This window comes from Sarcophilus harrisii, chromosome 4 (assembly GCF_902635505.1).
Source record: "Sarcophilus harrisii chromosome 4, mSarHar1.11, whole genome shotgun sequence".
NCBI classification, from domain to species: domain Eukaryota; kingdom Metazoa; phylum Chordata; class Mammalia; order Dasyuromorphia; family Dasyuridae; genus Sarcophilus; species Sarcophilus harrisii.
The window spans coordinates 150,236,541-150,731,803 of record NC_045429.1 but is presented as its reverse complement, the minus strand read 5'-3'; the positions used below and the strand labels follow the sequence as shown (position 1 = coordinate 150,731,803).

The 495,263-nt window shown below is 34.8% G+C and overlaps 1 protein-coding gene across 5 annotated transcripts; it reads left to right on the top strand.

Annotated features, from left to right (window-relative positions):
• Positions 1 to 39,583: 39,583 nt before the first annotated feature.
• AIG1 (androgen induced 1) lies at positions 39,584 to 368,551 on the top strand. Of its 5 annotated transcripts, XM_031964185.1 has the most exons (7): positions 39,825 to 39,941; positions 40,231 to 40,350; positions 123,101 to 123,256; positions 169,710 to 169,811; positions 325,480 to 325,595; positions 362,140 to 362,303; positions 367,867 to 368,551. In XM_031964185.1, exons 1-7 carry the CDS (start codon positions 39,840 to 39,842, stop codon positions 367,902 to 367,904), a joined length of 798 nt encoding a protein of 265 aa, XP_031820045.1. In that variant the 5' UTR covers positions 39,825 to 39,839; the 3' UTR covers positions 367,905 to 368,551. The 5 variants fall into 5 exon arrangements, 3 of the variants coding, with proteins under 3 accessions (XP_031820045.1, XP_031820044.1, XP_031820043.1); XM_031964184.1 differs by lacking the exon at positions 367,867 to 368,551 and adding an exon at positions 363,010 to 364,068 and having other exon boundaries at positions 39,875 to 40,350; XM_031964183.1 differs by having other exon boundaries at positions 39,888 to 40,350.
• Positions 368,552 to 495,263: the final 126,712 nt, after the last annotated feature.

The following is a 495,263-nucleotide window of genomic DNA, read 5'->3' as shown; positions in this document are numbered from 1 at the left end:
AGATATTAAACAATATGTAAAAATAAGCTTTAAATGGATTTATTACTTACTGATAAAAGGTCACATAATAAGCAGTTAGGTATGGGAAAGAGTAGTTGACCAAACAAGAAATAAAGAGAATCACAGAAAATATAATGAAAAGTTTTCATTACAGAAAATTAAGAAATTCTACAAAATTAGCAGATATCCTTTGATAGTTATTACTAGGTATTTACCCCAAAGAAATTTTTTACAAAAGAGGGCATACCATGTTTGCAAAAGTACTTATAACAGCATTTTTTTGTAGCAATAAACAGGAAAATAAGAGAATGTTCATTAACTGAGTAATGGTAGAACAAATTATAATATATAAGCAAAATTAAGTGGTGTTGTGATAAATGAAGCATTCTGAGATAGTGAAAATTTATATGAAATAATATGGAGTGAAATATGGAGCAGAAAAAATAATTTTGACATTAAAAGATTATAAGTAAAAGTGATTTTGAAATATTTGAGAATTTTGACCAATGCAATGACCAGCCAAGATTCTAGGGCAACAGGTGATGGATTTAGGGCATAGAATGAGATATATTTTCAGAGAGCCAATGTTTTCAGAATTTTTTTCTTCTTTTTCCCCCTTCCTTGCTATATACCCCTCCAGTTTTTTTTTCAAATTGGAAAGGAAAAAATTGGAGGAAAGACAAACAATAGAGTTGACCAAAAAAAATTTTTTTTTAAAAATCCAAGAGGGTTATTGAAACATTTAAGAAAGTAAGGTGCAGAAGAGAACTGAAGAATAATAAGGAAATAGACTAGTAGGACTGCTTTGAAAGACTATGCAATATATATATATATATATATATATATATATATATATTTTAAATAAAGATATATGTAATAGAGATTTGTAGTTTCAAGTGTAGTTCTCTTTTTTATACTTGTACAGAAATGTTTGTTTGTGCAGTGTTCGTTAATTCAGGACTAGATAAATACATAATTTTTAAAAAAGATAGAGATGTCCAGGAGAGTGGTGGTCATAAGAAACCAATTGCATTTTTCAAAAAAGGGTTGGACAATAATGAAATCATCACTCCATTCACAAACTGGAGGTCTTGTCTCTAAAATGAGTGATTGTTGAAAAATTCTATGTGTATAAAACAGTTCCAAATGTGCACTGATAATAATGCACTGAAACTTTCTGCTCAGTGCCAAGTAAGGTGTTGTGTGCCAGAGAAGGTGGCAGGACTAGCCAACTATGAATTCAGCATACATTATCAGCCTCACATGGACATAAAGCCCTTGCCTAGAAGGTCCCATGACATCAAAACTGTGATAATACATAAAGAAGTGACAGCTTTATAGAACACTCAAGAAAACAGATAAGAAATTAATGACTGTACAGGTGAAAGTTTCGGACATTCACCAGACAAAATGCCAACAGCATATGGAAACCTTGCTTCACTGAATTAACCTTCGTGCCTCAGTTATCTGTCAATGACTGGTGAAGAGAGCAGATGGTCAATAAAGGACTGAATGGAATAAAAGCCAAGAAAGCAAGGTGGTGATGTCAAAGGAATAAAGTGCCAACCCCTTGAAGGTACTTTATTGTCAAACTCATGGCAGAAGTTGGAGTCATGCAAAAGAGTTCTACCGGACTGTCACTGATTTCACACATTGCACCAAGAAAGAGTTGGCACTACACAAGGCATATTGCTCTATGAGAGCACTGCATGTTCAATTTATACATATGGGTGAAAACTAACCCAGAGCTAGTTAAGAAACAGACTTTACAAGCCCATGAAGACTACAAATATCAAGAAGTGTAAGACTTTTGCTTAGCATTTTTGCAGTATATAACTGACAGAAAACTTTTAGAACTTGTCTTCTTTCTCTTTTATTTCTGGAAGGACATAGTAATCAGATTGGTGTCATGACCACTTCATAGGGTTTAAAAGGCATACCTAACCAGCAATTAGAAAGCTTCCATGACTGCTAAAAAGAGATAATAATTTCTCAGCATATAAATGCTTTCTTTTTTAAATTTGAATTTGAGTCTACCTATTTTACTCTGTAAGTGCATCAGCCATTCATGAGCCCAATCCCGATGATGATGAGCATGAAAATTTTTACCTATTCCATTTTTGTATATAATCCTTCTTATCACTTGTTTAGTCACACACACTTCACTTATCTATATATCTGAAAAAATAATTTCTTCCTTGTTTCTGTAATTAATTTATGATATCTCTTGTATATTCAGACCATGAGTCTTTTTAAAGTTTATCTTGTTGTATATTGTGAAGTGATAGTCTTTTCCTCTGTGATCTTTGGGTTTTTCAAACACTATGATATTTTATTTTCTTTTGTATGTTGTGTAGCTAACTTGTTGCACTAATTAAGCTTTTTTTTTAAACCCATTAACAAATTATTTTAATGATTCCTGCTTTGAAGTTTCTGATCTATTTCTTTTTTTTTTAATAGCCTTTTATTTACAGGTTATATGTATGGGTAACTTTACAGCATTAACAATTGCCAAACCTCTTGTTCCAATTTTTCATCTCTTACCCCCCACCTCCTCCCCCAGATGGCAGGATGACCAGTAGATGTTAAATATATTAAAATATAAATTAGATACACAATAAGTATACATGACCAAACCATTATTTTGCTGTACAAAAAGAATCAGACTCTGAAATATTGTACAATTAGCTTGTGAAGGAAATCAAAAATGCAGGTGGGCATAAATATAGGGATTGGAAATTCAATGTAATGGTTTTTAGTCATCTCCCAGAGTTCTTTTTCTGGGCATAGCTGGTTCAGTTCATTACTGCTCTATTGGAAATGATTTGGTTGATCTCATTGCTGAGGATGGCCAGGTCCATCAGAACTGGTCATCATATAGTATTGTTGTTGAAGTATATAATGATCTCCTGGTCCTGCTCATTTCACTCAGCATCAGTTCGTGTAAGTCTCTCCAGGCCTTTCTGAAATCATCCTGTTGGTCATTTCTTACAGAACAATAATATTCCATAATACTCATATACCACAATTTATTCAGCCATTCTCCAACTGATGGACATCCATTCAGTTTCCAGTTTCTAGCCACTACAAAGAGGGCTGCCACAAACATTCGTGCACATACAGGTCCCTTTCCCTTCTTTATGATCTCTTTGGGATATAAGCCCAGTAGTAACACTGTTGGATCAAAGAGTATGCACAGTTTGATAACTTTTTGAGCATAGTTCCAAACTACTCTCCAGAATGGTTGGATTTGTTCATAACTCCACCAACAATGCATTTTGATCTATTTCTATTAGACTTCCTACCTTCCTATTTTTTCATTATTACCCATGAGACTCTTGCTCTTTTGTTCCTCTATGTGAATGCTATAATTCTTTTGTTTTGAGCTTCTTAAAATATAATTTCAAGAGTTTGATTCAAATATCACTGAAGAAGTAAATTAATTTAGATATTAATGTCATTTTTGTTACTTTGGCTTGGCATACTAATGAGCAATGAATATTTCTCCAATTACTTATGTATATCTTTATTTCTGCAAAGTGTTTTCTAATTGAAGTCTATTATATAGTCTCAGTGTTGGTTTTAGTAGATACACTTGCAAGTATTATATAATTTCTGTAGTTATTTTGAATAGAATTTCTCTTTCTACTGGGTTTTATTGGTTATATATAGGCTGATGATTTATGTGGATTCATTTTATATTCTGCAACTTTGCTGAAGTAATTATTTCAATTAATTTTCAGTTATCTCTAAGTATAGCATCATATCATCTGCAAAGAAAAGTGATATTCTTGTCTTCTCTTTGTCTATGCTTATTTTCTTAATTTCTCTTTTAACAAATCTATTGCTGTAGTTAGCATTTCTGGTACAGTGTTAAATAGTAGGTGATAATGGACAACCTTATTTTACTCCAATCTTATTGAAAAAGCCTCAAAGTTTTATCTATTATATATTTGTTCTTGGACTTACAAAAATACTTCCTATATTAAGAAAAGTTTATTTCTATTATTTCTAGAGTTTTTAATAGAAATGGGTGTTGGATTTGGTCAAAAGCCCTTTCAGCATCTATTTATAACTACATATGGTTTTTGTTATTTTATTAATATTGTTTATTATATTTAAGGTCTTCTTCATGGTCAACTAACCCTATACTCTTGGAATATGCCCAATCTGGCCCTATCTATACTTTTTAATATATTGTAGCCTACTGATTACAGTCATTTTTAACTTAATTTTTTAATTTAAATTTGTTCATGACCTTATTTATTAGGGATAGTATTTTTAGATCTGTATTTTTCTTTCTTTTTTGTCTTTCCATATTTGTATTGCAGAAAGAGATAGGAAGGGTTCCTTCTTTTCTTCTTATTAAAATAGTTTATATAGTATGAAAAACAATTGTTCTTTGAACTTTTGATAAAATACATTTGTAGATCCATTTTTTTTCATGACATTTTCTTTTTCTTTGGAAGTTCCTTTATAATTTGTTCTATTTCTTTTTCTGATAATGGGTTATACAGTCTTTTTCTTTTTTTGTTAATCTATTTTATAGTTTTGTAAATATTATTTTGCTTTCTCTAAATTATCAGTTTTGTTAGCATATAATTGATATCCAGTTCTTAAATGGATATACACAGCTATAAAATGCACACTTAGAAGAAGGAAAAAAAAAAACTGCAAAAGTTGAGTTAGCAGCAGTGAGTAATGATTTCTAAGCCTATCTAAAATTTGTGACTTATCTAGTGAACAGAAACTGGAAAGAAAAAAAGAAAATAATAAGGAAACATGAAAAAGGTTAAGCTACAGAAGTTTGCTTGTGGAAGTAGGCTTGTCTTACATTTTTCTGTGTTTTCTACTTTTTTTCTTGCTGATAAAATCATGTATAAACAAATATAAAATCCTTATTATCCTCAAATCTTTCCAAATATATCAAGTGCTTTTTCAAAACAAGTATTATAGCAGAATTGGCTAATTCCTGTCAGCTAGGTAGCACAGTGGATAGAATATCGGATAAGTTAGGAGGACTCATCTTTCTGAATTCAAATCTGGTCTTAGACACTGACTAGCTATATGACTCCTGGCAAGTTATTTAACACTATTTATCTAAGATTCTTCATTTATAAAATAGGGACATATTGGAGAAGGAAATGACAAACTGCTCCAGTATCTTTGCCAAGAAATTCAAATGGTTCATAAAGAGTCAGACATGATTAAAAGGATTGAACCACATTCTCAAGCAACTTATATACTAGTGGGGCAATTCCCACATGGGAAGTTATAATCAAGGAAGGGCACCTTGATCAAGAAAGTTGTAGGACCATTGGAGAATAGATTATTATCCAATCCAGGAACAATGGCAAAGTTTATTTGATCATGATTTATGAATGTGACTATATAGAACTGAAGAAGGAGTGAGGGAAGACAGAGGAAAAGGGAATGCATGTTGTGGGGGTTTTCTGGAGGCAGCCTTAGTCTCAGTTGAAATAAATAATTACTCCAAAATCGCAGCCAGCTGGTAAAAATGCAAACGTTTATTTCTCCTTCCAAATTAGCCTGGTTAGTTGAGGCCTATCTCTCTGCCTGGCTCCCAGAGATCTTGCAGCTTTGTCCTTGGCTTCTGTCTCTGCTTTCTTCAGCCTCCAGTCAGCACCAAGTTGGAAGATGCAATGGATCTCTCTTGCCTCAAAGATAGGGCTTGTAGGGTTTCTTCCAGAGTCTCTCTCTCCTAAGTCCCCCCAGAAGAACTAAGCCCAAGCTTCAAAAGCTCCCTATATATGTGATCTCCCAAAGGTTAACTCCACCTTCTGGAGGGAGAGGGATTCTGGGTTATCTCCCAGAGTGCTCTCTGGCCATAAGGGAGGTGTGAAATGGGACTAAGCCCTACTCGTGTGAACTCCATTGAGTACTTAGACACTTATGAGCTCTCTAAAGGTGTGAACACAAGCATTGTTCAATCAGTTCCACTTAGTACCTTGTTTCAAGTTCTGGCCCAAAATAACTCTTTCTAAGATTAAATTAACTCCAATGGCTTAACAGTTTGTAAAAGATTCCAACACATATGATAGAAAAGTTGTTGGAGAAGAAGCTACAGAAGTGTTTGGAGTGATGAGAAGAGTAGTGTTCTTTGTGTAGCAGTTCCTAGCCTAGATAATTGAGCACCAGTGTAGAAGTTCCTTTAATGCATAGTATGAGCAATGAGATAATTGGTGAGGAAATTATGCCTAAAAATGAGAGAATGCATATTCAATTCTGTTTTTTTTTTTTCTGTTCTTCACATGTGGACATGTTCATATTAATTGGTATTAGTCAATTTTAGAAAAATATAAAATATTTTTAAGGCAATATTTTCTGGGTTTCTTCTGGCAGTTTAATTGATGTGACTACCTGAATAACCTGAAACAGTTAGTGAATATTATCCATCTATGTTCTGCTTGATTCCAGAGAAAGATATATGAATGGAAGTGATACAGAGGTAGAATATAAGGAAAAAATTTTAAATGACTAGATCTATCTAAAAATAAAAAGGGTTGCTTTGGAAAGTAGTGAGCTTTCTGTCACTGGAAGTCTTCAAACGGTGTTACAGACTAAATAGTACTCAAGTATACATTGAGATGAGACAGAAATATAGTTTAAAAAGTCTCCCAGATCTGGTTTCTCAAATCCTTGGTTCAATTCTAGAAAGCACTTTGAAATTATACAAAGAAAATAACTTTTCCCAAGTGGTATGTTCCTTGTCATGAGGCTGTCATGTCCTTAGGTCTAATCAAGCATATCCTGGTGATATTGTGACCTCCTCAGGGGAATCCAGAAGTTTAGCAAGGAGATGGAAAGTTGTAGGCCTGAATTGCTAGCCACAAGCAGGACCTCTTTGCTAACTTCTCAGGGCATCCAAAACTCTGATGAGGATATAAAAGACAGGATGTTACAGGTCCCCTTGAACCAATTATGATAATAATGTTTCTGTCTATGCCTCTAGCTGATCTTTATTTAAACACTCTCCTCTATGCTTCCTTGCTCTGGTTTCTGTATGTAGCCTACAAATATATATGTTTTTAAAATGCAATTTTATCCCTACTTTGCCAGCCTTTTATCTGTTCTCTTTGTTTTGAATAAGGTATACCCTTCCAGAGTCAATTTATTGAAACTCTTCTTTCCATTTTTTAAAAGGAATTCTTCATTTTCTTTGATATCCTTGAAAGTGGAGAAGCATTCTTCAACCCTTTTACCTTCTTTTCTAGAAGGGAGACCAGCTTGAATTTTGAGCAGAAATCACTCAGGAATGGTGGAAATACAAAAATTGCACCCAGTATGTAGTAAGCACTTAATAAATGCTTTATATATATTTTATGCAAGTTAATTAAGATTTCCCTTTCCATACTTTCTGAATTAACCATCTTAGTCTTTATTATTCTTGTTAGTAGCTCCCATAGAGAAATGCTGTATGTGGTAAATTCTTGATCATTCTTCAGCTATTCAATGACATGAAATTCTCATTACATAAATTTTATTTTTTTACCATGTTGATAGCTACAGCCAGCCAGCTTCCTTTCCTTTTTTTTTTATTATTTTTTTTTTTATTAACTTTTTACTTGGTCTTGCCAACTTGTCTTCCTAATTACCATATCTTTTTCCTTGGGTCCTTCTCTTTTTTTTTATTCAAGTTCTTCAAAATTTCTCTTCTTTAAAACTCAACTTTTAACCTTTTTTTTAAACTTCAAAGTCCTCCAAATCACATTGTCTTTCTTCCACAGAAACCACTCACAAAATCCAAGATGTAATTTCTTTTAACTTTGAGATTTTGTGGGATTTATTCAGTGTCATTTATTTAGGTAGCCTCAGTGATTCCTACTAATGTTCACCATTGGTTCCCCCCACCCCATTCAAAGTGAGATACAAGGGTGAATAGAGTATGAGTTGCTTGAGGGCAGGAAATATCTTTAGCCTTTCTTCACATCTCCAAGCCTTAGCACAATACTAGGCACTTAGAAAGGGAAAAGAATAATCATTTCTATAATGCCCATTATATGGTAGGCACTGTGCTAAACCCTTGATAAATATTATCTCAATTGATCCTCATAACAACCCTGAGGTAGGAGCTTTTTATTCCATTTTACAGTTGGGGAAACTGAGATAAATATAGATTAGGATGATTTGCCTAGGATCATACAGCTAGCATCTGGGCTTGGATTAATGTCTGGAGTTGGATTTTAATTCAGACCTGAACACTGTATCACCTAGAAGCCTACTTGGTACTTAATAAATTCTTATTGACTGACTAATGTATCCCATCCAAAAAGGAAAGTAACATCATCAAAGTTTCCTGGTTACTCAATTTCTATTGTCTTTCTTCCATACAAGACAATAATTTCTAAGATATTTCATCATCTTCTGAAAAAAAAAAGTGTTTGCAGGGTATGGAGGTGTCACAGCTGCTACTGACTTCTGAGTTGTGTCAGTACATCATGATGAACATAAACAACTGCTTCTAAACATTGACATTTCACCTTACAGTATGGGCAAAGTGCCAGGTGGCCAAAAGGCAACAATTGCTATACTACTCAAGAGCAATGTCATCTATGCAATGAAGCTTTAGACAAATTAACAACAAATCCTTAGCTGTTATTACATGAGTCAAGATATTCTATAAGTTCTTTTCATTAAAATGTACCACTCACAAGCCTCTTATGGGACACTTTCCTAAGTACAAGCTTACAACACCCTTAATGATGTCACTACATATGCAACACTGTAATCTTTTTGTCCAGTGCTTATTACTTGCTGTGTGGTTTCTACAGGCCTGAAAGAGCTTGTCAAATGCTGATGCCCTAAACTTTTTGCCACTATAAATCCCAGATGACACTGTGTCATCTCCATTGAAATTTTTAATATTTGAGGGCATGCCTGACTTGGTTTTTCAGACTTCAATTTGCACAATTAATTGAATGGGATTCTTGATTGGTATGTGTCCTGAATGTGTGTTGAGGAAGTACCCAGCAGATAATCTGCCCTCCATATTATTCAAAAGCCAATGATATGAATTATAACAACAACAACTACAAAAAAAGTTCATTTTGTGGGAAAAATACATCATTCCAGGAGGCAGCTCTCATGTAATCTTAGCCATAACATATATAGCATATCCAATAAATGTTTTAATTAAAGCAATGGTCAGAAACTATTGATTTGAGGAAAATAATTCATAAAATCACTCATTCTATTCTTCTGTAATAGGTAAATCACCTAGTTTGAAGTCAGAAAGACCGAAATTTAAATCTGTCTTTAGGCACTTAAGATCTGTGTGATCCTGGACAAGTCATTTAACCTATTTGCCTCAATTCCATCCTCTGTAAAATGGGGATAATAATAACACAAATCTCCCAGGATTATTGCAATAATAATCATAATATTATTGTGATACATGAAATAGATAATTGTAAAATGCTTAGCATAGTATCTGGAACATAGTAAGCCCTATATAGTGTTTTTGTTTTCTTTTCAGTCATTTTTCAGTTGTATCCAACTCTTTGTGATCTCATTTTCTTAACAAAGACAATGGAGTGATTCATTTCCTTCTCTAGCTCTTTTGATAGACAAGAAAACTGAGGCAAACAAGTGCTTAAGTGATTTTCCCAGGAGGGAAATTTTCCCAGGAGGCTGAATTTGAACTCAGTTCTTCCTGACTGTAGGCCCAGTGCTCTATCCACTGTACCATCTAGTTGTCCATATAAATGCTATTATTATTATTGTTGTGAAGAATATAGGATGATATCAAATAGACAATAGTGGTGGGTGAAGGATTAAATACAAAGAATAGTGCCAACTTGGAACAAAATTTTTAGCAGAGAAACTTAGAGACCCATTTTTGGTTCTGTACTATTTAACATGTTTATTAATGACTTGGATAAAGACATGGATGGCATGATTAATAAATTTTCAGATGACATTAACATAACATTAACGTAACATAACATAAGACATTGCATGACTGAAAAAGGATCTAAAAAGTTCCTGATAGTCTAGAACACTGGGCCATAAAACATATGATATTATAGATATAAATGTAAACTCTTACACTTCATGTCCAAAATTCGGCACAAGGACAAAATAAGGAAAGACTGGAAAGAGAGTAGTTCCATCTTAAAAATATTTATAAATTTTAGTCATTACAAGATTGATTTGAATCAACAGTGTGATATGGCAAGCAAAACTATTTTCAGTTTCCATGGGAAAAGGTTATGAGAGAAGGATTAGAAGAGACAAAGACTTAAGTTAAAAAGTAAAAAGAAATTATGATGGGTATAGAATTGAGAAAAGGACCAGAAATTGTGTTTGAGAATTGTTGAGGGAAATTTGAAGACAAACAATCTGCAGGTTCATATTCTACTTCCAACTTCTATGAGAGAAGATTGAAAGAGAAGGAGCAAGATCAACGATGATCAAGGGAAAGTAAGAAGAAACAAGCATAAATTCAAGGAGAAAGTCATTGGCAAGGCAAGGCAAATAAGAAAAGCCAAATTAAACTGGTAAAGTAGCTTGCTAAACAAAATAAATTGGTCAAACAAATAAGAAGTCAATCTATTAAGCAAGTGTAGTCACATGAAGAAATATGGGAATTAGTATGAAGAAACATGGCTGAGAGCATTTAGATAAAGATCATTTGAGGTATGAAGAGAAGTGATTTTATTATCTGTTGACAGAAGAAATAGAGGAGTAGTTTGTTAAATAAATTATAAGCCCAAAAGCATGATAAAGTAATGATAGAATGCTCACTTATCCAGATATCTGCTGAAGCTGGAACCCTATAAAAGCCAAATGGGGTCTTACTAATTGGAAGAGGCTAAATGATGATTTCTTGAGTATATTCCAGTGAGGACTTCTTTTTGAGTATAGATTAAACTTGGTGGCCACTGAGGTTGCTTCCTATTCTAAAATTCTATGAAGTTTTGAATAAAAATAATATGTTCTGAGGTTGCAGTAAGAGAAAGGCTTAGTGTCTAGAATGAGAAATGACAGTCTAATAATATGGAAAAAGCTGGAAGAAACTCCAGAAACTATCAGAGCTTGAATGAAGAATATCTACTCTTCTAGGAATTTTTAGTCAAAGATCAGGATGAAATAGGTCAATTTTTTAAGTCTTTGGGCTAAGGAGAAAATTTTATCTTGTTGGTGATGTCCTCAGCATAGATTCCAGACATTATGACCTTTGGATAGATATTTTGCCACAGTATAAACCTGCTACCCTTCTCTCCCCACATCCTCTTTCTCCTGCCATTATGTGTGAAATCTAGTTTGTTGTTTGCAATTTATGGTGAACACCCTATGAATTACATGGATATTTCAGAGAAAGGTATGAGGAAAATATTGTTTCCTTTAATGGGAGTCTGTTACTGGCCCAGCTATATGCTTAGACAGGCTTGGATTTGGATGTACCATTTAATGTACCCCAAAATAGTATCTGCTGGCTTGATTCAGGATAGCACACCTCAGACTGGATCTGTGACACTAATAATACAATAATACAACAATAACCTGTTAATGTGGTAACTGTTGTCACTGGAAGTTCTAGGCCAGGGATTCTTTTTTTTTTTTTTTTTTTTTTTTAATAGCCTTTTATTTACAGGATAAATGCATGGGTAACTTTACAGCATTAACAATTGCCAAACCTCTTGTTCCAATTTTTCACCTCTTACCCCCCCCACACCCTCCCCTAGATGGCAGGATGACCAGTAGATGTTAAATATATTAAAATATAAATTAGATACACAATAAGTATACATGACCAAAACGTTATTTTGCTGTACAAAAAGAATCAGACTCTGAAATATTGTACAATTAGCTTGTGAAGGAAATCAAAAATGCAGGTGTGCATAAATATAGGGATTGGGAATTCAATGTAATGGTTTTTAGTCATCTCCCAGAGTTCTTTTTCTGGGCATAGCTGGTTCAGTTCATTACTGCTCCATTGGAAATGATTTGGTTGATCTCGTTGCTGAGGATGGCCAGGTCCATCAGAACTGGTCATCATATAGTATTGTTGTTGAAGTATATAATGATCTCCTGGTCCTGCTCATTTCACTCAGCATCAGTTCGTGTAAGTCTCTCCAGGCCTTTCTGAAATCATCCTGTTGGTCATTTCTTACAGAACAGTAATATTCCATAATATTCATATACCATAATTTATTCAGCCATTCTCCAACTGATGGACATCCATTCAGTTTCCAGTTTTTAGCCACTACAAAAAGGGCTGCCACAAACATTCGTGCACATACAGGTCCCTTTCCCTTCTTTATAATCTCTTTGGGATATAAGCCCAGTAGTAACACTGCTGGATCAAAGGGTATGCACAGTTTGATAACTTTTTGAGCATAGTTCCAAACTACTCTCCAAAATGGTTGGATTCGTTCACAACTCCACCAACAATGCATCAATGTCCCAGTTTTCCCACATCCCCTCCAACAATCATCATGATTTTTTCCTGTCATCTTAGCCAATCTGACAGGTGTGTAGTGGTATCTTAGAGTTGTCTTAATTTGCATTTCTCTGATTAATAATGACTTGGAGCATCTTTTCATATGACTAGAAATAGTTTCAATTTCTTCATCTGAGAATTGTCTGTTCATATCCTTTGACCATTTTTCAATTGGAGAATGGCTTGATTTTTTATAAATTAGAGTTAATTCTCTATATATTTTGGAAATGAAGGCCAGGGATTCTTAACCCTTTCTGTATCATGGACTTCCATGAAACTCTTCTCAAAATGTTTTTAAATGCATGAAATAAAATAAATGCCATTATAAAAAAAACAATTATCCTGAAATACAATTATCAAAAATTTTTTTAATTTTAAATTTTATTTATTTATTTGCTGAGGCAATTGGGGTTAAGTGACTTTCTCAGGGTTACACAGCTAAGAAGCGTTAAGTGTCTGAGGCCAGATTTAAACTCAGGTCCTCCTGACTTCAGGGCTGGTGCTCTATTCACTGCACTACCTACCTGCCCCTCAAATTTTTTCTTTAAAAAGACCAATTTCATGGATATTAGGTGAAGAATACCTGTTCTATGCCAGTACTCAGATTTTATCTGAATACCCTTCAGAGTGGAGTTGTTCCATACATCTAAAATCATTGGATAAGCTGTCTGGCAGTCTTAGGAAAGAAAAAATGTGAAGAAAAGCCTCCAATAACTTTTATAGCTTCTCCTCAAAAGTTGTTAGCACAGGGCAGTCACCAATCAGGGAGACACTAGTCAATAAGTGGCCTGACTTAAAGGTAAGATATCAAAAAGGTTATTCAAGCACATTAAGAATGGAATTCCCAAGGCTAGAGGTGATAGAATAGTTTTACTAGGGCAACAGAACTAATATCTATGACCAATCTAATCATCTGGAGAGTTTTTACTGGGATGTTTGCTCCCCCTGCAGCAATATCTTGCTAAGTTCCATTTTCTTTGTACAGCCCCAAAGCATATTAGTATTCTCAGTTGTATTATGATTTAACTCCTGCTTCAGATTCATATACTGTCCCTATAGTACTAACAACTGCTTCTAGAGAGCATTCACCAGGGGGATTAGTTTCTCTTTAAAAGGCATGGGAGATTTGCTGGAAATATTACAAAATTGACCTTATAAAGCCAGGATCCTGAGTGGGACATGTGGGTCAGGATAGAGAGAAGACCATGGCTAAGCATATATGTGGCAATTTTTTCCTTCAGTGACAGGGAGGGAAGGGGGAAACGAAAGTTCTAGTAAAGATATTTGGGTACCCAGAGCACTCTCCAGATACCAGGACCCAGACATACCATTCAAGCGATTGTAAAGGGACAAAGGCAGCAAGTAATTCTAGAGATAGTAGCAGAGCCAAAACTGAGGTCTCACAAGATTCAGGAATGGGGATGACAAAAAGCAAGATCTAAATTACAGAATATAAGAGTCAGGTGCTGGGAGAGAAAATTTAAACTATATGAGATAAAAATGCAATCTATTATACTCAAATGCTACACAGATCCATGGACTTCATCCTGGAAAGCAACCTTGTGGAGTAGAAGCCTAGTTACTAAGGTAGAGATAATAAAGACTTAGAGAAGAAAGTTCTTGCCACCAAAGTTCACATCAAAAACTGTTGTGAAGGGAGTACCCCAGAGTAAGGGAAGGTAGGTGGTACAGTAGACAAGAGTGCTGGGCCTGGAGTCAGGAAGACTTATCTTCATGAGTTCAAATCTGGCTTCTGATTCTTATTATGTGCAAGTCACTTATCCCTGCCTGACTCCTCTATAAAATGAACTGAAGAAGGAAATGGTAAAGCACTTTAATATGGAGTTAGTGAGAGTTGGACACAGCTGAAAACAACAATCACATGGGGGAATCAGAGTTTTTTGAAAGGTATCTTAAAGGCCATGGAGTCCAACTGACTTATTTTAGAAATTAAGAAATTGAGTCCCTGAAAAATTCTGTGATTTGCTCAAGGCCACATAGGTAGTGAGTTTCCAAGCAGAGACTCAAACTCAGGTCTTCTGACTTTTCCAGTACCCTTTCCATGAAACCATGCTGACTCTAAAGTAGGTAGAAAGACTAAGGACTCAGTCTTCAACAACTATAACACATATATCACAGCAAAGTCACTTTGGTGTTTTATGTGCCTAAGATCTCCAGCTATTTAGCAATACAAGATTGCCAGGATGACCCTCACACTTTAAAGGAAACACCACCTTCAAAAACCCAGATATCTGATCTATGAACCTATGCTACACTGCGTCTACAAAATTCTACAAAGGTTACATTTTAAGCTAAATCTTAGAAATAGAAACAATAATCCTTCTTTCTCCTCCTAGGTCAGCATGGACAAATCTGATGCACTCTTCAGAGATCATGACTATGGATGTTGCATTACTATCCTCACAACTCAGAAACACTCCCTTCCTTTCTGTACTAACAAGGTACATCCCCTAACATAGGTTAATAGACTTTTTTGTTCACAAATTAAGTCACTTTTGATTTTGGTGAGTGTGAATCAGTGCAGCATGACCTAATCAAATCTAAATGAGCTGACAATCAAGCTCTTGAGGCAAAAAGAAAAATGTGCCCAAGATTCCAGATGAATTAAAAGTAACAAACCTTGTGACCCTATAATTGTAAACATCAATCTCACTTTTTAAAAGATCAATGAATCCTTTCATGATAATGAAGTTAAATAACGAACATGCTGCTTCATTTACATCCTTAATCATTATATGTAGCTAATTATGAAACCATAACATTTTTTGTTCTTCATGGGGAGCAGTATGGTATTATAATGAATAAAGTGCTGAACTTGGAATTAGCCAGACTTTGGTTCAAACTGCACCTTTTTCAATACCTAATGTGTGACTTAGCTTCTCACAGCCTCAATTTCCTCATCTGTAAGGTGGGGATAATAATATCTATAAAGAATATCTTTCAAGTTTGTTGAGAGACAACAAAAAGATGAGGCATATAAAATATGTTGCAAACTTTAATGCATTGTACAAATGTCAAGTATTAAGATATCTTGGGGCAGTTAAGTGGCACAGGGGATAGAGTACTAGACCTGAAGTTAGGAATACTTCTCTCCTTGAGTTCAAATCTAGCCTCAGACACTAACTAGTTGTGTCATCCTGGGCAAATCAGTTAATCATGTTTGCCTCAGTTTCCTAATCTGTACAATGAGCTGGAGAAGGAAATAGTAAACCACTTCAGTATCTTTTTCAAGAATACTCTGAATGGGATTAGAAAGAGTAACACAGACCTAAAAAATGACAGAACAACAAAAATTAAAACATATTAGATGAAGTTTTTTTTTAGTTGAGATGTTAACTATAAGGTTCACCTCTCTCTCATTGGATGAGAGTTAGTGTGTTCTAAAGCACTGAGTCAGTCTAGAATTTTGTACTATTGTTCTATGCCAGAATCTGCTTATGTACATGCTAATTATTCATTTTCAAATGTCTTTAAGTAGATATGCTTTAATCCCATAATAATTTCCCTGCTTGAATTCATGCACAAATGATATGTATTTTATTCAATCAGTATTAAGAAAAGGAATCAATAAAGTCTTTGCTATGTGCTAGATACTGTGATAGGTGTTAGTAATACAAATACAAGTATAGGTCATAACTAAGCACTAGAAGATACAATAACAGTGCTTTAGGTTAAAAAGGGGGGGGGCGCTTTGTTCCAATGATTTTGACCCTCATACACCATGATTCCAAGGTCCTACACCATCCTAATTGCCCTCATCTAGATATTTTCTAGTTTATTAGTTACTCCTAAGAAAGAATGCCAGAATAGAAAACAATTCTTTAAATGTAATGTGATAAAGGGAGAGTTGCCTCCTTATTCTTGAATGCTATGTCTCTTTTAATAAACTCTAATCGGTTGCTTTTAATTGATAACTACTGACTCATTCTGGGCTTATAGTAACCTAAAACTTCCAGGTCTTTGTAGGATGAACAGTTATGTAGTCATGCATCCCTCTTATTATATTTATAAAATTGATGCTTTTAACTCAAGGGTGAGACTTTAGATTTATTCCCATTCATTCTAGTTTTATTAGATTCAGCCCAATGTTCTAACTTGACAGATTCTGCCCATTATACAACTGATGCCATCAATTTCTAGTTTTTTTGCCACCACAAAAAATATGTACTGAAATTTTGTACATTTGAATCCCTTTTCTCTTTCTTTGAATTCTTTGGGTATAACTGGACTAAAGGATATGCACAGTTAAGCAATTTGTGTTTTGGGGGGTGAGACAATTGAAGTTATAATAGCTAGTAAAATTTACCAAATCTTTGTGAATAGTTTTAAGTTTATTTCTAGAAAGGGTGAACAAATTCATAACTCAATCAATAGTGCATTACTATACTTATTTTCCCATGGCATCTCCACTACTTGTCACTTTCTTTTCTTTTCTTTTTTTTAACTCTGTCATTCTGATGGATGTGAGATAAAAATGGGATTGTTTTAATTTGCATTTTTCTAATTAATAATGATCTGAAACATATTTTCATATAATTATTTATATCTTGTATTTCTTCATCTAAAATTATTCCTATTGTTTGACAATTTGTTGACTACGGGGCAAAGATAGATTACTATAAGAAATTAAGTACACAACATACAGAAGCAAATTGACATAGTAGCCTATTGTTTTATTAACCTATTATGATCTAAGACAATGTTTAATATTACTTTTTTCAGCATTTGTTTCTGAGCTTTCCCTCACCTCCCAATCAACGGGCAATTTTTGTTGAGATTCCATGCACAGCAGAGAATTATGTATATTCTATTCTCTTTCCATTCAATTGACTTCAAAGTTGTATCATATCTAAACTTTCTAGAATTTTATTCAGGTCTTTTTAACTTCTTTCTTATTTTTAGATTTATCTAGGTCTGAAATGAGGTCCTCCACTATTATAGTTTTATTGTTTATTTCTCCCCATTACACACACACACACACACACACACACACATGAATGTAGATGTTATGTCACTTAGTGGACATACATTTAGTGCTGATATTAGTTGACTGCACATTTTAAGTCTGTTTTGGCTGCTATTTTCTCTGAGGTGACTGTTACCATTACCTTTTTAATTTTAGCTGAAGCATAACAGACTTTGCTCTGGCATGTTATTTTAATTCTGTGTGAGTCTATGTTTTAACTGTGTTTCTTTTAAACAACATATTGTTAAATTTTACTTTTTAAGTCATTTTTCTGTTCTCTTGTATCATGGGTTATAATCATTAATCATAGTTATAATTGCTACTCAAAAAATAACTATGTTCCCATATTATTGTTTTTCTTATTCAGTCATTTCAGTTGCATCTGACTCTTTCTGACCCCATTTGGGGTTTCGTTGGCAAAAATACTGAAGTGGTTTGCTATTTTCTTTTCCAGCTCATTTCAACAGATGAGGTAACTGAGGCAAACAAGATTAAGTTACTTGTCTAGGATAACATATCTAGTAAGTATCGGAGACCTGATTTGAATTTGGGGAAATGAGTCTTTCCAGCTTCAAACCTGGCATTCTATGTTCTATGCCATTTAGCTGCCCTCTGCCCTATGTATATACATATGTGTATTTGTGTGCGCACACATATACACATATATGTGCATATATGTATATGCATATATTTTATATTATATAGAGATGTATATAATTTTTGTAAAAGTCAAAAAAGATTTGAGAAAATCCTAAATAAGGCTATTTATTTGGGAATAAGTAGATTTCTTACCAATACATCACATCTTTGGCATTTCCCAACCATCTCAAAGATATAGAGAATATAAGATCCCATTGCTCTTATTGATAGGTTATGAAAAAGCACTTGTTTTGGTAAAATAAAATACAGTCTTTTAATTTTGGAGCCAAAGAGTCCCTTATCTATCTATATATATCTATATATAAGATTTCATAGAATATTTATTAACAAAAATAACTTGTTCATTAACATAACAAACATCCAATAAAATATGAAACAGCAAAGGTATTTCCCATTCTAATGGAGATCTAGTCCGTGATTAGTTCAGGATAAAGAGGGATTCCTAATGGATGGTAAAGTCCTCCATATACTTTTGACCTTGTGCTAATATCAAGGCCAAGATTATTACAGGTCCTACTCAAAAACATATGTAATCCCTGAAAGAAGTATAGATTATCTAACTGCATAAATTAACACGCAGATAAAGAATGTCTATTGCTTAGATATCAAAATGCATTGGATAAACACTCCAAAGAGCTTATCCAACAATATTTCTATCTTGGACACAAAGTACAGATGGAAAATGAGTTGGGTTCAGACTGGAACTGGCTGAATTGAAGAGAAAGGCTGAATTGCTTTTGGGAAACAGTAAAGCTCTTTTACTCACCCCAAGCTCCCCATAAAAATAAAGGCCTATATTGTTCCACACTAATATGTTATTGGTATTGCTATGGGATAGCAAGACATGGAACGTTACTGTCTCCAAAGATCTAAAGATGAGTTATCACATACAAGGCAATTGAGAGGTGCATGGAAAATGTGAGCAAGCAGCAACATACAGCCTATGAGAAATGCTGGAGAACAGAAGGAAAAGATATCAAAGAAGTATTTGGTAGAAAGAGAAAAGAGCCTGGTCATGGTCCTGTAACAAGAGTAAAATTCTTCATTAGTTCCCTTGCTTTGCTATGAACTTTATCCAAGTCAAACTGGATAAAAATCACAAATAGTTTAGTTACAATTTTCATTGTTTTAGGGAACTCCCAGATCAGTGAACTCTCAAATCTATTTGATATTTAAGATTATTGCAATCTATTATCAACTACTATGTGTGTATCTTTTTTTCTTTTGGGTAACAACATTTTAATTATTTAGCTATTGTCTTCTTTCAGAATTTGTAGTTATATAACATCACTAGAACAACACTAGTGATTTTAAGAAATGGAATTTTGTAACAGGGAAAAGCTTGTGGTCAATGAAAACGCTGTGTTATTTTTGAATTATAACAGAGCCCATTCTTTCCTCCTATTTAAATCAGGGCCCAGTTCTTTGTTTGTCTACAAGTGTTGTCATGTGAAATATAAATAGCAGATCCGTCATGTGAAATATAAGTAGCAGATCCCAACTCGATGACCAAAATATCAAAATACTACTAAAGGAACTAAATCATATAAAGACTGACATTTTCCCATGCAACTAGTAGGTGTCTATGGCCTAATTTAAACAACTCAAGTCTTTCTGACTCAAGGTACAGGGTCCTATCTATTAGGCTAACTAACTGCACATAAGAATCTTTATCTTTGATTTCTATATCTCTGACATAGGACTATGTCAGAGCAGCTGGGAGGTACAGTGGATAGTACAGTTGGCCTAGAGTTCAGATATGGCTTTAGATACTTATTGGCTTCATGATCCTGGGCAAGTCATTTAACCTTGTTTGCCTTGGTTTTCTTATCTGTGGGGTGAGCTGGAAAGGGAGATGGCAAACTACTCTAGTATCTTTGTCAAGAAAAGCTTGGCTGGGGTCAGGAAACTGAGCAAAACAAAACAAAACATATAGGATTAACACAGTATTTTGGCTCATCATATCTGATTAATAAAATTTTGCTGCATTAATGAATGAAAAAGAAGGTTTTTTTTTCAGCAAATGACATTATAAGACATATGAATTGCAGTTAAATGGAAAGAGCTCAAAAATTCTCCATGGAGAATCAAATAAAGAAACTGGTGGAATTACACAGACAGCAAGAAACATCATTTAGTAGGATACTTGGTCATCTCAAAATAATAGTGCTTTTGATATGAATAAGGAAAAAGACCACCATGAAAATAGATAAAGTTTAAACTACCAGCATCTGTAGCAGAGGATAAGGTATTGGTAATACCTTTGAAATTAAATCAATGTGTATTTTAATACTTGGGGAGGGAGGGAGAAACAGACATGAGGAATGATGTTATTCTAAATTAGAGTTTAGGATCAAGAAAAAAAGAGATCAAAGATTTGTAGATTACACAGGAATCTCAAACCTATATATCATGAATTATTTCTTCAAGAAGAAAATTAAAAAACACTGGACATGGAAAGCACTAAGAAAAAAAAGTTTACAAAATGATGTGGATTATATCTTAACCCTATCTGTACCTCAGACAAAGGGCAAGGGGAAAACATAAGCCTGGTCAGGGAAGATCGAATTCAAACCATATATAAGCTCTACCCTGGACAATCACTTGATCCAGATTAACAAAAGTTTGCTAATTGGAAAATAGATTTAATTAATAGCACCAATTCCCAAATTTTTGTGCGTTGAGATAATAAAGCAATAGCACAGCGTCCAGTACATGATTGAGTACAATATGTTAGCTGTGGTGTTCTCTTCTTTAAAATATAATGGTTCTCTCTGGGAGGTTTTTGGGAAGGTTTCTGGAGGGCCTTAGTTTCAGCTAAAAGTACACCCCTCAAATGCAGTCAAAGAAAAATGCAAATGTTTATTTTCCTTCCTTGGGCCTGGGGAGTTTCTTGAGGCCTCAGCCTTTGGTTCTTGGGAGTTCTCCCTAATTTTTGTCTGAGTTTTTTCTTCTTCCAAGTCTCCAGCCAGCACCAAGGTGTTGGAATGAATCACTTCACCCTCTGAGGTGGGTTTGTGGGTTCCCCAGAGGCTCCTCTCCGATCTTGGCAATGTTCCAAACAACTTGAAAGCTCTAAGAGTTTTATATATGATCTCCCCAAAGGTTGACCCTCCTTTGAGGGAGGGATTTAGGGAGGGGAATTCCCAAAGGTCAAAGTTAACTTTGTGAATCTCCCATACTTTGAACTAATATATTAAAACATTAGCAAGCTAGAGGATTTTAAGTACCTCTAAATTAGCACTTTGAAAGGATTCAACAGTTAGCAATTATTATTATCAGTCATCCAAAAAACAAAAACAAAACTTAGTCCTCTTCTTGAATTTTTTTTTTTTAAATTATAGCTTTTATTTACAAGTTATATGTGGGTAATTTTATAATGACAATTCCAAACCTTTTGTTCCAATTTTTCCCTCCTTCCCCCCCTCCCTAGATGGAGGTTGAAAACATTTAAATGTTAAAGCATAAATTAAATAAATTTATAAGTATACATGTCCTAAAGTTATTTTGCTGTACAAAAAGAATTGGACTTTGAAATAGTGTACTATTACCCATGAAAGAAAAAAAATGATGACTAGAGGGATTAATTTTTGAATAGTTCTTATCCCCGAGTTCTTTCTGGGAGTAGTTGGTTAGTTCATTCGCCTTACTGGAACTGATTTGGTTATATTAGTTGAAGGGGTCTATCCCGGAACTGATCATCATATAGTATTGTTGTTGAAGTATAAATGATCTCCTGGTCCCATATTTTCTTTGCATTGGTTCTGAAATCTCTCCAGGCCTTTCTGAAATCATGCCTGGTCATTTCATAGAACAAAACAATAATATTCCATAAATCATATACCCAATTTATTCAGCCACTCTTAATTGATGGGCATCCACCAGTTTCCAGTTTCTGGCCACTCAAAAGGGCTGCCCAATTGTCCACATACAGTCCTTCCCTTCTTTAAGATTTCTTTTGGATATAAGCCCAGTAGTAGCACTGCAGGATCAAAGGTATGCAAGTTTGATAACTTTTGGTATAATTCCAAATTGTCTGAATTACAGTTCCACCAACAATGTATTTATTAGTGTCCCTGTTTTCCCACATCCCCTCCAACATTCTGCATTATCTTTCCCTGTCATTCTAGCCAATCTGACAGCCTATTTCTATTAGGGGTATCACTATCTTGCACATTTCCTTGGTTCACAACCTTTGTATCATTCTTAACTTCTCCCTTTCATAGTAATCCAATATATACAATCAGCTGTCAAATCTACTACAATATTTCTAATATTCTCCCTTTCTCTCCATTTGTACTACTAAATGGGTGTGGTCCTTTGATAAAAAGCTCCTGGCTACTACCCGGTTGGGGGAAAAGTGAGGGGAGGTGACCCTTGCCGCCCTCCCTCCTTAAATAAATTCATTAGGCATGGCATCACCTCTCTGACATCATGGTCCTGAATGAAGGATAAACAATTTTTACCAAGCTACTTCAGACTCTCATCACTTCTTATTCAAACTATTGCAACAGTCCTGTCTTAAGGGTTTCCAACTTCTCTCTCATGCATAGCTGACAAAATGATCTTTCCAAAGTGTCTCCTCTGTCTTTTAATATCCCTTTATTTCTTCAAAAATCTCCTAAAGTCACTTTCTCCATGAAGTCATTGCTGATCTTCCAGTTCTAATGACTTCACTCACTCACACCTCAATTTATTATATATTTATTTATTTATTCACAGAATATAAACTCCTTGAAAGCAGATATTGTTTCACTTTTGTAATGTTCTCTTTTCTAAATTATAATTGTTCTCTGGGCTTTTTTAAATTTGAGGAGCCTTCTTTCAATTTATAATAATCCCTTAAAGCATCAACTGTTAAAGTCCATTTTGATTCCGAAGATGGCGGAAGGAGGACAAGTGTGTCCCTTTTTCCTCAAGTCCATCTCAACAAGCCCTTGAATTAATGCCTGATGAAAAAAAACCCCCAGTTCCAAGAGAAGACATCCTTGGAGCCAGAAAGCTGTTTTGCCCGGGACAGTTTTAGATCAGGCTGGGAGGCGAAAGGCAAAGGGAGCCGGCAGGGCCCCAACCCGAGCAGACCGAGGGGGTGGGGTGATCCAGCCGCTCTGGGGGAGAGCTTCATCAGGATTGGAACTTTGCCTGGCAGCAAGTCAGTACCCACAGAGAAGCTAAAAACACCGGGGTAAAATTAACCAAACAGTGGGTTCCTGAACCGCCACCCCTCCCCCAGCATCTCAGCCGCTTTGAGTCTCAGAGAACACAGTCCTGCTAGTGCCTCGCCTGCCCCGCAGCGAGAAAGTTGCCCACCCAGCCTCCCGGATTCCATTTGTGCTTTTTTTTCCTTTTTTTTTCTAGTTTGTCTCTGATTTTCTTGACAAAATGAGAAAAAGTTAAAAGAACTTTAACGTTGACAGCTTTTATACAGAGAACAGACTCAAACCCTGAGGGAGACTAAAACAGATTATCTTCAGGAATCCCCAAGAAGGAGATATTTTCCTCAGCACAGATGAATCTATAGAAGAAATTAAAAAGGTTCTCCAAGAAAGCTAGAAAAAATTGGGAAAAGGAGAGGGAGGCGGAAGAGAGTTGAGAAGTCATCCACCACTTAAAGACAGAATGGATAAAGAAAAAAATTTTAAAAAATAGGATTTGGAACTGGAAACGAAAATAGCTCCAAAAAGAATAAATGGGAAATGGAAAACTTCCAAGAACAAATTGGACAATTGAAAAGATATAAAAAAGTGAGGGAAAAACCACTGAAAATAAGAATAGAACAAATGGAATTGAATGACCGAGGGAAAGAAAAGAACAAACCAAAAAAACCAAACAATGGAGAAAAATGGAAATACCTTCTGGGAAAAAAAGACCCTGGAAAACAGGTCTGGGAAGACAATCTGAGAACTTGACTAAAAATCGAGAAAAAAAGAGCCCGACACTATTTTCCCAGGAAATTATCAAAGAGAACTGCCCAAAGTCATAGAAACAGAGGGAAAATAGACATTGAAAGCCACTTCACCCATGAAAGGGGATCCTAAAATCAAAACACCAAGAAATAAGGGCCAAATGCCAGAACCCCAAACAAAGGAAAAACCAAGGGCTGAAAAAACCCAATTCAAAATGAGGAGCCACAATAAATCACCCAAGATCTAGAGCATCCACATTAAAAGATCAAAGGGCCGGAATATGATATTCCAAAAGGCTAAAACTTGATGCAACCAAAATAACTTAAGGCCAGAATAGCATCTTTTTCCAGGGGAAGAAGATGGTCCAAAAAAAAGGAATTTCACCTATTTTGGTGGAAAAAAGAACTTAACAAAAGTTTGACTGCAAATATAGAACCAAGAAAAAACCTAAAAAGGTAAAAAGAAATCTTGGGAACTATATTTATGCTGTAAAGATGTATAAAAAAAATTTACCTTTTGTTCTAGAAACAATGGAAAGGACATTGTATCATTAAAAGGGTAAAGTTTACTATATCTCACAAAGAGGCAAAGAAACCCATTATATTGAGAAAAGAATGGAGGGGGTGAAATATGGGTATTTTACTGCCATAAAATTGACTTTAGAGAAAAATTTCAATTAATATGGTGAAACTTCCATCCATTGAAAAGGAAGGGGAAAAGGAAAAGGGAAGGAATAAGAAGGAAGGGAAACAGAAACTGAGAGGGGAAAGGAGTAAGATAGGGGAGGAACTCTAAATGGGGAAGAGGGATATAAAAAGGGAGGGCTGTGAGAAGGGGTGCCCCATTTAAACTGGGAAGGGGGTAAGGGGAAAAGGGAGAAAAGCATAAATAGGGGAACAAGATGGAAAATTCAGAATTGGTCATTTTTAACCATAAATGTGAACAGGGTAAACTCCCCATAAAGAGGAAGCTGTAAGACGTGTTTTGAAATCCACCAGACAGGAATTCGGTTAGGGGAAAATGCCCTTTTTCTCAGTGAAGAAGGTCGGGAGGTGGAAGAGAATCGGCGAAGCAATGTTCACTGAGTCAAAAGCAGCCCGACCAGCAGCCACAACCAGAGCTCCAGTCCGAACCCAGCCCAATCTCCCCAGCTTCTTTCCTGTCTCTCTCTCCCTCCACCCACCAAAATCGTCATTTCATACAACACATCAGGACTTGGGAGGGGAGGGAATTCTTTATCCAATCATGTATATTAAAGAGTAAGCCCAATTACTATCTAGCCCTGTACTTGGGACCCAGCATCGCTCAAACCTCAGCCCATAATTTCCTCTTTTTTTTTTAGAACACGGTATGCCATCCCCACCCCAGGGAGGTCAGAGCCCCAAGGGAGGGATCCCCTCCCAACTCTCGAAAAGGCGGTGAAAGCACTAAAAGGAGATGATCACGCCCACCTGACATCTAAGGAAGGAATGGCACCAAAAAATGGGGTTTAAGGGGTTTCCCTTAAGGTCTTTTATGCAAAACCCATGGGCATGGGAGGAACAACACAAGCAATAACCAGAGGCTTTGGGGATGAAACCCCCCCAGTCAGTCGGCTCAGTGGTGTAACAAACAAATTTACCGCAAGTAGCAGAATAGCAACAATATAAATCAACATGGTGTTGGAAAAGATCCCGAAGTCCTAGAAGGTGGGGATGAAACAACAGTCACAATACACCTTCTTCAAACAGCCAAGAATAGTCCAAAACCAATCTATTGTCCATTGTTTCATGTCAGGAATCCAAGTCCCCCTGAGTTTTTGAAGTCCTGAAAAAGTCTTTTTTGTTAGGGAATCCAATGATTCCAGAATTTTAAGTGTTGAAAGTCTTATCATTTCTCAGAAATCCAATGATTCCTGGAGTTTTTGTCCTATGTCTCAGAGTCCAAACCTGAGGGTTTTCAAGTCCCATGGCTCAGAGAATCCAATGATTTAGGGTTTTAAGTCCAACAATCTTTGATGTCCATGAGCAAACGCCTAACCCATGCTCTTTCAATGGTGAGCACAATCAGCAACAGACCACCCGAATTTCTTGGGTCTTCTCCTTTGTTTAAAGGTTTTTGCCCTCTGATGGACAAGGCGAATATGGCCGTTGGCACCCATCTGATTCCCTTTCCCACCTGTGAATCAAGCAAACCCTCTCCCCAAAGCAGTTAGCCTATTGGTCCTTTCCATTCACCCTTTCTGGGTTCTCCACATCACCTGGTGATTACTAAAGATAGTGGAGCTTTCCGATTGGACCTGACCTTCCGGTGGGTTATAAAACCTGTCAGGGGCCAGTGCATCTTTGTCAAAAATCAAGAAGTTAATAGTATAAAGAGCTAGATTTAGAAGTTCTCAGGTTACCTGTGGCCCTTTTTGTTTTGGAGATTCTTAATATTCTGTTTTCCTCTCCCTTTCCGTCCTTGAGGATTAAAAAGGTATGCCCGTGGTTGTAAATCTATACTGTACAAAAGTGTGCAAAAAGTTTCAAGTATAAGCAGGACCATTGTCTGTTTTATTGCTTTGGCACACCCAAATGGCAAATGCTTGTATGAAATTCAGGACCATTGTCTCTTTGCTGTGGTATTCAAAAAGGAATCCTGAAAAGGGTCTACCACAACATGGATGAAAGACAGACGACCAAAAAGATTTATAATGGGTCATCCATTTGCGATTTCTTGGGTTCAAAAATTTTCCTGGGAGGGGGCTGGAAAGGCAAGATACAGGCTTTTACTATGCTCCTACTTCTCTTTTGTTTCCAAAGAAACGAAATTAGAGCCTGATTATTTGGGGGAATTCTGACTTTAAAAAGTTTGGCCAACAAATTAATATCTCCTTTGGATAAATTGGGTTAAGATAGAAATGGACATTATTTGCTTACTGGAGTTTTCTACTTCTCTTAAGTTTTAAAGACTGAAATTAAAGGGCCAAAATTTTTTTGGGTTGTGGAATTTTGTCCCCCTTGAAAGGCCTAGAATTTTTTAGTTCCTGGAATTTTAAAGCTAGAAATATGGGAAATTATTTGGAGGGATGAAAAATTTGCCCTCTTTTGGGAATGGTCCAACACAAAATTATTTTGGTGTAAATTTTGGTTAAAGGTTAAAATTTTTTTCAAGGTCCCTTTCCAAATTAAATTTGTTATCTTTTGGGCCCTTAAAATTTGGGCCTTTAATAAAATTTCCCACTTAAAGCCTTAAAATTAATTTGTTTTGGTTGGTGCGAGGTTTTCCCAATAATTAGCTGTTCCTTTAATAAAAAGACGCTGGGTGGGTGGCTTTGTTTGTTGGCAAAACCCTTTATAATTTCTCCAAAGGAGTTGGGGGCCTCTTTTAAAACCCAAACCCAATTTTGGGATTTAACCAATTTTAAAACTTCCCTTTCAAACCTCTGAACCTTTTTGTAAGCCGGGGGTAATTTAAAAGATGTTCCCCTTAAAATGTTATAACAGTTGAATTGATAGGTAGTCAAACCTAACACTGGTCGATCCATTGGATATCTCCTATCAATTTCGAAAATCATTCAATGTGTTTAGCTTTTCTGTTTTAAGGAGATTTTTTGAACTTAAGCATTTAGGGTATCTTCAATCCTAAAATTAAAAGGGATGTCTTTTGAATTTTTTCTGGTGCTATGTATAATTTTAATTCCTTATGTTTCTATGGTCTTTTGTAGACATGCTCTAACATTTGTTCCTCAGGTGCACATCCCAAATGTCATCCATGTAATTAATAGATAACTTTTGGGAATCTTCTGAGCAAGAGCACAATAACATTTGAACATAGTAGGGCTTTTTTCATTCCTGTGGCAAAATGTCCATTCATATCTTTTATAAGGCCAGCTAAGTTAACGCTGGGCACTGAAAAGGCAAATCTTTCTTCCTCCTTTATCCAGGGATAGAATAGAAAAATCCTTAATATCTATGACCCAAAGAGGCCATTCTTACAACTGAGTAGGATAAGTCCAGGCAAGAGTTCCAAGTTTCCATCTGTTCTTACTTTTCTTAAATGTTATCATCCCCATTTTCCAGATTTCTTTTCACAACAAACACTGGGAATTCCAAAGGACTTAAGAAGGTTTAATGTCCTTGGTCCTTGTTCCTTTACTATATCTAATAAGGCCTAATTTTATCTTAATGGGCCCGTTTCATCCACTGGGTATCATTTTCCATTGGATAGGAACAGGTGAAAGGTTGGAGGCCTTCAACAGCAGCCCTGCTTAAAAACCAAAGTACCATTTTTAACCCAATTGTTAAACGCTTTCCCCACAGATTGATGGGGATTTTTTCAACTATAAAAGGGTAAAAACTCCTGTTTTGCCTTCAAAAGTCCATTTCCATAGGGGGCCTAACTTCAGCGTATTGATCCTCCTAACCAGAATGTAGGTGTCTGCTTTTAATTTTTCCAGGATGGGCCAGCTGGCACTTAATGACGTCGATCTGCCCAGTGTTCCTAACCTTCCAATGGAAGGCCATTTATATAGATTTGAGCATAGGTCGGTCAGTTGTTACAGTGCTGTCCAGTAAATTGGGATTTTGGATCTGGAATCAGAATCTGGGTGACTATCACCAGGTGCTTATTAGGATTCTTATGGGTAAACCTGATCTTTTTTCTCCTGGGTGATAAGTCCACATTGTCTGCCTGTTTGGTGACGGGATATTTCTACAATTCCCAGTTTCCCACATCAGATGTGGATGGACATGTTTTGTAATTTTCAGGAGGTAAAATGGTCAATCTAGTTCCTGGAGGGGGATCCATGGGGCTGGAGAGGAACAGGTTTCACCTCTCCGGGGTATCTCGTTGTCTCAGCTGCATACAACTCTTTTCCTAATTGTAACCTTTCTTTTCCATCAGGTTGCTTCCTCTGATTGGTTATTGGGGTATTAGCCGCAGGCCTCTGGGTGCACCACTGCCATTGCCCCAAGTGTTTTTGCCTGGGGCCCTGGGGGGCCCTCATCCGTTTCCCCTGAACCTTGTTACATTCTGAGGCCCAAGGAAGCCTGTTGCATTTTGGACATGGGATACTGGGTCTTGTTCTCCCACCCTGTTTTCTTTCCCTGCCTCTATAAACATTGAGCTTTCAATGCCCTATTTACCACACTGAAAGCTTGGGTTTCTCTAGAAGTCCCTTGCTGGAAGGGACCGTCTACCCTGTTGGGATCTTGGGGTCTGCATCATAGTCTTATAAAAGGATTTGTGCCCACTGTACAGCTTATGAACCCTCAAAGGAATCCTTACATCCTAGAATAACTTTCCCCCTCATTGATTTTCCAAAGGTTGCCTTTTAAAACATCTGTTGGATTTTCCCCATTAGTTCTTGTGATAGCAGTCTGCAAAGTCCCAAAAGTCAGCAAAGGGCCATTGGTTGGCAATTTTTTGAAGGCCTCACCTTTATCATTTTTTTTGAATCAATCCCTTTGATAGATTAGGGCAATTTGCTCATTGCTACTGAATAATTAACCTGTGCTTGCGTCGCATATGGACCATACCTTGTAGTGTGGGTAGGGTGATCAGATGAACAATTTTGACTATTTTGTTGGGCCATCCCAAGGCTCACTATATTCAAAAGCCATGTAATTTTGTCCAGGTTCTAGGCAACCCCAAAATTTAGTCATCAGAGTCAAGACTTCAAAAAATTTGTAAAATCTTAACATAAGCTGATGTGCCCATAATTAGTGCAGGCCTTTTTAAGATCTTTAATGATTTTACTTTAAAAGGACTTTATTTTCTTTGTTGATGAGGATTAGATGGGAAATTACAGGAAACATAAGGGTTGAAGCTCGGATGTCCACCCCCTTTGGTTTCATTAAGCCCTCTTAACCCCAAGTTGGTTACTCCCCCACTCCTCCTCCCTATCCCAGAGGGTGGGGGGGAGGAGGTCAATCCTTGCTCCTGGGGTGGGACTAAGCTGCCTCCCAGGGAAAGGTCACCACCCCTTGCTCATTGTCCCATGCCCTGGGGGATAGGTCATTAATTTTTTGTCTTCCTCCTTAATTATGGCAATTTGGAGGAGGAGGGAAGGACCAAGGGTTTTTTTTTCTTCAGGGATTTTAGTCTAATGAAATACATTGTATAAATAAAATGCCCCATGGAAATTGAATGAGGACCATATTTCTGAAATTATGGACATCCCTTTTCCAAACGGGACCAGTTATCTCAGAGATCTGCTCCTCTAGATCCAAGGGGAGATGAGTTTAATATACCCACAAATCTCCATCGTTCCCAAGTTATAAAACCCATGTTTTTTGCAATATGCTTCATAGCACCACCTTGGGGGGTTGAAGGGATGGAATCTTTACTCTTTGTCCCATTTTAAAAAAAAAAAAAAGATTACTGGTTTAGTTTTTTTAAGAAAATAAGTTCCTTATTTGTCATTAACAATTCACCCAAGTTCCTGGTCACGGAAACTTCTTCAGTCCTTGGTTCCCACCTTGGGAAATTGAAGATCGTGTATTTTAAGATCAACCAGACAGGGAATTCAGTTAAAAACGCGTCTTTATTTCAGGAAGAAGGATTGGAGGTGGAAGAGAATCAGGTTTAAATGTGTACTGAGTCAAGCAGCCACCAGCAGCCACACAACCAGCACCCGAGTCTCAACCCAGCCCAATCTCCCCACTTCTCTTCCTGTCTCTCTCTCTCCTCCACCCAAAAATCGTCATTTTATCAAACATCAGGACTTGAAGAAAGTGGGAGGGCCTTCTTTATCCAATCATGTATATTAATGGATGCCCAATTACTATCTAGCCTCATGTACCTGGGACCTCAGTGCATCAGCTCAAACCTCAGCCCATTACAGGAAGTGGTTAGCAGAATGGATTAAAAGCAAAAATCCTACAATATGTTGCTTACAGGAAACATACCTGAAGCAGGGAGATACATGCAGAATAAAGGTAAAAGGATGGAGCAAAATCTACTATGCTTCAGGTGAAGTCAAAAAGGGTAGCATTGATCTCAGATCAAGAAAAAAAAATTGATCAATTAAAAGAGATAAGGAAGGGTATATTTTAAAGGGTACAAAATAATGAAAATATCAATATTAAAAATATATGCCCAAGGGTATAGCATCTAAATTTTAAAGAAAATTGAGAGCTGCAAAAGAAACAGATAAAACTATAAAGTGGGAGATTCAACCCGATTTCAGAATTAGATAAATCAAATCACAAAATAAATAAGAAAGAAGTCAAAGAAAATAAAGAAAATATCTCTCAGACATGTGGAAGAGGAAGAAATTTGTGACTAAAGACGAACTAGAGACCATTATTGATCACAAAATAGAAAATTTTGATTACATCAAATTAAAAAGTTTGTACAAACAAAACTAATGTAAAAAGATTAGAAGGAAGCAACAAACTGGGAAAACTCTTCACAGTTAAAGGTTCTGATAAAGGCCTATTTAAAATAAAGAGATGCTCTAATTTATAAAACCAAGTTCTCCAAATTTGATAAATTCAAAGGAGAAAATTTTCAGATGATGAAATTAAAATCATTACCACTCATATGAAAGATTCCAAATCTTATTAATCAAAAATGCAAAAAGACAATCTGAGATACCCACACACCCTGTCAGATTGGCTAAGATGACAGGAAAAATAATGATGGTTGGAGGGGATGGGAAAACTGGGAAATTTTGAACATTGTTGGTGGAGCTGTGAAAATCCAACCATTCTGAAAAATATGGAATTATCCCAAAAAAGTTATCAAACTGTGATACCCCATTGACCCAAGTGTTTCTATGGCTTTTACCCCAAGGAGATATAAAAAGGAAAAAGAGACCGAGTTAAAATGTTTTGGACCCTTTTGTAGTGGTAGAAGCTGGAAATAGTGCCTGCCATCAATTGAGAATGGTTGGGAAATTTGGTATATGAATGTTATGGAATATTATTGTTCTGTAAGAAATGACCAGAAGATGTGGAAAGTTGGAAGAATTACATGAACTGACAAAAAAAAGCAGAACCGAGATCATTATATGCCCCAACGATACTGTATGAAGATGTAATTTGATGGGGTTTTTGAAAAGACCTAATTCAGTTTCAATTGATCAATGATGGAAAAAGTTAACCCAAAGGAAAAAAAAAAAACACTAAATGAAATGTAAACTGTTTGCATTTTTTGTTTTTCTTCCCGGTTTTCTACCTTCTAATCCAATTTCCCAACAAGAGAACATGTTTGGATCTGAACATACTTGTATCTAGGATATACTAGGACATATTCAAATATAGGACTGCTTGCCATCTAGGGAGGGTGAGGGTGGAGGGAAAAAAGGAACAGAAGTGAGGCAAGGGATAATGTTGTAAAAAAAAAAAATTACCCAGGCATGGATTCTGTCAATAAAAAGTTACTATAAAAAAAAATAAATAAAGTCCAGAGCCTTTATTTTCTCTTTCCTTCACTTGGAGCTCAGCTAGCTTTCTAGAGGCCTTCCGGATCTTGGTTTCAGTGTTCTCCACAGGACAGCCTGCCACCACTTCTCTGTCTTCTTTTGCTCTGCCCAACTGAATCCTGGCTTCTCAATCTCCCAGAGTGCTTCCAGTGGGCTTGTCCTTTTATATGCTCTTTTAGAGGTGTGAACTCAAAGATTGACTCCTCCTCTGAGAGTGGGATTGTGGGCTTCTGATTTGTGAATCTCCTGGACTCCTCTCTGACTTGTGAATCTTGTAGAACTCCAACGAGTACTAAATACATTAGTGAGCTAGAGAACTGTTAAGTGCCATGCTAAATTAGATAAGTGATTTAGTACCTTGTAAGAATTCTAACACACTTTTGTCTCAGGACTTACATAAAAGAGTGATCTTATTTGAATGTATGGGCAACCCTCTCTTCACTAGTGTAGATCTAAGATGCTAGTGTATTGTATTAGAATCATCTCAAGTTGATTGTTAAATTTTTTTCATTAAAAATGTGAGCATTTGCACTACAGAAATGTTTAAATTTTAGAAATCAAGCTTGTTTTGTTGATTGACAGAAAGTCTTACTAAAGCAGATTAAGCTTTAAAATATCTTGTGCATACATTTTTGGGTTGTTAAACAATTACCAGAACATGACTAAGTTATCCATTCGTTTTTATGCTTTTTGATTGTTCTTGTGTCTTTCCATAGGTATTATGAACCAGAATTTGAAACAAGGTGTTTTTTTTTTTTTTAATTTAATTTTATTTATTTATTTATTTAATAGCCTTTTATTTATAGGATATATACATGGGTAACTTTACAGCATTAACAATTGCCAAACCTCTTGTTCCAATTTTTCACCTCTTACCCCCCCCACCCCCTCCCCTAGATGGCAGTATGACCAGTAGATGAAACAAGGTGTTGACTCACTGGAATTGATAGAAATAATGCTTAAGTTAACACCTTTGAGAGTTCACACGTTTGGGAGATTTCAGGGTTCAGTATGAGCTATCCAAATTCACAGCTCCCATAATCCCACTCTCAGAGGAGGAGTCACACCTCTAAAAGAGCATAAAAACAGCTGAGCTCAGTCAGGAGAGTTTAGTTGAAAAGATGGAGAGGGGAGCGTCAGTTGGAGATTGAGAAGCCACAAGTCGGAATTGAGCTAGAAGCAGAAGCTGAAAGAGCTAAAAGACAAGCTGCAAGAGCTCTTGGAACCAAGGAGTGAGATAGGTCTCTAAGAAAACTAATCGGGCTATATTGAACGAGACAATAAAAGATTTGAACTTTTAACATCTGGCTGCATTTGGAGTGATTATTTCTCTGAATCGAAACTAAGGCTGCCTCCAGAAAACCTCCCCAAGAAACCTGCCCACAGAGAACCATCATATATTTTAGAAAAGAAGAACTCCACACATAGGTTTTCTATCTAATGTGTTGAAGGTCTTTCTTTAAGTCTTTTAACATTTTAATAGTGAGTGCACTTTTAGTAGTAGCAGTAATAACAGGATCTTGTGATTTAGACCTGGAAAAGACATTCTAGCAAGTGAGACCCTGTTCATTCATCTGTAAAATGAGAAATCTGTATATATTATTCCCTGTTTCATAGAATTGTGACAAGACCACTTTGTAAGCTGTGAAAGCCCTCTACAATGAATACTATTATTATTGTCAATCAAAAGTAATATAGCATGATGAATATAAGTTCAGATGCAAGAATTGGAAAGGAAAGTCTGGTAATATAGCCATGGGATAAATCGTATAACCTCTCAAAGTTTGGTGGAGCCCTCTCAGATTACAGGTCCCAAATCTGTGTTGATTGAGGGAGTTTCTATATCAGAAGCTTCCCATACTGATAGATGCACAGGTTCAGATGACGTTATTATATTTACTTTCCAATCAAGTTCTGAATATCAAAACTATTTTTTGAAAAAGCACATTTCTGTAACATTGAAGGAAGTTTTCCCTACCCAAACCTTTCAATGCAATACACAAAATCTAAAAGAGAATGTTTTGTGATCCCTCAATTAAAAGTGTAATGGAGTCCAAACAAATGACCAAGGAATCCAAGGAAAGGATTTATTCCACTGCTCCACTGATCTACCAATCTGAAAAAATATCTGGGAATTGTTGTACCTGCAATGCACAATGATAGAGTATTCCATCTTATTAAAATTTAAAAATTATTATTCAAAATTTTTAAAAATAAATGTGTAAAAGAAATTTAAATAATTACACTTTGAAATGGTGCTTTTCTTATTGTAGTACTTCTGCTTCTGAAGTTAATAAAGCTTTAAAATGCACTAAGGCTTTTGGGACACCTTAAATATCATATACTTATGTATGTCTATATACATATGTGTATATAGTGTGTATATGTATATATATATGATACCAAACACTGATATATTATTAACTTTATATATATCTGTGTGTGTGTGTGTGTGTATACAAGATACAAGACATTGAGGTTCTTTCTCAAACTAAACTACCAAGCATTCAAATTATATCGCAGAGAGCACAACTGTGTTAGTCTGGTCACCACAGGGCAAACACTCACGTGGTGGTCAGAAAAAGCAATACAAGGATACTTGTAGGTCTCTCTTAATGTTACAATTGATTGCATGACATGGGAGGCACTGACAGGACCACCCAGCATGGCTGTAGTTACCAGAGAAGGTACTGTGCTCTACTGAACAAAGTAGAATTGAAGTAGCTCAAAAAAAAAAAAAAAAAAAAAAAAAAGTGGGAGTGACAAAGTTAGAGAATCCGTCCCAAATGTTCTTAGGGACATTTGTGCCCAACCTGTGGCAGAGCATTCTGAGTTCATATTGGTCTGATCAGTTACAGCCAGACACATTGTAACTTGAATCTAACAAAGTGATGTCATTTTGGTTCTCTTCGAGAAGAAAGGACATCAATCAACCAGTATAGTTTTAAGGAATAACTGGTTTAATTATGAGTTTATTATTCAGTCTCTAGGTACTTAAAATTCTTCCATCAAATATGAGGATATTGTTTTAAGATGTGAACTTGATAAAACAACTCCCTTTTGTTTACAGATTACTAAATAGACTCCATGTTAATGGTACTAAATTTATTCCATGGAGAGAGGGGCCATTGTATAAATAAGAAATAGTGATCAAGTAAGAAGGTTGGCTCAGTTCCAATTAGAAAAGGCTGCAGGGACAGATTTTTAAATGGACCAGTAAATTAAATTCTGAATTTGTAATGTAGTGATAGTGTGGGAAAGACAGGAGAAAAAAGCAAAACATGATTCCTGAGGTGGAGTAACACTAGGGAAAAAAATCTCATGATTGAAATTCCAGATCCAGTTTTTAGAAATAATAGCCAAAGTCATATTGACTAATCCGTAAAGGATAACTAGTTAGTAAGATTTAGCGTACTAAAACTGGGGAAAGTTCCTTATATTCTTGAAGGACTTATAGATTATTTTTTTTTCCTCATGTGTATAACCATTACAAACCTTAGATGAATTTCAGGGTATGTAGTAGGAGAATAGGTAAGGCAGGCAGATGCTAGAATCAGGGTCTCTGGAAATAGCTGTGGTTTCAAAGCATCTTGGAATCAGCATATGAGGCAGAACTGTTAGCTTAAGCCATCTAGATTTTAAGTTATTATTGTGTCAGTAAAATATTTTTGGGAGAAATTCATAGGGAATCTACACTTTTTGACAGTTCCTAGGACTCATGTCCTAACACTGGAAAATGTTTGCTTAATTTAGATATGACAGAAGTGATATGTGTGTTAACAATGAGTACTGGAAAGATGAAGGACTGAATCTTATCTATACTTTCTATCTTCTCCAATACCTAGAACAAGGAATAAGAGCTTAATAAATATTACTAATAATATAACGATGATGGTGATATACAAAACAAGCCCAAATAATTTTCCCTGAAATTACATGGGCATGGATGGTAAAGAATGCCTCTTTTAAGAGAATATACATAGTACTGTTTTTCTGATTCTTGAAACCTCCAAAGAACTCCCCTCTGGGAAATAACTTGAAAGAATTTTAACAGTTTAGGAGCTAAGGCTGTATTCATTTATAACAAAGTCAGTGTAATAAGAAAGAAGGTTTCATCAGGCAAAACTGAATCTAAAGACATCTTAGGGTCTCAGTAGAAACCCAGTGAATACTTCAGGGAAATTCTAAGGGTCTGTCTGGCTTGTAGGATAGATCTAATTCTATAAAACTCAAGGGACAATGAGATAATCAGGAGCTACTGGGAGGGTCTCTATTTGTCCAGCTGTTCCAAACTGAAATGGATTTGTGTTTTCATTAATTGGGGATTAAGTTTTCTCCAACGAAACAGGTAACAACCCATCTATGATTGCCTAGGTTGTTCAACTCTTATCTATGTTATTCCAAAAATTCATCATAGGGGATCAGTATAACATGGTATAGGCTTTTCTCTTTTTTCCTGCTATCCCTACAGCAAGTGGTAAACTTAAGTTATCTTGTCATCTCTTGTCCTTGCCAAATGACCAGCCATTTGTTTCAGTAATGAAGCTTCAATAATGAAACAAAACTATTTCATCTATCTATCTATCTATCTATACATACACACACACACACACACACAATTTTACCTCTCAAGTTAGATTGGGTAGGTGCTTCTTTTTCACCAATTATGCAATAGAAGTGGAATTGACATATGCTTTTTTTCATAAGGGCATTATTTTCCTCTTATAAAATAAAAGCAAAAAATTAATGGAAAATATTGACCATCTAATTCAATGTGAACTATGATTGAATACAGTATCACTGTTGCTCTAAGGATGTCAGAGAAAAGAGGAAGATGTTTGTTGGATTGATCCCTTCTAGTGAATTTTTGGGAGGATGTGTATAAGAGATGAACAGCACAGACAGATATGGATGATTATCTGTATCATTGGAATTAATGAAATCACAGATCCATTTGAGTTTGAAACAGCTAAAAACTAAAGCTCTCCCTGTAGCTCCTAATTACTTCACTGTCCCCTAAATTTTGTAGAATTAGCTCTAATTGAGCAAAATAATTAAAAAAAAATTACAAACATATAATGATGTTTTAAGATTAACATTTGATAACCATTTTCTGGCTTAAAAAAAATTATAGCACTTGAGTCATTACAAGAATGTAAATACTAAATGTGGAGCCTACATTAAAAAAAAAATACTAATTCTATTTGCAAAGGTCTATTGTCCTTTTCCTAGCAAGATTCCTCTGTAATACCTGAACAAAAATATTAGCTAAGTATTGAAAATCAGAACAATCAACTGCCATATATATATAGACTATTACTTATATGTTGTCAAATTATGAAACTTTCTATTCTAAAATTATCATTAGTCACCTTTTTATACAAATGCTTAAATTTACAATTTGAAGTGTTCCATTCAACTAGTTGTCAATTTAAATGCTAGTAAACAAAACGAAAAACAGGTACCTAATAAAACCATTCACAAAATATGAAAATGATTATTTTGTCTAAAAGAAATTGACTACTGGGGGGAAAATCTCCTTGATTTTATTTAACTATAATTATATTTCATTGTGGGAGTCCACAATGAGGATTTATAAATTCAGGAAACAGAAGTTATTTATGAGATTTGAACACTGCCATACTAGTCTTCTGGGTGACTTAAAGAAGAAACAAAGGTCAGAAGGGAAGCCATAAAAGAGATAGATACAAGAAAGTTTGGTGTTTGTGTACGGGTAGAGTCTCCTTAGCAATATTGAGAATTCAAAATGTGGATGATATATAGATGCTTCATTTTAAAAACAAGCTCCAGATTCTATCAAGGAATAGGGCTGGATCATTCTAACCGATATTTCTCCTTCATTAGCAGTCATTTCTGGATATCTGAAATCAACCTCTGTTAATATAATTATAAAACTATTCAGTGTGATCTTTTTCCTAGTTTATTTCCTTATATCTAGTTGAGTGGGGAAAACCTTCATCATATGTTACTTCCTCTACCTCTCCTTTCCCTCTAAGATCCAAACCCTCTGACTCAGAGACTATTTGGAGAAGACACCTGTTTTAAATGGATCTACAGGAAATATCTATGTTGCTTTTTCATGATCTGACCCTGCATCTGGTTGGCTGAAATATGATCCCATGATTAAAAAAAAAAAAAAAGACACCAAAAAATCCACTGCTGCCCATAGACTGATGCAATTCCAGTCTGACAGCATTTACTACAGTATCAAGTACTGCTTTACTTTCATGAAGTACTAGGATTTTAGCAAAATAGTACTATCTCAAAACTGTCCCTATATTTTATTCAGCTTGGTGCTTAGGTTTTACATTTAAACCTTAAACTTAGAATCATTCCTCTTTTGAAGTAAATAAAATGCAGTTTTAAGTATCCTTGATTCTCTATTCCTACGGTAAGGTAGTTTATTTCTACAAAAATCAAGTCTGAAAGTGCCAAGAATAGGCTTTTTCAATGAGCTATCAGAAGTCAGCACTTAATAAGTGCCTAAGTTTTGTCAATGACCACAACCATGCCAAAAACCCTATAATCTGCCATTAGTTCCTTTTCCCCCTAAAAACCACACTGGTTTAGTGAATAGTGAACTGTGTCTTAACTTCCACATCCTGCACTTTCACCCTTCAGCAACTACTCTTATGTGGTTCTCGGCCCCCTCCCCTCTCATATTATTGGAACAACGAGAATTCCAGGGTTAACCAGAGTTATTCATCTTTTTGGTGCCGCTGACCCCTTTGGCAGTATGGTGAAGCCTAAGGACTCTTTGTTAGATCGATAGAGAGATAGGGGAGACGACAGATAAGATGAAATCGACAGAACCTTATATTATAGATATATATAGTTAATTATTTATATAATTATAGATACAGATAGCTAATACAATGGACAAATGACTTATGGATAGGGCAGATAAATGATAGACGGCTAGATTCTATTTCTATTATATATATATATATAATAAATCTATTATTAAATATATAAAAATATATAATAATAATAAAATAATAAACAATAAATATAAAAATAAATAATAAATAAATAAATATAATAATAATCTGTATCTATAATATAAATGACAAATGGTATGTATGGATGATAGGACAGATTATAGAGGGATAGGATATTTAGATAGATAGACGATATAGATAAGATTAGAGACACTAGACAATATGTACTGCATTTATATTAGAAGAAACTCAATCCTCTCCAGGAGACGAAAGCCTGCTTCCTCCTCCCCTCCCACTTCCCCGGGGCACTGACGGCCACACAGGGCAGCTCTCGGGGGTGCGTCCGCCCGCTCGCAGGCGGGCTCCTTCCCACGCTGGGCGGCCAGGCGGCGTTTTCCCACGCTCGGCACACGTGACCGCTACCCCCTTCCCCAAACGCCTAGGCCAGACCCAGAGACCCGAGAAAATGATAATGATCGCGATGACGAAGGAGATGACGCCGACGCCTCCCGGGCTCGCTCAGGCCCCACGCGGGGCGTGTGAGGCATTTGCACACGCGCACAAATCCGTATACAGACACACGCGCGCGCGACACTGTCCCTCCTGGTGGGGCGCGCGGAACGCCCCCACCCTCTGGCCCCTCGCGCGCATCCGCGAGCGCACCCGCCACAGCAGCTCCCGCAGCCCCGGCCGCCCTTCCCCCTCACCTACCTGCGCCCCTTCCCCCCAGGCCAGGCACCTCCCCGACCGGGCACCCCAGCAACGCCCTCCCCCCTCCGTCCCTTTCTCCTAGGGCGGCGTGCAGAGGTCGCGGCGGAGCCCAGGACCGTGCGAACATGGCGCTTATCCCCTGCCAGGTGCTGCGAGTGGCCATCCTGCTGTCCTACTGCTCCATCCTGTGCAACTACAAAGCCATTGAGATGCCCGCGCACAAGACCTACGGAGGCAGCTGGAAGTTCCTGACGTTCATAGACTTGGTAAGGCCTCCCGCCCCTGTGTGTGTGTGTGTGTGTGTGTGTGGGCGCGTGATCCCCTCCAGCACACCTCTCCCAACCCAGACTTTCTCAGCTGCCATTAACATCTCCGACCTTCCTTCCACCACCTGGTGGGGGAAGTAGAGGGGGAGGGATCTTGGGAGGGGGAGACGCAGCTCTCGGATCCTTAGAGGCGGAGCGGCAGGTTTTCCTTCCCCCTTTTTTATATTCTCCTCCCCTCCCCTCCCTTCCTTTCTCTTCCATTTGAACTGCTGGAGGCTTTCATGACCTTGACTGTGAAATTGGCTTTCTGCTCTGTCTGACCCCACCGCCCCCTAATTGATCTCGAGGGGACCAACTGAGCAATATTGTGACTCATGTGATCCTCACTTTCTCCAGAATAGGAGAATCAGCACGAAGGGAGAGCAGAAAACACAGTGAAATACCTTTTCCCCTCTTCCATCCCCCATCTCAGAGTTTTTAAACTTTTGAAGAGAGACTTTTAAAAAGATTCCTTCCAAGTACTTTAACTCCATATCTTGGATACTTTTACCATCCTGTAGGTTGGAGCAAATTATGTGTATGTAGTAATCTACAAAGAGCTGGATACTTTTACCGTCCTGTAGGTTGGAGCAAATTATGTGTATGTAGTAATCTACAAAGAGCTGGATACTTTTGCCGTCCTATAGGTTGGAGCAGATTATGTGTATGTAGTAATCTACAAAGAGCTGGATACTTTTGCCGTCCTATAGGTTGGAGCAAATTATGTGTATGTAGTAATCTACAAAGAGCTGGATACTTTTGCCGTCCTATAGGTTGGAGCAAATTATGTGTATGTAGTAATCTACAAAGAGCTGGATACTTTTGCCGTCCTATAGGGTTGGAGCAAATTATGTGTATGTAGTAATCTACAAAAAACTGAGTACCTATTTGTCTGGAACATTTTTACTGTCCTTTAAATTGGATCAAATTCTCTTTTTGTAATGGTCTACAGAAAGCTGTCTCCTTTTTTTGGTAGTATCTATTGTAGTCTGGACACTTTCTCGCTATCCTGTTAAGTTGTAGTAAATTATGTATATGTAATAGTCTACAAAAAAGCTGAGTGTCCTCTTTTATAATACCTACTGAAGTCTGGTCCATTCACTCAGAACTGACTTATCTTAAGCAGTTGGGAGCCCCAAGGAAAGTGGGCCTACATGTGTCAGAAAACTAACCCACCTCTCATTGAAGAAACTTCCGGGTGAAAAGTGAAGTGTGTAAATTTGGTTATAAAGTGTTCCTTCTCTGTATATGATTTTTTTTCCTTCTAATTTGAGTATGTATCTGTGTATTTATAAAGCATAATCCAAAAAGCCCAACCCAAATCATAACTTCTCTGTGTTCAAATGAGAAAATGAATGAAAAATTGAAAAAAAGAAATGAAAATTTTCAAGGTCATGAAAAAGTTGGCCACCTAGAGAAGGTTTTGCCTCTAAGCTACCGTGAGGACTTTGTACTCTTTTGAAAATGTAAGTGATATAATATGTAGTTAGTAATCAAAATAAACAAAATTTTTACTTCAGTTCTTAAGCAGATTTGTGGATCCTTTTTGTCTTTAATAATATTGCTTTATTGTTACACTTTTTGGGAAGGTTTTATACGTAAGGTACTTTCCAATCCCTAGAAGATCTCAAAGCTTCCTGTTCACTACATTGCATTGTGTCATTATTGAATGGAAAGCATATTGAGCTATAGCTACTAAAGAAAACTGGGAGAATCCATCCAAACTATACAGACCTCATTTGCTTTGGATTCCTAGTATTAAATTAGGTTGGAACTTGATTGAACATAAGGCATAAATTATTGTGTAACAAAAGTCACTTAATCTACTTCCATCTTTGGAGTGGTTGGGTTGGGAGATCTTTGAGTTCTCTTTCAGCAATAAGATTCTGGCATGGATCTAGTAGTAGGGAATAGAGAAAGGAAAAGAATAAGAAGAAAGACCCAGGACAGAGTTGGGATTGGAATTCAGCACTAGTTAGGAAAAATTCTTAGACTTCTTGGAGCTTTTCATTTAAAATAAGAAAATTTGGATTTGAATTCTCTCTTTGATTTACTATTTGGACAAGTCACTTAATCTCTTCTGGCTTAAATTTCTTCATTTGTAGAATGAACAGATGGTATTCTATAAGTGTGTGTAGCTACTTTCTTTTAATAACACCTACCCTTCCTCCTTTAGTTTTCCTTCTTAACACATTGTTAGAAAAAGTTTTCTCTGCAGATGTAGGCACTATGTACTTGTTCTTTTGTACTTTTGAGAAAATGAAAAGAGTTTAGGACATTATTCAAACATTGCAGTTTTCTGCTATTAAAACTTAGAAAATATAAAGAAGAAAAGGACAAAGAAAGTACTGTAGCTTTGGTGATCTTTCTGTGGTATGATAACCCCATGATTCCTTGAGGATGCTATATTATACTTTTTACTGTATTGCACCAGATGCATTGAATTGAATAGTTAATACTTTCTAGTTGACATAAAGCTATCTAACTGGTGCTTTGTTATTTAGAAAATACTTTCCAGAACAATCTGATTGTCATGGCTTTTGTGCCCATTTACAGATGAAAAAATGAGGTTTGAGAGGTTTAGTGACTGTCAGTAATCACAGGGTTTTTAAATGACATTCCAACTCAGATCAGATAGAATATGATATGGATTTAGTACTTTAAAAATACAAAAAGATGGGAGCAGCTAGTTGATGCAGTTGATAGAACACCAGCCCTGAAGTCAGGAGGACCTAGGTTCAGACATTTTATACTTTCTAGCTGTGTGACCCTGGACAAGTCACTTAACCCCAATTGCCTCAGCAAAAATCAATCAATCAATCAATTTTAAAAAGACAACTAATCTCATTTCTATAGTGGTTTAAGATTTCCAAAATACTTATAATGACCCTTTGAGGCAGAGTAAGTATTATTACCCCCATTTTACAGGTGAGAATACATACCATGGAGATTAAGTAATTTATCCAAGATTATATAGTAAGTGGCAGAGGCTGGGTTTGGAGCTAATAAGTCTTTTGGTTTCAGGTTCAATGCTGCCTCTCAAGAATGATAGAATTGTTCAATCATTTTCAGTTTTGTCCAACTCTTTATGACCCCATTTTGGGTTTTGTTACCAAATATACTATAATGATTTGCCATTTCTTTTTCCAGCTTATATGACAGATGAGGAAACTGAGTCCAAAAAGTGGTTAAGTGACTTAATGAGGGTTGTTGTTGAAGGTCAGATTTGAGCTCACAAAGACAAGTCTTCCTGACGCCAGGTCCAGAATGATAGATAATAATTATATATCCTGCAATATTGGCTATATGGCATAATCATTTTATTGCTCTTTTTATATTTACAGTATGCTATCAAGTCATGTTGATATGAAGCTATTCATTTTTTCCCCTCATTTCAGGTGTGTGTCCTGAGGGCAGTTTTCCTTATGTATACATATCTTTTGTTTTTGTTATAGGGATAATCTTGAACTAGAATTGATTTGAGAAGGTTCCTCTGAAACTCTTTAAAAAAAATACATATGTAAAAATTATTTTTTCTTAATATATTCCATATTTTCAAGAGGAAAAGTAGATCTTTTCAGCTCAAAAACTTGACTGTATGACTCTGGGCAAATTACCTAACCCTGTTTGCCTCAAGTTTCTTCATCTGTAAAATAAGCTGGAGAAGGAAATGACAAGCCATTCTAGTATCTTTGTCAAGAAAACCCAAATGGGGTAACAAAACAACTGAATAGCAACAAATCAGTTTACAGAAAATTGAATTAGTTGTCTTAAGATAAATGTGTTCACTAGGTTATTTGATTTTAGATATTTTTACTGTATTCAGATCTCCTAACTTTCTAGAGTTAGAGCTGATAGTCAAAAATTGAAGATTGTTGGTGGAGGTAATCTTATTCAGTTAATTTCCTCAAGAGTTTTCTTTTTTAGCAGTGAAATGCAGTGAATAGCAGAATTGTGCAGGTACTTCAGGATAAAGTTCCTAATAATTGTAGAAAGTGGTATACAAAAGCCTTTCACCTTGGAAAGTTGTATTTGTATCCCATTGTTTGGGATTTTTTTTCACCATTTTACCCATTTTACACCAGTGAAATAAATTCACTTTTTTCTGTTCTTCTTAGAGTCTAAGATGGAGTCCCTGGGTGACTTTTAGCTGTTACCAAATCACAATTTCTTGTTTATTTGTTTTTCTTTCCCAGCTAATTCCAGAAAGTATCCCCTAAAGAATTGTTGAGAAATGTAACACTGGGCATCAGATATGTGAACATTGAAGTACATTGGGAAACTGAGAAGGATTGGTCAGACAAGTAGGAAGAGAACCAAGTCATGACAGGAAAACTCAAAAGTTTATGTAGGAGAAGAGAATAGTCATCAGCATCAGCTGTACAGCACATAAGCCAATGTGGATAAGCACTGAGGAAAGACCTTCAAATTTGGCAATAAAGAGATCATTGGTAACTGGAGAGAGTGTTGTTTCAGTTGAATTATGAGGTTAGACAGCCAGTTTGAAAGGGACTGAGTAATGAATGGTAGTTTGGTGAAAGTGGAGGCAGTGAATTGTAGATGGCTTTTTCTAGGTGTTTAGTTGTTAAAGGGAAATATTTTGGGTCTATTGAAAGGTTTATTGAAAGTGTTTTGTTTTGTTTTTCCTTAAAGAATGGAGAAAGTTGGACATATTTGTAGGAAGAAGAGAAGGACCTGGCAGATAGGGGAAAGTGGAATCTTTGCTCCAGAAGCAGAGGATTGAGGATACAGCCTGCTGAGGGAAGATGGGACAGGTTAGAATTAAAGGTACATGTAGAGATGGAAAGCGCCGCTCCCTTCCCCCCCCCCCCCCCAATAATCTGTACATTTTATCAGAGTAAAATAAAAACTAAGAAATAGATTTTGAAAAAATTTTTTGTGACCTTTTCCAAGTCTAAAAGCTCAGTCAGTATTGGATTTAGAATAGAACACCTGGATTCAAATCCTAACTGCAACTTGTTAAAAGTGTTACCTTTAGTAAGACATTTCAGTTTTCTCTGGACTCTAAGTTCTTCAAGTCTAAAATTGAGTGGCTGCAAATCCTGAAAATGGAGTCTTTGTTAAAAGAAACATATATTATAGGACAGACAAATGTGGGAATATGTTTAGCTTAATCATTCATATTTGTTATAAAGGTTTTTTCTCCCTTTCTCTCTCTTCTCCCCTCAACCTTATCTCCACTCCGTCCCCCTTCAGTGTAGGATGGAATTGGGAGGGAGAGTGAGGTTGGGATGGTAATTTTTGGGGAAAAAAAAGTCATTGCCCAAGGATTAAAAATAATACCTGCAAAATAGAATAGAATAGGAGCAGCACAGCTTTGAAAGTTACATGTTATATTTATTATGTGTTAAAATAAACAGCAAACTGTATCATATAATAAAGATTTGCAGTTTTACCTACAGTCTTCATTTTCTGTTCTACTTTATAAATGGAAATGCTCATTTTATTTTTTGTGAAGTCCAGGATAAAATAAATAAATAAATAAGAAGATTGAACTAACTGATCCTGAAGATGTCTTTTAGCATTATCTTATATGTATAATACTGTGGGGAATATCAAATGCATTCCTCTTTGACCAGGAGCAGCTGAGTAAAGTTGAATTTACATTATTTTCTATTCTTTCAGTACTAAAAGGGTAATAAAACCATAGCCAGATCATATAATAATAGTGTGGAAAAAGTGAAGTTACATTCAAATTACTTTAGTGACCTGAAAAATCAATCTTTAGAATGTTTCTTTGGCTTTTGAACCATCCCCAGGGTGCCATGTTTTTCCATTTATAATGACAAATATTCCTAAGAAGTAGAATAAAATGCTAAATTTTACATTTGGTTTTTGTTCTTACCATGTAGTAAAATATATCTTAGGTAAGAGTTTATGGCTTGATTTAACATATGTTATAAAACTTCCCAAAGTGAATTTCATTATTCCATTATATAGATGCAGTCATGTTTTCCCTAACAAAACAATAATGTAGTATGTAAAAGAAAAACCATTTAAACAAAAGCTCCCTGGATTAAATTTGGTTCACTTTTGTAAGTGGAATAATCAGAAACAATGGAAGCCTGATGCTGAGTAAAAGGATGTTAATTGATCGGCAGTCTCAAATTAATGCATAGAAAGGAGGAATACATCAACTGTTTTGCAAAATTCATCTTCTTTAGGAGTGTTATTTATGCATCTTCATTAAAACAGGTTCCTTGATATTGAAGAGTTGAGAAAAGAGTTGCTGATTCCCTTTTCTGTTTGCAAATCTTACTGGAATTACAGAGCATCTTTTGGTCATTGGCTGAGGTTTCTTTTTTTTTTTTTTTAAATTTTCCCTTCATTATGTAGGATTTAGGAAAATTGGTTGGTACATTGTAAGGTTTTCATTTGTTTTCCTATAGTCATCTGAAATGTCTTGTTACTCCTAGAAACTGGAACTGGGAAAGCCAGCATAATGATATGATTTTCCATATTGAATTAGATGTTCCTGTAACTAAGGCCTACTTTGAAAAAATCCCCCAGTCTGGTAATCCAGGATAGCATGGAATTCTTCTGAAACATAAGGCTAAATGGCTGTAGGGCTTCTTTGTTCCTTAGAGTAGTATTCTTTTTAAAATGAATAGAATGTTTGGCTCTGAAGTCAGGAGGATCTGAATTCAAATCCATCCTTAGCCAATGCTAGCTGTATGACCCTGGGCAATATACTTAATCCCACTGTCTCAAAAAAAAAAATTGAAGATTTTGATGAGGTTTAGAGTGGTCTAGATTCCTGGTGTAGTGGCTATTAGAGAGTTATTAAGAATCCCCATTAAATTGGCCACAGGTTCTAGGAGTGAAATAATTCACTCATTCCTGAATATTAGTTGCAAAATGAAAGTTTATTGTTAGATAGAAATCAGTTTAACCAGAGACTGACTTCTATAATGGCAGATCTGTGGAAAATAAAGTTTTGCACTGAGAATGCAGTTCTCAGTGGACAGAAAGTCCTGGCAGCTGAGTAAGCTACCGAAGTCCATCTGTAAAGACTTTAGTTGATGGAAGCTCATTATATTGGGTATCTTAGGAGGGGCTGGGAAGCCTGACCAGATCAGAACCAGTGGGGGCTGGGCAGCCCGAGTAAGTCAGAATGGGGCCTGGGACAAGCCTGGATCTCCTATTGGAATTCAAAGGGATGCTTTTGACCAGGCTTTGTAATTGAATGTCTGGTATCCTGAAAAGACAACTTGTCTGGGGAGGATATGCCTCAGCCTGGAGGGGCTGGGAATCTGAAAGGAATCACAGATCAATAGGAAATACAGTTTCTTAAAGGGATCACAACCTGCTTCAATTTGACTTAAGGCTCAACTTGCATGGCATGGAACAAGATGAAGAGATGGGACTCTTGACAGACTTCTAAAATTACATCATATTTGGATTCAGCTTAGAAGATGCTTGAAATTTACTAGGTGCTCAGAAACAGTGAATATTTTAAATTTGTTTTGGGCTGCTTTCATTGATGTGCATTTAATGTTATCCACACGAGAGGAGTTGTTGTAAAAATAACAGTGTAAATTCAAGTACTCTGGAAGTATCTTAATCTCTATCCTTCTGCTTTGTAACTGACCTTTATCTATGTATGCATTCATTTCAAGTTTAAAGTACCTCCTCTTTTTGAAATTCTACCTTATAAAATCCAGTAGGGTTACTCAGTTGTTCACATTTGCTGAGGAGGAAACGGCTGTTTCCACTTGCCCAGTTTCTTAAGGTTTATTTTGAGTAGAATAGCTCCCATATATTCAGGGCTTTCTTTGTAATTTCCTTCTTTCTCCATAAGAAATTGTATCTGTTTTGGTGATGTGTTGGTCTTCCAGATAGATAATGTGAATTACTTCTGTTTAAATTTAGAAGAATTATTTGACTATATTAAAGGTTTGAAAATTTATCAATTCATCCTAATAAATCCATGGTAGTAATTTTATACTTCAGATATTCTCCCCCTTAGAAAATGCAAGTAGGATTCCATTTTAATGAATACTATGATAATGTCTAATTTGATAAAGTAGTGCTCTTCCCTATGGTCTAATAAATTGTCTTTGCTAATTATGGTCAGCTGATATGGATTCAGTGAATTCTGTTGAATGAAGAAAATACTGAGTAAAATTTTTGAAATTTTTGACTTATCATTCTGTTTGGTAAAGTTCTTCTTTTGATAATACATTTATTTATGTACACTCCCTGTATTGGAGAATCTGTATTCAATATTCTTAATAAAATTTCTCACATTTTCCAAAATAATATATTGGTGATTTTTTGGAGTTTATACTTAGTGTTCACAGTAATCTATTTATGGGCTGATGGGAGATATGATTGGATTCTATTAGCTTTATGTAGAGACTAATCTTGAGGTAATGTTGATCGAAGATAAAACTATTTTTGTTCATATCACAGAACAACGTGAAGTGTTTTGCAGGTATTTTAGAAAGCCTACTAGTTGGGGAGATTACAGATTTCCCTATGAAGTAAAACTGCTGTGGTCAAAATAAATTTTAAAACAGGTAAGTATTCATCAATATAGACAGGTATTATATTCTATATATTGTAGTCTTTTTGATTTTGAAACCAATATTCAAATCATTACACTCCACAACTTCTCCTATATGTGATGTTTCCCAAAGTACTACTATCCAACCTCTCTCCTTTTTTTATCCATTCTATTTTTGGGGGAAGGAAGGACAAATGTGTTTCAGAGATATCAACCTGAATTTCATCTCACCAAGTCTGTTAATTGTTAAATGTTCAACGTTAATTTGTCTAGAGGTCTGTAATGGATTTACCTCAGGTATAGATGTTGACGCTTTGCTGTTGAATCATTTCATCTGTGACTTGGACAAAGGCACAGGTAGCATTTTTGTCTAATTTGCAACACCACCAGAAATTTGGGGGAGAGAAAATAATGCAGATAATGCAAGTAAACTAATCAGAATCCAAAAAGATCTTAGCAAGCTAAAGCATTGATATGAATCTTAGTAAGATTCAGGAGAAAATGTAATAAAAGTTCTTAAAACTTGGCTACAAAAAAATCAACCCTGTAAGTACAAAATGAGGGAAGGAATGCTTAGATATCAGTTTAACTGAAAAAGATTCAGTGGTTTTATTGGAGTGCAAGTTCAGTATGTCAGCAGTCTTGTCTGAAAAAGCTAATGTGACCTTGGACTGCATTAAGAGAGGTATAGTGGTAGCTCCATTGTACTCTGCTTTGTCAGAGCTCATCAGCGGTACTGTGTCCAGTTTGGAGCATTACAATTTAAGAAAAAAAGAGTACAGGTTTGATTAAAAGAGTTCGGTATGTTTAGCCTGAAGAAGAGAGAAGACTGATGAAGAGTCATAATTATCTTTAAATATTTGAAGGGCTGTTATAGGGAGGAAGGATTAGACTAATTTTATATGGTCACAGAGGATGAAACCAGTAGCAATGTGAATAAATTTCAAAGAGACAAATTTAGATTTCAGGAAAAAACTTCCTAATAATTAGAACTGTCCAAAAATGGGAATGGCTACCTTAGAAAGTGGTGGGGGAGCAAAGGCTAGAGGACTACTTGAGTATGTTATATTAGGGATTCATTTTATGGATAGGCTGAACATAATCATTGAAGTCTCTTTTAGCTCCAAAATTCTGTGATTTTGTTGTGCCACAGTTTGCCTCAGTTTCTCCAGCATTACAATTTGTGTTACACATACACACACACAGAGCACACACACACTATATTTCAGGTCAAGTTCTAATAGAGCTTTAAATAGTAGTGACATGCCAATGTGGATTTAATGAATTCTGTTGAATGAAAACCTCAGAAAACAATAGTTGAGAGATAGATTTATGTAAGTAGATAGAAACATCAGAAAGTTATCAATACAACAGTTTGAGAAAATAGCACATTTTGTTAAATATATCATATTTAGTCAAGTTATAATAAAAAGGACATTGTTTTAAAGACTGAAAAGCAGCCTTCCCTAATCTGATCCTGGTTTTAGGTCATAGATAATATGGTATAGTAGAAGCAGTAGTGGAGTCAGAGAATCTAAGTTCAAATTCTGCCTGTGATTGTGATGCTTGCTGCTTGAAGGAATGCGATGGGGTTTCTTCCATCTCTATATCTGTGAGCCTAGCAACTTTTCTTTCATGTAAATAAATGTAAATATAATATAAATTATAATATAAAATAACATACAATCACAATTTGTCCTTTCTATAAATTAACTTATAAGAGTTCAAGATACATCCAGAATTTCATAAAGAAATTAGGTAGAATTATAGAATATAGAGTGGATGAGGGTATGGTTTACAGAATCACAGATTTTAAGTGGGAGGGACTGTAGGGGCAATCTCTTCCAACCTTCTTATTGTAGAGAAAGTTAACTAGGGAGGAGGGGGAAGTTAACTAGATGGATTAAGTAATTTACCTAATTGTTATATGGTGGTTATATGGTGGTAAACAACTTCAAGACCTGATTTTAGGGCTGAGGAAATAGATTCTCATCTCAAAATAAACAAAATCTCTTGAAAAAATTTTTATGGGGACATGTTTTCTCATAGCAATCCTATGAGTTAAAAACTACCTGAACTTTACAATTAGAAAATAGACATATCTGGTAGAAAGGTTAAATGATTTGCTGAAGGTTACATAACAAAAGAGCTGAACATGAATAAGTAAAACTTTACTCTTCAGTGGGAACATCTGTTTGAATTAGTGATTCCTTTTTTTCTTTGGCAACTTTCATGTTTTTAGAACCAATGTTCCCCGTCAAATGTTGCCTAGCAGAGAACTTTATTTAATAATAGAGTAGTTATTTTCACTTAATTTACCAAAACAGTAGATTTATGGAAGCTTGTCTTTTCCTTACATTGCATTTTTGTCAGCTATAAACATTTGTCTATTTAGTGCCTTGTTTCATGACTTGTTTCTGGTATTTACTTGCTTATCAAGTAAATGTAAACATTTCATCATAAATATTGCAAAAAAAAGTTCTCAAAATCAGAAAATATTAATTATGTGTTATAGTCAGGCAAATCTATTTAGGATCAAAAGTAGATACTTGTTTGAAAGTTGCCTGTATCAACCATCCTTATACCTGTTTCCCTATTTATTTTTTACTGTAAGTCAAAAAATGAAATAAATTTCTATCAATTACTGATTACACTATAAACTTTAGTTGTTACACAATACAATTGGAATTCCCTCTGTAGATTTAAAAAGAAAGAAAATGTTATTTTACAAGGGAAATGTCAGTTGGTAGTCTTTCTCTGTGTCAAAAATGATGATGCTATTTTAATAGCATTTAATAGAATTGGATTCTGTCAATTGGGGGTCAAGAATATTTATTTCCAATATTGTCTTAAAAGATTCTCATGTCTTTTCTTCTTACATCTTTCCTTCCATTATCTCTTAATTAGAATTGTCAAATAAAATTTGAGTTCAAATAGAGTTCCTGATATGCAGAGACAAAATTTTCAGGAAATAAGTCTACTTTTTTGAGTAGAGATAGTTACAAAATGTGTTCCTAATTTCCCTCTCACCTGAGGAAGGAGAAGAACAGCAAGAGTACAAAAAATAACTTATTTGTGTACTTCATAATATTAATTTAACCATATATAATTTGAAATTATTCAAAAATTTTGTTTTACAGTTTGTTTTTAGCTTTGTTTTTAGCAGTTGTTTGTTAGATCTAGAGTACATTTGATTGCACTGCCCAGCTCGTCATTTTTCTGCCTTTGGGAAATGTGTCAAATTCCATGGAAGTGAGAGCATTAGGACTGCCTCTTTTTTTTTGAATACAAAACCTTTTCCTCATGGGCTTTATCTTTTTATGCCCTTTTCCTTTTCTCCCCTAATCTTTATCCTCAACTTTAGATCTTTTGGTATCGAACACCATTTCTCGGTCAAGTCCTCACATGCCCTCAATAAAACCTTCCAACTCTTTCCCTTTTGTCAGGCCAGCTGCCAAATACCAGTTTGATATTTCACCAGGACATTGTATCTCACAAAGAGACTGTTTGTGGTCTTTCCATATTAGGACACTTGGAGGAAGTGAAAAAGAAAGATTGTAGAATAACTCTGTCTACCTGGGAAAAGGAGTTTTCAGATGTACCCTAAAAAGGTGAATGTGCATTGGGGTGGAGTACCTGAAGAACTGAAAGATCACCATGATGCATTGTTGATATTGTTGATCACATACATGTTAGTCATGCAATAAGCCATAGTAAGGATAAGTGTTATTAACATAGCTTTTGTCCAAAACTTGGACTCATCTTTCCCCTAAACTTTTTACCTCATTACTTCCCTCAATGACTACCTCATTACCATTGAAGATACTATCATCCTTCCAGCCGACCAAGCTCCATTTTAAGTGTCATCTTCTATTCCTCACTTTCTCTCATTTCCAACTCCTTTTATCCAGTTATTTGTCAAGTCTTATTGATTCTACCTTTGTAATATTCCTTATTTATTCCTTTTTCTCTGCTGATGCTGCTGCCACCCTTATCACTTCATACTTGAACAGTTGCTAGAGCCTGGTTGGTTTCCTTGCCTTGAGTCTCTCTTCAACCTAACCCAGCTGTTGATTGATCTTAAAGCATGGATCTGAATCCCTCATATTCATTCAGTTAACTAAACTGTCTTCTCTATTTCCTCTAGAATCTCTTGCTTTTTAAACCACTTTCTAACCTGATCCCTCCCTACATTTCCAATATTTTTATATCTCATTCCCTTGAATGTATTTGATCCAGTGGCATTGTTCTTACTATTCCTTGCATAAAACATTCGATCCCTGGACTGTGCATTTTAGTGACTGCTCTTCCCTCCCCCCCCCCCCGCCCCCAATCCTAGATATAGAAACCTCTACCTCCTAGCCTTCTTTGCTTTCTGCAAGTCTCAGCTGAATCCCTACATTTTGCAAGAAGCCTTTCTTTATCCTCTCTAATCTTTGTGTCTTTCCAATGCTGATTATCTACATTTTAGCCTGTATATAATTTCTGTGTGTTTAGTTTTTACATGTTGTCTCCCCATTAGATTTTTGAGCTCTTTAAGAGAAGATACTGCATTTTGCTTTTGTTTTGTTTTGTTTTTGCCATAGTAGACACTTACTAAATGTGTGTTTGCCTAACCATATCATTTTCCTAATTTACCCATCTAGTAAACTAGCAAAAAGGTTTAAAAAAATGAGGTTAATATAAGATAGGGCTATAGGCAAGATCTAAATGTATCCCATTCTTCTGATGTGAGATTTCTTTCGAAAAAAATAACATCCTATATAATCTGCATCCTTATGCAAGCTGTATTTTTGAGGAAAATGCAACTCATGTATTCAGACAAATGCAGTATCTTTCAGGGAAACTGGAGGGTTCAGAGAAATTAATTTGTTATTATTTTAGAGCTTGAGGGAAACATCTAGTCCATACACCTCCAGTGAGGAAACTCAGACCTAGTGATCAGCCCACAGTTAATAAATAACAACATTTAGATTTTCATCTCTTTAGATTTCACAGTCAGTCTTCTTTCCACTATACTTGCTACCCTAAAAGTAGATCAGGATTAAGAATTTAGAAATACAAATGTCTAAAGGACCTAGATGTTTCTAAAATATATAAAAGAATCCACCATATGAGTGCTAGATGTGATTGTTTGCCCTAATGAGAAATGCCTTTGTGCTAGAGTTGCTGGAGAACCAAAGGAATTAAGGGAGTTCTTTTTAAAGACCAAGAGATCTGTAGCTTGGGGCCAAAGGGGAGATTTCTCACCTATCCAGATATAAAACTCTCTGGAAGTAAATTCTAGGAAGAATTGAGAACCTCACCAGATCTGGAAGTGGTGTTAATCCAAATTTACTGTGGACTAAAAATTTTAATGTTCCAGCCTGAATGGTGTTGAGGTTAGAGAAAGGAGAGAGGGGCAAACTTTCCAGTACACTGTGCCAGTGAAGCCAGTCTGGCTAGACATTAAAAGTTAAAATCAGAAATATGCATTATGTAAACTTAATCATTTCTTGGTTGGTGTGTTTTGTTTTGTTTGTTTCCTTTTAGTTTCCTAGTAAAAGTTCTATTTGAAAATTTTCAACCTTTTCTAGCATGAAAAGGAAAAACAAAAACATTCTTTCATGTATCAGTCAGGGGCTATGGTCCTGTAACCCTGCTCTGAATAACCAGTGGATCTATTGTACTCTAGTGCTTAGGTGTAACTGTGGAAGAGAAAAAAAGCCAAATCCATGTCCCTGGGAGAGCTGATGGAGCCAACTGTGAGTTTAGAATGAGAAGTTGGAGGATTGTAGAATATTAGAGCCAAAAGAATGTTTAGAGTTTATCTAGTCCAATCCGTGTATTTTATATATGTGAATACATATAGGGACTTACCTAAGGCTCTGTGTAGTCCAAATAAGAGAATGACACTAGAATTCATGTCTTTTGTTTCCTAAATCCAGTGTTCCTAGTTTTGCTGATTTCTATCTCTGTGACCATGCCAAAGTTACTTAAATTATCTGGTCCTGAATTTCCTCATCTGTAAATGTGTAAATATAGGTGGCTAAGTGGGTAGAATGCCAGGCTGGGAGTCAGAAAGACCCATTTTTGCAAGTTCAAATTGAGTTGCAGATACTTACTAGCTGTGTTACTTTGGACAACTAACTTAATTCTTCCTTGTTTTCCTTCTCTACAAAATGAGCTGGAGAAGGAAATGGCGGACCACTAAATGACATATAAGATCCCTTTCAGATCTAGACTTGTGATATAGTGTTTAAACCATGTTCTTAGAGAACAGGTTTTTTTTTTTAAACTGGTAATGGAAAGATTATAGATTAATACACAATAAATTTTATAGAAAGCAGACAGGAAAGGTAATCAAAACAGAAAGAAAGCCAAAGGTTGTTTGGTGGTTTTTTGTTTGTTTATTTTATTTCTTTTCATTCTTTCTTACTTGCTTTATTTTCTCAAGTCAATGAGGTGGTACAATGAGGAGAATTCTGTGCCTTGAAGCAGAAAGATGAGTTCAAATGCAGCTTCAGACTTCTATGTGCCAGGCATTTTGCTAGCTTGTGATCTGTTTGTTGCTGGGCAAGTCATTTAATCTCTCTCTGCCTCAGTTCCCTTAACTGAAAATGTGGATAATAATAACACTTATTCCCAGTGTTGTTGTGATTATCATAGTTATAAAGTGCTTAGCACAGTGCTTGATACATAGTGGTGTTTAATAAATTCTTGATTCCTTTTTTTTTTTTCCCAATGTGGAGAGTGGTCAGGAAAAGTAAGAGGGAAAATAAGTGGATTTCTATTGGTTGGAAAAAATTGATTTAAATTTTTTAAAAAAGAAGACTAAACTAAAAAAAAATAATGAAAATAACATGAATAAGCTAAGTATCAAAGATCCATGAGAATAGAATAGAATAATATAATCAGGACTATGAGCAACCTGAGATCTAGTTCAACACTTTCATTGTATAGATGGGGAAAGTGCTGTACAAAAAAGGTAGAATAACTTGCTCAAGGTGAGCTATAAGATGAGTTAATGGCAGAGAACTCTTAGGTTTAAGCAGAAGATTCCCAAAGAGAAAATAAAGATTGAAAGAGAATTGTGTGGTTCAAGCTAAATTACTTATGACCTTTTATGTTTAAATTTCCTTCTTCCAATATCATTGTTTGTACTGCATGCAATTCATGCTACCAAGTAGACCCTTCATAGTGGCAAATTTGTATAAAAAGCATCTTGGCTTTTACTTTTAGAAAAAACTCTGTATAGTTCATAAAATATGGCTGTTTGCTTTGGTTTAGGTTTAAAGATAGTTGGGGGGGAGTGTTTCCATTTAAATGTAGTACTCATTTTATTGTTTTCTCTCAATGTGATATGTATAAGATAAGTGGCATCTGGTCACAACTTTAATTTGTGACACAACAGAAATCATCTTAGAAATGGACAGAAGTTAAGATTAAAATATAATTAGTTATAGAAGACAGATGCAGATCTTAGCAGTTAATGTTAGATCTTAATGTTGCAGTATGTCTTAATCACCTTTAGTACTAAAGACAAAACTCACAGGTCTCTCTTGGTGTCAGAAGTTATTCATGGAGAAAGAGTAAACAATTTGGTAATATTTGAATTGTATATGAAATTTTTAGTTAATTATTAGTTCATTCTTTTCTTTAAAAATTTATTTTTAAGGACATTTTTGTTTCTATATCATTTGTTTGTTTTGAGAAATTAGCTTTTTCCTAGGACACGAGATTTAATCTCTGCTCAGTTACTACCTTGCTGTGTGATATAATGTAAGACACTTTATCTCAGATTTTACATCTGAAAAATAGAAGGATCAATTAAGCAGTCTCTTAAGATCTTTCCCAACTCTCACAGACTTTGAATCTGTAATTATAATTGTGTAATAGGAGTATTGGTTTTATATTCCCAAGGTCTAGATTTGAGTCCCTGCTTCAACACTTGTTAACCATTAGGATCCTGGACACAGAGTCTATTCATATCTCAACCTACAGATCAGAAACCTTAAGTTTAATATTCTCATCTGTAAAATGAGGGTTTTAGTTGTGATACTTTCCTATTTCATAGGGCCATTTGTGAGTATCAAGTGAAATAATGTATTCATAATGCTTTGCAAACTTTAAAGTTTTAGATAAAGTCAGATATTACTGGGTATATTTCCCAGGAAAATGAGGGTATGGGGCTAAATAGAACAGTGTCTCTAAAAATCCTCTCTCATTTTAAAATCCAGTGGTTCTATGACTTAATGGAGATTGACCTTAGGGATAGTAGAGTGTGAGTAGAAAGCATATTTTGGAACGTGGGATACTTTCCTGGAAGGAAGAAGGAAGGTAGAGATTTCAAGGAGATAGGGTGGAGGGAGAATGAAGAGTTAGATGGTAGTGAACAAAATTCTTGAGTATTGAGAAGATTGAAATTCAGATATTTTAGAAAATATTATAAAGAGGATTTAGGGGTTCAGTCTTTATCCTGATCCTGTGAGTTCAGAAGGAAAAAAAAAAGATTATGGCCAGAATTTTTTGAGTAGGAGAATATCACATATGGGATTTACTAAATTCATTTTAACATCCAGAATACTTAATATTAAAACATTCCATTTAAAATAGTCCCTATTGGTATCATGTTGTTGTTTTTTAAATTGCATGCATGCATTTGCAAAATGGAAGTAAATATGTTTGGAAGTAATTTTTAAAGAGAAAATAAGGACATGATCTTCAAAAGTGCCAGTTCAGTCCATTTCTCACATAGTAATACCCTCTTTGAAAAATATAGGGGACTGATAATTGACCTAACTTGATTCATGGAGTTAATTTGAAATTGTATGTAGTAGTAGATGAAATATTTAGTAGTTATTTGTGTTTTCTTAGAAATTAAAACTTTTTGTTAAAGTGTACTTGACCATAACATACTTATTATGGAGTGCAGTGCTATATATTTGTATGTATCACTTTAAGGCTTATCAAGCATTTTCCTCACAACAAACTTTCTTTACAGATGAGGAAAGAGAGATTCAGAAAAATTATTTAACTTAACTGGAGTCATAATATTATAGATTTAGAGCTAGAATCTCTTATGTCACTAGTTTTCTTCTCTCTGTCATAAAAAATTACCTTGTGTATATTCATTTTGTATTTATGTATATGTTGTCTCCCCAATAAAATATTGAGGTCAGACTGCTTCATTTACATGTCTTATCACCAGCACATAGCCTAGTACCTGATACATAGGCACCTGCTAAATGCACATAATTGATCCATGGAAAAGACCCTAACGGTTGTCTAGTCCAATTTCTTCTTATAAATGAACTATGTATGGTCTAGTGAAGATAGATGTTGCAGAGTGAAGATTTGGATCCATATCTTTTGACCCCCAAACCAACTCACACAGCTAGTAAGTCTTAACACATGTATTTGAATCTACATCTAAATTCAAATGTAGTTTTCATACTGCTATACCTCAACACCTCTCTAATATTCAAGAAAAGCAATCTTCAATAAATTTTTATTAAACTCCTATCACATGCCATGCACTTTGCTAAAATCTGGAAATACAAAAGGAGCCAAAAAATAGGTCTGCTGTCAAGGAACTTAGTTAAATGGGGGAGATACTATGCAAACAAATATATGCAAAGCAGTCTATATAAAGTATAAAAAGGAAATAATTAAGAAAGGGAGAGCACTGGAATTAAGAGGAGTTAGGGGAGGTTTCCTGGGATTTTAGATGGGTCTTAAAATAATTCTGAGAAGTCAGTATTTGGAGTAGAGGAAGAAGATTATTCTAAGCCAAAACTAACTCTTAAACTATGGTTTGTGACCTCATGTGGAGTCATATAACTGTGAGGGTTGCAAAATTATGATTTATTATCATAATATCATATAAATATGATAAATAATCACCAATAAATGTTTTATTTATATGCCTATGCACCCAGGATTGTGTAAAAATTTCTTGAGCAAAAAGGGATTATGAGTGGAAAAAGTTTAGAGAATCCTATTCTAGGTTGGGGGATGGGCAGCAGCTATAGAAAAAAAAGCCTGAAGCCAAGAGATTAAGTGTTTTGTTTATAGAATAGACAGGTCAGTGATACTGGATTAAAAAAGTATGTTTTGGAAAGTAAGGTATAAAAACACTAGGAGGAGACTAGTTATAGTTATAACTATATAGGTTATATAGGTTATAAAGGACTTTGAATGCCAAAATAGGCATTTTTGTATGTGATCCCAGATAATTGGGAGCCACTGGAGTTCATTGAATAGAAAGGTGACATCGTAAGACTTTTGATTTAGAAACTTTAGTGACTGATTGGTGTGGGGAGAGATTTGAGTCAAGCACACCCACCAGCAGGTATGGCAGTAATCCAGGCCTAAGGTGATGAGGACCTGTACTAGAGTGGTGGCCTTATCAGAGGAGAAAAATATTCCTTCAGAAGTGATTACTAAAATATGTATGATCATGCTTGGCACTTGAAGGCAGCGCCTAAAACAATTGTGTGTTTTTGATGACACATAAAAATATATTCCTCCAGTTAGCTATTGGCAGGTAAGATATTTGGGCATATCTCATCTGTAATGTGAGATTAAAAGTTGAATTTTTCAAATGAGTCTCAATTGTCATTCATCATACTAATACTTGCTACTAAGAAAATGTAGACTACAAATAATATGACATTTAAGTGTAACTAGTTTAAATACACTTTCAATTGAGAAATACCATGGTGGTGGTGATGGTGTATTACATGCACATTATATATAACTAAGCTTACTGCTATAAGAAATGGAATTGCTCATTTTGGGGGGTTTGTTGCTTATTTTAGGTTATTAAATTACTATTATAATAACACAGACAGGTGTAATTTACTCAATATGGAAACAATATTTTTTTTCTTTTTCCTGGTGGATCAGTCTCCCTCTGCTCTTTTTTGCTTTAAATTCCAAAAGAATTTATTTCTCTGGGAAAGAAAATGAATATATGCTCTATGCTGAGGTAGACTTCTGACTGCCCTTTCTTTACAATTTTTCTTCATTTCTTCATTTTTCTACAACAAGCCACAGCACAATTTAGATCAACTAGAGCTTTGCTGTGAAATGAATTGCCTTGAGAGGTAGTAAGTTCCCCTTCTTTAGAGGTATTCAAGTGAAGGCTAGATGACTTTGAAAGCTTTACTGTAGTGGAAATTCATTGAAATAGATGGCCTCTGTGGTCCCTACCAACTCTTAAATTTCTATGATTGTTTAAGAAAAAACCCTATACATCAAGAGTTAAATTAGTGTGCTAGAGTAAGAAGTTAAGGAGATGAGAGGTTGAAGTATTTGGGGAGGGAGATATGTGGAGAAGAAGATAGAGGGAGGGAGAAAGAAAAGGAGGGAGGAGAGAGAGAAAACCAGGAGGAGGAAGGTAGGAAAGAAAGGTAAAGGAAGCCAAGGAGGGTGAAACAAGATGGATGGAGGGAGATAGAAATATAAAGAGGAAAGAAAGGAAGAAAGAGAATTGACATTTGTGAATGTAAAAAAAAAAAATATGAATCATTGCATACTTAGAAGTGAAATGGCATAGGGAGAAATTTACAGAATAGATAGATAGGGGCTAAAGGCCCCTCCACTTTAGGGAGTGTGGCAGAAGTTGTGTGTATTTATCTGAAAACTAAAGCTGGTCTCAAGATGGGGCTCCTGGGTGAACTCAGGCAGCTTCAGACTGAGTTGAATCTGCTGTCAGTCAGTGGACTATAAGACCTCAAAGAAAATGAAGACATTTAGAAGTTTTAAAAAATCTTTACATACTTATTTTCTTAGGACCGTATTAGCTGGATCAATTTTCTCAAATTGGTTTTAAATGATAAAAGTGTAGATTTTACAGAGACAAAGCAATATGGAAAATTATCTCAAAAAAATGTGTCCACAAGTCTGTCTTTGAGTTGGCAATGTAAATGAAATAGATAATTTAAATTTTAAAAAATCAGTATTACTGAATTATCAACTGAATTTGTTTGTGAAAATAATAAAAACTTTGAGTAGATTGTTTTCTGCCATGAGGATTTGGTAGACATTTGATGTGAGTCTAGGATAATTAAATAGCCATCGTGGACATTTGAAACCACAGTTTGCCACAATTTTATGGTCTTTTAGCTCTTAAAGGAGATGAAAAATTTGTGTGAATCAGAAGGAAGTGGAGGTCAGTTGCTGATGCTGCTAAGTGATTACTGTTATAGGACCAAGAGAAAAGAGATGACTGGAATTGAGGGGGGAGGTTGACAGATTTAAAGGACCACTAGGAGAACATTTGTTGAATAATTGTACTTAATGGAAATATTGACACTGGTGATGCTGATGCTGATTTCCAAACTTATTATTTGTTATGGTCAAACAGATGTTCAGGCTGAAAGAAGGATTAAGCTATTAAATAAGGCTGTTCTTAAGAATATCAGAGGAGATTTTTTTTTTTCAGCAGAATTTGCTAGATATCCTATCATTCCAATATCATTCCATATTTGATGTCAATCCTATTACTAATTTGTGACATCTCGAGACTTGTTTAATATATCTCTCTTCAAACTTAGAAGATAAGATTATAGTAAAGGTTTTTGACCCTTGGTTAACTCATTTACAAAATTTTTATATTCATCCTTATAATATTTACCTTGAAGTATTATTTTAATAATGTTCTCTTTTTTGGGGGGGTGGGGTGTGAGGCAATTGGGATTAAATGACTTGCCCAGGGTCACGCAGTTAGTAAGTAATAAGTGTCTGGGGTTGTATTTGAACTAAGGTCCTCCAGACCAGTGCACTGTGTATTGCACCATCTAGCTGCCCTGAATAATGTAACAAAGTAATTTGTCTTAGGATGTGCTTGCACTCTCTCTCTCTCTCTTTCTTTCTCTCGCTCTCTCTCTCGCTCTCTCTCTCTCTCTCCCTCTGTTTCTCTCGCTCTTGCGCTCGCTCTCTCTCTCTCTCTCTCTCTCTCTCTCTCTCTCTTTCTCTCTCTCTTTCTGTGTGTGTGTGTGTGTGTATCCACAAGAGGAGTTATCCCCATGGTGACCATTGTTCCAGAATCTTGACTTATCTTCCTCTGTCACTACAGTCTTGCTGGGTTTTTGACGCTATGGAATCCCAACTGCCTTTTCACCAGACCCCAGTGTATATATATGAGGGATAATCCATCCTCAACTTGGGGCTTCTAAGGTTTGGATTTTCCTACCATCTGCCCTCTACTTCCATTCTGGATTTCTTGCTGCTAGCCTCATTGATCACATATCCTTTCTTCTCTTAAAATCTTCTTCTTTTAATGCCTCATGTTGTAGTAATTACCACACTATATTAGAGAAAGACATCTCAGTATTCATCTAGTGTAACCTATATCTGAATGAGAATCACCAGCCCCACAAATAATCCTTTAATCCTTGATTGAAGACCTGCAGTAAAGGAGAATCACATTAGTCAGTCAGGAAGCAAACATTTATTATGTGTCTACTATGTGCCAGGCACCATGCTGAGCACTGGGAATGCAAAGAAAGGTATAAGACAACCCTTGGTATCAAGAAGATCAGTCTTCTTGGGGAGACATTGTATAAACAACTCTATACATACAAGTGAAGATAAATTTGAGATAATCAACAGGACTACAGTTCATTTTCCTTTTGTATTGGTTTTTTTTTTTTTGGGGGGGGGTGTGGGTGGGAGACTTTTTCTACCAGCCTCAAACCTATCTCTATTTCTTTCCTTCCATTGTACCCATTTCTGACCTCCTGGGTCACAATAAAACAATTCTTCTCCATCTTCCTCATGATAGCTATTATCATCTTAATCTTATTAGCTACTGGGGTATACCTACTCTAAAGCCTGTATATATAAAATAAGGAGACATGGGAAAGAGCAAAAAAGCAATGGATGGGAGTCAGAGGACTTAAGTCATAGTTTAGCTCAGCCATTTAGTACCTCTATTATTTGGGGGGCAAGTTATCTCGTCGACTACCCAACTCCTTACCTTAAGATAAAATATTCCTCATGATGGCTCTGGTTGAAAGGAAAGTGCTCAAAAAACCTTAGGAATTATACAAATGAGAGTTGTTATATATTGATCAAGCATTGAGGGTCAGAAAAGCATCAGATGCATTGTGAGCAATGAATAGGTATGTTCTCCAAAAAGGCATAAGGCACAAGGGAACCATTAGAGCTTCATCCTTCACCTGCTGTCATATAGAAGCCTAGTAGTTAGGAGAGAGATTTCTTTTTAAAACTAGAGAGGAAGTGTCTTTGCGTACTTGAGTAGGAGGTGTATTTTATTGGCTAGAGGTAAGTGAGGTGCAGTATGTTGTGTCCAGATGGAAGCTTTGGAATATGCTTAAAAGTAGCAGATGTGTGTGGGCAGGAAAACTTCAAGTGTGTTGAAGAGGAGGCTTATTTACTGTCTTTGTTAACCAGGGGTTGAATGGAGACACTAATATGTGTATTTTATATACCTGAAGTACATTCAGTCATTGTAAGACAACTGTTCTAGACAAATATTCTAAACCGGACTTAAACTATCAAGTAAGACTTGTTCTTCTCTCCCCCACTTTACTAGCTGTGTGACCCTGGGTATGTTACCTAACCCTGTTTTCTTTAGTTTCCTCATCTGTAAAATGAACTAGGGAAGAAAATGGCAAGCAACTACAGAATTTTTGCCAAGATAACCTCAAAAGGGGTCATAAAAAGTCAGACACTACCACAACTAACAAATAACAAACATGTATAAGATACTGTGTTAAATATTGGGGAAATAAAGACAAAAATGAAACAATTCTTTTTCTCAAAGAGCTAAATTGACACAAATTATCTCATTTGTTCTTTGCAACAATCCTTTGTGGTAGACAGAATTGGTTTTATCATACTTAGCTATAGAGGAGGGAATAATCAGCTCATAGTTAATTTGTCTGAGCTCATGTATCTAGTTATGGAAAAAGCAAACCTGTATCTAAGGCCTTTTTACTCCTTTTGTTTTGATTATGTCACAAAAGACAAGTAATTTAACTCTTTAACATATCTATTCAAAATATTCTGTAGTCCCTGTTAAATATTATATTATGCTAAATATATTATTTATATATTATATCTTCAGTAAGCTAGTATGTAAAGTGATGGAAAGGAACACTATTGAAAACTCATGTAGCAAGAGTACCTGGATATCATTTCAAATAAGCTTCATCCAAATAAGAGATGACTAAAATATCCTTCAAATATACTGAATGTTAAAGTAGCATGAATGAAAAGTCTGCCGATAATTTCTATACCTTTTGGAAGTTTAATTAAAGCAACTTTTGATTAAATGTTGCAAAAAGAGAAAAATATATGGTGCTTAATTGAGCTAAACTAGTTTTTATGGAAAAATACCCATGGCAAGATTTTCAGTAAATAAGAAAAATTTTATTAATTTCAAGGTTGAAATTTAAATATTGTATATAAAATAAGGAAACCACAAATATAAAATATTTAGATCTTGTGATTAGTAACATAACTGCCATTTTCTCCATTAGAAAAGGTCTCAAAACCTTATCATTTTAATAAAATAAGTTTTATTGATGTTTTATTTTATTTCATTTGTTGATCATTTTGGATTACTGAACTCTCTGGATGTAACATTGGCTGCCATCAAGTCCCAAGTGTTTTTTAAAAAGCCTGGGGCCCTGGAGCCAAGCTCTGTTTCCCATTTCCTTGAGTCAATCTACATTCTGATGCCCAATGGAAGCCCTTATTACATTTTGAACATGGGGTTTTGGGTCTTGTTCTCCCACCCTGTTTCTTTACTTTATCTTTTTGCCAACATTGAGCTTTCATATGCCCTGCTTTACCATATTGAAAGCATTGATGAGTCTCTTTAGAAGTCCCTTGCCAAAAGAGACCCCGTCTTCCCATGTTCTGATCTTGAAAAGACTACATCATATTCTGGGCATAAAAGGTATTTGTGCCCACTGTGGCATAGCGTCTTATGATCTCTAAAGGAGTATCCTTTTTTAGTCCTATTATAACTCTTTTACAAACCTCATTAGCATTTTCTTTAGCAATTTGATTTACCTTAACTTTTGTTGCCTCATTTTCATCAATGGTTAATATGACAGCTGTCTGCAGGTGTCCCACGAAATCAGCAAAGGGTTCATTGGACCTTGCACTATTTTTGTGAAGACTTCCCCTCTATCTTGTCTTCCTGGTAGGGTGCCCCATGCTTTGATAGCAGAAGAAGCAATTTGCTCATATGCTGTCAAAGAATAATTAATCTGTGTTAAAGTATCTGCCTAAGGACCTACACCTGCTAGTTGGTCAAAGGTGACTGGTATATTAACTTCAGTTTGCCTATTTCATTGGGCTTGTATTCTACAGAGTTCGCTATATTCAGAAAGCCACAAGAAGTTTTGTCCAGATTCAGAACATGTTTTTGCTCTAGATCTCCAGTCTTTAGGTGTTAAAATTTCAAAAGCCAAATTCTCTAACAGCATTTTACATAAGAAGATGTAGACCCATAAAGAGTGCAAGCCTTTTTCAGATCTTTGATAGTTTCCAAATTAAAAGGAGTGTATCTTTTCCTGACTTGAACTGAAGAGTCAAGCTCTTCAATCACAGGGTATACTTTATTCCCAAATCAGATGTATCCTGTCCCTCCTCCTTTGCTTTAACTAGTGCCTCCTACATTAGGGATATAATGGGTGGATAAGATTGCTACATGGGCAGTGCTGATGGTGTCACTGCCCTTCCCACTCCTTCTCTCTCCCATAAAGGCGGAGTTGAGGGAGGAGGGTCAGGATATGGGGAATATCCTAAGGGTGCATGCTTCAGTTTAGGAGGAAGTGAAACCCAGCTGTGAAGGTGAAAGGCACCATATTCCTTAGGCTTATCAGCTGGGTACCTGAGGTACTTAACTTGGCCATTCCTTTCAGCTGTGTTGTCAGTACCATCCCTCTCAGGCTTTTTCTCCTCACACTTCCTTGCCTGGACATTCACATTAAAATCTTTCCTTGTTTTAAAACTTGTGGAATTTATTAAAACCAATTTTACTCCATTGTATTCAATTAGTGGTTCTCCCACTAACTTCCACATCTCTGACTCCAAACTCTCCTTCTTACAAAGCCACAGAGGCTGAGACCATCTGAGAACTCAGTGATCTGCTTCTGAGTTACTAACAAACCTTGCTTTTCTATTAGCTAACTAAGCCTGCTTCTTACTTCCCTTAGTAGGGTGCCTCATTTTGGTAGAAAAATGAAAGTGACTAAACTAGCCCTTACTAATTCTTCCTGCTTGCCTATTTCTATACTTACCCTTCTGGGTCATGGGGACTTCTTCACCGAACTCAGCCGATCACATCAGTCAAGCTGACTTGTATAGGACCTCACCTAGAGCCCCATACTTGGGCAACAAATGTTGCGTCCTGCTTTCTAGAGCCCCCAAGCTGGGATGACAAAACATACCCACACTTGGGCAACAAATGTTGTGTCCTGCTTTCTAGAGCCCCCACACTGGGGTGATTAAAATATATCTTCCTAGTGGAGAAGTGATGAGGCAGGACTCTGAAGGATGGGGGACAAATGGAGTCTGTTTATTTCAAGGACTTTCCCCTTTATGTAATGTAATAAAAACAACACTGAGCACATGGGACCACATAAACAACTTGCTATTGTATGTAGTTTGCCACCTGGTATCTATCACTCTTCTACCTGCTATCACTCTGCTTCAATTACAACACAGGTTATCACTGCCCCCTGACTTCTCAGGAAGGCCGAGAGCCCTTAGAGGATACGGGAAACTGAACCAGACATTGTTAGCAGGTTCCCTCTGGGCTAAAGGGTTTATACCTTACCCAGAGTTTCCCTACTGACTGTGACCCTCTGCAGGTATCCACTATGTTTACAATTCTTTGCTATCACAAGAAGTGCTAATATAAATGTTTTGATGTGTATGACTTCTTTGTGGGTATTAATGGAGTTTTTGGTTCAAAGGATGTGGGTATTTTAGTCACTTTATTTGCATAATTCCAAATTTTTCCCATCATGTTTGTACCATTTCATAGCTTCACCAACAATGCATTAGTGCCTATCATTCCACAATTGCAATTGCCATTTAAAAATTTTTTTCCAGTTTACAGGATATGAGGTAAAACCTCAAGGTTGTTTTGATTTGCATTTTTCTTATTAATTATTTGGAGCGTTCTTTCATGTGGCTGTAAATACTTTGGATTTCTTCTTTTAGAAATTGTGTATATCCTTTGACCATTTCTCTTTTGAGGTATCCATGTATTCTATAGTCATATTCTATATACATCTATCAGTAGAATACAAAAGATAAAATGCGTATCTCTCATTACATAAAACTAAAAATACTATTGTACAGACAAAAGTGATTCACCTAGGTTAAGAAGGGGAAGTAGTCAAAATGGGGAACAAGTCTTTGCATCAAATATCTCTCATATTGGTATCCACAGTATATGTCTATACATAATAATATACATATATATGTACATATCAGTTCATGTACCATCACCATTTCTCTACTGAGAGTCTAATACCACTGAGAGTTAATGTATTATTTTATCAAGTTTTATACAGTAGTTCATTGATCATTTGATTGATAGAGGATTAAAAGTATAAATTATCTTCAGTAATATTGTTATTGTTGGGGAAATTAGGTGGTGCAATGGATAGAGCACCAACCCTGAACCCAGGAGGACCTGAGTTCAAATCTGGCCTCAGACACTTAACACTTCCTAGCTGTGTGATCCCAGGCAAGTCACTTAATCCCATTTGCCTCAGGAAAAAAAATTGTCATTGTTATTATATTGACACAGCTGAGGCATGAACTTATTTTGTTTGTTTTTGTTTTCAAGGAGTACTTTGTAATTGACTCTTTTTGTCTTTTGTATGTTTTCATTGATTAATTCTCAGATCTTTATGTATTTTGTAAGGATTTAGACTGGTATTTCCATTTCTGTTATTGCATCTTGAGTTTTTGAAAATTATTATATAGAAATGCTATTGATTTTTGAGGATTTATTTTGTAGCTTGCAACTTAATTCAATTTGTTTATTATTTTAATCAGTATATTTGCTGATTTCCCTGATTTTCTAAGTATATCACCATATCATTATCAAACAAGGATAGTTTCATCTACTCTTCCTTTTTTGCCTTTTATTATGCCTTTTATTTCTTTCTCTTGTCCTTTTGCTGTATTCCAAACAATAGTTGGGAGACTTAGCATCCTTGTTGCACTCTTACATTTATTGAAAAAGATTCTAGTGTATTTCCACTGTATAGAATTCTTGCTTTTAATTTTTTAATAATTGCTTTTTATGCTTTTTAAAAAATGTTCCTTCATGCCTGCATTTCTTATTGTCTTTTTCTTTATCAGTTAAGATTTTTATATGGTTTCAGATATTTTGCCCCAACAGACTTTTGAGTAACGGGAAGTTGTCCCTATTAGAAACTGGGCTCTTACCTTCAAGTTTAATGGATTGTGTCTGTATGTCATAATTTGGACAATAAATATGCTTGAGTAGTTAGTTAGGCTAAACTCTTTATGTGACAATAGATCTCTTCTAGGAAGTTTTGCAATATTTCAGGAATTGATATCTGTAAAATAGCATAAACAAACAGAAACATCTGGAGGATCTCACCATCCATTGGGAATATCTTTTCAACTTGGAGTAGATGGTAGTGGTGGGCTTTTGGATGAGCACTACTCTCCCTATTTTATAACTTGCCTGGTGTTTATAATCAGAGTTGTTGATTAGCATTTTCTCTGATTTTATCTCTTTCAAGCAATATTGAATAAATTTGGAATGTGGATGGGAGACACCGTTGGAAGAGAGCCTTTATTTATTTATTTATTTTATAAAATCAAATGCTTTTTATAGTCAACCATCAAGTACAGTGGAATCTTGTATTCCTTACATCTTTTAGGCAATTGTGTTAAAGTAAAAATATTGTCTGCTGGGGAATTTGGCTTGCTAAGTCCTTAGCAAGGATTTCAAAGCATATATTCTCAAAAAATTTTATAATGATGAGATAATAAGTAGGTCTTGACTTTAATAATTTGACCTTGTCTTTAGTAGTTCACTTTCCGTAACTAAGGTTCACATATCTTTTTTAATCCTGGTTGTCCCTGTTCTTTTTTGTGCAGTTGTTTTTGTCAGGGAACCATTGTTAGGTGTCTCTATGCAAATCGAACATCCTGTTCTAATTTTCTTCATTTTATAACTTTGAATTTTGATATATACTCTATAATTATCTTGAAGTACTAAAAACCATCCAAAGGGTAAATGACTTTTTATTTTAACCTTTTAAACATCATTATAGTACTTGTCAAATAATACATCTTAACAAATCAGATTTGATTAAAGTAACTGGTATAATTCGTGGTAACTGTCATCACAATTCAACAATTTTAAGTGTTTTTAATATTTATGCTTCATACTCTCAAATAACATTTGAGTATCTCACTCTATGAAGGATCCTGCAATTGTTTCACATCCTTTGTAGCCATAGAAATTTAGCAAAAAATTATTAATGCACAACTCATAGAGTCTTTGATTTTCTTAATCAATGGGAAAATAAGGGGTCACATTCTTCTTGCTATCAGACTCTCTGCAGAAGGACATCAGGAGCCCACAGATGTTATAGTATGCCTCAAGTTGACAATAATGAAATACAAACCAAATTTGATTTTTCCAGAGTAATAAATGTGCAGTATTTAATAGTATATCACATGAATTTCTTTCAGCAAAAATAAATATAAGTACTGTTAAAACTTTTTTTTTATAAAAGTTTAAATTCAGGGTTAGGTTTATATTATTTATATATTATATTATTACTGATTAAATTACTGTATTTATTTTAAATTATTTTTCATCTTATGTTGTAGATATTTTACTACTGAAATCTGAAAGGGAGAAAGTGTTTGTTCTACTTCCTGGCAAGGACAAGAAGTTCCTTTCAGAAATAGACCATGACAATTAGTAGAATTAATCAGAATTTCAGCAATTTTTTTTTTCACTGAGGCAATTGGAGTTAAGTGGCTTGCCCAGGGTCACACAGCCAGGAAGTGTTAAATATCTGAGGTCAGATTTGAACTCAGGTCCAAAATGCAAAAATCTGTCCCTACTTTCAAGAAGCTAACAGTCTAATGAGAGTGACAACATGCAAATAATTATATCTAAACAGGAGGGGTGTGTGTGTGTGTGTGTGTGTGTGTGTGTGTGTGTGTGTGTTTGTGTAAATTTTTGGAAATAATCAGCAATGTATAGGCACTAGCATTGAGGGGGATCAGGAAAAGCTTCTAATACAGGTGATAATTTAGCTGAGAAATGATTGAATAATAGGGCTGATATGGTTAAACCTGTGCTTTTGGAAGATCAGTTTGACTGCTGAATAGAGGATGGACTGGAGTGGGGAAAGATGAGACAAGGAGACCAACATGAAGGCAGTCTGATTTTTATCTTCTCTAAAGATGACTAGAATTGTTCTTAGCTATGATTTTTTTCTGTCCTACCATTTGTTAATGTTGTCACTGAAACAGATATTCCATACAGCTGTACAAATCACAGACTATCTACTCTTTATCATCTTGTTTAATGTTTTTCCATGGGCTTCTATAAATTCTCTGTGGAGTATATTGCTCATAGCTTGAAGTCATCTTCAAATTCTTTTAATATTCTATGGATACCAGTGGGAAAATCTTGAGAAAAGACCCAGTTAAAGCTGATCATCCCGAAATCATCTAAGGATGAAATTGGAAGGAGAGCAAACAAACGAATAAAAGCAGTAGATCTAATTTCTGTAACAGTTTTCTTCATTAATGAATTTGAACTGTTAGCATTATAGTGCATGATATGCTATTTGTGAATTAGAAATAGCATGAAAATCCTGAAAAGAAAGCTAAGGGGCTTTTCTTTCATTTGGAAGTTGTGGCTTTGAAAGAGAAAGGACAGTAATATGAAGAATGAATAGGTGGCTCAGTGGAATCATTAAAAGTCTCATGTAAAAGTGCTTTTGAAAATGAATTTTATGTAAATCTCAAAACATAATATGTAGAGGATGCTATCAAAATTTATGTAGCATTTCATTTTGAAAAGATTTTTAGTATTGGGGACTTTCTAGAAACTAGACTTTTTAGGATCTAGTATATCTGTTCATTTGGGTTTGATTTAATATTTACATATATATACATACATGAATGGACGCATATTATATATATGTACATACACATAAGAAAAAGAGAGAAAGAAATGTCTTTTTTTTTTTTTTTTTTTTTTTTTTTTTTTTTTTTTTTTTTTTTTTTAGCATTTCTGTATCAATACAACTATAGTCATTGAATTGGTACCATAACCCCAAACCATTTTTTTTATTGCTATATTTATGGCTGACAATGTACATAATAACTGAGAATTTCTTGAAAATAGGCTTAGAGTTAGAAGACCAGAGTTTGAATTTCACTTTTGATATTTAACTATGTGACCTTTGCCAAATCACTTTAAATCTAAACTTTAGGTGCCTCATATCTGACAAGTGTGTGACAACTAATAATAGGACTAGGTTAGTGAGAGGTCATAAGGAATAGATTACTGAACCTGGAGAAAGGAAGATGAGTTCAAATCCAGTTTCAGATTCTTCCTAACTGTGAGACCTTAGGCAAATCACTTTACCCATTTGCCTTAATTTCTTCAACTATTAAATGGGGATAATAATAGCATCAACCTCCTAGTGTTATGAGGATCAAATAAAGATATTTGTAAGGTGCTTAGCCCAGTGCCAAGCACATAGAAAGCATTATATAAATGTTGCTTTTATTATTATTCATTACCATTTTTATTTTTATTAAGTAAGGATAATACTCATGCTATTTATCTCATGGGGTTGTTGTGAGAAGAGTGGTTTTTAAAAAAAATAATTATAATTTTTTATTGACGGAACCTATGCCAGGGTAATTTTTTACAACATTATCCCTTGCACTCACTTCTGTTCCGACTTTTCCCCTCCCTCCCTCTACCCCCTCCCTCAGATGGCAAGCAGTCTTATACATGTTAAATAGGTCACAGTATATCCTAGATACAATATGTGTGTGCAGAACTGAACAGTTCTCTTATTGCACAGGAAGAATTGAATTCAGAAGGTAAAAGTAACCGGGGAAGAAAAACAGAAATGCAAACAGTTTACATTCATTTCCCAGTGTTCTTTCTTTGGGTGTAGCTACTTCTGTCCATCATTGATCAATTGAAACTGAGTTAGATCTTCTCTTTGTCAAGGAAATTCACTTCCATCAGAATACATCCTCACATAGTATCGTTGTTGAAGTATATCACTCAGCATCAGTTCATGTAAGTCCCTCCAAACCTCTCTGTATTCATCCTGCTGGTCATTTCTTACAGAACAATAATATTCCATAACATTCATATACCACAATTCACCCAACCATTCTTCAATTTGATGGGCATTCATTCATTTTTCCAGTTTCTAGCCACTACAAACAGGGCTGCCGCAAACATTTTGGCACATGTGGGTCCCCTTCCCTTCTTTAGTATCTCTTTGGGGTATAAGCCTAGTAGTAGTGCTGCTGGATCAAAGGGTATGCACAGTTTGGTAACTTTTTGGGCATAATTCCAGATTGCTCTCCAGAATGGCTGGATTCATTCACAACTCCACCAACAATTCATCAGTGTCCCAGTTTTCCCCCCATCCCCTCCAACATTCATCATTATTTTTTCCTGTCATCTTAGCCAATTTGATAGGTGTGTAGTGGTATCTCAGAGTTGTCTTAATTTGCATTTCTCTGATCAATAATGATTTGGAACACTTTCATATGAGTGGTAATAGTTTTAATTTCATCATCTGAAAATTGTCTGTTCATACCCTTTGACCATTTATCAATTGGAGAATGGCTTGATTTCTTATAAATTAGAGTCAATTCTCTATATATTTTGGAAATGAGGCCTTTATCAGAACCTTTAACTGTGAAGATGTTTTTCCCAGTTTGTTGCTTCCCTTCTAATCTTGTTTGCATTAGTTTTGTTTGTACAAAATCTTTTTAATTTGATGTAATCAAAATTTTCTATTTTGTGCTCAATAATGGTCTCTAGTTCATCTTTGGTCACAAATTTTTTCCTCCTCCATAAGTCTGAGAGATAAACTATCCTATGTTCCTTTAGTTTATTTATAATCTCATTCTTTATGCCTAAATCATGGACACATTTTGATCTTATCTTGGTATATTAAGTGTGTGTCCATGCCTAATTTCTGCCATACTAATTTCCAGTTATCCCAGCAGTTTTTGTCAGATAATGAATTCTTATCCCAAAAGTTAGGCTCTTTGGGTTTGTCAAACACTATATTGTTATAGTTGACTATTTTCTCTTGTGAACCTAACCTATTCCACTGATCAACTAATCTATTTCTTAGCCAATACCAAATGGTTTTGGTGACTGATGCTTTATAATATAGTTTTAGATCAGGTACAGCTAGGCCACCTTCATTTGATTTTTTTTTCATTAATTTCCTTGAGATTCTCGATCTTTTGTTTTTCCATATGAATTTTGTTGTTATTTTTTCTAGATCATTAAAATATTTTTTTGGAAGTCTGATTGGTATAGCACTAAATAAATAGATTAGTTTAGGGAGTATGGTCATCTTTATTATATTTGCTTGGCCTATCCAAGAGCACTTAATATTTTTCCAATTATTTAAATCTGACTTTTTTTGTGTGGAAAGTTTTTTGTAATGTTGCTCATATAATTCCTGACTTTCCTTTGGTAGATAGATTCCCAAATATTTTATGTTGTCGATAGTTATTTTGAATGGAATTTCTCTTTGTATCTCTTGCTGTTGGATTTTGTTGGTGATGTATAAAAATGCTGAGGATTTATGGGGATTTATTTTGTATCCTGCAACTTTGCTAAAGTTATAAATTATTTCTAATAGTTTTTTAGTAGAATCTCGGGGGGGGGGGGGAAGAGTGATTTTTAAGCCTAAATGCATGATATAATAATTCACTGCTAATACTTTGAGAAAGTCTTTTATTTCAGTGTATTGGGTATTTTGTCTACCAATACAGATAGCTACCTTTGAAAAGAAACAACGCATTTCCATATTAGTCATGTTGTGAAAGAAAAATCAGAATAAAAGGGGAAAAAGTCATGAGAAAGAAATAGCAAACAAAAAAAAATGGTGAAAATAGTATGCTTTTATAAGCATTCAGTAGCCATAGTTTTCCCTCTGTATGGAATTGACATTTTCCATCCCAAGTCTAATGGAATTGTCTCATATCACTGTATTGCTGAAAAGAAAGAAATCTGTCATAGTTGATTAAGAGACAATTTTGTTTTTTTTGTGTAAAATGTCCTCCTGGTTCTGCTCACTTCACTCAACATCCGTTCGTGTACATCTTTCCAGGCTTTTCTGAAATCAGCTTGCTCATCATTTCTTATAGAACAATAATATTCCAGTTTTTGTATGTGCCATAACATATTCAACTCGTTACCAAGGGATAGGCATCCACTCATTTTCCACTTCTTTGCCCCCACAAAAAGAGCTGCTACAGACGTTTTTGCAATGTGATTTTATGATTTCTTTGGAATATAGACCCAACAGTACTGCTGGATCAAAGGGTTTTATAGTCCTTTGGGCATAGTTATAAATTGCTCTTCAGGGATCAGTTCACAAGTTCATCAACAATGCATTAGAGTCCCAGTTTTCCCATATTGCCTTCAGCACTTATCTTTTCCTGGTAATTCAAAGTTGTTTTAATTTGCATTTCTCTAATCAGTAGTTATTTAGAGCATTTTTTTTCACATGACTATAAATGTCTTTAATTTCTTAATTTGAAAATTGTTAATATCCTTTGACCATTTCAGATAACCATCTCCTACTCATCACAACCTGATTTAGTAGACAGTCTTTGTAAACAGTGGTGCCCCTCCATCTTTCCATTCATTGCCTGTTGACCAACACTTTGTGATGAGAAACTCCGAAAAACATAGATGAGTTTTTATTTTTATTTTTTTTATTTAAAGCTTTTTATTTTCAAAACATATGCACGGATAATTTTTCAACATTGATGCTTTCATAGTCTTGTGTTTTAGATTTTCCCCTCCTTTCCCTTCCCTCCTCCCCTAGAAGGCAAGCAATACAATATGTTATACATGTTAAATTCAATATGTGTAAACATATTTATACAATTTTATTGCTGCACAAGAAAAATAAGATCAAAAAGGAAAATAAATGAATAAGGAAACAAAATGCAAGTGAACAACAACAAAAAGTGAGAATGTTATGTTGTGATCATCATTCAGTTCCCACAGTCCTTTCTCTGGGTGTAGATGACTCTCTTTATCACAAGATCATTGGAACTGGTATCAATCATCTAATTTTGGAAAGAATTCATCAGAACTGATTGTCATATAATATTGATGTTCCCTTGTACAATGATCTCCTGGTGCTACTCTTTTCACTTAGCATCAGTTCATGTAAGTCTCTCCAGTCTTCTCTAAAATCATCTTCCTGGTTATTTCTTATAGAACAATAATATTCCATAACAGTCATATGCCATAACTTATTTAGCCATTTCCCAAGTGATGGATATCCACTCACTTTCCAATTTCTTGCCACTGCAAAGAGGGCTGTCACAAACATTTTTGCACATGTGGGTCTGTTTCCTTCCTTTTAGATCGCTTTGGGATATAAGCCCAGTAGAAATACTGCTGGATCAAAGGCTATGCAAAGTTTGGTAATTTTTTGAGCATAGGTCCAAACTGCTCTCCAGAATGGTTGGATCTGTTCACAGTTCCACCAACAATGTATCAGTGTTCCAGTTTTCCTACATCCCCTCCAACATTCGTCATCTTTTCCTCTCATCTTAGCCAATCTGATAGGTGTGTAGTACTTAGATCTATTTTTTAGATAAAAGACATTTAACCCTTCAAAGTTCCCACACAGGAAAGTTACTTGTTTATTTTTTTAGCTTAATAGACAGTCATATATAGATTTGAGACTCTGGAGTTATTGCCACAAAGGCTTTTGAATAGGAAGATAATATTAACTAATTGAAAATAATCCTTTCCAAGTTTTTGGCATAAATCAAGGGGATTAAACCCATAGCCTCAGACATTTCTCTGGGGTGGTGGGATGGGGTTGGGAGTGATAAGTAGGAAAAAAAAGGCAAATCTGTTTCTCTCACAGCATGAAATGCTGTCTGGAAGAGAATATATTCAGATATACTTATGGTTTAAGATGGAGGAGCATTCAGAACACTGGTACTGGAATTTTGGCATTTTCAATTTAAAATATCCATTTATAATATACATATTTCCAAACAAATCAGAAACATTGACACGTCTTCCCTTGGGATTACAGATTTTAAGGCATAAAAAATTTAAAACCATGTTATATCTTGAAAAGTATGCTGGCATTTTGAGAGATAGTAGTAGGTGCAGTTGTACTATAACCAACAGCTCTTTATTCTGGCCCCTTGTAAACTCCTGGTAACAAACTCCCATCTAAATGTGCCCAGAAAATGAAATGTGTTCTAATATCTGTGGATGGACACTTTGGAGGGAAATTATTCCGAACCATTAGTTTTATCAAGTACTTTACAAGCTCAAAAATACTTGAGAGGGCTTTCCAAAAGAGCTGGGTACTGTGGAACAATTAACTATGAAGGCAAAATGAACATCTTATTACATGCTTTCAACAGTTTATAAGCATCTTTGATCTTATTTTCTTTCCTGAAAGGTTATTACTACCATCCCACCCCCACCCCCATCAATTCTTTTATCTAGCTAATTGGATAATTTCAAGTAATTCTAAAATATCTAAATAACACCTATCACTTAGCTGGATACACTGGTACATTTATTTAGCAAAAGAGAACATATTACTTGTCCATGAAAAGGCCAAGTTGTTTTAAATATTAACCTTTGTGCATACTTAGGATCCATTTAGAATTATTTGATGTCAAAGGTGATGTATATAATCTTGGCACCCAAGTTTTGTGAGCTGAAGTATAAATGAATTGCTATGTGGTATGATTTAAGATGACCAATTTGTTAAGGGTAATTAATATAATAAATCTCACTAACAGTCTAATGATCATGACCAATGCTTCTTGTGATAAAGGTAAAGTAACACAGTTATGTTATGATCATTTTTCTCTGTAATTAGCTAAACCAAACTAATACTCAGCTGCATTCTAGCCAATAGACTTTTGGAAAGGAGTTATAGAATAGATATACAGAAGTGACCTTAAAGATCATACTATCCAACTCCCTCATTTTTTTGAAGCCTTACAAATTTAAGTGACTTGGTAGGTGGGATTAGAATTCAAATCTCTTTTGAGTCAATGTCTGTTGACAATGTTTGACATTGTTCAGAGTATTCTAGCCTAGTAGTCCCCTACTCTCTGATGAGAGAAGAGAGGAATGGTCATTTTTTTTTGTTGTTGTTCTCTGTAATTCTTACATCCAAGACTCTTTCCACTCTAGTTTGCTATCTCTCCATATAAATAATAAATTAATGTCTTGGGTATTTTAAGGCAGTGATGCACACACTTAATTTTTCAGTGATAGACTGTGTTTAGATTTTCATTTGCATACCATGTGTACCATCTTAACATAGTGGATAGAATACAAACTTGGAGTCGAGAAGGCTTGAGTCCTAATCATGCCCTAAAGATTTAGTATTAGTGATTCTGGAGATGTCATTTAGATTTTCCAAGTCTCAGTTTCCTGTTCTGCAGAGTGAAGCTAATCTGGGCACTTATTTTACAGAGTTGTGGTGATCAAATGGAAGTGTGGTTAAAGTAGTTTACATATTAGCTATAAATACAATCTATTGTTATTATTATTCTTTCTTTTGAATATCACTAATCTTTTTTTTCCTGGTCCATATGTAAAATGATTATCAGATAAGTTATTTGAGTTCTCCAAAATTTATTGGCATGCACAGACCTTGTATGTATCCATGCATATATGTATATGTATGTATGTACCCATGATCTAAGTCAGACAGTTTTTCACTACTTTGTTTTCTTTATTGGCATTTCTGTTTCCTCAGATAGCACTTTGGAAAATGCATTATTGGAATACAAATGTACTTCAGCGTACAGATGTACAGTATTAGTTTTGCACTTTTACTTATGGGGGAAAAAAAGTTTGTTTAGGAGGGAGGTTGATCATGTAGCCAAGAGGATGGAATAACTGAATAATGGTGAATGCTTTCCATTGCTCTTCATGAAATATCAAGAACTCTCAAAGAAGTGCTTTAAGCACAACCCCTATAGGGGATGTAGTTGAGGAAGGAAGACATGCAGGAGAGTCACAGTTTCAGAAATATAAAGAAAACTGGAATCAGTGTTTAAAATGACCTTTTTATTTAACTAATTTATTTATTTAACTAATATTAACAACAGTCCAATAGGTAAAATAACACAATATATTGTGGAAGTCATTTAGTCTAACTCCTTCATTTTACTGATGAAGAAAGGGAAGTCAAGTGATTTTCCTGTGGTCATATAGGTAATAACAATAGCTCATATTTATATAGTGTTTACTATGTGACTGGCATTGTGCTAAGTACTTTAAAATATCCTTTTTTTTTTTTTTTTTTTTTTTTTTTTTTTTTTAATGGCCTTTAATTTACAGGATATATACATGGGTAACTTTACAGCATTAACAATTGCCAAACCTCTTGTTCCAATTTTTCACCTCTTACCCCCCCACCCCCTCCCCTAGATGGCAGGATGACCAGTAGATGTTAAATATATTAAAATATAAATTAGATACACAATAAGTATACATGACCAAAACGTTATTTTGCTGTACAAAAAGAATCAGACTCTGAAATATTGTACAATTAGCTTGTGAAGGAAATCAAAAATGCAGGTGTGCATAAATATAGGGATTGGGAATTCAATGTAATGGTTTTTAGTCATCTCCCAGAGTTCTTTTTCTGGGCATAGCTAGTTCAGTTCATTACTGCTCCATTAGAAATGATTTGGTTGATCTCGTTGCTGAGGATGGCCTGGTCCATCAGAACTGGTCATCATATAGTATTGTTGTTGAAGTATATAATGATCTCCTGGTCCTGCTCATTTCACTCAGCATCAGTTCGTGTAAGTCTCTCCAGGCCTTTCTGAAATCATCCTGTTGGTCATTTCTTACAGAACAGTAATATTCCATAATATTCATATACCACAATTTATTCAGCCATTCTCCAACTGATGGACATCCATTCAGTTTCCAGTTTCTAGCCACTACAAAAAGGGCTGCCACAAACATTCGTGCACATACAGGTCCCTTTCCCTTCTTTATAATCTCTTTGGGATATAATCCCAGTAGTAACACTGCTGGATCAAAGGGTATGCACAGTTTGATAACTTTTTGAGCATAGTTCCAAACTACTCTCCAAAATGGTTGGATTCGTTCACAACTCCACCAACAATGAATCAATGTCCCAGTTTTCCCACATCCCCTCCAACAATCATCATTATTTTTTCCTGTCATCTTAGCCAATCTGACAGGTGTGTAGTGGTATCTTAGAGTTGTCTTAATTTGCATTTCTCTGATTAATAATGACTTGGAGCATCTTTTCATATGACTAGAAATAGTTTCAATTTCTTCATCTGAGAATTGTCTGTTCATATCCTTTGACCATTTTTCAATTGGAGAATGGCTTGATTTTTTATAAATTAGAGTTAATTCTCTATATATTTTGGAAATGAGGCCTTTATCAGAACCTTTGACTGTAAAAATATTTTCCCAGTTTATTGCTTCCCTTCTAATCTTGTCTGCATTAGTTTTGTTTGTACAAAAACTTTTCAGTTTGGTATAATCGAAATTTTCTATTTTGTGATCAGTAATGATCTCTAGTTCTGCTTTGGTCATAAAGACCTTCCCCTTCCACAGGTCTGAGAGGTAAACTATCCTATGTTCCTCTAATTTATTAATAATTTCATTCTTTATGCCTAGGTCATGAACCCATTTTGACCTTATCTTGGTGTACGGCGTTAAGTATGGATCAATGCCTAGTTTCTGCCATATTAGTTTCCAATTTTCCCAGCAATTTTTATCAAACAGTAAGTTCTTATCCCAAAAGCTGGGATCTTTGGGTTTGTCAAAGACTAGGTTGCTATATTTGTTGACTGTTTTATCCCTTGAACCTAATCTATTCCACTGATCAACTAATCTATTCCTTAGCCAATACCAAATAGTTTTGGTAACTGCTGCTCTATAATATAATTTTAGATCTGGTACAGCTAAGCCACCATCATTTGATTTTTTTTTCATTAATTCCCTTGAAATTCTTGACCTTTTGTTTTTCCATATGAACTTTGTTGTTATTTTTTCTAGGTCATTAAAATAGTTTTTTGGGAGTCTGATTGGTATAGCGCTAAATAAATAGATTAGTTTAGGTAATATTGTCATCTTTATTATATTTGCTCGCCCTATCCAAGAGCATTTAATATTTTTCCAATTGGTTAGATCAGACTTAATTTGTGTGAAAAGTGGTCTGTAATTTTGCTCATAAAGTTTCTGATTTTCCCTTGGCAGATAGATTCCTAAATATTTTATATTATCAGTAGTTACTTTAAATGGAATTTCTCTTTGTAACTCTGACTGTTGGATTTTGTTAGTGATATATAAGAATGCTGATGACTTATGTGGGTTTATTTTATAACCAGCAACTTTGCTAAAGTTGTGGATTATTTCTAATAACTTTTTAGCAGAATCTCTGGGGTTCTCTAAGTATACCATCATGTCATCGGCAAAGAGTGATAATTTGGCTTCCTCATTGCCTATTCTTATTCCTTTAATCTCTTTCTCAGCTCTTATTGCTATAGCTAGCGTTTCTAATACAATATTAAATAGTAACGGTGATAGTGGGCAACCTTGTTTCACTCCAGATCTTATTGGGAATGGTTGCAGTTTGTCTCCATTACATATGATGCTTACTGATGGTTTTAAATAGATGCTGCTGATTATTTTAAGGAAAAGTCCATTTATTCCTATACTCTCAAGTGTTTTTAATAGGAATGGATGTTGGATTTTATCAAATGCTTTTTCTGCATCTATTGAGATGATCATATGGTTTTTGTTAATTTGGTTATTAACATGGCCAATTATATTGATAGTTTTCCTAATATTGAACCAGCCCTGCATTCCTGGTATAAATCCTACTTGATCATAGTGTATTATCTTGGAGATGATTTTCTGTAGTCTTTTTGCTAATATCTTATTTAAGATTTTAGCATCAATATTCATTAGGGAGATTGGTCTATAATTTTCTTTCTCTGTTTTCAGCCTACCTGGTTTAGGTATCAGTACCATGTCTGTGTCATAGAAGGAATTTGGTAGGACTCCTTCATTCCCTATTTTATCAAATAATTTATATAGCATTGGGGCCAATTGTTCTTTAAATGTTTGGTAAAATTCACATGTAAATCCATCTGGTCCTGGGGATTTTTTCTTAGGGAGTTGTTTAATTGCCTGTTCTATTTCTTTTTCTGAAATGGGACTATTCAAGCAATTTACTTCCTCCTCTGTTAGTCTGGGAAGTCTATATTTTTGGAGGTAGTCATCCATTTCACTTAGGTTATCAAATTTATTGGCATAAAGTTGAGCAAAATAACTCCTTATTATTTCTCTAATTTCCTCTTCATTGGTGGAAAGTTCTCCCTTTTCATTTTTAAGACTACTAATTTCATTTTCCTCCCTCCTTTTTCTAATCAGATTTACCAAAGGCTTATCTATTTTATTGGCTTTTTCATAGAACCAACTCTTAGTTTTATTAATTAGTTCAATAGTTTTTTTACTTTCAATATTTTTAATTTCTCCTTTTAATTTTAGAATTTCCAATTTAGTATTTGATTGGGGGTTTTTAATTTGGTCTTTTTTTAGTTTTTTTAGTTGCAAGCCCAATTCATTAATCTTTTCTTTCTCTGTTTTATTCAAGTAAGCCTCTAAGGATATAAAATTCCCTCTTATTACCGCTTTGGCTGCATCCCACAAATTTTGGTATGATGTCTCATCATTGTCATTATCTTGAGTGAAATTATTAATTGTATCTATAATTTGCTGCTTCACCCAATCATTCTTTAAGATGAGATTGTTTAGTTTCCAATTACTTTTTGGTCTATTTCCCCCTAACTTTTTGTTGAATGTAGTTTTTATTGCATCATGATCTGAAAAGAAAGCATTTACTATTTCTGCTTTCTTGCATTTAATTTTGAGGTCTTTATGTCCTAATATATGGTCAATTTTTGAATAGGTTCCATGAACTGCTGAGAAGAAAGTATATTCCCTTCTATCTCCATTCAATTTTCTCCAAAGATCCAACATACCTAATTTTTCTAATATTCTATTTACTTCTTTAATTTCTTTCTTATTTGTTTTGTGGTTTGATTTGTCTAATTCTGAGAGTGCAAGGTTGAGATCTCCTACTATTACAGTTTTGTTGTCTATTTCTTCTTGCAACTCTCTTAACTTCTCCTTTAGGAAGTTGAGTGCCATACCACTTGGTGCATATATGTTTAATATTGATATTGCTTCGTTGTTTATGCTACCCTTTAGCAGGATGTAGTTTCCTTCCTTATCTCTTTTAATTAGATCAATTTTTACTTTTGCTTGATCTGAGATAAGGATGGCTACCCCTGCTTTTTTGACTTCACCTGAAGCATAATAGATTTTGCTCCAGCCTTTTACCTTTACTCTATATGTATCCCCCTGCTTTAAATGTGTTTCTTGTAAACAACATATTGTAGGGTTCTGACTTTTGATCCAGTCTGCTATCTGCCTCCTCTTTATGGGGGAGTTCATCCCATTCACATTTACGGTTAGAATTACTAAATCTGTATTTCCTGCCATCCTAATAACCCCAGATTGTGCTTTACTTATTCTTGCCTCCCCAACCCTCTTTCCCCTTTTAAACTTATGTACCCCTCTTGTATCACGATACTTATCCTCTTTATAATCCCTCCCTCCCCCTTTGATTCTTTCCCCTTCCTTCCCTTATTATCTCTTTTCTTTTCCCTTTTCCTCTCCCCGTTTTTAATGAGGCGAGGGAATTTTCTCTAAAACAAATGTCAATTATTTTTCTTTGAGCCAACTCTGATGAGAGTAAGATTCACAATGTTCCTCCCCCTCTCTAAATTCCCTCAGATATGATAAGTTTCCTTAGCCTCTTTGTGGGATGTGGTTTCCCTCTTTTTATCCCTCCTTCCCACCTTATTCTGCCATCATCCCTTTTCCATATCTACTTCCCTTTTTTATGTTATATCAGTACAATCAAATTATACATGTATTCTTTTTGTATATCCACAACAGAAATACAATTCTCAAGAGTTATTTTTACCTTTTCTGCATCTCTTGAGTTCTATTCTTGGAGATCAAATTTTTGTTTAGTTCTGGTTTTCTTCAGAAACAAATGGAATTCATTTGTTTCATTAAATGTCCATCTTCTTCCCTGGAAGAAAATGCTCAGCTTAGCTGGTAGTTTATTCTTGGCTGCATCTCAAGTTCTTGTGCCTTTGAATATCATATTCCAGGCCCTTCTTTCCTTTAATGTAGGGCAGCCAGATCTTGGGTGATCCTTATTGTGGCACCTCGGTATTTAAATGGTTTTTTGGCTGCTTGTAAAATTTTTTCCCTTAATCTTATAGTTCTGAAATTTTGCCACAATATTCCTTGGGGTTTTATTTTTAGGGTTTCTTTCAGAAGGTGTTCGATGAATTCTTTCAATGCCTATTTTACCTTCTGATTCTATTCATCTGGGCAGTTCTCTTTGATGATTTCTTGTAAAATAGTATCTAGGCTCTTTTTTCATCATAGTTTTCAGATAGTCCAATAATCCTCAGATTATCTCTCCTAGATCTATTTTCCAAGTCTTCGTTTTGCAAGTAGATAATTCGTGGTTTTTTCAGTTTGTCATTTTTGTTTTTGCTTGACTGATTCTTGCTGTCTCAATGAATCATTAGTTTCAATTTGTTCAGTTCTAATTTTTAAAAATTATTTTCTTCAATAGCTTTTTTACTTCTTTCTGTATATGTCAATTGAGTTTTTGAATGTATTGTTTTGGTCTGTGGAATTTTTTCCATTTCACTAATTTTTTTTTAGTGAATTATTTTCTTTTCAATTCACAGATCCTACTTTCTTCGTGTTCTTTGTCTTTTCCAATTCATGGATCCTACTTTCTTGTGAGTTCTTTGTCTTTTCCAAATCACAAATCCTACTTTGTAGTGAATTCTTTATTTTTTCCAATTCGTATTTCAGGAAGTTGTTGCTCTCTTGTAAGGCTTCTCTTTCCTTTCCCCATTTATCTTCTAACTCTCTTTTGAGACTTTTAATGGTCTCTTCTATGAGAGCATTATGTAAAGGAGGACAGTCTGATGCATTTTTGCTGTTTGAGGTCTCTTCAGGTTTGCTGACCTGCTCTTTTTCTGCATAGAAGCTGTCGATTGTTCTTTTCATCTTTTTATTCATGTTTTAAAGCCTTTAGGGTAGGTCTCCTAGGCAAGGGGGTTACCAGCTTCCTCTGCAGAATAGGTAGAGATGTAAACCGATTTCCGGCTCCGAGGTATGGGAGTGCTCTGTGTGAGAGTTTTCCCTTCCCCCAACAGGAGGTGGATTCAGCACTGGCCGAGCTATCAAACTGCTTAGTAGGGCTGAGTGGATTATCGATTGCCCTCGGCTAGAGACTAAGTGGTGAAAGTGTCACCGCCCAGGCCGGAGCCTCTTGTGGGACTGTGAGTATTAGCAGCTGAGCGCAGACCGCAGAACGCAGACAGCCACAAACTCTGCCCAGCGTCTCTGCCTGATGCAAATCGGCCCTGGAAAAAAAAGCTCTATGGCCCCAAGCCGAGCTCCCCCCTGCGCAGATTGGAGGCTAACCCGGGCTGGGTCCTCCTGCCGTGCAGGATCACAACTGCCCCAAGGAAAAGCCCCTTACTGCGGGTTGGGGCTGCGCGCTTGTGCTGAGATCTGTGCCTTCACCCTCGGTTTGAGACTCTCCTGGGAACCTAATTTCTCTCCCAGTCTGCGCCGATCTCCCCCCTGGCCCCGGAACCAACCTTTTTTGGCGAGACTGCAGATTTTTTTCGGCCGGTGAGTTGTTCTACTTCTTATCTTTACGAATTGTAGCAGTCAAGACTATTTTTGAGGCTTGATATATTATTGATAAAGAGGGTAAGAGAAGAGCTTAGAAAGACGCGTGTGTCTTCTCCGCCATCTTGGCTCCGCCCGCACTTTAAAATATCCTGTTTAAACTTTACAACAACCAGGAAGAAGGGGTTTGGTGCTGGTATTTTTGCCATTTTACAGATCAGGAAACTGAGGCAAACATGTTAAATGACTGAGCCAGGTTCATATAGCTAGAAAATATCTGAGGCTGAATTTGAACTCGTCTTCCTGATTCTAAGCCCAGTACCCTATCCATTGCGTCATCTAACTCTTCCTTGTAGTAGACATCAAAGGTGGGATTTGAACTCTGATTGTTCCACTTTAGAGAGAAGGTGTGGATGGATTGTGAGATGCTCTATTGGGTGAAATATTAGTGTTGATGAATTCATAGATATATCAAAGCAAGCCATATGAGCACCTTAGAGAAGATATTAAAGTAATCTTCTAGAAACAACCCAATATATTTCTTATTAGCTTAGAAGGAGTTTCATGGTTTTCAACCTGTCAAGTGATAGAAACATTCTCTTTTTAGAAAATAAAACATAAAATAGGAACTTAAAGCTTCCAAAGGTCAAAAGGACTTTGGAGTAATAACTTCTATCCTATGGACTGAGGACCTTTAAGGATCCTTGGAATTATTGCATTTGATTAGCAAATGTACTTGCCAAGAATGATTCTCACCCAACATATACTAATAGGCTGATTGACATTCATGGCATGTTTTGTTGTTAAAATCTTATTCAAAAAGATTATGAACTTTTTCCTTGCCTTGAAGACCAATCTAGTCCAACCCCTTTCCTTTATATATGTGGAATTTGAGATCACAGAGGTAAAAATGATTTGCTCAAAGTCATACATAGTAATTAGCAGAGCCAGGATTTAAATTCAGGTCCTTTGATGCCATATGCAGCACTTTATCCATCCTTGTGCCACATTGCAGTTACATGATCATTATATTAAAGTGTTTCCAATACAGTAGCCTTGAGTTTTTCACCACTCTAATCCAGGATCAAATTGAAAATCCTCAATTTGGCTTACAAACCTTGCCTCTTCTTAACTTCTAGGCTTTCTACATCATGACAGCTTATACTTGGTCATCCAGAAACACTGTCCTCTTTTCCCTTCCGTAAGAATGCTGCTCTATCTCCTTCATTTTTTAAAATAATAGTTTTTTATTTAAAAAAGAAAATATGCAAAAATAGTTTTCCACATTCATCCTTGTAAAACTTTGTTTCCAAATTTCCTCCCCTTTCCCTAGACAGCAAGCAATCTAATGCAGGTTAAACGTGCAATTCTTCTAAATATATTTCCACATTTATCATGTTGCACAAGAATAATCAGATCAAAAAGGGAAAAAATAATGAGAAGAAAAAAAACAAGCAAGCAAACAACAACAGCATCAAAAAAGGTGAAAATATTATGTTGTAATCCACAGTCGTCATCTCTATTTTTACTGACTATTCCTTATTCCTGAAACTTTCTCTCTTCTCGTCTCTACCTGGGACTTCCCTGGCTTCTTTTAAGTCTGATTTAAACACATTTTCTTCAAGATAACCTTTCTTGAACCCCCTTTATAATCTTTTCTTCTGCTGATTATCTACAATTGTGGGTATGTTTGTATGTTTGTGTATATGTGTGTATAAAAGGTGGCTATCTGTATTTTCTCCCTCCTTCTTTCCTTTTTTCTTTTTTTCCTTTCTTTCTCCCTCTCTTGTCCTTCCTTTTTCTTTCTGTCTAATTTCTTTCTTTTCCATCTCTACCTTTCTTTCTTAAGATTTAGCATATTGGGCTCATATTTTGTAAAACCTTCTCGATGGCCAGTTTTTTTTTTTTTTTTTTTTTGGTGAGAAAATATCTTGTTAGTTTTATCTTTTATAAAACAATTCAAATGGTTATTTTCTCCATTACTTTCTTAAAAAAATCTGGATTATAGCTTTAAATAAGTAAATGGAGCTATTTCAGTCATGTCCAACTCTTCATGAGGTTTTCTTGGCAAATATGCTGAAGTGGTTTGCCATTTCCTTTTTTAGTTCATTTTATAGATGAGGAAACTAAGGAAAACAGGTTTAATTAAGTAACTTGGTTGGTGTCACAGAGCTAGATATATGTCTGGGACCACATTTGAACTCAGGTCTTCCTGATTCTAGGCCTGGTTCTCTGTCCATTTTATTTAATTTCCTAATTTCCTGAGGCTTGATTATTGCACTTAATTGCTCCTTGGGAACTGTTTCTGGATGAATGCTGATTTTAGAAGAAAATGTGTATCTTTTTGTGAAGATCTGGCAGGACTTCTAAGAAACTTTTGATTTGACTTTTTTTCTCCCATTCACAGCAAAAGATGAGACAAGCTCAATTCCTCTATGTTGCATGCTTATCTGAACTTTTGGCCTTTTTTTCCATTATACAACCATGGCTGTTCTTTTGATTGACATTTAAGTTCACCTTTTGTATTCAGAAGAATAGACTGAGATAAGATCCAAAGGTGATGCATTGCATTCATGTAACAGAAAAGAAAATTGTTTTTGTTTTTTTCTTCCAAATCACTACAAATCAGGATTTAATAAACATCCATTTGGCATTTGCTCAGCTCCTTATTTGGTGAATTTCATTATGTGATAAAATGATGTTCTAAGCTATATGGCAGAGAGAGACATGATCCTTTCTTTTTTCTTTTTTACATTAACCCTTTAAAAAAATAATTAATTTAAACCTTGCATACAAAATAAAACATGAAAAAAATTGCTATGTGCATAGCAGAACATAAGAGAGGATTAAAAGCAGTAAATTTACGTTTTAAGAAAGCTTCTATAATAAGTACTACACATTGTGTTCAGAGATGTCCATCTTTGCTTTCTTAGAGGGTTTTTTTTTCTGCTCGGCACTTTTTATTTTATTTTTCCCCACTATTCTTCCTCTCAACAGAATGATACAATTAAGTGCAGATATATTATATATCTGTATATATTTTATGTGTGTGTGTGTGCATGTTTATGTGTGTGTATATATGAGCATAGATATCTATAATCATATATATATATATGTAACTCATTTGTATTTTCATGAGCTTTTTTTAAACTTAGTTTTTAAGATAATAGGATTAGTGCAGGAAGGAAGCAGGTTGATTTTCCCTAATCTATTGGTCACTCCTTTTTTGTTTGTTGATTCTCTTCTGTACCAATTTTTTTAAATTGGTAGTTCCCCCTGTAAATGGTAGGTTTCCCTGTCATCAGCACCAGAGGATTAATCCCCCTCTCATTCAACTAACCTGCAAAGAAGTCTTCAACTTGGATGGAGGGGACCATAACCATGGTGGCAGAGAAAAGAATGCGTGGTAATCAAGTCACCCTTGAATGGTTTTCATAATCTAGACAGTTTTATTACACATGGAAAAGTACAATATGTTTTTTTGTCCCACCTCCAGGTCTCAGCGTAACTATAAAGAAATATAATAAATTATAAAGAAAATTAACAGCCTAGAATTTATGCATCCAGATGAGTTTTCCCCTTCAAAATAGTCACCTGAGTAAGTTCTGCATTTATCCTAGTAATACTAGTATTACTTAAAATGTTTGTTTCCAGAGCCTGGGACACAATTATTTTCTTATCCTCAATAATGACAAGTCTTTATCTGTTAGCAATGGATGAATCAAAATCATTCAGAGTCAGATGTTATGAATAATGTGGGTAATCTAGATGGACAGTATATTTTTGGCTAAAACTAATGGCATATATTTTAAATAATGACACTGTTCTATGAATGAATTAAGATGAAAAAAAAAACCTACTGTACAAAGTACTGAGGTAAGAAATAGAAAAGGAAAGAACTTCCGCTCCCTTCTTTCAAGCAAATCATCTTCCTTTTTAAAAATTTAATTTTTTAAAACAATTACAAATGACCATTTTTTCTTCTTCCTACCTCCTCAACTTTAAAAGACAAGGAAAAACAAAATCTTTCTAACAAACGTGGGTAATCAAGCAAAACAAATTTCTATACTATCTGTGTCCAAAAATATGTATCTCATTCTGTAGCTTGAGTCCATAATGGAGGGTGGATAGCATGTTTCATCATGGTAGAATCATTAATCATCTGGTGATGAAGTAGATTGAGTGTTGGGCTTGGAATTTGGAATACCTGAGTTCACATCCTACTTCAAATATTCCCTAGCTGTATGACCCTGGGCAAGTCCTATAACTTATCTCAGCCTCAGTTTCCTCATCTGTATAATGGGGATAATTTTACCTGCCTGACAGAGGTGTTTGGCAAACTTTAAATTACTCTATAAAGGCTAGTTATGATCATGATCATCATCATCATAGTTGGTGATTGTGCTGATCAGAATTCCTTAGTCATTCATTTTGTCTTTATGATATTGTTATTGTATAAATTGTTCTTCTGATTCTGCTTAGATCATTCTGCATAAGTTTATACAAGCCTTTCCACATTTCTCTGAAACTGTCCCTTTTGTCACTTTTCACAGCATATTACCTTCATATGAGACTTAGTAGTAGAATAACTGAATAGGCAAAAATATGTAAAGTTTAGCAGCTTTGGGGGGGGGGGCATAGAATTAATTTGCTTTCAAAATGGCCCCATTAACCAACAATCTCTTTTGTTTCCAGTAGCCCCTCAACACTTGTAATTTTCTTTTTTAAGTTTTCCTCAAGAAGAAAAGACTGAAAGGAAGGAAAGAAAAAAGGGAGGGAAGGAAGGAAGAAGAGATGGAAGGAAGAAAGAAAAAGAAAGCAGGGAGGGAAGGAAGGAAGAAAAAAGAAAGAAAAAGAAGAGAGCAAGTAAGGGAGGAAGGAAAAAAAAGGTGGGCAGAAAGAAAGAAAAAGAGAGAAAGAGAGGTAGCAAGGCATAAAAGGCCACCTCAGAGTTAAGACGACAGGGGCTATTGCATTTTAGCATTGTGATTCTGGATAAGTTATTTAACACTCAATCCTGGGCAGCTTTCTAAAATTCTATTTTAGATTACTTGGTAGAAGGCACCCAAAAAGGAAGGGGTAGAATAAAAAAAATCAAATGTAGATTCTCTGATTCCAAGTCCAGATTTCCCACCTAGTAAGGTTAAATTTTACTTAAAGATTTTTCCACCTTTGGTATATTTAGGTTTCTCACCAGCATACATTTTCCAGTATTCTTATAAGGATTAGGCTCAGTGCTTTGCTACATGCATAGTGTCTCTCTCTAGAGTGAGTTGTCTGATGTGATGATGGTAGTTAAGCATTCTACATAAATTGTCTCATGTGAACTCCATAACAATCCAGTAAGGGAGGAACTCGGGGAATTATTATCCTCATTTTATGATGAAGATGGTGAGGTATTTGAAGTTTTGAGAGTTAGTGTTTAAAGCTGGAGGTATCTTAAGAATATTTAGTCCATACTCACCTTTAAACAGGTGATGCCACAGGGACCCTGACTGTTTGAGTCAATTGACCATGGCTATATCCAGTGAATGTGTGATAGAGCTAGGACTGGAACTTAGGTGCTGTTACGAATCCAGTGCCCCATTGGCTACTTCACTCTCTTTTACTAATTAACAAGGCATACCCTCCCTCACCCAAACGGCATCATTTATTCACTTTTTATCCAGCCTTTAAAAATCAACACAGATGCCAAGTCCTCCACGAAGCTTCCTCTTAACCTTCATTGCATTTTGTACCTTTTACTTCACTTTAGCATTTATCCCTTGTATTAAAATAATTTATGTATGTGCACCTGTTGTTTCCTCTGGCAGAAGGGAAACTGTAAAGAGAGCAGTACCATTCCTAACACTGAAGTTTGAGCCAAGTTGGGGTTTAATAAATACATGTAAAATAAATAAATTAAAAGAATATATTTTAAAAAGTTTTCTTCAAGCTTATTGGGCAGCTAGGTGGCGCAGTGGATAGAGCACCGGCCCTGAAGTTAGGAGGACCTGAATTCAAATATGACCTCAGTTACTTAACCAAGTATCTTGGATAGCAAGCTTTTTATCCACTTTGCCATGGGAAGGATGTGAGGATCTTGGAGTTGTTTTAATTTGCATTTAGTACTTCTTAATGATTTGGAAAAAATATTTTAAAAAATTTATTGGAAGCCTAGATTTCCTCCTTTAAAAATTGTCTGTTTATAAAAGAGCTCACATTCTAATAGAGAGAACATGCATAAGAGGCTGCAAGTCAGATAGAAAGACCCCGTGGTATTTAATTTATAACAGCAAAACAGATGGTAATGCATCTTTTAAAATGTCATTTCCATTGATAAAAACCTATCTATTTCTGATTTTGAACCATTTAACTATGCCAAGAACCTTCATATCAGGAATTTTCTTTTCCAGTTCTTCAATGCCTGTATTGATTTCCCCAATGGTTGCTATCTATATAAAGGCTGTTTGCAAAATTGTTTGGCTTGGTTGGGAAGGTGGGCAAGTGGACTGTTATTTTCCTTGTAATTCCAAAGGAATTCCAAAAGAAGAATTCTAGAAATATTTTTTAGTAATGGGGATATTCTGAAGGTAATAATGGGGGAAAATATCCATTTGGATCTTAAAATTCTGATATGTTCTAATCTTATTACTTTACAGCTATACTCCTTCCACCCTAAAATCTACAATTATAATGATAACAAAACTCTCAAAGCTCATGCCTGATGTGTTCACAATTACAGCTCAAGATTTGAATTATAATTTTACTCAAGCTATTAAATCATTGTGCTTATTTGCAGACCCAGCTTGGACTAGCTTCTAAAATCTCTGTTACTATAAATGGCATGGTTGCCTTGTAGACTAAAGATGAGCTGTTTCAGACCTAGGAGTGTTATTGTACTGAGTTATAAGGGGCTTGTTAACTCTTATGGGCCTCCCAGAAAGAAAATAGCTTTGTCTACTGCTGGCTCAGTATCCTAAAGGTTAAAAGTGAGGCTAGGGAAAAGTGAATCATTGGGAAGGAATAATGGAATGAGGTAAGTGGAGTGGAGAAAACTCACTAGATAAAGAAAGTGATGAAAATAGGACTGGGAAGAAAGGACAGCAATTACAAATGTTGATAGGACAGAATGACAGGAAGAGGTAGAAACTGAAGGCCTGACATGAACAGAAGGAAACAAGTAACATGAGATTTGAAAGGTTAGTGGAAGGAAGTTATTATAGGAAGAGGTACAAGGACTAAATTTTTACTTTATTAGATGTATTGATATCATTTCTTTTTATGTCATCTTCATTTCAAAATATATCTTTCCTATTATATGCATGTAGCCATCCCTTTTAACTACAAATAAAAGAAAAAAAAGTAGTCTGTGGAATTATTTCATCAAACAAACAAGAATATGTCTTGTTCAGTAATCTTTGAAAAGAAGGAGGGGAAGAGGAACACATTTTGTGATTTCTTCAGAGACAGGATTTGATCATTATAATTACACATCATTGAGGGATTTTGTTTTTTATAATCTTTTCATTTAGCTTGTAGTATCCCTATATATGATTTTCCTGGTTCTGCTTACTTGGTTTTGTAATATTCTGTATAAGTCTTCCTGTTTTTCTGCATTTTTCATATTCATAATTTCTTATGGCTCAAAAAGGTTCATTTATAGTCATATGCCAGAATTTTTTTTCTATTACCCATTATTTTTCTATTATTGTTTTCTTGTTCTTCCAAATTACAAAGAAAGCTGCTAAAAAAAAGTTTTGGTATAAATGAAACTTCTTGTGGCATGTGCCACACAATGAGATTTCCCAGTAAAAGAGCTTAGACAATTTAGTCACTTTGATACAATTACAAATTTCTTTCCATGAGAGTTAGATAAATCCATCTCTCTAGTAGCAGTGTATAACTGTTTCTGTCTTTCTGAAGCCCCTTCAATATAGACTCTTATTTTTTTTATCATCTTTTAGGCTTCTTCTTCCTTACTTAATACCCAGTAGATGTGTGCGCCCATGTAGGACAAACTTTGCAACACATTTGTTTTAGCTCTGATAAATTTCATTTATTGTCAAGAAATTCTTTAATGCTACTAAGCTCAATAGGTTCACCTGCAGAATAAAATCATTTCCTTTGCCTTCCTTCATTTAACTTTTCATTTGCTTTGTTAGCTGTTCTACATAATAATGCTGACAACTCATAATTAGTATAGTTGTGTATAGTATATTACAGTTTACGAGAACTTTTCCTCATATTCCTTGTAAGAGGCATATTCTCTCTCTTTCTTATGATTAGTATCACCTCCATTTTACAGATTAGAAAACATAGACATAGAGTAAAAGTGGTTTGTCCTGATCATAACTAGGACCTGGACCTAATTTTCCTGACTCTTAATCTACTATTTTTCTCCTAAATTCCATATAGGAGGTCTGTACTCCATATAATAACTTATATATCAGTGGGATAACTTCAGGTTGATGGTCCTCTCCTATAATTAGAGCTGTCGGTATGTGTCCGGAAGGCCATACAACATTAACAGTAGCAGCACAAATAATTTGATGGTATTCATGACACTAGTTCAGTATTCAGCTAAGCAGCCCAGTGAAAACATGAATTCAAATACTGCCTTAGATACTTAGCTGTGTAACCTTAGGCAAACCATTTTTTTTTCTGTAAAAGGAGCGTTTTTGAACCTGATGGCTTATATATTAATAGTTAGTATACTTTAAAAGTTCCCATTTAAGCCTTCTCTGATTAAATAAGCCAGTATTTTTAGCTTTTGATATTAATTTGGGCATATAAACAATCTAAACATATTATGGAAACATTCATATTATAAAAAGAAGCAAAAGGATACTTTTGACCAAGCAGGGAGATAAGGAATTGAAAGTGCTCTGAAGAGAAGAGATGAAAGAATAGTTATTACTATGAAGGAACCGCTAAGAAAATAAACCACAAATTTATAAAAAATACATGGTGAATATAATGTTAGAATTGGAGCCAGGAAGACGTATGTTCAAATCCTGTCTTTCACACTTTGTATGTGACCCTAAGGACTTTTTTCAACTCATGATTTTATATTCTGACATTACCATGATCAGAACCTTGACATCATCTGTTAAAATAAGTGGGCTTGGGCTTGATAGCCTAGAAGATTCCTTTTAGCTTTAAATCCATATTTTTTAGGATCCCATTAATTGATCCCCTTAATTGATAATATACTACAGCCTTCTTATAGCTATCATGACTCTTTCAGTTGCCTTTTTGGTGGCCTACAAATTTGATTCTTACAAAATCATAGTGTTCCATGATTTATACCCATATGTTTTCTGGAAAAATAATGCTATTAAAGAAGTAGAGTTTTGTAACATTAAACACTTTGAAATAATTGACATTAATGCACAATTTCCTAAATTTGATCTATTTCCTCTTTGTGAACTCTGGGCTATCACTTTGTCCTGTGGTGGTACCTTTCCAAAAACATGTGCATAACATACAAATCTGTTTATGTAACTAGTAGACAGTATGCATTTTTCAGAAGCAGCTGGTACTGCTGTACAGTGTTGGGCTTACAGGAAGCCTGTAAGTTCAAATGCAGCCTCCGACATTTACTAATTATGTAACCCTGAGCAAGTTACATAACCTCTGTTCACCTTGGTTTCCTCATCAATAAAATGGGAATGTCACTAGCATCTGCTTCACTAGGGTTGTTGTTAATATCAAATAAGGTACTATTTTAAAAAAGCACTTAACACAGTGCCTGGCACATATATAAATGATTATTCCCTACCTCAATCCATGTTGGATTTCAGATCTAGATGGTCAAACCAATCTCTTTCAAATTATTGTAGATTTCATTGATAGAATTTCATAATAATTTTTTGATTTAGTTCAGTTTTTGCAATGTTATTTGTGAAAAGAGTAGTTGGGAGAGGTGGTGCCAAAATAGCAGGATAGCAAGAAGTATAATGAATTCCCCCAAAGATTCTCTAAACAGACTTAGAAGATGTTCCAGACCAAGTCATGATTTGGGAAATCCAAGATAAAAGCCTCAGTAAGTTATTTTTCCAGCCCAGATTTGCATAGGGAATCAGATGAAACATCTTTGTAAAGAGAATACCTGAATTTATCCAGGTTGCAGGAATACGTGTTAATTGGTAGCTTTCTTTCTCACTATCCAATTACTTATCAAGATCTGGGACAGACAGGAGAAGGAACATGCACTTAGAGGTGTTGTTCCAGAATGAGTGATAGTCCTGAGTCTTCGCTAATCAGTTGTTGTGAGACTCTGTCCCCAGGAAGAGTGTGGGAACTTGGTTACAGCTTCTAGTCCCAGTCTGAAGTTAGTAGCACAATAATCAGGGTAGTAATTCCGGAATGAGAGTTTGCAGTTCTGTTATTCTTAAAAATTAGAATTTCCCAACTGGATAATTGTGACCGAGTTCAGCAGCACTCTTACGTTACTCAGACTGAAATGTAGATCAGGAACTTGCAAAGACCAGAGCAAGAAGGCAAAAATCAGACTTTGCCCTAGATCACACCATTTTGGGAGCAATGAAAGCTCCTTTACAGGAGCTTTAGCCTGAACTGAAGACTTTCCTGAGATCCTGAAATAACACAATCCTCAGTATCCTTAGAAAGCAACACTAGGACCAGCCCAGACATCCCAGAAATACAGAGCCTATCTCTAACATAAAGTCTAACCTTAGGAAGTAGGTTGGAAAAATGAGTAAACAAATAAGCAAGAAAGAATCTTACCATAAAAACCTATTATGGTTATAGAAGACTTAAGACATAAACCTAAAAAAAAAAAAAAAAAAATTGATTCCCAAACATCCACAAGTAAAGCCTCAAATAGAAACTTAATAAAAATTTTTCTTAAACTAGCAACCAAAAAAAAAAAAAAAGGGAGAGAGAGAACCTAGACATCATATTTCAAGAAACCATAAAGAAAACTGCCTAGAACTCTTAGAACTAAAGAGCAAAATAAAAATACAAAGTCTACTGGTCACCTCTTAAAAGAAAACTGCCAGAAGAAAACTCCCAGAAACATCGAAGCTAAAATCGATTAAGTTTTTAGGTTAAAGGAAAAATACTTCCAGCAGTCAGAAGTACTAAGTAGCCACAGTTAGGATCTCACAATATTTAATAATCACCACTGTAAAGGAGCCGAGAGTTTAAAATATGCTATTACAGAAAGCAAAAGGTTTAAGCTTATAGCCAAGAATAACTTACTTAGAAAAACTGAACTTAATTCCACTGGAGGAAAAATAGATCTTTAATGAAATAGAAAACATTAAGCATTTCTGATGAAAAGACCAGAATTGTGTGGAAAATGGAGGTGCAAACATATGAGTCAAGAAAAACATATATAATAAAAGTAAGAGAATAATTATAAAGGACTAAATAAAAATAACTTTAATAATAGATAAATTGTTTACATTATAATATATGAAGCTGATATATCAGCCCCTCTAAACCTTATTATCATCAGGGTTTTTAGAGGGAGATTAATTAAGCAAAGACCTGAGAGTATTATGTTGTATCATGATAACCTTGAAAGAGGAATTAAAAGAAGGAAAGAAGAATATACTAGGGGAAGAAAGGGAGACCAACGTTAGGGAAAATTATCTTAAATAATAGGATATGCAAGTAAAAGTGTATGCCAATAAGGAGGAAAAATGAGGAAATGCAGCTGATAAATTTCATTCTTAACTGGTCAGAGGAAAGAAAAATACACATATTTGGGTACAGAGATACATTTCACTAAATATGGGAACAGGAAGGAAGGAAGGAGAAGGTAGAGGGAACAGTATAATGAAAGATTGTATTATAAGAAACAACAAAGGGAATGCTTTCAGGGAAACCTAGGAAGATTTGTATGAACTGATTCAGAATATTTTGAAATAATGGCAATGTTATAAAAACAACTGAAAGGCTTAGGGATTCTAAAGAATATAGTGTCTAACAATGGTTCCAAATGATTAATGATGAAATATGATGCTAATTACTGATCAAGAAGTGAAATATTTAGTGTCAGAATGACACATACTTATTTAACATGACCAATGTAGAAATTTGTTTTGTTTAACTATATGTTCTTGTAATGGTGGTTTTGTTTTTCTTTCTTTTAAATTGGAAAAAGTGATGGGAGGGACAAAATTTTTGCTGATTCAAAAAATTAAAAAATAAATCAAAAAAAATTTTTATATTTAGAGAAAATACTTGGTAGTGTGTTTTAAATGATTCCAAGAACAGTATTTGTTTTTGTGACCAGCAATTTTTGTCAAAGAAGACATTTTACTTTTCTTTTTAAGAACTCCCTTTTCCTCCTCCCCCCAAGAATATTGTCTTCTTCTAAGTTTTTGCAAGTAAGAAAATTTCTGTTTCATTCTTAAAAACTCAATTGAATTTTTATCATGATACATTATTAAATTGATAAAGATCTGATAATAAAGGAAAATAGTTGCAGTTTATTTGTCTAAGAAAAAATCAAACTTGCTAATGTTGTAGCAGTGACAGTTTTGAAATTGTCCTGATAGTTTAACAAAACAGTGTTAAAAAAGACCAACCACACAAAATAACAACAACAACAAAATAGTAGCTTTCTATAATATACTAGGATTTTAATAATAGTTCATAAATTTTCTGGCTGAAATTTTATCTTCTTTGAGGATGTGAAAAATCTCAGTGCATTTTTCAATTAGGCATCTGCCCTGGTGCCATTGGCCACATTTAAGAACATGAATAAAACCTTAGGCAACTGCAAATCTAGCTTATTTTGACATAGAATATGTCTGTGGCTGCTTAGTATTTTGTGCATTATATGGTGAAGTTAAACAGCTGTTCTATTCCTGCTGTGATATGAACCTGAGGTTCCTGGGAGTCTAGCTATTTCAAAACTAATGTGAAGACCACTATGTCACATCTATAGCATCAGCAGTTTTTGGTTTTTTTTTGAAGACAAGCACATTTTCTTAATTTCATTTCCCGTTATTATCAAATCTCTGTCAGTTTAATTATTTATCATAAAGGCAGAAATAAACCTTTGAAAATATAGTTTTCAACAAAACATAGTTTTGTCTTCATTCTTTTAATTGCTAAAATGTTTACTCAGGGGGCAGTTAGGTAGCTCATTGGATAGAGAACCAGCCCTGAAGTCAGGAGGATATGAGTTCAAATCTGGCCTCATTTGCTTAACACTTCCTACCTGTATGATCCCCTGCTAAGTCATTTAGCCCCAATTGCTTTAGCAAAAATAAATAAATAAATAAACGTTTAAAAAAATGTTTACTCAGTACTATATAGATTTTGCGTTTATGTGAACAAAATGATTATCAATTTCTCATCTATGTATTTATAAATATTTCAAAGGATTATAGATTAAGAACTAGAAGGAACTTTAGAAGCCATGGGATCCAATCCCCTTATTTAATAGATGAGGAAACCAAGGCAACTCAAGGGCTTAAGAGGCTGAGTAAGTATAAGTGACTGTCAAGGGCCACACAGCTATCTGAGTCTGGATTTCTTGCTGATGTTCACTCATTCTCCAACTCTATTGTCCTCTATTTATCTCAAAGTTAATATAATCTTATCAAGTATAATACCTTTGTAATTTTAATTTACTTGCTATGGTATTAGCCTGTCACTCTGAACATAAAGAGAAACCTGTATTCTGTTTGTTGTTTTAAGGATAGCTCTTACAGTAGTTTTCCTGGAATATTAAGTTCTTTTAGATCTCAGAATTTTATAATTTTCATGTTTTAGTTTAAGCAATGACATACTATTTTTTAACTCTTTCCTCCAAAATTCTCAAATATTGAAATGGCTCCATGATTTCACTGATTTTTGTTGGTATTTCCTACAATGATATAGCTTGAAACCCATCTATACTTGTATATCCCACAAGACTCTTCTCCATATTGTGCCATGAATTTACTACAGGAGATCTATCTAACATTGTGGGGGCATTCTGTTCTTTTTCCTCTATATCTCTTGGATACTATTGAAAAACACATGCTAACCAATAATTATTCTTCATTCTCCCCATATGTCCAACCAATATTCTATTTCATTCATATGTTTCTGTGATGACATCTTTCATTCCACTCCTGCTTCATAATTTCTTTCTTGTAATGATGTGATACAGTCTGCTGTGGCTACCATGTTTTTATTCATCACTGAGTGGTCCTTAATTTCATTTCTTGAAAGAAAGTAGCAATAGGAACTCACAGCCATATAGTAAATCTATTGATGGGAAATAAATTGTTATTGAAAAGTTACTAAAATAAAATGTATAAGAAATTTGTTTTTTCCTCTCAAAATAAAATATGTCAATAAAGATACTATATCCTTTATTATTGCCTACACTTTATTACTGAATGTAGGATAAAAACAAATTCTTAACCTTTTTATGTCATGGGCCCTTTCTCAGAATTTGTTTTCAAGTTTCATAAAAATACATATTGTTATACGTGGAACCAATTATGTTGAAACACAATTCTAAAAAATTTTTTTTTGGTTCATGGACTCCAGATTAAGTCCCCATGATATAGAAGCATCATTTTATAGTTGAAATAAAGCTAATTTAGAATTAGAAGATGTGGATTCTAGTCCCAGTTTTACCTCTTTCTTAGCTGAGGGTCACTTGTACAAATTTCTTAATTTTTTTGAGAATTATTTCCATCATCTATAGAATTGAATTAATAACATTTACCTATGATAGCTCACAAGTATATAGTGTTGCAGAAAATGCTTTGCATTTGGATTTAGAAGACCTGGGTTTAAATTCTATTTTTCTTTTTGCTTACATTATCTTGGGCAATTTAGTTAATTTCTGTGTCTCTATTCCATATTTGAAAAATGAATGGTTTGGACTAAATGACTTCCAAATTCTGCTAGTTCTTAATCTGTGATCCTCTAGGTACATACCTTGACTGTGACACATGTGGGGTTAATTAAAGTAGCCCAGGATCACTGCATGTCTATAGATTTTGTGAGGAGACATACCAGGTAGCGTGGAGTGAGTATGTAAATACTAGTCACATCTAGATACTAGAAATCACCAATTTAAAATTTACAAGGGATTATTAGAATGTTGCAAAGCATAAACAGGAAGTCAAGGAATTGGATGGGCAGACAGAGTATCAAGTCATTGTTTAGGGAGTGAGGAAAGGAAAACCAAATCAAGAACCATGGTCTAGAATCAGAGATTGGACAAGATTGCTAGAAACAAAAGGTAGCAATGTTGAATCACATTGGGGTTTTGCCTGAATGTGACCCATTACAAGTTTACTGCTAAGATCAAATTTGCAAATGCACTTTTAAACTATAAATGTTTATCAAACTTGAGGTGACTTAAAAAAATCAAATTTTGAAATGTTAAAATTTTCAGAACAAGGAACTGTTGTTGAATCCTATGCTGGAAGAGTATAATGAATACATTATTGTCCAATGGAAGAGTCCTTAATTTGGAACTGAAGGATCTAGGCTTGAATTCTGTTCTATCCACTTATTATTGATGGCTTCATGTAAAGTTTGGGCTAACTCTGGAGGGCCTCGGGACCAGCCCAAGTCCTTGGTCTTTAGATGGAAAAGTGAAGGAGGCAGGAGAGTCGCCACGCTGCTGGTCCAAGATGGAGTCTGGAGCCTGGAGCCTGGAGCCTGAAGTCTTCTGTGGCTGAGGATTCAAGTTTCTTCTCTGTGCTAATTATTCTCAGGTCTACTTATTCAGCCCCAACTTCTCTCCTAACCTCCAGTCTCTTATTTCCTGCTATTAGACATTCAATTTGAATGTCCTATAGACACTTTAAATTCAACATGTCCAAAACAAACTCTTTATCTTTCCCCCTATATTCTCCTTTCCTAATTTGCTATCTAGAGTAATATCTATGTAAAGTATTGCTATCTAGAGTAGTATCTCCTCAGTCACCAGGCTAAAAACCTAAATGTTGTTTTCAACTCCTTATTAGTCCTCACCCCTAAATCCAATTTCTTTTTTTCATTCTCTTCCTTCCTTCCTTTCCTTCCTTCCTTCCTTCTCTTCCTTCCTTCCTTCCTTTCTTCCTTCCTTCTTTCCTTACTTTCTTCCTTCCTTCCTTCTTTCCTTCCTTCTTTCCTTCCTTCCTGAGGCAATTGGGTTAAGGGACTTGCCCAGGGTTCTACATCCATTTTCTTGAAAAGTCATGTCAATTTTACCTTAGTAACAACTTTTTTCTATTCACCTTTCTCTCTTCAAATGCTGCTAATATCTTTGTGGAGCCCCTTATCTCCTTATGCCAGTACTATTGCAAATAGTTTTGAAGTTGGTCTTCCTTCTTCAATTTTCTTTTTATTACAGTCCATGTTCTGCTCATTTTCTAAGTTAATCTTCCAAAAGTTCAGGTCTAATCATGTTAGTTCCCATTCAGTAAACTCCAGTAGCTGTCTACCATCTCCAGAAACAAATATAAAATCATTTTTAGGGCTTTTGAATCCCTTCATAACCTACTTTCTTTATGCTTGTTTAGTCTTTTTACACCTTATTCCTCTTTGCAGTACTCTGCAATTCAGTGATGTTGGTCTCCTTGTTGTTCCTTACCCGAAACAATTCATCTTTAACTCTGTGTGTTTTCAAAGTCACTCCCACCCTTCTCCCCTTCCATTCTCTCCTTTCTTTTTCTTCTTGGATTTTCTTGCTTCCTTCAAGTCTTAGCTAATATTCTGCTTTCCATACAAAAGCCTTACCTCGCTTCCCTTAATGCTATTGATCAGGGTGTGTGTGTATGTGTGTGTGTGTGTGTGTGTTTGTTTTCTTTATACATACTTGTTTTCATGTTGCTCTTCCATTCAGACTGTGAGCTCTTTGAGAATAGGAAGTCTTTTTCTTTTCTTTGTTGTATCTCCATTTTAGCACTTATGTTCAGCACATAGTAGGCACTTACAGGATTATTGACTAAGTGATTTAATCTTGCTATCCTCAAAGTTTCATCTGTAAAGTGAAGGATTAAACTAGATGATCTTCTAAATTCTTTCCAAGCTTAAATCTCTGAAACTCCTAGGTACAAAGTATGCAGCAAAATATTTGTTGCACAAAAAAAGTGGTAACCTGTTCTCTGAACAAATTAGTGTTAATTAATGCTAATAGCTTCAGGAAGTCATGAAATGTGCACTATTTTTCTTTTTTAATCTAAGCCTTGCCTACATAATGATTTGGCCCTAATGATACAATACCCAAAGTAAAGTCTCTCATTTGCAGATTAGAATGGAGTCTCTTTAAATGACCCCACAGCACTCTGTCAGTTTAGTTGATTGAACATGGCATGATTGTATCCATTACTTTCTGAAACAAGTACAAATTCCTTCTTTTGACTGTTCTTCATGCTAATTATACATTGAAAACTCTTATGTGGAATTGTAAAGAATTTAGTCGACAACCTCCTTTCCCAAAGCTGCTTATTTAAGTGCATTATTTCTGACTGAAAGCTCATTTTTCTTGATCTCTCTTTCTATGTAGATTGCTTACCAAAAGTGACTTATAGCTTACTTTATTGATTTTCAGTAATGAGATAGAGCAGTATAAGGCAAATGTCTATGCACACCCATGTGGAGGCTAAAATTGTGTTTTGAAAATCATTGACTTTATATTGTAATTAATCCTTATTCACAGGTTTTCTGCAGTGAGGTTTTCTTGTAGGAAACTTGGTATTGTAGCATGTAACCATATCACTTAAGTATCACATTTAGAAAAATTGAGCCATGATCCTTAGGGAGAGACAACCACATTCATTTATTCATTTGCACAATCTAACCCTCCCCCCTTCCTTCCCCCCCCCCCCCCCCCCCCCCCCCCCCCCCCCCCCCGGGCAATGCAAGATAATTCACTAGCTGGCAGTATCTAAAAAGGTAAAACTTCAGTAAAGGAGAGAGACAAAGTGAATCTGGTAGATTTTAAGCACATTGATTTCTCCACAGAATAAGGAGCCTAATCCTGAACAGGCTTCATGCCCTTCTGGGGGCAAAATTTGTAAAGAATGTTCAGCTGTCACTCAGGGAAGGGAGGCCCAGAATATAAGGGCAGAGGAAATCCTGAAAGAACCTATTCAGGTTAATCTGATATCCTGGTCACTGTCTCCTATTGCTGAAAGTACCTTTGGTATATATCATTAAATTGAGAGAATGTGGTTTGCATGATTAAAAAAAAGAAAGACATTTGTGGTCAAGGGGTGGGGGAATCCCTCTAATGAGGATGTGTAATGGTACTATAGTGTTACTACTCACTTCTTGTTTCTATTCTTTATTCCTGCAGCAAATTCAGTTACATTGATACTTGATTGAAAATGGATATTTTCTCCTTTTAAAGATGACATTGACATTTTTATGATGTAAAATAAAGTGACCTCTAAAATGTTCTCATTAACAGCTAATTAAAATATTTCTATTATTAAGTAATTGAATCTTTCCTTAAGTCCTACTGTGATGGCTAATCATGACATGGAGGTAAGCAAAGGTCATCAGTGTACCCCAAACCCTAGCATGTTCTAACAAACTGGAAGGGCTTTGAGAATGAGACCAGTAATACATTGTGTCTGTTTTCTAAGGGCACCATGGGATAATTTAACGAAATATAAAATATCTATGATATCCTTTTTTTTTTTCACCCTTCTTTTTGGATACAGTGTATTTCATCTGATTTTATCCTAGTGATAGGAAAAAAAGTAGTAGAATAAGGAAAAGAAGAGCTTTATTTTTAAAAAAATTCTATCAATATAGTCCTTGACACTCAGTACAAAAGTGGGCTCTTGGGAGGCTAGTGAAAACTGATAGAAAATGTTTCAGGATGAAAAAATTAAAGAGACCAAATGTGTGCAGAAATTTCATGCTTATATACATTATGAATACTTAAGAAGAGAGTTGGAAGAAAAGGTATAGTGAGCACTAAATGGAATCATTAAAAATGAAAGCGACAAATGTATTCATTTCAAAATTTGTTGTCTGTCATTTAAAAGAATAATTAGAGGTAGCACTATATTAGAAAGATAAAGACAAGAAGTTAGCAGGTGTAATTGTTGCAGCTCCAATTTCAACAGCTTAAATAAGCCAGTGGCCTTGTAAGTGGAAAATGGACAAATGTAAAGACATTTACTTTGATTGTCACTATTTAATAGAGAAGTTTCAATCTATTAAAAAGTTGCCATAATAAAGAAGACAAAGGAGCTTTCTCCTCCCTCTTCAAAACTTCAGACATTTCTTTTCCCATCCCCTCTCATCTGATCTCCTATCCCTTATCCCGATCTCATCTCCTATCCCTAATCTCTGACAAAAAATGGACTTTATCTTTGCCAAAGCCAACACTTCCTCTTCTACATTTCCATCAGATTCTGTTCTCATTCATTTTCCTCTCTTTCAGATTTTCAACTTTTCTCTCTCTACCAATTTCTTTATTACTGTCTTCTAACAGACCCTAATCTGTGTTCTTTATAAAACAAAACTATCACTAATCTTTATTATCTTCTCAAGCCATCATCCTATATCTCTCCTTCATTTTTGCACTAAACTTCTTAAAAAAAAAAGCTGTCTACCCTCATGCTTTGAAATATTCCTCAATTACTTGTCATATGGTTTTCAGCTTTATTACTCAACTCAAATTGCTCAGCTTCTCCAAGATTTTTGTCTTTTGCCTTCTCACCTTTTACACATATTCTTCACATACATTAGCATGATTTTAATAATAATCTCTAACCAAATGACTCCCACATCTAATCTCTCTCTCTCTCTCTCTCTCTCTCTCTCTCTTTCTCTCTGTCTCTCTCTCCCTCTCTCTCTATTTCTCTCCATCCTTAGTCTCTTGTCTGAGCTCCAATCTGTATAATCCATTACTAATTGGACATTTCCAACCAGATGGCTGAAAAGGCATCTTAGATACATGTCCAAAAAAGAACGTGTTGTCTAATCTTTCCTGTCTTTCAATTCTTCCTTTCTTCTAAATATCCTTATTTCTGTTGAAGACATCACCATCCTTCTAATCTTTCAATTTTGTAATTTGGTATTATCCTAGATTCCTCATTTAGTCTTACCCCACAGAGCCAATCAGTTTTCAGAATTGTAATATGGGCGCTGTTGGAATACACGGGAGCCACCTCACAGTGACTGCTGGAAATCCAACCCAGAATGGATCTCCTTTTGTGAGAGGATGATACAAGGAGACTGAGAGGCAGTTGCTGTTCTCTGACCTGTCTGAGAGGTTGTTGCATTGTCTGACCTCTCTCCTTTTCCCTCTGCCTCTAATTTATCTCGTTCCCAGTCCACAACACCTGTGTCAGCAAAGACTGCCTTGCAACTCCCTTAGATGTTATGATTCACAGCTGTGGAGGCTCTCTGAGAATTGACCTGTCCCTTAACAATTGCCTGTTTTTATTTATTCATTCATTTATTTATTTATTTTGCTGTTATTTTCCCCCCACAGCATGGTCTGCACACTGAGGAATGCAAGCGCACTATCACTTCTGGATGGTTGTAGCAGGTGTTGCTCTTGTGAGATGTCATGGAGGCAAACTTTCAAAGAGAAAAGAGGATTGTAGTCAGAACAGGCATTTAAGTATCTCATCAGTCTCCTGGCTCAGCTCTTTGATGTGTTGGCCCATTTAATTAATCTTGACTAAAAAAGTCTTCCCAGGGCTCTTCTTCCTTTCCTTCCCCGCGATTTACTGAAGGAACTCTGAGAGGATCCTTCTCACAAACAGCTCTCAAACACTGCTGCTGCTTTTTGTATGACCTACATTCAGGTGCCATATGTTGGCATACAGGAACCACCCTAAGACGTGATGAGACTCTTGCAGGATTGTAATAGGGTATTTAAACCGAGGACAAAGTCAGCCACAGACATTCTATCTTTGATCAGCCTCTTGGTGGCTTTCCTCTCTCCTGCACTATGGGGGAGACTGGTTCTGGGAGACTGAAACTTCTAGAGACTCTCTGAGTATAACATCAGCTGCCATCATGCTCCAAGTGTTTCTTTGCTTGGGGCCCTGGACCTGGGCTCTGCTTCCCGTTTCCCTGAGTCTTTCTACATTCTGATGCCCAATGGAAGCCCCTGTTGCATTTTGGACAGTGGGGCAGTGACACAGTCAGCACCACCCATGCAGCAGCTTTGTCCACCTCCTGTGACACGATTACAAAAGGCATTAGTTAAAGCTAAAAAGGAAGGTTAAGGCACATCTGATTTAAGAATAGAAACATATCCTAATTCTTTGTTCTTATATCACAGCTACCTAGATCAATACTTGACATATGGGAGATTAATATTTGTTGATTGATTAATGTACTGCTATCTCATTCATAACTCCCCCCGCTCCAATTCTGCAATTGATTTTTCAAATCCAAAGGCAGAATTTTACATTTAACTCTATTATATCACATTTTATTAGATATGACTCAGCTTCTCTTATCTAGGCAAGATTTTTTTTTGTCCCTTAATTATGTCATCTAATGTATTAACTTTTTCAGTCTTTGTTCTCTGAAAGTGGTAACCATGCTGAATATGTACTTCATCTAATTCAGTGATAAAGATGTGGGGCTTAAACTAAGGAGATAGATATTTAATATTCTAATAACAGCCTTTGCTTCAGGTTAACATGATTTCATGAATCACTTCTAGTTCTGAATCCACTTATCCCAATCCACATTTCTTTACCTGTTCACTAAAGGTAACATAGGACTTTTTTTGGGGGGGAGGGGGAAGGCAATTGGGAGTTAAGTGACTTACCCAGGGTCACACAGTTAGGAAGTGTTGTGTCTGAGAGCAGATTTGAACTCAGGTCCTCCTGACTTCAGGGCTACACCACCTAGCTGCCACCACATAGGACTTTTTCAAGTGTCTTGCTACAAGTACCCTGGGACAAGTGTTCTTATCTCCAAGTCTGTTCATTTTTTTTTTTTTAATAGGAAGGATTAATTTAAAAATTATTTTTATTTTTGTTATTCTGTACTCAATAAGTACCAATTCATATGAACATCTCCATATATAAATACTGTAGAAAAAGATAAATTGTGAATCTCTTTAACAAAACAATTTTTAAAGCACAAATTTACCCTGTTAATTTTGAATCTGTTCCTCCCACCGGATCTCCTTCTGTTTTTTGCGTGTTTTTGAAATACTTCAGTGAACTTCTTTTCTTTCTTATTTTGACATCATTCTAACTTACCCTGCACTCTTTTTCCAATTGAAAAAACAGAACATCATTTATGACAAATAAACTTAATAAAGCAAAATAAATACACATACTGCTCATGTAATTGGTTCATTTTTTGAAACATCCATATTTGCTTGTTGTGATTCCATAGAGGAATATGACATGAAGAGATATATTAGAAACAAGGAGCAAAGAAGACCTAACAAGTAGAATTATAAAAGCTTCCTCATTTTATCACTTACAGTGGGTTTCGATTTTTTGGTAACCATTTTTGTTCTATTTTTCACATTCTGTTGAGCATTTCTTGGTTGATAAAAACTTCAATACTTTAATCGACATTTATTAAGTGCCTATTTTGTGCTAGATACTGTGCTAAGCACTAGGTATACCAAAAGAGGCAAAAGGCCATCCCTGCCCTCAAGTAGTTAATCTCACCAAGCAGACAAATATATTTGGAGCAAGCTATGCAGGATAAATAGTAAATAATTAACAGAGGAATACACATAGAAATAAGAAGAATTCCATAAAAGATGGGATTTTAGTTGAGAGGTCAATGTCACTGATATAAATATTCCCTTAATTGATTCAGATTGGGATTTCTTCTTATCCTAAGTAATTCTTGCCCATATTCTTGCATAAATCATCGATGGAGGATCTATCCATACACAGGAAGATTTCCTGTATGCAAAGTGTTCTTAACTTCAGGTTAGCCAACTTAGTTTTTTTTTTTTTTTTTTTTTTTTTAATTTTAATAGCTTTTTAGTTACAAGTTATATGCATGGGTAATTTTAATTTTACAGCATTGACAATTGCCAAACCTTTTGTTCCAGTTTTTCTCTTCCTTCCCCCACCTCCTCCCCTAGATTAGCCAACTTAGTTTTAAAAATATTTTGATAATTGTATTTCAGCATTGAAGTGGTCCATGACACAAAAACAGTTTAAAAAAAGCCCTCCTCTAGATTCTTTAACATTTAGTGAGTACCGATATAGTACTTGGACTATACTGGATCACAGATAATGCATGGCTTTATAGTCCGTTGGGCTCTCCAAAATAGTTGGGTCAGTTCACAACTCAATCAGCAGTGCATTAATTAGTGTCCCCATTTTCTCACATCCCTTCCAATATTTATAATTTTTCTTTTTTGCCATATTTTCCAATCTAGTAGGTATAAGTTGGTATTTCAGAGCTATTTTAATTTGAATTTCTAATTTATAGTGATTTAGAGCATTTTTCCATATGATTATAAATTGCTCTAATTTCTTCATATGAAAAATGCCTATTCATATCCTTTGACTAATTATCAATTGGAGAATGATTTGTATTCTTAGGAATTTGATTCAGTTCTCTATATATTTGAGAAATGAGGCCTTCATCAGAGATACTTGTAAAAATTTTTTCTCAGTTTTCTGCTTTCCTTCTAATCTTAGTTGCATTGATTTGGTTTGTTTAAAACTTTTAAAATTTAATACGATCAAAGTTATGCATTTTATATCTCATAATGCTCTCTATATCTTGTTTGGTCCTAAATTCTTCCCTTATCCGTAGATCTGACAGTTAAACTATTTCATATTCCTCCAATTTGTTTATAACATCACCCTTGTGTCTAAATCATAAACCCATTTTGACCTTGTCTTGGTGTATGGTAGAAGTTGTTGCTGTGTACTTAGTTTTGACCAATCTATTTTCCAGTTTTCTATTTTTTCCTTTTTAAGGCATTTCTTGATTTCTCCAAAAGAAAAATAGATACTGATGCAGAAATAAGAAAGTTAGGAACTAATAAAAACAATGACATAATCTAATAAGACAGAACATAGCTTTGACATCATAATTTTTAATAAAGAAAACTCTAATATCTTAATCCAATGAACCATGTTACACATTTACTCAGTAACAAATAAAATTATAATGAAATGACATAACTTTGTAATTAGGATATAGGAAGTTGTAGTAATTTCTTGAATTCTAGAAAGAAACAGAAAATGTTAAACAAAATGAACTTAAAGCTGTTGAAATATGAAATGGTAATATGGATGACACTTCATTGCTTCCATATTGGGTAAGTCAGTCTTCAGTCTCAAACCATACTGTAAAAGGGAGTCTAATTTCTTAGTGCAAGAGAATATGGTAGTAGTGGTGATGGTGGTAGTGATTCGGACAGGAAAGAACAATTGGAAAAAGTTTTTGTTCTGTCCTTTATTCTCAAAGAGGACCAAAATCACATCACCATTTTAGAGTCAAAGAAACATTGTATCTGACTGTGGCTGCTCAGATCTGTATGAGGAATGCTCTACTATAAATCAGGCACAAATTGTCCCATATGAACATTTGGAGTGAAATTAGAAGGCGTAATATAATGAGAGAAAAAAATCTTAAAAGAAAATATAATCCTCAGATAATGTAGTGTTTTCAATTCTCATCAATCTAGTCAATGCTTATTTATAATTCTGTGAGAAATTCAGTACCTTGGACCTTTTCATCTTTCCATGTGATACATAGTGAGAGATTTCAGTTCAGAGACAGATGGTATATATGTCTATCAAACTGAGCTCATGGCTGGAAATTCCATCTCTGCTAAACAAACTGAGGTGGAGTTGTGTTTAAAGTTAACATCCCAGTAGAGATGCAGGACCCCTGCTTGGATATTTCTTCATATTTTTTCAATTAATTTAGTTGCCACTCTGAGTAGCTGTGGCAGCTATATATAAATGCACTAAAGAGAATAGGCAATGACTCTCTTTTTCATATCTAGCTCAAACTAAACTTTGATGACAGCAGTACAAATTGAAACTGACCTAATACTATCACATATATATGTGTATATATATATATATATATGCACACAACACACGCGCATATGCATACCTATAAACATATATGTGTATATATGCATATATATTGCATTGTTTTTATAACAGTGATAATAGACATTTATAGTAATAGTTTAAAGTACATCAAATGCCACATTTATGTTTACCCAAGTAAGATGTATCCAGGTTCACATCAAAGATTGAGATGGAAGGACCATTAAAAGTCATTAACTCTAATTTCATTTTATAGATGAGTATAATTAGGGTCAGAGTTTTAGTGACTCTCTCTGTGTTATACAACTAATAAATATCTGAGGTGGGATTTGAAATCAGATCTTTACCAATGCCAGTGTCCAATGTTTTATCCAGTATATTGTTATATCATGCTGGCTCTGTCAGAAAAGTGTTCCAAGTAATGTATTCAAGGCCTGTTATTTGTGAAGACCAGCTGCTTCTTCCTCTTTTCCTTTTCCTCCTCCTCCTCCTCCTCCTTCTGTCTTTGTCTTCCTTCTTCCTCATACAAATACAATAAAAAGTCAGTTTATCCATCTGCCTTTCCTTTTATCTTTCTATGAATTTATCTGTCTCCCTTCTTAACTATATCAAGAATTTTTTCAACCTCTCAACTAATCTTTCACTTTGATTTCAAAGAATTGAAAGCAGACCTTTGAGTTAGTCACTAAACATTTATTAAGCACTTACAAATGCCAGGCATTGTATGTAATGCTGCTAAGTGTTTAGGGCACTTGTATAAAAGGAGTTTTGGAAAATATCCCTTTTCCTAGTATGAGAATGATGACAATTAGTCTCCAAGAACCTGAGCTTATTTGTCTACTAGTTCATTTTTAATGAGAGTAAATTGATCAATTTATCAAATAGGGAGATAACTATAGTACTTGTAAAGCTCCTGGACCAATAAAAAGTTGGTTCTTGGGGAAGACTTACTTAATTTGGCATCAGAGGACAGAACTAAGAATAATGGGAGTGGAAGTTGCAAAGAAGCCAATTTAGGGAAACTTCCCAACAGAGCTAGCTAGCTAAGAGTTTCTGGGCAAAGCAGATTCTCCCCTCCTTCCTTGTCTTCAAGCAAAAATGTGGATGACCAGTGTTTTGATGTGTTGGAGTGATATAACTTTTCAAAATGTACTTTCAAATACTTGGGTAAAAATTTGAATCACTTTGAAGCTTGTGAAAACTATTTAAATCTGTGATTTGTGATATACTGAAATGTATGTCACTCAGTCTAATTTCTGGGATTTCTCTGTAGAAAACATGGCCTTTAGATTTTCAAGCACATCAAGATAGATGTAGATAAACAGTAGTATATTGGGTTGTTTTTTTTGTTTTAAATTTGTAGTAATGCTGATGATTGATGTGGATTTTTTTCTGTTCTACAACTTTAATAAAGTTGTCTCAGTTAAATTTGTAGTTGATTACAGGATGTTTCTAAGTATGATATCATATTACTGGCAAAAAAATATGAATTGTTTTGTTTCTTTTTTAGTCTATGCTTATTCCCTCATTGTTGTATCTTTTATTGTTGTATCATTTCTAATATATTAAATAAAATGATTTTAATATGTTAAGTAAAAATGGTAATATTTTGTGTCCTTGTTTTCATCCAGATCTTGTTAGTAGCATTAATTATTTTTTTATTCCATATATTTGCTCTTGGATTTAGATATTATTTATTATATTAAGAAAATGTCCATTTATTCCTATGATTTCAAGTGTTTTTAATAGAAATAGATTTCAAATTTTGTCAAAAGTCAAAAAAAAGATTTGGTCATATGTTGGTTTTTACAAATATAATAAATATAATAAAAACCAATCATGTGGTTTTTATTAGACATAGTTTATTTTATTTAAATAGACCTAAACATTCTTTGAGCTAAATTACTTGAGTGTCCAAAACCAGGTTCATTTAAACACTTGGGCATTATGCAAGTGGAAACCATGAGATTTTTCTCTGTATTAAACAATAATTAAAATGGTTTGAATGTACAAAGTACTGAGGATACCAAGATTTAAAAAAAAAAAAAAAAAAAAGGGACAAACTCTTCCCTCAAAGAGCTTACATTCTATGACAAGAAATTGAAAAAAATGGATTTCACAAGTCTAAGAGAACACAGAGTACTAATTAACAACATACAGTAACATAATTTCCAAGAACTGGTAGTTAAATGAAAATATATCAAAGCCTGGAAATGCTTAGACCTTAATCAAAAATTTTAAGTGAAGTAGTACTGTAGATCTCCATGCCTTTCCCCTTTCCAACCCTTCAGCATTTCTATGAGTGACTTGAATGAAATAATGAATAATAAGAAGTTTGTAGATGACAAAGGTAGGATAGGTACTGATAAGGGGATTATATTATCAGGATCCAGCAGCAGGAATAATGTATTGAATCTTAACAAGATGATACATATGTCAGCAGCTCTGTCCATTCACTAGTTGTGCACACTTAATCCACTGATGAAGATAACTGCAGTTCTTTTTCCTGTATAATTCTATCAGTCCAATTTAGCATCCCACTCCCCAACTAAGATGAAATATAATCTCCTCTATTCTGATAAAAATAAAAACAACAGTATAGTCAAGTAAATATGAAAATTGAGCAAAAAAGTCTTAGTTATTTTAGATCATATGAAACCTCAAATGAAGTAGTGGTATGATATAATTGGCAAACATTTATATAATCTTTATAAGAGTATGCTTACTACAAGATTCAGTGTATGATATCTTGCTCATATCACTTCAGTTTAGTTCTAGGCACCACATTTTATTTTATTTTTTCCAAATAGTATTTTATGTTTCCATTTACATGTAAAGATAGTTCTCAATATTCATCTTTGGAAGATTTTGAGTTCCAATTTTTTTCCTTCCTCCATCTCTTATCTGTCTCCTTCCCAAAACAGCAAGCAATCTGATATAGGTTATACAAATACAATAATTTTAAACATATTTCCACATTTGTCATGTTGCAAAAAAAAAAAAAAAAAATCAGAACAAAAGGGAAAAAAAAAAACATGGGAAAGAAAAAGCAAACCAAAAAAGGGTGAAAATAGTATGCTTCAATCCACATTTAGTCTCCTTAGTTTGATATAGATGATATTTTCCATCCCAAATTTATTGGAATTATCTTGAATCACTGGATTTCTGGGAAGAATTAAGTCTATCATAGTTATTCATCCCATAGTCTTGCTGTTGCTTTGTACAATGTTCCCTTGGTTTTGCTCACTTCACTCAGCATCAGTTCATGTAAGTCTTTTCTGAAATCAGCTGGCTCATCATTTCTCATAGGGTAATAATATTCCATTACATTCATATTCCATATCTTATTCAGCTTTGTCCCAATTGAAGGACATCAATTCAATTTCCAGTTCCTTGACACCACATTTTAAAGGAACTTGACAAGTTGTGCTATATATAGCAACACCAGGTCATGTGAGAAACTGTTGAAGAATTGGGACTTTTCTGAGACAGGATTTTATAATAAAATGAACATTTAAATTCAAATTAAGAGAAAGCTAGATTAAAGATTGCCTTTGACACAGGTTGGAAGACCATGATCAAGTCACTTAACTTTTCTGAACTGAATTCAGTTTGCTTGGAGATAATAATCAAATAAATAATATTTGTAAAATATTTTGTAAAACAAAGTATTTTATAAAAATTATTATGTTCAGCTCAGAGAAGATTAAGTAACATATATGCACATGTATATATGTATGTATGAATAAATATATAAACACACACACACACACATACACACACACACCCCTCTCATGCAGCTAGGTACACAGTGGATTTAGACATTTATAGTTGTGTGACCCTGAGAAAGTCACTTAACTTTGTTTCAATTTTTTCATCTGTAAAATGAGCTGCAGAAGTAAATGGCAAACCATTGTAGTATCTTGCCAAGAAAATCCTAAATGGGGTCACATAGTCATATGCGATTAAAATATCTGAACGATAACAAAATTGATGGTCAGTCCTCAACTTTTGTGGAAGTAACATTCCTAGGAAACAGTATGAAAGTAAAAATAATAGGAATTTTGATAATTAAACCTATAGGAAATAGATAACATTAGAGAGTGCTAAAAATATGTTTGTGCATACGATTATTTATAACAAAACACTAATTTTGATAATAACTTTTGCTAACAGAATGACTGTGATATAACCCATAAAATGCAGAGAAGAGGCCTCCATGGGGAGAAATAAGGGTGGCAGTGTCAGAAAAATCCTGAGATAAAAAAGAAAGGGAAAGGGGGGATGGCTCTGACATCTCTAATCTTCCTTTTGGTTCAGGGGTTGAATTGTTCTTGGAAGAAAAGCATATACTTGATTTTGAGTCTGCAGTTCCCCAATCTACAGCTCAGAATTCCAGCTCCTTAATGGACTACTTGTGAGAGGATGACCAGTGACAACCATTTCACTTACTCACTAATTTAACTACCCTTCCTTTTTTTAAATTTTTTTTTTCAATTCCCTCATTGCAAAATTAAGAAGTTACTTTAGCATTTTCTGGCGTGGCTTCACAAAAACATTTCTATTTATTTTTGCAGATATAAACTCGCACAATGAGCTTCTTACTTTTTTCTCTACTGTGCATAGTTGCAGATATAATGTTGTCCATATGAAAATGAAAATGAGGTTACTCGTAAAATTGTGTAAATGCTTGAAGTCAAGAAAATTAAATGCATGAATGTTAAGGATTGACTATGCATGTGTGTATATATATATATATATATATATATATATATATATATACTGTACTGAGACCACTGTATAGAATGAAACACATACATAAATTTATGTATTACCATGTAGGATGAAACACATGCATATATAAATATATGTAATATGTACACACACATGTATAAAGTAAGCATGTACATAGATGGTTAAACATGTTCATATACACAAAAAGTATCCCAAAAGTTTTTTGAGCATTGTAAAGGTCATCAGATAAATGAAATAGTTATCATGACATTTGAAAGTCATCTCTAGACTAATGATTTCCAGTTTCTTCAGCTGCTTCTCATGACATACATCTTAAATCCCTCATTATCCTGGCCAGGTTGTGTTGAATACTTCAAAGTTTGTAAATATCACAGTGTAGCACTTTGCATTGAACATAGTATTTCATATGATATCTTACTAATGTAGAATGCATGGAAGTGTCATATAAATTTATCCAGATTAGGAACTCATTCTTTTTTGTGTCATGGATTCCTTTCATTTTCTGATGAAGTTTATGAATTCCTCCTCAGAATAACATTTGTAATTCATGAAATAAAATGAGAGCTACAAAGAATACTAATTACATTGAAATAAAATCATTAGAATATTTTTTAAAATAAGTTCATGGATTCTAGGTGAAGAACTCCTTACTTAAATACTATTTTAAGAGTACAGGATGGAAAGTTAAATGGAGTACCTATATAGATGAACTCACAAGTACTTGAATTATTAAACGAAAATAAGATTGTATTATCTATTTTAAACTATCATTTTTCTACAGAATAAAAGCTCATTTCTCCATTCTTATCTTCATCTTTCTTGACCTTTCCACTGCTATGGATAACAGTAGACTTCAATACCATCTACTGTCTTCACACATATTAGGCTTCATCAGTTTTAACTCTCAGCCTTCTGTGAAGCAAATCTTTTTTTTTTTAATTGATGTTTTCTCCCATTTCTAGTACATACCTTTCCCAACTAAAAAGCTATCCTTTAGGACAAAGAATTAAAAAGAATGAAGGGGCATAGCATAACTCTTATTCTTCTTTCATTGTGTATCTGGATACAGGTCAATATCTTTATATATATATATAAATTAAATAATTATTCACACTATATGGGATGATATTCATTAAGGATAAATGCATCTTATTATTTAGGAAAGATTAACACATTCCACAAGTGGAAAATAAGAATTCACATTTACACAGAGCTTTAAGGTTTGCAATTTGCTTTCCTTATAACAACCCTGTTGAATAGGTAGTACAAATAATATTTATGCTCTTTTCACAGAATAGAAAACTAAGGTTCTGACAAATTCAATGACTTTCACATGATCACATAGCTAGTAAAGGTCTGAAGCATTAAGAAACTAAATCTTCAGACTCTAGGTTAAAGATTCTCTATTGCCTCTCGAGAAATATTGACTCCATGGAAACAGCAAAAGAAAAACATCAGGGAAACCACAAGCAGACTTTTGTTGAGAATGGAACATGAGTGGTTTTAAAGAAAGGCAAGGGTTTTTTTTTTTTTTTTTTTTTTTGTGTGTGTGTGTGTGTGTGTGTGTGTGTGTGAAATATAACTTGGAAATAATGCATCGCTGTACTTTTTGCAGTAATAACTCCAATGGTTTTCTGTTTCTTCTACTATCAAATATGAATTTGAAATCTATAAATAAGAGAAACTGAGGCAACAAAGTTTTGAGCGTTATCAATTTATTAGCAAAGTTTTGTTATGTTGTGTCATTTTTAGTCATATATGACTCTTTGTGACCCCATTTGGATTTTCTTGCCAAAGATACCAGAGTGGTTTACCATTTCCTTCTCTAGTTCATTTTCCAAACGAGGAAACGGAGGCAAAAAGATAAGTGACTTGCATAGTATAACACAACTAGTAAGTGTCTGAGGCTAGATTTGAATGCAAGAAGATGAGTTTTCTTGACTTCAGGTTTGGCATTCTATCATGTCATGTCACCTATATGCTGTTATTAACAAAGTTAGTAATTACCAATAAAAGGGACCCAAGTCTTCTCAGCAATCAAGGACACCCCTGTCAGCCAACATAGTTATTTTATAGTAAAGTGACACAATATATTTTTAGGAATGTGAGCATTATTGAGTTATGATTACCTCGAATCATAAAATGGGGACTTTCCATAGTCTATACAGCATAGTGATTTTGCATAGTTTGGGGATTTTTATACAATTTAGAATATCTTACATAGGCCTTCATAAGGTACATTTTAAATACCTGAATTTTGAGTTTCTTTCAAAAATGAGTGGTGGGTGACTTACAAGAGGAAAATGGAGAATGAAAGTTGAAGTGTTGAGGAGTTTTAACCTTACAAAATAACCATACATTTAAAAGATACATATTTTTTTTTCATATGTATGTATGTATGTATATAAACTCTTCTTTTTTAGCTCTTAAATGAAAACCAGCTTTAGTTTAGCTTCCCAGCCTCCTTTGACATTATTCTACCTCCTTCACTATGTAATCCAGTCAAATGAGCCTTCTCCCTCCCACATAGGATACTCCTTTTCCCATCTCTGTGCCTTTTGGACTAGGTGTCCCACTTGCCTGGCAAACACTCTGTCCTCACATTAACCTTATAGCATCTCTTCTTCCTTTAAAATGCCATTCAAGCCCATCTATAGTAAGAAAACTTATCTGGTCCCCTTCAATTGCTGGTACCTTCCCTTCCAAATAACTTTGTTTTTAACTATTATGTGTGTTTATATGAATATAATATGTATTTATTATGTATTTCTGTGTTTGTATATATAGTCTCTCCCATTAGAATATAAGCTCTTTGGGAGTAGAGATTGTTTCATTCTTTGTACTTGTATCCATAGTACCTAGATCAATGCTTGGTACATAATGGATGCTTAATTAATAACAACAATAATAATTATAACATATGGTTATAATGATGCACTATGCACTTTGCTAAGTGTGTTATAACTAATATCTCATTTGATCCTGATAAGAACCCTCAGAAGTACATGTTATTGTTATTCCCATTTTATAGATGAAAAAACTAGAGGTTAAATGACTTGCTTAAAGTCACATAAATGTCTGAAGCTGGATTTGAATTCAGCTCTTTCTGGTTCTAGACCCCATATTCTATCCTTTGTGTCACTTAGATGTTCCAAATACTTGTTGATTGATTGATAGAACCAGACACAATTGATATGTATTTATTAGTTTTGTTTAATTGCTTTTCTGTTTTTTCATCTTTGTTATGAGGGTAGGAAGGGTAGAGGGTGCATTTGGAAGTGAAAGTGATAGGCAAACGAGATAAGTCTTCTCCCCTCCCCCCTAAAAATAAATATAAAACTTGGAAAACTTTCCCTGATATAGCCTCAAATAGAATATACAGTATCTGTGCTTGAGGAAGCCAAGATTTTCTTTTATATTAATTTATAAGTCTAGAAAAGCATAATCTGTGAAGACTAATATACCCTAGTTGATTTAGACTAGGTGTTCTTAACCTGAGATTTGTAGAAGGGTTTCAGGATATCTCTGAATTTGGATATGATATATCTTTATTTTCATTAATCTTTAGTTTATATAATTCTATATATTTATATAATCCTATATTTTTTGTTTTATACTTTTAAAAATTTTAAATTAAAAATTTAAAAATTATTTTGAGAATGACGTAAGTAGATTTTTTCCTGGACTGCCTACTTGCCACTCACTTCCTCTGCATTCAGAGAAATAAATTCATATCCTAGGAATTCCTTCTGTGTATTCTATCCTTATTGCTTTTGTTTGTGGTCTATGACTCAGTGGCTTTTATTAAACAAATTTCAAAGGATAAACAAAAAGGAAACTGGCAATGCTTTAACTTCTTAGTAAACGTTACCTTGGAAAGAATGCCTCTGGATAAGGGATCCTCACACTTTTTCTACTTGTGACCACCACCCAAATATTCTTATTATACAGCATGTTCAACACAGTGTCTCTCTTTTTAAAAAAATCCTCATTTTTCTTGTAGATTCTACAAACCCCAAACTACTTTTGAATTTTATCAGATTTAGTTTCTTTTCTGATACCACCCCAAAGCTTTAAAAGTGAGATAGAAAGGAAGAGACAGGAAATAAAAGGGCATGGAGGCCACTTCCATGAAGACTGTCTTTTATTATGAGTATCATCTATTAATTGAAGTACTGTACTTGTTATCATTATGCTTGGGATTTACTTAGAAATATCTTGGAATCATCCCACTAGTTTTAGAAAGCAGTGGTCTAGAAAAATCCTTCCTTTAGATATGTGAAACCATTCTCATGATTAGTAAAGGTATTAGTTATGAAAAAGTGAATGTTGCCATCTCTTCAATTGTCTCACCTCGGGCACCTGAATTAGTTGAAGCCAACCCAAAAGATGGTAAGCTTAAGTTCTATTACTCCAATCTTTGATCATTGAAGAAGGCATAAAGGACCTTTAAAATCAATCTGCTATAGAGGAAGTTTTTTAAAGTGTCAGAAATGATCAGTTGAGTTAAGTTGTAGTATTTGACTCAGAGGGTTTACAAAATCTCTTTTATTAGGGATTTTCAATAATAGATTATGTAATCTGAATAATATAGGGTTTGTACTTATACTGAAATTAAAAAAGTGGATCTAGGTAACCTTGAAGTCCTTTTATGCCCTTTCTTATGTTATTCTGTGGGACACCTATATAAAAACTTATGTTATTTACTAAGAAATGACCTTTCTTTCCCTACTCCCCAACCCTTTCTTTTCCCAGCCTCTACCCAAGATTTGTTTTTAAAGGATTTTCCATTCTATTTGGGGGCAAAAGAGAATTGTATCTTATACAAGTTTATCATCAGTGATTTATTTCCAAGTAGAAGGAGCCAGGAAAATTCTCCTGTATCAAGCTCTGGCTCAGAAAAAGGTATGACTTCAAGCCAAGGGAATGTATTTTCCTCCCTTTTTTATATTTTTTGTAGCTTCTATTGCATTTGCTGGGCTCTATTACAATAGGTTTACTTCAACTCATAGAGTCCTCTGTGCTTTTAGCTCCTTTAGGGATTTCTTAAATATGGCAAATCATTGCATTATAGTGTTAGTGAATTTGTTTCTGCATGAGGTTGTCAAAAAAAAAAAAAAGCAAGCCCAAATCCAAACAAACCATAGCTGATATAAGCAGTTCAGTTTATGATTAATAGGGAGGCTATGACTTGGAGTATTTTCATAAAATAGTGTGGAGGTTACCTAAGGCAGCATACTTTGGATAGGATTTTGCCTCATGAAAGCTGAGAATCTGGAAAGGCCTACAAGGTTATTTAATCTGCATATTGTCAATACAAAAATTCTCCTGAATAGATAATTTTCAGTATTTTGCTGATTTCTCTTTCTCTATATTTGAGACAACTAGATGAGGCACTTGAGACAACTAGATGAGATAGATTCTTGTTAGGAATACTTGAGCTCAGATGTCATCTCAGACACTTAACCTCTGTCTGCATCAGTTTCTTGAACTGTAAAATGAGGTTTGTAATAGCACCTGCCAATAGAGTTTTTTTTTTTTTTTGAGAATTAAATAAGATAGTGATTGTCAAATAGCACAGTGCCTTGTACATTGTAGATGCTATATAAATGCTTTTTCCTTCTCCCTCTTTGAACACTAGATCTCCCAATACCACTTTTCTTTTTCTTTTTCTTTTTTCTTTTTTGCTCAGGCAATTGGGGTCAAGTGATTTGCCCAGGGTCACACAGCCAGGAAGTGTTAAATGTCTGAAGTCACATTTGAACTCAGAGCATCCTGACTTCAGGGCTGGTGCTCTATCCACTGCACCACCTAGCTGCCTCCCAGTACCACTTTTAAGGAACCAGCTTTCACTTGTTGTTTCCTACATTTACCATAAATTTTTCTCTTCTCTGTTTTTATTTATCCCTTGAATAATCTTCAGTAGTTTTTCTTCACTTATTAGATATTTGTTAGCTACAGAATGGAACCAGGTTATGCATACTGATAATATGTGTTAAGTCTGTACTCACTCCAATTTCTCTATTGTTTTCCATTCAAATCTTTTTTTTTATTACTTCTTAGACTTTCAAAATTGTAACCCATATTTTTAAGATGAATTTTTTTAATGATACAAAGCTGTAAATTAACTAATCCTTTTTATGTGCAAAATGTAAGTTCTTTAACTTTGTTTTTGATTTTCTATACTGCCATGTCTCTTTTTAGTTATACATCTAATTTTCTGTCCCAAGAAAGAGGAAAAGGAACCATATAGAAAAATTTTCCTTTTTGCAGTGGCAAAAAAACTGGAAACTAAGGAGAGGTACCCATAAATTGAGGAATGTATGAACAATTTAAAATACATGAATTTAAGAATAAGAATATTATCGATTGCTAAGAAATGAAAGGGATGATTTTAGGGAAACCTGGAAAGAATTGTATAAACTATGTAGAATTAAGTGAACAGAACCAGGAGGAAAATTTATATAATAACAAAATTTAAAGGCAAATAATGTTGAAAAATAAGAACTCTATAACAATATAGTGATTATCACAATTCCAGAAGAACAGTAATGAAACTGGGTACCCATCTCTTGATAGAAAGGTGATGAATTCAAGATGCAGAACAAGATATATGTTTGTGGACATGACCAATGAAAGAATTGAAAATGCATATTTATTACGAGGATTTTTTTTTATTTTTCATATTTGGGGGAAGGGAGTTAAGTTTTAGGGAGAGGAGTTCTCTGTCCTTAACCCTGTTCCTCAAGTGAGAAATCCAGAAAGAAATGCAAATAATTAGGATAGCTTTGAAAGTTACTTGTTGAATTAATAAAATTATGCATAATCCCTGTTATGTATCTGCAGTTTCATGTACAATGCTTCTGTTTCATATTGTATATAGAAATGCTTAATTTATTTGGTCTTTGTTAAAGTCAAAATAAAAAAAAGTTGAATTAAAACTGAAAATACTTTTTCTTTTTAATCTTTTAATTTTTATTGAAAAAGGTAATCAGGCTAACATAACAGAATTATCAACATGTATTACAACTCTCTCAACCATACAAAATCTTTTCAAGGGTCATCTATTCATAAATCAGGGTCATTCTCTCTCTTTTTTTTTTTTTAATTTAATAGCCTTTTATTTACAGGTTATATGCATGGATAACTTTACAGCGTTAACAATTGCCAAACCTCTTGTTCCAATTTTTCACCTCTTACCCCCCACCCCCTCCCCTAGATGGCAGGATGACCAGTAGATGTTAAATACATTAAAATATAAATTAGATACATAATAAGTATACATGACCAAAACATTATTTTGCTGTATAAAAAGAATCAGACTCTGAAATATTGTACAATTAGCTTGTGAAGGAAATCAAAAATGCAGGTGGGCATAAATATAGGGATTGGGAATTCAATGTAATGGTTTTTAGTTATCTCCCAAAGTTCTTTCTCTGGGCATAGTTGGTTCAGTTCATTACTGCTCCATTGGAAATGATTTGGTTGATCTTGTTGCTGAGGATGGCCAGGTCCATCAGAACTGGTCATCATAAAGTATTGTTGTTGAAGTATATAATGATCTCCTGGTCCTGCTCATTTCACTCAGCATCAGTTCGTGTAAGTCTCTCCAGGCCTTTCTGAAATCATCCTGTTGGTCATTTCTTACAGAACAGTAATATTCCATAATATTCATATACCACAGCCATTCTCCAATTGATGGACATCCATTCAGTTTCCAGTTTCTAGGCACTACAAAAAGGGCTGCCACAAACATTCGTGCACATACAGGTCCCTTTCCCTTCTTTATAATCTCTTTGGGATATAAGCCCAGTAGTAACACTGCTGGATCAAAGGGTATGCACAGTTTGATAACTTTTTGAGCATAGTTCCAAACTACTCTCCAAAATGGTTGGATTCGTTCACAACTCCACCAACAATGCATCAATGTCCCAGTTTTCCCACATCCCCTCCAACAATCATCATGATTTTTTCCTGTCATCTTAGCCAATCTGACAGGTGTGTAGTGGTCTGAAAATACTTTTAAAAGAAGGGAAGAAAGGAAGATAAATGAAGTTGAATCTAGTTTCAACCTCAGTGTGTCTACTGCAGCAGTTTGTATCTTTGTTTACCAGGGCAAATGGGATGGTAGATTTCAAAGCTCATAGGGTGACCTATTATAATTGAACTTATCCTTGGCTGAAAAAATCAGGTGGGAAATCTGCTTTGCCTATTCTTTTCCACTGAAGGAATTAATATTTAAGTAGAGGGTTTTTTGTTCATTAAAGTTTTTCATTTGCTATTTTAATCAATTCATTGAATATAAAAGATCAATCTTTGATAATAATAATTTGTTGTCCTATTGCATCATTCTTTTTGGATGCCATATTATTGTTGACATGAGGTGTTCTTTTCTTGTAGGTTATCCAGGCTGTCTTTTTTGGAATTTGTGTACTGACTGATCTTTCCAGTCTCCTGACCAGAGGGAGCAGTAACCAAGAACAAGAAAGACAGTTAAAGAAGCTTATCTCTCTCCGGGACTGGATATTGGCTGTCTTGGCATTTCCTGTTGGTGTAGTAAGTATGATGATTAGGAATTAATTTAACCTTGGGAGGTGATTTGTATCTTATTTTCAGACCTCTTAGAAATATTGAGATTTTTTGATCAAAAGAGAGCCATGATTGTCTCATAATGAGAGATTTTATGATCAGTTAAAACTCTAAAGTTTTGATTCTTTGATCCTGGGCAATCCTAGATATTCTTAAGGCTATTAAGACTTACTTCTCATCTGCTATTTTATTCACCAAACTATGTCATTGGTTAATATCATTTTAGGCGATAGTACTTAACAACCAGGGCTGAACTCTCTCTTTTCAGTTAGGTTCCCTTCCTAATTTAATTAGCTTGATTAGTATGAAAAGCCCCTATTATCAATACAAAGACCACATCACCCTTTAAATGGCTTTCTCCAGCTTACCAGGACATATTGTAAATTTTAGCCTAGCTAGACCTACATATGGAGATAGTGTTTCAAGCACACCTCAGATTATATTTGTGTGATCATGTGAATAAAAGTGTGTTATCTTCAGCCTAACAGGCATGTCGTTGCATGGGTCAAAGAAGAGTCCACATGGCCTTTGCCTGTGTCTGCAAGGACTACATGTTGAGAGAGCCAGAAGGCTATCCCTGAAAGCCATCCTTTGGCTCTTCTTGTATCCATCTGTCAGTTTGTAAACTAGCAGATGCCTCCAGATACTGGCATTGATTTTCTAAATGGAGGAAAAATGAGGGTTTAGTAGGCATTCTGGCTGTCATTTGAGAGGTTCCTGCCTTTCTCATCCATTTGTTCTCTTCATTGTGGCAGAAAGCTGATGAGCCAGATGCTCCAGGGATTTAATTCTCTGTGAGATGGGGAATATCGGAACCTTGTGAACTAGACCTGGCTTCCAGATCTAGAGGACAATGCCAAGGACAGATGAAACTGGGAAAGTTGGTGTGAGAATGTCCAAGTACATCTCCACTCCTCACTCTCTCAACCTTTGTCTCTTTGTCCCCTATATTTAGGGCAGCTAGTGGATAGAATGTTGGTCCTGAACTCAATCCACTCTTCAAATGCAGCCTAAGACATTATTTTTATGATGCTGGGCACGTTACTTAACCTCAGTTTGCTTTATTTTTCTCTTCTGTAAAATGGGGATAGTATAGCATCTATCTCCTAGGGATGTTGTGAGGATCAAATGAAGTAATAAGTGTGAAGCACTTAGTCCAAGGCTTAGTACAAATGTTAGTTATTATTATTGTTGTTATTTTGGTGGCCTGGATGGCTTTAAGAAGGTGAATATATGGAGTTAAACGCCTTAGGTATTAGTTAAAACTCGCTCCCTTGGACTTAAAAATTTAAAACTAATTCTATGGAAACAGGCTTCACTTTCGGCACAGAGAAATCACCTGCCAAGTTAAGCAACATAGTGTGGGAAGTCATAAGAAAAACAAGCTATTTAAAATGCTTGTTGTACTGTCAATTCATATATTTCAGTTCTTTATATTTACCATGTCCTACCTCAGCTTCTTTCTTAGGGATTTTTTTGTTTTGATATAATGAAATCCAGAAAAGTAACATTTTACAGTAAAAAGTTAGCAACACTACCTCCCCCAACTTCAAAGATCACAGTCTTTAATTATAAAGCTGTAATATAGGCACCAAAAATAATTATGAATTGTTTCAGCTGTCCTTTGGTTGTCCAGTGCTCTCTCTGTTTAGTCATGGTTAGGTATGAGACAGAAAATCAAGGATCTGGCAATGTAGTTGGCAACATCTTTGCCTGATTGCCTGCCAGGTCTTGTTTTGCTCAAAGGTAAGATTAGGTGACTTGTGACTCATGAGCATATAGCTAGCTAAATGAGAAAGCCAGAACTCAAACTTAGGTCTTCTGAGTTAAAGTATAACTATTGTTTAAAATCATACTAATGTATAAATGACATCAGGACATTACCTGAGCACATTTTTGTATATGGAGAAAATAAGTAAGTAGGTACTTGAAGCAAGAAGAGTTAGGAAGGTTGTGTGTGTGTTGGGGCAGGGGGTGGGAAAAGCTAAATTCAAACTTTTTATACTATACTGTTTTGTCTGGGACTCGTATATGTGTAACTATTGGCAAAGGATTCTAACCAACTCTTGCATATCATTTGTATATACAGATATATTAAGATGGAAAAAGAAATGGGAAGTAAGTCTTATCAGCTTTAAGAATACCTAGGAATTGCCCAGGATCAAATAGAATTGAGGTCAATCTTTGTTAGGTACATATGCTACTGATCCCACTTCACACTATTGTCCATATGCTGCTTGGACTAATTAAGTAGCAACCCCCTGACCCTACTTTCTGGTAATGGTCAATCTTACAGATGCTAGGATAGCCATCTGAGGAAAGCTCTATTGAGAACCCCAGGAGTATAAATCAAAGCTTGAAGTTTCAAATGGAAAAATTAGGATTAATTTGTATAGTTTATCAGTCTGTCAGCTACAGAAGAGGCACTATGGAAAACTGATGCCTTGGTTTTAAGTCCGTTGTCTGATACATAGTGTAACATGCATAGGTTGTGTGGCAAGTCACTTACCTTCTCAGGAGGCATCTCTCTAAGACCATAAATTGCAACAGAAGATTTTTCCATTTATAGACAATAGGAGTTCTTATAGCTAGGGAGTTCCCTGTACCAATGAAATCACAGGTCCAGATACTGTCTCTCTATCCTATCAATTTATCTCCTATAGTATAATATACATTATCTTCCAGTTTTAAAGAAGTTATTTTGGATGAGAAGTTAAAGCAAATATACAAACTAGAAGGCATCAATACAATTTATTTTAAAAATTAAATGTTCAATAAATTTACAAACTCGTTTTATTTTAAAAGTGAATAAAACATTTTTTCTTATAAGATACTCCACTAAAATAAATTAAGAGTTACAAAATATAAGCTAGTTTGAAAGTATGTATTAATGTGAGAAAGTTACAAACAAGTTAATATCAATTCCTTTGAATGTTTTTACAAAACAAACTAAACAATAAAATGAGTGGATTGAATTGAAATCTTGCTTTTTCCCTCTTGTTTTTACTTTTTGTGTGTCACCATTGAGTCAGTAAGCTTGGTTGATTTAAAGTTAGTTTTAACTTGCCTGTGAACTCATGCAGAAAGAATAATGAGTGGGACGTTAGCATCTTGAGGACAGATAATATTGTTTCACTTTTATCTTTATATCCCCAGCTCTTAAGTATAGTGCCTTGTACATAGTGAGCACATAATAAACATTTGCTCAATCAGTTATTGAGCACATTTACTTTCTGCACTGTTCTTTCCTGTGCAAGCCCTGTGGATTCAGAAAACAAAAGTGAAACAATCCTTGTCCTCAAACAGCTCTCATTCTATAAGAGGGAACAACATTAAGTATATGCAAAGCTCACTGAAGGAGGAGGGAGCTGTAGGGAAGGAGGAGAAGTAGATCAGAAACAACCTGATGGAAGAATTAATATTTGACTTGAGCTTTGATAGAAATCGGATGGTTGAACTGAATGACATAAAAGTTTTCATTCTTTTTATTACTAGAGTTTCTGTGAACTTTACACCTTGATGAAATCACATACGACTTACCCATTTGAAAATTTTATAAGACACTATTTGGTTTCTAGATGAAATGAATGCAGAACTAAAGCTGAAAGTATGTTTTGATGCATATTGGTGGATGTAAGATTTGGCTTAGGTCAATCAACTTCTTTGAAAACTAATTATGGAATATATATAAATGGCACAAATATAAAATGGTAAGTGGTTTAAGTACCTGATTGAGCAATCTTGCTTTTGAAGGAGGGGTAAAATATGAAGGTTAAGTTGAGAAAGTCAAGGTAATTACATGTGAAATTGAGCCAAGATTCCTGTTCTAACTTCAAAATGTGTGTTTAAATGTATGTTGCCTTTCCATATTACATACTCATAAATACAGTTTAAGAATAGGCATTCATTTTCCAATGTGCAAATGAGTTTTCTCTCAAACATTCATTTGTGAATTATTTAAAACTCAAAATTATTTTCATATAGAAAAAAATGTCATAAATGTTGGGTAAGGTTGCCAGGCAAATCCATCAAAGACTATTTAATCTGTATAAATATATGCCTAAACCAGTGGCATTGTGGTCTAGTGGGTAGAGAACTGTTAGTGAAGCCAGAGGAATTCCCTCTTCGAACACACAATGACTTTGTGAGAGTAAGTAACTTAACTTGGCATCTGGCAACTAAGAATGGAGGTCAGTGAACTTCTTTTTTTTCTTTGAATATTGTATGTATGTGGGTGTTTGTGTAAATGTCTATGTATATGAGTCCAGGATATTGAGGCAACTAGGTGGTGCAGTAAATAGAGAGCTAGAGCTAGAATCAGGAAGCCCTACGTTCAGGTATGGCCTCAGACATATTCTCCCTGTGGGAAACTGGGCAAGTCACTTAACTTCTATCTGCTTCAGTTTCTTCATCTATAAAATGGAGAGATATTAGTATTTAGTTATAGAATTGTTGTGAAGATAAAATGAGATAATATTTGTGAAGTACTTTGCAAACTTTGCAAACCTTAAAGCATAATTTCAGTTTACATTAAGATGTTTCAGGGCAGAGAGGTGGCACATGGATAGAGCCTTGGAATTAGGAAAACCTATTTTCATAAATTCAAATCTTGCCTCAGATGGTTACTTATGATGCTTAAGTATGATGTTGGACAGATCATTAAATCCTGTTTGCCTCAATTCCTTATCTGTAAAATGAAGTGGAAAAGGAAATGACAAACCCCTCCAGTATTTTTGTCAAGAAAACCCCAAATGACATCACAAAGGGTCAGACACTCTGAAAAATGACTAAACTGAAAACGTTTTAGTATTTTTATTTACTAAAATTTTAGCCTATAGTAAATGAAAGCCATTTTATAATGGCTTTTATAGTATAAAACCATATATTTTCAGGACGATAGCAAAACCATAATGACCTTTTAGTACTTTTTTCTGATGCAAATTACAACCCCTGTCAAAATAAAGGATAATCACAAAATGGTGAAAATTTCATTTGAATGGAGTTTAGGGCTGTACTGCTGCTAATTAGAACATGCATTTTTATTTCAATATATGTATGCACGCATGTTTATACACACACACATACATATATGTATACACATACATATATGTATATATGTGTATATATATATATATATATATATATATATATATATATATATTTTTTTTTTTTTTTTTTTTATGGTATGGAAAGAGTTTAGGATTTGGAATCTAAAAATCTGAGCTTGATACTGGCTTTGTCCCTTACTGGTTATGGAACATTGGGTAAGTTATATATAAAATGAGGGGTTAGATTAGAAGGCCTCTAAGTTGCCTTCTAGAAAAAAGGATTAACATATAGTAAGCACTTAATAAATACCTGTTTTCTCTAGGTAGAAGTTAGTCAAAGTTAAGATTTATTTATTTATTTATTTATTTTCTCCTCTGAATTTGTAGATTCCTTGAAATCTTTCCTTAGGTCAAGAGTCCATATCCTCATGGAAAAAATTCTAGACACTTTTTATCCATCTATTAGTGTTAATAAACCAAATCTTCTAATTCTAATAATTCTAATTGAAGTATCATTCATATAAAGGAATATATACAGGCTTCCAATGATGTCTCCCAGTCTTCCTCTGGTGCCTTCTACTTTTTTTCCTCTGTCTCAAGTTTTGATTTTTGGTTTGTTTTTGTTTTTTCCTATTCAAACATTCCTAGGAATAATTATTTACTTTATTATATGGGTAGGGTTAAATACATGAATTTATTCCTTTTTTCTTAGACTTTTTTTCTAGAGACAACAATCTTTAGTTTTTGCTTCTCAGGATTTCCCCTACCCCTCTCCTTCAGGAAAGCCCTGGCTAGATAATCCAGGATTTGCATTATCTACACTAAAGCTTCTGGAAGTAATGAGGTTAATTGTGAGTTTACAGTAATCTCTTTATGTAGACAGGAATCACTAATTATGATTATTTGACTAGTTGACCTGGAAGCTACTTCACAGAACTCTTTATCCTAAGGACATTTAAAAAAATATTCAAATTACAGATAAATGGAGTTGTGTTTTCACCTTAACTTTGAAGATACATGTTTATTGCTTGAATGGACATAATATTTATCATTTTGATTTGTGTTGTTGCTTCTACATGAAAAGCTGGTCTTGATTAGTGGTGCTGACAACAAGAAACCACTATGACTACAATGTCTTTGAACTTATTTTTCAGGGATAACCCCTGGAATGTGTACTTTGGCATTTGATATTTGTTTCTGGACCCTGTTACCTTTTTTAAACGTATTTAAAAATATTACTGTGATGTTACATGCCTAGAAGCATTGAACTTTGTTAGAAGCTAGAGCAAACCTGACATTTCTTTGTATTCTATGAGTTTACTGGTAATTATGTTGCCAGGTGATATTTTTATAGTTATTAAAGCTATAGACATAGGCATTCCCAAAACACATGCAAAAAAACCAAAATACACTCATAATTGGTGATAGCAAGATAAAAGTGATTATACTCCTCTCATAGAAATAGCATGTCTTCTTTTGACCTAAAGAACCTTTCAAATATGAAGAACTAAGAATACATGTACACATTAACACAGAAACATATGCACTGTTCATAAACACAAATCTGAATGCCTCTATCTCATCATGGAGAGCATAGCTCTGAATAGTGAGGGCATACTACTTCGACTCATTTGGACCATGAGTCACTCTTGGTTTCAAAGAATTTGACAAGAAAAGAATAATACTCCAGGACTCATTGAAATAGGCAGAGATTAAGTTATTTGCCCTGAGTCTTATATACATTTCTATCTGGGTTTGAATTCAAGTATAAACCAATCATTATATCACTAGGAAACCATTATTTGTTATAAGATTAAATCATTCATACTGAACTTAAGAACTATTAATCACCATGCTAAACTAGATAACCATTGTCTCATCAATTCCATTGAATTAAGCACCTTGTAAAAATTCTTGTTTCAAGTTCACAGTTCTGGCCTATAACAGCATCATTTTGGAAAAATAAAATACCATTAAAAACAATTATGAAAATTGAATTTTCATAAAATCTCTCAGACATTTATGTACTAGTCAAGGGAAGAATTCATTAAAATTCTTTTTTTTTAAACTTCATATGGGTTAATGTATCTGTTTTATTTAATGCTATATAGAAATGTTATCCAAGGATATTAAAAAAAAAACCACATTATGTAAACAATAAGCATTTACAAAAATTTTACAAGCAGCTAGATGGTGCAGTAAATAGAGCTCCAGTCCTGGAGTCAGGAGATCCTGAGTTCAAATTCATCCTTAGACACTTAACATTTGCTACTTGTGTGACTCTGGATGAGTCACTTAACCTCAATTGCTTTATTTAAAAAAATGCCACAGGTAGATTTTGTTTGTATGAAGATCATTCACTTTGGAGTCAACCTCAGTTCAAATCCTGGCTTTGCTACTTGCTCCCTGTATTACGTAATTTAGCTTCTTGGCTGTATTTCCTCAGTCTGTAAAATGAAGAGAATAGTAGTTTCTTGAACCTGGGCAAGTTACTTAACAACTGACTGCTTTAATTTCCTTCTCTATAAAATGGGGATATTAATAGCTCCTCCTTTCTAGGGTTGTTGTGAGAATAAAATTAGGCAAAATTTATAAATTTCCATATAAATGCTAATTATGTTTTATTGTTATTATTATAGAGATGGCAAAAGGAAGTAGTGATTCCAAAGAGCAAGTTTAACTTTATTAGGAATAGCTCATGGCAGATTAAATTTATTTATTTTTTTTCTTTCAGGTTTACTAAACTAGGAAGAGGCAATACTATAAGTAGTTAACCAGTTTTTAATAGAGCATTAGATAAAGTATTTTATACTATTCTTATAGGAAAAATGGAGAGAAATGGACTCATCAATAATATAACCAGATAGTTTTAGAACTGGTTGAATCGTTGGATTCAAAGATCAATGTAATATTAGATGAAATTCAGTGAAGTGCCTAGGGGTTTGAGGTTTGATCCTTTAGCTACTGATAAAATATTTTTATCAAGACTTGGATAAAGGCATAGATAGAATAGTTAACATACTGGATGACTGAGTTAGTATGCAAAAAGATTTCAGTGGGCTAACATATTGGACAGACTAATAAAATGAAATCCAGGCTGGATAAATGTAAAATCTTTAAAGCGTTAAAAAAAAAATCAGCTTAACAAATTCAATATGGGTTAATAAGCAGTTTATCTGAAAAAATATTGGGGAGGGGAAAGGGTGAATAGACGATGCTACCAGCTTAGTGAGAATCATCTCTGATATGGGAGCCCCCCAGATTTATGTGATTGTGAATTGAATTAAGAGAGGCATAGCTTCCAGGAATAAGGAAGCAATAGTGACTCTAGTCATACTAAATTGGGATTGTTGTGTTCAGTTCTAGGTACTACAATTTATGAACATTGACAAGTTGGAGAATGTCTTGAAGAGAGCAGCTAAAATAATGAAGTACCTCAAGTTCATGTCATGTAAGGAAGGATTGGTTGGAAGAATTCAGGATGTTGTTTAAATGTTTTTTTTTTTTTAAATATAAAAGAATAGGTAGAATAGATGATCAGGGAAGACATGATCTCTCTTAAGTTCAAATATTTGAAGAGTTGTCATGTTTGGAGGGATTGGGTTTATTCTAGTTGGACCAAAGTAAGAGTAAAGAATGGGTAGATGTTGCAAAGAGTCAAATTTAGGTATGACATCTAGAAAAACTTCTCAACAATTAGAGCTGTATAAAATTGGAATGAGCTGCTCAGGAGATAGTGCATACTTCTTGAGGTCTTCAGTAAGAAATTGGATTTCTACAGGAGATGTCATAATAGTGGGGATTCCTTTTTTCGAATATGGCTTAAAGTAAATGGCTGCTTTCAACTTCAAAACTTTGACACATTATCTAGTTTGAAATAATCCTAAGAGCAAATTTTGGCATATACATGGGTTTAGAGAAATCTAGTGATGTTTATAGACTCATTTTCAGAATATTATTTCTAATCAGATTATTTAGAAACAATAATCTGAAGATATTTGAAGTTTCATTTAGAAGTCAATGAAAATAAAGATGTAATTTTTTTTTCTTGCTCAAGTTCAATGGTCTCCCAAAATCTCTCCATGGGTCACTCCCTGCCACCAGATTCAGAGCCCCTGATTTAGAATTTGATATTTAAAATCTATAGAATGTGAAAATAAAATTCAAATCTAGCCTTCTAATTAGAAAAAATCTACAGATTTTCATTGCTGTATTTAAATGAGTAAATATAATAATAATTTGATTTCAAATGGAAAACAGACAAACTAATTAATGCATATTTTAAATCTGTGAATAAATAGTCTGTAAATATAAAGAAAAAAGATGGAATTTAATAGTAGTTATGATCAGAAGAGGAAGCAGATGCTTTTCCCTCCTGTTTGTAAAGGAAAAAAAAAGAACCACATGAGTTTTTTTTCACCATTGAAAACTTGTGATGGACTCAAGATATATATTCAACATCTTTTGTTCCTGTCTTGATTTCACAGTCACATTCTCACCTGTAAGGCAGCTCCTTTTTTTCCTCTTTTTCAACTGGAAGCCTATTAGATCATTTTCATTGCCTTCTAAACTGATTTCTTAAGTATAGGAAATAATCCTGACTTAGTATATCTGGGCTATAAATGAGTGGAATCATTTTAAATTTCACTACTTCAAAGGACTATGAAAAAGTGCTTATAGAATCATTGGATTGTTATTATAAATTATTAAATATGATGTCTTTCCATATTTAGCAAAAGCCAGAAACTAACATCCATACAATCCAAAAAGCAAAAAGAAAAAAAAAAATTAGAAGAAACAAAGACTGAGAGATTGTGTAAAAAATAGATATAGAACCTTCATCTTAGATTGACTTTTTAGTTCTCAACATAAAAATGATTTTGCTATTTGTCTACTAAAGCTTTGTTGATACCAATTTGTATTTCTCTCTCAAGAAATAGCGAGGCCAACTATATGAAAAAGCATTTATTTCCCAGAATTTTTATTTGACCAGCTCAGTGACATAATGTTAATTTGTGAATTCTTAAGTTAAGCTTTAGAAAGAGATAATTGATTCAGTCCTTCAACTCAAGCTTTCTCACCATATTCTCAAGGATACACATTTGACAGGCCTCTGAGCATTGCAAGGGATGCATGAATAATAACTATGCCTATTAAACCAACTATGAATGTCATTTCCCTGAGTTTACATTCTCTAGACCAGGAATATTTTATCTTTTTTTTGTGTGTCATGAACTCCTTTGACAATCTGGTTAAGTTTATGGACTCCCCAGAATAATGTTTTTTAAATTTGTAAAGGAATTATATAGAAGAATTAGATTGAAATAAATATGTATTTTTTTTCCATCCTTGTTAAAGGACTCCTTGAAATCTGTCTTGCTCACTGCTCAGTTATTTCAATTGTGTCCAACTCTTTGTGACCCCATTTGGGGTTTTCTTGGCAAAGATATTGGGATCCTTTTTCCATTTCCTTCTCCAGCTCATTTTACAAATGAGGTAACTGAGGGAAACAGGATTAAGTGACTAGTCCAGGGTCACTTAGCTAGTGTGTATGTGAGAGATCAGATTTGAACTCAGTAAGATGAGTCTCCCTGACCAGGGGTCTAGGCCCAGCATTCTATCCACTGTACCACCTACCAGGTTAAAACCCCTGCTCTAGGCAAAAAGGTGATAACAGTCTCTTCAAAGAACAATATAAATGTTCTTTCCCTGTGACCTATACCAACCAAGAACATTTGTAGTTCATTCAACAAATATTTGTCCAATACTAACAATGGAGTAAATACTGGAGATGCTAACACATACACAGAGTTCATTTGTATTCTTTGGGATTCGTCAGGAAATATAAAAACAGAGAAGATTAATGCCACTTACACAAATAGTTTTATATATATTATGAAATATAGAGAAAAGCCCTCCTCTAAAATGCCAAACATATATGAATCCCAGTGTTGAGGACCAACAAAGAAACTAGTGCTGGTGTTTAGTCTTTAAAAAATAAAACAAAGCAAAACAGATTGGCCCTAAAATAACTGATTTTACAGAAGAGTCTTTTCTACCTACTCTTGTCTTTTTCTCTTTTCCTTCCCATCCATTCTTCTTTATCTCCATTGCCAATTGTCCTTTTCCAGACTGAAAAAGAAACAATGTCTTTCTTTGTGTCTGTATGTGAGAGTGAAATATTCTGGTTTGTTGGCATGTTGGAAGATATGCATTGTACCCACTACCTGATTTAAATGTGGATAAAAGCTTGCCATCTTAGTTGGCCAGAATCCAAACTTAACATATTTCTCCTCCCCACTATCCTCCAGAAATCTTACTACTAGGTTCTCTACTCACATATAGTTTCTTAACTTGTAGTTGCATCTGAACATTGACCATGCTTGTCATTTGCTTATTCCACAGCAGGTAGTCAGTACTGGGCAATATACAAAATACTCTCATTCATCATCTTTGTTTTCTTCCAAGCATATCAAATGCAAAAATCAAGTCACAAATTTGGCTTAAGGAGATGAGAAGAGATCTGACATAACCTAGCTCTCCTGACTCATTGTCTCCCCTGTGTCTAGGAAAAACAAATTTTCAAAAAACCTTCCAAAATATTTTCTTTTTACTATAAAAAGTTCCTTTACTTTATATCTAAATTGTGCAAATGCATTGGCCCTTAATATGGTTTGTAGATGTGGGCACATTTTTCATGTATTAGAAAAGTTAGGTTTCATAGAAATTGGAATGAATGAAAATGTTTTTATTCTATTAATATAATGTTTATATTAACATTGTGGTAATCTCTAGGGCTGCAAGTAGAAGAATAGTTGAGTCTTTGTTCTCAAAATCTCACATTCAAATAGAGGAAATCAACACATATAGGAAAAGTCTCCTGCAAACTAGATAGAAAAGCCCTGGATGCAGTGGTAAAGCAGATGGTAATGCATTTTTTTCATGTCATTTCCATTAATAAAACCATTACTATAAACCATAGTATAATTGCAGAGGAGGTAGGTCTTCAGTACATGCAAAAGTTGTTAAGTCACATCTCCCCAGGAGGCTGTGAGGTTATTATACTGTGCTCTGAATTTGGAGTCAGGCAGATCTAAGTTCAAATTTTACCACAGTTATGATGAGAATTTATACATAAAGCAGAACTGAAAAAGAAATTGCCCATACACAGTATATGTAGTTGGCCTCTACTTTCAAGTACATAATAAATTCTACATATTGTTTTCAAAGTGGTCCTGCTTGTCTGTTTCCTACTGATCTTCTTTCTGTTCTGTGTACTTCATGTACTTCAATGACCTTCTTTTCTTTCTTTTTAAAAAAAAATTGGTAACTATCAATAACCTTCTTTCTCCCCTGATATACTTCGCTCTAAAAAAAACTGAAAGAAAAACTCTTGTATCAAATATGCAGTCAGCCCATATAGTCATGTCCAAAAATGACACTATCCTGGAGAATGGTGTTTTGAAAACAAAAAAATTGTACCTCATTCTGCATCTTGAGTTCATTATCTCCCTGTCAGAAGGTGAGTAATATCTTTGGTCAGTGGTTCCCAGGAATCACAAATGGTCATCGATCAGAATTCCTAAGTCTGTTTCAAAATTATTTTTCTTAATGTAGTTTATGTTGTTTAAGTTGTTCTGGTTCTATTTAATTTGTTCTGCTCATATAAATCTTCTCAGGTTCATGAAAAATCATCTCTCTTCATTTCTTACAGTGCAATAAACATTCAATTATGTTTACACACCATAATTTGTTCATCTGTTCCCCATCCATATCCCCTTAGTTTCCAGTTCTTTTCCACTGAAAAAAGAAGTGCTCTGAATGTACAAATAAAATGTACAAATGAGTCCTTTTCTTCTTTATTTGGTATTTTTGATGAATAAGCTTAGCAGAGGAATCACTTGGTCAAAGGCTATGCCCACTTAGTGACTTTCATAAAGTAGATATAGTTCCAAATTACTTGTCAGTTCCAGAGATGATAAGATAAAGTTTAACAAATTAAAGATCATTTGTAGTTCACAAAATACAGATTTCTTATGCTTTCTGATTGTCTTCTTTTATCCCTACACCAAAAACTGAATAATAATAACCCAAGGGCAAGAGAAATATTCTTGGGAGCCTCTGACAAATCAATCCTAATTTTACTTTATTTCACTAACATATTACATATTGTACATATCCAGCTGTTCAAATAAAGTGTGAGCTGACTTAAGACTTTCATTTAGGAACCTATAAAATATAAAATATATATATATATATATATATAAAATAAATATGGAGTTTTAAGCAAAGCCTACAACCATAAATGAATGATTTATCCTTTCTTCCCTCTGAATCCATAGCTATCAGGTTTTGAGGGTTTTTTTCCAGCTAAAATCCTAGGGTTCAAAACTTCTTGCTCATTCCTTTGCTGAGAAATTTTCTTCACACCTGAAGACCTGATGAGTTGGTTCAAATCTTCAGTATTTCTTGCTGATTCCAAATTTTAGCAAGCTTAGCTTTGTGTAAAAAAAAAAAAATAATCTCATTCTTATCCCCTACCCTTTCTCTTTATTTCATTAATTGAGTACAGAATTGAACCATCATACATTAATATGATAAATATGATCTTGATATGTGAAAGCAAAGTTTTATCATATGGAGGATTTGTCAAGTAATTACTAAACTTACCCAACACATGGTTGGGTATTGAGTTCAGTATTTCCCAAACTCATTTAACCATAAAACCTTTGGGGGTCTGAAATATATTGATAGATATGGTGTGAATTTTGGTCCAGAGTTTGAGAGCATGAAATATCTTTGAGATAAAGAGAATGGAAAATGTTGGAACATAGAACATAGAACATAGAATTAAATTCATTTTCATACTGGAAAATTACCACCATAATAAGTATTTTTGATATCTGTATAATTTCATATTTAATATTTTACAAAAGAAAATTTTCCTAACATTGACATTTTCTCATTGAACTTTTTTCATTCTATAGAGAGTACCCTGAGTTTTTTGGCCACAGATTGGGAAATACTACCTCAGTTTATGATCTCTGTGCTTTTAGGAAGGTATGATGTAAAGTCAAAAACTATTGTTTTACATAATGTAAAACGGTGGGGTTTTTTTGTTTGTTTTTGCCAAGAAACTGAGACCTATCCATTAGGTGGAGTCAGCAGTGTCATCATAAACAGAGCAAAGCCACCCAATGAAAAAATTTATGAAACTAGTTTGTGGTCAATTTATTCTCTTTTATCGAAGGAAAACTTTCCAGGCAAATCATTTAATCAGACAAAATAGTCTGTTGTCCCGTCTCTCACCCTAAGATTTGGGGCCCTTGGGATTAGCCCCTAGAGGTTTTCTGTAAGAAATCTTATTTGACAGCCATTTTCTACTCAAAGAATATATATAGTATAGTATACAAGTTACTCTTCCAACCACAGTTCTGAAGGAGAAAAAGTCTTTCAAAAAGTCTCTTGGCAGTAAGGAAAGCTGACTTAAAAAAAGATCTAGTCCTTTAGTAAATTTTGACTCCAATGTCTTATAATGGGGTAGAGATGGCCTTGTCTTTTCCAGGGCTGTGCCAGCAGCCTGAAAGCCATGGCAAATCTTGCCAAGCCAGAAAGACGTCATGCATGGATGTGGTGATGGACCAAGCCCATATATGTATGCCTTATGTAACCAAGGACTGTCTAATTATGTTCTGAGAGGCCCATTTAGAGAAATTAGGCTAATAAATACCTCATGAGTAAGTAAGCAAGTAAATAAATAAATAGATATAAAGAAATAGCTAATGAGGTAGGTGTTTTGGCCACTGAAATTCGAGACTATAGTCCAATGATATATAGAGGATTTAAAGGATGGAGGGCCCCATGAACTCTTGAAATATTGGAATTAATATAACCTCTGCCAGGAGTCAGTTGTGAGGATTCAAGGGGTTATAGATCTCACGAAGACATGGGCAGCAACATACTCTTATTTCTGTATCTGTAAGCATGAAACTTAATGTAAATCAAAGCTTGGAATTGAATGTATTGTAGCAAGGAGTGCAATGCAAAGAAAGCCCTGAGCTTTGAGATGAGAGAAGTTGGCCTATACAAGTCCTATCATTTCTATGTGTGTTGGGCAAATCTTCTAATTTCTCTGAGCCTTTTCTTTGTCTACATTGTGAGGTATCTACTGCAGTTACCAGCACCATAATTGTCACAAGACAGACAGGCTGTTGCCTTGGGAAACTGACAGGGGAAGCTTCCTTTTATTTCTTTTCTGCAGGGACTGTTAGCCCCACATCTTGCTAAATGATCTTCACCTCCTTATGTAGAGCCACTGCCCCTAGGCTCCTATGACTTTGACTCCTATACCGTATCTTTCTTTCCCCAGGTCCTTGAAGGGTCAAAATTCAGAACTTATTAATGATAATTAATTAATTATTAATGATAATATTCTTCTCCCCTCCCCTCTCCTCTCTTTATCCTTCCCTTCTCCCCCTTTTTCCTTTCCTTCTTCTTTCCTTCCTTTTCCTCTCCTTCCTCCTCTCTGTCTCTGTGTCTGTCTCTCTCATTCTCCTCTTCTCCCTCTTCTTGTCTCTGTCTCCCTCATTCCCTCCATCTCTTTCTTCTTCTCTCTCTCTGTCTCTCTTTCTCCCTCTCCCTCCCCCCTCTTTCCCTCTCTCACTTTTTGTCTCTCTGTCACTGTCTTTCTCTTTCTCTCCCTCCCCCCCTCTCCTTCTCCCGCTTTCTTTCTCTCCCTCTCCCTCTCTCTCTGTCTCTTTCCCTCTCCCTCCCTCCCTCTCTCCTTCTCCCCCTTTCTCTGTCTCTCTCTCTCTGTCTTTCTCTCCCTCCTTCCCTCTCTCTCGTCTTCTCCCTGTCTCTTTCTCTTCCTCTTTTTATCTTGGTCTCTCTTTATCGCTCTGTCTCTATCCCTCTCCTTCTCCCTCCCCCCACTCTCCTGCTCTCCTTTTCTGTCTCTGTCTCTCTCCCTCCCTCCCTCTCTCTCTCTCTCTCTTCTTCTCTCATCTCTCTCTCTTTCTCTTGCTTTCTCTTTATCTCTCTTTCTCTTGTTCTCCTTCTCCCTCCCCCCTCTCTCCCTCTCTCCTTTTCTTTGTTTCTCTGTCTCTTTCTCCCTCCCTCCCTCCCTCCCTCTCTCTCTCTTCTTTTCTCGTCTCCCTCTTTCTCTTGCTCTCTCTTTCTCTCTCTCTCCTTCTCTCTCTCACTCTCCTCCTCCCTCCCTTTCTCTTTTTTTTTGTAAGAAAACTTAGCAGACATCCTATCCCCATAGCATCCGTGAGTGAGATAAGGCTATCAAAAGAAGGCCAGCTTACTGAAGTCAAAGCTGGATACATGTTTTTCTGGAATGGTGATGAGGAGTGCTATGAAGTTGGCATATGTGTTGTAATCAAATCTAATCTAGCCAATAAGCTTTTCTACCTCACAAAAGTAATGAATGACAGGTTCATGGCAATGGGATTACCACTTGTAGGAAAGTACCAAGCCACCATCATCTGTATGTATATGTTCCTATCATGATGAATGCTTGGGAAGTCAAAGAAAAATTTTATGAAGGCTTAGAGAACTTCATCCCTAATGTGCTCAAAAGGACAAGCTTCTGTGATTCTGGGAGATTTTTTTGGCACAGACTATCAGATATGGCAGGCAGTTCTTGAGAGGAATGGAATCAGCATTTGTATCATCAATGGTCAATTATTACTGAAGATTAGTGCGTCTTATGACTTCCTCACCAACATTATCTTCCATTTACCTAAATACAATAAAACTTTGTGAACGTACCCTCACAGAAAATATTAGTATTTAATAGACTATATCATTATAAAGTGAAGAGATAGGCTGTGAGAGTGATAAAACTGATGTCTAGTGTAGAATACTGAACTGATCATAGACTTATTCTCTCCAAGCTAAACATCCATTCAAAAAAAGTGGTGATCCTAAGAGAAGTTGGCTGTCAGAAGACTCAAGATTAACAGGTTTGAGTACTTCTGTATATGTGAACACTTTCTTGCTAACTTGGAGGGAAAGCTGAACCAACACATTGTTGGCAATAGTGAAGCAAAAAAGAGAAGGCAATTTTCAGAGATTTGGTGTACAGCATTAAATTTACTTATCCAGGCCAGAATACTTGCAAACATCAGGATTGGTTTGATTAAAATGATGGTGAAATTCAGAAACTCTAATGGAACATGAGAACTCAATAGGGTTTACCACCAGGATACTTCACCCATTTCCAAGAAGACTTTACTTACTCCATCAAAAGTAAAGTACAAGCAAAGCTCACAGATATACAGGATTCTTAGCTCAGTAAGAAGGCAGGTGAGATTCTTTTTTTTTTCTGATAGTCATATCCTTAGTGCCATGAAGTCCCCCAAATACCCATGGTACACTTCAACTATTCAACACTGATAGAGCCACAATGATTAGTAATAAGAACATGATCCTGGACTGAACACTTCCATAGTGTTCTCAACAGACCATCATCTGCTAATGCTGAAGTCATTGACATTTACCTCAGATTGAAGTCAATCCCTTTCTAATGGAACTTCCAACTAAAAAATAGGTTTTGAAAGCCATCGGGCTTCTCTTGGGTGGCAAAAAACCTGGTACTGATTTCAGCAGAGTTCTACAAGGTAGAGGTCCACAACATTCATCAATCTGACCAATGCCTTTGATATTGTTACTTGCAAAGGTTTGTGAAAGATCATGGTGAAATTTGATTGCTCAGAGAAGTTTATAAGTATTGTATGCCAATTTCATGATGGCATATTTGCATGGATTCTATAATGAAAAAAGCTCTAGCATTTTTCCAGTCACTAATGGAATAAAGCATTTTTTTTTGCTCCCTTGCCTTTTAGCATGATGTTTTCTGCAATGTTGTTAGATGGCTTTAGTGAGGATGAAAGCAGCATCAAGATCAGTCCTGAACTGATGATAAATCATTTAACTTGAAAAGGCTACAGGTGAAAACTAAAGAGAAGAGATAATTGGTGTATAATTTTTTGTTCACAGATGCTTGTGCATTTAAGGTGGCCTATAAGGCTGAGATACAATAGAGTATGGATTGATTCTGCCACTAGTACTCATTTTGGCCTGAGAGTTAAGATCATGGATACAAAGGTTCTCTAGTAGCCAGCACTGTCCCATTCACTTTTGTGGAACCGTTGGTTTAGCAAATGCAGAAATGTTGAATCCCATGGATAAGTTTACCTACCTTGGCAGTATTCTCTCCAATGATATTCATATAGAAGATGAAGTTTGACACATATATTACCAGAGATAGCTTAGTATTTGGGAGACTGAAGAAAAGTGTGGGAAAGAAGAGGTATTAGGCTGCCTACCAAACTGAAGTTCTGCAGAGGAATTGTGCTGACTTCATTGTTGTATGCTTATGACATTCTACAAGGGCTTTGTTAGAAAACTGAATTGTTTCTATCTGAATTGTCTTAGGAAGATTCCGAAGATTACTTGGCAATATAAGGTGCTAGAGACTGAAGTTCTTTCTTAAACTCAGCTGCTAAGCATTCCAACTCTATTGCAAAGGGCACAACTTTGACAGGATGGTCACATTCAAATGCCAAAAGTACATTTACCTAAAAGAACTTTTTTAGAGGAGCTACACAAGGTGAGTGCTCATATGGAGGCCAGAAAAAGTGATACAAGAACACTCTCAAGAGCTTTCTGAAGAATTTTAGTATTTATTGTAACTTTATTATTGATTGTAAAGCATGGGAGACACTGGAATTAGACTGTTCGGCATGGTGTGTCTGCATCAAAGAAAGTGCTGTACTCCATTAGCAAAGCAGAGTTGCAGTAGCTCAAAAAAAATTGGATTCACAAAATTACATACATCTCCATGCCAAATGTTCATATGGATTATTTGTGCTTGACCTGAGATAGAACTTTTCAAACTGTCTGATCAGCTACAGTTTGACATATGGTACTTTGACCTCAACATTATGATGACATCTTGGTCTTTTTCAAGTATGAAGAACAATCAACTCTTTCTTTCTCCCTCTCTCCCCCAGTTCTTCTATAACCACAATTGGACTGTCCTTTATAAAGTTGCACAGGAAGGAGGGAAGGAAGGAAGGAAGGAAGGAAGGAAGGAAGGAAGGAAGGAAGGAAGGAAGGAAGGAAGGAAGGAAGGAAAGGAGGGAGAAAGGGAGGGAGGGAGGGAAGGAAAGAGAAAAGAAAGAAAGAAAGAAAGAAAGAAAGAGAAGGGAGGGAGAGAGATAAAGAAGTGGGGAAAGAATAAATTTTTAAAAAGGAGAAAGAAAAAAGGAGGGAAAGAGGATAAAAGGGGAGCAGAAAGGAAGAGAGGAACAAGGAGGGAAGGGAAAAAGGAAAAGAATAAAAAGAAAAGAAAGATTTGTTAAGTACCTGTTAACTTGCTGTGCAAAATGTTTTACAAATATTATCCCATAATCTTCATAATGACCTTGGGATGTAGGTGCTATTATTATCCTCATATCCTCATATTTCAATGGGACAAACTAAGACAAAGGTTAATTGACTTGCCTAAGGTCACACAGCTAGTAAGTGATTGAGACTGGATTTGAACTTGGGTCTTTCTGACTCCAGGCCCAGTGCTATATTCACCATATCCTCTAATTGCATATACAGTGTATCCCTCCCTAAAAAAGCTTTGTTCTAGGTGAAAAAAATTTTCATTTGAAGCTATAACTTGTATTCTCTATCTCACAGTTTTGTGATGATCAAATGAGATAATTTAGGTAAAGTGTTTTATGACTATGAACTTTCTATCCACATGAAGTATTATCATTGCTATCAATGAGAAAGAAGAGGGAGGATTAACTATTGGGAAAATGTTAGTAGGTTGAATTACATTTTCTTTTGGTACCATGGTTCTTAGAAAATTTCAGATGAATACCATCATATATCTTTCTCCATATCTGCTCTCTTCCCCATTCCACATGAACTCTTAGTGTTCTTAAGAATAATTGATTTTTTTCCTCAATTGAACAAAAAGAAACTGGGATGGGGAGATGCTGCCCTCAAATCTGAAGGTGTTGGCTTTTCTTTAGATCTATCCATTGCTGGGGAAGAATCACAGAATTTGAGAATTAGGATTTTAGCAGCCATCAAAGAAGAATGCCATTGCACTTTCATACAACATGAATTTCTGACACTTCTCAATTCGCCTCTCAAAAGCATCCACTCATCTGGTTTTGTTATCTGGGACAAAATAAAATAGTCTTCATGATTATTCTTCATATTCTTGTAAACACAGCCATTTTGTCTCCTCTTTAATGGGCTTGACAACTCTGGTCCTTTCAATTGATCTTTATATGGTATATCAATCTCCTTACCTATAATAGCCATCCTTGTCTAGATGCTCTACAGCTTACAGTTATTATTTTCTACCTCTGGTACCTAGAACTCAACTCAACCTTTAAAAGAAGTTTAATGGTTTTAGCTAAAAAGTAGAAGCAGTTTTAGCTAAAAAGATGGATATCACACAATTCCATCCATTTTACTTAGCACACATCTTTTTATCATCCCTTCAAAAAAAATCTGGTTGTTGAATTACAATTAGAAATGCTGCTGGCTATCTTGACATGTTCAGACTAAATCCAGGTACAAATTGCTAATCTGGAAAAATTAAATTCAAATCAATGAACACTTATTGTCCACTGTGTTCATAAAGAACTAGAAACTCTGATAAATGTAAAGTTTAGATGAGAAAATGCCTGGAGGCAACATGTTACTGTAGAATATGTATTGGATTTGAAATCAGAGGATCTGGGTTTATATCTTTGTTTTGCACTTTATTATCTTTACCTTTCTGGGGCTCAGTTTTCTGATCTCTAAAATGGCAAAATTCAGCTAAATCATCTTTAAGGATTCTTTCAGTCCTAAATCTGTAATCTAATGAAAGTGATGTTGTGATAGTTTATCACAGACATATATAATAGACAGCTTATACTTGAAAACAATGTGTAATGAGCACATTGAGGGAAAAGATCATTACCAACTGGGATATAAGAGAAGTTTTTTTGAAACAGGTAGATATATTGGCCTTTAGAATAATTCAATTAATATAGAGGAAAGTGAAGAATATTATGGGAATAGGAAGCAGCATAAATAAAAGATTAGAGATCAGAAGGCATAGCAGCAGAGTATAGTCCAGTATGCTTGGATTATAGAGTATGTAGTAGAGAGAAGTATGAGGTGAAGGTTGAAAAAAGTCAGGGTGGTAACTGATTGTGAAAGAACATGAAGATTTGGCAAAGAAACTGAAACTTTTTTGTGGAAAGTGTTGAGGGAAAAACTGAAGATTTTTGGTCCCAGTTGTATGATCTATGCATGATGTGGATTATTCTGGCAGCAGTGTAAAGAACAGATTTGATCAGGGAGAGAGTAGAGGTGGAAAGATATGTTAGGATATCAACCCATTGGCAAAGAAGAAATGTTGTCAATGAGAGGAAAGGAAATAGAAGGGAATAGATTAAAGAAATATTGTATAAGCTGAATAATTTTATAGCCCAGTTAGATATGAGAAGTGAATTAGCATTTGGTGCTGTTATGATCCCCATTCTACAGATGAGAAAACTGAGGCAGACAGTTAAGTGACTTCCCTAAAGTTACACAGCTAATAAATTTTTGAATGGAGGCCTTGATTAAAGGGGCGGCATTATATTCACTGCCAACTTTTAGTTGTAAAAGCAAAAGGCAGAAATAACATGGAGACTCTAAATGTGAATTATTAGATGAATGAATGGTGGTACCACTAACAGAAAGGAGGAATAGGTTTACCAGGCAAGATAAGAAGAATGGATATTGGATTTGTTTTACTTTGTTCTAGCCTCATTATATCACTAGCTATTTTATGAATTTGAAATAACATCTTCTGCCTTTGCACATTTGTGCAGACTGCTCTCTGCCTGGAGTGAACTTGCTTATTATTCCTGTCTTTTAAAATGTTCTTCTTCAGTGAAGAAAAAAAATGCCCATTGCAGCTGTGGATAGGGAATAGTTCATGACCAAACAAGAGATAGAAATGAAATATTTTTATAAAAAGGACATTTTGATTACATAAAGTTAGAAAGTTTTTGCACAAACAAAATTAATGTAGTGAAAACAGAAAAGAAAACAGTTAACTGGGAAAAATATAGAAAAGTTTTGATCCACACTTGTCAAAGACATACTTACACAATGAAGTCTTAGATCTTTGAAGTAAAGAGCTTCAAACCCCTCTCTATATGTAGAAGCCAGTGCAGAACAAACCAAAGTGTTGGTTTGCATTGAGAGGACCTGAGTTTAAATTTTGACTCTGCTTCTTACTGCCTGTGTGATCTCAGCCAAGTCTCCTAATTTCTATGGGCCTCAGTTTTCTCATCTGTAAAAATGAGAGGCTAGACTAGATGTCTTCTAAAGACCCTTTCACTTCTATATTCCAGTTCTATATTTATAATCTTTGACTTGCCCCAGTTCACACAAACAAGTTAGCAGCTGAACTTGAATTGAAATCTGAATCCTCTTAACTTCTAAGTTATAGTGCTTATTTCAATTCAATATATACTTTCAGAATATGAACATCCTGGGTCTAAGTCAGATCTCTTTTGTGCAAAATTTCACTCTAAGTTTAAAAACATTTTAGTAAGCTTTTACCCAATAAGAAGTCACTAGAGGAAAAATTATTAGGCAGACTCACTATTTTGTAGTAAAATCATATTGTAGAGACAGTAGAGAAATATCTTTAATTAATGTAAATTGTTTTTTTTAAGGATGGAGGTATTAATATTATAGGATATATGTTTACAGCTCAAAAATTACCAGAAATCTTTTTCTGTGCTCAAAGTTTGTCAGACTTTTCTTAATACTTTGATATATCTGTGATTTCACCACTATCAATATTCTGATCACTGACTATGGATTCGTGAAACTCTTGTCCATATCCTTTTATCAAGTAGCCACAGAATTTTAGAGTATTATAAATTTAGATCAAGAAGAGACCTTAAAGACTACTAGATAGTTTAATTCTTAAGTTTTTCTATCCCTTAAGGCTTGCCAACTTAGTTTTCATGCCATTTTCCTAATGTGCTATTTCACTCTACTTCCCATTGAACCAATTTCTTAATGTCAACCATCTAGCTCTTAAGATGTAAGTCACATGTTCATCCTTTCTCCTATTAAACTTAGTATAGGGGTTAGTCGTGATCCTCCTAAAATAGATTATAATTGGGCTTTTTTAACCCATTTCACTGTGTCCTTTGGAATACCTGATTTATTCTCAAATATATTCTGTGTGTCTTTGAACTTTTGGAACAACCCTATTTCCCCTTCATTATTTTGACTGATTTTCCAGTTTTCCCTGAGGAAGCCATTTAAAGAAAGCCACTCCTTCAACCCCAACCAATATAAAAGGCAAGAAGTTATGGTTGATTACCACAAAAATATATGTATTTTTAATATCATTCTTCCATCTCAAAATCTCCATGACTGTGTTCTTCTTTTGAGGTCTTTCTGATCCATTTAGAAATTCTTTCCACAACATTGTTGCTGTTAGCCACTGGCCTTCTTATCCATTTTCTAACTGTCTTAATTACTTTAGTTTTTGACTTATGGTCTTCTTCATTCCCCTCTGCAGAATTAAAATCTTCCTAGATTTCAATTTCTCTTTTGATACCCTAACAATATTACCATGTAATTTCTGAACTCCATTTATTCCATCTTCTCCTTTTCATTCCCATTTTAACCACATACCAGTATATCATATCTTAGGTCTTATTATGTCACAAAACTAACATCTTCAAGTTATGAAATTCAAAATTTCATTCTTGGATTACAAGAATGTTATAATCTCACTTAACTGTATTATCATACAAATCTTCACAGGTTAAGATCATTTCTTATGTTGCAATAATATTCCATTCTTATCTTTTCAACTTTCCCAATTTCTCATACTAAATCTAGTGTTCGCATTGATCATGACTTCTTGTCTTCTGATTCATTTCTATTAGCCTAATCCCATCTTTGGATTCACTTGCTTCCATAACCTAATTATTCTTGACCACATAATCTTTCACCTCAATATTTCATTAGAAACTTTAAAGATCTTGCTCCAGTAATAATCTCTTCTTTTTCATTCATTCTTAAAATTTTTTTCTCTACTGGGCTTAATACTTATATATCTGTAAACATGAACAGGTCTCTTCAATCCTATGTGTCTTTTTTTTACTCTTCTAACCCATCCAGGTACCATTTAATTTCTCTTTCTAACTTTTTAACATTTTGAACTTGACAAATATTAATAAAAATGAACACTTTTTCACATATAAATAACATAAAAGGAGAAATGTAAATATATGAAATATGAATTTTCACTATATACAGCTTTTAAAAAATATTCCAGATTTACCATAGTACTTAAACTGCTCTATTTCTGCACTATATTCATTATTTAAGGATTCACTAATGCTCTTTTCTTCCCTTCTTCAAATCCAGCTCAAACATTTAATAGCTGTGTGACTTTGGGCAAGTCATTTAATCTTTGTCTCAGTTTCCTTAACCATAAAAATGAAGGTAATCATAGTACATACTTTGAAGCATTGTTGTGAAAAGCAGATGAGATAATGTCTGAGAAGCTTTTAGAACAATCGTTAGAACATAGTAGCCACTATATAAATAAATATTTCATTCTTCTCTTCCCTGTCTTCCCCCCAAATAAGGATAATTTCACAAAACAAATTCATACAATGGTTACATCTGAAAATATATATCTCATTTAAAACTCTAGTTCATTGTCTTTCTTCCATGAGATGAAAAGTATGATTCATCTGTCACTGGTTTTATAGAATCCTGATCAGTGATTGCCTTGTTCAAATTACCAAAAATTTCACACTTGTCTCCCTTTGTAGTATTATCATCATTGTACACATGGTTCTTTTCTGTTCACTTTCTGTCATCACACAAGTTTTCACAGGTTTAGATCATTATTTCTTGGGTCAAAATAATATCCAATTACATTCTTATACTACAATTTGTTTATCTCTTCATTAATGGGCACCCACTTTTTTTTTTTCTCATTCTTTGCTATAAAAAAAGTGATTGTCTCTGTTGTACACAAAAGTAGGTTTCTTCCCACTTTCTTTCATATCTTTTAGGTGTAAAGACATAGTAGTGGAATTGTTAGGCTTCAATCTAGTGATTTGGAAAGTTTCATCTCAAATTGCTTTCCAGAATAGTTTAGAACAATTATTAGTTTTACCTCCAGTGAAGTATTCCTAAATATACTTGATTTCCCCATAACCTCTCCAAAAAGGTTTTTTCCTTGTTTTTTCATATTTGTCAATCTAATGTGTATGAAATGGAAAATCAGAATTGTTTAAATTTATATTTCTCTTATTATTGATGATTTGGAATATTTTTAAAAATAGCTACTGCTATCTTAGATTTCTTCCCCCTAATATCTACTGGCTGCACGATTCTAGGAAAGTCACATAGCTTCTAGTGATCTAGGCCCCTTTTCAAAACTATAAGCTAGACAGAGAAGGTACCAACTTATATTAATAGAATTTCTTTATTTAGGAATTCCATTTACTAATATAATCATAGGTTCATTCCCTGTACTCTATTAAAAGTAAAATTAATTTGCTTAATTTAAACTTACAGACTTATAAAACTTACTAGTTTTATATAAATTTTAAAACTGGAACTTTAGGAATCTTTAACATGAATATATATTCTGTTGATAGCACCTGCTGGTGAAGTATATTATTGCAACTCACCTAGAGAAGACCTAGTAAATATAAAAACCAGAACAAATAAAAAAGCAAGAATTTAAGGGAGATAAATGTTGTAATTGGGGATATTACTGTAAAAATGGAAGGTAGGATATGGAGAGAAGAGCAAGATTTTAGAGCCCCCCAAATGCTATTTAAGTTCTATTTAAAAACAAAACAAAACAGTAAACAACTGAATTATTGAAAAGGTCATGACAATTCAGTGTTAGTGTGCCACAATAGCCTATAAACCATTGTATCAAATTCCCCAGAAAAAAATGTTTAGCTTTATCTAGTTGCTTGTTTTTTATGAAACATTATCTGAAATTCATTTTATAGAAATTTACAAAACCACCAGTTTTGCTAGAATATTCCCTAAAATGAGGAATATTCTTTTTCTTGTTCAAACCCTAAATACAAATACAGCACTAATTGAAAAATTTATTGTCTTAACTTTTTTTCTATCCTTCTAATTTTTTACCTGACTTCACATTCAAAGAGTATTTTCTTTTGGGGGTAGCATTATATTTTCGTACCAGTTCATTGGTACAAAAAAATTTAATTTTTTTTATTATTTATGTAATATTTGTTTGCAAAGTGTTTCACAATGTTGTTCATTTTATCCTCATAACAATCCTGGGGTTAAGTGCTAATATTACCTTCCTTTTGCTGTTATTGTTGTTGTTTATCCTTTGTTCTGGAAGTGGAGGACCATGACATTAGAGAGGGGATGCCCTGACATGCAAGTGGAATGGATTTAAGTGAGGGAAGACTGTGCAAGGTCATCTGCCTCACTTTTCCCTCCAGGGCTATAGAGCAGGAGGACTGGTGATGGATCTCCTTTTATCAACAAGGAAGCAGAAGGAGCAGGACTGAAGTGACTTGCCCAGAGTTGTACAGCTAGTAAGTGTCTAAGGCTGAATTTGAACTAGTCTTCCTTACTACAGGTCTAGTGCTTTATCCATTATATCACCTTATAAGTACATACATACTTTTCAAGCTAGAAGAGAACCTAAGGACTTTCTGGTCTAATCACTCATTTCACACATTTTAAAAACAAGGCCCAGATGGGTTAACTGACTTACCCAAGATCACATAGTCAACACTATTTATTAAGAAGTACCGAAGTATCAGAACCATCCGAAGTATCAGATGGTTATCCTATGTGTTGTTTGGAGGAAAGTACTTACTTCTTTAGCATTATATACCTCATATCATACCATTCTCCTGTTTCATCAGCCTTTTATCATAATTAGACTTTATCTTTACTTTATTAGTGTTTTTGATTGCTCTTTAGCCTTTTCTTCAATAATCATTCCACTCACAAGAGATTCATGCCCAAAGTATAACTTAAGTATTTGTATTATATATTCTCTGTTCATTTTTTCTTAGAATGTTTGTAGTTAAACTGGATAAAATATCATCAGTTGGAGAAAAGCTGAATAAGTTATGACATATGAATCTTATGGAATACTATTATACTGTAAGAAATGACAAAGAGGACAATTTGTATGAACTTGTATGAACCGATGTATAGAGAAGTGAATAGAACCAGAAGAACAATTTATACAAGGACAGAAATATCATAAAGATAAACTATGACAGACTTTCAGTAGGGTCTGGCTCTTCATAATCCCATTTGGGGTTTTCTTAGCAAAAATGTTGGAGTGATTTGTCATTTCCTCTCCAGCTCATTTTACAGATGAGGAAACTGAGACAAGCAGAGTGAAATGACTTGTCTAGTATCACACAATTACTAAATGTTTGAAGCTGGATTTAAAGTTGGGAAGATCAGTCTTCCTGGTTACAGGCCCAGCATTCTATCCACTGTGACACCTACCTGTCCATTGACAAATTTAGGAACTCCAATCAACACAATAATCAATACAATTCCAGAAGACTCCCGATGTAAAATGATGCCAATCACTTATGAGAAAGATGATGGATTCCACTTACTGAGACATTTTTTTTTGACATGACCAATTTGGGAACATATTTTACTTGCTTTCTCAATATGTGGGGAAGGAGAGGTGAAATAGAAGCAAGATAAGCACATCTTCATTTTCAAATCAAATTTAGTTTAAAAAATCACTTTATAGGTGATTTTTGAATGGACAGACTCTAGCCCACCTCCCAAACAAGGGAAGAAAGTAGTTTCTTGGTTTTCAGATGGCTATGCTACTGGCACTATCTACTGCTGAGTAATTTTATAGTGCATATTTTGCTCAGTTGTTCCATCCTCTGAAACAGTGCCTGGGGCTTGCTTAGAAATGGGAATGCCCACTTGCCTTAAGTGTGATGTGAAAAGGATTCAGAACATGTCTGGTTGACTGTTATTGAAGTAAAGTCCAACCGCCTCAACATACACATCTCCCCTTGTCCATCTTTTGTCTATGCACATGCTATCTTTTCCAACAGTTTAATACAATTAAACTTGATTGTTAGTCATGTTCCTTGCTTACAATTGGAATGAGTATATGGACTGTTCCCAAGAGAAATCGCTACTGGAATAGCCTTAAGTACATTTTCTGAGTGAAGAGCACAGCAAAAAGAAACAATACAAATATTCCCAACCCCCTGACCTTTACTTGTTTTTTTAAAAAAATATTCCTTTCTTAATTCATATTAAATCTTTATGCTGTTGGGGTCTTTCATTCAACACCAGGACTAACTATGCTACTCTTAGACATACTAATCTATAAAAGGTGCTATTCATATTTTATTATAAAGCTTATTATTGTCTGAAAACAGAGCCAGAGAGAAGGTTACACCTGGACCTTATTTTGTGTTATTATAAATTTCATCATTGTATCCAAACAATGGTCTTTGATGAGGTTCTGTTGTGTGTCTTTTTTGGTCTCTTAGAATGCAAAGCCTTCAAGGAACTGACAGCACTTAACTAGTATTAATAAGTACAAAGCTGGAGGGGAGAGAATGACCTCTTATTTTACACTTTAGATATACCAAGGTGAAAATAGGAGGTGATAAAGAGAGAATCTGGGGAAGACAGACATTAACATCAAGGTAACTAATGTGGGTAGTAGTAATTTACCCATCAGAATAGAAGAAACTTTCCAGAGGTGCCAAATATGAAAATCAGGTTTTGGCAGGGGGAAAAAAGATAAATTCACACCTATCCTGAAGTGTACAGTTACAAGGAAAAGGCATTTCATCAGGATGCCAAAAAATAATCCAAGTCTCTCCTCATTTTCATGTTACTTTGTTTAACTTACCACCTGAAAACATTTTTGGAAGCACATATATTAGTTATTCACAAATAACTAATATATAAATAAAGAGTAATCCAGACAATGCATTTTCTGTCCTCCCTTGATTCATAAAAAATTCTTCTTTCATTCCCACTCATGACTTCTGTTCTCCATTCTGTGTAAGTGGCAAAAAAATTATAACTGGGATTGATAGAGCTTTAAGGTTTACAAAACACTTTCCCTACATGGTCTCACTTGATCCTCACAATTTTGTGACATAGTATACAATAGTATTATTATTATCCTCATTTTATAATAAAGAAATTGAATTTCAGAGTAAGTCAGTGATTATCTAGGGTCACACAGATTTAAGTATCACATATTCATTAACTCCAACTTCAGTGTTCTTTCCTCTGCGTCATGCTACTTCAAAATTAGATGAGTTATCAAGCCTTTAACATGATCTCATTTTCAATATTGGGAAGGACCTTAGATTTGTTGGGAGGGAGAAATTTTGTAAATGTTCAAATGTTATATACAGTTAATTTTTAATAGTGATGATGAGTTCTTGGCTTTAGTATAGTTATGAGAGCTTTATTTCATAGATAGGTATATATGGGACTACTGTATATATGTGTGCATTTAAAATTAATATGTACACACATGTACACACATTATTACATATGTAATAGAATGTATATGGATATAACATACAACATATATAAACAAATGCACATAAATAATATGTATTCTGGAATTGATCATTTCATCACATCCTACTCATCTTCATTCTTACAGGTTTTCATGTGTAGAGTAATAGATACTGTAGTTGGAAGTATACCCAAATTTTATACTACAGAAATAGGACAAATATGGGAAGAATTAACCTTTAATAAGAGCATAAAAAGATCAGAGGCCAAAGTAACAAAATCAAAAATAGAATTTAAATTTTGTCTCCATAGGCATCAAACCTGGTGTTTGGCATCACGTGGACTCTGAAAAACAGGCTTATATTTCAGTTAAAGAAGCCAAATTCATTTTTTCCATTTTTGTATTTTTTTCAGGCAGACCAATAATCTTCAGTTTAGGGGTACCTGTAATTTGAATTTTTTTATTAAAACTTTTTACTTTCAAAACATATGCATGGATAATTTTCAACATTCACCCTTGCAAAATCTTGTGTTCCAATTTTTTTCTCTCTCTTCTATCAACTCCCTCTCCTAAACAACAAATAATGCAATATATTTTCCACATGTGCAATTCTTCTATACATATTTCCACAATTATCATGCTGCACAAGACAAAATGCCAGAAAACAACAACAAAAAGAATGAAAAAACTATATTGTGATCCACACTCAGTTCCTACAGTTCTTTCACTGAGTTCAGATGGCTCTTTTCATCACAAGATCATTGGAACTACTTTTGAATCATCTCATTGTAGAAAAGAGGCATGTCCATTAGAATTTATCATAGTATAATCTTGCTATCGCCATGTACAATGATCTCCTTCTTGATTTTGCCCATTTTACTTAGCATCAGTTTAGTTCATGTAAGTCTCTCCAAGCCTCTCTGAAATCATCCTGCTGATCATTTCTTTTCTTTTTTTTTTTTTTTTTTTTTTTTTTAAATAATAGCCTTTTATTTACAGGATATATACATGGGTAACTTTACAGCATTAACAATTGCCAAACCTCTTGTTCCAATTTTTCACCTCTTACCCCCCCACCCCCTCCCCTAAATGTCAGGATGACCAGTAGATGTTAAATGTATTAAAATATAACTTAGATACACAATAAGTATACATGACCAAAACATTATTTTGCTGTACAAAAAGAATCAGACTCTGAATTATTGTACAATTAGCTTGTGAAGGAAATCAAAAATGCAGGTGTGCATAAATATAGGGATTGGGAATACAATGTAATGGTTTTTAGTCATCTCCCAGAGTTCTTTTTCTGGGTATAGCTAGTTCAGTTCATTACTGCTCCATTAGAAATGATTTGGTTGATCTCGTTGCTGAGGATGGCCTGATCCACTGCTGATCATTTCTTATAGAATAATAATATTCCATATTATAATAAACATCCATATACCATAACTTATTCAGCCATTCTCTAACTGATGGACATCCACTTGGTTTACAGTTTCTTGCCACTGCTAAAAGAGTTGCCACAAACATTTTTGCACATATGGATCCCTTTCCTCCTTTATAATCTCTTTAGGATATAAGCTCAGTAGAAACACTGCTGGATCAAAAGGTATGCACAGTTTGATAGCCCTTTGGGCATAGTTCAAAATTGTTCTTGAGAATGGTTGGATTAGTTCACAACTCCACCAACAATGTATTAGTGTCCCAGTTTTCCCACATCCCCTCCAACATTAACCCTTATCTTTTCCTGTCATCTTAGCCAATCTAAGAGGTGTATAGTAGTATCTTAGGGTTGTTTTTATTTGCATTTCTATGATCAGTAGTGATGTAGAGCACTTTTTCATATGACTAGAAATAGTTTCAATTTCTTCATCTGAAAATTATCTGTTCATATACTTTGATCATTTATCAATTGGAGAATGGCTGGAATTCTTATAAATTTGAGTCAATTCTCTATTTTTTAGGAATGAGGCCTTTATCAGAATCTTTGGATGTAAAATTTTTTCTCAGTTTATTGCTTCCTTTCTACTCTTGTCTTCATTGATTTTGTTTGTATAAAATTTTTTTAACTTAATATAATCAAAATTATCCATTTTGTATTCAATAATGTTCTCCAATATTATTGTTTTTATTTCTCAGCCTATCCATGAGCACTTGATATTTTTCCAATTGATTAGATCTGACTTTATTTATGGGGAAAGTATTTTGTAATTGTGTTCATATAGTTCCTGATTTTGCCTTGGCAAAATATTTTTGTTTTATCTACAGTTATTTTAAATGGAATTTCTCTTTGTATTTTTTGCTGCTGGACTTTGTTGGTAATATATAAAAATGCTAATAATTTATGTGGATTTATTATGTATCCTGCAACTTTGCTAAAGTTGTGAATTGTTTTTTAGTTACTTCTTTAGGATTCTCTAAGTTTACCATGATATCATCTGTAGAGATAGATAATAATTTGGTTTCCTCATTACCTACTCTAATTCCTTTAATCTCTTTTTCTTCTCTTATTGCCAAACCTAACATTTCTAATATGATATTAAATAGTAATGATGATAGTGAGCAATCTTGTTTCACCCCTGAGCTTATTGAGGATGGCTCTATTTTATCACCATTACACATAATGCTGCTGATGGTTTCAAATAGATGCTACTGATCATTTTAAGGGAAACACCATCTATTCTTTCATTCTCTAGTGTTTTTAATAGAAATGGGTTTTGGATTCAAATGCTTTGTCTGCATCTATTGAGATAATTATATGATTTTTGTTCATTTGGTTATTGATATAGTCAATTATGCTAATAATTTTCCTAATATTGAACCAGCCCTTCATTCCTGGTATTAAATCCTACTTGGTCATATTATATTAACCTTGACAATAACTTGCTGTAATGCCTTTGTTAATATTTTATTTAAGATCTGTGCATCAATATTCATTAGGGAAATTGATCTATAATTTTCTTTCTCTGTTTTGACCCTACTTGGTTTAGTTATCGGCATCATATTTGTGTCATAAAAGGAATTGGTAGGACTTCTTCTTTCCTATGTTTCCAAATATTTTGTATAGTATTGGAATGAATTGTTCCTTAAATGTTTGATAGAATTAACATGAGAATTTTTTCTTAGCAAGCTGATTAATACTTTATTCATTCCCCCCCCTAAAATGGGACAATTTAAGTAATTTATTTCTGCTTCTGTTAATCTGGGCAATCTGTAAGTATTTTTGTAATTATTCCTCCATTTCACTTAGATTATCAGATTTATTGATGTATAGTTGGGCAAAAGAACTCCTGATGTATTGCTCTAATTTCCTCTTCATTGAGGGAAAGTCACCCCTTTTCATTTTTGATACAAACAATTTAATTTTCTTTCCTTTTTTCTAATCAAATTAACTAAAATTTTATCTATTTTTTTCATAAAAACCAGCTCTTAGTTTTGTTTATTAATTCAAATTTTCTTGCAATTTTATTAATCTAATCCTTTATTTTCAGAATTTCAAATTTGTTATTTAATTGAGAGGTTTTAATTTGTTCTTTTTTTTTTAGCTTTTTTAGTTGCATGCAAATTCATTGATCTTCTTTTTCTCTATTTTATGCAAGTAAACATTTAGAGATACAAAACTTACCCTAAGAACTGCTTTGGCTGCATCCCACAAATTTTGGTATATTTCTCATTTTTGAGTTTTGGTATATATCTAATTATTGTGATCATCTTGGATGAAATTATTGATGGTATCTATGATTTGTTGTTTTACCCACTCATTCTTTAGGATTAGATTATTTAGTTTCCAATTAAATTTTGGTATATTTTCCCCAGGCCTTTTATCACATATAATTTTTATTGCATCATGATCTGGAAAAAAATGTATTTACTATTTCTGCTTTTCTACATTTGATTTTGTTAATGTATGGTCAGTTTTTGTATAGGTTCTATGTATTGCTGAGTAAAAAAGTACATTCCTTTCTATCTCTATTCAATTTCTCCAAAGGTCTATCATATTTAATTTTTCTAGAATTCTATTTACCTCCTTAACTTCTTTCTTATTTATTTTGTGTTTTGATTTATCTAGTTCTGAGAGAGCAAGTTTGAGATCCCCTACTAGTACAGTTTTGCTGTATAATCCTTCTTATACTTCTCTTAACTTCCTCTCTAGGAATTTGGATGCTATACCACTTGGTGCATATATGCTTAGTATTGATATTACTTGATTACCTATGGTACCCTTTAGTGAGATGTAGTTAATGTTCTTATCTCTTAATTAGATCTGTTTTTGTTTTTGCTTAATCTGAAATAAGGATTGCTACCTCTGCTTTTTTTTTTTTAACTTCAGCTGAAGAATAAATGATTCTGTTCCAGCTTTTTACTTTTACTCTGAATATATCATCCTTCTTTAAATGTGTTTCTTGTAAACAACATATTATAGAATTTTGTCTTTTAATCCATTCTGCTATCAGCTTCTGTTTTATGGGAGAGTTCATTCCATTCACATTCACAGTTAAAATTACTGGGTATTTCCCACCATCTTGTTTTCACCAAGTTATACTTTCTTTCCCTCCTCCCCAGTATTTTGCTTCTGACTACCACCTCCCTCAAACAGCCCTCCCCTTTTACAGACCTTCTTTCTTTTTTATACCTTTCCCCTTCTATTTGTGTTCTCCCTTTTATTAACCTTCTCCTTTCTTTTCCCTTCCTACTTCCCTATAGGGTGAGACAAGTTCCTCTGTGAAGGTAAATATATCTGATATTCTCTCTTTGAGTTAAATCTGGTAAGAGTAAGATTTACACAGTGCTCATCCCCCTCTCTTCTTTCCCTTAAGTATAATAGGTCTTTTTGCCTCTTCATGAGAGTATGTCCCATTTTAACTCCATTTTCCTCTTCTTCCTGCAGAATTCCTTTTCCTCCTTCTTTTTTATATGATTACAATGAAACCAAATTATACCTGCACCCTCCAAGTACACTCTTAACAGAGATACAGATTTCAAGAGTTAAGCATATCATTTTCCCATATAGGAATGTAAGCTTTTTAACTTTTAAAAGAAAGTTTTTTTTTCTCTTTCTTTTTCACCTTTTTATGCTTCTCTTAAGTTCTGTACTTGAAGATCAGATTTTCTGTTCAACTCTGATCTTTTCATCAGAAGTAAAAGTTTCATTGAATGTCCATTTTTTATCCCTGAAAGATAATGCTTAATTTTGTTGGATAGTTGATTATTGGCTATAATGCACGTTCTTTTGTCTTTTGGAATATTAGATACTGGGCTCTTCAATCCATTAAAGTGAAAGCTGCTAGGTCCTGGGTAATCCTGATTGTGGCTCCTTGATACTTGAATTGTTTCTTCCTGACTGCTTGAAATACTTTTTTTTTTTTTTGATCTGATAATTATGAAATTTAGCTACGATGTTCCTTGAGGTTTTCATGTTGGAATCCCTTTCAGGAGGTGAACTCTTTCAATGGCTGTTTTACCCTCTGATTCTGGGACATCAAGGCAGTTTTCCTTGATGATTTCCTAGAAGATGCCATCTAGGCTGTTTTTTTCATCATGATTTTCAGGAAGTCCAATAATTCTTAGATTGTCTCTCCTAGCACTATTTTCCAGGTCAATTGTTTTTCCAATGAGATATTTTACATCTTCTATTTTTCTATTTTTGATTGAAACAAATCAAAATGCCCAATTAAAACTGATCTTTTTTGAAGTTCTTCCAAAAAAAACCTGCTGGAAACTTGATACATTCCAAATATCTGTGTGTTCTGTCACTGCAGAACCAATTCAGAGGATTGATCTTGTGTTACTCTAAAGGGCTACAGGAAGAGCCAGATAAAGGCCTGTCTACTTTCTGCCTTCTTGGCTGCATCCCTGTGATTTGAATTTTAAGTTTGAACTTTTGTTGTTCATGAAATTTGGGCTTCTGAGACACACTACTTTGAAGTCTACTCTCTTAATCTCTCAAAATGACATTTTCTGATTTAAACAGCAGATAAGCAGATAAGCCTTTTTATTGAAGGAATCTCTTGCCCTTGCTCTCCTTTCTTTTCCTCTCTATCCTCCTTTGTTTCTCCCCTTTTCTTTTTCTTTTCCCATTATCTCTCTCTCTCTCGCTCTCTCTCTTTAATTATGTCTTCATTGCTTTTTCTCTACCTCTCCTTTCCTCTTTCTTTTTTTTTTCTATCTATGTATCTATCTTTTTGTGTTTATCTTGTTATTTTTTCCTCTTTTTTCTTTTCTTCCTCTTCTCTCCTTTTTTCTTTTGTTCTCTTCTCCCTTTTTCATCCTTTTTCTTCTCCTTTACCTTCTCCTTTCCACCCTAATCCCAGAGAGGGCTAGTAGTAGAGTAGTAGAGTAGTAGAGCAGTAGAGAGCTTCTAGTAATGAAGCTGCTTTTTTTGGAAGAAAAGAAGCCTGCAACTGGTTTGCATCAATCTTTTAGTTCATTTCCTATTGATTACATTGAAATTCAAATGACATGTCAATAAATGAGGATTCTTGCTGAAATGAGAGATGATGAGTTTAGTTTTTCTATGGAATTCTAATGGTCTCAGAGTTCAGATAGATTTTCAGTGCAATGGAGTACTTCATTGAGGGAGCCTGAATGGTCCAAGAATGACTGTGCTTTTTCTTTCACTGACCCTTCAAGTACAGTATGTCACTTCTGGCCAGAAGTCATTTGAGGGAACAGGTGCTTGATAAAAACTGGATGGGCAGCCCACCTTGGCACAAAGAAGGGTCTTCTTTACAGAGTAGTGTACTCTTTCAAAATCACTTAGTCTGTCCAACACAACTTATTTTTGTCACATCCCCGTGCCCTGATAATAGGGTTCAAATTTATTTTTAGTGAGGACCATCTCATTAAGAGGATAAGCATATAGAAGGGTTAAGGAACTATGTACTATGTGTTTATCAAGGGAATAATTTGATCATCAGGGTTATTTGGATAGCTTTTTCTCCTGACAGTTTAGTGTTATGGTTTAGATGATGGGACTTTATTTTCTTGATAATCATCTTCATTTTACCAACTCTTATCATATCTAAAACAATTTATGTCTTCATTTATCCTGGTAACTCACTGGGCAAAAATAACCAACTCCATGGCAAATTGGACCTATCTAACTGATAGAAAAGTATATGACTCTTATAATTTATAATGGGGGCAAGCATGATGAGGAGCATCTACAATCCTTACTTATGATGAGTCTAAGACTGAGGGATCACTTGAACTCAGAATAAGGTGCTAAGTCCAATACCAATATGGTGAACCCTCAAGAGTAGGGACCCACTAGGTTGCTTAAGGAAGACTAGGACAGAAATATTAGATTGAAAATCCTATGCTGATCAGTGAGATAGGGAGGCCTGGTCTCAAAATACTACTACTGCTACTACTACTACTACTACCACCACCACCATCACCACCACTATCACCACTACTACTACACTGACATCTACTACGCTACCATCACAACGACTACAGTAATACTTCACATTGGAGCCAAAACTATATGTCTTGATTATATTCCAGATAACAGGTAACAGATAACTATGCTATAATTCTATTGAATTCAGGGATCTGTGATTTCTTCAGTGTGTCATTGTGATGAATCAATTCAGCAAAATTAAGATTCTGTTGTGTTCCAAGTACTGTATTAAGTGTTAGAACATGGGAATAACATTACTTTCTAGCCAATCTGGTGATGAAACTCACACTTTGCTAATCTAGTCTACATCTGTCATATTCAAAGCCATTTTAGCTTGCTATAGGACCTGTTAAAACTTATATCCTGTTGTCATAGCACTTAAGAACTGTTGTACTCTCTGATTCATAATGGTAATTTTAATGGAGGGCTAAATAAATTTCATATTTATATTATTAGTAATATCTATTTTGCAGAAATAATAATAAAAGCAAATTTCCAGAAATAGGGCACTGACCTATGATACATAGAAATAGTTTTGCAAACTGGATGAATTTGAATCAGTCTAGTGAGTGAACCTATGAATGAAAATTACAAATAATCATGGATCAGAGATGGAAAAGTACTTGGAAATAACATAGCATAATCTCCTTATTTTATAGATGAAGAAAGGAATAGTGATTTATCCAGGGTCAAGTATGACACAGAACCTGGACATGCATTCATATCTTTTGACTCCGATTCCAGTATCTTATTACTTTACTATCCTGGTTCTGTATGTCACGAGGTGAGTGTGAGTTTAATAAATGAGTTATCCAGGAATTTAAGAAAAAATGACTGTGGTGAAATATCTTTTGGAATCTCCATGATTACATGGGATACAGGTTCACACAGGCACACATCATCAATTCAGTATTTCAGTAATCTTATTAGTTCTGCAAACAATTAGAATAACAAAAAAATGTTCTTCAAAGTAGTCATTGATCCCCTATCAATAATATAACCCTCCATTCTTCCTCTCAGCCTTTAACCCTATTTGCCTTCCTAAATACCAATGCTATCTTCTCTTATGTTCTCTTTGCCAATAAATTCCTTATTCCTATTCCTAAGGCCTGTTCCAACCTTGTCTACCTCTCTTGTAAACTCTTTCTACAGAACTCCAGTATATCCTAGGCAATCTCTACGATCATCTGCAAGAAGCACTCCTTTCTACATTAGTAGAAACCTGGCTTTTCCCTAACATATCACTTCCCTCACAGACATTTCCAATGAAAGGCTCTTCTAATTCATTAGCTCATGGCATAAAGAGGAAAGACAGACATATTTCTTAATCCTCATTGCATTTTCCAGACTATGATATCAACATCATCACTTAACTGTCTATGTTGTATCACATCAAATCACACCTACTAACTTTGCCTTCCAATATGATTTCACTACTTGGATTATCATCTTCCTCCCATCCTGTGCACTTTTATTACTCTCCTTGTACTTATCATCCATTCTGATTGTCCTTCTAATTTCTCCACTTTGAGAATATCAGTAGTCTTTACTTTCTTTACTTGAGGAACACTTAACACTAGCCTTTGAATCTACCGTCACTCAGAACTGTCTTTTCTCCAAAATCCAAAATACTGACATTAATCCCTTCTGACTAAAGATCCTTTGCTCTCCATTTTTTCTATTCCTTTAAGTCTCTTTGATTTATGTTTCCTTGTTGTGTCCTTCAGTTCCTCAAATTTCCCCCAATCTTCCTATTATCCATTTATTGTTTCATCCAGTTCATATTCCATAATCATCCTTTTCCTCATTGTTTTTACTTCAGTCAAAAGGTATGCACGGTTTAGTAACTTTTGGATATTGCTTTCTAAAATCCATTTCAAATCCATCTTGAATTGTTGGATTCATCTATTGTAGAGGTCTGAAACTCTTGAGTCTTTGCTCTGAGGTCAGTTCAAGCACTTAGGGCTAATTACTGATTGGGCAATACTCTATGGGCATATGCTTGGAAAATGGTCCTTCCCACTATCCTGTGCTGGCTCAATGATTGGTGTGTACAGAGGATTGTAGGCAGGACTAAGGGACTAAGTAAGACGAACCAGAGTCACACTTTGGTGGTGGACAAAGGAGAAGTCAGTCGTGGAGATTCTGCTTCCATCCTGTTCAATCCTGTGTCTAAAGACCAAGAATAAAGACTAAGGACTTTTGCTTATCCTGACTCCGGCTGATTCTGGGGTGTCCTGGATGCTAGTGCGGTGGTCACAATCTACAACTACTATTTTTCTCCTTCCCTTCTCACCATCACAATTTTAGAAGGAATACTTTCTACTTACACTTCTATTTCATCTTCCACTTATATGGATTTGACCTTGCCATTCTGATAGAGATAACTTGAATATTTCCAATAAACTCTTGGTTACCATATGACCTCTTTTAGTTCCTCAGCATCCTTTACTTCTCTTCATAATTTGTCACTGTTGATTCTCAGTTTCTTCTTAAAATTCTTTCATAGTGTCAGCAGATTGTCCTGCTGTTCCATTTTTATTTCTGTGATTTTCCCGAACAAAACTCCTTCCTTTGATATTCTCCTTTTTTGTGTTTTTCCTCCATTATAATATTCAGTGATTCCCTGACTATACCTTTTCCTTTCTGTGAAATGGCTTATTTCCCATCTTTGCTATTTAAAGTTCTACTCATTTTTCAAGGCCAATTTTAATGTCATTGCTTCCCTTATGAAGTCTTCTTTTGTTTCTAACCATGTGTTATTTAACTGACCTTTTAGATCATTTTGCTTTTATCTTATTGTATTTATTACATTGTGTCTAGCATTATACTTGTCTTTCTAATATTATTCACCTTAATATCCATTACTGTACCAAGTATGATGTCTACTACATTATAAGTCCTCATATTAATATCTGTTAAGTGAATGAATGCATACATGTTCCATGAACATGTATGTGTGTGTGTGTATATATATATATATATATATATATATATATATCTTGGCCATGTGACCCTTAGGCAAGCCATCTGTCAATCCTTTACTAGGCAGCTCTTTTTAAGACTTACGTAGCTAAGAAGGATTTCCACCTGTACTGATAAAGTGAGTTGCCTTTCCCAGGATTTTCCTCTATTGCAATCACAGATCTAGTTCCTATGCAGAAATTAACTTTCCAAGATTGTCACTAGGGACACATGCTTAAAATGCTTATTATGTTCATGAACACAGCAAATGTGTTTGTGGTACAGATTTCCTGATAAGACCTCATAAAAAATGACTTTTCTGTAGGAAATATATTTTAAAATAAAGGTTTTATGCAATAAATAAACTTCTAAAAATCCCCACAATAGAAGATGGCTTTTCAGTTGAGAAGTTGTTATTAGCAGCATGAAAATTTAAGAAGTAAGAAGGAGTGAGGGTGTGGGAAATGCTATCTGATTTGTGAAAATTTCCAAATGATAATCTTTTCCCTTGCCCCAAGAGATAGGGAGCTTTATTGTATCCTCCTTCCTACAGTAAAACAAGCATTCCTAAAGAGAGGATCATAGGTTTTAGAAGTAGAAGGGAGCTTAGAAGTCTAGTTCCTTCCTTTTGCAGATTATAAAAACAAAAACAAAAACTGAAACCCAGAGAAGTTGTCACTTGCTTATTAAAGCCCCATAGGTAGTACATTAGAAGAGCTGAAATTTGAACCCATGTTTTTGTACTGTAAATTCAGTGATCTTTCCACTATGGTTCCTATGGTATCTTCTCTAATTAAAATGTAAGAATAACAAATGATACAATTTTTAATGAAACTTGTTTGAAATTAAAAAAAAAAAAAACAGTCTTTGCTAAATACTTCCCCTACAGCCTATTTTTCCCCTGTGTTGGCTTCTCCAAACATAACTCTCTGTCCTCAAACACTCAATTCTGCTCTCTAGGAGATGATCTCACCTCCTACTTTATTGAAAACATTTGAGGCCATCTGTTGTGACCTCCCTCGTTTTCCTTCCTCTATATCTGAAAATCACTCAGTCTTTTCTCTCACTCTTTGCCTTTATTTTGGTTCCAGTCTCGGAGGAAGGTTATCCTTATTCTTGCCAAGGCCAGCTCTTCCATGTGTGGCCTCAATCTATCCCCTCTCCTCCTGTTTTTAATTTTTTTAATTTTTGTGACCTTGTTCCATTGATCAATCTCTTTTTTATTTTCAGCATCTTACCACTAGCTGCTTTCTTTTCTATAGGTGCAAACATTTTCAGGTCTTCTCTAGTTTATTTAATTTTAATTTTAATTTTTTTCAATTATGTGTAAGCAAAATTTTTTAATATTCGTTTTTAAAATTTTGAACTTTAAATTTTCTCCTTCCTCTTCTTCCTTTTAAGGAGGCAAATAATTTGATATAGATTATATGTATGTAGACATGTAAACCATTTCCATTTTAGCCAGTTGCAAAAGATAAATTAAAATTAAAAATTAAATTAATTACAAAATTAAAAACAATAAAAAGTTTTTTAAAAAGTATGCTTCAATATGCATTCATATGCTATCAGTCCGTTCTTTGAAGAAAGATAGCATTTTTATAAATCCTTCAGAATTGTTTTGTATTATTGTATTGCTAAGAATAGCTAAATCAGTCACAGTTGATCACCATACAGGATTTCTGTTACAATGTTTTCCTGGTTCTTCTCACTTAAATTTGCATCAGTTTATGTAAATCTTCCTAGGTTTTACTGATAGCATCTTGCTCAACATTTCTTAGAGCATATTAGTATTCCATCACAATAATACACCACCACTTGTTCAGCCATTTACCAATTGATGGACTTCTCAATGTTCAGTTCTTTGCCACTCCAAAAAAAGAGCTGTTATAAAATTTTTTGTACTTACAGACCTTTTTTCTTTTCCTTTGAATTCTTTGGAATATAGGATCTTCTCTAGTTTAATAACAAAAATTCCTTCCTTTTGACTGTGCTATTCCTTTGAGCTGTTGTCCTATTATTTCTTGCCTGCTATCCTATATTTCACCCCTGTGCTAGCAAATCCTAAAGTTGGTACAGTAGATAGAGCACTGGGCTTCGAGTCAGGAATACCTAAGTTCAAATCCAGGCTCAAACAATGACTAGTTGTATGACCCTGGGCAAAAGCATCTCGAACAAAGATCTTTGAACATCTCGAAGATCCCATCTAGATAGCCTCTATGACAGTGACTAACACTTTGGTGAGTAGAGTAGGTAGGTGGTTCAGTGGCTAGAGTGCTGGGCCTAGGAGTCATGGAGACTTGAATTAGAATTTAGTCTCACACACTTACTGTGTAATCCTGGACAAGTTACTTTTGCCTCAGTTTCCTCAATTATAAAGTGAGGATGACAATAATATGTATTTCCCAGGGTTATTGTGAGGTTGAAATGAGATAATATTTATACGATACCTAGTGTAGTGCCTAGCACATTGTGGGTATTGTATAAATACTTAGTATTTTCTCTTTCTTCCCCTTCATTACCCTATACTATGTGACTTTTGACCCCACCTGTCAGAGAATGCTCAAATAGCGTATAGTAAATGCCAAGTTCATTGTGTATACTTAATAAATTCTTCTTCCTTTCTCTACTCTATCCCCAGTGCTTTAGGCCAAGGCTTCTTAAACTTTTCCCACTCACATTTTTCATTAAGAAATTTTTATGTGACCCTGGATATCTACATATATAAAATTGACATAAAAACCCAACATTTGCTAATAATAAAACATAATTTTGCGCCTCCATATTCAATTAGGTGACCTCATATGGGTTTGCAATCCATAGTTTAAGCAGCTTTGCTCTATGCAACTAACACTTTAGGTTGCAGAGAATGTTCTCTAACCTTTACTCTGATCTGACTTGTGCTAGTAAAGTGAACTGCTTCTCTTGGAAATACCAGGTCCAGTCCCCATTTCTAGCCTTATCTTTTCTGGGTGTTAGACTGAGGATACAAAGTCAAAAACCAAAAAAATATGACAATAATATGAAGATAGAGAAGCACTAAACTATCAGGCATACAGAAATCATTTTCCACAGTAGGTGCTACATAATAAATAATATTTATGTGTGTTGTAGCATATAGATTGTAAGCATACTGAGAAACTTTGGAATCTTTGTATCTCCAGAATTTAAAATATAGATTTATATCTTGTAAGACTTTCAGTTGGATTGAATTACACATTGGAGAAATGAAATGAACAGATCTTAAACTTAAACTAAATGTGTAGTATTGCATTAATTTGCTTAGAAAACTCCCAATTCCTCCTTCATGTAGTAGAAAGATGTTTAACCTAAACTCTAACATCATATAATCTTAAATTATTAGGACTAATATTAATGATGTTATATTATCATTACATTCATAGTCTTCACCTGAAACCTGATATAGCTCTTGAGTGAAAAAGGGACTTTATATCATAAAGTGGAGGTGAAGATAATCTCTGTTCCTATGTGAGTTAAAGGATTAATATTATGGGTATTGAATTTTGACAAAACTTTTCTTTGTAAAGTTAGTTACCATTAATTCCCAATCATTCAGAGTATTCAAAGAAAGTAATTGCATGGATAATGTAAAGAATATTTCTGTTCATATTTAGAATACATTTTTCTTACCAAATGATTTTCCTGCTTAGTTTCATCAAAATAATATTAATGTGTTTACATATCTTGAGCAAATGCCAATTGGCAATAGGATAAAGCTGAGTTAAAAATCCAGTTGACTATAAAAAGGCCTATTGAATAAGTTGTGTTTGCCACTCAGATATTAAAATCTTGACTCAAGTAAGCTACAAAGTAATTAATATAAAATGTAAGTGATTGGGGTTTTATTAAAAATGGATCATATTATAAATGGGGCAGCTAGATGGTATAGAGGATAGAACACTGTCCCTGGAGTCAGGAGAACCTGAGTTCAAATGCAACCTCAGACACTTAATACTTCCTAGCAGTGTGACTTTGGGAAAGTCACTTAACCCCAATTACCTCACCAAAAAAACTAAAATGATAGGAAAAAATGGATTTTGTAATGTACATACATTGCACATTAATAATCAGTAAATTCTCATCTTGTTAAGGGGAAGATATTAAATGACTTGCCTAAACTTGTGTTAAGTCATAATCAATATAATTGAGAGATTCATTTGGATTTGTCTCTTGATCCTGTGCCAAAACTCCTAGAACACGCTTTGTAAAAAGTCATGAAATGAAGTATTGTTGCTCTCATGAGGAATGATAAGGGGATAAAAATGTTAGATCATTGGCCCATCTGATTTATATTTGTAAAAAGATGCAAACAAAAACATGCTGATGGAGCTGTGAATTAATCGACTCATTCTGGAAGTAGTTTGGCAATAGACAGCTAGGTGGCACAATACTTTGCTATTTTTAATTTCTTAAAATATCCCCATTTCTCATTCATTTACCTTATCTTTTGTACCTTCAAATCATTTTTGCTTTTTTATTTTGTCAAGTTAAATGCAATTAAGGGATGAAGCTTTGGGCTTGGAGTCAGGAAGACCCTGAGTTCAAATAGCTCTGTAACTTTGGGCAAATCACTTCATCATGAGTTTTTGATAGTAAAGTACTCAAACCCTGGTACATAGTGGGCTCTATATAGATGTTAGTTATTATTATTATTATTAGCTACCATATTAAATGTAATGCTTAATCCAATGATACCACTACTAGGCATATATTTCAAAAATATCAAAGAAAGAGAAATGGGGCTCGCTCTCTCTCTCTCTCTCTCTCTCTCTCTCTCTCTCGTCTTAGCAAAGAACTGCAAATTGAGGAAATGTTCATCAATTGGAGAATGGATAAACAAGTTGTGGTATATGAATGTGAGAGAATAGGATTGTGCAGTAAGAAATGACAAGCAGGGTGATTTCAGAAAAAAAACTGAAAAGGCTTACATGAACTGATGCAGAATGAAGCAGAACCAGGAGAACAATTTACATAATATGAGCAACATTGTACAATAATCAACTGTGAATGACTTAGTTCTTTTCAGCAACACAGTGATCTAAGACAATTCCAAATGACTTATGCTGGAAAATGCTATTTACATCCAGAGAAAGAACTGATAAGAGTTTGAATGCAGATTTAAATATACTATTTTTTCATGTTTTTTTTCCTCCTTTTGGCCTGTTTCTTCTTTTATTACATGACTAATATGGAAATATGTTTCATGTGATTGCACACACACGAGCTATATTAAATTGCTTATCATGTTAGGGTAGAGGGGAAGGAAGGAAAGGAGGAATAAAATTTGGAATTTGAATTTTTAAATTAATATTAAAATTATCTCTACATGTAATTGGAAAAAATAAAAGGCTACTTTAAAATATTCATAGAAGAACTTTTAATGCAGCAATAACTAAAATTCAGGAGGAGTTTCCCATCAGTTGGGGAATTACTGAACAAATTAGTAGTATGTGAATATATGACATATAAAGGTTTAAGCATATAACGGAATATTATTATGCTGAGATAAATGGTGAGAATTATGAGTTTAGAGAAAACTGAAAAGTAAATAAAACCATGAGAATAATTTTTGCAGTGACTATAATGTTATAAATAAAAATATCTTTAGAGGAATTAGTCATGCCATTCCTCCATTCAAAAGTCTATATGGCTTTCTATTGCCTATCAAGTTGTCTTTAAGGTTCATGCCTGTTATTGAAATCCTTTCATTCTCTAGTATGTTGTGGTATATGAATGTAAGGGAATATAATTGTACTGTAAGAAATGACAAGCATGGTGATTTTTTTTTTCAGTATTATCTCATTCTACATTCCACATATACACTAAGCTCCAGGCAAATTAAATCACACTCTGTTCAGTATATTCCCCCTCTCCTTTATCTGCTTAGATCCTTTCTTTTAAAAATTCACTTTTATTTTCTGTTCTAAATTATCTCCCTCTCATCTCCTGCTCTTCTCCCCATTGATAAAGGAAGAAAAACAAAACTTGCTACAAATATACATACTTAAGCAAAACAAATTCCTGCATTAGTCAACTTATATCTTTTAAATCCTGGATAGACACCTCCTTCTTTCTGAAACCTTCCCTGATACCACCAGTATACAATGATCTTTTCCCTGTGTCTCACATATTATTTCTCTTCATCTTTCTAAAATATCTTGTTTCTTTATATTGTATGATTCTATGTTATTTTGCATTCTAATTATCTCTGTATCTGACATTTCTCACTAGAAAGAAAGCTCCATGAAGTCAGAATCCTATTTTTGTTTCTCTGAGTGCCCAGTGCAGTGTTGTGCATAGGTCTCTTAATAAATGTTTGTTGAAATTGATTAAACTGTGTGCAATTTATACTCATTTATTTATTTATTTTTGTCCCTTTCCTAGTTTGTTGTGACTGTGTTTTGGAGCATCTACATCTATGATAGAGAGATGGTTTATCCGAAGTTACTTGATAATTTTATTCCTGCTTGGCTGAACCATGGAATGGTAAGTAAAATAAAACAGATTATATATTTAAATATGTTAATAAGTGTATTTTCTCATGCTTGAATTTCTGTTGCTTCTTTATGGATTATTGTTATCTGTATATGAAAGAATAGATAATCATTAAGGAAGAAAAATATTAAGAAATTTTAAAATCTTCCATCTTAATGATCAACTTAAATTAGATTAGACTATTAAGTAAATCGATCCATTATGTATACTATCTTAGGGCTGCTGTTATTTCTTATATAATGAAATCATATTTAATAAATGCTAATTAATTGGTTCAGCCTCTGTGAGATAAATTTTTTTTTTACATCAAAATAGCTCCTCCTACCTTATAGATTGAATACTAGTATATGTAGAACGAAGATGAGGCCTCATCTTCATTCTGTCCCTTTCTTTATTTCCCAACTCTCCTTTACCCTCACCCAGAAATATTACTAGGATCCTTTTGAAATGTTGGATAATTTCTTAGAAGTAGTAGCAACTTTGAAAACATCTTATTAATTATTGCAGGAATATGTTTTTGCCATTCTTTGTTACTGGAACTTTCCTTTCCAATCCCTGTTTGTTAAGTGCTCTTTTCTGATCAGAGAAGTTTATAGCCACTGAGGTTTTCACTTTTTTTTCCTAGTCTCATCTCTTTTGATTCATTAGATATCATAATCGTTAGATAACCAAACTTTTAGTTTGATGATTTTTATTGCATTATCAATTTCTGAGTGAGGGAAATTGTGTGCAGAGGGACTTAATATTATCCTATTACTTTAGTTTCTGAGCTTGAAAATTTTCTGTTTTTGTTGTTGTATCAGATTTATTTGGAAGCCTGCAGTTTGGTCATAGCCATTTTTAGAAAATGTCATAGGTTGCTTCTGTTGAAAAGGGCAGTGCATCACAGAAATTATAGGGGAAAGGAAGAGCTCTAAATGATACAACCAAAATAAAATTCCCTTTCCCCACTTTGGTGTATTTTAAGAAGAGTAGTACATAATTTCAATTGTATATATGATTGTGCTAGACTGACTTAACCAAACCTTTCTAAAATACAATGTAATGATTAGCATGTTTTTTTTCCTTTTTTTTATTTTAATAGTATTTTATTTTTCCAAATACATGTAAAGACAGTCCTCAATATCCACCACTGCAAAAGAGTGGCATGTTTCTATGCTTTTCTGAGCATCTAAGAAGTGGCATGGTATAGGGGAAAAGAGCTTTGAATGAGGAGTCAGGAGATGGGGTTCAGGCTGTATCATTAACTAGCTATGTGGCTTTTAGTAGTCTGTTTAATTTCTCCAGACCTCATTCCCCTTACCCATAAAATGAAAGTGTTGAACTAAGTGACATCATTTGTTTTGTCCTTTTGTAAAATCCTATGAATTTTGACAAATCATAGTTTTGTTTGACTATGTCATTCTGGAACTGCCATATGTAATGACTGAAGTAACATCATTGGGTCAATCAATAATGAAACTGTTCCTATTTTACAAGTATGATTTGGATACTGTTGTTTCCCAAAAGCTACCAACACCTATGATTGTAATCATATGCATGTTTGTTCTCGTTCACTTTTAATGGGAAAAACAGAACTTTTACAATTACAAATATAGAGGACAGAAGAAATATGTTAAGGATATTCTGATAGAGAATTTCTACAATAAAGGTGTAGACTTTTGGAAAACATTATTTGGGATGGATCATTTGAGAAACAGATGCTCTTTCTTAGAAAAAAATTCAGGTCAAACTCAAACCTCAGACACAGAGTTGCAATGAGTATTAGATTTTGCACAAGACCGCAATAACCACAAGTCAAAGAAAAATTTGTCCATATTCTCATTGACTAAAGAACTATGGCTCATAAATTAATCATTTCAACTCTGTCCAGAGTGCAATCATCATCCATAGCATTATTTTCAAATTTGAAGTAGTGATGTATAACTCTTTACAATGAACAAAGTGCATTGCCTAGTGAAGTGAAGACATTCTGCTGCTTTACTGTTTAAAACTAGTAGCTACTTTCTTGAGGAAATAGGAATGGAGGGGGAGGGGGGTTAGCAGAGAATAATGGAATTACATCATAGGGTAGAGCATTGCAACTATTTCACCACTTGGCTCTTTTTCTGTATCTCTAAACTATATGTAATACCATAAATTTGAAGAGTTGATCACAACCTCTGTTAGTTGCAATCGTACATTTTTCTGAGGCTGAATATTTCCAGCAGTCATCTCATTAACCAAATTCCCAGCCTTCAGATCTTAAGTCTGTGTCTGCTTTCAGAACTGAACTTCAGACAACTTTGATAACTAGGTTGAAAAACACAACTCTTACTTTGCTTGGGTTTTTGAATAGACTTCCTCTGTTGCTCTTGTTCCATAGCTCACAAGTGAACCTTTGGATGACATTCACCTCTGTTGATTCACACCAGAGTGTCATGTCACTAATGCTGTGTAAGTCTTTTGCTCCTTACAATGTTTTAGTCTATTGTAGAGGGCCTAATTTTTATACTTAACAGTAAAAAGGGAACTGACTTACCTCTCTTTTAAAGTACAATATCAACATATACTCTCCAGTGCTTGGAGGATACCTTTGTCAGATAAGAGAATTCATATCCCTCCATTAATTATCTCCTCAGATGCAGAACCAGACACTGTTTGTGTGGTCTCAACATTGTTTGTTACCAATCTGGAATCTTGGACTATAAAATGTAAATTCAATTCATAAAATGCCATTATGACATTCTCTTAGAAGGCATCAAGAAAGCAGCCTTGATTTTACAATGCTAAAACTTTTTAGAATTGCAGCACAGTTTAAAGAATCAAAGAACTAGGTTCCAAACCTGATTTCTTCTTGTTGCCTTGGGAAAAAAAAACAAAACAAAAAAAACCAACAAAAGAACATTTTTCTTCTTTGGGCCTTGATTTCCTCAGCTATTAGAAAAGATTGAAATAAAGTTTATGGTCTTATTAAGAATGTGGGAACAGCAAAAACAAAATAAAAGAGAGTTTAGATTAAGAACAAGGTTGCTAAAAACTGGATCTCATTTGTTTGTGAGAAGAGAGATATGGCTGGGGAGTCAGAAGTTAGAGTGGTGATTTCTCAACCCTACTTTTATAATCTTGATGACAACATGAAAACTTTCCCAAAAAAGAATATTGGACTAGGAGTGGGAAACCTGGTTGTAATACTGACCTGGTACTTACCAGTCATAGGAATGGCCAAATCATTTATCTTTTCTGAGATCCAGTTTATTCATCTGTAAATAGGAATAATAATAACGGCTCAAAGTGTTGGGTAAGAAAACACATGAGAACACAGTGAAATATAATACATCTAAAGGTTATAATTTAATTTTTAAAAATCAACATTCTCCACATGCTGCTTTAAAATCAAGCAAACACTTAAGGATTGTCACAAGTTTGAAACAGGAACACCTGCAAATGTGTTGCTTCTTTGCCTCTTAAAGGTAGTGGAAAGTCATCCAGGAATTTGTCCAAGTAACTGGCAAGTGCTCTATATGCAGATAAAATATATCTTATCTCATCCCCCTTGGCTAATTTTACACACACACACACACACGCACACGCACACGCACACGCACACGCACATACATGCACACATGTTAATAGCAGCTGCCAACAATTGTACCTTCCAAACTTGAAGGGCGCATTCCAAGGATGGAGAAGTATGAGTAATAAAGGTAGTGGCGGAGCTCTCAGGCAAGAGCCACACTGGGCTGCTACAGTCAAGATGGGCATCTTAACAATAAAGACCTAGCCAGAAGGTTTAAGAAGGCTGGTCAGCAGAAGAGCTGTTTCAGAGAGCTTATGCAGGAACTACAAAGGAATTGTTTTCTGACAAGAAGTATGATTGTCTTCACTCTCTTGCCTTGTTACTGAACTCAGTTCTTGTTACAAAAATAGAACCTTGGGCCCCTTCACTTCTGCTGACCACAATTTTAAAGCACCATCAGGGGAGCAAACAAACATTTTAAAGATAAATACCCATAAATATTTAAACTCAGAAAAGATTGTAGACAATTATCATTGCTGTATCAGGAAGCACTCAACAATGATACAATGCCTCTGCTTATTGAGAGAACTAATTAATGTTGATGAGTGCTTTGAGATCTCAAATGAAAGACACTGCAGATGAGTAGACTGTTATTATTATTATTGTTATTATAGAGCTGTGAACAGCCATGACATAGATATTCTGAAAATCACAGCATGAATTATCCATTCCCCATATAATTTCTGAAGGAGGAAGAATAGAATTGGGCCCTACCACTGAGCACATTCAAAGTGTCATTGTTTCTTTTGTGCAATTGAAGATCAAACTAACCTTAATTTAGATGAATATTTAGTCTTCTTTTTTAATACAAAAGACAGCTGTAGTTTTTGTACATCTGCCTTTTTAGAGAAGAAAATGGTATTAAATGTATCTGGATGATTGTGGGTTTTGTAGCAATATAGAGATGAAGTTACTCTCTTGGAGTATCACATGACTTGTGGAAACTATCCAAGTCTGGGTAACATAGTTCATGAATTTGATTCTAGGAGGAGCTTGGGTCACTCTACCCTCTCACCCTTTATGAACTTTGACTAAAAGAACACCAGTGAAAATATTATGCTTAAAGGACCTGGCTTTGTGCTTTATTTTTCTTTTACAAAGAATTCTCCCTCTAAAGCTGCTCTGAGATACTTGAGAAAACTCAACAGTAAAAAACTCATAACCTGTTAAAGAGGGCAGAAATTCCTTGGGAGCATCTGGCTAGATTGGGTTCATATTTGAAAGAGACTCCCACAGAAAACTCAAAAAGGGAATAGAAATCCATCAGAGTAACTACGTTAAATTCCTACTGATAGGGGATTTTTGTTATTGTTGTTGTTGCAATTTTGACTTATTCTTTTTACATTTCTAACTTAGTGAAGTGCCTTCATTCTCTCATCTTCTACAACAGCTCAGGTGACCCCAAACTTGCCTTTCTTAGGCATTTCCTTCTCTAAACCCTTACAGGCCATTTTTCTTGACTTCCTCCATCATTCTTTCTTCCTTTTTCTTTTGATCTGAATCTCATCCATCTTTTGAGGCTTTGCACAAGTCCTATCTTTTCTTTGAACCCTTCTTTGAGTATCCCAGGCCCCAGTCTTCCTCAGTGTGTAGTCCACCTTCTGGACTCTCACAAAACTTATTGTTTGTATGTCAGGAACTTATATATTGTACACTACCTTCTATTATCAGTTTTCTTTTATCTCATTGTTCTTTGTATCTCCCACTATATCTAACACTGTAACACACAATGGTTGCTTGATTTATTGATTTCTATTTGAGAATGATTTAAAAAAAAACTTCTTTATTTAAATTCAGAAAATCTTAAATAATAATAATGGAAAAAAAGACTCAAATTCAAAATAATTCACTTCTTTCCTAACTCTAAAGGGTTTTCTCTCCAATTTTATTTACACTATAAGGAAAAGTAGGATAGGTTTCTCTTATTGCAGATGTTACACATTGGTGGATATCACAACTCAATAATAATAATAATAATAGCAGCAAACATTTATATAATACTTTAAGTAAGTAAGGAGATCCTTAATTGTTGCCCAAAGAATGTACTGCGTCTCTGTCCTCATATAAATGTGGATTTCTGGACAATCCAGAAGTAGTGGTGTCAGGTGAATAATAGATCAAATTAAGTACAATGAGGAACTGTCTTGGACATCATTTTATTTATATCATTATTGTCTTTCAAGGACAATATAAAAAAGATTACTTTTGAAAGAATTGTCTAGGTGTGAATTTCTGTAGACTTCCAGGCTTGTTTGAAATTCAAAGCTGAGATTGTTATTGGGCTTAAACTCTGAATCATTTTTTTTTTCTTGCTTAACACTAAAGATGGGCAAGCCCAGCAGTACTTAGAGTTCATCAAAAGGTCTATAACTCATATTCAAATGTTTTGGGGTCAGCAAAACCCAAAACATGGTTTGCTCAATACTTTTCTCCTAATTCTTAGACCCATACATATGTCAAAGTAAACCTAATCCATATGTTTTTAATTCATTTACCCTTAGCTCTTCAAAATATTGTTTTCTAAGAGCTCTTTGAAGCCCAAGAGGCTTTTGATAGGATTTTGGACTGGCAAAGATACAATTTTGGGGAGATTGACCTCCTTTGATACCACAGACAAATCTTTTGTTAGCTACCCAAATTGCTTCTGTGGCAGAAGGCCTTGCTTACGTCCTTTGCAGGTTTCTCATAAATGCCATGTAGAACCCATATCCTTTGAATCAAGCAGTGACCAGTGTTAAACATATAAGTTGAATTCAAAACTTAGTGTTTTTTAACTTCCTTGGAGTTCGGTATTTAAGGAAGCATAATTTACTATTTTTCTGTCACTGACAATACTAAAGTCAAAATGTTACACTGAGTAAATTAACAATTTCAAGAAATATTTCTTAAAAACATAAGTTTTTTTTTTTAAATAAAAAAGGATCCATGCGATTCTTTAAAGATCTATCTAACAGGTATAAAAAATTTAGACTATAATTTTTATTAATTAGAAAACATGAATAGTAAAACCTCAAGGAAATGATAACAGTAGAAATATAAATTGTGGTAGGATGTCACTTACTCAAGAATGAGGACTGATGAATTCTTGTTAAGCTGAGTATGGTCCCTGGCACACAGCAAGTGCTTGCTGATGGATTGATAGAAGTGTTGATTTACAATTATATAGTGCTGCTTTACATGATTTACCTCACTTGCATCTCACAGTCATTAAGGGAGGTAGATATATATATTCTTGAAAAATAAAAGTTAAAAAACAACAACTTCCCAAGGCATTCTTTAAAGATGTATCTAACCTTACCTTTTTAGAGATAAAGATACAGAAATTCAAAGAAGGTTAAGTGAGCTGAAGGTCACAAAGGAAGTCAGTGGAACTGATTCTAGTCTTCTGACTCCAAGATTAATTAAGCAAAGATGTGAAATTGATTAAAAGCCTACAAGAATCATAAATAGTATTGTCAAGTAGCTAATGCTAAAAAATAAAACAAAATATAAGATAAGGACTATTTTTTCTTTTTTTCTAACTGCTTGATAGTCATTGTTCCCTGAAGTGGCTTGCTTGTACAATAAAGAAAGTGTCAGGCTTAGAGTTTGGAAGTCGGGTTCATATTCAGTCTTAGACATTTGTCAATTACCTTAGCAAGTCACTTAACCTCTGTTTTCCTCAGTTTCTTCAACTGCAAAATGGGGAGAAATAATAGCACCTACCTCCCAATATTATTGTGGGGATCAAGTGAGAAAATAAAGCACTTAGCACTATATGTTTGTCATATAGAAGTCACTAATGTTTCTTTTCTTCCTCTGTGTGAATGTAACTGAAATGATTTGCAAGCTAATATTTTCTACATTTTTCTTGGTGTTGCATGTAACCTTTCTAAAGTAAAGCTCAGATCATGTTCCCCTGGCTCCAGAACCCTTAGTCCCTCCCCATTATCAACTAAGAAATTCCAACATTTTTTTGTCTAGTATTCCATGACTGCCACCACTGGGCACAATCTATATTTTTAGGCTTACTTCCCACTGCTTCCTTTTGTGCATATGACACTGTGGCCAAAAAAGACAATTTTATATTCCTTGAATGGGCTCTGTGGTTTCTTTATTCTGAGTTTTTGTTAGAATTGTACCTTGCTAATGCCCTCTTCCATTAACACTGCCAAATTCCTACATGTCATTCAAGGCTAAGTTCAAATTCTTTCTTTTGTATGGTTTACCTGATCTACTTCATTGGAAGTGTTTTCTCCCATCTCTAACCTTGTTAATAATTTGTTTTTTGGATAATGGCCTAAAATATTCTAAAGAAGCATATCTTGGTGACCCCATGGGAAGCGAAAATCATTCTACTTAAATGGTTTTATGTTGTTGAAAGACATCTTGTGAAAAGGGCTTTACCTAAAAATTCACTCATACTTTGTTACTTGCTAAATATTTAACTAGTTATGCTACATTTAGAAAATTTATTTATCAGAGTTTCCATATCAGAGAATTGTAAATCAAAACAGCCCTCTAAGATTTTTCCTCACCCACTATAGACTGACAAAGATAACAAAAGATGGTAATGGTCACTGTTGGAGGAATCACGGGGAGGCAGGCACATTAATATATCGTTGACAGAACTGTAAATCGGTCCAACCATTTTGGAAAGCAATTTGTATTTTGCAAATAAAGTGACTAAAATTTCTATACTCTTTGACTCAGAGATTCCTCTACTAAGATTATACTTGAAGAGGTTCATTGTTAAAAAGAAATTCTCCATTTACATCAAAATACTTATAAGAGCAGTTTTTATGATAAGAAAGAATTAGAAACAAAGTAGTTGCCTATCATTTGGGGGATGGCTAAAATAATTGTAAAACACACGAATGTAATGGAATCTTAGTATGCTGTAAGAAATGATTAATATGAGAGATAATGTGAAGCATAGAAAGATTTACAAGAACTGATGCAAAGTAAAGTAAACAGAGCCAAAAACAATATATATGACTGCAGCAATGTAAATGGAAAGAACAATCAAAAGCAAAATGGAAAACACATAAATAACAAGCATGATTTGAAAGAAGAGATATGAGAAGACACTTCTACCACAGGTCTTTTGCAGAGGTGGAAAGCCTATATTACATATATTTTCAGATATGTACTGATTGGCTTTCTGATCATTTTTTTAAAAATATTTATCATAGAACTATAGATGTTGGTGATATATAAAAAATTAAAATTACTGATAAAATTGAGTTTATTATTTCAAATGTAAAAAGGAAGATAAGTTAACTTATACTCTGCAAAATATAATAATGACAACAACTATTATTAAATGTTATTCTGAAACATTTATTCAACAAATTTTTATCAAATATCTATCATGTGGAACATTTCTTTCAACCAGTCACATAGTCTTCCCAGTATTCAGTTTCTTCATCTGTAAAATGAGGAGATTACACTAAATGATTTTTAAAACCCTTCTCAGACTTAAATATCATAAGAATTATATAGGATGCTAGAGTGGAAAACTCCACACACAGAAACTTTTCATGAGTATTTCTATTTGTGTTGACTCAGTGATAAATGTTAGAATCATAGCCTACAACTTAGAAATTTGAAGGAACTATCAATTATTAAATGGGTCATTGAGTCTAAAATGTCCCTAACCCACAATCTCTTCTACAGAATCCCTAATCAGTCATCACCCAGATACTGCTTGAAGATGTTTAGTAATAGGGAATATACTACCTACACATACTTTAATTGTTAATGCCTTGAGCTGAAATATGCCATTTATTCCTCAGTATGAATCATCTGTGATGATCATGATCTGGGGGATCAAGAGGCAATCCTTTAAAATATCTTTTAGCCCTTTGTCCAGGGAGTATGTTATAAATAAGTATCAGTATTTCCATTTCACAGATTATATAACACTATATAGTGCTTTTATTCTAGAAATAATATAAAGTGTTCCTTTTCATTGAGAGAAATGTGAAGGAACTTAGATTCACAGCAATTTTCTTACTTGGAATAGCTATAGAATCAATTTTTACTTTGATATACTTCTGTTTGCAAGGGCCAAAAGATTATACTTAGTAGTTTAATTAAGATAAATTGTACTTAGGCACAATTGGTTATTCTAATTTAACTGTTATTTTTGATTGACCTTCTTACTGTCATGTTTGTGAACAACTTTCTACTTAATCCAGTTCCCTTCCTCAAATAAACTGATTCTTTTGATTTGGCACCATATTGAATTATCCTCTGTTTTAGGTTACTGCTGCTGCTGCTGCTGCTATTGTTACCATCTCTGTGTGACACTGAAAACAATGATTCAGTTCAATTTAAAAAAAACATTCATTAAATACCTATGATATTCAATATGGTGGTACATATCTTTAATCCCAGCTACCTGGGAGAGACAATATTGCAGATGTTTTGAACTTGGGAGTTTTGAGCTACAATGGACTATGTAGAATGAGTGTCTGCAGTAAATTTGGCTTCAAAATGATGACTCCCCAAGAGCAGAAAGGGCTTTATATTGACTAAGAAAAGTAAACTATCAGATGAGTGAACAACAGATAAAAGCTCCTATGCCAGTTACTGGTAGAAATGGGCCTATGAGAAACCTCTACACTTCCAGTCCAGTTGAGATGAGAAAATCCAGTCTTTTTCCTTTTTTTCTTTACTTTTATTTTATTCTATTTTTTTCCAATTACATGTAAACACAATTCATTTTTAAAACTCTTGAGTTTCACTATGTGAACATAATTACAAAACACTTTCCTCACAAATAAAGTTAGATTTAATCAACTGGAAAAATATCAAGTGCTTGTGGGTAGGCTGAGCTAGTATAATAAAAATTACAATATTGCATAAATTAATGTATTTATTTAGTACCATGTCAAACTCCCAAGAAATTATTTTACAGAGCTAAAAAAAAAATAACAAAGTTCATCTGGAAGAACAAAAGATCAAGGATTTCAAGGGAATTCTTGGGAAAAAAATATAAATGAAGGTGGCCTAGCTGTACCAGACCTAAAGCTATATTATAAAGTAGTGGTCATTAAAACCATTTCGTATTGGCTAAGGAATAGAGTAGTTGATCAGTGGAATAGGTTAGATTCACAAGACACAATATCTAAAGGCTATAGTAATATAGTATTTGATAAACCCAAAGACCCCAGCTTTTAGAATAAAAACTCACCATTTGATAAAAACTGCTAACATTGGAAATTAGTATGGCAGAAACTAGGCATTGACCAATACTGAACACCCTAAACCAAGATGAGGTTAAAATGAGTTCATGATTTAGACATAAAAAGTGATGTAGGCAAATTCAATGCAGAGAAGATTAGAAAGGAAGCAATAAACTTTTTTACATGAATTAAATTTTACTAATAAATTTAAATTAATTAAAATTTTACATTTAAAGGTTTTAATAAAGATCTCATTTCTAAAATATTTAGAGAATTGACCCACATTTATAAGAATTCAAGCCATTCTCCAATTGATAAATGGTAAAAGGATATGAACAGACAATTTTTTGATGAAGAAATTGAAAGTATTTCTGGTCATATGAAAAGATGCTCTAAATCACTCTTGACCAGAGAAATGCAAATTAATAGTACTCCTAGATACCTCTACACACATTGGCTAAGATGACAAATATTATTGTTCTATAAGAAATGATCAGCAGGATGATTTCAGAGAGGCCTTGAGAGACCCACATGAACTGATGCTGAATGAAGTGAATAGAAGTAGGAAAACATTGTATATAACAACAGCAAGAATGATGATCAATTCTGATGGATGTGGCTCTTTTTAACAATGAGATGATTCAGGGCATTTCCAATGATCTTGTCATGAAGAGAGAGAGCCATCTGTACCCAGAGAGAGGACTGTGCAAACGGAATGTGGATCACAACATAGTATTTTCACTCTTTTTGTTGTTTGCTTGCATTTTATTTTTTCTCATTTTTTTTCTTTTTTGAACTGATTTTTCTTGTGCAGTATGATAAATATGGAAATATGTATAGAAGAACTGCACATGTTTCACATATATTGGATTAGTTGTCATCTAGGGAAGGGAGTGGGAGGAAGTGAGGGACAAATTTGGAACACAAGATTTTGCAAGAGTAAATATTGAAAAATATCTATGCATATATTCTTAAAAATAAAGAGCTTTAATAATAATAATAAAAGAAATTATGAGCAGCCTGATTTCAGAAAAGCATGGAAATACTTACATAAACTGATGTTAAGTGAAGTGAGCAGAACTAAGAGAACATTGTACACAACAACCACAAGATTATGTGATGATTAACTGTAATGGACTTGGCTTTTTTCAAACTATGATTCAAGGCAATTCCAATAAACTTATAATGTAAAGAGTTATCTACACCCAGAGAAAGAATTATGGAGACAAAATGGGGATCACATCATAGTATTTTCACATTTGTTATTGTTGTTGTTTACTTCTTTTTTTCTTTCTCATTTTCCCCTTTTGATTTGATTTTCCTTGTGCAGCATATGTGTAGAAGTAAGTATAGAAGAATTGGAAAAAAAAAACTGAGTTCCAGATTCTTTCTCCTCCACCCTTCTCCTCCCTAAATTTTCTCCATTGCATTGAGAATGCCAGCAGTTCAATATAAGTTATACATGTGTAGTCATGCAAAACATTTTGATAATAGTCACACTGTAAAACAAAACGTAGACCAAACAAACCCAATTGATCCCTTAAGGAAAATAAGGTTTTGTTTTGTTTTTAAAGTATTCTTCAATCTTCATTCAGATACCATCAATTCTTTTTCTAGTAATGCATAGCACATGAATGATATATGGATAGGAAGGCTTAATATTAAGTTCTTCAAAGTTGTCTTGGATTATTGTATTGTTGAGAATAGTTATGTCATTTATAGTTTATCATCTTACGATATTCCTGGTCCTTTGTACACAGTATATTTCACTTTGTATCAGTTCATGGGAGCCTTTTCAGGTTCTTTTTTGAGAGCATTCTGCTTATAAATCATTTCTTATAACACAATAGTATTCCATAATAATTATATACAACAGTTTGTTCAGCCATTCCTCAAGTGTCAGGCATTCGCTTAATTTCCAACTCTTTGCCCTCAGAAAACAGCAGTTAAAATATTTTTGTACATATAAGTCCTTTTCCTTTTTGTTTTTTATATTCTAGTAATGCTTTTGCTAGGGCAAAGAATATGATGATTTTATCTGCCCTTGGGCATAGTTCCAAAATACTTTGCAGAATGGTTGAATTAATTCACAACTCCACCAACAATGCAATAATGTTTAATTTTTCCCCCATCCCCTCCAACATTTTAATTTTCTATTTCTGTCCTATTAGCCAGCCTAATAGGTATGTGGTAGTATTTCAGAATTGTTCTAAATTTCATTTCTTCAATCAGTAGTAAATTAGAGCATTTTTTCATGTGGCTACAGAGAGCTACAATTAGTTCATCTAAAAAATTGTTCATATCTTTTGATCATTGATCAAACAGGGGAATGGCTCTTATTTTTACAAATTTGACCCTATTCTCTGTTTGTTTGAGAAATGAGGCTTTTATACAAGAAACCCGGAGAAGACACAGTCTGTAAAAATATATATACATAAAAACAAAAAATTGAATGAATGAGTTCTTTTAATGTATTGTGATCTAGTAATGCAGAAGTGAAAATAGTATATAATTCCTGTCCTCAAGAAATTTACAGATTAATCATGGGGAACAAAAAACCCCAGATAAGTATAATATAAATAAAAATGTAAATAAGTGATCAGAGCAAATGGCTGGATAGATTTTAAGGAAAAAGAGATTGCTTGTAGCTGTGGGATTATGGAGGGCTTCAAGAAGAAGGTGATACTTGAGCAAGGTTTTTAGAAAAGGAAGGATTTTAAGAATGAGGAGCATGAAAAGAACCTATTTAACAATGAGAGATTATGTGTGCAAAGGCCAGGAGGTAGAAAAGGACAAAAGGAACACAGGAATAGCAAATAATCTATTTTTATTATTATTATAGCTTTTTATTTACAAAACATATGCATGAGTAATTTTTCAACACTGATCCTTGCAAAACTTTCTGTTTCAAATTTTCTCCTTCTTCTCCCCAATATGTGTTAGGTAGTCCAATATGTGTTAAATAGGTTAAAGTATATGTTAAATCCAATATATGTATATATCAAATAATCTATTTAGATTAAAATGTAGAGGATATGAATAGATTTCATATGAAATAAAACTAGAAATATAGAATCAAAGAATCTCAAGTGTGAAAAGAGTGGCAGAGGCCATATATTCCAGGTTGTATAAACAATCCTTTCTACAACCTTTAAGGACACGTAGTTATTTGTCCTTTGCTTAAAACTCTATAGTAAGAAGGAATTGCTTAATTCCCTGAGCAACCTTCTTAGGGACAGCCATTGTTAAAAAAATGTTTCCTTACATCGAGTCTAACTATGCTTCTTGGAGGTAAGTGAAGCTGGAATGACATGGCTTATTTAACTTAGAAAGTTCCAGACTTAGGAGCTGTCCTTCTGTCCTACTCAGGTCCAACCATAAGCACCCTGGATTGAGATCCTGGATACTTGTAATGAATTTGTGCTTTATATAATAACAGGATAAAAATAGAAATCTACTTCTCTCTGTCTTCACCTATTGCTTCTAGCTGTCTTATGGGATTAGTCCAAACAAAACAGTTCTATATTCTCTTCCACTTAATGTCCCTTTCTCTGAAGACTTCTTTTATCTGAAGCATCTTTCCTTTGGATGTATCCAAACTTTTCAATTCCTTCCAAAAAAATGCTGAACACAGAACTGAGCACAGTGTTTCAGGTATTATCTGACAAGCGAAGGGAACAATAGGAGTATATGTGTTCATTAGATCATTGGAAACAAAGAAAATTAGAAATCATGAAGGCTAACCTGTGTGTGTGAGTGTGTGTGTGTGTGTGTGTGTGTGAGAGAGAGAGAGAGAGAGAGAGAGAGAGAGAGAGAGAGAAAGCTGAAGCCCAGAGAAGTTCCTGTTCCAAATTTTTATGACTCCAGATTCAGTGCTCATTCTATGATAGCATTGGTTCTTCATTTACCTTGTTTCTTTTACTGCTAGGATTACCAACATAATATATGGATAGCATTACTTCTTTTGATTGCCTTCTCTTATAGTTGAATCATATTGAGCTTGAAGTCCACCAAAAAAAAAAAACAAAAAAAAAAAAAACAAAAAAACAACTCTGTAATCCTTTCCTTGATAATCCTTTCAAAAAAAAAAAAAAGAAATGTGGTTAGCTGGATATGACCTGTTCTTGATGGATAATTTAGCTCTTAGTAATCCCTGATTCCTTTTGCAAATGTGCATAACCATTAGTTTAATAAAAATATTACTTAAATTTTTTTTAGGATTGAAAGTAAAACTCACTAGAATTTCTTCTTCCCTTTTTTTAAAATTGGGGGTAGTATTTTAGATTCTTTAGCCCACTGATTTTTCCTCACAATGCCCCAGCCATTTTCTTTGGCAATTTTTTAGTATCTTAGGTATATTTCATCCAGACTTGGTGATGAATTTATTGAGGGCAGCTAAGTTCTTTTTGTCTTATCTTTCTTGTCTTCACTTATCTTGAGTTTCAACATGCCATCAATATTTTTTTTATTTTATGTTTCTCTAAGATCACCTAAATCAGAGCCACCTCGACAGCTCTGAATGCCTATCTAAGGAATAGATCTTTTTTTTTCAATAATGAGAAGCCACATGAGCTTTTCAATAATAAAATATCAGATCTTTATGTTTGCAAAAACAGTGGTAGTAGTATGAGTTATGGTTTGGAGAAAGAGCCAAGGAAGCAGTTAGGAGGCCAGGAAAGCATTAAACAGGCCTTTCTATGTCATACAACACTCCTCCCTAACCCCCCCCCCCCCATGCGCGCGCGCGCGCACACACACACACACACACACACACACACACACAAATACATATATGTTGCAATACAGGAGCCACCTGCCAGTGGTTCTCTGACCTCTCTCCTCTTCCCTCTGCCTCTAATTTATTTCATTCCCAGAACACAAGCAACATCTGTGTCAGTAAAGGCTGCTTTGCAATTCTTTCAGATGTTATGATTTACAGCTGCAGAGGCTCTCAGAGAATTGACCTGCCCCTTCACCTAGGCATGGTCCTCAACACATATATATACCCAAGGTTCTCTATGCTTTCTTCCTCACTGATGACATGATGTTGTAAGAACATTCCACCCTACCTCAGAAGATCTGGGGCTGACTCCTAACTCTGTATCTTCTTAGCTATGGGACTTTTTACTAAATCACTTTCTGGATCCCTATTTCCTTATCTCTAAAGAGAATAATAATATGTACACCACCAGAATCACTGAAGTCTTGTGAGGGCAGCATGGGATAAAGAATCTAAGAACTTTTTCAACTATGACATTATTGTCATTATCATTATTATAATTCTCTTTGCTCAAAAGATTGTCACTTTTGTTTGTTACACTCCTAGAAGCTCCTCAGAGCTCTGAGTTTCCTAAGGGCAACGTACTAATCCTCTTGTGCTTTTTTTCCAGTTCTGTGATTTTGTGAAAATGTTCTATGTAAATGGATTTTAAAAATTAATCGGAAGAGGATTCTTAATTTAACAGACTGTTAACTATTACATGATCAAATTATATGGGAATCATAGGATTTAGAGAACATGAGGAAACTAAGTCCAGAGAGGTTGTGATTTGTTTAACTATGATTAAAGTTAGTAACAGAATCAGGATCAAACCCAGATTCTCTGACTCCAAAACTATTTTTTTTGCAGTTAATTTTGAGTAGCTAACATGTCAAAGTTCAAAGTGAAATTAAAAGAGGAGTACAAACATTTAATTTATTGATTTTTCTATCATTCTAATACAAATCTAAGATTTTGAATTTTTCAGGGATATGTCAAATTTAGGATACCTTTGGGGAAAAAATGAAGCTCAAGAAATTGAAATTTCTTCATTTTTAACTTGAAAAATTGCTTTTTCCCACCCCCAAAAGGTATAGTTGTACTCATTGCAATGGGTTCCACTTAGTAAACCAGAATTTTGCTGCTAACATTCACACATATGGCAAATATGACCTAATCAGACCACAAATATTTTGCTGCATTCCTTGGTGTCTCATTTATTTGTTTAATTTGAAACTATGGAAACTAGATTCCACTACTTTAGGGTTTTGCACAGACTTACAGTAGGATCTGCGTGGTTTAAGTTTGGCATCCAGTACCACATTCAATTGAAGACATATGCACAGACACACTGACTAGATTTGTTACCTGGCTTTCCACAGTGGATAGATATTTAATATATGCATCAGCAATATCCAAAGCAATTCTCAGCAGCCATTTGGGAAGGTAATTAGCATGTTTTTTTTTCGTTGTTTTTTTTTTCCATTACCTTTCTTTAAGTTTTCTTGGCTCATCTTTTAAAGGCTATTAAATTTTAAAACAGGCTGTATCTCTACACAAAGCATACCTTTCAAAATGACTAATATATTGACTTACTGCCATAGCAGTTCTGTTCTAGGCCTGCTACTCTGCAGATGACAAGGCTTTGGAAATGACCTTGAAACTTAACTTTTGCCAAGTTAATGAAATGTGGACATCCAAAAAGTAATGTTTCAAAATCAATTAAAGGAAGTATTAACGCACTGAGCCACTTGACTTGGCATTTGATTATCATTATTTCTGGGCATATCTGGCACTACTGAATAGAATGTTTAATTTAAAATATACATATGTAAACATATATATATATATATATATATATATATATATTTTCCATTTACAAATTACAATTTTTAACACCCTTATTAGCTAAAAGTAATTATGTTACATAATTACACAGCAAATTTTGTTACTCATTCTGCTGTTTCCCTTGGGTTATTTCCCTCTTTTGTTAATAAAGGGAACAGTGGAGTGACAGTGGATTAACATATATGGGAGGAATGGCATCAAAGGCAGAAGAATGAGATAATCTTTTGATAGTAGGGCTGTGATTAATATAAGACAGTAGAAACAATAGATTTAAGAAGGAAAAGCATTCTAATTTACCTCTAAATACATCACATTACAATAATAATATTATTAACATGTATATATAGTGCTTTCTGATTTGCAAAGAACTTTATATATATTAATCATGTCTTTTGATGCTCACAATAACCTTCTGCCGTAATTTATTATGTATTATAGTGATCATTATAGCTTTTTATGTTTATTATTATCTCCATTTATAGATGAAGAAACTGAAGGCAAGAGAGCAAGTGGCACACAGTTAGAAAGTTTGAGCACAGGTCTTAGTGACTTGAAGTCCAGCACTTTATCTACTCTACCATCTGTTATGTATCATTCCTGCCCTGTAAGTTCTGTAAATATGGAGGGACCCTTTTTTAACCTCAACATAGTTGGAAACTCAACTGGGGCACTTAGTTGATGCTAAAAAAAAAAATACATAAAAGATGGTATCAGTTCATTTTATAGGTATTTCTGTAACATCTCTAGAAATGAACCATGACTAGTACACACTGAGTACCTGCATCAGACTTTCAGATTTGTTTGTTTCTTTAGTTTTGTTTTCTGTTTTACTAAAGTGATTTTCCATTTTTGGTTTAATCCTTCATTAGGAGTCAGCAATTTAATTTCTTCTTCAATGAATTTGTATGACTTTGGAAAAGTCATATAAAAGAAAAGAAAATTAAATCAGACTTTTAAGATCATCATAGACATTAATGAAATAAAATAGATAACATTTTGAGCTGCTTTTCATTGAATTAAAAAGGCAGATTGAAACAATTTAATATATTCTTTTAGGCCAGTTCACAGCTACTTCTATGAAATCAAATTATAATATTTAATTAAAGAAAAGGAGTTTAGGTCTTATAGTACTTAGTGAGTAGCCTTTAAAATTCTGTCTTTTTTTTTTTTTTTTAATAACTAACATTTAGCATTTTATCTCATCTGACCACCCTGTGGGGCAGGTGCTATTACTAATTCTATTTTATATATGAGAAAACTGAGGCTGATAAAGATTAAGTGATTTAGCCAAGGTTACACAGCTAGTAAATGTATGAGGATTTGAATCCAGTTCTGCCTGATTCCAAGTCTACACACTCACCTGACAACCTATGTGACTCTAATGGTAGTAATCCTTAGTATTGGATCAAGGTGGAACATACAAATAGTCAGTTTTATTATCAATATCAATTTCTTTTTGCTTTATGAGAGGTTTTCTAATATATTAGCTTGCTATTCTTATCAAGTCACACTTAAATGACTGAATTGATACACTTTTTTCTTTAAAATTAAATCATTGCTTTTGTTTGCAGATCCATGGTTTTATAATGTTATTTAGAGCACCTGCAAATTTAAAATTGTAAACTTCTTTGCTATAATCTATCCATTAGATATGACAATTTCCATTGAAAATAAATTTGAGGATGTTTCATTAGATATTGATGAGTTTCAGCTGCAGTTAAATAGATGGTATTAACTAAGGTGATAAAGTTTCTGAGGTTAGTCTTGAGCCAGAAAGAAATAGGTTCTAGGTCCACTCATGACCCACAATGATTCCATGATCCTGGAAAAGTTATTTAATCTTTTGGTATTCAAGCAACTAAGTCTTTAACATTTAGAATAATCACTGTTTTTTATATTTAGGAGTTTTTTCATTAAGCCTTCCCTATATTAATAACATTAATAGCTGACATTTATGTAGCACTAACTCTGTGCAAGGGCCCTATGCTAAGCACTTTCCGATTCTTATCTCATTTGATCCTCACAACAATTCTGGGAGGTAAGTGCTATTATTATCCTCATTTTATAGGTGAGGAAAAGGAAAAGAAAATCACAGGTCTGGACCAAAAAGAAACGAAATAAAATTATGTTGATTTGATAAAGAGGAAATACTTTTTTTTCCAATAACTGTTATTTGGGGAAATCATTTCACCATAGACTGTGAGCTCCTTAAGAGCAAGCATAGTATAATTTATTCTTCCATTTCTAGCACAGGAGTTGGTAGAGAGTGGGTAGGCACTTAGTAAATGCTTATTTATCAATTGTTGAATCACTGATTTGGCCACTCAAGCAAATAATTTTTTCATCTTCTCTAAGTGTTGTATTTTGGAATGGTTCTCATTTGAATTATAAATGACAGAAGCCAGAGAGATAATGGTCAGTAAGATAGTCTGAAGAAGGTAGCCTTTGACTTGGGTCAACCACTAATGTCTACCAAAAAGTTCTGCTTTTACTAGAGCAGTCAATCTATCAGAACCGCTACTTTTCTATCCAACCAGGTATGACTCCTTGAGGCCAAGATTAGTTCCTGGGGAATCTTTAAAGTTTTTGGAATAGCTCTTTTGACCAGCTTGATAGGGAACAAATGGAGTATTATTAAAAGAAAAGAATACAGCTGATATATGAGAGCATTTATTTGTCATGGACATATTTAGCCTAATTTGATGACTGCCTTGAACAAAGATCACCATTCTCAGAGTTGGAGTAGAGAAATATGATGGCTGACTTACCATAGGTTGCTTGTTTGAAAGGCAGAAATATGAAAAGGGGATGAAGGATTCTGAAGTGTTAGTGAGGGAATCACTGAAAGGACTTATCATGAAGCCTGAACTGAATGTAGCAATAAGGGAAGTTACTCCTCTCAATGGATTTGAATGCTCACTATGAGAATGAACAATAGGCCATAGTGATGGAATATGAATGGATGAAATTTAAAGAATTTGTACTTAGGAGATTTTGAGTTTGACATCTTGGAAATGGAACAATTACAGAAAATAATGATACCCAGGATATAGCCATATTGATGGGTAGCTGAAATTGGAGGGAGATGCAGATCACTGGAATTGTAATTTCTTCAGCATTGTCCATCTTCTGTGAATGGTTCATAACAGTTCTTTACAGTTTCTTCATCTTTGATGCCAGGGTTTTAGAAGAGTCATTAACCTATCTGTTAAAGTTACAGTAATTACAGTGAGCTTAGGAGCTAATGGTGAGATGGCTACAGAGGAGAATAGAAGGAAGAGGTTTTTTTTTTTTAATAAAACTATGTATTGAGGACATTCTTGGTAAATATTAATAGGATAGATTGAATAATCAGTAGTGGGAGGTAGACATTCTAATTTAGGATCTGATTGTTGACTGTGTAACTTCCCTGCCTCAGTTTCCATAGCAATGCTAGGAATCATTTTGAGTAAGAAATATTATTTATGCATTCCTTAAAGATGAAAAGTATGTAGCATATACAAAGGTTGATAATTTTCTAAGATTTTTTTGTTAATATAGCTATAATGTTTAACAGTTTGTGAATGACTGGAAACAGAGTAATATAAATATGAGTTTCCAAAGAAAGGATTTTTAGTTGTCTAATTTTTAGATTTTTAAAGTTTTATTTTGTTTTCTTGGACTTGAACAGCTTTCCATAAGTCTTATAAGCAGAATCCAGTGAGCTGAATCTATAGTGATCTTACACATTTTTGTGGCTTCTTCTGCAAGAACACTATGGAAATATAGGTTTTTTTTTAAATTAACTATCTTTGAGAAACATGGAAAATGCATTTCTACCTTAAGAGAAAAATGAAGTTAAAAACCTCATTCCTTTGATTAAATGTTTTTACTTGAATGCATAATTTCAGCATATATCATCATAATACTTTGATAAAAATTATTATAGGAAGTCCTCATCTTACAAACCCATTTTTCTTTCTAAAGGTCATTACTAAGCCATTTGTTTGCAACTTGGAGTACATTTTCCCATGGGAACAGATAGAGAGAATTTAGGTTCTGAAGATATCCCAAGCTGAATTCAGTTCAACAAAATCAGCAAAAATGTATTAAACATCTACTGTGCTAAGCTCTGGGGAATATACAAATTTATAGAGTCTCATTGAAATACTGTACATTTTCTGTGAAAAATAGTAGATAATGCTGTTTCAATTCTAGTAAATGCCTGCTTTATTATTTGTAGTGATAGAATCAGTGTGGATGTGCCTTATACTAACACAGAACCAACATATTCATTCCTTTATGAATTCTTGTGAACAAAACCAGATGAGATTATCCTGCAGCCAGCTTTCTGGTGAAAAGCTTCTCTGAACTGTGCAAGTCTGAAACAGTAAACATAAGACTTGCTGCTGGCTTGGCAGAATAAGCCTTTCCAGTTTTGTTGGACCTGCTAGCAGTTTGGCTCCAGGACTATAGACAACAAGAATATAGAATCACCTATTCTATATTCATGCCACAGCAAGGCATAAGGGTTGGGTCTAATTGAAAGGAGCAAATCATGAAATACAATAAGACAATATTTTTTAAGTTTTTAAAATGCTCTTTTTTGCTGATGCTTTTGGAAAGCAATTATAATTTGAAGATGAAGATGCAAGTGGAGACTACCAGATCATGAGCTCTATAGCAGAACCAATGAATTCTGTCTTATACTTCTCTACATTACACACAATGTCCACTATAGGGCCTGGACATAATAGATAATAGATATTTATTAGATGATTATTGAATGGTTATCAACATGCTGAAGGACCTTCTGGACACACTCAAGGGCTATAGATATCTCCCAACACTATATCTAATGATCTGTCCACACTGCCTTTTCTTCTAAAATGATAAGAGATAAAAGGTAGAATATCAACTTTGGGGTATAGCTAGTAGGTTGGTTTAGCCAAACTATAGAAAAATTAAAGAGAAATAATAATATGAAGTTATCTAGAAAAATGAGTGGGAGCCAGATTGCATACTCATCCCATATTAGAAAAGTAAATGAGTTTGTGTGTTTGAAGAAATTCCATCAAGGAAACTCAAAAAGTTGCCTGCAGTGTTAAGAAATTAAATCACTTGTCTAGGATCATACTGCTAGTTATGTCACTAAAATATTGCTTTAAAAAATTAGTCTTCTTGACTTCTGATTGGCTTTCTCAAACCCTAGAGGACTCCTGAAACCCTTTTCTGGATTAAATATATGAACTCAAAGTTATTTTCATCATAATATTTATGTTTTGATTCATAATATAGTAAATAGTCATGAAAAATACTTAAACAAAAGCTCATTGTAGTCCTTGATAACATATCAGAATGTATAGGGGTCCTGAGCCTGAAAAGTTTGAGAGCTGTTACTCTGGGCCATCCCACAATGCCAGTAAAAGAGTTTTGGAAACACATACACCTGATAGTGCTGGAAAAATGATTTTTCATTTCTCACAGCCAAAATGGAGGGTTTCAGGTAGGTACCTTAAAAATAGTTATCATCCCTGGAGGCATCTCTCATCTTCAACTTGAGTCTTTGGCTGCAGTGTCAGTCTTTTTTTTTTTTTTTTTTTTTTTTTTTTTTTTTGTGGGGAAGATCAAATGAAATGATATTTGTAAAGCAATTGGCAAGTGCCTGGCACAAAGTAAATGTTGTTTTTTGTTTTTTTTTTTTAATTTAATAGCCTTTTATTTACAGGATATATACATGGGTAACTTTACAACATTAACAATTGCCAAACCTCTTGTTCCAATTTTTCACCTCTTACCCCCCCACCCCCTCCCCTAGATGGCAGGATGACCAGTAGATGTTAAATATATTAAAATATAAATTAGATACACAATAAGTATACATGACCAAAACGTTATTTTGCTGTACAAAAAGAATCAGACTCTGAAATATTGTACAATTAGCTTGTGAAGGAAATAAAAAATGCAGGTGGGCATAAATATAGGGATTGGGAATTCAATGTAATGGTTTTTAGTCATCTCCCAGAGTTCTTTTTCTGGGCATAGCTGGTTCAGTTCATTACTGCTCCATTGGAAATGATTTGGTTGATCTCGTTGCTGAGGATGGCCTGGTCCATCAGAACTGGTCATCATATAGTATTGTTGTTGAAGTATATAATGATCTCCTGGTCCTGCTCATTTCACTCAGCATCAGTTCGTGTAAGTCTCTCCAGGCCTTTCTGAAATCATCCTGTTGGTCATTTCTTACAGAACAGTAATATTCCATAATATTCATATACCACAATTTATTCAGCCATTCTCCAACTGATGGACATCCATTCAGTTTCCAGTTTTTAGCCACTACAAAAAAGGGCTGCCACAAACATTCGTGCACATACAGGTCCCTTTCCCTTCTTTATAATCTCTTAGTGATATAATCCCAGTAGTAACATGCAGTGTCAGTCTTTTAGGAGAAAAGGAAAATGTAATTTTTCCCCCTTGCTGGAGTAGCTCATTCTATTCCTTACTGTCTCCCTACCTGCAGTAATACCACTTTCCCTAGAGATCCCGAACCTCTTCATATTCCTCCTTCCACTTGGCATCAAGAGCAGTAACATTCCCCCCAACACTTTACTTACTGTCATCACTGCCATCTGAAGTGGAGCCCCAAGCCACACGGGACGTATCAATGCTACTGCAGGAAGCAAGGCAAGTAAACAGGCTCGTTTCTGCTAATTCATACAGAGAATCAGGACTCAGAAGACCAAGGAAATGGAAGCCAATATACTGCGAACGCAAGAGGAGCCTAGGTGGTGTGAAGAGCTTGTTGGGGCTCAGGAGTTACTAAGAGGTTACTCTAGTAGGTGAGTTTGAGGACTAAGTTAGGCAGGTCTTGAGACATTTCTATAGGTTTGAGATATAAGAGCTTTTTCCTTAGAAATTAATAACAATAACATTATTTCTCTTTGACAGATGTTATTGTTTGCTCTTCATTCTCAAAATGGACCATGACATCAGGGAAGGGATGCCATGACATGCAAGTGAATTAGATTTAAGTGAAGGAGGCTTGGGCAAGCTCACCTACCTCACTTTCCCCTCTAGAATCATCTGGAGCCAGTGGCCAGATATAGATCAAGATGACTGGAGATGGCCTTGGATGAAATGGGAGACCTTGGACTTTTTAAGCTAAGGTTTTCTACAGGTTTTAGTTTGACTGAGATCACACCTGAGGCTGAGAGGTTACTTGCCCAAGGTTACACAGCTTGATAGGTTACACTCCTTGGTAGTTGAGCAAGGATTAAATCCCCAAACTTATTTTAACCACGTTGCATTTTCGCATCCCTAAACCTTTACCAAAAGTTGCAGGTGATAAACAACATTGTCTTATTCAAGGTTCATCTTTCATTGTTTTCATTTCTTTCTGATCATAATGCTTCTGAGTAATGATGCAGTCAAATAGGGAGTGGTAGATAGAAGACCGCTAAGGGCCTAATAATGTGTGCTTCTCCTAAATTCCCAAATCAGCTCCTTAAATATCCAGATTTGATTAAATAGTACATATAACGGTGGTTGTTTTTAGGTAAAGGAGTATCATTTGAGCAAGAAAACCAGAAAAAATTTAGTAAGAATACTTGAGAGGAAAGTCATTTCCAAGCTATTGGGTTAATAATGTTATAATGTCATATATTTATAAACACCAGCCTAAGCTGCCTTTAGCTCTTGATTTTAGCTAATGAACCTTTTTCTCTGACTTTCTGCATATATTATCATCTGAAACAATACTTTTCTGTACTGGTGCATTTATGAATGAAAAGAAGAAATCAGAAAGGATATAAGAACAATAATTTAAAATGGTACTTTTGCTTTTTTTCAGTATTTTTGCCCTGGATTAAATATGTGAAGTCACAGTTACTTTCATCATAATAATAACTCAAAGAAAAGACTTTGGAGACAAGCATACCTTTCCTTAAATAGTTCTGATTCATATCTTCAGGAATCTCTTCAAAAGTTTTATGGAAGTCCAATTAGAGAGAAATCATTTTTCTCTACAGGAATTCATAAAGGATATATAATTTATACAAGAAATGAGACAATGACTTTTTTTAAAAAAGCCATTCTCCAATGAAATGCCATTAAAGTCATCAGACCCCTAAGGTTGAGTTTTGATTATTTTTCAAGATTAATTTGAAAGTTGGAACAAGCAAGGGGTGTTTTTAAGAGATTTGCATTAATAGATTAATGTGTTTTGATAGTATCGGGAGGACTGTGACACCTTTGAAGGTACCAGCCTTCAAATCAGAGATTAATGCTTACCAATTCTTCCTTAAATAATATCTCACAGATTTTACTGGCAATAATTCTTTAAAAAATATTCACAGCTGTATAAAATGTTAGGTTCACAACAGTAGTCATGGTTACATACATATTTTATTGCTTTATTAATGTGTAATTCTTTTTTATTTCTGGAAATATCATTACACTGTAACATAATATAGTGTCATTCTCATAGCCTGACTGTATCACACAGAGAATCTAAGACCATTTTATTGAAATTGTCTTGTATCCTTGCCATGAAGGACCATTGATATAGCAGATCCTACATCATTAATGAGGAAAAGACAACATGAAATGAAATAACTTGAAAGCTATTTGGAGAGTTCAGATAGTTACCAAAGGAAAGTATGCATCTTCTCCTTCCACCTCCATCCCAGATAGAGAAGACCAAATATGAGGCCTCACTGATCTAAGATGCTCCTGATGAGAGTACTAATTCTATCAGTACAGATTGGTACCTATTCAGCAATGTGTGTATCCTTGAGAGAGTTGCCTAAGACACAGGAAAATGACTTGTTCAGGGTCAGGGTCATGACATGACGGTCAGAGGTAAAACTTGAACCTAGCTAGTTTTAGTGACTTCAAGAAATAATTTTTTTAATAGAAAAAGAAAACTCTCATAACTCCTTTGGGACTTTTGAAATTATAATATTGGGTTATTGATTTAGATTATGTGCAATAAATATTTTAAATTGTGTTTGTTTATATTTTTTTCCTTTTTGATGGTTTCTATCTTTGTCTTCCCACTTCTTTCTCTTTCATTATTTCTCATAATACAGGAAATTTCCTAAAAGATGTTAATGACGTTTTTTCAATCCACTTTGTGAAAGGATTAGTTCTTAACTAATTTCAAACTCAGCATATAGCATAGTTCCTGTATTTTTCATGATGTCCAAAGACTGTCAGCTTTTTTTCCTAGCTATTGCTTTAATTCTTATTTTAAGAGAGTTGTAGTTTTATTAGTTTGGTTGCTTTCTCTGACATAAATCATAACCCTTTCATGTATAAATAGACAATTTCTTGGGTTGCTATATCAAAACAAAACAATTATTCAATGACCAATGTTCTGCATTGAATTCTTTTCGTTTTTGACTTGGCTAAAGCCTGGGCCTGCTTGATTGTTGATATGGCTTGGATGAGATTAGATTAATCAACTCTATTCCTCCCAGGGCCATGGAAGTCTACTAGCCCTATTTACCCTGACATTGTACTCTCAGGTCTTACAGACCATTTCATCCATTCTGAAGCGGAATTTTCTTTTATATATTGTTCTAGCTAATTAGAGTATGTTGTTGTCCTCCTCCTCTTTATTCCTTTTCTTTTTCCTCCTCTTTTTTTCTCTTTCTCCTCTTCCTCCTCTTCTATTAGTTTTTATTAATATATCCAACATTTCTTTTTTAATTTTTCATTGAATTAGATACAAAATAAGAAAAAAACAATAGAAAAAGACAGAAAAGGGAAATTTAAAAAAAAAAAAAAGCATTGTAATGTGCCCAGCAGAATATCAGGGAAGATTCAAAATATGTAACAATAAATTTCCATTTCAAGGAAGCATATATAATAATAGAAGAAGTTATATTTATGAGGTTCCATCTTTGCTTTCTTATAGGTTATTCTTTTGTTCTCTGCTATGTGCTTTTTAATTTATTATTTTTCCCCCTTTCATCCCTCCCACCTCCCCCAAGCAGGCTACAGTTAAGCATATATATATATATATATATATATCCACCCACAGACCCACGCATACACAAGTGTGTACATACACACACACACAAATCTACATGCATGCATACCTACATGTACACATGCATATATGTGTGTATACATACTTATTTACTCATATGTAAACATGCATCTAAAACATGAATATGACTGAGTGTGAGCTTCTTGAGATCAAAAATTATTAAACTTTTTCTTCTTATCTCCAAGGCGTAGCACAATGATTGGCATATAGAAAGAACTTAATATGATTTTCCTTTTTATTCATTCATTTTAGGATTATATCGTTGATGGATATCACTCTTTCAATTTGTCTACTTATTTTAAGCATGTAACCATAATCACCAGAAACAAGTTCCATCAAATTCAGCCATCTTTTCCTTATTAATTATATGAAAGTTTAAAGAGAAAATGAAATCTTAAGTTTAATTAAAAACTTCCATATCATTTATTCCAGCCTCATCAACTTGTTGAACCTTTCATTAAAATTGTTCCAATAGATATATTGACATAATTTGGTTTTGCCTCCTTTCTCTTCCTATAATAGGGTGTAAAGGTGTTCCTGGGAAATGAAAAAACTAAGAGGCTGCTTAAAAGGGAAAAAGACTAAGAAGGCTAGAAAATCCACAAACTGAAATCTCCTGTTAGATAATCAATAATTTGAAGTATTATAGTAGGAAGTCTACATTTTGTGAATTATTTCTCAGAAAAAAAAGCTTCTTTCAAGGAAAAAACAAATACTCTATTTGGAAGTCTCGTTAAAAGTCAATTTTTTTCAGTTCTATGATTTATTTTAGAACTGAAACTTCAGAACTGAAGACACTGTCTAGTGACTCCATCACACTAATTATGTTATTAGAAACCTGGGCCTTATTTTTGTTTGAAGTTTCTGCTTATATATGCTTTTCCTAGATTGTTATTTGCAAATTCTTCTTGTTCCTCAAATCCCTGAGATTCAGAACTGTGCTTGCTTTGAATGGACAAAGATCTCTCTCTTGCTTTCTTTCATCCATTCATCTTCTGGAACTAAAGGAAACCTGGCTTTTCCCTGAAAATACCACATCCCTTTCTAACTTCTCCAGTGCTGGCCAGGATTTTTCTTATGTCATTTACATAGCACTCACAGAGCCAGAAGGCTCTGGCTTCCTACTCCTATTCCTCAACAGCCTCTCCTTTCTTTAATTTCATTTTTATGTAATATTGTCTAGGTCCTTATTGCTTCCTGGTTAATCATTCCTCACTTACTAATGAGCATAGCATCTAACTTAGGTTTCTTCTCCATTCCAACCTCCTGCTTCATACTCAGAAATTTCAGTATTCATGCTGATAACATATTGAATATCTTAACCTCTAAGTTCATCAACACATCTTTAATGTCCATGAGCTTCATCTTCATTTGCCTATATGGGAGATAACTATCATTTTGTACCCTAAAAACCCTCTGAGGCATTTTGACCTCCTTCACTTCAACCTTCATTCATTTGCCAGATCTGGAGGTTATTTATCTATAGCATCCATGCTTTTCTTTTCACATACATTATGACTATTTCAAGCTTACATCAGTTCCCACTTGGACTAACTTGCCTCCTCCCTGCCTCCATTTTCTGTTTTTCTAGTCTATTATATAGAACTATCAAAATAGTCTTTCTAACATACTGATCAAATCATGTCACATGTCCCTGCCATCCAAAAACAACTTTCAAGAAATTCCTTTTAACTTTTTGATTTAATTCAATTCAATAAACATTCAGTGACTAATATGGACAAGGTACCATGGTGTAAATATAAAGATAAAACAAAATAGTCTCTATTCTCCAAGTCTTTACATTCTATTACTGGTGGAATATAGCAAATATAAAAATTTCTATAATCCAAAGTTAATTGAAACAGGAAAAAGCACTAATAATATGGCAAAAATAAGAGAAATAAAATAAATAAGATAGAACCTGAGCCTTAAATGAAGACAATGATTTTGAGACACAAGTTAGAAAAAGGTGAATTCAAGGCATGGGGAATTCCTACTTGTGAAAATACATAAAAATAGGACATGGCATATTAAGTTTGAGGAAACAATTAGTAGTCCATTTTGGCTAGAATGTGGGAAAGTATACTAGTAAGAAATAATACTGGGAAGGTAGGTAGGACTGATATTATGGAGGATCTTGAATGCCAAAATTTGCATTTTAGCTTTTAGGAAGTAAGCAGCTACTGAAGGTCTTTGAATCAAGCATATTATATAAGGCAAGGCGTTAAGTGTTTACTATGTGCTAGGCCCTACTCTAAATACTGAGGATGAAAATATAAATAAAAAGAAAGACTTTGCTTGCAAATAATTTATATTGTAGTGAGGTAAGTTATATTGCTACCAGGTTACATCAAAGGAAACTAAATGTTGGGGCCAAGTCTGAAAAAATACAGATGAAAATGGAATGAAGTATGGCCGCCTTAGGTTCTTTCCCAAAATGGAGGGGGCATATGCTATAGCAGAGGGATGTTCCAGGGTAAGGAGACCCTAGGCACTAAGGGAAGTCCCAGAGTGAGAAGATAACTAAAGTTCAGTTGAAGAAGGGAGAGGACAGTTATATAGAGCACTGGGAAGGAGAAAGATCTAGTATATAATTATATATACCAGAGCTTTGATTTTAGGCTAAGGACTCAGAACTATGAAAGAAAATTGGCTATTCATTTGTATAATTTCCCAGGGCACAGAGAATACTTTTACTGTTAATCCCTTAGACAATTAAGTTTGAAGCTAGGTATTTGTTTAAGAAGAAAGCCACATACATAGCCCTTGTTGTAGTATCAGTGAACTAGAAATTGAGTGGATGCCCATCATTTGGAGCATGGTTGAATAAGTTATTCTTGGAATACACAGGAGCCACTTGATAGTGGCTGCTGGAGATCCACCTCAGAATGGATCTCCTCTTATGAGAAGATGATATGAGGAGACTGAGAGGCAATTGTTATTCTCTGACCTCTCTAACTCGGAGACTGTTGTATTGTCTGACTTCTCTCCTTTTCCCTCTGCCTCCAATTTATCTCATTCCCAGTCAGCAGTACCTGTAATAGCAAAGGCTGCCCTGCAACTCCTTCAGATGTTATGCTCCACAGATGTGGAGTATCTCAGGGAATTGACCTGTCCCTTAACAGTTATGGTATATGAATGTGAAGGAATATTATTGTTCTATAAGAAATGATGAGCTGACTGACTTTAGAAAAGCCTGGAAATACTTACATGAAGTAATGCTAAGTGAAGTGAGCAGAACCAGGAGATCATTATACACAACAATACATGGATGTGGCTCTCTTCAATATTGAGATGATTCAGGTCATTTCTAATGATCTTGTAATGAAGAGAGCCATCTGCATCCAGAGAGAAGACTGTGGGGACTGAGGGTGGATCACAACATAGCATTTTTACTCTTTTTGTTGTTTGCTTGCATTTTGTTTTCTTTCTCATTTTTTTTTTCTTTTTGATCTGATTTTCCTTCTGCAGTATTTGTGGAAAGATGTATAGAAGAATTGCACATGTTTAACATATATTGGATTACTTCCCTTCTAGGGGAAGGGGTGGAGGAAGAGAGGAAAAAAAAATTTAGAACCCAAGGTTTTGTAAGGGTCAATGCCAAAAATTTATCCATGTATATACTTTGAAAATAAAAAGCTATAATTTTTTTAAAAAGAGAAGAAAGTCACACCCGGAAGAAAAATCAAGGGATTGTGCTTCACTCAAAAAGAGTTACAATGTATAATTATTAAAAAGTATCATTGTAAGAGTGAGTAAAACTGATTACAAAATTAAGGTTATTTTATCTCCTTAGTCTAGAGGTTCTTTGAAAATATGAAGCAATATTAAGTTTTTATAACATTTAGTCAGAAATTGGAAAATACTTTGACCAAATAAAATCATAAAAAAAGGTATCACTAATGGAGGCTTGTTATCTCATAATTAAATGATAGTATAGTTAAAATTAAGACTCCATTACTAGGAAAAGGTTCTTCCTTTTAGAGTGATGTGGCCTCAAATCATTATCATAATCATTTTTAGGTTCAACTTTTGTCATTCTGAATAACTCTGAGTCACTCTTAATTTGTTAACTAGAAGAATTATAGAACAATTGTTCAGAAAATGGGGAAATTTTAAGTTAAAAAAATGGATCTATATAACTCTATCCACTATCCAAGAAGTACAAGGTTAAATTCTATCCAACACTCATTTTCTACTATGCACAAGGCATGGCACTAAGCTCTGTGTACTTAAAACTCTTAAAACAAAATTGTCTCTCTCCTCCAAATTTTCATAATAACAACAATCTAGAATATTATTGGCTATAGTACTGATGCATATTTTTAAAAATACATGTCCATTTCAGTGAAGTCATATAATAATGTGTTGTCCTTCAGGTGTGATGGTGATGTGACTCCTCACTGTCTGCAAGACATTTTCTCTAAGTTCTTTATCTGATGATGGCAATGGAGTTGCAGTGATAAGACTATGCCATTCACTTATTTGTGATGAGGTCCTACCAGCTATACTGAACATCTACTGAGTTTATAGTCCAGAAGAGTGAAACTAAAATGGACCCTCATAGGATTCAGATACAACTATAACATCATTAGCACTGTCATGGTCTGGGCAAACACTAGCCTCAGAATGAGCATGAGTGCAGTGTGAAATATATATATATATATATATACCTATTAATTACTTATATATATTCCTATTAATTACACATGTATAAATATATATATATATATATATATATATATTCCTATTAATCTGTTCCAAGTCTCACATGGGTAAAAAGCAAAACAGCATTAGAAGGACAACTTGGCATGAAAGGAAAGCTGCAGTGGCCGTGTCTTGGCTCCTGTTGTATCTACAGAGCCGTTAGATCGGATTTATTTATAGAAGTCTGCCTGCATGTGTATCCATTTGATAAGTATCTTAGAGGTCTGGTAATTTATTTTAAGGGAATGGTTCTTTGGCCTCATCTCCCATTCTTTGGTAATTATATACTCTCGACTACAGGAACGTGATGAATGATGTATGCAAAGATCTATTACCTTTGCTCAACCACTTTTCTGCTGTTTATATAAAGTGTACAAATAAGATTTGTTTCATTTGGGTTTAATATTGGAACCTGGCATTTAGCCAAGTTGTGATCAAGATGCAAGTCATCCATATGCATTTTTTGCCCATTGTCTTTTTTTATAATAATTGCAATTATCTCTGGTATCATTGATTCATGTAACTGCATGAATTTATGGTCATACTACAAGGCCTTCCATTATGTGATGCTTGGGGGCCTAGAAAGTAGCAACAAAGAATTTCTCAAACAAAATGTTTTAAATTGAACACAGATTGATGTTATTACAGTGGCAAAAAGTATCAACTCTGACAATTTGTACATAGTACCAGTGTGGGTGATCATTTTTTGATGGGAGTTGTCAGCTAAACTCAGAAATAAAATTGTTAGAAACCATTGAACCTGTCAATGTTATTGAATCTATATTTTAAATGGTTCAAATACCATAAATGTTTTGTGTACTTTTTTTTTTTAAAGAATGCACTTATATCTAGGGTTTTTCCTGCCACGATGTCAAGTTTCAAGCTTCCCCAAAACTTGATTGGCTGACCAAGTTCTACATGTGATATTGCTCAGGAGCTCACTGAAGCTCACTCAGCACCATCCATTGTAAAGATCAATCAGTCAAACTGCCTGCAATTTAAGACAGATAGAATTGTGACATGAAGTCATTTGGAATCACTTTGGTTCTATTTTAAATAATCTTTTTTTTTCAAAATATTTTCAGCTTTAACCCTCTCATTTTTCTCCATTAGATGTACCTTGAATTCCAAGGTCGATTAAGTTGCATAAAATGTAGCTAAAAAATATATTTTGGTTGCAGGATGCTTTCTTTTGTACACTAAGATACTGATGACTCACCACATTGAGGTTCTGAAATTAATGCCAAAAATATTCCTTATCAAATTCTGTGGGTGTTGGAGGGGAAGTAAATCCCTATTTTATGAAAGGAATATAGATAAATGACTTTCATATCATAAACCAAACTTGGCTTTGGAGCTGATTTATAATGATAAAGAGTAATATTTCTCTTTTCATCATCTTTCTAACCATCTTTTCATGTCTCTAACTTTTCAAGACCTACAAAGAAGCAAAGGATATCAAAAACATAGTAAACTTAACTAAGGTAAGAAACTTTCCTATAACCTTGGTCTCATGAATCATCACTTTTGATGTAAATAATTCATGATTTCAATAGTAACATCATCAGGTATATGCTAACAGAAAAGCATTTTCATGTTCTTTGCAATGAAGGCTAAATTACTTCTAATATAAGCATAAAAGACCCTCTTTGGAATATATCCACCCCCTTATATTTAGAGCCTTGATGAAGATGAATGCTCATTCTTTTGGATACTTGTAAATATTATAGCAAATATATAAAACTAATGCCAGTGTTAAATTTGAGACACTATATTTCAAGTACCTTTCCTAGAATAAAAAGAGGTCAAGGGGAGAATATGATTCATAAAATAAATTACCTGATAATTTCAGCATAGACTGAAATGAGCATAGATAGCAATTTGCCTCTGACTCATGAAAAGGGGTGGGGGGAGGCTGAGATTTATGTGTAATCTAGATACATGGGGACATATGGAAAAGCCTATATAAGTTTTATCAGTAAATATTTGTGCATATGTGTAAATCCCAGGGCACATTGTAGATATTTTCTCTTGGTACTTAACAAAATCTTGGATCTTTCCCTCTGAATTTCTGTCCCCTAAAAGCTAGCCATTAAGTATCTTTATTTTATCACCCTTCATTGTCTTTAAGGTTCAAAATTATGAGTTTTTCAATGCTACTCTCCATCGCTGTTTCAACATTAAATTTTTCTTTGACCCTTTTTAAGTTTTATATGTGTACTGCATGCATATATACATATGTTTATATAATTACAAATGTATATTTATATAATGATGTATGTAAATATATATTTATATATAGATTATTAGTTATATGTGACCTGCCTGCCATACTGGCAAGTCCCAAGAACATTATATATAATTTTTTTCTTTTCCTGAAAACAGTGTTCTGATTATTCTCGATGTCATTCCTTTTCAAAAAGTTAAGACTGAAGAAACAAAAAAATCACTATCAAAGTAGAATTTGTAGCTACACAGAGACACGAGTTATTTTCTTTAGCACTTTTTCTTTGCTGATACATTAGGCACAGATGTTTATATGTACATACACCAACCTATGGTAAATCCAGTAACTGCAATTTAAGCAGCCAGACTTTCTTGCCCAAATACCTACAATAAGAGAATAACTTTCTCTGAGGTTATATGGGTCGTTAGTTGGAGACTTAGGTTCCTTGCTGTGGTGTATAAACAATGGATGGCATGTTTTTTCTGCTTTGTGAGATTATAACATTTAGAGCTGGAAGAGACCTTAGATTATATCAAATCCCATATTTAACAGTTGAGGAGACTGATGCCCTTAGAAAAGTTAAATGACTTAGTTGAGTCATAGATCTAGGAAGTGGCAAACACAAGATTTGAAGCCTGTGATCTTTTTATAAAAATCTCAGCACTTTTGATCCTTATGAATTGAGAAAGAAGTAGACCAAAAGACTGTCATTTTTTTCTTAGGATAGATTTAAGTTTTACTGCAAAGGGGAATATTTTTTTTTTTTGGCCGAGTTCATATTGTTAAGCACAACTCTTCATTCAATTATCATATATAAATTTACCATGCTTAGAAAGCCTTTCCTCTTCAAACTTTTCAGTTGGTAAAACCATGCCTAAATACGTGATATTTGAGTTTCACTTTGTGGCCTGAAAAGTCAATGATTTAAAAGGATGCCCTAGGGTGAAATGAAAAACCTCTTTCATGCAGTTGTGGTTAATATTAGTTTTAAAATGAATCCATCTATAACATAAAATAAAACTACTGTGCAGCAGGAATGGAGAGACAACAAGTAATGCTCAATATAGAGAAATTTATCCAAGAAATCCCACCAATTTTATCCAGAGTGCCTGACCAAGAAAACCATTTTTGAGAATAGATATAGAGCTTACTGTTTGATCCTTGTTTTATTTCAAAGAAGTGTTTTCTTAAATTCATATATTTTTCCCATGAATGTTCTTGGGATATAATCTTTTCTTAAATTAAAATTTCACAAATGTACCTTGTCTATAATATCCCAAAGTAGGTATGTTGTGATGACACAAAGGAAGTAAAAGACATGGAATCCTTCCCACAAAAGAGTTTACACTATAATGGAAAATCATGGGATCTTCTGAATCCAGAGCCACTGTTCTTTCTGCTAAACCAAAAGGCTTTATTATTATTTTTATTTTTGCTGAGGCAATTGGGGTTAAGTGATTTGTCCAGAGTCACACAACTAAGAAATGTTACGTGTCTGAGACTAGATTTAAACTCAGGTCCTTCTGACTTCAAGGCTGGTGCTCTATCCATTGCATTACCTAGCTGACCCCCAAAAGTTTTACTGGAAACTTGTATGGCAGAAAGTAGGCATAGACCTGCACCTAACACTGTATACCAAGATAAGGTTGAAATGAGTTCATAATATAGATATAAAGAATTATATTATAAATAAATTAAAAGAACATAGGATAGTTTACCTCTCAGATTTGTGGAAGAGGAAGAAATTTGTGATCAAAGAAGAACTAGAGATCATTATTGATCATAAAATAGATAATTTTGATTATATTAAGTTAAAAAGTTTTTATACAAAAGAAAACAAGATTAAAAGGGAAGCAATAAATTGGGAAAACATTTTTACATCCAAAGGATCTGATAAAGGTCTCATTTCTAAAATATATAGAGAATTGACTCAAATTTATAATAATTCAAGCCATTCTCCAATTGATAAATGGTCTCAGGGAACAAATTTCGGAAACTCACTAGATGATGTTTCTCACAGTTTTCTGTGAAGTATATAATAGAACTCTTAGTCAGGATTGATGATAGGCAATTTGTATTCTTTTTGCCATGGAGAATATAGAAGTTTAATTAATCTTTAACAGTAGCAACACTTGGTGTTAAGAAAATTAAATAAAATTGCTTAATTGGCTTTAAGATACCTTAGTCTTTTAGTATCTTCAGGGTTAATTCATCCTGTGAAAACATGGCTGAATATTCAGGAAAATGTTGATTCATTCTCACAGACTAAAATTTTTTTTTTTAATTTGCTATTTGTTTCTGATACTACTTGTTATTATCATTAAATGTTGATATAAATACCTTTTGCACAAAGCAGACTAGTAGGTGCCAAGATTACAAAAAGATATGAGCCACAAATAGTCTTCTCCCCTCAAAAAGCTGCCAATTTGGATTTCTATAACTTTTCATTTATTATGCAAATTCTTTTAAAAAAAAAGAGAAAACCTTATTAAAGTAATTTATTTTAGTAGGCTTGGTCTCTTTATAAATTTCTTTATTACCTCTCTTGAAAAGCAAGATTAATCAATAGTATTTGGTTACGTCACATATCCCTAATGTCCTGTTTAAGTATGTTTTCATCACAAAATGAAATTGTTTTAATCATTTCACCAAATAATGGAAGTCTTCAACTCCAAATACAAACAAAACTACTAACTATTTTGAGACCTTGTCTCCCCCCAAATTTTCAAGTTTCAGTTAAAATGTCAAAGAATAAAAAGATATGTTCTAATAATGAGAAAATAGCCAGAAGCTAACTGAGATGAGATCAAATTGTACTACAATACCACTACTACTACTACTACTACTACTACCACCACTACCATCATCTCCACCACCACTATTACTACTACTACTATTATTATAGAATTCACTTTCTCTAATCAGTAGGATACAATTTAGTACACTAATTAATTAGCATATTCCAAAGTCATGCTTTTACCAAAGAGGTCCCAGTTAAGTTTCTCTTGAAAAATAACAATAATTTATAAAATCAATGCTTATGAAATAATTGGTATTAAATAAGCTAGTAATTATTTTTTCATTCTTTTACAAAAACCAATTTGCAACTTTCTAAAATTTCATGGTTACCATTATAATAGCATATCTGATAAGACCAAGAATTAAATTATAAAATAAAAAAATTCTAAATGTCTGACTCTTTGGAGTCATTTAATCCAATTCTATTCATTTTTAGGGATTAAGAAATCAAGACCTACAAATATTAAATGATTAACCAAATATTATACAACTATTAAGTGGCAAAGTTAGGATTGAACTAAATCTCCCAATCCTAGTCTAGTTCTTCGACTGGTCAATACAATTATTACAAAATGTCTGAAAATTTATTTTTGCACCAGGGACTGACATTTTGCTTGTCAGTCTTGTCAAAATGTATTACATGATTCCCCTTAAGAACTAGCAAGCATATCATTTGCAGATTGAATGAATAGTGTTTCTTGCACAAATGTGTATTAGTGTTTTTCAAATTTAAATCAATACTTTTGTGATTAATATAAGTTCATTAAATGTTATTTATATAATAGATTTTTGTCACCATTTTTTCTTAATTAACAAATTTTAATAGTGCAAATGTAAGGTTGGAAGGTGTTGCTTTTTTGATATGGAAAAGGGGTCATTATGCTCACTTAAAAAAAAAAAAAGGCAAGAACCACTAAAATGATTTACAATTATAGAATCACTGAATTTTGTGGTTGGAAGAAACTTTAGAGATGCTACCTGAAAATATAGAATGTAAGTGCTTTTGTCCTAAGAATTTTAACAGTCTAGAACACAATTCCTTTAAGAAACAATTGAATTTCCATAAAACATAATAGTTCCGGGTTTGTTCCAACTTATATCATTTTTTAAAAAGTCATGATTCCTCAAAAAAAATTGCAACTTTTCACATGGAATACTTTGAGAATATATGAGCTTTGACCAAATCACAAGTGTCCAAGTCTCCTGCTTTTCTTTACATGAAATTTTGATTCAAAAGGGAAAAGTTTGTTATGCTTCTCTTAAAGAAATTACCTTTTTCCTCTTGCTACTCTGAAGAGCAGGTTAACTGACAGGACCTACATTTGGGGAGGGAAAAACTCAGTGCCAGCCAATTAACACAATTAAGTCTAGCCAAGGCTCAGTCTCAGTTAGTCAGGAAATCTTTGACAGGGAAGCAAGCAGTGGAAACAATTGTGTAGTTTACTAAAGGGACTAGAGTCTAGCTGAGATCCAAGCTTGATCTGAAGTCATTTAAGGTGAGCATTTGAATTCACTTAACAGAAAGGGTAAAGGCAAAACTGGGACTTGTGGGATAAAGCCAGGATCTTAACAGGTGGGCAGGCAATCAAAGGCCAGGGAGGGGCAAGACAAGATCAAGGCTACATGGGAGTACAGTTTTGGCAGTCTACTTTCTTGGAAGGTACAATGTGTGTGAGGTAAAAGGGGATGATCTTGAGAAGCAAAAAAGAAACATGTTTTGCTAATGCCTAGAATTGCACCATGAGCAACTAAGGTGTTGGAAGACTAAGAAAGGGACCACCTGGATTTTAATCTTGAAGTTAATAATAGATTCAAATTCTATTAGTTTAGAGAGCTATATTAGCAAATCTGCTGAAACAAAGATAAATCTGAAAGTGGCCATTGAGTCTTTTGAAAAATCATTTTTTGGAGATTAGTAGGTTAGGTGGGATTTCATCTTCCTTTCACCCAGGTTTGAAGTGTAGCAGGTGTGATCCCCCTACTAATTGGCACATGAACTACCATATGTCATTTATGCTTCTACTGTATACACACGTTTGTATGTATATATACATATACATGTGTTTGTATGTTTATATATGTATTTGTTGTACCTCCAATTAAAAGACAAGCTTCTCAACAAGAAGAGAGTATATCATTCTTTGTATTGATAGTCCTAGCTTTTTGCACATTACCTGACACATACTGAAGACCTAATAAATGCCTATTGATGAATGGATCTCTACTCTTAATTCTTACAGGCATTCGTTTCAGTAGGAGAGATCATAAGCCACTCAGTCCTTATCCATTGTGATTCCTGCCCATATTGGTCCATAAATCCTCCTTTGAAAATGTACTTGATATTTTGAAAGTCTTCCTCTAGGTCCTCTAACACTCTGCTAGATCTTGTTCTTATCATGTGATCAGTCTACCCTTTTTCCAATCACTTTTTTTCTGGATGATATATTTCACATTCAACAAGGCAAAAAGGTTAAGTGACTTGTACAGGGTCACATAACTAGTGTCAATCAATTACCTGAAGCTGTTTTAAAGCTCAGGTCCTCCTGAGTGCAGGGTCAATGCTTTATCCACTGAGCCACCTCTGCCCCTGCACTTTTAACATGTAAGTCTTTTTTGCTAATGGAAGCCTCCATATTCATACTACACATGTCTCCATTGTTCTGTTCTATGATTCTTAGCCATAAAGCTCCACCCCAAAAAATTAGTGAAATAAAGATTGAGGGTTCTTTTGTGCTACCTTTGTGCTCACTTGGAGTCATTAACTTGCCCTCTCTCCAACTGCCCGGTGCAATCCTACCCTCGGTCTTCCACACAAGGACAGCTTAGAACAGAGAATAGAATGCTGGGGTTAAAGTCAGGAAGTGATCTAAAATCAAAATGATTAAACTTCCTGCCTTCAAATCTGTACTCAAACACTGTGTCTGTGTGACCCTGTGCAACTCACTTAAGCTTTTTGTCTCATTTTCTTGAACTATAAAATGAGCTAGAAAATAAATAACAAACCATTCCAGTATATTGCTAAGAAAATGCCAAAGTAAGAATCATGTAAGTAACCAAAGTAAATCCCCCATACTCTGGATCTGGTACATTACTTGTTCATCTGCAGTTTCTCTAAGGTAACTAATTCTATCCAGCAGTATGTTATAGGCTAGGAAATAGCCATTCTTGATCATTGGTTTCCCCTCCTCCCCCATCTGAATTATTAAACTGCATCTTTAGGATGGAGAGGAGCACAATAAAATAAATTTCTGAATCTGTATAGTACAAGGGTCTAAGTTCAGATCCCAGTTCTGCTACTTACTACCTGTATAAAGCTTTCTGAACCTTAATCTTCTCATCTTTTAAGTGGGAAAACAAGATTAAATTAGATTGGCATGGGCTACTCTCCAGCTCTAAATCTACAGTCTTTTGAATGGTCATGAATTTCTTTTTTTTTTTTTAATTAAAGCTTTTTATTTATAAAATATATGCAAGAGTAATTTTTCCAAATTGACTCTTGCAAAACCTTTTGTTCCAAATTGTCCCCTCCTTTCCCCCACCCCCTCCCCTAGCTGGAAGGTAGTCCAATATGTTTTTAATATGTTAAAATACATGTTAAATCCAATATATGTATACATATTTATACAATTATCTTACTGCACAAAAAAAATCAGATCAAGAAAGGAAAAAAAGAAAAACTGAGAAAGAAAATGCAAATAATAACAGAAAGAGTGAGAATGCTATGTTGTGTTCCACACTATGTTCCCAAGGTTCTCTCTCTGGGTGTAGATGGTTCTCTTCATCACTGAACAAGTGGAACTGGTTTGAATCATCTCATTGTTGAAGAGAGCCATGTCTATCAGACTTGATTGTCGTAGAGTCTTGTTATTGCCATGTATGGTGATCTCCTGGTTCTGCTCATTTCACTTAATATCATTTATGTAAGTCTTTCCAGGCCTTTCTGAAATCATCCTGCTGATCATTTCTTACAGAACAATAATATTCCATAACATTCATGGCTTCATGGATTTCATCTGTTTCCAGATCATACTTCAATTTGGCCTTTGTTGGCCCAAGGCTAACATCTTAAATTATAACTTTTTTTTGTAATTTAATTAAAACAATATTTTATTAAACATTTAATTAAAACAATATTTTTCTGAGATATGATCATTGCAATTATTAAATACTTTTATTCTTATCAACAAAGAAAGAAATATAGAATTTATATATATATATAAATACATTTAGATCTACTTTATTTTGCAGTTTATATAATTCAAATAGAATTGTGATTCATAAGGAAGGGATCTTGAGAATCACATTGAAGGAAGCAAGAGAGCTTTGTTTACTTTCATTGTAAATTTTCTGTGTTTTAGAACCTAGTCTCAGAAGACGAAATAGGTTTTTGTTTGATTTGTTTGTTTTTTTTAAAGCATCCTAATATAGTTAATCATTCTCCTGGATAAGACTTAAAACAGAGAAGGATCTTGGAAATTATATAATTCAAGGATTCTTAAACTTAACCTGGTGAAACCTAGGTATTCCTTTCAGAATCATGTTTTTAAGTGCATAAAATAAAATACATAGAATTACAAAAGGAACAAAATTCTATTGAAATACATTTATTAATATTTTTCAAGTTCAAGGACCCCAGTTAAGTCCCTAATACAATCCACTCCACGCTACCCATTGTTACAGATAAGGAAACTGAAGTATAGTAAAATAGAGCTATGTCCAAATTGATATATGTTGGAACCCCTGGGGTCAAATCTTGCCTCAGACACTTACTAGTTGTGTGACCATTAGAATACTACTTAATCTTTGTGCTTTAGTCCATTTATAAAATAATGGTTTTGGACTTTATCGTCTATAAAGTGACTTTCTGATTATCTCTAGGATAATCTATTTATCATATCCTTTTGTGAAAAACAATCCTCCCTGTATGTACACGAATGTTTGTGGCAGCCCTCTTTGTAGTGGCCAGAAACTGGAAACTGAGTGGATGCCCATCAATTGGAGAATGGCTGAATAAATTGTGGTATATGAATATTATGAAATATTATTGTTCTGTAAGAAATGACCAGCAGGATGATTTCAGAAAGGCCTGGAGAGACTTACACGAACTGATGCTGAGTGAAATGAGCAGGACCAGGAGATCATTATACTTCAACAACAATACTATATGATGACCAGTTCTGATGGACCTGGCCATCCTCAGCAATGAGATGAACCAAATCATTTCCAATGGAGCAGTAATGAACTGAACCACCTATGCCCAGTGAAAGAATTCTGGGAGATGACTAAAATCCATTACATTGAATTCCCAATCCCTATATTTATGTCCACCTGCATTTTTTATTTCCTTCACAGGCTAATTGTACAATATTTCAGAGTCCGATTCTTTTTGTACAGCAAAATAACGGTTTGGTCATGTATACTTATTGTGTATCTAATTTATATTTTAATATATTTAACATTTAGTGGTCATCTTGCCAGCTAGGAGAGGGGGTGGGGAGTAAAAGAGGAAAAATTGGAACAAGAGGTTTGGCAATTGTCAATGCTGTACAGTTACCCATACATATAACCTGTAAATAAAAGACTATTAAAAAAAAAAGAAGAAGAAAAACAATCCTCTATCTTACTAATAAAATTTCTGTCTAACAGAACATTTCCAAATCTTGGCTCACTGTTTCTAATAAAATTGAATATGACAAAATTTTAGTAGAACAAGTGGATTTAAATAGTCCATATTCATTGTAATGAGATGCAAATTATGTAACTTGTGTAGGAGATAAAGCACTGGACTGTTAAATTCAGTCTTAGACACTCATTAGACCTGAGTATAGGGCACATTACTTAGTCTCTGCATCAGTTTCCTCAACTATAAAATGTGAATAATAATAGCATCAAGGTTCTTGAGCCAATCAAATGAGATAAATTTGTCAAGTGCTTATTTCTCCTCCCCTAAAATATCCCCATTCTTATCCTTGCAAATTATTTTACTGGGTTCAACATGTCAGGTCCAACTCTTCATGATTCCATTTGAAATTTTCTTGGCATAGATATTGATACCATTCCTTCTTCAGCTCATTTTACAGATAAAGAAGTTGAGGCAAACAGGGTTAAGTGATTTACCCAGGTCATACAGTCAGTAAGTGTCTGAGGCCAGATTTGAACTCAGGGAGGTGAGTCTTCCTGAATTCAGACCCGGGACTCTATTCACTGTACCACCTAACTACCCAGGAAACATTTATTTAGAACCTAATATATATTAGAAACTATCTAGCTCAGAGATAAAAATGCAATGAATGAAACAATCTCCACCCTCAAAGAGTTTATATGTTCTTTGAAAAACAGTACTTTGAGTAAGGAACAAAGCACTGAATCACAGAGTTGGGATGAAGAAGTGAGGAAGAAATGGTTAAGAATCAATGAATCTGAAAAGATAGATTTTTTTATTTGTAAATTCATCTGACCCTGGAGATTTTTTCTTAGGGAATTATTATTTCTTTTTCTAAACTGGGACTATTTAAGTAATTTGATTTCTCCTCTGTTAATCTGGGCAATCTATATTTTTGTTAAGTATTCATCCATTTCACTTAGATTATCAGGTTTACTGGCATACAGTTGTACAAAATAGCTCTTAATTATTGCTCTAATTCCTCTTTATTGGTGGAAAGGTCATCTTTTTCATTTTTGACATTAACAATTTGATTTTCTTCTTTCCCTTTTTAATCATATTAACTATAAGTTTGTCTATTTAGTTGGGGTTTTTTCATAAATCAACTCCTATTTTTGTTTATTAGTTCATTTTCTTACTTTCAATTTTATTAATCTCCTATTTTATTTTCAGAATTTCACATTTGATATTTAATTAGAAGTTTTTAATTTGTTCTTTTTTTAGCTTTTTTAGTTGCATTCCCAATTCATTGATTTTCTCTTTCACATTTTATTCAAATAAACATCTAGAGATATAAAATTTACTCAAAGAACTGCTTTGGTTACATCCCATAAATTTTGGTGTGTTTTCTCATTGTAATTCTGTTGGATGAAATTATCAATTGTGTCTATAATTTATTGTTTCACCCACTCATTATTTAGGATTGGATTATTTAGTTAACAATTAATTTTTGGTCTTTTTTCCCCTGGCCCTTTATTACATGTAATTTTTATTGCATCATGATCTGGAAAGTATGCATTTGTTATTTCTACCTTTCTGAATTGATTTTGAGGTTTTTATGCCCTAAAATATGGTCAATTTTTGTGTAGGTTCCATGTTCTGCCAAGAATAAAGGATATTCCTTTTTGTCTCCATTCATTTTTTTCAAGAGGTCTATCATACTAATTTTTCTAAAATTCGGTTTACTCCTTAACTTTTTTTCTTGTTCATTTTGTGGTTTGATTTATCTAGTTCTGATAAATTTGAGATCCCCCATCAGTATAATTTTGCTGTCTATTTCTTCTTGCAACTCTCTTAACTTCTCCTCTAGGAATTTGGATGCTATACCACTTGGTGAATATAGGTTTAGTATTGATATTACTTCATTATCCTTGATACCTTTTAGCAAGATGTAGTTTCCTTCCTTATCTCTTTTAATTAGATCTATTTTTGCTTTTGCTTGATCTGAGATCAGGATTGCTACCCCTGCCTTTTTTACTTTCAGCTGAACCATAATAGATTCTGCTCCAGCCTTTTACCTTTACCCTGTATGTACCATTCTGCTTTAAATTGTTTCTTGTAAACAACATTATAAGATTCTGGCTTTTAAGCCAGTCCCCGTATGCTTCCATTTTATAGGAAAGTTCATTCCATTCACATTCACAGCTAAGATTATTAATTCTGTATTTCCTGCACTCTTATTTTCTCCAAGTTATGCTTTTTTCTTCCCTTTCTCCCTTTCCCTCCTCACCAGTGTTTTCCTTCTAACCACCACCTCCCTCAATCTGCCCATCCGTGTTACAGCACCTCCCCCTTTCTTATCTTTTCCCCTTCTATTCTGTTCATTCTATTCCTTTCCTTTTCCCCTTTCTCCTTCTACTGTTGAGAAAAGTTTCTATATTAAACTAAATATGTGTGATATTCTCTCTCTGAGCCAAATCCAATGAGATTTAAGGTTCACACAATGGTCATCCCCCTCCCTTTTTCCCCCTCAACTTAAATAGGTCTTTTTTGCCTCTTCATGTGATGCAATTTATGCCATTTTACCTCCCCTTTCCTCTTCTCCCAGAACAATCCCTCTTCCACCCCTAGTTTCTTTTTTTTTTTTTTTCAATCACAGTAAAGCCAAATTATGCCTACACCCTCTTAAGTATACCCCTAACAAAGATACAATTCTCAAGAGTTAAACATATCATTGCCCCATATAGGTATGTAAACATTTTAACCTTTAAAAAACATAGGTTTTTTTTCTTCCCTTTTTAGCTTTTTATACTTCTCTTGAGTTCTGTAATTTGAAGTTCAAATTTTCTGTTCAACTCTAGTCTTTTCATCAAAAATAAATGAAAATCCCCTACTTCATTGAATATCTGTTTTTTTCCCTGAAAGATAATGCTGATTTTTGCTGGATAGTTGATTCTTGGCTATAGTCCAAACTTCTTTGCCCTCTAGAATATCATATTCCATGCCCTTTGATCCTCTAAAGTGGAAGCTAGGTCATGGGTAATCCTGATTGTGACTCTTTGGTATTTTAATTGTTTCTTTCTGGCTGCTAGCAGCATTTCCTCTTTGATCTGATGATTCTGAAAATTAGCTATAATATTCTTTGGAGTTTTTCATTTTGGGGTCTCTTTCAGGAGGTGATCGATGGATTCTTTCAATGACTATTTTACCCTCTGATTCTAGGACATCACACCAGTTTTTCTGGATGATTTCTTGAAAGATGTTTTCTAGGCTCTTTTTTTCACAATCATTTTCAGGTAATCCAATAATTCTTAGATTGTCTTTGTTGCATCTATTTTCCAGGTAAGTTGTTTTCCCAATAAGGTATTTTACATTTTCTTCTTTTTTTTTTTTGGTTGTGTTTGATTGATTCTTGATGTCTCATTGAATCATTCACTTCCATTTGCTCAATTCTTATTTTTAGTCAATTATTTTCTTCAGTTAGTTTTTTTTTACTTCCTTTTGCAGTTGGCCAATTGAACTTTTAAATGAGGTATTTCATCCATTGAATTTTTTTCCTTTTCACAAGTTCTGTTTTCCAAGGAGTTTTCTTTTTCCATTTTGCCAAAAATATTTTTAAATGAGTGATTTTCTTCAGACAATTTGTTTCCTTTTTTACAGAGCTCTCATTTCCTTCCCTCATTTTTCTTCTAGCTCTCTTTTAAGATCCTTTTTGAATTTTTCCAAAAGAGCCTTTTTGAGATGTAGACCAACTTATATCATCCTTACATGCTTCATATGGAGATATTTTGTTTTTAGTGTTCTCAAAATTTGAGGTCTATTCTTCCCTGTTTCCATGAAAGTTATCTATGGTCAGAGCTCTTTTTGCCTTTTTTGCTCAGTTTTAGAGAATGAGGACACTCTTAGGACACCTGCTTCCTCTACAGGTGATGGCAGCTTCACACTGCCCTGAAGCTGATACTGCCAGTTTCTTTCCCATGATGGGTGGGCATGGCCAAGTCTTGCTTGTGATACTGGAGTTCAGGGACTCACTATTTGCCTTCTGTAGTTATGCAGGAGGTCTCATAACTAGTCTGCTGATCCACTGGCTTCTGAAGAAGTACAGAGTAGCAAACACTGCTGTAATTTAGCTAAGAAGCTCTCACTAGATTCCCTCTGTGGGTGGAGTTTGTATCACCCTGGATCTCTGCATTATGCTGTGTCTGCTCTGGTCTGCAACCCTCTCCCTGCCCAATTGAGAGACTTTTCCTGAAGTTCTTCCAAAATATCTTCTCCTGGAAATTTGTTATACTCCAAATATTTGTGGATTCTGTCACTCCAAAACTCATTCAGAGGTTTGATCTAGTGTTAATCTAAGGGAAGTCAGGAAGAGCTCAGACAAAATCCTGTCTACTCTCTGCCATCTTTCCAGTTTATTTTTACTAATATAAAATTTCACCAGTGTAAAATCATTAATGGAGAATGTATTCACTGTGTGATATATCTTGAGCATTATATAGATATGGCATCTTCCTAGTGGCAACCCTTTTGAAAAATAAGAAAAGATGGGGTTAGACAGATATAGAAAGAAGCATGTTGTTTTGTTGCTGGGGCAGAAAAATTTCATTCAGTATGAGAACTATTACTGTAAATTCCTAAGCAGTGCTAAAACACATTTTAAAATAATTATAGCAATTCTTTTTGTGGTGGCTAAGAATTAGAAATCAAGAGGATGCCCATCAAATGGAGAATGGCTGAATACCCTGTTGTACAGGGTATGTACCCTGTTGTGATTGTGAAGGAATATTGTTGTGCTATAAGAAATGACAAGCAGAATTATTTCAGAAAAACCTGGAAAGATTTACATCAGGGGTCCTCAAACTACGGCCCACGGGCTAGATGTGTTAGCTGAGGACGTTTATCCCCCTCACTCAGGGCTATGAAGTTTCTTTATTTAAAGGTCCACAAAACAAAATTTTTGTTTTTACTATAGTCCGGCTCTCCAACAGTTTGAGGGACAGTGAACTGGCCCCCTATTTTAAAAGTTTGAGGACCCCTGAACTGATGTGAAATGAAATGAGCAGAACCAGAAGAATGTTGTACACAGTAACAGCAATATTGTACAATGAAGAATTATAAGTGATTTTTCTATTCTCAGGAGCATAGTGATCCAGGGAAATCCCATAGGACTCATGTTGAAACATGCTATCCATTTTCAAAGAAAGAATGAATATTATCTGAATACAGACTGAAGCAATCTATTTTTATTTTTCTCTTTCTTTTTCCTTCCTTTTTTTTGTTATCTTGCACAAAATGACTAATACGGATACTCTTTACATGATTGCACATGTGTAATCTATATTAGATTACTTACTGTTTCAGGGAGAAATGGATAGAATTTGGAACTCAAAACTTTATATAAAATTTCTTTTAACATATAATTGGGGAAAAATAAAATGTTATTTAACAACAACGATGTCCCCTGAGGCTGAGCAGAAAAAGCCTAATTATCTCTTCCATGGGACAGACTTCAAATAATTGAAGAGACCTCCATATGTCTTCTAGGCTAAGCATCCTTAATTCCCTCAACTAATCACATGTGGCATCTTTTTTTTTTTTTTTTTTTTTTTTTGGCAATCATTCCTCCACCCAATCCTTGAGTTCAGTTCTGAATTTTTTTTACACTTCCCATTCTGCACTCCCTCCTTTCAGCTATAACCTCAAGGGCAAATTCCCAAATATATTTAATCAATCTTGATCTTCTCCTGAAGGTTAATCTTACTTTCTCCAATGTGTTCAGGACCAAAGTCAGCTACTGACATGAGCAATATATTTTGAAAAGAATCCTTTGAACAGGGAAAGCCAAGGGGAAAAAAAAAGATATTTTGGGTTCCCTTACCACTGCCACCAATAACATTCCCCTTCTGTGAAGTTAATATTTAGCACTCTCATAGTTCTACTTCAATCATAGATCAATACGATTACAACAAAGAAGACTGATGTATGAGATGAAGGAAAAAAAATGTTAGTGGTTACCAGTACCCCCAGTAACTAACTAAAGACTCTTATAGAGAGCCACTGTGGGCAATGGAATTCCTGTGGTGAGAAGTATATATTTTTTGTTGTTGTTATTTAGTCATTTTCAGTTATGTTCAACTTTTTGTGGCTTGGGAGTTTTCTTGGAAAAGATATTGATATAGTGTGCCATTTCCTTTTCCAACTCATTTTACAGATGAAGAAACTAAGGCACTCAAGGATAAGTGACATGCCCAAATCCATACAGTAAGTGTTTGAGGCCAGTTTTTAACTTGGGGGGATGAGTCTTTCTGACTCCAGGCCTATACTGTCTACACACACACACACACACACACACACACACACAGAGTAGGCAGTTTGGTCTGAGGAGAGAGATACCTATTAATTTCTTTCCCTGAAACATAACTAAGTACATAGTAAAAACAACTAGGTGGCCCAACAGAGAGAGTAGTGGACCTGGAGTCAGAAAGACTGGGTTTTGGATCTGACCTTACTAGACCTCTGTGATTCTAGGCTTCACCTCTGCCTCAGTTTCCTCAGTTATAAAATGGGAATAATAATATCACCAATCTCATGGGGTTGTGAGAATCAAATGAAATAATAATTGTAAAGCATTTAGTATAATGTCTGGTGTGTAATAAATTCTATATAAATATTATTATTATATGAAATAATATTTATAAAAGCATTTAGTATAATGCCTGACCTAGATGCTTAATAAATTCATGTTCCCTAATATTGCTGAGAGCATCAATCACCCAGCTTCACAACTTCTAGGCCCTCCTTGACTGCTCATTCTCATTCCACATCTGCAATCAGATACCGGATTTTATAGAAATTTGTAGAAAGCTTTATGAGGAAGGTGATATAAGCAAAGTTTTAAAGGAAACAAGGGATTCCAAGAGACAGCAGTGGAGAGGAAGTGAATTCCAAGCCTGAGAGAAAACCAGTGAAAGCCACTGGGATAGAAAATGAGACATCATGTTTGTTGAACAGCAAGCAGGTTAATTTGGCTCGATCACAGAGGGAAGCAAAGTGTTAAAAAAGTGGAAAGGAGCTAGGCTTCAAAGTAAATTACGTTTGATCCTAGAGGTAATAGAAAGTTCTTAGAATTTGGAGGGCAGGAGGCACAATATGATCAGACATCAATCAAAATCACTCTGATCCCTGTATTAGAGAATGGATTGGAGTGTAGAGAGGCCTGAGGTAGGTTTTCCAGTTAAAGAGATATTAAAGTAATCAGATGAAGGGTGATCAAGGCATGAATTTGAGGAGGGCCTGCCTGAGAAGAGAAAATAGAGGATATATGTAAAAGTTCTTTTGGAGATAGCAACAAGATGTGGCGATTAGTTGACTTTGTAAGGTGAATGAAAATGAGGAAAATGATCCAAGTTTATAAAGCTGCAGAAATAAAAAGATGGTGGTACCCTTAATGGTAATAAAGAATTTTGGAAGAGGAATGGGTTTAGATGCAAAAATTATAAGATCTGTTTTTGAGATGTTAAATTTTCTATTAGGAGATTTCTACCTCCATCTCCATCTTTGAAAAAGGGGTATTAAAACCTGGCTAAATAGAATCATTAACACTTCATTATTAACTTCCTTCAATTATCAATCCTTTCCAGAAATTCTTATATTGTAAGCGCCATTTCCAGACATACATCCTAAAACGTAACTTAAACAGCAAATTGGTTTTTTTTTTCCTTTTTCAATAGTATTTAATTTTCCAATTACATGTAAATATAGTTTTCAACATTGATTTTTATAGGGTTTTGAGTTCCAATTTTTTTCTCCTTTCCCAAGACAGCAAGCAGTCTGATGTAGTCTATACATGTACAATAATTTTAAACATATTTCTATATTAGACATATTATGAAGAAAAATCAGAACAAAAGGGAAAAAACACAAGAAAGAAAAAAACAAAAAATTGAAAATCTGTATGCTTCAATCTGTATTCAATCTCTATTTTTCTCTCACTGATGACATTTTACATCATGAGTCTCTTGGAACTATCTTGGATCCTAACTTTGCTAAGAAGAGCTAAGTGTATCCTAGTTGATCATCACATAATCTTGAAGTTACTTTATACAATGTTCTCTTGCTTCTGCTCACTACAATCAGCATCAGTTCATGTAAATCTTTCTAGACTTCTCTAAAATCGGCCTCTTAATTATTTCTTAAAGAACAATAATATTCCATTGCTTTCATATATTATTCTTTATTCAGCCATTCCCCAACTGATGGGCATTCACTCATTTTTCCAGGACTTTGCCCCCACAAAAAAAGCTGCTACAAACATGTTTGTACATATGGGTCCTTTTCCCTCTTTTATGATTTGGGATACAGATCCAGTACTGGCATTGCTGTATCAAGAGGTATGGAGAATTTTATAGTCCTTATGGCATAGTTATAAATTGCTCTCCAAAATGGGTTGAATTAGTTCACAAGTTCACTAAAGCATTGTGTTCCAGTGTTCCCACCTCACCTCCAACATTTATTATTATCTCTTCTTCTCAACTTAGCCAATCTTATGGGAGTGAGGTGATACTTGGAGTTGTTTTAATTGGCATTTCTCTAATCAATAATGATTTAGAGTATTGTTCATATAACTGCAAATGACTTTCTTCATCTGAAAATTGCCTATTTGTATCCTTTGACCATTTATCAATTGGGGAATGAATTGTTTTCTTATAAATTTGATTCAGTTCTCTATATCCTGGCTATAAAAATTATTTCCCAGCTTTCTCCTTCCCTTTTAATCTTGACTGCAGTGGTTTTGTTTGTGCAAACCTTTTTAACTTAATGTAATAAAAATGATCCATTTTGCATTTAATAATGTTCTGTTTCATATTTTATCATAAATTCTTCCTTCCTGCAAAGATGTGACAAGTAAAATATCTCTTGACCTCTTAATTTGCTTATATTATCACCCTTTATATCATAATCATGAACCCCTTTCAACCTTATCTTGGTATATAGTGTGAAATGTTGGTCTGTGCCTAGTTTCTGTCATACTATATTCTAGTTTTCCTAACAATTTTTGTCAAATAGTGTGATTTTATCCTAGAATTTGAATTTTGGGGGTTTATCAAATAATGGGTTAATATAGGCATTGACTATTGTGTCTTGTGAACATAACCTATTCCACTGATTGACCACTTTATATCTTAACCAGTACCAAATGATTTTGATGACTCCCACTTTATAATACAATTTTCAATCTGATACCATATTTTGCATTTCCCCTCATTAATTCCCTTGATATTCTTGATCTTTTGTTCTTGTAGGTTAACTTTGTTACTATTTTTTCCTAGCATTAAAAATAATTTTTTGGCAATTTGATTAACATAGTACTGAATAAGTAGATTAATATAGATAGAATTGTCATTGGTATTATATTAGCTTGGCCTGTGCATGAACAATTGATATTTTTCCAATTGTTTATATCTGATTTTATTTGTGTGAAAAGTGTTTTGTAATTATGTTCCTGGATTTGTCTTGGCAGATAGAATCTCAAATATTTTATATTGTTTATAGGTATTTTAATTGGAATTTCTCTTTCTATCTCTTGTTTCTGGGCTTTATTGGTAATATATAGAAAATGCCAATGTGAACTTCTTTTATATCCTGCAACTTTTCTAAAGTTGGTAATTCTTTCAAGTATTTTTTTTTAGTTAATTCTCTAGGATTTTCTAAATATATTATTGTATCCTGCAAAGAGTGCTAGTTTTGCCTACTCTAATTTCTTTGATTTCTTCTTCTCTTATTGCTGAAGCTAACATTTCTAATACAATATTGAATAAAAATAGTGTTAATGGACATCCTTATTTTACCCCCGATCTTATTAGATGCTTCCAACTTATTGCTATTACAATATAAAACTTGTTGATGGTTTTAGATAAATGTTACATATCATTGTAAGGAAAACTCCATTTATTCCTATGCTCTCTAGCATTTTTATTAGAAATGAGTTCTGTATTTTGTCAAATGCTTTTTCTGAATCTATTGAGATAGTCATATGATTTCTCTTAATTTTGTTAGTGATATGGTCAATTACTTTGATAATTCAAATATCCATGACTATTTTTCAAAAATGTATAATGATGCCTATCTAAGGTTGATCATGAACTTAAAGTATTGTTTATATTAACGGCTACCATTGTTTGTTTGATAAAAGTAGAATACAAGTGTATTGCACATAATAGATGTTTAATAAATGTTGCACTGAATTGAAACAATGGAAAGAGCCCTGAAATTGAACCCAAAAATCAGAGTTAGGTCCATTCTGGGGTTTGAACCAAGATGGAGGAGAGCAGACAAGTGTCTATGTGATCTTCTAGAACTTCCCTCAAATTAATAGCAGATCAAATATCTTAACTGGTTTTGAAGTGACAGAACCAACAAATATTTGGAGTACAACAAATTTCCAGAAGAAGGTACTTTGGAAGAACTTCAGAAAAGGTCTGTTTCAATTGGGCAGAGGGAAAGGCTGCAGAGCCCAGACCCAGCACAGGGAGCCAGGATCAGAAGCCAGAATTGCTACAGCCTCATACTGGGGAATCTACTGCGAAGCTCTTAGGCTGCTCTGACCTGATTGCAAGCCAGTGGTTCAGCAGATATGCTATAAAATCCAAAAGTAAATACAAAAGGCAAATTATGAGCCATTGAGTCCCAGAAGGGGACTTGGCCACATTTACCCAGCCCCAGAAGTCAGCAAAACTGCCCCAAGACAAACTAAAGTGGCTGTCGCCCCTTTGCCATAAGAGCAGATCTCAGCCTTTTAAAAAAAAGTGAGCAAAAAAAGCAAAAAGAACTCTAGCCAAAGACAGTTTTTATGGAGAAAGAGAAGAACAGATTTCAAACTCTGAAGACATTAAAAGCAGATCACCTCCAGATTAAACCCCAAAGCCTTCACAAGGCTCTCTTAGAAGATTCAAAAAGGATTTTAAAAGAAAGTTAGAATTAAAATGGAGAAAGGAAATGAGATCTTTCCAAAAGGTTATGGAAAAGAAAAACCAGAAATTATCTGAAGAAAATTCCATAAAAAAATAGACTTGGTGAAATGGGAAAATCATATAACTCTTTACAAAATAGATATGAAAAAGAAACCAATTCATTAAAAAAACAAAATCTGTGAAATAGAAAAAAAAAAATGCAATGAACAAAGCACTTCAAGTCCAATTAGCCAAATGCAAAAGGAGATTAAAAAGCTAACTGAAGAAAATGATTTACTAAAAATTAAAATTGAACAAATGGAAGTGATGAATCAATGAGACTTCAAGAATCAGTCAAACAAAACCAAAAAAAAAAAAAAAAAGAAAAAGAAAGAAAGAAAGAAAGAAAAGAAAATGCAACATACGTCATTGGAAAAACAACTGACCTGGAAAATAGATCTAGGAGAAACAATCTAACAATTATTGGACTTACTGAAAACCACGATGAAAAAAAAGAGTGTAGACATCATCTTTTAGGAAATCATCAAAGAAAACTGCCCTCATCCCCTAGAGCCAGAGGGTAAAATAGTCATTGAAAGAATTCACTGATCACCTCCTGAAAGAGACACCAAAATGAAAATTCCAAGAAACATCATAGCTGATTTTCAGAATTATTAGATCAAAAAGAAAATATTGCAAGCAGCCAGAAGGAAATAATTCAGATATCCAGGAGCCACAATCGGAATTACCCAGGACCCAGCAGCTTCCACTTTAAAGATCAAAGAGCATGGAATCTGATATTGCAAAAGGCAAAGGAATTTGGATTGCAGCCAAGAATCAGTTATGCAGCAAAACTGAGCATCATCTTTAAGGGAAAAAGATGGACATTCAATGAAAATTTCTGATGAAAAGACAGAACTGAGTAGAAAATTTGATCTTCAGATATCTAGCTCAAAAGAAGCATTAAAAAGGTTAAAAAAAAAAAAAGAAAAAATAATTTTCTTTTAAAAGTTGAAAAGCTCATATTTATATATATACATATATGTATATGAAGATGATATGTTTAAATCTTGAAATCTGTATTTCTGTTATGGGTATACTTAGAGAGTTCAGGTATAATTTGATTTTATTGGAATGATTTAAAAAAGAAATTAGAAAAGGAATGTTGATTCTACTGGAAGAAAAGGGAAATGGAGGTAAAATGGGGGAATTACATCTCATGAGGAGGCAAAAAAGACCTATTGCAATTGAGAAAAAGAGGGAAGGAGGAGAGGCATTGTGAAAATTTTATTCTCATCAGATTTTCATCAGAGAGAGTATCAGATACAATTAGCTTCACAGAGAAGCTTGTTTCACTATATAGGGAAGTAGGAAGGGAAGGGAAAAGAAAAGGGGAAGCTAGTAGAAGGAAGAACAGAAATAGAAGGGGAAAGATATAAAAAAGGGGAGGGGTGTTTGAGGGAGGGAGGGTGATCAGTGAAAAAATACTGGGGAAAAGGGAAAAGGGGACTGGAGACAAACAAGATGGCAGGAAATATAGAGATAGAAATTTTATCTGTGAATGTGAATGGGATGAACTTCTCCATAAAATGGAAGCAGATAGCAGACTGGATTAAAAGCCAGAATCCTACAATTTGTTGTTTACAAGAAACTCATTTAAGGCAGAATAATACATTTAAAGTAAAGGTAAAAAGCTGGAGCAGAATCTATTATGCTTCAGCTGAAATTAAAAAAAAAAAAAAAAAAAAAAGCGTCAATCCTGATCTCAAATCAAGCAAAATCAAAACTAGATCTAATTGAAAGAGATAGTAAAGGAAACTACATCCTGCTTAAAGGTAGAATAAATAATGAAATAAGATCAGTACTAAACATATATGTACTATGTGATATAGCATCCAAATTCCTAGAGGATAAGTTAAGAGAGCTACAAGAATTAGACAACAAAACTATACTAATGGGGGATCCCAACCTTGCTCTCTCAGAACTAGATAAATTGAACCACAGAATAAATAAGAAAAAAGTTAAGGAGATAAACAAAATGTCAGAAAAGTTAGGTATAATAGATCTTTGGAAAAAATCGAATGGAGACAGAAAGGAATATACCTTTTTCTTGTCAGTACATGGAACCTATACAAAAACTTGCCATTTATTAGGGCATAAAAACTTCAAAATCAAATATAGAAAGGCAGAAATAGTAAATAACGTTTTTCTCAGATCATGATGTAATAAAAATTGCATGCAATAAAAGGCCAGAGAAAATAGACCAAAAATTAATTGAAAAGTAAATAATCTAATCCTAAAGAATAAGTGAGTGAAACAACAAATCATAGACACAATCACTAATTTCATCCAAGAGAATGACAATAATGAGACAACATACCAAAATTTGTGGGATGTAGCCAAAGCAATTATTAGGGGAAATTGTATATCTCTACAGAGTTACTTACATAAAATAGAGAAAGAGAAGATCAATGAATTGGGCTTGCAACTAAAAAGAAAAAAAAAAAACAAATTTTAAAACTCCAATTATATACCAAATTGGAAATTCTGAAAATAAAAGGAGAGATTATTAAAATTGAAAGTAAGAAAATTATTGAATTAATAAATAAAACTGAGTTGGTTTTATGAAAAAATCAACAAAATAGATAAATCTCTAGCTAATTTGATTAGAAAAAGGAAAAATGAAAATCAATTAGTCTTAAAAATGAAAAGAACATTTAATTTAGGCACAATTAATTCTGATATTATATAAACTATTTGAAAAAATAGGGAAAGAAAGAGTCTTACCAAATTCTTTTTATGACACAGATATGGTACCGATACCTAAACCAGGTAGGATGAAAACAGAAAATAAATTATGGACCAATTTCTCTAGTGAATAATGATGCAAAATTCTTTTTTTTAATTTTATTTTTTATTATAGCTTTTTATATACAAAACATATGCATGGGTAATTTTTCAACATTGACCCTTGCAAAAATTTCTGTTCCAACTTTTCCCCTCCTTCCCCCCACCCTCTCCCCTAGATGCAGGTAGTCCCATACATATTAAATATGTTAAAGTATATGTTAAATACAATATATATATATATACATATTTATACAGTTCTCTTGTTGCACAGGAAAGATCAAATTTAAAAAGAAGGTAAAAATAACCTGAGAAGAAAAAAACAAAAATGCAAGCAAACAGTTACACAAAGAGTGGAAATATTATGTTGTGGTCCATTTCCCAATGTTCTTTCTCTGGGTGTAGCTGGTTCTGTTCATTACAGATCAATTAGAATTGATATGGATCCTCTTATTGTTGAAGAGAGCCATGTCCATCAGAATTGATCCTCATATAGTATTGTTTCTGAAATGTATCAATGATCTCCTGGTTTTGCTCATTTCATTTAATATCAGTTCATGTAAGTCTTTCCAAGTCTCTCTGTGTTCATCCTGCTGGTCATTTCTTATAGAACAATAATATTCCATAACATTCATATTCCACAATTTATTCAGCCATTCTCCAATTGGTGGGCATCCGTTCAATTTCCAGTTTCTAGCCACTACAAACAGGGCTGCCACAAACATTTTTGCACATGCGGGTCCCTTTCCCTTCTTTATGATCTCTTTGGGATATAAGCCCAGTAGTAACACAGCTTGATCAAAGGGTGTGCACAGTTTGATAACTTTTTGAGCATAATTCCAAATTGCTCTCCAGAGCAATTTCACAACTCTACCAACAATGTATCAGTGTCCCAGTTTTCCCACATCTCCTCCAACATTTGTCATTATCTTTTCCTGTCATCTTAGCCAATCTGAGAGGTGTGTAGTGGTATCTCAGAGTTGTCTTAATTATGATGCACAATTCTTAAATGAAATATTAACAAAGAGATTACAGAAAGTCATCTCCAGGATAATATACTGTTACCAAGTAGGATTTATACCAGGAATGCAGAGCTGGTTCAATATTAGAAAAGCTATTAGCATAATAACTTCTTGTAGTAATCCCTTTGTTAGAAAGGGATTGCCATGGCATTGCTGTTTTGATTCTCTTACATTTGACCATTCTCCAGTTTTCTTTCCTAGATATTCATCCATATCAAACCTATTAACTGTGAGTATATCCCAGCCTTTGGCCTGGACCCACTTTTCTTTTCTCTATATAGACACTCTATATATACACTCTCAGTTATATCATATAATCTCCTCGTTTTTTCTCTTGAGTTCAGTTATCACCTCACTACTAATGATTTCTAGATCAATATATCAAGTCCTGGTATCTTTTCAAAACTTTAGTCCCATATCATCAGGTGCCAATTAGATACTTCCTAAAGGGATCTCAAATTTAACATGTTCAAAATAGAATATATCTTTCTACCCTAAATCCATTTCTCTCCCAGATTTTCCTATTACTATTAAGAACATCGTCATTCTCCTATTCATCCAGAATTGCAACTTCAGTATCATGTCAACTTCTCATAGTCATTCATACCTTATGTTGCATCAGTTAACAAATGTTGTCATTTCAGTCTTCCTGGTATTGCTTATATACATCTCCTTGAATCCACTCACAAAGCCACCATCCTAATTCAGACCCTCATTACTTCCTTCCCAGATTACTGCAGTATCTAATTGGCCATTTTGCCTCAAGTATTCTCCACTCCAAATCCATCCTCAATACATCATCAAAAGTTATTTCCCTAAAGTGCAGGTCTGTCTGTCTGTGTTCTCTCCCAAACCCCAGTAAACTACAGTGATTTCTTGTTATCTCCAGCAACAAATATAAAGTCCTTTGTCATTTAAAGATATTAACATCCCTTTTCCTCCCTACCTTTTTCGGTTATCTTCCTTATCATGTTTTATTCTTTATTCTCTTCCACATACTACATAATCCAAACATATTGGCCTACTTGCTGTGTCTTGCACACAACACTGCATTTTTTTTTTCTCTTTTTCTTTGTACTGGCTATTTCATGTGCTTGGTATGTTCTCCTTCCTCACTTCCATCTCTCAGAATCATTCATGACTCAATTCAAATGCTACTTTCTATATTAGGCTGGTCCCACTCCTCTTCCACTGTTAAAGTTCCATCTACTCTGTATGTATTTTATATAAATTTATTTCTAAATATGCTTTTTCCTCCTCCATCCAGACCCCTCGCCCCAGAAAATGTAAAATCTTTTAGGGCAGGGACACTTTTGCTTTTTCTTTGTGACAGCTTTTACCCAATGATTATAGAATGAAAGGCATATAATAAATGCTTAATTAATTGATTCATTGATGAAATATGGAGAAAGGAATTACAAATACAAAAATAATTCATAGTACTTTTTTGTTGTAACGAACAAAACAAAGTTGGTGCACATCAATTGGTGAATGGTTGAATAGATTATGTATATGAACATAGGTGAGTATTGCAGACTAAGAAATGAAAAAAGGGATCATTTTAGAGAAATCCAACAAGACTTATGTGAATAAGGAGAAACAGGAGAATCATTTATACAATTACTATAGTATTGTAAAGCAAAACAAATTTTAAAATATAAGAATGCTAATCAATACAATAACTAATTATAAACTCAGTAGAATAATGTTGAAACATGATACCACCTTCTGACAGAGATACAATAGGTCCCAAATATAGATAAGATATACATTATGAAACATGACAAAAATGTGAATTTGTTTTACTTAATTAACATATTTGTTATGAAGGAAAGATTTGGGGAAGAGAGTGGGTCTGTGTGTGTGTATGTGTGTGTGTGTGTGTGTGTGTGTGTGTGTGTGTGTGTAGGAAACATTAGGAGTGAAAGAATAGGGGATTATCAATAGAGATGCAAACTAAAAGGAGAAGAAAGAGGTGTCAATTAAATTTTTTTAAATGTTCAGAAGAGGAAGTTCAAAGGCAAACAAAAGACAACAGGGTAGTCTTTTGTAGATGTATTAGAGTCTTTTAAAAACCAAGGTTTATATAATAGAGGTTCCTAGTTTTATATAGATTTCCTTTTTTCTTCTATGTATATTCATCTAGCTAAAAGGTGAGGAGATTCTGAACTTGGTGTCCATGTAAATAGAAAGAAATGGATTAATGTGAAAGGTTTTTTGGAAGTAGATTTGGCAAGATTCAACATCTGATTGGATATAGAGAAGAGTGAATAAGAATGAGAATTTGAGGGTTTCACCAAAGTTAAAAGCCTGGGTAACTAGAAGAATGGGTGGTGTCCTTGACAGTAATAGGGAAGATGGCAAGAATGAAGAGTGAGGGTAGTTAGGAAAATAATGAGTTAGGTTTGAACATGTTTAGTTTGAGATGTTAGTATGGGACACCCAGCTGACAATGTTTTTAAAAAGTAGGTATTGATACATGTTGGAGTTAGGAGAAAGATGAGATATGGATATAGATTTGGGAGTAATCTTTATAGAGGTGATAATTGTTCCCCTGAGTATTAATGAAATCATCAAGAGAAATAGTGTAAGGCTTGAACATATTCTGCATAGAGCCTTAGCACATGCCCATAATTAGTGTGTGCTATGGATTATACAGCAAAAGAGATAAGAGTGATGACACAAGATTCCAGGGTAGAGAGATTACCTAAGAAGGAGTGCTAAGAAGAATCACATGCTGGAGGGAAGTCAAGAAAGATGATAACTGAAAAAAGATTATTGTATTAATAATTATGACATCTTTGGTAGTGATAGATAGCAATAATCACCAAATTTGAGATGAATGATGGGTTCAGAAGTAAAACTACAAAAGGTCAAGACATGGAGGTTTAAGAATGGAAACAATGAATTTTGGTGACTGTTTTTGAGTTTGTTTTTGTTGCTGATGTTGTTGTTTAGGAATTTGAATGAGAAAGGCAGAGTTCTTTTACCATACTTTATGCATTTGTAAATAAATAAATATGTGAATTTTGTCACTGACGTCTTTGTTGAATTTTAGAAATTTATGAATTCCTGGGTGTCTTCTCTGCTTTGGTTACTGCATTCCATCTACTCTCATGGTAGCTTCCAATCTTTCAATCAAGATCCTATACAACTTGCTTCCCACCTGTCTATCAACATTATCTCACATTACTCTACATTCATGCACCTACATTCTATCCATACTAAACTATTTTCTGTTTTGTGAGCTTGTTCTCTGTTCTTCCCCCTCAAAAGATCTTTATATCCTACTCCTCTTCCTAGAGCCTTTGCCATTCCAGATTCCTGCCTGTTGAAATCCTCTTCATTTAGGTTTCACCTCAGATATCACAGTATCCAAGAAGCCTTCTCTGAATTGCCTTCTTCCCCCAACTACAAATAATCCATCACTCCTTGAATATCGCATGCCATTCTGTTTGACCTATTCTGTATGTATACTTTCCTTTTGCCTCCTAGATAATTTTGGCACATGAAAATCTTTCTTCTTTTTCTTTCTTAGGAAAGGCATTATTTTATTTGGCATTTTAGAGATTTGGGGAGTTACTTGATTTACCAGCAAATATACTTAAATTCTACTTATGTCTGCTACAGTTTGTGAACTGTTACTTTTTATTGTAATGGGTTTCAGAAATAATTACCCTCATTTATAGTTTAGGTGAGAACAGGTGAGTCGTGTGGTACACTAAACTAGTTGATAACACCACCAGTGCTCATATAGTTAAATAACTGATGGTATTTAACAACTGTGATATCCTGTCTTCCCCAGTATTTTAATCTTACTGTAATTTCTGTCTCCATTGGTTTTTAGATAATCTTTAGATCAAGGTTTAGGCTGAAAAAATTTATTTCTTATTCAAGTATAAATTTGTGGGAATATGGTAGAAAGATCACTGGACTTGGATGGAATGAAGGTTTTCTTAAATGGTTATTATGTGGGCAGACGTTGTGCTAACCACTTTACAGGTATCATTTTATTTTATCTTCAGAACTACCCTGGAAGGTAAGTGCTATTATTGCCCTCATTTTACAGTTGAGGAAACTGAGGAATGTCTGAGGCTAATTTGAACTTGAGTCTTCCTACTCTAGGCATAGTGCTCTATCCTTTGTGCCATCTAGTTGCATATGATATGATATGACATGGGAAAATATGGGTTATAATCCTAGATATGACATTAACTAGTTTGCTGCTCTTATACACACAGGTCTCCTTCCCCCCCTCAGTTCTTTTATCTATAAAATAGTGGATTTGATCTCTAAGGTTCTTTCTGGTATTATAATTCCTCTTAACGCATTTCTTTGACAAAATAAGCTCTTTATGTTAGGTTAGATTTTTTTTTAAATCCCTTTCCCACATAGCCCTACAATCTAGTTCAACTGGATTCCCCCGCTAACTGTAATGGAAGGAAAATGCACACTAGGATATATCTTGAGCAGAAAGTCCATATTGATACCACTTCTTAAGTACTTATCAGGGTCCCCATTTAACTGCTCCCATTAGAACACTTTTTTCAATGGTAATTGAAAGGATCATAGTTCACTTTGGTAAATAGCTTTGAGAGTTTTCAGATTTAAACTTAAAGCATAGAACAGAAGGTAGCATTTTTTCATCATTTTATTCATTAAAGTAATTATTATAGGATACTATTCTAGGGAAGCAGCTAGATTTAATAAAAAGAAGATTAAACTGGGTCTCATGAAGTAAGGGTTTTAGTACTGGCTCTAACACTGACTAGCATTGGGATCTTGGACAAGTCATTTCTCCATGTCTCGATCTCTCTGTAAAATAAGAAGGTTTTACTAGACTAGATAATCTAAACCCTTCAAGTTCTGACAGTTCTCTTTAAACAGGAGAACGTGTTCATATAGAATCCTGTGGACAGAAAAGTATTATAACTAAGTCTTTTCTATGCCAACTTTAATGAAAGATTGTATGGAAAAAATTTCTACTGCTGTGAAAAGGTTCATTCAGCCTTTTCTCAATAGTTCAAGTGGTTGGTATTTCTGCTGGCTTCTAAAAGACATTACAAATCACAATCTGGAAAAAGTTCTCAAGCAGTTCCAAGTCTTCCTGCTGAATTTGGATACATCTTTAGGTCTTACTCTCTAGCTCATCCTTAACAACTGACAAAATATTTACTTTGCTCAGTACAGAAATGGGTAACATTTTCCAAAATATTAGACTAGGTTGGATTCAGAACACAGACAATGAGGCAAAAAATTGGACCTCTGCTGTAAGCCATGTAGTTGAATCATTTTCCAGAGTGCCATGAGAAAGAGTTTTAGTGAATATTGTATTGAACCAGGTCTTTTTTAAAACATTGAAGCAAGCCAGCCTCTGTCTATAGTATTATATAATAATAAGCCAGCCATCTGTCTCTGTAGAATAATGTGCACCCATGAAATCCCATAACAATGTATTAAATTTGGAGAGGTAGTGATTATGACTATGCATTTAGGCAGTGAAAGGCTGAGGATGAACCAATATTATTACTAGTACAAATGCCTCCCTATTCTAATTTGGGGTGAGGTTTATGGGCCTTTTCTCTCCTCTCTTCTCAGAAATAATAATCATCTATGCACACCTTTTTTTTAAATTCTTGGGAAATAATGTAACAAAACTTTAACATAAATAATTCAAAATTAGTAATTATTAGTTGTTGATTAGCTATGTGACTTTGAAAAAGTCACTTAAGTTTTCTGTGCCTTAATTTCCTTATCTCTAATGTAAGGAGGTTAAACTCAATCTCAAAGATCCCTTCCAGGTCTAAATCTTTCATCTTATGAAATATTTTTTGGGTTAAAGAAATTCTATTAAAAAAAGAAAATCTTTCTTTGTTATTCTATTTAGGGGGAAAAAGTAATTGACTGAAACATATGTGACTAGCAATTTGGGAATTCTTTTTATTGTCAAATTTCACTTTAATACAAAGATACTATTTTAGAAATGAAATAATTTTAAAAATTAAATCACTGATAATTAGTGTTTCACAATTGTAATTCAAAGACAAATAGTCACCTCACTGCTAATTCCTGTATTGGTGAAAGAAAAGCTTTATTATGAACTTAAGAGAAAGTTGGCAGGAGACAATTTATTAATAATATATAAGCGTTTCTGCCTGAAGATGGAGTTCAAACAGTAAGAGTTAGTTTCCCTCTGCACCCACCCTAGATAATTAAAATTCTTTCTGACCCAAGCAATTTCCACTTACATTTTATAAGCATGAAACAAAAGAAAAAAAAAATCATTGACAAGTTGGGGTTTTTTGGTTTGTTTGTTTTTGTTTTTGTTTTGTTTTGTTTTTTAAGGTAGATGAGTAGCTAGATAGCTTAGTGGATGGAGTGCTGGACTTGGAGGTAGGAGAACCTGAGTTTGAATTCAGTCTCTGACATTTATTTGCTGTGTAACCATGGACAAGTCACTTAAACCTGTTTTCCTCAGTTTCCTCAGCTTATAAAATAAGCTGAAGAAAATAGCAACCACTCCATTATCTTTGCCAAGAAAACCCCATGTGGCGTGAGGAAGAATTAGACATGATTAAAACATTCTAACAACACATCGTTTCAGTTTAATTTGTGGGGTTTGAGTTTTTTGTTTTTGTTTTTTACCTGTACAAAATAGTAATGTCATTCTTGAAGGAAATATCTTTCTGAAACCAATTACTACCTTTTCCCTCTAGGGATGCCTCTTTCAATCTGGTCAAAGATGAACTTAAAGATACGTCTCTTTATTGAATGGAAAAAAGAAATTTTCACTCATACTATGGACACCATGAACCAGATTTACTTTTTTGATATCTAAATTCAGGCTTCTCTGGTTCCTCCCCTCCAGCCTACTATCCAATGGATTGTTTTCTTTTCAAAGAACACTAATTAAGTCTTTGATTCAAATGAAACAGAGAACTTCAGAGCAGAATATAGTTAATATTAAATCTATTATCCATAACACAATTTGAGACTCAATGCTATGTGTTCCTACAATTGTTTGTTCCAGGACTGCACATAATTTTAAAAGAAAAAAATTACTCTTTTAATGTCACTAGAAGCATAATGATAGCAGTGTATTTCATCATTTCAAGTCTACTGTTCTCTAGGCAAAATTTCCAGTGAAGAGGTTTCTTGTTTAGAGTTTGTTCTATATAGGCTTTTATATATTTGTTTGAATGTTCCAGAAATAACAAGCAACCATTCAGTGCTTGTGAATAAGAGTATTTTTAGATAAAATATTTTGTAAAAAATTCAGTCATCACTGCCATAAGATTTATGCATTAAGATTGCCTTCTCTCCTTCCCAAATATGGGCATTCACCTAGGGTTTTATCCTCTATCTTTTTCTTGTCTCTGTACTCTGGCAATCTCATTTGCTCCCATGGTTATGTCACTTCTGTATGTCTAATCCCTACCTGCATATATGCAGTCTTGTCAGTTCTCTTAAATATCTAATTATATTTCCAACTTTTTACAAGAAACTTCCACCTGGATGGCATCTCAAACTCAACATGGTAAAAACAAAGATTAACATATCCTTCTCAGAACTTCACGCTCCTCTAGATTTTCTTCTATCAATAATTCTTCCTATTATCTAACATCAAATCCTATCAGGATCTTCAATTCCATACCCCCACCTATCCCTGTCACCTGTCACCCCTTTCAGTAACTAGGTCCTCTGGCAGTAAATAATTGATTTCACTATTTTTCACTGGCAATAAAATAAAACTTTCCCCACCAAGAAGCTTGAAGAAAATGATAACACAGCAGAGTTTTTCATTTTAATTTGTTTTCTTAGAGGATTTGGAAAACTAAAAACCAGTGTAGTGAAGAAAGGGTAAAGTCACTCCTTTTATTTCTTACCACAGAATTGTATAAATCACATTGTTGTCATTTGCCTAAGTCCTGAAAGAGGGAAAATTATTTGATGCTGGAAAAATGTTGGTCAGAATCAAATCTAACATGCATATAACAGGAAAGGGCATTTGTTTAAAAACTAAGGAATTGGAAAATACTTTGAAGTTGATCTCTTTTATTCTTTCCAATATTTCAAAATTCTTTTTATTCTTTCCAATATTTCAAAATGATTCTCCTGCTTGCTCCACACCCGACACATATTTCAAAGTAAAATTACGTATATTTTTCAAGTTATGTTTGAACAACTATTTTCCTGTGGTATAGCAATTGCAATTTGTGGAAGCAAGGATTTGCGGAGGGAAGGCAGTTGTGTACATATGTGTGAATTGGAGAGAAGGAAGAAATTTGGGATTCATTTGCCTAAACTTCATGTTATACCCAAACATTTTCAAGTCCTACAGTGGCCATGTATTTAAGAAAAATCTCTTTTCCCCTTAATTTTTAAAGCCATTAGAAAGTACTGATGAAACTATGAGAATGAATATTGTTTAGTTTTTCTTGTTTGAATATTCATTCCTATATGTAATAACATGTAATATATGTTATATATTACATACATAACATATAGTAATATATAATATTTCCATATTAATTGTAGTAATGACTTAGTATGGTGAGAGTCAAACCAGTAAAATCATCCATTTGAAAAAAACAAGATTTTATTTATTATCAAAACATGATACCATATCATTTTTTTCTTAATATTTTCTTATTAATCCAAGGGAACTTTTCATTTTTATTTAAGAAGTGCCTACATATGCTTTATGATCCGTTCAGAACATTTTTATCCAGTACAAATGCAGTTGAGATCTTCAGAACAAAAAACTTAAACTTAGATATGAAATGGGTAAGTCTAATTAGATTTGAGGGGGCTAAGTCTCAGAATTTCTTTAATTTTGGAGAAAATGACAAACTTTAAAGGTTGATGGGAGCTTTAAATAAAATTGACAATCTTTAATATGTGTGGAATGAAACATTCAATTTTGGACATGACAAATGTGTGGATTCATTTTGCTTAACTGATGTTATTGGCTTTGGTTGTTTGGTTCGGGGTGGGGGTGGGGTGGAGGGAGGAGAAGGGGAAGGCGTGTAAAAGAGGAGCTAGTGCTAATGTTACCAAAAAAGAAAGGGGAAAAAGAAAATAATTGATGTCTTTTTAAAAATGTATACAGAAGGACATTCAGAAGGAAACAAATGCAAGCAGGATAGCTTTGAAAATACAGAAGGACATTCAGAAGGAAACAAATGCAAGCAGGATAGCTTTGAAAATAACATCTTGAAATACATATATATGTTTTATGTGTGTGTGTGTATATAGTAAACCACATAGATTTTCATAGTTTCATATGTAAACTTCCTTTCCTATTCTACTTTATATATGGGAATATTCATTTTGGATTTCTCTTAAATTCAAAATAGAAGAATAAAGATTTTTATGAAGGAAATATGCATATATTTTTGCTTTATTATTACCTATGCCTTATTTACCATTTATTTCTATTTTTCAAGAGCCAATGAGTTAAAAAAAAAATAACAACCACCCATCATTATATTTAAATTGAGACTTAAATTCTTATTCCCTCCAGAAAGCAGAGGTTCCTTTTGTGGTCACATCAGACTTCTCTTTGAAGTCTGCCTGACTGAGAATTTTCTGGCTGTGTCATATCATAAAAATGTCATGATAGAAACCCAAAATAAAAGGGGCACCTCTGGGGTTATGATGATCCAAGCCAGAGGAGTTTTCTTGAAATTTAGCTAGTTCTGGTGAAGGAGGAAGAAAAGCCTTACTATTTCCCACATTTTGAAAGAAAAATTTAGAGGCTAATGACTCTGATTAAAATCAGTTTCTTAATTTTGTCATTTATCGCAGTTTGTTGAGTATTCATGTACTGTTTGTTTAGCCTATTGGGTTCCCTTTTAAAAAATCTACAATTGCATATTCATATCATCCAGAAGAGTTATCGCTTCCTTCTCCTTCCATTTTTCAATCCTTTTATCACATTGGGATTTAAGATTTATTTTGTTTTCTTTTGTGGCAAATGAAACTTTTCCTCAATAAAGTTATTGACAGAGATAATAACAGTGAGATGAAATGTATTTCCCAGAAATAATACCCAAAAGGGACATACAGAAGTCATACGACTCTTGGCTAATGATGTCTGTAGCTATGTCTCCAGAGATTCATTACATTCTGAAGAGTAGACCTAGAAGGTCTTGCAATTTCTAATGGCCCTTTGAATTTAGACTGCTCCTAATACTGCTGCTATTGTGCTGTTGAGTTGTGCCCAACTGACGCTCCAGGACCCTAGCACATCAAAACTGTCCATAGAATTTTCTTGACAAAGATAAGGTGGTTTGCCATTTCCTTCTCCAGTAAATTATGGCGTTCAGAGATTAAGCAACTAGCTCAAGTCACACAGCTAGTATATGTATGAGACCAGATTTGAGATCAGGTTTTCCTGACCCCAGGCCCAGGACTCTAACTACTGGGCCACCTAACCACCCACTGCCTCCTTCTCTGCTCAGCTGCCTAGTGATAATAACTACCACTACTACTACCACCAGCTAACAACATTTATATAGAGCTTTTGAGGTTAAAGTGCAAAGCACTTTACAAATATTTTGTTATTTTGTGCTCACCAATTACTCTGGGAGGTGGATACTATTATTATCTCTGTTTTATAGGTGGAGAATATAAGGCAAAAAGGGATTAAGTGATTTGTCCATATATACACATCTAGTAAATATTTCAGGTCTTCTTAACACTAAGTCCCACACTCAACCCATTGTAGCCCTTAGCTGATTCTACTTTAGTTGTCTCCAGAAATCTCAAGTTAATTTTTTTTTTTAATTTCAGAAAGAATTGAACCATCGTACAGTTATGGAATTAAAAGGTTTAGAAATGGAAGGAATCTTAAATATTTTCTAGTTCAGCCACCCTCATTTTATTTATGAAGAAACAGGCCCAAAGAAATAAAATGGCTGCTCTAATGTTGCCCAAGTCATAAGTAGCAGTCAGAATTCAAATCTGTATCCTAATGCTAATTACAGAGCTCTTTTCCACTCCAATTTGCTACCTCTCTGCCTATCACCACAGATGATAGGAGCATAATATCAAGAAACCAGACTGTTCCTATTAATAGCTTTCTGAAGAGAACCATAGCCTAAGTACTTCAGCACCTCATTAGATCTGGGATCTGATCAATATGGATATTTTCTTCAATAGCAAAGTTCACAATCCCATCAAGTCTACTTATTCCCAGTCACTCTGTCCTTTCTAAAATTCTATACAGTGTAACCACTCAACACCTTGGGGGCCTCCCATAGGCATTATTAAAATTATGTGGAATGTCTACATTTCTCATATCCTGCTTTCACTATAAAATCAGCCTACCTCATTTTCTGGTCATTAATCTCTTTACTAATATCTTTTACATCAGCCAGTCTTGCCCATAATGAAATTTGTTCAGTTAAGCAAGATGTAGTAAAAATATGCTGCAGCCTATTCATACCCACTATGTATTTTTCTATTGCTACTGGGATTACCCACAATTTTGATTCATTGGAAACTGTGGTATTCCATGATTCACATCCGTATAGCATCAACAAAAAAGTATTCATTTTTTTTTTAATTGGACTTTGTTTCAGGGAGCAGCTTGAGGTCATTGAAAATGTACACACTTTCCCAAATGCTATCTACCCTTTCCTCTCCCTGCTCAGTTCTGGGTCCAATTCATTGTCCATCTACTCTCTCAATACTTATGGTTGAGCTCTCTTGACTGTTCATCCAGCTGCAATGATGCAGGTGTCTCAGGATGTGTAGTATGTACAGTAATCCAAGCTCCTATCTTACCTCTGGCATCTGTGACTATGGACAACTCACTTAACCAATGCTAGACATCTGATAATGCCTTAATACTTCTCTAGTAAGTCAAAGGTAGACTGAGATCTATATTGATGGATGAATCTCTCCATGCTGACAGTCACAAGTCCTCATATGTAATTTTGAGAATATATATATAAAAGTTATATTCAGAATTGGATTTGAATCCTGATACCAATACTTATTTAGTCCTCATATAAAATAGAGGTGATACTAATAATTGTAATACTTGTACCTCTTAGGATTATCGTAAAGAAAGTGCTTTGTTAAAAGCCATTACAAATGTAATTAATTAACTAGTCCCATAATCCTTTTAGAACTTTCATGTTTATCATTCTATCCAGTGGTTAATTACATCCCTCTTCCAAGCCAAAATTATTTACTATCTATACAAATGCTCTTAAAACTAATCTGAAAAAATGCAAGGAATGATGGGGCTTTGATATTTGTAGTATCGTCAGTTTTCTCTACTTAGAGAAATTTCCTTCACATTCAAGCCTTAAGTTACATTTAATTTTCTTAACCTCTTAATGCATATTATACAGGAACTATGTTCCTGGATTTTGCAAACAACCTGACTCCTTTATGGTTTCCTTTTTCAAGAAGTAGAAGTCACCAAGTTTTATTGCACTTCAGTTTATGGATTTATGAACATCATAGAGTTATTTTATAGGCCAGAAAAAATTTGGAGATAATCTCAGTCAAATCTTTCATTTTACAGAAGATTTTGCTGAAAAAAATGAAATAACTTGCCCCCCCCCCCCCCCCCCCAGTTCCCCAGGCACTACCATCTGCCCTGCTTTATTCTCCAAAGACTCCTGGACCTTGTCTTTCACCCTGAAGCTGAACCCTAAGAACCACAGGCCTTCTCTTTCACTCTGTAACTGAACTTTCCTCTATCTTTTGCCTTTCTTAATTGGAATATGAATTCCTTGAGAACATTTCTCTATTTGGATTCCTAGTACTTAGTATCATGAAGAGCACATAGTAAACACTTAATATATGCTTTTTCTTTCCATCTCAGTTTTGCCTTACCTTGAAGCACTAGTAGAACTAGTAGAACGAGACATGTGTGGTATTTTTAATCACATTAATGTAGTGATATGCTGAACAGGTTGTAATTTGTAACAATTAGAGCAGCATGGTTGTTTCCATTGACTGCTTCCTTTCTTTTTCCTTTTCTGCCTTCATGACCTTCCATCTCTAGGACTGTACTTACTTATGTCCCCTATCGATTACCACCTTCTCTGTGCATTTCGGTTGCTCTACTACCTTAGCCAGTCAACATTCATATACTAAAAACTAACTAATTTACATTGTGCAAAGGGCAAGGATACAAAGCCTAGGGTAAAAATAGGCTCTGATCTCAAAGGGCCTATTGTCTGCTGAAAAAGAAAATATGTATTCATGTCAGAAAGACCTGAGTTCAAATCCAGCCTAAGACACTGAGCTGTGTAACCCTGGCAAGTTACTTAAATCTGTTTGCCTTAGTTTCCTTATCTGTAAAATGAATAATTATGCTTACCCTCCAGGTTTGTTGTAAACATAATAATTGTGAAGCATTTAACACAGTTCTTGACACATAGTAGGCACTGTATAACTGTGTGTGTTTGCTTTTTAAACTATATACATATGAGATACATTGGAAACAATGACAAAGGGATGGCATCAGAATTAGGGAAATGCAGGAAAGACTTCTTACAGAAAATAGGATTTTACACTATTAATCAGAGAAATACAAATTAAGACAACTCTTGAGTTCCCACTGTATACCTCTTAGATTGGCTAAGATGACAGGAAAAGATAATAATAAATGTTGGAGGAGATGTGGGAAAACTGGGACACTAATGCATTGTTGTTGGAGTTGTGAACTGACCTAATCATTCTGGAGAGCAATTTGGAACTATATTCAAAGAGCTGTCAAACTGTGTATACCTTTTGATTCAGCATTGTATCTACTGGATCTGTATCCCAAAGAGGTCATTAAAAAAGAGAAAGGGACTGACATGTGCAAAAATGTTTGTAGCAGCCTTTTCTGTAATGTCAGGTAACTGGAAACTGAGGGGATGCCCATCAGTTGGGGAATGTCTGAATAAGTTAAAGTATATGAATATTATGGAATATTATTGTTCAGTAAAAGAAGATCAGCAGGATGACTTCAGAAAAGCTTGGAGAGACTAAGATGAACTGATGCTAAATGAAGTGAGTAGAATCAGGAGAACACTGTACTTAGCACCAACAAAATTATGCAATGATCAATTCTGATGGACATAGCTCTTTTCAAAAATGAGCTGATTCAGACCAATTCCAATAATCATGATAGAGAGAGCCATCTGCATCCAGAAAAAGGAAAATGGAGACTGAATGTGAATCACATAGTATTTTCACCATTTTTGTTGTTTGCTTGCTTTTGGTTTTAGTTCTCATTTTTTTTCCTTTTTGATTTGATTTTTTTGTATAGCATGATAATTATGGAAATATGTATATAAGAATTTCATATGTTCAACATATATTGCATTACCTGTTTTCTAGGGGAGGGGTGGGGAGAAGAGGAGGAAGAAAACATTTGGAAAACAAGATTTGGAAGGGTGAATCTTGAAAACTCTATTTGCATATAAATTTAAAATAAAAAGCTATTAAAAAAAAAAAAAGAAAGAAAAAAATGGGATTTTATCCAGGACTTGAAGGAAGCAAGAGATTCCAGGAAACAGATATGAAGAGAGAAAGAAGTCCTGACATGGAAGACAACCATTAAAAATTTATGGTGTTGGCAGAAACTAGGCATTGATCCATACTTAACGCTGTACACCAAGATAAGGTCAAAATGGGTTCATGACCTAGGCATAAAGAATGAAATTATTAATAAATTAGAGGAACACAGGATAGTTTACCTCTCAGACCTGTTGGAAGGGGAGTCTTTATGACCAAAGCAGAACTAGAGATCATTACTGATCACAAAATAGAAAATTTCGATTATACCAAACTGAAAAGTTTTTGTACAAACAAAACTAATGCAGACAAGATTAGAAGGGAAGCAATAAACTGGGAAAATATTTTTACAGTCAAAGGTTCTGATAAAGGCCTCATTTCCAAAATATATAGAGAATTAACTCTAATTTATAAAAAATCAAGCCATTCTCCAATTGAAAAATGGTCAAAGGATATGAACAGACAATTCTCAGATGAAGAAATTGAAACTATTTCTAGTCATATGAAAAGATGCTCCAAGTCATTATTAATCAGAGAAATGCAAATTAAGACAACTCTAAGATACCACTACACACCTGTCAGATTGGCTAAGATGACAGGAAAAAATAATGATGATTGTTGGAGGGGATGCGGGAAAACTGGGACATTGATGCATTGTTGGTGGAGTTGTGAACGAATCCAACCATTTTGGAGAGTAGTTTGGAACTATGCTCAAAAAGTTATCAAACTGTGCATACCCTTTGATCCAGCAGTGTTACTACTGGGATTATATCCCAAAGAGATTATAAAGAAGGGAAAGGGACCTGTATGTGCACGAATGTTTGTGGCAGCCCTTTTTGTAGTGGCTAGAAACTGGAAACTGAATGGATGTCCATCAGTTGGAGAATGGCTGAATAAATTGTGGTATATGAAAATTATGGAATATTACTGTTCTGTAAGAAATGACCAACAGGATGATTTCAGAAAGGCCTGGAGAGACTTACACGAACTGATGCTGAGTGAAATGAGCAGGACCAGGAGATCATTATATACTTCAACAACAATACTAGATGATGACCAGTTCTGATGGATCAGGCCATCCTCAGCAACGAGATCAACCAATCATTTCTAATGGAGCAGTAATGAACTGAACTAGCTATGCCCAGAAAAAGAACTCTGGGAGATGACTAAAAACCATTACATTGAATTCCCAATCCCTATATTTATGCACACCTGCATTTTTGATTTCCTTCACAAGCTAATTGTACAATATTTCAGAGTCTGATTCTTTTTCTACAGCAAAATAACGTTTTGGTCAGGTATACTTATTGTGTATCTAATTTATATTTTAATATATTTAACATCTACTGGTCATCCTGCCATCTAGGGGAGGGGGTGGGGGGGGGGTAAGAGGTGAAAAATTGGAACAAGAGGTTTGGCAGTTGTTAATGCTGTAAAGTTACCCATGTATATATCCTGTAAATAAAAGGCTATTAAATAAAATAAAATAAAAAAAATTTATGGTGTTGATAGGGAGTATCCTGGGGGGAGAATAGCAAGGTGTCTGTTGTCATTGGATTGCAGAGAACATGGAGGGGAATAAGGTGTAAGAAAACTAAGGTAGAAAAGAGCCAAGTTATGAAGAGCATTAGAAACCAAATAGAGGAATTAATACATGATCCTGGACTTAATAAAGGTGCCATTGGAGTTCATTGAAGGGAACACCAGGAGAGATAGAAAAAGAGTGAGATAGATTGGTTTGACCTATGAAAAAAAAAAGAAACAAGCTTTTCCTTGTCTTCTTTGACCTAGTCCCTGAAAACGAAAATACAGTCTGTCTTTTATAAGTATTTTTAAAGAGCTTTACTGCTGTACTACAAATATAAAGGAAAAACAAAATGAAATAGTCTCACTAGTTACATAAAAATAAATAGACAAATCAATCAGGCATTTAAGAGAAGCATTTGTTAAATAAGAGTTCATTATGTCAATCACTATGTTAAATACTGGAGATACAAAGAAAGACAAAAAATGGCCCCTCCCAGAAGAGTATTATTTTAATGGGTATTATAACATGTAAATAAGGAGGGACATATAGAGTGACAACCATATAACCAAAAAAAAAAAAAAATCAATATCTCTAGGAGCAAAATGAAGCTTTATTATCCCAAGAACAAGCAATTGAAGAGAGGAAGTGCCTTAGAGACAGAAGGGAAGATTAGTCACTAATGCAAAAACCCCTCCCACCACTGACCCTCAACCTGATTGACTTAGGGTCTTACCTTCTAAAGGGAAACTATGCCAGGAAATTGAACTTTGGCCAATAAGAGCATAGCTGCCCACATTTGGTTTAGGTTGAGGTAGAAAGTGAATGATGTTGTGAAAGAATAGCAGGAAAGGAAAGTAGGTATGTCCTAATGGATGTTGGTTCAGGCCTACACCAATTTTGCAGTTGGTGAAGCCTTATTCGATTTGAGTCTTGAAAGATCTCATTTCAGCCCTTTAAAGGTATATATACATAAATCTGAAAGAAGAATCATTAGAAGTGAACTGGATTTTATTTTTGTCTCCCTTGTTAGTTATCCCTTGCCTGGCTGACAACTGTTCTTCCCAATTTGTCAGGAGTCATCCAAACAAATCCTGTGTAAATTAGGTAAGATTTGAGATATCTAACTGATGGAGATTTGGTTTGTTAAACCTGTCAGGTGTCTCAGACACCTGAGACTGAGACACCCAATAGTAGATTCTTGTATAATCTATTTCTAGAATCCACTTTCCCTGAATGTAGGAGCTCTAGGTCTGTGGCAGGCATTCCCTTTCTGTCTGTCCTCTGGACAAACCTTTCTCCTAGATTTCTGCCTTGGAATTCCAAGTCATCTCTGTCATCTTAGAATCTCTGACTTGAACCCGTCTTTGAGTTCCAGCTGATTTTATTAAGAGTTCTCTGGGCTTCAGCCATTCTGCAATAAACTTGATATTTGCTTAATGCAGATATGATTGGTTCTCTTTGGGAACCCTCTTTTGCCTTTCACACATTCCCTATTCTAGTTAATTTGCCTGAAACAAAATCTGCTACTTGGATTATAGCACCCAGTTCTGCCCTAATGCTGGTCTTTGTCACTGTGTTGTGACTAATATCTGCTCTCCCCCAACTCCAGCTCACCTTCCATGATCTGCTTTCTACTACAAACACAACCAGAAAATCAACCCTCCTAACTCTTAAAATTCTATTTCTTAGAGAAAAAAAAAAAAGATGAAATCACAAGAGTGGATAAAAAGAGGAGTGGCAAAAGTAATAAGAGAAACTTCTGTTCCTGATTCTGATCTTATGAGGAACTTGGTGTTAAAGGACAAATGACTAAAAGTTTAGGAGAAACCTAGTAAGCCAATAATAGATAATGAGGATCAGCTGATGTCTTATAAAGGGATAAACTCATATCCTTCTGGTGCTATGATGTCCACCCTTGATTTTGACAGAATACATTTCAAAGAGTTCTACTGGAGAAGTTAGCTCTAAAGGAATGAAGGAGTGAGATGCTGTCAGAAAAAAAATTCTGAAAACAAATCATCCTGATAAGGGGAAAAAAAAGTGAGAGCTGTCTCAAAAGCTGAATATGGCTGAATAGGGAATCCACAGACCAATTTATATGTAGAAAATATGTGTAGAAGTGATTGATTCAATTAATGCTTTACCTTTTTTGGATGTATTTGCATTTGAAAGAAAAATACAGACTTCCTGTGGTGAAAATAATTTACTCCAAAGGTTTGTGAGCAAGGAAAGGCCTAAGCTAAAGAAAATTTGAGAGATTTAACAGTAAAAACAATGAAAAAAGGAGATATGTTTGAATTCGGAAGAGAAAGAAATAGAATATGGAAAACTGTAAAAGTGTTGCAAAAAGAAGACTGTGAGAATAAGATTTCTCAGGAAATAAGTCATGATATCTATGCTGTAGCAAATCTTTAGAGAGGAAAAGCGGAATTTTAAAACCTGATGAAATTGAGCAAGCCAAGTAGAGGGAAAATTCCCAGGAGGTATTCTATATCTTCTCACTAAGATAAGGTTTATCTGTTTTTAAAGGGGTTGGGTGGGGAAAGGAGAGACAGGTTCTTAAGAAAAACAGAAAAGTTTGAAGCTGTCACTGTGGGGTTTGATCCAAGAAGGGCAACAGGGATGAATAGGATTGGCAATAGTGACTAGTGCTTAGGAAATGCTTCTCCCTGAGAGACCAAGGATTAGAGGAAAAGCCAGGGATAGTTATTACTAATGCAGTTTTGAGTACTTTTACCCTCCTATCAAAAGTGTAAATGCTGTCTGAGTAGCTACTAAAATGCAGACAGACCTTCTCTAACCATTTTACAATTAAGAAGGATTAAAGGGCCCTCTCTGACATTTTGCTCCAGGGCCCAGAATTTAGAGTGGTTTATCTCTAGGGAAAGGGATGTTAGCCAGGGCAAATCACTATGTTTGGTCCTATGCCTTTTTGTCATCCCTCCAAGATTTTTATATGAGTGACATCTGCTTCAAATTAATATTAAGGGTTAAAGAAGACTTAAAGAAATTTGTTTAAAAAGAAACTTATAAAACCTAAAGGATGTTTGTGGAAGAGGATGAAACAATCTCTTGGGTTTTTTTTTTTTTTTTTTTTTTTATGGAGGGGGGGGTTATTTGCTTTTGTAATTGTGGGGAAGTTTATGAGTAGTTGTAGGAAGAAAAATAGTAGTGATGATGATGATGATGATGATGATGATAAAGTCAAGATATGATACTGGATAAAGAACTGGTCTTAGAACTAGAAAGACCCGGGTTTAAGTCTAGACTTCAATAAATCCTACTATTTTGTTCCTGGACAAATTATTTAATCTCTTAATGTCCCTAGATGCCTGAAATTAAATTTCTAAGCAGGTGCCATCTCCATTAGTAAAAGAAGTTTCCTGGAATTATCTACTAAGAAGAAATCAAAAGTCTATACAAAAATAATAAATAACAATAACAATGACAATTATTGACATATTTGTGTATTACTTCTTTTTAACTTTTATCAGCAACACTGTGCTTTTTATCCACACCCATGTTAGAAAGGAAAGAATATTTAGATGGAGTCAGCCCTGCAGAAACTAAAAGTCAAGCTGACTGATCTTTGGTGATATTTTTCAGTCTGAGGATAGGAGAGGAAGAGATTGCCATCAGGAACCCAGGTAAGAAAGACTCCAGGGAAATTGCAGTTCTGCTGTTAATTAATTCAGAATATCTGTGAATTGAGAGAAGAGAGCCCTGTGAAACTTCTTTATAGCAAAATAGCAAAACTCTGGAGAACCAGATCTTACTAGGTGGCTTTCCTGGTGTTTGGGCTGTGTATGTCACAGGAGATACTTAGAGAATCTTAGATTAGGAAGCCAGCTCAAAGGTCTTCAGAATGCATGATAATTTTGCTCAAAGACCAAAGAGAGAACATCCTTTTAGAAGAATCCCACTCTACTTAAAACAAGCAAACAACTCTAAACTTTAGGAAATTTATCTTTATATCAGCCTAAATCTGTCTCCCTGCAACTTCCAACCATGGTTTATAGATCTGAGCTCAGGCTAAGGAGAATCTATGGAATAACTTTGACACATGGATATCCTAAAAATAGTTGAAAACAGCATATTTGACTTCTACTCTTGTCTTTTCCAGCCTAAACCTTCCCATTTTCTTCACATAATCCTTCTATCTCATGATCTCCAAATCCTCTCACTGTTTTCTGAATTCCAGCTTGTCAATATTCTTCATAAAATTTGGCAGCCAAAACTAAAAACAATTTTGATGACCCTATTTATCTGACTTCACATTTCCCACAGATTCAAAATTCAAAGAATTAAAGTCATCAGGAAGGTAAAAGAAGAGATTAGAGCAAGCTACTTGGAAAAAAAGCCAGACACCTCAGTGCTGAAGGACTTAACCTAATGGGGAGTATACAGGTGTTAGGGAATTCTAGTACCTTTGGTGTGAGGGCTGCTTTCCAGCTTTGGTGTCCACCTGCCTCACCTGTAGCTCAGGAAGGGAAACAGATACACACCAGTAATCTTTTTTTTACAACAGATACAGACCAGTAAACTATTTTTTGGCACAATAAGGGTAACCAACTAGCCTCAAACTTGCCAGTGAGTTAGGGAGTTGTCTACTCCCAAGCATATAGATTTCTCCTCTCCTCCACCGGTAAAATGGGAGGACATGAATAGTTCGTTCTGACAGGCCTTGAGGATGACAGAAGCAGGTGCTGTGGATGCCAAGGTCATCAACTACATCTCAAGCTGTCATCTTGACTAATGTCTTACCCCAGGGATCCAGTAACTCTGAAAGGGAGAGAGACCAACTACTTCATGTAACTATGTCTCATTTAAATCCAATTTATGCACAGGTTAAAAGACATCACCTTTAAATTTTTTTCCTACCTCAAAGTCCTGTGGTAACAGACAAGTAATGGAGCAGCAGATATAGATACACTGAAGGCTATAGTCACAACCTAGCATATAGGCAGCCCAAGCCATAGAATTATCCTCTTACTGGACTGATGCAGCACTGGGACTCCACAGTCCTCAGGGTGTTTGAGCAGCCTTTTTTAAGGATTGCTCTTGCTCACCTCCTGGCATGAGAAAGGGTCTAGAAGTGTCCGAAAATTGTCAGTTTTACCAAACCTAACCCTGGACTGTTTACTGTGGCAGTCAGGGATTCTATTCTGGAGACTCTTCTGGGGAACTGAGAGACAGATTCATTCATTCCCATCTCATACCCTGTGGTGGCAGGCCTGTCCTCCTGCATTTTCTCCACTGAAACCAAGTCCTCTCTGAAGGCCATGAGGAGCCTGATCTAAGATGGAATGAATCTCATCCAGTCCTTGCTGGCTATTATATACTCTATTTTCACAGGTGTGAATCTTGTGGAACTATATTAAGTACTAAATACATATACTGAACTAGAGGACTATTAAGCACCATGCTACACTAGGTAACCATTGTATTTATCAATTCCACTGACTTAACACCTTGTAAGAATCCTTGTTTCAGAATTCTGGCCCATAACAACTATCAGTACATGGAATATTTGCCCAATTATAGACCACAAGAAATTCAGGAGATCTGAAAGAAAACAGCTCTTATGAGGGAATTGAGCAGGTATCACATCCAAATAGCAGCCCTGAGTGAAACAAGACTGGCAGATGAAGGCCAGCTTATCAGAGTTGGAGCTAGACATTTTTTCTGGAGTGACTACAATGATGGGGAATACCTGATGCTAGTGTAGATTTCACAACCAAAACTAATCTAGTCAAGCTTTTGTGCCTCCCAAAAGGAGTGAACAATAAACTTATGATCATCATCAGTGTGTTTGCTTTCACAATAAAAAGGTCAACAACATGTTATAGAAATCTGGAGACTTTCTTGAATAATGTGTTGAAAGGGAACAAGTTTGTAATTCTGGGTGACTTTAACACCAGAGTAGTTATACTCCATCAGACATGGCAGGGAGTCCTTGGGATGAATGGACTGAGCAATAGCAATAGCAATGTTCACTTTCTACTGAAGATTTGTGCATCTCATGACCTTCTCATCGCCAACACTGTCTTCCATTAAGCTGAATGTAATAAAACTTCTTAGACACACCCTTATGGCAAACATTAGCTTTTAATAGACTATGTCATCATAAGGTGAAGAGACAAGATGTGAGAACAGTGAAGGCAATGTGTGATGCTGGATGCTGAACTGATCGTAAACTTATTCTTTCAATGCTAAATGTTAACATTTGACAACAGTGATGGCCCCAAGACAAGAGGACTACCAGAAGATTCAATGTTAATAGATTAGAGTGCTTTTCCATGTGTCATTAGTTTGTTGTAACCTGGAGCTAGAGCTGTGTCAACACCCAGTTGGCAATAATGGAGCAGAAAGGAGGGGTCAGCCTTCAGAGGTTTGGTATACAGCACTATATTTACTCATCTGGCCAGACTCGCAAACAGCAAGGTTTGTTTGACAAATGTAGTAAGGAAATTCAGAACCTGATAAATGAAAAGCAAGAACTCCACAAGTTTTACCACAGGATAGTTCACCCATCTCTAAGAAGACAGCATTTAACTCAAAAGGAAAGTGTAAATGCAGCCTAAAAAGTAACAGGATTCTTGGCTTAGCAAGAAGGCAGATGAGATTCGATGTTATGCTGATAGTAACCATTCAAAGTGCTTGCATGATACCCTGAAGGCTATTCATGGGACAAGGACCTATTGAGCTTCTCAACTAGTCAGCAGTGATGGAGCCATATTGAGAATTATAAGGATATGAGCCTGGAGAGATGGGCTAAGCACTTCTATAATATTCTTAGCAGACCATCATCAAATAATGCTTTGTACTTCAATTTGAAGTTAATCCCTATCTAATCAAAGTTCCAACTGAAGAAGACATTTTGAATGCCATTAAGTAAGCTCTTTTTGTGTGGCAAAGTACCTCCATTCCAGCAGATGCAAAGCATTTAAAAGCTGACAAGTTTTTAACTAATCAACCTTATAGGGCTCTCAAAAGTATTGCAAATAATGTGTTAGATCTCACTACCTAACTAAATGGTGCAGGCAGCAATCAGTCAATCAATAATCATTTATCAAATGCTTACCATATTCTAAGTATTGTGCTAAATGCTGAGGATTTAAAAAGAAGTAAAAGGTAGTCTTGCCTTCAAGGATCTTATAATCTAATGGGGCAAACAACATTAAATAGATATATAAAAACACAATATACAGGATAAATAGGAAATAATTAAAAGAAGAAAAGCACTGGAATTAAGAGGGTAAGAGAAGACAGAATTACCACCTCACCTTGAAATTAAAATAATGTGTCTTCCATACACTGGCATCACTAGCATCTGTCACCACCTCCATAACTCCTCCAAAGTTAGGAAGGCAGGAGAAGATAAGGAAACAAGCATTTATCAAGTACCTACTATGCTCCATGTCCTATAAAGCATAAAATACTTTATAAATTATCTCATTTGAGCTTCTCAACAATCCTGGGTTGTAGTTACTATTATTACTCCCATTTTTATAGTTGAGGAAACTGAGACAGGTAAGTGATTTGCCCAGTAACTCACAATAAGTGTCTGAGGTAAGATTTGAACTCAATTCTTCCTAATTTCAAGCCCAGTGCTCTTAACTACTTCACTCTCTATTATGGAAGATAAAATGAACAGTTTTGATTACACAAAAATAAGAAAAAAAAGATTTTGTAGAAGCAAAATGCATTTTTAGTTAGGAATGATACAGTTAATTGGAAAAAAATCTTTACAGCAAATTACTTTTGATAACATCAGATATATAAAGAAATTACTCAATTATAAGAGCAGGAACTATTCCATAATAGATAGATGTTCTAAGAATACATACAGGTAGTAGTCTAAGGAAGAAATTCAAGCTATCAACAGCCACATATAAAAATGCTCCAAATCACAAATAATTACGGAACTAATGATTAAAACAACTCAAATTATGCCTCATATCCATCATAGACAATGATGTCACAGAAAGAAAATGACAATTGTTGAAGTAAATTCAGGAAATAAGATAAACTTGTACACTGTTGATGTATTGTGAATTGGTGTAACCATTCTGGAAAGCAATTTGGAACAATCTTATTGAAGTCATTGATGTACATCCTCTTTGACCTAGTGATACCACTATGAGTCCTATCTCTTAAAGAGATAATAAAGAGGAAGACAACCTATATCAATTAGCCAATAGTTAATTATTAAGTGTCTATTATGTGACAAGTGCAGGGGCTTAGTTCCAAGATCACTTTTTAGTTGTATATATAGTGATGCTATGAATACAATCTGAGTAATAAGATAGTATGTGAAGGATTCCTTCCACATGCATTATTTAGCACATATTCTGTCAAGCAGGGAAGAAAGCAGAAGTTGCTGCCTATGCCCTTTCCAAGGACACCAATCTCTTTCCTCTCTGAAGTTGCCAATAGTTACCATATTACATACAAGGGAGAGACGTAGGCTCTAACCAAGTTGGCCCTTTATACTTATATCTTATTATATGTTATATGTTTTATATGTTCTTATCTCCATTAGAATGTGAGCACCTTAAGGGCAAGGACCACTTTTGCCTTTCCTTGTAACCCTGGCTTTTAGCAGGGCTCCTGGCACATAAAAGAGTAAGTGCTTAGTAAATGTTTTTTGACTGACTTTACTTGCAAAGCTGTGTGTATTTTGGAATGAGGGAGAGCAAAGGGACCAGCTGAGCCATCTTCAAGGCAGACTAACCTGGTTCTGGGCATCTGGCTTCTCTGATGTTTGTGTTCCTATTTGTAGTACTTGGCACAGGAGAAGTCTTGTTTGCTGAGCTGTGCTGCAGGCTGCTCAAGGTCTTGGTCACAGAGAACATCAACAGGCCTGGCAATGATAGAAGCCATGACAGCTGTGTCCTTGACACTTCTGAGTACTTCCCTATTATCTTGTGTGTGTGTCTTTGTCAAAAATGACAGGGCCCTTGTTGTCAGAAGTCACAGAACACAGATATTATTATCTCCATTTTACATAGGAGAAAATTGAAACCTCAAAAGAACCTGAGGCTAGTAATTAATAAATACAGGAACTCTGACTGATTGCCTTCCAGCCTAAGGAACTATATTGTATGTCAAGTAGTCCCAGTGCTGTACCATAAAGAGTATCAATCTTGGAGTTTACATACTCTTAAACCTAATAGCTATGTGACATTAGTCCAGTGACCTAATCTCTCTAATCTTCATTTTCCTCATTTTAAAAATGGATTATTAATAATAATAACAACATATATATATACTTCCTTCTTCACAGGAATGTTGTAGGACATGCTTTGTCAAATATAAATATGCATATATATATATATATATATGTACACATACATAACTATATGTACATATGTATGTATACTATTGTTTAGTCACTTTTTTGTTGAGTTCAGGTATTCCTAACTTCAATCTTGATACTCTATAACTTTCACTATCAATTCTCTACTTGTCTTTCTCCTAAAGACTTCTTATAGATGGTTATTCCTTTAATATCCTCTAAAACATTGGGCCAAGAGGAAGAACTGGCATCCTCTCTTTTCAGTTCAACTTCCAACCTTTTCCTCTGCTACTGTTTCTCAGCAACTTCTTTTTCTTTGAGCAGAACTAGAATAGAAATAGAGTAAATTTAGGGAAACTTAGGTAGAAGAAGAAATGAAAAAATAGGATGTTTTGGTTAGAGGAGATTTTTCATGTCCAGTATCAGAGAAGTGGCTCAGTTTACAGAGATGGTGAGGTCTGAGATTCATCCACACCAGAGGGTGGCAAAGGAATAAAAGAGTTATAGGTCATGAGAGTTGAGTATGTGGGTGTATGACAGGGATAAAGGGTATTTTGAGCAATATTGTACCATTGTTGAAGTCTCTGAAGCTGTGGAAAGAAGTTGGGGTTAACAAGAAGAGTTTAAAAACTTTGAAAAAGGAGAAAAAAGTAGACTAGAGATAAAAAAGTGACTACTACAAGAATCTAAATAGGGTAATATGGATTATCATCTTTGCATAAATAAATCTATATAACCAATCCTAATCCTAAAATCTAGTCCCACATCTTCACATGGGTGTGCTATGGAAACTGCAAACTCAACATGTCCAAATAGCAATTCAGCATTTTCTAATTCTAATTCTACCTCTCTTCCAAATATTACTATTTATGTTGATCGTGATCTTTCTGGTCACTCAGCTTGGTAATTTCAACTTCAGTTTTTACTTTTCTCTCTCCTTTATTCCTATATTTAATCAGTTGACAAACCCTACAACATTTCTTATATCATTCCCTTTCACATTGCCACAAACCAAGTTCAGGCCTTGATTCTTTTCTATTAGGCTATATTCAATAATTTTCTTATCATTTTATAGACAATTATAATAATTTTCTTATTGTTTTTACCTAAAGATAGTAATACTTTCTTTCTCCCAGACACTCTTAAAAGAGCTTTCAAAATAATTTTCCTAAGCTTGACTGAGTTACTTTTCTACTCATAAATCTTCAGCGTTCTTCAGAGTCTTCAGAGTCTCAAGATTAAATATACACTGGTTTCAAGACTTTATAAAATTGCCACTCAGTCCTAATTCTCTATCCCTACTCACTTTCACACATTTTGCTCCAGTCAACCTTGATTCCTTGCCCTGCTGTAACTCAACTTGGCTGCCTTATGCAGTGCCAAGGTTCCCTATTAGGGATATATTCCATCTTCACCATGACCTGTTAGAGGCTTGTTCTTTCAAGGTTAAGTACAGGTACTACCTCTCTCTCTCTCTCTCTCTTTCTCTCTCTCTCTCTCCCCCCCCCCCTAAATTTTTCCTTTATCTGTACTATACCTCTCTTCCCACCCCTGAGTATTTTACTTATCTGTGTTTCTGTTGTACTTCCTATCTTGTGAAAGCTCCTTGAATGTGTTAACTTTTATCCCTGTTTCTGAATCCCCAGTGTTTATATGGAATGACTTTCCTATACATAAAAGATACTTAATGCATATTTGTTTAATTAAATCGAATTGGGGGGAGAAGAAGGATGCTTTCATGAGAGAGTCTAGATGAAAGGAATAATTAATGTTGCTTTTAATTGAATCATATTTAAATAGTTGCTTCAGAATATGGTGACCTATTTAGGAAACCTTAGTTTTTTGTATTGTACATGAATTAGGTATCTTCTTTTCCCCAACATATTTTCTGAATTAGAAAAATTTTGGGAATGGGAAGGTCGTTTAAAAAGTATTTGTTTTAAGTTTTTGCTGGTGAGGGGGAATGTATCACTATTCATTTAAAGTGGTCTTTGCTTGCCTGGTTGGCATCTGTCCGTGGTGCTAGAGTTGGCTTGGTATGCAATTATACTCTAATGCTACCCAAATACCATTAGCCCTACAATGAAGTTGCTACTAGTAACTGTGAAACCCTGGCATCACTCCCACCAAGTACACAAACACACACACACACACACACACACCCCAAAATGGAGTTTAGGTGAAAGTGAACATAATTAAGAAAGACAAAAGCATTGTCTTTATTATCTTTTCTCCATTTGCCCTTCCCACCTCCTACAAAAAGTAATTATATTTTAAAAGTTCTAGAAAAGCTTGGTTGCCTCTGAAGTTCAGTCTGACAATTCCCTCTCTTGAAAGGCAGATTAGAGTGATCAGAGAACAAAATGAACACCTCTAAGGGGATTTCCTAAAGGAAAAGATCAGAAATTTTCCCTTATTCCATCTTATCCCAGTAGTAGCACTAGATGCATCCTGGGAGCTGAATTTTTACTCAAAAATAGAAGTTAGTAAATATTTGTAAAAATTATGGAAATGTTATTCCTTTTCATGGCAAAAGACTGAAAACGGATATTCCATCCATCCCTACAGGATCATTTTCTTGATTTTTGTAAGAAAGTTTTCTTTATCTGAGGATAGGAAAGAATTCTTCTGACACAGATAGGGAAACTTCTACCAAATAATATTGAAACCATTAAGAAACAAAAATGGAAACTGGTTGTTTTGTTCTTCCTGTTCACAGAGGACTAACGTGATTCACTGTTACTATTAAGGTACTGAGTATACAACCGGCTGATCAGACCAATAAGAGCTCCAAAGTCTCTACTACTGGCCTGTCACAAATAGCCTATATAAACATTTGGGATGGAGATGTCTCTAAATTTGTGCATATCTGTTTCTTTTGAGCTACTGCAATTCTGCTTTGCTGATAGAATTAAGCACCTTTTTTTTGATGTGGACATGCTAAGTAAGCTAAGAGGTCCTATGCCACTGTCTCCCAAGTCTCACAATCATTTCTAGAGTTGCTCAGAAAAACTCGAGTGTCTTTTTATCACTTCTTCTAAGTTCCCCATCTGATAACTTTCCTTGTGTTAGTTCTCCCTAAAATCCTCTTTTAGGTAAAGTATTGTGAAGTAAATGAATGGAGAAAAAAGGAAGAGGTAGCAAATGTAGATAACTTTATTTTAAAGATTTAGTTGAGAAAAAAAGAAAAGAATAGTAGAAATAGAACTTGAGGGGAGGGAATTTAAGGGGAATGGAGATAGAGACAGAGAGACAGACAGAGATAGAAAGAGACAGACAGAAAAAGAGACAGAGATGATGACCAAGATTACAGTCTGCTAGAAAATATGGCAGAAGTCAATCAAGCACACTTGTAGAGTGGTTGACCTTGGCATGAAGAAGGGCCATGTCTTTGTCAGAGAATACAGGAAAACTTGAGTGGGAGATTAGATCAAAGGATTTTTAAGAAACAAAAAGAAAAAAAAAAGACTTTATATCAAATAACCTCAATTTTCTCAATAAAATAAGAGATAAAGCCCTTAACTGAAAGACAGGAATGAGATGAGGAAAACTTGAGGAAATAGAATATTTGCAATAGTTTCAGTGAGGAATGAGATCCAGACCCAATTACAAGGAATAAAAGGACTCCCTGGATTTAGTGAGGACCCAATTGAAGCTGGATAACAAAGTCATCACAGAGTAACCTGGAGAAGTGTAGGAATGGAAAATGTGCTATCTAAATGGGACTCATTATTATTATTGTTATTGTTATTATTTGTGAAGACCATGTATTTTAAAATCAGCCGGAGTCAGGAATTCAGGTTAGGGGAAAATTGTCAATCTTTATTCTCAGTGAAGAAAGATCAGAGGTGGAAGAGAATGGGCAAAAGCAATGTGTGCAGCTGAGTCAAGAAGCTAGCTAGACCAGCAGCCACACGACCAGCATCTAGGAGTATGGAACCCCGGCCAATCTCCCCCAGCTTCTCTTCCTGTCTCTCTCTGCCTCCACCCACCAAGATCGTCATTTCCTATACAACACATCAGGACTTGCAGAGAGTGGGCGGGGCCATTTTTTATCCAAGCATGTATATTAATAGAGTATAGTCCAATTACTATTTAGCCTCATGTGCTTGGGACCTCTGCATCAACTCAAGCCTCAGCCCATTACAATTATTTGTGGTGTTCTCTTCTTTAAAATATAATGGTTCTCTCTGGGAGCAGGTTTCTTGGGGAGGTTTTCTGGAGGCAGCCTTAGTTTTGGTTCTGAGTAATAATCACTCCAAATGCAGCCAACTGATAAAATCCAAATGTTTATTTTCTCCAAGAGCTCTTGCCACTTGTCTTTGCCTGGGGCTGGGCAGCTTTCTGGAGAGCCTTTCAGACCAGCCTTGGTCTCAGTGGGGGAAGTGCAAGAGGCCAGCGACCACGGTAGTGTGAGATAGGATGAATGAATCTGGTTACGCCTCCGAGAGTGGGCTTCTTCTGAACTGACCCTGACTGGCTCACTGAAGCTCTTTTTATGCTCGGTGTAAAAGGTTGACTCCTCCTCCGAGAGTGGGATTGTGAGTTTCTGACTTGTGAATCTCCCAAAAGTGTGAACTCCAAAGAGTACTTAAATACATTAGTGAGCTAGAGAATACGCTAAGTACCATGCTAAATTAGGCAACTGACATCACTTTGTTAGGATTCCAACAATTATTATTGTTGTTGTTAACCATTGTTGCCATAAGACAGTATGACCCAAGTAAGGTTGGGAGTCAAGATAATTTGGATTCAAATATGCTTTATATAAGTATTTATTTTAGCAAGTATGTATAAATCAGATCAATTGATTTAAATTTTGTGTTCCTCAGACCATGTGATCATAACCATCTCTTCTAGAAGAGTTGCCTAGGTCTGTGTCCATGGCAAAAAATATTTTGTGTCTGTTTTTGTATCAGTCAGTATTTAATAAAGGATCTTGCATGCAGCAGACAATAAATATTACTGAGTAGAGTTGAACTTGCAGAATATCAGCGCATCATTTTGATTAGCAGGCATCATCTCATCCCCTAGATAGAAGTGTTATTTTTCCACTGTGGGATTTTTAATTAATCACTTTCTAGTGGTCCACATCTGAATCGTGCATATAATTTGAATAATAAAGGTGGAGATGTCAAGTACCCAGATAGTGTTATTTCTAAAACACCAATACTGACAGTATGACACTTATATGAGTCCCAAAATATCTCAATCTAGCTTTATTTTTTTATTCAAATCAAAACCACCCTTGTTTAAGATCTCACTACCTCTAATCTCCATTAGTATACTGAGAAGTATTTTAAAACTGCCTATTCAAACAAAAAAAAAAAGGACAATCTCTTAATTTTAATCAGCATTATTAATATCTACCATTTTGTCAACCATAATAAATCAAATCCTGATTTGCAGCCTTTATCCAGTTTTTTAAAATTTAACAACCAGCTCCCCTGAGCTATATAAAAAGGCTTCAAATATTGGAACAGTCTTTTTAATGAAGTTGCTTTAAGATTTGCAAAGTTCTTTACAAATATTATATCATTTCATTTGCAAAACAGCCCTGGAAGGGAACTACTGTTATTACCATTTTGCATATGAGAAAACTGATGAGGGAAACAAAAGTCCAAATAAATGTGTCCATCATATGATGTAGCATACCAACACATGATACTGCATGTCACCATGTGAGGTAGCATGCCACATGGTGTAGGGTGCACATCATGTAATGTATCATGCCATCAATGGCATCTCATGTCTTCACATGATATAGCCAGTTGTGTAGCATGTTCATCATGATATGATGGGTTAGGTAGTATGTTCCATGAAATAGCATGTCCATTACCTGACACAGCATGTTATTTTAACACTTAGACTTGTCCCAAAGTAGAATAGACAGCTTTGGGAAGCATCCCACATCATGGGATGAGGTCCTTAAGCAAAGCCTGGAAGACCACTTGTTGAGAAGGGTATGGCAAGGATTCCTGCTCAAATGTGGCTTAGACTCTATAGGGCTTTTTTGATTAAGGAAATGATGATTTATTTTTTAAAAAGTTACAGATTGACATCACTTGTAGTTTATCTCGGCAAGTTCCCTTTTTTTTCATTTCAGGAAACTGAGGCACAGAATAAGGGGGGATTTCAATGACTTTCCCAAAGTCCTATAGAAGCAGCAAGCAACAGAGCTGTTGATATTCAAATCCAGACCCTCTCACTCCAAATCCACAGTTCTTTCCAGTGTACTACAATGATCTTGCCTAAGGTTACATAAAGAATAAGTGCCAGACCCCAGATTGGAATACAAGCTTTCTGCTTCTAAAGCCAAGGCTCCTTAAATGAACCACACTTACTGGCTTAGAAAAAGTTTCCTTTCTCTGTTGTATTCCCTGCTATCTCCTATTTACATCCCTCTCATCTTATCTTTCTTACTCTAGCATTAAAAAAAAAAAAAAAATTACTTTAACCATTCCTAGAAAGAAGTCTGAGACTTTGCATAATCAAGGATCATTTTAATTCAGAGAGATTCCTATCCCCCTGTACTTTTTGCAATACTTCCCTAAAACTACAATCTGTAGCTAGCATGACTGGTGCCCCTCTTGATGCCCTTCCAGGCCATCTGCCAGCACATACCTGAGCCTGCCCCTCACAGACCCAGCAGGGCATGATTTCTGCTGTGCCCATGCAGCTGCCCCATTCAGTCTCTGAATCCATGACTCAGAATATTTGTTGATAATTTGCCGTAATTCTCTCAACAGGAATTTTGAAAGGGTCCAACTGCAATAGGCTCTTCATAAGATTTACTGTTTTCCTGATGTTTTTTGACATTCTTATTCCAATCCCTTCTTTGGTCAAGGCCCATTGCTGAGTCAAGCTGCCACTTAATATATTGACACCATTCCTGGCACTCTGGTGATCCACACACTGAGTTCCTGCCCCCTTCGGAGTGAGTTGCACTCTTCATGGGACAGATTTGAAATTCAGCCAAGTTGGCAGCTATAGGGTTCCATTTTTACAATCTCTAACAGCAGGAGGCTGCAGTCCTTTGTATCACTGTACCATCTGCTTAGCTTTTTCCTTTTCTCAAACCATACATAAGCTAGAGAGACTATCTCCCTCCCCTCTGTCCAAAAAAAGACCTACCCACCAAAAATCAACCCCCTCCTCATCCCAAATGAAACTAGTTTGTATTTTATAAACCACACCTATTCTCCACATCCCACCAACCATGTTCATTGTCTGCTTTATAAAATAGAAAATAGTCATTCAGCCCCTTGAATTCCAATGTCTTTAGCTAACTATGGATGAGTACTTCAGATCTCAAATGACAGACAATTTATGTTCTCCACTGGCATCTTTGTGATAACAAAAAAAAAAATGATGAATACCACCCCCTCCCCAGTACATTGGATGGACCCCCTCTGATAACAATTCATGCATTTCCATTGGCTATCTTCCATGCTTGATATTAGTGCCTTCCCTCTGAAATTACTTCTTATTTAGATTACACACACACACACACACACACACACACACACACATCTTGACTCTAATTGTTTGCAGGTTGTCCCCTCATTAAAATGTGATGTCACTAAAGGCAGGGTCCATGTTTTTATCTTCTTTGTGTGTGCTTCCAGCACTTAGTAAGTGCTTAATAAATGTTTGTTGATTGGTTGACTTTATGGGAAGATATAAACAACAATAACAAAGGATGGGCACTAAGTATGGATAAGTTAGTCTTCATTGTTGGAAGGAACTCTGTGAAGATCGTTATTTTAAAATCAGCCGGAGTCAGGAATTCAGGTTAGGGGAAAATTGTCAGTCTTTATTCTCAGTGAAGAATGATCAGAAGTGGAAGGGAATCGGCAATAGTAATGTGTGCAGCTGAGTCAAGAAGTTAGCTAGACCAGCAGCCACACGACCAGCAGCTAGGAGTATGGAACCCCGGCCAATCTCCCCCAGCTTCTCTTCCTGTCTCTCTCTGCCTCTACCCACCAAAATCGTCATTTCCTATACAACACATCAGGACTTGCACGGAGAATGGGCGGGGGCCATTCTTTATCCAATCATGTATATTAATAGAGTATAGCCCAATTACTATTTAGCCTCACGTACTTGGGACCTCAGTGCATCAACTCAAACCTCAACCCATTACAGAACTCCTCTTATATATTTGAATATTGTGTAGCAATATGAGATTATTGATTTCTAAATCACAGAAATAGAGTGACATTAAAAAGACCTGGTTCTGCAAAGAAAAGAAACCAGTTGCTAAAATTTACGTGATCAGAATATTATGGGGAAATGACCACTTCATCTCAGAATTCATGATAGAAAAGAAATTGGAACCTGGGAACAGCTGACATGTACTGTAATGGATCTCATAGATTTAAAATTCTATAGGGGAATGTTGGCCCAAAATCAAAGGGAAATTCTCAATAATGAATTATAGAAAATGAAAACAGAAATAATTCTACTGAGAAGGCGAAGGGGTATATAATATAAAGAATATGACCAATATGGACACGCAAGTCATCTATGAACTATGGAAAGGAAAAAAAAAACTTTATTTAGTGACTCCTACATGCTAGACACTGTGCTGAGCACTTTACAAAAATACTATATTATTTGATCCTCACAACAACTTTAAAAGGTTGGTGCTATTATTATCTCCATTGTACAATTATGTATTATATATGTACGTGTGTGTGTGTGTATTTTCCCACCAAGAACAATGAAGTTTGGATTGGAAATGTTCCAGTAAAAATGTTAAACAGGGAATTTACACGTTAAATAAATGAGTAGTAGACACCTAGTTGTCCTAAATTATTTCAAGTCATTAGACCCAGATAAACTACATTCCAAGAGACTGAAAGAATTATCAAGTGTCAGTGATCTTTGAATAGTCATGCAACTCATTAGACTGCACAAGATCAGAGGAAAAAAATTACATTATCTTGATTTCAGGAGAAAAAGCTTTTCAAGAAGCTTAGAGACTATAGGCTGGTAAGCTCATTTTTAATGCCTAAAAATATCCTAGAACATATTATTATTAAATGAATGGTTTATGAAGATCTAGAACAGTAGTTTCCAAAGTATGGTCTGTAATGGGCTGAAAACTCTGAGCAGATGCACTAAGGTCAGAGCACTCAAAGCCAATTACCAATTGGACAATACTCTATCAGTATATGCTTGGAGAAAGAATGACCCTGCCCACTACGCTGCAGGCTTTATCTGTTGTATAGGAGATTGGGTGGAGAAGTTGGTGGGTGGAGTGAGAAAACCAGAGCTCCTGGCAGATTCCTGTCCCTATTGCTCTCACTTCTTATCGCCATTCCATTCATGTCCACAAAGAATGAAGATCAAGGACTTTTGCTGATCCTGAATATCCAAGGTGCTAACACAAGCTTCACAGTGGTCCAGGGTCTAAGCCCAATGGCTATATGGTTAGCCAGTCAAAGGGTGGGAATTTGGATTTCTTAATACCGAACCAGGATAGGGAATATGGGGGTTCTCTTTCACACAATCACGACTTTCATCTCTGAACACTTTCTCATTTTGTCCCCTCTCTGCTTTATAAACTCTTAATTTTCAACTTTCTGAGCCCATTCTCCTGTAGATCACTCTGAGGCTTGAAGCACTCTTCAGTGAACAGGAAATAAGAGCCCCATCATTTAATTTTGGATAGAACAAACTGAGTTGCACAAATTGAAGAAACAAAGGTGGATTGAGATCTATAGAGCGGTTCTCATTACTTTTATTTTTTTTCCTCAAATCCATCTTTTTTCCAAATGTTCCAAATGAGAGTGTGAGAGGACCTTCTACTCATTCCATTTTGCAACTTTTATATACTTTTTAAACTTTTCACTATTCATCACTACACCTATCCAATAAATTGCTAAATCTGGTTGTTTTTTCCTCTATAACTTCTCTCAAATTCATCAAATTTTCTTTATTTACCTGGCAACTAACACCATACCCATTATCTCTCACATGGAACATTGGAGTAGCCTCTTATTTCATCTCCTTGCCCTAAATTTCTTCCATCTCCAATTCATTTTCAGTATAGACGCAAAAGTAATTTTTCCAAAATGTGTCTCATAATTTCATTTCCTGCTTAATAAACTTTAATGACTCCCTATTGGCTATAGTATATGTATTATTTCATTTCTTTTTCATCTTTTTTAGTTTCTATTTTTGTGTAAGTTGTATAATGTACATAAATTGTAAATAAAACAATGCAATTATGTAATTTATAAATAAGCAGATAAACACATTTTGAAAGTATATTCTCAAAAATTATTGACTGATAGAGGCTAAAAAGATAACCATGATCCCCAGAAGTTGGCATGTTTTCATTAAGAATAGATCATGTGTTAGCAGGATGATTTCAGAAAGGCCTGGAGACACTTACATGAACTGATGCTAAGTGAACTAAAGAACCAAAAGAACACTGTACATAGCAATAACAAGGTTATGTGATTACCAACTATAACAGACTTGGTTCTTTTCAATAATGAGGTGATTCAGGCCATTCCAATAGATTTGTGATGGAGAAATCCATCCTCATCCAGAGAAGACTATCGGAACTTAATGTGGATCACAACACAGGATTTTCACCTTTTTTGTTGTTGTTTGTTTTCTTGTTTTTTTCTCTTATTTTTTTTTCCTTTTTGATCTGATTTTTCTTGTGCAGCATAATAAAAGTGGAAATATTTTTAGGAAAAAAAAGAATAGATCATATGCTGAATGTACTTAAATCATTTCAAAGCCTATTCTTTTCTTTAAATTTATATATACATTCTCATAAGACTAAGCTTTGAAAAGATCATGGTTAGAAATGTAAATTTAGTTGTCCCTCTTGGATGGAATTGAAGATGGCAAGACCTGAAGGTCATGGAGTGAACCCAGTGTTAGTTCCTAACATCACTGTTGAGAATTTCTAGCAGTTGAGTTTTTAAAAATCATCCTAAAGTGTCAGAAGAGAGGAAAGGGAATAAACATTAATATGACACTTATTACATGCCTTGTATTAAACACTTTTTTCTTCCCACAACTCTGCAGAAATATTGCATGGGGAAATAATAGAAACTATTTCTTTGGAAACTATTGAAATCTGAATTCAAATCTTATTTCCTATTCCTGCCAATCATATGCAAATTAGTGAACCTCCTAAAGTTTCAGTTTCCTTATTTGCAAGATGGATACTCTATAAGCTAATATTTAAAAAAAAAAAATCCAGAACCAGCAGATTATTTGCTTCTCCCAAATCCCATCTGATGTGGAACAGGAACCTTAATCAGTCCATCCTGTCTCCATTGTTTGTTTGGGTTTTTTTATTTTTTTTAATTTATTATAGCTTTTTATTTACAAGTTATATGCATGGGTAATTTTACAGCATTGACAATTGCCAAACCTTTTGTTCCAATTTTTCCCCTCCTTCCTCCCACCCCCTCCCAAAGATGGCAGGTTGACCAATACATGTTAAATATGTTAAAGTAGAAATTAAATACAATATTAGTGTACATGTCCAAACAGTTATTTTGCTGTTCAAAAAAAATTCAACTTTGAAATAGTGTACTATTAGCCTGTGAAGGAAATCAAAAATGCAGGCAGACAAAAGTAGAGGGATTGGGAATTCTATGTAGTGGTTCATAGTCATCTCCCAGAGTTCTTTCGCTGGGTGTAGCTGGTTCAATTCAATACTGCTCTATTGGAACTAATTTGGTTCATCTCATTGTTGAAGAGGGCCAGGTCCATCAGAATTGACCATCATATAGTATTGTTATTGAAGTGTATAATGATCTCCTGGTCCTGCTCATTTCACTCAGCATCAGTTCATGAAAGTCTCTCCAGGCCTTTCTGAAATCATCCTGTTGGTCATTTCTTACTGAATAATAATATTCTATAATATTCATATACCACAATTTATTCAGCCATTCTCCAATTGATGGGCATCCACTCAGTTTCCAGTTTCTGCCTGCCTCCATTGTTAAAATTTATATTTATTTTGGAGTCAGGGAATATTCAAATGATGCCATTAACCTTTAGATTATTGTCAAAATTAAAAAAAGTTGAACTTGGATATTTGGTAACAGCTTTGATCCAATATAACTAACATACAACATTTGAGATGCTACTAAAATATCAAAGGAATAAGAGTTGAGAACCTTTTTTTAGAGGAATCTTGAAAAATTTAGACAACTTTTATTGTTCATCAAATATAAATACATTTTAGAATGAATTTAGAATTTAGAATTTAGTATCCATAAAGCTTGGCATAAAATCCAATTAATTCAAATCCCAAGAATACTCAGCTTTGAAACTGAAAGGACAACAAATAAAGTTGAACAGATCTGTCAGCATTTCCTTAGTAAACTATTTTTGTGATTAATGAAAGGATAACCACTGCATTTGAATTCTTAATCCCATTTAATACCACAGACCTTGCCATGCTATCTGGTGAAATATAATATGTGTGTGTGTGTGTATATATATATATACATATAAGGTTTGAAGTAAGGAGAACAACCAGAAGATATCATAATAGTCTAAATAGAAATTGACAGGACTCATACCAAAAGTGGAGGCTATATGAGTTGAGATAAGGGAGTATATAAGAGAGACGTTAAGGTACATCAGCAAGACTTGGCAAAACATTGGGTCTGGGAGACTGGGAAAGTATTGGTACCCTTAATAGTAATAGGAAAGTAGAAGAACAAAGGATAGTTTACCTCTCAGATTTGTGGAGAAGGAAAGAATTTGTGGCCAAAGAAGAAGTGGAATTCATTATTGAACACAAAAACTGATTATATCAGTTAAGTTTTTGTACAAACAAAAGCAATGCAGACAAGATTAAAAGAGAAGCAATAAACTGAGGAAAAAATTTATATTCAAGGGTTCAAATAAAGGCCTTATTTCTAAAATATATAGAGAATTGACTAAAATTTATAAGAATTCAAGCCATTCTTCAATTGATAAATGATCAAAGGATATGAACAGACAATTTTCAGATGAAGAAATTGAAATCATTTCGAGTCATATGAAAAGGTGCCCCAAATCACTATTGATCAGAGAAATGCAAATTAAGACAACTCTGAGGTACCACTATAAACCTCTTAGATTGGCAAAGATGAAAAGAAAAAATAATGATGAATTTTGGAAAGGATGTAGGAAATCTGGGACACTGATACATTGTTGGTGGACTTATGAACTGATCCAACCATTCTGGAGAGCCATATGGAACTGTGCTCAAAGGGCTATCAAACTGTGCATGCCCTTTGATCCAGCAATTTTTCTACTGGCCTTGTATCCCAAAGAGATCATAAAAGGGGGAAATGTTTGTGCTAAAATGTTTGTGGCAGCTTTTTGTAGTGGCAAATATTTGGAAATAGAGTGTATGCCCATCAGTTGGAGAATGGCTGAATGTCATGGAATATTATTGTTGTAAAAGAAATAATCAGCAGGGTAATTTCTGAGAGGCCTGGTGAGATTTACACTAACTGATGCTGAGTGAAATGAGCAGAACCAGGAGATCATTGTACATGGCAACAAGAAGATTATAGTATGATCAATTCTGATGAACTTGGCTCTTTTGAGCAATAAGATGATTGAGGCCAGTTGTTTGCTTGCATTTTGTTTTCTTTCCCATTTTTTCCTTTTTGATAATTGTATAAATATATATGTGTGTGTGTGTGTGTGTATACACATGTATTGGGTTTAACATATATTTTTAACATGTTTAACATAGATTTCTTGCCATGTAGGTGAGGGAGTGAGGAAAAGGGAAGGAAAATATGGAACACAAGGTTTTGCAAGGGTCAATCAATGTTGAAAAATTATCTATGTATATGTTTTAAAAATAAAAAGCTTTAATAAAAATGTAAATAAATTTTTTAAAAGATAGTAACAAGAAAGTTGGGAAGAGGAGATAGTTCTGGGGAGGAAATTAATGAGTTCTGTTTTGAATGTGCTAAGTTTGAGGTCCTTTTAAGACATCTAGTTTGAAATAATCAAATATCAGTGGGTAATGAGAAATAAAGAGATCAGGAGAGAGAATAGGGTTTAATGTATAGATCTAAGAATCATCTACATAGAGATGATAATTGTGATTCTAGGATCTTATAAGATCATCAAACAAAGTAGTAAAAAAGAAAAAAGGAGTCCCAGCACAAACTGTAGAGGGGATATCCATAATTAATGGACATGGCCTGAATAAAGATCCAACAATAAGAGACCAAGAGAGTGGTCAGATATGTAAAGGAAAACAGGACAAAATAATGTCATACAATTCTAGAGAAAAGATAGCATCTAGGAACAAAGGTTGACAGTGTCATAGACTTTAGAGGTCAAAAGGGGGAAAGGGGGAGGAAGGAAAAACACATTAAATACCTCCTATGTGCTAGGCACTACACTAGGAACTTTACAGAAATCTTTGATCTTCAAAACAGCCTTAGGAAAAAATAGGTGCTATTATGATTCTTATTTTATAGTTGAGAAAACTGAGGGGAATAGAGGTTAAGTGACTTGCTTAGGATTACACAGTAAGAGTATGAGACAAGATCTGGACTTGAGTCTTTCTGATTTAAGCCAAGTGTTCTATCTATAGTGGTACTTGGCTCATTATCCTAAAAGGGTAAAGGTTAAAAAAAGACTACTTGACCTGCTAATGAAGAGATCATTGTTAACTTTGAAGAGAAATATTTTAGTTGGCGATGAAGTGAGGTTGGAACTTGTATTGCAGAGGGTTTAGTAGACAGTGACAGGAGAGGAAGATAGACATTCTTCTCAAAGTGTTAGCCAAGAAAAGAGGAAGAATCATAGGACAGTAGCAAATGATGATGGTAGAGTCAAATGAGATGAATGTCTTAGTAAGTTTCAGGGAAAGAACTTTTAGGTAGGGAGATATTGAAAATGAGAGAAGGTGACAGTGATAATGGGGGCCTCTCCTGAAGAAGGGATAGAATGAGATCACTTGGGCATGTATAGAAGGTAGTGACTTTTCAAGGGAAGCACTTCTTCTTTATTTGAAATTGAGATGAGAAGATAGTGTGAGAATGCAGCTGAATTAAAAAAAGATAAGGAGAATGAGTAAAGTGACAGTTCTTGGTATGTTTGAAGGAGGGAGCTTGAAAAGAGATAAGAACATTTGTAATAACCACGGTGATGAATGGGGTAGTAAATCAATTTGTAAGGTCTAAAACGGTGGAATTGTTGCAATAAGGACCCAGTTGAGATTATATAACATGGATTCGTAATGAAGTTAGTATGCACAGTTTTGTGATTTTTTTTTTCCCTTCCAGTTCTAATCATCCATATGTAACTAGGACTAAAAATTGCAGATGATGGAAGTAATCCAAGGATGGGGTTTGGCAAGGCATGATTTGCAATAGAAGGGGAGAAAAAGGATTCAAATATAAAATTTGAACAGATTCATCATGGGACTGAGATGTGGAAGCTTGGAAGGTAATATAATTATGTTACTTGCTTAATGTTTAAACTCTGTGAATTTGTAGAGGCCAAACATATTTTTGATTCCCTTCTTTTATTTTGTCTCCTATGAATGATTGTACTGTCCGAGTACGTATTCTTTTTCTTATGTTATACTTACTATTATCTGCAGTAAAAATCTTATTCTATTGTTTGTTTTTATCAGATCAACAAATATCCAGTTAAAAATAATCTTTCTGGCATTCATTAGAGGTAGTCCTTTCCTAGTCATAAATCTATCATTCCTATATCTGAAGCCCTGATTTCTAAATCCATATCCTATTCCCACAGCACCATCTTCTTAATGATCAGTGTCCACTTCTCAAATCTTTCTTGTCTTAAACTTCTGACTTAAATGGCAGATAAGAAATTCCCTGTATCATTAATCATTAATCTTCAATTTCTTAGTAGGGGCTTCATAATCTCTAAAGATGATTTATTTGAGTTACTTTCTAGTGGTATCACATTAATTAAAAGAGACATGTATTATTTATATTATTTAGTAAGATTTGGGGCAGGAGAGGAGTCTCCTCTATATATCAGATATTTGCCCAAGGAAATCAGTTTAGTTCAATCCAAATCCAGGAAAAAAAAAACCCAAAAAACATTCATTATGCAATTCTATATAAGGAGCACTGACTGAAAACAAAATGGTATATTTTTCATATTAAGTTGACATATAGTCATGTCAGTAGGTCTTAATCATCAATCACCACAACCTGCATTTTCTTCTAGTGATCAAATACTACATGAGTCTATTACTTTTGATAGCATTTCTGGTTCTTCATCATATCTGCAACATAGAAATCAGGATGACCCTCTCTACCCTCTTTAAGAAGAGCTCTTCATTAATGGCACAGTCCACTCTAGGAATACAGCAGTCTTTTTATTCTTCCTTTTTTCCTCCCTCCATATAACTCTATTTATCCAGCGTAACTTAGATTCCATTTTGCCTTAACTGGGTTATTTCTCCTCTTGGTTTTTCACTTGAAGCATTCCCTTCCATTCTGTTAAGAAACACTTCATTATCCCTGAAACAGCTGGAGAACTAAGGCAGTTTTCCACCAGACCTTTGACCTCCCTCAGAGAGACCATCTTGCATTTTGATTACAAATAGTTGTTCACTGATTCTAAAACAAATGCAAGTATTGGGCAATTTCTAAGTTACTGAGATTCTTATTTTTAAACCATTTATTCCTTTATTTTGACATTTTTTATTGAGCTTAATAAAAACCAACAAATAGGAATATTTCCATGTTAAAAAAAAAAAAGCTACAAAAGAGGTTTATATTTAAAAATATAATTCTCTATTACATTGAGCTTGGTGGTTTTCTAAAATATACTATGCATGATTGAGAAAAAAATTATTATAGCAAGTTTCTCTGGAAAAAAACTGATATTCAAGCTATATATAAAATTTATTCAAATAAATAACAACAAGAACTATTCTTTAATAAGTGACCAAAAGATATGAATAGGATATAAATTCTCAAAAGAAGAAAAACAGGTTAGCAATAATCATGTAAAAAATATTACAAATAATTCTTTGGGCTGCTGATTATGATTAGCTTTTTCCAATGCAAATTGAAACAATCCTGATATTCATACTCATCAGATTGATAAATATGACCCAAAAAAGGAGAGAATTACAATTGTTGATAACGTTATAAACTTAATTTGGAAGTATATGCCAAAGAAATCAAAGAAAGAAGAAAAGTTTTTATGTACCCATAAGTACAAAATTATGTATAGCTAATTCTTTTTGAGAGATATCAGAGAACTGGAAGTGAATGGAATGCCCATCATTTGGGGAATGGCTGAATTATAGTATATAAATGTAATAGACTATGTTGTAAGAAGTTATGGAGAAATCTAGGAAGACTTATATGGATAGTAAAGTAAGTGGAACCAGGAGAACAATTTATACAGTAATAATTCTAATCAGTACAGTGACCAACCATGATTCCAGACAGTATAGATATCCTAATAACTTTGGGGGCATAATTCCAAAGTGCTTTCTAAAATAGCTGGACCAGTTAATAGTTTCACCCTTTTCACTGAATGAACTAAGTAAAATGAAAAGAAACAGAAAAACAATTATACAATTAAAAACAACATTGTAAAGACAAACAGCTTTGAAAGATTTAAGAACTCTGGTCAATACAGTGATCAGCCATGATTCCAAAGGTCCTGTAATTTAGCATGCCATGTTACCTGCTATCTGACAAAGAATAAGACATATTATCAGACATATTCAATGTGGGAGTTGGTTTTGTTTTATAATTTTATAAGAGGGTTTTTTGGGAGGAAGAGAAAGAAAGTGGTGATAGAGAAAAGAGGTGGGTCACCAGTTGGTTGCCAAAAAAAAAAAAAAGAGGATCATTGAAATATTTTTAAATGCATGGAGTAAAATGAAGGAGGGAAGGAAATGTAAGTAGGACAGATCTGAAAATTGTCTACATAAACTCAGCCATATTTATGTTTATGTTGGCACTGCCTAACCCATATGCCTAGAATTCATTCTCTCTACGGGACTCTGCCTCAGAATTTCTTTCTTCTTATAAATTTATTATATACATATTTGGAAATTCTTTTTTTATTTAGAATTTATTAAATGTAGATTTTTTAAAATAATTAAGGTCTATCAGAATATTCTCAAAAAGTAAAATTCATAAGAATAATAAATTCAACATATGAGTTTTATAACTTCCCTGGTTCTTTATGCATTCCTCTGAGCCATTTTTTCCTATTCTGACTATTTTAAAATAATTTCTTGATGTTCTTTTCTCTTCTTTTGTGCGGAAGTTGACAACAAGTACCCCCTGTTTGTATTTGTTGATTATAACCAAAAGTATGTTACCTATATATGAAGTCTGTAAACGGTCAAAATCCAAGAGTCAGTCATTCATTTAGTAAACATTAAACACTTACTGTGTGCCAGGCACTGTGCTAAGTTCTGAGGATACAAAGACAAAGGCCCTCTTGAAAATTCACTATCTAATGAGGAAAGACAAAGTATAAAAATAACTAAAAGGGGAAGGATAAAAAGGAGAATACTTAGAGAGTACAGGGGACAAGATGAAGTCTAGATGGTGAAATGGTTATCTTGAGCAACCCCCAGATGAAGGATGTAAGAGGAAGAGTTGCTATCCACCCTCTCCTCACAGAGGTAGGGAGAGAGCCTATGAGCAAGAGAATTCTGAAGAGTTGCAGGTTTCAGGTTTGATATGATCTTGCAGGATGATGAGATTCCAAAGAATATAATGAAATCCAGAGGAATACAACCAGATGAGAATTTTTCCAAGGAAAATTCCCAGATGAGAAAAGAATGGTATCTAAAAGCCCTTCCTGTGTGACATATACATAAAATCAGCCATATTTATGTTTTTTTTCTTTTTTTTATTAAAGCTTTTTATTTACAAGTCATATACATGAGTAATTTTTCAGCACTGACCCTTGCAAAGCCTTCTGTTCCAACTTTTCCCATCCTTCCCCCCGTCCCCTACAAGCCATATTAATGTTGGTACTGGCCTAGAATGCACTCACTCCTTGATATTACCACAGAATTTCTTTCTTTTTGTAAAGTTCAAGAATAATTTTCTATATGAAGCCTTGCCTGATCTTCCCAGCTGCTAGAACATTCCTTCCCAAACTACTTGTATTTTACTACTCTATTTGTATTTATTAACTTTATACTTGTTCTGCATTATTTTTGTGTTTTATATTTATAATATATTATTATGTTTTATGTCCATCTTTCCTCTATTAGAATATAAGCTCCTATTAAATCTAGGTTTGGAAATGCTGAATTTATGATATTAAAGGATGTTTAGTTGAAAATGTCTAACAAGCAGATGATTGAGATTGGAAGTTAGTAGAGAAATTAGGGCTGGATATATAGATCTGAAAATCATTTGTAAAAACAGTCAGCACGTGTTAATTAAGTGCTTTATTGAACCCATGGCAGCTGATAAGAACTACTCTTGACACTCATTCCTAAATTTGCTCCTTCCTGTCTTATCATTATTTCTCTGTATCATGTAGACCACCATGATCTCCCACTCTTTTCTCCTTCCTCCACTCCCCAGTGTTAAACTTGTAAGCACCACTTGCCTCTTACAGCCCTCCCTTTTTAGGATCCCTCCCCTCACCTTAGAATTCCTCCCCCTTTCCTTACAATTTCTGTATTCCCTTCTGCTTAGCTTACTCCTTCCCTTTTCACTTTTCTCCTCCCACTTTTCAATGAGGTGGGAGAAGTCTCTTTATAAATCGAATATGTCTAATATTTTTCTCTTTAAGTCAATTCTGATGAGAGTAAGATACACACTATGTATGTACCTCCCTTCTTTTCTTCAGATATAATGGTTTCCTTTGCCTCTTCGTGAGATGTAGTACCCCCACTTTACCCTTTTTCTGGTACAATTTCCTTTCCACCTCTAGTTTATTTTCTATATTATAATTGTAAAGCCAAATTATACATGTGTTCTTTATGTATATTTATAACAGAAATATAGTTCCTAAGATTTCTTTTTACCTTTTTATGTTTCTCTTGAGTCTTATATTTGGAGATCAAACTTTTTGTTTAGTTCTAGTTTTTTCATCAGAAATAGATGAAATTCACCTATTTCATTGAATGTCCATCTTATCATTATATACTTCAACAACAATACTATATGATGATCAATTCTGATGGACGTGGCCCTCTTCAAAAATGAGAAGAACCAAATCAGTTCCAATAGAGCAGTAATAAACTGAACCAGCTACACCCAGCAAAAGAACTCTGGGATATGACTATGAACTACTACATAGAATTCCCAATACCTCTATTTTTGTCCGCCTGCATTTTTGATTTCCTTCACAGGCTAATAGTACACTATTTCAAAGTCCAACTATTTTTGTACATTCCAGGCCCTTCGATCCTTTAATGTAGACACTACTAGATCCTGAATAATCCTTATTGTGGTTCCTCTGTATTGGAATTGTTTTTTTCTAGCTGTTTGTAGTATTTTTTCCTTGATCTGATAGTTCTGGAATAGCCACAATATTTCTTGGAGTTTTGATTTTGGGGTCTCTTTCAGTAGGTTATTGATGAATTCTTTCAATTTCTATTTTACCCTCTGTTTCTATAACATCTGGGCAGTTCTCTTTGATAATTTCCTGGAAAATAGTGTCCAGGCTCTTTTTTTCATCATATTTTTCAGGAAGTCCAATAATTCTCAGATTGTCTCTCCTAGATCTATTTTCCAGGTCTGTTGTTTTCCCAAGTAGGTATTTGACATTTTTCCATTGTTTCATTTTTTTGTTTTGTTTTGCTTGACTGATTCTTGGTGTCTCCTTGATCCATTCATTTTTCCATTTGTTCAATTCTTATTTTTAATGAATTATTTTCTTCATTTACTTTTTTATTTCTTTTTGTAATTATCCAGTTGAGTTTTTAAGTGAATTGTTTTGTTCTATGGAATTTTTTTTCCATTTTGCCAATTTTATTTTTTAGAGAGCTATTTTCTTTTTCCAATTCACTAATTCTGTTTTTCAAGGATTTGATTTCTTTATCTACTCTGTCTTTAATTGAGTCAGATGACTTCTCTAGACTCTCTTGCCAAGTTTCCCTTTCCTTTTCCCATTTTTCTTCTAGCTCTCTTGTGAGAGCCTTTTTAATTTCTTCTATGAGAGTCTTATGTGTTGAGAACCAGATCATATCCCCCTTTCGGGGATTCATCTGGAAACAGTCTATTTTTAGTCTCCTCAGGGTTTAAAGTCTGCTCTCTATCCATATAGAAGCTATCTAATGTTAGAGCCCACTTTAATTTTTTTGCTGCTCATTTTGTCAAAGAAGAATCAAAGAAAACAAACAAACAAAAAGCAAATGCAGTCTACTTTTTGGGTAGTGTGGTGTTATCAAGCTTACAGACTGCAGGGGCAGCAGTGAGGCACTAGCAGGACAGAAGTGGCTGTGACTCTGAGAGCGGGCTGAGATAATCCGGGTGTGTGTGGCCAGGTTCCTAGAGACCCTAGCTTTTCACGGTTATAGTCTTTACCTGCTGTGTTTACAGCTTCTTTGCTGATGTACTGGCCAAGACAAAGTAGCCACACTGTGGTAAAGTTCTCCCCACAGATTTTCTGCTGGCTGAGATCATACCCCTCCCCTCTGGTCTGCTCAGTATGAGCTGCCTGTGGTGCTCTCCTTGTCTGCCTGCCTTCAGTCTGCACCTTATCTAACCATCCCCACCCACAAGCAAAAACAGACCTTTTCTGGCTATCTTCCGCTGGTAATGTATTTGTGGGTTTTTTCAGTCAAGCACTAATTCTGAGGCTGTATCATGAAAAAAAAAGGTATTCTGAGGGCAAGAAAGAGCTTAGATAGATGTGTGTATCCTCTCTGCCATCTTGGCCAGAAGTCTGATCTCCCAATCTTTAAGTATAAAGTGATGATTTTCATTTATGGAAAAAAATATAAGCTCCTTACAAATAGAAATTATCTTCATTCATTCTATTTGTATTCTTATCGCCCAACACAGGATGTAATACCTAGTAAATTGCTTAATATAGACTTCTTGATTAACTGACAAAGAAATATTTAATAAATGGACAAACCATGGGCACCCTACCTGCATTTGTAGTGGGAGTGGGGGGAATCTGTTTATAAAAATAAAAGCATTATAATGACTTTTCATGACCAATCCTCACCAAAAATTACAGAAAGGTTAATTTTAAGAAGCCCAGGATTAGTGAGCAATGCATATTATGCAGGGAATGGTAGAAACAAAGGAATACATAACTGTAGGCTGCAGAACTTTAGCCCCTGCAATGCCTATGCTACACTATATTATCATGCCAGACATGCCTCACCTGACAAGTTGTAATTATACATCATAAGTTTATTGTCTTCCATAGATGATAGACAGCAAATCCCAATACTACAAATGCAGACTTCAAAATACCCTTGAGAATTCAATAAACTACACTAGAAGCAGATCATTATTACAGAATGAACTGATATCCACAATTACTTGGACTTAAAATTACTCAATAAAAACTTAAGAACAACATTTTAAATAGATTTTGTCATTCCAAACACTCATAAACTCCAAACAACATGGAACAAAAACTTGAAAAAATAAAAATATGACAGAAGAACTCAAAGTCATGTGGGAACAGCAATGAGATACACATTATTCCCATCATGCTCTTTGTTATCAGAATTGTTATGATTTTGTTTCTAGTAAACTTACCAAAGATGAGTTTACATCCTAAGGCTTTTATTCAACTACAAAAAGCAGTTGTTTTATCCTCCTATGCAAAAAAAATAAATAAAATACTAAATATAAAAGAATAATAGCATTATAATGTCTTATCCTAGGACAATTTATATCTGAACTCTTTCAGATAAGATGAGAACAAGATGATAATAATACAAAACTGATATTTCCATGGCACTTTAAAATTTGCAAAACATTTGCATATATTATTTCATTCACGCCTCACAACTCTGTGAAGTACTAGTTGTTTTATTTTCTTCATTTTACAAAGAACTTAATTGATCTGCAAAAGGATATATTTATAGTCAGTGTCTAAGAAAGTATTTGAAGCCAAGTTTAGTGACTCTAAGTCCAGATTTAGTCCTATATCTACTGTATCACCCTGGGTCCTTGTGTTCATCTTGTTCATGGCCTGTATTTGATATTTATGTATAAAAATTCTAGGCTGTGAGTTTTGTCATTGGTTACTTGCTTGGATATTTATTTCTTATTGTTTGCTTTCTGAATATCTAAGCTGGGGCTATCACCAGTCATTTTGACTATGTCTTGCCACTAGATTCTAGTGACTCTAGAGGGGAGAGTGAGATTGGTGATTCTGTCTCATTTAAATCCAATCCACCTGCAAGTCAAGAGGTCACGCTTATGATGTCATTGATTCTCTTCAAGAACAAAAGATGAACAACAACAACAATCTCAGCTATCCTTCCTACTTTGTAGCTTATATTGGTGTTTGGGAGGGAAGTTTATATGTTTATTTTTATCTTCTCATCCCTTTCCATTCTAAAGCCATTTTAATTATATTAACAAGAACACAATTGTTACATTTTTATCTGCCCTTTTTGGGGATCCTCCATTTTTGGCCAGGAGCTTACTATTTCCATATTCTAATCTATGGTGCAAGAATTCAGATCTTCTCAAGTACTATATTCATAATCAATTGCCACTTTCCTAACTTTACAGTTTTCTTCCTTGCCTTCAAGAGACATAGTGAGATACATACCAGCTGACCCCTTGGTCTTCAGTTCTTTGGCCAAGTCTTTGTAATCCTTGGCAGTCTTTCGAGGTTCCTTTTGCTATTATCATTTTTGCCTATATGAATGAATCACCAAAAGTGAATAGTAATCATGGAATTTGAAAAGTCTTTTGAAATTTTCATTCAGGTGTTAAGATACATGCACCAGAAAGACAACAGTTCTCTTTCTTGTTGCTATTGCATTGACAAATAACAAGATCAGTATTCAAGAACAAGCCACTAACCAGTTTTCTTTTCTTATTTCCCTTACCAGATGACTTCTCACCTAACAGACTCTTTGGATCTCTCATATTGGGAGGACATGCAGTAATTGCCAGCTCTGTCCTCTGTAGATAGGGTCTCAGATATGGCTTTTTAACTTTAAGTATTCAGTATTTTACCATTTCCAGTTCCTTCTAAGAAAAGACAGATCAGGATTGCCCTCTATTTATCTCTCTTTATTTTTTTTTTTTTATTTTCACATTATAGGCCTGAAGCTTTCTTCTGTATCTTTAAATGATACTTCATTGTTTCTTCTAACCTGGAATGTGGAAAATAGTATGCCTGCACTTTTTCTTCTGGCTTATACTTTGACCATAAATAATACTTGAATACAAATCACTAATCTTCTTTCATACTCACACATACTTCATACATCCTCAGGCTTCGTCTTTCAAGCTGTTCAAGGGTGATCACAAAACTCATCTTCGTGTATTAAAATTCCTTTTCACACTTCTTAACTATGTTGAAATAGTTGTATTTCTTTTCCTTTTCTCACATTTTTCTCACTTATATCATCTTGCTAACTACTTATCTTTCTCCGTTAGCCCTATTGCTCTTCCTAAAAAAATCTTTTCTTCAGTTGTTCTTTCTCCTTCTTCATGTTTTCTCAATCCACTATCCTTCAGTATATCCTCAAGATTAAATTTCACCTGTCCAGATTCAGTGTTTGACATTTTTCACTATTCTAAAGTTCCTCAAGTCACATTGATAATTTTTTCTCCTGCTTATCCAGATCAAATCCTTGTTCCCCAGTCCCTTCTGTCACACAACTTTTTCTTCTGGATGTCAGAAGTACAAGAGAGATATAATATGCCTCCATTTTTACCAGTTAGTTGATAAAGTTCATCAAGCTATTCTTAAGAAAAACATGAAGAAATATGGCCTCAATGATAGTACAATTGTATGGATTCAGAATAGGTGTGTTGTGCTGGATCCAAAGCATAGTCATCAATAGTTTAGTAACAACTTGGACAATGATATTCTTCATTGGACTTATATTGTTTAATAATTTTATAAATAATTTAGATAAAGGCATAGATGGTATCTTTATCAAATTTGAGACATAAATCTGGGAGGGATACCATGTAACAGTCAATATCGAAAAACATCTTACTAGACTAGATAATTGGGTCAAATTTGATTGGCTAAGGCCTAATGTTATAAATGTAAAGATTTACTTCTGGGTAAGATTTTACAAATGAGTTTATTTTTTGGCAAATAAAGAAACAAACAAATAAATCCTTTCCTGAATAAGGTAGTTGAGTTGTACTGATTAAATTTAGGTACAAAATTGTCATAATCAGTGTCATTGTCTTTTTTTCCATTTATTATCCATCTCGGTGTCAGTTGTTTAAGAATTGTTCTTAATAAGCCTTGAAAAACCTTAGCTTTATTAAATTTTAATTCCTTTTTCTATTTCTTAAAAAATAATTGTTGTTCTTTGTCTAGTAAGTCTGAAATACAATGGAATCAAATGTTCCATAAAATTATGTGTTCTGTTGCCTTTGAATACACAGTTTAACCAATTCCTCTGACTTCTTTGTTTTTCAAAGGAGAACCTATGAGCCATCCTTCCATTTAGTTACAACTTTCTTTGGTCTCCAGGTTTTGTTTACAGTTGGAATGTCAAGATTAATAACATTCAGTTCTTTCAGTATTATTTCTTCTTCTTGGTCACTGGGAAAAGATCACACATTTAAAATGGCAACAGTTAAGTTGTTTATAGACTGTATTTATGATTTTGTTTCCTAGGTTGTCATGGCCATTAATTCGTTCATCACCAAATGATTAGTGTATGGGTGATAAAATTCTTTTTAGTAGTCTAGGCTGGTCCTTAGAAAGCAGACACATTCTTTTACTAGGCCACTACTTGAATCCTTCCTATAGTCATAGAAACTGTCACAGCTTCTATGTGGAACTTTATAGAGTACTTCCATGATGAGGCACGGGAGAAGAATTCTGCAATTCTGTGTACTCTATGGGTCCAAATACATGTTTCATTTTCCTCTTAAGTCTGCCTTACATAGAATATGAATATGACAAATAACTATACTTGTAGTACCAATGGAAAGTAGTGAAGATAGAAAATCATGGTAAAAATTGAAAAGAAGATATAATTTAAAGGAATATTTTAAAATATTCACATGAGTTTTTATACACAAATTTGAGTGTTTTTCAATCAATTTCCATATGTGTATATGTATATATAAAAGTTTTTCTTTTCAACAAAATTACTTTTGACTAGTACAACCTATTTATAGTAATAGTCTATATTCCACCCAATAAGCAGTATTTCTCTGAAATATATATCACTAAACTACTGTCAAAAACCTAAAAGAAAAAAAAAAGTATTATGTGATATTTCAGGGCTCAAATCAAAGGAGAAAAGGAAATTAGCTACATTCTCTTTGGTAGCCTAGGGTAACCTGATAGTTTTGAGTATGTGCTACTCTTTAACAGCAAAGGAAATATAGCATCATTTAAATCACAGATCCTTGTGGTATTGTTATTTTTATTCTAAAATTTTACTTTTTAAATTACTGACTGCTTTTTTGCATTCTTTTGGAAATAATCATATTCCCATACTAATTAAACTCCATATCCTATTCTTAAATTCTCATTCTATGTTTTGCTTAAATGGATTTCCATGGGTTTTATGAAGCCTTTTTTGCCATCTCTGTTGCTTAGTGTCAAAAACTCTTTCTGATAGGTGACTAGGGGAGCTTTTTTGAATTTTTTACAATTCATCAAGAGTGACCCTTTTCCCTTTTAAAATCTCTTCTTGCTTCTTAGCCTTTGGGGAGCTCTTTGAAAGTGGCACCCCCTGACCCTATTTCCTCTTCAAAGATTCTTCTTTTCTATGCAGGGAACCAAATGCCTTTCAGAAGTTATCTATTTCAATTTTATACTAGTCTATCAGTCAGCAGCATTTTTAAAAAGGTGCTAGTATTTTAAAGATAAAATAAGGAAAATAGGAAACAATGTTAAAATCAATGGAAACATGAAAAGTGTTTACTTTTTTATTTTTCCTTCTCTTCCCCTTTTTTCTCCCTCCCTGTCACTTCCTTCTTTCTTTCTTCCTTCCATCTCTTTATTCGTCCTTGAATAGATGAGGGGGTAGAGAGAAGAATAGGAATGGAGAATTTAATGTATTATGTTCTCCATTTTACTGTCAATTTTGTGTTTCATACACAAAACAGCATAGCTGTTTAACTAGTTCTTCCTTAGATTCTGATCACAGTCCACATTCATTCGAGGAAAGTTCCAATGATGTTTAAATATGTGCTAATAATTAGAGAACAATGAAAACCAGAAGGCATTATTTCACTGAAATTCAATGATTCTATATGGTAAATTGGGAAGTTGCCTTTAGTGAATTTGGAAGTTTTCATTAGTGGTGCAGAAATGGAGCAGCCTATCATTTGCTTCAGTGATCTGGTTATGTCTTTTCTGTGTTTATTTTTGCCATACTAATTTCAAATTTTTCCCAGCAAGTTTTGTCAAATAGTGGGTTTTTATCCCAAAAGCTGAGATTTGGGGGTTTTTCAAATACTAGATTATTAGAGTCATTGACTATTTTGTCCTGTGAATGAAATTTTTTTTTTCATTAATTCCCTTGAAATCACTGACCTTTTCTTCTTCCAGATAAACTTTATTATTATTTTTCTAGCTTTGTAAAATAATTTCTTGGCAGTTTGGTTGGCATGACACTAAATAAGTAGATTAATTTAGGTAGTATTGTCATTTTTATTATGTTAGCTCAGCCTACCCATGAGCACTTTAATTTTTCCAGTTGATTAGATTTGAATTTATTTGTGTGGAAAGTATTTTACAATTATGTTCATATAGTTCCTGACTTATCCTTGGCAGGCAGACTCCCAGATATTTTATGTTATCTACAATGGTATATATTATATACAGATAAGTATACTATTATATCAACTGCAAAGAGTGATAATTTGGTTTCCTCATTACCCACTCTAATTCCTTTAATCTCTTTTTCTTCTTTTTTTGCCAAAGCACATATTTCTAATACAATATTGAATGATAATAGTGAGAATAGGAAACCTTGTTTCACCCCTGATCTTATTGGGAATAGTTCTAGTTTGTTCATTACATATGATGCTTGTTGATGGTTTTAAATAGATGCTATTGATCATTTTAAGGAAAACTACATTTATTCCTATTCTCTGTAGAGTTTTTAAAAGGAGGGGTATTAGATTTTTGTCAAATGCCTTTTCTGTATCTATTGAGATAATCATATGATTTTTGTTAGTTTGGTTAGTGATATAGTCAGTTATGCTAATGGTTTTCCTAATATTGAACCAGCCCTACATTCCTAGTATAATTCCTACTTGATCATGGTGTATTATCCTGGAAATAACTTGCTATTTTTTTCTTTGCTAATATTTTAATTAAGATTTTTACCTCAGTATTCATTAGGGAAATTAGTCTGTAATTTTCTTTCTCTGTTTTGACCCTGCCCAGTTTAAATATCAGTACCATATCTATATCATAAAAGGAAATTGGTACGATTGCTTCTTTCCCTATTTTTCCAAATATGTCCTTCAAATATTTAAAGGCTGAAAGCAAGAGAGGGATTAGATATGTTTTGAATGATATTAGACTCTCCAGAGAACAGAATTAGGATTGAGGAGTATAAATTAGAAGCTAATTTTGGGTTAATTCAAAGGAAGAATATACCAAGCATGTCCAACAATGGAGTAGACATTTTATTTAGACAGTGAGTTTCTCATCATTGGAAGCATTCAAAGGCTGAATAATTAATTGTCCATCAGGGATGTTTCAGATATGTTTCCTGCATTCCATGGAAAATTGAAACATTAAGCAAAGTCCCTTTTGATTTCCCTTTCTTTAGCTTATTTTCCATCCTCTTTGGATTTGAAGAGCTAGACTCCCAATTAAGCTTCAAATTATTAGTCTTTCAGAAGCATAAATTTTCTTCCTCTCTTTAGCCTCATACCAGCAAACTAAAGCTATTGGAATTGGAGGGGAGAGGGATGTTACATGAGAGATTCCGCATCTTCCCTGATATTATTTCATTTAGAGCATATATCTTGGCAAGTAACTCTTGAATTTCTTGAGATAAAAAAATTTTATAAGTCAGATAAATATATCTTATTATAGATATTAAGATAATAATATAGATATTATAATATATTATAATATAGTATATAGTATATATAATATACTATATACTGTATTATAATATAATATATCTATATTATAAATATTAATTATAATATATATAATCCAATATATCTTACTGATATTGCATTTAGGTCATTTCCTTTTCATGAGGATCATTTTTCTCATCTATAAAATAAAGGAGTTGGACTAGATTACTGTACTTGGAAGGTCCCCTTCTCACTCTAAATACCTGTGATTCCAAGCCTGAAAGACTCTGGAATGTTCTGTGAAAGGAAGTTATAGAGTTTATCGTTTAGATTTTTTAAAATATAAAAGAATATAATCTTTATAGAGTGCCTTAACATATAATTCTTCCTTGAGTCAGGAGGAAGAACCAAATACCCTTTTGAGTTCTCTTCATTCCCACTAATGGGAAATTCTACTCATGTGAGTTATTCTTAGTACCATTACTGAGACCAGTTGAAGATTCTACCACAACTCCTAGTTATCACATTCCTACCAAGTTCACAAGGTAAATGGTTTACAATTTCATTATTTAGCATACATTTTGTTAAGGAAAAAAATTTAGCATGGCAGATTATTTTATTGTGACCATTTCTTTCCAAGCTACTTTTTTTTTTTTCTGATCTTAAGTATTATTTTAAGAGAAATTGACTTGGAAAGACCTAGGCTAAGAATTAAGAGAAGCCTTGAAATCTGGTGGAATTTATTTTTTACTTCTCTCAGTATGTTTTTTTGTTTGTTTGTTTGTTTGTTTGTTCTCTGAGGAATGATAAAAACTATCCAATGCGCTTTGTATATGAAACAGATCTCTGGGGATTTCTTTATTCCTACAGTCTAAAATCATTCTCCTGAAGTGAGGAGAGTTTCCTTTATGCATTTCTCATTAATCTTCCTAAGAAAGGATTGTTTGTTTTTATTTGTACTTTGCTTTGTTTTTGTTTCTGTCTCATACAATATCACACCCACAAAACTCATTGCTGTCTCATTTTTTTAAAAGGCCCTATTGATGATGCATACCATCACCATGTATATGTGTTGCTCAGCTTTTTAACCTTCAGATTATCTTTTTCTGTGCAAATAGAATGACTGTTCTTTGGCTAGATGTTTTACAACCTCAGCTACTATTTACTAGTGCTACTAGCATTGTCTCTTAGACTTAAAGTCTCTCCCAATCTATCTTATACTCAAGTGCTGAATGTCAGATTGTACACATGCCAAAAAAAATTCTAGTTTATTTCTTGGTTTAAAGTTATGTTTCTTTTGCTTACTCCAATTCTAATTTATTCATCTGAAAGGGATAAACTAGATAATTTCCAAGGTCCCTATAGTCTTGCCCCACAAGATAAGTGGTTGCCAATCAGAAGTCCATGTCACAGAGGTAGCTGGGAAATATAGACTAGAAGACAAAATGATGGCCAGTTGGAAAATCTTTTTACAAAGACAGGAGATGAATTTCTAATCAGAAAGCAAAATGGCAGCCAACCCAAAGTCTTTCTCCAAGAGACTCCTGAGAAATGCAGTCTAGGAATAGACAATAAGATGATAGATGTGGATATCAGCAGAAATGTATTCTATTCTACAGCACAGGACCTGGAAAAAGATGATCAGGAATGATTGGAAAGTTGGGAAAATAGAGCAAGGAGATCAAGCCACTGGAGGGAAAGGGTGCCAACAATAAAGGTTAAGGATCCCAGACTAAATAGATATTAGTCTTTCTTATTGAGAAGTTGCTACTCTACTAACTGGCCATGAGCTCTGTAATATGTGATTGGTTCAGTTTGTGCTGCCCCTCTTTCAGGACGTGAGTAAGGAAATACTGTTGCACCTTTTAGTTCTGACCTTCTATGATCTTGTGGTCTGACTCTGCATTAACTTGCCATGCCAAATGATCTTCTCCATCTGCTTCACATATCCTGTTTAGCAGTTGCTCTGCAGCAACTATTCCTTCATTGTTGGAAAATTGATTATATTCCAGAACTTTCCTGTTGGTTACATCACTAAGAAAATTACTCAAGCTGAAGTTAACATCTACAATAGGCTCTGATCCATCAGACAACTCTACTGATGTGTGAACCATATGGATTCTATGGGGGTATCATACCACATTCATTCCACACTCTTCTTGAATTCAGGCTTCATGCCTGCATTATGTAATAGCTTCTGAATGTCAAACATTGGTAATCTGGGAGGGAAGCCTCAAGTAGATGAGGATGCAGGATCCCTGAGTTTTCTATCTGACTTCATTATTTGATATCACTATGGCTCAGTTTTCTTTTCTGTAAAATGAGAAACTAAAAATATGTGATTACAAGGGTTACTTACAATTCTTCTAATCTTGAATTCTCAGTTTCTTCATGTATAGAATGGAGATAATAATCTCTGTCCTATTAATTTCACTTGGTTGTTTGTGAGGAACAAATTCTTGTATATCAGAACCTATTCAAGAATCATGACATTCTTCTCTTCCAGTGGCTTGAGGAATATTTTAAAAATCATTCTTATATGGTTACATTGTTGTTGAGGCTAATCATGTCAGAGTTAACGATTTCTTTTGCCACAACATCTCCCCTTATTTCCAATTACAAGGCTATTACCGTGGTTAGAGCCTCCTTACATCTTGCCTAGACTAGTGCAATAGCTTTTTTATTGCTTTCCCTACTTCTAGTCTCTCTCTTCTCTGGGTCATCTTTCACACAGCTGCCAGAATAATTGTCCTAAAATTCAATGATTTCATGTTGCTTTCCTACTTAGTAGACTCCAGTGGTTCTATTACTTCCTAATTCAAATATGAACTACTTTTTGTCATTTAAAACTCTTTGCAACTAGCCTCACCTTCCCTTTTCAGTATTACTAGATACTACTATTCTCCATATAGTATTCAGTTCATCCATACTAGACTTTTTGCTATTATTCATACATGATACTCCCATCTCCTATCTCCATGCCTTTGCAATAACTGTTTCCCCATGCCTGAGAAAGCTATTTCTCTACACTTCCATTTCTTAGAATTCCTTCATTTTTTTAAAGACTCAGCTTAAGAACCACCTTCTGCATGAAGTCTTTATTGGTTCCCTAGTTCCTAGTACCTTCTCCCTTTCCCAAGTTTATACTGTATCTGCTTTGTATTTACTGACATATATACATGTTTTTCCATGTTTAAAAAATAAGTTTTTTGAATAATTGAAGTCTATTTAAGAAAATCCAAGGGCAAAAACAAATAGCTAATGAGTAAGGAAGCAAGCTGATCAGTTGTAATCAAAGAAGAAGCTAGAGCCAAGAAGACAGAGTATAGCCTGGGATCCAACTGAACTTTCTCAACATTTCCTTCCAAACAACTTTAAAATAATACCTCAAATCAAATGTTGGAGCAGCAGTTGCAACAAAAGAGGGAGACATTTTTCCAGCATAAGACAACTTAAGAGATCTGCAGGAGAGATCTATAACACTGGGTTGGACACAGGTATGGAGCACAGCAGAAGCACCAGCAATGGACTTTGGAACCTGCCACAACAGCAAAGGCTTCAGGAGCTCTCAGCCCAAAGATGGTAAGGAAATCAGAAGGAGGTTACTAGGGACCCTTTGCTGTCACTGGAAGCAGGTTCTAATCAACAACTGTTACCCATACGCAACTCTGGATTGCAGTTCTAGGGCAGAGAAAAACACTGTGATTAGTCCCAAGAGAGCAGGGAACCTAGTCACTGGTGCAAGGCCAAGAGGAGCATTAATACTTACAACCACAGAGGAGAAGAGACCCTTCCTAGTGCAGACCAGGAGAACAGCGACCCTATTTCTTCCATGATAACACCACCTTGGAAACACCCCAAACTTTCAGACTCCCTGAACTAGCTCTGAAAACAGCAACTTGAAAAAAGCTGAAGTTTGGTACAGTGCCTCCTCACCTCAAGGTGAGCACATCCCAACTTTAACATAAAGTAAGAAATGAAGAAACAGGTTAGGGGGAAAAAAAAAAAAAACAAACAATAATAAAATAATTTGACCATAAAAAGTCATAATGGTGTCAAAAACCAAGATATAAATTTGGAAGAAGACAACAGTATGAAAATCACAACAAACAAAACTTCAAAAAAAAATGATAGTTGGACATAAGGCCAGCAAGAATTCATGAAAGAAGTAAAACAAAGGAATACGAGTGGTATGGGAAATATTAGGAAAAGAAATGAGAGTGATGCAAAAAAATGAAAAGTGAAGTAAATAGTTAATAGCTGTAGGCAAAAGTTAGGTAAAAAAGAGGCACACAAATTCTGAAGAAAATATCTTAAAACAAAACAACAGAATTGACCAAATGGAAAAAGAGGTACAAAAGTTCACTCAAGAAAATAATTCCTTAAAAATTAGAATTGGGAATGTAAAAGCTAATAACTCCATGAGACATCAAAGCACAATAAAATAAATTCCAAATAATGAAAAAACTAAAAGAAAATGCAAAGTGCTTCATTGGAAAAAAAAAAAAAATTTGACCTAGAAAATGAATTGAAAATAAACAATTTGGTAATTATTAGACTACCTGAAAGCCACAATGAAAAAAAGAATCTAGAGAAATTTTAAGGAAATATATTAAGGAAAATTGCCCTAATATCCTAGATCTATCACCATCTGAAAGAGAACTCAAAATGACAACTCTCAGAAATATTGTAACCAAATTCTTGAGCTCCCAGGTCAAGGAGAAATTATTGAAAATAGCCAGAAAGAAGCATTTCAAATATCATGAAGCTACAGCCAGGATCACATAAGGTTTATCAATTTCTACAATTAAATGATCAGAGGACTTGGAATATAACATTCCAGAAAGCAGAAGTCTAGGATTACAGCTAACAAGAACCTATTCAGCAAAACTGAGTATAATCCTTCAAGGCAAAAATAAATTTTTAATGCAAAATTTGACATTCAAACAGAATACTCAAGAAAAACATGAAAAAGTAAACATGAAAGAATAATAATAGGGACTCTCAATGTAGTTAAACAGTTTACATTCCTACATGGGAAGATAATACATATAACTCCTTAAGAAATGTATCATTATTAGGTGGAGATGGTGGGCAATGCTTGAAGCGCACTCTTATCTAAATTGGTTCAAAGAAGGAAGAATACATACACACACACACACACACACACACACACACACACTAATAACTTAGGGGAATGGAATGGGAAGGGGATAAATGATAAGAGGGGGTGGGAAGAAATGATAAAAGGCAAGGCAGATTAAAGGAGACAGTGGTCAGAAGCAAAAATGGCTTTTGAGGAGGATTAAGAGAAAAAAAGACAAACAGAAGAAAATAGGATAGAGGGAAATAGAGTTAATAACTCTGAATGTGAATGGAATGCTCTAACCCATAAAATGGAAATAGATAGCAGAATGGATTAGAAACCAAAATCCAACAATATGCTATATCCAAGAGACACATTTGAGATAGAATGACACATACATAATTAAAATGAAGCCCTGAAGCAGAATCTCTTGGGCTTCAGTTGAAGTAAAAAAGGCAGAGGATAGCAATAATGATCCCAAAGTGAAAGCAAGAATGGACCTAATTAAAAGAGATAATCAAGGAAACTGCATTTTCCTAAAAGATATTGTAGGCAATGAAATAATTTTTTAAAAATTTTACGCCAGGTTTCTGTGATGAATTCTCATTTCTCAAAACTCTAGGTAACTCAGTCAAATTTATAAAAATAAGGGCCATTATTGATCCATACTTAACGCCGTAAACCAAGATAAGGTCAAAATGGGTTCATGACCTAGGCATAAAGAATGAAATTATTAATAAATTAGAGGAACACAGGATAGTTTACCTCTCAGACTTGTGGAAGGGGAAGGTCTTTATGACCAAAGCAGAACTAGAGATCATTACTGATCACAAAATAGAAAATTTCGATTATACCAAACTGAAAAGTTTTTGAACAAACAAAACTAATGCAGACAAGATTAGAAGGGAAGCAATAAACTGGGAAAATATTTTTACAGTCAAAGGTTCTGATAAAGGCCTCATTTCCAAAATATATAGAGAATTAACTCTAATTTATAAAAAATCAAGCCATTCTCCAATTGAAAAATGGTCAAAGGATATGAACAGACAATTCTCAGATGAGGAAATTGAAACTATTTCTAGTCAAATGAAAAGATGCTCCAAGTCATTATTAATCAGAGAAATGCAAATTAAGACAACTCTAAGATACCACTACACACCTGTCAGATTGGCTAAGATGACAGGAAAAAATAATGATGATTGTTGGAGGGGATGCGGGAAAACTGGGACATTGATGCATTGTTGGTGGAGTTGTGAACGAATCCAACCATTTTGGAGAGTAGTTTGGAACTATGCTCAAAAAGTTATCAAACTGTGCATACCCTTTGATCCAGCAGTGTTACTACTGGGATTATATCCCAAAGAGATTATAAAGAAGGGAAAGGGACCTGTATGTGCACGAATGTTTGTGGCAGCCCTTTTTGTAGTGGCTAGAAACTGGAAACTGAATGGATGTCCATCAGTTGGAGAATGGCTGAATAAATTGTGGTATATGAATATTATGGAATATTACTGTTCTGTAAGAAATGACCAACAGGATGATTTCAGAAAGGCCTGGAGAGACTTACACGAACTGATGCTGAGTGAAATGAGCAGGACCAGGAGATCATTATATACTTCAACAACAATACTATATGATGACCAGTTCTGATGGACCAGGCCATCCTCAGCAACGAGATCAACCAAATCATTTCCAATGGAGCAGTAATGAACTGAACCAGCTATGCCCAGAAAAAGAACTCTGGGAGATGACTAAAAACCATTACATTGAATTCCCAATCCCTATATTTATGCACACCTGCATTTTTGATTTCCCTTCACAAGCTAATTGTACAATATTTCAGAGTCTGATTCTTTTTGTACAGCAAAATAACGTTTTGGTCATGTATACTTATTGTGTATCTAATTTATATTTTAATATATTTAACATCTACTGGTCATCCTGCCATCCAGGGGAGGAGGTGGGGGGGTAAGAGGTGAAAAATTGGAGCAAGAGGTTTGGCAATTGTTAATGCTGTAAAGTTACCCATGCATATATCCTGTAAATAAAAGGCTATTAAATTTAAAAAAAAAAAAAAAAATAAGGGCCATTTCTCAATTGAAAAAATGGTTAAAAATATGAAAAAGCAGTTTTCATAAGAAGAAATCAAAGCTATTCATAGTAATTTTTAAAAATAATATTAATCATTATTGATTAGAGAAAGGTAAATTGAAACAACCTATCAAATATATATTTGATATATATCAAATCAAATCAGAAAAGGGAATAAGGGAAAATAGGAAAGTAGAGTAGTAAACTAATCCAAGAATTCTGGAGAATTATCTGGAACTATGTTCAAAGAACTATAAAATTGTGTGTTTATCTTTTAACCAAGCAATAATATAACTACTAGGTCTGTACCCCAAAAAGATCAAAGAAAAAAGAAGAGATCTATATGTACCAAAATATGTATGGCAGTACTTTTTGTGGTGGCAAAGAACTGATATCACCATAAAGTCATAATTGTGTTTTTTTATTATCTTTTTCAAGTAACAGATAAAAATCCATTGTATAATAGGAATAAAGTTGAATAATTAGAAGTTCTGCGTTAAAGCCCCAATTCTACTTCTTAGCTAAGTGAGTTCCTAATCTGTGAAATAAGTGGGTTTTATTAATAAAGATCAGGAGTTCTTAATGTGTTTTGTGACATGGGGTAGCAGGGTGGCACAGTGAATAAGATGCTAGTCCTAAAGTCAGGAATTTCAAATAACATTCTTACAAGCTGTGTGATCCTGGACAAATTTTTGTTTGACAAAAATTATGTGAAAGTTCCTTCATCTGTAAAATGGGGGTTAATGATACTAGCCTCCCAAGGTTTTTGTGAGGGAAAAATATGATAAATTTGTGAAGCACTTAGCATAGTACCTGACACATAGTGGGCACTATATAAAATATATGCTATAATCATTCTCATCATTATCATATGCCAGGCACAGTATTAAGCTCTGAACATACAAAGAAAAGGACGAATCATTTAGAGAATGGCTGAATAAGTTAGGGTATATGAATGTTATGGAATATTATTGTTTTATAAGAAACAGTCAGGAAGATGATTTTAGAGAGGCCTGAAGAAACTTACATGGACTGATGCTAAGTGAAATAAGCAGAACCAGGAGATCACTGTACACAGCAATATCAATATTATATGACAATCAATTCTGGTAGACATAGCTCTTTCCAACAAGATGATTATTGCCAGCTTCAATGATCTTGTGATGAGGAGAGCCACCCAGAGAGAGGACTGTGGGAACTGAGTGTAGATCATTACATAGCATTTTCACTCATTTGTTGTTGTTCTCTTGCATTTTGTTTTCTTACTCATTTTCTTTCCTTTTTGATCTGATTTTTCTTATGTAGCATGATAATTGTATAAATATGTTTACATATATTGTATTTAACATATATTTTAACATGTATAACATATATTGGATTGCTTGCCATCTAGGGGAGGGGTTGGGAAGAAGAAGGGGAAAATTTGGAACACAAGGCTATGCAAGGGTCAATGTTGAAAAATTATTTGTACATATGTTTTGAAAATAAAAAGCTTTAATAAAAAAAAAAAAGAAAGAAAGAAAGAAAAAGAAAAAAGGGGAAAAAATCTTGCCCCTAAGAGCTCACAGTCTAACAGGGAAAACAATGTGCAAAAAACTATGTACAAACAAGATCTATAGAGGATAAATTGGAGATAATTTTAGAAAGAAGGAATTGGTATGGGGCAAAGCTTCTTGCAGAAGACAGGACTTTAGCTGATTCTTGAAGGAAGCCAGGAAGCAAAGATGAGGAAGAAGAGAGTTCGGGATGAGGTGGACAGCCAGTAAAAGTGCCTGGAATTGAGAGATGAAATGTTTTGTTTGAGGTACAGTAAAAAGGCCAGTATCACTGAATTACAGATTAAGGGACCCACAAGAGGGCATCAAAAGTATGAGGAGAAAGTTAAAAAGAGGCTTTGACCAGAAGGTTTTATGAATGATCTTGGAGATTTTAAGAAGTCCCTGCAGTTGATTAAATAGCAGCATCACATGGTCAGGCTTATTCTTTAGGAAGATCAGTTTGAAAGATGATGGCTTGAACTGGGGAAGAGACTTGAGGCAATGACACTAACCAGCAGGTTGTTTTAATAGTGCCAGCATGTGGTGATGAGAACCTGGGCCCAGGAGGTGGCAGGATCAGGAGAAATGTTATTAAATTAGAATTGACAAGCAACTTATTGGCTTTGAGAAATGAAAGAGAGTGAGGGTTGAGGATAATACCTATATTGTGAGCTAGTGAGGAGTGAGAGTGAGCTAGTAGGATGGTGATACTTTTATCAGTATTAAAAATTAAAAGAAAGGTTGGGGGGAGAGAGAGAATAAAATCAGATTTTGCCATGTTTAGTTTAAGATGTCTATGGGATATTCAGTTCAAGATGTCCAGTAGACAATGGGAAATTTGAGACTCAACCACTGGACAAATGAATCTGAGACTCATTTGCATAGAGATAATAGTTGACTCTTTAAGAATTTGTGACATCACAAAGCAAAGTTTTATAGAAAGAGAAAAGAAATCCCAAGAAAGAACCAGGGCAGGAAGGTAGGAGGGTGGGGTGGAGTAGGGAGGAAACACACATGATTAACAAAGGTGACCTATTGAAGATCTAGTAAAAGATCTTAAAAGAGTGATTAGATAATTAGGAGTAGAACCTGGAGAGAGTGGAGAAAAAGAAGATAATTTATCAGATAAAAGGTCTAGAAGGAAACCTCAGAATGCATTTTTACATACTATTTAAAGGCATAAAATACAAAGGGATTATAAAAGAAACCAATTATATTGAAATGTAGTTTGTTTTTTTTAAAATTTCTTGGATCCAAAGACTAAGAAACTCTGTATTAAATAATCTTTAGGATCCCTTCCAAATCTAAGATTCCCGGACCCTAAAATTGAATAGAACATGCCCTAGGACTTCCCTCCAAGATGGCATCAATCCCTAAATCAACATTTCTTGGCTATTGTTGCTAACTAGCTATAAATCCCCTTAACTACCATCACTTAGCACTTCGTTTCTGTCTAACCCACAAGAATACTATGAGAGACTGCCAAATTACATGCTGAAATCAAGATATACTGAGTCTAAACCATTTCCCTTATCCAGGAATTTGTGGAAAATTATACTCTTATTTGTTTGACTGTAACTCCTAAAACAATGAAATGTTGAAATATAGACACTTTTCAAAGTTGTCAGATGAATAACTAACCTTTGCAAGGACACTTGGGTTTTTCTTCCTTCTATCTGCATGCAGAAGGATTTGAGATGAGAAACACAGGGAATGAGAATCTGGACTAGATTCTTCCTTCATTTTTCTCCCCTTGCTTGAGGCAGTTGAGTGCTCCAAGTCATAAGACTGTCTTTGGAAACATTTCATACCTTAGGTCTTGTTTGCTCCTAAGGCACATAATTGGAGTCACAGAATCTGCACATATTTCACTAAGACATCTTCTGACTCTCTGGTGAGTAGCTATTTTTGAAATAATCATTTTAAAGCCCCCTCATCATTTTGTGCTGAAGTCAATGCATCAGTTTCAAAGGCAGCTGGCAGTCTCCCCACTGCATCAGTGTACACTTGATGGTTTTCAGAAAGCAGCTCCAGGATCCTAGGGTCCCATCAGTTTCTAGAGTCAGAAGCATTTGAGTCATGAAAACAAAATGAAGTTAGAAATATGTTTTTCACTATGCAGGGAGCTTTTTAATATTACCAGGTGGCATAACTTTGTTTTAAGAGCTTACCCACCTAGTACTTCATGTTTCCTTAAAGAAATAAAAAGTCTTAATAATAAAGTTAAATATGAAATAATTTCAAATGTAACATTTTGAGTCCTGTTGGTTTTTCATAATAATAATACAGTGTGCGTGTATATGTGTGTGTGTGTGCGCGCACAAACTATGTTACCCAGTCAGCATGCACTTTCAATGTTAAACATTTAAACATTTACAAAGTGCATTATACCTATTTTATTAGTTCTCTCTTGCATTTATTTACCTCTAACATTCCTTAGAGAAGAAACAAATTCATAGCAAAGTTTTATGTGCTTGCCCAAAGTCATGCAGAGAGGTTGAAGACAGGGCCAAACCTGGGGCTTTCTGACTGAGTTTCTAGTCTGTTACTTCTGACCAGCAAGGACTTGTCCCACAATTCTTGTCCAGCATTCTTTTTCTCATGACTAGAAACACAGTCTTCAAGGATCTGACTTCCCTTGGTTCTTCATGATCAGATCAACTGTCAATATAATTTTAAGTGGAATATATATTTACTCATTGAAGGGGAAAAAAATCTGCTTCGGTATTAAAATCAGACTAAATTTCATTTTGTCAGTGTTGAATGGAAGTCCCTGGTGGGATCATTAGCTCCCAGCTTTTCAATAGCAACAATTTACATTTGCATAATGATGTTAAAGTACTTTCTTCCAGAGAACACTGAGGTCAGTAATTTAAAGATTTATCAGCTCCATTTTATGAAGAAGGAAAAGGAGCTCTGAGAAATGAAGTGACTTACTGATGGTCATATAGCTAATGTCATAGGGGGATTTAAAACCCAGTTCCCTGAGTCTAGGGCCTTATCCACTTTGCTTACAATAGCATGAGGGAGCAGTTGGTGAAGTTCTTTCTGCTTAGATTTTAGGCAGGATATGAATGCTATAAAAATCTGGGTCATGGTTTCCTCTTCTGTAAAAAGAGGGGTTTTGACTAAGTGATCTCTAAAGTTCATATGAACAAAACTGAGTTTGGTTTCAGCTTTTCCTCTCATGAATCTATTAACAGTCACCAGAGACCCGTGATTCAGTATATCAACTCAACTGAAACATCAGTGTTTGGTTTGAGTCAGCATTGTTTATCATTGCCAGGATAGTGTAAGAACTGTTGCTGGTCCTCACTAGGGCCAGCTATTCTTCCTGGAATAAAAGCCAAATCACTATTCTTTCTCATCCATTTCAGTTAGTAAAATTCATTTAAAAAGATAAATCTTTGTTTAGCAGAGATTAAGGCTAAACATTGCACATTTTATCTTAAATGAACCATCCATTAATGTAATACCAAGCTGGTTCACTTCCTAATTGGCCATTTGAAATGCCCTGCCTCCCTAAATCCCCTACCCTCACAGATTGCTCCTGATGACTATATGTCTTACTTCCCTGAGAATATAAAGTTCAAGAAATTGTATCTATGTACTCATATACACATACATATACACACACGTTTTCTCTATATAGCTAGCTAGATCTCTCTCACTTATTACTTAGCACTCCAATATTTCCTCCTTCCTGCAACATTTTCTAATCCTTCCCTGTAATCTGAAGAAATGGTCCTCTTCCACTAAGAAGCTTATTGTCTGGTTTCAGTACACATGATGTATTGATAAGAACTTTAAATCAGAGTCAAACTGGGCTTGAGTCTTGACTTTGATGTTTGCTTGTCTTGTGACTTTGAACAAGTGATTTAATCTTTATAAGCCTTAATTTTCTCATTTGTATATAATGTATGTCCTGGCACTACCAAGCCCTGAGTTAATGCTGACTCAGTCTAGTTTGGAGGGCTAACTCAAACCTTTTGGATTTAATGGTTTAGATTTTCATTGGCTTTTTGGCAAAATTCCATCAAGTTGTTGGGAATGAATGAGTGGATGAATGAATAGACATTTAATAAAACACTTATCACATGCAAAACACCACAGTAACACTGGAAACACATACACACACACACACACACACACACACGGCAAAGATAGCCAAAAAGCAAAGACAGCCCCTGTTGTACTCAAAGAGCTTACATCTTAATGGAACAGATAATATACAAAGGGGAATAGTGGTCATTACCAGGGAGGATCACTTTGGTCCACAAGTTAAAGAGGATACTGAGTGAGAGCCAGTGAAATGGGATCTGAAATGAACCAGTCAAGAGAGCAGGTCTCACAGCAGAAGTTTCTCCTGGGCAAAAAGACATATGGGGAGATCACAGAGAAGTGTAGAGAATTTGAAGGAAAGTGAGAGAAATACTTTTACCAACACCACTACTACTAGACCCTTTCCCTTTAATTTCTGTAAAATCATTTGATGCTGTGAATCTCTCTTATTACTCTTCTTTTAATTCTCTCTACTAACACTTGATCTTGCTCCTTCAGATCCTTCTCCACCGTCAATAGTGATCATTTGCCAAGATTTAGTAGAGTGGTATGTTATCTCCTCTATTAGGATGTAAGCTCGTTGAGTGCAGAGTATAGAATTATACATTTAGTCCTGCTATGGATATTAGAACTTATTTTATTCAACTTTGATTTTATAAATGAGGAAACTGAAGCCCAGAAAAATAAAAGGACCTTCCAACACAGTTGGTAAATGGTACGTCTAGGTTAGAACCCCTGTCCTATGATTATTTTAATTGAATCATACTACTTCTAGGTCATTGGCTCTCTTTTTTCATTTCTATATTCATTACTTTGAAAATTCTCATCTATTTTGAATTACCACATATAGATAGATGATGACCAAAGGAATATCAGTGGACCAGAGTAGGATATAGGAAACTTTCAATGGAATTTTTAGTTATCATCCATCAATCATACCAATATCCTCCCACCTTCATAGGCTTGCAGTTTTGGATATTCTGTTGATCCTTTTCATTTCTTCATTCAATCAGTCATGAAAAGTTTCTTTATCTTCCTCAATATTTCTTTTTTGTTTGTTTATTTTGTTTTTATTTTTTAAAGTTTATTTTTAATACACATTGCTTTATAACTCATATTGGGAAAGAAAAAAAATCAAAGCAAAAGGGAAAAATCATGGGAGAGAAAAAACAAACAAACAAAAAAGAAGTGGACATACCATGTGGTGATTTACATTCAATTTCCATAGTTCTCTTTTTGCATGTAGATGGCATTTTCTATCTAAAGTTTATTGGAATTGCCTTGGATCACTGAACCACTGAGAAGAACCAAGTCTTTCATAGTTGATCATTGCACCTTCTTGCTGTTATTGTGTATAATATATTCCTGATTCTGCTTGTTTTGCGCAACATTAGTTCATATAAATCTTTCTAAAATCTAAAATAAACCTTTCTAAAATCAGCTTATTCATCATTTTTTTTGGAACAATAATATTCCATTATCTTCATGTACTACAATTTATTCAGTCATTCCCCAGTTGATGGGCACCTACTCATTTACCAATTCTTTATTACCACAAAAAGAGCTGCTACAAACATATTTGCACATGTGGGTCCTTTTCCCTCCTTTATGATTTCCTTCTTCAATATTTATTACATTTGCCATTTGCTTTTCTCTTTCCCCCAGAGCTACCACCCTAATCTAGACTTAATTTCTTCTTATTCAGATAATCACAATCTCTCATCTGACTTCTACTAAGCTCTCTACTACAATCCCTTCCTATATTTGTCTAAATCATCTTTCTGTGGCAATGGAAACTTGTGCAAATGAAGCTAATTTGGGAGACGTAAGAAGAAAAGTCCAAATTCTTGCTCCCAAGCAGAAAAAAACAAACAAATATATAGATGGCTCCTGGTTCCATGTATTGTATTGCAAATTGTCTTTGGTTATTTGTTAATACTGAACCTTTTTCATTCACATTATATCTAAGTCTGAACCTTCCTCATTCATATATCTAAGTCTTTTCCTTCACGTAGACCATCATCTCTTTAACTATATCTTAAATATTTTGTTCCCCTGCTATCGCCTTCTGCTCCTCATCTGAACCCAGGCCCTAAATCTAAGGAGTAAGTTTGGGAGATAAATTCCACTTGATCCAAAACTATTTTCATCAATTCACACCTGTTACTGAAGAAACTATCATTATCCCTTTGCCTAGTACATCCTATCAGATCTAAACTCGTCAGCCTGTAGTTATATATAGCTCATATGTACTTTACTCATATCTTTCCACTCCCCATTTCCATTTCTAAACATTCTTCTTTGTTTCAGTCAAATCAGTTTTACTTTTGCATACCCTTGTTCATTTTCCTTTTTCATTCCACATCCTTTATTTGAATTGTCTTGATCTCTGCTTCTTTAAAGGTTAGTTTAAAACTTACTCGTTCAAAGAGATCCATAGGTTGTTTTCTCTAATTGTGTGTGTGTGTGTGTGTGTGTGTTTTCCTCCACAGCTACACAATAATCTTATCAAAGAGAAGGTATATGTCTTCTACTTGTTTGATCCTCTTCCAGTACCATGACTTATTAAATGCCAAGGAATAACTTTGAATCCTAGACTATTCTCTTGGGGTTACTTACCTTTATTGATTACAGATTACCTCAGTTGTGCTTTAAGTGCTATAATGAGCTAAGGTCACAGATTCTCTGTATGAGAAATTTTATCTACTATTAAAACAGGGTTTCTTAAACTTTTTCCAGTCACACAACCCCTTTTAGTCAGGAAATTTTTACCTGACCCAAGATATATAGTTATATAAAATAGGTATACAAATCAAACATTTACTGATAATAAATCATAATTTCATGACTTCCACATTCAATTACAAGATCCCATATGGGGCTACAACTCATAGTTTAAGAAATTGAGCCATATAGCATTTTTCCTCTGTTTTATGCCTACAGATCACTACATCCTAAACCCAAAGTTAACTGACTTCTAAGGGGAAAAGGTAAAAATAGATGTACCACTACTTTTCCCCTTTTTGAAAGTCTTACTTTTTCTTAAAAGTTCAGCTTAGAAGACTACTTCCTCCATAAACCTCCCTTCCTTCATAGCTCAATACCATCTTGTTTAATATCTATCTAATGAAATTAACATTTATTTTATACTATAAATAATTTTGTTTAATGATTCTTTGGCAATGAAAGAATGAGTAGACTATTGAAAAAAACCTCTAATTCATTGTCCTACTTCCTATCTTAGTAGCATCCTTATATTCAAAAACACATTAAAGCTTCAAAAAGAATAGTTTTTAGGAGAAAGGAAATGATCAGTAACAAAAAAGAATTTTAGTATTTCAGGCATATGATTTGATTTGTTTTCAGATAGAAACTGCAATCTAAGTCAATGAAATGCCATTTTAGTATGTCATTGAAAATAGAAGAGCTGAGTTGGTTGTCTTTCATGGTTTACCATATTCTGGCACTTTCAGAGTGATATACCATAGTGATATTTGAAAAGCAACAAACAATCCTCACTTTGGTAGCTTAAATCCTTTCAATTTTTAGCTCCTTGCAGGCAGACTACATCCCCTGTTGCATAATAAGTATTTGATAAATGCTTGTTGATGATTTAAATATCCTATAGCTTATCCTGGAATTAAGCATTTACTAAATGTCTTTGCATGAATTTAACTCATAAAGCTCCTTATGAAATGGAAATATTTCCTAACTAATCCCAAAAGGTGATAAATTTAAAAATATGAGACCTAAGCCCAGATGAAAAGAAACTTTTACTAAACTAGAAAGTGAATAAAAGATATAAAAAGAATAAAAGATGAACACCTTAGGACCCTCATTAAGTAAAGAGAATAAGAAAAGTATATTAATTAAACAACTCTGTCATTTACCTCTCTGTATGTCATTTCTGTCCTGTAAAATAAAGGGACAGATTAGATAATCGTTAGATCTAATCCAACTCTTACATTTATTAACTATGAACACTATAACTATAAAATATTAGAAAAGAGACTATTGAACTCTTTTTTTTTTCCCTCCCTGCTATTACTGCAATAATTTGAGTTGGCTGATTCTCTTCATACTTCTGGGAAGAGCAAATGGTTAGTTGTGGTCAATTCCTCCCAAATGATTATCTTTCAGAACGAGTGTGAGTTACTGCCATCTAATATAACATTCCTTTTAAAAATTGAGGAGCATGACACTTTCAAGGTGCTACTGCTAAAAGGTTTTCAGCAATTACTAGAGCCCTAGTTGTTTAGTGAGATAAATAACAGAAGTCAGTCTAGGAATTTGCAAGAGGAAGTGTTTTGATACTATTGCTTAGCAAAAATATTGGTGCATTCAATCCACTTGTAAATTTAAACTGTACCAAGGGAAAGTAAATGGGCTTACATAATCCAGGCAGCATAGGAAATATTAGAATAAATACTTCATGTTGTTAAAGCAGGGATGACATCATTTCTGAAGTATTTTTCCCTTAAAATTGCAGACTACTTTGACAGCATCATTTGGAAGGCCAATAGAGGTAGGAAGAATTAGCAGCTCACATATTGCCAATGTGTTTACTGAGCATCAGAAATGCTCTGTTTTAACTCAGACATTCTTCAAGATATAAATCTGAGAGTACATTGCTGAGGGTTAGTAAACTCCAAAAAAATAAAAAAAAATCTGAGAGTACACTATAAGGTCAAGGTTTAGGAGAAAACTCCTCCCTAATCTTTGATAACTTATTCCTTAAAGGAAAGAACCTTAGAAAATGTTTTCCTTGCTATGAATATAATTATGTGAATTTTAAGAAGTATAGATTCTTAGGGATGTTAAGAATGACAGAAGCTTTTTTACTCAGAATTATAAAATGTTAAAGTGAGTTAATATGCTTTAGCACTGAACCCAAAGTAACAGTTTTAGGGGATTTCTAAACTGTTGTTCAATTCAAATGGTTCAAAATTGTTATTTTGGAAGATTTCCTTTTTCTTGGAAGGGGAAAAGCAGGTAAATTTTACAATTAAAGGCAACAGATTTTTAGTAGGCAATTTAATTTTTAGACATATATTAGAATTTTCCAGAACGTCAAATTCAGGTATATGACAAAGGACTGCTGCAAATACAATTCCACGTGAGTGACAAAATTAGTATTTCTTTTTTATAAAGCTTATGGTCTTTTTTTTTTAGATTGTTTTTGAGGTATCAGTACTATTGCAGCCATTTCTTCATTTTTCTTCTTCTCCAGTTCTTATAACTAATCAAGAATGTACAACCAAAACATATAACAGAAAATAGAAGAGCCCCAGAGACAGGAAGAGAGGGAGAGAAGTATTTACTAGGCTTCTAATAGTCCAATGAACCTGTTTGAAGAAATGAATCTAAAGCAGTCTGAAATATTTGGAGCTAAGAATATATAGAATTTTATTGCATAAGCTATAGGGCAATAAAAAAAGAATGATCCATTTCTTCTCTGTAAATGATAGCTGTTTTTTGTTTTAAAAATTAATTCATCTCAAGTCTTTTGTACAATAGTATAATGATATTATCCTGTACTGAAAATGCCTCTATGACGGAAGTTCTTTCCTGTTTGGTGTGTGTCAAGAGCCCCTTTTGTAGTCTGGTGAAACTTATGGACCCAAACTCAGAATAATTAATATGACTACAAAGGTTAATAAAAACTAAAGATAATTTTTCCCCTGAGCAAATCCACAAACAGCAACTTATCCATGGATTTTGAACCACAGATTAAGAATCCCTGTTTTTAGGGAATATCTCTTCAACATGGATTCTGCACAGAATAGTGGACAACACCAATGGTGTACCAATGGTATATCTTTCCTTTTAAATTTTTATTGGCAATTAGGGTATCATTCAAAATATTATCTCTGTGGTTATATCTGTGAAAGATAATCTTAAAATGTTTTTGTTGGAGGAAGGGTTTTATGACTATATTTTGATTTGCTGAGTCAAATACTTCTTTTTAAGGGGGAGGGGAGATTATTGACAAACCAAAAAACTGAGATCTGGTATTCTTTACATCGCTCAATAAATTGTGAAGATAAGCTTTGTTGTAGAAAATCATGTTTGAAAACCTATTTTTCCCTATTCTTGGTAGAATATATGCTTTTTTGAGATGAAAGACTCTTTCCTTTTGTTTATATATGCCCATCACTTAGAATTTTGCCTTGTACATAATGTTTAATAAATTTGTGTTGCCTTGAATTTGCATACATTTATCAAGGAATATACACGTACATACATATGTAGATCATTCTTATGAAGTTTCAACAGAGATGAGATAAGTGGGCCTGTGATTTATAAGTTGTTGCATATTTTGAATCACTTTTTGATAGTAATGCTATCCATAATCTTTTCATTCATATTTGAATATATCTTTGTTCTATCTTGAAAATCAATCCTTATTACCTTCTAGTATTATGTTACTGCAAGTTTGTTGTCTTCTATTTCTCTCTGGTCAGTGCTGGCACTCCTTCCATAATTTCATTTTAAATCCAATTTCTGGTATAACACATCAGATAATGTGTTAGGGTCCAAATTTGTGTTTCTGAATAGTGATGACAATAGATCATTCTAGCAATACTAAAAACATTTTCCATTTTGCATCTATTTTCCTTTCATCTTCATCTAATAATATACTCTTGAGTTGATATTCTCAAGGGCATGAATTGTCTTTTGCCTTTTTATAGCCAGAATGCTTTGTACACTCTTGGCATATCACATAGTAAATACTTAATAAATGTTTATTGATTGATTCAGTATTTCCATCTATTAGATTGTGAGCTCCTCCAGGATACAATTATATTTTGCCTTTCTTTATATCTCCAGCACTTAATATAGTGTCTGGCATTGAGAAGGTGTTTAATAAATGCTTATTGACTGACTGAAATAATGCTAATAATCATAATCTTCTAAAATCTCTTACATAATATTTTACAAATGAGTTTATACACAAAACCAATGCTCTTCTTGAACACCATTTGGCAGGAAGATCGGATGTTTATTGAATAGGTAGATTTTTAGCCTCCTCATTATGGTAACCATTTTGCAGTAGTTAAACTTCTCTAAGAAATGGTGACAAAATTGATTTTGTTATAGATTAAAGGGATGATAATCCCAGAATTCACAGCATTAGATGTTTTGGAGGGAATCCTTAAGATTGTATATAAAACTTACTAAGGTTGGTTCTTAGAGCATTCTAGGTAAGATAACCGATTTGCCTCAGTTTCCTCAACTGTAAAATGGAGATAACAATAGCACAGGGATGTAGTGAAGACCAAATGGGAGGATAGTTGTCAGATAGTTGTCAAGTACTTAGTGCCTAGTACATAATAAGTACTGTATAAATGTTTGTTGTTATTGCTGTTATTTGATCTCATCTTGGCTGAAAGCGGCTTCTTGCTTTTCAAGTTTCTCATAGCATTTTATCTATGTAGTACAACTCTTTTGCATTTAACAGGACAGGATGGAGCATATTTATGATCATGGCTTATCCCTTTATTGGAAGAGAAAAGGGAGAAAAGAATATTTTCATATATATATATATATACGTATATACGTATATATATATATATATATATATATATATATATGAAAATAAAACTTAATTATTTCCTACAATGCCTTTCTTAATTCCCTCAGTTGGCTATATTCTACTTCCTGAAACTACTCCTCTCCTAATCTACTCTTCTAGTGTTTCTGTTTTGTTATTATACCCCAATGTTTGGCACATTTTGCTGGGTGCTCAATAAATTTGTTGAATTGAATTTTCATTTTCTCTTCACCAACACCTATTTAATTTCTCACTTTGACTTCCAAGATTTTATCCTTTATGCCTCTTCTTTTTGCTTCTCATTTTTTAGCTCATCATTCTGTAAACTCGTTGAGGTCAAGAGCTGTGCAGCTTATTATTTTAGTTCATCTCCATGCTCATCTAGAATGTAAAATGTGATAAATAAAAATTTATTGAATTGGATTCTACTTGCCTTGGTGTAGTTTCCTTAAGGATCCCAGTATGGATGATACTTTGTATTCCTTTCTCCATAAATCATAGTTCTTCTCAGTTTTTTTTATTAGGTTCTGACTATGTGACATGAGGAAAGAAGATTAAAATCATCAGATTCAGTCAACTATATCCTCCTGTGGCTCCTCTGTATTCTAAAGCTACTTGATATAGCCCCAGTTACTCCTTCTATCGCTCCCACATTTTGATATTACCCAGCTGATGAATTATATGGTCAATTTTTTTTTTTTTTTGAGTAGCCTTTCCTCTTTATTCTCTACAGTTCAGTCCCTTTTCTGGATTTTCTTTGTCTCCAATAATTTTTCTGTGCTTGCTCTTCCCCCTCTCCAAAAACACAAAAACAAAAACACTTCTTTTAATCCTGTGATTCCCAGGCCTTTGTCTTTTATTACTCTTTTTTTCTCCTACTTCCTAGCTTTCAACTATAATGTGTTCCCTCTAGTCCCCTCCTTTTTTTTCTCACCATCCCTTTTCTCTCATCATTATTCTTAATATTTTCCATTAATATTACATATATTCTGCCTTCCTTTAACTTATTCTTTAGTCATTCCCTTTCCTCCTTGTTCTCCTTATTCTTTTTCTCCCCAAACTGGTCATTTTTCTCATCTTCAAGTACAAAATTTTTCTTTAATTTTTAACCTTCCCTCCAAAGTCATTCTTACAACTGTTCCTTGCCCATTGCCTTGTCCAGGGCTGGTGAGGAAATAGTAATAGCTTTAGTCGATCACTGGGGACCCAAATTATATTTTAAACATCACTTTGCAAGGCTGTCTCAGTAGATATCTTCAGTGCCCTGTGTCCCTTTTCTGATCCCACTGTGAAAACCTGATTGGCAGTTGGTGAAGGGCAGGGAGCTGCTGCCTGGCACTTACAGGAGACCCTGCAGGAGGTGCATAGTGCCATTGTAGAGGAATCACAGCCAAGCCAGCACAAGGTGGGGGACCAGATGTCTCCCGATTATGTTCCATTGAAATCCAAACAAAACCCCAGGTTCAGGATCATTTCCCTAGGACTACCCAGTAGGAAACTGGCCCTTTTCCAGTCTCTCACAACAGCTGGTCACCCCATGCTAAGACGTATATGCCTTGCAGAAAACTTTACCTGGGTGTTATTGATTGTTTTTTGTGAAGCAATCAGACAGCATTGGGCAGACTCAAAGTATATTGCTCCTCACTGAAAACAGAAAAAGGCAGTATATCACTGAACACACTGGCAGTCTGATTAGAGGTTTGGGAACTGTGAGAAGGATGCATTTTCCTTTTTATTTATGCCACCCATATTAACCTTGAGGCTGAGTGCAGACACTTGCAGATTTTCAATTACAAGGCTGTACCCTGTGTTACAAGGCTGAGCCCACCCTTGGAAATGAATAGTAATAAACAAGCTTACAAGGAATACCATCAAAAGAAAAATCATGCTTCTGTTCTGAATAACCTCATCCATGTTGAGAACCCTGAGTGTCTTTCCAAAATCTCATTTATTTGTCATTATCCAGGCTGTTTGAATTTGTGTCTTTCCACTTTGCTCTTCCAGAGATAATGAAATATGATCCTGGTCAGTTTCATTCTGGTTCTCTAGATGAGAAAAAAAAAATCCTCTCAAGTCACAGAATTTCAAAGCTGGAAGAGATTCTACAGTCCCTTAGCAATCATCTACTCCGATCCTCTCATTTTACAAATGAGGAAACTGAGGCTCGACAAGATGACCCCAGGTCACACAATGAGTTATTATTAGAGGCAGGAGAGCCGTCTAAGTCAGCTCTTTGTTTAGTATGAGTTGAGCTGCAGGAGAAGGTTTTAATTTAAAAATAAAAACAAGCAAGCAAAAATGCCTTGTGCTAAAATAAAAAGGTCATGAAATCATTTCTAGTCATATCGAATCTTGACTAAACATTTATTCTAAACCTAAATCCAGGGCCTATATTACATGCACTGCCTTTATCATGGGCTGCTCCTGCTGTTCCAGTCACCTGATAAGGTCTCTCAGCTGGCAAGCAATCCACAGTCCAGATTCTCAGACCTCACATTGAGATTTTGGAGCCAACCCTCTTCCATTAGAAACAAACAAAATAAATTGTTTCCATTCCCCCAAAGGAATGTACTAAAGCCTTCTTCCTCTTTAACATGGATATAATTTAAGCTTGGCAATAAAGACCATCTACCTAATTCAGTAGAGAGAGATTTCTGAAATAGTGCTCCATAAAGTGACCTTTTACTCTCCTCATGACTGTTTTAAGTAACTTATATCAATAGCATTTGATTTTACATTACCTTTTTTTAGGGTAAGGGGAAAGAGTATCTGTGCCTTTCCAGAGAGCTAACTCATGTGACAATTTTTTTTAAGGAGAAGGAAAAAAAAACGATTCAGCAAAACTAACCAGCATATCACTTGACTTTGACAGTGTATGTGATATTTCATATCTGCCATCTCCCAAGATGCATTGCTCATGTATTCTTTGTGAACAAACATGGTCATTATAATTATACATTGTTTTGTTGATTCTGTTTATTTCACTTTGCAGCTATTCATGTAAATCTTACCATGTTTCTCTATATTCGTTATATTTATTATTTCTTATAGCACAGAAATATTCCATTATATTCACATGCCACAAATTATTTAACCATTCCTCAATTGGTAGATATCTCTTTTGTTTCCAATTCATGTCTACCACAAAAGTGGATGGAGTGTTGAGTATAAACTCAAGGAGACTTGAGTTCAAATTTGGCAACAGATTGATATTTAATCTCTGTGTGCCTCAGTTTCTTTAATTGTAAAATTGTGTTAACAGTACTTATCTCATTTCTCACTATTGGGACTTCTCTGACTTTTTCCACCATGCCCCACAAAGCTTATTATTGGGAACACCTCATTATCCTGCAGGATCCCATCAGTCTTGAAAATCATCAGCACCTTCTGTCCTTCACATTGGAAGATGAAACTATGAGCTCTAAAAACCTTCATTTAAGGAGGGAACTTAGCTGAGAACATCTCATTTTTCAACCAGAGGCACTACTTTGGGATTTCTCTGATTTTTCTATCGTCTCCCTCCATCAGGTATTTCCCCCCACTCACTTACCCCAACTTTTCAGCTCCTTTTATGTATGTTGTTTTCCCCCATTAGGTTGTAAGCTCCATGAGGGTAGTAACTGTCTTTTTTGTACCCCAACCTTTAGTACTGTGTTTGGAATATATTAAGTGCTACATACTATCAATTAATAATAATGATTGGTGGCTGGGTGGTGCAGTGAATAGAGTGCTGAGCGAGTCAGGAAGACCTGAGTTTAATTCCAGCTTCAGAAACTTACTAGCTGTATGACTCTATGTCTTTCCAAAATCTCATTTGTCCTCATCCAGGATGTTTGAATTTGTAATTATAAATACTTTTGTTTATATGGGGTCTTTATTTTATCATTGGTCTTTTTGGGATTTATTCATAATAGTCTTCTCCATGACTTTTAAAAAGTTGGGAGGGTCCTCAGTCTTAAAATTGGAAGAAATTTCAAAGGCTGTCAGGAATACATTCCATAAATAGTCATCCAGGCTTTGTTAAAGACTTTTCAGTGAAGCATTACTTTCCATGTGTCATGCAATATATTTTGTTTTGAGAAAATTCTTCATATCAAACATAAATCTGCCTCTTTGAAACTTTCAATCATTGTTCCTAATTCCTAACAATAATTCCTAATTGGGGGGCCACAATGTCTGTTTCCCCATGATATTTCTTCAAATACTAGAAGACAGTGATTATGATTTTCTGAAGTGTTAGAAATAAAGTCATATCTTCCTTATTCCCAATATGCCAGCAGAACATAGTTCTTCCCAAATTTTAAGTATAATAGGAAGAAAATTGGTTGAGAAGTCAGAAGTTCTGGTATGAGTATTTTCCCAAGTAGTAAATGAATGTCTATATAACCATGACCATTTTATTTCTCTGAACCTCAGTTTCTTAATTTGTAGAACAGAGATATGTACACTCATTACTTCAAAGTGATATGGTAAGAAAATGCTTTGCAATTTAAAAAAAAATTTATAAATGTAAAATATGACAATCATTGAATGCATGTCTGCAAAACACAAGAAGTAAGAAGAATAGCAGTCAGGGTTCTGAAGACAACTCTTAAAATGATAGTTCCTACTAGAAAGGATAATACATTTGCAAGTTCTTTACAACATTAAATAATCATTGATTGTTGTGTTGGCATAAAATCTCATTTTTTTATACTGTTCTATTGGTTTTGAAATAGAAGGAAGTAGTTAAGAGTATTCACTGAAGATACTGAAAAGAAGTCATGCAAGTTAGTCAAAAACAGGTTCTTGGGTTGGTTTTTTTTTTTTTAAAGCAAAGATAGTAAAAATATATATATATATATTTTTCGTTGATATAGGAATGTATTAAAGAATTATGATACATGAATATAAGGAATATTGCTGGGGTCTGAGAAACTATGATATAGATAAATGTAAGGGTACATAGGAGTTGATGCAAAATAAAGTAAGCCAAGCCAGGAAACAATGTGCATAATAATTGTAACAACTTAAAAAGGAAAGAGCAATAATACCAACAATTAAACAATAAAATCTAAAGGCTGTGAAATTATAATAATCAAGCTTAGCTTTATAGAATATACTTCCCCCCTTCATGAATAAACATTTATAAATAACTTACTATGTACCAGTCACTGTGCTAGATAGTGGGAATAGAAAAACAAAAATGGAACAGTCCCTGCCCTGGAGAAGTGTATATTTTATTGTGGAGGTGAAGGGTAAATAACATATAACATAATATACATAGAAAATATATATTTTATAAACACATGTGTAGATACATTTTGGTTTTTAGTCATATCCAATTCTCTGACTCCATGGACCACAGCACAGCAGGCCCTTCTGTCCTCCGCTATCTCCTGAAGTCTGTCCAAGTTTGTTTATTGTTTCCTTAATTCTATCTATCCATCTCATCTTCTCTATTCCTTTTTTCTTTTGCTTTCAATCTTTTCCAACATCAGAATCTTTTCCAAAGAGTCCCATCTTCTCATTATATAAACAAAAATATTTAAGCTTCAGCTTCAGTATTTTACTTTCCATTGAATACCCTGAATTAATTTCTTTAGGTATTTACTGATTTGATCTCCTTCACTATTCAAGTGACTCTCAAAAGTCTTCTCTAGCACCATAATTCAAAAGCATTCCTTAAAATTCAGTTTTCACATCCATATGTACTACTGGAAAAAAACCATATCTTTGATGATACTGACCTTTATTGGCAAAGTGATATTTCTGATTTTTAGTGTGCTGTCCAGATTTGCCATAGCTTTTCTTCCAAGGAACAAATGTCTTTTAATTTAATGACTTCAATTTCTATCTTTGAGCCCAAAAATGCTTGATATAAGATAAATAAAAGGTAATTTTTAGAAAACAGCTACTATCAGCTGAGGGGGAATCAGAAAAGTCATTATGAGAAAAAGGGAAATAAAGGATTTAAAGAGGTGGAGGTGAGGATGTAGTTCATTATGGTAGAGGGGGCAGCTAGTACAAAGATGTAAAGATGAGAGAAGATAAGTCTAGGCAGACCTTAAAATGCTAGAAAGTATTCCGTGACAAAGCCCAAAAGATAGTGAAGGATTCTTAAGAATAAAACAAAAGTATTGTTGTTGTTGTTGTTTTAAGCAAAGATAGTGAAAAACAAAATACATGCCCATTGATTGGGGAATGTATTAAAGAATTGTGGCACATGACTATGAGGAATATTGTTGTAGTCTAAGAAACTATGATAAATATAGATAAATGTCATTAACATAAAGACAATAAGGAGCAAAAGGAATTTATTGAGAAGGGAAGTGACAAGTTCAAATTGGTTGCTTTAGGAAAATCATTTTGGTAGCTGTATAGGAGAATGGAGTGGAGTGGGAACAAACTTGAAGCAGAGACCAAGGAGGAGGCTATTATGAGAGTCTGAATTAGAGCAGAAACTAAGTGAATAGAAATAAGGAGATGCATGTGAGAGATATGGGTGGAAGTAGAAATGATAAAAATTTGACAACTCCTTTTACTGATAGGGTGAGGGAGAGTTATAAGGAATGACATTAAGGTTGTGAATCTAAGCAACTAGAAGTATGGTTGACATAAATAAGGAAGTTTTGATAAGGTTCGTATTTTGGGGAAAAGATAACAAATTCTATTTTGGACACTTTGAGCTTGAAATATCTATGGACTTCCAATTTGAAATATGTATTAGACAGTGCTATGTGATTGGAAGTCAGGAGAAAAACTGATTGAATCTATTAAAGTTAGAAATTATATCTTGCTTGTTTTTTTATCCAGTAAGCATTTATTAAGCATCTGTTATGTGTGAGGCACTGTACAATTTAAATTTAAATTTAAAACTGTTCTTCTTAAGGAGTTTTATACCACTTAAAGGATACAGCCAGGGGTGTGCAGAAGCTAACCCATAACTACTCACAAAAGCCAGTTGTTCATTCTGTTGTTGTTCGCTTGCATTTTGTTTTCTCACTCCTTTTCTTTTCTTTTTGATCTGATTTTTCTTATGCTGCAAGATCATTGTATAAATATGTTTGTACATATTGAATTTAACATATAGTTTAATATTGGATTGTTTGCCATGTAGGGAAAATCTGAAACACAAGGCTATACAAGGGTCAGTGTTGAAAAATTATCCATGCATATGTCTTGAAAATAAAAAGCTTTAAAAACGAAAACAAAAACAAAACAAAACAATTCTTTAATTGTCCTGGACAAGATGAAGTCAATAAACATTTACTAAGTTTTCTCAGTAAACATTTATTGGCAATGCTAGCCAAGCCTTTACCCAAATCCTCTAAGGATAATTCATTCAATTATGTGGAAATTTGTATCTGATTATAAATTCTTAGGGAAAAACTATGTTAATATTTGTGAATATAGGATGTTATACTAAGAGAATCATTCAAAAAACTACTTGAAACAATTAAAAGCTAGAGCAAAGTTCTAGGATATAAAATAAATACACATAAATCACCAGCATTTCTATGTGTTATTAACAAAGCCCAGAAACAAAAGATAATAAGATTGTGTGATGATCAATTGTAATGGACTTAGCTCTTTTCAACAATGATCTGATTCCAGGTAATTCCAGTAGAATTGTGATGAAAAGAATCATCCACATACAGAAACAAAACTATGAAGAATGAATGTGGATCAAAGCATAATATTGCCTCAGTTTCCTCATCTGCAAAATGAGAATGAAAAATAGAACCTATTTTCCAAGTTATTATGATAATCAAATGACATAAAATTTATAAATTGGTTAGTACATCATGTGACCCTTACCAAATCCTATGTATTCTTCATGATTAAGTGACTTCAGTGTGTCAAACTATGTCAAGCATTAAAAATACAAAGATTAAAAAAAGCCAATTGTTAAATTTTCAGTGTGAGCATTTACACTTCAGAAATAAGTAAATACTACCCAAATCAATGTTTAATTGAATGTTGTTGGTGGTGTAAACTTAAGTAATGTAGAAAAAATTAATAATGCATATTATCTTTAAAATATATCCTATGTTTTTATAGAAAACAAATTATTAAGCGTTTATCAGCACACCATTGTATGTAACATATATACAGATAAAATTATATAAGAAAATTTTGATATGGAATGAGAAAATATTAATAATCAGGAGGTCCAAGAAATAGATCCTGAAGCAGGTGGCATATGAGTAAAGACCTAAAGGAAACTAGGGACTCTATTAGGCAGATGAAGTATATTTCAGCCTAGGGAACATGCAAAGGCATGTAAACACTAGATAGAAAGTCCACTTCAGAAGACAACAAGGAGGTCACTTTGGCTGGAATGTGCCGTACATTATATAAAAGGGAGTAATGTACAATAATACTGAAAGGGTAAATTAAAGCCAATAGTGTAGAGGACTCAGTTCTCTTTAAAACCGAGCACAGTTTGTTTTCCATAGTAAGCACTTAATTAATACTAAATGAGTGAATGAATGTTAGAGAGACTAGAGTACTGTATTTGAAATTTTTAAAAAGAACCTAGATTCAAATTATGCCTCTAAAGTAGTTGATGTGAGATAGGAGGCAAAACACCTGACTTTAATCATGCTTTCTCACCTACAAGATGGTAATAACAACTTAGTACTTGCCTTACACAATTGTTCTGAGGTTAAAATGAGCTCATATGTGTAAATCATCTTGCAAACTTTGCAGAATTGTATAAATATCACTTTTTTATTAATGATGGGATGAAAGAACAGAATCGCCATACTGAATCAGATCCATGTTCAATATTCTGTCTCAGGAAGTATAGGGGAACAGTATATTCATCATCAACGTGAGATTAAAGTTCAGATATCCTGGTGTCTTCTAACAGTCTGCTATTGTTCCATCATCCATGAACTTAGAGAAAAGCCTCCCTTGACTCTATTTATTCAGCCTGTGCCACATCTTGGGGGTAATATGTTGCATATTATATTGTTTATACTTGGGGTATTATGCTTGGGTAATATGTCCCATAAGTATACTGCCACCTGTGGGAAAGAGTACTTCCTTTATTTGTGTTAACCTTATCTCTTTAAGATTTCAGTGGTGGTACCCCCAAATGCTAGAACACAAGCATCTCTTGGATTTAGCCATACCTTTTCTTACATTATACATTTTGAACATTCTTTTCCCATTCCCCCTCCTTTGATTCAGCTTATACTTAAAGCTGAGATCATTTGTGGTTTCTATGGCTTCTGAAGTAAAGATGGGGTAATCCTTCACCCTAATTGCTTTCTGTATTACTTTCAAGAACAAAGATACTTTGTCCTTGAGACAAATACTGATCTAGTGAACAATCTAGGTGGAAAGGTACTTAGCCCATGGCCTAGAACAGTTTTGTTGTTGTTCACTTGTTTCAGTTGTGTCCAACTTTTCATGACCCCATTGAGATTTTCTTGGCAAAGGTACTGCTTATTTTTTTTCTTTCATTTCTCTTTTTAGCTCCTTCATTCTTCTCTTAATACTCTCAGACAGGAGCAGTATTATACTTTGGACTTTGAAAGAGATAATTCTCATCATTCCTGGTGCCATCTCCATAGGTTCTAAGAAACAGACATTAATTTAATAGCTTTCCTATAAAAGAAGAGAGCATCTTTAACTCCCTTTCATTTTCATCCTGTTCACTGATCTTGGCTTAGGTAAGTCCACTGCTTCCCGGATGTTAATCACATTCCAGATGACACCACAAGCAGTGACCACAAAGTTGTTGTTGTCATTGAAACTCATGACACTAAAGAAATTATTATAGTGAGAAAAGTAAGGGAGAGGATTGCTGTTTCATATGTAACATTCTTAAGGCACAGAACTTAATTGTGCTAGACTGTCTTGTATAGAATAGATATGCTTATCAGATATATATATTGGCTATGTGACATTGGGCAAGTCATTTTGGGGAGAAAGGAAACAAGAATTTATTCAGTGCCTCCTCTATGCCAAACACTGTGCTAGGTGCTTTATAAACGTCACATTTGAGTTGATTCTCATACAGCTGAAAAGCAGATGATATTACCTCCATTTACAGTTGAGGAAACTGAGGCAGTGGTTAAATGATTTGCCAGGGTTCACACAATAAGTGTCTGTGGCTGGATTTGAACTAAGATCTTTGACTCCAAGCCCAGTGCTTAGTTCCAGGGGCAAATTCTCTTAAGACTATAATTTTCAGAAAAAGTCCCAGCATACTTTCATAGAAGAAATTTCCTGATTCAGCAATTCACTTTACTAATAAGTCACAAATTCTGTCCCTATTCTACAATCCTATGAACTCAGGTCAATTGACTTATTGCTCAGTGATTGTCCTACTGCATTATAACTGGAATGATTTGGGATCATAGGCAATCCATGTCTGTTGTTGATATTTAGCTAAACAAAATCTAATCCACAGAAAGAGTGAAATAGATTTTATTATTTACTCAGCAATCATTAAGCATTTGTCAGACTATGGAATATAGATGAGGAACCTATATCTTAAGTGACAGCTAAATAGTGTCTGAATCAAAGATTGGCACAGACAGGACTGAATGAGTTTTTAAAGCCCAGAGACAAGAAAACAATGGAGAGACATAATTATAGGCATGAATATTGAGTATTGACTTTTCAGGCTGTTAAGACTATATAGAATAAAAAGAAATGAACTTGAACTATAACAGGGTAGATTTAAATTGGACTCTGGACTGACTCCTGCCATTCTAGTGTGACAAATGATGCCCAATTCTAAAAAGCATTCTCTTTTACAATATGTAGAATAAGCTCCCCCACCTCAACCTGGGTGGTTATCAATGTGGTCTGTTCATGAATTTGTCATTTTGTCTTTTGTGCAATTTAAGAAGGAGGCTCAGAATAAGGAGAGTGCTCTGAGATATAAAAAGTCCAGATCGGAGGCTTTTGAGCATAAAAATCAGCCTCTGTACTGACATTCCCTGTGACCTCTGGGAAAGCACTTGCCTCTTCTGTGGTTTAGTGACTTCATCCCACCTGCCTCACAGAATCTGCTGTGAAGAACAGCTAAGTTGCAACTGCTTAATAAGTATTTAATAAAGTGGCTCTATAAATGCTTTTAACCAAAAGAGGGCTGACTGACAAGGATGCCTTGAAGGTTAAAACTGAACTGGCTCCCATTCCAAACATGTGCGTATGAGGGAGTATATATATATATGTGCACGTACTGCTAATGGGATGCCATTTGCAAAGAGTATGGCAGCCTCTTCAGACCCCTATGGTTATCTGCTTTCCATTAAACTCAGAGTATTCAAAAGTCCTCTGTTCTAATCCTAATCAACCTGGAAGCCACCAAGCTCAGGCATGAGGCTGTCAAACATGAGTGGTTGCAGATGTCAATACATGGATGGCAATCATCCAAGAAGATAGATCAAGACTTAGTCACTGAAAAATACATGCCAGGACTTCTCAGTTTCATAGCATCATCACACCCCAAAAGGGAAGCATGTCATGACAGTAAATCAATAACCTCTTGAAGACAATTCGTTTCTGAAATATTCTTGATTAATTACGCCAGTGCATGCTTGTTCAGCAACATGACTTTGTGCTAGCATTAATCTAATGCTTTTTGCATAAAGCAGCATTAGAACTGGTTCCCATAAGTCAAATTGGACATTTAAAATCAGACTTTAAAGATCGAGTTATAGATTTTAAAATGTCTCCATGTCAAACATAATTGTCTTTATTGCTGCTTCTAGATTTTTGCCAATCAATCAAAATAACATTTATTTTAACGTAAACAATGGTAAATTAAAACCATGTGAAATTACTGCCTTTGTTAGATAAATAGGGGATCTTCAGACTCTTTATGGCACATATAGACTACAATGGAAGAGTATGATGAGAGAAAGTAGCCTTATAGTAAAGTATATTACTGATTACTTTATATTCAGAAAAGTATGCCTGCTGTATGTTTTACAAAGAGGCCATTTAGACTCATTTTTCAGTTACATTTGGAACTGGGGAAGCATCCTTCATTTTGATGATCTCACCTGCCTTTTTGGAATCTCAAATAGAAATATTTTAATCAGGAAGTTATAATTTTTTCTTTGAATATAGGTTTTAACAAGCCTATTGGATTCCTAAATGAGATTATGCTATATTTAAGGACATAATTTTTTCCCCTCAGTAGAATGTAACTCCAATATACTTAAGAGGAATTTACCAGGTAGCAAGTTTTCTGAAAAGCATATAAATATAATTTTTAGTAAAATCTTATTTTCTTATTAATTAAAATATTATTCCAAAGAAGCTTCTAACATTAAATTTCCTTGCCTCCCAAATTCCCTACCTTCATTTCCAGTAAGTACAGATTGCTGTCACAAAACAATACTTCTCTTCACTATGGCATCAGATCCATGAGCTCCTTGATAGGATTTCTCCCACCAGACTTATAAATTATAAATCATCCTTACATGGCTATCCTAGAAGACTCTTGTCTACATTCTCTCTTAAATCCTCCATCGAAAGCATTAATTAATTTCTTATTTAGCTATATTTCTTTCAACTTCATGCCCCAGGAACAACTTAAAACTTTAAGATCACTTTGCCCCTGATATTCTCAGTGCCAGAGTACTCTCTATTCTTTAGCTCTCCTCCCTCTGATTAGATAAATTTTCTCAGAATGCCCATTTAAGGAGGATGCACAGGTCAGCCACATGATGAAGTTGAAGCAGAAAGAGAGGGAGGGAGGGAGAGAAGAAGGAAAGAAGGAAAAGAGAGACAAAGACAGACAGACCCAGAATCACTAACTAGTAACTATGCAAAGCCAGATTTAAACTCAGCTTTTTCTCACTCAAAAACTAACCAAAACATCAAGAAAAAAAGTAACAAGAAGGAAAAAATAATTGAAAGGAGGCCTTAATCAATATTGGTACATAATAATATCCTAACTACAACCAATCCCATTGTAAAGACACACAGTTGTAAAAAGAATTCAAGAAACCAACTTCCCTCTTCCTTTCTTCATTTTATTATAATCTCCTGGGTTATGTTTGTACCCATCTTAATTTTTAAATCTACTTTCCAATAGCTGTTGTAGATAACACCTTTTTGGCACAGATTATATTTAACAACATGGATGGAACCCTGGGCCTGTAAACAGAAAGCTCTTCAATTTAATTCTAGTGCTTTCTCTCTTTTGATTATTTCCTATTTCTTGGAAATAACTTGCTTTTTATATTTTTATTTGTATTTTTTTCTTCCCTCTGCAAGTTCCTTGGAGGCAGAGGTGGTTTAAAAAAAAATTTTTTTTAATATTCCTAGCACTTAGCACAGTGCCTGGCATATAATGGGCTCTTAATAAACTTTTTAAAAAGTTTGAAAATTGTTACTTACATGCAAATTAGGCAAATAATTTAATGTAATTAAAATTTAAAGATTTATAAGATTAAGGTATCATACTACCTTACAGGGTTATGATGGGAATCAAATACAATAATGTGTGTAGAGTACTTTGTAAACTTAAAGCACTATTTAAATGTAAGGTTTTGTTTTGTTGTTATTTATTATTTTATTTGTTATTTTGATATTTTCACTAACATGGAGTTATTCACTTCTAGTTTACCATTGTGAACCTGATATAGATGCATCTATCTATAAAAGGCATCTCTCTATACTTTGATGGCCTGTGTGAAATGTTAGTCATTGTTGTACAAGTTCCTGAGAATAGGTATTTACTTTAGAAAAACCAGTATCAAAAAAATACCTTGATAGTCTCAGAAGAGATCCACAATCAAGGTAAAATCAGACTCTTAGCTCTTAATGGGATAAGATAATAAGTGACAGGAGAAAACTGCATCTAGTTTGTGGACAAATCAGAAGCTATCTCAGTGACTGATGCCAGTTCCAATAATCTTGTGATGAAGAGAGTCATCTACACCCAGAGAGAGAATGTGGATCACAACATAGCATTCTCACTTTTTTTGATGTTATGTTGTTCGTTTGCATTTTATTTTCTTACTCATTTTCTTTCCTTTTTGATCCGCTTTTTCTTGTGCAACAAGAGAATTGTATAAATATTGTTTACACATATGTTTACACTTATATTTTAACATGTATAACATATATTGTATTGTTTGCCATCGAGGGGAGGGATAGGGAAAGGAGGGGAAAATCTGAAACACAAAGCTATACCAGGGTCAATGTTGAAAAATTATCCATGCATATGTTTTGAAAATAAAAAGCTTTGAAAAAAAATCTCAGTTAAGATGAGATAGCCTGTGTTAACCAAAATTAGCGGAAACACAACCCCCACAAGAGTATCTATCTCCACTGTTAAGGAAAAAGCATCTTCTAAACTGATCAAGTAGAGATAGTTTCATCCAAATTATGAGTGGAATAATAAGGACTCTTACTAGTTACTAGTCAAGTCTCTAACCCTAAGCATCATGGTTTTCCAGAAACCATTTTTTTCCCCTTGTTCTTGAGCTACCAAGGTCCTAGTTGTTACTTGTAAGAGAAGAAGCTCCAGCTACTCAACACTAAGAATTCACATTGAGATTGTTCCTACTTTAGAGTTGTTCACTCGACTTACGTGAAGTTCCTTCAGCCCAAATTTTAGTTATTCATGTCAAGTGTTTGATGTCATTACTTCAGTGTTAAACTGTATATGATCTATAATTTGACCTTGGTCGTGTGTGTATGTGTGTGTGTGTGTATGTACATACACATACAAAACTTATTAACTATGAGACACAGTTGCAAGTTGGAACTTATAGATTGAAAGCAAGACTATGCAGAGTCAGAACCTTAAAGTGAGAATATCTTGAGCTCAAATCCTGCCTCAAACACTTTTTTGCCACTTTTTCTGGGCAAATCTTTTAACTTGTCTGTAACCTAGTTTTCTCATCTGAAAAAGGCATGTTAACTATGCCTACCTCCATTTCTCCCAGAATGGTTGTGAGAATATTTGGATACTTCTAAAAATACTGAAAGCACATTGTAAATGCTATCTATTTATTCCTAGTTAAGACAAAACATAACTGTGCTCAAGAGCTTTTTTTTTTAGCATCTAATAAAACCACACACACAGGTATTTCCTATATATTCCTATGACATTACAAAAACACTATCCACTTACTAACTTACACTATCTACTAAACATTTACATTTCATCTTAGGGTGGAGAGATCCAAAAGTAGTTCTTTTTTTCAAGTTTTTTTATATTCACCTTAAAACCATACTTCTGTACTTATTATTGTTTAGTTGTTTCAGTCATGGCAGACTCTTTATGAGCCCATTTGGGATTTTCTTGGCAAAGATTCTGGAAGTTTACCATTTTCTTCTCCAGCTCATTTTACAGATAAAGAAATTGAGATAAATAGGGTTAAGTAACTTGCCAAGGGTGATTCTGCTAGTAGTAAGTATCTAAGACGGGATTTGAATTCAGACCTTCCTGACTCAAGAGTCTATACTCTACTTTGTTACCTAATTGTCCTCCCATTTATCTACCTACCCTGTCATTCTTGGTAGATCCTACTCAAATCATTTCCTTCACTTAGCCTCATTATTTTCTGTCTTTGAAATGGGAGTAAGAAAGCTTACAAATTAAGAGGCAGTATAGTGTTGGATAGAGTGTTAGGCTTGGACTTAGGAAAACCTGAATTAAAATCCTATCTCTGATATTTATGGGAAAAATCATTTAATATTCACTTCTGTTTCCTTGTCTGTTAAAATGTAGTAATAATTGTTGCAATGTCTGCCTATTAGAGTTATTTGGAAGGATAAGATAAAATCAAATATTAGCTCACTACTTTGCATACCTTAAGTCTCTAAAGAAATATTGGTTTTATTACATCTTCCTTCACAGGTTCATGAAGAAGGTACTTTGTAGACCATGAAGTCTTAAAAAATATAAGCAACCATTATTCTTTTTTACCTCTATACTCTCCATTTCTCCCTTTTCCACTTTGGCTTTGATTCCCTCTCTATCCCCATGTGTTCATTGTCTTTGATCTTAGAGAGATATAAAAAGTGATTGAACATCAGGATAGCAGTTTAAGCACAGCATTGTTCTGGAAAAGACTGGGAGTAAGGGTATAGTAATTATTGTGCTTACTAGAAGGGGAAGAGAGTGGAAAAACAAAGGTAAAGAAGTCATTTCCTCTTCTTAGGAGCTAGATCCAAGATGAGAAAATCAAGGGAAAGTAGAGTAAGTTGGGCTTTTATGTGGCTTCTTATTCTGATTGGAAGGGAAGAGAGGCTTCAGTAAAACCAGAATTCTAGGTCCTTTTTTTCCTTACATTTATCAGACACCAAGTCAATCCAGAATTTTTACAAAATTTTATTATACTTCAGAATAGTATTTAGTAGGCTAATCCCTCTGGCCAATCCAAGCTTTCTATCCATTATGATCCAAGGAATAGACTCTTTGAGGTCAAAGTGACACTAACATGCCCAGAGCAAACTTCATCATCTTCCCCTCTAAACCCAGTCTTCCTCCAACCTTCTCTTCCAAGTGCTAACAACTTTTAAATTACTCAGATTCTAAACCTTAAACTCATCCTCAACTCTTCCTTCTCCCTCAATACCTCCCCACCTCCATTCCTAATCCCAATTCCAAATCCAATCAGTTGCAGTTTCCTTGGCAAATCAGACTGCTCTTCCAAAGATTAAGCCTAGTCAGTGATTTATGATTGGTTCTTCTTTTTTCAAGCATTATCCCCTAGTCACTTTAATCATTCTTTATTGAGATTCTAATTTTTCATTGACTGGGATTTAATCTGGGTAGGTATTCTTTCAAAAATAATTAAATCCTCTGTGATTTCATAGAGTTGCCAGTGACAAGGGGAGCCCCGAAACACACACACACACACACACGCATGCACACGCGCTTTCTCTCTCTCTCTCTCTCTCTCTTTCTCTTTCTCTCTCTCTCTCTCTCTCTCTCGTACTTTGGGGGGAAAGCTTGGGAAACTCCCTCAGAGACCCACCTCAGCGATTTAAGATAAAGTGGTGTTTCATTCTATTATCTAGGTGGGACTAGTTGAGTCCAGGACCACTCCTACTTAGCCATAGCTGGAGATCAAGATTTCTATCCAACTCTAGTGAGTTAGAGATTAGTCCAGGGACACTCATTCAATTCTAAGATTCTCTATTCTGATCCAAACTCAAACTGCCCCCAGCCCCGATCAAAAGCTACCCATGTAACAAGCTTCCTTCAGCCCAGCTCCTTGCAGAGGACTCAAAAACAGGAATCATGTCAAGAAACCTCTCTTTCCCCTTGTCATAGCTGCCACCTCTGCCCCCTGAAAAGACATTCTCTTTTCAGCGTTATTCCCTCTTTATCTCTCTCACCTATTTCCCTAACAGGATTATACCCTCTTCACCTTCCTGTTGGGATTTCTCTGCTAGATCTTTACTTCTTTCTTGGGGTCTATCACCAAAGAAGTCAGCCTACAAAAGCCAACTTCTCAATTCTAATAATAAACTTCTTTTGCCAGTTTAACTTTTCAGGTTTGTATATTCATTTATGAAGGACCTGCGCCAACCAGAAGGGGGTTCCCAAAACTCCTTGCCCTGTGCTGAAACTCATTATTTTTGGCTCCCTAACTGGGAATTGAGGGGAGCTGGAACCTCATCATTTTTGGCTCCCTGACCAGGAATTGAGGGGAACCGAATCTCATCACCAAGACTAAAGTATTCATTAGATCATTAGTCACTTGGTGATGAGTTTCCTTGAACCCAGCTGGTCCTTGAACAACAGCCATTGCTGGGTCCATACTCAAAGTCTCTCCAGCTTGGGATGGTACCTGCTAGAACCTGCATTTTGTTGGCCTAGCTATCACCTGCTTCCATGCCTTTACACACTGTCTCCTATGCCTAGAAAGTATTCTTTTGAATTTCCTACTATGTGTACTATGTGTACTACCTGGATTTACTCAGATAAATAATGTGCCTAATGAAAGAATACATAATCAAGTTCTCTCAACCAAATAACAACTACTTAGCATAAATTAGAAAGCTACCAGTTGGCAGTTCTAGAATATCTTTCTATAAGGGATAGAGTTATGGTTTCTGATGCACAGTTAATTTGAGAGCACATCTGAAGTTTCTTGCTCTGAATCCTACTTTTGCTTCCTCCTCCAAGCACCAAGATTGCTAGTTAGAGATTCTAGAGAGACACAGAACCTCATAATCTTCAGCTGCCAATCCAGCACCTTTCTTATGAAATTTAAAAGATAAAGTCAGGCAGCAGGTCAACAAGACAAGAAATCATTGTGAGCAAAATTCTCAGAGAACTATTTCTTCAGTGACTTCCTATTCTTTATCCTGATTGAGTCTATATTAGTCACTCATCTTAGTCAACTAGAAACTAGAAAGCATTTGACTAAGGAAATCTTAATTACCTGACTTGGAATTTAATGCTGACATTCTAGCCACTTTTATTTAACATTGCTCTTTTGAAATGTTATCATTCCCTACTGTATGCAAGGACCTACTGTATGCAAGAGTACTCTTTCTACTGCCTGGATTTACGCAGAAGAATAATATACCTTAAAAATATATATATAATCAAGATCAGATTTTTTATTCTTCTAAATATTTTAGTTTGTTTTAAGACCCTTTGATAGTTAGTGATAGGCAGAAGACTCATTGCCTCTTCAAGGCAAGCAGAATCTAGGAGATTTACTTAAGAAAGTTTACTGAACAATACTCTTTTTGTTTTTTATACACAGTGCAAATGTTCTCTCCCAAATTCTGTTGGTTCATCCTCTGGGTGTGACTGCCTGTATTTCTCCCCAAATAGTGACTAAGTTGAAGGATTTCTTCTCAGAAGAAATAGATCTGTGTCCATGCAATTAATTCTTGATATGGCATCCATACCTGGAGATCTATAACATTAGCCCATTAAGCTGTTGCAGCTTTTTCTGCAAGAGTTTACAAATTTGAAAAGATCAGAGATGTGGACAGATGTTTATCCTAGAATCTCAGTTAAAAGGACCTTCAGAGCATACTATTTTCATCTTTATTGTTTTTTTTTTTCCTTTCTCATGGTTTTTCCTCTTTGTTTTGATTTTCCTTTCACAATATGACTTATATGGAAATATGTTTAAAATGATTTTATGTGTATAATCTTTATCAGATTGCTTGATGTCTTGGAAAGGGAGGAGGACAAGGAAGGGTGAGAGAAAAAAAAATGGAATTCAAAGTCTTATAAAAATGAATATTGAAAAGTATCTTTACATGTAATTGGAAAAAATACTATCAAGTAGAAATAAAAAAACAAAAGAAGAAGCTTCAGAAGCCATCTTCACTCTGGATCTCTCTCAAACATCCCCTCTATAACATATCTGACAGGTGCTCATAAAGCCTTTGTGTAAAGAAGTCTCAGGAGGTGAAAGCAACTACATCTCAAGGTGATCTGTTTCACCTTTAGAGTCCTGATTGACTAATTTAAATTGGCCTATTTACAATTACTAGACAATGTGCCCAGTTCATTGGAGCCATGCAGAATCTCATCACAAGTACTATTGTACTTGTAACTCACAAGTCACAAGTACTATTGAAGTTAAGTAACTGTATAAAAAAATGAAATAAACTCTTTTCAATCAATGATTAGAAATGACTATAATGTGTAATTTTGTATTAGTTATGTAACAATAGATAAGTCCAGTCCAATACATGATACTTCATTTTAGTGTGAAAGCAACCCAGGGTTCTTGTAAGCTGAAGAACATCAACTCTCTTAGGGCCTGCCAAGCTTGAACAAGTATTCAAGTACTCTCAGAAAGTATCAGTATTCCAAGGACCAGCCTTCCTAAATATGGAGACGTTTTAAAATAGTATGCTTTTTTAGAAGAGCTCCCACATTCCTCTCCCTACCAATCTCTCACCCTCCTAATTCCTCCACACAACTATCATTAATTGATGACATGAGTATCTTGAACAGCTGTGTGGGTGTGGATGTGGGTGTGAATGGTGGTGACAATCCTTCTGTATCTATTTGAAGACTCTGATTGCCTTTTCCTGGTGGATTTACTAGTTGGCATAGGGCATTTATACAAAGTCCCTTCTAGTTATGAAATCTGAAGGACAGCAAGATTGCCAGTCAACAAGCTGAAAGTTGCTTGTATAACTGAAGAATATTCATACTAATTATTTGAACTTATTAAAAATCAGAGAGGGGAGAAATAAAGAACATACTAGAATAAGAATCAATCAGGATAACCAAGTTCTAGTCCCTCTTCTACTACTAACTAGTTTTATGATCTTGACGACTCATTTATCTGTCTGGGACTTGGTTTCCTCATTTGTAAAATGGGAAGTAAATGATCTCCAGGGTCCCTTCTAGCTGTCAACTTTTAATCTTTTAGTTTCTTCTAGTTTTTACAGTTAAAGACCCTGACTTTCCCTTCAGTTCTGTTCTTTGTATGCACAAGGCAGAATTTCAAGATTGTTTTTCTAATGAGACTCCCCCTCAAAAAAAAGTCTTTGTCTTTAACATCATTCAGAGTATATTTCATAAATACCATGAGGTATAATATTATCTGTAATGTTTAATCAATTTGGTTTGAGATTTGTTTTTTCCTTTTCCATTTTTCCCTTCCCTAAGAAGTAACAAAAAGTAGCTTGATTTCTAAATATATATTTGAACTCAATATTAATTTTCTTATTTATAATAATTTTTGGCATCCTAAACTAGTATTTGAAATTCCAGGTATAGATAATATGAAATAATTGTGTTTATAATAGAAATATTGATAGAATATTTCCAGAAAGTTATAGTGTTTCATGCAAATGGTTCTGTTATTTCAATGATATTGCATTCCCTCCAAATCAATAAGCATTTATTAAGCACCTATTATGTGCCAGGCACTATGCTAAATGCTCTAGAAATATAGGTAAGGAAGAGAGCACATGCTTTGTGCCAGACACTATGACTAAGTGCTTTACAAATTTAATCTCATTTGATCTTCGTAATAACCCTAAGAAGTAGGTACTATTATTGCCCCCATTTTACAATTGAGGAAACTGAGTTAAACTAAGATTAAGTGAATTGCCCAGGGTCACACAGCTATAAAATTTCTGATGCCAGATTAAACTATTAACTTTCCAAGTTATCCATTCCATATCCAAGTTAATTATTCCATAATTCCAAGTCTATCACTATATCTGCTGCACCACTCAGATGTCTGGATCACAATCCATCTATACTTGGTTCTATACTATTATAGTCCATAGACTTCCCAAAACTTTATCACAAGGGGTCTGTGGTCTATACAGCATGTTGATAACCTTCTTTGCTTCTGCTAATATCACAAGACTACCAAAGATGCAGGCTATCCATTGGATCCCTTTTGCTGGCCTTTATTTGTTACATATTTCTTTACTTATACATTTAAATTACATCTTCATAAATTCTCATTTATTATGGGTTGTAGCCTGCTCCTACCTCTAAAAAAAATTTTTTTTAAAAAGCAGAAATGTACATTTTCCCATGATTTCCTTCAAAGCCTATTATACTATTCAAAAAGCAACTACACCATTATCAACATGCTACTGAAGGAAAAAAAGTAGAATATTCCCCTTAGTCCTGTGTTACCCACCTGACATTCTCTGAATGCCAGACATTAATTACTAGTATTTTGAGACTCAGAAGTTATCCAGGCCACTGTTAAATCTGTGAGCCAGAGGTTTTTCACAGTTTTATTATTTCCTACTCAAATAATTTTTCTTTTTTTATGAAAATAAACAATAAGTTCTTCCAAAACTGTATTGTTTGATCTTCCAAAGATCTTTTTTGCTCGCCAAGGCATACCTACCACCTGTTTCCATTAGGCTCGAATACCAATGAATGTTTGAAAAACTTCACTGAATAAACACTAAGTTCAGAATTTTCTCCCTGGAACATCACACCACTGATAAAACAAAGATGTTCTCCTGGCTTATGAGCAGGTGAAAGGAATTGAAACTGCCAAATGTCTATCCATAATTCAATTTGATTCAATAAACATTTTATTGAGTGCCTACTATGTGCCAGGTACTGAGTTAAGTGCTGGGGATACAAAAAGAGACAAAAGACAATCCCTACTCTCTAGGAATTTCTAATCTAATGGGGAAGAAAGGAGTATTTTAAGCCTCTTGCATTTTTAACTTAGTTCAAAAGACCTCTCAGAATTGCCCATGTGTTCTCCAGATTTTAATTCTCAGGACAATGGCCTCTTTTGGGGTGCTGTAAACTTTTTTAAACTAACTTTTCAATTAAGCTAACTTTTCAATAAGCATTCATTTACTTTTATTTTTACCTTTCCCTTTCTCCTCTCTTGGGGAATTGGTCATATCCAAAATGTATCTCATTCTGCATATTTATTCTCTCACCTCTTTTTCAAGGAATAGGTAGATGGGTAATACTTTATATTTATTAATATTATTTTAACCTAGATTTATGTGGCTACAAACAGTCTAATTTAAAGCTTATTGAAGAGGTCATGTTGACTTCAGAAATGCTCTAGGGAAGCTAGAAATCCATTCCAGAAGTGCTTGGGTCCACCCAAAACATGTTTTGGGTCTGCTCCCCCAGATCTTTGGGGTCTACCCAAACCTTGTATTTTGGGTTCCCCAATAGCTTTGACTTCACATCATTTTTATTGACTGTTTATACTTAACTACTAGAATACATTTCAATAAAAAGGCTTTCAAACAGAACTTTATATGCTGATTCCCTCATTTGAAATCTATGTAATATAAAACTCACAGTGACTCAAGAGAAAGCCTCAACTTTCTCCAGCTCTTTCCTCTGCTGAACCAACAATTAACTTCTTTGTTAAACTTTTCCAGGTTTTGGAATTTATTTTGAGCATGTGTAGTGGTTTTCATCATCAGCCTTCTACAATCATGATTGGTCATTTTGTTGGAATAGAATATGACTGGTTGCTCTAACTGTTCATTCTACAACATGTTAAAATGGATGTAGCCAAAGCCTCATCTTATATGAGCAAGAACCAGTGCAATAAGACTAGTTTTGGGTAGATATAAAAATATTCATTTCAATGTCTTGTTTCTTACTATAGAAAAGCTTCAAAAATAATGAGTAAAACAGAAACACCAATGGAATCATGTATAGTCCTTATAGACAGAACCAAGTCTATCTCATCTTTTTAGAATCCCATACTTTGGTGATACCTTGTTTTATTTGGCTAGGAATTTATACTCTTCCAACTGCCACTGAAGAATAGTTCAAGGTGTAGTGACAATGAGCTGTCTCATCTGATGGTTGTTTTTATTTTGGATTTTTTTTTAAAGCATACAACAGTGCTGCCATTTATATTAATTGAGATGAGGACATCGCATCATCAGTATCCCAGCAGGAGCTGCGGACTTGCTGCAGTGTGCACCTTTGCTGTTGGCTATATATTATGGTAAGGACTGTGCATGCTGTGTTTTCATATTGTATTAGATTTTGCACTGCTAAATTTGGGCACATATTTCATTATGGATATAATCACTAACAGATTCACACTGCGTGCCTCATTTGGTCCAAGACCTGGGCTTTGTCTAGTTTCCCCAGTTGCTTGTATTTTTAGAAAGTATATGCCAAACCTCACACAACAGGAATTTGTTGAACAATCCCATGTAAGCAGTGGTCTCTCCAAGGCTACATTTTTCAACCCTTTTTTCAAACTAAATGTTTTTCTTGGACACTGATTTTATTACTTAAGAACTTTTTTTTTTTTTTTTTTTTTGCTTAGTGTTTGTGTGTATATCTTTTTCCTTTTTCTCTTTTTCTTCACTTTCCTTTTTTTATATAATGGAGTTGTCCTGTGAAACCAGAATGGGAAAAGGCGAATTATTTAAACTCCCTCTACTAGAACTGAAGACGTCGATTTTCCTAGTTTAATTTAGAATCTATTCCAGAATTAATTTCTAAGTGCAAATATATTTCATGATTTGTTAAGTACATATTAGAACTTTTTTTTAATTTTTCTTGTTATCTTAGGGAAAATTAGACCATAACTAACTAGGGGACACAAGATTTACCTGATAAAGAAGATTTTTAGCTTCTTCAACTTTCTTCAGAAATGTTTTCGGACTGCACATATTTCATATTTCTCTCATGATCAAAACCAAATCACTTTTGGTTTCAATACTCACCAGAAGGGCTTATAGCATCTCCCTCTGCTTCTCTTATTCTGAGATCTAGTTCACCATCTTTTATCTTGAAGGTGTAGGTGAAGTCCTTCTAGGCTTAGCAGTTGTTATACTTCACCCCAACCAAAGAAGGTCACTGAAGTGTGTTCTCTTCTGCAAAGTGAGTTATAAAGCTTTGGCTCTACAGAGGATTCTATTCTTGCCAGCCCAGAAATACAGGATAAAACTGAGCTTAATATTTCACATAGTTTAAAGGAGTGATCACATAATGCCCTAAATTTGAACAGAAGAAAGATTCACTGCCAGGAAGCCAGACAGTCAGTTCTGGAGTAGCATTTTTTAGAAATGGCCTCAGTAAGTTTATGACCATCCCATACAGCAGTTCCTATATCCTCCCTTTGCCCCACTCCCTCCAAAAACCCACAAGCACTTGTGCCCTCTATAAGAGTAATAAAATCTTCTGCTTTGTTTTCTGATTCATGGTTTATTGAAAGAAAACCATTATTAAGAAACTGCCTTTTTTCCCTTTTTTATTCTTTTCTCTATATAGTTGACTTAATTACCCTGCTTTATTCTATGCCTCCCTCTCTTCCTGAGTCAATCAGCACTATTTATTACAAGATGCTGAGGCTACAAAGAAATAATTTAATAGTCCTTACCCTCAAGAAGATTGCATTCTATTTATGAGGAATGAATATATGTATATGAATGTATTTGAGTACAAAATATAAATTTTTTTAAAAAGATGATTTCTTTGGGGGGAAGGATTAAAAGGAAGGCATAAACAGTTAGAAGGATTAAAATCTTCAAACATCAAAACACTTTTATTTCTTCTGAGTAATGGCCCATAAATGAGGTGATACTCTAAAATAATGAGATTTCAAACAAATTCAAAATCTTACCTGCAAGTCAGCATTTCTCAAAGCTGTTGCTATGGGAGCTTATTGACCTACTGCAATGATGCTGCCATTGGTGAAAACATTATTTTTTAAAAATAAACTCCTTCTTGGGAACCAGTTTACAAGCCACACAAGAAAATTAATCTTGTTACATTGTAGCCACGTCTTTTATATGGATGGGAATGGAAATTTTTTACTCTGGGAACTTTGGCTATGTTTCTGCAAAGTCATTTATATGCTGTCAAATCATTTGCATCCTGTTGGGCCCCAGAGGTTCAAGAATTCTGTTCTGATGTACTTTCCCTCCCAGTCTGTGTGACTCTCTCAAGTTATGCACCAAAGCCCATGGGCTTCATTATAGACCCCCAATCCCTTAGTAAAATGAAGCACCACTCACTCTTTTCAAGCCAACTGAGGGCTCTTGCCAGCTTTGCATATTCCTTAAGCCAGCCTGTATTTGTTTGGAATGTCTTTGCTCTAGCCAGCTAGTTCGCTCAGGTTTGTCCTGAGAATGCTCTCAAAGTGTAGTTTTTCTTTTGGTATTCTGCCCCAGGCATTCCTAGCAAAGCCAATAGCCAAACAATGCCCCACACATTGGAGGTCACTTTATGTAAATCCAGGGATTTAATTGTTACCAAAAAGCTTCTAGCTTTCTCTCTCTCCCAGTTCATCTCTGGGTCCATGAGCCCAACAACAACAGCCAGATTTTCCAGATATGAAATCCTTTAATGTTCTACCAATGGTGTAACTGGAAAGTCTGGGACCCTCTGCCAAAATTTCAGAAAATTACCATATCCTTTGGTAATTTCAAAATAAATAGATCTCCCTTACTACTTGGGGATAACTTTACACCTTGAGAGAGAAAGGGAAAGGAGGCCCCTGACTGGCAGTGCTTCCTTTGTTTCTTGTTGCCATTTATACTTTCCCCAAGCTGACCTAGGACCCAAGAATATTTAACCCTCTGGGGAAAAGGAAGAAAAGTGAATAAACATTTATACAGTATCTACTATGTACCTGGCACTGTGCTAAGTGTTTTGTTTTGTTTTTTAATTCTCTGTCATGTGTTCCTTATAACAACCCTGTGAGGTGAATGATATTACCCTCATTTTTACAGTTGAGGAAACAGAGAGTCTCAAAAATGAGATCTGAGCTCACTTCTTACAGAACTACAAGCCCAAGGCTCTATCCACTATACCACCAGCTGTCTCAGCAATCTAAGTAATAGATTTTCAGCAAGAAATTCTTATTTCTTTAGTGCATTTTGTTATAGTGGGTTCTGTGTGCCAAACTGTACTTTATGAGTCTTTCCTAATATTTTGTAAATATCTTTCTTCAGTCCATTCTTCCCTTTATTGCCAAAGTGCAATGGTCAGGTCACTGCCTGGATCACAAATTTGCCATGGTTTCCCATTGCCTCCTGAGTAAAATAAGACCTTTTAGCCAGATAGTCAAAGTCCTCTGCAGTATGGTTCAACTTGCTTGGGAGACAGGATGGTGCAATGAATTATTACTCTGGTGATTATTAATAACAACAGTTAGCATTTACTTGTATATTACATATTACAAAAAAATTTACATTTTATCCTCATGACAACCTGAGTAGGGTTGATACTATTATTATAACATCTTTCATATGAGGAAACTGAAGCAGACGGCAGTTAAGTGATTTGCCCAAAATTAAATAACTAGTAAGTGTCTGAGACCAGATTTGAGTTCAGGTTGTCTTGGCTATAGATCCAGTGTTCTATTCACTGTAGCACCAAGCTGTCACATAATCCTGGACTTGGAGTCAGATTTAGAGACTCACCTCATGTGTGATTCTGGGCAAGTCACATAACCTCTTTGACTTTTCTTTCTTCAACTGGAAAATGAGGAATTAAACTCAAATGGCCTCCAAGACTCTCCCTCCCCCTTACTTTTCAAAATCTATGCTCTTACGATCTTACCCATATTCTTCTCTTGAATTTCCCTTTCTCTTCCCCAAAACAAATGCATACATGCAAAAAAGAATGCTTAGATTGTGCATATTATGCTACGGTTTATATTTTTATTTATCTTATTTTATTTTTAACATATATATTTTATAGTTTAGCTCCATATTGTAACATATACATGCACATACATATGTATCACATAATATTCAGTTACAGCTACTTCTTCTACATCTTGTACCTTATAATCCTAGGAATTGAAGAAGCCCCAAAATGCCAAACTAGGCATTACTCAGTAGGTCAACTCATTCAACAAGAGATTCAAAGCAATTGATTCAATTGACAAATATTAATAAAGTGCTTAATATGTGTTAGGCAATATTCTAGATCTCTGGTCAGAAAGATATTTAAAAATGGCATAAAATCTGCCCTTAAGGAATTTACAATCCAGGAGGATGGCATCCATCCATCCAAAAATAACTATAATTTAGAAAGTAATTAAATACAATAAAGTTTAGAGGAGAAGACAAACACTATCTATTAGAAATTCAAGGTGGGTATGTGATCATTTCTACCTAGGAAGACAAAAAAAAGAATCAAAGAGGAGGTGGAAACTCAATTTGAATTTAGATGCTAAACCACTTGGTGCATATATGTTTAGTATTGAATATTGCTTTATTATCTATGCTACCCTTTAGCAAGATATAGTTTCCTTCCTTCTCTCTTTTAATTAGATCAAATTTGCTTTTGCTTGATCTGAGATAAGGATGGCTACCCCTGCTTTTTTTACTTCACCTGAAGCATTCTGCTCCAGCCTTTTACCTTTATTCTGTAGTATCACCTTACTTTAAATGTGTTTCCTGTAAACAACATATAGTGACACTCAATTTGGATTTTTGAAGGAGAAAGATTAGTAATGATGGAGAGAGTTGCCATTCTAGGTACAGGGAATTACATGCAAAGAGAAACAGAAGTGGCAGAGGTGAAGGCAGGAATAGGGAACACAGACTAGTCCAAGATGGCTGAACCTACCAAGTAATCAAGCTAGAAAAGATAGCAAAGAAATTTGTTAACATAGTTGGGAGAAATAGACATTGAGCTCTGACAGAAATAAGGCAACATCTGCTCTCAATAGTCTTAATTGGACAATCAGACTCCTTCCTCCAACTTGTTCAATTCACTAAACATTTATTAAGTGCCTTCTATGTATCAAGCACTGTGATACTTATAATTAACTCCATCCTAGCTACAATTGTAATTCTTATCACCTTCTGACTACCCCTAAGTTCTGGGGATACAAAAAGAGGCAAAAGTCAAGGAACTTAAAATTGAATGAGGGAGACTACATGCAAATATATACAAAACAAGCTACATACAGAATAAATGGAATAATTAATGGAGGGAAGGCACTGGAATGAAGGGGAGTAGAGAAAGGCTTCCTATAGGAAATAGGACTTTAGGTAGAATATTAAAAAAGTTTTAACTCTTGGGCTGTTTTTCTCAATATACACTTTAAAATATGTTTGTATTTTATTGGAAGGAGGGGCAACAAGAAAATCAGCTAAAAATTCTTAGTGGCTAAAGCAGTGTCCCTCTGGGGGGGAAAAAAAAATCTAATTATATTGACAGCTTTCCTTGTATGGATATCTGTATTTCCACTCCTCTTGTGTGTGTCCCTAGGAAAGGCTTTGATTAAAGGGTGTGCTGTAGTCAATTCCACCAACTTAGAAGAATTAATTGTAATATTTTCAGTATGAACATTTACACTTAGATATTGGCAAATGGTATAAATCAGGACTTGGTATATTGTTTATTTGGCTATCTAGACTTAGGAAGTAATGGAGAGATGTCAGTAATGCAGGTTAAACTTAAATGTGTGTTTTGTGTACATTTTTTTATTCCACAGAGTGGGTTGTTATACATTTACCAGGACACCCCTGATTAGAGGCTATAATATACAGTTTAACTTGTTGGCCAAATATAGCCGTCTGTTTTTGTACAGCTCAAGATCTAAGAATGATTTTTTACATTTTTGAATACAATAAAAACTCTGTTTTAAAATGTAAAAGACATTTTTAGCTGAGGGGCTTATAAAAATAGGCAGGGAGCTGAATATGACCTGTAGTAGGCTGCTCAAGGTCATCTGCTTCCTTGATAACCCCTTCTGAGTCCTGTTTTATTTTCTTTTACACGTGTATGAACTGAGACAAGGAATCTTGACAAGAAAATTGATGCCCTCAAAACAATAAAAGTCAATTCACATAAGGAAAAAATTTCCAGAATATATTATATGTGATATTTATCACGAAGAAGCTGTGTATGATTGTGTAGTTGTATGGTTAAGAGAGTCATTAACAAGCTAGAGAACACATAGGGGAGTACAAGTTGGATAATGAGAAGTCATTTTTATAACTGGAGGATGTTAAACTAGAGAAAAAGACTCAGGAAATATGATTCACTCCCATCAGATTCTTTAAGAATTGTCATGTGGAAGAAGGCGTTAGTATCCTTGGCTTCAGATGGCAGAGGGACGTGGACTGATCTTATATGGCCTAAAAGGTGATTAACACTACTCTGGGACTTTCTGCCGCCAATAGGGCCAATACTCAGGAATTCAAAATGCCTTTCCTCAAAAGCTTCTGCCCAGCACTTACCTTTTCTCTTATCTTTCTCTGAGAGCATTTTTCTTCCACATTGATGAGTAGAGAATACTCTGTCATCTATGAAAACTGTGGACAGTGAAACTCCACACTTTTCTGTGCACTCAGGATAATCGCCTTAATAATACCTGCCATTAGTATGGTCTTTTATGATTTGCCAAATGCTTTCACCCATAATGTCTGATTTGATCTGCAAAACCCTTCAAATGTATAAGGCTATGGGTTAATCTCCATTTACAGATTAAGAAACTAAAACTCAGAGAGGTTAAGTGAGTTGTCCAACATCAAACAATTCTGAGAGTCAACTGTAGCTTAAATATTCTAACCCAGAGGCAGAGCATTATCTAAGAATTTTTGTGCTGGGAATAAACATCATGAAAAGACATGTTCAGTTGACTTGGAAGTGGACTATATAATATAACATTCTATACAGACAGACACAGAGGCCTCAAAAAACTGAAGCAAGGGTACTTATATGGAAACAGCAATAAAAGGAGCAGAACAGGTTAAAAGAGGAACTCTTCCCATTGCACCATTTAGTAGCTTGCTGTTTTAAATTATTTTTCTTGCTAAGGAAGCGATAAACACTGTTATTTCTGGGCTACAAAAGAACTGTTAAGTTTTGTCAGTGCCCTCTAAATTCTACACTGGGACAAAGCTCCTGTTTCCCCATCCTAATTATGGCTCTGAGTAGAGTAATATTCTTCCTTTCCAGTGAATCATACAGACAAAATATTTTTCCCTGAAAATAATCTAAAATAGTTCCATATGAAAAGTGTGATATGAAATGCTAATGAATAAATACATATACATACTTGTATTATATGTGTGTATGTGTCTATGGTACACACATGTTATGTTTACATATTAGTATATGTACATATATGTTTATATATGATATCTACTTGTGTGTTAGCATTATATGTGTGTGCATATACATATGCATATATGTATACATACATACACACACACACACACACACACACACACACACAAGAGCCAGGTAGAAAAATGCTATATTTAGAATCAGGAAGATCTGAGTTTGTATGCTGCCTTAAAAGTTTACTAACTGTGACATTGGACAAATCACATAAGTGCTCAGTTTCCTCATCTATAAAGTAGAAGTAATAATACCACTTACTTCACAATATTTTTGTGAGAATCAATGAAATAATATGTATGAAACACTTTGTACAACATAAAGCACTATATAAATATTCATTATTGTCATTGTTATTGTTTTTACCCATATGGATAATGTTAGAACTGGAGGAGACCCTAAAGATCACCTAGCCCAAATTCTTTCCTTTTATATATGAACAAACTGAGACCCAGAAAGTTTAACTAACTTGTCAGAAAGCTGAGATACCTTTATCTGAGAAACTGTCTATAATATTTTCCCCAATTTTATGCTTTTTTTTTCTTGGCTACATTTGTTTTATTTGTACAAAACCTTTTTAATTTAATGTAATTGAAATTATCTATTTTATATTTTAATCTGCTCTCTGGCTCTTGTTTATTCATAAATTGTTCACCTATCCATATGAATGATTATTTATACATTCCCATTTTCTTTGGATTTTCTTGTAATATCTCTCCTTATATCCATGTCCTGTATCCATTTTGATATGATCTAAATAGATTTGACTTGATTTAAATAAGATATTGGTCTATGCAAGTTTCTGCTGTACTGCTTTGCAATTTTCCCAATGATTTTTTTTTTTTTTTTTACCAAATAGTGAATTCTTATTCCAAAAACTTAACTCTTAACACTTTTCAAACACAAGATGATTGCTGTTTGCTGCTATAAATTGTATGTCTTCTCTGTTCTGTTCATCTACCTTTCTATTTCTTAGCCAGTAGAAGATAGTTTTAATAAGTATTGTTTAAGATCTAATACTGCTAAACTTCCTTATTTAATTTTTTTCATTTCCTTTGATATTCAAAACTTTTTATGATTCCAAATGAATTTTGTTCTTATTTTTTAATTCAATAAAAATGTTTTGGTAATTTAATTGGAATGGCATTGAACATATAAATTAGATAGAACTGTCATTTTATTAGTCTTTTCTAGCCATGAACAATCAATATTTTTTTAATTATATAAATCTGATTTTATCTGTATAAAAAGTTTTTAAATAATTCTGTTTATATTGTTTCTGGGTTTGTGTTACTGACTAGAGCTATTTAAATGGGATATATTTTACTATTTCTTCTTGCATAGTTTTGCTTGTGATACAGAGGAATGCCAATGATATATATGTATTTACTTTATATCCTACCACTTTGCTAAAATTATTAATTGTATCCACTAACTTTTCAGTTAGTTTTTTGGGATTTTCCAAGTACATCATCATATTGTCTGCAAAAAGAGATAGTTTTATTACTACATTCTAATTCTGATTCCTTCTATTTCTTTTTCTTTTCTTGTGATTGTTAGGGTTTTCAATACAATATTGAGTGATATTGATGACAGTGAGCATCCTTGTTTCATTCAATTGGGGAAAGTTTTATAGACAATTTCTCAGATAAAGAGCTCATATCTCCAATATATACAGAATTTTGTAAAATCTATAAGACTATGTGTCAATCCCTAATTGATAAATGATCAAAGGACATGAACAGGCAGTTTTCTGATGAAAAAATCAAAACAATTTATAGTCATATGAAAATATGCCCTAAATCATTATTGATTAAAAGAATACAAATTAAAACAAACTTGAGATATCATTTTACATCTGTCATATTGGCTAAAAATGATTGAAGGAGGAAGCGACAAATGTAACGAGGATATAGAAAAATTGGGCCACTAAATCCAGCCATTTTGGAAGACAAACTGGAATTATGCCCAGGAATCATTAAAACACATGTACCCTTTGACCCAGAAATACCACTATTGGGTCTCTTTAGGGAAAAAGAAAAAGAATCTATATATTCTAAAATATTTATAGCAACTCTCTCTATGGTGGCAAAGAACTGGAAATTATAGGAGTGCCCATCAATCGAGTGAGCAAGTTGTGGTATACGATTGAGATGGAACATTACTGTGCTATAAGGAATAATGAACTCATTGATTTTAGGAAAACATGGATAGACTTATATGAATAATGAAGAGTGAAATGAGCAGAACCAAGAGAATGTTGTATACAGTAATACCAATATTGTTTTATAAATAAATTTGAGAGACTAAGTAATTTTAATTATTGCAAATACCCCAATTAACCACAAAGGACATATTAAAGATTTTACTACACACATACAAACACACACACACACACATACACATACATTTGTGTTTAATGGTAATCATCTCTAGGTCAGCAGGAGGAGAGAAAAAAAGAAATTGATATGATAAATTTATTATATGTTTAAAAGGAATAGCAAATTGTACACAATAGATTCATAGTTTCACATGCAATCATCTTATTATTATTCTACTATGTTATGGGAATCCTTATTTTATTTCTTTAACTAAAAATAAAATCAGTAAAATTACCACCAACAAAATCTAACATAGTAAGAAATAGAGGTAGGATTCAAATTCAGGTATACTGATGCCTAAGTCAAATACTCTTCCCAATAAATCATACTGAAAATAAATTTTTAAAAATTATTTGTCTTCTGAAAAACCATTTTCTATAGAACAGCAAAGGTAGTTTTTTATTTTATTATTACCCTTAACTGAGTTCTTAAGATGCTTAAAAGGTATCTAGATAGCAAGAGCACCAGAGTCAGGAAGACCTGAATTCAAATCTGATCTTCAACACACTGTGTGACCCTGAGCAAGTCACTTAATCCTGTTTGCTTCAGTTTCTACATGTGTAAAATGTGTGAAAGAATGAAATGGCAAACCACTCCAATATCTCTGCCAAAAAAAAAAAAAAATTCCATATGGGGTCAGGAAAAGCTGCACATAACTGAAATGACTGAACACCAACAAAGACACTTAAAAATAAAGTACTTAGGTTCTCATTTGTGCATATGCTCATACACCCTTATATACAGTCACCCCTATCAATTCAAAAGGAAAACCAAACAGGCAACAAAAATATACATTCCTCTTTTTTGAGTGTAAAACAGCTATCCAAACATCCTGTTTACAGGCGATTGGTCAGGAGAAAGCTAGGTCTATGTTTACTTATTTCCTTGAATCACTCAATATATCATACACAAAGAAAGCATCCTATGTTTTCCTTCTCTTCACCTATGATAAGCAATCATTACTGAGGGGAGACATCCACATCCCTCGGGCTCCAACCTCCTTGTCAGTACACTAGTCATTCCATACAACTGCTATTCATTGCTTTTCTTTTCAGTGGCTGAATTCTAAAGTTCAAGAAAGAGGCTCTGCTGTACACAAAGAAAAGAAACCAGCTCAGATCCCTAAGAAACATCTGTTCTTAAGGGACTAAATAGGCTGCCCTGAACAGTTAGAGTCTGTTCCAAGCCTGGTGGCTAAGGATGTGTGCTTCCTGCCCTGTAGTCTCCTCCTTCATTGCTTTCTCATTCAATCAGAATCAAACTCCAGAAGTCATGCATAATACATGCTAACTAATCACAGTCCACAAAATGAACTCCCCAACAAGTAGTCTGGAGAAAGACAAGGGAGCGATCTAGAAGGGTAGGGGGAAATGCTCCCTGGATTTTCTTTTGGTACTAAAAATGTGCTGATATTGCTGATCCCAACTGGTTTAATTTTTTTTAATTGCTTTTTCATTCTTGACTTAGGTATTGTAGGTTTTTTTTTTTAATTGGGTTTTTTTTTTTTTTTTTTTTTTTTTTTTTTGGTCATTTCTGTATTCCAAATCACATTTCCTTGGTCCAGATTTTCTAACTTTCTCTAAAGTATTTGAAAACCTTCCTAATATAGTCCTTGAGCATCTCAAAATTCCAATTCCCTCCTGAGCTACTAAAAACAGCTGGGAAATCACTTGTTTGGTTGTTTTTTTTTTTTTAAAACTTCAGTTTAATAGGACTCTTTAAGTGTTATGCATATAGAAAGTGCTGAAAAATTGCTTTTGATAATAATGTTGAAAATTTGAGTCCTTTTATAGATTACATTATTAAAATTACAGATTCTTAGAGTTGGAAGAAACCTCTTTTCTAATCCAACCTCTTGCCCCATATATCTACATCATGTACCCATAATATCCTTAGGGAGGTGATGAACTGACCTCTTCTGGAAAACTTTTAGTGACAGAAAACTCAGTGCCACCTGAAGCAATATGTGATATTCCTTTTTTAGGTTCAGTCATAACTGTTTGAAACTTCTTTATTTTGAACTCCATAATTTTCCTCCATATAAGTTCTTCTTCCTCTAATGCTTCTTTAAGCTAAGCTTCTCAATTCTCCCAATAATTTACTTATTACATGATTTCAGATTGTAAACTGTAAAGGATGGAAGGAAAGAAAAATGGAATAACTTTCCAGTATTCTTGCTTAGAAGAAACATAAAAAATCTTAGAAATGGAATTTTGCTTTTGTTTGTACTTTCTTATACCCATGAAAGAATATTAGAGTATAAGATCTTAATTCTCTCTGTAGTGATATAGATATCCAGTCCCTTTTGAAGCTAAGCAGGGGATAGAACTCAGTCTTTGAACTCTTTTTCCAACAATAATTTACCACTTGTTTCTATAGGAGTTAGTTGTATTAACCATCTGTAATTAGAGATATTTCTCCTTAAAAGACCGACAGATCTTTTCATGCCTTATTCAATGCATATGGGGGCCATGCTTCCATAAAATCAAAGGCAATTAGTGCCAGCTCAGACTGACTCCCAAGAACTGATGGTTAAGTTTTCAGTGTGAAATAGCATTGTAAAATTTTCATCTCAGAAATGGAGAACACTACAAATGATTTATTGTTTTGATTTTTTTTTTTTATTCTTTAAAGTTAAGAAAGTAGTAGAGGTAATGTTAATAGTATAGAGGGTCTGTTTTGTTTTTCTCAAAGAACCAGTTGTTAAATATTTATCAGCATATTTGCTACATGAAGTCTAATAATTCCTCATGGTCAATAAGCATTTATTATGCATTTATTTTGTGCCCGAAACCAAAAGAAGTTCTTTTAGACTCAATATTTGAATGTATCTATCTTAGAGATCCTGTGGTCTAATCAGATCCCTACATTTTACAAAGAAACAGAGGGCCAAAAAAATTTAAGTGGAGTAGCGGAAATACCATTGAATCTGACATAAAAAGACTTAGGTTTCACTCTTCCTAGCATTTGATGGTCTTGGTCTAATCTCATCATTTCCCTGGGCCTCAGTTTTTTTCATCTGTAAAATTATGAGGTTGGCCTGGGTGATCATGTCCCTTCCATCTCTAACTCCTAAGATTTTACTTGGTCCAGATCATGCATTAATGTAGTAGGACTTGAAGTGAGGGCAAATAAGTCTTAGCCTAATATTCTTAAGTCTCCTACTAGGTCATTTCTGTTCTACATATATTCCTATCTTATGGGGCATATTTAGATTTAATGAAGGAAAGCAGCATACCTATATATTCACTTGTACATGTTCCCTTTCATGGAATCATAGGATTGGCATTTAATCCAACCCTTATAATTTTGGGTAATGTCAGATAAAGACAAAAAAATAAAAAGTTTAACTATGCTATTAGCACCCTAAGCTCTCTGGCTATCAGTCCTACTCAAATCCTTCTTCAGGAGCCCTCATTTGTTTAACAGGACTGTAATTTATTCTTTGATTTCATTGTGGAATAGATTATACCTTGTTTTCCATAGTGTCATTTAGAAAATTTCTGGTCAATGAGCAGCACATCACCTATTTTAGCAACATTACTAGGGAAATAAATAGATCAAGTGAGGAGATTATGTATGTAATGGGCTGTACAGACCTTTAACTCCAATACTCCAGCCCATCTATGATCTTATCAGTCAATCTAAGTATTCCTGCCAAGAAAGCACATGGCTGATTCTTCTTGCCTGTCCAAGTTGTGTGACTCTTGTCCATGATATTTACACATATTTACAACGTGACCACCCCAATATGCCACTTTTTGTTGACATTGTGGGGACACCAGCAGGGCATCTGAACTGTCCACTGATTGTCTCTTGCTCTTGCTAAAGGATCGACACGTCTCACTTTTCACTCATACATATCCTGATAGCATTTACAGCACTTCTTTATTATATAATCCCTATAGTATGTTGAAGCCTGTTTGTGGTCACTATCAGCTTCTTCACTTTACTCTGTTCTTTGCAGTTCTTCAAAGGATTTAGCCTTTCAAGACTCAAACGTTTTTGTTTGTTTGTTCATTTTTTAAAGAGAAACTTGGGGTCATTAAAATCCTGGATAATTTCCCAAAAAATAATAGAGCTTGTTTTCTTTCTCCTTTTCAATTCTGAGTATTTCTTATCCATTTGCAATTTCTTTCTCCCCCTCCCTTCCTCTTTCCCTCTTTCCCTCTCTCTTCCTCTCCATCTCTCTGTCTCTCTATTTCTTTCTCTCTGTCTATGTCTCTGTCTCTCTCTCTTTCTACTACCCCCAACTCCTCATGTGTTGTATGTGAGCAGCTAGGTGACTCAATAGACAGAGTCCCAAGATCTGTTTTCAAATCCAGCCTCAAACACTAGCTGTGTGAGTCGGCAGAAATTACTTGCTCTCTATATCAGTTTCCTCACCTATAAATCCTCTCAGGGTTGTTCTGAAGATCAAGTCAGATAATATTTGTGAAATACATTGTCCACCACATAGTAAGTACTATATAAATGTGGTATACACACACATGTCTATGTGGAAAATAGAAAATATCTATAAGGGTTGTTATATCAACCTCTTCCTTTTCAGCAACAAAGACCATGGAGCCAGTGCTCTCGTGTGTGCTAGTTGTGTGTGTGTGTGTGTGTGTGTGTGTCTGTGTGTCTGTGTGTATGTATGTATATATATATATACTGTCATGTACCATATATCATATTCTAGAAAATAGGCATTCTTCATTCACTTGGATTTTCTTGCGTGCAAACTCTGTAGAGTAACTATGTAGCTCATTAACAAGCTTATAAAATGCCAGAGCTTGATTCAGTCAGCAATGCTGTCTACAAACAGGAACATCTAGAAGACCTTACCATGTATAGGGAAATTATTGGCCCTATATCTCTCTTCTATGAAAGTGTGAAAACCTTAATAAGCACATGTACCAAGGCATAAGCCTTGCTTGATAATAGTCAGAGGGATGTCAAACAAGTTTATGGCTAATATATTTTTCAATCTTGTATAATTTTGACACATGGAACATAGCTTATAGAAAATAGTCTTTAAGGCGGGATTTTCCTCTACCAAATCAAGTTTGCTTAATAATCAACAAAAAATAAGCACAATGGGATCTTTTATTCTCCAGATCTTTCAATCAAATTTATGAGTGTAAAGATGTGTCATACTATAAATTGTCACTTAAAAGAGCCTGCTTATTTACTTCTAATATCTTCATCAAGGATGCCCTCAATGCCCATATAGGTTATTCTTTTTTTAGTACTATTTTGCCTAGTTGCATGTAAAGACAATTTTTTAAATTCTTTTTTTTTTTTTTTTAATTTGAGTTCTAAATTCTCCCCTACCCTCCCTCCCTCAGAGGGTAAGCAATTTGAGGTAGATTACTCATATGCAAACACAGAAAATATTTTTCTATATTGTAATAATTCAGTGTTGTAAAAGAGGATACTATATAGATTATTCTTATAAAGTAAATTGTATATACATTGGGAATTGGGAATATAGGTAGTTACTGATGGTTCCTTTTTATAGTAAAAAGATCTAAAAAATTTTTCCCAGGCCTATCATATGTTTCCCCCCATTAGAAACTTTGAGATTCCTTCATGCGCTCAAAATTGTGTTACCTTCATATACTTTTCCCATCTTTATTTTCTTTAATGCCATGTTAGTCTCCCTGATCAGTGTACTCCGAACTATGGTGTTAGAACACTGGTTCCACTGTCTTTGATGCTGAAAAGACATTATTATTAAAATCCTTGTAGATCTTTTCCATTTTTTACAATTTCCTTTCATTACTTCTTACTGTTTTGTGAAATGATACTTCTCAGAATCTTCCACCACCTTTCTTTGTAAGATTTCACAAATAATTTAGGTTCTAAACTAGCTTTACCCTCAGCTGTTGTATCCTTCAACCTGAAAAGAAGACCAAGTGTTTGTTGAGTAAACTTGGAATTCTTTGGATATGGCAATTGACTTATTTCAGATAACATTCTTTACAAAAATATTATGATCAGAACTTTCTTTTATCCATTTTCTGTTTTTGACATTAGTAACTTTATATTCAAGTCAGGTTGGAATTGTTTTAATGAAAGGGCATATATTTTTCTCACCCACCAGTCTTTGTTTTAGCAAGTCAGTGATCTAACTCGGCATATTTAGCTATTACAGGAATAAGTCCTTATAATTAACTTTGCTTTCATGATGTTCCTTTGTGCTTACTGTGTCCAGTGCCTCTCAAAAAAAAGTAGTTTTATTTCCCCAAAGTAAGTATTTATGAGCCACAGGCACGAGAGTTTGATATATTCAACAATTGTCTTGTAGGATGGATTTTTGTTCAGGTATGAGTTGAACTATGACTTATATGCACTTGTGAGATTCTTTGCTTCTATGACATAATCCAACTCTTTATCTTTCTCTATTTAGAAAACATTCTTCTCAGGGAAGTCTGATAGGAGGAAGAGTTATGTAGCACAAAGGTTTCAGAGTAGGCGATATATACTACTACACAGTTAGGACATGTTATGATTCTCTGTTCTTTGACTTTCCCCTGCAAATGCTTTAAATTCTGTGTTGATAAACACTGTCCCTACAAGTCAATACAGCTATCTTAAGCACCTAACTTTCTAAATTCCCTTAATTTGTTACTATGATTCATAATGCTGTAAGATCCATGATCTATAAAGTTAAGAGCCCTAGATCTCAATCCAGTTTGGCTATTCAATACATTGTAAAATCTTATCATTAATCTTCTCTAAGTCTCCTCATATGAAGAAGGAACTTGACTAAATGATTTCTAAAAATCTATGATTCTATAAAATACAAGTAAGTACAAAAGACCCCATAGCTTGCCATTTTTCTTGAAAATATAACCACAGTCACACATAGGCAACATTTTGACATCCAAAAGGAGAGATTACTGTGTATCCACAAGAAAACAACGGACAATGAATGCCCAAAGTCCAGATTTCTCCAAGAGATAATTGTTGCAACTGTTTTTAAACTTTTCCAATGAATTTCCAAACTTAATGCCTTTAAACAGTGACATCTACTGTTGTACTGTTATCTAGTTAACTATGTATCCAGAAGTAGGAGGCCCCAGATCCAAGTTGACTTCAGGTCTGATAATGGAGATATGTATTCATGCTATCCATGTATTCATTCATCCAAGATCAGTTCAGATAAAAGCCTTGAGACATGTCAGGTATAGTACAATTCCATAGTTATTCCTGGAACTCTTCTGACTTCTTATAAGTCTGTCAACTAGGAGGTGAAAAATATTCTTCTGTTCAAACTAGAGTAGAGTTTTTCTTTTTCCCAGTCCTTTACCATTCGAGACCTGTGCTCACTAGTCTTAACCAGAATCTGATTAGTCTGCTCTGAAAAGAATGGTATTTACCAGACAGTGTAATTCTTTCTCCTAATCAGAGTGCCCAAAGAAGAATGTTTCCTAAAGAGAGAAAAATCAGGATTTGAAGTATTCTTTGGAAAGAGAAGAGGATCCTTTTTAAAAAAAAAAAAATTTATCCACCCATATTTTTCTTAACAAGCATCAAATAAAATGAGCATCTTCCTAGTCAAAGTAGAACAACAAAAGAGCATTGTACATGTAGTTATAGCTCTCTACTGCAAAAAGTAAAAATAAGAACACAGAAGAGAAGAAAAAGGCCAAAAACAAATATAACAAGCAGAACAGCTTTGAGAGTTATATGCTTAATACATATTTTAAATACATACATATTTAAAATATGTATTAAGCGTGTAACTCCTTTTTCTTCTCTTCTGTGTTCTAATTTTTTAATGCTTCAGTGAAATCCCTTTCCTTTCTTTTCATTCCTTCATTGCTTTTCTTTTTTGCCAAGCCTTTCATTATCCCTCCCCCCAATTTTCCTTCCTTTAACTCCCAACATTGGAAAACCAAATCTTGCACAAATATACAGAGTCAGGCAAAATAAATTCCCTACTGATCATAGTCATCGGTCATTTCTCATTCTCTGCTTTGAATGCAGGTAGTTAGCACTCCATTTTCAGTCCTCTGAACTTGTATTGATCGGAATTAATAAGTCTTTGAAAATTGTTATATAAATCATTCTCACAGTTCTTTAGAATCTCTTAGGATTGTAAGGGTTAATCCAAACACATGTTGTTTTAGATACCAAATCAATCAAAATGTCAGGAAAACTATTCTTAAAATAGATTGGTCTACAAAGCAAATGGTGCCAGGAAGCTTGAGTCTGAAATACAAATAGAGTACTGAAAATGAAGGAAATCCATAACTTTCACATTACTCATTAGGCAATATAGGAGTATTTACAATGCCGCCCAGGATACCATCCATAAGTATTGTATTTTGACCTTATTGTTCCTTTACCTTCTAGTCTGATTCATTTTAAAACAGCCAGCTGATAATAGTAGTACAATTGTAAAAGAAACGTCCCAGACCTTTCCCTCTCTACCAGAATGTTATTCTATACTGTAGATGACCCTTTTCAGGCAAAATGAGCATTACAAAGGGGGAAAAAGGGGTAGATAAATATATTAATCTATTAACCAAAACTGCAACTTCCGTTTTCATTGAGAAATCCACTGGGCAACTAATAAGTGTTAGCATATATTGAAAATGTATGTACTTTATTCTTTGAGAAACTGGAAGGATTAAATTAGCATCTTTCCAATGACCCTGATCTTACCCATTTTTCCTAACAATAGTTTCCATAGATTACTATAACAGACAAGAAAAATGATTTTTAATTTTCAGCATCTTTCATAACACCTAAAATATATATAGTATAATAATAGATTGGGCCCCTAGTAAGTCTCCAATAAGTACTTGCTGATTATCAAAGATAACTATTTACCAAATTTGTCAAAAATCCCTGATGTCTGTTGAAATAGACAGCAAAATTATCAACATGAGCCAGAAATCCACTCTTCTTCCTTTGTGAAAATGTGAAAATGGCTTAAAAGGTTTGAGAGATTAATTTAACCTGAAATATGCATGCAGTAGCTCCATTAGTGAGTTTCCTGTAATTTAGATAGATGCATTCTCTTAATAATCTTAGAAGCAGATAATGAGTCAGAGGACTTGTAAAGCTCCTTGCCAACCCTGGGTTATGCAATTTAAAAATTCATTTCAGTATCCCTTGCTTTAAAGAGTATATGCATGAAAGTATGTGAGACTATTTCAGACATGTGTCCAATATCTTTGTTGGTAAGGTCCAACAGAGCTGACTATGTACCTTCCAAAATAAGAGAGGAAAAAAACTGAAAAAGAATTGGACTGGTTATTATTCTTAACAAAGACTATCATCATAGTGTACTGAAATGTATCTTTTTCATCAGAGATAAAATGTCATCTCTAAATGTGTTCATAAGATCTCAGTAGTTCTCCCAGTCTAATAGAAAGATAGTAAACATGAATTCTTTCATTTTTCCTTGCCCTGGCAGTTTCATATCTTGATAGAGAATAAAAGTAACAATTTGCCTTTTTGTATAGTGCTTTCAACCTGAGGTATGTAGACAGAAGAATAGAGCCAGGTGCGAAAAACCCTAGGAGACAGATGTTATTAATATCTCTATTTTACAACTGAGGAAACTGAGACAGACAGAAATTAAATGACTTGCCCTGCTCACACAGCTAGCAAGTCTTAAGTTCAGATTGATTTGACTCCAGTTTCCAGTGTCCTATCTACCATTAGCCACCTGTTTTAGTTGATTTTGATAACTACCTTTTATGGACGCTTTTAAAGTTTGCAAAATTCTTTGAACTTATTTTATTTTTTAAAATTTTATTCTTAATTTCAAATTCTCTCTTTTCCTCTACCATCTTCCCAAATCCATCAAGAGGGCAAGAAATATGAAAGCAAGCAAAATGTGTTTTCACATTAGCTGTGTTTTGCACAAATTATCTCAGTGGATTTTTCCACAGTATCCCAGTCAGGAAAGTCCTAAAGGTATTATTATAGCCATTTTAAAGATGTGGAAATTGAGGTTTGGAAAGACCAAATGAATTCTCCAAAATCACAGATGTTGTGTTAGAGTCAGATTTAAACCCGTGTCTCTCATTACTTGAAACTCACCATTCTTTTCCAGTACATCACACTAGTAAATATACTTTTTACTGTTTTTCAGATATCAAATACTCTTTTTGAAGTAAGTGTGTGTGTGTGTGTGTGTGTGTGTGTGCCACTGGCAGCAACTGCCTCATATACACACACAAAAAATTCATTTAAAAATTTTGTGGTTTTAAAATAAGTTAGGTGTTTCCACTCAAAATTATTATTAAATAATTGAAAACCAGTTTTCTTTCTAGTTTCGTGATTAAAAATAATCTTGTGGAAATTAATCACAGCCAAAGACTGCTGTCCCTTTTAAAAAAAAAAAAAAAGGCACAGATTTCCAGTTTAAAACATGAAGTCTAAATTAGGCTTTGTAAGCACTTTCCACAGAGGAAGCACCCGTGTTCAGGAAGAAATATCCAGCACATTCAAATTAAGTGAGGCTGATCTATTGAAATATAGCTGGCACTGATCCAGATTTTTAGTATACTTTTAATAGTTTCTTTCTAAGCATATTCATCTTTAAACTAACTATATCTTTTGCTATACCCATAAGAAAAAAAAATTTAAGTGTCTTAAATTGACTCTTGCTTTGCACTCCAAAGTGTATCTTAACACATGCTCCCCTGTGCTTATCTAATAATGAGGTTGGCCAAGAATAATAGTGCTTAGAATTGCAATGTTCAGAGCATTCATTAATGCTAATAATCGGTATTCTTGCATAGAAACTTTATGCCTATGGTTGATCAGTCCTTTATTGTACTATGTTGAGTTAGTTCACATTCAAGTAGGAATGAACTCCCTAACAAAGGCCATCAGGTAATGTTTCCATGGCAGCAGCCCTACTTTTGCTTATTCACATTTGTAACATAGACAATGTTGGAATACTGGCTGTGTCTCTGTGGCTTAGTGGAAACAAGAAGAATGTTAGTCTTGCCAATATAGTAAGCTGGCCTCTGAGCTTGATTCCAAATGAGGTCAGGCTGACTGGTTAGGTACAACTATTTTCCCTTGGATCTTATCTCATTCAGCCCTGTTAGTGACCTTTCATTGTCTCATGTTATTCTAGAGCAAGTAGCAACCAACTGACCCAAAAGCATTGTTTCCTTACATTGGATAGTCAGTGAACTAATTCTTGTTTTTTGGGTTGTTTTTTTTTGACAACTCTATTTCAATATATTTGGGTTTTCTTCATAATATATTTACTGTCCCCATCCCACTCTGAACACTACTAGCTATGTGACTCTGGGCAACCCCTTTTACCTCAGTTTCCTCATCTAATGAGCTGTAAAAGGAAACAGCAAACCAGTGCCAAGAAAATCCTAAATGGAATCACAAGGGTCTGACACAATTAAATGAATGAACAACAGCACCAATAACATATTTAATGCATTTTAAAACATTTTGAAAAGGGACCACACTTTACTAGATTATCAAAGGAATCCATGCCGCAAAAGAGAATAAAAATCCCTACCTTATATGCTCCTCCATATTACTAAAAATAAGAGGATGGAATGGTTACAGAAAGGAATACTAAAATTTAAACACACTTATAAACTCAATTGCATATAGGGAATGGGAATGACATTTCTCTCCCAAGCCTCTTTATGGAGGAAGCAAGACACAGCTTCAAAAAGTTACATTGAAAGAGTTATCAGTAAGATAAGGAAAAGGGGTAGAGGAGTCCAGAATTGATCTTGAGATTAAGGTTGAACATTGGAGTGCTGACAGGGTGGCATGAGCTAAAGGAATGTGAATTGGGTTGGAAGGAGATATAATAATTAATAATGACAATAATAATAATAATAGCTAATATTTTATAAGGTCTGCTATGTGCCAGGCACTCTGCTAAACACTTTATAAATATTATCTCAAGTGATCTTCATTACAACCTTGGGAATCAAATCTTGAAGACAAGGAATCAAAGAGGCAGAGAAGAAAGGACAGAGTGCTCCAGATGTTGGGAAGAAAGTCACTACTGAGGTACAAATGGAGTGTTCAAAGAATAGCCAGTAGGCTCATGTGGCTAAATTGTAGATTACATAGAGGGGAATACAGTGCATGAAGTCTGGACAGGCTTCAGATACCAAACAGATGACCCTCTGATCCTGGAGTATGTATAGGGAACCACCAGAACTCATTGAGCATATGGGATGTGACATAGTCGGACCTAAGCTTTAGAAAAGTCACATTGGCAGGGGAGGAAAGGATGAAATAGAAGAAGAGATTTGAGCCAGAGAGATCAGTTATATAGTTTTATAGTAGTCCAGGTCATAAAGGCCTAAGTAGGAGAGAAGGGTATAATCAACAAGACCTGGCAGTGGATTATCTATATGGAATGAGTAAGGATTCAAGTAAGGTATTGAAATTGCAAGCCCAGAGAATGAGGAGGATGGTGGTACTCTTGATAGTATGGGGAAGTTGGAAAAGGTTAAGTATTTGAGGGTGGGAAGGAAAGTAAAAAGTTCTAATATAACCATGCAGGTTTTGAGATGTCTACAAGACATCCAGCTTGAGACAGCCAAAATGTAGCACCTTAAATCAGCAGAAAGACTAAGGCTGGATTTATAAATCTAGTAATAATCTACATGGAGATGATAAATGAATTTATGAAAGTTGATAACATCACTCAGTGAGATATTAAAGTTATCAGAAGAAGAACCTAACACAGAGCTTTGGGATATCCAATTAGTGAGTGTGACAGAGATGTACAACCAGAAAAAGAGACTAAGGAGTCATCAGACAGATAGGAGGTGGACCAAGAAAGAGAAATGCCAGAGAAATTTAGAGGGAAGAGAGTATTTAGAGAAATTGATTGACAGTGTCTAACTCTATAGAGAGGTCAAGGAGGATCAAGACTAAGAAAAGTGTGTTATATTTGGCAATTAAAGCAACATTTGTAATACTGGAGAGAACAGTTTCAATTGAATAAAGAAGTTGAAGGTTGATTACAGGAGGAGAGGAAAGAAAATACAGATATTGTTTAAAAACTGCTTTCTCAAGCCACAAAGGGGAGAAGAAATAAAAGATGATACCAAGAAGGGATGATAGGACCTATCAAGTTTTTAAGGTTGGAAAAGACATAGCAGAGAAAGAGTGAGTAGAAGAGATTGAAAATACGAATGAGAGTGAAGATGATAATTGGGGCAGTCTGGTACAGAAGACAGATAGGGATAAGATCAAGAATGAACATAGAGTTCATTCAATAGAGAAAAGGGCCAACTCTTTATGAGAGAGGGGGTCAAGGAGAAAATAATGGAGGAAGATGTCTGCATGGTGTGAGATGAAGAGAATAGAAAAACAATGTTCAAGTTTATTTCATTGAAATATGAAATAAAGTCCTTGCCTCAGGGGTTGATGGGAAGGAGTACTACGGGAAGCTTAAGAAGAGATAAAAGGGATTCAAAACTCTCCTGTGAAGAGTAGGATAGCAAATCATTTAGGAAACAATAAAATGTTTGCCTTTTAACAGTGAAAACTCAGTTGAGAGTAGGTAACATACATAGATCTACATTTCACACTCCATACCAAAAGAAGGTCAAAATGAATACATGATTTGGGCATAAAAGAGGATACCATAAACAAATTAGGAGAACAAGGAATAATTTACCTATCAGATCTTTGGAGAAGGGAGAAATTTATGACCCAAGAAGAATTAAAGAACATTATGAAAGGCACAACGAAGAACTTTAATTACATTAAATTAAAAACATTTTGCACAAATAAAGTCAAAGAAACAAGATTAAAAGGGAAGTACAAAGCTGAGAAAAAAATCTTTGCAGTCAGTATTTCTGATAAAAGTCTCATTTCTAAAATATATAAAGAACTGTATTAAATTTATAAGATTATAAATCATTCCCCAATTGACAAATGGTCAAAGGATATGAACAAACAATTTTTAGATGATGAAATTAAAACCATTTATTTATCTGAAAAAATGCTGTAAATCACTATTGATTAGAGAAATGCAAATTAAAATAACTCTGAGGTACCATTTCACACTTCTTAGATTGGCTAAAATGACAGGAAACGATAATGATAAGTGTTGGAAGGGATGTGAAAAAACTGGGACACTAATGTATTGTTGGTGGGGTTGTGAAATGATCCAACCATTCTGGAGAACAATCTGGAACTATGCCCAAAGGACTATAAAACTGTGCATAGCCTTTGACCCAGCAGTGCCATTACTGGGTCTGTATCCCAAGGAAATCATAAAGGAGGGAAAAGGACCCACATGTGCAAAAATTTTGTAGCAGCTCTTTTTGTGGTAACAAAAAAATTGGAAAATGAGTAGATGCCCTTCAGTTGGGGAATGGCTGAACAAGTTGTGGTATAAGAAAGTAATAGAATATTGTTCTTTAAAAAATGATGAACAAACTGATTATAGAAAGGCCTGGAAAGATTTATATGAACTAATGATGATTGAAAGAAGCAGAACCAGGAATATATTGTGCACAATAGCAGTAAGAATGTGTGATGATCAACTATGAAAAGCTTGGTTCTTCTCAGTTGTTCAGTAATCTAAAGCAATCTCAATAGACTTTGGATATAAAATACCACCTGCATCCAGAAAAAGAACTAAGGGAAATTGAATGTAAATCAACACATGCTATGTTCACTTTTTTTATCTTTTTTTTCTCTTCCATGGTTTTTCCCTTTTGCTCTGATTTTTCACTCAACATGATTCATAAAGCAAAGTATATTAAAAATAAATAAAATTACTACAATTAAAAAATAGATGAGATAACGTAAATGTATAGCGAACCCAGTCGGCAGCATTTCTTGATCTCCTGTTCTATTTGGAACCTATAAATAGAAGTGAAGGACATAGATGGTGGGAGTGATATAGAATTGAAGCTTGACAAGTCATGATTAGCAACAGAATAAGGGTACAAGGGAAGCTAAAGTGGGGCATAAATATGGTTATGCTGGTATACCAAGAGCACATGGCAGGGAAGGGAAGAAAAAAGTGCAAGATTCATGACCTGAGAAAGAATTGAGAAGCAGAAGGAATAGAGATCCTGACAAGGATAAAGAACAAAATTAGGGGGCATAACTGGATAGAGTAATGGGTCTGATGACTCTATACTATAAGCCCTGAACACTTGAGTTCAAACCATCCTCAAACAGGAATTATGTAACTCCAGGTGAGTCACTGAATCTCTACCTCAGTTTTCTCCTCTGTAAATAATAGCAACAATCTCAAGGATTGTTCTGAGGCTCAAATTAGATAAGCACTTAACAGTATCTCGTACATAGTAATCACTATATAAATGTTATTAATGATAAAAAGTAATGATAGATAAATTTCAAAATTCATGAATGTGGAAGTGAAACATTGGCAAGGCAGTGCAGTGATAAAGGGTCAGGCCGGGATTTAGGGAGACCCCTCCTCCTCCTGAGTTCAAATCTGGCCTCAGGGACTTGGCAACCATGTGATCCAGGGCAAGTCACTTAATCTTGTTTGCCTCAGTTTCCTCATCTGTAAAATGAACTAAAGAAGAAAATGGCAAACCACTCCAGCATTTTTACCAAGAAAACTCCAAATGGGATAACAAAGAGTCAGAAAGACTGAAAAATGACAGAACAACAACAAAAGGTCAAGGTATTTTTATGGAGATGTTCATGGAATAGAAGAGGTTGAGGATTTGGGATATTAGGTTTTGAAGGGTTATTAATAGATATGTTGAAGTCCTCTAGTGTTAAGGCATGAGATAGGAAGTAGAAAAAGATGACACCGAAAAAAGTCAGAAACTGAACTCCTTGAGGAAAGGAGAATATCCTGAGTATTTCTAGATTGAACAACCACCAAGATCTGCATTTGGATACCGTGAATGACAAGGGAGGAGAGATCACTTAGTAAAAATGATCAAGTAAGGGTCTGCAAGTGGCATTGGGAAGCAAGGAATATTGCAATTCTCTCATGATGTCATCATGTATCAGAGAAAGTGTGGCCAACACTGGCAAGGTAAGTGAGGGAAACAGTATTGATGGGAAAGAGTCATATCTCAGTGATGATCAAAGGGTGGAATCAATGAGAGAAAAAGAATAAGATGAAAGGAAATGTTTCTAATTATAGAGCAGACATTTCAGAAGGCATCATAGAAGGAACCAAGTAGATCTGGAGTGGGATAGTGTGGAAAGGAAGCAAAGACTAAGATAGAGAGGCATGAGAGAATAGCAAGTGGAGGATGGTGAATAGGTTTGTTCATCATCATCAGGCTGGGTTTCAAGATATTTGAAATGAGTGAATATAAGAGAATAGGAATATGCCAGCAATTGAATGAGGAGTACAAGAAAGCTGTCAGTGGTTGGAGAAAAGTTTCTTGAAAGGGCGCATGAGATTAGACTGTTTCAGGTCCTCCCTTGAAGTTCACCCTCCTACAAGATGGTGATGTATCCTGTGAAACCCAAGGAGTCTATCTGCAGATCCTTGTGGAGGTATGGCCACTCATTTAGAGAGAGATTTTAGAGACCTTACTTGTATTGGAAAAGATTATGGAAGGCAGGAGATGGAAGAGAGGCTACCCACAGAGTATCCTGATGTTGGAGAAGGTTGTGGGACAGGGTCTCACTAAGGAGGGAGGCAGGCAGTGACCGATACACACACACACACACACACACACACACACACACACACACACACTCATTCTTCTTTCATATAGCCTGCCATTATAAACATCTTTGACTCAGGGCCTCACATGAAAAAGAATGTGTGATCTGTCAGTCAAGGACAAACCCCAAACCTAAAAAGTTTTATAGAAAGAATTTTATTGTCATTTTGGGAGGCACAGCTCAGGCTCCCATCATATAGAATTTGAACAGGGGATTAAAGACAATCCGGGTGACCATCACATAGCAGTTAGATGATTTCCAGAAAAGGGCAGTTCCTAGGTGAAGTTGCTTGATTTGCATATCAGCAGGGAAGTATAGTGGATCCAAAATAAGACCAGAGTGATTGAACTCAAAACAAAAGTGTTTGGAGTGGACTCAAGACCTGGATGTACCCAAAACATTCCTTGTAGCCATCTCTAGTTTCCACTGAAGGTCACTGAAGTCAGTGTGACACTCTAGGTTGAAACACTCTAGCCTCATAAAACAAAATTCAAACAATGTAATGACAAAGTTTTTCAAAAAGTATAATAAAGTTCTTTCCCACAGGCCAAAGGATTAAACTCACAGCTTTTGGCTAATAGAAGTCCTGAGTCCTAATGAGCATTTCTTTTGATGATTCAAAGTTGTGTGTGTGTGTGTGTGTGCACGCGCGTGTTCCTGGTTGATTATATTTCATTATTATCTAGAGAAACTCTTTAAAACTATAATGGATCTGTGATCTCAGTGATAAGAATATTTTGTTCAAAAATGCAGATTGCAACCCTTCTATATCTGTCCATAGTGTGTACTCTTTCCAAATCCCCACATAAATCAAACATAGGGAGGCTTCCCAGGATCCTAGGGGGACTTTACTTAATTTTTTTTCTGTCTTCCTTTGTGACTATAAACAAGTGACTTAACCTCCCTCCTTTCTTGATGCTTTTTTCTCTTCAGATTCTCATATTATTCTTCTGATGTTCCTACCTATCTGATCACTCCTCAGCCCCTTTTGTTGGATCTTTGTTTAACTGAGTGTCCCCTAGGATTCAGTCCTGGACCATTTTCTTTTCTCCCTAGATACTACTTTATTTGATGATCTCATTAGCTACCATGGATTCAATTACCATCTTTATACTGATGATTCTCAGATATGCTTATCCTGCTCTAACTCTCTATTGCATTCAATTATTTATTGAACATCTTGAAATGTGTTCTGTAGACATCTTAAATTCAACATGTCTAAAGCTAGACTCATTATCTTAACCCTCCAAACCTTTCCCTCTTTCTAACTTGCCTGTTACTGTTGAGGGCACTACCATTCTCCCAGTCTCTGAGGCTCACAAACTAAGTGTTATTCTGATCTTCTTACTCTCTCTTACTAAATAAATAATGACCCTCTTTCAGAACAAAGGATAAACAACAATCTCTGTGAGTAAAGCTGCCTCATTGGGGATCCAAGTGGAACTGTTTAGTTAGGAAACACCCTCCTTCCTACTTTCTTTCCTTTTTTCCTTCCTTTCATCCTTCCTTTCTTCTTTCCATCCTTCTTTCCTTCTATGCTTCCTTCCATCCTTTCTTCCCCCATCATTCCCTCCTTCCTTCCTGTCATTTTCCTTCCTTTCTGCCATATTTCCTTTCTTCTTTCCTACCTTTCTTCCTTCCTTTCATCTTTTCATCCTTCCTTCCTTCCCTTCCTCCCTCCCTCCTTCCTTTCCTTCCTTAGTCTTTCCTTCCTTCCTTCCTTCCTTCCTTCCTTCCTTCCTTCCTTCCTTCCTTCCTTCCTTCCTTCCTTCTTTCCTTCTTTCTTTCCTTCTTCCATGTATTCCCATAGATATCATAACCTTACCTGTAAATGCTCTAAAAAAATTGGGGGGAGGGCGGGCAGGGAGGGAAAATTTCTGAATCCTCTCAAGATATCTTGGTTAAATTTCTTTCTTAAGGACCATACCTTAAAAACCCAAACCACTCTGGCTCTCATTGATTGCCCAGCAATTAGTCCAGGCCAAGCCCCAACTGATCTTTGTTTCAGTCCTAATTGATTCAGAATGAATGTAAATATAATCATTTCTTTTTGGACAGAAACCTAGGGGGGGGGTCTTCTCCTTCCCAATTTATTTATTTAGATCTTTTTGGAACTAGGTGAAAAAGGTTATTCTTTACTTCAGTTGCCTTAATAATCAAACTGAGACCTGATAAAACCTTGCCTTAAAAAGGGCAATGTTTCCCACTGCATCCAGGGCCATCTCTAGTCATCCTGATCTCTATATGGCTACTGGAACCAGATCTGGAAGAAAAAAGTGAAGCAGGTAACTTTACACAGTCTTCCCTCTCTTAAATCTAATTCACTTGCACCCTGATGTCCTGGTCCTCTTTAAGAATGACTGACAAAACAACAATTTTCTCCATGTCTAATCTGCTAATAGGGCCTGTCAATTTTACCTTTGTAAAACATCTCATATATACTCCCTTTTCTCCTCTGACCCTGTTACCACCTGGTGTATGCCCTTATCACCTCAAATTTGGACTACTGAAATAGATGCTGATTGATTCCACAGGAAGCCTTTCCGAATTCCCTCTTAATTCTAATACTTTCTCTGTCAGTATCTTGTTTGTCCATGATTGTTTACATGTTGTCTCCCACATTCCACTGTGAGTTCCTTAAGACTAGAGAGATTGTCTTTTGCTTTCCTTCATTTCTTTACTAGTCACTCCCCCAAAATAATTCTGGGCACATAGTAGGTACATAATAAATGTTTAGTCACCAACTCTCTGAATCTGTTTCCTCATCAATAAAATGGTTGATTTGATCTAGATTGCCTTTGAGGTCTCTTCCAGCTCAAATTCTATGATCATTTTGTGCCACTGAATGGCAACCCACTCAATGAAGGATTGAAGTATAAATAATATTTAATAATATTAGCTTATATGTAAATGGCATCCTATAATTACAAAGGATTTTTCACATACATTGATTTCATTTGCAGATTACAGCAAATATTTGCAAAAGATGGAAGTATCATTTATATTCATTTTGCAGATTTAAAAACTGAGTCTTGGGAGAGATTAAATAACTTATCCAAGGATCTAAGACTTGTCAATGGTAAAGCTGAGACTTAAATCTAGTTTTTCTAAGTCTAATACACTTTTTTACTCCAATATATTGCCTCTTGTTAATATAGTAGTCTTGCCTCTTGGCATCCATACAGCAAGCAGAAGAAGAAGAACCAATGAACAAAAGGAAAAATAGGAAGTTTTCATTTTTATAAAGGAAAATGTAAGTTGAGTTATTTTAGATACAACTAATTATCTCCTCCCTCTTCCCTCCCTCCCCCCCCACAAGTACATACAGCCTCTGCCTATAGAGATATCTTGCATATCTTTCAAGACCTAGCTCAGAGTACTACCTCTTCATGAAGACTATTTTTAATTGTTTTCCTTTTATTCTGTAATAAACTTTCACTCTCAGATCTCTCACTGCACTTTGATCAAATAGTACCTCTCCTATGGATTCATTCTCTTCTAGTTTGTGCAATTGTCATCTCTCTAACTGAATTCCAAGATTCCTGATGGCCGTATCTGTAATTATACTTATCCCAGTACCAGCTTAAGTTGAACATTGTTGCAACTTGACAAATGCTGGTTAAATTAAATTGAATCAAAATTAAAAGTCACCATGAGGTAAATTACGAAACTGGGAACTCCACCTCCAGCCCTGAAAAACGAGTTTAGACTCACATTGGAATGCATTGAAAGAGAACATCCTACCTTGACAGGAGACTGAATGAGAGAATGAGTGGCCTTTTTTTCAACACCTGATCTCTCTTATTTAGTGGAACAGGACAAAACATTTTCCTCAATAAGCATTAAAGCCCTCCAGAATAATGATTCTGATCACAGAGTAGAGCCCCCACTACCATTTCTGTTCTGATAATTCTGTATCTTTTGGCTTCTTTTGAAAATAGCTGGAATCAGAAAACTTGGATTCTAGACTAGCTCTTCACCAAATTAGCTTGGTGATTTTAAGTCATTTCATTTCTCTGGGCCTCAGTTTCCTCCTGAGTAAAATGAAAGAGTTGGGTTAGACAATCTCTATAACAATCAGTCAGTTCATGGAATTCATTCTGGGAATTCATGAAGTTTGTCTTTCTCCCAAAGGATAGGTGGAAAGAATTATAACCTTGAAAACATTTTAATTTTATGTTAGGAAGGCAGATTTCCAGGGGTTGAGGGTCAGGTAGGAGTGATGGGAGAAGGGAATTTCTAAGTTTTTTGGACTGTTTTATATGGAAAAGCTAATAAGGTTTCAGTAAATTGAAATAGTTGTTTTTATTTAAATGTTTTCTTCAGGATTGATATATAAAAAATATGCATTGCAAGAAAAATTTGCTTTCTGTAGCCAGTCTATCTATGGATGAGCCCCCTACTTCCCTAGCTCAGTACTGCCTAACATCAGATTGTGATATTGCTGGTATTTGCCTATGGGCTGGGACAATGAATCCTCTGGCTCTACCATCCACGATCAGGGATCCTGAGGCAGATTTTAGTTTCCACAACTAGACAAGATTTCATGTCTAGTCACAGGGTACAGTTGAGGCAACTATCAAAGTAGATTCCTCAAACTAGAAAAGAATGAGAGATTTAGGGTGAAAGGAATAGAAAATGAGCCAGCTTCCATGCAGCTCAATTCAGCAAACATATCATCAGGCACTATGCAAGGTAATAGGATATAGGGGAAAAAAACAAAACAAAAATTATCCTTGTTCTTAGAAACTTCCATTTTATTGGAAATGTTCAAGGGGTCTTTAGACACTGCCCCATAACAACAAAAAAAACCATAATAATAATAGCCAACAATTATATAGCGGTTTGGAAAGTGCTTTTTAAATCTTACTTGATCTTCACAACACACCAGTTGTATAGATGCTATTATTATCTAAGTTTCGCAGATGAAGAAACCAAGACATACAGGAATTAACAGATTTGCTTAGGATCACACAGCTAATAAGTATCAGGGTTCATATTTGAATTCATGTCTTCTGACTAGTGCCTATGCTCTATCCAACATCCATCCATCTGAGATAGTGGCTACAAAGCAGAACTATGTGCTAATTCTTAAATAATAGATTCCTTGTGGTACAAAGGAAAACGCATTATATTTGCAATCAAAGGACCTGAGTTTAAATTTCAGCTCTGCTACTTACCAAAAAGATGACTTTGGAGAAAACTCTTACCCTCTCTGGATCTTGGTTTCTTTTTTATAAAACGATATGACTTCTAAGAACCCTTCTGGCTTTCTGTTTTTGTGAATGTTTTCACTTGGGAAGTTTTCCTGATAAGTCATTGAATTGTTTTAGTTTCTCAGACTTCATCTTAAAACTTCACCAGAGGTAAGCATTTGGAGCTCAGATTAGTAATATCTAGATCCAGAAAAAGGAAAACACCATATTTACTCTTTATTACTATTTGAACAGATACCTATAAATTCCAATAAGCAAAGAAATTCTAGGCTGAAAGTAGGAGAGAAAGCCAAGATCTGGCTGAGCATGACAGAGAGAAAAATCCCCTCCTTTACATTTCATGGAGAGAAAACAGGATTTTCTAATGGATAAGCACTCTCAATTTTATGTGCTGATGATGCTGTGAAGAGGCAGCCTAATATAGTAGTGCTTGATTTAATGGTTAGAAATCTGGACAGTAAAGAAGACGGATTCTTGTGATGAAAAATGCCAAAAAAAAGCATCCAGAAAGAGAATCATGGAGGCTGAATATGGATCAAAGCATAGTATTTTCACTTTTTATTATTATTTGTTTGGTTGTGGTTTTTTTTCTTTTCTCATGTTTTTCTCCCTTTTGATCTGATTTTTCTTGCACAACATGACAAATATGGAAATGTTTAGAAAAATTACACATTTAACCTATATCAAATTTTTTGATGTCTTGGGGAGGGAAGAGAGGGAGAAAAATTTGGAACATAAGGTTTTGCAAAGGTAAATGTTGAAAACTTTGTTTGCATGTATTTGGAAAAATGAAATATAATTAATTTTTAAAAAGAATACTTGGGTTCCAAACATGCCACCTGATGCATATTGGCTGTGTGACCCCTGAAAAAATTAAATCACAAATCTGAATCTCTCCCTCAAAAAGGAGTCATATTATTCATAAATAAGTATAATCTAGAAGTTGTTAATATTTGATTTTAGAAGATATAATTTTCTCACCAGCTAATTTAATGCTTTTACAAGGTTAATGCAACATGCATTACTAGTAATATAAAAATATTTACATTGTATTTTTTGGCTATAAGATACATTATTTGATTTGACCCTCACAACATTCATGTTAGGGAGATATTACAAATTTTTTTTCATCATATAGGAAAACCAGTGCTCAGAGAATTAACTTACTTTGTCCAATGTCATTGGCAGAGGTAGGATTTTATCTATGCTGGGCTCCTGTGCCCTTCCTTTTAGTCATTAGTCCTTAATGACTCTTATATTACAACAGACATGATTTTGTTTTTGTTTTTGAATTGTGTTCCCCAGTTTCTCAGTACTATGTATATAGTAAAGGTTTATTAAAGACTTATTGAAATAGTAAGTGAAGATTTTTCTCAGGACAGTCTCTCTGGGGTTGGGCAAGAAAGAAAGCTAGAGAGTATAAAGGATGGTATCAAAAGCCCAGTCAAGACTTCAAAATTCACACCATAATAGCAATAATAATAATATAATCGAAATAGTCCATAATCCTTATTCAGATCATTGAAGTCCCCCCAAGTTAATTTATTGAACAATCCAAATGCTAAAAGGACAACCTTCAATGATAAATGTGTTCTCTTTCAGCAAAAAAAAAAAAAAAGATATATTATTGAAATTTCAATGCAAGGCCAAGCTTTTGAATTTCTGTAGTTGAGATAGATTAACCATCCAATAGCAAAGATTAAATTGTTGATAGCGTTCATTTCTGTGGTGAAGTTCTAAAAATTTGGCAAGCTGGGTGGTGAAATAGATAAAGGACTGGGACTAAAATCAGAAAGGTTTTAGTTCATAACTGTCCTCAAGATACCAACTACATGACCCTAAATAGGTTCCTGGACTTCTGTATAAGTTTTCTCATCAGTAAAATAATAGCAGCTACCTCCCAGGGTTGTAAGGATAAAATGAAATAATATTTGTAAAGCATTTTGCAAACCATAAAGTTCAATATGTCAGTCGGTCCTGAGAGATAGGCGAGCATTAACTATTGTGATTATCAATCAATACCAGCAAAGAGATGAAAGCTTTCCAACTCACAAAAAGTGGGTGCTGATATAGCACCCACTTGACTTTATCAGCTGATCCAATATTTTGCTAGAAGCTACCTCACCTAACTTCTGAGCAAATCATCATTTCTGAAAGTTATAAAAGAGAGGACCACTAAATAGGGGAAATAGAGGAGGAAGAGTAATTATCAATGTGAAAACTAATTAGCAGTTATGGGTTTTATTACGCCCAGACTGACAAACTCCGGAATTACTATAGTCAGTGAGACTTTAATGTATGTAAGCTAATTAGTAAAAAAACAGCTTAAATGTGAAAAAACCCTAAATCTTTGTATTATCCATCAGGAAATTAACAAGCTACTTGACAACTGCCCAGCTTATTGCATTAGGTTAGCTATAAAGTTACATAGATAAAGCTCTGCTGCAATACTGTGGAATCAGGTTATGGCATTTGTGAATACTAATGGCTTGCTTGTGTAATCTAAGATAAAGCTATGGTCAAAAGCATTCAAGGGATAGCTTAGCCTTTCAGGCCTCCTCTAGTGCCCACCTCCCATTTGTCCAGATCTTCTGCTGTGTTTGCATGCTATAGCAAATGAGATCAAGCTGCCCTAGCAGGATTTCTTCAGCTTTTAAGGGGGGGAAGGAGGGATCCTCTGGTGTGCCTTCAGTATTTCTCTATATCTTTTATTTGTAATTACAGATTATGTTCCATAGGTATCAGTAAAACAAAGGCCAAGCAGGCCTTCAAAGATATGGCACTCTTTTAATGCAAAACGGTGCCCACTCCAAAATACATTAATTTTGTACCACAGTGCCCTCTGGCACACATACAGGATAGATTGTGCCAACTCATCCAGATAGATTAAGATCATGGGATCCTGGCTTAGATCTGGAAAGAACCTTAAGGTTCTTTAGAAAGGTAGCTCCATGTATAGTAATTTAGTAGACCCTAGAGCCAGAGTTATTCATCTCAAGTCCTCAGATCCATTTCAGGGGATTAGCAAACTTGGATAGGGTAAAAAATTGCATATTTTATTCAAATGAATAGTTTTCTAAGTATTCGGTAATTAGTAATCCTATGTATTTTTGTTTGTTTATTTGTTTTTTATTCTTCTGAGAAGGCAATATACCATAGAGGATTTGATTAAACAATATTTTTCCTTGGCTGATGTGGATTTTACCAGTAGACAAAATAATATTGGAATCAGTAACTAGAGGAACAATCCTTATCTTTCAAAATGTAAATGTACTTTGACACTGTTTAATAAATAATTAACACTTTAACTTAATTACTTATTTGCCATCAACTATAAGAAAGGCATTGTGCTAAATACTAGGGATATAAAGATAAAATGACTTCTGCCTTAAAGTAGTTTTCATTCTTCTGTGCAATATACATAGATGAATAGATGCCAAGGAACACTTCAGAAAAGATTTATTATAGGAAGTGGTACTTGAACAAAGCTGGGGTATCCACAAGGCAGGGGTAAGAAGGATGACTTACAAAGGCAAAAAGAGAAAATGAAATACCATAAACAAATAGAGCAAACCTAATTTGGAAATAATTACTATCAGATATTAAAACAACAATCTAAAACTTCTTATCAATAATTTCAAACTGATTAAACATTAGAAAACAGTAAAACTTATTGCTATTATGAATCTGCTCAACCAACATAGCTTAAAGACATGACATGATTTAGCAAAAAGAATACTGATCTTGAGTCAGAAAACCTCAATTCAAATCTTTGTCCTGCCATTTATTAGCTTGTGTGACTTTGTACCATTTAATTCAAGAACATTTAAGTGTATATGTGCACACATATATGTATATGTACATATATGTATATATGTATCTTTACATATGTATCTATAAGTATACACCCAAGGACATAATAGATAAACAAATAAATATAACGCAAGATAGAGCATGGCTGGAACTAAGGAAAATCCCTAAGAAAATTTGAAGAGTGAGAGAGTCTCTGCCATGACCTCATTTATAAGATTAATGTGTTGAATCTCTGAGGTCCCTTTTAGGACTAAATCCCTTCATGTTAAAAATTATAATCTCAAATGGGTAGTGTGGAAACAAGTGGATTGAGATAAAACAATTACATAGACTGAAACAAACCCTCACAAAGCAAAACCAGTATTCATAAGATCTTAGATTCAGAATTATAAGGGATCTTAAAACTCATCTTTTATTTTGTAAGTGAGGTCAATGAGGTTCAGAGAAATTAAGTAATTGGCTCAAAGACATACAGATGGAACATGACAGGATTGAAATCTGAACATATGTCCTTCGCCACTGGCATTCTTGCAACCTCAGGAGGATGACTGGGGTCAGTTAGTTCTACATTTGTTAGCTAAGAGAGGAACTAGAAACCAACCTTTTCAGTCAGGAAGACCTGGGGATCAAGTCCTAGTTCTGTCACAGATTTCTTTGGTGACACTTCTCAAGTCTTTTTCTTTCTCATGGTACAAATCGAAGTGATAGAAAAGTTGCCTTGTGTAAGGTACAGGTAATTTTCTCACTAGGCGATCCCTATGCCAATAGAGTCATGGTTTCAGTCATTGTCCCTATTCATACCCCCAACCAAAAAAAAATTTGCTAATTTAGCTTCTTCAGAATCATGAACTGGTATAAATTTAAAAAGCCTCTCTTCAGGAGAACTGTCACAGAAGCCAAGGGTTTTATCTCAACCATAGATGAATAGAATGTACTTGGCTGGTGCCTGTGTTGTTTTAATGTGTAAAGATCAGATTAAGTAGCCTCTATAATAACAAAAATATAATAATTCCATTAAATCCAACAGTGTTTGGAGTCACTCCTGGGTAGCAGAGGCCAATTTAGCTTGAGACTTGTAGCCTGGGAAGAGAATGGGGTTAAGCGGTACCCAGTGGGGACAAAATCAGCTTTGAAACTGCCATGAAAATGTTTTGCATGATTTCACATGTATAATAGATATCCTTTGCGTGGCTTCTTAGTGGATGGGGGAAGGGTGAGAGGGAAGGAGAGAATTTGAGACACAAAATTTAAAAAGAAAACAATGTTAAAAACATAAATAATAAATTTTTTAAAATAAGACCTAAAACAGAAGAAAAAGGAAAATTGAAAAGAAAAAGAAACTACCATGATAGCAACTCCTGGATTTTTCTTCTTTCTGATTCCATTTCAGGGTGTGTTGGGTGCATCATGTAACAGGGATTTGGGTGTACCCTCTCTTGGAACACATTGGCCCAGGAGCCAAAATAACCTTCTTTGGGATCGCAACTGTCTTAATGAACCTTTTGTACCTGTTGGGAGAAGTTCTGAACAACTACATCTGGGATACTCAAAGGAGTAAGTATTGTTCAGGGAAGCATTAATCAACAGAACTTGATTTCTGAAAGAATAATGTAGCCAAAGTAGAATTTCACTGCAGATTATTTCTTCCTTCATCATTAACAAATAAAATAAAACAAATCCGCAAGTGAATTAAATGTCTTCTAAGGTCCATGCAATTGCCTATGAATAGTGTTTCATTTTCATAGCTACCAACTCTAATTTAAGAGCTGCTGGCAGTTGTCTGAAAGGTTTACTATTCAATTGATGTTACCAGGTATTAGCCATTAAAAAACTATCAGGAAAAGAAGCTTCAGCCTATAGATAGGGACGTTATTAGCAGAAAATGAAGTATTCAAGGGAAAGGCTGTTTGATATGATCCTTTGAATTCTTATTTTTTAATGGCATAAGGTTAACCCTAAATAAAATGGTTATTTACTCCAACAAATCCATTCCACTTAAGACCTGAACCTTCAGAAATGTAGTCTTTATAGAACCATTTATTTAGGTGAGAGAACCTTGAATGAGGCTTCCTTGTCCTACTAGAAGCATGAGACACAAAACCACAAAGTTCCTTGGGGGCTTTTGCTGAAATATTGGCTTTAGTGGCAGTCATACCTATCTAGCGTTTAAATTTGATGAGGACCATCAAGTGGCAGTCCTATATTCACCAAAGGCTGTCAGTAATCTGAGGTTTGATGTGCCTTTTGTTTCTATTTATAGCATGCTTCCCGACTTGGCAAGGCATATACTCTTAGCCAAACTGCCCAGTTTATCCCAAGGCTCTATAGAATGATGTAAAAATTGGAAGATGGAAAAAGCAGCAGCACAGATCCTCGCCAGTTTCAGTCCACATCGAATGCACATCCGACAGCAAGATTTATTTTCAAACCTGATTTGGGCTTACTTGGTGGTGGGTGGTTTCTGTTGTTAGTTTTAACCAAAATACTAAACTCTGAAGATCTCTGGGCTTCATCCAGGAAGAAGTCAGGGATACCTAAGGTAAATCATGCCTTAGTGGTAGGATACTGCCAGTAGACTCTGCATCCTAGAGTTGTATGCATAAAGGTGGAAGCCAGGATTATACAGCACAGGGATCTTTACAAGTTTCTCTTTCCTTAGATCTGTTTAGTCTTGCTACTAAACAGTCTATTACACACCAAACACTTGAGCTAACTGGTCTATAATGTAGAACCTGGTCATAGGACCAGAACTTAAAAAAAAATCTAAATTAGGATAATAGATTCAGAGTGTGAAAGGATTTACAAGATCATCTAATCTAACCCCTTCTTTTTACCAGTGAAAGACCAGAAGCCTAGAATGATTAAATTACTTGCTCAAGGTTATCACCTTGAGCATAGTCATTAAGAAAAGTGAGGTATAAACCTCCTCTGACCAAAGCTAACATTTTTTTTTGCTATACTACACTGATACTAATTGTGTGGCCTAAGGTAAGTGATTTGATAGTTGTTCCTTCTTTAAAATGTAACTAATAATCCCTCATTTACTTCACAGGATATTTTGAGAATGGAATGGAAAGTACATGTGTTTAGAGGTTCTTAGGAAAAAGGCAGTATTTAGATTTGAGGCAATCAAATCAACTTTCTATTATTCAGAAGCTACCTATGAACCCTTTGCTACTCTTTTACTTGCTGCTGTTAGCCATTTAACTACAGTCAAGGGTATGATCCAATTCAAACTGGGGAACCAGTTGTTAAATTTTCAGTTTGAATAATGTCAGAAATCAGCAAATGTTACAAGTAAGGGTTCATTTTGTTATTGTTGATGATAATGATGATTGGATTTTAAAAAGTGATGGAAAAAATGTTAATAATACAGATTAAACTTAAAAGTGTATCATGCATACTGGTTTGTTTTTTTGTTTTCTTTGGAGAGTCAGTTGTTAATTATTCATCAGTACAGCCTTACTCTGCTTCAAGGTCAAATTGCAAAGTTATATAATCTTAGAAGAAGTCACGGAATTTATTTTAGGATTAGAAATTTAGAGTTAGAAGGAACCTTTGGAGATAATCCATTTCTATCCTTTCATTTTACTTAAAGGAATACAACTGATTCCAAGATTGGCATCTTCCAATTTTTCCCTCATTCTCCCCATTCTTTGGACAGTCTGGGCAGCTTGTCTTAAGAGTATATGCTTTGTCAAGTTGGGATGCACATTATAATTAGAAACAAAAAGAACCTCAAGCCCCAGGTTAAACAACAGTTTTTGGTGAAATGTGGGATTGCCCCATGATAGCCACTATCACACTTAAATGTTGTCAGAATGACTGCCACCCAAGCCAACTTTTCAGTGACAGCACCCAAGCAACCTTGTTTTGGTACCCCTTGTATTTCTGGTAAGATAGTGAAGTCTCCTTAAAGGATATCTCAAGGTTGTCTAAGGTCACAACCAGAGCTAGGATTGGAACCCAGCTCCTCTGACACCAGATCTAGCCCTCTTTACCACACTGCCTCTAGTCTAACACCAGGTTATTTCTAAAAGAGGGAATAAGTTTCAGATCCAAATGACTCAACTCCTACTCCATTACTTTTTCTATTACACCAGCAACATCTCAGTAGGATTCCTGTTTTTGGTTTGATTTTTCCTGAACACTTGGGACAGAATTAAACCAGAAAAATAGACCAATCCAACATGAAACATGAACAAGATGTACTTAATAAGTGAATCCTAAAAATAGCATTTTAAAATTTTGATTAAAAATCCAACCTGAGATGACTTTGTTGAGTTTTGTGTTTGTGTTTATGCATGTATGGCTGTGGATATGCATATGTATGCGTGCTTTAACCTAAGTTCTTCTATATTTGAAGTTGAATAAACCCTCCCTTCCACCTATAGAGACTCTCCAAGGTGGTTAGATTCATGTAAGGTAAGACTTTCTCTGTACAGAAAAATCAGTGTTCCAAAAACCTGGGTCTGGTGAAACAAGGAAGAAGGCCCCACGGGCATCAGGCATGTAGAATCAGGCATGTCACAGCAGAACCATACTCCCTCTAGTTTCATACTCCCAGCTATGCCCCCAACAGATTTATATCTCCCAAAAAATATAGAAATGTGGCAACCAAGTAAAAGTCTTTGCAGAGAGTAAAGGTGTGAAGGACATGCTTCCTGCCTTCTTCTCTTACCCTTCATACATAAGATGATAGAGGGCTCTACTCCAAAGTTTTATGACAGAATATTTTCTGCCCATGGAACCATCACTGTTCCTCAAATTAAAAAAAAAAAAAAAAGATTTATAGCTACCCGTTTTTGTTTTGTTTTTTTCTCCCTTCCATCCTAAGCTGCCAAACCATAATAGGTGGGGAAGAGTTTGCTCTTTCTTTGGGTCAATGAAACACCTCTGCCCTCCTCCCCCAGTTTTGAAGATTCCAACATTAGTGCCAAATAACTCCATCTGCAATTGAATACTTTGGAGGAAAGAAAGAAAGAAAGAAAGAAAGAAAGAAAGAAAGAAAGAAAGAAAGAAAGAAAGAAAGAAAGAAAGAAAGAAAGAAAGAGAGAAAGAAAGAAAGAAAGAAAGAGAGAGAGAGAGAAAGAAAGAAAGAAAGAAAGAAAGAAAGAGAGAAAGAAAGAGAGAAAGAGAGAAAGAGAGAAAGAGAGAAAGAGAGAAAGAAAGAGAGAAAGAAAGAAAGAAAGAAAGAAAGAAAGAAAGAAAGAAAGAAAACATACTGCTTTAGTTAGCTCCTGGAAAGGGTCCCAAAGGAAGAATGGAATGCAAGGCTGGCTTGGGAGCAATCCCCTGAGTCAAGGGTGCTGATCTGGAGTTAAATCTCTGTGTTTTTTTCCAATTTCTGCCTATGGCTACTTCATGAACTGAGCACACCCATTACTATATTTAAAGTTCTGGCAACATCTAGAGAATTTTTCGCTTCAAAATGGGATTTTATATGAAGATCCTCACTCTTCTATCTGGATGTTCTACTTGATATGCTTTCAAATAAGCCCTCTGGCAAAGGTGTTAAGAGTTAGCTATCAGCAAGGCCTTAGCAGTATCAAAAAAACCAATGAACTTACAAGAATTTCCTTCCTTTCACACCCATTCCAGTGCTGATATACCTACCACTACAGGGGGGAAATGGCAGTGATAAGACATTCTTGATGTGTTTTGTGATTTTTGTCCCATCTCCAAGAAGAATTTAGTTACTCAACATCCCCAGCTTTGCCTTTTGGCCATCATTTGTATTACTTAATATCGCCTTTCTTGCCACCTCCACTGTCACTATCCACCCACCCAGGCACTGCTGGCAAGAGAAAAAATGTTACATTGTGAATTAGAAAATCTGGGTTCAAATCCTCACTGAACGTGGAGTGTGGAATTTGGAGTTCATTGTTAGATGTGCCATTTGTACTTATGAGACTTAGAGCCTGTCACTTCACACCTAAGGAATCTCAGTTTTCAGGGAGTTAGACTAGATTTCCTCCAAATTTCTTTCCAATTCTAAATCTGTGATCTGTTAGAAACTTCCCTACACAGCTATCTCAGAAATCTCCAGAAGAAAGTTTTCTGGGGTTTTGTTTTTATTTTTGTTTTTTTGGTTGTTTTGTTGTTTTTTTTAAACAGTCCTTGAGATGTTTGGCACCAGACCAGGAGAAAAGGAAAGGCCAATTAGGGAGCATTTATCAGATTGTAACAATAATTCATTGCTCAAGAACAAGCATGTGAATGATTTGAACATTTTTGTGGCCAGGAAAATTAAACCTGTTCCCCAATTCAAACTCTTTTCAACACCGATAACAGGTGCTGAGGCCCAGACAAGTCTCCCCCAAAGGAAAACTCTTAATTCTACCTGTATTGTGTTAGAAAAGGAGCATTAGTTTAAAAGAATAGAGAAAGAAGCAATTTAGGGAGGCCATGGCTTTTCTGAAGAAAAAAAGAAAGCAATATTTGGAATTTTTTTAAGTCCAAAGACTTTCCCTGAGTAGGGACAATAAAATATAGCCAAGGAGATGCTTCTTCTGAAACTCATGAGATATTTCTCCCATTGCTACAAGGCAATCTGCTTTGTGTTTCTGCAAACACCTCATTGTTCAAGCGTCAGCTTGAGGTTCCCCCTTCCTGAAGCAGTAGGAGTCAGGGTGTGCCATGAGATGCAGAGCCCTGCCTGATTCAAGAAAAGGGTGGGGAGGGAGGTCACTGAGTTAATTTTGGGAGAACACTGACATCAGCATGGCAGATGGCTTTTTTTTCCTTCCTTGCATAGAGAAAAATGAAGAAAAGGAATTAAAGAGATAACAATAATTCACACTGAGACAATACTGTCTGACTTACAATGTACATCTTTTAATAGGATCTTCACAGAAACCTTGTAAGATAAAGAGGACAGGTATTATTATCCTCCTTTGGCAAATGCAGAGACTAAGGTTCTGCATTAGATATGACTTGTCCAGGGTCATACAGGTAGTAAATATGGCAAAAACCATGGCTGAATTCAAGCTCTCTGGATCTTAAGCCAGTGTCCTATGCATCATAGCAAATTGCCTTCCAATGCTTATTCCCAAACACTTATTTTATCTGAATACTCAAAAAAAACCCCAAAAACCTTTTTTGCCTGTATTTCTAGGTATGGAAGAATGTAAAGAGAGACCTAAATCGGAATGAGATTGAAGTCCAGCATGAAGAAATTAGGTTGTTTCTCCAGTGAACATCCCTCTTCCCTCTTACACCCTCCAACAGTTGTTGGCAGCACAGCTGAGGAAGTTCTAAGAAAGAAGACAGAAGTCTCTATCTCCAAACTGACAAATGTATTTTTATGTAAGCAGAATGGAAGCATCACCTTCATTTTGGAATTCACTTCATTCATTGTGTATTGAAGGCTTCTTTATTCAGAACCAATATCACAAATAATATTTCTTAACTCTTGAAAAAAAAGTGTAAATTTATATAATTTTTATTTCATTTAACCTGGGAAGAATGCACAATCCATCAGTCCATTTTTGTTTCTTGTTGCACGAAAGCATTAGAAGAAACAGCATATTCTAAGACAATGGATAATGCTTTATATCTTAAAGCTGGTTGTAACGATCTACTGAGAAGTCTGTATGTAAACTTAAAAGGAAAACATCCCAAGCAAAGTCTTGTTTGAGGTGCCTATTGCATTAATGACATTGAAAATAGCATTTGCCTCAAATAGGAAGTGTGTTTGTAATAATTACATCCATTCAGTCAGGTCCTCATTGGCATTAGACTCATGTAATTTGCCTAACATCCAAAATGTAACAACATGAATAAAGATTCAGTGGACCTTATTTTGTTTTCCGCATAGTGTTTCTACCCTACTTACACTGGTGATTCCATTTTCATTTGGTTTCTAGTGCCTCAAAGATACATACTTTCTGAGTCTGAGTCATTTTTCAATAAAAGAAAAAGGAATTTCCTTGCATAGGAAGAAGAAAAAGGTCTTCTTTATAATCCAATTCCCAGTGACTTTTTAATATTCATTTTAATTTATCTTAGGTATGATGACAGACTCATGACTGTATTGGTATAATAAATACTCTTTCTACTAGTACAAATTATAACCCCTAGATATTTTCTGATCTGTACAGTTTTTATCATTGTCTTTGCATAAATACACTATAGAAAGATTTGTCTAGTGAAGTGGAGAACACATTGGAGCACCTGGTCTGTTATCCATCACTCTGGGTCTATGGCTGGCCCACTTCCTTTCCAATTATACTTACATTTGATACCTTCTCTGCCAATCCCTTCAAGAAATTGTTATGAAATATCTACTACATGCAAGGCACTGTGCCGAACAACACAGACTTTCCCTTGAGAAATTTATCATCTTTGAGGTAGAGACAAGTAAGATAAGTACACTCATAACTCTAATACAAGTAATAATTGAGTAGATATATAGGAGAGTTGAAACAGAATAACCTGAGAAATTTGAAAAGGGAGGGATTACTTCTAGCTGGGGGGATTAAAAAAAAAAAAAAAAAGCTTTAAGGAAGGGCCTATCCGGCCCCTGAGTTGATGGTTCTTGTAAGAAGACAAGAATTCCCTTCAAGGATTCATTTAGAGTCAGAAAATAGCATGGTATGAAATAATTTTGTCACTGATCATTCATGCTAATGAGGAGAAGAATCACAGATTATTTTAAAATAAATTCTCTTTTCACCTAAAGTATCCTTTGAAACACTAGGTCAACCCCTTTATTGGAAGCACACTTTCTTTTTTTAATTTAGGTCATTTCTACTGTCCTCAACCTAGGAATCAGGTAGATCTAGAAGAAAAGTTTCCATGCTACTACAGATAATCCATTTATAGACTCCTGAGAAGTAGTAGCTCATGTTTATATAAGGCTTTAAAATTTACAAAATGCTTTTCTACAATAACCCTGTTAGACAACTATTGCACAGATTAATGTTCCTATTTTACAGGTGAGAAAACTGTTGTTTGAGAAAGTTTAAAAGACTTGTCCAAGAAATGAATTTCCTGAACAGACCAAATTGAAATCAGTGATTCCATGAAATAGCAAGAAATAGTATATCAAAATCAAGAGGTTGAAGATATGGAAGAAAATGTAACATTTGATATAAAAATAACTGATCTTTTTAAAAGTCGAGGAAGTATAATTTAAGAATTATTGAACTCCCTGAAAATCATTTTTAAAAATCTTTGACAGTATTTCAAGAAATAAATGAAATTCTCCAGATATATTAGAGCTAGTCATTTTTTAAAATAATTATAATTTTTTATTGACAGAACCCATGGCTGGGTAATTTTTTACAACATTATCCCTTGCACTCACTTCTGTTCCGACTTTTCCCCTCCGTCTCTCCACCCCCTCCCCCAGATGACAAGCAGTCTTATACATGTTAAATATGTCACAGTATATCCTAGATACAATATATGTGTGCAGAACCAAACAATTCTCTTGTTGCACAGGAAGAATTGGATTCAGAAGGTAAAAATAACCCAGGAAGAAAAAGAAAAATGCAAACAGTTTACATTCATTTCCCAGTGTTCTTTCTTTGGGTGTAGCTGCTTCTGTCCATCATTGATCAATTGAAGCTGAGTTATATCTTCTCTTTGTCGAAGAAATCCACTTCCATCAGAATACATCGTCATCCAGTATCATTGTTGGAATATATAATGATCTCCTGGTTCTCCTCATTTCACTCAGCATCGGTTCATGTAAGTCTCTCCAAGCCTCTCTGTATTCATCCTGCTGGTCATTTCATATACCACAATTTAACCAACCATTCTCCAATTGATAGGCATCCATTCATTTTCCAGTTTCTAGCCACTACAAACAGGGCTGCCACATATATTTTGGCACAGAACAGGTCCCTTTCCCCTCTTTAGTATTTCTTTGGGATATAAGCCCAGTAGTAGCACTACTGGATCAAAGTGTATGCACAGTTTGATAACTTTTGGGGCATAATTCCAGATTAGAGCTAGTCACTTTTGGAAGAATCTATCACCTCCCGAAAGGAATCCTAAAAGGCTAGAATATCATAGCCAAAATCCAGAATTGCCATTTTCAAAGAAAAAAATATTTCCAGTAGTCAGAAGGAAACTGTTCAAATACTGAAAATATAGGTTTGAGATCATACAAAACTTGTTAATATCTTACTTAAAATAAGAAGGGGAGGGAACAAATATTAAGCATCTTTAAGTACTTTACAAATATTATCTCTTTTGATTATCACAATACCCCTGGGAGGTAGGTGCTATTATTGAAGCAAAAAGAGGTAAAGTGACTGGCCTTGAGTTAGATCATAAGTGGCTAAAATTATATTTGAAATGTGAGAGGAGTATCAGATGACCCCTAACTCTTATCTTAAATAGACAAAGGAGGATTAAACATGTAAAGACATGTGTTTACATTGATGTATAAGACATTGCATGCACTGATGTACATCAGGTTCAACAGAGAAACAAATTAGGAGGAGCTGGATGTCAAGGGAGAGAATAACCTTAGAAAGAGAATGGTTACAAGCAAAATAAACTTCCTGGTAAGGAAATAGATTATTAAAAGGAGGAGAGGGAGAAAAATAAAGAATCAGCATTCAATAGGTGGAGTGCCTAAGATTTTCTCTTAGATAATTTGAAAATGGCTGAATAAATCATGGTGTATGAAGGTAATAGAATATTATTATTCTATATAAAATTATAAAGAGATGATTTTTGAGAATCCTGAGTAGTATGACCTGACAAAGAGTAAAGTGAACCAGGAGAACAATTTATATAAGGACAGAAAAACCATAAAAAACTTGAACAATGCAATAATCTCCCTCTTCCCAATTAGTCAAAAACAGAGAGAATTGAAAATAAATTCCTTAAAAAAAAAAGTATGTGGAGTTAAGTAAATCAAAGTGTCTCATCAATTTTTGCACACAGAAATTGTTGCTACTCTGTCAGGAGGTAGTAAATAGCATGTTTCCTCATCAGCCCACTAGAATCATGGACAGTCAGTGTATTGATTATAACCATTACAATTTTCAAAGTTGCTCATTTTTTCAGTATTGATAGCATATAATTTTTTCCTGGTTCTGCTCATTTCATTCATAATCAGTTTATAAAAGTTTTCAAAACTATTTTTATAATTCTGATTATCACGATATAAATTGTTCTCCTGATTGTACTTACTTCACTCTGCATCAGTTCATATGAATCCTTCTATTTCTCTTTGAAATAATGTATGGGTGCTGTAATGATGTAATCATACCAAGGTATTTAAGGGCTGAGAGGACTGAAAAGCGGTTCTGACTACTCTCTTTATAGGTAAGTCACAAGAGTATATAGCACAAATGTTATGTTTGGATGCATCTGTAAAGATAGTTGGTCCTTTAAGAGGAACTTTAGAAACCTTTCCTTCAAAATCCATCACCAATTATGTAATAGTCTGGTTATCTTTAATGGAGACCCGTGTGTAAAATTTGGAGCCATGGCTAATAAAATTTGCCACTCTGGGATGGTTTCACAGCATACATTAATTTGTGTATTAGTATAAAAGGTGTATATCTTGTCAGGTCTTATCCCAGATAATTGTACTGCTCGCTTAATGGCCTTTAATAAAATTCTAGCCACAAGCACTAGGTAAGGAGTAAAGCTTTGTTCTGGTTGTGCTGGGTGGTTCACCCACTCTATCACACTGTCTCCTTAATGAACTACTGTGGGTGCCTCTTTTGTAGCAAAAACTGATATTTCCAAGGGTTTTTGAGTGACTTTTTCAACCACATTGGATAAAGCCACTTCAACTTCTCTCAAAGCCTCTTGAGCTTCTTTTGTAAGCTGGCATGGTGAGTTTAAAGCTCTGTCTCCCCTTAAAATGTCATACAATGGTTGCAACTGATAGATAATCAAACCTAACACTGGACGCATCCATTGGATATCGCCTATCAATTTCTGAAAGTCATTTAAGGTGTTTAGCTTCTCTGTTCTTAAGGACAGTTTGTACTGTAAGCACCTTAGGGTATACTTCATATCCTAAGTATTGAAAACATTGCCAGCATGTCTTGAATTTTTTCTGGAGCTATGTGCAATTTGTAGTTCCTTAGTGTTTCTATGGTCTTTTGTAATATGCTTCTACATGCTCCTCAGGTGCACATCCCAATATATCATCCGTAATGTAATAATGTTACTTTTGGAAATGCTTTTCTTAATGGAGTAAGAGCAGCAGCAACATACATTTGACACATAGTAGGGCTGTTTTTCATTCCCTGTGGCAAAACTGTCCATTTATATCTTTTATAAGGCTCAGCTAAGTTAACTCTGGGCACTGAAAAGACAAATCTTTTCATATCCTCCTTATCTAGAGGGATAGAATAGAAACAATCTGTAATGTCTATAACCCAGAGAGGCCATTCTCTAGGAAACTGAGTAGGATATGGAAGTCCAGGCTGAAGAGTTCCCATAGTTTCCATCTGTTCATTTACCTTTTTAAAATAAGTCAACATCCTCCATTTTCCAGATTTCCTTTTTATAGCAAATACAGGGGAATTCCAGAGACTTGAAGATTGTAAGTGTCCTTGGTCAAGTTGCTCCTGTACTATATCTAATAAAACCTGAATTTTTTCATTTGTTAAGGGCCACTGTTCTACCCACACTGGTGTATCAGTTTTCCATGGAATGGGAACAGATATGAGTGCAGGCAGGCCTTCAACAGCAGCGCTGTCTAAAAAGCCAAAGTATTCAATTGTAATCCTAACTGTTGTAAGATGTCTCTTCCCCACAGATTGATGGGGATTTTTTTTAACTACAAAAGGAATAAAAGTTCTTGTTTCATCTTCAAATATCCATCTCAAAGGGGTAGCACTAACTTCAGCTGTTATTGATCCCCCTACACCAGACATGTAGGTGTCTGATTTAATCTTTGGCCAGTGACTGGGCCAGTTGGCACCTCTAATGACTGTACGAGCTGCATCTTTATCTACCAATCCTTCTAATGGTAGGCTATTTATATAAATAGTGAGCATAGGTTGGTCAGCTGTCACAGCTGCAGTCCAAAATATTCCGGATTCTATTGTTGGGAGTCAGAATCTGGGCATCTATCACCAGATTGCTTATTAGGAGTCTGTATCAGTAAACCTGATGCTACCACTTCTCCTGGGTGATAGATCACACATGATCTACCTGAATTAGTGACTGGGATATTAACTACACATTCTCCAGTTTCACACATCAGCATATGGGTGGACACTGTTTTGTAAGTACTCTCAGGAGGTGAAATGGTCAACCCTACTGTGCCTGGAGGCAAAGAATCTATAAGCCAGACAGGGACAGAGACAGATTTCTGCTCTCCAGGGAATGTCTAAGTAGTACCAGTAGCTTACAGCTCTATTCTCCCTATTTGTAATCCCTTTCTCCCATTGGGTTGCTTCTCGGCTGATTGATCATGTCTGAGTACTGAACTTCTAAAGACTCTCTGGGTATAACAGTGGCTGCCATCATGCCCCAAGTGTTTTTTTGCCTAGGACCCTGGAGCCCAGCCCCACTTCCCATTTCCCTGAGTCACTCTACATTCTGATGCCCAGTGAAAGCCCTTGTTGCATTTTGGACAAGGGGTTTGGGGTCTTGTTCTCCCACCTTGTTTTTTCACTCTGTCTTTTTGCCAGCATTGAGCTTTCAGATACCCTGCTTTATTGAAAGCAGTGACGAGTCTCTCTAGAAGTACCTTGCCAAAAAGGATCCCATCTTCCCATGTTCAGATCTTGAAAAGCCTACATCATAGTTTGGGCATAAAAGGTATTTGTGCCTACTGTGGCACAGCATCTTTTGATCTCATCTAAAGGAGCATCTTTTTTATTCATAGTATAATTCTTCTACAAACCTCATTAGCATTTTCTTTAGCAAATTGTCTTATCATAATTCCTGTAGCTGCATTTTCTCCAGTTATTCGTATGATAGCTATCTGCAAAAGTACCACAAAATCAGCAAAGGGTACATTTGGATCTTGCACTATTTTCGTGAAGGCTTCCTCTCTATCTTGTTTTCCTGGGAGGGTGTCCCATGCTTTGATAGCAGCAGAAGCAATTTGCTCATATGCTGTAAAAGGGTAATTAATCTGTGTTAAAGTGTTTGTATAAGGACCTATATCTGCTAGTTGATCAGAGGTGCCTGGTTTATTAACTCCAGGTTGCCTATTTCACTGGGCTTGTATTCTAGAGAGTTCACTATACTCAAAAAGCCACAAGTTTTGTCCAGGTTCTAAACATGTCTCTGCTATAGATTTCCAATCATTAGAGGTTAACACTTCAAAAGCCAAATTCTCTAATACCAGCTTAATAGAAGATGATGTAGACCCATAAAGAGTGCAAGCCTTTTTCAGATCTTTGATAATTTCAAATTAAAAGGAGTGTATCTTCTTTCTTAACCTGAAGAGACAAACTCTTCAATCACAGGGTATATGCCTATTCTCAAACTAGATGTATCCTGTCCTTCCTCCTTAGCTTTAACTAATGCCTCTTGTAATGGTGACATGGGGGGTGGGCAAAACTGCTTCATGGGCAGTGCTGATGGTGTCACTGCTTCTCCCATTCCTCCTCCTCCTCCCTTTGCCCAAGAAGGCAGAGTTGAGGGGGGAGGGTCAGGAGATGGGGAATGCCCTAAGGGCTCCTGCTCAGGTGAAGGCGGAAGTGAAACTGAGCTGTGAAAGTGAGAAGTACTACACCCCCTTAAGCTCATCAGCACTAAACTAAACTTCTTTCTTGTCCAAATCTCCATGCCTTTCAGCTGCTTTGTCAGTACCATCCCCCTCCTGCTCTTTCTCTTCACACTTCCTTATCTGGTTAGCCACATTAAAATTTTTCCTTTTTTTTAGAACTTGTGGGCTTCTTTAAAGCCAATCGTATTATATTGTACATAAGGAATGTGTCCTCAGGAATTGAATCAGGACCCATAGATTAGTAATATTCAATTAGTTGCTCTCCCACTATTTCCCACATATCTGGCTCTAATTTTTCTTCTTTAGAGAGCCAAAGTGATGTGCTCTCTAATATATTTAAGAGTCCAGTGACCTGCTTCCAAGTTTTGCCAACAAACCTTCCTTCTTTGTTAACCTAACTATGCATGCCACACACTCCCCTTAGGGTGGGGAAAGCTTTTTACTTAGTATTTGCCCCATTTTGGCTGAAAAATGAAAGTGGCTAGTTTAGCCCTTACCAAAGTTTCCTGCTTGTCTATTTTTGTACTCACCCTATTTCCAAGTCACAGGGACTTCTCCACTGAGCTTATGATCATGTCAGCCAAGCTGCTGAGGATAAATCCTTACATCCAGAGCATCATGTCTAGGGCCCCATGTTTAGTGCCCCACATTTAGTGTCTCTGTTCAGGTGCCAAAATGTAATATCCAGAGTAGCTCTGTTGAGGATCTTGGAACCAGTCTTGGTCGTAGTGAAGGAGTGGAGTAGGCAGGAGAGCCACCAGGATGCTCAAAGACGGAGTCTTTATTTCAAGTCCTCTCAGCCCTTAAATACCTTGGTATGATTACATCGTTACAGCACACTAAGTATGTGCCAACTAGGCAACCATTTTATCATAACATCACACTGAGCAAGTGATAATTATAAATACCCTGCTCTTGATATGTAAATGCCTCTTTACTATAAGTATCCTTTGCTTCAAGTAGAACACAGGTGGTCATGCTCTCCTTGACTTCTCAGGGAGGATGAGAGGCACCAAAGTGAGGTGGAGAGACAAACCAGACATTGTCAGTAGGTTCCCCCTGGGCTGAAGGGTCTTATACCTTACCCAGAGTTTCCCCACTACCTGCGGCCCTCTACACTTTTATTTCTTGGGTCTAGTTCTAATAAAGGCATAGTTAGGTCAAAGATACACTGTTTAGTAACTTTTTTGTATATAATTCCCAATTACTTTCCACAATGATTAGATCCATTTCTTCTTTCACAATATGACTAATGTGAAAATATGTTTTCCATGATTGCACATATATAACATATTTTAAAATTCTTGTCTTTGGAGGAAGGGGGAGAAAGGGAGAAAGAAAATTTGGAACTCAAATTTTTTAAACGAATGTTAAAAACTGCCTCTATATGTAAGTGGAAAAAAATAAAATATTATTAAAAATTAAAAAGAAATGATTAGATCCATTTACAGGCTCACCAATAGCATATCAATATGTTTGTTTCTCCATAGCCCCTCCAACATTTATCATTTTCCTTTTTTTCATCTTTCCAATTGATAATGGGTGTGAGATAGAATCCCAGCATTGCTTTAATTTGCATTTCTCTAATTAGTAATGATTTTGAGCTTTTAAAAAAATATTGGTCTAAATAACCTGTATTTATTCATGTCCTCACAGAGAGACAGAGACAGAGAAAGTGAGAAACAGAGAAATGGAGAGAGACAGAGAAACAGAGACAAAGAGGGGGGGAAGGACAGAGAGACAGAGAGAAGTTTCATTACCTGAACTGGGAATGGGGGGTATTCAGCTACTAAGAGACTTTATCCTATATAGCTGATGAGGACTTAAAGCACTGAGGCAAGAGGAAAGAGGACGGGGACTTGTGGACAGAAGGAAGCAGGGATTAGGTCATACCCCCTGCTAAACTTGAACAATGGTCTTTTGTGCTTCCCCTACCCTGGGAAACTGGGCTGTGTTACTGTTACATTGTTTGAAATTTGTTAAGAGATTTGCATATATATGGAGCCTGGAGATGTTAGAACTCCTAGGGTCTGATGGCTTCCTTCTTTCTGTACATGTCCAACTGTCCATGACCCTTTCAAAAAAAAAAAAGAATTTTTAAAAGATTCTCTTTTAAATGAAACTGTATTCAAAAGAACATCAAATCCAACAAATAGTTATTGAACGTTTATGACCATACATACCAGATGATATACAAAGAAATATGATATAGTCCCCACTCTCAGGTAATTCACAAGTAATATAGAAAACAAGTTCTAGGGGATTTTGGAGATGGGCTCTAGGAAGACTTGTCCTGGTTCTTGAAGGAGACACGAGTTGAATGAGGGAGGAAAGTGGGAGTGAGATGATATAAAGAGAGAGTGGATGGTTGGTATAATGTGGAGACCTTAATTCCATTTCAAGGAATCTGGTTTCCACACCCAGCTCTACTGTTAATATTCTGAGACTTAAAATCACTTAATATCTCTGAGGCTCATTTCCTCAGACTGGGTAATGTGGGTAATAATGCTTGCAAGTTCCTAGATTGCAGGGCTGTGCTGAAGTTTGGATGCTGGGATTATGAATAGTGCTTATAGCAGCATATAAATGTGAGTCCTTATGGTCAGGCATGAGCAAGAGTGTAAGACAAGAAATAATATACTCAGGAGACAGTGAATGAGACCATAGAGGAAGATAAAAATGGACAGGTTTCTGCTGTAAGACTATTCCACTTAAAAAAATTTACAAAGATAAGTTCACACACCCAATACGAATACAACTTATTAGGTACCAAAGTAATCACAACAAAGGAATTGCAACTGTATAAATGAGATTCCCCAAAAGGAGAACCTGAAACAAACTTTGGGAGACTCAGACTGGGGACATAGCACAAATTCTGTGTCGAGGATCAATAAACTTGAGTTGAAATTCCAGCTCATCTGCTTCCTATTTGGATAAATCAGTTTGCCTCTCTCAGTCTTACTTTTTCCATTCATAAAAAGGAAGGATTAGAAATGGTCTATAAGGGACATTACATTTCTAAACATGATTTTACAGCAATTTAAAATTATGCAAAGAAATGATTATTTTAGCCTTCCTCTGATTCTGCACTCTCCAGGCATGTGCAAGTCAGAAACAAATATCCAAATATGAATATCCAAAATTCATAACAGAGTACCTAGACTCAAACCCACTTCTTACCACCAAGTCTATTGGCATTTCCAGCATACCATTAACACAAACAATTAATTGGGATCATATGTTAAAAATCAAAAGAATTGCCCTTGACCAGAAGTATAATATACCTGCTTTAGCTATGCACTCAGACCTAGAATCTGGAAAACTCATCTTCCCAAGTTCAAATCTGGGTTCAGATACTTTTTTACCTGTGGAACACTAGGTATATTGCTTAATCCTGTTTGTCTCAATTTCCTCACATGTTAAAAAAAATGGGGATAATAGCATCTTTACTGTTTTTAAGGCAGTACAGAATAAAATGGGGATGCACATCAATTAGGAAATTACTGACAAAATGATGATATATAAATGGAATGGAAAATTATTATTCACTAAGACAAGGTGACTGAGAAATTCTGAAAAGTGAGACTTATATGAACTGATACAAGTCAAGTGAATTCAACAAGCAGTTACTATGACAAGTGTGAAGGGTACCAAATAAATAAATAAAGACAAGACAAAGACAAGCTCTGGAGGAGCTCACAGGCCCATGTAAGAAGATAATATTTAAACAACTATTCACTGACAAGATAAACTGGAAATAAGCAACAATAAGACACCATAAGTAAGAGGAATTAGTAAAGGTTTAAGAGAATTTGGGAGAGATTTTCTATAAAAAGTAGGATTTTAGTTGGATCTTGAAGAAATCCAGAGAAACCAGACAGCAGAAAACAGGAAGAATACTATTCCAAGCATGGGAGATGGCCAGTGAAAATTCTCAGAGTGGAAAGATGGTATGTCTTGTTTGGGGAATAAGTGTTATTGAATCAGAGAGTTCATGGGAGTAAGGTAGGAAAAGAGTGGAAAAGTAGTAAGGGGGCAGGTTATGAAAAACTCTGAAAACCAGAGGATTTTATATTTGATCCTGGAAGTGAAGGAGTCCCTGGAGTTTATTGAGTAGTGGAATAACAAGGTCAGACTAGCCTTATTAAATTTATATAGAAAGACACATTATTGGTGTGGAAGTTGGGAGAGAGATAAGTGCTATCTAACTAGATCTGAGAATCATCAGTTTTGGTGTGATAATTGATGGGTTCAAGTATATTGTTCATGATGGCTTCATCCAAAGAAGTTACATAAAAGACATCTTCAGGATCATATATGGCTGAAAAGGAGGTAGACTCTATATTGTGGCAAATATAAAAGGGCCTAAGAGATGAACATTCTAAATGTTCTCTCCTGCCCGAGCAGGAATTATTAATAATTCTTATTATTAAAGGAATAATAAGAGATCCTCCAGAGGATTGGGTAAATTTTTCATGGAGGATATAAAGAAAGACACAAATAAGAATATCATTTTGATAGATTATGATACATGCCTACTTAGGGAATACATATTCTGAAAAAATCAAAGATTCATCAAAATATCAATTTATTTTTTAAATATAACCTAAAGAATCACTGTTGGAAAGAAACATAAGAGCTCCAAGGCACTGAAATTATATGACCAGCAAGCTGAAATAGTGCTTTCAGCAATTAACAGCCTAAAGACCTCAGGGGAAAAAAAAGGAATTCTGCCAAATATAGAGTTATTAGAGGTATATCCACAAAACCAGAAGACAGAAGTCCTATAGAAGTTTAAGAAAAGGGGGTGAGGGAGAAATAGAAAATTTAAATATATAGAGCTCCAACATAGCATTAATATCTCCAAACCACTTTACATACCAGATTCAGAGAAAACAAGTATTTTATAGGAGGAGTATGACTCAGGGTCCAACTCTAAGGACTTCTGTTGTTCATTCCCCTATTCTAGCAGGATCACCCTTGACTCCAGCTGGCATCAAATGCATGAAGCCTGGTAAAGTAAAGGGACAGTAATTGTAGGAGGGGGCAGAGAATGTGGACGAAACAGAATACGGCCCACAGTCATGGGACAGAAGCAAAAGAACCTCAGCACCTATGAGAAAAGAAGATGAATTCCCAGCTGGGTCCAGACTTCTCCCCCTGGACTTTTTCCTAGGCTAGTTCCTAGAACCAGCTGATTTCCACACCTGCAAATGTGAAGAAGCTGAGGAAAATTTCATCTCAGGCTAAGGGGCCTGGTTACAGTAGAAGTACAGAGAAGCCAAAGGATCAGGAAGGACCAGAGAAGAGTAGTTTTAAGAATAAAAGAAAGGCTAAAACACCAAAAGTTTAAGATACAAAGACAAAATAAACGTAGGTCTGCTTAGATCATAAACAAATGAACCAATAAAACTTTACTGTTATTTAGTTGTTTTTCAGAACTATCTTACTCTTTGTGATCCATTTTAGGGCTTTTTTGGCAAAGATACTGAACTGGTTTGCCATTGCCTTCTCTAATGATTAAGGCAAATAAGTTGAGACTTTTTCAAAGTCATAAAGCCAATAAGTTTCCAATGTCGCACTAGAACTCTGATCTTCCTGATGCCAGGCCTGGCACTTACACCATCTGCTTTCCCTAATGAATAAAGTATTAAAGAGAGTCATAAAAAGGTGAAGAATGAGTGAAATTTTACCAAAAAGGCTGAAACACATTAAGTATTGTTAAATGTAGCCACATGAACCAAAGTTACCAATGAAATAGAGACTCCTACAAGGATGCCACAGATTGAGGAAATCAGAATGGTGAGACAGGGATCTTATCACAGATTTCATTAAAAAAGGAACTTGAATAGGAAACTACCTAGACAGCACCCCATCCCAGGAGGCAGTAACCATCAGGCAGTGTAGTAGGAGGCAGAGATGGGACACTGTGGCCTGAGGAAGAGTGACCACAGATGGGTAAGAGGCAGGATGCAGCAGAAATGTGGTGTTTGGACAGAGTGCTGGGGCTAGGCTAGACTCAGGAGGAGCTGAGTTCACATCTGATCTCAGACTCTTACTAGCTCTGTGACCTTAGGCAAATATCCTTTTTTCTTCAATTTCTTCATCTATAAAATGAGCAGGAGAAGGAAATGTCAAACCATTTCTGTATCTTAAAAAAAACTCTGAAGGAGGATTCTTGAAAGATGGCAGAGTAGGTCACTAAATTTCAAGCTCTCCAGATTTCTTCTATAAACAGAAAAAATTCATGCCTCATGAAACTGGCAAAAGATGAAGAAGACTTGGGATAGAACAGAGGTCCTCCTAGTACAGCCCAAGAAGATCCAAAGAAAGACCCCAGGTCAGAGATTATGCCTCCAGGTTAGCTCTACATAAATACCAAGTCAGGACCCGTGGAGTGAGCTGAATTTGGCTGGAGTCTCAGCAGGAACCACATAAACCCTCACTTCCAAGAGACCGCATATTGAGTCAGGGGTCTGAGTCCAGGAAGAGAGAGGGAACTTTGGATGATTAGGAACACTAGGACCAGCTGCTGCTGAGATGCAGCCTTGGGAGAGAAGGAACAAGCACACCTAGTGACTACAGGGCAGTGGGACAGGGATGCTTCTGGCTGCTGGCACTTAGAAGAGGGAAGAGCTCTTGGTTTGGGGTTCCAGGTTAGAGTGGGGAGCTGAAGTGAATTCAGAGGTAGAATTTCCCTTCCCCACGATTAGAGGCTTACACTAATACAGAGCCCAAACCATAGAAACTTATTATGGGAATAAGGAAGATTGGAGTTCATCATCAAGGACACTGAAGTAAAAAATAAGCTTCTTCTACCCCAAAAAGTAAAGGCAAATGACTCCCTGCCCAGAAATTATTTACAGAAGAACTCAAAAAGAATTTTAAAATCAAATGAGTGCATTGAGGAAAAACTAAAAAAATAAAAATAGCATCCCAGAAAAAAATTATGAAAAAAATTATCCAACTAGCAAAAGAGATACAGAGTCTTAAAGATGAAAATAACTCTTTGAAAAATTAGATTTGGGCAAGAGAAAACCAGTAAAGTTATGATTCCAAGCAATAACCCAACACAATATAGAATGAAAAAAATAGAATAAAATATGAAACATCTTATAAGAAAAACATTATCTGGAGAACAGATCAAGAGAAAATATAAGAATATTTGGACTGCTTCAAATCTGTGACCAGCAAAAGAATCCTGACACAATAATGCAAGAAATAGTCCATGAAAATTATCCTGGACCGACAGAACATGGGGGGAAAAGTAGAAAAAATATTCACCAATTATCACTTCAGAGAGATCCTTTGTGGAAAAGACAAAGGAATATTATTGCCAAATTTTGAAACCCCCAATCAAAGAGAAAATTTTGCAAAACACAAGAAAAAAATTCAGATATGCTGGAGCAACAATTAGAATTGTACAGGATTTTTTAGCAGCCACAATAAAAGACTGCAGGTCCTGGAATCATATATAAATCAGTAATCAAAATGTCATATCCAGAAAAATTATCTATAATATTGAATGAAAAATGTATATTCAATGAAATTGAAAATTTTCAAGATTTTCTTTCAACCAAACCCAAATTCAATAGGAAATTTAACATATAAGAACCAATATCCAAGATAAATTTCAAGGAACTTAACATGGAAAAAATGTTTATATTTTTTACATGGAAATGTGTACTATATGTTTAAGACTGACATCAGTAACGGGGTGGCTCAAAAAAAAAAGATTTATATCAAAAGAATAGACCCAGAGACATTAGAAAGCTGAGGAGGACTTGTAATTCTGAAAACCTACTCACATTATATATACTATGAAAGGTATAGCACCCTCCAAAATCTATAAAGAAATAAAAGGGGAGAGAAGAGTGATGAGGGGACGAGAAGGGTGAGGGAAGAAGACAAGGGAAGGATCCATGGGTGGGGGAGAGGTTAAATAATATCAAGGCAGGGTAAGGAGCAGAATTGAAGTAAAAGAGTTAGCAGGAATAGGAAAAAAGATATATATACAATCACTACAACAAGGAACAGGAGTGAGTGTGTGTGTGTGTGTCTGTGTCTGTGTCTGTGGATGGAGGTGAATGTGTGTGTGTGTGTCTGTCTGTCTGTTAAATATATCTGAGCTTAACTATAGCCAGCTTGAAGGAGATGGGGGAGGAGACAAAAGGGGAAAAAAAAGAATAAAGTAAAAAAAGTGCTCAGCAGAGAACAAAAGAACAACATACAAGAAAGCAAAGAAAAGATGGACTCTTGAATATAATTTCTTTTACTATTATATATCCTCTCTTGAACTGGAAATTTATTATTATATATTTTGAATCCTCCCTGATGTTCTGCTGGGTACATGACAATGTTCTGTTTTGTTTTATTTTCCTCTTCTTTCTTTTTTTCTTTTGTTGTTTTTTTATATATATAAATTTAAAAAAAAAAACTTAAAAAAGGAAGAAAGCCCCAAGTGGGATCACAAAAAGTCAGACACAACAGAAAAAAACAATAAAGGGCAGAAGTAGGCCTCATGACTTAAAAAACAGAGTGATTCTCACAACATGACACTATTTCTAATAACATTTCTTCCTTCATGAATTGACATTTCTAATAGCCAAGCGGGATAGAAAATAGGAAATATGAGGTAGAAACAAACAAAGGTAGTTACATGAAAATCAAATAGAAAGGTCAAATCTGGTCTTATCCTCATGAGAAACACAGAGAGAATAAAGAAGGGACAAATAAGTTTGTAGCTCATGAATCAGAAAGTAAAAATCATAATTAAAAAGAAGGGAAGAGAAATAATAAAAACAAAAGAAAGGAAAACTAGAAATATACAACAACAAAAAATGCTTCTTGCATGCTCAAAGAACCAGGGAGCCAAAACCAGAATGAGTTCATATAGTCCAATCCACTCAATTTACAGTTGAGGAGACAGATTCACAGAAATTAAGTGACTTCCCAAAGTTCACTTGATATAAGAAGTAAAAGGAAAATGGGAGAGATTTTGAACTGCTTACTTAAACTGAGAAGGAAAAGATAAAGGTCAAAAGGAGGGAGATAAATAATGAAATGGGCACATAACAAGAGAGAAATTAATAAATTAAGTAAATTAAAAGAACTTTTATAAGGTATATAAATGAAAGTGGGTTGGAGAGGAGGAAAATCAGGAACTACCTGAGGAAATAGACCCCAAAATTATGGGGGAGCAGAGAGGGAAACTAATTATAGAGATAAATTGTGGACTAAAAAGAGGAAGGGAATAAAAACCAATACAAAAGAAATAATGGAGAAAAATATAAAGCCTCATAATCAAAGCTTGAGTTAAATAATCCAACAAAATAAGACAGTGGAAGAAGGAATAAGAATATATTATTGTTGTTGTCTTTTTAGTCTGTCTGATTCTCTGTGAATCCATTTTGGGGTTTTTTTGGCAGACACTAGAGTAGTTTACCATTTCCATCTCTAGTACCTTTACATATGGGAATTGAGGCAAACAAGGTGACTTACCCAGTCACCAAGTGAGCAAGTGTCTGAGACTGGATTTGAACCCATGAATATGAGCCTTCTTAATCCAAGTGCAGTGCTGTAACTACTCTGTGGTATAGCTGCCCTGAAAAGAGTAAAAGATTCAATAATCTACCATATACAAGAAATACCCATAAAAATAAAATGCACATAGAATGAAAAATCAGAAGCTAAAACAAAATCTACTATATATCAGTTGATTCCCAAAAGGACAGAGGGGAAAAAAATTAAATTAAATTTTTCACTATCAAGAAAGAAAACAGGAAAACTACATTAGGCTTAAAGGAAGCAGAATGAACAAATATCATGTGTGTGTGTGTATAAATGTATAGTTACATTTATATATACATATAATATATACACATGTCAAATAATATGATACCTAAATTAATAAGGTAAAAGTTAACTGAAGTGCAAAAACAACACAGAATATAACTCTCATTATATAAAGGAAGCTTTAGTGTTTCTCTCATAGAACTGGATGAATCTAACACAAAGATTAGCAAGAAGGAAAACACAGAACTGAGCAAACTTGTAGAATTTAGAACTAAAAGATTTATAGGTGATTCTGAATGGGAACTTTAAATAATATCTTATTTTTTTGTCCCTACAAGGTATTTCTACAAAATTAAACCATATGCTAATAAACAGAAAAATTATAAATAGAAAAGGACATAAATACTAATTATGTACATAACAGACCATAATATTATAAAAACAGTAATTAACACAACTAATAAAAGCAAAATATACAAACTTAAATTGGGATTAAATAAGATGTCTTGAATGACATCTTGGTCAAAGAATAAATCATAGAAATAATAATTATGTGAAAAAGAAAGTACAATAAGACAGTATACAAAAATCTCTGGAATCCAATAAAGAGCAGTCTTCAGATTCCACTCCCCCCAAAAAAAACCATACTTCTGCAAATAAGAATTATTAACCTGAACAGAAAGGATTAATAAACTATGTAAATTCATAATTTTCAAAAGCTAAAAAATAAAAACAAAATCCCCAAATAAACATAAATGAAGGAGTCTTGAAAATTAAGGAAGGAATATATCAAGTGGATATCAACTAAAATTAAGGAAGGAATATATCAACTATAGAAGGGATAAGCCAAAAGCTGTTTATTTTTTAAATTCTAAGAAGGCCAACAACCTGATCAAAATCAGTACAAATTGATCAAAAAGAAAAGGGAGAAAACTCAATTACCAAAACACAAATGGTCAAGGTAAAATCACAACAGAGCAATAATAAGAAACATATAAAATTATATGCTATTGTTTTACTCAAGATTAGATCTTGTTCAATGTAGCATTTAGAGTCCTGTTTTGCAAATATGATCAATATACGTTTTTAGGATTTTACTCTGTTACTGCTGTGTCATGTCCTGTCTCCTCTCTCAGGGTTCTAAATGCTCCTCAAAAGGTTGGAAATATTTACTATCACTGACAGGTACCCTTAACTTGGATGCTTTCCCTTATCAAGATTATCAGTTTAGAATTACTTTAGAGAGATAGCCTTAGAGTGATTTTAGAAAGATATTTATTAGTTGGTACAGCATAACAGTTGGTACAAAACATCCTCCCAAAAATCTGTGGCACACTCTCCTACAAATACATACAAAGTTCAGAGAAATGTAGGCTCAAGTTTAGAAAGCCCAGGTATCAAAGGATAAGACCAACTCCTGGTTGATGGAAATTCTTTTCTCACATTAATAAAGTGTTCAAGCCTATTTAACATGTGTAGGACTGCTTGCCATCTGGGAGAGGGGGTGAAGGGAGGGAGGGGAAAAATCAGAACAAAAGTGAATGCAAGGGATAATGTTGTAAAAAATTACCCTGGCATGGGTTCTGTCAATAAAAAGTTATTAAATAAAAATAAATAAATAAATAGATAGATAAGTAAATAAATAAATAAAGTGTTCAAGAATCTGTGTCCATCTGTCCTTGCCTCTTTGGACTGCTAGGAAGATGGGAAGATGGGATACCCACATCTTCTGGTTGCCTAACAGTCCATGAGGTCTTTCTCTTGCCAAAAGGTGTGGAGGAAAGGGATCTGGCCAGTGCTGAAGCCAAGGCCTCTCCTCCCACCCCCAGGCTGCTCTTCCTTAGGAGTTAGGCTGTAAAGACAAACATGCTCCAATTTCTTGAATGAAGTCTGATCAAGTTTCTTTGGTCTATCCAAACAGGTTTTTTGTGCAACTTCATTCTAGTTTGAAGACCTTTTCATACTTAGTCTGAGGCTTATGATTGGCTCTATTTACCTTATTTACTTTAAGTAGAGTGAGGAGGAAATAAATCCCTTACATGCTACCACAAGTGAGCAGTTGCTTTGTTGAGCTATAATGGGTCTATCCCTGAAGTGACGGCACAAAGATGTATTATATACAACTAACTTCCTATGGTTCTGCTGTGCCTTTCGGAAGGTACTCCCTTCCTCTTTGCAGTTGGATCACAGATCTTTGTGAGGTTCCAATATCGTGCCATTGGGTGAGTCAGAAATAATATACCCAAATGAGTATAATTTCATGGTATAACCACTCCATCATTTTTGACCTTCAATCCCATTAGAATAGCTTTAGCCTATAGGCCCTTATCCAAGAGGAGTATTACATTGCCTTGCTTGTAATGTCATTCCCAAGTTAGAGGGATCATATTGCCATTCAATAATTTTGATCACAAAAATTCTTCAGTTCTGACTACAATGTAAATATATGCTCTGCAGTTAGTGTACTTCACCTGTATGAGAAGTATAGCAGCTTATCTGATAAATAATGAAACTATGTGTCTGTGGTGGTTACTACATGTAGCATCAATCTTGCTATAAAGAGATCTGCTTTCTGTTGGTCTCAGGATATGCGCTAACATTTTCAGTGTCCCCTAGAAGCAACCCATTAGCGTTTCCAGTTCTGTTTTTCACTATCTGCCTGCCTTCTATCTTTTGACTGCCTCTGACATAAACTCACTTCCTAGTGTTCCCTTAGCCTCTCTCTTCATGAATTGCTTCCTCCTGACGGCATTCCTTGGACTAAAGGGAATTATTGTGCAGGAGGATGAGCCATTGGGCTATACCTATCTTTGCTTCCTAAATTTCTCCTCACCAGGGATAATTTATGTGTAATGATAATACCAGATCCCTAATGAAGTCCAGGGAGAAATGAAAAATAGTATATTTCCAGGCATCAAATTGTGATATAAAGTGATAATCCAAAAAAATTATTTGATAATGGTTAATGAGAGAAAAGTAAATAATAAAGCATCAGAAATATTCAAATGCAATACCTGGATATTTGATGAACCTGAGAAGATGAACAATCTGGGAGCAAACTTGTTGTTTGAAAAGAACTGCTAGGAAAACTAAAAAGCAGTTTGCCAGAAAGTAGAGGTTTAGATCAGCATTCTACAGCATGCATCACAGTATGTACAGCATATATCACAGAAAGCTTAAGTAAAACCTGATATAAAAGTTATACCATTAAAAAACTCAAAGGAAGTCAGGTACTTTTTGTAGCTATAGCTAAAAGAATTCTTAGCCAAACAAGGCATAGAAGTAATCACTAAATAAATAAATAATTTAATAACATGAAATGAAAGTTTTTCTCTTAAAAATCAGTGCAGCTAAGATAAGAGGAAAATCATGGATTGGGGGTGGGGGGAATCTTTGCATTAAACATCTCTAATGTCCAAGATATGTGGTGAAATTAACAAAAATGTCTAAGACCAAGAGACATTCTCTATAAGATAAATGGTCAAAAAATATGAACAAAAAGTTTTCAAAGAACAGTTAAATGAAAGCTTGCTTCACATTACTAATACTAAGAGAAACGCAAATCAAAACACCTCTATTGTTTTACTTCACACTCAGCAAATTGACAAGAATTATAAAAGATAGAAGAAATCAATGTTGGAAGAGTTAAAGCTTGGTACATTAATATGCCATTAAGTAGAGAACTGATCTAACAAGAATGTATGTATGTGTACATGAAAATGTAGAATATATATAAAGAGAACAAATACATAGTAGTTGATTTCAAGGGAGTATGAAAGGGAAAGCTTCACAAAGAAGGTAATGCTCTAGCTGTATATTGCAGAAAGATAGGGATTATATAAGGTAAAAGATGGTGAAAGAATAAATTCCAAAGAGTAAAGAGTATACAATTGGGAGAAGTTGGAAAATGTTTGAAAGAAAGGCTCCCTATACTGAATGCTTATAATTTTTCTTTTTTTTTTATTATTCCTAATAAAAATATGTGGCTATAGTATATTAATTTTTTGTGGCAAATGGAGGATGTTATTCAATAGAGAAAGCAAAATGCAGATGCCAATTCAGAAGAAAGTCATAAATTTTTCTATCTTTTTTGGAAGAGTGAGGCAATTGGGGTTAAATGATTTGTTCTGGGTCACATATATAAGAAGTATTAAGTATCTGAGGCCAAATTTAAATTCAGGTCCTCTTGACTCGAGGGCTGGTACCCATTGCAGCATCTAGCTGCCTCAATTTTTCTATTTGAAAAAAATTCTGACCAAAATTGGTAGCCATGTGACTCTTAAACTTTTCCCACTTATGAACGTATTTTTACCCAAGAAATTTTTATGTGACACAAGCATTATGGGTATATAGATATATAAAATAGACATACAAATCAACCATTTACTGATAATACATTATAATTTTGCTACCTCCCCATTCATTTACAAATTCCCAAATAGAGTATGAACCAGAGTTTAAGAAGATGGATTACACATTATCCTGAATACATTCCTGAATCCTGAATACATTTTTAAAACACATATTGTTTTATGAATTATGTTGGGAGAGAAAAATCAGAACAAAAGGAAAAAGCCATGGGAGAGGTTAAAAAAAAACAGAAAAAAAGGTGAATGTAGCATATGTTGATTTATATTCAGTCTCCTTAGTTCCTTTTCTACATGTGGATGGTATTTTCTATCCTAAGTATGTTGGAATTGCTTTAGATCACTGAACCACTGAGAAGGACCAAGTCTTTCATATTTAATCATCACACATTCTTGCTATTACTGTGTACAATGTATTCCTAGTTGTGCTTTTTTTGTTCAGCATCACTTCATGTAAATCCTTCCAGGACTTTCTAAAATCAGCTTGTTCATCATTTTTATAAAACAATAATATTCTGTTACCTTCATATACTACAACTTGCTCAGCTATTTCTCAATTGATGGGCATCTACTCATTTTCCAATTCTTTGCTACAACAAAAAGAACTGATACAAAAAATTTGCACATTTCCCTCCTTTATGATTTTCTTGGGATACAGACTCAGTAATGGCACTATTGGGTCAAAGGATATCCACAATTTTACTGCCCTTTGGGTATAGCTCCAGATTACTCTTCAGAATGGTTGGATCATTTCACAACTTCACAATGCATTAGTGTCCCAGTTTTCCCACATCCCCTTCAACATTTATCATTATTTTCTCTTATCTTCTTAGCCAATCTGAGAGGTATGATGAGGTGCTTCAAATGTTTTAATTTTCATTTTCCTAATCAATAGTGATTTAGAATATTTTTTTCATATAACTATAGATTACTTTAATTTAGTCATCTGAAAATTGTCTGTTCATATCCTTTGACCATTTATCAATTGGGGTTCCAATCACATTCTAATAAGATCACTTGCCTAGGAACAAGTATAAAGCAACTTTATGGAGACATCAGATATTATATTCTCCTTTGCTGGATAATTAACAAGCTGTATTTCTATAGGCTTAAGAAAGTTAGCATATAAATGCATATTTCTTCATTACTCCTTCATTCAATACCATTCATTATTCTACACTTTACTACTCCAAATGTCATATTATGACATAATAAAACCACAAATTATGGGGATTACAAAGAATTAGATTTGTCATGCTGGGTTCCAGACTCTAAAACTTATGTAAACTAGTAGAAATTACAGAAAGAAATGTAGGCTCCGTGTTGAGAAAATTTCTCTAATGATTAGTTATCCAAAAGTGAAATGAACTACCTCTAAAGCTAGATTTCCTCTCATTAGAAGCCCTTGAGCAAAAGCTAGACATCTACTGGTGAGAAATGTTGTTGAGAATATTCCCAATCAGGTATGAGATGAAATAGATGTCCCTCACAATTCTCACTCTGAGATTCTGTGATTCTGTGAAGCACAAAAGAAATTTGAAATAAGCTTGGTTCTCTGGGAATACAAAAAAGCATAGTGGTTTCTGCATCACAATTTGGGATCCTGTCTCTCAGAAAAGCACCCTATCACTGGACAAGTATTTACTTAGCCAAGTTTACTTAAAATCAAAACCAACAGACAATATTCAGTGAGAAATTGTTTATATTAACATTAGGAAATGGTGGCTTTTACACCCTGCTCTTTAATCTGAAGCAAGATTCTTCTGGATTCACTTAATTTCTTAAAATATAGAGATTTTTGCCATTTAAACATTTGCATAGCGTAGGTTTACTGTCAGGAACATATATCTGCAGATTCTGGGGGATGCATGAGCTGTTTCCAACATTTCAGGGGGAGAAAAAGAAAACAATCTGAAGAAAGGAAGGGAGAAATGTTAAGAGGAGAGAATGATAAAGTCTCCTTTTTAAATTGGTAACTAAAAAAAACTAAGAAAAATAAATCAATCATAAAACATTCATTCTTTATTTTCATCAAAAGTACTGAAGTTCACAGGGTATGAGTGTGAGTGTGAGTGAGTGAGTGTATGTGTGTGTGTGTGTGTGTACCCATGTTCTTCCTTGGCTGGTTTTCTGCATGACATATGTCATAAGATGGGAGGGTTGCTATGGTAATCTCTTTATTTAAATATTTAAAGTAATGAATTACATATAAACCTATGCAAAATTAGTCATCAACTTGTGTACTTTGTTTGCCATGTGTTATTTCAGTCAATGCAGACATGAACAGAAGAGTTGGAGGGGTTTCTTTTTTATGCTTTTAAAATTTCATTGTGGAAATTAAGACCCTCTACTAAAGATCAACCTTTCCATTCATTTGTACCTTATAAACTCCCTTAGTGTCTGAATTAGGAGTAAATCCCATGATCCTACATTTAATTTGACTTTTTTCTGGATGGGATCAAGAAGAGCTTGAACCATTCATAGAAGCTAATTTGATATCAGAAGTTATGGTCAACTTGATTATTCATGAGAATTCATAATGGGAAGTGAGATGCAGAGATAAGTTGTATACCTGAAACTCGTAAGATGATCTTATAGCAACTAATTAATTACAACTAGCAATTAACTAATTACAACTAGTATCCTCCATGGCTTCAAAACACACATGCACACATACACAAGCACATCCACATTCTCCAGTTTAAAAAAAAAAAAAACCAAAACCTGATTCCTACCTCTTTTAAAATAAAGGATCTCAAAAAATGCCACTCAGTTAAACTCGAATTCAATTCAACATGTATTTGTTGAGCACCTATTAAGATTAATACCATTTGGTTGAAATGAAGGTGGCCTCGCTGTACCTGATCTAAAACTGTATTATAAAGCAGTGGTCACCAAAACCATTTGGTATTGACTAAGAAATAGACTAGTTGATCAGTGGAATAGGTTAGGTTCACAGGACAAAATAGTCAATAAGTATAGAAATCTAGTGTTTGACAAATCCAAAGACCCCAGCTTTTGGGATAAGAATTTACTATTTGACAAAAATTGCTGAGAAAATTGGAAATTAGTATGGCAGAAACTATGTATTGACCCACACTTAACACCATTCACCAAGATAAGATCAAAATGGGTTCATGATTTAGGCATAAAGAACGAGATTATAAATAAATTAGAAGAACATAGGATCGTTTACTTCTCAGACCTATGGAGGAGGAAAGAATTTGTGACCAAAGAAGTAGAGGTCATTATTGATCACAAAATAGAAAATTTCAATTATATTAAGTTAAAAGGCTTTTGTACAAATAAAATTAATGCATTCAGGAAGAAGAGAAGCAATAAACTGGGAAAACATTTTTACAGCTAAAGGTTCTGACAAAGGCCTCATTTCCAAAATATACAGAGAATTGACTCTAATTTATAAGAAATCAAGCCATTCTCCAATTGATAAATGGTCAAAGGATATGAACAGACAATTTTCAGATGATGAAATTGAAACTATTTCTAGTCATATGAAAAGATCTTCTAAATCATTATTGTTCAGAGAAATACAAAATAAGACAACTTTGAGATACCACTACACACCTCTCAGATTGTCTAGAATGACAGGAAAAGCTAATGACAAATGTTGGAGGGGATGTGGGGAAAACTGGGACACTGATGCATTGTTGGTGGAAATGTGAATGAATCCAACCATTCTGAAGAGCAATTTGGAACTATGCTCAAAAAGTTATCAAACTGTGCATACCCTTTGATCCAGCAGTGTTTCTCCTGGGCTTATACCCCAAAGAGATACTAAAGAAGGGAAAGAGACCTGTATGTGCCAAAATGTTTGTGGCAGCCCTGTTTGTAACATGGCTAGAAACTGGAAACAGAGTGGATGCCCATCAATTGGAGAATGGCTGAGTAAATTATGGTATATGAGTGTTATAGAATATTACTATTCTATAAAAAATGACTATCAGGATGAATACAGAGGGGCTTGGAGTGACTTATATGAACTGATGCCAAGTGAAATGAGCAGGACCAGGAGATCATTATACACTTCAACAACGATACTACATGATGATCAGTTCTGATGGAACTGGACCTCTTCAACAATGAGAGGATTCAAATCAGTTCCAATTGATCTATAATGAACAGAACCAGCTACACCCAGAGAAAAAACACTGGGAAATGAATATGGACGACAACATAACATTTCCACTCTTAGTGTTATTGTTTGCTTGCATTTTTGTTTTTTTTCTTCTCAGGTTATTTTTACCTTCTTTCTAAATCCAATCTTTCCTGTGCAACAAGATAACTGTACAAATATATATACATATATTATATTTAACATATACTTTAACATATTTAACATGTATGGGACCACCTGCCATCTAGGGGAGGGGGTGGGGGGAAGGAGGGGAAAAGTTGGAACAGAAGATTTTACAAGGGTCAATGTTGAAAAATTACCCATGCATATGTTTTGTATATAAATAGCTATAATAAAAATAAAATTTAAAAAAAAACTCAGTTCAAGCATGAAAAAAATAATATTTGATTGGACTTTTGTGTAGACAGACTCAACAAAATTATAGTTTACTCTCAAAATCTAGAAATTATTATCTCCATACTGGATTTACCTTCACTTATCCATAACTCTTCCTAACCTCCCCAACCCATATTGATTCAGGAGAGTGACTAAGAAAGCATACTTCTTGTTTCATATCACCTTTCTCCAGGTTTTCCTACACATGCCAATCATTTGCCTTTCCTCCCATGAGCTTCACGTTATCTTGATTTATCAGCCTACCTAGATCCTGCTGTCTGTTTTTCTGAGTCATCCTTTCCCTTTTTTATATTTTTTAAATTTCTTTCTTATTATGAATTTAATAAACTTGAAAAAATCAGCATACAAAGAATAGAAAAGAAGATTGTATAAGAAACCGTGAAATCCTCTTAAGTACATTTAATGTTATATTTAATGTCAAAATAACAAAACAACCGTTTATCTCTGTCCCCTTCTGAACTTCCTTCTGCTATCTTCTTCTGTGTATTTTAAAGTGTTCTACTGATACTTTATTTTTTTTTTTTGTTAACTACCACAGATGCAATTCCATCTCCATGCAATTCACCTCTCCCAAATAGAAGCCCTCCATCATAACAAATAACATCAAGCAAAATGAATCAATATATATGTCATGTCTGAAAATATATACCTTATCCTCCCTTCTAGTCCATAACTTTTCTGTCAAGAGAGACCCTTGCTCGGGTCCCCACCCCTCCCAAAACAATTCTTCATCCTCACTGCAATTACAAATTACTCCACCCATTTCTGTTTTCCCACCTCTTATCTGGTCTTATTTGCCTCTTTTCAAAATCTTTACCCTACAGTTAACTAGTTCAGTTTTATACTCTTATTTACCTTACCTTATCACCTCTTTCAAACTCCAGTTTTGGATTAGTCCATCATTTATCTTTTCTACTCCTCAGTGAAGGAAGTCACATCACTCCACTGACTGAATCAACTACAAATTTTTGTATTGAATAGGCCCTGATTTATGCTCACCAATCATCTCCTCTTCCTTGATTGACTCTCTGTTTCACTCCCCACATTGTCTGGACCAAACATTTTCTTTTCGCTTCTCATTAGACCACCTACCTCACTCCTCTCCTTTCTCTCTCAGTAGATGACTTTACTAGGGAAAAAAGATGCCATCCATTGGGAACTCTATTGAATTCTATAGTTAAAATAATTTTGTTGTCCCCCACTCTCTTCTCCTTTGCTCCAATCTAGAGGTCCCTTTTCTTCCTATTTATGTGCTTGATCCGAATCTATACCATATCTTCTAGATTATCCTCTCTATACCATCAGTTTTCAGATCTCATCTAATAGATCCTTCCTTTATGCTTACATATATGCCCAGATCTTCATGTCTAAAAAAAAATAAGACAAAACCCCCAAAATAGACCTTTTGCTTGATCCTACTATTCTTTCAAGCTGATCACTTGTATCTCTTTTCTTTCACAAACTCCCAGAAAAAAATCTGACCACAATCTTTGCTTTCATTTCCTCACTTCCCATTCACTTCTCAACTCTCTTGAATTCTTCTGATCTCATCATTCAAATGAAACTTTTTCCTTGAAAGTTTCCAGGCAACTCTGACATTTATTACCTGTGTGACCTTCAGCAAGTCACTTAACTTTTTGTGCCTCAGTTCACTCATTTATAAAATGAAGGAATTGGAATAAATGATTCTGAGATATTTTTTAGATTTAGATTTATGATCCTATCATCTTATCATCCTAAATACAGTGATTTTTCTCAATCATCCTCCTTCTTGCAACATTTCACTGTCTTGATCATTCTGTCCTCCAAACCATCAGTCCCCTCTTTGAAATTTCATGACATTGATCTCTCTTGGTCCTCCTCCCTGTCTAGAGATATGTTGCTGGTTATTCTTCATTCTGGATCATCTTTAAATTAATGTGCCACTGGGCTCTCTACTAGGTCCTCTTGCCTTATAATAGCTAATTTTCAAATGGTGCTTTAAATTTTGCTAAAAATTTGCAAAAAATCACACAACTGATATCCTGAGCAAAGAAAAGATTTTAACTCAGATCTTCTTGACTATAAGTCTCATAATCTATCAACTATACCAGCTAGTTGCTTGTAGGTACTTTTCTTCTGGCACCAACAGTCAAATAGGCATAGGAATCCTGGGAATGGTGACACCCTCCCGATCACCAGCCCTTAAAGTTATCATCCAAGTAAGCCTCTTCTCTGTCCAGCCATTCTCATTAATAGCTAATCAGCTTCCACACACAGGGCAGTTAAATCAGCAAAGATGGAACAGCAAATACTCTAAGAGAAAGATAGGAGACAGTAGGTATCAGACAAGTCAGACTACCACTACCACACTGACTGCCATGTCCTCATGTCCTAATTGAAATATCTTAAAATGGTGAACCCAAGAATCTTGGAAATAGATTTCAGCCTTGTACCCTCAGCTAACATATCAGGAAACAATCAGGAAACATATCAGGAAAAATCATGGCATTTTGATTTAACAACTACTCCTGAAAATGCTATAGCGACAACTATTGAAAACCCAGAAAAAAAAGTTTTTATCACCAAATCCTTGGCATTGTCCAAGGTTTCAACATTTTTAAATTACTATCATTTTATCTGTGAGAACAATATTAAAGAAGTATTAACATCTATTTTTAAGCTGTACTCTTAAAAACCACAAAACTTTTTTGACAAAGCTTTCCGCATGTGTTAACTCCCCCATTTGCATATGAGTTCCTTGATACAGGAATTGTGTCTTATTTTTCTATTTTTGTCCCCAAAACTTGACACATAGTAAGCACTTAATAAATGCTTCAGTCCTTTCCATCTTAAAAAGAGCTAAATTTCTGTACATATTTGTAGTTTTTATGGACTTATTTTTCCCTTACTTTGATCTCCCTCTAAACCCCCCCTTTTCTCCTTTCCCTAACATTTCCCTTCTGAGTGAAATGTATAACCCAATGTTAGTCATGAAAATGAATCCTAAAATCAGAAACAGTTTTAGAAAAAATTGTATTAGGTTATTTGGTAGAGAGAATCGGCAAAAGGTGTTTCTCCTTCCAGAGTCTTTGTGACGTCACAATATAGAGTTCAGACAACAGAATAAAGAGTTTGTCTTAACTGGCTTCATGTAGGGAGTAGATAATTTCCAGAGAAAAGTGATTTGAAATATATATTAACAGTTAAAGTATGAACATTCAAATCTGAGGAAAACAAACTACAAGCTTTGGGTGGACCTAAAACAAGACCTGGTTAGAATATACTCTGCAGTCATCCATTTCTCCCAAGGTTAGTCTGACCCCAAAAAAAAGCATCTCCAAGGTTAGCCTGACCTTCACAGTAAGCTTTTGGGTTAGAAAATATCTAGCCATATAAAACTAGGTTCAAAATATTAATAAAGGATGAAAAACAAAATATTTTCCTCACACCAACTGTGTGTATCTTCTTACTTTTAACCAGTTCTGATGAGAGCCAAGTCCAAGTGTCTGCTGCTTCCATCATTTCCTCTTCTTTGTCTATAGAGGGATCTAAACCTGTGTACCTTGATTATGTGAGATAATTTTCCCTAATTTCTCTCCCTCCCACCATGTATGCCTGCCATCATCTTCCTGACATCCTCTTCCCCAGATTCTCCATTCTTTTCTTCACATCATCAAGATGTAATAGAACCACTCTCAAGTCTTGTCTAATTAAACTCCTCTATGACCCCTGATGATAATACAATTCAGAAGAAACACATGTATATTCTTCCCATGTTTGAATGTATTCAGTCTTTCCTCATTTAATCCTTTTTTAATTGTTCATTCATGCTTACCTTTTTGTGTTCTTTACTCCTGTATTTAAAGTTTCTCTCTAATTCTGATCTTTCCATCAGGAATCTCTCTTGGTCCTCCTCCCTGTCTAGAGATATGTTGCTGGTTATTCTTCATTCTGGATCATCTTTAAATTAATGTGCCACTGGGCTCTCTACTAGGTCCTCTTGCCTTATAATAGCTAATTTAGAAATGCTTTCATTAAAGATCCATGTTTTTCCCCTGTAGGATTATGCTCAGTCTTGCTGGGGAAGATAATCTTTGTTATTAGCCCATGTCCTTTGCCTTCTGGTATATCATATTCCAAATTCTTTACTCCTTTATAGAGGTGGTCACTAAATTACATGTGATTATTACTATGATTCCTCTGTGGCACTTGAATGCTTTCTTTCTGATTGCTTTTGATATTTTTGTTTTTACCTGGAAGTTCTGGATTTTGGTTCTGACATTCCTGGGTGTTTTCATCGTGAAGTATCTTCCAAAAAGTGACAAAATTATAATATCTATTTTCAATTTGTCCTTTATTTCTAAGAGACTTGGAGAGTTTTCTTGAAATATTATGTTTAGGCTCTTTTTTGGTCCTGATACTCCATCCAATGATTCTTATTTTTTTCCCTTGATCTATTTTCCAGATCTGTTGTCTCTGCTATGAGATACTATACAATTTTTTCTATTTTTTAGACTTTTGATTTTAATATTTCTTGTTCCCTCATAAAATCATTGACCAGTCTGGTTCATTCTAATTTTCAAGGAATTTTTTGTTGGACAAGGTTTTGTACCTCAAGTGCTAAACTATAATTCCCTTTCCAATTCTTTCTTCCATAGCTCTCATATTTTTTCTAATTTATTTCTCAAACACTTTGATTTCATTTATAAAAACATTTTAACTCTTTTTAAAAAATTCTTGATTTTTCTTTTCCTGGAATTCAAGTTGAGTTTGTGGTCAAGTCATGTTTTTCTCTGAGACATTGCTTGAAGGATATTTTGGATTCATTATCTTCTTTTGCCTTTATATCTTGATTGTCTTGATTGAAGGAATATTCAATAATAGACATTATAGTGAGATTCTTTTTCTGCTTGTTCATTCTTCCAGCCTGCTTCCTAACTTTGAACACTTCTGGAGGGAAGATCTGGACTAGTCCTGCTGCTATTTTGTGGGTATTAATTCTTGTGTTATTCCAGGCACTCAACAAAAGATTGGGGATTTATGAGCTTTCAGAGCTTTTAGTGTTCTCAAAGTAGTCTGATCCAAGAGAAATTCTGTTTGCTGTCTCCTTGGGTCTGGGTTGTTTCTTTTTTAAAATTGTGTTTTTCTTCCCTCCTTTTAAAATTTGAACTTAACAACTATAGATTAAAATGGGCAATTTCATGTTACTTTCCTTCCTTCCTTTCTCTCCTCTTTTCTTCCTTCCTTCCCTCTTTCCTTCCTTCCTTTCTCTCCTTTTTCCTTCCTTGCTTCCTTCCTTCCTTGCCTTCCTTTTTCTTATTTAAAATCTTATTATTACACTCTTTACCCTCTGTTCTCTCCTTCTCTCCTCAGAAAAAAAGATAAAGAAAACCTTATAAAAAGTATAGAATAGTCCATCAAAACAAATTTCTCAAAATATATGTTTCATTTTGCACTTTGAGTCTGCCATCTCTATATATGAGTTGCAGGCTTCATTATTGGTTCTCCTAGTTATAGTTGCCCATTATGTTGATCAGTATTGCCTTTCAATAAGTTTTTTTTCCCTTTACAATACAGATGTATAAATTATTGTCCATGATCTGTTTGCTTTATTCTGAATCAGTTCATATAGGCCAAGTTTCTCTAAATTAATTTTTATATTTATCATATTTTAGAAGCTCAATGTTAATTCATCATGATATATACTATAATGTATTCAGCCACATGGGTGGGTCCTGATAGGTCCAACTCTTAGTTTCCAATTATTTGCCCCCACAAAAAAAAAAAAAAGCTGCCATAAATGTTTTTCTACACATGCATTATTTTCTTCTTTCTGTGAGTTCTTTAGAATTTAAGTTTAACCACAATAACAATACTGTGGATATCTACAATTTTGTGACTTTGGGGATTAATTGCAAATTGCTTCCCAGAAAAACTGGACCACAGATCCTCTAATAGTGTATTACTATGTCTGTTTTCCAGAAGTTCTTCTAGTAATTGTCATTTTCTTTTTTGTCACTTTTGCCAATCTCATAGGATGGGTGAGAATTGTTTTAATTTGCCATTATCTAATTGTTAGTCATTTAGAGCCCCTTTCCATGTGGTTCTTGTTAGCTTGGAGTTAGTTCTGTGAAAACTGCCTTTTTATATCATTTGACCACTTACTTTTAGAGAATGGGTTTCATTTTTATAAATTTGAACCAGTTCTTTATATATCACATAAATATATGAGACTTTTATTTGAGAAACTTTCTGTAAAAAATATTTTTCCAATGAATGGTTTCTTTCCTAGTTTTAATTATATTGGTTTTGTTTGTGCAAAAACACAATTTTGTCTAATCAAAAAGTGTCTATTTTATCTTCTTTGGTCCTTTATCTTTTATTTGGTCATAAATTGTTCCCTACATATACTTGCAAAAGATACTTATTTTCTTGCTTCTCCAAATCTTTTTTATCCAAGTCACATTTACCATTTGGAGCTTATCTTGGCATATAGTGTAAGGTGCTAATATATACCTAACTTTCTCCAGACTGCTTTCCAGATTTCCCAGCAGTTTTTGTGAAATAATGAGTCTTTACCCCAGGAATTGCTTGTTTTCCAAGGTTTTCAAATTGTCCTTCCTATGAAACACCTCACCTGAACAGTTATTGATTAAAAAATTACTCTTATCTCATAAGGTTTGTCCACTTCTAGACACAAAAGCTGGCTCCACGACTGAAATTATTCTTTGGCTTAGGGATTTATTTCAAATTGGGCAAGAATTGAATTATGGAATTAAATGGTGACATTCTATTCCATGGAAGAGTTCTTATGTATCTATATACCTAGAAGATTAAAATTTCCATAAGGTAATTATTTAGTTCAAATTCAGACCCCATGAACATGATGGCTGACAACATCTTATGACTTACACTGGAAATCTCAATATCATGACTAAAGTTATATGGATGTGAAGGTATTTGTGAAGGCTATCTAAACTTCTAGGGCCATCTGTAAAATAAACTACAAGATTAAGAGGTATGTGGTAGAAGGAAAATGATCTTGACTCTACAGTGAGAGGACCTGGGTTCAGATCCTATCTCTGATATTTTCTCTCTGTGAGAGCATTAGGCAAACTCCTCAAGCCTATAAAATGAGGAAACTGGATCTTTAAGGATCCTTTTAGCTCCAAATCTATAATCCTTTGATCTCTTGGATCCCTTCCAGATCTCCTATTCTATATCTAGAACCAGATTAAACCCATCCCCAAAAGATTAGAAATAAAAGTGTAAGCACCATCTAGGAGATTTTTTTAAACAATCCACATTATTGGGGAAATTCTAATTCTCAAGATAGGAAAATAAAGGCCAAGTTTGAAGTCCTAGTCTCCTTGATAGTAAAAACTGTTTTGTTCTTTGCATTTGTATCCTTAGTACTTAGTGTCACATACTATGTACCTAATAAATGCTTGTAGAATGAGTAGGATAATACAAGCTGGTCATAAAGTTGTATTGAGGTTGGGTGTAGTTGCCTGGAAAATATTCATAAATTACTTCTATTCTATAGAAAACACTTAATTTTGCTATTCACTTGCTAATATAATTTAAGGCAAGTCACAAGCTTTTTTGAGTTTCAGGTTTCTTATTTGCAATGTAAGATTAAACTAGTTTGATTAATATTTCTTTCACCTCTAACATTTTGTGAATCAACTGGAAAGTTCAAGGTACAGTTGAGATCAATATTTCACATTCCTTACAAGCACTCTACTAAATCAGGATATATAGTGTTTAGTAGTAGAAGTAATTGTATAGCTAATATTTACTTACATTCAAACAACATTTTATAGATGCAAAGTACTCTACATTTTGTCTTCAGACATTGAAAGAGCCTTCATGAAGAGGATATAAACATTATGTTATGGGAGAAGAACTATCTCTGGAATCCTAGACTTTGGATTCCATGTCTGATATTTACTACCTATGAGACCTTGAGCAAAATACTTAACGACTTTGGGCCTCAATTTCCTCATCTGTAAACTAAAGGGGTTCGCTTAAGTGGCCTCTTGCAGAGTACAAATGGAAAAAGCCATCATCATTGTTATCAGAGGACCTCTGTTTTAAAACTAACTTTTCTACTTATTACCTGAGTCATGTCGATTGATGATAATGATGATGATGATGATGATGATGATGATGATTCAACTAGCATTTATGTAACACTTTAAAATGTGCAAAACACTTCATAAATATTTCATTTTATTCTCATGACAGCTGCTGAGAAAACTAAGTCAGACAAATTAAAACTTCCTATTTCATTTCTTTAGTTTCTTATTTCCTGCCATTGTAAAAATAAGAGTATTAACTTAGATGATCTCTAAGATCCTTTCCAGTTCTAAGTTGGCCATCTGATGAGTTTAAGAGTGATATGAAGAAAAATTCCTAACAATGAGAACCAATCAAAAATAGAACGGGTTGTTTCCAATGGCAGGAAAAGTCCCCTTCAAGGGAGATCTTCAAGTAAAGGTACATGTCCAGTAGTTGGAAAATTGTTAAGGGGGGTCTTTGTTCTGTTGAGATTTTATAATATGCTGCTTCATTTGATCATGACAACCACCCACATATTTTCCTCATTTTACTTATGAGGAAACTGAGGTTCAGAAAACCTATATGACTTGTTCAAAGGGACTAAGATGCTGGTCTTAGTTTTCTAAGTCCAATACTCTTTTCATGTTTTTATTTTTTTCCTGCTTGTGAACTTAATGGGATAAGTAACTCTCTGGGTTTGGGGGTATTTTGTTTCTCTTCTTGAAGGAAGATAACACTTAAATTTTCAGCATGAATTAAATGGTTTATTTATAAATGGTTTGGGGTTTTAGTAAGAAATATTTCTAAATGATAAGTATGACTATAATTCTTTAGTAATTTCTATTAAGTCATTTCCCTCATAAAATAAGCACTTTGCTCCCAAAGGGCTATTTTATTTGCATTAGCCAGTTACAAGTGCCAATAAGAATATAGAGAATTCTGTTTTTAAAAATCTAAGAGAATACCTTACTATAACTAAATAGATAATTCCTCTAAAGCCATGATATTCTTCACTCAGAAACATCACAAGCCAATGAGTGTTCAAGAAAAGGTATTACCTAAGAATATGAATCATCATAGTTTTCCTGTCTGCTCCAATATCTCTGATTAGATCTTTTTTCCCCCTTTTTTTTTTTACAAGAAGTTGGCAGTCTATCATTCCCAATTAGCCCCAGAAAGTTCTAAATGATCCAATGAAAGCAAACAGCAGTGCCTTTAGAGAAGAGTTGAAGAACTTGAGTGTGAATGAATTATTTACATCCAAACTCTAAATGAAAAGAAACTTTTCCTTTCCTTTTGATTGGCCACAATAAAATGCAAGTTGAGTAAGAGGAATCTCCGGGTATGCACATGACTGCCCTTTCCTGAGGAAAGTTATTGTTGTTCTGAAGTGAGTGAGATCTACATTTTCAGGTTTATTCCACTCTATCCTCCTTCCACACTATTCCCCTATATGCCCTCCATATTGCAGCCAAGCTTGTCTGCATCCCTAAACTTGATGTTTCTATCTCACCTTATGTCTTGGAGAAATTTCATCCCATTTATGGAACATACTCCTTTCTCATTTTCATCTCTGAGAATCCTCAGTGCCCTTCAAGGATCAGGGAGATTGCCACTTCTAGAAATTTTCCCTGGTCTCCCCAGTTATCAGTGCTATCTGTCTCCAAAAAATATGTTGGGTTATTTATATGAATATATTCTATATCTTTTCATTAGTAAGCTCCTTGAGAAGAGGGATCATTTTTCATAGTCTCCAAGATCTAGTGGTAAAAGAGATCTTGGAAACTATTTAACCCAGACTCCATATTTTATAGCTAAGGAAGCAAAGGCCCAGTTCTCTAATTGGGTTACCCAAGATCACATGATAATAAGCATTAAAAGTGGTATTTGAATCCAAGTCCTCTATTTTTAAAGACACTTTTAAAAGAGTCCTGATGAGATTCCCTCATGTAGACTTTATAAAAACTGAGGTCTTTAACACAATTTCAATATTTGGTGTCCAGGCTAATTACTACTTCTTCTCAGGATTCTAGGGTAGTCTTAAAAGTATTGGGATTTTCTCTAAAGCCATTGGCTCCCCATTTTGGTGTTTTCTTCTCAATATTAACCACTAGTGATTAGGATCCCAGAATCATTTAACTAGCTAATAAATTAACTTTTATGAAAGCTTATTTACTAAAAGCATATAGAAGTTGTCAAAACATACCCCCCAAAACCTGGGGGTGTGCTCTCTCCTGTGCCATCCCATTCCCTAGGAAGAGTGGGATTTATCTTAAAACAGATGCTAAAAAGCATTTACCCCATAGAGTTCACTTACTAATGTGGCCTAGCTGATGGACAAATTACTGTTAATTCCTCTTGGCTTCCTTTGAGTCTCTGATATCTTGGGTCTAGCACATTGCTCAGAATTTTGCTATTTACTAGGTTTTACTATCCATAAAATCCATAGGCTCCAGCTCCAAGAGTTTTGGTCTCCTGATTTTTCAAAACTCACAAGATTGTATATATAACTTAGTCTCATTCTGCTTTACCTAAGAGCAAGAAGAAACATATGGGAAGAGCAAGGTACAAATGTCACATGAAAAATAAAGGAATGCATTAGTAACACTTGTTCTATCCATCTCACAATGTAGTGAAAAAAGTAATTAATGAAATATAAAGCATTGTGTAAATATTTTGCTATATAACTTTTATAGTTATTCAGTCATTTCAGTCATGTTCAACTGTTTGTAGCCCCATTCAGGGTTTTCTTGGCAAGGATATAGGACTAGTTTGCCATTTTCTTCTTTAGATAAGGAAACTAAAAAAAAATAAGGAAACTGAGGCAGAGTTAAGTAACTTGTCTGGAGAAAATGAACAGGAGCCAGTGTTATCAGGAATTATTTTATTGAATATTCTCACTAATAATAACATTTCTATGGCAAATTACAAACATATTTCTTTTTCAATAATCCTATGAGGTAGTTAGGGTAGTTATTGTCATTTTCCTTTACAAGTGAGGAAACTGAAGCCCAAAGAAATGAAAGAGAACCAGATGTCCTGAGTTCAAAACCCATCCCTGACACTTTTTAATTGTGTAACCTTGGGGTAGCTATTTAACACTATCTCATCTGTAAAATTAGAATTAAACTGTTTGTCCTCTTAAGGCAGTTCTCTGTCTATGAATCTATGATCTCGTGACTTGCCCAGGGTCACACTGTTTTAAATTTCATTGCCAGAACTAGAAGCCAGGTCTTCTGACCCCAAGATCAAATTTCTTTTTCTATTGCTATTTCCAACTATTATAGCCAAGGTAGCAAAGCAGCCATCTGCCTAGATGATCTTGTTAACTTAGAAACTTATACTGGAATTGCAAATGGTCTCATTAAAAACAAGACTTGATTGCTTACATTATTTGTGCTAAGTTTTGACCTGGTGGTCTTTGAAAGCCAGGGAATATTCAATTATTTTCACTTAATTCAAACTCAATCCATGAAACTATGCATTCTATAAAAAGCTTAATTAGGAAGAACAGAACAGAGCAGAAAAGCATTTTCCTCTGACACCAATAGCAGCTGATTTCCCTAGTCACAGCTTATTCCTCTTCCCTGGCACCCCAGCAATCCCAGCTCCTTTCCCCTCCACAGCTGAGCAGTTATGTTAGCTCTTACCTGTAGGGATTTCACAACTCAGAATGATTCCAGACTGAACAGGAAAGGAGGTTGAGGGAACATTGCCTTTTTTTCTGTTTATAACTTTTATGGCATTTCTCCCCAGTGTGTAATATATGTGTGGTTATATTTTATGAAACTTTTATGAGAGCACTTCATTTTTGTTCTCCTCTGTCTTTTATGGTGGGCTTGCTGCTATTTTTCTGTAACTGAGATTTTATTTTTTTAAATTAAATTGTGATTATAAAATGAGGTTCTTTCTTCCCAGAGCTGCACTCATCTGTGTAGGTAACTTCTTCTGACTTATGGGGAAGTGACTCCCACATCAGAGCTTCAGCAGCGGGTCCATAATTTGCAGGCATCAAATAGAGCTAGTCAGCTTCATATTGCAATGCAAATTATAGTACCCAGGGAACAGCAATATAATCTCCCAGTTAGCTAAGAAGGTAAGAAGGAGAAGAAATTACCATAATGGCCCATAGAATAGACACCAAAGAAATCACAGAAGTATGCACATGGCAGATTTCACTGGCTACCTAAAGATAGACTTGCTGTACTGTGCAAATGTGCTTTTGTTTGTACACAGAGATGATGGTATTGTCCCAGCTTTGTAGGTCCTTTGCTTGTTGCCTTTCCAATATCAGTGATAGCATTGGCAGAGTCATACAGATTTTTCCACCTACTGCTGTTTATGAGGTGGTATAGGGTGAAATATCTGGCCATGTAGTACTATGGTATGGGGGAGTGTTTTCTTGAAAGTTTATGGCTGTTCCTGCCTAAGGCTCAAATACAGAACTTTGGACACATTAGCCCCATGCTCTTGTCAGTGAAGTTAACTAGTGAGTCTATATAGTTGCCTAATCTTCAAAGGAAGCAAATCTATATGGCAAACTCAGAAAGAATGAAATTTAGAATTATTGAAATTCAGAGCTGGAAGGGAGCTTAAAACTCATCTGGTTTAACTTTCCTTTTCCCCTTTCCAATTGTTCTCTACTTTCACCAGATTTTAAGGCTAAAGTAACAAGGTCAGAGGATATTTTATCAATATCTATATGTAACTAAAATGATGACTAATTTCTAACAATTCCCTAACCCTAAATTAACTGGTTGTTTTGTTCTTATAGAGTGGAAAGACAATATCATCAAGTTATTTATGGTGAATTTCTGAAACAGGGAACCTTAGATAGCATAGAGTAAAGAAAATTTTTGCCTTCTGTTTATTGCAAGCACATCAAGTTACTCATAAAAGTCACTGGAGTTTAGAGTTTTCCTCACATCTTTTTTGACTATTTGAACTATTAACTCCTACTCCTCTGATCTCATAGAGCTATTAATTCACACAAATGCATTTATTATCTAACTATATAAAATCTTTCTGCTATTCTGGTCTCCCCAATTAGACTGTAAGCTCCTTGAAAGGTTGTCACATTTCTAAGAGAATTCATGCCATATTTCTACAATGAGACATGTCATATATTTTTAGGAGTGAATTCATCAAGCTACCTTCCTTGAACCTCAAAGTAGTCTCTATCTTCTGGGGACCTAACCTGCAAATGTGAATGCAAGATGAGAGAACAACCTAAAGTGGCTGTGACATAAATTATCTGTTTTGTAATATCCCTCCAAAAATATATAAGAATATTTTGCATTTTGTCTTTGTATTCTCAGTGTTTGTCATCGCTCCTAGTATATAACATAGACTTAATAAATGATTGTTGAATGGGTTCAGACCTGCCATAGAAAAGTCAAGAGGATTAAAAGCGTGTATTGAACAAATGATGGTCAATTGGATGATTGGCCTAATAAGTTAATCTATTGTTAGAATAATGGGCAGACACAAAAGAAGGAAATTAAGCTATACTTCAGAAATGTTACAGTTCTTTCCATGGTTTCACATTGTTCAGTGCCTAAAACACCAATATTCATGTGGTGATATATGTCTATGAATCATGGAGTAACACAATCTCTCAAAAATTTATATTACAAATGGCCCAAAAGTCATTAGAAAGATACATGGTGGGTTTCAGTAAGAAGGGCACATTATTATTGATAATGTGTTCACCTAAATTGTCAATGAATTGGTATAAAAAACAAGGACATATATGTAAAAAAAAAAAAGAACATGAGTTGGTCATGTAGCAAGTATGAGGAGTAAAGTATGGACAGCCTTAGTACTATGGTAGTTGATCAATCAATAACAAGCATTTATTAAATGCTTCTATTGCCAGAGTCATAGTAATACAAAGATTTTAAAAAAGAAATAATTTCTGCTCTAAAGAAGTAATATTCAATCAAAGGAGGTAATATGGATGTATATAATTACATAGAGAACAAATACATACAGAATAATAATAAATGAAATATAATATAATTAGCTATGAGATATTTAGGGAGCCCTACTAGTTAAAGAAAAGGTATCAGGACAATCTTTCTATAGAAGGTGACATTTGAACTGAGTCTTGAATGAAAAAGGAGTTACATGAATTAGAAGTGGGAAGGGAGTGCATTCTAGGCATGGACAATGGAGTTCTATGGTCAGGAAACATCGAGATCAAATTGACAAGACCATAGAGGATTGTTAAGAAGAGTGATGTATAATGAACCTGGAAAGATAGGTCTGGACCAACTTGTAAAGAATTTTAAAAGTCAAAGACAAATCATATTTAATTCTAGAATCAATTAGAAGCAACAAGAGTTTATTGAGAAAGGGGTGATATGATCAGATTTGTACTGAAGGAAAATTGCTTTGTTAACTGTGGACAAGATAGATTGGAGTAGAGAAAGACTCAAGGTAGGGAAATCAACTAGGAGATCATTGCAGTAGACCATGCAAAAGGTAATGAGAGCCGAACTGGAGGTAATGGCTTGGAAATAGATAAATGATGTGAGATATTTCATAGAGGGAAAAATCTTAGAAATATTTGAAAATTGGCTGTATATTTGGGGTCAAGCATTGAAGATAACGTTGAAGTTATAAACATGGGAGGCGAAGAATGGTGAAGCCCTTGACATTGATAGCAAAGCTTGGTAGGGGGAGTAGGGATAGAAGAAAGTGGGAGAAGATACTGAGTTCTGTTTTTGATATCAACTTGAGGTGACTCTGGGACATCCACAGGTAATTGGTGATGTACGATAAGTTCTGAAAAGAGACTAGAGTTGAATATAATGATCTGTGAATCACCAGAATAGAGATGATAATAAAGCCCATGGAACCTGATGAAATCAACAAAAACAAGGGCAGAGGTAGATAAGAGAAGAGGGACTAGGTCAGGCATGATATGGATGATTAGCCATTAATAGCAATTGTTTATGAACCATTAAAATAACTTTACAAAAAGGCTTTGATCATTAGGAACAAACTCTATGGAGGCCTAGAAAGACATGGACAAGAATGTATGGATGAGTGTGATATTCACTGATAAAGTGATACCCCAAACCAAAGAGATCACAAATTCATTGAATTGTTGAAACATCTCTTATATTTCTTAACATAGTATTCAGCATAGTTCTTAAATACTGATTGCTGATTAAATACTTGTTGATTGAAAACTGCCAAAACTTATAGATAGATATAGCAGACAGTGATAGACAGATGATAGATGAGTCAGGTACATACTTACATATATGTATTTTGTGGTATTTATACCTAGTAATGCATAGTAGCAAAATCATATAATATTGCTGTTCAATCATGTCCAACTCTTTGTGATCCCATTAGATTTTCTCCCTTCCCCTCCCACTCCTTCCCTCTCCCTCCCTCTCTCCCTCTCTTCCTCTCCCTTCCTCTCTCCCTCCCTCCCTCTCTTCCTCTCTCCTTCCATCTCTCTCTCCTTCTCCCTCCCTCTCTCCCTCTCTCCCTCCCTCCCTCCCTCTCTCTCTCCCTTCCTTTCTCCCTCCCTCCCTCTCTCTCTCTCCCTTCCTTTCTTCCTCCCTCCCTCCCTCTCTCTCTCCCTTCCTTTCTCCCTCCCTCCCTCTCTCTCTCCCTTCCTTTCTTCCTCCCTCCCTCTCTCTCTTTCTCCCTTCCTTTCTCCCTCCCTCCCTCTCTCCCTCTCTCTCTCTGTTTCTTTCTCTCCCTCTCTCCCTTTCTCTCTCTCTTTCTTTTTCTCCCTCTCTCCCTTTCTCTCTCTCTTTCTTTTTCTCCATCTCTCCCTTTCTCTCTCTTTATTTCTCTGTTTCTTCTTTTTTCCAAGGCAATCAGGGTTAAATGACCCACTAGGGTAAACATAGCCAGTAACTGTCAAGTGTCTGAAAACATATTTGAATTCAAATTCAGGTTCCCTGTCTCCAAAGCTGGTGCTCTATCTTCTATACCACGCTAGCTGTCCCTTGGAGTTTTCTTAACAAAGATATTGGAATAGTTTGCCATCTTCTTCTCTAGTTCAATTTACAGATAAAGAAACTGAGGCACATAGGATTAATTGACTTGCCCATGCTCACACAGCTAGTAAGTGCTTGAGGCCAGACTTAAACTCAGGAAAAGAAATCTTCTGATTTCAGGCCCAGCACTCTATCCACTGAATCGCCTAATTGTTCCATATAATAATTATTATATACACATTTGTATGTATTGTGTGTTGTATTAAAGTTTTTTAATGACTGTATAATATATAGTTTCTCTAATATTTACCAGATATAGATAGATAAATACACATCTATATTCAATATAGTAAGTAGCTCTAATTATTACTATTCATAGTATATATACTCTACTATACTATATAATAACAATTTTCTGTACTCAAATCTCTTTTACTATATGTATACTATACTACATATAGTGTAATGTATATATGTTCTTGTTGTTTGTGCTTTGTTCTCATTCTGGAAGAGGACCTATAGTATCAAAAGGGTGATGTCTTAATTTGCAAGTGAATTGGATTTAAGTGAGGCACAGCTGTGCAAAATCTCAGTCTTGTTCTTTCCTCCAAACATCAGAGTCCAATGGCAAGACAAAAGTCAAGACAACTAGCCATAGCTCTGGAGTTAGTGGGAGACCTTGGCCTTTTTAAACCAGTTTTTCCCAGATCTCAGATTGTCTGAAGCAATGCCCATTCAGTGATTATGACTAGGTAAGTCTGAGGCAAAATTTAACCTCATTTGACTTCACAGAAGAATCTTTCTGAAAGGGGAAGACTCTCAGAAATTCTGGTCAGAACAGAAAAAATTTCCATTTACACTTACTTTGAGCCATCAATGCTCAAACAATGAACAAATCAGGTCTAGTTGGGACCTATTATTGGCTAATTTGTACATATAGCATACTATAGTAAATATAGTACAGTATATATAAATAGACTACATAAGTATACTATTAAACATATAGTACATGTGTATGTTTATCTGTATCTGTATTTCTCAATATCTCTATCTATAATAATACGCATATATACATCTGCACACATACACTACTGTGGTTTTGCTAAGAAGAAATGCCATCCCCTTTCCTGTTCATTCTCAAATTGTTCCGAGTTCTAAAATCCCCATAACTAAGAGTTCACTTAGCTACTCAGATATGAGGAAAAAAGAAGTTTAAAATATTGAATTGAAGGGTTGTTGCTTTGGGAAACAGCCTATGAATTCTTGATCCAACACCATGATATATCTAGAGTTATTTTGGGTTCTTTCCCCAAAACTTTTTAAGTAGCCACTGTCTAGAGTTCTCAGATAGACTATAGGAAAATCAAATGCACTTAAGTTATGTATAGTTTAATAGGTTAAATTCTTTTCTTTTTTATTATAGCTTTATATTTACAAAACATATGCATGGGTAATTTTTCAGCTTTGACAATTGCAAGACCTTTTGTTCCAACTTTTTCCCTTCTTCTCCCCACCCCTTCCCCCAGATGGCAGGTTGACCAATACATGTTAAATATGTTAAAGTTTAAGTTAAATACAATATATGTATACATGCCCAAACAGTTATTTTGCTGTTCAAAAAGAATCGGACTTTGAAATATCAGACAATTAGCCTGTGAAGGAAATCAAAAGTGCAGGTGGACAAAAATAGAGAGATTGAGAATTCTACATAGTGGTTCACACTCATTTCCCAGAGTTCTTTCACTGGGTGTAACTGGTTCATTACTGCTCTATTGGAACTGACTTGGCTCATCTCATTGTTGAAGAGAGCCATGTCCATCAGAATTGGTCATCATATAGTCTTGTTGTTGCAGTGTAAAATTATCTCCTGGTCCTGCTCATTTCACTCAGCATCAGTTCGTGTAAGTCTCTCCAGGCCTTTCTGAAATCATCCTGCTGGTCATTTCTTACTGAGCAATAATATTCCATAATATTCATATACCACAATTTATTCAGCCATTCTCCAATTGATGGGCATCCACTTAGTTTTCAGTTTCTAGCCACTACAAAGAGGGCTGACACAGACATTCTTGCACATACAGGCCCCTTTCCCTTCTTTAAGATCTCTTTGGGATATAAGCCCAGTAGTAACACTGTAATAGGTTAATTTATAGAATTTTATAGGTTATATATAGGTTAATGTATAGTATTTTACTCTAACCAGTTAAGTGTGACTGAATCTTTGAATCTTAGATCCCTTACCCAGGAATACTTGAAATATCTAGGGGAAAAAAAACTCTTTAATCCTTGAGTAGGCCAACTTGAGTCAGTTTTCATATGTAGCTCCTCTCTGCTATCTGTTGCCAGGTTTCCTTGTCTTATGCCTTCCAATCTCCATGGTGATTGTAAGCTTCTTATTACACTAACAAAACACTCAATATTCATCCTTTGTGTTTTGTGGGAAGAAAATTGAACAAAATGCATATAAAAGTATGATGAGTTACATATAAGCTTCTTACTTTTATCTCAGAGAGAGCATATTATAATTGAGAGAGAATTAGATTATTACCAAGACTTGCCCTGTCCCTTCCCATCCTTCAAATATGAAAATTTCAGATTTGTGCAGAAGTGAAAAGGGAAGGGAAAGTAGGCAAAGAGCAAGGAAGAAAACTAGGGGCAATTAACTAAGGGTAAAATAGAAAGAATCCAACAGTAATAGCCTGAATAATAAAAACTGAGCTTGCAAAGAGATAAAACAACAAAGATGGTCATAAAGCAAAACGTAATGTGGCTAGAAAACAGTGCAGGTGAAATGTTTTGGTTTTGAATCATTGAGCTGAGGGAACTGTAATATCAATAGGAATAAATAGTGTGACATGGCAGCCAAAAAGAATCCCAGTTAACTCCTGAGATATTAGCCTGCACATGGACAGATGGGATATGCAGAATGAGGAAGTTAATAGTCTTGTGCTTGACCCTGGCCAGACCCTTTCTGGATTACTGTGTTCACTTCTATATGCCATATTTAGCAAGGAATTGACAAGTCAAAGTGTGACTTGCTTGGTGAATGGAGACCATTCCACTCAACAGCATTCATTAAGTACTTCCTAATATACAAGGTTGAATGAGAGCATGACATAGATAGGACCTTAAAATACAAAAAGAAGTAGGAACCAGTCCTTTCCCTAAAGCAGTTTAAATTCTAGTAATATAAGGGAAATCACTTATAAGGAATGGAGATACTTAGCTTGGTGAAGAGGAGACTTAGGGAGGGATGGGATAGCCACATCAAGTATTTGAAGAATTGTCAAGTGGAAAAAGGTTTAGACTTATTCTGCTTGGCTCTAGTGAAAAGAGCTAGGAACAGTATTTAGCATGGGCAGACAGGAAAGTTTTAGTTTGATGTAAAGAGAGTATTTGAACTGCTCATAAGTAGAATGGGTAGTTTTCGGAAATTGTAAGTTATTTAACTGTTATTAAGCCATGTGCCAAACACTGAACTAAGTTCTTTGAATGCAAATGCATGTAAAAAGAAAAAGCCTCTGCCCTCAACGAGATTCCATCCTCATGGGGAAAGACAATATATAAAAGGAAGCTGGAAAAGGTGGAGAAGCAAAAGTGCCCATATGGCATGGTAAAACAATGTCTGTGTGACCTGGAGAGGATTGAGACATGGAGGCTTTGAGAGAGCCATTCAGTCATAGGGAGAAACTGAAGGAGCAGATGTGGGAATTCTGGGAATGGAGGTAATTCTTTAATATGAAGAGCTAGGGTATGGAGGAGGAAGTCCTGAGTGTAGACTGGAGAGGAGTGAAACTCATAAAGGGACTACCTCTCTAGGAGGTAATAAATTTCCCTTCACTAGAGGTCTTCAAGCAAAGTTGAGTGACCACTAATCAGAGATGTTGTGGAAAGGATTTATGTTCAGATGATTTCTAATCTCTTGCTCATTTCTGAGAAAAAACTCAGTCACACTAGTGAAGGGGGAGGGAAACTGTTCCCTTTACTGAAGCTGTGTTCCCTTTAAGATTATCACTCTGAAACTGTGTTCCCTTTTGATCTGTTATCTCTTTTGGAGTCTCAGCCCCTCCTGGGGAAGGCATATTCCACCCCCTCCCAGATAAGTTATCTTTTGGGGATGCCAAAGCCTTTGATTCAATTAGAAACCCTGGTCAAAAAGCACCCCTTTGAAGTGTTAATTCCAATAGATCTAGGCAGGATACTGATAAGCATTTAGGCCTCGGAACCCTGGCTTCCTGAAGCCTCAAGACTCCTTTTAAAGGGCAGTTTTTCCTAACTTACTCCTTGCAGAGGCCCAAGCAGCTTACTAGAACCCTGCCCACTGAGAAGGCATTCTTTTCTCAGTAACAGACTCCATTTCCCTAATAGGACTTTGCCACTATAAAAGTCGTCTCTTAGCAAACTAGTTCCTATCCAACAATAAACTTTCATTTTTGCCAATTAATAATCCGGGTTTCATTAATTCTTTCATGAAGAATCTTTGTGCCAACCATAAGGGGATTTTAACAACTCTCTGACTGCCAGTAACCTCATCACTAGAATGTTTGTTTATGTATGATTACACTTGAATAGAATGATTTACTTGAATAACTTTTCATTTTATTCTGTTTAGTATGTGGGTCTTCTTAATGAGTATAGCATGTGTCCAAGAGCTGTGAATAAACCAGAGAAGGTCACTGGACTAGAACTATTTCTCATTTGTTTTGTGTTAACATGACTTGGTCTTACACCTGACCAGTGGGAAGACGTTTTTGGGTTTGTTCACAGGTCCAGCAGATTATAAAGCAAGGTTTCTTACTTTGTATTCCAGTACAGTGTGTGGCACATTGGTGCCTAATAGATGCTTATTGAATTGACTGAATCCTGAACTGAGGTGAGCTAAAACTGTGGCTTCCTGAACACATAATCCTAGCTGTGTGAGTTGCTTGGCCTATGAATAAAATAGTGACTGAGTTCTTTGGCCTTCAAGACCCATACAAGATTTTTCTGCTTCCACAAAAATCTGCTCAGTTGGTTCTCCAAGCAGGAGTGTGGGCAGTGGGTGATTGCCCAGCTCTGTGACTGCCCATTAGGAGCAGCAGATCATCTTACATTCCATTAAGCATGTTATTACACCCAGATGCTGTGGTGACGGGCACACAACAGCTCCCTATAATAACAGTAATTACTATTATCCCAATCTTTCTTTCTCTCTCAACACAATCTGAACTTCTCAAGTCAGAAGACATTTGCAAGCAGAACTTATTAGAGTCTGAGATTAGAGAGATGGAGATCTTTTCTTTTGAAAAAAGAGGGGAAAATCCTACTTGACATATTGGCTTTCTCACAGGCTGCACTGACATCCTGTGGCCTGGTTTTGGAGACTTATCATGAACAGGATTGAGAGGCAAGTATTGCCACTCATGTTTCCCATTCTCCTCACACTGAGCTCTCTCCTCACCTCTCTGCTGGTTTCCTCTCAACTTCTTCCTCCAGGAAAACAAGCACCTGTCTGCCCATTAGCTCAAGTTCACCTTTCTCCATAGCCTGCTGACAGGCAAACCCATTCTGACCAGTTGAGTGAGGTTCTCAAAATGCCCAGGAAGATCTGGAGTCAGGAAAAGCTTCATCAAGGCAGACCTTGATGCCTTGATCAAAGACAGCCATGTTGATAGATTTCTTTATGGAATATGGAGAGTTTAAGGTTTGTTTGGTTTTTTTTTTAGTATTTATTTATTAGTCTCTCACTAATAAATAATAGTCTCCACTTGAAAGATCTAGAAGTTTTGATCCCGAGTCCTTGAGCCACAAAAATCTGCCCAAATGAACCCAACATACTGCAGGCTAATTTCAAAGATAATGTTAGGATTCTGTCTCTCCTTGGCCCTGATGCCTTCAAGCATATATTGCCACTCCATGGTTGCATTTCACTTGGGCTCCCCTGTGGGAATAACATCAATCTGCAACTTTTTAGGCATTACCCCATCTGCTGAATAATAGCTATTAGCTCTGGACTCTCGGCATTTTTATGAGATATTAGTTCCAGGGTTTGTGGTTTGGCATAAGGAGCATATTATTCACACACAAAACAACTGCATTAAAATAACATTAAGAGTCTGGCTTCAACTAACAAAACCTAGGAAGTTCAGAATTATGGAGGAAAGGCTGTCCTGAGTTCACCCTCACCATGATATCAGCCTGAGCAATGCAAGTCATGGAATAAGATGAACTGGAGGATCCAGACTCTAACAGGCCAAGTCATTCTGAGGGATAACTATGTGAGGTGAAATTGATAGAGTTGGAAGCAGAAAAAATAGTAGGGACATCAATTCCTACTGCCCTGAGATTGTCCCCTTCCATATCAGCCTTCTAGGACTTGGTTGCAACCATATGATATTAGATAATAATGACAACAATTTTGAAGAGCCATGCTTTTTTTTTTCAACATGGATACTGCCATCAGAAATACAGATAAATACCCTTTCATGCTCTGAGTTCCTGTGTACAATTTATTATTTATTAAATAGGGGCCCTTCTTCTAATGAAGAGCTATTTGGTTTGGTTCTTGGATCAAAGACAGGGATATCTTTAGTGGTAAGAATATTTGTAGCACATAAAATAATTTATGGTATATAAAGTGTTTTCCTGACCATAGGTAATAATGTATCCCAATTTTACAAATGATGAAATTGGGCCTCAGAGAAAATGACAGACTTGTTCAAAAATTTACCCTGCCAGTGAGTGATAGATCTAAAACTCCAAACTCCATTGTATTTTCCACTATACCTCCCTAGTAACATGATGTTGGCCAAATGAGGGAGGGGGATCTACATATTTGGAATCATAATTGGCAAAGAAAACTTCCCAGTATAGCATGTCCTTTATAGCATTTCAATGAAGGTGGTACTTGACCCACTGCAACTCCTGGAGTTGCAACTCCAGGAGAATATAGCCATCAAACAAATTGTGTGAGGGTTATACCTATAGAACACTCGTGGAGTTATATAAACTCTTATGGTTATGTGAGTCTTGGGGCTTGTGTATTACCTCTTGGTGAGATTATTGAAATCATTTCCTAGTTGGTCTTCCTGCCTCCAGTATTTCCTGTACACAGATGCCAATTTAATATTCTTCAAGTATATATATGACTGCTATGCTCAAGAAGCATTAATGGCTACCCATTGCCCTTGGGATTAAATAAAAACACATCTGTTTAGAATTTAAAGCTCTTCAAACCCTACTTTCAACCTGTCTTTTCAGACTATTTTCACATCATTCCTCATGTAGTTTACCTTCCAAATTGGCCTCCTTGCTTTTCCCCTTCTGCTACAATTCAACTTACATTTGTCTAGATTTGCGTAGGCCATCCCCAAATCTCCCTCTCCCCATACCTAAAATGTTCTCTTTTATTCCATTTGCCTCTTAGAGTCCTTAGTTTTCTTCAAGGATCAACTCAGGTGTTACACCCAAAACAGGTCTTTCAATGCACATACCCCTCCCCCAACTAGTTAATGTTCTCCTTCAAATATAAAATCAATTTATTCATATTTTGTCTGAGCAATGCTCTAGAATGTATGGTTTTGAGAACTGAAGCTATTTCACTTTTGTCTTTGTATTTCCAGTATGTAGCATATAGGAAGTGCTTAATAAATGCTTCTTAAATTGAACTGAATTGAACTGTGAGGACTAAGAGTTTCTTCATTGAACATTTTGGAAAGTTCTGGATAGACAGGTGTTTAACTAACTGGTCATATTACTGGCAATGGAGTTAGAGAACCAGTCTGGTAAGTTTGGGAATTCTTTTTTCGAATAAGGTTTTCTTTATTCTGATTTGGACAGGGAATGAGGTAGAGAAAAGGTTTACTGCACCAGAAAAAGAAAAATAACCAAACTCTCTCCACTAGGGAAGAAGAACAAGCTCTAATTATTTTTAGTGAAATCAATAATTTGTTCTCTAAACTATTTTCTGGGGAGGAATATCTATGATTCCAGAATTCTCCAAAACATTTTCAGGAAGAACTTCTGGAAACTTGAAAAGTATTCAAATGCAATCAGAGACCTTAGAAGTGGGACAAGCCCATTTCTGATAAAGTAAATAACATCTCTATGCAATAAATTTTAAACTGGACAGATGTAGTTCTCAGGCTGGCTGCCATAGTCTATCCTAGAGGGGATTGTATTTTAGCAGTAAAAGAGAAGGTGCAGTATAACTATTTTAATATATGTATGTATATATAGATATGTAATTTCAAAGAACTTTATTTGTATAAGTAAAAATATATTAATGCATATTATTGCTCTTTTCCAGTAGCTTCCTACCTGCTTTAATATTCATGCTTTCACCACCCTCATAAAGTTCCCCAGGCTTCCAATTATATCTTATGTTCCACATACACACACACACACATATACACATTAACCCTTAATAAAGCTTAACCCTGCCTAAATTTCCATTTTTTTCAGATACTATTTTTGGTACCTCTTTATGGCCTAGTGGTGAATCATAGAATCTCAAAGCTAAATATCAGCTAGTCTGGGAATTAGTTAAAAAATAAAAAAAAACAAAACAAAACAAAAAAAAACGGCTTTTAAGTCCCTTCACACCCTGATTCCAACCCATCTTTCTATCTTTCCACACTGATTTAGTGGTTCTAGTAAGGCAGAGGCAGGGTTCTAGTAAGCTGTAAGCCAACAAGGCAAGTAACCTTGTTATTTGAGGTGCTTTTCGTTTTGACTTTATTGGTATATAATATTTGTCTGATCTTCATAACCACTCAAATGAAAAACACTTATATAGCTTATTAACAAACAATGGAAGCAATGGCTTCCATTCAGTTTGTATTTAAGGTTTTCCTATGTGTGACACCCATAGATATAAAGATAAAGACAGACTTCACCTTTAAGGAGCTTACAATCTTATGAAGGGAATATATTAGACACATGAAAAATTGATAAGTAAAGAGTGAGTTAAATGCTATAATATGAGAATTCAAACATTATGTTAAAAAAAAATCTGAGAGCTGTAAGGTTATTTTATCCTGAATGGAAAGTGGAACGAAGGGGAATGACACTAAAAATGGCTTCATGGAGGTGGCAGCAAATGAATTGAATATTTCACTAGCAGCACTAGCAGTGTTGGATGTATATGTTCCCCACGGAGGTAATGTATGTCTAAGTAGGAGGTATTACATGCCAGGCAAGGAAAAGCACCATCACCACCTTTACCACTATCTTCCCTCAAACCCCAGTGGAGATAGTCCACAAATTTGAACTCAAGAGCCTTAAGAAAATCAGTATCTTCTTAAATCACAGACCTGCTTCCACCCCTGGCCTCACAACTTTCACTGAGGGGAAAAATCATTATGGAGAAGGTTCTCAACATCTCAGCCACAAATGTTGATCATCAGACAGACAGGTATGAAACCTAAGATGATCTTCAAGTGATGATCATCAAGCAGGATGAAATTAATGTGGTAAAGTGGGTAGCCATCTCATCAACTGTCAGCCTTCTGCTACTCACAGGTCAAGTAAGCTAGCCTGGCTGAAGCAGTAAGGGACCTGCAAGAAAGAAAGAAAGCAGCATGCACCATGCAAGTCAAACCACCATCTTCCCCATTCCACAGACTCCAAAGGCAACAGTCCAAGGATCCTTTACCCAAAAGCCTTGGGAATAGCAGTGCTTCTGCTCCAGTACCCACAATCATCATTCTAGGAAACAATCCCTATGAAAATTTAGTTTAACAACTGCTTCTGATGATGTTATAGCCATGGATGGTAAAGGCTCAGAAAAGAAACTATTGTCGTTGAAGTCATTGTCAAATGGTTCAACATTAGAAATAGATGTGATTTTTTAAAATAGAAATGATGTTAAAGAGGCATTAACATCTATTTTGTCACTGTACCCTAAGGACCATGGGATCTTTCTTTCTGACTTGCAGCTAAAGCAATATGTGTTGTCTCCCCCATTAGAATGTATGCTTAAGAACAAGCTTAATTTTCCATTTATATCTCTAGGGCTTAGCACAGTGCATTGCCTATGATGGTTACTTTATAAATGCCTTTTTCCTCATTAATTCATTTATTCTAAAAGTAGTTCAAGGGAGACATGAATATATATCTTTGGAATCCTGTTCATCCCCCTTCAAGGGAGACTTCAATTCCTGCTTGTAGAGGAGTGTGAGAAAGGGGTCATAAGGATGGCCATATTCTATGATTCTGAGAGAGAGGGATACTGGACTAGAACTACATCTATTTTCATCCCTAAATAGTACTGGTCTAGGTAAAAAATTTTAAGTACACTAACTTCTTTCTTGGTTGCTATCCTTTAAGAGGGAAGTAATGCTTCAAGCATATATTTATAGGTTTGACTTATCCACCAAATGTTAGTTATACAGAAACTGTCATAGTTAATAGCAAGAAAATCAAATTATCTGAGCAGATAGCAAACAGAAACTGGAAAAAGTTATACACATTAGAATAAAATACAAAATATTCTAATGTAAATGAGTTCTCCTATTTGGAGAGCTCAACTTCATTCCTGATCTCACCTAAAGGGAAATTCTCCAGTGTCTCTAAGGTGATATTTTGGAAATCAGAGGCATATTTAGGAATCCTGTCTTTCCCCTACATGTGTCTTCCAAAGTCTGTTCTCCCTCACCATGGATTGCTCCCTAAAAAGAATTTGGAACTGTATATGATCTCCCCAAAATCAGGAATCAAAAAGAATGTCTCTACTCACTAAGGTTCCCAAACCAATTCTAGATCTCTACTGCAGGAATACTGCATAAATTTTTTATTTCCCTCAATGAGGAGAGTCTTATGAAAATGCACCAGACTTGAAACTCTGGGGTATGTTATAATGGTTGTTCTTGTTATTTCTTTATAAATTGGTCTTATCTTTCACAACTTCCTTGACAAATGCTCTTTCAGCTTCTGAGTCTCCAAGACTTTCAATTATAGGAAGTCCATAATTCCAAAGCTGTAAAGTTTTTGAAGTTTTTTCCTTAAATGGCCTTGAAATTTGGTCTCTGCAACTTCAATTCAATTAAATAAACATACATCTATGGATGTATTTGGCACTGTTATATGTTAAGAATACAAAGACAGACACACAAAAAGATCCTGACTTTCAACTTACTGAGTTAAAATCTGGCCTCAGACACTTATTAGCTAGATAAGTCACTTAATTATTTGCCTTAATTTCCTAATTTGCAAAATGATCTGAAGAAATAAATTGCAAACCACTCCAGTATCTTTGCCAAGAAAACCCCACTTGTATTCTGAAGAGCTGGACACAACTGAAATGATTAAACAATAACAAAGAATTTTTCAAGATTGAGATGAAGAGGCCATTGTAGGTATGGAACATACAACTTGTAGGAAGGTATGGAGATCAGAAAGAAAATTTCAGATTTGGAGAGTTTTTACACATTGCTGTTAGCTCTGTCTTCTAGGGTTAAGCAAAATCAACTAATTATCAAGCATTTATTAAATGTGTGCCAAGAAATATGCCAAATTCTGAGGATACAAAAAGCAAAAGTGAAACAGTCCTTCCCCTCAAGGAGCTTACAGTCTAATCCTTTTATATGACCAATAGTCCTTCAAATACTTAATGACAACTATAGACCCCATTACCATCGGTCTTCTCTTGGCTAAATATCCAGTTCATTTTTCTGATCCTCAAGAGTCATGATTACCAGTGCCCTCATCGTCTAGGATGCTCTCCATTAGTCACACACCAATTTGTCAACATCCTTCCTAAATTAGGGCACCCAGACAGAGCATTACAGATATGAACTGATCAGAATGAAGTCCAGTGAATTTATCATTTCCCTTATTCTTACTGACTATAGTAGATTAGAGGGGCAAAATTCTTTCAGGTTCCTTTAAAGTGGAACAGCTTAAAGATGTTTGTCTAGTATCTGAGGACCAGCTTAGCAAATCTTTGAGAGGCTCATTTCTTCAAAGGTTGGGCCCTGATATTTTTTTACAATCATATATAAAGTAATATCTAGAATAGTGTAGAAGAATCTGTGGAGGAGGTGCCTACATTATAAAATAAAAGATAATGTGAAGTAATGAACCAAATTATTTAGCTATTTAGCATTCCAAAGCTTTTCTCTCTCATAATATTTCAACAGAGCTAAAAAGTTTAGTTATTGTAGGAAATATAAGGGGAAGACTGAGGAAATGTGTTCATTAATTTTACAAGTCCAAAAGTCCTGGCTAAGAATTTTATTTGGTCCTCTTTACACAGATCTTGTGACTCCTTCAATAATCTTCAGCAATGGCTTCCATTCAGTTTGTATTTAAGGTTTTCCTATGTGTGACACCCATAGATATAAAGATAAAGACAGACTTCACCTTTAAGGAGCTTACAATCTTATAAAGGGAATATATGAGACACATGAAAAGTTGATAAATAAAAGAGTGAGTTAAATGCTATAATATGAGAATTCAAACATTATGTTAAAAAAAAATTTGAGAGCTGTAAGGTTATTTTGTCTTGAATGGAAAGTGGAAGGAAGGGAAATGACACTAAAAATGGCTTCATGGAGGTGGCAGCAAATGAATTGAGCCTCAAAGGAAGGAATAGATTTCAACAGAAAATCACTGAGAAGTCCATTATAGGCTCAGAATTGAGGGGGAAATGTGCTTTAGTAGATAAGACTACTGTACCTCCATCCAGAAAGCCTGAGTTTGAATCCTGCCTCAAGACATTTTCTAACTGTTTGAACTTGGGCAAATCATTTTAAATCTCTGGGTCCCATTTTCTCATTTGGAAATGGAACCATTACCGAGTCCCCCTGAATCCCCAATAGCCTCTAATAACAATCTCTAAATTCACAATCCTATGATTGATATGGGCAAAGGCACAGAGATTGGAGGGGGTAGATCAGGAAATTGCCAAGAATCTAATTTGGTTACAGTGAAAAGGTAGAATGCTTCTCTTTACTTTATTCCAAATAAGTATATACAAATCCTTTGAGGTATGTGGGATGCAAATCTCATTAGCCTCACCTTTTCAAAGAAAAAGCCTGAGAATTATGGTACCACGTGCAAGACCAACAGCAGCTCCACAAATAGCTTCTCTACAAATCCCTAACCTAATGTTATATGCCTGAAATATTTATTTCTTTACCTGAACCTATAATTTCATTATTATAGGGAGCTCTCCAGTAGGAAAATTCCCTCTACCAATGGAAATCAGTGATTGTTTTGCAGTTTACAATCTTAGAGAAAGACTGAGAACTTGACTTGACCAAAGGCACATAGCCAATACGTATCACAATCTGGGCTTGAACTCAGTTCATCCCGATGTTTAGAATGGATTTGTATTCGCTATGCTATTCTGCTTCTCTAAAATGTTTGTGAACTCTGAATAAAAATGCTTAAATGCAAAGATTTGATAAGTGGAAGAATGTTACTCAGATGCCTCTGTCTCAAACACAATTGAGGACACCTTATATTTTGATACGCCACATTAGTCACCTGATGCTCAGCAGTAGAACCCACCTGTGTCTTTTGAAGTTGGAGCAAAGAGTTATAAAGTACATCAATCAAGAAAGAAATGAGTTGGGGATGGGGGGGGGGGAGGAATGGTTAACATGGCCTTTTAAAAATTCAAAAGACAGACGCACACAGCTACAGTGACATCAGTGGAACCAGACATTTCAGGGCTGGTGACAGACTTCACATGGCAGATTTCCTGTGGAGGCTCTAAATAATACTGTTATGATTGGAACTTTTATTCAGCAGTTTAGACGAGTGTATTAACTGTTACTTCACTTGAAGCAAGTTACATAAAATGCAAAAGAATTATCTGTGCCCCTTTGTGACATTTTTTGGGCAAAAAGACCCAGTTTACTCAAGTCAAAGTCTAGACTTCTGCTGTCAGGGCTCCCCCTTTTTTGCATCCTTTATGATTTGGGTCTTGTTTCAATTCTCCTCTCTTACCCCACCCCATCCCCATCTTCCCAAGGGAGTTCACCTTCGGTAAGTGATTTTACCCCATGCAGAGCTGAGATGCTGAGTCATGAGAGATGTGTGTCTGTTAAGTCAAAGCAATCTGGCTCCATCAAAACAAATACTCATAATGTCTGAGCCAAATATGTTGTGGTGGAAATACTTCCTCACTTTCCATGGGAATGTTTCTCATTATAATAATAGCTCCCATTGATACTTCCCTTTCCTCCTAACAGCCTGTAGGATTAAGAGGTAGATGATATAAGGATTGTTTTGCCTGGACATGATTTGCCCAAGTTTGCAAAGATAATAAATGACAGGCTAGATTTGAACACAAGTCCTCTGACTCTGACTCCAGTGACATTTCCACAAGTTTTGCCTCTCTCTCTCTCTCTCTCTCTCTCTCTCTCTTCTCTCTCTCTCTCTCTCTCTCTCTCTCTCTCTCTCTCTCTCTCTCATTCTCTCTCTGTGTGTGTGTGTGTGTGTGTGTCCATAGATATGAGTTTGGAGAGGATTTGAACATAGAAAATGATAAAATGGACTGAAGATCAGAACAGTGAGAAATAAATTGTGGGAATCATTTAGAATTCTTACCCTTTTTTTCTATTTTTTTTAAGTCTGAAAAAGATGAACTTTTAATAACTGCTTTTATCAACTTGTTAAGTCATACAGTTACAGAATAGGGGGGGAAACATGAAATGTCTGTGATTTTTTTTCTCCTAAATCAAATACTCAGAAATCTATGCTCAGTTGAAAATGGGTATTCCCTCCCACAATGATGTTCACAATTCATCTCTACCTCCTATGCAAGTCTTGTCCATGGCCTTCCATAAACAACATGCTGAGGACCTCCTTTGACTTTTCTTGATGAGGTAAGGGCAACAATAAGAGCAGGCCAGCTTACTACTTGCTTTCAACACAGGACCTGTCCTGTATAGTTCTAAATCCCACAGGTGTGGACAAAACAAAGCACGAAGCCCTGAGTTATTGTGCCATGAAGCAACACAACCTGCTGGGTCAGGTTGAATCAAGAAATGTTCAGGTTCAGAAAATTAGATAGTGGACATTGAAAAAACACCTGCCAGATTAAATCACCAGGTTCATTCTCCTGGCACCAGCAAGGGGTGAGACACATTAATCTCAACTCACTTCATCATCAGCTTCTCTTGGAGAGTAATAAACTCATACAAACATTTAGACACCATGGAAACAATGGCAATGTGGTCTAGTCCTTCAGTCCCAACAGAGAGAATTGAATCTCATTGTTGATTATACCCTACAACTGACTTCCTGTATTGTCACTATGCTGTGACTTTTCCTTGGTTAAAGTCAGAGATAGTCCACAAGGTACAGCACACAAGATAGCCATCTGTCCATCTGGACATATATCTTGCAGAGTGGAAGGAGAATGGACTAGATACTAGACCTATTATTTTTTTTATTATTCTGCTTCTCTGCTTTCTGGCATCCTGGGGACTGACTGTAACAGATTCCTGCATGGGGTGGGAGTTTGAACTAAATAACTGGAAATGTCCTAATCTTGAAAACTGAGGATTCATGTCTGAAAATGCTCTTGAGCTGAGAAGTATTACTGAATTACTTGTTATCGCTACTATAAATGCTGAAACTGTTTTAAAAAGATAAACTGCTTATATGTTTTAAAATTATAAGCTGGAGACAAATGATTTCATCACTTTTATATATAGTACCTGTGGTGTCTTTAGACTAGGTAGCATGGTGGATAGGGCACTATGCCTAGAATCAGGAAAATGAGTTTAAATCTTGGCTCAGATACTTACCAGATATGTGGCTCTAGTCAAGTGACTTAATCCTGTTTAGCTCAGTGTCTTTGTATGTAAAATGAGCTAGAAAAGGAAATGGCAAATCACTGAAGTGTCTTTGACATGAAAACTCCAAATGGGGTCACAAAGAATTGGACATGACTGAATACCATGGTGTCTTCGCATAGTAGGTGCTCAATAATGTTGAGCTGGAAGGATAAGACCACTGATTTAGATCTAGAAGTGAGCTGAGAAGTCATCTATTTTCCATTTGAGGAAACAGAGGCTCAGAGATGTGGAATCATGTATCCAAGGTCACATATGTATTAAGTGACAGAATAAGGATTCAAACCAAGACCCTCTGACTCCACATTTTGCAGTCTTTCCCATGTTGTACATTTCTTCCTTAATGGAGGTCACTGAAGTTAATACATGGGGAGAGTTGCAAAGGAAAGTAATGATGCTGTATCTGAGCATAAAATACACAATATACATACAAAATAGGTGGGAATCAATATTCAAGATTTTCATAAATAGCATGTCACCCTACTGTCATGCAGGCTAGATGCATAAATGCTGAAGAATTAATGAATAGACTGATGTCAAATTACTCCTCCCCATAAATTCTATGGTCTAATTGAGTGGTGTGAAAGTCAAGTACAACAGAGGTCCCTAAAAGATCCCTGCAGACATATATTGACTTATAAAATCATATATGAATATTATCTGTTTTATTGTATTTTTACTTTGTTAAATATTTCTCAATCACATTTTAATTTATTTTAGACCATACTTGGGAGTATTGTGGGCCACATGTGGGCCACAGGTCACATGCTTGAAACCTCTGGTTCAATCAGCTTTCTGGCCCACTTTCTGTTCTTTCCAAACAATATTTCATTTCCAACCTTTAAGGCTTTGGACAAGCCACACCACATACCTGAAATGCTGTTCTCTCAGAATTATAAGTTAGCTTCATGACTAAATTTGTGCAACCTCCTACATAAAGCCCTTCCTGATTCCCTCAGATATTAATGTTCCCTGATCATTTCTATGTATTTCATCATTCAGTTGTTTTAATCATATTTGACTTTTTGTGACCCCATTTGGGGTTTTCTTAGCAAAAATACTGAAGTTGTTTGCCATTTCCTTCTTAAGCTCATTTTACAATTAAGAAAATGAGGCAAGCAGGGTCAAGTGACTTGCCCAGGATCACCCAGCTAGCAAGTATCTGAGGTCTGATTTGAACTCAGGTCTTTTTGATTCCAGGATTGGAATCTGCTATGCTACTTAACTGCCTCAATATATGTATAGATAGATAGATAGATAGATAGATAGATATAGATAGATGATAGATAGATATACACACCTATAGTATACATGCTGTATATCTGTTTATAACATATATGTATACATATATATATATTTAGACACACACACACACACACACATACACACACACACCCTGTATTTACTTTTCTTTGAAGATGTTGCATCTCTAGTTCAGGCCTTCTTAATCGATTTTTATGTTGTGTAATGTACCCCTTTGACAAGTAATAAAATTTATGGGCCTCTTCTCAAAATAATGTTTTTCAGTGCATCAATGAAGATAGGATTGGAAAGGAAATCAATTAGATTTAATTTTGGTCATCAAAAATGTTTTTTTAATTTCCTGAAGCCCAAATTAAGGACCTCTGTTTTAGTAATGCTTAAATTACTTTAGTAATGCTATCCCTAAGGATAGCTTTTTGAGGGCAAAGTCCAGAAAAATACCTAATTCTCACCATCAATTTTAGATTTTTTGATTAGGGTAGATATAGTGTATATATATTGAAAAATAGAAAGTGCTCTTAAGCATGTGTATTTAAAACTAAATATCATGCATAAACAATTTGAATAATTTCTTTAATGTGCACACCAATTCATCATGGTCCTCACTGTGATGATGAAGGCCAGAAAAAGGCAATGTTTGGTGAGCAAGCTGTAAACACACCATCAAAGGGTGACAATAGAAACTCAAATCAAATTCCAAACAAGTCACCACAGACTGTAGGCTACTAGGACTATGGGAAGAACCAATCTGTCTATTCTGATTAATACTGACAGATCAGAATGGTGGAGATCAAGTAATCAGTCTACAGCCAAGAATTTTCCTCCAGACTGTAGCTAACTCATTTCTGACAATATGTTGAAAATGAAACGTGCTTCACATCCCCCCTCCTTCCTCAATTTATGAATTTTTGCTATTTTATTAAAACACAAAGCTAGTCAACATGTTCAGAATAAGATATTCCATCATGTGCAAAGCATGCGGAATATGGCATGTAGGAGGAAGAATGGAAATTTGGTTTGAATTTTTAAAATGACTGTTTAAAGGTACATGGGATAAAGTTTTTCTCCAAAAATGAGAGAGAAAGAAATTAATTATAAAACACAGAGAGTATAGAAAATATTAAAGAGGCTTGACAGGATTATTTATGATTTTCTATTAATTAATTTTCATTCCTGAGGGATCAATGTTCTCATAAGAGAACCACACCCATTGGTTTTGCTTTTAGCAATGTTAACTAAAAGCCTTCAGAGCCAGAAGAGGAAAAGTCACTTTTTTCTGGCTGATTACTCTAGGTCAAAGCTAAGGTTCTCTTTCATAAACCAAACACTTATACTGTTTGGGGCAGCTTATACTGTTATTGCTGTCTCAGTATCATGTTTGTAGCTAGAACTAAATATTGATCACTTCATTCTACACTTCATTCATTCCACATGTTTTTATTAAGTGCCTACTATATTCCAGGAACTGTGCTAGGCACAAGGGATACAGTCAAAGAGCTTTTGTTGTTTTTAAAAAAACTTACCTCCTACTTCAGTTATTCACCTGGTATGTGTTTTTTGTTTGGTTAGTTTTTTATACACTGAGACATTGTTCTAAAAAATCATTGTATCTTCAGGAGGACTGTTGAGAGGAGCCTAAATCTGTAGTGTAGAGGCAGGAGCTTTATTTTCTGAGGACCTTGTGTGTCCCTACAAGTGGAACAAAGAGAGAAAAGAACTTCCAGGTTCCCGTAGAACCACTTGGACCTGAGGTACTAGTAGAGGATGCTGAAAAAGCAGCTACATTGAACCAAGTGTATTTAGAAGAGATCCATGTGGAAAGGGTTACAACAAGAGACCTGAAGGAAACAGATAAAGGCAGGGAAAAAATCTTCTGACCTTAACAATACTGAAAAAAAAAAAGTGAATGAGAACACATAAGTAACTACCAACATACAGAACCACTATATAAAATCTTTATGAGAGTTACTTGTCCTTAAATAACTCCTTGAGTTCCCTTTCCTTTGATGAAGGTATATTAGTACGTAATAAGCTATATTCAAACATGTATTACATTTTTACCATCTCACAATTCACAAGCATGTAAATCATATGAGATCCCATTTTATTTATTGTTGTTTGATTAAGTATTTGATTCAGTAGAACAAAAGATGGTCTTACAGAATTTTTGACAGCAAGGAATCCTACATCCATATATTAAAATTAATCGAGATTCCTTGGGGGAGGGAGGTGTAGTAATAAAAACAATCCTGCCCATTGTCTCTCTAATAATGAAAATCAGTCAAGGCACAAAGCAGGAAAAGCTTTACTTCCCAGTAGTTTTGACCATAGAAGCAACTAGGTGGTTCAGTGGATAGAGCACTGGCCCAAAAGTCAAGAAGAACTTAGTTCAAATCTCACCTGTCTTCAGGTCACCTGTGTGACCCTGCAAGTAATTTAATTTCTGTTTGCTGTAATCCACAGGAGAAATGGCAAACTACTATAGTAACTTTGCCAAGAAAACCCCACAGACAGTATTGTCTAGAATTGTGAAGAGTCAGACACAACTTAATGATTGAAAAACCACAACAGGATTCACCTTTGTGGTTAAAAAAGTGACATGCAAGGTAAGGAGGAATAATGCTCTGTTCATGGTGAGGTCCTATAGACACTCCAGTTTGAGTTGACATGGTGTTAATGACATCACACCACAAGGCTTTGAAAAGCTTCCTGGAAGCAATCTCCAAACATCTCTCAGATTTTTGAACAATGAAAATAATGAAAAAGTCAACAGAGTACAAAGGGCACAGAACTGGGATAAGCAGACTGTAAACCTATAATCAAGTAGGAAATTCAAAGAATAGCAATATTAAAAGACATCATCAGAAAGTTGATTGATAGGAACAAATGAGCTAAACATGTGACAAAAGTAAAGGATAGCTCATGGGCACCCAGAGTGCTCTTTTAAACACTTAAAATATTGAGAGAAAACAAGGAAAGTATCTAGCATGTTGGGTAAACAGATATTGGAAATACATCGATGAATACGCTGGATCCCCTATGTTGAATTTTGAGGAAAGCATGGTCTATAATTGCAAAGAATGGTCAGGTAGGGGTTATTTGGAATCTGCATCATTGGAGGGAATTTTTGATTCAGTGAGATTACAGCTACCTTTGAATATTTGAGAGAGAAAAGCAAAGATACATGGGCTGGAATTGAGAAAATTTAGAAAATGAAAAATATGACTCCTTTAACTAGATTCAAGGCCAGTTTCTAAGATGAAGTTACTTATATCAGAAGAGAAAAAATACAATGTCTTCCTTTTTTTGCCTTCACAGGAATTATGTTATTTAGGTAGTAAAAATGTTAGAATATCTCTTGTGACTAGGAAATCCCATTGATAAGCAAAAATTCCAGAGGTCAAAAATAAAAAGTAAAGACTCACATACAGCAAAATATTTATAGCAACACTTTCTTTGTTAGCAAAGAAATGGAAACAAAGTAGATGCTCGTTAAATGGGGAATGTTTAAACAAATTGTGGTACTTGAATGTGATATTAGATTACTATACCCTGAGAATTACAGAATACAAAGAAGTTGCAAAGACTTTATAAACCAATGAAAAGTGTTGTCAACAAAATCACATGTACAAATATTACCACCATGGGAATGACAAAAACATTAACTATGAATTTCAAATGAATTACTCAGTCTACATGGGCATAAGCATTTCCATATTGGTAATTTCTACAATGAGAAAATCATAGAACTGGACAAACACAAATAAATATGTAAAAATAAAAAGTTAATACAAGATCTTAAAAACACAGAAATACAGTGTAGGAGAAAATATCTCTCCATGCCTCAATAACTTTTGAAGGCATCACTGTTTTAAATTATTAAAATTATTAAAAAATATTAAATTATAAAGTATTTATAATGTTGAAATGATATTAAAAAATAAAATTCTACTTAAGAGAATATGATGAAGTCCATTTTAGAATGATTTCTAATAAAACTGTTAAAATTAAATATGAAAAAAAGTTTTGTGAAAAAAGTCAAAGGGGTGAAACCTAAACAGAAAATACTAGTTCAGAATGCCTTGCCTTAATCGCTCAGGATAGTTAGAATTTTACCAAGAAGCAGTAGATTGGAATTATCTAGTGGATAAGACACCTATTATATGATCATGAGCAAGCCATTTTACTTTTCTGCACCTTGCTTTTTTTTCCTATGTAAAATAGGCAAACTAATGGTTCCATTGCCTACCATAGCTTTGTTGTAAGTTATTCATACAATAAATATTTTTAAAATAAATGTATCGAGTTCTGTACTATGCACTGGGTATACAAAGACAGTAAAAAGCCCTGTTCTCAAAGATCCCAAGAATCTAATAGGGCAGACAATATGTGTATAACTATGCACAAGCAAGCTATTTACAAGATAAATTGGAGAAAATTCACAGAGGGAAGGTTCTAGCATAAAGGATTAGGAATGGCTATCAGTAAAAGGTGGAATTTTAGATAGCACTTGAAGGAAGCCAAAAAAAAAAAAAAAAAAAAAAACAGGAGGTGGAGATGAGGGAGTAGAAAATTCCAGGCATGAAAAACCATCAGTGAAAATACACAGAGCTGAGAGATGAAAACAACTAAGGACAACAAAGATGGGATATAAGATGTAAGAATACTGGGAAGGAGGGAAAGCCAGGTTTTGAAGGGCTTTGAATGATAAAAAGAAGATTTTATATTTGAGGTGATAAAAGTGCCACTGAAATTTATTGAGTAGTGAGTGTCATGGTCAGGCCTGCGCTTTAGAAAGATAATTTTGACAGCTGAGAAGAAGATGGATTAGAGTGAGGATAGACTTACGACAGGGAGAATAATCATCAGGTTATTACAATAATCCAGGAATAAAGTGATGATGAACACCCACTCCCAACTCCTCACTGCTGGCAGTTAGAAGAGAAAAGGAGAAATTTCAAAAGTTAAATATAAGTATATTATATTATATATAACTATGTTATTATATAATAAAGTTATTATAAAATCTAAAATCAATAGGCCTTGGTAAGATATTAAGTACGAGTGGTGAGAGAATAAAAAGTCAATGAGGACACCTAGATTGTCAATTTGAGTGACTAGGAGAATGGTGGGACGCTCAACAGCAATAGGGAAGTTAAGCTACTCTCCTAACATGCATTCATAGTTTAGGGCACTAAACAGTGGCTGATTACCTTACTTCTGTCTATATGCTCTGCAGTCTAATGACACTGGCCTCCTTACTGTATCACACAGAGTATCACATAAGATACTCTATTGCCCTACTACTTGTATTTTTACTGGTTGTCATCCATGCCTGGAATTCTCTCCCTATTCATCTCTATCTCCTGATTAATTGTCTACCTTCAAGTTCCAGATAAAATCCCACCTTCTAGAAAAAGCCTTTTCTGATCTCCTCATTTCTGTTGTCTTCCCCCTGTGAATTAAGCTTAATTGATATTTATATATTTTTGTACATACTTATTTGCTTATTGTCTTCTGTGTTAGACTGTGAGTTCCTTGAGATTAAGGACTGTTATTTGTCTTTCTCAAACCCCAGTACTTAGCATAGTGCCTTGTACATAGTAAGTATTTAATAAATGCTTGTTGACTTGAGGGGGCCTTAATTTCAATGTGTCCCTTCTGGTGGACTTCCCATTAACAATATACCAAAGATATTTAGCAATAGTATTTCCTAAAATAATAGAATAAGATTGGTTAGTATAAACATTTCACCTCCCCACCCAAAAAAAATAAAAACAAAACTGGGGCATACTATCTCATAAAAAAAAAAAACATAGGTCCATGGAAGGAATGACCTCAAATTAAGGTATAAATGGTAGTGAGAGACACACATAGCACATGAGCATATCAAAAATATATACGTCACAGCTCTTGGTATTTCATAGCCTAGAAGTCTTTTCTTGAATCCATAGTTAGTTAGTTAATGTTCTCTTTTGGTTCCAAAGGATCATGGTCCCTGAAGTGGCCATAAACTTAAGCATTATCTTTCTCTATCTCTTGCACATGCTTTCACTACTATTGACCACTACCACTTTAAAGAATGCTGCTACTGCCATTGAGCTCTTACTATTGATGGGGTTTCTGGTGAACATTTTGGACCTCCCAGGCTCATGAGGTTTCCTGGATTCCTTCATCCCAGAACACTCATTCACCTAAGATCAGAAAAGAATAAATACAAGATATAGATAGCCATGTTCTCATAGCTGCCATGGACAGCTGAGAACCATGGCAAATACCTTTCCTTTACCTAACTTCTGAAAAAGTAGCTCAAAGTAGTCCTCAATGCCAAAAAGAAGATGCGTATAAAGACAGATAGTCCCTTGGTGAGTCTTGACTGGGCAACCCCCAAATCATTAGTTCTTAAAGCTTCAGCAGACAAGTAGAGAACTCTGTCATCACACATTATCAGTCCCTGAGTCATTCAAGTAGTTTTAAGTTCTTCATATACTTCAAGAGCTGGTCCCCATAGGCTATTATAAATGTGCTAAGGTTAGCTACATTCAGTATATATATTTACACTGCATCATAACACTTCTCTAAGGGTTATTCTATCATACTAAGGTGATTTTAATATGGGGGTGGGGAAAGAGGGGGCATAATTATTACCCTTAATGACTCCAAAGTTCAAAGTACAGAAATATACAAAATAAAATATTTAACAAGATAACGATTGAGTCCCTATATACTAAAGTTACTGTCTCTTCCTACCATGTTTTCTGCCCAAATTCAGACATCTTTATAAGGCTGTACTTTCCCCACTGATAACTATCAACTTTTAATTCTTCCCCTTAGCACTCAAGACTAACCAAAACCTTCTTTCACTATATTTTCTTGAAAGCAACAATGTAATATGTGACTTAGGGAAAACAGATGTTACAGTGGCTAGAATACTGGGATAAGAGCCAGGAAGATATGGGTTCAAATTTAAATCCACTAAATGTGTAACCTTGGGAAAGTCATGTAACCTCTTGTTTGCTTCAATTTTATCATCTGTAAATAGGGATAATAGTAGCATCTATACAGGTTGTATTGGGTTAATATGTATAATGCATTTAGCAGAGTGGTTTGCATATAGTAGGCATTTAATAAATGCCTATTACCTTTCTTTCATATGTTCAGCACAACTCTACTCCAAAATTTATTAATTTATTATTATTATTAATATAGTACTTTCAGTTTTATATTTTTATTATGAATTTTATAACCCACAAATACAAACTTTCCAATATACAAACAACAGGGGGAAAAAGGATGTATATGAAGCTCTGGGTTTCTATTTTATATGAGTCTACTTAAAAAAAAAAAAAGAAGAATTCATTGGATACTCTGAGACATCTTTTCACAATTATTTTTGTTAAGTTAGGAAACTGTTTCTATGCCTTCTTTTCCCCACAATCCCTCAGGAAATGGTAAGTTTTTCCACTCCCCCCCCCCCCCCATTTCTTTTCTTTCCCCCCCACAAAGGTCTCTCAGGAGCTAACAGGTTTTTCCATTTCTTTTCTCCTCACCCCCATCACTGTTCCCACGGAAGAATGTCTCCTGAGGAAAAGTTCCCCCACCCATAGAATTCCAGAACAAGAAGAACTAGCCCATTATCAGTGTCTGAAAGCTCAGTCTTCACCTTTTCCTTCATTATATTTTTTTTAAAGACAAACATACCCAAAGCCCTAACCCATCTGCACACATGTAGTTTGGACCTTGGCTCCATATGTGGATTCCCTGTGATCATTTACACCCACTTTTCCCTCAGAACAACACACATCCTTCCTTGCAACTTGATCAAAGACTTTAGTGACCCACTGATTAATAAAAGTGTGCTACAGTGGAAAGAATACCATGTTTTTGGTTGAAAGACCTAACTCAAATCCTGTTACTAACCCTTACTATCTGGGAGTCTTTGGGCAATTCAGCCTTAATTTTTTCATTTGTAAAATTGAACTAGATAGCTTCTGTGGTCCTTTCAAGTGATTACTCTATGGTCCTATAAACATAAGTGGCCAAGTTTTGAGGAGATAAAGACATATTACAACTAAGTGGCAAAATGGATGGAATGCAAATCCTGAAATTAAGACCTGAGTTCAAATTTGACCTCAGATACTCATTAGCTATATGGTTCTTGATAAGTTATTTAACTCCATTACCTCAGTTTTTCATCTGAAAAATGAACTGGAGACAAAAACAAGCCATTCTAACATCTTTGTCAAGAAACCCCTAAATCAATTCATAAATGGTCATATGCAAACCAACTGAACAACAATAACATGTGGCTCTAGATAAGAAGCAGTTGAAGAAATATTAGCTATTTTCTATATAAATCCTGAGTTTCACTTAAGAGACCCCTTTTACAATCACCTTTTTCTGTGCCTCCCATGTAATAATGTTATACCATAAATGACTTCATATCTATTTGTTTTGTATTCTGTATATACTTATTTTTTAAATTATAGCTTTTTATTTTCAAAATATATTCATGAATAATTTTCAGCATTCATCTCTACAAAATCCAGTGTTCTAATTTTTCCCCTCCCTTCCCCCCAATCTCTCCCCCAGTTGAAAACTGATCTAATATATGTTGAACATGTGTAATTCCTCTATACATATTTCCACATATATCATGCTGCACAAGTATAATAAGATCCAAAAGGGAAAAAAATGAGAAAGAGAACAGAATGCAAACAAACAGCAAAAAAGAGTGAAAAATACTGTGTTGTGGTCTGCATTCAGTTTCCACTAATGTCTCTCAGGGTGAAGATGGCTTTCTTCATCACAAGACCATTGGAACTAGTCTGAATCACCTCATTGTTGACAAAAGCCATGTCCATCAGAATTGATCATCATATAATCTTTTTGTTGCTGTGTATAAGGATCTCCTGGTCCTGCTCATTTCATTTAGCATTAATTCATGTAAGTCTCTCCAGGTCTCTCTGAAATCATCCCACTGACTATTTCTTATAGAACAATCATATTCCATAACATTCATATACCACAATTTATTCAGCCATTCTCCAACTGATGAGCATCCACTCAGTTTCCACATCTTTGCCCCTACAAAAAGGTTGCCACAAACATTTTTGCACATATGGGTCCCTTTCCCTCCTTTATGATCTCTTTAGAATACAAATTTAGTAGAAACAATTGGATAACCCTTTGGGCAAAGTTCCAAATTGCTCTCCAGAATGGTTGAATCAGTTCACAACTTCATCAACAAGATATTAGTGTTCCAGTTTTCCCACATTCCCTCCAACTTTCATCATTGTCTTTTTCTGTCATCTTAGCCAATCTGAAAGATGTACAATGGTACCTCAAATGGTATTTGCATTTCTCTAACCAATAGTAATTTAGAGCACCTTTTCATATGACTAGAAATGGTTTTAATTTCTTCACCTGAAAATTGTCTGTTCATATCCTTTGATTATTTATCAATTGGAGATTAACTTGAATTCTTATAAATTTGAGTCAATTCTCTCTTTATTTTAGAAATGAGGCTTTTATCAGACACTTGAATAAAAAAAAATGTTTTCCCAGTTTATTGCTTCCCTTCTAATTTTGTCTGACTTGGTTTTGTTTGTACAAACTCTTTTTAACTTAATATAATCAAAATTATCCATTCTGATTCAATAATGTATTTAAGTTCTTTGGCCACAAATTTCTTCCTTCTACATAGATCTGAGAGATAAATTATTCTTTGTTCTTCTAATTTGCTTATAATATAACTCTTTAATTCTGTATTTCCTGCCATCTTATTTACCCCAAAGTATGCTTTTCTCTTTCCTTTTCCTCTTTCCCCCCCCTCCCCAATATTTTGCTTCTGACCACAACCTCCCTCAAACAGCCCTTCCCCTTTACAGCCCTTCCCCTTTTCTTATACCTTTGCCCTACTACTTCTGTTTCCGCTTCTATTAGCCTCCCCCTTTCTTTTTTCCTTTCCCCTCCTACTTCCTTATAGGATGAGACAAGTTTTGCTGTGAAACCAAATATGTCTGATATTCTCTCTTTGAGCCAAATCTGATGAGAGTAAGATTCACACAATGTTCATTTTCCTCTCTTCTTTCCCTCAATCATAATAGGTCTTCTTTGCCTCTTCATAAGATATAATTTCCCTCATTTTACCTCCAGTTTTCTCCTTTTCTACCTCCAGTTTCTTTTTATGTTATCACAATAAAATCAAATTATACTTGCGCTCTCTCAGTGTACCCATAACAGAGATATAGTTCTCAAGAGTTCTTTTGTTTTTACTTTTTTATACTTCTCTTGAGTTCTATATTTGGAGATCAAATTTTTTGTTCAGCTCTGGTCTTTTCATAAGAAATAAATGAAGTTCACCTGTATCATTGCATGTCCATCTTCTTCCATGAAAAATAATGCTCAGTTTTGCTGGATAGTTGATTCTTGGCTGCAATCCAAGTTCCTTTGATCCTTTAAGGTGGAAACTGCTAAGTCCTCAGTAATTCTGATTGTGGCTCCTCAATATTTGAATTGTTTCTTTCCGGCTGTTTGCAATATTTTTTTCTTTGATATAATAATTCTGAAATTTAGCTATGATATTCCTTGGAGTTTTCATTCTGGAATCTCTTCCAGGGGATATTGATGAATTCAATGACTGTTTTACCTTCTGGTTCTAGGACATCAGGACATTTTTTCTTGATCATTTCCTAAGAGATGATGTCTAGGCTCTTTTTTTCATCATGGTTTTCAGGAAGTCCATTAATCCTTAGATATCTCTCCTAGATTTATTTTCCAAGTCAGTTGTTTTTCCAATGAGAAAAAAATGTATTTTATATTTTCTTCTATTTTTTCATTTTTTAAAATTTTGTTTAACTGATTCTTGATATCTCATTGAATCATTTATTTCCATTTGTTCCGTTATAATTTTTAGTGAATTATTTTCTTCAGTTCCATTTTTTGCTCCTTTTATATTTGGCCAATTGAACTTTTAAATGAGTTGTTTTGTTCAATGAATTTTTTTTCATTTCACAAATTCTGTTTTTCAAGGAGTTAGTTTCTTTTTCCATTTTGTCAAATCTATTTTGTAAGGAGTTATTTGCTTTTTCCATTTCAATAAATCTATTTTAAGATGTTTTTCCCCCTTTTTTTCCTTTTACAAACCCTCTTACAAAGTTCTCATTTCCTTTCCCCATTTTTCTTCTAACTCTCTTTTCAGATCCTTTTTGAGTTCTTCTAAGAGAGCCTTGTGAGATGGGGACCAATTCATATCATCCTTTGGGCTTAATCTGGAAATGATCTGCTTTTAGTGTCCTCAGGGTTAGAAATCTGTTCTCTTTTTCTACCTCTTTTTTGCTTTTTTGATCATTTTTTTAAAGGTTGAGGTCTGCTTTCAGTGCAAAGGGAAGATTGTCCAAGCTTTCTCTATAGGTGACAGTGGCTGCCCTGGGTCAGTGCTGATAATTTCCAGTGCTGAGTGGCTGTGGCCAGGTCCCACATTATCCTGGAGTTCAGGGACTTACTATTTGCCTTTTATATTTGTGTTGGATGTCTTACAGCTAATCTGCTGATCTACTGGTTTGCAACCAGAACAGAGTAGCCAACACTGCTGTATATTCCTCCAGTTATACTCCCCAGCTCACAGGATGCCACACCACCCTGCAATGGCCTGTTCTTAGCCCTCCCTCCATGACAGATTGAAACAGACCTTTTCTAAATTTCTTCCAAAATATTTTCTGCTGGAAATTTGTTACACTCCAAATACGTGTGGATTCTGTCACTCCAAAACCAGTTCAGAAGCTTGATTTAGTATTGATCTGAGGGACATCAGAGAAGGCTCAGATAAAGACAGTCTCCTCTCTGCCATCTTAGTTGTTGTCTATACTTCTATATTTACACGTTTTTGCCTCTATTAGAAAATAAACTTCTCAAAGGTAAAGACTATTTTATCTCGACTTTATACAGCTCCTGGAACAAAATAACTACTTAATTGATCATTCTTAATTTAGTATTTATACTGATTTCTACTTTGTGGTCCCAAAAGGCTATTAATGCTTCCAATATCAACCACAGCAGCCAAGGGATAAGCTGGTTTGTCATATCATCAATAAATTGCTCTTAGTCATACAGTAGAGAAGAAAGAACCCTCCATTTGGGATTAAAGAACATGGGTTCAAATCACACTTCCAGCACTTATCTTTGGGCTCTTACCTCTTTACTTACCTTTAGACAAATCTAATCTCTCTAGGCCTATTTCCTTATGTGTAAAATGGAGGCCCGGACTACATCTATTCCATCTTTAAGTTTATCATCTTATGAACATATGTGTATTGAATTCGGGCCTACTATGATTCAAGGTAGCCATTCCAAAGGAATGTTTGTTGTATAGAGTTGGCTAATCAGTTAGGATCAACTCGCTTCAACAATCTCCAATTTTACAAGAGATGGGAAACACTCCCTCCATGAATGCATATAACAGTCTTTGTTATACCTCCATCAATGACCTTCCTGAGCTGCTGTGGCCCACTCTGAGTTTTAAACCACACTAAATACAGAATGTAGATGTAGGTCACATGCAGAGCCCAAGTACTGCACCAGCCAGAAACCATAACTTTAAATTTTTATTTCTGGCTAGGTGCATAATATTCTTTGACTTTAAAGCCAGACAATGTCTATTTCCTTCAATTATTTAAAATTAGCAATTTATTTCCTTTCATTTATATCCTTTTAAAAATGTGGGTGTTATTCTCAAGACAAAAATATTAAAATATTTTTATATTTTCTAACATAGCCTGATAATAAAAATTTTTATATAATTTCTTTATATCATAATATAATAATTAAAATTAATAAAGCATTTTAAGGTTTACAAATCACTTTATTGATACTGTTTCAACTGAATCTCACAACAATTCTATGAAGTAGGTGCTATTATTATTCCCACTTAATATATGAGGAAACTAAGATAACCAGAGGTCAAATGACTTGCTCAGAGTCATACATCTAGTAAGTATTGTATATAGGATTTGAAGGTCTTCCCAATAGGATATACATAACCTAATATGCTTTTGTATATGAGGATTTGGATCTTTTCCTCTTACTGTAAAAATCAAAATTCAGCATATCTGATAGTCTTGTTGATTTCCACAGTGAGGAGTGGGTTAGTATGTGTGTGTAAGGGAGGTATCTCCTGTTTAAAATATATGAATAAAACTTTTGGTTTCAAAATTTTGAATTGAGCAATGAGAAACTGTGATCTTTCAGAGAACCAAGTGAAACAAAGCTGACTTCAGAGATATGGAATGAATGAGCACATATAAACAAATGCCCCAGGAAGCCACTTTGGGTCTTAGTCTGGACAGGGGTTCAAAAATTATTCCACTAAAAAGCCAGTGTAATTTAGTGTCATCAGAGGACTTGAAGTTTTTGTGCTCCCACATCAAACATCCTAGGCTTCTCTTTGCCAAAACAAAAGGCTATTGCTCTTTCCATCCCCTCCTTGTCCTCACCACAACTTTTGACCACTCATTCTGAAACACCCTCTGCAACCTTAGCCTCCAGGATACAGTATTTGCTTCTGGTTTGTCTCCTATTTCTTTGGGTATTTTTCATTGGCCAACCTGAGTCCCTTGCAGTTCTATCCTTTCCCCTCCACTATGAAATTGAGCCATATTATTTGATCCCATGGATTCAATTAATTTTTCCTTGATGTTGATTTTCCCCTAAATTATAATACCTCATCACTAACATATTTCATTGGAGCAAATCCAAACAGAGGCAACCAGGAAAGTGAGAAGAGCCAAACAAAGCATTGGGACTCTAACCTGGAGAAGAGAAGACTTGGTGGGAATAGGTAGGTAGAATGAATATATATGTTATATTCAAGTATTTGAAGGAATATCATGTGGGGTAACTTATATTTATTTATCTTATAGTCCCAGAATGAGAAGCAATGGGTAGGAGTTAGAAGCCTAATTTGGCCCAATAGAAGAAAAATTCCCTAGCAATTAGAACTGTCCAGATGTAGAATATATTGTCTTACAAGATAGTAAGTCCCTCCAGGATTGCTGGATCTGGAACAATAAAGGACAACTCAAGGTTAAATCTTGCCTCTGCTACTTAGTACCTGTGCAACCTTGGCTAAATCAGGAGTTTTCTGTACTTTAATCTCTTTAATATTAGACTAGATGATCTCAAAGGTCTTTTTCAGCTCTGGATCTATGATGCTGCAATGAGAAGACAGATGATGCAGGGATATTATAAAATAAAGGTCTATTCAAGTACATATTATAATTGATTACTACTCAAACCCTTTCTTCTGATTTATTTGTGATTTCTGAGTATTATCCTGACAAATCTGATTGTCTTTCCTCCTTAGTTTGGCCTCAGATATCTGGCTTAAATTAAATATAATAAAATCTAGTTACTTATCTTATACTTTCTCCCATCGCTCCTTCTTTCCTTCCCATCCCATTTGATAGTGCTACAATATCACCCTCTTTGTCAGGCAGCAGTAGGAAATCATTTTTGATTCATTACTAGCTTTTGACAAATAATGGCACCTTTTCACTCTGTGGCAAACTTCTGCAACTGCATCTTTTGACCAATTTTGACTAATAATAATAATAAATAACTCACATTTATATAATGCTTTAAAGTTTAAAAGTTTTCACTTTGTAATTTCATAAAGCCCTGTCTTTAGCGAAATAATATTAATATTCCATGGACAAGTAGATAATTGAGTCTCAGGGCAAATGTGCTTGCCTGCAATGTTTTTTCTACTACACAGTACCTTCTCCCATTCCACAATCTATATCTAAAGCTGTTCCCTTACGTTTTATCAATGTCTTTCCCTTTCATTTAAATTTATTTGTTTAGAGATAGTTAATTTAAGGAATTGAGAAGTAAGCTAATGATTTTTTCAAAAATCATCAGCAGCTATAACTCATCCTTTTGTTCCCACAGGTCACCACACCATTAGGTACTTATAAGACATATGTGACCAGGAAATATACATGGAAGTATACACAAGTAAAGAGTATATATGGCCAGGACATTTGTAGGCCAATTTATCTTGATATCATCTATTTGTTCCCAACTACCATCAGCTGATGTTCAGCTGCAATGTAGCTTCTAGGTCTATAGCTTTTGATGTTACAGTTTTGTGATTCAGATTCCAGACACATTCAGCTAGCTAAGTAACCTACTCTTGGAAGTTTAAATTTTTTCTTTTGAGTCCTTTCTCCTTTTGGCATGAGGTCCTTTCCTTATAAACCCTTCTGTGCTTTAGAGTAAGAAAATTCCTTTCCATTCTTGTGATACCAAGCATAGTTTCACAAATGACAAAACTTTGGGGGAAAAGACTGAAAGGAGATGATGACTTTTGTAGTATTTCCCTTTAGTTTTGCCTTCCTACTCAACAAAATCACTGTTTTTCCTACCATTTTAAAAATGTATTTTGTGTTTTCAGGAATTGAGTGATTAAATCAGTTAACTACTTTTCATGTCCATTTGCATTCTCTACCAAGTGCTTAAAAGACTTAAACATAAAAACACATGACAGCTGAACTTTTCAGTGATTTAATATCAAACCTAATATAGTTGGCAGCTCCCAAATGGAGTAAATTCTGTTCACAATTCCCTCTCTGTCTCCTCCCCCTTTTGCTCATAAAGTCAAGATGCATTAGGGTAGGAGTTAAGGTGAGCCTATAAAGATTAAGGAGGGTCACAATCTTGTCTTTTCCCTCTGGGAAATAGCCAAGTAATTTTTTTTTTTCCTGCTAAGAGTTGAAATGGTTTTGCTAATGGTCTTTCCTTTAGTATAATAACCAGGAGATTTTGTTTTGACCTCTCCTTAGTAAAATATCCAAGAAGTTTATTCTTGTCACATGATAGAGGAATAATAATAATAATAATAACTGACATTTAAATAGCATTTTAAGGTACACAGGAGAATATATGTATATACATATATATAATTATATACATATATATATACACACAGCTATCTATATGTATTTGTACATACACACATATGTAATTTTGAACCTCACAACAACCTTGTGAGATGAGCTACAGAAATTATCCCAATTTATAGATGAATAAATTGAGGGATTTATTTACTTGTCTATGGGCAAGAGAGTAGGGTTAGATGTGGGATTCGATCCAAGTTTTCCTGACTCCAAATGCATGATTCTATTATCAGAAATAGGAAGTAAAGATTCATACTAGGAACCTGTATAGAAATGGTAAGAATGGCTGAAGAGCAATTTGGAATATGTCCAAAGGGCTGTAAAACTATGTATACCTTTGATCCAGCAATACTACTACAAGGATTATATTCTAAAATGTACACATAAATATTTATAGCAGCTCTTTATGTGGTGGCAAAGAATTGGATATTGAAGGGATGTCCATCAATTGGGAAATGGCTAAACAAGTTGTGGTATATGGATATAATGGAATACTATTGTATTAAGAAATGATGAGCAGATCTATTGTTATGGAGAAAATATTCTGAATCACTACTGAATTAGAGAAATGATCTAGCAATATCACTACTGGGCCTGTATTCCAAAGAGATAATAAAAATGGAAAAGGTCCCACATGTACAAAAATATGTATAGCAGTTCTTTTTGTGATAGCAAAAAAAAAAAACAAAAACAAAACTGGAAATTGAGGGGATACCCATCAATTAGGGAGTGGCTGAATAAATTGTTGTATATGAATGTAATGGAATACTATTGTGATATAAGGAATGCAGATATCAGAAAAACCTGGACTTATATGAACTGATGCTATGTGAAGTGAGCAGGAACAGGAGAAAACTACACACAGTACAACAACATTGTATAATAATCAACTTTGATAAACTTAATTCATCTTAGTAATACAATGAACTAAGACAATTCCAAAAGACTCATGATAAACTATCCACATCTAGAGAAAGAACTATGGAGTCTGAATGCAGATCAAAACATACTATTTTCTCTTTTTTGTTTGTTTTCTTTCCCTTTTGTTCTGATGTGTGCATGTGTACATATGTGTATATGTGAGAGAGAGAGAGAGAGAGACAGAGACAGAGAGACAGAGACAGAGACAGAGAAAGAGAGAGAATCCCTACTTTTACCACCACATTTGTTAGTTTGAGAAGAGTGAATACCAAACAACTCTGGAGGAGAAGTGGAAGGGCACCATCTAGGTTTGTCCAAGAATGTGACTGATGTTTTGGTTATTTTATAATTCAGTTCTTTCCTTACTAAAAGTTTACTGTTCTGATGCTGTTTGTTGCTCAGGTCTGTTAGCATAATATGCAACTGAAAACTGAGGCTTCATTAAGGTTTATCTGGGGCCTGACTAGAAGCCAAAAACCCAGACAAGTCAATTGCAATTAAAAGTCCATAAATCCATATATCAGTAGTCCACATAGTGCAAGAATGTTTGTGGCAGGTCTCTTTGTAGTGGCCAGAAACTGGAAACCGAGTAGATGCCCATCAATTGAAGAATGGCTGAATAAATTGTGGTATATGAATATTATTTATTAACTGCATAACACTGGGCAAATCACTTTACCTTCTTTGTCTCAGTTCCCTTATTTTTAAAATGAGCTGAATGAGGAAATGGCAAACTGGAATCACAAAATCAAACATGACTGAAAAATAAACTATTATGACTATTATTACAATCACAAAACCCCAAAATGGAGGTATAATCTTTGACTCTCTCATCCCTCATATCCAATCTGTTAGAAAGACATATTTATTCTACCTTTACAATATCTCTTACATATGTTCCCTTCTTTTCTCTGACATCACCTCATCTCTGAACTATTGCAAAAGGCTTTGATTGACCTCCCTGCCTCAAGTCTTTCCTCACTCCAGTGCAATTTTCACTCAGATATCAAAGAGATTTTCTTTTTTTTTTTTTTTTTTATTTAATAGCCTTTTATTTACAGGATATATACATGGGTAACTTTACAGCATTAACAATTGCCAAACCTCTTGTTCCAATTTTTCACCTCTTACCCCCCCCCCCCCCCCCCCCCGATGGCAGGATGACCAGTAGATGTTAAATATATTAAAATATAAATTAGATACACAATAAGTATACATGACCAAAACGTTATTTTGCTGTAGAAAAAGAATCAGTCTGAAATATTGTACAATTAGCTTGTGAAGGAAATCAAAAATGCAGGTGTGCATAAATATAGGGATTGGGAATTCAATGTAATGGTTTTTAGTCATCTCCCAGAGTTCTTTTTCTGGGCATAGCTAGTTCAGTTCATTACTGCTCCATTAGAAATGATTTGGTTGATCTCGTTGCTGAGGATGGCCTGATCCATCAGAACTGGTCATCATCTAGTATTGTTGTTGAAGTATATAATGATCTCCTGGTCCTGCTCATTTCACTCAGCATCAGTTCGTGTAAGTCTCTCCAGGCCTTTCTGAAATCATCCTGTTGGTCATTTCTTACAGAACAGTAATATTCCATAATTTTCATATACCACAATTTATTCAGCCATTCTCCAACTGATGGACATCCATTCAGTTTCCAGTTTCTAGCCACTACAAAAAGGGCTGCCACAAACATTCGTGCACATACAGGTCCCTTTCCCTTCTTTATAATCTCTTTGGGATATAATCCCAGTAGTAACACTGCTGGATCAAAGGGTATGCACAGTTTGATAACTTTTTGAGCATAGTTCCAAACTACTCTCCAAAATGGTTGGATTCGTTCACAACTCCACCAACAATGCATCAATGTCCCAGTTTTCCCGCATCCCCTCCAACAATCATCATTATTTTTTCCTGTCATCTTAGCCAATCTGACAGGTGTGTAGTGGTATCTTAGAGTTGTCTTAATTTGCATTTCTCTGATTAATAATGACTTGGAGCATCTTTTCATATGACTAGAAATAGTTTCAATTTCTTCATCTGAGAATTGTCTGTTCATATCCTTTGACCATTTTTCAATTGGAGAATGGCTTGATTTTTTATAAATTAGAGTTAATTCTCTATATATTTTGGAAATGAGGCCTTTATCAGAACCTTTGACTGTAAAAATATTTTCCCAGTTTATTGCTTCCCTTCTAATCTTGTCTGCATTAGTTTTGTTTGTACAAAAACTTTTCAGTTTGGTATAATCGAAATTTTCTATTTTGTGATCAGTAATGATCTCTAGTTCTGCTTTGGTCATAAAGACCTTCCCCTTCCACAGGTCTGAGAGGTAAACTATCCTATGTTCCTCTAATTTATTAATAATTTCATTCTTTATGCCTAGGTCATGAACCCATTTTGACCTTATCTTGGTGTACGGCGTTAAGTATGGATCAATGCCTAGTTTCTGCCATATTAGTTTCCAATTTTCCCAGCAATTTTTATCAAACAGTAAGTTCTTATCCCAAAAGCTGGGATCTTTGGGTTTGTCAAAGACTAGGTTGCTATATTTGTTGACTGTTTTATCCCTTGAACCTAATCTATTCCACTGATCAACTAATCTATTCCTTAGCCAATACCAAATAGTTTTGGTAACTGCTGCTCTATAATATAATTTTAGATCTGGTACAGCTAAGCCACCTTCATTTGATTTTTTTTTCATTAATTCCCTTGAAATTCTTGACCTTTTGTTTTTCCATATGAACTTTGTTGTTATTTTTTCTAGGTCATTAAAATAGTTTTTTGGGAGTCTGATTGGTATAGCGCTAAATAAATAGATTAGTTTAGGTAATATTGTCATCTTTATTATATTTGCTCGCCCTATCCAAGAGCATTTAATATTTTTCCAATTGGTTAGATCAGACTTAATTTGTGTGAAAAGTGGTCTGTAATTTTGCTCATAAAGTTTCTGATTTTCCCTTGGCAGATAGATTCCTAAATATTTTATATTATCAGTAGTTACTTTAAATGGAATTTCTCTTTGTAACTCTGACTGTTGGATTTTGTTAGTGATATATAAGAATGCTGATGACTTATGTGGGTTTATTTTATAACCAGCAACTTTGCTAAAGTTGTGGATTATTTCTAATAACTTTTTAGCAGAATCTCTGGGGTTCTCTAAGTATACCATCATGTCATCGGCAAAGAGTGATAATTTGGCTTCCTCATTGCCTATTCTTATTCCTTTAATCTCTTTCTCAGCTCTTATTGCTATAGCTAGCGTTTCTAATACAATATTAAATAGTAACGGTGATAGTGGGCAACCTTGTTTCACTCCAGATCTTATTGAGAATGGTTGTAGTTTGTCTCCATTACATATGATGCTTACTGATGGTTTTAAATAGATGCTGCTGATTATTTTAAGGAAAAGTCCATTTATTCTTATATTCTCAAGTGTTTTTAATAGGAATGGATGTTGGATTTTATCAAATGCTTTTTCTGCATCTATTGAGATGATCATAAGGACAAGTCTAACCTTCTTAAATCTCTCCCATTCCAATTCCCATTCAATAAGCTCCAGTCACTCACTATTATTTCCAAGATCAACTATAAATTCCACTGTTTAACTAAAACTTCATAATCTGATATCTTTCTACCTTTCTGGTCTTCTTACCTTGTACTTCCCTCCATGTATTCTAAGATCCAATAACACTGGTTTCCTTGCTACCTCACATTCCAACTCCAGACTCTTCATATTTTCTTTGGCTGAGCCCCTACTTAAAATGTTTTCTTTCCTCCTCTCTGTCTTTGCCTCCTCCAGCTCTCATTTGCATTTCAACTAAAATCTCACCTTGGCTAAGAAAGCTAGTGTTTTCCTTCTGAATTTACCTCTTTTTTACCTTGTATATAGTTGTTTGCATATTTTCTTCTGCATTTGAATGTAAGCTTCTTAAGAACAAGAATGATTTTTTAAAACTTTCTTTGTATACCTAGTATTTAGCACAATGTTGTGGAACATGGTAAGAACATAATAAATGTTTTCAAATTTATATATATATATATATATATACATACACACATACACACACACACATATAGGGATCTAAATCACTCCTTGTTATTAAATTAGACACCAAGGTACCTTTTTAAGGCCACATGGATACCTAACAATATAATATCTTTAAAGTAACTACATAAAATTGTATTTATGTAATTGTAGAAAACATAATTGGGGAAAATATTTTTAAATAAAGCACTAAATACATAAATAATAAGAAAGTGTCCTAATTTAAGAAAACTTTATGTAGGCATGTATAACATATTAAACAGGTAAGTAATAGAAGAAGGGAAGATATATACTCTGAAGAGGTTCCCTGGAGCATTTAAAATTGGACTTCATCTATATAAGACTTTCTGGAAATACAATTATTTATATAAAACAACTTACTATGAAAAAGAAATCATTAAACTGGAGAAAGGAAAGTGGCAGGTAGAATGCTATCATTAACGAGCTAACTCTATAGCTTTGTATAAGACGCTTTTTCTGGTGTCTGTTTTCCTATCTGTAAGATTAGAAAGTTGACTTTTTTTAAAGTTTTTTCCAGATCCCAAATACTCTGACTTTATCTCTGCAATGCATGAAATTACCTTAGAATGTAATCACTTAGGAGTGGGCTTAGACATTGATGAGAACTAGTTCAATACCAATGTTACCAATGTTGACTCTTCCAAAGCACAGAAAGAACCAAAACTATTTGGTTCATCTCTTCCAAGCAGGTTCTAAACTATTTAAATGTGGTGACATAGATCAAATATTTGAGGTTAAGAATTGCTTGTAAGTTCATGCTTTTTCTTTTAATCCATTTTTGAGATAACTCCAGAATAAATAATAGGCAGCGCACAGAAGAAGGTTGAGCATGGCTAAGTAGGATCTAATTCTTTTGCTAAGTAAAATTCTGAAGTGCTTGGTGTTTTAAGTAATATTTATTTTGTGAAAAGAATATAAGATCAAGGGAAGAGTCAGAGGAAACTCATCCATATATAAAAAGGGGGCAAACCACTACAAACAAAAATATGGCATTCTTCTATGGCTCAATATTTCTATTATTCCTATAAATCCCAGAACAAAACCTAAATTCCTAAAGAAATGCTCTTATCTCTCGAATCTGAATATTTTCCAAATTTTCCAGAGCCCCAGTTCCCTATACATCATTCATGGTGAACATTTATAAAAACAATTCCCATTCATTCATTTTTAATAACCCTACAGAGGTGTGGACACTTCAAATTTATGTTAATTTCAGCTGAATCTTTGTTGCTTCTCAAATTGTTTATTTGATTCTCTTTAATTACCATTCCACCATACACACAACTAACTACCCCCAATCTACTTTTCAATCTAATCACTTTCTAATTTATCTTCATTCTCATTCATTCTTGGTTGAAACTTCACCTCTAGGAAATCTATTGTGAACTCCCTCATAAATTCCCTTCTCTGTCTTTGTATTGGGGCATCTAAGAGGCTCAGTGGATAGATTGCTGGATCTGGAGTCAAGAAAACTCATCTTGTTGAGTTCAAATCTGGCCCCACATATTCACTAGCTGTGTAATCCTGGGCAAGTGACAACCTTGTTTACCTCAGTTTCTCATCTGTAAAGTGAACTGGAAAAGGAAATGGTAAACTACTATAGTACTTTGTCAAGAAAACCTCAAAAATAGGGTCATGAAGAATTGGACATGTCTGAAATGACTGAACAGAAATCGCTGTATCTCTAATATTTATCTTGATTTCTGAATCATAGTTTAAAATATAAGAATGATAGGCTCCTAATCAGGAATGGAATAAACCTAACAAAAGATGGTAATAATTTGTTTACCTAGAGACTTGAAAAATACTTTAAACTGAAAAGACAGAGATTTATCTATTTCTGTTTTTCTATGAAGCTAAATGTAAGAGAACTTTAATGAATCAAACCTCAAAGAGGATTGGTGAGAGCTAAAGAGAAGAGAAATCCTAGTCTTTTGGTTTCTAGAGAGAAGAAATATGGTTCCAACCTCCTTTCAAACTGAAGGAAGAGCTTTAAAGACTGGAAAAACCCATTATGTACTGGAATAAACACTGCCACTATTTCCATGTCACTCTTTCCAGTTTACTGTGCTAGATATTTTAGGTAACGTTTTAGTATTGAGATTCTCTCTTGATTGAGCTGAGTTATCTCACTCCCAAGTAGAACTCATTCATTCTAATATGTGTGTGTATATATATACACACACACACACACACACACACACACACACACACACACAGATGTGTGTATATATTATATATATATATGTAAATGTTTATATATATTCCTATATAAGCTTTTTTCTGATTTTTATTTTGCTATTGACTTGGATAAATGGGTTTGTTTTCAATTCACCATGTATTCATTGTAAAACTGGCATCTGGTAGAAAGGGAAATAAGCCTTAGATATGTAAATTGGGGGTCTCCTTCCCTTTAAAAAATAGTATTCAGAAGTATAACTTGAACCTAAAAATTATTTCCCCTAGACTAACAATATGTTAAAGAATTATATAGATATCTTTTTGAGATGAGTACAATAGCTAGCCTATAGCCCCAATCTCCTGCTTCCTGTCCTGAAAAGAATTAAAGTCTACCTTGGGGAAGGTTAGTGGGATTAGACTTTAGAGATAGCTCTTCATGCCTCCTTGAAAAGTACATCTAGACAGACTGTATGGACACATGTAACCATGTAAACAAAACAGCTTACCACACTCCCTACAAAAGTAACAAAAAATAATAAAGATGACGTTAAATTCATAGGAAACAAAATCCAAGAAAGGAGCAAACAATAGGACCAATACCCTCAAATGTCTATGTGTTTACAAATAGATAAAAATGGATATGCTAACACAAGAAGAACATTTGACATCATAGGTATTACTTACACTTGGTAGTATAGGACCCAAAGTCCCCCTTATTGAAAAGAAACAGGATAGATAAAAGAAAAGATGGTAAGAGTGGAGCAGTATTGTCTAATGTTACATATTAGGGAATCCAAAAACCATAAGGAAAAGTATAATGGAGAGGATAATCAATGAACTCAAGAATAGAAGGAATATTATCACTGAAATATACTACAGACTACCTGGACAGAAAGAGTAAAGAGAAGATATGTTTTGAAAATCATATACAGTTTAATATGGACACATGATGTAGCAGTGATAGAAGGAAGGAAGTAGCTTCATTGAGAAGGGTAAGTGATAAAGCCTTTTTTGACAAAAGTAGAGTAGTCAATTATACCTTAGTTTAATTGTAGTTCATTTTTCAAAAGGCAGAGGAAATAAGAAAGGAATTTTTCATTATGAAACTCACACTTTCCACTCTGGCTGCTTGAGTAAAAATGATGGGAACCTCAAAGATAAAGATTTGATAGGGAAAGTTCAGTTAGAAATGTCTGAAGAATTAAATTTTAAAGACAGAAAAAGAAATTATTCAAGTGAGGAGGAAATGAAGGGAGTTAGCTAAAGAGTCAAATGTAAAAGTATACAAAACTTTTTCACCAATAGATTGGAAGCAAAAGCAGGTGAGTGTAATGTTCTGGTTAGCTTTCTAGAGGACCTTCTGATCAGCCTTGGTCTCAGCACAATAATCACCACTAGAATAGTCAGGGATAAAGTCCAAAGTCTTTATTATCTCCTTCAGTCTCCCAGTCTATATAAGCAGTCTTAGTCAGCCAGCCAGTCAGCAGTCTGAACATCCAAATGTAATGTCCAGTTTTCTAAGAGCCCCCAAATTGGGGTGACAAAATATACCATTGCTTTCTAGAGCCCCCACACTAGGGTGGATTAAAATATAGTCTTCAGACTAGCTCTCTAGAGGATCTCGAGACCAGCCTGAGTCCTTGGTCTTAGTGGAGAAGTGATGGGGGCTGTTTGTCCCCAGTTTATGTACTCTATTACAATTAAATCAATTCATCATACTGAGTATAAGCCAATCATTATATCACTAGGGAACCATTATTTGTTGCAAGATTAAATTAATCATACTGAACTAGAAAACTATTAATCACTATGGTAAACTAGATAACTATTGTCTTATCAATCCCACTGAGTTAACATTTTGTTTTAAGAATCCTTGCCTCAAGTATATTTCTCTGGAGTTCTGACCCATTACAGGTGAGTATTATAGATGAGTAAAAGTAAGAAAGAATAAATAATCCAATTAAAAAAAACTATCAAGAAAACTAAATCTCAAAAGAAACTGAATTAGTGAAGAAAGCTAAGTAGAAACAACATAGGGTTTTAAGAATATATACTGGCGAATAAAAGATGAATGATGAGTTTCTCAATTCAATGTCCACCTGGATTCTCTACCAAGGAGAATGATCGTTGGCTTGAAAAGGACAGAACAAAAATGTCTAATAGGTAACTAATTATCAAGATAAGTTGGGATTTGATAAAAGAGCACCAGCTCTACTTGTTTTCGGAAGCAGTGTAGTCACCAATCTTTTCTACATCATGTCTTCATGCCAGCCTTATCATCTATTCCCTGAACTCTTCATATATATTACCTCTATCTATATAGTTGGTTTGTAGTATACTCTAATGACAAAATCACTTCTGTTTTTCCCTTCATTGATCTTTACTCTAATGGTTTTGATTATGATTCCCCCCTCTCATTTCCTAAATTTCTTTATGAATATATCTTTTAATAAACAATATACTATTCTCTTAGTCTACATCATTTTAGTTCCTCTGTTTCTTTTGAATAAAGTATAGTTGAATTAAGTCAGAGATATATTCCAGGAATGGGTCTCATCCCACCAAAATACCTAAGAAGTCAAATTTGCATCCTTGGATGAAAAACCTCTAGTCCATCTTGATTGGGGTCTAAACTTTGTACATTTGCCTATAGATGTTTGAAGTCAGATGTTTACCATGGGTCCCTTCCTTGAATTTTGTTTCCTTTGCTTTTCAGAGTTTAAAATTATTCTACTATCATTACAGTTAGTTTTTATAATATCTAGCTTGGATACATATTGGATATATAGGTATGTGTCTATATGTGTATGTTTACATACATAAATGTTTATGTATATATTTATATGTGCACACATATTGCCCGAATATGCATGTATGTGTGTGTGCATATATACAATATATGCAATTTCTTTGCTCTTTCAGTCTTTCTGGTTTAATGTCTTTTTGATAAAATTTATAATTCACCAAGCAAATATATTCTTACCAGTCTTCGTTACCTCTATTCCATTCTTGTCCAAGATTATCATTCCAAGATTTTAAGCAATGGTCCAAAAATTCATTTTCTGTTCTTAAATACCACCTTAATCAAGTGTTTCTCAAGTTTTTCAGTTTACATCCTTGAATCTAATTACTTGGAGGACAAGCAACTTTTTACTTCCCTCTATCATCAAATTATTTTCTTTTCAAGGGTAGCTTCAAATTTGTTTTGTTTTGTTTTTTGCTTCCAAATACACATGATCCTTCTTCCTTTTCTCTTGTCTGACCTCTTCTCAGTACCATTTGCCTAGATCCTTATCCATATCACACCTTGACTTTGAGTATTCTCCCCAAGGCTTAGTCCTAGGCTCTCTTCTCAATATATTGACTGAGTTGGTAAAATCATCTACCCTCAGTGATTTAACTATCAACTTTTTTGCAGATTACTCATAGAATATATACACATATATGTATATATGCATATATTAATATGTTTACATATGATCTATGTGCAGCCCTAGTATCTCCCTGAGCTTCATGTGTTCATCATAAACTGCTTATTGGATATTTCAAACAGTGTATCAGAAATAGCTAAAACTCAGTGTATACAAAGCTGAATTCATTATCTTTTCCCACAAGCCCTCCCTTCCCTTCTCTGTTTTTGACAAGAGTACCACTCTCTTTCTAGGCTCCTAGGACATTATCCTTGACTTTTCATTTTCTTTCACTCCACATTATCCATTTGCAGCATCTCTCATGTTCAATCAGTTCTCTCCACTCATATAGCCCCCTCCTAAGTTCAGGCCCTGAGGATTCTTCAAGCTCAGAAATGACTATGTCACTCCCCTTAATTAATCAACTTTAGTGACTTTCTATTGCTTCTAGGATAAAATGTAAGCTGTTTTAGTTTTTTCAAAATAAATGTTTGATGATTTCTGTTTTAAATATTTACATCAGCATTATTTCCCTCCTAGAAAGTCATCTCATTTAAGAAATAGTATTTTTAAACTAAAAGAAAAAGAAGAAAATCAGAATAACTGAACAACACTCTAAAAAGTCTGAAAATATATGCATTGTACAAAGTTGTTTTCTTATGTTTCAACAAGTCAACAGGTATTTATTAGATACTTAACTATGTGTCAGGTACTATGGGAAGCACTAGGAATAGAAATATAAGCAGAAAGATAGTTCCTGCCATCAAGGAGCTTAAAAAAAATTCCAATAGAGGAAAACAATATAGAAAAGGGAACAAAAAGGTAAAGTGGAGAGATCAAGGAATCTAACCAAAAGCATGTTAGAAAAAGATGAATCAGTATATAGATGCAGTATATAGAGGTACAAAGACATGATTGACCTAGGCTTCCTCCTTGAAATGAAGGTTCTCGAAGGACCCAGATAATCAAATGGAGAGGCCACAAGGGTAAGAGGATATTTCCAACATGAAAAGGAATCCAGGAGTGTGGTGAACTTCCAGCATGAAGAGATATCTATGGCATAGAGAAAGTCCTGTGGAGATGAGTCAACAGTGCAGCCTAATCATAATAATTAACAGTTCTATGGTCTCTTCTTGGACCCTCTCATTATTTAGGATTTATTGTTATATCTGTGTTTGGGATTGAGTCTGTATCCTAAACCATGGTAAATTTTTGTAAAAAAAAAAAATATTTTGTGTGGTGCAATGAAATGCTTATCTTATTTAGTGACCCTATTTAATAAACATCATATATATATATATATATATATATATATATATATATACATATAATTAGCTCTAGTTTCTCAAACAATTTATTCCATTCTATAATTTCCCTTTTCTTTATCTTCTGTTCATTTATTTAAAACTGAAACATTGAAATCTCCTCTAGTGTGTTACTATCTTTTTATGCATCATTTAATTCTTCCTTTATGTATTTAGATGCTAAGGTTTTTGGAAGTTGTATGGAACAGAAAAATAGCTTCATTAGAGAATTAGAAATTATAAAAAAAAAATTCTAACTTTGGATCATGAGAGGTTTAAAAAGAAGGAAAATTAACCATATAAATTCTTCTGTATGTAGAATTCCTGTCTTCTTTTTTATATGTATACTCATATATCTCTTTGTGAACCTCAAAGATTGAAAAAGTAATGTTCTCAATAGAAAGAGAAATTTGAATTTGAAGTGGATTGGGAGGGGATGAAAATAATGAGCTTTGTTTTAGACATATTGACTTTGAGATACTGATGAGTCATTTCCAGGTAACATCTAATAAGCATTTGGCAATGACGGACCAAAGTTGGAGCAAAAGATGAGGGCTTAATATAGAGATCTGACAGTTATCTGAATAAAGAAGACAAATGACCATTGACCTTATAGGAGTTAATGAGAACAGAAAAGATTTTTATTTATTAAGTCACAGTTTATTACCTTATGGATAAGAGATGAAGATTATTATATTGATGACAATCACAGATCCTATAAATATATTTCATTAAGAGATGTTACTGATTAAAAGGGATAGTAATATTGAGCACTGGAAGAATCTTAGAGGTCACCTAGTCCAAATTTATCATTTAATATGCAAGGAAACTGAGGTCCAGAGATATTTGTCCAATGTCACCCTGTTAATATGTAACAATGTAGATTTGAACCCCAATCTGGCACTTTTATCAAGAACACTAGACTGTCTCATTAAGACATAGTACTTGAGGTAATAGGGGAAAAGAGATTTGGGATAGTTAAAAGAAAAATACTAAAGAATATAAAAAACTGGGGAAGGAAAAAAATATAAAAATTTAGAAAAGAAGACAATAAGGAAAGGCAAAAACAATCAGTCAGCCTCAAAGCAGGAAATTGGTACTTAAAAAGGAGACAGATCACTCGGGTTCCATGTATTTTTTCCAGAAAAACCATGAATTTTGTACTAGACCAAATAGTGATACAAGGAATCAAATGATAAACTAGAGTAAATGACTTCTTCAGCAAGAAGCCTATAGTTAACAGGAAAGGGGGTCATCAGTAAAGCAAGAGTCAATATGAACAGATATGGGCTAACGACACAATATCTTCAAGGCTCTTGGTTTAAAGGCAACAAGAATGGAGATTTTCCCCCAAGAAAGCCTTGGAGTTATTAGAAAGACTCAGGCTGGGAATCTTAGAAGTTCTGGGGAGAATGCAGATGAAAGCAACCACTGTTGTTACACTGTGCTCAGTGCTTACATAGTGCTCAAACCAGGATAGCGTAGGACATTGGACCTACACTATCCAATGTCTCTAAGGTCCCTAATGCTCCATCCTGACATACCAGAGAAGTATATCAGCAATTGAACTTTTAACTATCCAAGTAGACAGAAGATGGCTAACCACAGGAGGACATCAATGAAGGAACTTAAGAAACAAGAGTAAGGCCAAGTAGAGCAGACCTTCCAACCCTGTATCTGATAAAAGTCCCCATTCACGAAAATTGATTAAATCAAATAAAACACTAATCAATCTTTTTTTAAAATAGTGCAAAAGTTACAGATTTTTCTAAAACAAAGAATGAGTAATTGTGTAATACCTGCTAGTTGAGCTGGAAATTGATACAGCCATTCTGAAAATTTGGGATTATGTCCTCAAATTAACTATATCTTTGATCTTATGATGCTATTAATAGTCTTTCCAAAAGATCAAAGAATAAAGAAAAGAATCCATATGTTCAAAAATATTTATAGCAACTCTTTGTGTCCCAAAGAACTACAAACTAAGGGGTTAGGGTGTCCATTATTTGTGGAATGGCTGAAAAAATATGGCATATGAATATAATGAAATAGTATTGTATTGTAAGAAATGATGAAATGAATGTTTTTGGAAATACCTTGAAAGGCTTGCATAAATTAATGCAGATATATTTCAAAAAATCATAAATGCAAACTGCATAGAAACAATCCAATGATTACTTCCTAAAAAATGTCCCAAAAGGAAATGTCAAAAGAATGCCATAGCCAATATCCAGAGCTTCCACATCAAAGAAAAAATTCCATAAGAAATCTAGAAAGCTGTTTAAGTACCCAGCACCTTCAACTACAAATGGGTAGATCTTAGAACACAATATTCCAAAAAGAAAACAGAGAAATGTTTACAAATAAGAATAATAAACAAAACTGAGCATACAGAAAGAAATGAGAACAGTAGTCTAAATATTTCATATACCCAGAGATGCTAGATTATGGGATTTAAAAAAATCACTGTTTGATAAAAATTTCTGGGAAGACTAGAAAGCAATCTGGCAAAAACTAAGTTAAAACAAACATCTGATAGCACATACCAATATAAGTTACAAATTAGACTTAGAAATATCACACTTAGACATAAAGATACAATTAGATATTAGACATAATATCATGAACAAATGAGAGGAACAAAGAAGAAATTACCTGTGTCAGACCTATGAATGGGAAAAAGTGATCAAAGAATATGCCTGAGGTTTCAAAAGAAGAAATCTAAGTTATCAATAGCCACTTCCAAAAAATGCTTCAAATAACTAATAATTAAAGAAAGGAAATAATGAAAATAACCAAGATTCCACTTCATATCTCTCAGGTTGACAAAGTTGAAAAATAATAAGTAAAATGACAAATGCTGGAATGAATATGAGAAATTGGGTATGTTAACACTACCTGTGTGAAATTGTGACCTGGTCTAGTCATTACAGAAATCAATTTGAAACTATGCCCAAAGAATTACAACACTTTATCCCAGCAATACCACTAAACCAAAGAGATCAAAGAAACTGGAAAAGGAATCATATATATATACAAAGTTTTTTTGTAAGAGCTTGTGTATATGTGTGTGTGATGGCAAAGATCAGAAAACAAAAATAGGGTGCCAATCAATTGATGAATGGCTAAACAAAAACATTGTATATAATTATAATGTATAGCTGTTATGGTATAAGCAATGATGAAGGAGAAATCTCAAGAAAACTTTAGAATTATGAACTGAAGCAGAGTGGAATGAGGGAAACAATTTCTAAAGTAACAACACTGTAAAAACTAACAACTTTTGAGAGATTTAAGAACTCTAATCACCACAATAATCAACCATGTTTCCAAAGGATTCGTGATGAAACATACTATCCACTTCTTAATAGAAAGGAGAGGGTATCAAGGTACAAATAGAGATATATTTTTTGGATGTGGCTACTGTTGGATTTGTTTTGCTTGATTACGAATATATATTAATATGATTTTGTCTTTATTTCTTTTTCAGTGGAAGATATGAGGGTTAAATAGAAGACAAAATAGATACTTGTTTAAAAAAATAAGATGTGTTAAATTGTCCCATTTACTTTTAAATGGACCACAATCTTTCTATTCACTCAAGTTCACGAACTATCATCCTTTATTCTTCTCTCAACCTTCACAAAAAATCAGTTGCTAAATTGTTTTTTCTATCCTTCATAAGCCTCTCAAATTTATATCCTTTTCTCCTCTGATATTCTGGTGTTGGTCTTCATAACTTCATATCTGGACTCTTGCTTAGTTTCCTTGCCTCTCTACTCTAGCTATCTACTACTCAGCTATCAAATTGATCTTCTGAAAATGTGAGGCTGATTGTGTCACCTCCGACACAATTGAAACAATTGAAAACAAGAAACAGCTAGTGAAAAATTAAAGTGGAGCAGAGAAGACATGAATGGGTAATGAGAATAGAAATGGGGATATTGATTGGTGATTACAATAAGGAAAAAGAATAAAAGAGGAAGAAGTGACTGGAATAGGTTGTGTTTTTTTAAGGATTTCAGGGTTTTAGATCTTAATACTGCAATTTCATTAAATATCTAGATCTAATATTTAATCATTCTGCTGTGTTGCTGAAGTTGAGCAGAGGATAAAATTGGAGAAAAGAACTTCAAGGAATGGACTGATCACATAGATAAAGGTCAATCAATAAGAATATGAAAAATTATCTCAGATGATGGGAAATAGGTGAAGTGTATGAACCATCTACTAAGATCACTGAAAAAGCTGAAAGCATGACAACATTAAGAAGGGAAGAAGGTAAAACAAGTGAATTTCAAGGACCTCAAAAGATGAAAATCTATTGAGAGAAAATACTTATAGATATAAATTGACAATAGGAAGCAGGAAGCATATTTACCTTTCCTATTTCTTACCCTGGCTATATATGTGGGGAAGGAGAGTAAAAGAAGAAGTCACTTAAGGAGAAAGTGATATGGTGCATTGTGATGACCATGTATTTTAAAATCAGCTGGAGTCAGGAATTCAGGTTAAGGGAAAATCCTCAATTTTTATTCTTTGTGAAAGTGAAGGGGGATGGTGATAGGAATGTGAGCAGCCGCGACACAAACCTGGCCAGCAGTCGCTCTGCCTCTCTCTCTCCACCCACCAAAATCGTCTCTACATCATTTCCTATACAGCACATCAAAAGTTGCACAAAGAGTAGGCAGGGCCATTCTTTCTCCAAGCATATAGTAATAGAGTATTGTCCAATTGCTATTTAGCCTCATGTGCTTGGGACCTCAATGCATCAACTCCAGCCTCAGCCCATTACATCTCCCGCTTTCTTTTGTTTTAGAACACAGGTGGTCATGCCATCCCTGACTTCTCAGGGAGGTGAGAGCCCCCAACGGGAGGTGATCACACCCTCCCTGACTTCTCAGGAAAGGAGGTGAAAGCACCACAAAGGAGGTGATCACCCCCCCCCCCGACTTTTCAGGAAGGGAGATGAAAAGCACCAAAGGGAAGTGGGGGTTGCTAGTGGGTTTCTGGGCTGGAGGGTCTTATTAGAAACAGGTATGCACAAACCCATTAGCATGGGAGATATTACACAAGCACATAGCAATAAAGCAGAGGCTATTAGTAATGACTCTCCCCACAACCAATGCAGGCTCAATGTGGTGTAACAAACATGAATTGTACACACAAGTAGTGATATAACAAACAATATAAATCAACATGGTGTTGTAAAAGATTTCCAGAAGTCCTAAAAGGAGGGTATGTAAACAACAGTCACACATACGCCTTCTTCAGCATCCAAGAAATAGCCCAAAACCAATCTATTGTCCATTGCTTCACATGTCAGGGAATCCAATGATCCCCCCAAGTTTTTGAAGTCCTGCAACAGCCTTTTCATGTGTTATGGAATCCAATGATTCCAGCAGATTTTGAAGTCCTGCAACAGTCTTATCAGTTATCGGGCAGATATTACAGCTGCTGTCCAGGGAAATTCCCATTTCCCTGAATCAGTCTACATTCTGAGGCCCAATGGAAGCCTCTGTTGCATTTTGGACATGGGGTATTGGGTCTTGTTCTCCCACCCTGTTTTCTCATTCTGTCTCTATACCAACACTGAGTTTTCAGATGCCCTACTTTACCACACTGAAAGCATTGATGAGTCTCTCTGGAAGTCCCTTGCCCCAAGGGACCCTGTCTTCTCATGTTGGGATCTTGGGAAGCCTACATAATACCCTAGCTATAAAAGGCATTTGTGCCTACTGTGGCACAGCGTCTTATGAACTCCTCTAAAGGAGCATCCTTGCACAGTCCTAGTATAATTCTTCTGCAAACTTCATTAGCATTTTCTTTAGCAAGTTGCCTTATCAAAATGTCTGTTACTGCATTTTCACCATTAGTTCTTGTGATAGCAGTCTGCAAATGTCCCACAAAGTCAGCAAAGGGTTCATTTGGCCCTTGTGTTATTTTTGTGAAGGCCTCACTCTTGTCATCTTTATTGTGGAAAGAAGCCCATGCTTTGATAGCATTAGCAGCAATTTGTTCATATGCTGCTATGGAATAATTAATCTGTACTGTGATATCTGCATAGGGACCTACACCTGTTAGTAGATCACAGGTGATTGCAGCATGAACTGCATTTTGACTATTTTGTTGGGCTTGTATCCTACAGAGCTCAGTATATTCAGAAAGCCACAACAAGTTTTGTCCAGGTTCTAGGCATACCCTTGCAATAGATTTCCAGTCATTAGGGGTTAAGATTTCAAAAGCCAAATTCTGTAATAACATCTTAACATAAGCTGATGTAGCCCCATAAAGAGTGCAAGCCTTTTTCAGGTTTTTGAGGATTTCTATATCAAAAGGAACGTATTTTCTACTTTCTTGACCTGAAGAGTTAAACTGTTGAATCACAGGAAAAATGTGAGGTTGGAGCTCAGTTACATCTCTCCCTTTTGCCCTGGCTTTGAGTAGTCCCTTTTGCAATCTAGTCATAGGAGCGGCTGGATGCTGGGGGGGAGGTGCTGGTGCTGTCACTTCTCCCCCCCCCCCCCCCCCCCCCCCCCCCCCCCCCCCCCCCCCCCCCCCCCCCCCCCCCCCCCCCCACTACCCCTCCTCCCTTCATCCCGGAAGGTGGAGTTGATGGAGGAGAGTCATTACCTTCTCCTTAGGCGGGGCTGAAGCTGCCTCACAGCAGGTAGAAAGTCACCACACCCCCACACCCTTGAGCCTCACTTAAATCTCCATGCCTTGTGGGGATATGGTCATTAATCTGTTCCTTCACTTTCTTCTTTTCCTTAGGCTTCCTTGCCTGGCTATTTCTAGAACTTTTCTTTTTTCTATAACTTAGAGGATTTTTTAAGGCCAACTGTATTATATTGTATACATAGAATGCCTCGATGGAAATTGAACAAAGACCTTTTTCATTGTAATATTCAGAGAGCTGGTGCCCAATTAATGTCCAATTATCTGGAGAGATTTACTCTTCCTTTAAGAACCAAGGGGAGGTGTATTTTAATATACCCAGAAGTCTACCTATCTGTTACCAAGTTATAAGTAGCCCTTGTCCTTCTATCAGTTTAAGCATGTTTTCTATAGCACCACTTCCGGGTAGGGGGGTGTGGGGTAGGGATAGAGGAGAATCTTTTCCTAACATCTGTCCCATTTCAGCCAGAAAAGGTTACTAGTTTAGTCCTTAAGAAAATAAGTTCCCTGTTTGTCTATTAAAATACCTAAATTCCTGGTCACCAGAGACTTCTTCAGTGAAAGTAGGGTCCTTGGTTCCCATGCCTGGACGACAATTGTGATGACTGCATATTTTAAAATCAGCTGGAGTCGGGAATTCAGGTTAAGGGAAAATCCTCGATAGGAATGTGAGCAGCTGTGACACAAACCCAGCCAGCAGTCTCTCTGCCTCTCTCTCTCCACCCACCAAAATTGTCTCTAAGTCATTTCCTATACAACACATCAAAACTTGCACAAAGACTGGGTGGGGCCATTCTTTCTCCAAGCATATATTAATAGAGTATCATCCAATTGCTATTTAGCCTCATGTGCTTGGGACCTCAGTGCATCAACTCGAGCTTCAGCCCATTACAATGCATGGTCATCTTAGGAGAGGTGGGAGGATATTGATTGTGAAATTTAAGAATATAAGGAACTTGGTTGACAACAGACGAGAAATTCTAGAGGATTCAGTTGAATGGGCCATGAGAAGAATTAACTGGGAAGAAATGGGATTCATAAGGAAAAAAAGAAAGATTAGAATTCAGGAAAAGAGGTATGCCTAAGGTAGAGAAGCTAGGTAACTGAAATTGGGAAGCCATTACAATGAGATATAAACTAATGTGGCATGGACCATAGGCAGAACTTACTCAATAGATCATTTGAGCATTTACTGAGATAATTCACTCCAAAATTTAGAATGTGGGTATCTTGAAGAGTATATTTATGAAATATGATTCCTTTCAATGAGTAAGATCAGATTTTCTGGTCTTTGTTTAGCAGGATGGTAGAACCGCAACAGATGGCCAATAATATGGAGTTTTCTTCATATTTATATGATAAAATACACATCTTATCCTTCTATATCCCAGTTTTAGACCAGTGCCTGGCACATAACAAATGCTTGATAACTGATGACTGATATTTGGATGAGTTCATGGTCATGGTTCATTCTACCTTTTCAGTCATATTTCATACTATTTCCATCAAATACTCCATATTTCTGCTTAATTTGACTATTCGTTATGCTTTGTTCTTTTCCTGTCTTTTCTCATTTCAACATGGAGTTGTGTTCCATCCCTGGAAAATTAAATGAGATAATATTTATAAAGGGTTTACCATAATGTCTGTCATGTAGTACATACTCCTCGTTTCCTGGAAAACCTGTCTTTACATTTCTATCTTTTGAAATATTGTCTTTTTTTTTTTTTTTTTTTTGCAAGACCCATTTCAAGTCTCCATAAAGCTTTTCTTGATCAATTCACCTACAAATACTACATCTTTCTGTAATTTCTCCCCTCTCTGTTGGCCATCCCTAAATACTTTGATAGAGGAGGGGGAAGCAATACTAGAGATTTCATAGATTTGGAGAATTCCCAAGCAGGAACTCTCTAGGCATTTAGGTAACATAGTAGACAGAACCCTGGGCTTGCTGTCATGAAAACTTATGTTCAAGTCCTACTTCATATTCTACTTCATATTCTAAGTAGTTGTCGTTAAATTTCTGTTTAGAGTTTAGACTCTGGAACTATCATCTTAAAAAAAAAAAAAACCTTGCCTCAGTTTCCTCAACCATAAAATGAGGCTTATAATAGTACCTATTTCCCAAAGTTGTGAGATTTCAAATGAGATGATTTTATCAAGTGTTTACCTGGCACAGATTAGAGGTTTAACAAATATTTATTTCCTTCCTCAACCAATTCAGATTAACAATTCCTCTGCAATTTATTGCAATTTAGGAAGTCTTCTGGGTCCATGAAAAGTTAAGTGAATTGCCCTGGTTTTTACAGTTAGTATTAGATTTGGAACATGAACCCAGGTATTCTTGGCTCTAATACCATATCTCTAATTATTGTACCACTTTGCCTCTAATTCTATATGATTATTTCATTCTAATTTTTATCATAGTAATTTATATTTTGTTAGACTGCAGGTCCTTGACATGAGGAACTATGTTGTTTTTCATCCCCAATGCTTAGCAGTAAGTACTTAAATAAAATGAAATCTAATAGTAACAGTGAACGATGCCCTGAAACTGACCTGGGATATCTCTGCTGAAAGTGTATCTGACCTAAAACTTGGGTTTTTCATAAGTTTTAGACAATAGTTTTTAAGTTATAATGGGGAAAGAAGCTAGTTTGGTGTTGGCAAGAAGGCAAGGCAAGTCATTAATTCCATCCTGTCCCATTAGTCTAAGTAAAGGACCTAGGAAGTGATTTGCATGAATAATAGACTGTTGGGTCATAGACACTGGGGAATTGAAAGGAATTGATCTTTTTTTTTGGTAGTTGTTGTTCCATCTTGTCTGATTCTTCATGACACCATTTGAGTTTTCTTGGCAAAGATACTGGAGTAATTTGCTACTTCCTTCTTCAGCTCATTTTACAGATGAGGAAAATAAGATAAATAGTGTTAAGTGAGCAGTCCAAGGTCACAGAACTAGTCTCTGAGGCTGGATTTGAACTGAAGTCTTTCTGACTCCAGGACTAATTCTCTATCCATTGTGTCACCAAGTATTTTTTTTTTTTATTGTTACTCAAAGAGTAAACTGAATTCAAAGAATAATCACTGAACCAGACAAAAAGCTATTTATTTACAAAAGATTTAAAATGCTTAAATTTCTCAGACTATGGATTGGAACCACAAAAGAGCTAACATAGACCCTGAAACTATAATCTAAAATAGATAATAGATCCTATCCTCTAAGGGAATCCTCATATCACCTGCAATTAATAGAAAACCAGTAGGTGACAGTAGGAGAGTCCCAGACTCTTGGGACAATATTGTAAAAGAGCTAATAAACCCTACCTCTATGAGGAGGCATCATATCAGCTTCAAGGAAAAGTTAAGTTCAGTAGAGAATAGATCATCAGATGATCCCAGTGTGCAAAACTGGAGAAAACAAGCAATGGAACAGTAGATTATATTGTGCCTCTTTGGAGATGTATCAACACTTTTGTTGAGAAGTATTCCAGTGGAGAGGCCATCTTAGTAGCATGAGTTGCCCTGTTTACATATGTTCCCTATTCATATACTTTCTCCCATAAATGGCATTATGTGTTTTGGGGGAAATAAGCTTATATTTATTTTGCTGTTAAATAAATCCTTTATATTTTTTAACCTGTGTCTTCAGGTTGGTCTAAAACAATGTTGGGGACTAATGAACTGTGGTTTTGAGCAGATAATAAGGCAAAGCATGCCTTCAATCTGGAATAGCTTTTCAAGGATGCCAGAAGTAAGGTGGTAGGGCTATAATGTATTTAAAAGTCACCTGTTTAAAAATGTAAATATATAAACAATAAAATAGCTAGATAAATAAAACTACAATTACACTTCCTGTATTTATAGTGTCTGGTAAAGTCCTTGACATTTAGAAGGTGCTTAAGATTTGTTAATTGACACTATTGATTAGAGAAATATAAATTAAAACAACTTACATCTCTCAGACTGGTTAGCAATCAACTGTGCATACTCTTTTAAAAAAGCAATATCTTCTAGAAACATTACTGATCACAAAATAGAAAATTTTCATTACATCAAATTAAAAAGCTTCTGTACAAACAAAACTAATGTAAACAAGATTAGAAGGGAAGCAACAAACTGGGAAAACATCTTCACAGTTAAAGGTTCTGATAAAGGCCTCATTTCCAAAATATATAGAGAACTGACTCTAATTTATAAGAAACCAAGCCATTCTCCAATTGACAAATGGTCAAAGGATATGAACAGACAATTTTCAGATGATGAAATTGAAACTATTACCACTCATATGAAAGAGTGTTCCAAATCATTATTAATTAGAGAAATGCAAATTAAGACAACTCTGAGATACCACTACACACCTGTCAGATTGGCTAAGATGACAGGAACAAATAATGATGATTGTTGGAAGGGATGTGGGAAAACTGGGACACTGATACATGGTTGGTGGAGTTGTGAACGAATCCAATCATTCTAGAGAGCAATCTGGAATTATGTCCCAAAAGTTATCAAACTGTACATACTCTTTGACCCAGCAGTGCTACTACTGGGCTTACACCCCAAAGAGATACTAAAGAAGAGAAAGGGACCTGTATGTGCCAAAATGTTTGTAGCAGCCCTGTTTGTAGTGGCTAGAAACTGGAAAATTAATGGATGCCCATCAATTGGAGAATGGTTGGGTAAATTGTGGTATATGAATGTTATGGAATATTATTGTTCTGTAAGAAATGACCAGCAGGATGAATACAGAGAAGCCTGGAGAGACTTACATGAACTGACACTAAGTGAAATGAGCAGAACCAAGAAATCATTATATACCTCAACAACGATACTGTATGAAGATGTAATCTGATGGAAGTGGATTTCTTTGACAAAGAGACCTAATTCAGTTTCAATTGATCAATGATGGACAGAAGCAGCTACACCCAAAGGAAAAAAAAAAAAACACTGGGAAATGAATGTAAACTGTTTGCATTTTTGTTTTTCTTCCCGGGTTATTTTTACCTTCTGAATCCAATTCTCCCTGTGCAACAAGAGAACTATTCAGTTCTGCACACATACATTGTATCTAGGATATACTACAACATATTCAACATATATAGGACTGCTTGCCATCTAGGGGAGGGAGTGGAGGGTGGGAGGGAAAAATCGGAACAGAAGTGAGTGCAAGGGGTAATATTGTAAAAAAATTACCCTGGCATGGGTTCTGCCAATAAAAAGTTATTATAATAATAAAAAAAGGGAAAAAAAGAAAAAGCAATATCTTTTCTATAAAAAATAATCAAGAGGATGATTTCAGAAAGGCCTGGAGAGACTTACATGAACTGATGCTAAGTGAAGTAAGTAGAACCAAGACAACATTATACACAACAATAACAAAATTATGTGACAACAATTCTGATGGATTTGAATCTTTTCAACAGTGAGGTGATTCAGGCCAATTCTAATGGATCTGTGATGGTTATAGCCATTTGCATCCAGAAGGAGAATTATAGGGACTGAATGTGCATTACAACATAGTATTTTCACTTTTTGTTGTTGGCTTGCTTTTTTGTTTCCTTTCTCATTTTTTTCCTTTTGATCTGATTTTTCTTGTGCAGCATGATGATTGTGGAAATATGTATAGAAGAATTGCACATGTTTCAACATATGTTGGATTGCTTGCTCTTTAGGGGAAAGGATTGGGAAAAGGGAAGAAGGAAAAACTTGGAACACAAGGGTGAATGTTGAAAATTATCTTTTCGTGTATTTTGAAAATAAAAAAAACTATTAAAAAAAAAAGAAAAAGCAATGTAATTACTAGGCTCGTATCCCAAAGAAACCATAAAAAAGAGAACATGATCTTTATGTAGAAAAATATTTATAGTAGCTCTTGTATGTGATGGCAAAGAAAAGAAAATTGAGAGGATGCCCATCAACTGGGGAATGGCTGAACAAGTTGTGATATATGAATGTAATGGAATACTATTGTGCTATAAAAAAATTATGCACAGACAGATTTCGGAAAAACTTGGAAAGACTTATATGAACTGATGCTGAGTAAAATGAACAAAGCCAATAAGCATTCTACATAGTAACAGCAACATTGTGCTATGATCAGCTCTTCTCAGCAATACAATAATCTAAGATAATTCCAAAAGATCCATAATGGAAAATGCTATCCACCTCCAGAGAATGAATTATGGAGTCTGAATGCAGATCAAAGCATACCCTATTCACTTTTCTGTTTTTTGTGGCTTTTCCATTTTGTTCTGTTTCTTCTTTCACAATATGACTAACATGGAAATATGAAAGAAAGAAAAAATATTTGTTGATTAACAAAGAAAAGTCAATTGCCAAAAAGCCTTCTTTCCTAGAATGGTTGCTGGGCATGTTAAAGTAGGATCAATTTGAAGGATAGAAATTGAAATAGATGCCTCCTGAGATCTGTTTCAATTCTGAAATTCTGTATTCCATGAATCTTTGCCTATCTTAGGGATGTATCTCAGCCAAATGATTAAGAGATTTTCTTTAAGACACTTTCCCTTTTAAAAAACAGTTACTGATGGCAGGTTTGATCATAGGTAGAATGGTCCTACTTTGATAAATGTACAGTTTGGGATAAGAGAATAGGACAAGTAGAATATGTGCTCATGATACATTGTATCTCATAAATGTATAAACTATAGTGGGGAAAAAGAGATCAGGATGATTAAGAAATATGAGAATAACTATTTGAAAGCTGTGCCCTTCATTGATGACATACTGCATTTCTTCAAATGATCTTACAACACTCACTAATTACTCCTGCCAAGATTCCAACTGTGGAGTAGCAAGTTTCTCTTTGGTTCTGGGTAAAGATATCAACAAAGGGCTTTCCCAGTTCTAAAAGGCCCTCGAGAAAGCACGAAGGGGCTAAAGAGTTTCTAAGCCTGACATTCAGACCAACTCTCCCATGGATATCGTCTTTTTTGAGACTTCATTTATAGCTCTTGGACCCTCTCATAGGAGCAGACTGCTTTAAAAAACCTTGGCCAAAGCAATTAAGTGCTTCATTGAATTTCTATAAAATCATCTGGATGTATCTTCATGTGATGTATAAGAACAGCTATCATAAAAACTACCATTAGGCTTGACTCTTCTCAACAATGAAGTGCTTCAAGGCAATTCCAATAGATTTGTGATGGAAAGTGCCATCCACATTCAGAGAGAGAATTATGAAGACTAAATGTGTATCAAAGCATACTATTTTCACCTTTTGTTGTTGTTTGGTTTTTTTTTTTTCCCTTTCTCATGGTTTTTTTTTCCCTTTTGATCTTATTTTTCTTAATAGCATGACAAATATAGAAATATGTTTAGAAGAACTGCACATGTTTAACCTATATGGAATTGCTTGCTAACTAGCAGAGGTAAGAGACAGGGAAAGTAAATGTTGAAAACTATTTTTGCATGTATTTGGAAAAATAAAATACTATTTAAAAAAACTACTGTCAGCATCAAGGAATATTCATTAATAAAATTCAGCAAACACTTATTACATATAATTGTGCAAGGCACTGTGCTATTAAAATTCCAAAGGGACCTGGAAGCTTTCATAAGTCTCTGGGCACCATTAAAATCCTAATATTAAAATGAGCATTTCCAACATGTGAAAATCAACAATCCACAAAGACTAGCATATGCAAAGATGAATGAATGAATGAATGCCCAACTAACTCACTGAGGGACTGCAACAGTTTGAGCCAATCTCAAAAATAGAAAATTATACTTGACATGGAGTTAGTGTTACTGTGGAGCCTGGGTTAGAGAAGGACAGAGAGAAAGGAAATTGATCCTATTCCCCAGTGCACAGAAATAATCTTCAAATGGAAGCAATTAAGCTTTCTCTTTTCTGATTCCCCTTAAGGCTGACTAAATAGAAAGGATCAACCACTGGGCTTTGACTATATGTTTGCTGCTTGAAGGGTCAATCCGATTTTTTAAAAAATAATCATCATTTTATATCACTGTAAAAATACAACAAGCTTGTGAAGTAGGATAAGCATTCATTATTATTCTCACTTTTTAAATAGCAATCTAAATAGGAAAACAGGCTCAGAGAGGGTTGTGTCTGGTCCACAGATCATTAGCATTATTCAGAGCCAAATTTCAAACCCAAATCTTCAGTCTCTAGTATCATTCTTCTTCCTATTCAAGGATAGTGGTTAACCCTTTTAAATCAAGTTTTTATTCACCATTAAGATCCTGATGTTAAAATGTTACAGGTGAGGGATATGCCTCATAGAATGGATAGGACCTGATCCAGGGTCAGAAGTCCTGGGCTCAAATCCCTGTTTATACCATTAATAGAAACAAAGACCTAGATGATTTAGAAAAGAAACAGATGCAAAAAAAAAAAAAAATGACCTCATGTTTTAACTACCACTTGTTAAGTTGCATAAAGCAAGAAGTAACCAGGTGAACTTGGAACACCTCATTACTAATGAAATTTGAAAATGTAAATCTTTTGTTTTTGGTTGAGAAGTTATCATTTTAAACATTACTATGATAACCAAAGAACTAACTTCTCTTTGGTCAAAATACTGTTTTTTGTTTCTTTGTTTTTGTTTGGGGTTTTTGTTGGTTTGGTTTTTATGAACTATGTGTGATCCTGAGCAAATAAGAAGTCACTTAACTTTTCTGTGTCTCACCTGTAAAATGAGAACATTAGCCTTGATAATCTTGCTAGTGTCCCTTTAAGTTCTAAGTGTATGATTCACTGCTAAACTTTGTTGTTACTCAAAGTAATAATAAATAAATAATTAGATAGCTAATGCTCACAAGTTTTCACTTTAAGGTTACTGAAAAGCATGCCTCATGGTATTATCATAGTCCCTTAAAGGTCAGGTTTTGTTGTTTTTTTTTTTAAACAACCAAAAAATCTTGGTATTGGAAAAACTCATCATGTTTCTTTCCTCTTTTCAGTTTTACATTTCATCATTGAAGTTATTCTTTCCATGGTGGTCTCCAAACCACACTTGGTTTCTACGTAGATTGGCATGTCAAATCCCGAAATTTCATCAGTTGCCTTTCCCTCAAGAGAATTTGATTAAAATATTAACCCAGTTTTTGGAGAAACTTATTAAGAGGGTTATGTAAACCTTACTTTACTTACTGTGAACTATAAGAACTGCTTTCCTCCTTGTATTTGTCTAGCATTTTTAAGGTAAAATTATTTCAGTCAAAGTCATCAAAAAGCTATAAAATCACACTAGTTCAACTCTCCCATTTTAAAGATGAGGAAATAGGTTCAGTAACTTATCCAAAGACACACAAATAAGTCTTGCTGTTGTTCAGTCCCTTTTCAGTCATGTCTGACTGTTTGAGACCCCATTTGGGATTTTTTTGGCAAAAATTTTCTTCTTTCTAGATCATTATACACTGAGGTAGCATGGGTTTGAACTCAGGAAGATGAGTTTTAGTGACTCTGGACCCAACACTGGTCTATTCACTGAGCTACCTAAATATTAGATAGATGAAACAAACTTGAGTCTTTTGACTTAGTTAATAGCTAATACTCTTTCCACTGGACCATACTGCCTTTCTACCTGCTCTATAACCCCATAAGCAAGAAAAAGTAAACTGAAGTCCAAGTAGTGAATATTCAAGAGGCACAGGCCCAGGAAAATTTGAATTGTGCTGATGTGGCTCTCCCATCCTTCTGAGGACAGTGACTTTTTACAAAAGAAATGTCTCTATTAGAAAGCAGCCTACTTACCATACAATTTTCTTTTCATGGTTTTTTTCCCTACTTGATTTACTACCCATCAATTACTATTTATTCCCTATAGTTACTATTTATTATTTACTACTAACAATTGTGATTTTTACTTGACAAACAAGTATTTATTAAGCATCTCCCATGTGCACTATATATATAGGGGAACTAGGTAGTACATTAGATAGAGTGCCAGCCCTGGAGTCAGGAAGACTCATATTCCTGAGTTCAAATATGGCCTCAGAGAGCCCCTGGGCGAGTCACCTAACCTTTTTTTAACCTCAGTTTTCTTCTCTTAAAAATGAGCTGGAGTAGGAAATGGCAAATGACTCCAGAATCTTTGCCAAATAAACAAATAAATTTTTTAAAATGTGATCACAATGAGTCAGACACAACAAAAATGGCTGAACAACACCATCAATCCAGCAAGAGCTTCCAGAAAGAGCTTCCAAATCTCTCCAAACCTATTACCTAATGGATAGAGGACAGGTCCTAGAGTCAGGAAAACTATGCTTGCGTCACTTCTGATATACATTGACTGTGTGGCCCTGAGCAAGTTATATAAATTATTAATACCTCTAGGCAAAGTTCTAAGAGGATTATAAATTGAAGAATATTTCTAGCTTTGTGACCCTAGACAAGTCACTTAACCCCAATCGCCTGAGCAAAAAAAAAAAAAAAAAAAAAAAAAAAATAGATAGATAGATAGATACATTGAAAAATAATTTAATTGGAATTGGTAAAGGGAATTTTTTCACTATGGGGTACTCCACGTGGATAAAAATCACAAATCTAAATCATGTGCTGGGGTCTATGAAAAAGATAAAGAATTTTAGGATGAAATCCTAGCCCTCAAGAAATTCACATTTACAGTGACAATATCAAGTAAGAAAAAAAAAAGTCCTGAACCAATACAATAGGAATTCAAGTGACAAAAAGAAACATAAGAACAATTGGAATCAAGCATTCATTCAACAAACATAACAGCACTTCCTTTACAGCAACCTCATAAGATAGGTAGGACAAATGATTATAAATTATTACAGAATAATGAAACTGAGGTTCTACACCATTCTCAAAGTCTAATATTAAACTACTAAGGGACAACTGAATGAAGCTTCAACTCCAGGTTCCCTGACCCTAACTCTGGTGCTTTTTTCATTATGCCATACAATATCACCTTGAAGATAACCCACAAGCATTTTTAAGTACCTGCTGGGTGCCTCATGCTGCGCCTCCTGGAAGAGATGGGAATAGAACTGGACCTTAAAGGATGGATAGAATTTGTGAAGATGGCTAATGCTGTGCTCATGAAAATGGAAAATTATGCAGGCCCATGTATGCTGTCTTGCCTTAGGGGAGATCCCCTGAGGATAACAGGGTGCCAAGCTTCCACTGGCACGTCACCAAAGAGCCTTGTTACTAAAACCAATGAGATTATTTTCCAGGTCAAGGGGGTAATATGGTTTCTGTTTCTCTGGTGAAATTGCCAAGGAAATGCCAATCATGATCATGATATTTGTGATGTGGAAATCACACTGACTTCATTGACTTATTTTTATGTTCACTACAGAGTTGTTGCAAGGAGAAAAAGAAGGGGAAAAAACCCTTGGCAACTTGAGCTAGGTTAGAAGCAAAGAGAACTTTTCCTTCTGCATATCCAAATTTTAGTTTGGAATGAAAAGGGTTGGGACTCAGAAGTTCTCAAAGGACATCTCCTCCACTGGGCACAAATAGGGGAAAGGGGCATAGCTCTACAGTAGTAAGAGAACTCATAAGCAAGCTAGAACAATCCTTTCATTTTATAGAGAAGAAAATGCAGAGAGGATAAATGCCTTGCCCAAAGTTCTACAGTGAGCAACTCAGAACCAAGGTTTTCTTCCGGCAGAGTGGTTCCACTGTGACCAAATTGCTTTTGATATCACAGTGGCCTCTTGATGTTCACTCCCCATTGTGCCCTTCAGTCAACAGAACACTTCTTTCATTCTCTTTAGCTTAAATAATTAAATTCACTAAATATTTTAGGTGAGCTCTAGGCAGTGTGTAGCTTTGTTCTTGTCAGAAAATCAGGTTTATTCAGCTTTCCATAAGACTAAAGACAGAATAGATAAGGATGGTTTCAAGCCTCTTTAGAAAGGACCACATGGTGTGATTGATGGAAACCGAGCTGGACTTGGAAGCAGAAAGATGTGGATTTGAATCTTGCCCTTCATGCCAGGAGAGAGCCTCTGACACGTGCATTATATTAGCCACTATCCCAGAATCGCTCTAGTCACTAGCCCTTCTTCGTTCCCAGTCTGTTCATCTTCAACCCTGAGTAAGCCTCAGGAAACAATTTCTCCAATGGCTGCTGAGTATTGCTGGAAGCCATGAAAGAGAGTTGATTTCACTATAATTTATGGTATGTAACTTCAGCTGGGCCCTGGCTGCTGCTTGGCAATCTTCCTGTTCAGCTCAAAGTGACTCCCTATCCAAATGCCTACAACAAATATTTCAAACTTTTACCACTCTCCTCAGGCATCCAAGCATAGATTTATTTGCTATACTTATAGTAACAGATAATCTGACCTCCTATTTCACTGAAATCAATCAAGGAAATTTTTTTTTTGTTACTTGTTGTTCAGTCATTTCAGTTGTTTTTGTCTCTTCAAGACTCCATTTGGGGTTTTCTTGGCAAAGATACTGGAGTAATTTGTCATTTCCTTCTCTGGCTCATGTTTATAGATGAATAACTGAAACAAACAGGGTTAAGTGACTTGTCCAGAGTCACACAGCCAGTAAGTGTCTGAGCAAATGTGAACTCAGGTCCATTTTCCTCCAAGACCAGCACTCTATTCACTGACGCCTGCATTGACTAGCTGCCTTCACTAAATACCTACAATTAAACAAATTGAGTTTCTACAAAATGTTGTTTCAAAGAAATTTTACCCACACTCAAAACTTCTCAATATCATTTCCTATTCTCTCCTTTTTCTCTCACAAGACAAGGTTACTGTGTAGCACAGTGAATAAAGCTCTAGGCCTGGAGTCAAGAAGATCTGAATTCAAATCCAAACATTTCAGAGTTCAAATTAGGCATTTACTAGCTGTGTAAACTTGAGCAAGTCACTTGACCTGTTTATCTCAATGTATTAATCTATAAAATGGGACTAATAATAGCATCTGCCTCATAGATTTATTGTGAGTCACAGATGACATATTTGTAAAGCATTTAGCTCAGGGCCTAGTATATAGTATGTAGCACTATATAAATGCTTCTTCCTTGCCAAGTCCTCTTCATTGCAGTTTCTCCCACAATAATGTCATTCAGTCCAGGGTTTCATAACGTCATCAGTTTAAAATTGGAAGATGCCTTGAAGACCATTTTTTTTGTCATCTCATTTTACAGATGACAGAACTGAAGTCAAGAGAAGTGACTTTTATAGGATCATATAGCTAGTATCTAGAGTAGGATTCACACCCATATTTTTCTGATTCTAAGTCCCATTTGCTCCACTACACCATGGTTTCAACTATCATCTATAAGCAGACAACTTCCATGTTTATATCTGTGACCTTTTCCCCTCATCCAAATTTCAAAGTGGCCCTATTTTATAAGGCCCTATTAGCACCTCAGATTCAACTCATAAACTTTTCCCTTACAAATGTTCTTTATTCCAATTTTGCTAACTTTTATATTACCATTAACTCAGTTGTCCATGTGGGAAATTCATGTGTTATCTTGACTTTTTCCCTCTCCCTCATTTTCTGTATTTACTCATTTGTCAGATTTTGATTCCTCCCTCTATAATCTCTAGGTGAGATATCAAGCATAGTAGACAGAAGACTGGGAAGACCTTAGGTTCAAGTTCTGTCTCTAACATATATGAGTCCATGAATAAATTACTTTGCTTCTTAGTGTTCCTGATAACTTTCTAAGAGTATGCAACTTAGATGTTGCTAATCAATTTTGGTAGAAGGAGTCTGCAGTCAAAATTTCCCTAATAAAATGAAATCACAGATTCAGTCTCCCTCTTCCCCCTGTCCCATCTTTCCTTCCTTGGCCCTCTCCCTTCTCCTTCCTTCCCTTCCCTACTTCCTTCCCGCCCCCCTCTCCCCATGAACCACCCAAACACTTTTATCAGTTACTTCCTCTCTATTTCTATTGTCCCCATTCTTGTTTCTCCTGTTTAGATTTTTGCATTGGTCTCCCAAAAAATATTTTTACCTCTAGTCTCTTGCCCTCTAATCTATCCTTCACATCACTCCCTTAATTAATCTTCCTTACATATAAACTGGTCATGTTTACTCTTCTGCTTGGAATAATTCAGTGCTTTATTACCATCTACTGAATGAAGTCCAAACTCCTTAACTAACTCCATCCTCCACATGGTTTAGGTTCCAGTTAAACTGAATTACTCACCATCCACATGTTCTGTTATCCTTTCTTTATATATTTCATCCTATTACCTATGCCTAGGATGCTATTCCCACTCTTCTATCCCTAATTATATCTTTATATGTAAAATTCCTATTATTCTTTTAAATTCTAGATCAAATACCATCTTCTCTCTGAAATCTTCTCTGATCCCCTCAAGCAATAACCATCCTTGTCCCCACCAGGCCTCAGATCAAATATTCTTCATCATTCTTCACATTTGGTATAAGTTAATTATGTCTTCTCCTTCTAGATCAGGAACATAAAACATATGGAGGACAAAATCAATTAAAGAGCTTGAAGTTTTTTTGTTTTTGTTTTTTGTTTTTCCAATAGGCAGTAGTAAAGCATTGAATTGTTATAATTGAGAACTTGATTGAGAATTGTTATGATTGTGGCTAATTTGTAAATAAGGAAGAAGTCTTAACTTTGGGTTAACAAACTTCATACTTTTAATATTATGATAATGGTATTTCAATATGATGAATTTCTTTTGTAATTTTATATATTTTACGGATTTAAAAGTACTGTGAATTCTCTGTAGGTTTCCCCAGCTTGACAAATGGAGTCACACAAGAAAGGTAAAGAGGGCACAAAAAGGGGGACAAGAACCCCTTACTCTAAACTGTAAAACCCATTAGGACAGGGACAATATCATACAAGTTTTGCATCTTTCCTAGAGCCTATCATGGTGCTTTGGTACAGTTAGGTATTTAATAGGTTGTTTTTGTTGAAGCTAAACAATCAACAATTAAGGAGCCATTAGCTCAAATCTGAGGTATTACTTTAAATTAGAGTGTTTCTATTATCTAAATTTTTTCCCTCAATAATGTTTCATGCTCCATTCTATTATTCATGAAATCAAGTTTTTCTCAAAGTAGGAAGAGCAGTAACCTAATCTAAGAAAACTTCTAACGAGTTCTTTTGCTCTGAGGCTGAACTGCCAATAACATAGACAAGTTGTTTTCTATGGACATCAGAAAATACTGAGGGAGGGGAAAGAATATGATTTCACAAAGTTATAGGACTTCGAACTAGAAGGGATGTTAGAAATGATCATGTCTAATCTCTTCTTTTTCGAGATGAAGAAACCAGGCCCAGAAAAGTTAAGTGACTTGTCCAAGGTCATACTGGTAAGTAGATATGGAAAGGATATTGATTAAGGGTATCTCTAATCACTTTGATGAGGTTGCTAATCAACCTGATGAAATAATAGCTTTTTTGGAAGATATTTAAGCATCACTTCCCCACGGAATATAGGGATTCCCTCTGGTACTTTGATGGTACTACACAGGGAACTCGGGACATTTGGCTAATTGAAAGTCAAAAAGAAGGACTTTGATCACAGGAGTCACCCCACTTTGTTACTATATTTGGAATTTCATAATGTAATACAGCAGAGTGACTTGTAATCTGGGAGAAAAAAGAGAATCTGTGTACATTCATAATCTCCTTCCCCAGAAATAATTTATCATGACTTGTGACATACAGAGAAGAAAAATCCCAAGTGTACTTTCCCAGATCAATAGATAGTAGCAACTGGGATTCTGAGCACTGGTAGATTTCCTATAGGAGTATGAGGCAGAAACTCCAAAGAGAACTGATGAGAAATTTTAGTGCTTTATGTGTTTTCTATATCCTATGAGGATTTTGAATCTTATACATTTTCTATAGGATAAAATAAAGGCTGTCCTTTACCTGATAATTCTATTATACCTTGAATGCTTGTATAGGAGCTACTTTTACTTACAATTACCACATAGATCAAAAGTATCTAGAAACTTTCTTATCAAGAATATATTTTATCTTTTTGTCAGACAGAAAGACACAACAGTCAATAATAGCAATGGTTTACAAATATAAATTCATTTATAAAACTTGGTGGATGGGAATGATGAATCATGAACAGCATGGCTTCATGAAATAGTGGTAAAGGAAAAACAAGCTTATAAAATGCTGGATGAAAGACCCAATTAAGCAGATCATCTTGAAAATATTTAAGGATGAAACTTAGAGAAGGCAAGACATACACATAAAGCAGGAAAATCTTAGTAAGATTACTATAACCTTCATCAGTGACAGTTATGGCACCACACATTTAGATTATAATATCCCAAGTCCTTGATATGTCAATAAAATGATAAAAAGTAAAATGGCAAGAAGAAAGGAAAAAAGAAAAAATGAATGAAAGAAAGAAAGGAGTAAAGGAAGGAAAGAAGGAAGGAAGGAAGGAGGGAGGAAGAGAAAGTAGGAAGGAAGGAGGGAAAGGGGAACAGAGGGAGGAAAGGAAGGGAAGGAGGGAAAGGAGGAGAAAGAAAAAGGGAAGGAGGAGGGAGGGAGAAGGGAGGCAAAAAGGGAAGGAAGGAAGAAGAGAGAGAGGGAAAGAGGAAAAGAAAAAAAGGAAGAAAGAAATACAATTGGAAGAGTAGCAAATATACACAGGGTAGTTTCCAGAGTACTGGAAGAGACAATTTTTAAGAGATAAATTCTGAAAATATCTGAAAAAGAAAGACAAAATCAAATGTTTGTGAAGGACATACATGCCCATTTGTAAAATTATATATGTGGTCTCATGAGTTGTCTATCAATATATAAATGTAATTCATGGATGACATGAATGGATATAATTTGAGCTTTAGCTCATCTCTGCAGGAATTTTTGCATTTGGATAGGACCCAGGAGGGTTCCCAAAGATCTCTTTCAGAATTCTAAAGGACTATCACCTCAAATACCACTTGAGAGGAATGAACCTGGATGCAGGATAGTTGTTTCTCTCTTTGCTATTAAGGTAGAATATAATTCTTATTCTACATTCAGCAGCTTAAACTTCTTCCCACCAAATGGTGTCTGCATAAAAGACCATCACAAATAAAGAATAATAAGTAAATCCAGTTACCCAAGCAAATAAAAAATAGAAGTTATACAAATATATTGAATATATCAAAGAATACACAAGAATATATGAGCTTTTCAGAAGAAAGAAAAGATCAGTTCAAATCAGTCTCTAAAATTTCAGGTAAAATGTGATAGAGTTAGCTTCCCATAAATGTTTCCTATTTCAAAGTATTTCTTCTTTTCCTACCTGCAATACTTCTGTCCATGGATCTCTACTATAAAATCTCTTGAACCAGTTCACTATGATCTTAATGCAAGTATTAGACTGAGCATTCTCTATACTAATCAGGAGATGATTCCACATATGCAACAGCAGGCAAAATGCTCTAGGCTTGGATGAAAGCCAGGTTATATTCTTCACTTGGAAAAAATAAAGGATATTATCTTTACTGAAAAAATACAAGTGAAAAATACTGATCCATATGCCTGTCTTCCCTTCTCTACAATTATTTTTCTAAGAATAATCTACACACAAATTGAAGAAATATTGATAAAGATATACAAAGGGAACAAGCTAACTTTACTAAATAATGTTCTGCAGAAAACATCGTTAAGACACATAATTGATTGAAAAAATATAGAATAAAAAAAGATGCCACTATGTTTATTTTTCCTTAACTATAAGGAAGTATTTGATTCAGGAGTACAAAATGCCACCTTAATTGTTCTCCCTTATTAAATTACTTCCATATGTCAGGATGATTTCAGAAAGACCTGGAAAGACTTGCATGAACTGATGCTAAGTGAAGTAAGTTGAACCAAGAGAATATTTTACAAAGCAACAAGATTATGTAATGACCAACTATGATGAACTTGGTTTGGTTCTTCTCAACAGTGAGGTGATTGAGGCTAATAACAATAGACTTGTGATTGAAGAGAAATTTTCTGCACCCAGAAAAAGGACTAGGGAGGTTGAATGTGGATCGCAACAAAGTATTTTCATCTTTTTTTGTTGTTGCTTGCTTGCTTTTTTCTCATTTTTTTCCTTTTTGATCTGACTCTTCTTGTACAGCATGATAAATGTGGAAATTTTATTTTTTCACCTTATTTATTAAAGTTTTTTATTTTCAAAGCATATGCATGGATAATTTTCAACATTCACACTTCCAAACCTCATATTCCAAATTTTTTTTTCTTACTTCTCTCTAACCCCTCCCCTAGATATCAAGTAATGCAATATATGTTAAACATGTGCAATTCCTCTATACATATTTCCACAATTATCATGCTGCACAAGAAAAATCAAATCAAAAAGAAAAAAATAGAAAGAAAACAAAATGCAAGCAAACAACAACAAAAGAGTGAAAATACTATGTTGTGATCCACAGTCATCTCTATCAGTGCAGATGGCTCTCTTCATCACAAGACCACTGGAGTTGGTCTGAGTCATCTCTTTGTTGAAAAGAGCTATGTCCATCAGAATTGATCATTGTATAATCTTGCTGTTGCCATGTACAATGATCTCCTCCTTCTGCTTACTTCGCTTAGCAACAATTAGTGTAAATCTCTCCAGGTTTCTCTGAAATCATCCTACTGATCATTTCTTATAGAACAAGAACATTCTATAATATTCATATATCATAACTTATTCAGCCATTCTCCAACTGATGGAAATCTACTCAGTTCCCAGTTTCTTGCCACTACAAAAAGGGCTGACAAACATTTTTGCACATGTGGGTCCCTTTCCCTCCTTTATGATCTCTTTAGGATACAAACCCAGTAGAAACATTGCTGAATCAAAGGATATGCACAGTTTGATGGCCTTTTGGGCGTAGTTCCAAATGTTTCTCCACAATGGTTGAATTGGTTCACAATTCCACCAACAATGTGCTAGTGTCCCAGTTTTGCCACATCCCCTCCAACCTTCGTCATTATCTTTTTCTGTCATCTTAGCCAATCTGAGAGGTGTGTAGTGGTATCTCAGAGCTGTCTTAATTTGCATGGAAATATGTTTAGAAGAATTGCACATGTGTAATCTTAACTGGATTACTTGCTGGCTAGGGGAGAGGGAAAAGAAGAAGGGAGGGAGAAAATTTTGGAACACAAGGTTTTGCAAGGGTGAATGTTGAAAACTATCTTTGCATGTATTTTGAAAATAAAAAGGTATTATTGAAAACTAAAAAAAAAAATTACTTCCATGCATCTATTAAAGTTATATGTGATGCCTTGAAATATATAACAAAGAAAACTTTATTCAATGAGCTTCTAATTATAAATATCAAAGGACATATTTATAATGAAACTGAAATTATTTCCTAATCCTACATGAGCTAAGCTAGTAGGTTAGATCCCCAGACTGCATCTGTCTTCATCTCTCTCCCAGGGTTCTGGGCTAACTCTAGGGAAAATGATACAACTTTTCCAGTGTTATTGGCCAAAGTACTTATTCTACTCTGTTTCCTACACATCCTCAAATTAAAATCTCTCCTGTATCATTGATTGATGTGGTGATGTTACTTCATCAGTACCCTCTGCTACTGTGATTGGAAGGCAAAGCCATACATTCCGCAATTTATAGACAGAAGAAGGGATAAACATCTCATCATTTCCTACCCCAATGAACTCGTTTTGGACTTCTTTAAGTTGTCTATCATGTCCTTGAGCAGAAGTGTATGATAAATTCTATATTTTACTTTCAAAATTATCCTGTTTGTCTGTCCTTTTCTATGAACTTTCATATTTTTCTCTTGTGTATTGAAAAAATTTTATAACATCCCTCTTTTTGGATTCACTATTGCTAACTTCTTCAACCATCTTCTAACTACTCCCCAAATTAAAAATGTGAGAAAGAAAAAACCATTGTAATTAACAGGCACAGTCCAAATAAATCTAGACACTGGCTTTATCCAAAAATCTATATCTCTAAATCATGAGTCAATTACCTTTCTATCACTTGAAGAGTAACATGCTTCATCCTTAGATCCTCTGTATTAATCAAAATTCTTAAGTTTTTCAAAACTGCTTTCCTTTATAATGTTACTGTCTTTGTATAAAATGTTCTATTGGTTCTGTTCACTTAACTTACTGTCAATTACCAGAGATTCTCTCAAATTGTCTCTTTCATCATTTCTTACACTGTGATAATATTCTGTTAAATTCAAAACCCACAATTTATCCTGCCAATCTCCAAGTGATTAAGAGGAAATATAAAATACTTTTTTAGAATTTGATTCCTTGCTTTTTTCCCTCAACTCTTCCCCTTTAAATGCATCCTTTATGACCATTAAGTTAGTTTTGCTTTCCCTCCTTTCTTTCCCTCCCAATAGTCTCCTTTCTCCTGACATCTCTTGCACTTCCCAATACATGCTTGTTTCCATATTGTGGTATTTCGACTCCAAACTATGGGTTCAGCCACTCTATTTCATGAATGATATTCATGCAATGCCCACTCACCTCCCAATCCTTGCTCCATGTTTGTATTCTCATTTCACATACTCTAATTATGAAAAATATCAAGTTCTATCTCCTCCTTCTTCTTTTCAATATTAATATATTCATCTTTCCCCTCTAAAAGTCCTCAGAATAAAATCAATTCATTCCCAGATCCTCCCTTTGAACACACTAAAGTTCTTTCCTTATTAGAATGTAAAGGGCATTTGGTGATGCCTGAGGTTATCTCTTCTTGATCTGTTGCCCATGTCAGTTGTTTTTTATATTAGATAGCTTACATTTTCTATTTTTTTTCAATTTCTAAAATTTTGCTCTGATATTTCTTGCTATGTCATGGAATCACTGATTCCTATTTGGTATGTTCTAGATTTTAGGGTATTGATTTCCTGAATAAGACCATTTTCTCTCCTAAGTCTTTTTTAAATCTCTTGCTTAATTTCTCTTAAATATTAATGTAGTTAATATCTGTTTACAATTTGTACAATTACTCTCTCCTCTAGGAATTGCTCAATTTGCAATAACTGTTAATACTAATTCATCTTCTCTTTGATTCATTCATCTTTCTACCATTATTGAATTGGGACTTGGGGCTAGGTTATGCTCTGTCTCCTTGTTACATTTTTGGGTGAGGTGACTGACCATCCCTGATTTAATCTGAGGTCCCCTGGGTTCTTGTGCTGACCTCCACCTTCCAGGATTAGTCTCCTTAGATCTTTGATACTCAAAAAGTTGAATTTTCAGGGCCTTGACTGGTGTCTCGAGACAGTGTTAGAAATCCTAGAGGCCCTGGGCCTAGACTTTTCTGATCACTTATGTTACCCAATGTTCTTTGCCTGTTGCTGCTGTTCCTTAGACCTTCCAACATCCTGCCATGGGATTTTCCACAACCCTGGTATTTTCTCAAAAGATCCCTCCATTCTTGCTGCCTTCAGACACAGTTTTGCAGCCTGCATGTATACCATCTCTCATCTTATGTATTGGCACTAATTTTGCTGGAGGGGTCCCTTTTTCGAACGCTCATGAGCTTTTAGCAGACTTTTAATGCAGGCATGTCTAGGGTAGAAGTCATTTCATGTAGTTTATTACTGAGTTTATTGATTATTAGTTGATCTTGTATAAACTTTAGAGCTCAAAGGGATCTTGGAGGTTTTCTAGATAATTCACAGAAAATTGTACTTTGAAACTAGAACTTTAGAACTGCCATTGGTTTTAACCCAACAAAGAAGATGTCTGCAAAAAGACCAGAATACATATGTCCTAGTTCCTTATAACATATAAAGTGGGTGATTCTACTTGGCTCAGTCATCAATTCTTTTTGGCACAGCTCCTAATCACAGTCATGCAAGGACCAAGGTTATACTTGACCTTTTTCAGAGAAATCCGAGCATAAGTCCCTCTCCATTGTAACTCTTTAGTTAAACAATTTATCTAAGGTCACCCAGCAAATAAATTTCAGAGCCAAGATTTTGAGGATAGCTATGTCCACAGGTAGGTATAATACAAGAAAGAGATTTTTTTTCAAGGGCTAAAAAAGGGCCTATGTAAAGTACTATAAGAAATATGAAGGAGGATGATCTTTCCTAAAGTTGAATACTGTTGTACTTGTGGTCTACCTCACACAATTTGGCAATTAATGACATACTTTCGTTTATTATCTAATTGCTATGTATATATTTAGACATACCTCCCCAACTCAGTGCTGACACAAAGGAGATGAACAATAAATACTTGTTGAGTGTATTAATATGTGTATAATGTATATATCATTTCAGAACCTAAGAATTAGCAAATTTGTTAAATAATGGAAATAGTATTCTAGACCAGTAATAATTTCTGGTTTAGAAAAAAAAGCAATAATAGCTATGGGGAGAAGATGGGGATGGGGGGAGGTGCGTGGATATAATTAAATCATTATGGATCATAGATTTAGCATTGGAAAAGAGCCTGGGGTCATCTAGTCCAGCTCTTCATTTTACAAATGAGGAAATTAAGGGCCATAGAGGTAAAGCAAGCCACTCAAGGTCTTAGAATACTGGCACAGTTTGGATGTAAACCTAATTCTTATGACTCCAAATCCACCTCAAAACTGGTTTTAATGATTAATTATATTTCAGTAAGATGATCACAAGCAAAATTGAAATTCAGATATGGATTTTTAAATCACATTTCCAAACAAAGACAAAAATATTTTTCTTATTTAGAAGTAGCTTCTTCCTTCCACCCCCTCAATTTTTTGTATTTGGCAAAATAAACACTTGAAATAAGAAAAAAGAAGGAAAGAAAACCCACTATTCTAGTGCTTTGCCTCCTTTGGATGTTAAAAAAATAATAATAAAAATCAAGGCGTTTGGGTAGTTTAACACAATGTTCAATGAATCAACACAATTTAATAGTTAAAAATCATAGAAGGGTAGTGTGATACAGTGGACGGGATGTTGGATTTAAATTTAGGAAGTTCAAATTCTTTCTTAGATGCTTATTTATGTGATCCTGGACAAGTTATATGGTCTTTAATTTTATTCATTTGTAAATTAATGATTGTAGCACCTACCTCACAGCATTGTTATAAGAATCAGATGAGATAATGTATGTAAAATATGCTACAGACCTTAAAGGGCTATATGAATATCAGCTATCATTTATTTTTATTTGTTATTTAATATGATTTCATTTACTTCCTCCAACAATTCTATAAGATAGGTACTACGATCATCCCCATTTACAGATGAGAAAACTGAAGCTAAGAGAGGTTAAGCGCCTATATCTATAGTCATATAGCTATCAAGTGTGTAGGGCAAAATTTGAATTCAGGTCTTCCTGACACAAAGTCTAGCACTCTTATCTAGGTCATAGACTAATGCTGTCCTGTGCTACAAATGAGGAAATTATGATACAGAGAAATTAAGTCACTTGTCTGAGGTCACATGAATAGCTACTGACAGTGATGAATATGAAACAAAGTGCTTTTGACTCCTAAGTTCCTGCTCTTTTGGGACTGTTGCTTCCCTATATCAATCTTGACAAATCAGCAAGGGCAATCATGTACTAATTCATTTTTAAATGTTTAATGTTGAAAGGAGAAATTAGGCCCTTTTTAATTTCAATAACAGCAGCTAAATGGCTCAGTGGATGGAGTACCAGGCTGGAGTTAAGAAGCTCTGAGTACTTACTATGTGACTTTGGACAAATCACTTAACCTAGTTTGCCTCAATTTTCTCATCTATGAAATGAGCTGGAGAAGAAACAACAAACCACTCCAGTATCTTTGCCAAGAAAACCCCAAATGATATCACAAAGAGTTAGAGATGACTGAACAAAGATTCAAAAAACAAGATAGAAATTACAACGGTACCCAAAGGTAGAAATTGTGCCAGTCTTGCCTTAGAGTATTATTGTCTACTTCTACCCCTGTCCACTTCACTCCCTCTTCACCACCATAATTAGCAATTTTAAGTATTAAAAAAAAACAGTAGGTAGTTTTGTTAAAGATGAAGTCAACCTCTAGCTCCCCTGCCAAAAAAGTCAGGAAAGCAAGTAACTTGCCGCTTTCCCCAGGCCATTCAAGGCTAGCAGTAGGTTCAACTAAGAGGGATAGGGCTAAAGATAAGCTGACAGTTTTATCTTTGATTTGTAAGTATAGACAAAGCAAGCCTCTTCTTTTCCCTTGGCTTTTTCTATTTTTCTAGATAACACTTAATTTGAAAGAAAGAAAAAGCATTGGAAGCATTTTAACTTTCAATATCTCTATGGAAACCCAAATGAACTTGTATTTTATTGCCAAATGACTACCTAACTAGAGTTTTACATCCTATTGGATCACTATAGGCCATCTGCCATACCAGAAACAGCTCAGGCCTAGTTTTCCAAAGGTCTGTCTATAAAATGGCAATTAAAATTAATATAATTCTTGGCTTTGATAAAGAGGGGTACAGGAGGGAAAGAAACCAAACTGTTAATGTGGCTATCTTTTAAGCTAAAGAATTTTTTTTGCTAATTTCAATGAAAATACCCTAATTTTAAATATTTCTTAATAAAAACTTCATTTTGGCAGATATAGAAGGAGAAAAAATTAAATTAAAACCAACAGCTGTTTCCAGGGCTTTATTACTAATTGTCCTCCCCTCCTTTCCATCAGTGTCAAACACATTTTCTCTTAAAATTTCTAACAGTTACTGCCTACACTAGAGTTTTTGGCCACCAATTCCTTCACCAACATACTTCAAATACAACACAGGAAGAGATTTTTATTCCAAATAGTAAGAAAATGCAGAGATATTCTAATATGATCTTTTATCAGCGATTGAAGCTTGCCAAAGCATTTCATGTCATACTTAATATACAGTGCTGTAAAGAACTAGAAAACTCAGAGATTTCTACTTTAGATCAATTTTTTTCTTTTCTTTTTTCCTTTTTTTTCTTTTTCTTTTCTTCTCTTTTTTTTTTTTCCATAATGTCCTCTCTGAAATGGCAGTCTTTAAAGTCTTAACCTGTAATCCCTCCCCCAACATCCTATATAACAACAGCAACAACAACAAACCAAGCTTTCCTTTTGTAATACAGGTACTATAGTTATCAAGTAGCAGTAACATCTTACTGTCTCCCCAGTGGAATTGAAGAGCTAAATAATAATAATGCTTTTCATGGTGCTTTAAGGTTTGCAAATATTATTTCAATTTATCCTTACAACAATCATGGGAAGTAGGCAGCATTATTATCATTCTCATTGATCGCTGCTCTTTCTGATTCTGGTCCAATCCAATTCTGTGAGTTGGATTGCTTAGGCCTTTATAATCTTTGAATTTCCAGTGACTATTATGGGACCTTGCACATTGTTGTTATTCAATTGTGTCTGACTCTGTGATCCCATGGACCATAGAATGACCATGTTTGTCCATGGTTTTCTTGGCAAAGATATGGGAATAGTTAGTCATTTCCTTCTCCAATAGAGTAAGGCAATCAAAAGTTAAATGACCTGTCCACATTTGAACTCAGGTTTTCCTGACTTGAGGCCCAGTGTTCTATTCTCTGAGCAACCTAGCTGCCTCACACATAGTGAAAACTTAATATTTGTTGAATTGAATAGAATTAAATAGTATGCTAGGTGTTAGCAGAAGAGACACAAACATCAATTAAATATGATCCCTTCCCTCATGGAATCTATTACAATCTGTTAGGGAGGCTATAATAATTTATAATTAGAATACAAAAAGAGAACAAGATAAGTTCATGGAAAAGCACAAAAATCTTTTCTAAGGTCTAAGCAAGGAATATTTTAAAATCTGAGAGAATGAAAATGATCAGGAAGTACAAGAGTGAATCACTCCATTATTCTAGTTTCTGTATTCTACAGTTCATTGACATAAACAGAAAAGTCTAAGCTCTGCAGACTGATTTCTTTGACCTTCTTGGAATTCTCTTGTGACACCTTGGGGAGTCCTGAATACCTATTTTGAAAAACACTGCCTCCTTAAAAAAAAGATAGAGAGCAATTCTGATGCTTCCCAAAATTAAGTTTAAGACTTTGTAGGGCAGAATTTTAATATCCTAGTCATTATAAGAAGAAAAAAGACAAACTAAAAAGAATATGATCATGCACTAGAAATCAGGAGTTCCTTTTTCATTTCTCAAAAATACAGCAAAGAAGGTCAAATTTTATTAGAAAGGATATTAAAAAAAAAAAAGAATACCTTTTTCCTATCATATAGCTATTGGCAGTTTTGGCAATGAGGTTTTTGTTGTTTTGTTTTGTTTTATTTTGCTTTGGAGGAGGAGAGTTTAAGGAACAATTATTTCTGATTAATACTTAAATTCTATTTTGACTTCATGCTTCCTAGATATTCTCCCTCCAATTCTATTTCTTTTCCAAAACTTCAATCAATAAGCCCAAACACTAGATATGAAGACACGTTAAACCTATTTCCATAGATAGCTTGCTATTATGGAAGCACTACATCTATCTAACCTAAAAATTATTGGGACAATAATTAGTGAGGCTTTCTACTCATAGGAAATTGATAAGGCTAGCAATGAATGATGTTCATTAAAGAACTTATGCAAATAACTTCATTAAAATTAAGAATTTAGGCAAATCCATTCCCTTTCTGGGCTTTAGCTTCCTCATCTATAAAATGAATGGGAATTTACTAGGGTATATCTAAGATCATTCCTAATATTATTTGAGGTGTGAAAAGAAGTGAAATATTTCAAGAAGTAAAATTTAAAGAGATTCTCACTTTTAAAAATAAGTAATATCAAGCAAAAGTTACATATAGGGCATTACTGAATACTTAAAATCAAGTATGCTCTTCCCCATGAAACTTGTCATATGTGGCAAAAAATAAAAAGCAAAAAGAATTCATCTCAATCATGAAGCCCAGTAATTATGACTAGTAACTATGCTTAGCAGTATTTAAAAATACCTTTATCAGTTGCAATGTAATTAAAAACAAACAATTCAGATATTTCTTAAAACCATAAAATTCACAAAAGCAAATACCTTTGCACTAAAGAAATGAATCTCCAAAAAGTAACAACGGAGGGACCAAAATATCATTTCTACCTGGAGCTCTGCTTTATTAGTGGAACATGAAGGCCCTCTTCTGGGCTAGGCTATACAACACAGCATACATATCACAGTACTGCCAAGCAGAAATATAAAGCCAACCAACAAAGAGCAACCCTGGAGACTACAAGTCTTTGCGATTGTTTGTTGCTGCTACTGCTTACGGAGGGACTATGAGAGCTACCAATGTCTCTAATAAAAATGGTTTGGATGACCAAAAGAAAAAATTCCTGAAATGATATTGATGAAATGATTGTGTCTGCACTAATCCTTCCAACAACTATTTGTCTCAAAAATATCAATCAACAAGTCCAAGAAGTATACCCACTGAATCTGCTTCTCTAGGTGGCTTATTTTAATACCCAATTTATCTGTCCTAAGAATAATTACTGGGACAATGAAGTTAAACTTGTTTTAGTCTTAATGTTAATTTCAGATGGAAGAATCATATATATTAGAAATCACTGAAGAATTATAGCATGAGATTTCTATTTTTAATAATACTTGTTTTGGTTTTTCTATGAAGCAGATATTCTAAAATCTTTATTGAGGAGTATATTGAGTTTGAAATGACACATCTAATCTCTTTATAAATGCTTTTAGTAAGCAGAAATCTTTATACCCTCATGGAAATCAGAAGAGACTTGCCCAAAGTCACACAGCTGTCAGATGTCTGAAGTTAAGTTGAACTCGGGTACTCCTGACTTCAAGGCCAGTGCTCTATTCACTACACCACCTAACCCCCTAGAGCTCTCTTCTAAAAACCACATAATTACCATATGCATTCCACCCATAATGCTACTCATAAGATTCAGGGCTAAATGTAGTCAGGAATCCTTGTGGCTGCAAATAATTAGGGATCAAATGCTGATATAACATACTCATGAGCATTCACTTACAACTGTGGCATATAACAATCTACACACATATCAGGTAATTGCGTCTTACAGTACATACTTTGATTTGTCAGCACAAACCAATATTTTTAGAGAATTGTTTTTGGCTTTTAAGCATTCACTAGCTGCTAATTTCTGAAACCCTTAGGTTTTTTTTTCCATTTGCAATATTATTTTAACTTGGAGGAAATGGTATTTACAAAATATCAGGTTTTGGAAAAGTGTTCACTGGTTCATTTGATACAGCATATTACAGAATCACCAAATTTACAAGTTTGAAGAAATCTCAGCATTCATCTAATTCAACCCATATACAAAGTACATATTCATATACTGAACAAGGGATTAGCTAATTCAGATTCTGCGTGAAGATCTCCAAGGAGGACAAACTTACCATTAGCTCTTTATTCTTTGGGACAGTGGTGTCAACTAGTAGGATGTCCAAATCTGCCTCTGCCATTTCCACCCATTACCCTCTGAGACCCAAACAAAACAAATCCAATCCCTCTTTCAAATAACAGTTCTTCAAATATTGCATATAACTGCCATATCATATTTAGTCACAAGTTTTCTTTTTTTATTGTTATAATACTATTTTATTTATATTTTAGCAAATAATGGATAAAACCTGATTTTTCTGTGATTAATGGATAATTGACCTCCAAGTTAAGAGTTGTGTTAGAATGGGTATCTGAAAAAATAGTAATGTGTCATAGTAATGAGAAAATATTCTTGTCTATTTGCCAATTGTTATAAAACTTGAGATCATCTCAGGCATTAACAGAAGAGGTTCCATCATATCACTGAGTCTTGCTGAGTCTTCTTTTTAAAAAGTGCATAGAGGTACAGATTATCCAAGTACTAAACATAAGGCCATTATATTTAACAACAATTTTGAACAAATGTATCAAATGATTACAATTCAGCGACTTTCAGAAAAGTGGCTAATCAGGCTCAATGACCAGCTGTTCAACAATTTCCAGCAAGTTGGGGGTTCTCCATTGCAGCTGCTTCTCCCGATTTTCACTGATTTTCTTTCTTCAGTAAAATGGGTTCTTTTAGAAATGTAGATTTCCAACTATGTTTGAAAAATAAACACCTCTGAAGTTTTTTCTCATTAGCAGAGCCTGATAAAAGAAGACAGAGAAAAGTGAAGTATTGTTGAGATGAACTTGATAACCAGTCTTCTTAACATGTACCTCCTTAACTTCCACACAACTTTGTTACCACCTTCAGTTTTTCTAATGTTTTAGGCTTCTCTGAGAAGTCTTCTTTTCTCCAGAATAAACATGCACAGCTCTTTCAAATGGTGTTCTTCTGTCAGGATTTAAAAGTTCTTTGCCATCCTGAATGCCAGCCTTTTTATGGTCTCCAATTTATTTGTTTTTTATTAAAGTTTTTTTATTTTCAAAACATGTTTTGTTTTGAAATTTTTTCAAAATTGACCCTTGAAAAACCTTGTTTCAATTCCTCCATTCCCGTCCCTAGATGGCATGTAATCCAATATATGTTAACGTGGTAAAAATAATATGTTAAATTATGGTCTCCAATTTATCCCTCGCCTTCTTAAATAATGGTTCCCAGAACTGAACAGAGTACTATAGATATAGACAGAAGTCTAATGAAGACTTAAGAGTACAAAAGGACTATCATCTGTCCTATACTGGAACCTCTGTCTCTTAATGTAGTCCAAGATCTCATTACCATTTCTGGCTACCATATCATACTACTAACTCATATTGAACATACAATCCAATAACTTCCAGATTGTTTTCAGAACTACTGTCTAATCATACCTCATTCATCTCATATTTGTGAAGGTCATTTTTGTCAACTTAAACAGAGAACTTTACATTTAACCTTATTGAAATTCTTTTTTTTTTTTTTTCTGCCCCTAGCTGTTCCACATCACTTTGGATCCTGAATCTGTCATCCACTGTATTAACTATTTCTCAGTAAATTTGATGAGCATAACTTCCATTCCTTTAGCTAAGTGACTGATAAAAATGTTAATAGAGCTAAGTACAAATACCTGGGATACTACATTGAGACTTATTGATATGCTAACATGGAATTGTTAACAATCATTCTTTGAGTTTATCCATCCAACAAGTTGTGATTCCATCTCATTGTATTATTGTGTAATCTATATCTTCTCCACAAGAATCATATGAAATACTTTACCAAAAGCTTTGATAAAATATAGGTAAACTATACTCACAACATTCTTCTTACCTACTGATTTCAGAAATCTGTCAAAAAAGAAAACGGTCATTCTGACATGACCTCTTATTGATGAAGTCATAATCATCTTTATAATCATCACTTCCTAGTCAAGGTGTTTGGCAATCATCTTTTTAAAATTATTATTATAGAATTTCCTCAGGAATTGAAGTCAAACTCGTAGGCCTAGTTTTGAAACCTTGTTCTCTTTCCTCTTAATAATTTTTACATTTGCCCTTCTTCAGTCTTGTGGTATCCATTCTTCATAATCTTTCAAAATTCACCAAGAGTGGCTCAGTAATCTGCCAGTTTCTTCAGGATGTAGGGAAGTAGTTAATCTGCACCAGATGACTTGAATTCAAGATCAATTTAGGTGTTCTCTTAACTGCCTTGTTATTTATCTTGGATATTAACTCTTTAAGTAATTTCCAGTATCTTTCTAATTTTTTTGGTAATTTCCAATACAAAAAATTTTTTCTTTGTAGAGAAAATAGAAACAAATTAAGAGTAAAGTAGTCATGCCTTCTCCCTATTGACAATTATCATTGTCTCATTCTGAGTTTCATTGTCTCATTGTCTGAGCAAAATTTCCCTCCCATCTTTGATCCTATTTTTTCACCAACATAGCTTTAAAAAATCCTTTTGGTTTCCCATAGCATTCCTGAAATTTTTAATAGGCTATATACGTTTACTTATATTCATTTTTGTTATCTGATTCTTGCTTCTATTTTTTGGAATATTCCTTTTTTAAATCTAATGATCAGTTTCCTGTGCAAACACATTGATCTCAAATTAAATCTAATTTTCTCTCTTCATTGGTATTGTTTTCCTTTTTTTCTTAAAAATTTTATGTTTGGGTTTTTTAATCTCCCCAGGCAAATTTCTCTTAAGCATTGTAGAATCCAGAAAGTCCTCCCTATCCTTCCTCTAAACCATTTGCAATCGCTTTTCCAGAATGCAGATTGCTTAGATTTCATCTCCTCTAAACAAATTTTATGATAGTGATAAATTATCCCCAAAGTTTACATAATTTTTACCCCAGCAACCAGTTCTTCCCTATAGAAGAGAACCTACCCTTCCTAAATATTCTACCTTTTGAAGGATTGAAATTATGAGCAAAAAAATTCAAAAAGTTATTAACTATCTTGCTTTTGGCAGAATGCTCTAGCAAAAGTGTGAATAATTTAAATTCTCTCTATTATATCATGCCTTTGTGCTAAGCTTGTAATTTGTTTCCCCAACTCTTCAACTATTTCCTCTTTTTGTCCAAGTGGCTGATAGTATACTGGAATGACAAAAATCATTTTTCATCCCTTCTTTGGCTATGTCAAATAGTGACATGCCTCATCTTTGTGATTCCTAGATTTCCTCACAGGTATACATTCTTATACACAATGCAACCTTCATTCCCCTTTAACCTATTATATTTATTTTGAATATGTATGCCTCCTTTGTTTTAAGACATCTAGTTCTTTTAGTTTGTATTCCAACTTTGGGCATATATATATAAATATTTGAGATTCTGGGCTTTGTTAGTGGTATCTTTCTTAGATTTTGTGTCCTATGAATAGTAGTATTTCAGTTGCCATTCTTGACTTTACAAAGCCCTCCTTCACTTAAATCCAGTTCACTTCCAGGTGATGGCATCACCTCCCTAATGTCTTAGTTCTCTTTAAGAAGGAAGGACAAAGCTAGAATGACAGGGAAAAATAATGTGGAATGTTGGAGGGGATGTGGGAAAACTGGGACACTGATACATTGTTGGTGGAATTGTGAATACATCCAGCCATTCTGGAGAGCGATTTGGTATTATGCTCAAAAAGCTATCAAACTGTGCATACCCTTTGATCCAGTAGTGTTATTACTGGGCTTATATCCCAAAAAGATCTTAAAGAAGGGAAAGGGATCTGTATGTGCAAGAATGTTTGTGCATTGTTGCAGCCCTTTTCATCATGGCAAAAAAACTGGAAACTGAGTGGATGCCCATCAATTGGAAATTGGCTGAATAAATTGTGGTATATAAATATTATGGAATATTATTGTTCTGTAAGAAATGACCAGCAGGATGATTTCAGAAAGGCCTGGACAGACTTACATGAACTGATGCTGAGTGAAATGAACAGGACCAGGAGATCATATACTTCAACAACAATACTATATGATGATCAATTCTGATGGACGTGGCCCTCTTCAACAATGACATAACCTAAATTAGTTCCAATAGAGCAGTAACAAATTGAACCAGCTACACCCAGCGAAAGAACTCTGGGAAATGAGTATGAACTCCTACATAGAATTCCCAATCCCTCTATTTTTGTCCACCTGCATTTTTGATTTCATTTACAGGTTAATTGTACACTATTTCAAAGTCTGATTCTTTTTGTGCAGCAAAATAACTGTATGGACATGTATACACATATTGTATTTAACATATATTTTAACATATTTAACATGTATTGGTCTACCTGCCATCTGGGGGAGGTAGTGAGGGGAAGGAGAGGAAAAATTGGAACAAAAGGTTTTGCAATTGTCAATGCTGAAAAATTACCCATGCATATATCTTGTAAATAAAAAGCTATAATAAAAAAAAAAGAGGAAGGATGAAAGCAATAATGATGGGATACTACATAAGCTGCCTTATCTCTTCCCCATCCTTATTAGTTTAAAGCACTTTTGATTAGATTTGCAAGACAACTGGTAAATACATTTTTACCAGTCTTTGATAAATGTACTCTGCCTCTCATTAGAAATCTGTCAACACCATATTGTTAACCATGATTCATAAATCCAAATCCCAGTTTCATATGCCATATTTTAGCCAGCTATTCACTTCCAGATTAAATCTTCCACTACTTTTCTTCTTTTACTAGATAATCTCATTCCCAATTATCTTTTGTAGCTCTACTTTATTACTCTTGGAAGTAAGAAGCAGCTTGGAAGAAGTTTCTTCCTCTTCAGAAAGAGCATCACATCTGTACTGAGCTCTCCCTGCACAGATGTCAACTGTCTCTTCTCCTCTGTGTAACACTTTCTCGTTCTTTATCATCTTGACAAGAAATCCCTTCCTTTACCACTGAAACCTTTATTTTCTTTCTTTTAGGAACCCTTTACTCTCCCTAAGAACTCAGAGTGCAAAGAGGTGTTCTTTAAGTCCTTTCAAAGCCTCACTTGATAAATAAGAATCATTCATTTGTGGCAGAAATAAAAACATTTCACATTCATTGTTAGTTACTACACAATTTCCCCTACACTCCTTAATTGTTGAGATTTTCAGCCTTGTTTCTTAAAAATACTCATTAGTATTTACACCTCAACCAAATTCGCACCTGATTAAAAAATTTTAGGCAACCTTTTTCAATGTTCTTTCCTTTGTTTCAACAACTCCATAGCCATAATCACATCCCACCTTCCCTTTAGTGTTGTC

What these genes read in the sequence shown, in the direction of transcription:
- AIG1 (XM_031964185.1), top strand. Translation starts at nt 39,840, where the DNA reads ATGATAATGATCGCGATGACGAAGGAGATGACGCCGACGCCTCCCGGG. An exon ending in TGGCATTTCCTGTTGGTGTA is followed by an intron (nt 123,257 to 169,709) that starts GTAAGTATGATG and finishes TCCCTTTCCTAG; the next exon opens with TTTGTTGTGACTGTGTTTTG. An exon ending in GCTGTTGGCTATATATTATG is followed by an intron (nt 325,596 to 362,139) that starts GTAAGGACTGTG and finishes ATTCCATTTCAG; the next exon opens with GGTGTGTTGGGTGCATCATG.